Here is a 491,552-nt window from a genome sequence, read left to right on the forward strand (position 1 = left end):
GAATTAAGAGACCTCTGCCATGACTTTAGGGGTAGCTTTATTCTGAAGGCATTCTGTGAAAATTTTCCAGTGATAAGAATCACAGGGGCAGGGAAAAAAAGGAACAATTTTTATTATGGTATTAGGTTTAGGAGGGAGGTTGTGTGGTCTGTCTGCTCAGCAGTGTCAGGACGGAGGTTTTGTGGAAATACATCGAAGAAAAACTTCAAGCTCCTAAGAACCTCCTGGGATAAAGAAGTGGAGGCAGCAATGATGAAGTGTTCTAAGTGGGCTGAGGTAGACAAACAGGGACTTCTAGAACTATAAATTCTGACTTAAGTCTCCATCTTCTGTCTAAGTTGTGCTTCAGATGCTGAAGTCTTATTTTAAATCAGCCTACTAAAGCTTAGGTAGGAGTGGTATAAATCCAAAAGAGTAATAATTCTGTATTGCTTGGGTGCAGTGAAGAATAGACTGAGAGCTGGGTTTAAAAAGGCTTTCAGAAAGCTTTTTCAGCTTATTTCTAGAATTTGGCCAGTGTTAAATGCAATTAAATCATCCTCAAATTAGGTGATTCTTCAAACCTTATCTAAAGATAAAATTACTTCTATTGGAAATGAAATTTCTGGTTCACCCTCTTGAGTACAGTGCACACTGGTGATGCATGGCATGAAGGATGCAGTCCATATGCTGCTGTGTGCTCACAGGGAAAAAGGTCCTCAGTGCAAGGGAATGCTGTCAGCTTATCCTGCTTTTTTAATTTGAGTTTAGCTGCTCTTAAGAAAGCAAAATTCTAAGACATTTTTCACTTTATTCAGTAGCAGTAATCTGTCTTGGCCAGAGTATAAGACTGAGCTGTAGATGCTAGGTGTGGTCTTATCTGCATGTCTGAGGAGGTAGACAGAATGAAAGCAGTCTCTCAAAAACCAGTTTGCATTATTCCAAACTTTACCAGTTCCAGAGCAAATACAAAATGCCTTTTTGAGACATGTCATCAGGAATAGATGTTAATGAGCCCAGACAATCAGTGTGCTGCAGGACCAGGCAACAAATCTCCTGTAACTGCAGGCAGTGGGCTTGTTCAAGCATGCACAGATCATGTTCTCTGTGTGGCCTTTGAAAGTGCATCTGTGTGATTCTGAAAGTGCTTCCCATCTCTAGGCACCATGGCAGTGAGCACTGTTCTTTTAGGAGATGCTGGGTGTGTGCATCAGCTTTTGATATCAACTCTTTTCTTTGTTAGGAAGGATCTGTACCTCTGAATCCTAGCTGAGGGCAGGCTGCCTCCAGAAAGGAAGAAATTGGCTTCCCAGTGTTCATCTAGGGATGCTCCCTGCCTTACAGCTCTTCTTGTGTGTTCTTCAGTCCCCTCTAGATCAGCATTAGGCATTTTCATTCATACTGGCACAAACAAATGTTTGTTGAAGACAGCAGGGGCCCTTCACCTGTACTACCTGATGCCTTCACAGCCGGCATCCAACCCCACAGCACTCAAGAATGAGATTCTCTGCAAGTCCCACAGTTATTTTTTTTCAGCAAGAACATTACTGCTCCAAAAGAAAGGGAAGATAGGACAATGTGGATAGTTGTGCATGTCTAAGTTAAAAAACCCCGACCAAAAAAGAGTGAAATACACTGCATGTTATATCCTGGACAACAGCCAACTAAATCACCCCGATTATTCCTGACATCAGCCTCTGGGATTCCCTCCTTTCTCCTGAACTCTGTGCTCTATGAAGAATTTACAAAATAAAAAATTGCCAACTGCTATTCAAATGATAAGTGGTGCATGCTAATTACGTTTTATACGGTGATTAATTAAAAATAACCATGCAAATGTCTAATTTAAGAGTCACTCAATTCACTAAGTCTTCAGACACTGCCTAGCTGCCCTAGGCATTTGGTGGTTAGGCAATTTATTCAAGCTTTCAAAATATTCTCAAAATGTCTGAGATAATGAAGGTCCTTGAAAAAGTTCCAGCTAGCTTGGAATATATAAACAGAGGTTTCAGAACAGTAAAATAGCACTGCATATATTTGCACTTTTGAGACAAAGTACTCTGTGTATACATAAAAATAGACCAGGAAAGGAATAATAGAGATCCTGAATAATCTGAATATTTAGCTGCACAGCACATAACAGACTAGTTCCTAGATTATTTCAGGAGCTGAAGAAAATTGAATGTAATCTTACTTATATCTGACTTCTTTGCATAGAAAGCCTTTGAGTCTCATGTAGATGGGGTCTTTGCCTTATTTACACACATATATATAGTTTTATCAGGAGAGCTGTATCATAACTGTGATTTGGTTCAAATATACTGAACATTAATCAGTGGAGCCTGAAATTTGCAGAACAGATTACAATGCCCTATCATATGGGAGAATAAAGTATACAATATGAAGAACATTTTCAGAAAGTAATGAATAACAGGAAAAAAAAGGAGGTATAATTTACCATTTTTTGTTAATAGAAAAATAATATTAGTACCTAAATTGCTTTTTTTATGATCTGGTTCCATATGACTATTTTTTGATAGCATTTTTATTTAAACTGAAAAATAAATACCAAAAACAAGCAAAAAAAAAAAAAAAAAAAAGAAAAAAACCCCCATGCATTAATTTCATGTTTCTGTTTACGTAGGAAGTGGTACTACAATGAATATTGCCACAAGTCTTCCTAGCCAAAATGCTTGATGTTTTTGGATCATGCAAGAGAATTTATGCTGTTCCACAGCATCATACTCCCAAAACTTTCCTTTCTGGTTTTAAGTCTCTCCAAAAGATACTGGAATATTTTCCACAGGGGTGAATGAGTCTTGGTTTATAACAAATGGTCTTAAAAGCACTGCACTGGAGCAGCTTCCCTCCAGTGAAGGAAAAATCAATACAGCCATCTTGAAGAAAAGAATTATGTAAGGGCTTTAGCCATGCACTTCTGGGCCAGTTGAAAACTATTTAATCTCTGATTTTTTTTTTTTTTTTTGTTAAATTCTGTGTATACAGCAAATTCATCTTCAGGAATATTCTGGTATTAAACCATAGAAAATTTAGCTCTCTAACTGCTGCCTATTCTGATCTATAATTGCATGTACTTATTTTTCCATGCATAAGGGATGTACATACTACTCTCCAAATACTCAACTTTTCAAAAATTAATTCAGCTTTAACAGGCACTTATTTTCTGAGATTGTTCTGTTTACAGAAAGCTATAAATGGTCTTTAAATTGTCTGTCTCTGCAGACACCCCTAACTGCACACACTTTACAAGCAGAAAAGTAAAATTAATTATTTGTAGTATTAATTATGAATTATTTTTACAAGTTTATAAATAGCAGCATTTCTTGCTACATACAGTGAAACATACAATAGCTGGGATAATACAATTGAACTTTCTGCTTTTCTATAAAAGAAGCTTTAAACACAGAATAAGTATTTTACTTTTGAATGTTTAAATAGAGTTTACTCTTTAAACACTTCACATAGCAGCTGGACAGAATCATGAATAATAGAAATGGGAAAGACATAATGTGTTAGGTTTTTTTTATCCTTTGTTCATACAAATTGACTAACCTTTATTAAAAAAATAAGTTTGGGGGAGGGCTTGTTTGTTTGTTTGTTTCAAAGGACTAGTGTTTCAAATGATGGAATTCAGGTTACTTTCTACTGGCAACACCCACTGTGGGTGCATCAACACTGGATGCATAAGTCTACGGAATTCCCTCTTTGTGCATCCAGAAATTATGTTGGTGTCTGTTATTCTGGTACAGTCCCCAAATTAAGGGAGGTTTTCCAGCCTACTAATGATCTGCCAGTGGAGGTGTTTGGTATAGTTTGAGACTTTACTAGGTGATAGTTCAAACACTGCACTATTACAGAGAAGTATTTAATAAGCTCTGTCATCACACAGTGTTCTCTAGTTCCAAATGAAGTTACTTCATGGAGCTAAAGTTCTGGATTTTCAAAAGAAGTGCATCTAATCTGTAATTTCTTTAACTTCAGATGAGGTGCCAGAATATATATTTATAGCTTTCTCCAGATTTGCAAATATAGCTCAGACCCAGTGTTTGGACTTTTGATCAAAAACACTGGTTTCTGGAGTGGCTGTTTTTTCCAATATAGATTACTTATACAAAAATATCCTAGATCTCCCTGTATCTCTCTTCAATTAGAACTGATTCTTCATTTCTCCAGAACATTTAAATTAGAAACTAAATTAGAAAATTATTTTTTAAAAATCTATAATAAAATAATAGAAGCAAAATAGAATACATATCCTCAGCAGAATAATCTTTTGCTCTCCCATTTTTTGATCAAAGATAGGTTACATCATAATATTAGTCAGAGTTAGTTATGATCTTAGGTCAAAATGTGTGACCATCTATTGAAAATATGCAGGGTGTAAACCAGAATATTTCTATAATTTCTCTTTTTTCATGCATTTTTGGATAGTCACAGGAAGTTTTATTGCTTCAGTATCATAAGTGTGATTTATTTCCACTTGATATCTGGCAGATTGACTCTCAGCATGGAAATTATTTCCAGGGAAGCTCAAAAAGCCTATTGAACCGTTGCTGAGAACCAACAAAGTAAGGAATAGAGTGCTGGTTTTGGCAGAGTACTATATATTCAACATTAATAAGGCCTGTGTCACATTGGTCAGCCACACAAAAGATCAGGTTAAGACTGTGAAGCAGTCAGTGAATCAAAAGCCATGTCTTGTCTTGCAGCTGCTCTCTCTTTGTTGAAGCAGTGACAATAGGCAGCACTCACACTCATGCCTGCATGGTCCAGCAGTCCATGACTTCCCTCTCTCTTCCTTCCAGTGCCTGCTCCACACCATCCTGGCAGCCCCTACAGGTGTGGTTCCACCCAGGCTTGCTGGGGGCAAACACAGGCAGCCAGTCTGGGACAGAATGACTGCACTGGGCTGATGGAGCTCTCCTTGTCCCAGACATTGTCTCCTGTGTGTGCACAACACTACATTTAGCTTGCAGAACACTGTGATTCAACCGAGTTCCTAATTCTGATGTGGCCTAAAAGCTGCTGTTAGTCAAAGCACTATTTCCACTGCCTGACTGTGACTGGCCTTTTCTTCTTTTTTCTTTTTTAGGCAAATTTTAAAATTAGAATGAAATGGGCCAATAGGATATTGAGCTTGCTCTCCCTTTTCTTTCAGAGTATACAAATATTACACGTGTTAAAAAAATAGATGTTTATATTTCAGAACATTATTGATCACTCTGTGTAGTTCTTTTGTTCCTTACTTTATCCTCAGAATCAGTTCAAAAGAATTTTAATGGGAAAACTGAACGTGAAAAATTCTGCAAAGAAAACTACCTAAACATTTTGTAAGCTCATTTACCCTTTCCACAGACCCTGTTACCATAACAACTTGAACTGTCACTATAGTAATATTCTTTTATTATGAAACACAGTATTTTTTTGTACGCGAGGTATTTTCATAATCTACATCTCCAAAATTAGGATTATTTAAAACATTTTCTGGAATACTGCACAGTTTCATAGGACAGTATATGCAAGGGATAATTTAGAAAAAATATTTTGATTTCTATTTCAATAAAACCAAAAAGCTTCTCCTAAGAGATAAATGAAAATTTACATGTCTATATTGTGTGGACTTTACTATCTCGCTACAAATTTATTTTTCTACTCACCTAATTTGTTGGCTTATGAAAATCAGAAAACGTAAAGATATTTTTATAAGCTTATTTTTGCTTCTCACATGTTTCTCTTCTCATGTTTATAAGAGTGACAAGTATTACTTAAAATCTGATAATTTCTTTTTATGTATGTAAGAACCTAAGAATCAAAAAAAAGGTGAGTGTTTAAAAATATCTTCAATTTAAAAAACAAACCACCACTATAGTAAAATAGCAATATATTAATTTAATTGATTTAAAGAATAGAATATATAATATTTCATATATTCATATATATTTCAGATTGGAGTGAAACAGCACTGAATGATCAGTGTTTATAAATATATATACAGGTGGTTTTGTTTTAGAACATGTGGTTCAGGGCTAGGGAAAGCCCAGAGAACATGCAGTCCCATGGGCAAGTTCAGGTTTTAGGTGGGAATGCCCAAGTTGTGGGCTGTCTGTTGCAGCACTGTGGAGCTGTTAGAGCACCGTGATCGTGCACAGTCCTCTGGTGAGGAATTCCAAGATCAAAACCCTCCCTAGAAGGCAGTGTAATTAAACTGTGTTATAAGATGGAATTTGAGACAATTTGGTGCTTGAGGCTTGGAATTTTGTAGTTGAACTGCTGGAAAACTCAGCCAAGTCCTAATTCAGATGCCTTCCTTCCTAGGGATGACAACTGCAGAAAGTTTAGAAGAATTGGTAAATTTTCTCTGTGATGTCATATAGAGACTGCAGGATACCTAAGTTCTGATGTAAACAGTGTTTAACAACTGCAGTATTTCAATATTTAAGTTTTCTGGTACTGAATATCTGTTTTAGGTGACATTTGCTGCTTCAGTGTGGCCAAAGCTGTATCCTCCATAATAAAGCCACTAAGCTTGTTTATTTATTTCTTGTTCATGCAGCTCCTTTCTTGGATTTTGTGTGGAAGACTACAGTCATTCATCAGACACTCTTTATCTGAGCAAATTTCTACTTCTCCTATTATGAATGTATTGACCTATGAATATGTAACAGTGTGAAGAATGCTGAAGGTCATTTTTGAATGCATTTTAATGCCATAATTGCAAAATCTAAAAGAGTGTTCATTTTCTAGAAAGAAGACCTATAAAGTATACAAATTATAAAGGATTTCCAAATTACATTCAGTTATTTTCTGTTCCCACATTTAGCATTTTTTTCATGCTGTACAGTCTTTTAAAAAATATTCACACTTTCAGTAATTGCATTGATAAAACACCAAAAGGACTTCCAGTACTGTCTTTAGCTATTTTTCATTTTCATCTCAACATAATTATCTCATTTCTCATTGCTGTCTTGTCTAACACTATGTAATAGGTCTTTAGGACAGAGTGGGAGCTTTCAAGTAGGTATGAGACCATTTTTATTCATAGTATTTCTCTCTTTAAGTATATATCTACTCTATAGACACTGGAAATATGTGTGCATAACAAATTATTAGTTATATATATAAAGATTCATAGTGGACATAATACCAAGTGTCTATATAGTATTCTATTTCTATATAACATCTTAGATAAACTCCTGGAGCAGTACTACAGTAGCAAATTTATGGTCACAACGCAGACACTGTGAAGCAGTTACACTGATAGGTCTTAGTTTTAATAATGTGAAATTTCATCTTTTAAATGTTGAGGGCAAAAGTCTAACAGTAGCTACTCGACTACCTTTTCTGATAAGTTGTTGTAAGAGAGGTATTAAGTCTTTAGTTTTAATGTTTACATCAGGGGGTATGCTACATTCAACAAGGATTTCACAAGTGTATATTTGTAAAATATTTTTATGCCTTTAAAGGACCTGGATCATATTCAGTGTTGGTTGTTCATATCCAGAAATATTTCTTTCTTATTGTTGAAGACAATGAGAGTTCTTGTAACAACAAAAATTCATTTACCTAGTGAATTGTGGGAAAAACCTTTGTGATATTGAAATACAAAGAAGAATTCATGAAAATACAATACACTTGAATAATTTTGGACAAATTTAAATAATGTTAAATTGGAAAGAGAGGTATAAAAGTAAGATTTTGATAGAAATAAACTCTCCATTTTTCATTACTCATATCCTTGATTCCTAATGATTCCTAGCTCTATAAAATAAAATGAGTAAGTAATGACAGCTCAATTTCATGCTCTTCAGCAGTAGTATCTGGGTCTTGCTCACAAATGAGAAAGCTTGAAGCTCAAATCATTCCAAAGTTCCCCCTGCAACAGTGATTGTGCATTGGCATTACTGTTCGTGTTTTTAGTTGAGAGCCAACAACCCATTCAGTGCCTTTTGAAGCACAAGTGTGTTATTTTTAAAAGATTAATGGTTCTGTGGAGTGGTAACATACATAATTAGGAAGCTTGTATTTCCACATTTAACCTAATTCAATGCCCTTCACTTCAAAGAAATGTAGAATTTGGCATTCTAGCTGAGTTCTGTCAAAACATGAACCAAAAGCAATGTAGTTATAAAAGAAAGTAGAATGAAAGCAAGGCTGAAATTAACTTGATCTAGTTAGAGTCAAAGGCACCTTTTCATCAAGTAAGACAGGTGAAATTATGAAGAACATTGATATAATTGTTAAATCTGGAAAAATTAGGAAGAGTATCACATAAGGAAGGCTATGGCTAATGGCAGCATTTATGATAGGTACTTGAAAGGTAATGGAGCCTGCAGTGGTTAGCATGGCAATAAGCTAAAGCTAAGCCATTATATTCAAAATACTATGTAACTGTAACCAGCAGGCTGCTACCCATAAATTCTAAGATTACTGCACAGGATATTTGAGATGTCTGAATAGCTGTTTCTTGTTTAACCATAAGAAATAAAAAACACAAATGCAGCAGAGAGCATCAAGTGTAACTATAACCTTTCTATTTGTATTTTCTTTGATTAGTGTGGGACATAGCTTTTATTTCCCCATTAATGTTTTATATTTCCCCACTGTGTCTATATCTAAATTGTTCCTGATTATGTCTGAAACCAGGAATTGTAAGGGAATACAAATATGGTGTGTTATGGTATGCAAATGTTTAGCATATTTCATCCAAGAGTTATGGTTGAAATATGGATTATAACAACTTGTTATAAAACTTGTGTTAAACGTTTTTCTTTTACTACTATTCCTCCCTGAGACTATTTTAATGATTGAAAAGTAATTCTAAGAGTGTGAAAAATATTTAGTTCAGGTAATAGATATCAGAGTAGCAAGTGTATGTGAGCAAAAAGAACAGGGAAAGCATCCTCTGCAAAATCAGGATGTAGTAAGTAAAACATAGATATCATGGGAGGTAAAGCATCTTGCAGATTTTAGGGACAATAAATTTTGGTTTGATAAACACATAGAAGAAATTCCTAGCTAGTTCTAGAAATTCCAAGAGGAACTAAAATCTTTCTAAGTAATAGTTCTTTAAAAATGAGTCTTGAGTAAGCTGCCAACAAGTGCACAACAGTATGTCGTGCACTAATATAAGCATATTGGAAAGATACAAGAAAGAAAATTCCTTTTGAAAAAGGTTTTCTTAGTTTTTATGGGTAAAATAATAATCGTGGAAACATGGATGATTCCTCTCCCCTCTACTGGTGAATCATGTGCTCTGTCTAGGTCTGGGCTCCCCACCAGGACAAACTGAAGCCAGTCTAGCAAAGCACATGAAGATGATTAAGGGCTTGCAGCACCTTTCATATGAGGAAATGCTGAGAGAACTGGGACTGTTCAGCCTGGAGAAAAAGGCTCAGGCTTACCCATGTGTACAAATTCCTGATGGTGAGATGGGGAGGGAAGCAAAGGCAACAGACGGTATTTACTATTGCTTGTTTTTTTGAGTACCTTTAATGGATGTTGCATGAAAAAATTAGGAGTCTTGGTAGATGTATGCAGCTCATTTTAAATAATTAAATAATTACAAATAATGTAAAAGTTATATAAGGTTAGACTAGGAAGAAAATGTTGCTATGACTAGATTAATGGAAGTGAAAAGACAGAGTTCTGGAAATCTCTTCTGTCTAACAAAATCTGCCATGGTAAAAACTTTAAATTTTGCATATCTTCTGCTATTGAAATAAAATATTGGAGTGGACATAATCTGCATAAATTGAATTCTTGTTGATGTCCACCATCTCTGTAGTAAACACTGGTGAGGCATAGGAAGAGGGAAAGAAAAAAGCTGGTGAATAGTAATGATGTTTGGCAAACTTTCGTTAAAGATTTGATAATGGCAATCACAATACAAATATCTACAGCTGTGGAAAAGTTCAAAGGACCTCTGATAGTAAATATAATTAGTAAGAAGTCCAGAATGGGCATTGACTATATACTGTATCCTATGAGGGTTTTGTTTCTTTCTTTTTTTTTCTTTTTAAACCAACCATGCTTACATTAGTAGTTTGCACACTAATTACTCACAGGTCTCGCCTACTTCTTGACCCAGACATGACTCAGTTGCAATCTACTAGAGAGCATGAGGCTGCATTGTATTACTGCTTGTTATGTGATCTTCTTTTTATTTCTTATCCAGATGTAATATTCAAACAGTAACACTCACACTGTTTTTCAGTGTAAGACAGCTTCCACATTGATGTTATTTTCTCAAGACCACAGGTTTGGATGGCAATTCTTGATTCATGGGAGAGGTTTCCAGCTGAAATGTGCAGTCCTAAGGAGAAACAGTATGTGAATTTCATATTTTCAGCTGCTTGACTAGAACGCTGCTTTTAGACCATTAGACTTCGCGGACAGAAAAGTACAACAGTACATTTACATCAGTTCAAAAGTTTACAGAAAAGAATCACAGCAAGGCACATAGTATTTCTGTGGCTTGCTTCCTAAGTCAAGCTCTTCCTAAATAGTATGACAATCTCTCAATGCCTTCAGTAAAATGAAAAGTAAGGAAAACTTGGAAGTTCACATAAACACCACATGTAGAATGAGCTAATATTCTTTCTGGTTATCAGCTGATGAGAATGTATGGTAAGGTGACTTGGGGATGTGCTAAAAAACTAAAGGAATGGACTGGAATGATGGTGCAATTTGAAAATCTGATACACAACAGGATTTAAATTAGATAATTTTAGTATGTTACTTAGTCACTGTGATACCCTTCAGTATTTACTTATCGAATAACACAGAAGAGGATTTTTTTTACCATACCCCACAGGAAAAACACTTGAATATGACTTGCTAAAATTGACCTTTACTCATACATAGTGACTTTTACATGACAGTATTATGATAAACTGACTCTAGCTTCAGATTTATTACTCAACCCTGACCTTTGGTAATATTAGAATATTGCTTTCAACCAGACTAAATAATAATGTCTCTGTGAATGTAAGGAACTGGCAGATCCGAGATGTCAATTGCCATCTCAATTTTCCTTTCACCTGGGACTGCAGCATGTCACAGTGCTTTATTGATCTGAGAGTCATTAGAGTTCAGTGTTATAACTCTTCAGTTTTCCATACAGTGCACTGTAAAAGGCATGAAGCATGAACTGGGGCATGACCCCAGTCACTGGCCAAGAATTTTGACATGGGTCAAAATCTGAAATGTTTATTTAATCAGAAATAAGTATTTTGATTTTGATTTTTTTTCCTAAATTGGAGCATGCAGCCAAAATATCTTTGGAAAGATATTCAAAATGATCCTTCCAAAATGATTAGTGCAGGATATTATCCTGGTTTAGGGTCACCCTAGGACAGGTATTTGGTATATACTGGAAAAAAAACCTGTTTGAGGTTTAAACAGCTGAGTTTTCAAGTTACTGAAATGCTTCAAACAATAACGCTGTTGTGCACCTATTTTGTATGGCAAAGTAAAATATTTTGATTTAATGATTTAATGTAATATTCATTTTTGTTATAATACTATTATAATTATTTATATTATGTATCATATTCCAAAGTAACTTCTTGACAACTTTTTTATTGTATGTCAGTGAAGTCGATAGATTTTGCTGATATGTTTTGATTTAATAAAATCAGTATCTGTTGTTAAAAACCATTTAGGTAGTCAGAAAATTTTCAATCTGCTGCAAGCTAGAGTATAACAATGAATAAAAGCATCTTATTGCAACTTCCACCCATTTTCAGAAGAATTAATGGAATGAAATGTCGTTCAAGTGGTGCAGCAGCTTCACGCGGCCTTGCTTTTCAGATAGGAACTGAAATCAATAGGATTCTTTCTTTATGACTCTGATTATAATCCCATAGAAAGTTGCATTATTGAAATACTAATTCATTTATGTAACATGTACATGAAAATTAAAGAGGTTGACATACTGTTGGTGCCAGGATTCTTCTGGATGCCAGAGCACATCTCTGCTGCATTCAGGCCTCAAACAATTTTTGAAGTATAGAACCATAGAACAGTTTATGTTGGAAAGGACATTGAAGATCATCAAGCTCCAACCTCGTTGCCATGGGTATGGACACCTCCCACTATCCCAGGTTGCTCAGAGCCCCATCCAACCTGCCCCTGAACACTTCCAGGGATAGAACATCCACTGATAAGGACAGGAACAGGACAGCATTTTACTCACTTGATAAGGATAGTAGAACAGAGCAACATTTACTCTTGTCAAGGACAGTAGAACACAACAGCACAGCTTTGGAGAAATAAATAAAGTATGCAACTTAGGCAAACAGAAATTATGCAAAATGTAAGCAGAATACCAGCTCAGCTCTGCAAGGCTGACAAAGCAGAAGTTTGTCAGCCTTGCAGAACAACAATATTGTGACCACTCAAAAGGGGGTGTCGAGGAACAGCCACCTAAGAGGACACTGGCCATTGAAGGCAGGCTCCCAAAGAGCCACATAAGGACTTCTGACATATGGGTCAGACCTCTGTTGGAAGGGTATGACTATGTCAAATAAAGCCAAGGAAGTGGGGTAGCTAATGAATATGTAATCAGTGTATATGATAGAAACTCTGTTTCAGCATTTGTCACACCCAAATGGAGGAAGGATCCCCCAAGTAGCCAGCATGCTGTAATAAAAAATACCTGCTTTCTAATACCCAAAACTGTGTTAGAAAGTTTCTATCTGGCTGATTTCGGTATCACCACAGCATTCCTGGGCAACCTGTTCCAGTGTCTCACCACCCTCAGAGTAAAGAATTTCTTCTGTATGTCTGACCTAAGTTTCCTGTCGTTCAGTTTGAACTCATTCCTTCTTGTCTCATCAGTACAGCTCCTTGTGAAGAGTCTTTCTCTGGCTTCCTTCAGAGACTGGAAGGTTGCTATGAGGCCTCCAGCAAACCTTCTTGTCTCCAGGCTGAACAACCCCAACTCTCTCAGCCCATCTTCACAGCAAAGCTATAATCCTCTTATCAACTTCATTGCCTCTCCTGGACTTGCTCCAACTTTTCCATGTCCTCCTTATGTTGGGGACTCCAGAACTCTATGAATATTCACAAAGCTGTTAGTTGTTGCATCTTACAACAGCTTGTCATATATTTCTGATCACCCTACTGCTGCACGGGTGTCTTCTCTTGCAAATTATTTTTAAGGTATTTGCATTCATTGAACATGAAACTTAAGTGGGTAGGTATCCATAATATATATACACATATTTTATCAAGGTTGTTAATGACTTCTAGAAGACATATTGTTGGATTGCTTTACTTGTTCAGTGAAATTTAGTTAGCAGCAAAAAAAGAAAGAATGTCTCCATAGATTAGCAGTGCTTTTATAGTTTAATATTTTCTCCAAATTAAATACATGTTGGTGGGGGTTTTGATATTTTAGGCACTTTTGTGTGATTATTTTAGGTGTACATTTTTCCTTTCTTATTCATGGTGGATAGAAACATACTTTGCAAGCTACCAAAGCAACTTAATAAAAGTGGAGATAAAATAAAAAACAATGATGCTGTCTTATAAATAGCAATCTCTCTCAAATTCACATTTGTTAAAACTTAATTTTGTAATTATTATCATTGAAACCATACTCAGGTATTGCATATAATATTTTATACTTTGAAACCTGATGTAAAAATTCACTGGCAGTTGTTGAACCATCACAAAGAGGTCTCCAGTCATCTTGCTTTAAAATCAGAACTGTTTACAACAGATAAAGGATTTTACTAGTTTGATGGCAGCAACAAGGTTACCTTTAAAATGTTTGTGTTAAAACAAATGTGCTTTCTGGAAAAAATTCATCATGTGATGCATTGGAAACAGCCATCAGTCAGCAAAATGGTCATAGAAAAATATTCCAACAGCTACTGTTCACTTTATTTGACTGATCTGATAAGACCAGTATGCCAGAAGCAGTTTCTTATTCCAAGAACTCTAAACTTCATCTGACTTGAGGAAAAAAAAATAAACAAATCAATTGTCATTCTCAGGTCTTCAGAAGACTCTGCAACTTATTTTACAAAGCAAATACTTGTTCCTATTATGATGGAGGAAATAAAAATGCAACTTCTGTCTAGAAATTACTGCTTAGCTTATTTCTATTTTATGAGCATTTCTTCCCCCTGACTGAGAGCGCAGCTTAATTGCTCAATAAAAGTGTAAGGTTTTAAGACAAAAAACCTACTATAAAATTAAATGAGATTTAAAAAAATGTATGCTAAACAATGTGTCAGTTCATTGCACCAGAGCTGGTGGCCTTGAGAGCTGAGAATTAGAGGGTCAGATTCATTAAAGCTGTATTATGTCAGATGAAGTTCAGGCAGCATTTTGTCCTAAGTTTACAGCATATTCAAATTCAGCAAAACTGACACAAAAATTTTGTGGAACTGATCACTACAGGGAATTTGAGGTCTTTATTCACAGATAACCACATCTTCCCAAATGAAAATAAAGTCAGATTGCAACACTTTTTTGGGGGGGGACTTTGGGCTTTGTGATCTTTTTTCTGTGAATTTCATTTATTGGGCAGTGACAAGACAGACAAACTGAATTCTCCCTGTGTGCTCTGCTGTTGAAAATTAATGAGAAAAGACTCTAATGCCTAGGTTTTAAAGCTCCTGAGAAGATGATGATGGAGATGCACCACAGGGGAAGGATTTTTGCCTGTAGCACTCAGAGATTCACGGATTTGTGAATAAAGCCAGTGCCTGACAGCTGGAGAAGACAGCTCTCCACAAGAGCTCCCGTCAGCTATTGCCTTCCCTTCATGAGGCACTTGGTATTTCTGTGCTGGAAGAAATGATTCAGCTTTTCTAACCTTCAAACCATAACCAGGGCATGTTTTCATACCCATTTCAGCACCCTGTCAAAACAAGAGGGGCTTTTCAGGGGCTGTGACCAAGCAGTGGTCAAAGGGACATGCCCAGGACTGGTGCCTGGACAAGGTTTTCCCTTTCCTCTGCCTTTGGAGGAGATGGACACTCCTGGTTCAGGTGGGACTTTGGTGGCAGGAGGCCATGCCTCCTGGCTGGCTGTCACAGGGAGCAGACCCTGAGAAACCATTGATGAGACAGTTTGAGGTCAAGCAGAATTTTCCAGTTTTATTTCGATATAAAATCACAAAACTTAGGAGTGATTGCTGTTGTGAGGTTTTTTAGAATTACTTGCATAAACCAAAAATCAGGGGCTTTATAAGGCAATGTGATATTAAATTTTAAATTTTAAAAAAATCCTTTCCATAATCTTCACCAGGATTAAAGGATATAGATTAATGAAATATTATGGACATTCTTACACATATTTGCTTTCAGTTTTTTAATATATATTTCATTGTCTGTTAAATCCTTGCATCACTAGAGAGCCTAAAACAGCTTGCTTCTAAAGCTGAAGCCAAATGGACTTCATTATAGTAGAAATGGCATACTTTATTCTACTTCTTTTTTTTTTTTTTTTTGGTACCTCATAGATTTCTGTCTGCCACTTATCTGTGTTCTACACTCTAGAGAAGAAAGAATTCCATACCAGTAAGTCCAAGCTGAGTATCAAGTTAAACTCTCTGGCCCTACCATCATCCTCAGCTAGGGAGACAGGACTTTTTCTTACAGGTTGCACCCTTGAATCTCAGTCATGTCTGTGGTCAGAGAACTATGGATATTTACAGGAATATGCTGGCAGAATCTCTCACAATTCTTATAATCTGTTATTAAAATTCTGTTTTGTGGATATTTCATGAATTTATGGAATTCCTCCTTGATGAATAGTTACATCACAACACACAGCTGAGCAGAAGGTGGCACAAATTTTGAGTCACTGACTGATTCAGGGCGAAACATTTACCAGTGAGGAGTGCTTATCTGGACTTCAGTCACTCTGTTTGATGCTTCTGTTTTTCTGAGATTGATTCTGTTTCCAGATGGCCTCTGAATACTTGCAGGGATAAAAATATATGCATAAAGCATGTGGAAAAATCCCCCTAAAGTCATGGAAAAGGAGGAAAGGATCCCACTTGGAAAAGCTCTGGGTAATGATAAGCATTGTTGTTTCTCTCCAACCTTGTTGCAACCTTGTAAAACGCCAGTAAAAGTAAGCTGACTTTTCAGTTAATGATTGCAGTTCCTCTAACATATATTCCATACCTGAAAAGAAAAGAAAGAATATTTTCATTTATGCTTTTTAGAAGTGCTGGTTTTGAACATGGTAAAAGCAATGATCTGGTGTTGCAGTTCCAGAGCAGAAAAGTGCTGCTGACTTGCATGGGAGTTCTCAGATTGCCACTGAAAAATTTAATTTTGGATTAATCTGATGCTTTTTCTCCTTCTTCGTATTTCATTTTACGTATTAAAAGGTGAAGACACCCATTTTTCTGGCTACTTCTAGCACTTCAGAAAAACCCCAAAACATCTTTCTTGCTTTGTTTTAGAATCTGGCACCTTTCATTCAAAAAAAAGAAGTCCTGATATCCAGACACCATGTATTACAAACATTATGTGGATGCTGAAACTATCATGACCGTTTTTAGGACTATATGCTTTTAATTTTCTGCATATATATTTCTTTGTCAAACCCTTGCATCACTGGAGAACCTAAAATACCTCCAGATCTATGTAGGCCAAATATTTTCCTTCTCTGTTTAACAGTCCCTAGTTGGACCAGGGGCTTTTAATAGCTCTTGATAATTGATTATATACAAAGACATAAACTATGTTTGCCACTGGGATTGTAGCCAGATACTTATTTTTGCTAATTTTCCATTATTTTTTTCCTTCTTTTTGTGAGTCAGATCAGTCAAATATTTATTAGTGTAATAAGATCTGATTGTACTATTGGCATCTGAGTAAGAGGTGCATGCTTTCCTGCATAGAACCTTTATTAAGAAATGCTCTATGATTCTCTAAATAAATTAATCATTCAGAATTTCAAATGTTCTTTAAATAATATTTGAGTAACTCAGTGTATTAGCAAAGAATTCTTTTACCCTCTTTGATATTCCTAAGTCTTTTGATTTCTTGGCACACCCAGAAAGCTTCACCTCAAGTGATCAAGGTTGTGAATGACTTAAAACATTGTGGGAATTGCCTTCTCTCCTGATAAAATCTTATGGTAAGTAATGTACTCATTCATTCTGAATAAACTTTCAAAATTTGAAGTTGGTTGGCACTGAATCTTCCACAATGTCATTTTCTGAAGCAGCCTCAGTACTCAGTCTGAACCACTTTGCCATGCTTTTTTCTTCATAAATTATTAAATTTTACTTTGATGTTTTATTTCATTTTAGAATGAAATAAAACATTATTTTATTTTATTGATGTTTTATTTCATTTTAGAAAATATCAATCACCAGTTGGAAGGAGCCCTACTGTTCTTCAGTCTGGGGGACTCAGTAGACAGAAGTGAAGAAACTTTTTTATTTTGCTCTGCCAAGACTGGGTCAGTCAATGAAGCAGGCAAAGTATTGAAGAGCTATCCACCTTCATCCTAGAGCAGAGAGAGATAATTCTTTGCTCTTGGCTGTTGTATTTTATGTAATTAGGTTATATTTTTCAATCATTCTGGATGCATTCAAGTTGTAAGTGGCTCAGGATGCACACAGTGAATTATTATACTGTTGGCCTAAACTGGAAGCTTTATGAGCTGCTCTGCATCCTGATTTGTTAGAGGAAGATGAAACCCCATAAAAGTCAAGCTGAAAGCTACAAAAAACATTACTGCTTTGTTTTTCCTATTTATGAAGCACTGAACTGTAGAGTACTCTAATGATAGCTTGTATTAATTTTAACAAACTTGAAAATCTTGCTGACTAGTCTAACATTTAGGTCCTTTTTCATTCTCTTTCTCACCAACCTTTAGCTTTTTGCTGGAGGCACCACATTTGTTATGTTAGCGTAAGCAGATAATTACAAGCAGTTGTAAAATGAAACACCAACACTGGTAAAACTGAGAGGCTTTTAAAAGTTTCATCCCACTCAGCTGCAAAAAAAAAAATCAATTTAAATTAAAATATATGGATTGTGAACATGTCAGTTTTATTAAAATCTTTTGTTTGTTTGTTTGCTTGCTTTGCTTTTTAAATAGCTTCAGTTCTGTTAAAAAATATAGAAAACATTCTGTTTCCTTAAACTAGCATTTTCTGGTTCTTGCTTTCTACTTACACCTGAACACTGGAATTTGCCTTCAGAAACTACCCATGGGATTTGGGGGGAAAAGAAGTATTCCCTCTTCTCACAGATTGATTTTTAACTAAAGGTTACACTGCGTAGCAGTTGAATCTCAGGTGATCCTGAGTTGTCTGTTGAAGGTGATCTTTAGCCTTTTGTAAGCAGGGCTTTATTTTGCAAAGACACAGGGGATGTGTTGTAGGGGGGGGGAGGTTATAATGCCTGATGTGTTGCACTGAAGACCTGAAGAAAAGACTACTAAAGAGGGAATAATCAGTGTTAAGAGAATAGCATGGGTACAGCAAGTGCCTCCTCATCAAATAAGTTTAGGACATGAAAAAAACAGCTGTTGGTTCATTCAAAACCTTAACCATCAGCTGCATCTGCTGATGCTGCTTCAAATTTTATTTATGTCCAGGCAGAATATATATGTCCTGCAAATGTTACAGCTCTTAATGCTTTCTTTGGCCTTTGTTCTGTATCCCATTATCCTGTATGTGGAATCCATCTTGGGAGCAGACATTGGGCACAACATTACATGAGGCTCAATGAAGTTGTTATAGTAAAATTTAATGGGATGTGGACTATGTGCTGGCCCTTTTCCAAGGATGAATTTTCCCTTTTTTTTTTTTGCTTGAATTTCTGATTTCTTCCTTTGTGAAAGCTCCTCTATTTCTGTTAAGGTGTCCTTGTGCTCCTTAGAAATTAATATGTATTTTAGTCCTTCACTAAAAATGTGACAAGAATACTAGCAACAAGGTGATGTCTTTTCTATTCTTTTATCTTAGTGAGACTACTTGCAGAAAAGGAAAAAGAAGGAAATTCAAATTCGCTGGCACTTCATAAATATTATTTGTAAATCATATCCTCAAAATCATATTCTTTCTTTGTTTTTTTCCTGTCCCATTTTAAGATCATCACATTCCCCAGAGGACCTTGCAAAAATTGGAAATGTTTTAGGACTGCTTTTTTTATTTCCATGCTATGCAAAAAAGTAATCAATACTGCAGCACTGTAGTTCTTTGATCCCCTGACTTTATTATGCATGAAGAATGTGTATTGCATCCACAGGTGTTTACTAAGCTTGTCTTCATATGATTCTTGGTAAACGAAGAACAATGTCCTGTCTTAAATCAGCAAATGGGGATTTATTTTATAGTAATCATTTTCTAAACACCAAGTAACAGAATTCACTTTTACAGCCTGCTTAGCACTGACCTATCTATGCTTTTGTATTATAATGTAATAATTTGCTGTCTTTTTCAGCTATGGTACTAATTTTAAAGGATTTTTTCACACAATAAGTGTGTATGCAAGTATTTATGCATATTCAATTCTAGGTATGCTTTATGGAGGTCACATATGCAAGGAGAGCAGATAGTTCAGGAAAAAAATCCTACACACACTCAAGAACAAATTATTTATGACACAGTTTATGCTGATAGAAACAGAAATCAAGTACATTGAGTGAAAGGAAAATTTTTAGGCTAAAGAAAAAATACTTCAGTTGTCCTTGCATTAAGGGGAGAAACAGTAACCATATACAGTTTTCCAGGGTTATTAAAATAGCCTAGTGTTAGAACTGTGTAAGCAAATGTGAATTGCAAGATAGGAATAAGGCATATTGCAAAGTGGTTGAACATCTTATTGCAGGAATCATAAACTGATTTCACTTTAGGTCAGTTATTGACATTCCCCAGAACTCAAACCATAGCTTCAACAATCCTTCAGCAATAGTCTGCATTTGTCTCCAAAATTGTGTATTACTAATTTTTTAAAAAGGAAAATTTTGGTTTAATTTTTTAAAAGGAAAAATTCCCTTGCATTTTCAAAGTAGTTTTAAGAGGCAAAAACAAAAAGGAAGTGCTTTATAGCTAGATAAATAAATGACTGAAAGAAGAGAAGGTTGTTGCTTTCCAACTTCTTTCTTATGTCACAGCTTCAAATGTGATTAACTGGTTGTTACACTGTGTAATAAATATGCTTCAACTGAAGAAGTGTTCAATTGGCTGTTAACACTTTAAATTAATCAGTGTGTACCTCACAGCCAGCTAGAATTCATTTTTGTGACTGTAAAGTGCCATCTCTGTCATCTTCTACTACAACATATATACACAGTATTCTCTACAAAACCTTTAAAATAACTCTAAATTGATCTCCAGGGACCATACTTGTCATGAGACAATTACTGTCCTGTGCTATATGAAACTCTTGACTGCTCTTCCTCTTCTAGGGTACCCCAGGAGAATAATCACCGTATAACAATGTCTTTTCTATTGTGATTTAATATCTTCTTATGCTGATTGATAAAGCAGTCAAAGATGAAATTAATTTATCTTGTTGCAGTAGTTTCATGGCACAGTTTGAAGCAAAAAGACATTGGGCAATGCTGCTAGAGGTGTTCAGCTGTCCTCCACTCTGAAACCAGGCTTCAGCTACCTACATTTACAAAGGTGTGAAACGTGACATCGGGTAAGCTCGTTTTCCTCAAGTACTTTCTGTAACCAGGTTTAAGATCTCCCCAGCTATTTCTTAGCTGCACAAAGCATAACTGCTGATATGGTTATTAGATCTTTACATACCTGTGTGGTATATAAACACGCAGGTGGAGAAGAGGCTGATATTCAGCGCCTGAGCAAGTCACAGTTTGGGTCACCACTGCCAGCTGGGCTTGGGTTATGCAAGTGATCCAGTTCCCCAAAAACTGGAGGAGGTAAATCAGGATGAACTGTGCAGGCTGACTTCGCTGAGCAGGGAGGGGGAGGGAAATTCCTGAGTCATGTGTACTTTTTCCTGGGAGAATGGCACAACTGCTTCTCTTAGGCTCTCCAAGGGATGGGATATTCATCTTGGTCAGACTAAAGCTTGCAACACAGCATCTGGGGCTAAAAAGTGGCTGTTCCTGGCCACTTGCCACCAGCACTAAGGTTCAGGTTCATACACCAGTATTTCATGGAACAGTTTTTCACCTCACTTCTCTCCCAGCTTCTGTGGTGCCCAGGCCCCACAACAGCACCTCCCCATTCAGGGGACAAAGCTTGCATTATTTTGTAAGATTTAATTATATATTTTTGTATGATTTTAAAGGATTTATATCCTTAAAAAGACATGGTATTTTGAAAGGAAAAGGGAACCAGGTCAGAGGCAGCTGGAAAGCACAGGAGTTTTTAAAAAAAGCATTCAAAAATGCAAATTAATATTTTAGTTGTCAAAAGGAGGATGACTGCTTCTCAAATATAGGATATTAGTTTAGTGAATGTTTTTGTGACTACATGTTCTTTTGAAATACATGCACCTCTTCACAAAAAAAAAGTAAAAAACCCCCAAAACCAACACCTTAATTTTTATTTCTTATATAATTCAGCAAGGAATCTGAAAACAAGGCTGGGAACCATTTAATTCATTGTTTGATTTATTTGGAGAAAGAAGTAAAGTTAAGTGAAAATTTCTGATTTCTCACTCTCCAGATGAAAGATAGAGAAAAAAAGAATAATATACCAGTGATTTCTGATGAAGTTTTTGATCTTTCCTTAAGATATTTATGAAACTATTATCTTTATTTCCTCTTTTTCTTCTCCCATTATTTGATATGTGGGAAAATTAATAAAAGAAATTACATACACAAAAGCAGCCCATAGCTGCTGCCTACTCAAATTGATAAATGTGAACCATACCCAGTGTGATATTTAACAGAAATGAAAATATGAAGGTACTAAAGTTATATCTCTTTTTTTTTCCTCTTCATTGGCTCTGTTATTAAATGAAAAGAAATCTGAATATGATGTATCTTCACAATGGACTCTTACATACTGAAACACCATTTAGCATTATTAAAATGTGAGTTATTCCTGTAATTGGATTTTTTTTTTCTACACTAAAACAATGATTGATGTACATAATATTCACTTGATAATTCACAGAAATGCAGTAACAGTAAATTTCTAAAAGCAATTAAGTTGTCTTTTGTTAACATTGAAATTACAAGCAAAGAATACTTATTATATTAATAAAACTGATGCATATATAATTGAGATTGAGGTAGAAACTAATATAAACTGAATTAAAATGTATTTTTACATATAATAAGCTTCTAATAATACTTCTGCTTGCTTAGGCAGCACAAGCTCAATCTATGCACCTTGATGCAGAAGTGAAAATATATGTTTAGGTTAAACAATGCCAAGTTAATAGTTGTACTCAATGATCTTAGAGGTGTTTTCCAACCTCAAAGATTCTATATCACTGCAAAACTCCTGACAGAAAGGAAGTTTTATAATTGGAAAAGCCAGCCCAGTGCTTCTTTCTTTCATGCTTCTGCAGAGTGGTTTCTCTGTTCTCCACATAGAAAATAAGAACTTTTTGCCACCTTATTGTTATGTTGGCTGTCATCAGTGTAAGATCCTGAAGATGATAAAGAAGGTCTCAGATGCTGTGGTAACAGTGACTTATGAGCCTGGCCAATCACTAAAAATCACTTTATCATTTGAACAAAATAAAAAATGTACTTGCCTGTAGAGACAAGGAAAACTAAAAGAAGTTGGAAAAAACTGGAAGGATGATGTGCACAAAGCAAAGATAAGCACAGTATGTAAGTGAAAAAGTGTTGTGGTGACATGCAATGAGGAGTTTTATTGGTAATTGAAAACAAGTGACTTGCAGAATCAACTTAAAAGCAGGAATTATATAAAGCCATCCCATTCTGGTCAAGAAACAATTTGCCATACTTTGGCAATGTTTAGAAAATACTCTTTTAAATTATTTCTACCACCACTTTTTTGATTATTAATACCTATTCTCAATCATAAAGGCTGAATGCTCAGTATGTGAGGGAAAATATACAATGAAAATACTTTAGAAATCTCTGAAATTGAGGTGAAAGATGTCCCAGCCCATGTTGAAGGCACTGGAACCAGATGATCTTTTAAGATTTCTCATTACCCAAGCCATTCAATGACTCTGTTCAGTCTTACTTTAATCATCCAAAGTTTCCTACCTCTTTGTATGTTACAAAAGAGAGGCTTCTTGTGCTTTTGGGAACTTAGACTTCTTGGATTCCAATTACTGTAGGTTCAGTGAAGTACCATGTGCTAAATATTTCTCTAATGTTGCTAGTTTAGGATTGTTTCTTGGAGAGAAAATTCTCTGTATAAAAGGAAAGCACTTTCTTTCAAACACTGTAGTTCTTTGAAGCTATTACAATGTTATACCATAGCTTTGTCAGATTTTCATGGAAAACTTCCTAGAGTGTGTTTCTAAGTAAATGACGTATCTGTTGTGTGCAGATGTATGAATGCTATTTCTAGGCAAATAGTGGCACTGAAGTCCTGTTCTGTTTCCTTCTGGAATTCCAAATAATCTTCCTAAAACAATGTTTTCTATCCATTCTCAGGCTTTTGGCATAAGGAGTAAGAGAACCAAAGTGCAGGAAAGGCTTTGCTTCTCTGAGACTCTAGGTTTCCCTAATTTGTTCCCAAATACATTAATTTACCCAGATGAAGCGATAACAACGGGAGTTTTGCCATTGCTCAGTGGGATCAAGGCTGCTCACCAAACCACTGCCCATAATTCAATGGCACAGTGTCAGCAGCACAAAAACCCCAGTCTTTTCTTCACATACAACAAGCCTGCATCTTTTCTTTCTACTGCTTTGTAAAATAAGTGAAATATGCACACCTGAGCAGGCAGCTGTTACTGTTGGCAAGCCTCCACTTGCACAAGTTATAGAGGTGCAGGGTTACAAATTAGCACCATCATAGTGGGAAAATGATTCCTGTGTTCTTTTTTGATTACTATTCCAAGTTTCTTCAGGTGTAGCAAAGCATAAAACTATGTTTTTGTTCTCTTCTGGATGGCAGGACTGACCTTCAACCAAATATTTAAGGAACACTGCAGAGCCTGATGTGCTCCACACTGCATGATTTGATGGGAAGGAAGCCTACCTCTACAGGAGGCCATCGAGAAAGTAAGATAAAGCAGCATTCTGAAAAGAACAGCAGCAGGACATATCTCAAAATATTATCAAAGGAAAAGTGTTTTCTTAAAGGGCAGCAGTCTCTATTGCAGAGGTAATACATTTGCATTGCAACATTTTAGAAGGTACGTGATTTTCAGTGTGGTATCATGGCACTCAGACAAAATGCCACACAAAAAAAGAGGGTTTTATAGCCTATCATATGTCTTTAAAACCTGCTTAAAAGTGTATCTGCCACTCTTAAAAACTTCAGCAGTTTAAATTTCTGCAGCTTTCTCACCCAAACAAAAAAATATTTCTTTCCCCTTTAAAGAAAGGGACACAGATAAATATTAGAAGCATTGTCTGGGACTTTAACTATAGATGTTGTATAGAGCAGATGTGGTGACAGCACATTGTAAAAAATATTTATTTCTAGTCCCATTTATTTTCTTCAAAATGTATTTCTGAAAGGGCCATCTAGGCTCTTACATATACATGTCAGGAACACTATTCTTAAAGAAGGGATTCATAAAACTTTAAATTTTGATAGTTACACGCATACTGTCATATAATATTTTAGTGTGCATTTATGAAACGTTTGAATGTTCTATGATTATCATACTCGAATGTATAACATCAAGACTGAAGGCAAAGGAATGTCAGAAGAGATACATTATGAGAATAAAAATTACATAAAACTAGCCTTCTAAGAAACAGTCAGGCATGGCTCTGGCAAATGTCAAAACATATTATGATTATCATGTTGAAACTCATATCTGAATTATGCTATTGAGTAACTATGCCATGAACCCTGTGCTTGTCTGAATGTTATATAATCTTTCCCTCAGATTTAGCCAAAATTGTTTGCATTACTCATGGCTTTAATTGTAACATGATAAAATGAACATAAACATCTAAATTTAAATGAAGTGCATACTAGGTGTCCTGTTTATGAAAAAAAAAAAAAAAAAAGCTAATTCTCTCTTGCCCCCGAAATAAAAACCCACCTCCCACATAATAAAAAATATAGCCATGACTAGATTTATTAAAAATATTAGCCAAATTATTCCAGTTATCAACAAACACATTCCAACTTCAAAATCCAAATGCAAATATATGATAGAATCTCTTAACTGTCCTGGTTTATCTGAGCATTATTTGATTGCCTAAGCATCCTCTTCTGCCTAAGTGCTGTAGCATTAGAAACGTAGAAATACAGTTGCTGATGGTCCTACTTGTTACAACAGTCCTTCACTGCTGAATCCCATCTCTGACAGGTGCCACTCACAGGTGCATGGGAAAAACATACTGAACATATATCTAGAGTAGAGGTGTGATCCTTCAGTATTTCCTCCAATAATTTATATTTCATTATGATTTTTTCTCCAATATCATATATACTAGCTTTTGGTGGATATCCTTTTGTTACTTCTGTCTTCGTGTCTTATCCTATTCTGGTTACTGCTAAATGCCAGGACATAGTTATCTGATTTACAATTGTTATTTTCTTTCACTTGCTTTAAATCTGCTGCTTGATAGTTTAAGGGCATCAAATAGTTCAGGTGTTTCAGCATAAAAAAGTGAATAGATTTTTTTTTTTCCACTTAATTGAGGGCCCCCATAGTGGTCTCTATCAGATTCTCTCCAAGTCAACCCATTTTCCAAAGTGGATAATATATAGCTGCTTATATATTTTTATATAGAAGCTACACATTGGTTTGCCTCATCACCCTTTGTTTGATGTCCAGGGTTGTTTTTTTTTTTTTTTTAATTACTAATTGAAGTGTGTGTAACAGAATTTATCAATTTTCTTTGTGCATTGTTGCAGAATAACCTAAATTTCTCTAGGAAGCTGAAATTCTAGCAGTGATCTTCCTTTCCTCTGGCACTAAAGCTGATTGAAACTATAAGTAATCTACTTAACATGCTGGCAATTTCACATTGAAATATTGAGCAAATATCACATGATCTGTGTGATTTATTACTATTCAATTTATTGATCTCTTATTGAGAATGATTTATTAGCATGTCTGACAGAAACAATTTCTCAGACTTATCTCCTGTAAAGAGTGGTCTGGGTACAAGCTTCCCTTAGCTTCTCTGCACTGAAATGCTCAGTTTTCTTCCCATAGCATCCCTTTCTGTACCTACAGATCCATTCACCCTAAAATCAGAGATATTTGTCACAAGATTGCAAGGCCATACAGCTGTTGGGAAGGTTCTGTTCTTATGATAAGTCTGTAATATTATTCATAGCCTTGGACTGTTTTCTAAAACATTCCTCAAATCTTTTTTTCCTTGCAATTTTAATGGTTTCATATTAATGTTATGAAAGACAATGATTCTCCTGGTCTGATATATTTGTAGCTTTCCTATCTCTGATTTATTTTTGCTGTAGTATTCTCCTCTCTCCTTATAAATGGCCCCTTTTATCAGCGACCGGGCCTTTTGCTGTAATGTTATTTTTATTCTGATTGGCTAGTGTGGTGCCTTTATCTATTTTCTGTGATCTATTTTACCCTGTCAGCTGCTCTTTTTCATTTCCTTTGTTTTCAAGCTTCACATTTTTGTATACCACTGCTAATTGCTAATTGAAGGCAAGCAACTATGAGTAGTAGGTACTGTTTCTCATATTTCTCATATTTCTCTCATATTTATTATAAGGATATAGGTGACTGTCACAAAGTCACTATTTGATAACAGTGTTTTGAACCAAATCCTGCCCTTCACCCAGAACTAAATCAGGGTGGTTTTTCTCTCTTTTTTCAAGTTCTGAAAGTAGTTGCTGTAAGTAGCAGTCATATATGACATCAAAAATATGTACTTCAAATTATATACCATCTGACATTTATCCACTTTGGATTATGTTTTCATTTATGGTTTTATTGACCATTTGGAACAAGATATACATTAAGGAGTCTAACTGAGGCTTTCTTCTGAACTAAAAATAGATCAATCAAACTTCTGATCCTGTTTACTTTTAGGCAGTGAACTGTAGTTACTACTGAAATGCATCCCAGAATTACTCTGGGAACCTTGACTTCAAAAGGGACATGGGAAATCTCATCCTCAGATAAGGAATGAAACTAAACTGGTTTTTAAACAGGAAGGGAAGAAATTTCTTCCATAAGCTGAAGAATCTGACATCAAAACAATGCTTTCAGGCCCACAATGTGATTCTTGGGGTGTCCTGTGCAGGACCAAGAGTTGGACTCAATGATCCTGATGGGTCCCCTCCAACTCAGAATAGTCTGTGATTCTAAGAGATGTTTAAAGCAAATCTCACCAAAGAGCAGACATAGGGATAGCCCCTAGAGGAACTGTAGAGTTCTGTAAGATTGAAATAAAGTTGCCTACAGAGAATAATTGTGAATATTGTAAAACTTAATAGGCTACACTAGACTAGAAAGGTCCCTTTTCTCCTCAAACTGCAGGATAGAAAATTGCTTTTATGGAGAGAAATATAAGCTAGAAATTGTGCTTTAATTTAGACTTTTGCCATGTAGTGTATTCTGTAATTTCATGTGACGAGATTTCAAGGTAAATAGAAGAAATAACTATCTTCCAACACTACTAAGGTAGGTCTCTGTTGTGCTGAGTCTGTGTATCTGCTGCAAGTTAGATTTGTACTCTAATACATTGAAAATACTCTTTCAAGAGAAAGTAGAAAATACAATTTATTAGTAGAAAATTCTACTATCTATTTTCATAGAAAATACTCTTTCAGAGAAGAAATATTCTAGTGTTTCTTTTCTGAAATGTCAACCATACCCATGGTACTCCACACAAAATGCCATTATAAATGAAATGCTAAACTAAAGTACTCACTTGGAATTGCCTATCCAAGTAATCTGTAAATCACTTTCAATAATCCATAAAAGGAAACAGACTGTGCCATGTTAAATGTTTTTGCTGTATCTCAAGTGCTGCAGCTCTGCAGTTGTATTTATTCACTCTGGGAAAATTTCCTAATGCTTCAGGTGAAGAAAGGTCTTCAGCATCTTGTCCTTGTAGTCCAGATCTCAAAGACTGCAAGAAAAAAATGTTCCTGTAGCTGTTCAGATAAAATAGCCTCCTCCTTTGACAGACAATCCTAGAATGCATAGTTGAAGTTTGGGGAATGGCATGGCACCACTGAACAGGGAAGAAATGGAAAGTGTATCATGTCATTCTGATTTACTACATAGCATAATTGCACGTTTTATATGAAAAAAACTCTGCAAAGTGAAGTGGGTACTTTGGGGCCTTTCTTTTAATGATGTACTTGTAGCTCAGATCTCTCTTGATGCCATGCTCAGGGCATTGTCATGTATAACATACATGTGCCATAATCCTGCTCCTCCAAAGAACACAACCAGGATGCTCCATCAGAAAAGGGGTCTCTTGAAAAGCTGGTGTCAGACCTTATAGCTGCTCTGTACACTGGTCAGCCTTAGGCTGTGATGGCTTCTCAAATGTTTACAGTGAATTACAAAAATATTTACAGGATCTTTGTGAGAGAGAAAAAGAACAAGCTTTTTCTTCAGAAATCCTAGCAATCATAATATAGAAAGACGAGTTTGGGTGCTTTATGATCCATACCACAGGAAGATTTCAGCATTGCTGATATTTTAGTACAGCTGCATAACAAGAAACAGTCAAAAGAATAAAACTATGCAGCTGAGCTACAAATATCCTCATAAAGCACAGAGTTTGGATGCTCAGTGAGTTTTGTAGCCCCAGTAATCCTCTCTTGTGTCATATCAGAAGCCTTAGGCACTCTTGTCCTATGATGGCATCTTGTTAGCAAGCAGCAGACCCCAGCAGAAACAAAGGCTTAGGGCAGCTCTGCCTAACTGCCCATGAACTCCAGTTTCATTACAATTCTTCCTAACAAGAGACTCAGTTACTAATTTGATTTGTAGAAGAGAAAACCCTGGCAAATTAAAAGCAGCAAACATTCCCAAGTGATTTGCTGCAAAGTAGAATAAATGAGTAACTGCTTTAAAAAAAATCATATTCCATTAATTTCACATAACAGCAAAGGTAGTTGGGTTTTTTCCTTGTTTATGGGTGAAATGTTATAGTTTGAAAACATCCATTATTGGAAGCATTGGTGATAAAGGTGGTTTATAGAAAATACTTTATAGAAGTCTTTGATGCCATTTAAAAGTTGCCATTTAAGCAGTAGTATCAATGTCAGCGTACAAACCAGTCATCATTGTCTTACTCAAAATTGCTTCAAAGTTCGGGAGAGAAATGTATTTGGAAAACAGTACGAAGATTTTCATGCTTAACATCCTTACCACACAATTATAAGGCATGAGAAATATTTCTCTCATAGATATCTTACAGTCTAGTGAAATAATTGCTCTAACAACCAGATTCTAGATCGAGCAACCAGGGCACACTTAAAGTATATTTTGCCATTGTTTTCCCCATAAGAGGTTTACAAGACATTGTTACAGGGGTTAAATGCAATTGAAGAAATTAAACAGATGAAAACTGGAACAGATGGGTCTATTCTAGGTTTTGACATATATAGAAGGATTTGAGAATCCAAGATGCCTTGACTTATTTTTCAGGGTCAGAGCTAAGGCAAAGATTCTCAACAATTCTTGAAATAGCAACCTTCTCCTCAAATATAAAAATATAGAAAAAGGAGGACTTCCAGTTATAGTGCTGGACAGAATGAAACATTTCTCTTAAAAACGGCACACTGTGCTCCAACTCATCATTCATTCCCCACCATCATAATGTTTTTCTCTGCCATTTCCATCACTCTTCTGTAAGCAAAACAAAACAGATGTGTCAATTTTCACATAGAAATCTCTGCATTTGGTGGTCAGCATCATTCACTGTTTTATTTCTCTTTCTTTTCAAAAACTTATTTCCTGCTACAGCTAAGCCAAAGCTTAAGTTGTACAACTTAATCCCCTTCTGGTTTTAAAAACCAGTTTATTATAATCTTTACTCACCTCAGCAGTGTCACTACAGTGTAAAGCTTAATTTACATTAATAATTCAATTACTTCGTTTGGTTCCTATTGCTGGCCTGAAAACCAAACACACACCTTTAATCACATCTGATGAGCTCATTTGGTATTCTGTCCTGCAGCAGGAACCAGGTGAACTAATTTGGATTATTTACACAAGTTTAACACATAGGTGTTTTCTAGACAAATAACCAATTGTCCTTAACTATTTGTCACAGTCAGTACAAATAACTCGAGTGAATTGTGATTATTATATAATTTCTAGCCATTGTGGAAGCAAAACACAGGTTCCCTCCTCAGAGGCTGTTTTGGATCCTAGTACTTGTAAGGTGGTAAGAATTACTTTAGGGCCAAGTAGCTGTGGAACAGCAGCATTTTTCAGAGATGCATATTTTTATTTATTATGGTCATTGCAACACAAGAATAGAACACTGAGAGTTGATGGTATCCACTTTTCTAATATACTCCTCTTGATAATCATTACCCACCAGAGAGACCTGCTCTAGAAATAATTGAAAAATAGTTTAATTGTGAATTTTGGCTTCAGGATGTAATTCTTCCTCACCTTCAGCCTAAAGGAATAGGGATGTTTTAGAAGTATGTGTACTGAAGTGAAAGATCAATCTTAATAGATGAAGTGTGCCTTTTTATAACCATGTGTCATGCTTGTAGCCTTTTTATAAACAACTTTCAATCCCAGGGTTCATGAGAAAAGCTAATGTGCAGGGCTCTGTGCCAGTCTAAGGGCATAGTTATTAAGATATGATATTAATGGAAATGACCCCTGTCAGTAAGACAGACTAGGCTTGCTTCTGAAGCCTATCTGGTCTTTGCCAGTTTTATATTTCAGTTGTTCCCCTAGGCCCATCTGTGCACTGGCACATAAAGTTACAGAATTAAAGGAATGTAAATTCCACCAGTAAAAGTATTCCTATAAGTAAAATAAGTTAAAAAGTTCAAACTTGATCAAAATTTGTTGAGCCAATGACTTTTGAATACTAAAGGCTTTCTTTTCTAAATTGCAGAGATTGGACTCTGCAAGAATCTTCAGTATTGGACTAATTTGACCTCCTATTTTACTGGTTGGTATCTTCCTTTTACTTTACTTCCCAATGCTCTGGATAAATCCATCCAGTTTATAAAAAAATTTTGTTATCTTTATTTGCAATTAAAGTTTGCTCTTAGGAATAACTCTATCAATCCTGAAATGTAAAGACAGAAACCATCATATATTAACTGTTTGCCTTTACACCAACTATTTCCAAAATCCTCACTTTTAAGAGCAAATTACAAAGCAACTTGGGTCAGGTCCACAGTTTTTTAAATTGCAACTATTTATCTTGGTCACCCATTGGATTATTATTTCAGATATGTGCAAATTACTAGATTTAAAAAAAAATTAGTTGCTGGGAGTGTTTGAAGTTGCTTGGTTTTCCATTGAAAGCAAATACAGTTATGTTTAAGGTAATTTTACAGTTTTCTCTTCACACTTGAGGTGGACTGCATAAATATAGGACAAACTTAAACAGCCCTTAAAAATATTACTATCTATATAAATTTTCAGGTTCTGTGTATGTAAAACACAAGTGGAATAACTGGGTGCATTTTGCAGTATCTATTTTATCTGTCTCACAAAGAAATATAATTATCTATCTCTAGGGCATTACAGGAAAGGACAAACGCCAAAATCCTTGGAGAGAAATACCTTAACATCCTGGGACTAAATTTCTTGGCTTGAATGATAACCCTGTAGTATCTTATTTCCTAAGGTTATATAAAGTAGTAATGTATTCTAAATATTTAGATACTTTATTATCTACAGAAAATCAGTATTTTTTACAAGCAGCTGCTGACAGTCATCAATTGTTCATCCACATTCTGCTTCAAAGCCAGTGAATGTATTTTTAACTAAGAAGATCTTTTGTATCAAACAGTAGGCAGACTAAATGCATTTTATCAAGTTTGAGGCAGATTTGAGTCAACTTGCCATCTGCATATTTTTAAAAACCTATAGGTAGCTGAAGTGAGAGGCATTTAGAACTTCCAATAAGCTGAAATCTAGATGATCAGCAGCGTGCCTGAGGCTGTGGTGAAAAACTAGGGCAGATTCACTGCCTTAGAAGCCAATAAAGGCAAGTTTGCTGCATGCTACAGCAACTGGCAAGGGAGCACATCCATTCAGCACCTGCTCTGGTTCAAGCTCCATTGAGCTTCTCCTGGGCAGCTCATCTGATAGCCCTGAAGGAGAGTTTAAATTTGAGTTAAGTCCAAAGAAAAATCAAACAAATGTTTTGTGCCTTGAAGCACTAGATGGAAAGAAATGTTATATATTGCATAAAGCAGTAACTAACATAGATCTGTATACGCTTTACATGACTTTAATGGTTAGTCTTCTGCTTAGCTGACAAAGGGAATGCCAGCAAGCCTGACATCACAGCTTTTTTCCACCACCCTAGCAGAAGATGGAGGCACTTTGGATGCACTGTGATGTGGAGTGTTCTTTCCTGGGAGCATCCTTAGTGGTCACCGTTCCTATGAGTCCCAATCTTAGGTACTGTGGATTTTGGTCTTTAAACATAAATCTGTAATAGGGAAGAGTTATGATTACTTTTACTGTTGTTGTAATTTCCACTGTAAGTTCTTTTTCTGCCTTGATTCATCTTCTAAATCGTTGATAAGGCGATGATCTTTGATGATCTTTCAGATTGTGAAAGATCATCAAAGCATGTGCTTTGAAGTTCAAAATACATTGATGCAGGTGACCCCCATCATAATGGCCTTAAATTGGGACTGGTTATCCCAGCTTCACACCAGATTATCAGACAAGTATGTAATTTCTGCCTTAGGCTTTCTTACCAGGAATTGTCCTTTAATTTACTTTTAGCATATCAGCTCATTACATGGTATTCCAGAGAGAAATGTCATGTTTCAGACACAAGCTTTAATTTTTAAAAAATATTATTTGTGTCTTTTTTTTTTTTTTTCTGTATTCAACAGCATGGATAAAACTGCATTAAAATAATGTGGGGTTTTTTTCCATTCCAGCTGGTCAAACTAGAAAGGTTACTGAGGCCCTTACAGCAGAAAAGTATTTCAGGAAAAGGAAATTTCCATTTTCTATTAAGTTATTTTTCATAGAAGTAACTTTCTCTAAAGTGTTATTAGAGATGAAGAAAGAAGAATTGGAAGGAAATGAAATTCTGGTAAGCACTGTAGAGAAAGGGTTTTAGATGCCTCACACAAATTTGGAGTTTCTCTAGAAAGGATATGTCTGCTCTTTCAGATTTGAGAAAAGTGAGATATGTCTGAAACCTTGAAATATGAAAAGAAGAAAAGTTATTTTCTTAGCACAGAGAAAAGCTATAGATGTTTCATAGAGATATAAAGGGAAAAAGGAATATTCTGAGACTGAGGTAATTTAGTCAATATATTCTCTAAGGGAAATTACAAAGTGATTAACAACATGAAGTAGACCCAGGGCATTCAGCCAGGGATTTATCTCCTCTAATAAGTAAGACATGAGAAGGGGCTATTGCAATGATATTATTTAAAGTTTCACTGAATGCACGTATTATTGGAACATTTAGCCTGACCTTTAGAGTAACCAGTTGTTCTTTTTTCACCAAGATACCCTGTACTGGATGACAAAATATTCCTGAATAAACCAAGTCTTCAAGAAAAACAGCAGCTGGGTCCACCCATCCTATTAATTAAAGCATGGCAATGCTTAATCCCACTCATTGTTAAAAACACATGCATTTTCTCATACAAGTGTCTGCAATTTTAGATTTCCAGTGGCTGTTTCTTAATCTTGTCCTTTTTAAGTTTCATGCAGTGTTTTCTCCCTGTGAAGATACCTAGGCACTGCTTGAATTACCACTGCTGGTGGTGGGGAGGGAGGGGGGCAGATGGGAAAAAACCAGCAGTTGCAAGGTCTCTCACTGCAAGGTGTTAGTTTGCCATGACCACTAGAAAATACACCTAATTACTCACCAATTTGATGTGGTAACATTTAAATCTTCTCACTAACATTCGTTAAGCCCATCTTACCATGCATTCTTCACAATGCCTTTAAATTCCTTTATCAGATATCTATGTCCTGCATATGTTACGTTTCTGTTGATTTATTTTCTGTTTCCTTCTCTCTGTTTTCTTATGCTGTCAAGTACTGTCCTCACATTGTGCTGAACCAGGACATGCTTTGGATGTCATTCCTACCTTTACATGATTCTTGCTGTCTAGCAGCCATTTTTTTTAAAAGAGCTTCCAAATTTCTTTTGACACCTTTATCTCTAAATATTTTTCTCTATCCCATTTGACTTATGATGACGTTGTTTTGGAGGAAATCACTCCTTTGGAAATCTGTGTATTAACACAATTCTTAGTGTCTGGGACTATATTCTTTTTCTTTGTGGAGAAATAGGTGGGCAGCTGCATTATTGTAATTGGTCTGTAGGGTTTGAAAGGTTTGAAACAATATCCTCTTCTGTTATTACTAATCTTTAGTGAGCATAATGATGTCCAAATTAAAACAGAATTGCAGTAAAAGCAATGTCTTTTGAGCTTGAATGTCACCTTTTTATTTAGCATTGCTATAATTCCCCTGTTTGGCATCCTATATGCTTTAATCAAACTGAATTTCCCAAAATCCAGTTTTTCTTTATGCATGTTGGGGAACCAGTTAAGAACTACCTTATCCTGATAATGTTTTCTTTTAAGTAACTCTTTTAAATTATTTTTACCATCTTTCTTAATTACCACATGTTTTTTAAAACTCAATATTTTAAGATTTGTGTGCATTGAGGTATTACATTATGAGTGCTTGATTTAGGTACAAATTTTTCATGTAGAGTGTGATCTCTTTTTTTTTTTTTTTTCTATGCCATCTTCTTTATCTTGGTTAGCAGCATATTCCTGACTTTTTAGCATTGCACTGGTCTGACTTTTTCTCACAGATTTCAGGCAAATCCTTTGCTCTTCTCATGAGTCATAACAATTCTTTTCCTTAGCAAAACAACTTGGCATTATTATACAGGAATTTTTATATTCCTTGTCAGCTCAGCTGAACTTGTTTGCAACGAGTGCTGAGTAATGTTTGCATGAAAATTGTCATTTCAGCATTTCAGCACCCTTTTCTCCCTGTTACTAATGCAACAGCCTCCTTGAGGTCCAGCTAGTCTCTGAGACCGCTAGTTCATTAGAGTGATCAGTGGAAATGCAGCCTGATCTCACTGGCTAGCCTCCTCCCTTACAGGGTTGTGGGACACTCTTTTGCAGAAACAGATCTTACACCTTGCACCAGCTATGCAAACAGCAGCATGTCTGTAGCGCTCACAATAATAACTTGTGCTGCAATAAAAACTTTGCTAATATTCTGAAATCTTCTGCTATTGAAGTGAACTCCGGCGAAAGTATGTCATCAGAGGCAGCATACAACTTTAGAATTTCATGCAATTCAGTGTTGCATTCTTACTTTTGCTCCAGGCAATTAGCACAGTATCTTGTGCTTATTCCTGGGAGCCTTCACTCACCTGAGCTGTAGTAATGCTTCCAGCTTTTTTTCTCCCATTTCTGAAAAACTGTATAAGTACACACATCTCTTAACTGAAGAGCTTACAAATTAGAAGGGTATATTTTAGTTCAAACAGTACCTCTCAGGATTGATCTTACTTCAGAGCTTACTTAACCTCTAACACCAAGACAGATGGAAATTCACTACCAACTCACAATGTATGTTTCAGTATCTAGTGGTTAAATGAATGTTTTCAATGAAGGGAGATGGACTGAGTATGATAGACCAACAGCTATGTATGAAAGTGTACTGTTAGCACTCTGAATAGGAAATACCCCTTCCAAAATGAGTAGAGGATGTGCATGCCTATTGCACATGCAACCTAAAACTGGATATTCTCCCTAATTGCTGGTATACTAAGTGGCTATCACACATACAAACAAACAAAACTGGTGTTCATAGCTCATTTGCTTCTATAAGTATTTTTAAAAGTCACAGCCCTGAAAATTCTATTTCCAGAAAGTTGCAGAAGTGACACACTGTTACTACACTTAAGTGAGAAATAAATGTCATTGCTCGAGTGTTTATTACCAGTGAGGACACTGTCAGAGAAACATGGGAGGATACTATTAATTCTTTAAATCAGCCAGGAAAAACTTGGGCAATGCCTAGTTCTTCAGATGTGACTAGGAATTGAAACCTGGGCTCCTCAACTGAGTGTGTTCTTTGCTTGCTTTAGAACAAGAAGTAACCCACTGTAATCAGACAAAAGTGAGTTATTCTGGTAAGTTTCCCAAGTGAATGTTCACAAAGCCATGAGGCTGTACTGTCCTGTGCAACAACAAGCAGCAGTGTCTGCGATACTCAGTGGTTGATCCAGATTAATAATTTGCCATCTGAGCTCTGTTTCCACAAATTCATGAGCAATGTAGTAAACCAGCAGTGCATTTTCTTTTGGGTATCCCCAATGTGACAAGAAGAATTGCATTAGGAATCACCTATTCTCCTAAGACAATCTATCTTGAACTGGGGAGCATATACAAGCTCCCTGGCATGGGGAGCATATTCAAGCTTCACTCATGACTTTAGTTTTGATGCTTTTTTATTTTTCATGACAGAACTGTACATTGATAGTACAAAAATAACCTAGAATTGTTTCAATTTTATGTAATTTTTTTCATAATATTTTAATGTGTATCTGAACATTAAAGTTTATAATGCTTAAAAAGTAATAAAGAAAAAAACAGCTTTCAGCTTTGGAAATGAGATCAATACTTCACTAAAAATTGATGTATACAGTTCTTTGTATTTTAAAGTACGCTTGTGAATAGGAAAAAATACCCTTTGCTTTATGAAGCTAATTTTGGAATGATACTTTAGTAAATGAATGACTTAATGCACTTCATCTCAATTAAGATGCTTTATACTGAATGATGCTTTTCTTTGGCATATGAAAGTATTTATCTAAAATCAAACATGCTGATTTTCCCCAAGACACTTGATTATAATCTGAACTCTGTGAAATGGCTTTGTTTGTATGATTTCCTTTCTAAATTGGGTTTTTTTTCCCCTTGCTGTGACATGATATAATCTACACTCAGTGGCAATGAAACTTGACTGGCACACTAAAAAAACAACTAGCTATTTCAGGTAATGAAACAGACTTCCTGACACACTTCAGGTGCAGCTTACTTTAAGAAATCACTGTTCTGTAGGGTGTGCTGGAACTAAGTTACCCTGTAGGAAGCTGGATGCTCTCACACACTAAGTTTCTGATTCTCTCTCAGCAGTAAGTGTAAAGCTCATGCTTTTGGCTCCACCATGGAGCTACCAATTGTAACTGCAACTGCACTGTTGACACTCATCATACCACTTGAATCCTAAATGTGTCTTTAAATTACTATCTCCTATGTGTAGTAAACCTTCAAGACCCACAAGATTTTAAAATAACATGATGTTTTATCCAGAAATACTTACTAAGAGTAGAAAGGTTGCTAAGCTATCAAAAGTCAAGTTTGCAAAATCAATGCATTTTTGAGACATTATTTAGAAATACAAACATGACCAAAAAAAAAAATCTTTTACATGATCAGTGAAGAAGCTGTTTTAGTGCATTTCTATTCATCAAACAACTCTAACTTTCTAAAATTTTTTAACCTCATCATCACTTTCGTATGTTTATGAACTTTTGCTATTCGTAAAAAACGTTTTCTTACTGAAGTATCTCAGGATGTATATCAAAACTGCAGAATTGTAGTCTGCTTTGGTGAAGCTTTTTGTGGTTGATTCCATCTTTAAAGCTGTTACACCCTTAATTTCGTGTTTCATACTGTGTCACTTCCACACTAGCCTCAGCTATTAAATTCTATTGCTGTCTTCCACAATGGGACTAACTCCCTCCTCCCATGCCTTTAAGAAAATACCTTTAAAAAGAACCTTTAATGCAGTTTGAAATACAACAAAATGATTGCACATACTGACATGACACATATTACTCATCTCCTAGTGTTCCCTCAAATGAGGACATAACACAGTCCACATTGTTAGGCTCACTGAATTTTAGACACAGGCAGCTGAAACAGGAGTTATCAGCTTTAGGACATGCTTTGTCTTTGAAGAATTCATCAGTTGTTCCACCTGATACAGATTTGGGTGTGTAGCAACCAAGGAGTATTACTAACCAAGCCTGCCCGTGATAGACCATATTTCAAAACAGATTCTGCTCCAAAATATTGGCAACTCATGCATGAGTCACTTTATGTAGTTCAATTTTTCAGAATTTTAAGCAATTTGTGACTATGCCATATAAATAAAATAAAAGTATGCAAAGTCTAGCTCCACCTTACTTCAGGCTCCCTCTTTCTAAAGGAGGTTTTCTGAGAGAGAATTTGCTGAAACTTACTGGCAATTAATGTTTTGGTGAATTTCAGGGGAGCTTTGGCCATGCAAAATACCTGACATTCTAGCCATAAAAACCACAGTATTTGAGACCTTGTTGGACTGGGCACTTTTGAGGCAATTTCCCACCAAAAGCAGAATTTTCATGTTTGAATTCACCATGATATACACCGAGGAACTTTGGTACTTTTCAATTTATCAAGAGTGTCCTTCTACAGTGACACTGACTGAAACTACTCCGTCAGTGGACACAGATTTCTCGCATCAGAAATAAGCAAACAAACATCCAAAGAGCTATTTTGTGCTCTGATTCTGGACCTTTGCTCTGAACCAGCTAGAGATGAAATAGTAAACTTGTGGGACTCAGTACACAGTGAGTGACTCAATAGGAAGAAGCAGCATTATTGCTTCCCTGAAAAGGCACTTTGACCCTTGGTTTCAATAGCAGTTTCAGTTGGACGGAAAAAATATTACTTTCTGTGTTATGCCTGCTTCCCTTTCTTTTCATTTAGCAGCTGATTTGAAAAGGGACTAAGCTATCAGAACCTTCAATTGTAAGCATTTTCAAAAGGCTCCAGTTCAGAAATACTAATTCTTAAAAGAACAATTAGAAATCTAGGCAAGAAAGTGCTCCTGGCCCTTGAATAGAAGAGCAATACAGAATTTGGAGAGTTTCAGAGAGGTTCAGGAGAAGCATTAGTCAAACAGATGCAACAAGTTTAAAAAAAAAAAATAAGTTGCTTTCCTCTAATTTTTGATGAAATTTTAGTCTACTAGCCAAGATTTCATTCTAAATTTTCATTATTTTTTTCTGTGCATTTTATACATGATATTGTCCCAAAATATACTCATCTCGGTTTCACTTTTATTATTCCAGTCCTTAAGGTATTCTATATTTTCCTGTATTCCTCACCTTCTCCTTTATTGGTGATGGCTCTCAAAATGTCATTTGCATATATCTCTTTTTGTGCCAAGATTTAACGTAATATTCAGCAGCACTTTTACCAAAGACTCATGTTTGATCAGTCTCTACAAGAGCTGAATTGCACAAACTGAAGATAGATTTATGAAAAAAGAAATGTATATCTAAATTATAACCTGAAACAGTGCATACCCCCTAAAGATGTAAAGATGTATATTTCTCAGTTAACTTGACAGAATACAGTCAGAAGTTCAAGAATAGAGATGAAGGAAAAACAAAATACCAAATACTTCATGCCAATAATAAAAAGTGCATCTAAACAGAGGCCTAAATGCACATTGGTTCCTCTTTTCTTTCATTAAAATACTTCATACAGGATATGGGTGAGTTTAATAAAGTGTTGGCCAACACCAGACTGACCAATGACTGACATAGTGTTGCATTATTAAGAACAAAAGCCAGGTAAGCTTGGGGTAAGCTTCCCTTTCTTGGAATTTTCTTCCCATTGCCTTCTGCACTGACCTTATTATCAAACAGGTAGGTGTAGTCTTTCTGAAAATTAGGTAGTATAGATGTGCCTTTATATTTATGCAATTATGCTTGTTAAACCTACCAAGAAAATCACTGATAGCAGGAAAAGCACTTTCTCTACATGCTGTCTGTGAGGATCTCCACCAAAATATACCTCTCTGCTATGATTTTTGGGTACTTTCCAAGGTGTTCAAAAACTGTGCTCAGGTAGCTTTTGAAGTGCAGATGCTACTGCATGGCCAAGAGCTGTGTATTAAATCTGTTGTAGCCCAGACACAGAAGAGCCTTTCTTGTGAAAGCATGGGGTGTTGGTTACAAACCAGACTGGTGTGAAAACAGGTCCTTAGTTGCAGGGGCCTAGGTCAGCAATTACCTGGTAACAGCAACAAGCAGGTTCATTGACACACACAATGGCAGTTACATCTTCACTCAAAACCAGACATAAGCAGTACTCAGAAAACTCTTCAAACAGTGAGGGATTTCCCCCCTGCCACCCTGTTTTCATCAATAAAATTTGTTCCTCTCTGCTAGATAGAAGAGTATGTGTCATTGTTATTCATGGAAACTGTCAGGCTTTTTAACTCTGCTGAGAAACAAGAAGAGTGAATGACAGATGGGGCCTGCTTTCTTGGCAAGGAAGCTCTCTGCTAGCATAGTGCCATAGTATGAGTCCTAAAAGAGAGAAAAAATGATAATTTTACTTGTTCTTATACAGAAACGTCATCTGAGGAGAGGCCTTTCATTGTGAAGTAGCCTGATTTGTCATATTAACTCCTATGTACATAGGCTGATGCTGTCTTCAGTCTTAGCCTTCGATACTAAATGGTCTTTAAAAGCTTGGAACATTTGCATTAGGTGTAATACCATAAGCTGCTTTAGTGGCTTCCCAAAAGCTGGAAAGTATGAAACCTAAGTCAAGTGTGAAACCTTGAGCAGATGAGATTGAAGTTTTTGTAAGAAACTTCAGAAATCCTACCTATTGCTGAGGTGTTCAAACTGTAGTGACTCTTCATCTTTCTTAGTCTGATATGTTTTCCTATGCTTATTAAATACTCTTCAGGTCAAAAACATGAATCAGGGCAATACACTCCAATATTACACATGTACATGTGCCAAGATCCTCAATGCAAGGTTATTTAAAGCATGGGAAGGACATAAGTAAAAACTCCTCAACTAAGCATGTGCATGTAGGAACACAGGTAGGCAGGAGAAGCAGGATGATGGCTGAAAGGAAAAACTGAAAAAGAAAATTAATTTTGGGCTAAATTGATGCTCTTATACATTGAAATAGATGGAGTACTTAATGTTGAAACAGAGTACTTTGAACTTTGTTTAAAAATGTTTAAGGCTTTTAGCTGTTTCAAATATTGAAAGTTCCTTTACAATGTTCATCTTTTAACTTTTGTTGGGTTTTTTCCCCTGTTTGGTGAGGGTGGGGCTTCTGATGTTTTGCTTTTTAACCAATCCATTTGCTTGGATTCCTACATCAAATCAAACTCAGAATTTTTTTCCCACTGAGTAGAGTCTGTAATTACAGCAGAAAGCTTCTTCCTACTTTTTTCTTTCTCCTCTACTGTATATGAAATTGTAGATGCATATACTTGGAAAAAGTTCTAGAGATTTTGGGATTTACTACTTGACAGACTTCATTAATCACTTTATAAAGAGCTCTTAACATTAGCTATTCTTAAATTTATCATTAACTTCAGGATGAATGTTTTTTGAAAATCCATTTGGCTCTATTCTTAGCTATTTTTTATCCTTGAACATTCAATGATCATCTTGATATTGTACTAAAGGACTAAAATTAGCTCCCCAAGGTATGGAGGGTCTTCAGTATCTTAGCTATAAAAAAATGTTTCCTCTAAATAATGAGGTCGGGAATTTTCTGAATTACATTTATTAGGATTGGACAATATAATGGAAAAATGTTTCTCTTTCAGAATGTTAGCTTTAAAAAACATGAATTTGCCAAGCCACACCAACAACTACTGGTTTTTTACCTTTAGCCTGATTCACCTCTCATTTACTCCTGATTGCTGTAGCTAAAACGAAGGGGTTCTTCTTGTCACTTTTAGTAAAAACTTCAAGCTATATGAATGTGTTCAAGAGCTATAACTCAGAAGTGATAGGACAGTACAAAATGCTGATTGATTTACACTGCAGCAGCAGAGGATGTTATTGGCTTTCCCCATGTGCATTTCAGCATTGTCTAAGCACTATCAGCTCTCAAGTAAAGTTTCTGCAGCTCCAGCAGCTGGTGCTGCTGCTGATCTTCTGGAGTAAAAAATTTTCTTTGCTCTCAGTTTCTTGATAGTTATTAGCTAGTCTTTTATTCAGAGTATGAGGACAACACTCCCTCCAAAAAAATTATCCCCCCCCCGCCTAAGTTTCTTTAAATTTAGGACCTCTTAGACACATATAACATTTTTTACATCTGATAGTCATTAGTACTTTATTTTGTCACCTTTCTGCTAATACGAAACTCACCAAAATTAAGCATTTCAGTTAAAATTTTCTATCAGCTTTTGATGAAATTCTTTGGTTAGTTCCACCTTTATTTCCTTCATAATATCCGATGATGTGTGTATGTTTTCTGTTTGAGCCTTTACTATATTCTGAGTCCTACTACAGTGGAATATCCTATGAGCCTGAATGGAATCTGAGACTGAAAAGACAGCTTGTGATCCCTGAATTGCAAATCTGAAAAAGTCTTCCAGTTCTTATGAAGGCTGTTTTGAAATATGAATAACAACTTCCATGGGAAATACAAAATATATGGTTAGTAAGACTGTCGATCAACCTGACAGCAGCTATTGGTAATAAAGATACTAGTAAGCATTTTTTCTGAGTGACATTCTAGTCCTTTATATTCTACCTTGGCTTATCTCTGCTCTTCAGGATTTGCACGTAAAATGTCAAAGATGTTAATCATAAAAAAGCAGAAAAATCTTACTAATATCCCTCACAAAAATACTTTCTAACATACTTAGCCTCAGCGTTGTTTATTTTAGAATTTATTTTCTTACTTGAATATGGTAGAATCAATATTGCAAATCACATTCACACAGCTCATCAGAAACCACTGGATTTAATGATTATAATTTTAAAGAAAACGAATTTTTTTTTTTAATGATGGAGCAGTATGCAGTCATTAGAACACAGGTTATGTAATTGCTGCGTTGCACCCAAAATAAAAGACCATCATCTTGCTTTCTGTGGCATCTATTATGCCTTTCTACAGTACACAATGGAATTCAATGAACTGATGTTATAGAAATGTGCTGCTTCTTATTTGCTTCATGTTTTCATATACATGTACACTAGAAATTTGCAGCGATGGAACTGGAGCTGTCAGCATTATGATCTTCATTTAAATTCTCTTTGACAATTTCTTCATCTACAAATGCAGAAGGTATTTATACAGCATTCATTGTCCTAGGTTGCCACAGCAATTGGCAACCTTTGGTAAGCTAGGGAAATACTACATGTCATTTTGAACTCTAAGCAGGAAACCAACATTTTAGTGTGCCCACTTCTCAAGCTGTTGAGTTCTGCCTTGAGCTCTGACACAACATGGAGAGGAAAAGATGCAGCCATTACAGTGTTTGAGGTGACATGAAGTGTCTGTGCAAGCCACTAAAGGGATTTTTTCAGACCTCAAAAACATGCAGTGTACCCTGGGGAATGGCTGGAACATGGCAAGGGTTTGGGGTATGTGATACTCAGCAGACTGGGAATGATGAATGAGGATGACAGAAGTATGAACAACCTGGTACCATCTCACCCATTCATCCTTTCACATTTTTAACTGAAATAAACAGTCCCCAGTGTAGGACCCAGGCTTAGTCCAGCCCAGCATCAGCCCAAAACAAAACAGAAGGCAAATGAGCAGCTAAGAAGTGTGGAGCTCCCTCTAGCCCATTCTGCTCTCCTGTTTATCAGTGTAGACATCTCTGAAGTTTGTTGGCGATGCCTCTAGTGAAAAATCAGAACTTAAGGTGACATCTGCTACCTTTTGATATATTCTGCACATTTTACAAGTTTGGTGAGATGAGATTTTCAATCTTGTTAAGGAAGCTTTGCAGAATGTACTGTTTTATTTCCAGTAATGCAGTGTTATTTTAGATCCAACCTGAATCAGATTGTGTGGTAAAAGTGTGAAGGCTCTGTGCATTATCAGACAAAGGAGACTCTTGCATGTGAAAACAGTGATGTTGATGTGAGGTCTTACTAGGTTCTTGGAAAATGTATAGCAAGATTTCTGAAATGGAACAGCAAGAAGACTGAAAAGGAGGGCTGATCTTCAGAAAAGCAAAATGCTTTTCCTAACTATCACATAGCTGAGGGTTTTTTTCTGTTCTTGCAGAGCTAATGCTTCTGTTTGTTGAAAAAGATCATCTAAAAGAAGATAACTTTTTTCATCCAAATTTCTGCAAATGCCATGTTCCTGTACCATATTTAGGCCCAAATTACTGTGGATTTGTGTGAAAGGAAGAATGAGCAACTATTTTTCCTGACATCAGTGTTTTATGATTACTGAGCTATTTAGAAATATTTGACATTGTACTGATTTTGTCTCTCAAAATAAACTTTTCTGATTACCCTTACATTTCAGTGATTTCTTTTGTGCAGTAGTGAATCTGCAGCTTGTGAGGTAACTGGCAAAAAGTCTGATCCATCAGCATTTTTGTTTGCTTTCTTGAGTTTATAGTGGCACAGCAACAATAAAGAAGCAATCATCCATCATCCAGCTAGTCAAAGAGAACAAAGTTGTGAAAGTGGAAATAATTCATGGTGTTATCATTACTTATTCAAGTTTTATGTGATTTTTCTGAAGTTTTTCTTCTAAATTGTAATCAAACTGTATAATCCTGGAATAGGAGTGATGCTGTTTTCTAAATGCCAAGGGTTTGGGGGTGGGAGGGGACACAAAACTTCCACAATAATATTTTCATATGATTTAGGTTTTTAATTTTTATAAAAATTTTTTAAGGTAATGGACCTTTAAGAGTACTATGGCTAGAAAATTTCCACTATTTAAAAAGAAGAGGTTTTCAGATTTACAAATGTTTCAATTTTAATGAATGTTTTTAGTATATTTCTCAAGTAAATTTTCTGGCTCAATGAAATATTGACAAACCTAGTAACATGAAAAACAGAAGCCAAATTTCAAAAACCTTAATAAAAGGAACTTATCTTGAGTTTGCTCTGGGAACTGAATTTCTTGATTTCCTATATGCGTAGGTGGGCTCCTGTCTTTCCTTTTCAGCTGAATTTCTCATTTAGTTTTAAGAACAAGGGTTTGATTTCAAGAAAACCCCAACAAATGAGGTTTACAAGACATATTCCCACAGCAGCAGTACAAATATGTGATGATAATTTTGAAACTTGATGACAAAACTGGAGACAGAGGAGGACAAAATGACTTAGTCAATAAAAAAATGTTTTATGTATTGTTATTTATAGCCAGAGTCTACATATAAAAAAGCATTTTATTTTTCGAGGTGAATATGTTGAAATGTTTCTCTGCAGAAGGTATTGAAAATAAAGGTTCTCTGTGGGAGTTTGGAGGATCTTGAATATTGAACTTTCGCAAAAGACTATTTTTTGTTTCACATCAAATTTCCATTTCTACTATGCTACCAACATCATGCCTTTCTCTTGAGGTTAAAGTGAAAAGAAGAAGAGTGACAGAAGATGTGAGATGCTCTGAGAGACCCTTGGATATCTGAGGATGAAAACCGGGTGTGATAAAGCATGGCAGTCCCCTAAATACCAGAATCACCAATTGTTTGCAACTCTGTTTCAGATCAGGGTTGCACTAGCCAAAGGACAGATCCCTTTGCCCTTCTTCTTGCCTTTGAGAGTGGTTTGCAATGCTTTCCCCCACTAAGCAGATTGAAAAAAATCATGGGAACAGACCAGGTCATTTTACATCCTGCATTACCCAGAGGTAAATACTATAAACAAAGAAAACTCCCATTGCATTACCTTTATGAACCCTTTTATACAGTACTATTACAGATGGTTAATCATCATTTTACTAGATTCATCCTCTGCTTAGAGCACATCAACCTCTGATGTTTGTAACACTGAATGTGAAGGTGGGTACTTTGTTTTTCATGTGAGGGCAGAGTTTCTCTTCTGCAATAAATGCACTGAATAGTGGATTTCCTGTATGAGGAGAATTGATTAGTCATGACCTGAGGTCCCTGTTGAGTAATTCTATACATAAAGTCATAATCTCAGAAAATTTACCTTGGAGGACTTCAGCTTCTTAGTTTGAAATGCATGGGTAACTGTTTCTCATGTTCATCTTGCTCTGCAGTTCTTATCCCTGCCAGGGTATTTTACACTCTTCTTTTCTGTCCTAGGTCATATCAGAAATCTTAGAGGCAGTTTTGTCTTTAGAGAACATGGAAGAGTGGAAATGAAAATACATCCTCAATACACTGAATTGTGGTGCCAACATGTGAATGGTTTCAGGATGCTGCTCTTTCATTATTTATCATTTATGGCTAGAGATTTCAAAATCAAATACCTGAAGGTTTGAATAAATTCCCACTGAAGAAATTGTCTATTCTGCAGCTCCACTGCAAGTTCTTCTAGGGCAAGCGTAAGTTATTGCTGCATGTCTTGTATATTTGCAGCTTTTAACTCGCACAGCAGTGATGGTTTCTTTTTCCTTCCTTCCTTTAAACTAGCTTAGTGCTTTAAAAATTCAGCACTGCCTAATAGGGCTAGTGACATAAGATTATGTGAAAAAAATATTTGCTGAAAAATATGCCTTTAATTCTTTACAAAGCAGACATGAATTTGCCAGTTGTGGCCTATGACCCTTACTACAAAATCGTTCTCAGGATTCAGGAAATTAAATTGAATTTCACCTCTTGAGAGTCAATGTCTGCATTCACTTCAACCTCCAGAGGCAGACATAACTGGCAAGCTGTGGAATTCCAGATGCAACATCTCCTAAATCTTTCCTGCCAGTAGTCCTACTTTTTCTACACAATTATTATATGATCTCATAGCAATCATTTCTATACTTAGGATGGTTTTAGCTATTATGCTTTTTTCACTGAGTGGAAGAACATCAGGGCTGAATGTCTTCAGACAAAAAGGCAGCTGAATCAAAATTTCCAATATGCTTGGTAAATTTCCTAACTCTGGATGATGAACTACAAAAATAAGTGGAATTTCTGACAAGATCAATACCCTGTGGTTTTCTGAGTACTTTAATCTTTGGATGGATTAATCTCTTGAATATAAAACCAAATTTTTAAAATTCAGTTGAACTGAATAACTTCATGGTTAGTTGCAACAATAAAAAAGTGTAAATGCTTGCATAGCCTTTTTGGTGATCTTATAGCCTGGCAGGGGTGGAAAGGTACCAATGATGTACATCCTTTATCACCAAGACAATAGAACAAGTCTTGCACATGACAATCTTCTAAGCAAGATAAATTTACTTAAGTATTTCAAATTACCTGGAAACTACAGAGAGAGTAAAGTATCAATTGCATTCTCTTAAATGTAGGAACACACATTTTGCAGAGCTCTGTGAGGAACTAAAGTTCTTGCTAACAGTCTGGATTGCAGAATTGAACAAATTTATTACATTTGTATATGACGGTAGAAGATAGGCTAAAATTCAAAGTGTTTTTGACAAACTGGATATATATTTTGGAAAAAAGTTATATTCAATAGAGACAGTAAAAAATGGAGAAATATTCAACCATAGAAATATGAACAATTGATTAGGTGATCTTGAGGGAAACAAAACTGACCAGAGTTTAAATTTTATCCCTAAGTGATACTGCTGTTACAACCAAAGCTTGCATTCCATATGGAAGCATGAAAAAGGAGTACACACTGTGACACCTGCATGGTTATCCTTCTTTTCTTATAAATAATTACGAGATCCCTGCATGATGATCCTTCTTTTCTTATAAACAATTACAAGATCCCAAGTAGCTTATTAGCTCCAACTTTGGACTTCAAATAAGATACAAATCAGTTGAAGACACTCCTGATGAAAGTAGGAGGACACATCAGCTCTTGAGATGTCCCGGAGTGCCTAAAGAACAGTTTCTGGAAGTGGGCTTTACCTGTGTAAAGACTGAGGGGAATACTCTGCTTGCTCTCCCTTTGGTGGCTGTGTAATACTCTGAAATCACAGCAAGGGAGATTCAGGTTGTGCATTAAGGAACAGTTTGCAATGGCAAGCCAAAACAGGCTGCCTGAGGAGGCTGGAGTGATGCTATTGCTGGAGGACTTCAGAATGGGTTAGACAAACACTTGTCAAGAATGACACATACATGCAGTTGATTGTGCCTTGGGGCAGAGCCACGGAGGAGCTGACCTTGCAAGGTTCCTTCCAATCCTACTTTTTTTATGTAAAGAGCCTTATGTTGTTTCCTCCCATCCCACCTTCACCATTCAGAGTTTTCTTGTTCTGCCTTCAAGCTTTCCCTTATCTCCAGCTACTCTCCTAAAAATAACCTTTCTACTGCCTCTTTTACTATTTTATGCCTATGTAGGAAATGCTTCCTGAACAAGACAATTCTGTGGATGGACAAGACTGATCTCCTCCATGGAAAAGGACAGGACTACTTCTCACCATTCGCAGATATGTACTGTGGTTACAGAAAGAAAATTCTTAGAGCAGGATTAAGACCTAGACGTTCAGAAATATTTTAGCCACCAACAGGAACAGGGACTGTAGCTGAAGTGACAGCTTTCTATATGCAGGGCAGACAGAAGGGAAGTCAGAGGTGACTTTATTTTTCAATATTGGTTCTGGACACGGTATCATTATGAGTCTGATACACATTTTCCCACTGTTTGATGTAACAAAGCTAAAAGGGCAGTAGGTCCTAGTAAGCTTAACCCGAGGTCCTCCTGTTTTCCTGAGAGGAGTTAGTTTGAGAAGACAAGGTAATTACATTACGTAGTGAAACGAGCAGCTGAGCTCAGACCAGAAGCCCAAATGGGTCCGACTGCAACACGCTGGGTACAAATCGACATCGAAAACCTCCTTCCCTCGGTGCTGCTACCGAAGTGGGGGATGACCTCAGTCCCTCGCGGTTCGGGGAAGGCTGGAGCTGCTCAGGTTGCGGCCGGGCGGGCTCGGGAAAGGCGGCGCTGCAGGGGGAGTCCGCTCACCCCGGCAGGTGAGCGCCCCAGCACCCCGGCAGGGAGCCGCCCGCGGGCTCTCCGCGCGGTTCCCCCCGCATTTCACGTAGCGCCGAGGAGGACGGACCGGAACGGGAATTGCAAGCCCCGTCCCCGATGCGTGGCGGCGGCAGAACGAGCAGCAGCAGCAGCATCGCCCGGCTCCGGCCCGCGGGCCCCGCACCGGGCAGTCGCTCCCCGCCTCGCCCGCCGGGGAGAACGGCGCGGAGCCGGCGGAAGGCTCACTTGGGGCGGCCGGGATGAGGGGGCGCGGTGGGGCGGGCCCGGCACCGCCCGTGCCCGGCCCGGTCCGCGCACGTGGTGGCGGGGGGCGCGGGCCGCCCCTCCCTGCCCGCCTCCCGGCGCGGAGGGGCGCGCTGCGCCGGCATCAGCCCTCTTCTCTTGGTTTTTGGGTTGTGGGGGTTTTTTGGTTGTTTTTTTTTTTTTAAACTCTTGCTTAGCAAATTGCGCGTGATGAGCTCATGATGCCGCGCCCCCCCCGCCCAGGCTGGGGCAGGCAGGGGGACGTGAGGCGGGCGGGCGCGGCCAGCAGCGGGGGCTCTGCGCGGCCGGGAGGAGGGGGAGCTCTCGGTCCCACGCTGTTCGCTGGACTCGGGTTGTGAGGCTTTTTCCCTCCTTTTTTTTTTTTTTTTTTTTAAATATATATATGTATATTTATTTATTTACTGCCCCTGTCCCGCTGCGTGGCGGGTTGTTTGCCGCTCTGTTCGCAGGTGGATCCATGAGCTCCCCCAAGAGCGGCTCCGCCGCCGCGCAGCGCCGCGCCGGGGCGGGGGGAGCGGCCGCCAGGTTCGGCCCCGCCGCCGCTGCGGGGGGCGGCCCCGCCCGGGCTCCGGGTGGGCAGGCGTGAGGCGGGCGAAGTTTCTGCGCGGCGCCGGGCCCCTCCGAGGGACTGCGGGCAGGGAAGAGCCTGGCCCCGCGGTGCTGGGGGAGCTGACACCGCCGCCGCCAGCAGAGCAGCCCGGCTTTGGCCATGAAGAGGAAACAGAAGAGGTTTCTGCAAATGACGCTGCTCTTCACCGCGGCTCTGATTTTCCTGCCTGACATCGGCCTCTGGTCTCTCTACAAGGAGAAGCACCTGGTGAAGCCGCCCGAAGCCGCCGAGCCGCAGGTAGGTGCGGAGCCGCCCGGGAGCACAGCCCCGCGGCGGGCAGGGCGGCAGCCGCCCCTCGGGGCACGGCCCCGGTCTCGCCCCTGCGGGGCCGGGGGGGCCCGGCTGCGGCCGGGGGCGCGGAGCGGCAGCGGCAGCACGTGTGCTTGTCCGACCGCCGCGCCGGAGAGAAAGTTGTGAGAGCATCTGAGTCTGCCGGGCTGGGCTTCCCCGGCAAGGGCGAGGGGTGAGCCGGCACAGAGGCTGCCTCTGAAATTAGGAGGACGTGGGATTTTGGGCGTTGCGTTGGTGAGCTGAGTGTGATGCTGGACTCTAATTTTCATTACAAGAAGTGGAGGCTTTAGTGCAACTTTTTGTTTGCCTGCCTCTCTGCAATACTTCTCGAACTGGTGTGTGGCTATAGGTCCGCTGAAATTGCTTAGAATCCATGTAGATGTCTTACCATTTTTTGTTTCCTCTTCTTTTGTAAATTCCACAGAAGTGACTGGCAATGGTTTTTTCTCTTCTGAATATTACTATTGTGACCTGATGCGGCGACGCTGTGTATAACTGCTTGTCAGACTGATGTCACGAACTTTCAAAAATATTCAGTTTATAGTTTTCTCGATCACTGTTATTAATAAGAGCAGTTGACATAAGCTGTTTTTTGCTTGAGTTATTCTTCAGCTTGATGGGTTTATGTATGGCTTATAAATCACAGTATGACCTGCATTAAGTGAAGTTTAGTTTTAGGGAGTTGTTGTAATGCACTTCTTTATAACCCTGCCGGTAATTTACCAGAGCTTGTGTTTGTTCTGTTCAGCAGTACAATGCTCCTACACTGTAATTGTCAGTGTAATTTAAATATAACACGAATGTTTCATAGATCATTGGTAAGAAATTATGGTATTGTATAATCTTTTAGCTGGTTTACCACTTACATAGCCTTCGCATTAGAGTGTATTAAATGGTATCATATATCATTTTAGTGTATTAGTAGCCTTCATTTCAAGGGTCATCACCCATGTATGGTCAATGGCTTCAATTTAGCAATAACATATTTGATTCTTTGTTAAAACGGGTATCCATTACAGAAGTTAGTCCTCCAAAGTGTCATAACTTTGGCTAATGAAATATGCTGAGTATTACTAGAGGAGGAAGTTAAGGATAGCTTCTTAATTTGAAGCTTACTTTATATTTCCATGGGTTTTAAAATGCAATAGGTGTCAGGTGCTAAAATTTAGTTGGAAGTAATTTTTGCTGAAGGAAAATTATGTGTGATCATAAGTGTCTGTCATTAGTTTACAAGGTGCACACTGCAGTCTTTGCAGCTTCTAATTTACTTTGTGACTTAGGAAAGCTAAGGTATTCAATGCAAGTAATGATTTCTGTGTGTGTTGCATGGCTCTTTAGAACACACATGCCTTGAAGAAATTTCTTATGTTCAAGAGTGCTCTCTAAGTAGAACGTGATTTGATAACACTGAGATGGAGCTTTTTTTATTAAAAAAAAAAAAAAGGTTCTGGATAAAGTGGTGTAAGACAGAAGCTAAGCATATGTCAAGGACTAGCGAGGCTTTCTAATGAGACCAGAAACAAAATTTTACATCCTAAGTTTTCTGTAAAGGTCTTTTTGCTTTTTGCTAGTTTCTTTTTTTTCTCCCCCCTTGTTTTTCCCCTTCTCTTCTCTTCTCTCCCAATCTAAATACTAACTGAACAGTAATGGGACTGTTTAATGGAAAAACAATAAAAATGAGCAGTGAAACTTTGAACCTTACAGCTGACTCTAATGTAATTCCGTTATCATGGAATCATATTGAAATCATGCTGGCAATGTCATTACCCAGTGAGGATGGAAGGCTGAAGTACAGACAAGTAATGCACTTAGGTTACTTATGTCTTTTGATGTGCACATTATAACCCAAAATACTTACAAGGATTGAAATACGAGTTTGAGTTCAACTCCCTGAAATAGAAAGAAAATTGTAAGACTTCTTTGAGACTACTCTAGAAATGAGGGTAGTTTCTTTCATACTAGAAAAGACTGCATTAGAAATAGTATCCTAGTAGAAATGTAACTTCTTTTTCCTTATTAAGTTTGTAGCAGGTGCAAGAATTTAAACACTCAGCACAGTTATTCTTTGCCCTTGAGGTATTCAATTTCTTGATACTTTGTGTGACTTAACACAAGTTTAGAGGTCAGTCCTACTGGAACTGCAGAAGACTTTTCTAATGTATTCTAAGATCATGTTAGGTTTCAAAGGTATGTGTGTAGAGTCAGCACATCATGCTAGTGATGTGTAGTTGGACTGTTGAGGTGTGTCCTGACCATGGGAGTGAGGCAGAGCTGTCTGTGACTTCAATAATTTAGTTACAGGCTGAACTGGTTTTGCCTTTGTGGGTAAAATGAGTGTCTAGTTGGTATTCTGACCTTGACAGTAGTGTTTATAAAGGTGCCATTTTGTTTTAAGAACAATTAAATTCGTGCTATAGATCATCAGGTGGTTTTGAGGAGATGGCATGGTGAAATGATGTTTTGACTACTTATGATTTAAGCTTTCCCATTCATTGCTGAAACAAACATCCCCAGGTTTCCCTGTGAATGAGGGCTCTGTCAGCCTCTCCCACCAGCTCAGCTGCTTGCCATAGCACCAGAATGAAGGAGGGATGGCAGTCTGATGGAGCAGGTATTGATATCCTGACAGCAGTAAGCAGAGAAGCTGTTCAAAAGCAGTCCACAAGGCAAAAATAGTCTGTTTCTATCAATGGTAGAACAGTGTCCCCTGGGGACTGTGTCATTTCCAGTGCCTAGAAGAGGCAGGCACATGCGTTCTTTACTGCTCTCTAGAAATTCTAATATGACAAACTAAGTTGACTTTTTTTTTTTTTTTTTGTGAAAATAGTGCTGTAATAAGTTACATAAGAATTTTTTTTTCCTTGTGCAAATTCTGTTTCTGGGTAGAGAAGCTCTTCAGGAAAAACTGAAAAATGAGAAGATGATACAGCTATGATTTCAGACAACATTAATGATTTTGATTGCTTTACAATAATTCAATAAACGTAAATAATCTCTATGAATCTTTGTTTCATATAAACTTTTTAAAGCTGTCATGTTTTCACTTGAGAACTTGATAGGCTTGATTTTTATATTTTGGTTATTGTTATTTAATTCTGGTTAATCATATTATTTAAAGTAGAGCTTCAAGGGTAAATGTACATGTAAATGTTCTGAGTTACATGGTGCAACAAGATTTCCATAAAATACAGTTTGACATAACTGGTAGACATGAGGGGAAAAAAATATAGTTTATTCCTATTTTAATATTTTTAAGACTGCCTTCCTTGCTTTACCATGCAAATAAGGGAAATTGAATATGGTATTTCTGTTGCCTTTTTGAAAAAGAAGTCCTAGAAATTCCTTAAAACATTATGGTGTCATTGAGTTTTGATCACAGTTTTTGCAGTTAGTTTAACTTTGGAGGGGGAGTTTGATTGTTTTTGTTTTGTCATTGGGATATTATGTGTGTGATGTAAGCATCTTGTCTGATCTTTTGATAAAATTCCAAGACCACAGTGTATGCATACTAAGTTATACTGGCCAAACTTTTAATTACAGTTTTGTTTTCTATGGCAATTTAAGAGAACCAGTAGGATATAATCCTGGCCCAAACCTGGTTATCTCATCCCATCTAAAGTTAGTGCTACTTTGTTTGGCTACAGTAAGGCTTTACTCTTGTCTGTTCATACACTGTCAGTATATGAAGCATAACTTCATGTAAAAGTACCACATTTCTTGCAGCAGTTTTCTAGTGCCTGTTATGTAGGTATTGTGATATATGTCTCTTTCTTTTATTTCAACCTCATTTGGAATTTTTTTTCATTCGTCACATCCCTGCTTCCTGGTGTCAAATCTCACTTTTAAAATCGAATTGAACAGCAGCATCTCTTAGTCACAGATACTCTGTGGTACTTACAGGTGTGTCACTGAAGTGCTTTATAATGTGTAAAGTAAGGAAAGAAGGTAGATTTCTGGCTCTTTTTCACATATGCTCTAGCGTGTTTTTTTTTATTTTTGTGCATGCATGGTGTCCAGAACAAAGAGCAGAAGCTGTGCTATGAGGGGGAAATATTGTTCCATAGGATAGTCATGAAGCTCTCTTTCCATTGTCCCATGAAGCCTGTGCTGGTTAGCCCCAGTATTACACTTTTCTCATGGGATAGTGAGGTATGGATTTAAATGAACTCCTTAGGATAAGGAGAACTTAGTCCTTACAAATCCTAGGCCTCTATTGTGGTTGGCAAACAGGCACAAAATCGACTTACTAAGCCTGGTGGTTATGAAAGTAGTGACTTTGTCTTCTGAATCCAGAAAGCAACTTCAGCCTGAATTCTGTCTTGCAAACAGTCATTAGTTTCTGAAGTCTGTGCAAGAAGTGAAAATTTAAATTTACCCCAGAATGTGTTTCCTACTGTTTAGCACACAGGTTTTGATAATCATAAAATTTCCAGGACAGTTAACCCTGTCAACTCACTATTGATGCCAGCAAAGTACAAAGCCTGGGTTGGTGAATTCTGTTTCTGGTGCATAAAAACAGCATTTAGAGAGCACAAGTTTCTTTCTCCCCCCAACCCCCACAGCTTTTTTCCTCTTGCTTTTCTGGTTGATCTCAACAGCTGCAAAATCCTGTACAAAATATGGTTTGGTTAGGACATAAATATACACCTATTTTCTGTTATTACACTGTTAGAACACTGTCAGTTACTTCTGTATTTAGTTCTACTGTCTCAGTTATTTACCTTTGCTTTCACCACAAACTTATGGGTCAGGAGAGTTTTGTTTCTCTTTAGCAGAGGTGTAAATAAAGTATAGAGTGACAGACAGGCCCAAGTCTACATAAGTAGCTGCTAGACTGCTGCTGACATTTATTTGTACTGTTTTGGAAGAATACCTGTTAGACCAAAAAAAAAATACTGATAATATGAAGCCTCAGTTTCTCTGGTCAGTTTCTATTCATGTGCTGTTCCGAGCAAGTCATTGTTTCTCTCCTCGGAGCAGCAGCTGGGACCTGTTTGTATTCAATACTTTTTTTTAAAAATTTTTATTTATTTATTTATTTATGGTCCTGTTAATTGCTCTGCTGATTGCTGTGCTGGTGTGTCATCTCCAAGAGTCCCTGTACCTGGCATGACAAAAGAGTTTAGTGCCTTAAACTGCAGAGCATTGGCAACCTGAGTTTGCCTTTTAGGTGTTTTAAGTCACACAATTAACACTTATCTAATTCAGTTCTTTTACCTAAATTGTTAATGTATAATTTCATTCCCTTGTATATATTGAAGCCTACTGAGGAAAATATAATTTGAGTTCTGAAACCTTTGTTACTTTATTGCCAAAAATAGTATTGTGTCTTAAAACAGTGTGCTTCTGTTGTATTCAGTATACCAGAGGGAGCCCTCCTGTGGTTAATTTAATACCTATCAATTTTCAGGAGTGTTACTAAATAGGCTGTATCTTGCAGGATAAAATAGACTGGTTTGGATATTTAATTTTCTTTCTATTTAACTCAGCATTTTTAATGCATTTCAGCTAATTTGTTGTGCATAGTCATTTTGCCTTTATCCAAATCAAAATGTAAGATCAAGAAACCTCAGTGCATGCCGACTCTTGGACTTGTAGAAAGAAAGGCTGCTGTGACAAAGGGGATTCCATGGTTATATTGAAGCAATGGGGTGCAAAATTATGCACCCCTCAGTTATGAGGGGGGATATCCAAGCTATGTTTTGTCCTCCCACTGGGATGCGATCTCAGTTCTTTCCTAAACTTTCTCATCTCCCTGTGCAGGCAATTTCTCTTGTGTCTGGCTGTGAAGGATTGCAGTGGTACTATAGGTATGTCCTGGTCAGGAGCCAGACTGCACTGTGTGTGCTGTGTGTGTAGGCAGGTGTCTGTTCACACATACAAGACAAGCTGAATTGTTCTTTCTCTTGTTTTTAATGCTCAGACAGGTAACTTATGGTCTTTGCTTATCAATATGCTGATGCACACATTTATAGCAATTGACTGCAGCAAAGCTGTGTGTGTACTGACTGTTTTGATGGATTTGGGCCAGGAGCAGACATCTTGGCTACTTTAAATTAGCCTGGAAAAAACTAATTCAGAGATCAACAAGTTAAATGCAATGCAACTCAGGAATCCCAAACTAAAAATTCTGCATGTATTGTAAATGTTCCTCATGGTCAGAAGACTAAATTGTGCTGACTAAAAGAATTAGCAGTCCCATTCTTTTATTTTTTTTTTTTTAATGTGAAAAGTCTTCATTAGGACATGGCAACCTTCTGAACCTTTGTTCTGAGAATTCCAGTGTGTCGTGTTTTAACTTTGGCAGGCAAGTAAGCACCACACCACTGTGCTCCCACTCCCATCTCAGTGGGATGGAGGAGAGAATCCAAAGGGTAAAAGTGAGAAAACTCGTGGGTTGAGGTAAAGACAGTTTAATAGGTAAAGCAAAAGACCCACATGCAAGCAAAAAACACAGAATCAATTCACCATTTTCCCTGGGCAGGCAGGTGTTCAGCCTTCTCCAGGAAAGTCGGGCTCCATTGCGCATAACAGTTACTTGAGAAGACAAATACCATCACTCCTGTTGTCGCCTCTTCCTTCAGTTTTATTGTTACTCTGATGCCATATGGCACAGCATATCCCATTGCTTGGTTGTTTTCAGCTGTATCTTATCCCAGCCTCTTGCTCAGCCCCAGCCTCCTCACTGTCAGGGCAGTATAAGAAGCAGAAAAGACACTGATGCTGTGTAAGCCCTCCTCAGCATGAACAGACACATCCCTGTGTTATCAGCACTGTTTCCAGCACAAATCCAAAATACAGCCCCCTACCAGCGGCTCTGAGGAAAATTAATTTTGTGCCATCTGCAATCAGCATGTAATGTAAACGTGTTTTTGAGGTCAAGCTCTGTGATGGTTCATTGATTTCAACCTGATTTTGACAGTTGTCACGTTTGGAAAGGTTTCATTGTGATATTCTTGTCTGGGTAGTCTTACTCAAAACATGTCTTCAACAGAGAAATCCTTTCCCTGTTCTTTATAAGAAACACCATGGGAGTCACCTGCTTGTGATTGTCTGCTCAAGAGGTAAAGAAGAGGATGAAAAATTATTGCAGAGATTTAACAGGACTTCATGCTTATTTTTCAAATTCTTTACCGTCATTTCCATGATTTTCACACAATTTTTTGTGACATGGCTCCAAGTCTATGCAAACACCCAGTGATCCAAGTCAGCTATTTAGTCACCAAAGTGATAACTAAGAGAATTGCAGGAACAAAACCAATGAAATGTATGTCTAGCTAACATAGAAATATGTATGCCACAATATCCCACTTTGTTCTGGATGCTTGTACTCCACAGGGCCAGAACTGTCATGTTTCTGTTCAAGGTCATGTTTTTCAGGGACAGTGTTTCTTATGCTGTCATTTTAAGGTCTCTTGGCAGATACTATTGAAGGAATTTCTATTATATCTTTCTCTGGTTGAATCCTGTTTATTGAACACCTCTGCCCTTAGGAAGCAGTCACTAGCTGAAATATGAGGCTTTCTTGTCACATGTGGATTTAACCGATAACTACAGCATCCATTTCCCCACCAGCACCTCCAGCTGTTGGTTACCTTCCCATGCCAGAAATTTTCAGCCAAATCCCTGATGACAGTACACAATGGTATTTGACAGATGCTTCATTGGATCATCTGAAACCACCTCCAGAACAGTATAAGCCCAACTGCCAGGCTTTTCTCTGAAGAAGCTGAAGAATATTTTCATGTTGTCTTCAGAGATATGTGGACAGTCACCCCTATGAGAAGTGTAGCAACAAGAAGTTTGGAGATTGGTGCCTCTGGCAGTACCATGAGTGTGCAGTGCTGTGAAACTTGTCATGTTTGTTTCACCTACCACATCCAGTGCAGTTTCCTGTGGATTGACAGTTATCATTTTTTTGTTTCTTTGTAATGTGAAATTTACAGTGCAAATTTGATATAGTAGATTAGAAAATCTGGCCTGTATGACTTAAATGTTTAATTGATCAGTGATAAACCATTGATTCTGTGCTTAAGAAGCAGTAGCAATTGAACAGTTTTTTTCTTTGCTACACAGTGGTTTATGACAGCATGTGATACTGCTAAGAGATTTAGCTAGGCAGTGTAATTATCTAAACTAGAATTTTGTCAGAACACCAGTATTAGTACAAGGTGCTTTAGAAATTGGATTGCTCACTGAAGTGTGTAAGTGTAGATTTATCAGACTAACTTAAGGAGCTCATTTGCCTAAGAAGCACAATTTTTCATACTTGTACTTAGAATAACAGATGTGTTTATTTAGAAAATTTTAGCCTGTTTACTTATTTTTGCTCTCTGTTAATAATTTTCTATCAGGTAAGTCCTAGGAGAAGGCAGGCAAATATTTAGGACAAGAACATTTCATAGCAGTCTATGGCAAGTTCCATTTATAGATAAAGATGGGGAAGAGGAAGGGCTCCATGTGTCTCTGTTCAGAGACAGTGCCTGGGAAGGACAGGCCCTGCAGTGTTAGTGGCTCCTCTGCTGTGACATAAGTATTTTATCCCATATGTTTTTTCCTCACTGTGATTAAAATCTCCCAGTGTTGCATTAGATAAAACCATTTTCTGTCTCAGGCAGTTTGTCTTTCTGTTTTGTCATCCAGTCCCTGGGCTAAACTTTTGGGTGAAGTTTGTGTAACTTTGCTGAAACTTTCTGATTGTGTCCAAGGGAGCAAGGTCGAACAGTGTGCCTGGACTGGAGGGGTTTGTGATGTTCGCACCCCCAAGAGATAGCTCCAGCAGATACAGGCAACTGAAATACCCTCTGTGCAGATTAACTTCATTCACCCTTGGCAAAATTTCGCTTGTCCCTGGCAAAGCCTGCACAGATGCAGCAGTAGTTAGCCAGAGATAATTACTAAATAACTTGAGGAGAGATTATAAATTGCACCAAATCTAATGCTGAACCCCATCCTTCAGTGGTTCTCCAGTTTTGAATCATCTGTCTTGAACAGAATTAATACATGGTTTAATGCAGTAGTTGACTTTTTTAATATGTTAAAACAATGCTTAATGTGGTTTTTCGGCTCTTATTTTTAACATAGCAGCATGCTTCCATCTCTTTCTGCTTTTCCTCTTTTTTATTTGCTCTTTCTTGGGGGGAAGCCCTCCACATTTCAGATTATTTAGTGTTTTTGATATCCCACTTAGTTCCTGGGTAAATTACTGTATTGGACTGAGTTGTGTAAATTTTTTAGATTGCTTTTTCTGTAGAGCAGTAGTTTCACATTAGCATGGAGAATGCACTTAAAAGACACATTAATGCCATCCAACAAGCAGTATATTTATATTTTTCTCAGACAGATAAATGACTACATTTTGAGTTGCATTTGTTATGGGTACAAAATGAATGACAGACTTGAATGGATGCTGTTTTTGCAAAATTGCTCAATATAAACTAAAGTGACATTCAAATTGCTGATCAAATTTTACAATTATAGCACCAGAATAAAAATGTAAATTCAGAACTTTTATGACATTGAGCAACAAATTCTCCTCTAAAGTTACAGAATCATTAAAGACGCAACACAGGTGAGAATAAAAAATACTTGTGATCTAAAAATTAGTGTGAAAAAAATTACATACAAAAGTCTCACAGCAAAGTGTTCCTGCAGTATATGTAACCCATGTTTCACATCAGATTAAGTCTTTTCCAGCATCCTTGGCATAATTTCCAGTAATGGTGAAGCAGTGGAAATTTCTCCAAGCACACGGAGATGCTCCTCCATGGGGGTCATATTTTATTTTGAGTGATACTGTTTGAACTATATTGAGAGGAGTGTGGTTTTATATCTCTATTTTCCCTAAAGTAATCCATTTCAGAAGTACAAGCCCAATGCAAGTGCAGCCAAAACATATACATAAGCCTATGCTTTGCTAACATGAAAGTGAAGTTGTGTTCACCTCCACCAACTGCTTATACTAATGGATTTTGAAATCTGCCATTTTTAGCAATACAGACAGACATGCCACATGAGCAGGAAGAGCTTCAGAGGAGGACAGGAAACTTGTGGAATTCCATCAGGGAAAGCAGGAAAGCTGCAGAGGGAAGGGAAGTAAATTTGACTAGAAAAAAGGTCCGTTACCTTCTGTAATCTTCCCCCATCTTCTCTGTCTTCTTGCTCCCTCAGGAGAGTGCACCAAGAGCAGTAAAGATGCTGAGATCTTTAAACCACTCTTACACAGTGTTGAGAGAAACCATTTGACAAAGCATTGTTATTAATGCGAGACTTTCTGTTTCATTTTACTTGCTGTAAAACTGAGGTGGTTTCTCAGCAAAATTCTAAGTGCTGTAGTGCATGTGCAGACCCCACAATTGTGCAGTCGCTGAAGAAAAGGATGTTTTCTTTGAAGCAACTTCAGTATTAACATGTGAGAGACATTTTTCTTCAGATGCTCAAGACTCACAACAGATGTCTCCTTCAGAAGCAATGAAGAAAAAATGCATTTTATATTGGCAACAAGGAAATGGAGATGGCATCATGCTAAGCAGCAACCTGCTTCTGCATCTGGAATGGATGTGAATGACAAATGAACACGGGAGATTCCGCTGGTTTCAGATGAGACAATTTAGAGTAATTTTCTTCATAGTTTCTGGTATGGGGCTGTGTTTTGGATTTGTGCTGAACACAGGGTTGATAATATAGAGATGTTTTAGTTATTGCTGAGCAGGAGTTCCACAGAGCCAAGGCCTTTTCTGCTTTTCATAGTGCCATGCTGGTGAGGAAGGTAGAGGTTCATGGGAGGTTGGGAGGAGACTGAGCCAGGACAGGTGACCCAGACTGACCACAGGGATATTCCAAACCTTCTGGCATCATGCTCAGTATTTAAAGTGGAGGGAAGAAAGAGAAAGAGGAGCAACATTTGGAGTGATGGTGTTTGTCTTTCCAAGTAACCATTAAATGTGATAGGGCCCTCCTCTCCTGGAGGTGGCTGAGCACCTGCCTGCCCATGGGAAGCAGTGAATTAATTCCTTGTTTTACTTTGCTTGTGTGCATGACTTTTTGTTCTCTATGAACTGTCTTTATCTCAACCCATGAGTTCTCTATTTTTTATCCTTCCAAGTCTCTACCTGATCCCACTGGTGGGGGGGAGTGAGTGGCTTTGTGGGGCTTGGCTGCTGGGTAGGGTTAGACCATGACAGAGAACAAGGCCAGGACTGTGCTCTTCATAACCCCTTCAAAGACATTCAAAGATTTTGGAAAAACTTGCCACTTCCTTGTGTTGTACAAATGTTTGTTCTGTGATTTAGAAGAGTAAAGTCTTTCTGAATTAAGTTTAAAACAAAAATTCAGTGAGACTCGATACTCTTCTTCAATGCATATTAAAGAAATTGTTAGTAGAATAGATTCCTGAGAGATAGTTGTTAGCATGGGTTTTGAGTTTTTCCTTTTACTTACATGTATATGCATGTATGTGTGCACTCATGTATATTTGTTTGTGGGCAGAAGGTGAAGAGATCATCTTTGCTTCCTGCAGGGAGAGGGTATGTATTTTTCTTAGTGTAGCATGCCAACAGTCATGAGAGGAATGGAACAATTTTGCGAAAAACACCATGAGAATACATGGAGAAGCATATGTTAATGAGGATAAATTGGGCACAAATCTACAGTGTCTTTGGCATTTTTAAGTTGGGGTTTTTTTAATAAATTTGGAGGTTTTTGTTTTTGTCTCTCATCCCTCTTTAAAAACAGATTGCATGTGGGCTGACTTTATGTTCAGTTTTTGAACAGCCATAACTTCCAACAATCTACTGAATGTTTTTTCCTCCTCTATTTGAGAAGACTTGAAATCTGTAGTAAATAATGATGTTGGCTCATTTCATTTATGCCCTTGGTTGTTTCCAGTCTTTCTGGTTAGTCATGTCTACTCTTTAGACAGTGGACTCACATACAGATTTTTTATGTGTATTTTTATTTAGGAAACCATAGGCAAGATTGTTCAAAAAGAACTTGCCCAAGGTATCCATCCTTGTAACACACTTTGCTAATCTCCTGGTCTCCGGGTATGTGTGATCAAAAATCGAACAACTGACCTTCTCTTCCATTTAGTAACTTTCTTCATATCACAGATTGATCTTCTATTTACTGATCTGGTTGTTCGAGAGACCAGCTACTATCTTTTAATAAAAGTGGAGAAGCTGCCAGAGTGTTAGAATGGAAGTGACAGGAAGGAAATATGTGAGTAATGAAAATATACACCAAGGAAAATAATAAGGAGAATACAACCCATCAAATATACTTCTTGAATTTCCAAGTTGTGTTGATGTTGTGTTTCCTTTACCTTCTCTTGCTCTAATCTGCATGTCTGGCATCTTTTGATATTATGATTTTTTTTTTTAAATGCATACTGACTGCAACCTTACTTCTCTCTTTTAATTTACTACAGCATATTAGTAAAGCTGCTTTGGAATACCCTGGATTAATGATGCATTTAAACTGTTTTAAAACAACCCTGGGCTAGGTCAATTATTGAAGCAATGCCAGTGAGGAATATTTTATTTTGATTGCAGTAAGCTCTTAGTTTTATGTTAACTGCATTGTACAAACATGACCTGTGGGCTTTTAATGTTACAGTGAATTGGAAACATGTGAATAAAGCGTGCTTTGCGTTTGCATGGAGCAGCCTAACTCTCCTTTTTGAGGGGAGATTCTAGTTTGTAATCCTTGCTTGTACACAGGGTCACATATTTGTGCAAGTGCTCTGAGAATACATGGCACTTAGATGTTTTTGATATCAAGGGAAGGCATAGTGAGGTGTGGGTGCTGCTTGTGGCATGTTAGGTGTCACTGCAATTACCCCTTCTGATACTGGATGTCTCCCAAAACCTCATTTGTAAAGGCAGTGCATTTAAATTTTTCTTGTAAAATTCACATCCTCAATTATTGCAATATTTCTTTTCCTTTTTGGAAGTGTAAAGTGTTACTTGCTATGCTCTGCTTTATAATTTAGTTGGAGTGAGGGCCTATTGCATATTTTTCAAAATGCGGGGATGTGTTTTTTCTCATCCCAAATATGTCTCTATGTTTTAATCTAATCTACTTTTCTGTTCAAAACTGCGCTGTAGTTGCTCTGCTCGATTCCAAGATGATGGGCAGCTTATGCTGCAAATTTAGAAACCAAAGAAAACTCAGCTCAGCTCTATATAACAAAATTTTAGTATTATCTCATGTCAGTAAAACTGGTATCGATCAGTCTTCAGTGATACTGGACTTCACAGGTTTGGCAGTGCCTGGGAAGCTTGACTTGCCCATAAAGTTTTTCAAGTAACTTTAGGCTGTGGCTGTTGTTTTTTGTTAAATAGGTCTTCTGGAAGAGGAACTAAAAACTGGTTCCAGTCATGGCCTGAAATTTGGCACCTGTACCGAACTTTTAGAAATTTGCTTCAAATAAACAGATGATACCCTTCTCCAGAACAATGTTTGCAAATAGTTGTGGCCTAATATCTTTTTAAAGAGGGGTAAAACCAGTTCTTAAAATGAAGTCTCCTACTTTGTTTAGGAGAACAGTGATCTGGTAGTGACTGAGCTGCTTGAGATGAGCAGAGATTTAGAGCATTGAGCCACTTGCAAGGTAAAACAAAATGTAAACAAGACCAAAAAGATTCATTCCAATTGCTTCTGAAGAATCACAGGAAGCAAAGTAAAAACCTTTTTGTGGTTTGGGGTTGTTATTAGACTCAGGTGTTTGAAAACTGAGATGTTCAATGCCTAGGAAACTGAGGCATAAAACAATGATCTGTGCTTTCAATGGCCAGTTTGGAATACGCATTATAGTGAAAAGAGTTTATGTAGTTATGTAATGGAATAGAGAGAAAATAAAGAAGTGGGAAGTTTGGAGTAGAATATAGGCAGAATTTTGCTGCTGTATTTCAGGATCTCTCCATATAATTGTCTTTCTTTGTCTAGCCCTCTAAAGAAAAATGTGGATAAATTATAAAATAATGTTTATGGGGAAATAAATAATCCTAGGTTTACAATGCAGCAGTAACTTTTGACGCAGTAATTGCTACACAGGAAGGAGCTCTTGATGCTTATATTAGTTTTATGAAAATGTTAGCTTTCATTTCAGAGAGAATAACATTATGATTACTGTGTAAATTAGTTGTGTACTCTCAAATATTGTACAATTCTTGTTCAATCATAGTCATCACAGATGGGATAGAAAAGATAACCTATTGAGGGAGACCTAAGTAAATAAAGGTTTCATTGTTGTCTGACTGATGAGAGATCTGAGAATATGATGGAGGTACCTGAGAAAAGAGTAACATGGAAAAGATATGCCAGCATCACTTTATTGACTCTTTCTTTTAATAGAAATAATAGCATCAAATTGAATACTGTACCAGTGTCAAAACAAATGGCAGATGCAGGTTTGTGTACAATAGATTATTAAGATACGGAGCTTTATGAACCAGGGATTGTGGATATTAAAAGCTTACATGGCTTTAAGAAACAATTGAATACATTCATGGAGGAAAAATACATTAGGGATAAAGACAGTGCCTCTGGCTTGCACTGTCCTTGAACCATCAGTTGCTGGAGTCTGGAAGGGTATTTTAGAGAAGTGGAGTTGTTTGTTTGCTGTGTATTTAAATCTTTTGCTCTTGTTTGCTGTCAGAAAGGGATAATTAGCTGGATGGACCTGTTTGTGTAACTTACAAAAGTCATTCTAAAACTTATAATGTGTAAGTTAAAGTTGTCCATAGTAGTTGCTGATGGGAAATCAAGTTGTGGAACAGATTATTTTGAATGAGTTTCTTAATGGGAGAGAATGTTCTGGTAAGTCAGAAAGAGTAGTATTGCCAGGGAGGTTCAATATTGCTGCTCCACAGTGAATTTGAGGTGTGGAACACTGAGAAAGTACACACCCTAGATTATGTGTAATTTTAATAATATGCATTTTCCTATTATGAATGTGTGTCTTGGTGTATGAGTTAATATTTGAGGGAGACTAAAGACACAATTTCAAGATTTGAAACTTGGATTTAATGGATACTTGTAGGGGCACCCATCTCCATCCTCTGTTGCTTGTTAACAGTAGTATCCTGGAGTTTTCTGCGTAGTCCTTTTGCTTTTATTTGTATGCAACTTTTTCTCTATTTGAAATAATTTTTCCTCCTCAGATTGAAATGTTGAACATGGGAATGTTGAGTGTGGTAAAGTGTCATAAGGAACATCTTCAGTCTGAGATCTTGGTATTGTTCAATATGTGTGAAACAGCTTGGAGGGGTTGTAGGGGTTGTAGGTTTTGATTTCTGCTTTTTTGTTTAATATTGAAGGGTAATATTTTCTTAAATATATATATTGCATCCAAAGAGGAGATTATGCCCTAAAGTATTCAGATTACTCTGGGGAATGTCTACGGAGCTGTACATTCATTACACTGTAACCTCATGAGTACAGATAGCTATGCAAGTGAAGTAGCCCAGAATGTGGTTGGCATTCTGCACTATAGGTGAATATTTCTGGCTCATGGCAAGCTTCTGGCCAACCAACACTTCCAAATCTGTCTTCTCTGGGCTACTATCAACTGATTCTCTGCCCACCCTGTATTTGTACTTGGAGTTGCTTTCAGGGTCTCTCTGGATGCTCCACTCTGGTTGGTGGTGTTAAGAAGCTTGCTGAGAGTGTGCTCAGTCCCACTGTCCATGTTGCCTACAAAGATGTTAAGTGGCACCTGGTCTTGATACTGACCCCTGTGAAATGCTGCTTGTCACCATTCTCTGAACACTGAACCCTTCACCACAACTTTCCATCCATCCATCCATGCAATTTAACCACTGAGTGGTCTATCCATAAAATCCATATCTCTTCAGTTTAGAGACAGGAACTTCAAAGCAGTGCAAAGTGCTTTGCACACGTCCAGCACCATTGCATACTTACTTGCTAAGAGCTGCTCCTAGGTTGCAGTTCTATATATGGTGTAGAAATTTTTAATTTAGTTTCTGTCTTTCTTAAGTACATGCCTGCTATGTAGTCCCAGCTTTTACACACAAGTTGCAATGTGATCCAGTCAATTATGCTGTTGACCAGGTGTTAGGGCTTGAATTTAACAACTATAGGAGTTCTTGTAGAGTACTTAATAAAGATCAACAGGGTTTTGAAAAAAAATAAACCTAATTGGCATAATCCCCATTGCCAGAGTAAAGCTTCTGTTGCCTTCAATGGGAGCTGAGTTTTGTAATCAGTGCTGTCAGTCACCATCTGGACTGACACAATTTTGCCATAGAGAGAGTCCGTCTTTTCTGGGATGCCATCTGTTAGTCAGTTTCTTCTGACTTGTTTCCAGTATCAACCTTTATACCTTCTTTCATGTTCTCCTTTGTGCTCCAAGCAACCTCTCAAATCCTCATTCTCCCTGCTGTTTTCAAAATATGTTTCTGAACACCAGTGAACACAATGAAGTAGCCTAGCAATAATGTCTATTACCAAACCCTGGGCAACATCACAATCATCTGAAGAAAATCTGTTAGGAGGCTAAGGCTTGGAAGGCGTTGATCCCAAACCCTTTTCTCATCCCTGCAAGTGGTATTTCAAAGCAGTGGCTGAGGGAGAAGTTTGAACCTCTGATTACTTTGAGGCTTTGCTGCGGATAAAAGAAATTGGCTAGTATGACGGTTAACCTAATAATAGCTTACAAAAGTATCAGCTCATATAGGTTTAAAAATAAGATCAAGTAGCATTAATCTAATGGTATAACTGTTTTTGAAAGGCTTTTACTCAGTAAAGCCAGATTTATGAAGTCTTAAAAAAAATATTTTGAGCTAATGGTTGCTAACAGTCCTGCCCACAGTGTTTTCACCAGGACGTAGTTAAGGTGAGCAATTTATTTGGCACATCATAAGCAAATGGAATAAAGAGTGTGAACCCAAAATCTTTCAGTTTGAGAGAGAAAGCAAAAGAATATATTAGAATTAATAATTACATAAAGGGTGTATCTTCTTAATAAAAAAAAAAAGAACAGTAGTTACCATGTGGTTTCATTAATAAATTTTAAATATAATTCATGCATGTTATTCATGCATTGGGGAGATGTCTATGTATCTGATCAGCAGCCTTTCTTTCAAGTGGTTTCAGAGTTGTGATTTTCAAACAAAATATGAGCGTACCTTTGGTTTATGAATTTGATTTGAACTGTAAGCACGGATGCTTTAGAGTTTCAAAGAAATAGAAGCAGTTACTTTTATAGTAGTAGCTTTTTTTAGTGTGTGTGTATATATTTATCTGTTTATATCTCTGAAAAAACACCCACCAAAGTCTTTCACATTGTGGTCTACCTGTAGATAGCCTACAGGTAGAAACAAACCAGTTGATGTGTTCATATCGTATTCATTCTCAGAGGAGTAGCCCTGGTATTTTAAAGGTCAGAAAATGTGTCAGCAGACTAATATGTAATGGCTAATTCAGATAGATTTTACAGGATCAGCCTTGCCAACACCTTATGATGCTGTATTTGCTCATGGTTATTTTGCAGAAAAATTAATAGTAGAATACTGTGTCAGGAAAGTATAACTACATTGCTGTCAGATTAAAAATTGACACATAGATACTTTGATAATTGTAGATACTCCCATTTGTTTAAATGTCTGAAATGAGAATAAGCAATATTCCTTCTGAGAAGCTAAGCTGTCATAAGATAGCTTCCTTTTTTTCCAAATATGAAGTCTGTTTCTTGCTGGGAAATAGTGTGGATAACCAAATACTGTTGTGTTCCCTGATGACTGAGACTGTCTTCACAACTCTTCAGTCCCTCTGTTTGTCATGTGTAGCTTGTTATTTCATCTTTGTGTGATTAGCTTCCTTTATTTTTAAAATGCATCCAAGAAGTCTTCCTCTGGGAAGCAGTTGTTAATTGCAGATCAGAGTGTCACATAAGAATCAGATGACCAATGATTACTGTGTGACTGATGTTATTGCTGAGCTTTACCTTACAATGATTTCTTGAAGGCTTTTTCCTCTCTGGTAGATGTTGCACAGAGCTGGCTATATACAAGCTTTTTTTTTTTTTTTTTTCTCATAGGATAAGATAGTTGTGTTTATCTTTCAGCTCCACATGTAAGGTGTTATTCTTCTGCTGTTCTTCCTTTAGTGGAAAGTGCAGAAATGAGTCTGGCAGAAAACTTAGAGAGGTTTTTCATCCAGATTAGTGACACATTGAAGTATTTTTCAGTCCTACATTAAATTTTCAAGGTTACCCAAGCAATCAATCTGAACTATTTTTGCTGCGGAAAACTGTTTCCTTCATTTTCCTTTTCCTTCTAAGCAGACAAGTAGGTATGGGGAAAAAAAAATTATCATTTGAACTTTGTCAGCAAATTTACTTGAGGTGTCTTTCTGTGGAACAATAGTAGGTGGGAGCAAGCATGAAAAATCTGGCTGCAGTGCATCAGCTTTCAGCAGCTCTGACAGGTTACTATGCTCATATTTTTCAAGGCAAAGCTCCTAAGAACCAGGAGGTTCTAATTTGACTTTTTTTAGCTCTGTCCTGGAATTTTTCTTACTCAATTCAAGCACTCTTAGCTGAAAAAGGAAAGAAATTTCAAATCTGTGAAAGAACCACTGTCTTGTTGTCAAGAGACAGTTGACTCCCTCTTCCGAGTCAAATTCCATAGGCAGAATTTGCCCTCATTCAAGTGGCCTGTGAGCTTGTGATGTCATAACTGATGTGGAAGGAGCACGTATATGATCCGGTTTTCTTTCCAGATGGTGAAATGTTTATGGTAAAGATGCTGCTTGAAATTGTAATAAAGCAGTGCATGGAGGTTTTTCACATGCACCTAAAAGGTTTGTTGCTGCTTCAGACTTTGTTGGATGTCTCAGTGATCTCTTGAAGTGCATTTTATCAGTGTAGGGGTTCTTATTAAACTTATTTGGGGGCACAATTCCATAGTTTTATCACTTTCCTTAGACCAGGTGCTGAGCAATTAAGAGCCAGGAATCAGTCTTCCTGCAAAAGCAGCTGATTTCAAACACCTTCTATGATATGGCAATCAATTATACATGTAATCATCAGGGAATTGTAAAAAGGCATGTGATAATGGGGGATTGTATCTAGAGCAGAATGAGCTTCGTCATACTGTTTAGTAAAGTGCTGTGTCTTAGAAGTCCTCTGAAGCAGAGGTCTCCCAAGGGAAGTTCCCCACGTTTCTAAAGGTCACTTGAAAAATCTGAGCAGTATTAGGAACTGGGTAAAAATTCCTTCTACCTAATTTTACTGTGAAAACTTTTAAATAAATATGGCTTATCTTTTGTTTGTAACTATTAGCTTTTATTTGTAACTTTTTGTCCTTTTCACTTTATTTACAATGAATAATCACAGTATATTTAAAAAATATGAACTTCTGTGTTGAAGTTTGAAGCAAATTGTTTTTATTTCATTTGTCTCATCGGCATCAGCTCCTCTCCAGCCCTGTCTAGTAAGAGATGTTAGGAAGTATTATTTTTATGCTTTTTAGTTCCTGTGATGGATGGTTGTGGAATATCATGCTCACAGGGAAAATTATTTCTTCCTAATCCTTGTCAGTTAGTGGTTGGTTTATTTCCGGTAGCCTGAAGACTTATAGCCCATATTTTAGTTCATACAGTACTTCATTTTAGTTGACTTCAAATTTTGTTCATTACTGTCTCCTAGTTTTGCAGTGTTATTATTCTTTATTGTCTGCACTTGGACAAAATCAGTCAAGAGGCCATCATTCTAACAGAAAACTCTGACCGATTGCTTTAAAAATTAATGATACTTGCTCTGACACAAGAGAGAAAAAACCATTCATTAAAACTCATGTTGGAGAAGTCTCATCACTCTTTTCCTATTGCATTTGACATTGCCTGAAAGTCTGTTATATATTATGTTTATTTTTAGAGACTATTGTTCTCTTTAAGTCTGCTCTACAACTTGAGGAAAGCAGTAATGCTTTTGAAGGGAAATTTACAGAAGCAAGACATTGCATCTTTCTGTTGTAGTAAGGGGCTGTTTCATGAAATATCTCTTTTAAATATGTTTGACTTTGGCAGGGAAAAAAACTGCAAAATATAAGGGAATCAGAGGCTGCTTTAGGGCATACAGATTGAAAACCTGTGCGTCTTTTCTCAAGAACATAATAACATTTGTAAGTGAGACCTTCAGCACGTCATGCTTATTTTAATAATTTCTTTTGAAGTGCTGAAAAAGCAAACCACTTTCAGTTAGTTTATTTTTTACCCAAAAATTTTCCTAGTCTGCTGCTCAATATCCTGCTCATGTACAGAGCTTATACAAAACTAATATTGTATTACACAAGAAAGGTGTTGACCTGTCAGAATGAGACTAGAGGACGCTGCTAATTTGATTAGAGGCCTGGGACCTCTCCTACAATGACAGGTTGAGAAAGTTTGAGCGTTAAGCCTGGTGAAGAGAAGGCTTCAGAGAGATATTATGGCCCTGTCCAGTACGTAGAGAGGGCCTACAAGAGAGCTGGAGAGGGACTTTTCACAAGGGTATGTAGTGACGGACCAAGGGGGAATGGATTCAAACTGGAGAAGGGTGGATTAATACTGGACATTAGGCTCTTCCTACTGTGAGGGTGGTGAGACCCTGTAACAAGTTGCCCAGAGATATTGGTGACTCCCCACATCCTGGACATGTTTAAGGCCAGACTGGATGAGGTTTTGGGACACCTGGTCTAGTGGAAGGCATCCCTGCTCATTGCAGTGGGGTTGGAAAAAGATGATCTTTAAGGTCCATTCCAACTCAACTGTTCTATGATAATCACACATTTGGAAGGCAAATATCCTTTTAGAGTTAAATGAATTGTGTTTCCATTCCTTCTTTAGGGATTTAATATAAGCCAATAAGAAAATGACAAATTATTTTGGTTTTATCATAGACCAAAGCTAAAATACAGCCAGTTTCAATCAGAGCATATTTAAATACACTGGAAAAAGGATATGGTATAACCAGACAAATTGTAAACAACAGGTTTCCTGTATTCTTCAAATTGGTAAACATTCAGGGAAGCCACACGTTTTGTATGTGCTTGCCTCAGTTTTTGTCCTCCTCAGTGTTTTGATAACTAGTCCATTTGCAAAGAAAAAATGCTAGTTTAAAAAATGCACTCGCTATTGCAGTGCCCTTGTTTCTCCTTTAAGGGTCCTTGTAGTTTTATCCCATACAGTAAATATTAAATTAACTACAGGGTTGTGGTTTTCAGGGGCTGTGACTTCACCTTTGCAATCCTTTCATTTCAGTCCTCAAGACTGACTTCTGGTCAGGTGATGCAGAGCACATCCTCCTGCTTACCTGTAAAACACACCAGGCTTCTCCTCTTTCCCATTAATACCAGAGCATCATGTCTTACTTTCACCTAAAATGAATATTTGTAGGGAAAAAGAGATTCGTGACTAAATAAAAATTCAGAAAGTAAAGCTGTCATTATATATTCTACATTGCTGAAATAGATAATACATTAAAACAGCTGCCAAATTACCTGTAATGAACATCCACACAATAGAAGACTCTCTGCATACTGATGAAGTTGTGATTAGCACCTATTAACGGGATGGAATTTGTCAATGAAAAAATAAAGATGATTCAGTGCAATGTTCAGAAAGAATTACTGTCTGGGAAATTTCCTGATTTTGGGTATTTTTAGATTGTTGTTGGAAACTTGCTAATGATTTGGAAACATGGCTTGGAAAACTGTGTTCATAACTACTAAGAAAAGGAAATGTGTTGCAAAAATTATGCTTTCATGAAAAAAGTAGTGGGTCTGCCTTTCTTGCTTTTTCCCCCACCCCGATTCAATCCCCACTTCTGACTGTGTTAAATGATCAGAATTAAACCATACGAATTTTTTTTTTTTTTTGCATGTCAGGTCTCAAATTTCCATGGAACTGTCTAAGTTGTTTCTTTCTCTTTTTCCTTATTTTATTTTGCATTCAAGCTCTATAAAATTTGCTGTAGTAACCTATTATAGAAGGATACAGGAATTGCTGTGATACCAACCCTTTTAATACCCCTGGAATAATATAGAGAGCATATGGGCTGCTCTATTGAATAGGTTTTTTTGGGTCTTTTTATTTTTTTTTTAATGCCCCCAAAATCTAAGGAGATAAGTAGAGACAATGCATTAAGTATTTCAGTTACTTCTCAAGTAGAATGTGGGACTTCAGGGCACAAAAGTCAGCTTTGAAACCTTGCTTGGGTTTTAGCCAGCTGGGAACCCTAGGGTGGTGTCTTGGTTCTTGTAATGCCATAGAAACCCATGATCATCATTCTGTAAAATCCACCTTTGGAATTTGTGAGCTTGTCCTTTGATTTGACTTATGGCTTGATGTGAAAAGAGGTCTGAATGTTCAAAGTGCTGGGCTGTTCAACACTTCGTGTTTAAGGCAAGTTCAAAGTGATCCAGAAGCTGTTTCACGCTCAGGGTTAAATGTCTTGATCATATTTTTACTTGGGACCCACAGGACTTAAAGAGCAGGGAATGAGCCTGCATGCAGGTAGCTGCAAAAAATGCTGCTCAGTGCTGCTCAGAGTGTGATTCCTTTATGGCATCCTTCTTAAGAAGCCAAGCTGAGGGGAGATGTTGACAGCTTTCCTCAGTGGTGACCCTGGAGCAGTGTTTTATCATCTGTTATCTTGAGGAGATGCAGTGGCAGGGTTTTTTTGTCTCGTTTTTTTCCTTAGCCTTTTTCTCTCAGACATTAACATAGCAATGAGAGCATGTATAGATTCAGGTTCAGTTCCCTTCTTTGCCTGAAGGGAGCTGGGGGTCAGTTTTTGTCAGGACTTAGGACATCTCTCTGGCTGTCTTGAGCAGCTAAGACTTCTGCTAGGGGTCTCAGAGACTTTGGCACAGAGCTCAAAATGTCTGTGGTTTTGATTATGACTCATGGAGCAAGTTACTAACTTTAGATGAAGATCTGCAAGCTATGAAAAATTAAGTAGAATGATAGTGAATTTAGCAGAGGGTAAAAAAGTAGATTTTAAGGTTTCTAGTATGGAGGACTGGGGGGCAAAATAGAAAGATTTAAGTGTGTCCTGCCTTTCTCTTTCTTCTTCTTGGCCTCCATCTTCTGCTGTGATGTTAGCACTTCTGGATTGCTCACCGTCTAACATAGGTGATAAGTATTGGAAAATAATTGTAAACGTTGTATACGTAGCTTTTAGTATAAAGACATAACACCGGCCCGGAGGCAAACAAAGTGTCCTAAGCTGTCTTGCTGAACAGACCTCAGCAAGACAAGAGAAAAAATTTTATGGATAAAGAACAATAAACAACCTTGAGACCAAGAACTGAAGAGCTCTGATTTCTTCTTTGAGTGCTGAGCTAAGAAAAGAGACTTTTGAATTTTTCCCAAGATCACTCAGATCGGCAAGAAGTCCCAAGACAAGTTTTCATCTCTCTGGAGAAAGAAACTACCAATTTTCAGGCAATTTTAAGGTAAGAATGCTTGCTTTTCTCCCTTCTGAGTGTGCACATGAAGATGGTTCATCGTCTGTTGGTTATCACCCAGGGACAGTATGTTATTTCCCTGTCTTGTCTCTCAAGACAGTTTGCTCAGTATCCACGTTACCTCACTGATAGAAAAAACAGGGGCTGCTGATCAACGTCCACACTGGGTGTGGGACTGTGGGGTTCAGTGCAGTTGGGTGAGCTCCTGAGCACTCCAGAGGTTGGTGGTGCAGCTAAGGAAGCCTGCAGGTGAGGTCAGCCTATTTCACATCAGTTCTGGAAATACAGTATCAAATCTCTCAGGCTGGCAACAAAAAAATTAGCTTGCCCTCAGGGCTTTGTGAAATAGTAGGTATCAACAAAGCCTGTCCTGAAACACCCTCGCTGTGTTCTACTGAGACATCTTGTGTCAAGAGTTCCCGATTGCCTCTTTTTCTTGCAGTGTGTTTTGTCAGATACTTTTTTAGACCCATTCATTGACAAAAAAGGGCTTGTCATATCTTGTCATCATGGCTTAGAAAAGGAATAAATTTAGTAATTTATTTGAAGATTAGTTAGTCTCTGTGATAGTCTACCGTGTTCTGCCAGCAGAGCAGCATCAGTAGCATGGAATTTGGTCTTTGTTTCATCTGTGTAATCCCCACTAGTGCTAACAGAAGCATGCCACTATAGCTAAGAAGAATACCTTGATCCAAAAAATGTAAAACCATAAGTCATATGCAGAGAACTGTTGCAGCAATGTTTTTTTCATCATTAAATACTATGTAAATTTGTTTTGGTTGATTTAAGAATGCAGCGCTTTTTTTTTTTTTTTTTTTTTTTTTTTTTTTTTTTTTTTTTTCCGCCTGGGGACATGACAACTGGGAGAACGCTGTCTTATCAGGCTCTGATAAGACTTTGGAGATAACTAACTTGGAACTTGGACTTTGGGCTTTTTTGGTGGATGCATCTGTCACTAACACTGAATCTCAAAAATTGGAAAAAATGTGTTTCATTAAGTTAGAAGCATCTGAAATGTTTATAAGGGACAGGGAAGAGCTGAGTCTGATATTAAGTTATTAGACAAAATTGTAATGTAGTCCTTACTTTATTTTTATAGATAGATATTTTAAAGTTACAAAGAAAAATTATTCCCTGAAGTCAATGGGCATCCATGTTAAAGAAGGAGAAGTTGAACTTTATATATAATGTCCGGAGTTGTTGTATGAAAATGGAGGCTGATGTTTTTAAGATTTCAAGAATTTTAAAACTCAGAGGTCTCTATTTTATATGTGTAAAATCCCTTAAAGGGGCAAAGAATATAATGTGAGGCAGTTAAAGGCATGCAGCTCTGTAACTCAGCTATTTTACTGCTACCTGGATATAACATGTAGTATGAACTGTGTAGAATCTGCTGCCTCTTGTTTGTATGAGGTATGCTTCCCTAGCCTGGACCAGTGACAGGACCCTGATGACCCCTAAAGCCTTGCTAACTAGGATCCCATTGAGATTGTTGTGAGGCTACTCAGGAGGAAAATTTGAAGGGTGGTGGTGAGGCCACATCTCAAATATTGTGTTCAGTTTCTGGCCTCTCACTACAAAAAAGAGATCCTGGGGCACTGGAATGTGTATGGAAAAGGGCAGCAGAGCTGGGGAAGGATCTGGAGCACAAGTGTTATGAGGAATGGCTGAGGGAGCTGGGGTTGTTTAACTTTGAGAAAAGGAGGCTCAGCGGTACTGTTCGATTTGATGGGGATGGTGAGCACTGTCTGAGTTGCAAGACTTGACTGTAGCTAAGTCTGCCTCTCTCCTCAGAGCCAGTTAATCTCTGGGCAGTGCCCTGTGCTTTGCTGCCATGCTTGTATCATTAACCTGCAATGAGAATGGTTTCAGAAATGGAATAACATGATTCGCATCTTCTGCATGACTACTTTGGTAGTACTTGAAGGAACAACCTTAAAGTGTTATAATTTCTACAAATACATACGTTGAAATGTAATAAAATTCCAGACCAAGCACAGAAAGCAAATGTGTCATCAGGGTTACTGTTTAAGTTTACTATTTTCTGCTTAGAATCTGAATAACATGCAATTAAGCAGTGAAGTTGTTTGGAAAATAATGTAAAACAATGAAATATGAGATTCATCCAGCAAATGGAGGTAAGCATTTTACAGAGAAAGTGATTGATTTGGGTTTTTTTAAAGTGCATTCAAGTTCAGTTTTCCAGGTGATTTTACATTATCAAATTTTTCTACCTATTTTTCAAGGACTAAAGGATTCAATATTAGTGTGCTCTGGGGTTTTTTTTGAGGATTTTTTTGGTTGTTCTTTCTTTTTTCCTTTAATCCACATTTTAAACATAAGGGACCAATTTTCCTGTGAGTTGTTTGGAGTTTGATTTGGTTTTTAACCTTGTATTGTCACTTTTGTGCTTTTAAAGTGGATATAAAATGCTATCAGAATAGAACAGCAGTGTTTCAGATCTCCTTTGCACATGGTTCAGAAGGTATAAATCTCAACATAGAGGACATACCATGGTCTTGTTTTTCATTCTTGACCAGAATTCTTTTCTTTTTTAATGGGGAGTAGAACAACTTAAAATATTTTTCTGTTCAATGCTGAAGGGAGTTGCCTGATAAATGTTAACTTGTTTTATGTAACTATAGTGTGGCCTTTTGCTTCTGCTCACATGAAAATTCACATATTTTAAAAAGAAATAAAAAACAGTCTGTTCTAGGCATAGTTTCTCATGTTTGTTTTTGTAATGAAATAAGCATGACGTGGAAATGCATGCAATCAGCGCTTCATTTCTATACCATGGTTTGCTGTATAGATCTTTTGTCTTTTTGCACTGTGTGCTGACAAAACCAGAACTATTAAAGATCAAGTATAGGCTGAACACCCAGGAATTTTGTTAAATTTGAGGAATTTGATAAATTCAGATATTGCTGTTAGAACCCAGTGCAGTAGTCCTAGTTTTCTTCTTCTTTTTTTTTTTAATCCTCTTAATACTCTTATAAGGATAATATGGGAGTATTGCAATCATTTTCCTTCCTGTAGTATCTGACTATCTAGACAGACTAACCCTGAAATGTTACTCACGGTGTTACCTTTTGGAAGACAGCAGCTGGTATTTTCTTCTCTCCTACAGGCTATGACAGTCTCTTGCCATATTGAGGTATTGTGCCTCTTGTTTTCAGATGGATTTGCTAGTCCATGAGTTTTCTGCTCTGGTGTCTGTCACCTCTTGTAGCTGTAATCCCTCTACACCCATCTGTGCACAAGTAAGAGGTTATTCAGGTACTGGAATGAAAGGGAAACAAAACAGCAAGCTGGATTAAGTCTAATTCCCAAATTATTGTGAAATGAAAAAATCTACCTGATAAAGAAACCTGTCTGGTGGAGAAGAACACAGAAGGGGAGGGGATGTAACTGCTAAGAGCATGGGTAGATTTTAATTTTGGTTCTTAGTAGTTTGCCACAAAAATAAAGGGTGGGAGGAATGCCATCTCCTTGTATAAGAAAAAAGAATGTATGTTCCCATAGACCTTGTAGAGCAAAATACAATAATCCATTTCTGCTTTGGAGGGCAGCTTATGAGCTGTATGCAAGCCCATGACTTGTAGAAATTGTAAACAAAATCATATTTCAGGAAACTGAAGTGAATTCACACCACTGCTATTGTTGATTGACTAGAAATAATGTAAAGGATACAGAAAATTCATTCTTTTAGGCTTTTTGTATTACCACACAATGCAAGGCAATAAATTAATCAAAATACTTCTGAGGAAAGTCCAAGACCTGCATTTACCTATTTGGAATGTATTTTCTAATGTAATTCTGTGTTGCCAAAGCAGCTTATTGTATGGATTCTCATGTGAAAAAAGAAGTAATTATTTTTTGAGTAAATGTATGAAATAACCCCCCCCATTAGTTTAACTTGTTTTATAATTTCATGTTTTAATATAAAGCCAGAATTTATGCAACTGAAGTTAGTAACTAAAGTTTTGCTTAGTGATTTTCTATACTTGGGATTTTTTTGAGGGTTTTTTCCTCTTTTAATTTTGTAATGAACTTGATACCTTTAGAGAAAGTAATACTGTTCCCCCTTGTTCTGTTGCTACATACAGTTGTGAAAAGTCCCTCTCCAGCTTTCTTGTAGGTTCCCTTCAGACACTGAAGAAAGGCTGCAGTTAGGTCACCTGGAAGCCTTGTGTTTTCCAGTTTTAACAATCCCAATTCTTTCAGCCTTTCCTCACAGGAGAGGTGCTTTGGTCACCTTGGTGGCCTCCTCTGGACTTGCTCTAACAGGTTGGTGTCCTTCCTGTGCTGGGGCCCCAGAGCTGGATGAGCATTGCAGGTGGGGTCTGAGCAGAGCAGAGGGACAGAATCCCCTCCCTGGCCGTGCTGGCCACCCTGCTTTGGATGCAGCCCAGGACACGTTTGGCTTTCTGGGCTGGGAGTGCCCATGGCCGGGTCGTCTCCAGCCTCTCATCCACCAACGCCCCAAAGCCCTTCTTGGCAGGGCTGCTCTCCATCTGTTCATCCCCAGCCTGTGTTGATACACAGAAATATGTGCACATAAATATATATACACATTCCTATTGAAATGGAATTCAGTGGCTCTACAAACACTTAACCATATGCATGGGTTTCCGTATGGTCAGTCTAAAGGACTTCTTATGTTGAATTTATGACTTGAGGGAAAGATTGATCAAAAGGGGTATGAAGACCTGTAAGCCTTGCTGAATGTAATTTCCAATACAATTATTCGGAGACATATTGTTTCACATTTTCTCAGAGTTTAAAATAATAATAATAAAGCGATTAAGCTGTCTCTATCCTTCCCTTAAATCTAGCCCAAATTTCTGAATTCAAGTTCTGTTTGCTCAGCTTGGCTCACTGGTCATTAAAGCTCCATGAAGCATTAAAAGCATTTGGGAAAGGTCTCCATGGGACAATTTCAAATTAGCCTACGTGAACTACTGTTCACTTATTCTATATTGCAGATTTTGGGGGTTTTACTCATGATGATGCTGCAGACTTGTGGCTGCACTTACCATTCTGGGTGAATAATATTTTGAAAATATGCTGATAAAATGATGAACTGATTAAAGTCGGTTGCTGATTTATATAATTTATACAGTTTTTTTATTGCTTTAGGGTTGAATGTTAAATTTTCCTGCAGTTGCCCATGTTTTGACTTGCCTCAAAATAAAGCAATTGTTTCCTGTTGCATACAAATTGGGCAGGTAGCAAAAGACATTTAAACCATGAATAAGGGTACTTCACAACTGCCTCTAGAAAAAAAATCGAAAATCCTTTGATTGACTTCCAGTAATGATGTTTTATTGAGTTCATGGAACATGAGTTTGGTAGGACCTGCACAGATGTATGCCTACACCATTTCATCAATCGCTCCTCTTGTGTTTGTATTTTACCATGTTTTAACAAAATGATTTGCCAGTGTTGAATCCTAGATTTAATAGTCTGAGGTTCTAGTGTTTAGCTGGGAATTAATTAATTTGGTTGGCATCTGACAACTTAGTGTAATCACTAGTATTTTTAAGTGTTAATCTAGTTAGGTGTCATCCTGGCTGGAGGCAATTTCCTCTACTGTTCTAATGGAAGGGTTGTGCTGACAGTGTTTCAGTGTGAGCCCAACTCAATCCTATAGTTATGGGCTGTCCTGAAGATAAAAAGTCTCTTCTGCAAGAAGGAAGTCAGCTGTCAGGAACACGGCTTTGGTGAGAAAGTGCTGAGTCAAAAACTTGGCTGTTGGCCGGCTCCTGGAGAAACAGGGGTGTGTGTATGTCTTGTGGCCTCCCTGTTCCTCCCTACCAGCTGGTTGAGGTGACAAGGAGCAGAGATGTTTGGGGGCATTAATCCACAGCATGTCATGCACTGTGCAATACTGATGTAAAGCAGGGTTTCCACTTGGTCCTATCCATGAAGGTTTTTGGACTATGGGCAATGGTGTGCCAAACAACATCTGAAGTTAGGCCCACCCACCAACCAAGGTCATTTAAATCAGGTATGAAATATCAACACCAACTTCAATAATCAGCAAGATGTGAATTGCTTTTCTGTAGGCAGTACAGTAGCTGGTGATACATAAGCCCCATTTCAAATAAAAGAAGCTCTTTCTAGAATGCAGGAGCTTGAGTTAGTCCGTAAGTGCACTTCTTTTGGAAGAAGTATTTGTACAGAATATTTGTACAGAAGCATTTCATTAAATGAGTCCTGAGTGGGCTAAATTTGCAGTTTTTACAGGTTTCTCCTTTCTAAGTATGACAGCACTGAATGCATTTTGCACAGCTATCAATGTCAGTGTACTGTCACTGCATATCTACTTTTTAAACAAAATCTTTTTCCTGAAAATTACTCAGCGCTGGGGACTAAGTCTTAAACTCTGCTCTGTAGCTTGAAATCATCCTGGCACTACAAAGAAATTTTTTAATTGTCCTAATTGGGCTCATGTAATTTTTTTTTCACTGTGATTCTACATCAGTACTTAAGAGCTTATCACTGGCATGGCCCTCACCTGCTGGAGAGTCCTAGTGGTTTAATCATTGCCAAAATAATAATGCACTTAAATTTGAAGATGCAAATGCAGTTGGGGCAGAATAATGAGTCAGTTCCTCAATTATGTAGACAGTAGCAGCGCTGCTGACTTCAACAGACCTGTGCCTTTATACATCAATTGAGAATTTGACTCAAACTCTGACTAATGAACTCATTTAACTCCTGTGACTAAGAAATATGACTTTTTTTTTCTAACTATAGCTTAAAGGGCAAGCTGTGTTTAAGCAGATTTAATTAACCTGTCTAAATTTAATCATCAGACTAATAGGTATTCCAGTTCACTAAGGAACAAGACAGAATCATTGTATTTTAAACTTACGGCTGTGTGCCCATTTGAAATATGCAGTGATTGGACTGGAAGAGGACATTGGGAAAGAAAGAGCAAGTTATCAGAACACTTAATACAAATGAACTTGGTGAGGAAGGAAACATAGGCATTGCTGGTCAATACTCCAAGATAATAGCAAATAGATTAGAGAATATACTTTTATTTCATGTGTTTTGCAGTTGTCTTGTGTGAGGGTTTGCACACCCGGTGCTCATTTACATCTCATTTGATTTCCTTTGTTCTCCTTGCAAGAACTGGAGCTGTGGAAGACTGGATTTATTTCTTTCAAGAGAGATCTGATTCATCTCACCTCCACCTCCAGCTTAAATAAAGCATTTGTGATGCTTTATTGAAGCACATGTGATTTTTTGTTGCTATCTTCCCTGCTGGCCTTAGCTTTTTTTTCCCTATTCCCCCCAGTTTTCTGTGCCTGACAGCACAGGGTCTCATTTTCTCCTCTACTGAACTTACCCCCTGCTTCGGTGCCCTTATGTGTTTTACCAATTTCAGAGCTTCTGTGGCATTTCTCTGAATCATGGAAAAATTCTCTCTTTACTTCTCTCCCCTAGGGGTCTTTGTTAGCCCTTCAATTCCATCTGAAGTACTGTTGTCTTTCTCTTTCTCCGTGTCCCCTAAACCATCATCATGGCTCTGTAAGCTGAAGTGACATTGAAAATGCTGTCTCTGTCTTGTTCCTGGTTGTTCTGGGGTCATTTCTTTGCCCCTGGTTCCCTCTGTGGGCTCTGACCTGGGTACGGGTACTCCTCTTCCTACTGTCACTTGTCTCCAGGTTGTTCTGGATTTACTTGAAGGAATATTTAGGACAATACAGATTAGACACATGAACAGATCTTGGTGATCCTGTTCCTTTATAATCATCCTGATCAGAAAAGTACATTGTCTTTGGCCTCCATTGTCAGTCTCTTATATTTGCATTTTTGTTACATAAAATCAATCTGAATTTCTGCTTTTTAGAGCCACTTTTGCTTTGGATCCTTGTTTGCCCTGGAGCAGTGGGAGGACTTCTCTGTATTCTTCATTTCTCTCAGCTGGTGAGATTGGTTTTATTGTACTGAAATTTGCTGTATTGAGGACTTCCTAGAAAATATATTCTTCACAGTTTGTTAGCAACTGAAAAAGCAGGAATTTAAATGTGTTCTAAAATAGTGAATAATCCTGTACCCTTCTCATCCTCTGTATCATTAATGATTTTTTGAGATTTTCAGCATCTGTATCTTTTCTCCTTAGTCATCACATTCCCAAGCTGGAGAATCTCAGTAGATCTAATCTTGCCTTTTAAGAAGGAAAGTTGTGTGCTTCTGATCATCTGTTCCCAGTACTACTAGAGTGTATGAAATTTCATGCAACCTTCAAAATGTAGTTAGACCTTGATTTACACAGCAGCAAAGTGATGTTCATTTATTACCTTTGTAGCAGTTCTTGGCATTCTATGTTCTTGAATGCCTCCTGAGCAATGTCTGTAGTATGTACTTCACTTTTCCCTGGCACATATGACTTGCAATTCTGGGCTATAACTGAAGAGAATGTGTTAGTGCACTGACAATTTCAGGTAGGTAAAAGTGCAAAGTATGGAATTTGAGTAAAATACTGCAATTAATTGACTGGTATAACTGATTTTGAGTAGAAATACACACACACACACACACACACACATATATATATATATATATATACACACACACACACACACACATCTATGTATCAGATAATGAGTTAGAGATTACTGTGATGGGAGTGTTTAGAAGACTGATGTATCAGACCAGTTCTAAACTTTAAAATTAAACTTTACTGAACTAGACAAACACTAACAGCACATCTGCTGTTAAAACTTTCTTGTACATAGTTAATCTATGTCACTGTGTTCAAAGTAGTCAGCCCTTAAAGCATGCCTTACACTCCCACATGTAAGTTGGGAGTGTACAGCACAGCAGAGCTGGTGCACCAGGCAAATGCTGCTTGCACAAACACTGTTAGTGTGAGCCAAGACTGCTCTAGGTTTTCCCACCTTCCTATTCCATCTTGGACTTTTCACAGCAGGTCTGGAGGAAGTTTTCATTTCTCACTCTGAATCATAAAGCCGTGCTTGTCAGAGGGAAATGCTGGGAGAAGCTGAGCAGCTTGGGAGGGGACGGAGGAGCTGAGGTGCAGCTGATCTTTGGATCATTGTGACCTGACCCTATGCAAGGCAATATGGCTAGAAAGATTATCTTTTCTTTGGTGTCATGTGGGTCCTTACAGAGCTCTGCTGTGTTGGTGGTAGGTCTTATGAATCAATTCACCCAAAACCCCATAGAGAAGTTCTCTCTATGTTGGGAACATCAGCTCTCAATTCAGCAGTTGTTTAAGGCCAGGAGGCACTGGATGCATGGTCTGCAGCAGCCAGTATTAACTTTATTCACAATAATGGCTGTTAACACTGGAAAATTTTTGCTGATGTCAGATTTGTGAGATTTAACAACATGAAAAAATACCCCATTGTATTGCTGGTAGATTGCTAGTGTTAGAAGGATTTTGCTTGAGGTTAAGAATCAAAATATAAAAAGGCAAACCCCTGCCATGACTGATCTTTAGTTACTGTAGTTTGTAATTCCAAGCTAATGGAGCTGTAAAAGTTTATACTGGCTGAGAAACTCTTTAATTTTTTTAAATACATCCACAGCATTAGTTTCTGTAAATATGGCTTTTCAGTATCCAGGAATAAGAAGAGTGTAAGTTGATTTTCTGCACTAAACAAGCAAAACCTGCTCAGTGGGAATTCTGAATGTGATGAGCACTTCAGAATAAAAATCATATTTAGGCACTTTAGGCATGAAATCAAAATAATTTGGCTGTGTTTCTTGAGGTACACACACACGCACACATGTGTTCTCTGCCTATTTCTCTCTCACATTAAATTCGGTTGCATCATCTAACTGTAGCATTTTACCCAAATTGCATGGTTTGCATTTGCAAACTTAAAACTGTCAAAATGTATTTGTAAATAGTATGTCCATATATGTGCAGAAATAGATGTTTTCGAGTGAGGATGCAAGGCAGTGTTATAAATTCTCGCTAAATTCTTACCAGAACACGAGAACTGCTGTATACAGAATTTTACATATGCCCTTGATATCTGAAGCTTTCAAAGTTAAGAGAAGAAAAAGGCAGGGGGTGGGAGGGAGAGAAATAAGGAAGCAGCAGCAGCAACAATATTTAATAATCTTCTCAAAATTTTCGCCATTTTTTTTAATGGAAAAAATAATACTTTTTTCTTTCAAATGGAGAGAATTCAAGAAAGTGAGTTTAAAGCATCAGCTAATGAGCTGCAGCATCTAGCAATATTCTAGGACTGGCAAGAAAGACTGAAGTTGCTGTGACTTCAAACAAAATGTTTCAGGTTGCTCTGTGATTTAAAATCCTTGGGTTTGACTTCAAAACAGTTGTTTAGAAAAAAATTACACAGATTTTCTGCTTTCAACAAAATCAACATAAAATTCTCCCTGAAGAATAAAAAAAATTACCTTTTTGGAAAGCAATATGAAACTCCCATTTAAAGTTATGGTTTTTTGTATCTGTTTCATTATGAATCTTTGCAAAGCTGTTAATGATATGCATATGCAGCCATTTTCAAATTCCTTTAATACTGTCCCATTGATACTGAGATACTTTTACTTGTGTGAAGAGCTTATTCTGATTGTCTTGTAAATTTTTTTGTTGGCGTAAGAATTACTGTGGGAAGGGAGAGTTACCTGCTTTCTGCAAATACTATTGATTTTACTGATATAGTTCTATTTTTCTGCCTCTTTTTCTTATAGTCACAAGCTCAGTCAAGCAGCACAAGCTCCACAGCATCTGTATGTTGTAATCACAAATGTTTGCAAAAAATTGATAATATGGAAGTACATCTGAAAATTACATGCACAAATTTTCTATCCATGACACTGATAAACTGCTAGAACTGTATCATACTAATAATTTCATTGCAAAGTTGTGATGCTTCATGACTATGCAGAACTTAATTTTCTTGTAAAGTAAGGGACTAGAAATGGAAATTAAATCATATTCTACAAATAGACATAAGGTGTTTTATCTCAAGCTTAAGAATTCTTTCAGAAAAGAGCTCATTGTCTGGAAGTGTCAGTTAAAGAACAAATTTAGTCTAATGAGATTATTAAATAATTGCAATCTGCTGATGGGATTATGTAGGAAAAAGGCATGTGTGACTGCAGTTTTATAAGGAATGGGTAATGGAAGGGCTTCCACACCCCTACACATTGCTGAGGATGCTGTATTTCTGAATGATCAATGTAAAACCATGTTCTGAGAGACCTCCTCAGTGACCAGAGGAGGGGAGAAGGAAGGGAAGAAATTAAAATATCCTCTTTTGTTTAATCATTGAAGAAAATGAAAAAAAAAACAAAACCCAAACCCACAGCAAAAAGCCACTACCCACCTGCAAACATCCAGCAGAGCTGCAGACTCCAAAAAATTAAAAATTACTCAGGAATAATCAAGTTGAAAATGTGAAGGTGGTCCTTAAATATAAAAATCATCAGAAATTGTCTCTCAAAACAATAATGAAGGGGTGAAGAATCCTTGAAGACTATGTTTGACTAGTTCACGGAGTAGATTAAGCAGTTTTTGAAGTAGTAGGCAGGAGGAATCAGTGTTTTCAGGGTTCCCTTGATGTTTCTCACCTAAAAAATACTCAGGTTTATAGAAGAAAAATTTAAAATATTCTCCAAATGCTGAGAGATTGTGAACTCTAAAAGGCTAATTTATTTAATACTAAAGACTTGAGTTGGACAACAACTCAAAATACAGATGAGTCATACTTTTGAATGACTTTCTAAATCAGTGCTTTGGAGCTCTGTATTGTAATGCCCTGGATGCTTCTAATGCTGCAGTGTCATGGAAGTTCATGGTGTCAGCCTCTTGCTTGGTTGTACTTCCTTTCATTTCTGATTTAGCTTGATTTAATTATGTTAGGTTTCTTTGAAACTGCCAAGTTACTCTGTGTGATAATACAGGTTTCTTATGCATAGGGGGTTGCAGACTTTGCATAAATATTCAGAAAGGGAATTTTAATAAGCAGATTTACTATGTGTACTGGGAACAATAATTTACAACCTAATACCAACCAACTGAGTTTCAGGACTCAGCCAGTGAATTAGCACTTGCATATTTCAGTGATGCTTATGTACTTTTAAAGAAGTCTTCTAAGCTCCTACATGCTGTCTAAATACTTAATTATTGCAGGAAATCTGCCACCTGATTTTTGAAATTACATTTGTTGTCATTAAGAAAAGTCAGAAAAGAGGAGGGCAGTTTGCTAGCAGTCTAAATCTTGGAGATTAACTTAAAAGAAATAGTCTAGGGTGTTTTTGTCCTGAAAGATTCAGCTTGTTTTTTGAAGCTCACAATGTCATTCTGACAGAAATATCTCACTGAAATGTTTCCACATGTACTATGTGAAAGGATCCCTTATACAAGTTTCAGGTCTCCTAGAGTGTTCCAGGAAGCCCCCAAAATTGGCTGTTTCTGGTGTGTGTACAGGAGGGAGCAAAGCCTGGGCAGTGGCCACGAAAGCTTCATTCCAGCATGGATCCTAAACATCGATACACCTTGCAGCAGGTGGTGCAGGCCAAGGGGTGGCATTTTTCTGCAGAATCAAATGTCTGATAAAAGGACAAGATTGGAAGTGCAAGAGGGGTCTGATCCACCTCTTGACTCTCTCTACCCTACTGGATGAGCTCTTTTCAGTGTGTTTGCTATGCCCTTGAGGTGACCATCAAAATGGAGCTGACCATTAGCCCAGTGGAATCAGAAGATATGTCAAAACAAACAAAAAAATCCCACTTTAAAACCTCTCTTCTGTGGTCTTAAAGTGAATGTGTAATGTCTCTTCATTGATAGTGTCGTGTTTGTATAAGTTCTGTAATATATCCATGTTGCACCTCACTGACAGAATACCCTTAGCTCAGATATTGCAAGTTGTGTTTGGCAGATTTCTGTTTATACCAAGCCCTGGGTTGCAGAGTAGCAGAGGAAGTCTGAAATTCAGCTAAGGCAAATTCAGGGTCCTGCTCCTGGGGAGGAGCAACCCCAGTACCAGTTCAGGCTGAAGGCTGAGCTGCTGGAAAGCAGCTTGTGAAGAATGACAGGGGGATCCTGGTGGACACTGAGCTGTCCATGAGCCAGCAGTGTCCTTGTGGCCAAGAGACCAATGGTGACCTGGGGTGCATTAGGGAGAACATTCCAGCAGGTCAAGGGAGGTGATCCTGCCCCTTTACTCAGCTCTGGTGAGTCCTCATGTGGAGTGCTGTGTCCAGTTCTGGGCTCCTCAGGACAAGGGAGACACGGAGCTTCTGGAGCACATCCAGTGAAGGGTGACAAAGATGATTGAGGGGCTGGAGCATCTCTCTTACAAGAAAAGGCTGAGGGAGCTGGGCCTGTTCAGCCTTGAGAAGGGACAGCTGAAGGGGACCTCATCAATGTCTGTCAGTATCTGAAGTTAGGGTGTCAGAGGATGGAGCCAGGCTCTGCTCAGTGGTGCTGAGCAATAGGACAAGAGTCAATGGGCAGAAACTGATGCACAGGGAGTTCCTCCTGAACTTGAGGAAGAACTTCTTTACTGTGTGGGTGACTGAGCACTGGAACAGATTGTCCAGGGAGGTTGTGGACTCTCCCTCACTGGAGAAGTTCAAGAACCATCTGGACGCAATCCTGTGCCATGTGCTCTGGGATGACCCTGCTTGAGCAGGGAGGCTGGACCAGAAGACTCCCTGTGGTCCCTGCTAGCATTACCCATTCTGTGATTCTGTGATTGTGGGGGGCACAGACACATCTGTTAGAGCAGCCTACACTGTGGTAGTCTGTAATAGACATACATGGGAACTGCATGACTGAGAAATAGCGTGCAGAAAATGCAGTAGGTACAGGTGAGCTGTTAGACTGACTTTCACGTTCTGCAGAGTGCTTTGTTAATGCCAGTAACCTCAACGTGGAGCCTTTTACCTGTAGGGCATTGACTACTATCATTGCTTGCTGGCTACTAGCTGCAGGGTGTTGCCAGATCCAGTCTAGCTTCCAGAAGGAAAAACCTACTTTGTGTGGAGACAACTGGAATTCTAGAGGTGAAGATAGTCAAAATCACTAAAGATTACTCAACAACTTCCTTATTTTTCTTCTAACCATATTTTGTGCTATTTTCAATCATTTCCCTGTCCTAGATTATAGAATAGAGAAAGGTTTATTTTTCAACATGACTGAGAACCAGTTCATATTACTATAGGGAGTCTGACTAATTTGCAAGCAAGAAGCTGGAATGATCTGAAAGGTTCAAGAAAACAGAGTACTTTTTCTTCCTGAGTTACTGAATAGAAAAGACTGATTGTGTCTTTTGTTTTTGTGGAGGACAGAACTCATCATCACAACACTACCAACACCATCAATCTGAACAACCCAGCAATTTAAAAATATTCTGTCATAGCTTCTGGTTGTGTAGTTGCTCAGCTCCTTTCTCTAGAGTGAAATAATCTGATGCAGTATTGAAACTGCCACCAGGAATTGTTAATGTATAATTTATCTTTGCAATTAAAAAGCATTTTTAACCAAGTGTCACAACACAGTGACAAGTAAATTAGGCTGTGATTTACATTACAGTACTTTGCAACTTGATTTAGTGTCACCCTGGAGGAGCTGACAAACAGCCCCAGTGGAGTAAGACAGTGCTTTCAGTAAAGAATGAATTCATTTCCTATGTGTTAGCAAGGATTGAAAGATAGTTGCTGCCTGGTATTGAAACAATGATTCATATTTTTTGTTTGTTTTCTAACATGTTAAGCAATACAATAGTGAGAATTTCTAGACAGAAAGAATACGTGGGTCAGACACAGTGATTGATAACTCAGTGTTTTTATTAAAAAAAGGCTTAGTTAAACTTTTTTTCATCTTTATATAGTAAAGAGAGGAAGATGAATCTGGTTACTTTATGTTTTCCTTAGCTATTGTCTTAAATTGAGAGCTTTGGAATTTCAGAATATGAAAATTAGTCAGGTTAAGTATTGCTAAATATAACTCACCAAAGGTAAGTTATGTGAAACACAAGGCCATTTGATTTAGAACAAAAACGGCCCTTAAAAGTCATCAGTAATATCAAATATTCACTACTTTAGTATTTTGGGATATCATTCACTCTTGGTTTGGGGCACTTTCATGTTTTCTTGTCCTCTTTTCAGTGAGAGAGTACTATTACAGAAAGTAAGCGTGAAGCTATAATGATGGTGGGATTTTTGCTGAGAGTAAAAGACTTACACAATGAGCTAAATGGGTAATTCATTCTCCTCATTAACAGTTAGCAATTTCTAGGGAAACTATATAAACAGGGATAGAGTGAGGTTTGTAATGTAAACTTGCTTTGTTCTAGTTACTGGAGGTAGCTGAGTGAACTTCTCTGTCCTGGCAGTGTGAGAAATGTTCTTGTAGTCTGTGGAATAGTTGCAGTCATTAGAGGTGGTTAAGCAAAACCATTCCTGCAGTGGGAAGGAATCATTTAATCATAGAATATCCTGAGTTGGAAGGGACCCACAAGGATCCATATAATGAAGACATCCACAAGGAGCTTGCATTATTGTGAGAGATTCACAACAGTCAATCCTTTAATCTACAGTTACAGAGATTTTTCTCCTCAGGTCCCTGGCAATATTTTTCTCCATGGACTAATAATTCAGGCCTAAATACAAGGTGTGACTTAGAAGGTCTTGTTAGACAAATGTCATGTCCTCAAGAAAAAGAATGGTAGTAAGAAGGCAAGATTATCAATTGCAAGAAGGCAATTATTATTTTTTATTTTGGTAGAGCTCAGGTGTTAATTTCTTGATTTTTCAGGCTGAAGGCTTGAGGGCTTGGCACACTTAAGGTGATGTGTGCCTTGGTGTTGTCTGCTCCAGATCACTATAAGCCAGAAATAAAAGCAGCATAGGGTGAATTTTCCTTCTTGAGGAAATTTACTTCTGTTCTGCTCCTGTTGTTAGTGGAGTCAATAACAGGGCTGACTTCAGAGCTGGAAGCTGAATCATCTTTGGTCTTTGCTATACAAAAGTCAGGGAGCAGAACAATAATAAGACTGGAGCAAGAGGTGTTTATTTTATACTGACATGCCTCTATTACGAGGGCTATGCACTCTGTCACAGTGAAGAAGGAAAACACTTCTCTGACCTGTCCAACTAGAAAAAAACGAATCTTCTGCACACTTTGAAGGTCTTGGAAGTTACTGATTTTCAAAGTTTTTCTTCCTCTCCCCATGCCCTCCATCTTTGAATTCTCGTAAGATTATTTTTTGTATGCTGATGACCTAATAAATACATTTAAAAGAGTCTTAACGGAACTTGAACAGTGCCCATTCAGTGCCTTTTTTTTCCTGGGTGATTCAGTTAAAGTAATTGAGGTATAAATCCAGATGGATGGAAAGCTCTGTAAAGTGAGAGCTTCCTGCTGAAAAGCTGTGTCGACTAATAACTGTTCTTTCCAAGTTTTGCTCTTAGAAAAATATATTTGCTAAAAAGAAAGCACATAAGTCCTCCTTTCAAAAGCTGTGAATTACTGTTGAGAGCACAGGAGCTAAGTTTGATGTTGCTGATTTTTAGAGATGTGACTTGAAAAGTAGCCAGACTTTTGGATTTTCTCTGCTTCAGTTAATGAGTGACCTGCACTCATCTTGATTTGTGCCCTCTTTTCTTTTTCTCCATGGCATCAGTCAGTATTATGGAAAACCTCTTTTATGTTTTATGTCTGTCTAAAGTGATTGTATTGTGTGATTGATTTATGCATGAAATATGTAATTTTTTCCAATGTAAGATAGATTATAGGAGGGACATTACCTGACTGTGCATTGTTTTCTCAAGGTACGTAATGATATATTTGCAGTGACAATATCACAATGTGAAAAAGAAGAATATGGGTAGCAAGCACTATAGAGAAAAGGCAAATCTTGTAGCTTGTCTTAACTATTGGATAGAGGAGCTGCTAGCAAACCAAGCTGAGGAAAGGGACAGATTTTATTCACCTGTTTTGTGTGTGGCATAGAGACAGAGATATTGGTGGACTTAGATTTAGCACTGTACTTATATTAAAAAAAAATAAATACAGGAGATATTAAAAGTAAATCTAGTTGATTAGCTAGACTAGCTGGAGGCACAAATGGATGTCTCCATGCCTTTATCCCTGCCTTTCTCCAAAGATCTGAAAACCAGTAGGAATTAGCTGCTTGGAGCTGGGCTCCATACTTTCCATAAGACTGTATGGTTTGTGTTCATATACAAAATAACCTGGTTATCTACTGTGCTTTACTTTATGAATTTAACTCATTTTCTGATGTGGTTAGGGTAGATTAGAAACAGAAAAGAGGCAGTGGGAAGGGACAAAAAGTAAAAGTGATGGCGCAGGAGACTTCAGGAGAAAGAGGAGAAAGGTGATATGACAGTAGCAGGAAAGAATCCTTCCTTAAAAAGGCAAATCTTTATTACCAGGGAAAAGATAAAGGTGCCTGGAACTGAAGATGAGTGTTTAAAAAGAAAAAAAAAAGAAAATCACAGCACCTTTGAGTTTCCTGCTACAAAGGAGGTTATAGGACCTTCATCACAGGACATGGTCAAGGAAGAAGGAAGCAAAAGGAAGGTGGAGAAATTTGCTCTCAGAGTTGTTTTGCTTATGTCTGTTTAGCATTTTAAAATACACACTAAATACACTAATTGCACAGTTACAATTATTGCTATAACTAACAATAAATCAAGAGGCAGGTTTCCATGATACATTTTTTCCAAAAAAATTTGGGAAGGTGATAGAAGAAATAGGCATTTAAGAATTGAGGAACAAAATATTTTTACAAAGTATATTAAAGCATGTATAATTTCCAAGGAAGTTTATTTTAATTTATTATAAATTGGTAATTTTTACTTAACCTCAGCTCGAGTAAACTAGAGTGCACAATCTTTGCTAAAATTTTTTAGATTATTCTTAAATTACAGGGACATTGCAACAATGCTTGCATATAGTAGGAGCTTTACTTACAATAGACATACTGTGAATATATTGTTGCTTTGTGTAATGACATATCCTTAGAGCTGTTTCATGTGTGGTTAACTATAGGGAATTTGAGGGCGTTTAAATTTGTACAATGTATTGATAGATGAAAAAAGGAAAGGGTCTGCATTATTAATGTGTTTATTTTAGTAGGAAACAGCATGCTGGTAGTGATTTGGAGGGAATAAAAATTGATAAATGTTGGGATAGATTGCGGGATAAATTTTTTAACTAGGAAGTTGGTATTAGGTGGGACGAAATTGTGCTTCTGTACTCTCAAATTGTTTGTTTCTATGTTCTGGTCTTTCAGTCTTATTTATCCAAGTAAATGTCTTTTGTCCTAAAATTTTTCTGCATCCTCTTATGGCATGCTGTGGAAGTCTTCAGCAGTCTGTTATAAATGCAGGGACAAGTTGCACCACCATCTTCACAGTGCTTCAAGCATATTGAATCAAAAAGCCCCAAATTATGTTCTTGGGCCATAGAAGTCTCCCAGCTGGGGCCAGGCAGCAGCCAGGAGGGTCCTTCTGGGAGCCACTCTGGCCTCAGAAGCCACTTAGTTCTAGCCTGGAGATTGTGCAAGTATGAAAACACACAACGAGGTAGATGCCTGCTGGAAAAATCCGTGATGTAATCTGTTTGATTTCACACTGAGGCGGAGAAGAGAATCGTTCTCAAAGCCAACAGCTGCTGTTCAGCATGGAGTTGGAAACTACCAGCGCAGCAGAGCCCAAGTGAAATGTCTGGAAATGTCTGCTGTCTCTCAGCTGATAGCAGTGCCTGTCTGGATGAGCTTTTTTTCATCTACTTCCATCCAGCTCAGAGGAGTGCTGCAGACAGTATATGTAAAAACAATTTGACATTTTCTAAAGCAGAGGAGTACTGAAAGAGACAGGAAATAAGAGTGACTTTTTGTAGGAAAATACGAAAGTATACAAATGTGCATTCAGGGACACATCTTACTGGGAAACTAACTACAAGTAATAACAGAGAAAGTGTTTGCCTGTGTGAAAGAGCAGTATTGTGTATTTTCAGGACCCAAGCTTACAATTACATTTTTTATGCAATCAAAATCATGTTTTTCTTATTGGCATTCTTTCTAATTGTCGAAAATTTATTGTTTTGTTAGATTCTAATAGTGTATCTGAAATCTCGGAGTGGTACTTACAGCATTTGCCACTTTATATTGAGAAGTAACTGCAGTGTTTCATTCCCTTTTTGGTCCCCATTTCTCCTTACTTTTTCTCCATTTATCTTTCTGGAGAAAATCGTGGTAAATATTGTATTTATGTAGCAGGTATGATTATGTTCAGCTGTGATCATAGCATCCCAACCAAAATAGTCCATAATATTAAATGCTGCCAGGGAGGAATGAGACAGGGATGATTCTCTGTGTTGTGGAACTGAAACTCAAAAGATAGAGCCATTTAATGTATAAGATATCTGTGTTAGTTATTAATGTTGGTGTATATAAATCTAGCAATTATTTTGTTTATAAATACATTGTGTTTTAGCTAAGAGAGAGAAAGGAGAGAAAAGTGCTAATAGGAGGCATGCTATAAAATCTGATCTTGAATTCTTTTTTTTGTTAATATACTGTAATAATCTACCATTGTAGTTTGGTTGCAGAATTGCAAGTTCCAGACATATAAAAGATTATGACAGCCCTAACAGTTTACACTATTCACTTTCAATAAAAATAATCCAGAGAGATACAAAATTGCAGACAAACACTTAAAACACCTGTATCAGATTTTAAGTTTTTAAGTGGTATAAAATGCTGTAATTTTACTGACTTCAGGATTAATTCTAATGTGTTGAGAACCCTGTCTCTTTGAATCTTTGGTAATTCATCACACTAGCTGAGTTCAGGGAAAATTGCTGTTAAATTCCACAAACCTGAAAGAAAATTCAAAAACTCTTAGTGGAAAAAAAATATTCAAATGAATGTTTACAATAATTGACATTTAACATCCTGTTCATGAACAAAAATGTTTATTGATGCAGTTTATACGACAGAAAAAGCATCGTGTTTTAAAACTCAGAAGGATTTCTGAAAGTGCTTAAGGAGACACTGAGCAGGTTATGGTGAACCTTCTTAGGAAGAGGAATACTTCAGTGTTTGGTCTTTCAGTAGCAGCTTCTTTAAAGATTCATGTGCTGTTGAAATATAATTTTTGATACGCCATATTAAAAAAAGCTGTGATAGCAAACCCTGTCACTGAATCAAATCCCTAGCATGCATACCATGATAGAACATTTTTTTTTTCCCCCTGAAATTCCAATAAGTGACAATGTGCTGCTGATTGCACCCTTCCAAAGAGAAGAACAGGAGAATTGTTGGACTTAGAGCAAACCTGTTTGATGCAGGGGAATATTTTGTGTGAATCCTCCTACGCTGAAAGCAGACCCAATGAGCATTATCCGGAGATGCTGTGTGGTATAAGATGCTGCATGTGGCAGACTCAGTAAACAAAGTAGGGACATAAAAATGGTCAGTGAAATATGCAATTTACAGGCTGGAAAATGGTCTGCATCAACAAGAATAATGTGGGTTTTTTCTTTCATATTAAAATTAAATAAAGTAAATTTACAAGTGAAAATGCTCGGATAGAATGTCCAGCAGGAGCACAACAATTTGTATGCCTCCATGAAGTGTTTTTCATGCAGTTTTGTCATTTTCATAGTTTTATAGTGAGTGGCTAAGCAATATAGTCCCTGCAGCTTTTAGACTGATTTATTTCATTCTAAGAATGATTAAGCATGATAGTCAACAGAGGAAAGGAAGAAATAAGCAGATTTTTGCATTTGTTCTTTTTAATTTGGATTTGATAAGAACTCCAATGAGGAAGTACGTTCTATATAGATCCTTAGAAATGAGTGAACCAACTCATAGTCAAATCTTGTAAACTATAAACTATTTAAAGAAATTGTCAGAAATAAAAGAAAAAAATCCCAACTTTGCAGACAAGGAGACTGTTTTGGATGCTGTGAAAATAAAAGATAATCTGCAGGAGGGGGAGTAACAGCAGTGCATTAATGAGCTCTGAAGGAGAGAGAATGGCAAAAAGAATTGTTAACTCACCGTTGCACATATGTAGGAATTTTAATTGGGGCTGCACTCACTACTTTCAAGGACAGTGAGTAAGGGTTTAATTGTTGGTTTATTGAAGACATCAACTGGAATGCTTCAACAGTTTTATTTTGTATATCATCCCTGCAGTTTTGTGCAATTGGTAGTATTCTGTCTTTTCTTCCTGACCTTTTCATGGTCATGTCACTTCTTCCAGAGTGTAGAAGGACAGCTGGGGGGGGGAGGCAGACACCTGGTGTAATGAAACTTGTTATTAATAAAGATACATGTATTGGAAGATTAACACCTAATATTTAGGTATTTTTGTTGTGTGATTTTTCTTCTTCTCCACCTTCCCCTCCCACTCCCAATACTCTGAATAGTTTACTGTTCAGTAACTAAATGTTACTTAATTTTCTTTTTTGCCTTTTTTCTAAGTAAAACTTTATTTTTCAGTTTGAAATGGGCTGTACTGCATTCAATACAGATTTGTGGGGTTTTTGTGTACGGATACTGTTACAGTTCTGTGAGAATATCAAGTTACATTGTTGCACGAATTTCAACAAAAGCAAACAAAGAACCCCAAGCTGGGCAGCACCCAGCTGAAACTGTAATCCATAAATTTGACCTGCTCACTATTGAGAATGTCTTAAAATTTCTAGCTTGAACTTCAGGGTCAGTGAGAGAGATTTGGATGGGAATACCAGTAGGAATTAGATTCCTTATTTCTAGTGGGTACCATTTTATAGGTTTTTAGGGAAAAGCAGCAGAGATGCAACTGCACATTTCCTCCAGTAAAAGTTAAAAGTACAACCTTCATGTTGGGAGAGAGAAGGAAGAAGAAAATCTCTGCAAACCATAATCTTTATCCCGGAAGAGTATAAGAGATTTGCATGCTGTGAATACATTAACTACGCATGCTAATGCAGCACTATCAGTGCAGTGATCTCTATCATTATTGAAGTGCATTCCACATTTTGGGCTTATCTAAATTTGTTAATTAAATACTGCATTTAAAATTTGAAAAAGTATGTTTTCTATGCATTAAGGTCTAACAAGTGTGACACAGGGCTTATCTTCTAGTCATCAGCAATTTGTCTTAAGGCAAATTGTAATGAAGGCCTGCTCTTTCCTGAATGCTTTGGAAGGAGAGTTTAAAAATAGAAACTAGAAGCTGTAGCTAGAGCCACTGGTAAAAGCAGCAGGGAACACCTGAAAAAGTTTTGTAAAATGTAGTGATTCAACGTTTGTATTTGTCATCATAATTAGGAATGCTAGATCTTTAACTTTTCTAAATATTAGTAGCTTCAGAGACTTGGACTGGTAGGCTTTTCCTTCGTAATGAGATTCTCTAGGTGTGCATACCTTTCTCACTTGAAGAAAATCCCAGTGACATCCACTAGCATACAGCTGATCTGTGTATGTGCCATTTGGTCTTTGAGATTCGTATCTTATAAAGCATTTCAAAGCCTACTTACATCTAAGGACAGGGTTTTAATCTGGTGCTTTCAAAATAAGACAGTGTGTCAGTTTTGATAAAATGACATGTGAGAAGTTTTAAATAAAAAAAAAAAAAAAAAAAAGGAGAAATAAAGAACTTACCTACTATTCAGGTTCAGAAAGAGGCTCCTTCCAGGTCTTTGGTCTGTATCTGAGCAATGCACTGTTGCTGCAGCTGAGAGGGATCCAAGATGGTGTTAGCTGTGCATTGCAAAGAAAACAAAAACTTTTGTATGTTTTTTGTAAAATGCCAAATCTTTCTCCAGTGTTTTCATTTTAACCTAATGGTAATGGCAGATCTGTAGCACAGGAGCATTACAATTTCAGCAAGTTCAAAGCCATGTCCTACTTGATTAAAATAAGAATTATTTCCCTCAGGAACCCACCTAAAATGTAAGATACTTGAGTTGATACTGCCCAAGTAACTAAATATAGCTGAAATCAGTAACTATGATTGGAGATTAGTAAGGATGTGTAATAGACACTGCTGCTGGGTTTGAAATTGCATCCACCTTGCTTGTTTATGGTGTCATTTGGAGCCACCAGCTCACTGGGCTCTGACTCTGGTGTTTTAGGTCTATACTGTGTAAACCGCACCTGAGCAGGAACAGCAAAGACCAAAATCTTCCCCAGGTGAAAATCCATGATCACAGATCTTAAGGACAGAGAGCACTATATTAGACACAAAAGCAAACAGTTGCATGAGGCAGCAGGATGGAAAGCCTGTCATTTCATAGCAGGATTTATATAATGTGCACAGTTTCCAAGGTGGCTGGAGAGAAAGAACTCCTTAATAGAAGGTCTGTGATACTGGAAACACTTGCTGAGTACCACTGAGTGGGATGGATGTTTTCCATGAATGGAGTTCCAGTCTTTGCATGATAATGAGGTTACTCTGCCAACAATGAAATCCTGGATCCAGCTGCTCTAAAGTGACCATTAGAATTCCTTGTTAATTGAAGCCAATGGAGATACACAAAACAATGAAGTTACTCATGTGTGGGAGGATTTGCATATCAAATATATAACATAGGTGTTGGGGTGCTTTTTTCTCAAAAAAAAAATCAATAATTCCCTGGTATATGTGTATTTTAAAAGAAAAAAAAAAGTGGTTGTGCAAAGTCTGGTGAAGGTGCTTTTGTTCTAAAGTACTGTAGAAGAATCTGGTCTGATCAGACAGAGTAATTGGTGGCATAAGTCATTTTGTCTTGGCAAATGAAAATCTATTTAAGAGGTGTTACTTGCTTGAATATAATCTATAAAGAAACCTCATACACACCACAGTTATCTAGTAAAATTTTAGAAATATAAAGCCAAATTTTCATAAAGTTTCTGGTATCTAATGTTGCTGATGATGTAATGTAATTATAATGATGTGTTCATGCCAAACAGCCAGGGTTTACCCAGATGGGTGTGCACAGCTGCTCACTCTGTAGGCAGTGACCTTCAGCACAGATGTATTTCAAACCCTCACAGATGTTTGTTTCATGACTGTGCTGTGAAAATATAAAGTGCAAAAGACAGATTTCTAGCAAGAAAGTACCATCACAATCTTACAGTGTTCAGAGTAAACTTTGTCAATTATTGCTCCAGCATTTTAAACCACTTTTTAATTAATTCATTAATTAAGCTAATGGAAATTATATCAAGTTATTTCTTAATAAATTTATTTAATTAATTTTAGTGGAAAAAATGGTGGGGAAAAAGACCATATCTAATTATTAGTGAATGCTGCTGCAATTAATACCTTCTATTTGAATGGGATACACTGTATGTCTTAAAACAAGATTTATTCTTAAGAAAATTACCTCATTTCCTGACATAGAATAGTTTTTGTCATTTCTTAGGTCTGTCATTTTTATAACTAGGTAACATTGATGGACTTTCGCATTTTTGTTGTAGATTAATACATATGCATACCAGCCATCTTCCTAAAACGAAGTACCAAGAACATCAGCTTTGAAATACAGGGGACAGATTAGAGTATAAAGTAGGAAACTTTACAGTCCTTTCTAATATAGGCTTTGAAATTATTGATAATGTAGCTTGTTTATTTTCAGCTATAGAAAAACCCACAATTCTGGCAAAGTTTTTAAAAAAGTTTTTACTTATTATCCTCTCCTGTATATACATATATCTGTATATACATGCAGTGGTAAAAAAACTGTTTTCTAACATGTTCTGAGGCTGGAATTAAAAGTGGTCATTGCATCAACCTATTGATTAGGGACACAGGAAAGTTGCATTGTAAAAAAGCTACCCATGCTTAAATGGAGGTAATGTATATTTCCTGATTCACAGATGATTAAAACACATAAGATCCACATCCTTAGAGAACTAATTCTTGATTTTTAAATTCAGCTTGAGAGCCTAACTCTGTCTGAATAATGGAAAACAGGATCATATGTAAATCAGTAGGACTTAGCATTTTAAGTATTTCCATTTGTATTTATAAATATTTTTCTATATTTATATAAACAATATACATTTATCTTAGAATTTACTGAAACACTGAATATGTTTGGTAGCTTATAAATACACCTTTTTAAATCTGAAATCATGTTAACTCATTTATTATGAATTTTTTATGCAGTTCTTGCTAATAATGGTTAATACAGTATATTTTAAGATCTCATCATTCTCTTCTAGCTGTGTAAAACTGAGCCATGCAATTTGCAGTGTGAGAGTTTAAATTATGAGTTTCATCAGTTGATTACAAATTATTGCTAAAATGATTTTTTATAACCGTATATTTCTTACGTTTTTAATTTTCTCAAATTGCTGGGTTCTGGCAATAAATTTCATAGGAGCCTTAAATGCCACTTGAAGCAGCTGTTCTTCCAGAGTACTGATGCTCCTTCTTGCAAGTTTATTTTATTTTATCTCTGCTTAAACTTGTATATTGCCCTGTCCCATTGTTATAAGGGAATGTGGCAAAGTGGACTGCTTTAAAATTGGAGCGTTCCCAAAGTTGCCTATTGTTGAGGAAAATAGTGGAAAAATGACATTATGATGTCTCCTATTGGTTTTATATTTAATAAGCAGAAAAATAACTGTGATGAAAGTTTCATACTGCTGGCAACTTCTATCACTATGACAAGATTGGCACGGCTGTTACAAGATTTGTTACCCAGGAGGTGTCATTGCCAAATGAGGCCTATGATACAATGAGGGCATCACCAGTGTTGCCATTCATTTCCAGTTATAGGATATTGTGTTCAATCTTAATTGACAGTGCCTTAAATTAAAGCTGAGATTTTGGTTGCACAAGTGGCAAAATCTTTGCTAGGTAAGGACATCAACTAGAGAAGGGTTTTCTGTTCTGGGTTTGGATGCTTGTCTCTCCTCATTTGCAGTTCTCTCAGTTTTCAGTAATAGTAATGATAAGGTGAAAAAAAATGGCCATTTTAGTTATTTGTTATGTGGTTATGTGTTCATAATTACGTGTATGTATCAAAATGATAGGGCTTATGAATTAGAGTGACTGCACATTTTATCATGTGATATTCTTACCACCTTTAGTTGATACAGCTATAGTTGCTACCTGTTTTATTGTCTGGTAGAGAAAGAATGAATAAAATAATTGCAAGCAAAAGATTCTCAGGTCTGGAGTAAGTTTTGCATTTTCAGACTGCATTTCCAGTGAAATCAAAGAGAATGACATTGTGAGAATGGCAGCATAGTGGCAACATGGATATAGTTTGGTGGATACTCCTAAAAAAAAAACTTCAAAGATCTCAAGTGCCAGATTACTCTAGCAAAGTGTCTTAAATGTAATGCTTAAAAGCCATCTGGGACATAGGAAGTTGAATGTCATTATAGGAGAAAGTGTGATCCTCTTCATCATTTGTTTTGAGCACAGTTTGTATGATGAGAGTTTTAACAGCAGGCTGGGCTATTGCATGCTGTCAGTTTTCAGGCAAGCATGTAATTCTAGGTGTTTATAATTGAGGGGGGGTAAATTCAGAATTTCTGTGTAAAGATGCAGGCACACAGTTTGTGGTCATTGGGAGTGGGGCTGTGTCCAGCCTCACCCCCAGTGGGCACAGCTGTGAGCAGCAGGTGAGCAGCACTGACAGCAGTGAGCCATGGAGTGCCCAGGGGCACTGACCAACCACTACAGGGAACAGAGGGCACACAGGTGCAGTGTATGGACATGAGGGGTGTAAAAGGTTGGGCTAAAGAGCAAGAAGGGTGGACTTGCTGCCTTCTGAAGTGGACTGGTGTTTGTCTGTATGGGCAGATGCTAGAAGCCTTCTGAAGTGGTATGGTGTTACTCTGTATGGGGGAATGCTTAAAGCCTTCTGAAATTGTATGGTGATGCTCTGTGTGTTGTGGCTGTCTCAACTGTGACATGTACTGTGACATGAAGAAGTAATATTTTCTGCTGTTTCCAAGTATATTTGCATATAGCAGTGTGCTTTCAGCAGAGTGACTCTTTTCATATGTTATTTACTTAATGGAATATCCTCTGGTGAATTCTCTCTTCTATGAGAATGATAGGTGTTCATATTCTTAAGAGTATATTTAAGTTCAGGGAGTCCTGACTGATAAACAGCGTTCATTTTATCTCACTAATTTCCATGGAAGTATTGTTCATGATCCTGATAGCCAGAGGATCCAGCAAATACTTATTTTTGGTACTTGATGCAAGACTGTTAACAACTTTAAATTTAGATTATGTGAGATGAAAACTGAGGAGCAAGCAGGGATGGAGTTTCTACTCTTTGAAGTATTAACAAAGAGGATGGAAATTTAGGCTGTGAAGTGTGAATCTGCCTCAATCCTTGTTGTGCCTATTGTCTTTCACGTGTTTCTTAATCTGGCATAGGATTCTCCCGTTTCTAATCAGTGCAGCATTTGTATGGTGAGCCTGATGCCCTTGGCTTGTAGTGAGTGTGTTAGCATATAGCTGCTAATCCTGTCTGGTCTGGGTTTGCAGGTTGATGAAAGTCTAGAAAGTCTAAGGAGTTGTGATGGTGTTAGGTTCACTACTCAGGTGTCAATTTTGCTGCAGAGTGGACTCATCTTGGATATGCTGGACTCGCTATTGGCACATACCTAGTTGTGTGCTTACCTTTCTGTAAGCTGTGCCTTTATCTTCTTTACTCTGGAAAAATTTCTCAGGGGAATAAAAGCAGGCTGCATGTTACAGTTCTGAATTTAAACCCTTTCAGTGGTTGCGTACATTTTTGTATTTGGAGCAAGATGCTCTTTTTTTTTTGCAGAAGTGAGCTTGTAGAATGATATTTGATTTAATATTTGTAGAATATCAAAGGAAAGTTGAGATGGCTTGTGTCAACTTTTCCTTTTGTATTGGGTCTGGCTGAGCTGGGATGGTGTCAATAGCACCCCATGGTTTGGCTATTGCTGGGCAGGGCTGGCACAGCATCAGCGCTGTCTCTCAACATTCCCCCATCAAGGGGCTGGGGGTGAACAAGATCCTGGGAGAGAAGAGAGCCAGTTATCTAGCAGCAAGCTCCTGTGTGGGACATGGAGTTTGTCAGCTGCACTGCTTATCTCTTTATGTTGCTGAGTTTGGGAACACGTTAACACAAACAAGGGCTCTGTGCTTGGCCCTGACACTGACAGCCTAGTTATGTGGGGGGAGCTGTCCTCTGTGGACACTGAGAGAATAGACCTCCTCTTCCCTGCCCAAGACTGGTGTGAATGCTTTTATAATGCAGGCTCCCATGGTCATTACTCATCCTTATGTGTACTGTTTAATACTGTTAATAATGCTAATACTGTTGGCACACTGTGAGGTTTGTGAGATCTGGTGTCATCCTGGTGTAAGAGAAAACAAATCTTAGGTGAGGAAGTACTGAAATCTGCTCTGAGGCATCCAGTTCCTGGTTAGCAGTGTGTTTGGAAGGATTTGGGCAGGTTCCCAGAATGGTTATCACCTCCTGTTGCCTGGGACTTTACACCTGAACAGGTAAGCAACACTGGCACACTGAGACATGATCTGATAGAAGTCTGCCTTGCCTACCCCAGTGAAATGCAGCAGCTTCTTGCCCTGTACTGGCCCTGGCCTGTGCCTGTCAAGTCTCTGTTCAGTACTCTCAGGGGACTGTAGTACTCTGTAGAGCACTGAACTGTTGAAGAGGTAGTTGCTTCAATAACTTGTTGGAGCAGGAGCCCACACTCCAGTTGAGGACACTATGGCTACGATAGGGACTCAGAGAAGTACTACAGTAATTGCCCCAGTAGTGTGGGGGGGAGATGTGGCAAGCTACATGTCCATATCATCCATTAGAAAGGGAGGAATTAAAAGAAGCAAGAGGGGAAACAAGGAGAAAAGGGATTGGGTCAAGAAGCCAGTCCTTCAACAAAGAAGGAAACAAATCAAATCAAACAGGAAACCGGTTACCTGGTCCTTGACATCATCAGAACTTCAAGACTTGGGAAAAGATTCCAGCTGTTCACCAGGTGAGTGGTTTTCTGCCTGGCTGTTTGAATGCTGGCATAACAGGGCCAAGAGCCAGCAGTTAGAAGGTCATGATGCCCAGCAGCTGGGATCCACTGCTAGAGATCAGGGAATTGAAAGAGGAATCAAAAAAGGAAGCAATTTGCAGTCTCTGGAGATGGCTCCTCTCAAGTGTAGGGGCAAGGTACCTGTTTAAGGAAGATCTTGTGAGCTCCCTAGGGAAGTGGAGCACTGCAGATAACAGTATTCAGTACTTGAGAGGATCAGTAGTGCTGGATGCCATCTATAGCAATCTAAAAAAGTGGTAAGATCTGTAAAGATCCAGAGGATGTCTCTTGCTTAATGGCCACATGGAGGAAAGTGATTCCAAATGCCCCTGCATCATATTCCAGCAGCTCGGTAGCATTGTATTACCCACAAATGCATTAATCAATTAAAGAGATGGGGCCCTCCTGTCTCTTTAACACAGAAGAAAGTGGGTACTTTCACATCTCTGTGGACCCATGCCTCAGCTCTCAGGGGCAGCCCAAAAGATCAAAGAGTCAACCCTCACACATTTCAAAGCAAAATTCTGGACTGTTTCAGTCTTACATCAAAATGTGGTTCAGTGGATTGCTTTATGGCTTCAAGGATTAATTGCCAGTATAGGACAGTGAATATTTCTGGTGAGGAAAGAACTTTCCCATAGGAGGAAAATGTTTTTCATGCTGTCTCTAGACTTGCACATCACTTTATTTCCAGGTAGATTGCATAACAAAAACAGCATAAGAAAACAGTCTTTGAATGACTTAGGCATGGAGCCTTTTTTTTTTTTTTTTTTTTTTTTTTTTTTTTTTTTTTTTTTTTTATTATTTTCATTGAAGCATTAATACCTAAAGAATTAAGGGGCCCAGGTATTTGAATTTTCCCAAACAGGGCATATGGAAAAGAGATGGTCACAAGAGTGATACGGCTGAATGTCATAACTGTGAAAGAGGAGGCTGTAACAAACCTTAAGTTGCTTGTGGGATGGGATGTAAAAAAAGCTGGAGGGGAGATGTACTCTAGTTCTTTGGTCCTATCCAGATGTCAGAGAAAAAAAAGTAGCAAATGTGCAATAGATTGATTCCCCTCTAGTAAGTTGAGTGGGGACTGATCATGGAGCTGAGAAAATCTGGATGGAAATTTCTGATAAATAATTCTGATAATTAATTTTTTATAAAGTTAGGCTCTATAGTTAGTTTTATTTAAACTGTTCATCTGATATGATTTCCTTAGTCATCTGATAACTGTAATCAGCATCACTGTCTTACACAAAAATGTGTATCCTTAAAGAAAATTGGGTTCTAGTTAGAGTTGGCAGTCACTGGAAGGTTTTTAGAATCATACAGTCTTTTAATTTTGAATGTCATTTCTGAGGGGCATTGAGCAGGGGAATAGTTTGTGCTTGACTTGCTGTATCTGTGGCTGTGCTGTTTATCCGCAGATGGTATTCCCTGGAGTAGAACAGTTATGTCATTCTGTTTCTGAAAAGGGTTGGAATTGCTGCCTTTTTATACCAGAAGTAATTATTTAGTATAATTTTCAAACATTCCTTTCTAATTCACAAATAGAAAATCTGAGAGAACGTAGGATTAAAATGTCAGGGTCTCTTCCTGACTTGGGTAATGACTTGGTGAACTGGGCTCCTAAACCTGATGAAGTCATACTGTTAGATCTTTAGAAGAATGAGTCCAAAAAAAAGAGATTTTTCTATATTTTCAGTATAACTTCAGGTAGTTTCTTTCATCTTGCTGGAAGCAGCTAGAGATGGTATTAAAGACTTCCCCTCTAGCTTTTGATGTGCTTGGGGGGAATTCAGAAGAGCATGGTCCTGACCCAGTTCTCTTAAGGTGGTGATTTGTAGCTTCAAAGGAGATGTGCCTCACTGCTTTTCCTTCTGAAGCACAGTTGAGCTGAGGTCAACTGTCTTTTGAAGCCCTACAATTGCCAAAAAGAATTCAAGGTCCTGTCTGGCTGATCTGACCTCTTCTGACCAGGCCCTCCTGCCCATCTTTGTGACTATACATCTGAGAGTTTCCTTTGTGTGCTATCTACGTTTTGTTTGTTAATTAAATGGGTGTTATTGTATTAAATTGTTATGAAAAAAAAATTGTTTTCTTTTGCTCTTCTTCCTTGCCCAATATATGAAGAATTGCACCCATCAAGACCATACTAATGTCCTGACCAATCAAGTGCTGGACAGTAATTCTGTTTAAATTTACAAATACATATGTCAAGAATGTTTCCTTTCTTATATGGGGAATTCATTTCCTCAGCATTACATTTTGATGAAGTTCAAATCTTTTTTCCTAGTTTAGTAATTTCTTTAGGCCCTCAGCTAAAAATGAGAGATAGGCCCTTTTTTAAGGTTTGAAAAGACTGGCATTATGTTGTGCATTAAAAAAAAAAAAAAAGTTAAGAAGTTCTACGAGACACTGTGGTATAAGCCTTAACCTTAAAAGCATATTAAATAACTTATTTCAAAACTGGGGACTTAAAACCCCCAAATCTCCTGTCAAAACTACTTGCAGGTTGTGTGGCGGGTGTTGGGCAATTCTAGATAAAATATGACTATATCTTTGATTATTCTTTAAGAGGTATTGGTTGTAAAGACAGGCAGGCAGTGTAACAAAAGTAACTTTACCTCACAGTCAGATGTTCTTTTGGCAGACACTAATGCAAAGTATTTGATTAGGAAAGATTTCATTTCTGTGGTAGATCACTTGTTTACCCATGGCTGAAACAGTCTTGCCCTTCAGATTGTTCCATTCAGGCAGAGCCCTCACAGTCAGCAAGGTGGCTCACAACAGCTTGCAGAGGTGGCATGTTACATGTAAATCCTAAATTTTGACCTAAATTCTGCCCAGATCCTCACTTCATATTTTTCTCTTTATTGACTGCCTGTAACTCTCCATAGTCAGAGATCTTGGGAACATAAATAGAATTCAGACTATCTGAACCTGAGCTTTTGTCCTCAAGATGAAATGAGATTCATTGCATGCACCAGTTGGTGTTTGTGTCCTCTAACTGATGTTCCACATACAAGTGAATTTTGCCCTTTAGGTTTTTATCCTGAAGTTTTGGGTTTTCTTTAAATAGCTCAATGCTGAACTTGCAGCAAGTAGGGAAAATTCTGCTTTCATCCACTCTCATGTGACTTTTTTTTTTGGTAAATAAATATTGCTGAGAGAATACAGAAGCTTTGCCCCAAACAGACAGCACATTTAATAGGGAAACTTGGGATATCTGATCTATCCACACATCACTTTTATTATCCCTTAATGTATTGTTTTTGTGGAGAATTTTGTGATAACCTTCATAAGAAGTCATATTCATTTTGTGTAGTCATGCCTGTGAATTCTCGCTTGAAAATAGCAGATGAGTTGTTGTTCTGTTTTATATTTTAACTTACAGTGATTTTTTGAAAGGAGTATACAGTCTTTGGCTTTTGCACCAGGAGTAAACTATTTGGGGGGGGGGGGGAAACCACACCTTCCAAAATATTTTGTTAAAAGCAATTCTATGCTCTTTCACTGAAAAAATGAAAAAAGTGATGAAAAAAAACTGAAGGCAGAATACCACCTAATTTGTAAACTTCTTTTAAATTCAGTGTTTAATTGCAATATGATCTGCTTTTGTTGTTGTTATTATTATTTTACCCATGAGAACTTCTATGGTTAAAAAAATCATAATCACAGAATAGATACACTTCCCTTTGTCTCTTTTAACTGTCAATTAAAATTTAACTGAAATGGGCATAAGTTTTTGCTCTTTTTTTGCTCACTTGTGTTATTTATCATTAAAATGGTTTAGTATTAGTATTTAACTTTGGTGTAGATGCCTCCCAGCATTTGTTTTCTCTCTCTTCTGATATATTATACTGGCAGTGGTTTTTGTTACCTGTCAGAGGATGCTTTGGAAAAGCCAGAAAGGTTCCAGCTTTGCTTTGGTCTCATTTCACATTGTTGATGCAGGTAATTCAGTTGCAAAAAGTATCACCTTTCTTAGATCTTTTAGTCTGAAAACAATTTATTGGGTTCAGAATTTTGCGCCAATCAACTTTAGAACATGAAAGGAAGGAGACCTGATTAAGCCAAGTGAGTTGGAAGTTGATCATTATTAATTATCATGTGATAGTGGACATCTATTGACATACCAAGAGGATGGTGCCAGACTTTTTTTGTTGCTGCCCAGTGACTGGATGAGGAGCAGTGGTTATAAATTAAACCACAAGACATTTCATCTCAGCATGAGGAAGAGCTTCTTTACCTCGAGGGTGGCAGAGCACTGCAACAGGCTGCCTAAGGAGGTGGTGGAGTCTCCCTGCCTGGAGACATCCCAACCCTCCTGGATGTGTTTCTTTGTTACCTGCCACAGGTGACCCTGCCTCGGCAGGGGTGTTGGGCTCGATGGTCTCCACAGGTTCCTCCCAACCCTGTCAATTTTGTGATTCTGAGGTAATTTCTCTTTTTCCCCCTCTCCATACTCTTATAAAACAAAACTCCACGTGGTATCTTTTTAAACTGTAAGGTCTCTGTGTGTTTCCCTTTGTTTCAGTAGTGTATCTGTGTCCTTTTCCACAGGCTCAGTCAGTGAAAATGCCCCTATGGAATAACCTTTGAAAGGGAAATTATAGGGATGTCTTACATCACCTGGCAAATAAAAAAGGTATACTGGAGAAACTGAGTATTCTCCTGCCCTTCCTCTTGCATCCTTACAGGAGAGGCAAAGAGAAATCAGCTAGTATTTACTGTCTCTTTTTTTTGTAGTGGATAGGAGCAGTTTTTTTTGACTGAATAATGGTAAAATGAAAAAAATACCTTTCCCCCCCCCCCTCGTACACTTGCAGTAAATACTGTCTTAATCTCCATTAAACTGTTGACATTAAAAAGAAGTATTTTACTTATCATGTATCAAATGTGACAAAGTATGCCAGAATCTGTTCCAGAGATTCTAATGAATGAAAGGCTTTCATACAGTTATTTTTAAAACTATGGTGCTCTAAAACAGTAGTAACAACATTAGGGAATAATTTTATTTCCTGCTTCATCTTACAGAATGTTTCTTTCTAATGTGGGGAAATAAAGAACTTGGAAAAATGATGTACTGTATTTTTTACAGCAATAATCTGTAATTCTAGGTGCATGTGTAGTGGATGCTACAAGGAGATTACGTGTATGTTGGTAGAAGAGTAGCAAGAAAACAAATGTGCCTTGCCTTCCAAAGGTGCATGGGGACCTTTTCCTGGAAATCCCCAGTGAAGATCTTCAATTCTCAGATAGCAATACAAGGGAGGATTATGCCCAGTGTCTGTGTAATCTTTTTTGTAAAGTCAGCAAAGGTCTAGAGTACAGAAATTAAAGCATGGTTAATAACCAAAGAGAAATGCAATGAATTGGTGTCATAGAAGCAAAGACAGAGAATATGAATAAAGATGGAATATTTTGAAACATATGCCTAAAATGCTGTATTAATTAGAAATTGCCTAGTCTTACTTTGGACCTAACTTATTAAAATTCTGTTCTTATACTTCAATACTAATGATATAGCAAGGTGTAATATTTAGGCTTTGTCAATACAGTTGGATGATTGACTGTCAAGGGAAAGGGAATGATGAGAAGTTCACTTCATTAATCTCCCATTACCTTTTCAACTATTACAATGTGTTGTCTTTGCCTCGAAGTGTTCCTAACAATAAAGAATTATTAATATATCCTCAGTGAAACAGAGCTGAAAAATTGGTCATATGCTTTTGTTTTACTATTGAATACTTGTTTCCAAATAAATCTGCTGCAGAAGAACAATCACTGTGAATCAGCAGCTGCTGTTATTACAAAATAGAGAGTGTTGGTGACTCTGAGGATAGAATTGTCTAGTCTTTGTGAGATATGCATAAGTGTTTTTCTGAACAGTTATAATCTAGACATTTGGTGTTTTCATTTGGATCTTCCAGTCACTCTCTTGTATTCATACTAAACCTATCGTAACACAGAGGAAATTTACACAAATAAATAAGAAAAAATCTTTTTTTCAGTGGCTTGCATATAGGATCGGGTCTTTCTCGTCAAAGTCACTGGCTATGCTTAGAGGTAAAAAACTAAAAAAAAACCCCAAACTAGGAACAAATACAGAACTTAAATTCATGTCTTTTGTTCTTGTTGCTTTAGTGAGTTTGTTCCACAAAAAGATGCATGGTCTGTGCTCTCAGCTGGTGACAGCTTTCATAAAGAAGCTCTGGTTAACAGTCATACAGTTGGAGCTTTTAGAAGAGGATTTGCTTTCCTCTTGGTGTGGCAACCCCACAATAACTTGTAGCAGGTAGAGAGCACCCTGGGAAGGTTCGTGATCAATGGAGAGCAGCTGAACAAGGCAGCCCAAAGCCAGCAGGCTTGTTAAAACCTTTCAAAGGCAAAATCTGTCCTGCATGGCAAACAGCTGGTAAATGGAGTGTCATGTTCATATGGAGATCTCCTGTTATATGGCTTTTCAAAGTAAGGGAAATGCTTTGGAGGCAGAATGGTCATGGAGAATTTTTCAGCACTGTTTGTGGATTAAAACTCATGAAAAGCTGAAGAAAATCAATATATAAAAAAAAAGTGATAAAGGAATATTATACTAATAATGGCTCTATAAAGGTAATATCTGAAATATGATATAATGTTTCCTAAATGTATAATAAAGTATAGCTATTTTTTAAAAAAAGTGATTAATTTATTACAACAATACTTAGTATTAGTGAGTTACATAGTTTTGTAACTCTATAATCCTCATCCCACCATAACTGTGAACACAATAGTAAACACTGAGAAAGGTGAGAGATATAGACAATATAATGTACAGTAGTGTGCTTATTACACATTTGAGGACTATTGTCTCCCTGGGGAGACCAGGAAAGCCTATTATAAGTTGTCACACAAAGCTTTTAGGGATAAGAGGCTGTGATTTATACCAGTGAGAAGAGTGCAAAATACTGTTCCTTTATCTTCCAAGTACTTCCATGACAGATGACAACAATATTGATGACAACTGCCATTTCAAAAGGAAAAAGAGAAGGATAAATAAATGTGTGGCTCAACTTGATATATGAAATTATTATAATAGAATTATTTGGTGTTTTCAGTATTAGCCTCCGTTTTATCTTGTTTAACCACAAGGGAGTAGTTAGTTACATCATGATATTTCTTCTCCTCAAAAGAAGATGCATGTTTGCAAACAGTTCAGGAAGGAATCATGAGACTTTTCTGTTATTTGTTCTCTGGAGAATTTGGACTGCTACATTTTCATAGCTTGTTCAATGAGAAGTAAGTTATTTCATGGAACATATGCACTTATGTACTTTATGTATACACACATTAATTCCCCATTATTTCTTGGACCTCTCACTACAGTGCTTTCTCTGTCCACTGCACTGAGATTTTTGCAGAGCCAAGCCTATAATTCTGGTTAGCTTCAATGATATAATGGAAGGTAAACTTTTTGTTGGTGGTTATTAATGTTGTTTCTTCATTCCCAAATATAAAAGTCCTGCTGAAAAAAAAAAATAATGGAGCTGTAGATTTTTTGTTTTTCTTGCTTACTCTTTTCTTTCTTTTCCTTTTCCATTTCCCTACCTCTTTGGTTTCTGTTACTTGTAGAACCAAAGCTAGAGCTAATCTTAGACTGAAATTGGTTTGTCTTTCCTAAGAAAATAAGACTTTTTTTCTTTTCACTGCTTCAACCTGCCTGGGTAGGGAGGTCAATGTTTATTTCATAGTCTTTTCATTCTGAAACACAAAAAAAGAGGTTTTCTGAGCAAATTATTTTCCCAGAAAAGCAATGAATTAAAAGAAAAAAAGAGAATACCTGACAATATGCAGTAGACAATATATGTGCTTCGCAACTTATATCTTCTTTTGCATGTGATTCTTGTGTGGTTTTGTTATAAAATTACAATTATGATACAAATAAATGCTACATATATACTGGAAGCATCCAATAATATTGGTGTAGTGATTGCAAGCATTATTTTAAAGGAAGAAGGTAGGTATCTCTTTTTTTACCTTTATGCTCCCATTTTTTTTTTTCTTTGAATAACAAAAATTTGAATTAAACCATTTTGACTAGCTAAAATATAGTCTCTTCCTCTGCCTCTTCTTTTGTTGTATCTCAAAACTTCTACCTAACTAGGTCAGAAATTTCTGCCATATTCCATGTAAATTCTCCATGCAGTAAACTTTCTTTGTAGCGAGTGAGAATTTGAACAAAGAACAGCTGTCAGATCAGCCTTCCTCTGTGGAAAGATTTTGTATCATTTAAGCAAAATAGCTGAGATGTGGCTCACAGTTATTAAGAGATTTTGTTGTGGGTTTTTTTGGGTTTTTTTTTGGGTCTTAGGCAGCTCCATCACACTGCTTTTATATAAATGAATATGCCATGTTTAGTAGTAATAAAACAGATGGATGTAGAACTTACATCGAAATGGACTTTATCAGAGTAGAAGTTGTGTAGAACACCTTAGGCTAAGTACCTTCTTGTTCTTTTGTAGCTGCATATGCAAATATGTATTCGCCAATGTTTCTCTTCCAGCAGCTTGGGTTTTTTTTGGCTTTTATGTACAAACCATTGACTAAGAAAACGTCAAAATACTGATATAAAAAAGCTTGTGTGGAAAAATACTGTGTACTCTAAACTTCTATACTGACAAGATTTATGTATAATCACTGCAGACAATTTTGTTTATATTTTTTAAGGAATAGCTTTTGAACAATTTACTGACTTACAGTGATGAATCAGTAAATGTGTTAGATCTGTGAACAGATTTTGAAGTGTTCACTAGAACATAAAAAAACCCCTCATAGGTATTAGAAGTCATTATGTTCTGAAACTGACATTCCTTGGAATTTTTACAGAAAATGTTCTTAATATGGTCATAAATGTTTGCAAAAAATTAATTTCAATTTAAAAATTCAGTAATTTTCCCATGTAATGTCTGTAAGTGGTTGAGGTTGTATTTATAATTATGTAAAGTTTTTGGTAACAAGTTTGTCTAACTTTGTCTGAGTTCTGTGCATGTGTTGGCTGAGTTCTTTTAAACATTATGTGCTTTGCATTTGATGAATGGTTATTGCTCTCTCTGCTCTCCCCATAGTGATGCTGTGCTTTCATGCAGTTCATTAATAGAGTAAGAGAAGGAGTACCTGGTGTAGAAATACATAAAAATAACCTAATTTCATCTGTTTTGGTTTGTTTTTTTTTTTTAATCCTTACATAAAAGCTATGTTGGTCCACATATATGCATCCTAGGCTATAACATGTCTTCGTCTCATCAGGAGATCCCTTAATTTATTGTTGTAGAACTAATTTATTGAAAAAGGAAATTCAGGCTTCAAACGTAGTGTTATTCCTAGTCAGATGCTGTGCATTTGACCAAGACCATCTTTTAGCATCAGAATTATAATACTTTTTCATTTCCCTCGACCTTGTAATATTCTGGTTTCCAAATCACAGATGACAGTGTCTTTTTACCAGTAGCATTAGTTCTTTAATGCAAAGCAGTTTACACAAGGTGATGGAGAGTCATTATAGCAACTCTAAGTCCCAATATCTGCTTTTTGCTTGGCTATGATCTCATCTGGAAGGTAAGACAGAGGCAGGAGGAAAACTCCCATGTGATGCTGAACTGTGTTAACAAATCCCAGCTTAAAAGTTAAAGTGTAAATGTGTGCATTTATAAAAGTTCTCATGTATACTTTAGAAAGTGATTTAGGAGCAAGTAAAGTGCAAAATACTGTGCCATCTGCACACTCTAAAACATTAAAGTGAAAAATCTTGTAAACATTGTATAAATCACAATGTGTGCAGATTACAACCTGAATTTAAGCTGCATGGATGTTTTTTTCAAAAAATTGCCAAATTAAAATAATTACACAATTTTTTCAAAGGAAGTGAGCTGGTCACTAATCCCTCTATTACCTCTTGTGGATTCCAAATATGTCACATTTTGTGTTCAAAGTTTTTTCCTTGTCTCATCTGGCAGTTCTCCACAAGATGAAATTTCCATTGTTGAATTAATGAACAGGTAGATTTATTTTCCTTTAATCACACTGTAAAGAGTCTTTCCTCTAAAGCATTTTGCAGGGTAGAATGCCAGGGAACTGATTATGAAGATAACCATGAAAGAAAAATACCAGTCTCATAATTCTGTATTGATTACCTAAGCATTAGTGACTGCTGCACAGTGTAGCAGCACAAGTGTGCGAATACTCTTTAAAAACTTTGTTGCCTTCAACCTGACAGTTTTATTCTCACAGTAGTAAATTGTCTCAAGAGAGCTGCTTTTACATGTCTTGAAATTCAGTTATTGTTAACAGAACAAATGTTACATTGCAGGCATAGTTTTACCAAGAACTGAGAAAACATAATCTCCACATGCCTAAGACTGCAGCCTGTGTGCCTGGCTACTGAATAACTGGAAATGCTTTCTGGTAAATATTCCAGTATTGTCTCTGAGGGCAGATGAAATCAGTTTCTCCTATTCCTCACACCTACCCATGCCCAGAATCCTGTGATATGCAGTTTCCAAATGACAATAAGGGTATTTTTCATTATTAGTGACAGTTTGTGGCTGCAGATGAGCTTTCCTCATCTAATTCCTGTTGATTTTTGTTTCTGACCTTTGCTGCTGTGCCTTCTGAATGAGTATCTAAACTCTGGTTCTTTCTAACAGCCCAGATACCTCTTTTCATGATGAAGGCTCATTTTTTTAAAAGTGGTGCCATTTGGATTGTAGCAGCTTTCTTACCACCGTGAAAAAGTCTCCAGAAATGAAAAAATATTCTACTCCTTTTTTCCTGCTCCCCTCTGTTGGTGGGTATCTGGTCTCTCCCAGCTTACAGCAAAGCACCACCCATATGGTTCCTCTTGGAGGAAGGAGGTAGAGCTTTCACTACTCAGCTCCCTATTATCTCCCAGATGCTTTGTATTTCCATGTCAAGATAAGTCAGTTCTTTTGTAGGGCAGGGAAAGGTTCAAATGAAACATGTTTTATTTTTATTGGTGGTGGCCAACACGCTACAGCGCAGCTCAGTAGGATAATAGTACAGTTCTTTTTATAATAAATCAAACCAATGCTCCAGCCATTCTTTGTGTTCCTAGAGGTTTTGATCTAGGTATGGCCAGTACAAATGCAGAAACCTCGTGAACAATTAGAAACCAATATGTGAAACCTCTGTAAAACTACGTAGCCTGATTTGAGCCTCGTCATTCTTATTAATTTTTAAAGTACCATTGTTTCTTCTTCTTTGTGTGTGTGTGGTTGAGAGGGTGGAGTTATCAGAATTTTTTTTGTGATGTTCTTTTTTAAGCTGGGGAGAGAAGTTTCTCCATGGGAAACTTAAGAGTAAGAATATTTCCTTTTCCTCATCCTGATCATGAAGGCATTACAAGGAGAGTAAGGTTAAGAATAAAATACAATTTCCTGTGAAAGTGACAGTAAATTAGAAAGATATTTTATTTCTTTTGTACCAATAGGAGACATAAACAAAGAAAATGTTGCTTTGAATTGGCTTGTGGTACTTGTCTTCTGATATAAAACTTTTGCAATGAAGTCTTTTTATTTGTTCTGACATGGCAGAATTCTTCAGTGTGAAGCTAAAATAAGTAGTATATATGCCAGTGGATTTAATACTGAAATATTGAAAAATTATTACTGAGATCCTAAGATGTATGGTATATTTAGCAATGGCTAGACTCTTTAATAAGTTTGGTAACATAGACTTTTTTTTTCTTTGAATAAAAGAGTTTAAAAACGTGTTAATTCATTTAAATTTGGTGATAATATCAATTCGGAATGCCTGAGTCTTTCATTTGCATGGAAGAATGCATGAGAATACTGGTTTTGGAATGCACTTTTTAAAAGACATGCTCAGTTTCTAAATGTGCTTGCCTCAGTGGAGTATCAGCAGTGATTAAAGCCTGCATGTGCGTGTGTGTGTGTGTGTGTTCCTTCGCATCTAGGGAGCAGTTATCCAATTTGTGAGCAGAACTAATTTCAAAATATGTGTCTGGAGCAGCAAGATTCTTCTCTCCCATACTTGTAGACTAGAAACTGCTTTGACTTCTCTGTAAACTGTTTTTCCCTTTGAAGGCTTTGGTTTTTTTGGGGTTTTTTTGTTGTTGTGAGTTGCTGCCAGTGCCAGAAGCCCAAGAGCCTGTGTTATTGTGAATATTTGCTATTTGTATGATGTCTGCCACTTCAGTGTCACTCAGTAATATCTCTGGTTCAGCAGGCTATCCAAATATCTCCATATTTTCAAACACAAATTTCTGAGCAATTTTGTCCTTAAATAAAAATTTAGAGTTTACTTGCACTGTTTTCTATATTGGCCAGTGTGCGAGGTGGTAAAAGGACATAGGAACCCAGGTTCCTAATGATGCCCAAACAGAGAGACTGTTCCAGGCAGAGTAAGGTTAGTCCTTAGATTTTAGAAGATAGGAGTGCTCAGAAGATTTATTTTGTGAGGTTTTTTTTAACTACTTCTGTGGATGCTGATATTTGAAAATATTATCTGTTTCTTACAGATGTCTTTTCTTTGGAGATAAGAACACTAATTTAATATCATTGGCATAGACAGAAGTAATATATATTTGTATGTATTTTGTATTACTGTTCTTTATAACACAGGGAAAGGTTTTTGAGAACTGAAATGTCATAATACCTTTAAAATAGCTAATGAAGGGAACATAGGTAAAGCAAATTATTATCACTGTCCTTTCAAAAATAAACTAGATTGTGATCTCTGAAGATTTCAAGCCTTGTTCATGTTATCTTACGGTATAGTCTTTTTTACAGACCTTTGTAAAGCCTATAACTTTGTCTCATATCATTAAGCTTAATCATTTACCTACTGTACACTTGCATGCTAGTATTGCAAAATAAGGAACACTCTGCCAAAATATCTAAGGATATTTTTCCTCTATGTTCTTTTAGCTCACAAAATAGGTATAATTTAGAATGGATCATTTTCCTGGATGTATTTGAAAGTCTTTACAGAAGAATAGTAATTTTCCTTCCCCCCATTTTGTTTTTTTGTTTTATTTTCAAATAAAACAGCTCTAAGTGCTTTGTTGCTGTTGTGTGTTGGTGGCAGAGGTGCAGCAGAGCCGATGTCTCCACATCAGTATCAGGTTCTGCTGTAGAGGCTGCAGTTTGCTTATTTCTTTTACTAGTGGAAGTAAGGCTGTAGGTCAAAATTTTATTTTTCAAAGTCAACTTTTTTAAGGACATCCTTACTATGGTTAAAATCTACCACTATTGCTGTTTCAAAATGTTGTCAAATAACATTGATTACTTGGTAACTTGGATTAATTCCTTGTCAAAGCAATGTTTGGTTTGGAAACACTTTTTTGAATTTCATATTTTCTTTATGTTGGCCCAATGTTTCTTTTCCCTGCAGTTTTAGCAAGCCTAAATGGCAGCAGATTACCATTCTGATCCTAACTAAAGTGTGCTATGCAAGATGATACTGATGATTTAGAGTTGACTTCTTATTTACTAAGTGTGGTGATAAATGTGTTGGGTCATTGTTCCCTCTAAAGCTGAAGAATTGCTAACATGAAGGGATAAATTAATATATCTTATGTATTGTTGGGGTTTTTTTGCATGGGTTTTGTGTGTGTGTGGATGGTGGTGATGAGTTTTGGGTTATTTTTTGTAAAGCATTAACTTTTAACTTTCCAGTTTAATTTTGAAGTATCTCTGCATTGACTTCTACTTACTTCACTGGTTTATGTGGATTGTCTTCTACCCTCTAAACATTAGATGCCTTACTCTCCTATGGAAAGTAGGAGGAATCTTTTATGAGAAGTAGTTCTTTTTTTCATTGAAAGAATAGCAACTTGTAGAAAGACTTAAAAGTAAAATGTAAAGTTAAGTTTCTTACATGGCAGCTCTGCATCTAAGGGTCCCTCAAGTAACCTTCTGTGATGTGAAAGCTTTTTTGTTGTTGTTTTTTAGAATATCTGAAAAAAAATAGAAATTTCTACAAAACATGAGCCTTTAAATGAATTTTTACTACTATTCAATATGTAGTAACGCTTTAAGAGCCTTCTAGGAGTCTTTCTTTCAAGTTATACTTTGGAATAGTATAGGATGGAGCAGAAACCATCCTTGCCTTTAGTTCAGTATCGAAAAGGAAATAGTATTTATCTTCTTTACTGAGAATTCCTTTAACTGTAATGTTCATTGATTAATGTCTGTTTAGTGGTCCTTCTGCTGAGACTTCCAGAAACACTTTCAATCTACAAAATAGAATGGATTTCACTATTTGTGTGATATTTGAGAAAGTATTTTGTTGTTGACTGGTTGGTTTTTTTATGTTCCTTTAAGGGTGCTGTCCTATAGTTTGCATTATGAGAAACAATAAATAGCTTATTAGCTCTTTTATTAGATTCATGATTTCCATAGCTCACTAAGGAGAAGAATCTTGAAGCTGTTCTCAGCAGCTTTTCATGTCTTTGATCACATTTGCTCTCTTCCTTTATACAAAGTTTTAGCTTAATTTTAGTTTAGTCACATGTTTCTGAGAAGGGGATGGACAATCTACAGTACTCAAGGTGCTCAGCCACTGTACTTAGATAGTTAGTGGCATAATAAATTATTCTCTCTCCCTTTATAACAATTCCAGAAGTTTGTTATCCTTCTGGCTTCTGCTGAAAAATGATTACAATTTCTGTCTTGTGATAATAACAAATTTACAACTTATCAGAAAACTACTATAAGTATGTTATCAGTGCTCAATTTTGTTTCTTGTTTTGCCAACCCCTTCTTTCCATTTAGCTTTAATTTTCTTTATTATGAATAATTCCAAATCATTATTAAACTTTGATGTGGCATTACACTTTACTTCTTCATATCCTTTGTTGAATTTCCTGAAGAATGCAGAGCTCAAGAGAGAGATAGTGTAAAACTTCTGAATGTTGCTTATTGTGGAAAGTACCATAGATTCTTCTCTCTGCTTTCCCATCACAAATACATAGTCTTCCACAAAAATGTTTTTGATTTTATTTCATGATAAGTTAGTTTCTTTAAGAAATTTTGAAGAACTTAAATAATTTTTGGAATTCTTCAATAAGGCAAACCTGTTCTTTCTGTAATGTTATACTTTGAAGAATCTAAGAATATTTGTCAAAGGCAACTTTATTCAAGCCAATACTTAAATCGAATCATTACATAAAACAGCACCTAAAATGCTTTTCTGGTGGATGAAATTTACCTTTACCAGACCTTTAATTTAATAATTGTTTTAGAAGATAAGTACTAAATTGTTTTATTGTGCTGCGTAATATACACATGGTATAGTTATTGATAGAGGTGCTACTGCATTTCTTTATTCTAGAGATTTCTGTGTCCTGGCCACAAATACTTGTATTTGTCTAAGAAGACCAAGAACCAACATTCTGACTTGACAGTTCCAGATAAATGCTGTGGTGAGGTCTCTTACTCCATCAGTGTCTCCACTGAATTATAGCAATGCCAGTATGATCGTTCCCACCTTCAGTAGTACAGTGAAGATGACAAATAGGTTTTCAGAGCTAACCTGAAAAAGTATATGTCATAGAGGTTCTGTGTGTGACTATTTGAGTGCCTTTCATGGTCCTGATGTCGTGTTGCTAAAGTAACTTTGAAATCAGTTGAGGCTACAAATTTGTTATATTAATAGGTCTTAAAGTATGGTGCTTATAACCAGTCATTACAACAAAACCCTCCACAGGATGTAAAAGACTGTGAATGATGAAAAAATGCTTTTTAAAACATTAAAACATTTAACAGAATATAAATAAGGAATTGTCAGGCTCATAGTTAGATTTATCAGCAGGAATAAACTCCTTTAACCTAATAAAACATTAATATCTTCCTTCTCATTAACATTAAAGCAATGCTGCGAATAATTGAAAACTGTAGATTGTCATGATCCTGCAACAGGAAAATATTTTCTATTTCTTTGTTTGTAAATAGGACTACAGTAATTTTTCTAGTTTTTTTTTCATTTCTCTCCATCTGAGGTGCTCAGCATAGCTTTCTCCTGTCTCAGTGCTGCTTTTTTTTGTTTTTATAGAAGCTCTAAGCCAGTGTGACTAAGGACATAGCCTGAAGCTTTCCATTTCTGTAGCTCATTACTATTCTTTGCACCAAACATGCATATAACATAAAGCAGGTGTATTTCCTCTTTTCACTGCATCTCTGCTTTATCTGGCATCCTACAGCTCAAGACAGTGTCACAGAAAAGACTATTTAGTGGATATATTTGAAAATGTATCATTTAAATTATTATTCTGAATACTATAAACATGTAAATCAGGCCAAATAATTTTCCTGTATGACGTGTTTGTTGAGAGAGTCTTCTACATACAGATGGTCTGATATTTTAATCACTTAGGGCCACTTTTAGTCAGAACTATAGACAGACTGTGCCATAGTTGGATAGCAGGTTAAGGCAGGCTTCCTGACTTGTTCAGGTAGCTGTAGCAAGAGGGAGAGTGCCTTGTATGTCAAAGCAGAGGAATTGTCTGTGTTTGCCAGAATTTGTGAGAATCATCTTTTATCTTGTAATTCATAACAACATTGCTCATCCTGAAATATCTGAAACGGTTGTGTATAGAGTTGTTAAAACTCATCCTGTGGAAATGTGACATAGACACTGATTTTCTGATTTTCTTTATAAGCAAAGTCGCATATAATTAAAACTGCAAGCTCATTTTAGGGTTGTTGTTCTAGTTCAGCATTTTTCAGTGCTAAGCATTTGCTGTCTTCATAGCTTTTGGTTTTTGGCTTAATTAAAAAATTGTTTTATGAAACTACGTCAAATGTATATATTATTAGTAGCTGGAAGTCCTTAAACTTAATTAACTTTTGTGCATTTTACTCATCTTCACACAGAGCTCTTCACTTTTTGTTGCTCATTGTATGACACAGCATTTATAAGGTCAAATGATACCTAGGGGTATTCAGAGGGACAGTAAAATTGGAACCTGGGAAAAAGCACTTTCCAGCCCACACTGTATGGATGTTGCTTCAGGATCCTGGGTACTACATGATGAGTCAGAAAATCCTGCTTAGGGTGATCCTGGGCATCTCCAGGTTCACATTGCTGTGATATGTACAGAAATTCAGGCACTGCTCCAGAAATCTTGAGGTCAAAGAGGATCACACTGTCTTTGGGAAGATTAGCAGATCAAGATGAATTTGGGAAATCAAAAACAGTTCCTTTATGTTTCAGAGATGTAGCAGTTTTAACATTATGTGTAGGAATACTTTTCTGATGTTAGCAGACTTCCTTAAAATTGCAGGACTGAGGGAATTTTCCAAAATATTACGCTAAACCTGTGGCCTGAGGGAAATCAAAACCAATTATTTTGTGGGATTTTTTAAAATTATGATTTTTAAGTTATTTTACATTTCAGGACCTGGAGGGGTTGGCTTTTGATTTGTTTTTGCTGATTGGGTGTGGGGGTTGAGGATGTGTGTTTCGTGGACTTTGTTTCTTTGGGTTTTGGGGGGTGTTTTTATGGCTGGCTTGGATAATGTAGAAAGTATGGTTTGTGAAGTGGCTAAAGTAATACCATGTGAGAAATGAACTTCTGCATTAGGGGTATCTTGACATTTTAAATATGTGTGCTTTAAATGTTTATGCCAAAACAGTAGGGCCTTTGCTTTGTGGGGTGTTCTCCCCTCTTTACAGGAAACTACAGTATTCATAATCTATGGTGCTCAAAGCAGCTTGGAAGAGGAATAGAAGGGAGATAGATAGGTACTCTTGCTGCTAATCATTAACAGAAAATAAAATAATGTGACAGTGGAAAAACATATGGAGGGAGCAGGACAAGCGGATTAGCATGGGATACAGTGTGCTGGCAGTGTTTGCCAGCCCAAATGGTGCAAGATGAAAATCTGTCTGCCTGAATTGAACTGCAAAAGAGAATAAAAAGATACAACTGTGTATAAATGCCACCTTTCCCACATGAGATAGGCTGTGTGTAATGGAGGCCAGAGAAAAAAGAATTATGTAAAAAATGTTCTTTATCTGGCTGAAAACAGAGTGATTGGTAGAGTAATTACCTTGCAAAGGGCAGTGAAATGAGCACTGAGGAAACAGATGTTATAGCAGTAATCTGTTGGGAGTCCAGAAACTCATGAAAGTGTGAGCAATAATCCATTGGAAATGACTGAGAAAAAACTGTAATTGTATTGCAGCACTCACTAAGGAATGGCACACAGATTTCTCAGTTATTTTCTCAAGTGTTGCCAAAATTTAGCAGTACAATAGCTTCTGTATAAGGTATATTTCAATTTGATAATGAGCTGCTAGTTCATCTAAATGACCCCAACAGAGAATGCTGTGTTGGCTATCAACAGGTGAACAACTTTCAGGATTTGACATAGCAATGTGTGATACTTTAGATTACAAATGTAAATAAGGAAAAAGACCCAACAAGTAGATCGTGTGTGAAGGGGCATTTTTGAGATTTTCAGAGGTATTTTCCCTGATGAACACTTGAGGTTTTTGTCCTCTGTAATCAGGCCAACTAACTTCAGATGCAGAAATTTAGAAAAAACTTAAAATTTTGCTCTGAAATTATTTTGTTATTGTTTTCGGACTGGAGACAGGACTGGAGCAAATGCTATACCAGTAAGATAATTATCATTTTTTGACACTTCGTCTTGCCCATGGTTACTCCTTCCTAATATAACTGCACTTGGCACATATGGGCCTCTGTGTTAGTCTAACCAGAAAATAATCATCCTCATATCCATCACACACTGATGAACTGATAGTTTTCTGCTACAATATTTGTCCAGTCCTCTGTGAAGAATGTCATTGGACTAATGGTGCTTTTCTGATCCTTTTTGCTAGTGCAAAGTGTACTTGCTTTGCTGTGTTTTCATGTTCAGTTTTTGATCCTTGCATAAACAAGAGCATATTGCCATTGTTTACACTTTCTTCCAAATTTGAGTACTGCTTATATGCTTAGACTTGTTTCCCTTGCTGCAGTTTGTGTTGCTTGCCATACACGAGCTGGATTTTGTGTCTTTTTGGTTTGAATGTAGAGTTTTAATCCTATTTGCTGTTCTGTCTCAGGAATATTTCTTGCAGTACTTTGCATTATATGTCCATAGCATTGCCCTATATCACAGTGAGATTGCTGTCAACTTCTTCATACACATTAAACAAGAACTAGTGGCTGTAAACTGTTGCAGAGGAATGTTATGTGGACTGTATTTTTGTGTGATTTTTCCAGACGCAATTTCAGGCTTTGCCTATTCGTACAATATTACTCCAGAACAGTTTTTTTTTGCAAATCCTATAAACCTTTTGCCCATAGCCTTCTCTTATCTCATTGAGTCTCAGGTTTCTTTTAAGATTAGAAAATGTCAGCGCACTTGTCTGGCGCATTCTGATAGTTTTTGACATAAAATGGCAGGATGTGTCTTTCTGAGTGTTGTGGTCCCAAGCTGTCTGGTCATGTTTCATGTACTTGGTAGTCTGGGAGATTTTTAGGCAGATGGCAGTATTTCTGAAATTTGGCACTTTCTCAATGTGTTACTTTTAAGTTAACTGATACCTTACTGCCCATTAATAAAAAAAGAAAGAACTGATTCTTACGCACTTTTTTCTTTTACTATGTTCATTGAGAAGAAGCATTATCTTTTTACTAGTGCCCAATAATAATCTGAAATAATTTGTGAATTAGTTTTTTTCCCAAGAAATTTCTGTGCTTTCAGAGACACTTTCACTTAATATTCTTGTTGAAGACTGTTTCAGCTTTCTATTTCCAGAAATGGCATAGAGTCATGAAGCTTGACTTAATAGTGCCTGTGATCTAATCTGTGTATCATGATTTCTGTGGAAGATGGAAACCAGTTCCAACAACTAGTTTACATGTCCCAAGCCTTGTAATAGTACTCTTCTTGCCATATATTCTGAGTGTAAGTGATCACAGGGTCAGAAGTATAAATTGTTTTAGTTTGCAGAGGCTGTTGCTTAGACACATGCCAGTTTTTGCATGGTAATGAGGCAATTTGTTGTTGTATGTTAATCTGTTGTTTTTCTATTTTAAAAGTATAATGAATGCTTGATAAGTTGAAATACATTTGCATAAACTGTTATGAGTCAAATTCATGGATCTTCCTCCTTCTGAGTTTGTAATGAGACATGAAAATTCTAATGAGACTTTCTAAATGAAATAGGTTCTTAATATGATGCTCTGAACGTAGCTGTGAAATGTCTTATGAGAAATGGAACAAAACCAGGACAAGACAGTTTCTCTCTACTAAGAGATTTTTAAACAACCCACCTTCCTTTTTGGGACAGCTTCTTACACTGTTTCTTCTCTTACTCAATCCAAACTCCATCGAAGTCACCTTTGGAAAAAGATAAGCAATGGAGAAATCAATTGAAAATTTTATCAATTCCCTTTTTTTTTTTAAATAAATAAAATTTTATTAGCTTGTGATGTGAGACAGGGAAGACATCTACAATATTTCAGTCAATAGACAGAAAGATTTGCTGACTTAATGTAAAGAAAGGACCAAGGCATGGCTTAGAGTGCTGGCATCTGGAATGTGATGTTGTTTATGTTAGATACCAGTGCATCAACAAGATTCAGGGCTTAGGATGGCTGGTCACCACTGCCTTATTTATTTGGAAATGACTGTATAGATTAGAGGGTTTGGAGAGTTTGGCACCTGGTGTATGAGTTAGATTTGGGGGCAGAGAATGATGTTTCACCAAGTTTACTTACCCGTGAAGATAGGGGTTAAGTGAGGGACTGCAAATCAAGTAATCAGCTCACCTTTGTTCATCTTTATTAGCTAATGGTGAATTTATGTACTTCTTATTCCAGTTTAGTGCACACAGTGTAAATACAGGTTTCTTTGAACTGAATTTAAAACTTGGACCTCTCTCTGAATTTAGCTTGTAATTTCTGAAAGGTGTTGCTCACAGCATTATGTGCTTGAACAACCTATTGTAACAGAGAGACTAAGGAAATCTAGGTAGGGATTATTTTTTAAATTGATGAGCAATACCACAAAAGAAAATTTGTTATGAAAAACTGTTGGAATTATAAGATATCAATCAAATTCTTGAATAGCATAAATACTAATAGGACAATAATTTATTTTAACATCAAGACATTCCGAAAGATGATGCAAAATGAATGAGTATCAGAAAACCTGAGTTACTGGACAATTTTCCAGAAAATCTTATGAAAAAAGAACTGCTGAAACCATGCTGTCATCTCCTCTCAATGATGCCTGGTGTGCCAGCGCAGCTAAAAGAGTACATTTATTTTCCTACACCTCATTTGAATCCCTTATTAATGCTGACATCTGTTCAAATCTTAATTACCACATTACCACAAATAGTCCCTTGTCAAATCTAACCTAATTTAAAAATAGCTCAAAAACACAAGTGCAAAATGTGTCTCTATGTAATACAATGATGTTTTATTAATAAAGTAAATGGATACGTCATTTGCATAGTATCAAACCCATCAAGATTACAAAGGTTTTTATCCAGTCTCTGGCATTTTTTTGTCATGACAATTCATGTTGTTGATAACCTTTGTATATATGAAAACTGACTCAAATGCATTATACTTGGAAAGATGTCCATTATCTTCCTAGAAAAATTTTTTTGTATGATATGCAGTTGTTAAGTAGTTAACATATCTCTAGCTGCAAACGTTATTATTGAAAAAATACCCACCACCACTGAAGTCTTTTTGTGCCATATGTGTGATACCTAAATATTGAGTACAGTATCATGTCTTTGAAATGAGTAACTGAGTAACAGAACTGGAATGTTAGAATATTCCCTTTGTCCAAAATAGCCAAACATCAATGGCCTTTCTTGCTGTGCATGTTTTCACATGCATGGAAAGACTCTTAAAGGTCTTTATGAGGAGTATGTAGCCAGATGTGCTCTTTATTTGTTTCCTATTATATTGTTTGAGCCTTTGCACAGTATCATGCCCTTTACCTGTCAGGTGAAGTGGCAAAATCTTAAGACAGTCAAAATGATAGCAAAAGTCAAAATTTGCCCCCTAGGGTTATATAGATTTACTGTGGTGCTTTCAGGTGCATTTAAACCCTTGATCAGCTGTAAAAGAAGTTTAAAGAATCTCAAAGATGTGTTAGGCTAAGAACAAAGAGTGCCTTCTGGAATACTGCTCATCTGATTGTAACTAAACAAAAACCAAAAAATGTAGATTGGACAGGGGAAAAGTATCTGTTTGTATCTGGACTTTCTGCCTGGCTTTTAGAGATTGGTTACCAAGGCTAGTATCTAATCTGGTATTGTACAGTATCATTTCACCCCAGCTGTGGTTACCAAGGCTGGTATCTAATCTGGTATTGTACAGTATCATTTCACCCCAGCTGTTGATAAAATAAGAGCTGTATCTGAAACTTATAAATTGCCCTTGCTACAGGGGTCATTGCTTTTGTGGAAAATTGTGAGGCAAAATCTACCAGATTGGATTTGAGATTTTGGTAATCTGTAAGGTTTATTTTGTGTTCACCTTATCTGTGCCAAGGGGCTTCATTAATAGTTCTATCAAACCTGAGAATACCAAAATCCCATTGTAGACCATAACTATAAAAAGTCAGTCATTCTCGTATCAAGTTAAATGAAGCTGCTTCAGAGCAGGACAGGAAGTTGATTGCTTCCAAAGGAAGGAATTCAGAAGTTGAAGTCTGAGAAACAGCATCAGCAAGCATTTCCAGCCAGCGTGCCAAGGGAGTACTTTGTGTTGAAATCGTCCAAAAGCTTTTTGACCTAGTGTGGTGGATTGACCTTGGTACAATGCAGGGTACCCAGCCAAGCTGCTCTGTCAGCTTCCTCCTCATCTGCACAGGGGAGAGAAAACACAATGAAAGACCTGAGTGCCAAAATCAGGCAGGGGGAGATCACTGAAAAATTACTGTAAAGGGCAAACCATGACTCAGCTTGGAGAAAGTAGTTTATTACTAAAATAAGCCGTTCAAGTATGGGATCCTCTGTCCCTGGGACTGCAGACCATGCCAGAAGCCTGTCCAAGCACAGGCTTACCATGGAGTCACAGCCTCCTTTGTGCAGGGGAGATCAATCCTGCTCTGGCCTGGGTTCCTCCGTGGACTGCAGGTGGAAACCTGTTCTGCCATAGATCTCTGTGGGCTGCAGGGACATAGCTGCCTCACTGGGATCTTCACCAAAGGCTGAGAGGGAATCACTGCTCCTGTACCTGGAGCACTACTCAGCTCCTTCTTTACTGACCTTGGTATCTGCAGGGCTCTTGCTCTCAGATTTTCTCACTCAACTCTCTGGCTGCAGTTGGACAGTAACTTTTCCCCCTTGTCACATCTGTTATCCCGGAGGTTCTGTCACCATTGCTGATGGCCTTGGACAGCAGCACGTCTGTCTTGGATCCAGCTAGCATTGGCCCTGTCAGACTTGGGGAAGCTCCTGGCAGCTTCTCACAGAAGCCACTCCTGTAGCCCCCCCACCACCAAAACCTTGCCACACAACCCCAAATACACCCAGTCAGATGCTGATTTCTGCTTCACAACCTTGTGGGTGTAGAGAAATTAAGATGTAAAGTATTTGCTCCTTCCCTTTCTGAAAAACCCCTGTAGTATTGAAAACTAATGGTCATACAGCAGTTCTGTTGCTTTTAGACATCATCATGCCATTTTGTGCTTCTCCAGTTAAGGCTTAGCTGTCTCAAAAAGACAACAAATTCTGTGGTGGTCTAGATGAGATTCAGAGGACTTGTAATATGGGGATCTAAACGTTTGTGAGATGAGGGTGTCACCTCTTTGAATTGTTTTCAATCTGTAAAAAGCAATTATAGTTTAGATATTTTTCTCTTACTGTTTTTAGTGAATTATATGATTGTGGTCATCGAGAGACGAGGAATGTTGTTAATCAACGTTAGCGACAGTCAATGACAATTGTTCACTTGGTGTGTGTACTGTAAGAGCTCAGGACAACACATTAAAAGTAAAAACAAGTAAACAAGTAAAAACTTGTGTGTTTTTAAACGTATTAGCACTCCTAATGACTTTTCTGATTATTCAGTCTTTCCTTCTAAAGAAGGTCAATATTTGTACCTTGTCATTGGGTAAGTTTCTAAATACATACTTTTTTTGTGAAATTAGTGTACTGGAAGCAAGATAGTGCTAAGGTACCATAAGCAGGTAAATGTTTAATTGTGCAGTTTGAAGCAAGCTGTTCCAGCATTAAAGATTGTGCCCTCTGATTGCATAAACTTTATTCCCCCAAAATGCCAGTTTTAATTGTTGTGCTTTAATTTAAAGGTAAAGCACAAATGGAGTGTTATGTTGCCTTCCAAGTTTATGCATGCATTCCTATTTAGTTTGCAGACTGAAAACACTCATACATTGCTATAAAGATGGAAGTGAGGAATACCTTCATGTAACCTTGAAGAAAAGGAAGATAAGCTTAGGTCTTACATTTCCAGTTCTCTACAACATGTTTTAACTTCACCTTCCAGCTGACTGATAGAGGACTTGGATGAAGATGTTTTCTCTGAAGGTTTTTAAAACCAAGATCATGTCTTTTGAGAGATCTGATGAATGTTGGTATTGAGATTAATCTGTTGTGTATTGAGTCTGAGTTTTATCTCCTGGCTTGTGAAACATCAATAATACTGATTTTCTTCAGTAATGCCTTTTTTGAATAAAAACTTGCAAGAATCTTGGAAAGTTTTGAATGGGACAAGTCACTGAGCTGAAAAATCAAATAATGCCTTCCACCTAAAACTTATGATTTCTTGATTTATTAGAAATATGAAGTTATGACTAAAGCAGGCAGCTGAATTTTTGCTCCGTCAGTAAAAAAAACATGTTCTCCTAATTTTCTCAAACTCTTAAGTGTACTGGAAATCAGTGATTCTAAATAGCTAAAAGGAGCGCAGATCTACTAAAAGTAAGGTAATGTATCTCAGTCAACTCTTTTTGTAATGCTAAAATAATATCAAACAAGCATTTTTTTTTTTCCCCATGTATTTTTGTTCTAGGGAAATTAACTTATTTCTATGATCCAGTGCATCCTAGATTCCTTCTGCCAAAACCAGTACCAAGCTCTGGTCTCTCACTCTCCAGAGGAAGCGACTGACGGGTGGTGCATGCTAGAGAAACAAGGTATCCTTACCCTTGAGAAGCCTGATCTGTGCTCAGTTAAATGGTTTTTTTTTGTCTCAGAATTCCTGTGTTCTAGACTACATGTGTAAAAATGATACCCAGGGTATTGAATATGTTCTGGTCCTGGGTGTTTCTGTTCCATGTAGGGGAGAATTTTCTTTTCTTTATTCTAGTTTACCACCACTGTACATCATTGTCTGACCAGAATTCTCTTCCAGTGCTGAGTGGCTTACCCACAACTAATGAGTAACATCTGTGAGGCTCAAGCAAAAGCAGCTGATGCTTACAGTCTGTTTTGGACTACCAAACCTTTACTATATAAAGCAAAAAAATATGTTGACCTCTCTTGTCCACAGCTGGTTGCTGGGGGCAAATAATCTGTTTTCACATTTAAATGCATCATATTTTTGATAGCCAGTGGAAACAGAATGTTCACTGATGTGTAGTTTAAGAATTTAAACTTTCCAATGGACATCTATGTAATTCCTTGCTTTTTCCTCTCAGAAGCAAGTGAACGAGCCAAGAATCAGGCAATCTGTACAAAATTGTTTTCTAATTGTTGAGCCAGCTACCTCCAAATGTACCCCAAACTCTCAATTCTTTCTGATTTCTGTCACCTTGCATCTGCTTTCTTAGTCCTGTCAGGAGCATTTAAGCACAATGCCTTTTATTAGTCACAGCTTGCTGTCTTTATCACGAATGCTCAGATCAATGCCATGTACTCTACCTCCAGAGGAGATCGATGAATTTTATGCTGAAGACTGTGTTATCAACACTTTTAGAAATGGTAACGTAAGCCTGAATCACTGAGGACCTGGCTGAAGGCTTAGACACTTGAAGCGAGCAGCAAGTCTGCTGCTGTAATTGTAGTGTGTTGTTCCTGGTTGTTATGCCTGTTGGCTGGGTTGCTTTAAGTGTATTCCTTTTTCCATCCTTTAGTATGTCAGTCTCAGAAATTTGGAGAGGCTTTCAAAACAAAGTGAGTTTCAGTAAATGTGTAGATGACATTCAGTGACTTCTAATGTGTTAAAAAGCATGTGGATTTCTAAAATGGATCTTCAGATCTTCTTTCTCATCACTGAAAGGGTTTGGTATCCTGGTCCTATTTACTCACTTTTGCAAATACCACAAAAAGTTTCATATTGCTGTATTGAGAAATACAGTCGATATGTCTCGGCAAGTAATTGATTGAGAAGATAACCAATCATGCAGTGATCAGAACTGATGATGTATGAAGTCAAGTTCTGAGTATATGTTTTTCGAGATTGGTGATCCAAAGGTTACTGCAGTGGTTAGAGTTGATCATTGCAGACCTTTGAACAAGAACAGGTTGCAGTCTGATTTCCTGAGGAACAAGTGCTTTCTCAGGAGTTTGTTTCAAATCCACCACATTTTCCATTCTTAAAAATTGGAATGCCTAGATGGTAATAGTAAAGCTTGCTCTTCCATTAACAAATTGGCACAGTAGTTATATGGTCTGCACACACTTTCAGAAGGCAAATTTACTGTACTTGTGATGGATCTCGCTGATCATGACTTTTCTGTAGAGGTGTCCTCAGTTGGTAGAAATGAATGTGCGACGCAGTTGATTGATTTCTGACTCAGCCTTTCTTCACAGGGGCATGAAAAATCTGTTGTTCCTCCTTTTCTGATGTTGTTCACCTCTGTGTACTGAGAACTGTTTGATTTTAGCCTTGTCAATGATCTGTTTCCTATAAATTTAAGTTGTATCCTGATGTCTTAGGTAATGTAATAGCACACACATTCCCATCTCAGTCTTCAACCATGGAGCTTGTATTACTGGAATCACATTTCTGAAAGAACTGCTCATGCAGGATTGCCTACTGCAAAAATGAGAATAATTCAAAATAATTATTCTATCTTATTTGACTGTTAGTTTGATTTGATGCCACCTGCCCGTATTTATAATTTCTCCATATTTGGCTTCTTTTCTAGATATATTTGTTATCTTTCTTTCCAATTCAGTGCTTTCCCAGTGCTGGTGAATATTCAGTCTCTTCCTTCTCTTCTAATTCTTATTCTTTTCTATAAAGGGAATATCTACTCATTCATCACAGAGGCACAGTTTTCTCTGGCTTCTCAAGTGGGTATTGCTTTTCTTTGAATATAGATAATGTGCATTCTAAATTCTTGTACACTGATGGAATCTTTTTTTTTTTCTTTAATATGATCAGTGGATCCTATCTTCTGTGATTGGATTTTTTTTCTGAGTATCTACCTACCTGTGCATATGCCTTGTTGTAATTTATAGATGTTCATTCATAAATAACTACACATGGGGATTTTATTCTGGTACAAAACATTGCCCTATGAATTTCATCTTTGCCACAGTTTTTTCTTTGACTGCTTCTGGTCTTGTCACCTTTAGCACTTTTTTTTTAGCCTTTAAACAACATCCTTTGGCAGACAGGGAGAGTGATCTTCCATGAATTCAGATTATGATTATCTAATGGAGCATCCCTTTATTGGTGCTGTTCATGAAGTTTTTGCCTCTACTTAAAAGGCTGAGTTATCTTGTCTTGTATCTCTGAAGGATGTTCCTCTTGGACATTACAGTAAGCAAACAACCTCAGATTGGAAAGCAGCATCAGATCCATATCCCAAGAAGAAGCTTTCTACCCGAGGCATCAGATTCCTTTTTGCTGCTGTCAAAGACAAAGCAGAGTGTTGGTCTTCTATGCAGTTGTATACATAAGCTTATTTCTTGAAATTCAGAAACTATCTTAAAAGATAAACCAAATTTTTTAGAATATTCTTAGTAATGTAGTAGTAACACTTATTTGACCAATTTTGACAAAAGAATCAGTTTTTAGTGTCTCTTGGAGCTGGAAATACCATGTTTTCAATTTAGATTAAATTTTGCTTTCTTTTCTTCACCTCTGAGAAAAAAGTTCTGCATTACTTAGCCAAAACTAATCCTCTCTATATTCTCTTTCCATATGTAGAACACCAGTTTTAAGTCATTATTATTAGCACTAATCACTGAATATTTAATTATTGCTATTCTTGAAAAGTATGCAAATATTTAAAAGAAATATAGAATTAATATCTTAGTTAAAAATACTTAGGGAAAAATAGGTACACCAAAGCATTTTTTCATGTGGTATTTTTCACAACCAATTAAAAATATAATTTTTTATTGCCATAGTGTATATTTTTTTTATTCCATATAGCATACATTAGAATTAGTAGTACAGGAATGCATATGTTGCATTTAGGTTATTGAGATTACTGTTTAAATTTCTGTTGCTTCAATATGTAGACAGCACCATCCAGTTTATGTTCTTTTAATTTCATTAGTGACATGAGGAAAAGTTATTTTTATTAAAATGGAAATAATTTTCTACAACAGCATCACTATATGGGTTGAATAAACTTAATTATATGCAAACATTTTTTGTTTTCATGCCTTTATTAAAGATATGAAATATTTTCTGAATTCTGTTTTTTTCTAGAGATTATTTATTTCTCATATAAGGATCCAAGTAATGGGGCTTTTGCTATTTTTCTCCCTTCAGTTTGGCTATGATAAGCAGTTCTGCATCCTATAGAGCTGTTGTCTTTGTGCAAAAAAATACTCTTTATTGACTTTATTGGTCTGTGATGCCTGATACTCTGTATACTGGAAGCAGCTAGAAAATTTCTGTAGCTGTCAGCATTCATAAGCAAGATCAAATACTGTATCTCCCTCCTCCTGTGTCTGAAGTATTCCGCCTCATGGGAAGTCACAAAATAATTTTCAACAGTTTAGACTGAATGAATAGAGCTTTGGTTTTTTTTGTCCAGCCTGCAGGTATTAGGTGTTCTTTTCAAAATAATTGTGATGCTTTTCTATGTTCCTGAGCATATGGTCACTCTTAGCTCCACTTGAAAAACTGTACTTGTCCATCATAAGAAGCTTTTTTCTTTTGCTGAGGGTGACATTGCTAAGTGTGCACCATTGAATATAACACAGGAAATCACAAAAAAATGTTAGTAACCTTTCTTTTTGATCTGTAATTTATGGTAATATATTTCCCTGGTTCTCATAACGTTGTTGCATTGCAATAGGTTCTCCATCACAGGAAAAAGCACTCAATTCTGGATGTAAAATTAGGTTTATGAGTTTCAGTAAATAACAACTCCTAACTTTTTTTGGATATTAGGTTTATGAAAAATTTACTCATCCATGTCATAGACAAATAGAATGCCCATGGTACAGCTCTGTGGGTGCAGAGTGTCCCATTTAGATTTGCACCTATAATGTTAGTTGAGGTAGATTACATTATCTCATAGGTAAGGGCAGTGGAGCAGAAGTCCTGTGGGGAGCAGCTGAGGGAGCTGGGGTTGTTCAGCCTGGAGAAAATGAGCCTCAAGGGAGCCCTTAGCACTCTCCACAACTGCCTGAAAGGAGGTTGTGGTGAGGTGGGGGTCAGCCTCTTCTCCCAAGCAACCAGCAACAGGATGAGATGATTTAGCCTGAAGATGAGCCAGGGGAGGTTCAGCCTGGACATGAGGAAGAATTTCCTTGTGGAAACCGGTTGTTAAGCATTGGAATGGGCTGCCCAGGGAGGTGGTGGAGTCACTATCCCTGAAAGCATTCAAGAAACGACAGGGTATGGCACTTCGTGCTGTGGTCTAGTTGGGAGGGTGGTGATTTTTTAAGGGTTGGACTTGATGATCTTGTAGGTCTTTTCCAGCCTCAGTGATTCTGTGATGATTCTGTATTCCCACCTTTTTATGACAGCCATTGCATTTGACATTTTTACTGTGCTGCCTGAAGAAAAAGAATGATTTCTGTTATGCTTTGATTTCATTACCTGAGTTATTTTAAAGAATAACTGTAAATTGTTGTTCAGTTGTTGGAGTATGCCACAGCTGACAGCATTTAATCTGCCCTCCTATTTTTTAATCACATAAGCAGTAGCTGAATTATTTTGTTGACATTCTCTTTATATTACATTTATTTAAAAATCAATAAAGAAGCCATATTAGTTATATTTTTTAACTGTGTCCTTTGTTTATTCTCTAATTCTCACTATGCTGATGTTTCTCCTAGGAAGACAAACAACAACAAAAATGCTGTATGTTCCTTGTTACTTTGTGGTAATGTTGGCTAAGGTATTTATTTGTGAATTTGTTAGGAAGGCTTTATGTAGGTGATAGAATTGCTTATACTGTTGAGGTCAGCTGAGTCTGAAGATGTGAAAGTTGGGTACTTTTATGTAAACTGTATTCACAACTGTTTGGTAGTAACTCTCTGAAACAGTATGGGGAGTGTATAAGGGAGATTTGTTTTAAAACTCTAAAGCTTTAATAATATTTGTAACTAACCCACATTATACTGTCAGAAGAAGGGATTTTTTTCTATTAGCAGTGGCCTTATATGTTTTAGCTAGCTTTTTCTTAAGCTAATTTATTTTTATAGAATAACATTAAAATGTAATTACATTCTTTTTTCAACTTACACCATTTTGATTCCATTAGCTGGCAACAGAATTTGGTCACTTGGTGTTTCTGAAACATGTATCACAATTAAATGCTTTGTCTCAGGGCAATGTGTTTTCAGGAAATTGATTTTTGAGTTACACAGAGAACATGGTAAATCTGGGAAGCTTTTATAGGCTACTAGTGCTATTTGTTATCTGTCAGATAGGGAATGGACTTCCATGTTTTGGAATGAAGTCAGTCTTTGCTTCCTGATTGAAGAGAACCTAAGTATGGTGATTCAAAAACATAGTAGCAGTCACACTGTGGCAAATCTGTTTGGTGCTTGTGCTTATACTGGTGTATGGCTGAGAAAATTGCTGGATCTTTCATCTTCTTCTTGATGAATAGGAGTGGACTAAAAGAATGTGCATTATTACCTCTTTCTGTTATATCTAGGAAACAGCACAGAACATTACAGTTTATTTTGGCAGCAGTTTTTGGTAGATATGAATAACCACAGAGCCTCCACTCTTTTTTTTTTTTTTTTTTTAAATTAGGTGGAAACTTTGTTGTATTGGTGTTTCATTGATTTTAAAAAGTTCTCTGAAAGTATCCAGTTTGTTTTTTGCTGAATCTTGCGATGTTGTAGGATTGTTGGTTTCTTGTGATGCAGTCAACTTTTAACAAACATTTCTGCTTGTGGGATGTCTGTAAATGTTCTGATCAGTTTTGATTTGCCTACGTGCAGTTCTTCATATGATGCCGTGTACACCAAGGGAAGTTCTCAAGCTGTTTAGGTAATGGTCCGTTTACTCTGGGAGTGGTAATGAATAAGATACTTCATGCACAGGAACTGTATTAAATGTACTGGAAGTTCTTACCTTTCTTTCCCACATCTTTGGTTGCAGTACGAGAGGAGCCTGGAGTGGTCAGCAGGATCCCCAGAAAGGGATTTCAGTTGTTAGTCTGGGTCTCTCTAGGTGGTAGATCTTGAAGGTCTAGAGATGGCTTACTGGATGAGCCAGGACACCATGCAGTGCAGCATGTGAAATCCTGAGCTGACTTCTCAGTTACTGATAATGCAGAACATTAAAGCTCTATATTTTAATTGTTTTAGAATTATTTTGACTTAAATGCTACTACATGGAGGAATACCAGCAAAGTGACAAAGCTATATTAAACCCAAGTGCAGTCTTTGAGTTTAAGTCTTACCACATTTCTGGTTTGAAGTTATTTATTGCTTTTTGTCAGTTTATACATCTTGTTCCTAATTACAGACAGCTATTAAGATTAATGCTTATCTTGAGCAAGCAGTATTTGCTGGGTTTACCTTTTGTTTTGTCTGCCTGATGGATGTGCTGAAAAGAGGTGGTTTACAGGATTCCCCCTCAGAAGCTGGGAAGATTGATCAAGTGTAATGATAAGAACAGCAGCATCATTTTGGCTTTACCAGAGGATAAAAGCTTATCAAAATGATATATCTAAACAAAAGTGAAAACCAATTAGTCAGTCACAGTAGTTTTTCTGCAGGGATTTTGTTAACCTTTTATCACCTGATTAAAATCTGTTTGGTACACCTGTAGAAAATGGAAAAATGTGCACTTTTTTTTTAATATGGGGCTATTATCTTTTAGCATTAACTTTTTATTTATTTCACTAACAAATTGTCACTTGCATTCCTAAAGAGGAGAGCATTTGCAGTCATCTCAGTGCAATAAACACACGTTAAATTGGTGACTTGCACCACAAGTTGAATCTGAGAAGTTTTAAAATCTACCCTGGAGTAGATGCAAAAAATCCTTCAGGGCACTTTTTAATCTTATACCTGTGAAATCTCATGTTTCCTTACTTTGGTGGGCTCTGCATGTGTACAGAGGCTTTTTTTCCTTTTGTGTGGAGATACATAGTCTGTAACAAGACAGTGATGCTGGTTTGTTCAGTTGGGTTTGTTCATATTTTACTTGAATTATGTCAGAAGTTGAGCTCAAGTGACTAAAAATCTGTTATTGTATTCTTCAAGCTAAGAGATACCCTTTTTAAAAAAAATAACTACCATTAAATAATCTGATTGTATAATGATGTGCAGTCATAGATCTCCCTCTTCCCTCCCTCCCTTTTTTCCAAATGTTGTTATTGGTACACCAGGAAGACAAATCAGGTAACAGCTCAATCCTTTAGAAAATTTCCCTCGATAACCCCTTTGGCTATGAATTTTCGCGAGAGCGGGTGTGGTTGTCATGTTGGTGAACATGGGTAGAACTCCAGTGACAGGTTTTTATTAGGATTTGGCTGGCTGGCGGTGGTGCTCTTTGGGCAGTGTGGGATTCCTCTGTCAGACAGACAGGCAGCCCTCATGGGGACAGGCACTGTGATACTGCAGCATAGAGATGGCCATGATACAAAAATCAAAAATGCTCCCTATGCAGGTGGGTTTGAAGAAAAGAGGTGGAACGGCTGTGGTGTGTGTTGCTTGTCAGCCTGATGCAGATGCTGAGATACTTGGGATGCTCCAGGCAAAGATATTTCAGAATATCTTCTGCAGGGAGCACCAAGGGCCAGTTGATTTTAATGCTTCATGATAGGTCATACATGCTGTTTCAGTTCAGGAACTCTTAGCTCTCAAGGAGGAATAGTCTACAAAGTGGAGTAGGAGGCTAATTACCACTGCCAAGGTAGTCCTTCTCCCCTTTATTGAAAAGTGGAGGCTCCTAAAAATCTTGCGGTTTTCATTGCCGTCTAATATCCCATCTAATTAATTTTCTTGATTTCTTAAAAATACTCCGTATTCATCTGTTGAATCACAAGGCATTGCTCCCCTATAAGTGGCTTGATATTGCCTGCAGATTTTAATGAGTCATAAATAGAAGCATGAATAACATTCCGTTGTATTTCGTAAGGAACCATTTGCAGTGAGTTCCCACACTGCATAATACATAAAAGACTTTGTTAATTAATTGCCCACCTCATTTTTTAAAGGTTTTTTCAAACACGTCTCAAGACTTGCTGGGCAGCTGTTTTCAGCTGTGTCCCTTACCAAACACATACTTGGGTAACTGAAGCTTCCCATTCACACCAAGTCTGGAATTTTGCATGCTTCTGTTTCATCATGTCAAATGAGGCTCTCACCCATACTCCCTTTGCAGATGATCCATATTAGTATCTTACTATGAATTGAATGTATATACTTATATATAGGCAATTAAGTTGCCTTCATAGAAAAAGTGAATATGAAACATGTAGGACAGGCAAAATTTATTTTTCTGACTGTTGTAATTTCAGAGTTGATACGCTCTTTGGAGATTACATTTTGAAAACACTTTTGTTGAAAGTATAATAATTAAAATTATTTTAATGTTATCTGAATATTGAAAGAATGTTCCATCTGGAGACTAAATACTGGAAAAAGTTAGAAAAATGCCAGTTCTTCCTCTGTAAATTATCCCCAAATAAAGCTTTTATCTAATCCTTTTTATTTCTTCATTAGACTTCATATTAAACATGTGTCTTTGTATTGTAGTGGGGGTGCTCAAGTTACAGTCACGTTTCCTGAAATTCAGGCAAACCAGAAGTCAATCATATATTAGCATAATCTGTTAAATGGAAAGCCACATGTTGGTTTGATGATAAGGCATTATTTTATTTAACCCAGGTTGCTCTAAATATTATCTATGTGTATATTAAAACTGAAACAAGTGATGTAATAAACTACTAAAAAAAAATGAGACTTCAAAAAAGGCTCAAATAAGCTTTTGAGAATTTATTCCAGCAACTATCCTTTCAACAAATGTTCTTAATAAAAATCTAATCTGCATTGTTCCTTTTTGCTGTCCTTTGTTTTTTCTCCCAAAGCTAAATGTGCCAGGCATTGTAATGAATTCATTACACATAGATGTCAGAATTGTCTTTGGCTCTTCACATTTGCTAACAGGTAATGAACTAGAACAATTGGCAATCTATGCAGATTTCTTTCTGTGAAGGCAGTTTCTTTAATTTGAACAGATGACCTGCGGACAGGGCCCATTAGCATAACCATAGTTGGTGTGCAAAGGGGTATTTAGCAAGAGGAGTCTCTTAGTATTTTTCCTTTTTCAGTTAACAGAAATAGATATTTAGCATGAGGAGTTTCTTAGTACTTTTCCTTTTCTTTCGTTTGACAGAAATAGATGACATTTGATTTTGCAATTACTTAAAGCCAAGAGCACTTTTGTCAAGGACGGTGTTTCTCTAACAGAAAACCCTAAATAGTCTTGACACCAAAATCTAGAAGTATGAATTTTTCATGTGGAGTATCTTTACTGGTAAGTTGTATAATGATCATCCCACAGTATACCACAAATAAGTTGTTTTTTGACTTAAAATAGTAAATACCAATTACAGAGTATAGAGACCAGAACCTGGAGTGTGGCACTGTCTTTTCAATTTAATTCTGTAGGCAACATAGACTAATTCATTTGCATCCTTCCCAGGCATTATTTCCCTAAAATTTCACCTGCAGTCATCTTCATAATTTTCTATTTTTCATTTTTGTCTAACTATAAGGATGTTTATCTCATGATTCCTTCTATCCAGTTTTGTTTTTTTGAGATTGAGTGCAGTTTTTTAAATAGCACTGAAAATACCTGGACTCACATTTTGTTCTTTAAGGGTCAAAACATGATGTGTGAATTGCACATTGCACGAGTATCAACATAGCTATTAGGATGATTTGTTAAATGCTGACAGCATAATATAAAATAGGAAGACATGGGCTATGTTGTAAAACAGCTTGTAAGGGTTAATTGCTGCCTCTGGCTAAGCAGGAATGAAAATGCAGAAAAAATCCCTACAATTCCTAGTTTGTAGTTGAACATTTCCTTGAGTGGTAGATATCAGGCTTTTGGTAAGTGTTTAGGTAACACAAAGATAACACAAAGATAATTGGGGGGGGGGGGGGGGGGAAGAAATAATTGGAGGGAAGATAACATAATCATAACAATCTGAAGGATTATGAAGTTCCTGTGCCAAACACTTTGTATTTTCCTGGTTTCTAGGTGCCCTACATGAGTTCCTCCCCTCTGCCTGTGAGCTGTGGTACTGCTTCCATTGCCTTCTTTTTTTTTTTTATATAATTTTAAGTCGGAAAGTAAAAAAATGAAAGAAAGTAAATACATTTTGCTTCCTATGCTGTATAAATGTTAGGATTGTGAGTGTCATCCTGTCCATGCTAACCTCCAAATTTAGCTGTTCTAAAAGGGTTTAGAAAAGGGGGATTGTGTTTGCTATCCCTTGTAAGGACTTAGCGCGTTTTGGTAGATAAGTGTAAGGGAATACATTGTAATGCCGAAAATCATTGTGAGAAAAATGGCCACCCTCTTCGTAAGCAGGCATGTTTGATGAAATATGTTTTAAAATGGAAGCAAAAATTCTCATGAAGTCATTGGTTTGAATCCAGCACTCTGAATCTTGTTGCATTTTACTCAACTTTTTCTCACATTCCTTTGACCTATAGCAAGGTTTTCTTCTAAAAGAGAATTTTGAGTGGTCTCTGTGCTTTCTCTGCTGGCTCCTGAAGGCTTGTTGCACCCAGCAAATAATTCTAAGGTTTCCATTTCTTCCCCTTTCTTGCCCACATGAAGCAAGAAATCTGTTCACATACCCATGCTTCTGTAAAAGTTTAAAAAAAAGAAAACCATTTGCTTGCATCTCTTACTGTCCTGAATTTTCTTGTGTTTCTTCTTTCCAGAACTAGTCTTTTTATCAAGTTATTTCTGATTTTAAAATTTCCTGGATATGCTGGAACAACAGAAGACGTTTATTTTTATATAAGAAAACATAGAATTACATGTGCTACAGATGGAATGCCTGATTTAAAACTCCATCTCATTCAGGCATCTTCATTTAGCAAACCTTAATATCAAATGAAGTCCAAAGAAGAGACAGGTGCTAACTAACCGTTCATCTGCTCAAACACAGTGGATAAACTGGAAAAAATTACTAGATATATGTGAAACAGTTCTGAAAAAATGGAGACTCAAGTAAAACACTGGACTTCTTCACAGTGTTAATAATCACTTGATAAGAGAAATGAAACTTTCTGCCTTTCAGCAAAACACACCAACAAAATCAATAACAAAGTAATTGTGGTCAGAATGAACTCTATAGAAAATAAGCTTCCTATGCATTTGTCTGTGGTTTGGGGTTTTTTCATTTGTTCAGGTTTTTTTAGCTGTGTTTTTTCAGATCTAAATTCATCTCTACTTTGAAACAATTTTTTTTTTTTAATTTGTGGCCTAGCTAGTCACATTTAATTTCATTTCTTCTGAACACGTAGTGTTTCCTGCATGATGGTGGTTGTCAAAGATTTGTCTATGGCACATTAATCACAGGTAAAATAACAGAATGAGTCTTGTAGTATGCAGTTTGGTTCTTGAGTATCCAGTGGTAAAACACATTACCAGAAAGGCAGTAGTCTAGATTCTCCATACAGCCTTTGCAAATTTTCCAGTGTTACTATTAAAAATATGAATTATAATTTTCTGCCTTCCCTGGTGGTCATGAGGAAGTGAAATGATGGTCTTTTTACTGAGACAGGCTGAGATAGCTGCTTCAGTTGGCTGTGAATGACTCACTTGTTTTTGTGGTTGGGGTTGTTGTTTGGTTTGGGGTTTTTTGATCAACTTTGTAAATGAAAGGAGGACTACGGCTGATAAATTGTTTAGATACGCGTCCAGAAAGGCTCGTTGGAAGTTCATATCTTTCTGGCAATATTCTGATGAATATAGAATTCATGAAGACAAAAGCAGAGACTATTTATTTATTTATTTAGTCCTACAGTGTTATGAAATGCAGTAATTGCCTGTCTCAACCCAAAGTTTAACTCCAGATCTTACGTTGAAAGAAGGGGAAGCAGTTACGCTAGTTTTTGCGCTGCTGGTGGTAATAGGAATTATGCTGTCAACAAACTAAGGACATATAGCAGTACTTAGGTGTGAAAACAAGCTGTCATTTCTCCAGGTCTTTATTTAGTGCATAATCACAGAAGGTCTGTTGTAAGGAGATTACAGAATTCTGTACATGAAGCTAGAGAACATGTGAAAAGAATTGCCATCTCTATACCAACTGTTAAAGGAAGTTTAAGGTAGCTTGTCTTGCATAATTTTCAAAAAATGAACATAAGGAAGTCATAAGAAAGATTATTCAGTCAATTGGCACAAGATCTGCTGGAAAAAATGACTGGACTACTAATTCACCTGCTGGTTAATTTTGTAAACTACATCCTATGCAAATGGTTGAACAACTATACCAAATTTTTAAAAATTAACAGCGTCAGGAAGCATGCGTGAGTAATGCAAAGTGGTAGAGCTAAACTATGAAATTCTTTTTATAATACAGAGATCACTACAGCAGTCATACCAAAGTGCACTGCATGGAATTGACTCATGGCGGTAATTAACAAATGTAGCAACTAAGTGTGTGGCCATCAATCATCCTAAAGAATTAAAGAAAAATCAATTAACAATTTAATTAAAAGTCATTTGATGACTTCAGTTATTCTGTTTAAATAAGATCATAAATTCACTTCCCAGTTTAGAATTAAGACCAATTATTTAATTAAAATGCCAATGAAATATTGACCTGGTGAAACCTTTATTCTAGGTGTTTTAAATATAGATTATCAAATTATCTTAACAGCTTCATATCCCATGAGATATGAACAGTTGTGTTCCTTTTATTTTATAAAATATTTTTACTGATGTTGAATTATTATGTTATAGTATGGACAACTTTTCTGGGAGAAGGGTGCTCAGGCTATTTTTGTCCGTTCTACAACTTTTTGCTGTTATCTGAAAGCTCTTTTTCTTTTACTCACCTACAGTTTGTGTGCATTTTCTTTCTCCTTCTGATGAGAAGGCACACTGGAAGTGAATTTACTATCTTTTGTCAATTCTTTTCCAAATGTCTTTGCTACTGTGGGTTGTCGTTTCCTTATTTACAAGAGGAATCTCAGTTCTTGATTGAATTCTGTCTCTTATCTGTGGGAATTTCTGTTTTCCTAGATTCAGATTTTGAGTCTGCAAGATGCTGTTTAGTCATCTAGGTTGTTTTTAAAAGGCAAATAAATTAATTTTAAGTAGAATGTTATGCTGTTTAAAATATAAATTTGTTAACAAGTCTGGTTTTATTTACTTGGTTTTTAACTTACTTCTTTTTTTTTTTTTTTAAGTATTTTTCAAGTTCTATGGGGCTGTAGACTTCTTCTTGCACTTCCATCTGCCCATATTTCTACTAGTAGAGGTTGAAAAAAAAAAAAAAAACTTAATGTAAAAAGAAGCATTAAAACTTAGAATGCTTTCATGTCTTGACCAAAGCAAATGGAGGAGACAAAGACAGTCTATAAAACAAAAGAGTACATTATCAGTCCTGTCCTGCCACTGATATGCTTAAGATAGTGGAGAACCTAATAATGAAAGAAGAAATGACCACCCTCCCTGTCTCTGCATTCTGCCCTGGCCACAGAAGCATCTGCAGCAATGAATGTGTATTTCCCCACTGCTGAAGGACAGGCTCCTGATAACACAAGGTGATCAGCATTATCACCAGTTGTCGTGGATGGGAAGAGAGGAATTTGATCTAATTAATTTTCTAGGTGTCACTTGGTGCTGGGACAGGCACAAACATGTCAAGCAGAAATGGAGCATGCAAGCTAGCACCAGCTAGTTAGCAGTCAGCAGTGGGTCTTTGCCACTGTAAAGTGTGTTACAAAACTTGGAGTGATCTTCATGCATTTGTCTTGAGTAAATTTCAGTTCTTCCTCCTTTGTATGCCTATGTTGAGATATTTCTGACAGGCCCTGCTCATCAACATTCATGGGGGTGGGAAATAGAACTTGGGCTCGCTGTCATCTACATTTTAAGTGTCCCTTTATGCCAGCAAAACCAGTTTGAAAGTTCTGTTTTTTCGCAATGGTCACCAGTAGGATGTTGGAGGACATGGACTCAGTGGAACACTTACTAAATCTCTTGGGAAAAATCACTGAATTGGTGATACAAATAGATCAAGTCCAGTGCCCCATCTTCTCTTGTGCCTCTTGAGGGTGATAGAAGTATGCAGTGTTACTGCACAGCTCCTGGGTGTACAGGCTCTCTGTCCCTGCCCAACATTCCACACATAGCAGGTTTTAAGTAGAAAGAAGGCAGTTTGCACAATGTCAGTTTTACAGCTCCCTTCCCTGACTCAAGGGAGTACCCATTTTTTTTAAAGGTTTATATTGTGAAGTAAGCTTGGGCGATTTTTACAAAGCTCTAAAGGCTCCAACTGGTATCTGTGAGGACTTACACTGGAAAATTAATAATTTGAACATTGTTTTTTTTCTTATACGGAAGTTATTCACTAAACAGACTTTGGTGTTTAGACTGTTAAAAATGGGGAAGATGCATAATGTGGTATCTTAGTCACTGACCTGCTGAAGTTCACATTAAATATTTTCTGTGAACAAATAGAAACATTATTGAACAAGTGTCCTGGTTTTTGGGGACTAGGAGCCTCCATCCTTCAATCCATGAAAGTGAATTTAACAGTCATAGCTCTCCTTTCTTACGTTGCATTTTTCTACAAAAATACAACAGGTATCAAAATGTACAGCCAGAGGGCTAACGTGGTTTTTTTTCTTTTAACCAAAGTCAATAGGAGTGTAAAATTTTGTGAGAGTTGAATTGTAAACATTCTATATGGACATGCACAGTGTGTTCAGTAGTTGTACTACAGAGTATATAAGATACCTATTCCATGGTACATTTGCTACTTCAGATCAGTTGCTATTACATCTTGATGTCCTTACTAAATCTTGCCCACAGTATATGTAGTTTCAATGTACAAAAATTACAGCTGAAATGTGATTAAATGGATTGCCATGTGCTTTGGAACATTTTACATCCTCGTCTGTCAGTATGTCTTATGGATGTGCTCACCTTTGAACACTTTAACATCTTGTTTCTTTTAGGCAATCATAGCCAACTGTTACTTGTCCATTTTTATTTCACTTGTGGACCTTTATATTGCACCTTGTCATTATGTGCTGCTTTACAATTTATTTTATAGCACTCAACTGTAAGACAAGGACTGTATCTTTCAGTTCTTTTGCACTAATCCAAAATGATGTACTTCTTGATTTAATAGACCAGGTCATGAGCCAGGCTTGGTTCTGCTAGCTGGAGTTTATTTTTACTGCTATAAAATGTGCATTTACTCCTTTTTTTATTTTCCCTGCCTGTAAATGAGATGATTTTGTGATTCTTCATTTTAATTTTGACTGAAATGTTACGTTTAAAGCTAATCTTACTATAAGAATAAAAACTCAGTTTTACTTTCGTGATTTTTTACTTCAATTCTGTCTTGCTCTTGCATGATTTAAATATGATTTTTTTCTTTTCTTTTTTTTTTTTCTGTCAAGACCCTCTTGATCTATGTTGTTTAAATGAGTGTCTGGCTACAATTGACTAAAGATATCTTTTTACTAAAGACTGCAACCCACCAGTTCTGCTGACAAGCAGCGTTTCTGTACTAGTTTCTCTGTCATCTAGACCCATAACAGTACTGTGAGCAAAACACAGCACTAGTTTATCGTTGGAAGAACACAGATTTCTTGTTGCTGCATGTTAGTTACCCTAAACTGAATAGACAAAAATAAATTATCCTAAGGCTGTGCATCTGTAAGTGTCAGGTACTGTAGCAAATTGACGATATGAAATCTGCCCTATTTCCTGCTTTACCCCCTCCTATTCTGAGGCTGTTTGTGTCTTAAACTGCTCAAAATGTCATAAAAGTTTTCCCCCAAAAAATTAGTTTTCCCAAATGCAGTTGTAAATCCACTTTTATCTCTAAATTACTTAAATTTTGGGATGTCTTTTACTGTGTATAACTTTGTTGTGCTTTTCCTCGCAGTTTCCTGAGATTGTAAAAATAACATGTTCTCTTCTAAGCCATGTCCAAACATACAGTTTAAAACTTCAAGATTTCCATAGATCACAGTTTTGTAGGGTTTGTTTTGTTTGTTTGTTTTTAGGAAATGTCAAGATATTATAAATTTATTTAGCAAAGCAAGTTTTAGAAAGGTAGTTTTTTTGTAAAATTGGGTGATTGTAGGAGCCAGAGATTAACAGAAGAAAATCTATTACATTCCTTGGAAATAAGAATCGTCACTATTTTAGTAATTTCCTATGCCATTTCCTTACTTATGAACCTTTTCTATCACTTCTGATGGAGTCTGCGTGTAGCTTCTTTTATTTTGAGCAGCTTTGGTTCTTTTTTAAGCTTAATCTTAGCTATTTATGTGCAGTCATACTTCATCATCTTACAATATAAAAGCAAGGGATTTATTTGTTACCTGATCTTCTACATTTCTTTATATTCCTTTTACCACTGCTATAAACTTTAATTTTTTTGAAATACTTTAGCATATGCTCTCAGTGAAAGATGTAATATTGTATTAAATTTTATTGTTCCCTATACGTTTCTGAAGACATCCTGTTAAGTGTAGTAAATTGTTTTAATGTATGGCCATGAGTATTAAAAATAATATGGTAACATAAACCACCAGGAACATATATTTATAGCAAAAAGTTTGGTGATAATTATCTTTCCTACTGTGTGATGAATGTTTTAGGATATAAGTGGTAGCAATTTCTAAGTGATAAATCTCTCAGGTCTTATAAAGGCTGAGAGCAAAACTTTTGCATCAAAAGCTGTCATTCTCTTCTGGTTCAGCTATTTGTTAAGGCAGCCTGAAGAGTAAGTCTTTCTTTATAATGACATCTGAAGTTTCACAGCATGCTTATTTTATTAGTATTTCATTTTCTGAACAGACCTTTGCTAAAGGTAGTTTACCTAGTTTCTTCCTTATTTCGCGATCATTAGTGTGTCAAAAAAAAAGGTTAACATGGAAAAATCATCTGAGCTGTGGATTGTATTTCCACCACATATTGAGAGAGGAGTGACAGAAGCCTTGCCTTCCCACTGCAGTTTTCCTTGAAGTGTACGTGAATTTTACTAATCTGAAGTTTCATTATATACTTTTTACATCATCCTTCCTATAAGATAATACACATGAAAATCTGGACATATTTCAAGTATATATGTGAAAGTGGAACTTTCCTATATCAAGTTTTGACCTTGAAAACTCGTAGAACCAGTAGGGCTTTGTTACAGAAAGGCCACTGCTTTTGCCATTAATCATAACAGACTGTGCCCAAAGCTATTGTTGCCTTTTCCAAGTGAATTATTAAAGATATAGGAGCATGAGGAGTAGTTATTGCAGATCATTTTATCAAGCCAGAAGAGCAGGACTCATTTGTATGGGCTACAGCAAAAGGGATGTTTTTCCTGTCTTCATTTGCAGTAGACTTCTAACTTAGTGCTTTTAAAATACTTCAGCTTAAAATCAATCTGCTATTAAAGGAGCATTTGATAAATGAATTGCTAAATATTAGCATCTTCATTCACAAAAGTATCTTCAGGATCCTTTATTCCAATCCATGTCATCTGAAACTCCTTGCATGTTTAAGCAGTTCTTCTGTTCCTCTGTATTTTTAGAAGCATAGGGGATGTCATCAAAAACTTCTAGGGGCTATTTGTTAGATAAAGAAACAAATACTTGGCTGCCTTTTTATCTTAATTAAATCATCATTGATGGAATGATGTATTGATTTATAGCTCACAGACATGCCAGGATCTTGAGGTTTTAAGTTCAAATTCTAAAAGAACTCTTTTAAAACAAAATGAAAATTGAATAGCAATATTATTTTCCCAAAAAGCTCATTGTTATCTTTCTGTTGGGTTTAATTAGTTGAACCATAGCCAGAAGAAAAAAAATTAAAAAAGTATGATCAGCAGTCATAAGAAATACATCATTTATATGGCAGATAAATATAGATAGTGAAGAACTGCTGAGACAGTCAAACTGTGGCCCCTTAATGATGCCTGCTCAAGTCACTGAGCAGGTGGACAGAATTTTCCTGGGGAAGGTATTCATGAGGATACTGAATGTTGTACTAGGTTGCATCAATTAGGAATTTCCAGGAAATTTGCAGAATTCCATTAACTGGAAATGCTTATTGATGTATCCAATGTCTATTGCGATTCAGAATGGGGAGTTGTCATTTGAGACTGAGTCACAGGAGTTCCTGTGAAACACAGGAGTTCCTGTTGGTTTTGTGTATGTCTGAAGAGGTCTGTTTGCCTATTCAGCCTCAGGTAGTTCAGGATTAGACTTGAGTAAAAGTAGATTGTGGGGCAGAGGGAAGAAAGGTTCCTTCAGAAAGTTCCAGAACAGAGCAGGACCACAGAGGTGAATTGATTCCTACAAAGAAGACTGGAGAAACTTTGAAACCCATTGCCACTAAAAGTGTTTCTGTGTCTTTGAGCTTGAAGAGTCAAGAGGTAAATGAGTAGAAGTGCTAAGTACATAATTCTCTTGTTCACCCATTGAAATGTTCAGATAACCTATGGGTGACATTTTTATATTTATATGTCCATAAAAACACAAATATAGATAGGTATATGTTATATTATTACTCTCTATTCTTCAATCTTAGTTTAATGCCATCAGTTCTACAATTCATTGCTATTTTTATTAGTCAGTCCTTGTTATCAGTCTAGGGATGCAAATATTCCCCAAAACGTGTTTATAATGCCCTTTTTTGTCAATTTCAAACCAGAAAGGTTTTGAACTTACCATGTATGCTAAACAATTAATTGCATTGTGACTCACAGATTATGTTTATACAAGGATGCACCAGTGATGTGACCTTACAGATAAAAGCCCTACCAAGATGTACTCTTGATGCATGGCAAATTAAGTTTTAAAAATTTTTGTGCCACAGTTACCAGCTTTATTCAGCCTTTTGAAATTCAGTACTTGGGTCTGTAAGAGGATTGCAGGTGAGAAGGTATCTCATGTTTGTAATGAACTGTGAAAAAATAGCGTTAGAATATTCATAGTACTTAGTGGTACAGTGGCTGCTAAGGCACAGATGCTCTTTGCTTTCTTTGTGTCAGAGTAGAACTTGAGTTTGAAAAGTTTGTTGTGTGCAGTGTCTCTCATAAGTTCAGTTCCCTTTTTTAAGATGTCTTTATTCTCAGTTTTTGGGTAATTTAGAGAGGTTTTTTTTCATGTTGTCAATGTGAAACCAAAGCTTATTTCTCTAGAATATTGCTGCTAATGTAAAACATGCTTTCAAGAACAGCATGTGTTTTTTTTTCTCTCTGGAACAAGTTTCTCTCTAAAGAAAAACTTATTTTTCTTTTCAAGGTGATAATTTATGCATAAGGTGCTGTAAACAGATACTTACATTGCATATAATAACTTGCAGATTTTCTCCTAATCTGAAAACCCAATTAAGCATTGCCAGAGAAGCTGCTAAATCTTCTTATGGATAAACATGATTTAAATTATTCTATACCTTCCTTTGAGAAGAAAACTTAGAAAAATAAATTTATGTGTACCTAGAAAGAGGACTGAAATGAAGCATTACAATGAGGTCTATTGAAATGAGATTATAATGATTTTATACATCGGTAATATTTTAAACTGGATTTTTACAATTGTTCAATATTTTAGTTTTCAAGTTTTTACAGGCTTTCAGTGAATCCTTTTTCTAAATGAGGAGAGTACACAGTGCACAGTGTTGGATTAAACATGAGAATGCTGTTTTTCTGAGGGAAAAAACAAAGGAACATTAGAGAACATTTGTTTCTCACACAGTATTAGTTTAGGGGCCCCTCTTTCAAGAGAGTCTAAATACACTAAATTTGAGAGCTTGCACTAGTGTGTAAACCATTCCAGACCTTTGTTAGATTTTTCTCATGGTCTAACCATGCATCTTGCAGCGGTTTAAAGCTATTTCTTCTTGACCTGTTCATCAGATATGTTTTTCCTTTACATATTTTAGAATGCTCTTGCTCTTGAACTGCAGCTCAGTTTTTGTTTGTGTATGAGAGCATTAGTTTGGGTATGAGAATAAATTAATTATGAAGGTACCCAAAACCATGAACAGTAGCACAAAGATGGTGACAGGATGATTAGAGAGGGTACTTTGAAGCCAGCTCTTGGACCGTTGGTGGGATGGTCTGAGGTCACTTGGAAGGATTCCTGTTTTCCAGGGTGCTTCCAGGCATGTGTGAAGTCCAGGGAATAATGTCAGTCTTGCTTAGTATTTCAGGTTAAACAAGTAATTTTAGGCCACACAAGCTGCTGGGTCTGCATAGGCATGACCAGCAGGGCACTGCTGCTTTCAGGGCCAGGCACCTGTGTTTCATACTTCTAAATGTGAATTTGATAGGGATTTAAAATGTGTATGTATTAAATGTGTGAGTGACAAAGCAGATATCAAGATTGTTTGTGAATTACATGGTAGTACATAGATCAGATAATAATATTACAGGTCCTGTAATTGTATGTAACTCTTGATATAAATTAGGGGATTTGTTTAGGTACGTAAACCAGGCAGGCTAAATGAATATATTTTTTATATTATTAAAACTGGGGGAGAGGTCTAGTATTTCTGAAATACTTTGCAGACTGAGACCAGCAAGTAAGTTCTGTGATGAGAATTGAATTCTCTGAGAATTTTGCTCATCCAAAATGGGAGAACCAAAACATAGGTAAAGTTTTGAAGAGTCTGAACTACAAATTTAAGAAGTCCCCTCCTCCTGTTGTATTGTATGGTGGATTTTAATTGTAAAACCCAGATTTTTTCACAACTAATTTAATGACAAAGTGTTGTGGTTAGAATATGTGAAAAAGAGCTGCAGTAGGATGTGCTCTCAGCAGAGAATTCCATTCTAAATAAAAATATGCACTTGGCTTAGGTAAGTATATATATCAATATTAACAGGCATTTAAAATCTTGACTTTAATATGTTTCATAAATTTCTTTCTGCCAAAGGTGGAAGTCTGTAAGCCACTAGTAATGCTTTTGAAGCTAAGTAATACAGAAAATATAGCATAGTACTCCCAGAAGATGAAGGTGTGAATTTTCCCATACATCATCTTAATGGCAACATTTTCTACCAAATGACATGGGGCACTCCTTTCATATTTCATGACTTTTATTTGCCCAGCTTCAAAATGCCAAATGTGCCAGTGAACAGCACTTTAATATTCATGGATTTCTGGGATGGCTTTGACAGTTGTCAGCTAGAAAAATGGCTTAATTAAGAGGAGTATGACTTGTGATTTCTTCTTCATACTCATCCATATACGCAAGCATGCAGCATATTCCTCCATGTTTGTCTTCCACAGAAAATACAGTTCACAAATGAGTGTTCTTTTCCCATCACACTTGACTATGTTGATTGAAAATGCAGTTTCATTTATTTTAATTGCTGGAATAATACCTTAGAGGAAAATATACTCTAATTCCGAGGGGGAAAATCCTGATCAGGACTGAAACGGATGATTTAATATTGTAAATATTAATAAAGTAGCCTTATCATTAATTTATGTTATCAAAGAGGCAAATAGAAAGCTAAACTACAGGCAGCCATTTTCCAAACAGCTGAGTTATTTGAGTAAGAAACAGATTTTTAAAGAGATTAAAGAGAAAGCCAGATTGTTTTGAAACAGCAGAAGTTCTGGTGGGTGGTCATGTTCATACTGTATTGTTAACAGCAGGAAAGCATAAACTAAACAAAGGTTCAGAAATTAATTGGACTAGTATGTAAGAAAAAAGCTAATGTAGTGGCAGAACATGTTCTTAGAGGAGGAAACAGAGTGGACCTAAGACTCATCCTAGTGGATGAAAGCCTGAGCAGTTTGGATGTTTTTATAACTTTGCACACACTTCCAAGATTGCGAAAAAGACTGTCAGTGTGAAAACTTGGAAAGTATGTATAATATTAACTCCTTCTAGTTTGTCAAGTACTCAGTAAAAGTAAGTTGTGAACATTTGTGTTAAAGAAAATTAATTGTTTGGATTGCCCCAGAAGTTCTTGATATAAATTAAGCATGAAAATGTAGGAAGTTAACAGTCTAAGCATCTTTAAGGAAAATATTAAGTGATCAGACAAAGTGTTGTGTTTTGTAAACAACAGTAAAAAAAAAAAACAGGCAGAAAGCTCTTATTTTAATTCTGGCACAAATATTTTAAGAAGGATGCTGAGTTTCTTGGGTGTGTAAGTAGAATGACAAGACTTTAGGGACTTTCATATAGCTTTATTTAAAGGTGTACAGCTGGATGGGAAAGAGTAGTCTATCATTAGTGTAACTTAACTCTCTTTCAATGAAACTAAAACTTCATGATTGAATTCTATATGGATTTTTTTGCCCTTGGAGCTCTGGTTCTATCAAAACTTGATGCAAACTGAAAAAACTGTTGTTTTGTTTTTGTTGGGGTTTTTTTTGTTTGTTTTAAATTTGATCCTAGTTTAGCTTGAATTAACAGGTCAGATTCAGACGTGAACAGGATTTAGAGATTTATCACTAGAATTTCATGAGTTCCACTGTCCAGCTCAAACCAACAGTTAACTATTTTAAGCTGTTGCAGTTCATGAAATTTCTTCCCTATATCTGAATGGCAAGTTAGAGGAAATTTTTTTCAGCTTTAGGTCTCAATAAGAATTAAGATCCCAAGGCAGTGCAGATTTAGTTATCCAAATTGCATAATGAGATATATACATTTTCAAGTTGTTCTCAACCCAGGTTGGGGTTCTCTTTCACTGGTGCTATAGTGTGCTGTACAGAGGTAGTTTTTTCTCTCTGCATTTTATTCGGTGCTTAATTGGTCCTCATATCACTTGTGGATTCCCACATAAGGAGTTCTGTGAAATCATGTATATAAACTGCAGATACTGTGCTCTGCAGGCAAATTGCAAAATGGGGCATCCTTATCAGTTCTTGACCAAAAGTATTTTCTGCACTAAATTCACAATCAAATTTTTTATTATATAGAGAATTCTTCATCATTTCTTGTCCTCTAGTGCTGTGTAAGTTTTTTTTATTTGATCATAGATCCTGAGCTCATAGATCCATACATATGAGTAATTGCTTTGCCACACTGAGAGTCTTGTAGAGCTAACTTTATGCAAGACTCATTAATGAAAAAAATCAGTAGCATCTTCTTCAAATCCATCTTTAGTCAGGGAAGCACTTAAAAAATTATTTAAAACACCCAGCTTTCTTAGCAGTCAATGAAAAGGTATGTCATCTGAATTAAGTCTTGAATTCTGAACACAGGGTTTAGGCTTGATATGAAAGAGAATCAGTCATGAACTCCCTCTTCAGTGGGAAAATCTACAAAACAAAAATCTGATCTTTTCCTTGTGGAATCTGTGGCAGTCGACATTAATCTGTGCAGTAATTCAGGGTTGTCTGGGTTGTTCCATGATAATTTATTTCCCTTTTGGTTACTTTGGGAATCTAATACATGCTTATGTAGCTTCTGGGAATGTTTTAGCTTTTTATTATGTTTAATCCCTGTAAAAATGTCTTTTTGAAGAAAGACATTTGATTTGTTGCACCTGTTTTACCATTAGAGAACTTGTATTTGAATGCATGCGTTGTTGTCAGTGCTACAGATAATTAAATCTTGAGAGAGGAGGACAGCAGGGGATTAATGATTTTTATTAGGAAATTAACATGAAGTTTGATAAATAATGATTAGGGTAGCCATGACGTGTAACTATCCTGACTTACTGTTTCCATGAATCAATAATTATTGGCTTTTTCTGGACTTAAATACTGATCCTCTGTATACTTTTTTGTTCATGTGTATATAAATTCAAATGAACTTCCATTAACTTCAAAAGAGTTCTCATAAAATTATATATTCATAAGCTTTGCAGAAGTGGCATTTCAGAATATTAATATTCTAGATAGCAACCAGAGAATTAACTTCCACCTGGCATTAGCTGAAATAAAGCCATAGATTTCCCTGATACTGAAGTGATTTATGTCACCTGAATTTTTTTTCCTCAGAAGATTTTAGATTTGCTGATTATAAAAATTTGCATTTAGTCAGTCAGTATTAGCGGTATTCAAGGTCAGTTTTGCCACATGCAGAGATGGGAATTCAAGGAGGTGATCCAGATGCCGAGGTGGCTGTGTTTATCTTGGCATCCCTAGTACACAAGTACCCTGCCTTTTTCACTGAACACAGCAGTATGTTACATAAGTAGTATTTCATATTACAGAGTAATATTTTTTTAATATTGCAGTTCTTTAGTAGCTGTTGTCTGATGTGAGGTAATCAAGACATTTTGCAGTGCTGTGGGACTTTCAAATAAGGAATACTAATTGGGCTCTTTCATCATCTAGATGAGGAATAGGTCACTGGAGAATTTAACATTCTCAGGTGACATGCCATTATACAACAGGGACATCTCTGAGAAATTCTTTGACATGGCAGTATTTCATAACCTGATTTGCCCACAGCCATGGTCAAATTTATTGTATTCCAGCACAGCTAGTAAATCTGCCATCTGACTGTCAGTTACCTCAGTACGGGTCCTTTTTCTCAGGTGTCAGTCCATAAATCCTTAATTGTATTTATTGATTGAACCACAGATTATTTCACCTTTGGCCTTCCAAAAAGCAAGAGTTTGTTTTTTCATCAAAAAAAAATGTAAAATGTAAATAACATTAACATTTGATGAAAAAAATCTGCATTCTGTTGACACATGTTGTCCTTGATGTAATTCACCTTATTTACTTTCCTTGTGAATAAAACTAGATAACTGTGGGTATTTTTTTGTGAATTTACAAGTGATTTTGTTAAAAGAAGTAGCATACTTCAGTGGAAATTCTTGGATTTTAAATTATAATCTAGAATGTTCCATTTAAAACATTCTAGAGTTGTACTAGAATGGAGTACTTAGTATATTTTCAGAAAACAGCACAAATGTTAGTGGAGGAAAGATGGAACTTGCTGCTATTATGTAATGTACACACTGGAAGGTCATGAAAGTGTAAAATGCAATGGACTTTTGCTCCTTTTTACTTGCTAATTTTAGTGTAACTAGAACCAGTTACAATAATCATGAATTAAAGGGGGTAAAAAGGCTGCACCAGTTAGCTCCGAAACAAAAATATCGGAAAGCTTTGAGAGCAGTTGGTCACAGCAGTAACATTTTCAGTGATGTACATTGCCCATATGGCTCTGAAATTTTCTATCAAGCTTCTGTCTTTAAACTACTTCATCATAGATTTAGTCAAGTTTGATATTTTAGGATTTTGAGCAGTTCTTAAATTTTAGCCTTTTTATAGTGAAGGAAAATTCATGGAAGAAGGGGATTTGATTTTTTTCAATGACAGGCCTAATTTGTGTGTAGCTATTTTTGGGTTTTGTTGTTTTATATAAGTAGAATATATAACATTAATAATTTTAGTTAAGAAAAAGACAATGAAACATGAAATTTTAGGAACATACACCACAGTCAGTTCCTTTTCCATATTATTTGTTCATCTTATTAAGAATCTTCCATATTATTAAAAAAAAAGACATTTGTTTGAATGTATTAATTTTAATATTAGTGAGCAATAATAGATAATGAGTCATGCTATTGAATGGAGCACCAATATTACAGTGAGACAAGTGATCAGGTACAGCCTTCCCCAGGGGCTGGTTTTGACCTTTTGTATAATCATGAGTTTCTTAAAATTGTATGGATGTGAGATTACAGAGGGAAAACTGCAGTCTGCATGTGTTCCCTCTCTATTCCTTAGCAGCATCAGGAAGGGTTCTTGCAAAGTATCTAAAATGTTAATAGGTATGAAGTCCATGAAGATGAGGAGATGGATTTTAGGATGTAAATCCAAGCCAACACCTTATGTTTGACAATGTATCAATTGTGATGAGACTCAACAGAATTGCAAAAAAAAAAAAAGATGTTTTGGTTTATGTTTGAGAAGGCTGTGCTGAAGACTTAGCAGAGAATTTTGAATTCCAAATTTGTTTAAATGTATTGGCTGTATATACTTGGCCTATGATGTGGTAATTTCCCCACATCTGAAGTATAAAGCCTTATAAAGTTGTGGTACAGTTTTACATGTGCTGTGACTCAGTAAAATACTATGCCATTCAATTATTTATTGAGATCCTCAGTCTTGATGGACTCCTCAAAGCTGCATCTCTTGGCTCCTATTTCACCTGCTCTGCAGTCCTTATCTCCACATCAGCCGCCTCTGCACCACCTTGCACCACCTCTCTGATATCCTCCAACCCTTAAGAGCCTCCCCTTTGATTATTCTATAATTTTCAATGCCCATCAATTGCTGTGGGTTTCTGGTCCAGTCATCCAAAGCAGTCTGCCAGCTTCCCCTTTTCTAACCTGATTTACCCAAAACTTGCATTAGCCTTTCCTAGCTATTTCTGAAACTGTTGGGACATCTCCATTACTGCAGATTGCAAGGACACATCTCTGCATAAAAACATGCAGAGATGTTTTTATGTGGCTGTCACCAAATTAAATTCATATCGATTGGCAAGTAGAAAATAAAAAAAAAAAAAAAACAACAAAACCAATAAGCTGTTATCTTACAGCATCTCTTTCTTTCCATACCTGCCTGACTGATTTTTAATTACTGCAGTATGAAAAGATTTTAGTATGTTCTGACTTAGTTTACTTCTTTCAGGTTGTATCCTAACATTGTAGCTAGTTGAACAGTAAATCTCTAGAAAAGCCCACTACCCATCTACCTACTTACCTGTATGTATCTCTGTATTTTCAGTTAATTGAGCTAGACATTTCATGATAATTAAGAGGCTGTACTTGTTAGCAAGGCAAAAGTTAGGCATATAAGTAATAAACAAAGAGATATGCAAGAGGCAAGTTAGGAGTAGAGATATAATTTAGAAATTTATCATAAAGCCCAGATCCTGTCATTATGCTGGAGAATTAAATGGAAAGGTCAATACTTTAATATTCTCTTGCCTCATCACATATGCTATTAAATGTCAGGGCTTTACTAATGTGCATACTAAACTCATCTCCTGTATTTTGGTCTCTCAGTCTTTGTCAGGGGCTGTTGTTTTTCCAAAGTGGCAGAAGACAGTCCATTGTTTTAACAGTTCCAATAGAAAGTGTACTCAGGGAATTTTGGAAGGGAAGATGACTCACTTGTTTTGTGTGATTGTAAAACCCTGACTCTAGGGACTGTGTTTCACAACATCATTACACTGAGCTTAAGCATGGAAAGGGTGCCTGTTGTCCTTCTCTGCTACTCACTGTCTTTGTTTAATTGACTGACCCATCAGCTGCTCTTCCTCAGTTGCTGTGCTCCCTGCAGCTCTCTATTGATTTTCTGGTAAAAGAAAGTTCACTGAGACAGCTGTGCTTGAATGTAGCTTGGTCTTTTAAGTTTTGGGCTTTGCTTTCAATTAATTTGAATTTGTCTCTTTAAACTAGAAGAGTCTGTGGTCTCCTCTCTCAAGGGATATATATATATATATAAAAAACAATTATGGTGGCTTAAAACATTCATAAAAATTAAAATTCAGATCGAGTATACATTTATTATATAAACAATAGGAATAGTTCATACCACAGGGTAAACAATAAATGTGCCAGAAAGGCATATTAGTATAATTTTATGTAGCTTTTTTTCTTACTCCATAACCTGGAAAAGAAATTCCAAATCTCTAAAGCAAAGCAACTGTTAAATGAATTGTTTAAAGAATTACATTAAAAAACCTTTATATGTTGTTTTCATAAGAATAAATTTATAGATTTTTTTCATTTTTAGACTGTAACCTGAATGCTTTTATAACCAAAAATGAAATTATATTTTTTGTTAATTTGTAAATTCCTTGGTAAAGGAAGTTCTAAGAAATAATAGTATATTTTCAGGAAATAAAACCATTTGAACAGTTGGATTTAATTTTATTAGTTAGATGATTCACCTAACTAATGGAATGGAATGGAAAAGTGCAGGGCTAACTTTGGCTCTGCATTATCTCCATTTGGAGGTGTCTCACACCTCTGCCTTACCTAGATCAAGAAGGCACTCAGGGTTAGACATGTCCAGTTTGCATGTGGAAAGACTTTGTTCCTTATCAGTCCACGTCAGTTTTTTTCAAATTGCTAAAGATTTGAAAAAATCTGAATCTGTGGAAAACCTTCCTCTGCCATCTCATGTGCACTTCATTCTAGTCAGGGTTGGAACATCTGATCTCTCCAACCAGCATTGCAGCTTATCCCTTGGTGTGAAATCAGTTGTGTATCTATGCCTCTAGGTCAATAGAGAGTCTGAGCAGGGCAGTGGAGTTGCTGATAGAGGGCAACACAGATAAAATTAAATCAGGACACATTCAACTAGGTTTAGTTGAGAGAGAACATTTGGAGAGAGCATGGCACAGAAAAGAGCAGGAGAACTGTGACAGCACGGCATTACTGCTGACAGCTGATATGCACCTTAAATGTCTTTTAGATCTGCCTACAGAAATATTATTTATTAGTGCCTGGGCTGAGTTTTTTGTGTGCAGCAGTAGTATAATTGCATATAAAAGCAAACAGTAATTTAACATTAGTAGAGTATATGTATGTAAAACACCTGATTGTTTCAAAGATACAAGTTTATGAAGCCTGTCAAACAGTTCGGTCTTTCTCAAGCATAAAGCTCTGAGGAACAGGACAGAATTATTTTATCTGAAACTCTAAAACTATGTGCTGCATGTAATATTTCAAAATAAATGAACAGAACAAAATGCAGCAACTGAAGTATTTGTTTGAATAGAGGGATGGAGTCTAGCCAAGAGTCTTTTCTTAACAAGAGAGCATATGACAAGATTGTCCCATTGCATTGGAAGTGATTCTAGACTGACAAATTCCTTGTTTCTCAGTTGTGCACTGCTGCTATGAATTCTGTTTTGATTTTAAAAAGTCACGTCATACTAATTTTAAATGTAGTAGATTGGATGGAGAGAGAAACAGAAGATTAACAGATGATGATGATCCTCTCTTCAGATTATTTGTTTGTTCTGTTTTGTGTTTTGTTTGGGGCTTTTTTTGTGCTTCAAGGCTTGTAAACTTAGCCACTATATTATGTTATCATGTGTTTAAAGCCTGTTTAGTCATCAGTGGTGGGTGCTGTGGGCTGTTTAGTAGATATAAATACCAGCTCACTGGCAGACTGAAATTTGGGCTTTTGGGCTCCCAGCCTCATCTTGAGTCCGAGGAGCACTTGCAACTTCAGTCTCCCTGATCATACTGGCAGAGTTTTCCCTTTTTACTCCTTGGCACCCTTGGTGCTCCATGGTCTGTCAGGTAAAGCAATCTTACCCCTGGTGGCAGGCTGCCACAGGAGAGCTAGACGTGGCCTTGGGTAAATGATGCTCAAATAAATTCTGTTATGATGTTAATCAATGTTAATTCATTGATTAATTGCAACCCCATCTGCTTTTCCCAGTAACGTATTTCTGAATATATTGAAGATAAAAATCAAATTCCAAAAGAATTAGGATGTTACAAAATCATCTTCTTCCATCCTCCTTGCTGCTGGAAGCAAGAGCTCTAATCCTGCCCTCCAGCTGCTGCACAGCACACTGCTATTAGCTGGAAATGCAGATATGATCTATATTTTACATATTGGCATCATATATGTAACAGTCAATCCTTGGTGTGTTGCTAAGATTCCCCTGAGCCTCTTGTTTCTCTGCCAGGTTTATCAGCCCTTGATGTTTAACCAACCTTTTGGAAAACAATTAATGCATGGCAGCACTAAGCTACATCTGTGAACTCTGTCGGTTATAAGAGCAGGAAGCTTGGACTTCACATTTTCATTTCAGAAATTTTATTCTGCAAATAGTAATGTGCAATGTTGCTTCTTTTTTGCAGAGTGATTTTGAAGCTACTCCTCTAGAGATTCAGAGTGCAGGTTAAACATTTGTAAGATTCTTCATTACCTACAGAATTTTTGATTGGAGACTCCCTGGCCTGCACCACATGTAAAAATATTGAAAAATTAGCTGGATGTGTTTGAATTACTGGCTCAACAGAGAAAAAAGCCCTGATGTCTGAAGTGTATACTGCTCACAGCTCGAAAGCAATTCTGTGTGATAAGTGTAAGTGTGAAATGAATATGAAAAGATTAATGAAAATAATGGGAAAGTTTAGGAGCAGCATTGGGTTTAAATTTGTTCTGGGTAAAAAATATGTAATTATAAGTACTACAATCTTTTTTTGCTATAATTACATTCTAGAAATTAGAAGATAATTAGTGCTAAGGAGCATTCCCTTTTATTCATTTCTTGCTACATGCTTTTTACAACGTTCTCAAGTCATTACATGCAGTGAAGTGCTGCATTTAAAACATGTAATCCATCGTATTCCATCGTATTCTAATCTCACTGTGTTTTTCGTGAGCTGAAAACAAGGAAGGACATTCTTCCTGCTTTCAAAGTCAAAAAGGGGGGGTCTTGCATTACATGTTTTCTCCTGAACATTGCTTTTTTGGGAGTGGTCTGTATGTAGAGTTTAGAGGATCAAAGGTAAGGAATTTTTCAAGTTCTGAAATGTAGCCAGGTCCTCTGTAAGTCCTGCTCACCAATGTACCTTTATCCAACATACATATCTGTAAGGTACCATCTCCATTATCATCTGGAGAAAAGATCATTCAAAGTTAATTCCTGATTGAATCTGAATACTGAAATACCCTTATCATTTTTCCTTACTCTGAACTGGAATAGCATTTGTCCCTTTTTCCAATTTTATAAATGAAAATTGTCAATCACAACTGAATTTCCTTCTGAAGAGTTATAGTCAGAAGTAGAAAATTTAGACCAAGCTACCTGGGAGTGCTTCATGCTTCACTGCTAGGGACATCACTGGAAACTCATTTTGACAGTGTTCCAGACTCGATGTTATGACATTAAATATTTTAAATACTAGAAGGTTGAAATTAATTTAGAAATACTTTAAATTATGCAGTTACCTTTTTCAGTCTATTACTTCAAATTAGGTTATATAGTATTAATATAGTATTAATTTAGTGCTATTAGTACAAAGGAGTTGCTAACTGTAATGTCTCAGTAGAAGAGAAGAGGTAGCATGTTAAAGCTTCAAGAGGAAAAATATGTCTGCTTGTTGCTGATGAGAAAAAAAGCTTATATTAGAATTATATTATCTTTTGAATTTAGAAATTAATATGCTTTATTCATTTATGACATTGCCTGATAGCTTAGAAATTTACGTATTAATAACTTTTCTTGACATTTTAACAGAGCTAGAATTTCTGCTTTTCTCTGTTACTTTTTCCTGGGCATGTGTGAAAGCTGAGCTATTTGCTTGACCATAAGATTTAGAAGTCTGAAAAGAAAAAGAGCAATTCATCTCTCAACCCCAGCTTATGCTCTTTCTGACAGTTAGATATAATACTTTACACCTCACTAAGTGACTGTCGAGTGGAGGCACTGATATCTGACACTACAATGACTAAAATATTCATGCATATTAAAAATACAGAATGCGAGAAGCAGTGCTCTCTACTCACATTCACTGCTAGGAGCTAAGGCAAATAAATGAATCATATCTTTGGTCTCCCTCTGTACCTTCAATCACTTACCCAAAACCAAAGGTATGACATGCAGCTTTTGAGCAAGTTTTCATCTTTGTTTTGAATAGTGTTCATGTTGGGAAAAGAAGGGAGAAAATCTCCTTTTAAAATTTATAGTATTCATCCAAGTCTCTTCAAAATGATGTAAATAAAGGGAAAGAAATTGAGTTTTTGTTCTTTATTGTTTTAAAGTAATTATTGCAATTATTTTTTTCTCTTAGTTTTGGCAAATTAAAAAATCTAAATGACATAATGATTAGATGGAGCCATTCAGGATTGGCATATCCACTCCTCAAAAAAAGTCATACATATGAGAAGTGTATCAGTCTGAACAAGGCTTCTTCAAAAAATAGCTGTTGCACAGGGGGAAAGCTATACTTTCTGTTCTGTTCTGTTTTTTTACTTCTGTGCTACTATAATTTATTTTTGGAAGTAAAGAACCAGTATTTGTTCTACATCTTTCTTTAGTTTTAAACAGGCAGTGGGGCAAGTAAGGCAATGTACAGAGCAAGTGTACAATACAAACTGTACCAGAGCTATAATTGCTGCTAACTATTGTTTCACTGCCCCTATAGAAATCTTCTTTTGTCAGTATACCTCTAAAGTGGGAATACTTTTGGTTCTGGCAGCTGTTGTAGTGCTTTTGAAATGCCCTGCTCTTTAGTATGCTTGTGGGAAGCTTCTGTACACTTCTGTAGGAAGGAGCTGGAGTAGAGTGGGAGAGAAGAAAAGACATTTTTTTGTCCTCACTTGGGAATGTGTTTTTAACCTAATGGGAGGAACAAACAAAGCCTGTGATCCACAAAGGCAAAAAGCATTCATTCGAAACGTATTTCCAATATAAAGAAAATATAAATCAATTTTTTGTTTGTTTATTTCAGAAAGGTGTATTTCTTTGCCATATCTGTGATTGAATAGAGAGGCAGATAATTACTTTTTGATTTGTAGGATCAGCAACATTGCTGTTTATAAAACTGTTATTTTTTGCATGTCTGGTTTGTGAATTCAGTTATCTGGTAGGTTTGTGTAAATGTCAGGTTTCCAAATGAATTATATGTGAATAGCTTAGATAAACCAAAGAAATGCATGAATTCAGTTGTATTGAATATTTTTCATTTATACTTCAAGTCAGTCACTGCCCACTCAGTTGTTTTATCAATTTTTTACCTTTTAACCATAGATAAAAAGGAATTAATTTTTGTCACAGTATAAGCAGTTTAAACACTTGTAAAAGGGAAACAGGGGAAAACAAATTTACTTAGTTTGGAAAAGCATATTTTCCAAATTGTGCTGGTTTCGCTGTGGTAATTCTCATCTTAGTAGCTAGTATGGGACAATGTTTTGGATTTGTGCTGGAAACAGTGTTGATAATTCAGGGATGTTTTAGTTATTGCTGAGCAGGGCTTGCACAGAATGAAGGCCTTTTCTGGTCCTCACCCCATGCCACCAGTGAGAAGACTGGGGGTGCACAAAGAGTTGGAAGGGGGACACAGCTGGGACAGCTGACCCCAACTGGCCAGAGGGAGAGCCCATACCATATGGCATATCCTGCATTGTACAGTTGGTAGCATACACAGTTGTCTTTAATTCATATTGTGTGTCTATCTTGGGTTTTATATCTTTTATTTGGTTTTTTTTTGGTTTTTTTTGTTTTTTTACTCCTGCTATTTTCCTTTTTATTTTAATTTTTATCATCGTCATTTGCTATCATCACCATGTACTATTACTGTTATCATTCTTTCAACTATTAAACTATTCTTATTTCAATGCTTAAATTTTCTCCCTTTTATACTTTGGTTTGATTCTCTCCCCCATGCCACTGAGCAGGGGGAGCGAGTGAGTGGCTTTGTGGGCTTTAGTTTTCTGCTGGCTTTACACCATGACACAGTTACACACGTCTCTGACTCCCAGCAAATTTAAGGAGACATTAATTTTTATTTGTTTTGTGCAGAACTGAAAGGTGCTGAGCTTGCCAACATGATAAATTCCTTGGTGCCCTTCTCTTTCTTTGATGAATCCTTGCAAAGTGGTACCTAGATTTAGTGTTGTTGGCATCAGGTTGGACTAATAATTAACAAACAAGCGAAAACAAACAAAACCCTTTTGCAAATAATTTACTATAACTCTAAAAACCAAGAGAACATTTATGTTCAACTGAAATCTTGATGACTAAATAGAAAACATTCTTTTTTCCTTAGAAAACTAAGAAAATAATCTGTTACTAAGTGGAGTAAAAAAAAGCATATTAAAAAATATAAAAATTAATAACACTCTAAAGAACAAGAGCCATGCCACCATTAGGTTCTGACACAAATAAAAAAAAAATTAGAAGTTAACTTGGCATTTTTGAATAGAACCTTGTTGTAAGCATAGAACTCTAGAAATGCCTCTCTGTCAACTTTATTCCAAATGCAAGAGGAAACAATACCATTTTCACCCGGAACATCACCTTTGTACTTCACACCACAGTTTTTTTTCCAATACCAAGTGTCCATGTTCTTGCTTTATTATTCAAGGAATCACAGATGAATGATTATCACAATAAGGATTGGGGATTTTTTTTAATTGTTTGCTGTTGTTTTGCATTGACTATCTGTCCCGCCAAGTAGGAGGACTTTCAAAATATTAGTTTCTGATATTTTGTGACTAGCAGAGGAGCTCTGAGAGGTGAACAGGAATAGTAACAAAGCCTAGATTACAATTCTGAGATTGGTAAAATTATATAAATGAGAATTTTATAAAGTAGATTCTAATGTTACCACTTGACATTCCAAAGAGTTTTAAAAAGTTACTTTTCAACTTCTGATATTTAAGGACCATAAAAATATTTGCTTTAGTATACATGATTTTTGCCGGATACTTCTGTAAATATCAAATATCAAAATGACTAAATATCAAATTGACTTTCCCAAAGCAGTTGTAATTGTGGCTTGAAAAGTTTCTATTGAAAAGTTAAATCAGTACTTGAGAAAAAAAGAGAAAATTACTGCTAACATTATCTGTGCAGTAATTACTTAAATTTCTAGTTGTGCTTCTAAGATGCTTTCAGGGGTAATTATAGTCTCTTAGCCAGTTATATTGTGAGCAGTGTGTCTCAAGGAAATGGGCTGAAATTCTGGAGGCTGGATGTGGTGTAAACCTTTATCTTCATGTTATCTATAAAAGTGATTATCTTTCTGTGATCTGACTTTGTGTTATAGAAAATTCTTGGAGTGCATGAGCTGTGAAAATAATTAAAAACAAACAAAAAGCCCTAGAGGTTATATTCTTTCCACTACTGTAGTGGTAACTGCCCTGTAAGTTTGCTAAGTGAGACTCAAATAGCAATGACAGCTACATTCTGTAATAACCATCCTGAGAGATGCAGTTTCTTTGTGATTCATGTTCTGTCAATGCAGTCATTTCATGCACTTCTACCATATAAATCCACTCCAAAACCACTTGTCTTGATTGGCAAACTGATTCGTTTCAGATTTAAAGATGTAAGTTTGTGACTGTTGGTAAATGTAACTAAAAAAACCCTTAAATTAAAAACCTTAAAAAACTTTCTTCAGCTAGAACATTGCCTTGAATGCCTCAGCAGTTTTTATAAGGTTATTTCCACTCATTGTTTGTAAGTTATTTAAACTACAGACAGTTAGACTTTTTGTTGTTGCTATTTGAATGTATGAGCAGTGAAAAAAATGTGTGGGACTTTTTTTTCCTCATTTTGTAAGTGGTCTTTTAGTTTTTATTAATCCTTTTCACATAGCTTAAATTTCTTGGTGGAGTTCACCATTTCTTTTGTATGGGTTTAGAGTTCTTGAATTTCTTTTTGTCATGAAAACATGCATTATGGCACAGGATGCATGGAACATCCCATGTGATACTTGATCTCTGTATTGTGTAAAAAGCTGTGAGATGAGGTTTATAACTGTGCAATAGTGTCTGTTTCCCCAAAACATGTATACAAGTCATCGTGAGGTGGTGTCATAGTGACTATAGGTCCATGACACCATTTTTCTCATTGTTAATTTTAAGCTGAAGCAAATAAAGCTAGAGGAGGGACCAGATCATCAAAGATACTTAAAAATGTGTTTCCTTCTTTAGTCACCTGCCTCCTGGATTGAACTCTGATCCTGAAATTACTATTCAAACTACAGCCAGTGTCAGAAAATTAATTAAAGCCAGATGAAGAGTCCAGCTAACCTCCTAACCAATGTCTGATTTACTTAAATAGTCACAGACATTTGGCTGTGAAAATCACTATAATTCAATTAAAAGCATCAAGATGAGTATTTACATTTATTTCTAGATAGAGCTTGTTACTTCATTTCACATTAAGGAAAATGGTTGCATGATTAAGGCTGCTGCATGTCATCTGGTCATACTGCTGTGCTCTATAGAAACAGGACTGACCCTGCATAATACACTGGCTTTTGTTCTTTCCCATGTTTTGTTTTCCCCTGTGTTTCCAACAACTTCACGTGTCTTGGAAGAGCCCTTTTTTCCTTAATAGCTGCACCCTCCATGATTCAGTACTTGCATTTGTGGATGATAGGGTTCGAAGGAAGGTCTTGTTGAATGACTCAATTATAATGGCTTTGAAGTTATTTATAGCTTTCTACAGAATACTCATTAGACTACCCCTCTGCCTCTCTCCAGGTCTTTTGTGAACACTATCCAAGATGGTGACCTGCTTGCCTTTCTTTCAGCAAAACAACCCAATTAGCCTCACTAAATGTGCTTGCATTTATTTAGGCTTGTTTTTCTTTTCATACTTCAAGGGTCATTTCTTCATGTGCTGACAGTAACTACTTCTTATTGTTTTCATTAGCTCTCCTTATGTACTTATAAAAAATTGCTATACTCTTCCAATAGTATTTTTGTTTCTAGTGTGTATTAACTTGGTCTAATTTTGATCATGATTATTACTCTTGTATTGCAGAATAACTCTTTACTGTTCTGCATTCTTGCTATCACACTAATTCAACCATACAAATTAGCAGCATATTTACAGTATTCTGTGTTTATCAATACATCAGAAAGTCAATTGCCCCACTAAAACTGCCTGTACAGCCTCTCCATGTCCAATCTATAGCATAGTTTTGTAACTTGGTTCACATTCAATATATTATATTTTATTTCGTGTATGCTTTCCCTCAATACTCTTCCCTAGTCAGTATTTTCAGTGGTTTTTATGTGGTCCTGTAGAGCTTCTCCTCTCTGAGTGTATCTCAATAAAGTCTCACTCAAATGATTGTAGCATTTATCCAGTAATATTTTATCTTTAGTCAGCATGTTAACCCCTTCAAAGTGTTTTCCTAATTCTTGAAAATATTTTGATTTTATCTTTTCCTTGCTTACTTCACCTTCTTGTTTGACAGAGCACTGGTTAAGACATAGTCTTGCTTTTTATCACCTGTATAATAATACTGTGCATTTTTTAGATGTTCTTCTGTACTATTTTTCAAATGTAGGGATTGCCGCTTCCTCTGGTTATGTGTGGCATGTGATCATGGCTATATACTATATATATTGCCTTAAATGTAACATTGTTGATTTCTGTGGCTATGGTTTTGGTTATACAAGCATTTCTTAGGGTGTTACTAAGACACAGAGTACTGGGTATGGATTTGCAAAACGTTTCATGCCTATAATGCCTTCACAAACCTTCCTAATAACAGAAACTCTTACTGTAGAGGGGAAAGGAAGAAGAGCAGCTGCTGGCATCCTGAAGTAGCCAGTCTAATTAGGGTAGGGGTGTCAGCAGCACAGCACATGCAGAGGTGATCCAAGCTGCAGTGATTTTGTGGGCTGAACAATTAAATAAGATCTCCTGCTTTCACTCTGCTTTGACACTTGACATTGAATCAGCTTCGCTTTCTGTGTGCTCTTCTCTTCAGCTGCACTGTGCTTCAGAGCTGGGTTGGATGTCTGGCACTGCTGCCACCTGTTTCATGTCACTCTGTTCTTCAGCAACTCCTCAGTACAGTGTAAGAGAGCTCTTGATTCTGTTTAAGAAGGTAATTTGGGCTCTCTTGCTAGTAATCAGCGACCTATTTCAATTGTAAACACAGTAGAAATAGAATTGTTTATCTTCTTAAGGAGGAAATGGAAATCCATTAACATAATCATAAGGATATTTAATGTCTGCATCTACAGTGTCATCACTGGACATGGTAGGATCTGCTATTCTGTTCTGCTCACATTCAGTGCTTATTCCTTCTCAGCCTTTCCAACACCAATGTACAGTTTTTACAACAGCCAGGAAGAACCCAGTATATGCCAGCTGAAGTCAGCTGGATAGCAAAGTAGTGGTTGAGGTATGCAGAACTGAATAGTGGTATAAGATTATGCCAATAAGCAATTTATTGTATTGTAAAACACTTTGAGGTGGTATGCAGAGGACCCAATTTCTGTATTTTTGTTGTATTAGATTTTTTTCTTGGATCATTAGTTGATAGTTATGATACTGCAACATGAATTTGAAGAAGAAAAGGTAAACTACTGAAAACTTCAGAATATTTAATTTATCTTCTGAATAAAAGTAAAGCATTATGTTATAGTGCATTATCCATGCAGAATTGATCTCTAACTGATGATTTTATTAACTTTATTTCTCTTTTAAAATATGTGAAGGTAACAGGTCTCCTTGCATCACAGAGTCATCCTAGAGTAGTTTGGATTGGACTCAGATTAAAGATCATCTAGTTCCATGGTCACGGGTGTTCCCCATTAGAACAGATTCCCTGGTGCCCTGTCCAGCCCGGCCTGATCAATTCCAGGGATGGGGCATCCACAGCTTCTCTGGAGACCTTGTTTCATTGTCCCACTACCATCTGAGTGAAGAATTTCTTCCTAATATTTAATCTAAATCTCCCTTCTTTTAGTTTAAAACTATTCACCCTGTCCTATCACATACGCTGTGTCACACACTGTACAACACAGAAGGAAATGTAAAAGTAGATCTCTCACTGTAGTTTGCTAAGTGTAAAGAATACATATGAAAAATCCCAATATTCATGTTTCTTATAGAGTTTATGTCAAGGATTCAATTATTCCTGTTATTTCCAATAGAATAATGTATGAAGAAGTATTTAGTCTTAAAAAAGTAATGAATTATATTGCTACTTAATTTAATGTGACATAGATTACAGTAGGCCAATAAATCATATGCATCCTTAGATGGGCTTTGAAACATTTTATGGCCAAGATCAGGATGTAAATTGAAAAACTGACATACCATTTTAGAATAATGATATGGCTGCAGCAGGGAGAGAGATGGCCAAGGATAAAGAGGCAGACTCATTTTCAGAGGTAATTGCACCTGTGCTTCTCTCATCGTTTTTGACATTGCAAGACTTGAGGCCTTAGAAAGTGACTTCAGTTTATTGCCAGTGTTCTTTCTGGGACAGGGAAAGTGCAAACCTGGAGTCACATGTCTTGTGAATTAACTTTTATTATAAAAAATATTTTTATTAATAAATTATGGATTTGTAGATTTCCAAGAAGCTGCAGGCAGTAAACAAAAAAATACTTCAGGTCGAATTACTCAACTCTCTTTTGCTAATTGTTTTTGTGCCCTTGACTGACCAAGGGGTTTCCTTCTCACTCAGTTGTTAGTTTATTTTCTTTCTTTCTCCTCTACCCCTTTTGAGGTTCAAGTTCTTATATGACATTACAGATTATCTTTAGATTTAGATATTTTGGCCAAAAATCAAAGTTTTTGCTTTAGGAAACTTGCAGCTTGCATTTTTTCATTTTTGAAGGAGAGCCTTTGATTCTGTAGCTGTGAATAAGTCGAATGGGTATTAAATAAGAACATTTATTCACGTATTTTATCTTTTTTTTTTTTTTTTTTTTTTTTTTTTTTTAAGTCTTAAGAAAATTTGAATCATTGAGTATGTCACCAAACATGATGTATGAGATGACTGTGGAGCTATGAGCCATTTTAAAAGTACCAGTATTGTAAGAGATAGTAATGATAATCATTATGTTTAACAAGATGTCCATGTAAAGGTAATGTGTGTACAATTTTATTTGCCTTGGAGAACAGTTTAAATGCAGATGAGCAACACAGCCTACTCACATTTGAAATATGTAAGTGGAGTAGCACTATATTCAGGCTTGGGAGAAGATATCAATATGGCATGACTCTAAGTGTCTAATTCAGCAGGCTAAATTACCTCACTAATCTCCCTAGAATCTCTTCGAAGTGTATGAGAGAACATGGCTTCTCCAGAGAGCAATTCTTCAGCAAAAGCCTAATTTAAGGTGCTGAATTGTCCTCTGGAGGAGTTTATTGCTCTCCTTTGAATAAGCCAGGAACTTGGTTAATAACTAAAACTTATTTATCATCATGGTAAGGAAGGTATCAGAACAGGAAATCAGAATGTCTATGCGAAGTTGACCTAGTTATGCCAATTTGGGAAGGTCTATAATTTTAGGTGAAATGGCTCACTTTGGTCTCTTTTTCCTATAACTCCAGACTTTATGTTGAGGAGCAGGAAAATAAATGCTTACAATTATTTTTAGCAAAATATAAGTTATGAAAACAGTCCTCTCATCAGGAAATCACGAGAGAATTTTACATAGGTATTAGATTAAATGCATGGAGGAAGATCAGAAGCAGATTGAAAGGGGCTGTTTAAAAGAACTCATCAATCTACAAACTCCTGGGTGTTACCAAGGTGAATCTTGCAAAGCCTGAGAGGCATGCCATCCCCTCCCTGAACAGTCTTTCAAAGGCACTCTCTGCAAGAGATGCAGAGGCAGCAGCACAGCCATAAATATTACCTTCCTGAAGGAAAGTGTCTTTCCTGAGACCCCATAAATAGCAGCTGCCAAGCTGCGGCCAGCCAGCTCGGCTGGGGACTTCCACAGCTGTTGCCTTGTAGCTAGCAGAAGCTGTAGTGTTGGTGAGGGGATTCTGTTGATTTGCCTTGAAATTGCATCATGGTTGCATTAATTGAAATTAAATGTTTTCAGAAAGTCTTTAAGTTGATGTAATAATTGTAGGTCTTTTTGTGCTTGGTAGGTGTTTGTTTGCTGAACGTATGCAATTTCATATACATACAACGTACGTGTACAAGCCAATGAGCTCATCAGAGAAACCTCTGAGGTGAGCTCAGTTCTTAGGCTGTGAAAAGCTTTTAAGCAGTACTGAGCTTCCAAAATCCAGAACAGCTATCTTGAGATTGAGCCAGTTTATGGCCTTGTAGGACCTCCTAAATTGAATTTGATTGAATTTGAGCTAGCTCAACCTTCTGCTTAGACTGTTTCCCAAATTGGAGTAATTACGCTAGAACTGTGAAGAGATTTATTATCCCATCAGTTCTTCCATTTCGTGAATTCTGGCCTAATTGTGTCCACCAGACTCAAAAAGATTTTAAAAAAAAGAAAAAAAAGGAAAAAGTAAATGGAATAATAGTGCAATTCTAGAGGAGTCTACCTTTTTTATTTTGTGGTTTGTTTGGAGGATTTTTTCAGTGAGTGAGAAGGAGGATAGCTTTATGAAAACCTTTAAAATATCACCTAGATTTTCCTGACTGTTGTGGATATCACTGTACTGCAGTCAGAATATACGACTACCAGATTAGTTAGGCTTACATCTTCTGCCTTGAATTGAGCTGACCTGAATCATTGCTGATGTCATGACTTCACAGATTTCTACATGAATTATACTGTCTTTATTAGACCTTGCATATCAATTTCTACATATTCACTGCTATTGCTCTTCATATTCCTATGATACCACTCATGTATCAGTGAAGCAATTAGATAAAACCTCCACTAATGAATTACTGGTATGTTGATTTGATCTAGAGATTTCTAACAGATGTTTAATGTGTTAATAGCATGTCCTGTTCACTCTCTGGAAAATTAGAAGCTTCTTGAATAGTATTTGTTTAGGTTTATGTAACAAAGCAGAGATACTGAAGCTTGCTGAACTACTTTCAGACAGCACAAGATAATTGCATACAGCTGCAAGTTAGCAGCTAACACAGTACTCCACCTGGGTATATATCACTCTGCTTGTAGATAATTAAATAAAGCAAAAAAGATTAAATAAAATTTCCTTCTTTTATATCTCTAGGTTAATATAAGTTCTTAATGTCCTGTTAAGTAAATGCACTTTAAATTCAAGTATTGGGAGCAATGAAACAAGAGATTGTCTAATAATGATATATTTAGTGCCATCCTACATTGTTTGATGAGAAGAAACTCTTCTTGATGCAGATGAATCATTTTGTCATTATTATTTTGTCATGTCTTGCCTGAAATCGCATGTTTTGTTTTGTAATACAGGAAGTTGTATTTTCCTAATAAATCAAATACCACAACTTTCCTATTGTCTGACTTAAAATTTGAGTTCATGAGCTCCAGTTCCTTATCATAATGCTTTAATTTACAGTTCTAACATGACCAATGCCAGTAAAATGTTCTAGTATATTATCTGGCAATAAGTAAAACCTGTCAAAAAATCGTTAAAAAGAACAGTGCTTAACAAAAGACATATGCCTCATAAATAATATGTCATGACAACTGGCAGCCCTAGTAGCATATTTGAAAGAAATGCTGAAAAAAGTAACCAGCCATAAGGAGCTAATGGGTTATTTTTGCTAGAAATCTGTGATAGATTTTTCCTGTCACAATATTATTGCATTTGTGATTAAGCAAAGGGATTTTTACTGTGATTTTTCTAGCATACTATAGAGATTGCAACTAGCAAATATCATATCACATTTACTTTTACAAGGAGCAAGTCTGTCATCCTATCATTAAGCCCTTCCTATATCAGTATTCCAATAGTATTAGTCCTCTGTCTTAACCTCCGATCTGGCTCATTTTCCAAAAGTATATGATGCACTTTTGCAAACGGCACATTTAACCACTTATGAATCATTAGTTCAAATCATAAACCACAACATTTTTGAAGAAAGAGGTTCTGATAGTTTGAAAATGACAGGTTAATGAATTTGAGAGTAATCTGTGTGTTTCACTTGACCTAACTAAACTTTCAAATCTCTTGATTCTAGTATGAGGGTTTGGGGATTTTTTGTGGGTTTTTTAATGAGTATGCTGGAAATATTTGTAGTAAATGGGTGTATTTGCTTTAATGCAGCGTATGATGATGAAGTATAAAATTGCAATAATGGTGTGGAAGAGCCACACCACCACCATCCCCCTGGACAAAGCCAGCCAAACCCCTATGATGCTGTCTCCCCAAAGCAAGATATAAAGGTATCCTGAAACAAAAGTAAGCTTTTAGGGAGATTTCACAGCAAGAGTTAATTGGCCCCTGGAATGAAGCCTGATTTGATGTCACAGAAAGCTTTGAATATGAAGGCCAAATAGTTTTTATACAGAAGATGGTGAAGACATAATATAGGGGATGGGGTGTAATGCAGTAGAAAATGGTATTAAAGTAGTAATAAAATAGAATGGCTAAGGGAGGCAGTTTTGAAACTGTCATCTTGAAAGAATTTTTGTGCTTTGCTCTTAATTTTTTGTCAGCTTTTCATTTAGCTGATAAATTTAAATGCAAGTCTTCCACGTGTTCTCGGATGCAAAGAAAGTGGAAAGAAAGCTGTAACATAAATATAGAAGAGTTCCCGAGTACTTAATGGGCTGGTTTATTAAAAGTTCAGTACTTGTCCAATTTATCTGCATTTACTCTGTGGGTGGCAGAACAGCTATTATTAAGTATTGTCTTCCAGTATTAACATTAAAAAAAAAAAATCATGACATTTAAGTTAAATCTGAGTCTTCTCTAATCTTAATACATTCATAGTTTTCCTTTGTTTCATTTGTGATTTTGCTGTACAAAGGATTCAGTGCTCCTGTTACTGCTGGTGAATTGAAAGTGTGTTATTATCACATCAGCCTTACAGAAGCTGGCATTTGAAATTATGGTAGGAGTGCAACATCATAGCCCTCCTGATGTGTGAGGTGCAGAAGTTGTGCTGTTTGCTAATTATGTGCCTTTTCTTCTGTGAACAGAGAAACTAAATAAGAGCAGAAATGATAAATGGCATGGGCTACCTGGATCATGCTTTGAGGTGAGCAGTGGGTCACAATTTAAACAGCAAAAAGGATCTCTTCTTAAATAAGAAATTGTCCTTTACTGATAAGGAACATTATTTCTGTTATTTCAGAGGAGAGGCAAAATGACCCACTAGCTTCAAAGGCTGTTCTGGATGCTTGTCAAATGTATCTGCGTCAGAAGTGCTGTCTGATGGTTTTGGTGAATAGCATGGTGTTGGATATGGTCTCAGTGCTTCTGTGTATTTACCTAGGAGGAGAGGATATAGTGAGGAGAAATGTATAAGGAGAGAAAAGAGTAGTTTGGGTCATGTAAAAAACACAAAAAGGATCATTTCAGCACTCAGAGAATCTGGTGTTCTGTGTAATTTGGGAAAAAAACTCCAAGTAGACATTTGGAAAGTTTCATTACATTTGGAAATTTGGAAAGTTTCATTACATTTTTCCATTGATGAGAAAATATAAAATATGTGTAAGTTTTTGAATCCCCACTGATGAGCAAATGTATAATAAATGAAAAAATATTTCCAGTAAAGCAACCAAGTGTTACCTTGTGGCATTAGTAGATCTAAGGATGGATCTCTCACTGTTCAGGGTTTTCTGCTGCTACAGTCAGGATATGGACATTTGTCCTACTCAAAATGTGACTGTCTATACATCAGATGGAAATGTTCATGTCTCTTTTGGGGTGGGACTGAGATTTATTATCTTCATTTTGACTTGTGCTAGGCCTGCATGCGTCTAATGTCACATCCTGGGAATGCTTTTTGGCACCTTCCACTAATATGAATGCAGGAAGCCTTGCATAGTTCTCTGTGCCAGTACTGGAAATTTAAATTAAAATATGCTCTCAGCAAGCAGTGTTGTACAGGCCAATATGTGAAATAATATCTGTTTGCAATTAGGGCAGCATGAATGGTAGCCAAAAAAACCAGCTGTAGAAAACAAAAGAAAATATAAGCACTTATTAAAAAAATACAAAAATCATATTTTGAAGCCTCAAAGCACACAGTGGAACCAAAGAAAGAGATTTATGATGTATCGGTTCTAATTCTAATTTGCAGTCTGTTATTGTGATATAATCTGTGGTTCTCTTTGGGGAGCAGCAAACAGCATCTGGTAGCTCTTTGGATTCCCTCCAAACTGCTTTGAAATAGATGTGAATACAGTAAAGTTGTTTGAAGGATAGGTATTCTGTTCTTTATATTCTGGTGAAGTTTATTGTTACGAATGCTGAATTTAAAACTTAAGTAAGCTTCTTATTTCAGGTGCTGTAATACTGGTTTGCAGTGTGAACCAGCCATCCTTGAAGATTTCCATAAATTGGATAACATAGAAGTGTGGAGGCCGACTGAGCTTACCAGTCAGTCTTGAGCACTGTGCTGGAGTGACTGAACGCTTTGAGGCTGTGGCTGCTTTAGGTTCTCTGTCTGCTTGATGTGCCATGTCATGTCACAGCATCACAGCCAGGGAAGGCTGTCTGGTCTGGGGGTGAGGCACCATGAGTGGGAATGCCCACGGCAGCTGGCTGACTGCTGCAGCCACAGCAGCCTTGAGAGCCGATAGCTCCAGCTCTGCTGAAGGAAACCACAGTAACCTTTTGCAGATCGATGGGAGCTGACTGTGTCAATCATTTACACTGATGTGAATGACTTGGCTGCTGAGAATAGCTGACAGCTCTTTGACTGTGTTTGCAGAATGCTGAATTTGTATTCAGCTGATGAATGCCATGCTTTAGTATTGGCCTTTGTGGGTGGCCATTGGTGGTTAAGCTTACATCACCAAAGGGAGTTGATAGCGCAGTAGATGTTGCTGAGCACTCAGTGCCTAGTTTACTGTGCTCTAGGGAGTGAAGTAGTTCCAGACTGGTCCCATGGACAAGCTGTGAGCCAGTAGAAGACCTGGAAAAACTCTGTTCTGTGAGTTAATACTAGGCAGTTAGTTCCTATTTCTCCCCAAAATCTGTACAGATGTAGCCTAGAAGGCCAAGCAGAGGAATACTGCTTTGTAGATATAGACATATACCACATTTTCCTTCCTTGCTTTTCTTGGTGTTTAAATAAAATATCAGTGCTTCCTTTGGAAAATTATATTACAATTTAATTAACCTGAGTGTTATGAAATGCCTTTTAGTGTCCTGTCCAATTTCTTTAAATTGTGTCATTCTTATAATGATTTCTTACAGTAATTTCATACAAGTTCTCTGCTTTCCATAAGATGACAGTGCTTAAATCTACATAAAGGATTTATCTTCTGCATTGTGATTATTTTCCATTTACAGTTATTTACTTTAAAAATATTAATAATAAATAAATGGCAAACAAGTATATAAGAAATGTCATTACATGCCAAGTAAAGGCTTTTTTTGTTTGTTTGTTTTATAATTTATTAATATTTGCCTCACACAGTGATCCTAATTGCCATTTATTTGTCAGTGTGCTGATCTCCAAAAATGCTGGTACCTGTTAAGTGACCTGATGTGAGTGCCCAGTATTAGGAATAAGGTTCTTACACTGAAATCCCTACACCTTGTGATTTGTTTTTGCATTCAGAAGTTCCATATTGCGTGCTTAAAACATATGTACCATATAATGCAAAGCAAAGATTTACATAAAATCTTTTATAAGAAGGATGTACAGGACTTTTCGAGCCTTTTAGTGATATCTCTGTTCTCCAAAAGTCACATGAATCATGAACATGAATAGAGGAGCAGTTAAGCTGTTTACTGCCATGTCTTGTGAAAATGCTTACAGCAGTGAGAATGTTACATAAATTCTCAGAGTGAAGAAATGCAAAGAACTGGTTATTTAATTATATGAAATTTACAGAAGTGAAATAGCCAAAAACATCAAGGAAGAGCTTATTCTTAATGCTTTCAACACTCAACTGATTATTTTTGGCTAAGAACTTGAAGTTGCAAGCATGACATCCAAATGAAAGATTTCCTGAAGTTAGTCTTTACTTGTAATATGAGAAATAGTAGAATAATCTACTAGTTAAACCATGCTCCTTTAATTTCTCATTAGCTTCTTAAGATGTTCTTAAAAACATCTTAACTAGGAAATGTTATAGATGAGTGCTATTTGTGGTCTTATTAGGGAAGCAGAGTCACTCTGAATCCCCACTTGTGACTACTAAAGTGCCCTTGCAGGGACAATACATTGATAGTTACATTTTTACTCCTAAAACCCACCCACCCCTCTAGGGCTGAAAAGTTGAGTACTTCACTTTAATGCAGTGTGACCCCATTTGTTCCTAAAAATCTATGAAAAATAGAATGGAAATCAGTTACAGTTGTAACTGTACATAAACAGTTGTTTATGCTTTGTAAAGTTGTTTTTATGTTTATAGTACACAAGCAGTATAAGATGTGATATACTTAGTGAATTAGTTTCTCCCTTTATTTCAAGTAATCTGAATTTCTGAATGATGTAGCAGGAACATTTATGGCTCTTAGTGATCTTCACCAGGTTTTTAAGTTAAGCATATTGGGATTTTGTTGCTCTTATAGCCAGCTGTGTCCTGGTCTGCTTCCAAAGCAGTGTGATCAGCAGGTTGAAGGAGGGTATTATGCCCCTCTGCTCTGCTCTGGTGGGACCCCTCCTGCAGTGCTGTGTCCAGCTCTGGGGTCCCCAACATAAGAAGGACATGGAGCTGTTGGAGCAAATCTGGAAGAGGGCCACAAAGTTGATGAGAGGACCAAAGCACCTTCACCATGAAAGACAGGCTGGGAGAGTTGGGGCTGTTCAGCCTTGAGGCTGGAGAGAAGGTTGGGTGGAGACCTCATAGCAACCTCCCAGTATCTGGAGGAAGCCAGAGAGGAACTCTTCATCAGGAGCTGTAGTGGTAGGACAAGGAGTAATGGGTACAAATTGAAAGAGGGGAAATTTAGGTTAGATATTAGGGGAAGATTATTTTCCTTGACAGTGGGTAAGGGACTAAAACAGGTTTCAGTGTTCAAGGGCAGGTTGGATAAGACTTTGAGCAACCTGGTCTAGTGGGAGGTGTCCCTGCCCATGGCAGGGGGCTTGGGGACTGCATGATCTTTAAGGTACATTCGAATCCCTTAATATTCTATGATTCTGTGATTCTTTGAGAATTAAAAGCAACATTTTGATTCAGTTAAGATGAAGGAACTGAGATAATTTAAGCAGATTAGTTGATGACATTATTATTAAACTCTTCAAATTCATTATTACAAGTATTGTTTGTCTGCAAATCTTAAAGTGTTTAAGAGACAAATTTGCAAGAGGGATGCTGGTGCCTAAATGTCCCTGCAGGCATCTAAATCAAGCATTTAAATGTCAATGTATTCATACCTCACCTGTCAAGTACTGAGAAGAAAACTCCTTTGGATTTTTAGTTTCAAATTCCGTATCTGTATAAGCTGATAATTTGGTGTTCCTCTGCATTTTCATGGCTTACAAAATGTGACCAGTGAGTTGAACTGCAAGGAACCTTTGCACCAGTGGCTTTATTTGTGAAAACAGTGGATATGCAGCATGGATGCTCACGACTCATTTTCCATGGTGATATGCAGATGATGTCCTAAAATGCACTGATGAGCTTCCAGAAAAGATGGTGCAAAATGGTTTTGCTTAGAATAGTTTGCTGAAATATTTAAGAGACTGGAGTCACACTTCTTCCCTTTTTCCACAGGTTTTACATTCAGGTTTTCATGTTAAACAATTGACTAGTCCTTACAGAGACTTTCATGATGGAGCTGTTCTGTTTAGAATTAAGTACTTAAATGTCTTTTAAGCCAGAGAGAAGAACTCTGTAACCTAGGGATTAAGGCAGCCCTTTGGGGCTGGAAAGCAGCCTTTCACATTCCGCAACTATGAACATCTCAGTACTCTAGATTAAGCATTCGTAAGATCAGGGTCTTGAACTCTGTCCTCCATCCTCCCCAATGAATAACCTAATCATGGAGCTATGGCAATTCCTACGTGCTCACTGTGATGCAGTGGGAATCTTGGGATTTCTTGTGTTGCAAGGGAGATGTGCTATGGGAGCATGAGGATGCGTGCAGAGTCTGTTATCACGAGCTGGCTGTGTTTGGCTTCTGAAAGTGGAGATCAAGTGGGTATTGGAATAGACACCCTTTATTTGAAGGGGTTTTGAACCTGTGCTTTCTGTTACCTCATTGTGCATTGTATCCAGTGAGTGACTGGGTAAAACAGCAACTCTGTCAAACGTGTTTTGGAAGAATCAATGCTGCTTATTTTTCAGAAGCTCAGGACCCTGTTTCAGAAAATTTGAGAGTTACGAATAAGGGCAATATGTGCTGCTTTCTGCCAGAGGTGAGCTGCCTGTGGAAGGGAGAGAACTCAGCTTTCTTGACAGCCTTTTGTAGTGACTAGCTCTATGCTGAGTAAACTACTTTTTTAGACACACACTTCATATATATACATACGTGTGTGTGTGTATATATATATATATATATACACACACATATATACACACATTCATAAATTTGTAGCCTTCTCCAAAAAGAGAGGTGTAATAGTCCATTCTGCAATAGTTTTTTTGTAGGAAAAATTATGCATTATTTCTGTAAAAACTTCAAGTTTTGAAATACTACATTAAAAGAAACAAACCCCTTTATGTAATTTTCCCTATCATTAAAACCAGCAAGTTAGTTAAGTGAAATAATGATAATTGAAAGTGATTTGTATGGCATTAGTGTGCGCTGCTTTGCTAAAATAATTGCAGTCCTTGTGCCAAATACTTTTAAAACTCTACATGATTTTTAATATTTTTGACAGAAGGTTCCTTTTGTCAGCTTTGACAATTAATATTGTAATAGAGCAATCTAGGGACTTCTGTGATTTAAGTCAAACAGTTTATACTCTAATACATTGTAGAATTTTGCACTCAATTACTGTAAGTAGAACTGATGAAATGTTAGGTGTGTTCAGTATTTCTCAATAGAATTTTTGATTTTAGGTGGCTTATGATACTATTGAGCATAAGGTATAATGGTTGGAATTCCTTATGTAAAATACCTGCAATCAGGTTGAATATTTGGAGATTTTTCAGGCAAAATACATATTTCAGAAACCTCAATTAGAGAAAAAAAGGGTTTTTTGTATTTATATGTATTATTTTACTTTAAATAGTCTTACTGTCCTACTTTGAAGCAGGAAGGTGAAATTACTCAGAGATGGGGATTTTGTCAAATCCGTTCTTGTTTTCTGCTTCATAAGCCCAAAGGTGGACAAGTTTTAAAACTTTCAGTTTTACCACTTTTTTGCATTCCCAATGAAAATGTTTCAGTTCCTCCTCGGTAACTAGATCTGCTTGGCACTTTGCATAATTAACCTTGGCCAGTCTATGGAATATCAGAGCAGAATCCTGTGGACTAGTAGGTGGGAAACATATGTTGTCTGTGGAGGCAAGCTTGAAGTTGACTATGGGCACACAAAGTCTGTGTCATAAGTGACCTGGGAAAAGGAAGGGAGAAAATGGGGTACAAAATCTTATAAGATTAGGAGATGAATATGGGGGGAATAATCTAGGACTGGGTTTACGAAGAAAAGACGACAGAACAAAGAGAAGCAAAGAGTGGGAAGAGAATCTGTACAGTTTGATCTGGTGGTGGTTACTGGGCTACGTGAGGTATTTTGGAAACAGGACAATGGAATCAGGGTTTAGTATAGAAATGAGGCAAATTACTTCATGGAGTCTTGATTTCACCTACATTGCTGGAGAGCACGTTTGGAAGGTATTGTGAGTTAATTCCTTTTTCTCCCTTACAAGACCTGATCCAAAAAACAGTCATTAGGCACTGAAGGTCAATTACATTCCAGACAATATGTAAAACCATGTTTTAAGTTCAAGAATAATGTTTCCTCATAGGTAGGGCAAGAGTAGACATGGAAAGACAAAGATAGAAGGGAAATTACTTTAACCTGATGAAATTTATCATCAGTCTTGACGTCTCTGGAGCAGTTAGGGCCCATTAATATTAGGTATATATTCAAATGTGCGGATGACACCTTATTGACTGATGGCTTACTTGATTGCAGATGAGGCTGTAAATGTATTTGTAGGGCACTGAGAATGGCTACAAGATGTAATTCTTTCATCATGAAGTTTAATTTCATAGAGGTAAAATGTCTATTTTCTTATTTGATTTTGGAGTAGAGATATACACTTGAAATTGATTATTTGGCATGTTAATGCAATGGGAATCTCAAAGTAGTTTAAAATGGGAAAATAACATCTGTCACTGTCTGTGATTTCCCAGAGGAGGCAACCATCTCTTTTCCTTGCCTAATTTCAGCAATAAGTTCTAGCAAAATTGTGTCCATCAATAATAATTATTTATTGTCATTAAATTTAGTGAAGGCTTTGACAACCAATTTCACATCTTATCTACATATTTGAAATTTAGGGACTATGGTTCCATAAGATCTCCTTGAAATACAGGATTCAGAGGGTGAGTTCATCTTTCTTCTTCACTTGGGAATGCTCATTCCCATGACTTTTACCTGAAGAGGGTAAACAATACCTTGATAAAACCCATCCTGCTGTCACATGGAAGCAAAACTGCACATCCCCTTGCTGTGAAGAGTGGGAATTGAGCCATTTCCCCTCTCATCACCTCCTCCTCCAAGCTCAAGAAGTGAATTTGTTTTTATTTTTTGTGTGTCTGAAGCCATTCTCATTGAGGTTTGTACACTTCAAATGGTACCTACTGCACAAAAAGAAAGATAGTAAATATATTTTCCTTAAAATCTAGTTGTTAATGAGGAGGCTTTAACCATAATTGATAATTAGCACTGTTGACTCATTACAATACCCTAAATAATGTTTCTTAGCAAGACATCATACATCACTTTTGAATGTTTAATGTATAGTCTTGTTTCCTAGTTGGGAAAAGGGTTTTTTTTTCATAGAAGAGATAAGAATGGTTTCTTTTCATTGTTTCTGTCAATTCCTTGTAAGTCTTAGGAAGATATTAATTTTGCATGTGTAGAAAATTAGGCCAAATTTGGTGCCTTTTGCACCAAACATAATGTCTACTGTAAGGATAGATTATGCTAAACTGCTAATTTTCAATTACTTCATCATTAGGAATTGTAATACTGGTTTGGTTTACAGTTTACAGGTTTAGATGGATTCTCCATATTTGCATTATGTTTCTGAAAACTAGAAACATTTTATAAATGAGCTTTTGTAAATGAGTTAGAATTTTTATTTTTTTTTAATGTGAAGGAAGCATTTTGCAGTGGACACAATTAATTTGTTAACAAGTCATACAGGTTTTTTTAAGAGATAAAATTAAAGATATTTTTACAGCACAGATGAATAAAGGTGGGACAGTATATCAGTGGGCATTAACTCAGGTCCTGGAAGACAATTTACAAAAAAATTGTATTAAGAATGAGAAAAGCTTAGTTTTTGAAAAAAACTGCATGGATTACAGGTTTCCTGGAGACACTGTGAAATACTCACCTTTGGAGATACTGAAAAGCTCTTTGGACACCATCCTGGGCACCCTGCTCTCAGTGGCCCTTCTTGAGCAGGGGCTTGGACCAGATGACCTCCAGAGGTCCCTTCCAACATTAGCCCTTTTGTGAATCTGTGGTAACCCTACGGAAAGCTTGTAGTGCTTGGAGGCTACATTTTTAACTGGATAAGGTCCTTGGAAGTGAAAACAACAGGTTCAAAAACCCACCATATTTTGGTTTGTTTATTTTTAATGATCCTGCTTAGCCAGTATTGATGGCTTTTATTTCCTTTTGCAAGAGTTCAGAGCACAAGGTGAATCTAATTCCACATCAGGAATTACTCTCTTTACTCTGATTAATCTTGATTTTCTCAGTATCCTGCAAGTGAAACAAATACAGCTGTAGCCAGACCTTGGAATTATTTAGAAAAAGATGTGGTTTACTTTACAATTTATTTATTTTGGGAAATTGTATAGCTCAAGAGAATGGTAATGGGATATATAATCTATCACCATGAAATAACCAGTGTAAAGGTCACCATGATTAGTGATCAGAGCTGTTTTGGCATTCCATTGGGTCACTGAATAGCTTTGTGAAATGAGCTTGGTCTCAGTCCAGTTCACAGAGTTTCAATTTTGGATTTTCACCTCAGGAAACATCAGCCCTTGCTGACAGTTTCCAGAAAAAGATCAATAACTTCTACTGTTGGTCTGAGAGAAGAGTAGCATGTGTAACACAAATATGTTTTGATGCTGCCTGATCCTTTATCTATATAAAGGTGTTCTGGGCCACCAAATGTTCCTGGGGTTGGTTTGTTTTTAGAAATGTGTGTGTTACTAATTTTAAGCAAATATGCATAAATTTTAATAATGCCTTATCTTATTTTTTTTCTATTATAACAAATCAATTCACTTTGAAATAATTTTGTTGCAGCTGTGTTGTTAGTGTTTAATTGCACATACAAAGTTGATTGATATTCTGAGCTTTTCTGCTTTTCCTTCTGCTCTTTCAAAGATTTTTGGAGGTTTCCAATTTTATTTTTTTTTAATAAATAGATCCAGTCAAAAATTTTGAGGTAGTAAACCCTTGAATTAGTAGAAATCAAAAAAAAGATGGAAACATTTCTTAAACACAGAGTGTGAATGAGCATGATTTTCCTTAGAATTTTGAGATTTGTTAAAAAAATCTTCTGTGTGTACTATGAGGCTGATTAAGTAATGCATACTATGAAGGCTGATGTGAGGCATAGCTGTGGCAGCTTGCTGGATCAAATCTCTGTGACTTCTCCCATTCCATCTAATAATTCATCAACAGAGAAGGTATAAATTTAGTTTTTACTTGGCAGGGTCTAAAGTACAAACTTGTACTGCTTTCCTGCTGCCAACCATTCTAGAAAATAAAATGCTGACATTTTTTGAACTTTCATAGCAGTGAAAGACTATAATTTACAAGTTATGCATAGATAGTTTTTATTTTGGATTGGACCATGAGCATATGCAGGATGGTTGTTTTTAAACTACATGCTCATGAAAAATTAAACTCATTTTGCATGTAGTTTGTTCATTTTGGGTAAGAAACTAAAAACCTAGGGGTTTTCACTTGCCACTCAGAGCATGGACTACCCTCCATTTGTCGTTTTCTTTCAACGTTCTTCATCTTGAATTATTTCTAGTGGCTGCCCCTGTCTCAGATAGGTTAGAGCTTGGTTCCAGTAGTCTGTCTCCCCTTCTTATTCTGTAGTACTCTTTAACTTTTCTAAGTCATCCTGTAACTCTGCTACCAAGTTAAGCAGGTCATCACATGGTTGTTGACCCAACTGCTCTCTCTGCTACAATCCAGTGAAAGAAATTGGCACTCCCTGCAGCCTGATACTGGGATGGCCATGTGTGGTATTGGGAGCTCTGGCTGGGGCAGTACACCCCTTTTGGAGAGCAGGGATGACTTGGCTTCCCACTGAGTGGATACCATACCAGAGCTCCTCCCCAGAGGGCAATGACACCAGTTGAGCTCTGGAGTGGGTAGGTTATCCATATTCTGCATGTGCTCACATTCCATGGGGGTGATTTATCTCCAGGTGAGTATAGGCAATGTCCATGCTGTTGGATCAGAGCTGCCTCTGAGTCACAGCTTCCCCACTGCTAGCTCAAGAGTAGGGTGCTGGGCCCCATCTCTCTGTTCTACTGTCGAGGTCTTGCTGGCTAGGAAAGCTCTCCTCCCTCCTTCCCTTGATGGGATCCTCAGCTCCAGAGTATTTTTGTCTGTACAGGTTGCCTCAGATTCTTCACTGAAGATGATTTATATTTATGCAGTAAATACAACCACCATGATATGTTCAATGTTTTGGGCATAGAAGGAAGGAATCACACATAACTTCCAAAGCATGTAAGTCTTTATACAAAGAGCTCAAGTGAATTACAAAAGTTTGAGTCTATAACAACGTAGCAAGAAACATTAATCCACTTCTCTGTCTAGTAGTCTGTCTGCTGACTGCTGTTACCCAGCTATATGATTATCCAGATTCTGAATATAGTATGTAGGAGTTGAAATAAGGATTATTTAAGGCAAACTACTCAGAAATTACTATTTTTGTGAGTTGGGTTTCAGGTCATATTGTATCATATTTGTGATTCAATCATTGTAGATCTGAAAAAAAGATGGTGCTCTTTATTTTCATCAAGAGTTTGTTCATTTCTGTGGAAAGAAAAGGCTTTTCTTTTAAGTTATCAATGTGTGACAATGTTGCAATTGTTGAGCTTTGAAAAGAGGAAGCCAATGCCATAGGGAATGAAGAGCTAAAAGGTCCCTAAGAAAAACTTGTTCAGTGTCTTCTTTGCCTAACTAGGGTACAGAAATCTCTGGGAATTGCTAGTTGGATATATCTTCCCCAGGTAAGCTTCATTTTTGTTGCAGTATGCAGCAAAATAATGCCTATAAAAGGGTCATTGAAATAAATCCATTCCATATAGCTTTAATTATTTTATTATTACTCTGCTATTGAATTTGAAGAAAATACTAACTGAAAAGTGGCAGTAATACTTCATCCACCTTCAGGTTATTCTGGGTGTCTCTCTACTCACAGTTTTCTATTAAGTAAAAAAGCAAAAAACCTATGAAAGTGATTTTGGTGGCATTTCTTTGCTATATAATTTAAAATAAATTCTCTGTATCAGTGTTCACTAAGAGTACATAATTAAGATGAAGCAGTTATTTTACTTTTAGACATAAACCCCACACTTACGTAAGCCCACACATACAGACAGTCCTCTCCTAATCAATGTCAGAAGCAGGGGAGGATGAAAAGCAAGGCAGGTTTTTATGGTAGTGGAAATAAGATGACTAATAGCAAGATTACTATTGAGAGATGCAGATTGTGCTGTGGGGAATCAGGCTGTGGCAGGCAGAGAAGCAGCTCTGAGATAAAACTCCTTTTTATATTACTCTTATGTATACACAATCACAGTGCAGCTGCGTTACAGATTTTTTATGCATAGCCTCCAAGCTGTAAATATGAAAATAGTGTAAAGTGAAAAGTAAGTCTGATGGATAAAATCACCTATAAAGAAGTATTCATCCAAAATCCACATCACCTTTTCTTTGATAAGATAATGTAGTTCATTAACTTAAAATGAACACTAGAAAAAAAATTATAATGGGTATCAAAATTATGAGGACCACTTCTGCTGTTAACATTTACCAGAGCATAGTTGCACACGGTTCACCTAACAAGTGCCTCGCATTGCTTTTTTCTGCTTTCATCACAAGTATTTCTGATCTGCCTTTCAAGATAGCCTTTTGGTGGAGTCACATAGTGTAATAGACATTATGCACATTTCACAAGTAAATTACTTTGTCACTGGAGTCTGTGCTACTGTTTGTCCAATACCTGTATTCTTATCTGAATCCACAGCTGTGAACTACTTGCGTTCTTTAAAGTCTCCATGTTAATAAAGCAAAGCAGACTCAGGAATTGAGTGTTCTACTGAGAAGCACTTGATGCTGTTGTGAATTTTACTTTTTTAAAACTGAAATAAGAATGATGAATAGAAGCTGAAGCTCTGGTTTTTAGAGGTGCTTTGGACTGTCATCTACAGATGTTGTTTCAACAACCTTGAAATCCAGTTTATCTCTCTACACCTCAGGCTTCGCATTTGGTCACTTTTCATGGTGTCTTCTGGCCTCATTGGTCTTGTTTTGCTCCTGGTGGTCCATTTTGGCTCCATTCTGCAAAGAAACACACCATTTAAAAAGGAAAATGGGATATGTCCCTGTTGCTGCTCTGCTGCTGACATTTACCCAGTTCCCTATCATCAGTTCCTGAGTAAATGGGCCTTCAGAGATAATGGCCATGCTGGTAGGAAACATATTACTCCTGTGCAATGAAACTGTTGAGTGTAGAAAGCTCTTGATTCCTCTGTCACAGATTCCCAGACAGAGAATGGCTGCTGGCAGTCAGGCTTCTGATACAAGATGGGTGTGCTATAGTTTGTAGAGAGGGTTTTGATCGTAAATAGCTCTCATGTGATAAAATCAAATTTATAACTTGAGAAAGGGTATCTTGAAAACTCCCATGAAGATTTTGCTTTTTTGGATATAGGAAATTAGGTTTTTAGAACTCAGTTAAATGGTTTCCTTTGGCAAAGTAATTTCTGTCATATTTTGGTGGGTTTCAATTTTAAATTTTTTTATTTTAGCCTTGTCATAGTGCCTGAAAGTCCCCTTCATGAAGCATATCTTTCTCTTGTAGAATAATGAAGGCTTCAAGGGCAGCTCTTGCATTCAGTTGTATCACCTTCACTACAAATGCTAAAACATTTGTAAGACTGATTGTTGTGTTTTCTTCTTGTTGTCTATCATGATGAACTGTTTATACCAATTCTCAGTTGTTCATCGAGGCATTAATGACTAATTTTAGGTAATTTTGTTATTTCTGCAGAAAAAAATAATATACTTTATTGTTCATTTGACCTTGAGAGTAATGTTCTTGGAATTTATAATTATCACTATTGCAGTAAGTAATTACAGTTCTAATTATAATCCAAAAGGTATATTTTGTTGTAAGAAGCTGATGTTGTAGTACGAGAAATTTTTAGAGTTGGGCCTTACTTTGAAAGGTTTAAAGAATTGCACCAGTTAATTACAGGACCTGTAGTCCCTGTAAACAAAAAGGTTTACAAATTCAGGAAATATTTGAAACTTGTGCCTCACAGAAAACCTAGTGCAATATCAATTTAAAGTAACTTTATGGTATTGCTGTCTTAAGTTTTATTTTGCATATAATCTTTAAAAATTATTGTCCTTTATTTCTCAGTTTAGTAGACTGATTCTTCTTGCTGGTAATGTTAGCAGGAATTAAGTACTAGAGTTTAAACTCTTTAAGTGTTTATTCTTTAAACTCTTAAAGTGTTTTCTCCACTATCTTGGACAGGACTTAAAAGATCAGGGAAGATACCTAGTGAAAGAGCCTGTAATTAACTTCTAATATTAATATAAGGAATTCTTTCTCAATATAGAAATCTTTATGCATTTGGCAGTTCTCATTGTTTTCATTCTAACAAATGCAACTTTTCAGACTAGGCTGAATTTTAATATAAAGATTTTAGATAGAAATGTGAAAAACATCTTGATGATCATAAAATCACTTTGAGATAAACAAGTGGAATGTTTTAAATCAAAAGACTCCAAAGTGCTAAATGTAGAGCTTCCACAATAATAATTTATTTTCATTATGTAAATTCTGCATTTGATGGAATGATGTGGGTCACTCAGAAATTTGACAGCTAAGACTAGAAGTATTTTCTTGTGAGAGTGTAGAGATGATACCAGAGAAGGAAATAAGGCACCTGCAGAATTCTGATAAAGAAAGTGGTATATATTGATGATTTTAAGCCTGTGGAAAAAGCTTGTCTAATCTATCTCAACAGCCACTAAAGCAGCTGAACTCATTATTGAAAGCTTGACCTATGTGCTGTACAGCCTATTCAGTTCTCTATCTTTCAGGAATTTTTTTTAAAGGATTATGGATGTACTCTATATCACATGCTTCAGTCTCAGCATCACTGAGTTTTTGGTACAGCGATTATGACCGAAAGACCTAAACCAATAAAATTCAAGTGCAGTTTATCTCCTCCTATAATTCTTCATACACTATAAAAAAAAAAAATTACTGCCCTGACACTAATGACTCACTCACCATTTGTATTTGCTCCATCTACAGTTCTTGTTACAACTGCTAGAGCATATTATTTACATTAATGAACATGCAAAACATAATATCAGTATTATGATGTATGAAGCTGTGAAGTTTTCAGTTTAAAATGTACTAGAGGTTGTTTCAGACAGGTCAAATTCTATCAGGCAGACATCATCTTATTTATCTTCTTAAGTATAAGCCTGTGGGAATGTAGTCAACTACAGATAGGATTGTGACATCCAGGTCTTACCTGGGGATCATATGAATTAAATTAAGACCTTTCTAATGACTATTTCAAGTCTAGAATCCCCTTGATTAAATATATTTTGATTTTATGTTTCAGATTACAATGTAAGCAATGTGATGCACAGCATCAGAACAGAGCTGAACAAAATTCATTTTTGAAAAATAAAATTTGGCACTTCTGACCTCACACTCTTTTTTGTTACATTTTTTTTCATTTTTTTTTCCCATTTCATGCAATCTGGAATTTCCTTTGTGTTATTTTGGGCACTGAGTGGAGGAATAAATGATAATCCATATCTGCATGCATAGTCATGTATTTTCACACATTAGTTGGAATATTGCTAAGTTGTTTTTGGTTTGGTTTTTTCTGTGGTTTTTTTGGTTTTTTTTTTTTTTTTTTTTGGTTATGTTTTGGGTTTTGGTTTGTTTTGGTTTGTTTTTTTTTTTATTCTCCCTTATATTTCCACTTTGATTTCTGGAGCATCCACTACATTTGGACTCCTCTCTGGAATGTGATCTGCTCACTACTCCTGCCACTGCATTACGGGAGTTAATAATGCCTGAGAGCCACTGGGGAATTGCTGAAGGTGTCCCTTCACTTTCTGTCACACAATTAGCTGCTAGGTCCTGCTGTGGCTCAGAACCTGACAGATGTCAGTCCAGAGACCTGAGCATGTCCAGTGAACTGCATTCTGCTGCATGTTTGCAATAGTAGTTCTCTGTGTCCTGTTGACACTATATCAAATTAAAATTAAAAATCTGACACTATGAAGGAATATGTTCCTTAGCCTGACTGTTTAGACAAAAGCACATACACAGAAATGCAACTATGGATGTGTATGGAAGCTGGTATAAATATTGAATGCTGGTGCAATTAATATTTATTATACCAGAAAAGTAGATTTATGATTGCTTGCTATTCTAGAAATATCCATTCTTTGCATCAGCAAAATCCACATTTTATTATCTTTCCACTCCAAGACTTTTTGCAAGGGCTTGTAATGACAGGAAGGTGTAACGACTTTACAGTGACAGAGGATATGTTTAGATAAGGTTTTAGGAGAAAATTCCTTCTTGTGAGGGTGGTGAGGCACTGGAACAGATTGCCCAGATAAGTTGTGGTTGCCTCATCCCTGGAGGTGTTGGAGGCCAGATTGTGTGGGACTTGGAACAACCTGGTTTAGTTGAAGGTGTCCTTGCCCGTGGCAGGGGAGTTGGAATGAGATGGTGTTTAAATCCTTTCCAACCCTAAGCATCCTATGATCTTTGAAAGGTCATGTACTTGTCACAATGTATAAGACTTAAGTAACAGGAGAAAGCTGCCCTGCTTCAGTTTTAAAATGCAGTGGTTCATCATCTATTCTTGCAGAACTGTAATGTGTATTTTATAGCTCCATAAGCACTGAGCATGTGTAGATTTCTGTTAGTTCACAGTTAAATATTCACCCCTTTAACAGACTCTACCAAAATGCAATATGATACTCTATAATAAGTAATTCACCATAAACTAAGGTCAGACATAATTTGAAAATTATTATATATACACTATACATATATATATATATCTTACATAGATATATTATATATGGTGTGTATAATATATCCATGCAACAATCTGAAATGATTTGTTACATTAGGGTAATGTAGGTCTGTTACATAATTAATACACTTTTTAAAAGTAAAAAGATGTTTTAAGAAAAAAAACACAGTGGTCATGTCAAATAAAGCTTTTACTGTCATGTTTCGGTGCACATTTTCTGAATTCTGCTCTTTGCCTCACCAGATCCAGTGGAAGGGAGAGCACAAGTTCAGCTGTCCTGATACCTGCACAGGAACCCTGTGCTGCTGTAAGACAGAGATGTTCAAGACAATTTGGAGGAAAAGCAGGTGGAGAGGTTGAGATCTGATAATTATGATTGTCACAGCCCAAAGTGGTATTAGCAGCTAAGCTATTTACTTAGCTATGGAGCTAAGTAAACAAGAGCTATGGCTCCTGTTTAAAAGCTCCAAATCCACTCTATCCCTTACTCACCTTCTTGGCTCTTCTGAAAAGTAACTGTAAATAAATTCTTGTTGCTCTAATTTAATTCAAACAGAAAGAGAGGATTCTGCAATATGATGTGACATAGTGTTACCCAATTTTAATTAAAAGAAATATACTCTCATAGGTGAAACTTAACCTGACTTGAGGAAGAACAAAAGTGATAAAATCAAAATTTGACCAGACCTCTGAGGCTATGTGAGGGAAGCAGCAATAATGTATGGCACTTTGAAATTCATCATTCATAACAAGTCCATACATGTTAAGGCCTGGCTGCAGCCATGTGATCACAGGGCTCTTGGTCTGAATTATTCCAAAATCCTCAGCCTAAGGAGAGAAGCAATAGCTATTTCTGCTTGGAGTTTCTGGCTACTCTTGTAGCCTCAGGATTCTGGTCCAACATATTTCCTTTAAACAATCTGACCGGCATGTTTGAACTCTGAAATACATGGCTTGGGCCTCCCAGTATCTCTGCCCCATTGTCACTCATCCACACATTCCCTCAGCATTTGATAGCATTCAGGCACCAAGCTTAACCCATTCATGGATAGAACAGATAGCAAACAATGTCAACACAACAGAGAAACCTTATAGCAAGAGCCAATTTTAAAAGCACTTGGAGAAAGGTACTTAAAAAATACCCTTACAGTTCAAGCTGAGTATTTGGATTGGGCAGAGAGAGCTCTTTGCCCATTATTTTTCAATATATGACATCAATACATGACATATGGTGTCAGTAGAAAACATCCTCTTATTTTAAAAGGAATCTGTTTCCATGAGTTCAGCTGGAAATTCAACTCTCTTTCCTTAGTCCCACTCATCCCATCTGTGCAAAGAAAGTGTTCTGCTCTAGGGAACAGATGGAGTCAGTGGCTCTACTTTGTTGTGCTGTGGGCTCCACATTCTGGATTAGTCACGTTCCCTGAGTAGGGTACTTTTCTGCAGTGTAAGATAGCAAGGACTGTTACGTGAGTTTATTAGACACTCAGCATATAAGAAAAAATAATGGAGTTCTGAGGGCTATTAATCAGGTTGCATTCTGGCCTATGAGAATTTTTCTTTCTGGATGCATTTGAAATTTCACAGTGTCTGACTAAATGCTATATACCTATGTTTGTAGTCATAATTTTCCTTAGTTGCTTTTTAATTATGTATCTGCTCTGGAAAAACAAAGTCGACAATTGTTCTAATAATAAAAAATCCATCCCTTGCAATTTGACTTCAAAAATATTTGCAGTCTCAGAAAGCACAGTATTCACCCAGCAGTAATTAGTTTCAAGAGAGATTTGTGATCAAAAGAGTCCTTTTCAGCTCATTGAACAAGGATAGAGTCAGAAGTCACAGGAACAAATGCATAAGGAAAGCATGTGGATGGTATCACAGATGTAACATTTGTCCCTTGGGTGCAGTTGAAGTTTTTGTGAGAGTTTTGCTATGAAACTTGATTGAAATTTGCTATTTAGAGCAGCCACAAAGGAAACATGAAAAAACTTTCTAGAGTATGTGAGTCATCAGTACCTGTGTACCAGTACTACTGTTGTCAAGAGAAGACTTAAGCTTTCTTTCTCCAACTATGAAGATGTTTTAAGATAAATTTCTACATCTTCTGAGTTTGGCTGAAGTATTGTATTAAATTCAAAACATTGACAAAAACATATTTTCTTTTGTAAAAAAAATGCATTTACTTTCAGTGGAAAAGGATTGCGGTTTTTTTAGAGCAGATGGCTTTATTTTTCTGTAAAATAAAACAAGGAACATGGGCTTTGCAAAAAAATATCAATGGCTCAGGGCATGTGAAAGTTTGAGATCATCATGAGAAGTGAGAACACATAGTGAGGTCTTCTGTCTGTCCTCTCTCCTCCCTTCCTTAGACCAGATGCCCTCAAAGGCACATCTTACCTTGCGCATACAGATCCTCTTTGGTAATGGTGGGTTAAGCAAGAAAAAAAACTTTAATAAATATAAATTTTTCTGGATTCTTATGACACTACTCAACGTCACTTCAGAAATGCTCATTAGCAAAACCTTCTTTTAAGGGTCAAGTCCTTATGTTGAGATGACATTCACCACTGTGGACACTTATGTAAGCCATCCAAGAAGGTGACAGGCATTCCAATAACCTGTCAACACCTTACCTGTGGCAGCTACTCATGGGTTATATATTCTTGAAACATAGGTCACAAATTTCCAGAGGCAAGTGTAATGTCAAATTAGGGTCACAACTTTGATACAGATGTGTACAGACATGTGTCTATTACACTAAACTGTGAAAAACAGTAAGATTGCAGAAAATAATAGGATGGTAATTTGAATCTGGTAGAGACCATGAAGATTTTATTCTGCCTGCATACATTTTTAACTGTATAGTAGCTGTGATACTTCAGTCTTTGTGACTGAATTGTTGTCATATTTGTAGTGCTGGTATTGGGTATGGCACGTAAGAGGAAGGTGTAGAAAACACCTTTGGCACTTTAATTCAATTCTCTCTACTTTCAGTAAATAAACATTCTATGCTTATGGGCATCCTATCCTAAGCAGTCTATGTAGTTATGTACAAGTGATAGACAATGTGGGCTCTATCCCTATATCTGCAAAGACTGTTTTATAGATTTAATTCTTTTTACCATTTTAGCTAATATTGCTGTGTCTCTTATGTGTATTTACTGTACCAGAACTGAAATATGCCAACTGATGAGTCAAACCTTGTGAACTAACTGCAGTAATGAAAATTTGTTTGTATGCTGCTCAGTGCTCTGCTATACACCATAATAATACCTCTAGTCTCTTCAGCAGGCATTTTGAGGTTTTGATTTTGAGACTCAAAATGAAATTTAGGGGAGTTACAGGTAATGTATTTATAATTATTTTTATTAAGTCAGTCACTGTATTTTGCAGATATGAAAGAGTTTTACATTTTTCAAATTTTTTTAGGTCTTTTCTAACATGTAAATTTTGGAACAGAGAATTTGGATGATGCAATTTGACAGCTGATATTTGACTGGTTTTCATTAATACTTTGTCCAAGCACTGCTTTTATTGCAGGTAATACCTCAAATTATTGGTGATTCCATGAATTGTGACCAACTGTTACAGAGTGGCCAGCATCCTAACTGGGCAGCTCCTGGTTTCCAAAACAAGACATCTGGATGTGAATTGATAGTTAAGATATAATTGCTGCAGAAATGTATTTAGGCTAGGTGGTAAGGGACAAAAGCATGACAGGGATTGTCCTAATGGTTCTCTGTTATAAAAGGCATGTTCCTTTGCCCAAGCACTTTTTAAAGTGTTGCTGCACTGCATGTATACTGCAGTGTACGGCCGGTCACCTTTCATTATCTGCAATCCACTCAGTCAGACTATTACCCTTTTAAAAGCAACAAATTACATCATTTATCAGTGCTTTCATGTAGGGCCTCTTTATTAATATCTCTGTTATCTGGACCTTTCTGATAGATGACAGGTTTTTTTTCAGTACTGATTTTCAGACTTATACGTGGTACAAATTATTTTTCTTCAGGATTTTCTCTTTCCTATTGTTTTCTGGGTTTTTTTACTATTTTCCACCCTTTATATGCCTAAGATGTGTTATGACAAGCTTAGTCTATGATATCTGGTCTTTCTTTTGCTTTTTAGTATATAGTACTGCTTGAGTGTAGCCTTGTATTTTCCTCAAAGAAAGACTGCTGTTCATGGCATTTCTTTTCAGGTACAGTAATTTAACCGAGTGCATTATGGCCTGAGCAGTGTGGTGTTTCTCTTGTCAATGACTCATTGTGGGTCCAGAACTCAGCTGCCTGTGTGGTTTCACCAGAGGTGCTTTGAGGAAGCCTTTGGGTCATCATAAACTCAGAAGCCAAAGAAAAGTGACCTCCATCTGCTGTTGCCCTGCTTTAGCTCAGGCAAAGCTCAGCGCATTCCTGAGGTAGCGCTGAACGCGCCACTGGAGCAGATGGTCTGCTCTGAGCCCTGCTGGGTGTTGGGTTTATCCCGCAGAGCCCCGTGTAGATGGATGGCTCTCGGGCCTCAAGAACAGCTTTCTGGAGAGAACTTGTCACCTTCCTTAGTTCCCAGTCACCAGGGTGGTCCTGTGGTGGTGGTTGGGTGGCCGCAGCTGTTAAGTTTCTGGCTGACTTTACTTCACCTTATGTAACAACTCATTATTCAGTCATTATTGTGCTACCTATTAATTACCGTTATATAACAGCGCAGTTTGTGATTTATATTTCTGTGCATAATGTACCTCCAGCTTTCTGGTGAGTTATGGGTTTCTAAAGGTACTCTTAGGCCTTTTGGACTAGGAAAAGTGAGTGATATTGTTGAGGTAGAAATGGTCAGCAGCAAGTGCCCAGCTGTAGGGCCAGGCTGCTCTCTGGGGTCCTGGTGGCATAGCCAGGCCACCAGCACACAGGTGTGAGGGTCAGGATCAGAGGAGAGCCGGGGTGAGATGCAGCCTGGATGGCCAGGCAGGAACACAGGGATGAGCAGGCTGCCTGTGGGTTGGGGACTGGCCCCAGGCCCATGGATGTGCCTGGTTTGGCCAGAGTGGTCACTTGGGTCTGGGTCTTCCCCTAACAGGGGAAGATGTGGCAGTCTGACAAAATTATTCAGTATTAAAAGGACCTTACATAGCGCGGTTTCCTAATATATCAATTAATTCTAACAACTGTGAAGCATTTAAAGATGACTGTAATGTGATTATTTGCCACCATAGTAACTAAGATACAGTGTTAGTGAAAAATATTTCAGTATTGCATTCATAACAATTGCATTATGGTTGTCTGATTTCACAGTTTTTCAGATAATATAAATTCATGGAAAAAGATAAAAGCTATGTGCAAATAAAAATTCAGATCAAATTATTCCAAAAGATTTTTTCTGCAGTGAGCTTTTCCTTTTCACATGTGCATTAGCTATGGGAACCTGGTGATCAATCAAAGGATGATCCATCCCATTCTTTAAAGAGATGTAGAAAACATAATTGGATTAAAAACAAGTTACAGCCAGGTGCTGGAGAAATTGAATGAGTCTTGAGTTGAATGAATTGCTTTATATGAATTTCTTATTGAAGGAATTCCTTAAGTTGCCCTTGCTGCAGAGACTGATATTAGATAGAGATTATTTTTATCTCAGAAAAAACTGTTAGCAATAACTGCAGGACATTTTGCCCCCTGTGGTATGAGAAGGACAAGGTTATAACTTCTCCTAAAGCTCTTAATTCCTCTTCAGGTCAGCTGAGGGAGAATTATTCTCACTCTTAGTGAGAATGGTGTGTTGAACTGGAATTGGGTGGCAGGAACATTAAAAGAACCCGTTCCTAAATTATTTATGTGTGGTACGAAACACATACTGTCTGACAGGTGAATACCTGAGCATAGATGAATGACAAGTACTGCCTTAATCAGTAATGAATGGTAGTGAATACAGAGCAGTTCATGCAAATGAAACTGTGGGCACAGGACTGGTACATGTTTACATTCCAGAAAGGAATGGATGGAGGACGTCTCCAAGTCAGGATGTGTCATGGGGAAGAAGTTGCGCTGCCCAAGTGATTCATTTTCTGTTGGGTTTGCATGTGCAGCATGGGCTTGATACAGGCAATTGGTCACATACAGACCTGACAGACAAAGCATGCATATTCTCCAGGAAGGGCAGAGTGACATGGGGCTTTTTGTGGCAATGTAGGTTGGTATCATCAAGGCAATGTCCATATGAATGACATAAAGAGGTACTGGGGAGGAGCAGAAATCCATGGATCTGGTTGACTGTATGAACCCAAGAGGCATATTTAATGATTTGTATGAAGAAAATTATGTCTTAAAAGATTTCCAGACCAATTACAAGAAAAATCAGCAAGCAAAGGAGTAATTTCCGATTGAAGGGTAGTGTAGTAGGATCTTGTTTGGAGACAAATCGAAAACTTAGGATTTTTTTCCCCCCACATTTTCAGGGACATACAACCTCTTCTATTGATCCATAGAGCTGGGTATATGTTCAAGTATTAGCATCCCAATCCTTGTCTCTTTCTCCTTAGAACTGACAAAGAACGAGGAAAAGACTACTGCCTTGACTATGTCTCATTTTTGTTCCTAGTATAAAACATTAAACAGTCTCTTCTTAATTTTAATCCCCAAGTGGTTTGGAGATTACCCCAGCTCTTTTATTAGATCTTCAAATACCAGTTCTCATTAGTCCATGGATCTCAGTCTAAACCCTGGTCTTCCTTTTGTGTTGTCTCAGAGGAGCAGAAGGTACAGTTCTATGAAATAACGTAACTACTCCTAAATTAAAAAGGAAATCCTTTCTTGTGATGACGGATTCTTGAATTTAGAACAAGTTAGGTTCATAGTGCACTGAAAACATAGTTTTCCATGCTGAATAATATTGTCTCATGCTTATATTTCTCTCCTCATTTGCTTTAATTGTGAACACATCTGGGCAAAAATTAGGTTTTGCTGCTGAGCACTGTAGACTTATGATTCTTAACTAGGGATGTTAGACACTGTCCTAGTGGAGTATCTACAATAAAACTTTAATTACAGCTGTCGTTCATAATACTTCTGACAGTTTGATGGTGGTAAAAGCTTAATAAGATTTGCTTGCACTGTGAAATTCTGTTTGAAAAGAAATCTGTTCAGTAGATTTGCAGTTAGTATGAATGCAGGGGTGGTGGTGTTTAATTTAGTAACAGAACTAAATCCTTTTTTTTTTTCCTTCTGTTAACAAGGTTCATGCTGAGCACAGTTAAGTGCACAGTTTCAGTTTATTCCTTCTCCTTCACCCTGACTGGGTTTGATAATTCACCTGCAATAAGAGTTTTAACAGGCTTCACCAGTCTAAACTCAGGGAGGCACATGACTGTGCACAGGTGTTTCTGGGGACTCAGATTTTGCTGCTCGGAAAATTACTTGGAGGGAAATTCTGTCAGAGCTTTGTTTCATCTAGAGTTCATGATGACCTGGTCAAGTTTATGTAAGTGATGGGCTTCTTCAAAAGGCTTTGTCTAAAATCTAAAGCTACAGATACTGATACCTGTCTTTTGAAGGTTCTTATGTTGGTTACTGTAAATACAGTGGTAGATGCTGTAATGTAATAAAAATACCTTAATATATATATATCTCTAAATTGAATTCTGAGATATTTTACAAATTACTGTTGGGCTGTTCATATTTTATTGTATGGTATGTGTGCCAAGACACTGTATATCAGAGTGATAACAGAAAAGATGTCTATCAGACTGAAAATAGAACATTTAGAAGTGAAAATTTTCAGTTACATTGATTCCATTGATAGCCTTCAGAATGTGCTGTGCTAGCCATCATATGCTTATAACTGATTTCTCAGAATTACATCTGTGAGTACAGCTTGGAAACAGTTCTTGTTGCTGTTCAAAGTTAAGGAGATCTGTGACTTTGAGGTTGTTTTTATTTTTTTTTTTTTTTTTTTTATTCTTATGGAACATCTAATGTTAAATTTGCCTCACTATATTTCTGCCAAATGTCTCTAAATATTGCCCAGGTTGTTTTTTCTTTTGTAACTAGAAATTTTTGTATTCGGGGTGGAGAAAAGGAATATCTGCTTTTATACCTGTGGGGAGGGCTTGTGTGTATGAATGAGTGATAGGGTGATAGTGAAAATTACAAATATGCAAAAAATAAGCAGTCACTTGGTTGACCTTTGATCATTTGTTTTCCTGTTTATTCTTAGATACTTCTTTCCTTGTATTTTGTGTGTACTGTCATGCAATCAGGGCATATTACTTAACCTTTCTGTGTAATCCCTGTGTGTCTGGGTTTTTGCATTATTATATTTATATCTATAGACATTGATGTCTCCAGAACAGGAGTCATCAGAGGAACAAGGGAGATCTGGATGCAGCTATTGCTATGATTTTGTTTGTGTTCATGAATTCTTCAGTTTAAGGTTAGTCATCTTCCTCCACAAGTTGTTCTCAAGTCAATCAAGAAATATTTGTCGTCTTTCCATTTGAATAATATACATGAATAGAACTATGTATTTAATTACTTCCCATTTCTTTGTGTTTTACGTGAAAATTCTTGTTTTACATGAAAATTCTTGCTTGTGAAAATGTGTATGCAGTTCTTAATAGCACCTTTAAAATCAGGTTTGCTTGAATTGCTCTTTTTCTTCTATTTTATGTTCTGGTTTATGGTAGTTCTGTGGTTTTGACCTTTATTAGCTTCCCTTGTGAACTTTCTTTCTCTGTATCTGAGCTGAGTCATAGCTCTGTGACGTTTCACTTTAATATCTATGTACCTGAAAACTCATTAATGTTTAATATTCATAGATGAAAAGGGAAATTTAATGTCTCCATGGATTCTAATATATATTAAACTGAAAATTTAATTTGTTTCCTTTTAGACTCTTCCTCAGATCTGGGGAATTTAGAAGTTAAGATTTTTTTCAGTATTGAAATCTCCAGCTAAGAGAAGAGGGGGACTAATAATATTAATCCCTGTAATTGTAACAGTCATCAGTAAAAGTCAGTTTTTAAAGAACAGCTACTTCATGGTGGTAGCTGTCATAATATAATTTTTCCTCTGTGTGTACATGGTAATAATGGCCCTGCTTGTAGAGAGAATTGGTCTTTCAGGGAGCCCTGGAGTTTGCCTTAGAGCCACTGAAGCATAGATGGGTATCAGCTCTGCTGGGGAGCATAAGGACTCTGAGTTCAGCTAAGGTAGTGTGAAGGGAATAGAAGTGTTTTATGTTTATGCATAGAGACTTCCCAAAGACAGAAGGGAGACTCTCCTGAGCTCCCAGCCAGGCCTGGTGCAAGCCAGCCTGCAGGCAGACAAGAGCCTGCTGGGATGAAAGGTTCTGCGGGGCCAGGGTTAACTGGTCCTGCAGCTGTGACCCAGCAGGAGGGTCTGCTGCCTGGAGTTTGCTGGAAGCTGGCCCTCAGACAGGGGTCATCAGAGGGGTCTGTCACACCCTGCTGCTCCTCCTGTTCTCCGGGGGGGGAGTGTAGTAACATTTCTCTGGCTGCCATGCTTTCTGCAGCATTTAATGGCTCTTGAGCGCCGACTCTGCATGAATTCCTCAGTGCAATGCCACAGGATGGTCTGAAGTACAAGATGTTTGGATGTACTAACTAACATTAGCATTCTCAAACTTTAAAGGTAACATCTGTAAGAGTTGTGAGTACTGATCAAAATTAGGATGACTATATTAATGTATGTAAATACAAATTTAAATACCTAGCTTTGGACATGGGATAGGTCCTAGTTCTTGAAAAACTGGACATCTTAATTACTCAGGAAGTGAGCTCACAATGGAAAAGAACTATTTTGCATTTTAAGGAGGTACTTTTTCAAAATCTATATAAGTAGTCCATAGCAAAGGTGTATATAGATCTTCTTCCAAAAGAACGATGATAATTAAATTTAATACTCATCTTCATTGCTTGTTGTGTTTTTTTTTTTAAAAAGGATTTTATGTTTAAAAACTTTCCTATCAATTTGGTCTCTATACAGTACAGGGGGGAGAAAAATTGAAGGTCAAATGTTTGAAGCTGCATTTGAGTTACAGTAGCTTACACTGTTCAATGATGTGTAACCTTCATTTCCTACCAAAAGAGTGGGAGATGAGGAATTAGAAATTAAAACTCACTGTATCAATCAAAGCTGTTCACCTTACTTTAATATGCTTTTCACATTCTGGCTGTTGATAAAATTAGATTTAACTAATCACAGTACTCCTTTTAGTGAAATATACTGTGATTGGTTTTTTAATTGAAAACTATTGGCATAAAATGGAAAGGTCATCTTAAATGGCATTAGACAGAGAAGATCATCAGTTTATCCAATATCAAAATTTTTGGTTCAGAAAAAAAAAAAAAGAGGTCATTGTTTGAATTTGAACCTCTCATAAGTCTTCCCTCCTTCCATTCTTGTTCATGGGGATGGATTTCTTTGCATATGTGAATTCTTTAAATATGCTCTCACTGCTAGGGGAAAACCCAACATTTATTCAGGCATAACCAGAAGTACAAGATATGTTTGATCAAAATTGCTAGTGGTTTGGAAATTTTAAGTATATGAGTCCTGTTGAATTTCAGTGTCATTTTAGGTTTATAACATAATTTAGTCTTGACTATCTTAATTATTTATTAACATTTCAGTCATTTGTCTGCTTTAATTAAGAGAATTCACTGCTGCTTCGTAAAAGAGTATTAGGTTGGATAGGAAGTATGAAGTATTCATGAAGCACAGCATGGGTATGCAAGGCTATTTTATTCTCAGGGAAAAAGCATGTTACAGTAAATAACTTAATCTTGCTTATTTTTAGGAAATGTAGCCTCCTGTTACTTGTCTTAGTTCTTCATCCATTTAGTAATCATATTTCTTGTTGGTTTGTTTGGGGGTTTTTAATAAGCATTTTACACTTGCTGTTCTTAGCCTTATCCAATTACTAACAAAGTAATGCTGTTCTCAAAGTTTCATATATTTCAGGGTCAGCAACAAGAGCTAAGAAGCAGTTGAAAAAATAAGAACATTTAATCTATGAGAGAAAATAATTTTCATGTCCATGAAAATGTAGCTGCTAGAAAGGAAATATTTTATTCTTGTCCCTGGTGAAAAGAACAAAGAAATGAAGGGCCTAAGTTATGGCAAGTAACGCAGGTTAGATGAAAGGGGAAATTTCCTAATTGCAAGAATAATTAAGTATTGAAGGAAATTGCCTTGAGTGCTTGTGCAATCTCTTCTATTGGAAATCGACAAGGGTGGATATGATTTAGGCATACCCAGTCCAGATCTGAGGTGGGGTAAGATTATACCTCGAAGGAACTTTCAGATGCATTTTTATGATTCTGCAACTGATTGTTGAACTTTACAAAAAAAATTCTTTGAATTTTTTGTAGTAGTCAATTTATTTTGGTGTTATTAATTTTCCTGTTCTTGCAATTGACTGGATTCATGGAAAGGTGAGCCAAATCTAATCTGGTTTAATATGTTAAGATATTTCTTATATCATTTTGTTATTTTTCTGTTGCTAGAAAATAAGAGTGAAAAACTTTTTCTCACATGAAGGGAGTATATTAAACAGTGCTATTTTGTAAAATCTCCCTCAAATTACTTAATTTTTAGAGTTACCTATAAATAGAAGGAAGCGTGGGAATAGCTTGACTTAAAAATTCTTACAAAAAGTTAATAACTGGGGGACTGTGTACCTAAAAGGTATGGAGCTAAGTCAGATTGAGAAAGCACGATTAGACCTGAACAAAAAAATTACGTGAAAATCCCAAAAAACTAAAAACCAATAATAGTAGTAAAAAGAGATATAGTTAGACTGGAAAAAAAATGCAATATACATGCAACCTGACTTTACATAGGGAAGTTAAACAGTGTCTTCAGCTTAGAGCTTAGGAACTGTTTTAAGCAGACAAGTCTCAGACTTCTATGATCATCTGTGAAAGTGTACAACCACCAAAAATTTTAGTTCCTTTAGGTGCAAACTTCATTATGCTGGAAGCACTAGGAAGACTGTCTTTGGTCTCAGTAAATCTGCATTGAGCTCACGCAAAGCACAGAAATTGTCATGCTTCCAAAGACCTTGCAAGAGGTCTCCTTATCAGCTTTGTGTTAAGATGACTGAACAAGGATGTAAACCTGTCAGTCATGTTTAATCGGCTTGTTTTCTCCAGCAGCCTGTGGACTTTGTTTGAAAATCTCTTAGACAATGGAAATTACTATCCAGTGCCCACATAGTAATAGAATTCTGAGAGATTGAGTATTAATGCATATGCTGCAGCATCAGAAAGCTTGCTGATAAGAGTGTTTTCTCTCATTTGTGCACATTAGCTTAAGGTCTTCCTTAAAGTGCAATTATTTTCCAACATGGGTTCATTACTTTAGTCAACTTAACATTGGGGTTTTTTTTCTTAAATCCAATGTAACATAAACTGCAAATTAAAAATTGGTTAATAATGCCAGAAGCTTGAGCATTCTCCAGATAGGTGCCTATGGAACATGAATTTTGTTGTGGCATAGATCAGCAAGAAACATTAAAAATAATATTCAAACAAATCCATATTTTCCCTCTACTGTTTCTAAAAATGTGCAGACAACTACATAAAATAAAAAGTCACTGTATTTCACCTGTATGCCAAGCTGCTTCATTGTATGGTCATGCAACTGTAGAGATTATAATTTAAAACTCATTAAAATTATTGTTCAAAAATCTAGTACTTTCCTTTTTGAACAATTAAAAAATTACTCCTGGAATACTATTAGCTTCTACATATACTTGAAGGTGTCAAATTAAGTTTTACCTTATGTTGTAGTCAAAAGTATAGAATAATCTATGTCATTGCTATAGAAAATTGTTTTTTGCAACAAATTTTTAAGTTATGCTAAAACATTCTAGGTAGCAAATTTGGCTAGAGTTAGTTTCTGCATCTGACCTTTCTCTTACAATGCTTCTCCTATAATAGAATGTGAAAAAACTGAAAAAAAAATAGCCATTTCTACTGAAATTATTGATCAGCAACAATAATTGGTAGATACCTTTTCTAGTATTACTGGGTCTGCTGGATGAGTGGTTTCAGGTTTGCTGCAAAGCTGTTATCAGTTGTACCACAGAGATTTGAACAATGTTCCAGTTATGCTGCAACTCATATTTTTATAAGAGGTGGACGAGAGGAGGGAAAAAAAAAAAGATGCTTCTGAAATTATTCTTGTTACTTCATGAAGCAACACATAAGTTGAATTTTACTCATTAGGGGTAACCTAACTGTAGTGAACATTCTTCATTGTTTTTAAAATCTGTTTCCTAAGAGAGAATACTCTTATAATAAAGGAAATGCAAAGGCAAATTACAGCAGAAGTTATCATAAGAAAATAAGATTTTTAATCACCACTAAGCAGATAAAGCAAGAAATGGATTCCTGCCTAAAACACCTGACATTTGAATCCTGAAAAAGCACTTTTTATGTTAATTAGTGCTGTAGCCAATGCAAAACAGCATGACAGCATAGTAAAAATCTAAAGACATTTTTCTAAGCTTCAGGAAAAATATGCATATGATGAGTCTATTAAGAAAAAGCTCTGTCATATCTTTATTATTCAGCCTTTTAGAAATTACAGAATTACTAACAATGTGGTTCTTTCCATGAACGTAGGGTTCTGTTTTGATTTTTGTGATTTGGTATGATGTTGGTTTTTGGTTTTGTTTTGGTTTTTTAAGGAGAATAAGGCTGTTTATATAAAGAACATACTTAAAATTTTCTGTATCCATGTGCCATATAATTAAACAGCTCAGAAACGTAGCATATAATAAACTCTTCCAGGAGTCACCCAAAGCCATTGTTTATATTGTTCATCAGAATAGTCTTACAGATATTTTTTGGTTAAAAACCAACCAATACTGGCAAAAATCCTGCTGAGTTTCTTCAAACCCCTTTTAAGGTCTTTTGATGCTAAAAATAATTTCTGAAAAAGGTAGTTCTTAAAAAAAATGCATCATTAACACGATTTCAAGTATGATTTTTGAACTTCCTGAAAATGAATAGTTCAATATGGATGCAGGCTCTTCTGCAAGCTGACCCTATTGTGCTGTCAAAGTCGTCTTCAGTTGAAAAAGAAGACTTGGAGAAAGCAGTACATGGGCAGCATGTATTCATTTAGGTCCAACATGAATGCTCATGTCACTTGAGTTTGGTTTCTTTTCCTTAAATTAGAAATGACACAAGTGAAAAAAAACCCAAGAAAACACAGGTTTAGGTGTTTTAGTTATTGAGCAAATCTATCAGCAGCTTAGGTCAGCAGGTACAAAGAGATGGGAGTTTCATGGTCTGTGGAATACTTGTTCATTATTTCTATTATTTTATTTTTCAGTATTATCCTTTGAGTCTAGACTCTACCCCCTGTCCTACAGTCAGTTCAAATTGTGTCATTTGGAAAGCTAGGGTTCACTGCCAGACTTTGTAGGTCACTTTTGGCAATTCATGATGTTTCATATTCAACAGATATGGAGTACAAACTCCTCTGGAGTTCTGTGCTCATGTTTTAACTTAACCTTTTTGCTGCAGTTTTGTGACCTGAAATATATAACCATAGTGCAGCAATAACAGCTTTTTTATACCTGTCTATAAAAGTCTCTGTAATGAAATGCTTGGGGAGCTTGGCATTTTCTAAATAACATTATTAATAGCTTTGATTTGGAATTGATGCCATGATGCTACTGGGTTGTCCATGATAGTCTAGAATCTACAAGCACAAAAAGTGTGGTATAAGTGTCTTGAAAATGAAATAACCTCGAGTCATTCAGATGTCACAGACTAAATCAAGTGCTGCCCTTTTTTTGATGTGCTGGGCTAATTATTTCTACTAATGTAAATGTCAGTGCAATGAACGCTTATTTGCTGTGGCATAGCAAATAAGTGGCACAGGAAATCTGAGCACATGAAGAAATTCATCATGTCCTGAAGTCTCTATTATATGGCTTCAAGCCAAGGATGTGGAAAAAAATCTAGAGCCACATTTTTTAAGGTGTTTTAAAAGTATATAAAAATTGAGTAAAAATAAAAGGCAGTAATTATATCGCAATATATTTTGATTTTTTCATTATTTTTGAAATATTCTAGATTTAGAGCCTTTAACACCTTTTCTTGATAGCAAATAGTAGTTCTCTACGTTTTACTGGCCAGCCTTGGCTTCACCATAAGTGCCTTTCCCATGGGCATCAATGTTGGCAGGCAGTGGCTGCCCAGCAGGGGGGCAGGACCAATGGGAACTGTCTGTGGATGGCATTGAGACCTGGGTGTTCCCCCTTGTTCAGGACCAATGGGAACTGTCTGTGGATGGCATTGAGACCTGGGTGTTCCCCCTTGTGCAGGACCAGTGGGAACTGTCTGTGGGTGGCATTGAGACCTGGGCTCCCCCTTGTGCAGGACCAGTGGGAACTGTCTGTGGATGGCATTGAGACCTGGGTGTTCCCCCTTGTGCAGGACCAGTGGGAACTGTCTGTGGGTGGCATTGAGACCTGGGCTCCCCTTGTGCAGGGCAGCTGCTGCCCACCCCAAAGCCTGCCACTGCACGTACTGCAGCCACTGCTCCCCACCTAGAGGGACAGAATCCCAGAGAAGGATCTGGACAGGAAACATGGAGCTTCAAAACTATCAGCTGATATTTTTTAGGCCATGCTAAAATAATGCCTGCTCCTGCTATCTTTAGGGAATATTCATGGTGGATCCAAATTGCTGCATCTAGTACTTGCGTTTTATGGTGATGGGAGCTTCACAGGCACTTAAGGGCTGTACTGTACCTGTTCTCTGTGTGTGGTACTTATACACAGATCTCAGTTTAGATATTGGCCTTTTTTGTTTTTTAGTCTAACACTGAAGAGATACAGGAAAGAAGAGCCACACAGGCAGTGTTCAGAGCTTAAGCATAAAGGTGTAGAGATGAGATAGCATGATGTTTGGAGTTTACACCTTTTTCATCGATCAGGTGGCCTTAGATCAAGCACTTAATGAGGGGAAATAATATTTTGGTTTTTGTCTTTAATATTCTCACCTAGTCACTGCACTGGAATGGGTTTTGCTTGAGCACTTGACTTCACATTTGGCTGCCATAGTGCCAAGATTTCGCTTTGATGATTTTGTGCTAAAATGTACCATAATGAGGAAAAGGGGAAATCTTTCCAAATAAATTGTTTTCATGACTCTTCCAACTGCTGGGGATGAAGATTCATGAGAATGTCTGTCTTCATATACTTTTGATAATACCAGAAGAGAAATTTGGTAAATGAACATACTGTGATTTTGCAACTGATATATAATGAACATATGGTTTTACATCCAGTGACACCATTCGTTAAAAAGTTATCCTTAATTTTATTTTATGAAGGAATGAATTTAATTGCTCAGTGAGTTCTGGTTTTTTCATTATTGTCTATTTTGATCAGAGTAGTTGGTCACAGCTTAGAGTCCTGAGAATGATCTATGTTAAAAGGGTACAAAAAAGTAGTGAATTATGTGTTTTGCACAACACTGTTTACAAACACTCTACAGAAGCTTTTATTCCCAGAACAAAGAGAAATCAAACAGTGGTTATTTTTATGCTTCTCCTGAAATATCCCCAAAGGTGTCTAAGTACTTCTTCACGGCCTTTATTTTCTGTGTGTATCTTTTCCTGAGTGTGAACAAGCATTTATGTCCAAATAAGAATATGTCCTAAAATTCATTAAACAATTGGAAGTGGTTATGCTGATCATTATATAATATTTTGTTAGTGCAGTGTTCAATTATATGTTGTTGTTTAGTAAAATGTCCCTAGAGCCAGCGAGCTAATCTTCAGGCTCAAAGTAAATCTGTAATTTCTGTAATATATATATTTTTTTTAAGGTGCATTTCCATTGATATATCCTCTTCCCTTGCCTGAGTCCCCTCTAATTGTCTGCCTCCACAGAGTGAAATTAAAAATAAATGAATTATTCAATGAAGGCATTGTTTCTTAGTTCAAGCTTTCAAATGTCAAAGTAGAGAAGTTTTTTTTTTCCTCTCTGAGGGATCTAATAGTATGTGAGTGAGTTTTTGGTAATAGCTCTATTTTTTGTGCTTATCATATTCTCTGTAATTGAACCAGATGTTAAGTCTTCTCTGGAGAAGAAGAGTCTCCTCAGTTTATGTAGTACTGTATCAGTCTTGCATCCCAAAAGATTTGAGGTTAATGTGAAAATGAAATAGTAAGGCAGCTGCTGTATGTAATGTTCCTGTAGGTGGGTAATCCCTTTTGGACTGAAACACTTAAAAATGTGTAACTCAGAGGCACATACCACATGTAACAAATGGTCGGATGATAAATTGTTGTAGGATTTTTTTGACAGTCAGTCAAAATCCAACACTTTGTATGCAATGGGATATTTGCTGTTGTAGTGGTTCTGCAATGATGAAAAAGCCTTGATCTCATGAACCCAAGGGACAGACTGCACTGTTTTTGGGTGACATACAGAAATGTTTTGGAGGGGAAAACCCTGAGTATGTTTCAGCTGCTTAGTAGAGCTGGTTTCTCACACACATGTATTGATATGTCAGTAAAGAATATATGTAAGCTTTACTTTTGTGTTAGGATGAGGTACTGAGGAGAAGCAGGGCAGGTGTGCCTGAGTCTTCTTTTTTCTCATATCTGGGTTTCCACCAGAAAGAAGGCTTACTTCATGTGTAGGAAGGAACCATGATGTTCTGAAGTCATGCTTTCCATTTCTAAGGCAATTATGTATACAAAAAGACTACTAGTGTTCTTACAGGCACGGGTAGAACTAACACTTCACACTATCCATGAAGTGTTGCTGCCATTTAACTACATAAAAACCCAGGATGTGCAATAACAAACGTGTATTTCCAGAATACCATGTCTCCTATGATGTATGGTCAGTAATTTGCCTACACAGAGATAATAATCCTTGATAATTTTTTTCTTTTATGGATTGGAACCCAACCTAATTTTGTTATTTGTTTAATAACACATTTTTGTGCTTAATTCGTTATGAATTTTATAGCATAAATTAAATAATTGTGATCTGTTTATACATTACCCCTAAAATGAAGAATTTCTTTTGTTGCCTTCTTAAGCATTTGTACCTATGTTTTGTGATTAATTTTATTCCACTTGAGTCCATCAGTTTATGGTTAAATATGTGTTCTACAAAAATTCAGAAGCCAGATTTTTGGCGCACTCCATCTTTTGATGTCATATTTGCCAGCTCAGAACTTGTCATTCTTAGATGGGTTGTCGAGTTGTATGGGCTTTCTCATATGCATTTTTTCAAGTAGCAACACTTGGTGGTTGTTATTATCCAGCCATTACACCAGAGAGTCAGCCTGTGTATAACCAAGCCAGAGCTGCTCCTAGTTTCATGCTAAACAGTTTAAATTGTCAAGGTAGCAAAAAAGATGGAGAACTGGGAAAGAAAAGTATGTAGGGAGAAGACAAATGCTAGAATAAGAATACCGAATTATTTTTCTTTTTTTTTTTCTTTTTCTTCCTTCACAGTTAGAAATGCTTTAGAAATGGGAGCTCTTCCAGTCATTATCATCTGGGTAAAAGAGGCATGTAAGCATATTTAGTTTTACAATGGAGCCTTTAACAGTTTTAAAAGATTCCAGAAACTGTGTTTTAAGGTCTTTCAAAATGCAATTTGTTTACCCTTAGGTAGAAGTGAAATGGAGAAATCCATTTTCTCAAATTCTTTTGTATCTTGTTAAACAATATAGCAACTTGAAAAAAAAGAAAAAAAAATCATTCAATTGCTGACAAGGGAGATACTTAGTTGAGGGACCAAAGGCAGTTCAGATTTCTTCATAGCTAAAGAACTTGCGCTGCCAAACTCTTGCTCTTCCCAGAGAGCTTTTCTGTGCAACTCGACATCCCTTTCTAAGCCCTGTTTCATGCTCACTGCACAAGTGAAAGTAGTGTGTTCACAGAGTGAATTTTGTAAAGTCCAGTCCCTGTAGGGGTCACAGAGCTCAGTCAGCGTTGAGGCGGTGCTGTCTGAATACTGGTTTTACCAAGTGACACACGAGGGCATTCTATTGAATTCCCCTTACACTGAAAGGATGTTAGAGCTGAAAAGTTGCCCTGGTACAATGTGAGGGAGTTAAGGGATTTATTAAAAAGAAATCCCAGCAATCCAAACAATACTCTCAGTAGTTAAACCGCATCTTCTAATGGCACCAATACAGTGGTTTGTTTCCTCGTTCCTCTTAGGACAATGTTACTGTTCCAAAATATGAGCCACAGCAAGACTTCTATTGGTTTTTGTCTATCATATGATATTTGGATTTATATTTATCCTTTTGCTAGATTTATTTTAGTAGATATATTTATTTAACTGTGTTATGCTTGCAAGAGTCTCCTGGTGCATTAGAATTGTAAATGCTATCAGGTAAAGTAGCTATGTGTAATTAATATTTTTAAGGAGTAATGGCATCAAAATGCAAATAGATAACAGGAAACCAGCTGTAAACTCTACTCCTCAGCTTTGTTTCAGTGTCCTGTAAACTTGCCAATTAAGTAACTACTTTTAGGGAAAGAAGCTAGCACAGGAATCAAAGGTCACAAAAGTAAAGTTTATCCTGCTTTTGATAGTTGAAATAGTCATTCATTTTTGGTTCCAAGTGATTCACACCAGCTGTGCCCATACTGAGGAGGCTGCAAGTTTAATTGAAGTGAATCTGTCTGGGTCTGACTTTAAAGAACCAGTTACTGCTTCAGAGTAGATTATTTTAGAAATTTGTGCTTAAGAATCATGATTAATGCTGTTGCAGCCTGTGTTCTACCTTATGCTTCTGACTTTAGAACCCAAGCAATTTCATATTACTATTAGAACATTCACCTTGCTTGAACTCAAAAATTATTGTAATTAATGATTTCATTTTAATAACATGAAAGGGTAGATGTTTTGATAACCTGGCATATTTTTATCAGGATGTATTAAGTTCTTCAGTTCTTTTATGTGTGAACCTCTGACTTTTATCATATTTAAATATGTCAACAGTAGTTTCTTGGAATATGTCTGCAGAAGTGGTAACAGAAGAATAAACAAACTAGATTGCAATTTGGCATTATGTAACATAAGTTACCTTTAATACTAAAACTTAGAAATGTAGGCCATACTAGCCAAGTGTGATGGCTTTTCCTCAGTATTTCAGAGATTTGATGGAGAGCACTGAGCTCACAGCATTTTGCCCTGAATATCCAGCATTCTCAGCTGACCAAAACCAGATATTTTCAGCATAAATCTTTGTCAGCCAGGATTTCTAGCATCCTTTGCTTGAAGGTAACCAGTCATGTCTGGCATTCCTAACTTCTTGCTTACAAATCCAAAAGCCTTTGAAATCCAGTTTAAGGATGGCTTAGCAACCAGATCTGCATCATGTAGCTTGGCATATATTTGTCTGTCTTAGAAAAAAGAAACTCTGACTGAGCACGCTGGGACAATCTCACTTGGAGTCAGTGAGTGCCATCCAGTTCTGTGCAGCCAGTGGTGTAAAATCAGCAAGAGAGTATAGGTGAGTCCCGCGTGTTCATTGGGTTTGCGAAATTCAAACACGAAGGGCAAAGCTTCACTATTACACAGGCATGAGATTTTTGCAGGGCTTTCAGTTTTTCCTAGTAGAACGCTGATCAGATGTTGTGTCCCTGGGACTGCTGTTTGAGTGTGTTTTCTCATAACTTTGAGAGCATTTCTAGCATGCATTTCATGCCTTTTGTTCTGGAGAACTTACTGATTTAAACCTGTAATTAGCAGAGCTAGAGTTTTCATGTTATTCTTATTAGCAATAAATCTACATTTCATGTACTTGTAATTGTATTTTTGATTCTTAATTTTCATAAAAATACTAGCTTTTAGCAGAAAGAATCAAGAGAGGGGGGGAAAAAAGAGCTCTGGTAAGATAATCTTGCTTAGATGCTAAAAGCAGTGTTTACTTTTACCCAGGAATTTGTAGTTTGGAAAGGAGAAGTTAGCTTACCAACTACACATTGTATGGGGGTTTCTTTTCTAGGTATTCTGTGGGGGTGTGTTTTGGGGTATTTTTACCCTTACTGCTTATTGTGAAGATCTGCAGGATTTGAAGGTGCTTTGAGAATTTCTTTGCACTGGGCCTTTGATGCAGTCCTTTGCCTTTGTGTGAATAACAATAACTTAGTAGCAGCTATTAAAAAAAAAAAACTGAGCAAAAAATAAAAGGGGAACGTAGTAAAGTGCAGAGTAACTACAACTCCAGTCTTGCACAAGTGATACTTTAAAGAAAAAAAAATCCAAGTCCTTCATGTGTTGAAGGATAAGGCAGTTTTGAAACCTGTTCAGTTTGAGTAGTCCATTTAATCTCCATGAGCTTCTTGCCAAGAAGTCATATCAGAACACTGCTGAAAAGAGAAATGTTAAGCTCCAGACGTTTGATATACTTCAAATAATTGTTTGTCAAGAACTAAATTCACTGTGTGTTCTCACAGTATTTAGAAAAATAACTTCATTTATCATGGTAAAGTTTCGATATTTGCATCGAATAAACTGAGCATGGCTACTGCCATATTATGAGGGTTCCTCTGTAATAACATGAACCACTTATGTATGTATATATTTATTTGTTTGTTTATTTATTCTTTTCACAGACACTTCCTTTGGGGCTGGGAGATGGACAGCTCTTTACCTGGACTGATGGCCTGAAAAGGAAGGACTGGCATGATTATGAAAGCATTCAAAAAGATGCTATGCGTTCAGGTATATATGAGTTCAGAACAAATTGGAGTGGTTTTTTTACTCATTCTTTCTCTCTCTGTTTATTCTTTGAGTCCTTTAGGAGGCATTCCTAACAATTTTTTTTGATTGCAGCAATGTCACAAGGTCATCATTTTCTGAATTGAGAGGTCAGACCAAGCACAAATAGCTTATCTCTGAAAGTAGCCAAGTGACAATGTGTTCCCTGTTAGTAACTATATCATGATTGTACAATCAGCAAAAATGTTATCAACAAATTATTTTCCCTGTTGAAGTCAGTTGTCAGACTTTGACCAGAGTGTTGGTTTGCAGAAGGACATATGTTACAAATAAAGCCAAATCATACTTAAGTCGATGATCAAAACCTGAGTTGAATACCTATAGCTGCCAAGAACCTTTGAGACTTCTGCCATTTGATCCTTTAGTCTTGCTAAAGCAACTTCATCTCATTCTGACAGTCTGCAATTATTTGAAAACGGGAGAAAATTGTGTTTGCAAATAGACTGAAGGACACTTTGTTACAGTGAGTAATGTAATTTTAATGTACCTTCACGTGCTGCATCCCATATGTGCAGAGAGTATGGTTTGTGTCCCTCTTTCTGTCATCAGAGCACGTTCAGATTTGAATTCTTCTTTTACAACATAATATACAACTATTCAACATAAGATGAATTAAATTAGAAGGAAGGAAGGAAGAGAAACAGCAGTTGAATTACGCCTTAATCAGTGTTTGAAAGTCATTATTTTACAAAGGCCAATCTACTATTGTTAAACAAATTACGCTGTCTTGATCCCACTGTCTTGAGACAGGCAAAACCTCCCCCAAAATATCTCTATTACTGAATCTCGTAGACAGATTCATAAGACTTGGTAAGCACCTAACTTTGCATGAGCCTGAGCTGGTAAAATATTGCAAGTGTATGTTAATTTTTTAAGCTATTTTTCCTTTTCTCTTTTTAATCTTGATCAGTAACTAAAGAAATTATCATTTCCTCCCACATGTGCTTAGGAGGTAAAAAAGGTTGGGAGGAGAAGCAAATTATTCTCAGCAATTTGGTAGTTGTCAGATCAATAATTTCTGTGTTCCAAATTGCTAAATGTAAAATGACTAATATGTAAGAGAGAGTGTACAAAGTAAAAGCAGCATGTATGTGGACACTTGCATATATGTGGGGAGTATCATTGCTGGGTGGAATGGACGTGCATGGATGCTTTGGCAATGTACTTTTTATTTCTAAATATGTAATGTGGACCCCATATGTTTTGGACAATAAGAGTAATACTTACGATTGTCTTATAGCTAACTTAAAGCATTTACAATGTAATGCAAGCCATTGCATGAAGTTGGCTTAGAAACTGAAAAAACATGTTATGTAGCTTTGCAATTCCCAGTCCTAAACCTAACATGATAACTGTACTAGCATGTGAATATGAAGTTATTCTGACTTATTTACATTTTTTATTTTAACATTTGCTGAGTTTGACATTTTAGAGATATTTTGTAAATAATTTATATTTGTCATCATTATTCAGTAGATTAAAATACCTTTTAATGCCCTTTTCTTTGAAAATCACAATATGGTAATAGAAATGCAAAGCTAGAGCATCTCAATGCACTCTTTTGGGGCATACTAAGTAATTTTTCTTCCTAATAACATTAGCTGAAATTATAAGGTAAAACAATTACTTAAAAACTAATAGTTTTAACTGTTAGTTAAATAAATAGTTTTAGTAAATAGTTTAGGTAAATAGATTTTTAACTAATAGTTAACTATGTGAAAACATGATGTGAAAGGGCTTCTCAGCACATTTCAGGAAAGACAGTCAATGCTTGTTGTACAGAAAAGAAGAAAGGAGTGAAGTATTTTTTAAATTCAGTCTGGCTGGTTATCTGTAAAGCTTACGATTTCCTAAGCACTGAGAATGTGGATTTCATAATTTCTTATTATGGAGAGGTACTAATTTCTTCATTACTACTAGTTACTACTATTACTACTACTTCATGCCTACTACTGTTTCATGGACAAATATTTTGATCCCTTGTTATTCCACCAGTTAAAACCTATGTTTCTGAGTTTGAATGGTCTCTCCTCTTGAGGTCAAGAGTAAAGCCTTCTGCAAGACATGCAGAAGAAAAAGTTATTATTTACATTTATTTTAAGCATTTGTTACTTCACATTTTCTTAGCATGGTGATACTTGAGAAGGTACTTGAAGGGAAGAATGGAGAGACAAGGCTTTACACATAGTCAGAACTTAATTTAAAAGCCCTTTCAGAAGTCTTTGTAAAGACTTCAAACCAGTTCTAACAATATTAGTTGGTTAATAATGATAGAAAAATTCAAGAAGACAGGGAAGTGCTGTTGGGTTGCAGAAGGACTAATTGTTATACTGTTGGTGGAACAGGGCAGTTACCTCATTAGTTGCCAGTTATCCAAGGCCTGATTTCCATGATGTCAGAAAGGAATATATAATGACTCCAATATACTTCTTATCATCTTATCAGTACAGAATAGATGTAGTGAAATGAAAATTAAGTTATTCAGTCCACCCAATCACTTCCAAACTTCTCAGAATATTACTCTGTCATTAGCTCAAAACCGGTGACTGAAATATAGCAAAAGGAAAGCAAAAGTTAACCTGGAAAAAAAAAAGAGTAACTCTTATCAAAACAGTTGTGATAGATACTTTGGAAGGAAGGAAAAAAAAAAAAGAAGTTAAATTGCTTCCATTTTCTAAAGTGAGCCATTAAGTCAGTCAGATATTACAATGGAGTAGGAGGGAACAAAATAAGCTAATCAGAGAGACTGACTTTATTGGAGTTTATAAGTCATGCCAGCTTTTTGACAAGAAATCAGAATTTAAAATACGACCTGTTTCTATTAATTTCTTTTCCTTTGGGAATACAGCTGATGACATGCCTTGATGAATAATATGCTTAATTTGCATTAAAAATATGAGAACTGTAAACAAATGCAAATCCTACATCTGTCAGTTTTTGTTTTGGTAAGTAATAAACAATGTCTTCTGTATATCGGAAGAATGATCTTTGGATTTTTCATGGTACATGAACGCAGCCTGCGTAGCAATGACCCAGGTAGCTCCTGGTGTGTGTATTAGCCCAGCTGCAGCAATGCCTGCTGTGTCAGGGCACTGTAAATCTACCTGTTCTGTGCAGAACTAGGAGTCTGAGATCCCTCAATGCTCCCATGAGGGATGAGATTCACAGGAGAGAGCTGTTATAAAGCCTAAGGTAGTGATTCAGAAGCATCCATGAGAAGACATGATGTTAGTTTCATCTCTATCTTTATATTTTGGAAGTCCTCAAGAATCAGTCAGTGTCATTGTTCCTCCATTTCTGAAAGTCATTTCATTTACTTCACTCAAGAAATTCTCAGCTTTATCATCAATTACAAGCAGTAGCAGTAATGATGAATTACAGCTCTTCTCAGGCAAGAGGAAGGATTCATATGTGTGATTCCTGGGCTTTTAAAGAAGTGCAGACTGAATGTTTATGTTCAAATATGGTGCTGTTTGTGATCATGACAACTTATTTCTAACTACTAATGATAACTTTTTCAATGTGAAGTACTACAAAAGGGAAGCAGATTGAATAGAAAAAGGGAAAAAAAATAAGGTTTCATTTCTGAAAGCATGCAATCAATTCTATAAGTTGTATTAATAGCTGATAAGATATACTTAGACAATATACTGCAAGTGGTTTTTGTTTTCAATTTTTATTATTTAAATCCAGTCTTTTAATTTTTTCCTTTATAATACTTTGGAGGTTTGTCTGACTGCATGTGTATCCTGAAATGATTACATTCCACGAGATGGATTGAATATTTAGTGTAATAAAGTAATTTCTGAGGGAATGGTAAAATATAAGAAGCTGTGTTAGTATAAATAAAAACCTTTGTCTTCAAAAGAAATCAGCTAAGGAATAGAATAAGTGGCTGTCAGTATTTTTATGTTTGACTGTTGAACCATTTTGGTCTTGTCTGCTAATAAGATCTCAAAGGAAAAACCTTTTAGAAAGTACTGAGCACCTAATGTCTATTCCAGCAGTTACTGAGCCATTTGCAGTCTGTGTTCCTCCTATTTGTACATTTAAATAGCATGTGGAAGCTTTATGGGGAAGGAAGGAATGAAGATTGTAATTCTTTCCTGTATTCAGTATTGTCTTTACCTTTCTGCTTCTTCAAAATGTTACCTTTTTGAAGGTAACATTTTGAAGAAGCAGGAAGGTAAAGACTGGGAGAAGGGGATTTTAAAGATCTTGACCTTTACGTGCCTCAGTGCAGGCCTTTCATAGGGATTAGTTCTATAAACAAACAGACAGTATGTTCTGTAGTTCTACAAACATTCATACAGATTAGTTTTATAAACAAGCTAAGCAGAGATGTTGAAAAATAAGTGACCTATACATGTTTGTGATGACAGTGGAAATAGATTGGAGCTCTTGGTGTGGAAAGTCAAAAGAAGGCAAAAGATACGGGCACTTTTGTACAGCAATAACAGGTAGTGAACAGCTGAAATATGACTTCAGTGTCACTTAAATTGTGCACTGGTGATCCTTTTCCATCACTTCTGCTCAAATGTTTGGTTAATCCTTAAAATAATTTTGAATAGTGCCCATTCTTAAATTCAGAAGGACTTTTCAAGCCTAGTGCCAGAGTGTTTCTAGAAGATATGAGGCAGAATGGTACAGAAAGCAACATTATTTGCAACTGAAAGAAATTAGCTCTGTGATACTTATATAGATAGATGTAATAAAATTTGTGCAAGAAAATAAATGTTTACTAAAATACTGATTTCCTCTATGCCATATTTCATATGGAATTATGCACTGGAATTTTTTCAGCATTATATATTAAACAAGTTTACTAAATTTAATTTAGGTCTTTGAACTTGCGATTCCTTTAGAAAGAATTTGAGAATTTGCAGTATAATTGGAACTGTAGTGGTAGCCAAGGTCTCAATAAACAGCCATAACTTAATTGTTCATAGCATTAATCATGAATATGCTTCATGCAGTTTGCAATGTATTGTTTGTAAAAGAGAAAAATGTTAGTCAGTTTATCTTAATGCAAGTCTAACATGATTAAAAAATTCTGAACAGTAATGTTAATCATGCTTGTCAAGGAGGCAGCACGTAAAGGATGTATAGTATGAAAGATGGATGCAATCTTCTGCAGTTACATAAAGTGTTTCACATATTAAAATGCATTTCCTCCATAAATAAAGTACTGCAGACTGTGATCTGATTCTACCACTCTAAATGGTCTGGATGTCCTATTGAAAACAGTGAGATCAGCCTGGACCCAGGTGCCAAGCATGATCAAACTATTATACTCTAAAATACTGTTTTGGAAAGAGAAATGTTTTTTTCAGTAGTGTCTTTTTTAAAAGTTTAAACGGTGATAGCTAGAAAATACAATTTGGTGTTTTGGTTTTTCACCACAAGGCCTTAGGGCTTTCTGTGGGTAACTCTAGATTGACTTCCCCAGTTTGTGAAGTGGCATAGCACAGTATTATTTAAGCAGTAGTGTGGGTACACATTTTCACTGGATCTCAAGTTACAACTTCCAACAGTAATGCTGCAGAAGAAGCCAGGAAGTATAAGGCTGCAGTTGTATAGAATTTGCCTCTGTCAGAAAACTGTGTACATGACAGACCTAACTCTTGCCACTAAAATCTCTGAATAAAAACAGTTTATAGGTGGCTGTAAGTCAGAGACAAGCTTCTATTTTAAAGCACAAAGCCTCTGTTGCCTTGGCCAGATATGAGGCCCTTTTTGTGGTTGAAGTAAATGGGATTCTTTCCCTGTTGTTCCCTGTCCCCTCTCCCTGCCACACACACATTTTGGAAATTCGTCAGTTAAACCATTTAAATGTAATTGGAAAGCTAATTTTTAAGACCTACTAGGGTGACCAAAGAGGGGGAAGCAGAGTTGATAATATGACTCCTTTTATTTAGAACACTGAAAATTATCTTCTGCATGCTTTTCTGTGCTGGGACTTGGCATGTTGATTTTTACCTTGATAGGCAGGAAGAAAATTGTATTTCCAGAAACTTGGCAAGAGCCATCTCTTGACTCTCACTGTATGAGTGATATATATTCTCAAATGAAACTAGTATCCAGAATTCAAGAAGTGCTCTCCTAGAAAAATTATTAAAGTTGCTAGGTTGTCATCTTTCTCCATATTTTCATCTGTGTGGGGATATGTGGTTTCAAATCCTTAACAAACCAAAGTTTACTCTCTAGTACCTTCTCCCATTGTATTTGAATGTTGATCTGAGTGCTCACACAATTTTACAAAGAAAGAAAGAAAGAAACAAGCCAAAACAAAAATAAAATTAAAAGAAAAGAAGCAGCAGATGCCATCTGCTTGTGATAGTCCAAGTATAATGTTTCCTGTCCTGTTTCCTGTCCCATCTTCATAGACTTACATCAGTATTAGTGCTCAAGGGGTGATACTGGTGAATGTATTTAATGGGTAATACTTAGGGGTTTAATAGGGTTGCTGTATTAAAAAAAACTATAAATAAATTTATAATTATTTTATAAATTTTGTGTGTGGGGTTTTTTTGGGAGGGGAGGGTATGAGAGGGCCTCTCAGCTAAAATGGACCTTTTAATTTGGCATTTGCCCTCTAGAATGATGGTTCATTTTTTGTCTGTTAGGCATATTTCTCTTTGTGCTTAAACATTTTCAGGGCTATCTAAGTAATATTTAGTAGGAGTTCTATGTAGATACTTGGCTGGTTTGGTTTTATGTTGGGTTGGTTTTTTTAAGGAGAGAGATGTTTTGTGGTAATTTGGAAAAGGGGTTTTGTCTGCGTAGTCTTCAAAAACATGCAGCTCATTTGCAGACAGTTTGGAACAACCAAACAGCTTAGAGACCTTCAGGGTAGAAGGTCTGTGTATAAGGAGGAGGAGAGCTCTACAGACCATCTAAATTGATCTTACTAGTTTTTGCGATGGGTGTAAAAATGATCCAGTTTGTCAGTTCAGGGCAATTATTGCTTGACTCAGTGGAACAAAGAAATGTTGCTTAGTTTGCTGTGAAAACTCAAATACAGAGAAGCAGGGGACATGGTTACAGTCACAAAAACATTTTTGGAGTCTTGTTTTTAGCCTTTTGGTGTTCAAGAAGCCAGCAAGATGCTTGGGATTCCTGAAAAAAAAACCAACCCAACCCAATAAATAGTGCCTGCTTTCCTGTCATAGCTTTTTTCTTTCTTTTGAGGGTATGAATTAAGTTTGCAAGTACAAAAGTCTAGTATAGTTATCTCAATGCAGTTTATGACTGAAATATGTATAAGGTGACTCTCTTTCTTTTCCTTCCTGTTTTCATTAAATAAGCTGACAGAGGAAAATTATTGGACTGGTGAAACCATTTGTCTGACATCCAGTGAATATATGTGAAAAGGCAGAGATGTATGATTGTTTTGCTATAATTTGCTTCATAGACACTAGCTCATCAAATTATGCCCTAAAATCACTGCTTCTCAAGGAACAGAGCTACCTTTTGGATGGGATTGTGTAACACAAAGTTCCCTGCCCTGCATGCTTGCAGTGAAGCATTGTCTAGGGAAATCTGTCCTCCTCTTAATATAAAGAAAGTAGAAAAAGAAACCACATTTCTAGGAGTGAGATCTGCAAACCTCTGTGACAGTTCTGCTGGCTACAAGGTAGAAATAAATTTCTTTACTTTTTTTTAGGCAGTCTTTTAGGCAGCCTTTTATTATAGTTTTTTTTCCCTTGCCCAGCTGATGAGGGGAGTGACAGAGTGGCTTTGGTGGGCACTTGCCATCCAGCCAGGGTCAAATCAACACAACAGAACATCAGTTTCTGATCCAGTTCAAGTCCTTTGTCATAATTTCTCTCACTATTGTAAAAGTGTTGGTTTACTATTTAAGCAAGTACAGGAAAAATTAAATTAAATATATGCAGAAACACTTTCTCTAAGTTAAGTCATATGACATGCAGAGATGAATTAATAGCAAGAAAATACACAAACAAAGTGGGATATTTTCCTCTCTGGAAAATGTGAGGTGTGGTGATTTTTTCTTTATGCTTTTCTAGTTTTAAATAAACCTGACAAATTTAATGATGTAATTTCTGGTATTGCATCTGAAACAAAACCTACAATTAAAGGGTGTCTCTGATTTACATCCTATTCTTCTGTTTCCTGTGGTTATAGAGGGCTATGTATGCTTGCTCTCTTAACATGGTTGCTAAAGATTTTTCTCCTCAAAAAATGGATTTATTGAGGGGCTCTTGATCATACAGCCATAAGTAGGACTCAGAGTTATTGTGTGCTGCATAAATATATAAAAAATCTGCATAATGGCATTTAACATTTTTTTTTTTAAATTTTCTCAGTGAGAAAGAAATTTTTAGTGACTTTCTTTATATACACCTGAAATTTCAAGCTGTGTACATGTGAGACTTTGGGTGGTACTTGGCACTTTTTTCTCTCTGTGATAAAATTAGAAAGTATTGTTTTGTCTTAAAACCAAAATTTTTAACTTGAACGTCTATCCTTTATCAATATTAGTCAAATTCTGTCATTAAAATAAGATTAAAAAAAACCCTATGATTTAAAAATTTGGGTTTCCAAAATATTTTTTTTGTTTGTTTCTCTTAACGCAGATATCAAAAATTAAAAAAAAAAAATCAGAAAACACTTTTGGCTGAATCCAGACATCAGCTTTCAATAAGTTAATTTTTTCAGAAAAGTTTCCAATGGATATATTGGGTTCCAACTGAATTATGCATAAATGTGGCCTTGGGATAAATGTTTAGTTGTATTCTGTAAGTGATGAGTTGCACTTTTGAATAGCTGTACTTTTGAATATTTTGAATATTTTAAACTAATTAGTTGAAAATCTGATCAGATCCTGGCTGAAGGGGGTTCATGAAGTCTCCACTTCTGCCTCTGCATGATTCAACAGCATATATTGACTGGAAATTTCAGTTGACTTTAGTACAGGAAATTTGCTCAAATTTGTGTCAGGCATTTGAAAAATAGTTGGAATTGATTAGACTTGTATTATTCAGAAAGATATGAATCAATGGGAAGGGAGGCAAAGGGCAGTGGAGACCTGTGCTGTGCTCAGAGCAGGTCAAGCATTAACTTCAGCTCTCCTTACAACAGGAATGTCAGTCAGTTGAAAGGCTCTTCAAAATAAAGAATGTATTTTAAACCATTTTAAAAACCATGCATTTGAAAATGAGTGATAAAAGGCAATACTAACGACTGCAGCATTAGTATCTTTTGTAAGAACAAGGAAAGGCAGTGGTTGGGAAGTGCAGTGATAGTGAATATATGGAGCAGTATATGTAGTATTGAAAGCTTTCACAAAAGTAATGTCTGATTTGCCAAAAGAAAACATGAAAAAAGGACACTGAGATTCTAAGTGCTACTTTGGGTATGAGAGAACGAAATGCATTTTGTTCTAAGTAAAGCAGAAGGACTTGGGCAGGCCAGTCCCAAGAACTTGGCATTACTTGTCTTAGTTGTTCATCTGGGTTTGTGTTGCTTGCCTTGATGATAATTCTTGTATCTCAGAATTTGTAGGGGTTCCTGTTTTTTATATTATCCCCAGTAATTATTTGCATACCCAGCTTATAATGTATAAATCTGAACAGACCTGAAAAGGCAATAAACCATTTCTGTACTACCTGAGAAACTTGCAAATGCTACTTGCTTATTGGCATTCCTCTCAGATTTACAGAAGGAATAAGCTTGTCCTTGTCACTGAGTCACCATGTGGGGGATCAGATGGCTTAGTTCTGCTTCTTGGGTCTGCCTCAAACTTTAACTGTGAATATTTACTATCTCCATATGTAAGAATGTTTATTTTATATATATATATATATATATATGTATGTATATATTTATATTTATATATTTGTTGATGCTGGTTTTTTTTGCGGGTGTTCGTGGTTTGTTTTTAGGGGTCCTACAGGTTAAATCCAAATATTCTGGGAGTTGACAGCTCATGTGTTCACTGGAGGATATACATCATACTGCTTCAGGTAGAAGAGTGACTGCATTGGTACTCGCACTCATTTTTTACAGGTTATTCCATCTTCATGTGGCAGCCACAAAGCCAGCTTCTGGAGCAAGTTTAGATTGAATTAATAAAAGAAAAAAAAATTCCATATTAAGAAATTTGTTCCATGACATCCTATTTTTTTTTTCCTGTGCTAGTGTATGGTAAACATCACATGGTTATAATGTATCTTATAATGAAGAAAAATAGAGAAGCAAGGATAACTCTTACGTTAATTGCAGCTGTTACACCCCTATCATTTTGTATTTTGGGGTTTTCTGAAACACTACCTGTGCAACTGTAATTTTTCATTAATTTTGTGGATCTATTTGGTTCCTGTATCTGACCCTGTTATGGACACTTTAGTTTGAACTTTTTCAATGTATCAGCTTGACCATTCACATTAATTAGATAAGAATTTCTGGTATTAGAGACTATTAGAAGGTCATTCTTGACACATTTTGTATGAATTAATTCATTTAAGTACAGGAACAAACACCTTACCATTATTAGTAGGTTTTGTTTTTTTTTTCAGGTCATGTTCCATAGTAGATACTTTTTACCCTAGCAGGTTCTTCAGTTACTAGCTGAAACTGTGCAGCCTTTTTTATGGTTGAATTCTGTGTTTTGCATGCTTGCTCATTCAGTGTTTGGCTCTGATTAATGGTCTACAGACAGTCTAATGTTAAATGAAAAAAAAAACATTCTGGTGGCTGTGGCATTTGGTGATAAGTAGTTAGACTAAATAGAAGATGTCCTGTGCATCCCTTGGCTACAGAGTAATGATTAGATTCAGCTCAGCCTGCAGAATACTGCTGAGGATATTGCTGCTCTGCTGCAGTGATAGAGCAACTCGTATCAAAGCAGTGTGTGTTGCTGCTTATCTTGCATTGTACACTGTGGCATTCCAAACACACTGGACAAACCAAATAGTGCAGTCTGGTTTTTTTTCTTTTATTTTTTGCTAGATTTATTAGAGTGGAAATGAGGGGTTAGATTGAGTCTTTCCACTCAGCAAGTCATTGTAGTACTTGCAGCAAGTTTTAAAAGCCACATCTTTTAAGAAAAATTCTATTGCTTTTTTTTGTGAAATGTTTATTTACGCCTTTGGACAGTTGACTTTTCAGGGTTCATATGCAGTCATTCTTCTGCTGAAACAAAACAATCTCACTGGTTTACCTCATGATATATTTTAAAGCAATCACTTCCCTCAGACACATGCACACTGTATTTTTACTCTGCAATGTCCATATTGGAAATTTATAATTTTAATGCCTTTTTAATGTTTCAAATGAATGAAAAAGGGGAAGGGTATTTAATACTCCATAAAGCACAGGCTGTAAGATTTAGAAATTCATTGAAAATTACTAATTGAAAAAAATGTTCAGGTAAACCACATTTTCTTGTTTCTGTATCAGTCGTTTCATATTGGTTATTTGAAAGATACAGAGTTGGATTTTTCTAATGGTTACCTGTATAATTCCCTTTTTCTGCTAGGACACCACTGCCAACAGTAAAGGCCAGGTTGAATTTTCAAGTGACATCTATTAAAATGCCTAGATACCTGCAAGAATTAATCTCAAGAGCACTGAGCTAATTTTTTCTTCTTGCAAATTAATTAACTCAGCAAACAATATTTTATTACAGATAAACAGCTAACAAAAAAGAGCTAATTCCTAAAGTTATAACAATAATAATTTTTCAATCCACCTTATCAGGGCAACAGCTAGGCCAGTTGATTTTTTCCCCTTTCCTGAGCCAAAGCCTGCCTTACTTGTGGGAACTGTGGAGTCCTGTGAGGCAACAAGCCCCAGCTGAAGTATCCAGAGCTTTGTGCTGTGACCTGGGGCTTTTGACACTGTGCCAGATGTTGCTGTTGCTTGCTCCACTTGGTACACTCCTTCATTCTTCTGCTCACTGCCACTACTGCTCCTCATTTTTGTGCAGCTCAGCCTGACCCACTGCCATTTTGTATCATTTTCTCTTCCACTTTAAACAAATGCACATGAAATGCTAGCATGTCCTTGATGTGTACAGAATATTGGTAATCAGCTTCTCCTGCTTCATGAAGTCTTAAAAAAAAAAAAAGTTGTCACATTTCTTCCTTGCAGTTTGACACAGGTCATAACATGAAGAGTTGGCCTAGGCCTGTTAAGTCTGTGGAAATCTGGAAATTATATTTAATACAGTTACAAAGCTGTAATTAACTTTTTTTTTCCCCTTGGATGTTCTTTTTTATAAAAATGCTTCTCAAACATGTGTAGAATAAGTGCATTTGAGGTTTGTGCCTCATTTCCTCCCCTGGAAATTCTCTTCCTTTACCTCCTTCCTACCCACTCTGGGTTGAGGAATGGCAGAATACCCCACTACTATAAGCAGGGATTTCATTTTGTGTTTGTAACAGGTTCCTTTAATTTTAATCTCATGTGAATGATAAGCAAACCATACTCCAAAGATCCAACTACACTACAATTTGAATGTACTCTTCCAAATTTTTTTAAGGAGCGTGTCGGTTTTTTGGTTGATTGAAGGTTTTCTTGGATTTTTGTTCTTGTGGATTGATTGTTCAGTGTTTAGTTCTGGATGTGAGGAGGCAGTCAAATATGTGGTTTTCCTCTCTTTTTCTGCCAGTCTGTGCTATTTGTATAAAACTGTTGCTGAAGAGAGAAGCAATTTAGTTCATGTTTCTCCTGCTGACATCATATTACTCAGCAGCAATCCAGGGAGGACAAAGCCTCATACTTGCTCCCAATAACATCTCTATACCACTTACCAAGGACAGCATGATCCTTGGAAAAGGAAACCTGTATGTACTACTGTCATCTGAACGTAGATAAAATAGTAGGGACTTAAATGCTTTCTAGTAGAAAACGGAATGAATTTTTGATTGTTTTCTGTAATAGTTTGATATTGAAACTTTAATAAATAAATTCTATTATATATTTATAAAGAAGTCACTTATTCTTGCTTGAAAATTTTTTGTTCAGGATTTCTTTGACAAGGTTTTTGCATAAGTAAGATTTGATTACTTCTGTAATGCTAAGAAAAAGCTTTTTATATTGCCTCAGACCTTGACAGAGTTATGTAATAAATAATTAGAAGTGATGTAAATCTTACTGTAGTGCCTTTTTAAGCTGCTATAAGGTAGTGATAAAATATTTTTTAAAAGATACTTTTGATCCTATTTCCATTGATGTAAAACCAATTTAATTCCTTTCCCTATAATATAAATTAGGGTAATGAAATTGAACAACTGAGTGAGATGCTCTGAGAAGTTTAGGAAAAGGAGAATAAACTTGAGATGAATATACTCATTTCTGATGTGAGTTTTATGGACTCTGAGGGAGCCTATAGTCAGTTCTCCTCCTATTTCTCATAGCATTCATAGAAATTTAAGGTTGGAATCCACCTTAATAGATGACCAGAGTTGTATCAATCATTTTTCTGAGGCATGTTATCATTTCTTGTGTGCATATACCTGTTCCCTGGATTGCCTATTCCATTGTTTTACTATTCATACAGTTTAAAAAAAAAATGTTCTTTACTTTAAATCTGAAAAGCCATTTTATATACATGTAAATATACACCTACACATTTTTTGCAAGCTGGGTAGTTCCATTTGATATGAAGGAAATTACTTTAATGTGAGAAATGCAGTTTTAATTTTCTGTCTCGGTAACAAATTGTAAAAGATCATTCATGCATTTATTAAATTAAAAATTTCATCCATTTTATTGGAAATTAACATAAATGTGCAAAACCACAAAAGGCATTTGCTCAAAACAAGCAGCTCCTTTTCTAATGTGAAAGGAGAAGGTCATTTCTGCACCCTGCCCTCCTGTCTGTGAGGAAAAGGAAAAATAAGGAATACAATTATTTTTGTTAGTACTCAAATGGAAATTCACTTCCAAAAAAGCAGAACGTGCTGGCAGTTTGAGTTGCTAATCTGTTTTACTTATCTAAATAATATGAAGTTGATCTCTACAGTGGAAGATGGGAGACTTATATACAACTGTGCACTAGGAAAATTTCAGAAATTAGGTAAGATACCACAGATTTCTTTAAACAGAGTTTTAGCCCTCTGCTTGGCCAGTTGCCATATCAGGGATCAAAAAGGTTTTTTTAAAGAAAATTTATGTGTCAAAGTGCTGTAAGATCTCTGACTTAAGTGTTTTTATTCTGTTGCTGATCTTTATTTCCCATTTTACATCTCACACTCTTTCTTTGAGACTGAGGTGTGACTGCATCCATTTGGAATTCGTGTTTCTCTGTCTACCTTTGCTAAAAAACACAGTCATTCTCTCCTCATGACACTTCAGTTCTGTATTGAAAGATTGCTCTAGGACAAGATTAAACATCTGTTCTCACTGTGAAAACTTCCATGAGAGAGGATGAGCTTGGAGTTTATGTGTGATGAGCACAGCTGAACTGTGGTAGATTTCCAGTGGAATATTTAGAGATAATTCTTAATATATTTTTGAAAGAATGGCAGAATTAACTTATCCAAAATAATAAAATGCACTACAAGTAAGAAGACTTAATTATTTGCAGGTTTACTTATTAAAATAAAATTCATATATATGCTAAAGCATTTAGCACATGGAGAATTCTTATTCCCTACTACTGTTTTAGGGTTAAAGGAAGCTTGAATGCTTGAATTAAAGGCTGTGCTTAAATACTTATGTGAATTATAGTCTTGACTTGGTATGGCTGGGTAGTCATGCCTGAGTAAACTAATAGCAGTAAGTATAAACAGTAAATAATTCAGATTTGTACACTGTTCTTCCCCACAGACGCTTATGGCTTATGTTCTTTATCCACTTGGTTTTTTGTGTTAAGATGTCAAGCAGTTGCTTAACTTCTTAAACTTACATGGCAAAGGCAATCTCTTTTTACCGTGCCTGCTGAATTATAAATGAAGTTCATCTGAATTATAAAAACAAAACCCCCAAAAGAAAACCCAAAAGACCCTGAAATGAGAACCTGTTGCCACTTGATTTGTTGTTTACAGTTTTAAGCAAGGTCCCCTATCTATTGCATATGGAATATGCAGCACTCCTGTAGCATTTTTAAACGGATTTACAGTTGATCTATTTTGCCAACAATATCCTTGTTCTCTTTATAGTTATAGTACCTGACAACTATACCAATGTGGCTGGTCCAGAGCCATTATTCTGCAATTAGATTTTTGTACTGAGCATACAGAATGTTTTTTTTATTTTCTTGTTTCACCTTAATCATCTTCCCTTTGAACCATCTGTTGAACAAGAGGGCTTATTATCCTCCTGCTGTATCTGCATTATATATAAGCAGGAGATGCCTAACTGAGGTGTCCTTGAATCATTTACCACAAGTCCTCAAGCATAGAACTGAAAATTTTTAGGGCTAGGTATACAGTGAACAGTTTCCTAGGAGACTGTAACATCCCTGACTAGGACTAAAAAAGCCTTGTAGAGTATCTGATACTTGGCCAAGCCAGTACTTTATCTTGATGCCTTCAATATCTTACTTTACTTTTTTTATGTGAAAACCTATGGAGAATCATTTTAAGATGGTGTATTAGTACCCTTAAAATAACACAGTACTAAGCAATGTAGAGATGTTAACTCCAAACCCATCACAGTGCCTTAAGAGGAAAACCTAGCAGATTTTCATGCTTGCTTACATTGATTACTGAAATTAAAAATCAGACTAATAATTCTTTAATCACAAAGGTAAGACAGCACTGTATGAATTAAACATTGCTGTGAGGCTTCCCATGTAGTAGAGCATTCTGATGGGATTTTTGGGCCCAGGTTGAATCTATGTGCCATTCTTGTTTTATTGGATTTCTCCCTTCCTTGACAAATCAAAATCCTGAACTAAAATTTTTGATTGTCCTTAGTTTATGAGGTTATTTTTACTTTGCAATTGTAAACCAGCCTCAGAGAGTTAGTATCAAGTCTTAGTGCTGGGTTGGTTTTATCTGGATGAGTCCCCTTTTAGATGTAAAGGGGCAAAAAAATTCACCATTGGGTTTTTTACTCTCAGTTCCTACAGTACTTTATAGCCTTGTTGTGCTTTCTGTATTGCTGTTTTGCCTTCAGACAGAAGAGACAGTATACGAGGGCTTACATCAGTCTAACAATTGATTTGAAGTAGTCCTCTGTAGCCAGTAATTATACTTCAACTTATACTTAATCAGGGTCCTTTTCACTAGAATTTTACTCTTCTTGCATTGTGAAATTTCCCCTTTTTATCCTGGCATATAGGTCCACCTCCAAACCACTGTCATGGAAAATACTGTCAGACACCTAGGAAGGTGAATCAGTGACAGGAGAGTTTTCTGTGCTTATGATGCTTTTTTAATGCTGAGTAGGCTCATGCACGGCACTTTTCTCTGCAGAGGGAATCCTTCAAGCCTAATGGTTGCCCAAAAGTTGTACTGGGTTTTTTTTTTTGTTGTTGTTTTTTAATGCTTATCTTCTGAGCTCTCTATTTCTCTCATTACAAAGTTCTTTGAAAGGAATGGTATCTTTCTACCACAGCTCTTTTAGGGAAATTAGCAAACTGCTTCCAGCTGGATCTGATAGATGGCTCCCCTAGCTACTGATCCCTAGTTAATCAGGAGGAACTGCAGGGTGAGAGAGAAGGCAAACAAAAAACTGGGAGAAATAGTCATGACATTCAAAAAAGTGCCTAAGCCTCTGTTTGTGCTATACATGTGTATTTTGCTAAAGTGTTAGGAAAGAGTCATGCTTCACACCTTCTAGTGCACCTCGTGGCTGAGCTCCACTGCATAAGTGCAAAAGCAGTTTGGGCAAATACTTACACAGCATGGTGGGGGAATGTTCTCCCCATTCCTGAATTCCTCTATGTAATAACCATGGTAGCTATACTTTTGGCTTATACACAGTCATAGTGCTTTCCTCTTCATCCACTCCTGTAGCTGCTCCTGATTAGCTGAGGATCACATGCCCTTGATCCCTTATTGAATCCAGCCGAATAATTTCTCTATCAGAGCCCAGGTAAAAGGAGGTATTTTCTTAAGAGGGAGCCTGGTGGTAGAAGGACAGAGAGGTTATAAACTGATCAATAAGATGTAAAGGAAAGCATATGTTCTTGAGAACCTGTGTAGGCTTGAAGGGTTTTGAAACTGTGAAGAGTACATCCTCTGCAAGAATGGGAAGAATAAAAGTAGCTGAGAAGAATTGAAAGCTTTTATTTTATGATTTTCTTTGAAGTGCCTTTTTTTGTGTTCTCTGCTCTCTTGCTGGAAGAGAGAGTTATAGTAGCCTGAGGTAGGTACTAAGCAAGCCAAGTGGCTGATGATGAGAACTAACTTGGGAATAAAAAGCTGGACTAAAAAGTCTGTGCTTTACTAGGCAATAAGCAGATAATTTCTTTAGGGAAGCTCAAAGTGACCAGTTTCTGAAACCAGCTCCACAGTGCTGTGGCGCTGGAAACACTGAGTACATCTGTCTTGTCCCTGGGAGTGCAAGGATGTTCAAGGAGCCTAGAGCAAAACATCTGGTTTCCTTTTTGTTTCTTCTGAAAGGCAGGACACCCTAAACTGCACTGCTGAAGTTGCATTTTGAAAACATGAGTGAGTGTTAGGGGTGCTGTAACATAAAATAACTCAGTAACCAGGTTCCTCATAGTGATTTAAAGGCATATTGCTGAAATTGAACCATTTGTGCATAATTTTGCTATGGAAAAGAAAGGTCTTAGCTTATTTATAATTGAAATTTTCTATTTAAAATTACTTTAACCTGACTGTGTGTCTGGATAAAGGAAAGTTAAATGAATTTGGGTGACTTCAGAGGGGCTTTTGAATCTTGTTGTTTGTATCTGCCTTCTGTTTTTGTATTGAAAGTAACAGGAGTATTGCTAAAGACATTGTAAGAGATTTCTTTGAGGTGTTCCAGGCACAGTGTACTGCTTGAGGTTCAGTGTAACTTGTTTATGTGTTTGTAGTACATTTTTTTGCTGTCAGTTTGAGGTAAATAATTGTTTTGTTTTGTTATAGGGAAAGGTGAACATGGGAAACCGTACCCTCTTACAGAGGAAGACCATGATGATTCTGCTTATAGGGAAAATGGCTTCAACATATTTGTTAGCAACAACATAGCCCTGGAACGGTCCCTGCCAGACATCCGACATCCTAAGTACGTAAACTCTTTCCTGGACTGTTTAATTTTTAAGATTTTTTTCTTTGTATATCTCTAAAAATATTTTCTAGGAAGGTAAAACATAAACAGTCAGCAAAAACCAATTATTTCATTCTATAGGAACTGGAAAATTTACCTCTGTTGTTAAATCATTTGCTCTGTCTTTTAAAGTGTCTTCTCATCTGATTAGTTACACATTAAGAATTTAAAAGGCCTCTTTTCATTATAGAATGATTCTTCTTAAATTTCTGTGTAGTGAGTTGGGCTAAAAAGCATTCACATAGCTTCTCATGTTCTCATTTGGTTAATAGCTGCAGATCTTTGGGCTGGGGAGCAGAGTTACAACTTTATATTGTTTTTGACTGTGATTGCAGAGTCTTTTTTCTGTTTTGTTACATAAAAGTTTAAAGCAATGCAATAGCTGCCAAGTGCTGATACATCAGCTGATTTATGCTGCATAGAATTGTGCAAAAACAGAATATGCATGATGAATTGGTAGAATTTGGGGGCACTGGATGATGGTATTGTTCCCTAAAGCATTAATATAGCACAGAGAAATGGGATGAAGGTTATTCTGGAAAATAACCAGAGCCAGAACCATTGAGCTAAAAATCATCATACAGCAAACCTAACTTGCTTTTCATGTTGTTTAATTTTTGGCTCCTTTATACAAAAAGGAGAACTTCCTGTCTGTGACAAGAAGAGGGACACCATTGCCATTGTAGGCTCCAAGCTCTTGTTCTCTAGAGTCATTCTGAAGCTGATCTCTGAAGAGGGAGCTGATTTGATTTGTCTCCTTACATGGTATTTTCCCGCTCTTTTAATTGGATGTTTTGCAATTAGTGTATGGGGGAAAGGTGAGGCAAAACTAATTGTCTCCACGACTATGTTTGTATTTTCCTACAGGTACAATTGTCTCTATCATACAGAGATTCATGTTAAGATATTGTCCCACTTCTTAACTTATTTTGATATGAAAAGTTGTCAGAAGTCAGAGCTGAACTTCAGAGCTTGACAGAAGTTCTCAGGGCAGGGAGAAGAGAAACATCATGGCAACTAACAAATTGTTATGTCAAATATGCAGCTGTCTTTTTGAAAGAATTAATAGTGTATAAATATTTGCATAGTGAGAGTTCAAAAAAAGAAATTCACAGCAGAGGAATTAACCTTTTTTTAGAGATGTTTCTGATTTAATTTTAATTGCTAATTGCCTAATTTAATTGTTGCATTGTTTTGAGAAAAAAACCCTGTTGCTCTCTTAATTTGTAAACAATTTATTAGGATTGTTTGCATAAGATTAAGTAAAAGAAATATATTTTTATAACAAGTATTATGTTTTTATATACATTCTTTACTTTCTGCTTTGACAAATTAGCTGAAATTATATAATGAGTGCTTCCAAGAAGTTTGAGTTCAAATGTACAGCTGTATAGCATTGAAGCTCTGGTAGATTACATTGTTGGTATAATTAATGTGTTCATCAAGCAACCTCCTCTGTTAGCAGAACTGCAGAGGATAATGACTAGACACAAAAGGAAGCTGTCAGATTTGTCATCCCTTTGTGCTTTTGTAAATTGGTCTTTTGGCAACTTCTTTCTCACCTGCTGCTGTCCTCACAGTCCCTGACATTTCCATGCATGTCCCCAGAAGTGATGTGTTGTCAGAAGTGACGTGTTGGGAATGAGTCGGTGCCACACCAGACTGTCTGTGCCCTCTTTTCCCCAGCACAAATTTTCTGACTTGCACCTAAGCATCTCATTTGGGAAGCTTGTAGGTGCCTGCATTGTTTCCATGTTCCAGTTCAGCCAGGTTCCTGTGGCATTCAGTGGAATCTCATGTGGTGGCTGTTTTAGTAGTGTCCTGACTGAGCTGGCTGGAGTCATGGCCCTCTAACCTTCCTTCTGTTAAACACATAATACAAGTAGCCCATTAGTTAATTGACTGTATCACTTACCATCTAAAGATAAAGAGAAAAAATGTTCTTGTGCTACAATTGCCTACTAAGTAGTGTCTCAATTATGGTGACAAAGCTGGGCTCAATACTTTTGATGGCTATACCTTGAAGCAAGTGTATTTCTTGGACTTCCAAGAGACACAGGGGTCTGGCAATACTTTCTGACCTACTGTTAGAGACAAGCACGTCACTTGGCTGCTGTGTGTTAAGTATGGCCAGTCTCAAACTACTCTTCACTTTTGGAAATGTCTCCTCTCTTCAGAAGCGTGTATGAAATGCAAAGTAGTTCACATTGTGTCACATGGCATTGTGCTGGTTTTGGCTGGGGTAGAGTTAATTCTCTTAAGGAATTTGTGTGTCATCTGTGCTGGAGGCTGAGGCTAAACCATTGCACTATGGAAAACTATGTAATTTCTGTCTTGAGAAAAGGGTTCTCTCCAGTAACATTATAGCAGATAAATCAGGTGTGGTAGAGCAGGCAGGTCTAGTTTGACCAGCTTTTGAACATTTTAAAGGGTTTGGCTTTGTGGAGCTTCTAACTGCTTTGAGGCCTTTAGCTGTCATCTTTATGTAAATTTATGGGAGATGCTAGTATTGTAAACTTTGAGTTTGATCCTCTGTCTCTGTTTAATAAATGCCATTTGCACAGGGAAAGTGGTTATCTTCTGCTGAAGATGTATTTCCTGAAAATACTGTCTATGATATGTTTTATAGAACCAAATAGAATGGCTTTATTGCCTTTAGTAGAGAAAATCCACAAAATTAGCCTTCAGATGCAACAAAACTGAGTGGTAAATCCTGTAATTTGAATAAAAACTTACTTAAATGGAAACAGCAGCTGCAGTAGTTTCTGCATTCTTCTGAAATAACTTCAAAAATATTATATTCCAAAGTCAAACCAAAGAAACTTGAAGAACCACTTATAAGTGTTTGATTTTCTGGGAAGTATTCAAAGGCAGCAGAAAAAACTTGTTCTTTTTAATCCAAATAAACTTTCTTTTTCTGAGTTTCTTTGGAATTTGGGCATAGGATTTGCAAATAACACCTTCTGCAGGAGATGGATAGAACTAAACAAATGCTTAGATGATTTAGCTCTCAGAAATTCAAGTTTTCAGATATGTTTAATAATACTCTTTTGCTTTTCCTGTGATATTTATAACAATTGAGCAAGATGTTATGATTGATTCTTCTTTCCTTTTTAAGGCAGCAAAATGTGTGTACTGTAAAACAACTGTGTAATGAAATGAAGCAGTTAACTTCTATTCTAAGGCTGACTTGACCTTTTCTGCATCTTTAATATGTTTTTATTGCATCCTTCTAATAGCTCCCATGCTTTTTTTCTCTCTCTCATAGCTGTGCTCAAAGAATTTTTTTTCCATTTCTGAGTGGTCTTTGATGTCTTGTTTCCGTTCCACTCTTGTGTGAAAGCCTTGGCACAGTGGGTGCCAATCTACATTAGCTGATTTTCTGTTCTCTTCCCACCATCACCCATGTCTTTCAGTTTAAACAAAGAAACAATCAAACAAAACAACTTCTTTATTTCCCCCCCAAATTCTAAATAACAATCTGAAAAAGGCTATCACCTCAGTTTATTTGGTTTCAGGACTGATTTAGCGAAACTGAGAGTTCTGGTCACCCAAAGTGAAAGGTAACATGGAGTTTTGGGTAGTATTGAGAGAAAACAATGGCATTAATATTTAAGGGTTAGAAATTCTATACCAATATAAGAAATATTTCAAAACCCACAAGAAGAGTGTTTTCATTCACTTCTGTTTTCACCTGTTTTGTGCCACTTTGTGTAGTCTAGAATATAACAAACCTGTGAATGCTAGGGAAAAAGTGGGCAGTATTATTTTCTGTTGTAGAAAGAGAAATGCTACTTATTCTACTACTGAATGTACCAGTTGAAATTAATTCTTATCTTCTCCACATTATCAAATATTCTGCTATTCATACCAGCTTTGTTCAAACAAACAAAACTGAATCTGACTTGCATTTTGAATAGCATTCTAAATGTGATTTTAATGAGACTTGGGGGAAGGATTGCAATCACCTAGGTTGAACAGTGAATATAAATTTTGTGACCTATCCTGTTCCAAGCTCCTAAGTCTTTTTATACTAGACAATCAACTTTTTAAGTTTTTCATTATTGACTCAAGGAATTTTAGTTAATCCCTGATACCAATACATTTGCAAGCTTTATAATTTAAAATATTTTGGTTTGTTTGTTTGCGTATCTTAATTTCAAAACAGGTCTCCTTTTATCTAAAATATGCAGAATAATTACTAATAACAATATCCTGGAGTGCATCAAGCACAGCATTGCAAGCCAGGCAGGGAAGGGGATTGTCCTGCTCTGTGCTGGTCCAGCCTCACTTGGAGTCCTGTGTACAGTACCACAATGTAAAAGGCATAAAAAAGCGATTGGAGAGCATCCAGAGGAGTATCATGAAGATGAAGGATGTAGAGGTGAAGCTGTATGAGACATGGCTGAGGTCACTTGGTCTGTTCTGCCTGGAGGAGACTGAGGGGAGACCTCACTGCAGTCTGCCTTGGGAGGGAAGGAAGGAGGGCAGGCATTGTTCTCTCTTCTGTGGTTACCAGTGGCAGGAGCCTAAGGAATGGCAAGAACCCCTGTGTCAGGGGAGGTTTAGGTTGGATATTAGATCAAAGGTGGTTTTTATTCAGAGGGTGATCGGGCTCCCCAGGAAAGTGGTCACAGCACCAAGCCTGACAGAGTTCAAGAAATGTTTGGAAAATGCTCTAAGACAAATGGTGTGATTCTTGGAGTTGTCCTGTGCAGGACCTTGATGATCTTTGTGAATCCCTTCCAGCTCAAGCTATTCTATGATTTTATGTCTTGGGTAGTCTTAGATCAGATGTGCAAATACTCCCCAGTTGGCCTGAGTAATCAATCACAAGAAATCTCATTCTTTTAAGGTTTCCCTGGACTTAGATTCATTTGGTAATGAAATTCTTAGCATTCTTCTTGTACATTAAAAATGTCCAACCTGATTCTTGTAATGTCTGGTTTTTAGCCTGTATGGGCTGGAGTCACTGTTTCCAATCCTTTTCTGCTGGTCTTGCTGTTGATGTGTGAAGTTCTGTCCCTTCACTGTCACTCCCAGCAATATTCCTTTTTAGAAGTCTGAACTATGCTCATTTTTCTTAGGCATTAAAATTTTCACAGTCCTCAGAAGAAATGCATTTTCATAATCAAAGAAATGAGAGTGTTTAGCTAAGGGCTGGTTACATCTTCTGTGTCCTGAACAGTAATGAGGTTTTATTTCTTTCTAATAACAAAACCAAATTTCATTCCGTGGGTTCTGCATAACTGAAACTCTCCTTTTCAGTAGCAGAAGCTGAGAAAGTGCCTGAATGGTTCTCTCAGAACATTTGAATGCAGTGTGGTTGCTCTCCATTGTATTTTTAAAAGAGGCTACAATGAGTATGTAATGGGATTTCTCTGGGCAGCATTTTTTTTTATTGGCTCCATTTTTGTGTTTCTTTAGAGTAGTTGCAGAGCTAACAGAGTTGGAGTTGTTCTTAATCTCTATGTTTTAGTACACTTTGCAAAGAGTTCTAGTATTACTAAACTCATGGGAAAGGGATATAGTTAGATACACAGGCAGTAGCACATATCTGCATCCCTTAAAAGAGTAATTATTTCCTTGTGTTTAGTTACTTTCTTTTTATAACTACAGTGCATTTGTCACAATCTAGCCTATGTATCTTGTCCCTAAAACTAAAATTTAAAAATTTGTCTTTAATCCAAGGCTCCAAGATAAATTCCAGTCAATTCCCTCTGCAGTCTATCATCTTAAAGTCAGGCTTGGGTTGAAAAAAAAAAAAAAAAAAAAAATTAGTTCAACCATTTAAGTATGCTGAAGTTACAAATATTTAAGAAGTCTTATGGAAGTAATTGTTTATTTCTATTGGTCTTCTGTTGAATTTTTGATCATATGGTGGGGAAAAAAAAGATAGTAGAAGGCTTTTTCTAGTTCTCATTCATTTTGGGGAATCAGAAATGTCTTCATACACACATAGACATTGCATTGCTTCATATTGCTGATTACTCGTATTTGCTTAATTTGTCTGCCCACAGAGAAACCTATTTAAACTGAAGATGTGTTTTCAGTGGGTAATGGAAAAGCTAGAGATAGTTACTGTGCTTTTCATACTGTTTTGTGTAGTTGCTGAATAATGTAGTGAAAGTGAGAAGTCATGTGGTCCAAAACACGATAGGCAGTGTCCCTGTTTCCAAGCCCCACCAGATTGTTCTCTGCAATTGCTGCAGGGCATCCCATTTGAAGTGCAGCTCCTCAAAGCAGGATCAGGAATATTTTATACCCAAGAAAACCTATGGCTTTCTGTCTCTGTCATGCCTACTGTCACTTTCTCTGCAGGATATATATTGATAGGAACAAATAACATGGAATAATTCCCAAGTGCTTTCTGGGTGCTTGTCTTTTTTTTTTTTTTTAGGGCAGCAACAGCAAAAATATGGCTGAAGATTGATGATTCCTCTTCTCTCCTTTTATTGAGAAATAGGCTGCAGTGTTAAATAGGCCAGTGGGGAGAGTCCAAGCCTGATGGGACTGTTTCTGTTTACTGAAAATTATTCGATAAAAGAAATAATCTGTTTTTACACATGGAGAGAAGTAGTTCTTGTGTATTTAGATGCCTTGCATGTTACTTAGACTCCAGTAAATCCTCCCACACTGCTGAGAAGATAGCAAGCTGCAGGAAACGTAACTGTGAAATCTAAACTTAATGGGGACAGGAATTCTGAAGGATATTTACCCTCCAGCCAGTTCTGTACATCTGGGATAGCCAAGCCTATTAGCATTTGGCAGTGGTTAAAGCTTGGACTTTTAACTGTCAAATAATACAATAGTAAAATTTGAAAGTACATCCAGCTTTGCTAAGATTTGTGTGGAATGTGGGATATTCTGGGGTTTTGTATCTTTGAAGTTCATAGATGAAAGTGATGATATATGTTGTTAATATAGTAGTTTTATGAAGAGCCTCAGTACACCTTACCTCAGAAAGGTTGTACATTCTTGGCAGTACATTCTCAAGGGCAACACAATTAGCTGTTGCACCTCTTGTAATAAGGACAGCAGATGTGCAGCAGTGCTGGAATGGAAAAACAACTTCTATTTTGCCTGATTTGATTGTGAGTAAGCTTCTTGAGCTCCAGTTTTCTGAAGGCTGTGCTGGCCACAGGATGTGGTAGTAGACATGAGAATTTATTGATCTTCTTGGCACATGTGGTCCATGAGGCCTAACATCTTTTTCACAGCATTTGTTCCCTTGTTTACCAGCTGTAATTTCAGTATTACAAACCCTGGTCAGATCTAGTACTATCTTGTCCCTTATCTCTTTTATTGTGTGCAGGTGATGGTGTTGAGAGGTGTAAGCCTGACCACATGCTGCAGTGAAAAGGAGAGGTGAAGTGGTGTAGGTAGATCACAGAAAGACTGTCTTTGAAAATTAAGCATTTTATGCTTAAGCAGAGTGGACATAGTAAGTCCATGGGCCTGAGGGAATGTACCCCTGAATGCTGAGGGAACTGATGTCTGAGGCTCCTCTCAATGGTCTTTGAATGATATCACAGCAATTGTAAGAAGTACCTGAGGACTGATGCAAAACTGGGAGGAGTGGCTGAGCTTTTTGAGGATTCCTAGAAGCCTATGGGGTGCCTTCGGAATATAAGGGCAAGTGGTAATAAGATAACTAGGATTTCTGGAACAGAAATTTAAAAGGTAATTGAATGTCACAGGTTGTTTTTTTCCTGAAGTAGTGTGCTTTAAAATGCACTTTGAAGTGACAAAAACCTGAATTCTAATCCTGTTTCTTCTTCAGCCATGAAAATGACCTTAGATTCAAAGTAGAGGGTTTTTATTGGTCTTTTTATTGATGGTCTTTTTATTGAGGTCGGCCTTATTTGTGAGAGACAATCAGATAAGGATGCTAGGGTCAGATGAATGAATTTTAACTAGATTTTTTTAAAGAGAAGATCAGAGAAATGACAAAGTGTTTTGGGGATGTTTGCTTGTGTATGTATTAAATAAATTGGACTGATGTTGTTTTTGAATTCACAGGTAACAAAGTGCAAGGTTTAAGCTAAAATATAATTAGAGTACAAGGATGCCTTCTTATGTGCACTTGCTAATGAGGAATTTTGAGATAGTATAAAATGACTGCATGCATTATTTCCCAAGCCTCCTAGATTTAATATGTATGGTGAGTAGATAAATTTCTTAAAATATATTCATATTTTTTTAAATTGATAACATCTTTCCATAAGTGATGAGGATTTTATAGGTCACTGTATCATAAAACAAAACTTTGTCAACATAAACCTGCTTTATGTCAATATAGTTTATCTGACTCTTAGGCTCTTCCCTTGGTTAGAGGAGCTTTTTGGTTTGAAGGACAAAGCAAGGCAAACTCAGAGTTTGATTTCTTCAGAGGCAGAGAGTGCTACTGAAGAAACTGTACATGACAGGCCAAAATGAGGCAATTTGACATAATGTAACAAGCACCTAATTCATCTCCATCAGTCCTGATGAATTCCGTGCTGAGGAAAGTCTACATAGAGCACAGGACTTTGCCTCCTTAGTTCCCAAGGCGTGTTGATAGTGCACTTAATAGCAATTTCACAAACAATTTCTACTATACAATTTATTTTTCTTCTTTTTCATGAAAATCCTACTTATGTTTTGGAGGAGGTTTATTCTTGTAAAGTGTTGTGACATTTATTGAGGCCCATACCCAGTAATGCCTGCTTGCTTCCCAGCTGTGAGTCACTGTGAAAATAAAGATTACTTTCCCTGCCATCAGCTCACACCCAAGCTAATTTTACAGCCTTGTCAAATAGCAGGAGAAATTACTAGTTATCACTACTTAATCAGGCTCAGCTGACAAGACTAGATTGGAACAGAAACATGGTGTGACTGAAGCTTGTTGCTGTAAATTGAATACTTTGACATGCTAGGACAATTACTATGTAAATTTCACTGGGAAATGTTTTGTTCTGGTAGCTTCGAGAGGTCTTGTCACTACCTGGGGGCCCAGTGGGTGCTGTAGTTTCTTTTAATAAAGGCAGAGAAAAGGTCAGATCTGAAAAAGCAGCTTAGTTAAGAGAGAGAGAGCTGACAAAGCCAGTGGGAGGAAAAAGATTGAAAATCTCTTTCTGTTTTCCTTTAACTTTCTCTGGCACTTCCTATAAGAGGAGAAAATTAGAGGTGGGCTACTTTTATGATCCAGAAACTGCAGTAGTAGGCTGCTGCTTTGTTTCTTAAATCCAGCAAAGGGATGTCTGTGAGACACTTAACTTCTCCTGTGTTATTATCTATCAGGGCAATTTTCAAGGCTGTTGATGTGTTTGGAAGGCACAGAGCCTGGTAACTGACCACAGCATTGCAGTGCTATCCCTTAGTGTGCATCAAACATTGTTGATACCTCTGCAGGGTCAAGCAAATTGCTGCTTTTATGAATCAGCTTTTGCTGTCGAGTGGCTGGAATGGTGCCAGCACTGCTCTCCTTTCTCATCATTTTAGAAGCCTGTATTCTTTCATTTTGTCTTCTGCAGAGGCAGTATATTTCTGCATCTCTCTGTTAACTGTGAAGCTGTAAAGGGGGATGATTTGGAAGTTCTGCATATTTTCTTAAGCTCATGTGATGAGGACATTTTTTCCCCCCAAATATAAAGTTATTGGGGAAGCAAACAGAGCTCTTCTTATTCCTTGAAATAAAATAATGCTGTTATTTGTGCCCAGTAGAGTAGGCTAACCCACAAAATGAAAGCATAACAGTCTTAGGATTCTTAGTACTGAATAAGAGGGAAGTGTGATTTTAACTCCTTTTCACTACTCCTTTTATGAATAGTCATCCTTTCAGGTTGTATTTTAAAGGTACTTCCTGCAGAGAGCTTCATGGTGTTTCTGAACCTTTTTTTTCCTTCCTCAGGCAGGTTAATGTTTTAGAAATAGAGGAACCTCTTGCTATTTTCTTAACATTCTAAAAGTCTCCCTGCAACTTTAAAGCCAACTCTAAAATTGTTTTGTGCAGAAACTTGGTTTGGATTCTTGTTTCAACCCTGCAGAAGAATTCTGTATCTCAAAGGAAAAAGTAAGTTGATATTGAATATTGTTTCTATGAATAAGCCTTGAACTCCTGAAGCCAAGTTCCCAGCTCCAAAACCAAACTGTAGGAGCAGCATGCAAAACTGGTGAAAAGTTCTATTTTGCCAATTAGGTGTATTTAATTTTTTTACTATAGAAATTATTTTCAAATGAATTCTACCTTTTTTTTTTTTTTGGTAAAGCAATTGGGTTTCCAGAACAGTAATGAATTACAAAATTGAATCATACATATGATTAGTGCTTAATTATGCTTCTGATAGAAGGGAGAGAGGAAGGAGATTCTTTGGACAGAGATTGATTTTCAAAGCAGTAAGTACAACTTCACAATGTGGAAACAGCTTGTGGACTGGGCGATCAGGCCTCTGTTTCTAAAACTCTCATCCAGAAGTCTCTGAGAGACTAATTTAATGATGCAAGGATATTCTTTGATAGGCAATGCCAGATATTAATTTCTGAAATGTCATGGAAAGAGAGACTAAACTGATCGAGGAGAGCAATATTTGAAAGCATAATTCAAGGTTCATAACATTTGATTCATTATCATCTTGAAAATGACATTGTATCTAACTAATCAGCATATTCATCATTTGATGCCAGGTTTTGGTTGTTTGGGTTTGTTTTTTTTTTTTTTTTTTACACAAGTGTTGGCATTTATAAAATATTTTTTGGCAAATTCCACATTGCTAGTATTATTTCATAATTCTGTGTATTTGTGCAGTGACAATGCATAATGCCCCTTTCATGTCCTCTTCTAAACTCATATTGCTCTGAAGGTAATGTCAGAGCAAGTAAGAAAATACAGATGTGAGCTACTTAACTAGCAGGATGAGGGTTGCTTATCATGGCTTTTTTCTTGCTAAGTATATACCAAGACGTTTCAGGCTTAAGACAGAAGTTATTCTGAGACTTAAGACTTCAGTAAATAAGCTTGAAATCTATTATTTATGCCAAGAAGTTTTCAGTTTTTCAACCTTGGGTGCTGAACCAATTGTTCAGCATTGTTCCATGATTAAGTGCTAGTGTGCTGCACTAAAATATGTTATGTTTAAATGCAATAAAGGAGGCATCTTGAAGAAAGCTTCTGTTGTACATTCCTGAGGCCAGTCTGTAGTGTTCTGTTAAGATTATGCAGAAAAGACTTCTGCTAAGTAGGAGCCCTTTTCTACTTTCAATTGTAAGGTTCTTCACCTCCTTGAGTAGTATTCCTGCCACAAGTCCCAGATATATACTGCTGCTTCTTCATCCCCTTAGCCCCACCCAGCTTGTTGATTCAGGCATTTGGATACTGCCCTCTAGAAATAAATGGCCTTGCTTTCAAAAGGGCTTAATATCTTTTGGTGCCAACCATCTATTTTTTTTTTTTTTTGAAAAGTACAACCAAAAGGTGAGTAGTTACTCGACTGAACTCCTTCTGAAGAGTTTTTGCATTTCTTAGTGTCTAGGATGAGTGCATTGTGTAAAAATACAAAAATTTAAACTAGACACTTTCTTTAAATTAAAAAAGACTTCACCTCAAGACCTCAATGGGCATCCTCTTCTCAGTTTGCCTGTATGACAGGACCATGCAGAAGCAAATTATTTCAGTTTAGTAATGAAATTGCTGCATAGAATAATTATGAGGGTTTTTTTTCCCTTCTTTTGTGTGGTCAAATGTGTCACTGTGGAACTCAGCAGTGAAATGGATTCCAGTCTTCAATAAGGAAAGTATTGGTAAGGGATTCCATAAGATAATCAGTAGTACAGGCAGCGTAGTACTAAACTCTGAAGGCCACTGCCTTTTACAGCTCTTGAGAGAAGAGCTGGCAAGTTGCTTGCATCTGATGAGACTGTGTGGTGAAAGGACAAGAGAGATAACATGCCCACACGTTGCTGGATTCCAGTCTTGGCTGTGAAATGGGCAAGCTGTTTAAATTCACCAGCCTAGTCTGGCAGTCTGTAGAGCTAGGAACAATCCCAAATTCACCCTCTGGAGCAGACTGGAGGCCTGGGTCTGTTCAGTTAGGATGAGCCACAGGATGTGCAGATGTTCACTGCTACACTGCACTGAGTGCTGATGGTGTAGCATGGCACGTGCCTAGAGGTACAAGCATAGATGTGAGCTAAGCTGACTGGTCAGGATTTCTTGGAATAATTTGTGGAAGACAGCATCAAACCTTGAGCACTTAAGCCTCCAGTTCTGTAAATGATCACTTACCAGCCACTAATGAGGTGGCTGTATTGTTCCTGTAGCTGAACAAGGTAAGCTGAGGAAGACATGGTGTGAGGTTTCTGATCAAAGTGAATGATTGGTGCCTCAAACACTAAACATCAAAAATATTGCTGGACTAAGCTATTTGGTATTCTGAAGAAACACAAGTATGGAGGTAAGGATAAAAGTGAGGAAAAATGTAATGAAAACAGTGGAAGACTAGTCAAATAATGTGTTCTTAGCATCCTTAAGTATTTATCCTCTTATCAGTATGGGAATGATGAGCATGCATCCGTAGCCAGGGCTGATTACAGAAAACACTTTCATGGAAATTATAGTGATCAAAGCCAAAGTGAAAAATCAGTTTGGTATACTAATTTCAGGTAGACTGATTTAGTTTTCTACCCTCAATCCCAAAATTATAAAATATCATGGCAAGTTTTTCTTCTGAAACTTTTTGTGTTTATACTAATATATATCTCATTCAAACAAGCCATTTTATAATATATATGTAGATTGAGTTAACAGAGTCAACCTGTCTTCATCTTCATTTGCCATTTAAATCAGTCTTGTTAGTGCAGAGTCCTCATATGTTATTTTAAAAGTTAATCCAGTTTAAAGTGTCACTAAGGCAAAAAACTGGTCCTGATAGAAACAAGCTAAAAATAGCAAATAATAAGTTCCTATTAAAATTATTTTTGAAAGACCTGGTATTTGCATCCATTTTTCAATTCCCCACTGATCTTTTTTTTAATTCCTTAATTGGAATATGATGTGATGATAAAGCTGTACAGTAATATATTTGCTTTTATCAGTTGAGCGATGATTTCATAATTAGGAGGAGAGCTTAATGTAATGTTGATTGACATCAGATACACTGCAATCTATTCTACACTAAGTTACATCTTGGAGCAAACCCTTACTTCACTGAAACTGGCTGAACTGCCTATCTGTCCATCTTAAACCTACTAACTTTTTTTGAGTATTGATTTTAGGATTTATTTCCAGGCCTTTATAGATTTTCTAGTATTTCATGCCTCAATGAAAGTCATTGTGCTCTTTGGACACTTTATTCTGCCATTCAAACTACCTGAATGATACTTACTGTCCACATAAAGCCTACCTTCACCTGGTGTGCAAGTAATTTGCAGTGTCTTTATGTGGAAGATGACAATAGGAGTTCATGTGTGCAAGTACTATAATTTGCTAAACTGATCCAAGTTTGACTGAATTTCCCACCGAAATTTTTAGGCTCTGGGAAGAATATTATTTTACTCAGTAGTATTTTAAATATTTCTGTAGGTAGTCAGTTCAGTTTCATTTTATCATAATTTAGACAGTTTTATCTAATGTATATGAGGTTATGGTAATCTTACACATAGCATTTTTCCTTTCTACAGCATACCTTGCCTAATTTTTTATTTTAGTGTATTTTGGTAAGATTGCATTCTTCAGGAAGTATGAAAGAATCTTAAATTGCAATTCCTCATTTCTTTGGAGACTCAAGAATTTCCCTTTTAAAACAAGAAGCAATGTCTGTAGCTTCTAAGTAGTCTTCTTTGCAGCCAGGGTGTTTGGCATCACTTCTAAAGACTCAGGATATGAAGAAGCACACTTGTTGACTTGGAGCAAATGGTGCATGCATTATATATGTTTATTCTCATGAAAATACTTTATTTTCATGGTACATCTGCTGTCTCAGCTGTGGAGGTCTAACTGCATCTTTGTTGCAGTTCATGGGTATTTTCTGAGCATTACAGCAGTTCATCAGCTCTGTCCTGCAGCCCATCAGAACACAGAGCTGGCTGCCCTCTGCTATGGAGTGTGTTGAATATAACTTCAAATAAAATGTCTTTATTGTCACACTTTTTAAAGCAGTGATCTTCGGTTGCTGTTAGAGTCTCATGTCAAGAGAGCAAGGGGCTAAAAATGAGCAGAATTCCCTTGATGAAGAAAGGCAAGTAAAGCACTGCTATGAAACCTAGCAGAAAATCATTAAGTTTAAGGTTTAATTTCTATGAAATTGAAATCTGGCCAGTTTTTTTGATAAAAGCACAAAAGGATGTTTTGGTGGTTTGTGGCTTTTGCTAGAAATCAATTCACATATAGCCTTTACCATATACCTTTGCAATGGCAATCAAAAGTAAATGTAAATGAGGATTGAAGGTCAAAGTTGAATGATGGAGAAATGTTAAGAAGGTTTTAGATGCTGTCATCTTCTAAGCGTGGCTCTGTTTTAGATCAATCTGTTCAGCAGGAAGAATAGAATAGTTGTAGACTAAATCCATCAATGTTGCTTCTCTTTCTCAACACTTTAACATAATGCAATTTCTCTGAAACTGTCAATGAGAATATCCAAATCCAATGACCTACCCCATCCTTACATGCATAAGGTTACAATATTAAGCATGCAAATTTCAGTACAACTGCTTTCAAGAGGTGTCTTGTTATACTGGAGGGGTGACTTTTTTAAAAAGAAATGGCATTCTGATGTATTTGGGTATTTTTTTCCTCTTTAGAAGTTGTTAGTCTTACATATGTGAGGTTCTTTTGCTTGGGTGGTTGTTTTGTTTTTGGTTTTTTTTTTTTTTTTGGGCTTCAAGTTTTATGGTGGTGGAAATTTACTGCTTTGAAATCATATTTACTGGGAGTCAATGCTGAAGGAAAAACTTTTGCTTTCAAAAATGGTGTGAGAGTTCCATGTATGTCTGTTAGTTGCGTTTGTTCTAGTCCAAGAAGCATCACTGTTGACAAACAGCTGGCAGCAATAGGTGTTGGTTTTGGTAGGTGGCTTTCTTAATTTGCCATCTGAAACAGCTACGTATTAATAATGGGCTTCATTTGTTGTACTTCTTCCTACAGATAAGAAAAAAAGATTCTACTAAATTCTTTTTCTGCAGTGGATTTTCTTTTTCTCACAAAACATTTAAATATACATACTTAGACTTTTCTGTCACTAGATAATGAGCAATGCTTTCTCCAGAACTTCATTATTGCAAAGCATCTGTCCATTTTCCATTGTGCATGTATGTTTTACCAGCAAGCTGCTTACTAAAATGTTTCCACAGTGGTTATTTCAGAAAATGGCTTGTCATTAAATTTATTTGCACTGTGTTTTAGGAAGAAAAGTCTGAACTACAAATTTAATTTTTTTTTTAATAAAGTATCTAAAATCTAGTTAGTTTATTTATAGCTACATAACAGTTAATATTTTGCAAATCCAACTATATTAGCTATGAGTTTTTATTATTTCTTTGGAACATTTCATCAGTGTGGTAGCTGTATAGTGTATTCTAAGTACTGATTTCCAAGTGACACTTATAAAGAGCAAATGCAAACTAACCTGCAAATATATGTAAATCAAAACTATATTCTATAGCAGTTTTTGATATGCATAGTTACACTTTCTGACAAGGAGCAAAGATATCTATACTTTTTTTAACCCTAGAATTTGAAGGGCTAAACTTTTAATTTTGTTTGTTTATTGCAAAGCTGACAGGTTTCTGCTCCAGGGATACCTTTATCAGGATGTGACTTTCTTTTGAGGAATGAGAAATCGTTCAGCTACTTTGTCCCCAGAGGTGAAAATGCCAGGCTTTGTTAACAACAGAGGAATGTGTCCCTTTTTTCTTTTTTTTTCAACAAAACATGAAAGATGCAATCCTATCAGTTGCAGTAATCTAAACATTTGTCATAAAATATTTTTGGATATTAGGATATGCTGATTTGCATAGCCATTATTTATTTTTGAGTGTGATGGTTTTTTTCTTCCTGAAATGTGTAAACAACTCAATATTGAAAACAGGTTAAGCACTGGTATTCAGTAGCTGCTGTGCAATTAAGATGTTGAATGTACGGTGCTTTCCTTTCAAAGATGAAAGCTTGTTTACATTTCCTTGTTTATAAGTCTGCACTTCCAGAATTGTGTGTTGTTTTATGTCTGTACTTAGGAGTAGTCATTTTGGATCTGTAGATGCAAAGTTGGAGTTGTATGTGTAGATGTTGTTTTTCATATTGTAAGCTCATGTCACCCAGGATAATACTGGAATTGTTTTCTAGAGTTTCTCTCTTTGTAGACCAAACAATCATTTCAGATTAGTTTCGTATTATGCTTTGGAATTCTTTTTGATAAGGGGATTTGGTTTTTGGAAATGATGTCATAGAAGATATGTCATCTGTCATACTACAGAACAAAGTTTTCAGTGAAGAAAAATAATTCCAGCCAGTTAGATTTTTTCACTCATTCCACTTCAATTTTGTCATCATTCCAATTTATTTAGTGTTGTATGCAATGTGTTTTAAACAATCCAGCTATTTTCACATGAAACTACTGCTTGATTGCACTGTTGAATTTTTTGCCAGAAACCATGTGGGTTGGATGGCCCAAATGGATGACAAGATATGCCAACTCAGGTTTTCAGTATGCTTATGCATTTCCTTGCCTCTGCAGCTGTAAGCACAAGGTGTACTTGGAAGCACTACCGAACACGAGCATCATCATCCCGTTTCACAACGAGGGCTGGACTTCGCTCCTGCGCACCATCCACAGCATCATCAACCGCACCCCAGACAGCCTGATCGCAGAGATCATCCTGGTGGATGACTTCAGTGACAGAGGTAAGGCCCCCTGGTTTTCTTCTAACTTGAAATTTATAGTGTGGTCCAGAGAGAAACTAAAGGGAGCAAAACCAGCCTTGAAGTACCCTTTGATTGTTAGCAGGAATAAACATTTATAAGATGCTTTTGTTTTACTTGGCGTGAATACTGAAATTCATGTCAAAGGGAAGAGAGAATGTCAGTTGTTAATTAGGCTTTATTAATGTTGTATTTTGAATGTTATTACTGAAATACTGCAAATTTTAGTGTTTTCTCATCTTTTCCCTGTACTTCTCTTTTACTCTGAAAATACATCAACTTTGACCATTTTGGAAGCAACTTGTTAGCTTTTGATCCTGGAATTTTATTGAGCTAGGCAGATTGACACAGTAGTACAAAATATCCATACAGAGAAATGAAGCTCTTTTGAATGAAATGTGAAAAAATGCTTGGAATAGTTGATCAAAATTTACATCATTGATATATAGTAAAATTAAGAAAACGTCAATCACTCAATGTCTTATGCTACCATTACTTCTTGAATGCAGCACAGAAAATTAATGCCTCAAGTTCCTTTAATGAATTTTAACAGTTATTCAGGTAAAATTCCTCAATGATAAGGATATAGAACTAGGAAATAGTTTTGCTTTTTTTTTTTTTTTTTCAAATTTCGGTTCATCCCTTAGAAGTTTAAGTATGAAGACCTTTGACTTTTTGTGTTTTGTGGACTAGGTTTTCTGTTTCTGTTGAAACATCAGTTGCTGGTGTGTATGTTAGCTTTGTTCTGAGTAGACTAATAGCAAAAGAGAGAATTGTAACCTTTGCTCATGTTTTACTTAAAACCTGTGTCTCAGCTAGGAACTTGGAGGAGCAGATTTCTGACCTACTGTTTTAAGAAGCCCCTGGGTGAGTGAGAGAAATATTAGTAGAGTGCTGCAGTAGCAGAACCATTTTTGTAAGATTTTTTTTTTAACTTGATATTTCAGGGTTTAGAAAGATAAATGCTGCACACATCTATCTTGCCCCCTCATATCTGCTGGTTTACTTGCAATATGTCCTTTGATGAACTGCCTCTCGATCTGTAATGCAATTTAAGGGAAATTGTAAAGTGAGTGCAGTTCTGACTATTCTATGTTTATGAAATCTAGACCACAGATGAAAGTTTTGGAAATCAGACCTGTAAAACAGTACACCCAGGCTTTTTCTGCAGGCTAACAATTTCCTAGCAGTAAACAACTCAAAGGGAAGTCTGTAAGTTGATTTTATGAGGTATCTGACAAGTAAAAAAGCTGGTTTTCTTTTTTTTCTCCGCTTTTTTTTTTCTTTTTGGCTGAAATAGCAGCTATTGAGGCTGTGGTTGCTCAATATGGTAATACACTAGCATTTTTTATTGAAGAACTTAATTCGTACTGTTGATGCATTTTAAAACAGGCTAGTGTTTTGTAAAGCTTATCTACTTCCAGGTTATTAGAAAAAGAATTAATGCCAGTACACAGGCTCTTGCTCTTCCCTGCATGCTCTTAGTTTCTGCCAATTGCTGAAAGTAATGTTGTCGCTATAACACTATAAACAATCTCCATAGTCTTCTTCATTTCCAGTTATATAAAGCTATCTGACTTTTCAGTGGAACAGTTTTCAGCTAGAAGAAGTGGTTCATATAGCATAGGAACGTTTAACAAAAGTGTTTAATATCAGTTTGAAAAACTGAAAGGAATCTACAAAGCAGACCCACATGAAGCTGGACTAGAAGTGTGGTACCAGTAAAATGATTTACTTCTGTTTATTTGTTTTATTAAAATAAAATTCAGAAATGTGAATGGTTTCCAGTTCTTAACATACTGGGTACGGTATGTTTTAAGAAGACAGATAACATAAGAAAAATCTGCAGTCTCTACTCTGAATTCAGTAACATTGAATTTGAGGTCAGATGAATCATTTTGGTACACCAGAAGTCGGTTTAATTCTTGTGTTTGTGATCCTCTAAACTTTACTTAACTGGGACTAAAATGTGTTTTCTTGTGCTCTTTTTTTCTCTTCTGTGAAGTGGTCTCACACAAATGCTGACTGATATCTAGCTCTGTCCCCTCATAGCTCATAAAATAGCCTGTTTTTGAGAAGTGGCAGATTCTTTTACCCTTTAGTTACCTTTCTGACACTGATAGGAATAAAGCAGCATAAAAGATATTGAAGCCAGATTAGGCAAAAATGAAGTTTGTATGCTCAGCTGTTGTCAGAACTCATGGAATCATTGCAAGCCAGGTTTACTGCTGTGTTGAGGCAGTATAGTGGTTAGTGATGAATTCATATCACTTTTCCTTATTTCTTCATGAAGTTGCAGATACCATATAGCTGACAAAGGGCTGTTATTTTGTGAAATCAGTTATATGTTATTAAAGTGAGTAAATATGTTATTAATGTGTATGCTATTCTTGTTCCATAACTTCATATTATAAAGGGAGAGTTTTCTGTTGGCAATCTAAACATCATGTGTAGATAGAAGTGGAAATGAGGTATTTCAATAACAATGGTATTTTAAAAATAGTGATTGAATGGCAAATGCTTTTCTCTAAAGTTTTCTATTAATCCTGCTGTTCCTTTTTACACACTTCTAGGAAGTTATGAGAAGGCAATTCCTATTAGAAGCAGTAAATGAGAAAAAGAAGAAATTTGAAAGCTGTGTAAAAGATTTTTTTTAAAAAAGGCTCCAGCATTTTTCCTCCTTTTTAAGTAATGCTGCTATAAATACTGAAATGCACTGAATTAAACTTTTGATGACAAATGATGAAAATGTTTTGCTGAACAGCTAGATGCCAGGAGTTTGCTGGTTCATCTGCAGTATAACTTGTATGCCTTTATTTTATTCATATGCACTTCTTTGGCTTTTATGATCAAAACCTAAATCTTTAGATAGTTCATGCATAATATTCTGCATAAATTATGACATTTAGATATTATAAAAGTAAAAGGACAGCTGCACATCTTTAAATATCAATATAATGCAGACTAAAGGCTTGGTATTATGAGGGAGGTAAGGAAATGTTATGAAACATGAAAGTGCAATATTTAGTTATGCACAGATTTAATATAAGAAAAACTACATGAATATTAGAAGTTACCTGTGACAGAAGGAAATGTAGATTTAGATGTAGGTACACAGTTGCAAGATTTCTTTATTCATGTAATTTATAGAGAGTGTTTGTATTTAAAATGGTGAACCAACAGGAGAAGAATGTCTGATTTAGTGGAACTCCACTTATGCAGAAATAACAGCTTTGATTTATATTGTAAATGCAAATGGCAGAATGTTGGTGTACTGGTGAGATAAAAGGGGGCTGAATCTGAAGTTCATAGGTGCTCTAATGAATGTAGAATAAATACATTGTCACTTAACAAGCACTATAAAAGAGAGGAAAATAATGGGCTTGTGCTTAGCTTGCCTTAGAAAGCTATGGATACAGTAAGAGTACATTTTAATGATGTACATAATTTTACATACTAAAGTGTGCAAAGTGTTTCTGGTTTTGTGATGGATTTGGGGCTGCAAATCCAGTACCTGAGTCACATAAGCCCTGTATTTCAAACTCAAAGTTAAAGACATGTCAGTTTCAGTGTAACCTACCACAGAAAATCAACCTTTAAATTGGAGATACCAGCACACCCATGTGTCATTATCTGCAGTGGCTTTGTGTGCAGTTCTAGTTTTGTGGTTCTGGTTTCTGGGAAAATGAGCCTTGTTGCAAGTGGCTTTTTTTTTGGGGGGGAATGTTTTGGGGTTTGTGTGAAGGTTTTTTGAAATGGAAGGTGGGGAGGATTGGTTTGCAGGTTTGATGTTAAAGATTGGGTGTTTCTTGTTGACATAGTTTGCTCTGAAGTCAGTCTGTCAGATATCTGAAAAGGGGCAAGAAGCAGAATATGGGCAACAGTTTCAAAGGAAAGAGTAAAACGAAAAGGGAAGCAAGTTTTCATTATTTCAGTTATGGAACATCTTGGATTTACATCGGAATACTAAAAATTCTAATTAATGTTTTAAAACTTTGGGGAAACATAGATTTGCATAATTCATTAGTTAAACAGTTCATGTAGGTTGCCAACATATGATAGATTTGTACATCAACTTTTATTTCTTTTTATGTTTTAATATCTTATCATAGTCAGACTTGTAAACTCTTGCTAACACAGTATATGCCCATAAATGTAAAGTTGACTTACTAAGGATTTTGACTTTACCTTGTAGTTCTTGAACCAGTACAGCACCTATTATAAGAAAAAATAAACACTGCCACAGCCAACAATAAATTTATTAGCAGTAACAATTATTTGGCAGTCTTTTAGTTTGAAAAAAACCCCTCAGATCTGCCAAGGAAAAAAAAAAGAATTTTAAAACTTAGTCACCTACAGCTCCTTCCTCAACTAGTTCCTCTTGCTGGCAATGAACTGGTTTTTTGGTAGAAAATGACAAACTAGGAAATTTTCCTTTATGTTGATGAGCCAGTCCCTTCTCATTTTGCTGTCTATTATGTTCTCCTGCATCTGTCCCCTTGCTTAGGTCTTTTTTCTGCATCATTCATTTGAGAGTATCATGGTGTCTCTTATCAGGTGCCCAATGGTTTGTGTCAGACCTTGGTATAGGCCAGTTTAATAACATGGAAGTCAGTGTGCAAAAGCAACTTGTGATTACTTCGTCAGGGCTGTGGTTGGAACTTCAGTGAACTTCAGTGCCAGTAATGTGCTTTTTTGCTGTGAACATGGAAGATGAGCTGATGTGTGACTGGGGTCTTTTAAACTGTAGTTCTGTAAACTACATTGGTTATATTATACAATAATGATGGAGTAAGGGAAGAGAGTTTGTGCTAAAAGCAAAGCAAGTCTGTCAGACTATCGGATTGCACCACTTTCCACTGAAGGAACACATGCTATTGCATGAAGTGGGAATTCCCTGATTTTTGTTTGTAGACAGTTTGTGTAACATATCATTGAAATTCAAATGTGTGGATGCTTGGCTTCAGATCATGGCTAGATGTAACTTTCTGATGAAAGGGAAGGGAAAGTTTTATATTGTATGAATGACTGTCTTGTCACAGGAAAGCTCTGCTACAGACAGAAAATGTCCATATGATGAAAGCTCATGTCTCCAAAAATTGTAATGTTAGGCATAGCTCAGGTAAGACATTATTTGCGTGAAGATAAGGGTGAATCTACATATAAATCTGTTAGGTTTGTAGGCAAATAGTTACACCTGAGGCACACAGCCTTACCAGCTGGGAAGCCTGTTGCTGCAATCAAGTAATTATACAAAGGTGAAGAGAGATGTTTTCTGCTTAGTGAAGAATTTGTAGTGGCTTTGTACTTGCTTAATGCACCATCCTGGAACCCAGAGTGATCCCAGCATCTTGAGCTGCCCTGTTCATTTCACTAATAGCCTAAGCAAAACTTTCCTGGAGCAGAGTTTAATACAGCAAGGTTTCCAAGTATCGTTGACCTTAATATTAATGTGTTACTGCATCATGTATATTACATCAGAAAAAAAAATTCTTAACTTTTAAGCCTATATGAAGGTCAGCCTCATATTTTAAAGCAATATAAAAAAAGGGAAAGGCCAAATAGAAAATGAAACAAATTCCATTTCAAGATGTCTGTGTTGACTGGAGATCTAACTAAATGCAGGATTTGCATTTTTATACTTGTGATATTGAGCTATAAAATGCCTCTTTCATTTCCTCTACAATGCACTCAGTTACTTGAGTTTCATGAAACTTGGACTTGCTTCTGGTCAAAATACTATCACTGTAAAAAGTACAACTTAAAACATATCTGTGCATAGGTTGCAGTAAACTGACTAATACCAAGTTTTCCATTCTTCACTCTACATTCTCAATTTTCATTATTTAACATTAGAAATTCGCTTGTGGGGTTTTTCTTCTGAAATTACAGAGTACAAGATTTTACCTTCAGCTCCTTGATGTACCCTGCAGTAGCAGTTTTATTACTGAAGGCATTTTGACCTGACAGAATGTCTTTACCAGTGGTAAAAGAAAAGGTTGGCCTGAGGTTGGTGGGAGTTCAGCTCAGAAGAATAATGGTCGTTTTGAAGGCAACTGCTCCTCATCTCAAAATGCATTTCATTTGCTGGAGTGAAAGTATTGTCGTGTTGTGAGAAAGTGAGAGGTGGGAAGAATTTCAAATAACTGAAGTTTTATGCTTTACCTAGACAGAATTGAGAACGTGTCTGCATTGGGATAAATTTAGGAGTATCTCCCACATGCCAATGTTGTCTGCACTCAGGGAACTCAAATACAGCTTGGCTGTAAAAATGAAAACTCCAGTGAAGAAAATATTAATATGAAAACAAATTCTTACTTTTCACATAGTTGAGCAAATTGCTTATAATAGATGAGTAATTTCACTTTTGAGTACGTGTGGAGTCAGAATACAAAGCTTTTGTTTCCACAAGCTCTGTATTGCTCGGTCTGTCTTTAGTTGCCTGCCCTATGAAATGCTTGCTGAGCATGTATCATGCCTCCACACTGCATCCCTTTTGTTTGTGAACAGGAGATGAATTCTTGAGATGGGAACCAATGAGCAGCCTGCAATCAGCAAGGTTGTGTTTTCTGGGTGTCAGCGTCTAAAAACTGTTATGCCATGCTTGTTTCGAGTGTGGTTCATAAGATACCTGAAGTAAATCTCGATTTAAAACAGTCTAGTTACTCTGAGTAATTTGAAAATAATAGAAGCACATCTATTCATGTGGCAAATTTTTCTACTATGCATCTCAGCTTTGGTTTACATTCCTTAGGGTTAAATTAAATTATGGCTGAAATTGCATTATTTTAAAATTCCTCACATGGAATACTCAAGTTTGATCTTGTAAACAGGAAGGAAAATTTCTAACTCTGGTTTGAAACATAGGTATCTACATTGGCTTTTCTCTGAAGCATAAGCTGTTTACTTTCCACTTGAAAAAGCATTATTACATTTCAGTAATAGACTAAACAACTTGACAAGAGACTTGAACAATTAGCTCACAATTATCTTCTTCTGCTTCAGTTAATGAGCTGTGGAAAAGATGCACATTAGTTTCGGAAAAATTTGGGAAGATGTTCTTCTTACACATTTCCTTACATTTCTTTTTTTCTAAGTTTCTTCTTAACTTCTTATTTCTCTTTATAAGCTTTAATTTTTTTTTTTTTGTCTTATTTGCATTAGGCAATTCTTAACTAGTATTCCAAATGTATTACTTCCACAAATTCACTGAGTAGTACATTGGAGATGTTAACTAATTTTTACATCTTCAAATGATATATCCTCTGAATAATCACAGTTAAAACCTGCAGACAGGTGATGTAGGACAGAAGCTGAAGTCTGTTGCTTTGGACTTTTTCAAACATTCCATCTGATCAAGTTCAAACTGATAAATTTTTCTTTCCTTGGTGATGCTTTGTTATTAGGAATCAGGAGAACAGGGCTGAGATCTTATAAAGTATTGTTTTTCATAAGCTAATCAACTCGATTTTTCTGTAGTATCAAGAAAAAGGATTCTTGCCAAATACTAGTTGTCTGTTATTTCGAAAATTTCCTTTAATTTAAAATTGAGATTTATTCATGATCCTTTTCATGCATGACTGTTGCTTCAATGTTATCTTTAAATAACTCATTATCTTCTCATTGTACACAGAGAGAGATTGCAACTTTCAGTTTTCAAAGTTCATTGAAGTGTAATAAAGCGTGACAACCTTTCGAATTGACATCCTAGTAGTCTTTCCAAAAATGGTAGTTTGTTACAGTCAAGGTTGCCTTAATTGCAACATTTGAGTTCATCTAAGTAGAATTTAAAAATATATTTCACCTTTCCTGAATGTAGACTTTCAAGTAAGCTTGTAATCATCAAGCAAAATAACATCCTTAGAGAATAGGCAATAGTACTGTCCCTAGCTACTACATTTTATGCATCTTAAAGAAAATAATTCCAGAGAACCTTTTACTTCATTTTCCTATACTATAAATGTATTTTGTTTTGTTCGTTTGCAAATCATGGGTGAGCCTGAAACCTGCTAATATTCAAAATATATCATCAATAACTTAAGAGAAGTTGTTTTCCTATTCATTCACTGGTACAGAGCTTCTCGTAAGGTAAGAGGGGAAAAAGAATGTGGGTGGTATAGGGAAAGCTGTGAAATGACCAAAGCAGGAAATTATGATTGTCACTCCTAAGAGAGTTTTGAACATGGAATTCTGGTATTAAAACACTGTTTTACAAAAAGATCTGAAAAAGTCCTTGCAGTCAGATATGGGGTATAAATAGTTTCTAATAATTTCCCTGAGAGATGAGTGGGAAACTCATCTATTGATGAAACTCATCTGTCTGATTGCTAACTAAATGCCTTTTTGTTGATTTTTTCCCCAAACTACATGCCTTTGTCTTTTCTAGACTGATTCTTATGTGTAGGATTGCTACCAAGTGTTTAGTTTACAAATCTTAACAGATTCCAAAGAATGAAGAAAAATCCTGTAATGAGGTTAGCAGATGAAGGCCTTCAAAGCCTTGTAGATGAAGGAGAAAGGTTTGTCCTGCCCTGTTTTTTTTTTTGTAACCCTGACAAAATTAAACACGTTTAAAGAGTCCTAGTAGGTATTCTGACCTTGATTCACTGATGGAGTAAAACAGTTAGGAAATTCCATTCAAATTCTGGTATATTCTATTTCTGTGAAAGCAAATGAATAAACAAGAACAAAAAAAAAAAGCTCACAGAATACTTTCTTAGAGTATTGAGAGCTGAAATTCGTTTATATTAATTTCATCTTGATGCTTTTCTTTTGAGATAACCCAGTACATAATTTGACAGTATTTGTTTCTGATGATCCTTTCCTGGATAATGGCAAGCAGTTCTCCCATCATTTTTTATTCATTTAATTTATATTTTCTAAATAAATGGAGGCCCTGTTGCCAAAAGCATCTATTTGTTTAGTGTTATATATGTTTATGCAGATTTTTATTTTGTGCAGTCAAAAATCAAAAGTGTACTTAATGCAATGTCATGTTCATGGCTCTGTGCATCTTCAGTGTCTCACAGGAAGCACTTGTGACATATGGAATTGTCTAGTTACAAATCTTCTTGTACAGAAATGCAATCATAATTTTGATTAACTTGAAAAGGAATGTTGTTGCTCTCAGAAATCGCTATCCAGTTCAGTCAGCTTTGGGGGCTTTTCTGTGTGTGCTGATTTCCCAAACTGAGCTCGTGCATCTTTCAGACAGATGGGCAATTTTATGAAGCTTATAAATGGCTGAAAGCTTTAATGGCTCTGTCATGCGCAGTTTGTTTTTTAAATGCTACTGATTTGTGAAAAAAGCGTGAATAACTTGTATTGAGCAATTATAATGGATTTATTTTAATAGGACTGGGTCAGACTGTGTTTTCTAAATTAGAATAAGTTCCATATGCAGTGGGAAATTTCAGTGAAGAAGAATGACAGAAGCAAAGCATGATTTGCTACATGTAAAGAGCTTTTATCCTTCTCCTCTGCCTTCTCAAGTTACAGGTGTAAACTCAATTTGCTTGGGATGGTGATTCTTTTCCCCCCCCCCTTTTTTATCCAGTTGTATGTTTATGCATTATGAGAGCAGGTACAGTCTTTGGTTTTGGCAGCTTTGCAGGGCTGCTGCATAATTAAGACACCCAGCACAGAGAGGCAAACAAAGATGTTGATTTCATTTATGGTCAGTGACGTAGCAACCTTTGTTCACCTGCTGTAGGAGCCCTCATATCTGCCCTCCTCACAAATTCAAAAAAATATGTTTTAGGATAAATGGAAAAGTGTTTAGTGGAGGCAGAATGCACTACACAATATGGAAAATCCTAACCATTTAGAATAGGTGACTGTTGGGAAGTTTGCTGTTATATGGTATAGAAAACCCTTCTAATCACACTGGTAAAATGTACTTCAAACATGTGCATAGCATTCAGGGATGAAGGCCTTCCAGTCTGTGCTGACTTCTGACTTTGGAAGTTGAGTGTTGCTATTTTCATAGTGGTGAGGGGAGGGGGAAGTGGTTGGGGAGATTTTGATTTTCGTTGTTTGGGTTTTTTAACAAAAGTAATCTAATTTCTCCTACTGTTACTTCAGGATGTTTTTCTACAGTATCTTCTATCTTTATTTTTTTTACTAGGGATCTGATAATTCTTTAATAGGTAGAAATCTCTCGACAAATATAGAAGATTATTTCTGCCTGAGGTCTCTTCTTCCCCTTCATTTGAAGGGCAACATACTGAATTTAGAAAACAGAATTGACATTCTTTGTAAAAAGTGCTGTTATGCACATCTGTCAAAATAGCAAATGTACTGCTTTAGATTTAGCAGGATAAACATGAGTTAGCTGTCTTACTCCATTCCTGCCTCCTTTAATCACAGAGACACAGATTAATTGTTCTTTATTTGTGGTACACTATTTCTAATCAACAAGGAAATCCACTCCTGTTTGTAAAAATTCTAACTTCAGAAGTTTTTGGTTTTTTTTTTTAAATGTTCTACAGTTCTAGTGGAAAGTGATGATGCTTTAAAACGTATTTCAAGTATAACTGATTCATTTAGGAGAATTTGAAAAAAAATATTTAAGGGTCTTACTCCCGTAGTCTTTCATAAAGCAGTTCCTGGTGTGATGAAAGAAAGACATATTATGTACAAGCAAATGTAATACTTTTGAAATCAGTATCCTTTAACACTACAAAGCAATACAGAACAGATGTTATTCTTGTTCTTGAGTGGTTTACCTACTGCAGTTTTTAACTGTAGAAAGCATTGACAGATTATGCTAATGAATGGAAAAATGAAAATAATCCTTACTACATTTGAGTCTGAAACCATTGCAGTTCTTGAGTGTATTTGAAAACACTAGCTGAAGTGTTTGCTTCTTATCTGCAAACCTTATTCTTGTGTTTTTGTATTGGCGGCTTGATTTTAGTGGTAAGAAAACAAGCATTGTGCTATGAGCTTTAATAATACATGAACATGGCATTGAAGTGTACAATGGGCCAAATTCAGATATGTGCATCTAGTCAGTGTGTTATTTACTGGACCTTACATATCCTTTTTAAAGTAGTCCCTGGTTGTGTTTTTTTTCTTTGAAAGAAAGTTAAGGATGTTCTTAGTCAGTGACTGACGATCTGTGTGCCAGCTGTGAATGTAAGGGTGTGAAACGTAAAATTGGTTGATGGTGCCAGTTATGCTGGAGCCTTTTTTGTGTGTGTACACCTGAAGTAGAAGTGATTAAATTTCAAAAGAAATTGATGATTATTACTTCTGAACTGAATTGATTATTGCTGTAGAGTCTTGTAAGTGTTGCTAGTTGAGGTAATTTAACTGAATGTAGAGCTTCAGCAGGAACTGTGAGCTAATTCCATTTCTTCTTTCTCATGTCCCGTGTTCATTTTATTTTTTTGAAGTGATTTGAACTTGATTTCCTTCATGGAGTGGGCATGGAGTTAAACTGTACGTAACAAATATCATATTTTTTAAAATGCTATGCCTAGATTATGAAGTAAAAAATAGTTATAAAAATTCAAGTAAAAGCAAATTTCCTTTGAGAGTTTGGGAACCCTTCAAAGAAATCTGAAATTCTGGAAAGTATATGCAATTATTAAATGGTAAACTATTGCATACTTGTTGGTCATGGTCATCTTCATTTTTTTATATGGACAATCACTTGCATTTTATGGTGCTGTAGTGGGCTTTGTTTGTCCTTGGTCCCTTTAGAGTTCATGTAGTAGGAGGGATGATCTTGTCCTAGTATAAATCAATTATGTTGGCAGAAAAATATCTGTGATTTAGTTGCTTTTTTATACTGTTCAATTAACCTGGCTTATACTGAGTTGAACTTAAGCAACATGCTTCAGGTAAAAAAAGAAAAAATGAAACCTGTCATTAGCCCAAGAACAGTTGTCCTCCCAACCAGCCCACCTGTTCCCAACCTCCTCACCCCAAAGATCTGCATTCCATACCATGAAATGATACTTTATTTCAGATGATATTTTATTTCAGGATAGAGTCACCCTCTATTCCAACATATTGGCTGCTTCAAAGTAGTTTCTCTATGGTGTGAAAACTGTAACTGGTGTGGCACTCCTGCATTACTGAAGCAGCAGCATGAGCTGTGAAGCAAGTTGAGGTACAGCAATTTCACTGCACACTGTTTCATGTAAAATAATGTTCAGCTCTAAGGGGTCAGTCTAACCTATCTTGCTATTCTAAATTGTACTGCAGATGCATGCCTCAGTTTTTGGTAATGCATCCTTGCAGTGTTTTTGTAAAGCTGCTTAAATGCATATGCATTCTTGTTGTTAAAAGGTAAATACAAAAAGATAGCAGAATCCTGTAAGCAGAGTTACATTCCTGCTTATATACAGAAAACTAGTATTGGAACAAAACCAGAATTTTTCTGTTTCTTGTTCTCACTCTCCTCCTTCAGGCTGTGTTTTTAACATCATGATTTTCTCGCTTCTTTTAGATTTTTGTCCAAAACATGGTGTCCCTGAAGCTGTAAACCCCTTCACAGCTATGAAATATGATACCAAATCCCAGGGAACCTAAATGATTCCAGGTTTTAATAGCTGAGAAAAAAGAATTGGGATGATGGTGAAGTTATTATGAAAAAATGTCTATTGATGGGATCTTGATCAGAGCAATCTGCAGGGAACTGAGGGACAAGAATGAGAATCTGTTTTGCAGATTCAACACAGATGGGGATCATAGGAGAAAAGAATGATTGACAGAAGAAAAATCAAGACTAGTAACATAATTCTGATACATTTATTTTAAACTTTGGGGTGCATTTGCTCCTCGAGTTTTATCTTGCTGCATAAGGTTGTGCTTTAAGATGTGTTTTTCCTAATTTCTCACTGTGCAATCAGAGGGCTGGAGACCTCTCTTATGAAGATGGGCTTAGAGGGCTTGTTGAGCCTGTAGAGGGGAAGGCTCTGGGGACGCCTTCAGCAGCCTTCCAGCACCTAAGGCGGGTCTACAACACAGTCAGAGACGGACTTTTTACCTTGGCAGGTAGCAATAGGATTAAGGGGAATGGCTTTTAACTCAAAGATGTCAAGGTTAGATGTCCTGTTGGGAAGAAATTCCTTCTGTGAGAGTGTTGAGGCACCAAGACTTGTTCCCCAAAAGTTGTGAGTGCTCTCTTTCTGGAAGTGTTGAAGGCCAGGTTGGATGAGGCTTGAAGCAACCTGGTTGAGCAGAAGGTGTCCCTGCCCATGGCAGGAGGGTTGGAACTGAATGATCTTTTAGATCCCTTCCAGCCCAAACCATTCTATTATTAATCAAGTATCAATCACACATCTGAAAGCAAGTTCACATCTGCTGTAAAGGTAAAAGCAGCTTTTCTGAGAATATTTATATATAAATACAAGGTTTAACTAGAGTTCTTCTTGTGTGCTTTAGGTAGCTGGACAGAGCTTTGGAATGATGTGGTTATCCTAGTTTTCTAATTAGTATGTGGTGCATACATGTTGTTGATACCATATTTCTAACATTGTTAGAAATACATACATACTGAGTGGAAATTGAATTACTTAAGTATTAGATAGAAATATAAACAATGTAGTAGCTTTAGTATTCCCAATCAGAGACATATTTCAGAAAAAAAAGTCCAGAATTTTGAGCAATGTTGGCAGTCTGACAGTAGCATGCTTAGTTATTTGACTGTTTTATTCAAGCCATTTTGTGAAAAGTATTATATAATGCTTTTTGAGTAATTCTTGCCATAAAAAGATTCTTATTGAATGTTCAAATCCAATTTTGTGGATTGTTGTCAGATATATGTGCTATTTAATTCTGTTGCTCTTAGAATTATTACACAAGGAAACTAGTAATATTAGTTTTTTGGACATTTTTCTCGAATTCAATTACTCTTTTTTTGGTTTGTCAGTGTATAAAATAAGATGTTCAACATGGGGGGGGGGGTTTTGAGAGAATGAATTGTTCTAAAATTGCTAAAGCAAGCATGCCTCTTCTTTGGCATGCCACTTCTCTCCTTTAGGTGAGTTACAGAAATGCACTGTGTGAGGAAACTCAAAGCACTAAGGCTTTGAGCAACACAATTCACAGAATCACAAAACGGGATGGGACCGCAGTGGGTCATCTGGTCCAATCTCCCTGCTCAAGCAGGGTCATCCCAGAGCACATGGCACAGGATTGTGTCCTGGCAGCTCTTAAATATCTCCAGTGAGGGAGAATCCACAGCCTGTCTGGACAATCTGTTCCAGTGCTTGGTCACCCAGACAGTAAAGTTGTTCTTCTCCTATTCAGTTGGAACTTCCTGCGCAGTTTCTGTGCCCTTTGCCTTGTGTCCCATTGCTCGGCACCACTGAGCAGAGCCTGGCTCCATCCTCTTGGCACCCTCCCTTCAGCTACTGACAGACTTTGATGAGGTGCCCCTTCAGCTGTCCCTTCTTGAGGCTGAACACATCTAGTTGTCTCAACACTTGCTGAGACACAATATTTCTTCATGAGAAATATTACTTAAGATTAATGAATCAGGCTTTTGATGTTCTCTTTCGTATTTGTGTTTGGGTATCAGTGGAAAGATTTCGGTAGCGGGAGTGGCTGCAGGGGTATCTTATGGAAGAAGCTGCCACAAGTTTCCCCCAGGTTCAGCAGAGCCAATGCCAGCCAGCTCCAAGGTGGACATGCTACTGGCCAAGGCCTGGCTCATCAGCTTTGGTGGTAGCACCCTGGGATTAAGAGATTTAAGTAACTGCAAGAGCTATTTCAGCCAGAGAAAAGAGAAGTGAGAATATGTGAGAGGAACAGTTCTGCAGACATCAAGGTCAGGGAAGAAGGAAGGGCAGAAGATGCTCCAGGGGCCAGAGCTCAGATTCCCTTGCAGATCATGGTGAGGCAGCTGTGCCCTGCAGCCCTTGGAAGTCCATTGAGGAGGAAAGATGTACCAAAAGGAGCCCCACCATAAATCAGGGGAATGGCAAAGGGTGCTGTAACATAGGGGGGAACATGGTCCTTTCAGGACCCATGGAGACAGATACCCATGCTGGGGCAGCTGTGCTGGCAGGACTTGTGACACTGTGGGAGACCCACACAGGTGCAGTCTTTTCCCAAAGAACTGCATCCCATGGAAGGGACCCATGCCAGATCAGTTTCTGAAGAACTGAAGTCTATAAGAAGGACTCATTTTGGGGAAGTTGGTAGAGGAGTGTCTCCCATGGGAAGGACACCACAATGGAATGGGGGAAAAGTGTGAGAAGTCCTCCCTATGAGCAGGAAGGAGTGAGTGGCTGAGCCACTCAAAGCTGATTGTGCAGACTCCATTCCCTATCTCCCTGTGTCATTTAGGGGGCAGAGAAAATTAGGACTGAAGTTGAATCTGGAAAGGGAGGAGTGGGGAGGTGTTCTAAGATTTGGTTTTATTTTCTCAGTATCCTACTGTGGTTTGTTTTGTAATCATTTAAACTGATTTCTTCAAATTGAGTGAGTTTTCCTCATGACAGTAATTGGTGAGTGATTTCTCCTGGTCCTTACCTTGACCCATGAGCTTTTCATTGTGTTTTCTCTGGCCTTTTCAGCTGAGGAGGGAAGTGACAAGAGAGGCTTTGATGGGCACCTGGTGTCCAGCCAGGGTCAAGCCACTATTTAAATAGAACTGAGTTGCTTCAGGACCAAGGTCAGTATCTCTGAGGAGCTGAACAGCTGCCTTGCCATGTGTCACAAAAGCCATGGTTGCCTGGCTGGCACCCAGGAGTAGCCAGGCATAGTGAATGCAGAAGGAAATGGGGTAATGCGATTCATAATAATGACCTGGAAATCTGTTTTTCCTTCTTTGTGTAAGACTCAGAAAATGCTGGGGCTAATTAAAATACTTAGATTAAGCCATGAGAAATCAAAGAGTTGCAAAGCTGCTCATTTCTGGGTCTCTGGTGAAGCAGCTCGGGGATGATATAAAATGCTATTCTTCACTGTTTTTGTGTGTGGCTTTAGGGGACTAGTAGTTGTCAAGGAGAATTGAAGTGGAGTGATTGATGTGTTAAGATAAAAAGTCAGTGATGTAATCTTCATCCCAGAAGGCTTGTTGTTCCATGGTATATTGCCTGTTTTACAGGGAAAGGCTTAGAGTAGATTGATTATGTATGAGAAAGAGTAAGCTAGAGGAATTAGCCAAGAGAGTATAGTATTCATCTAGCCAGTTTCCTTCTTAAATTGAACAAAAAATCGGTGCAAGTGATGATAATGAAAAGCAAATAACCTTAGGGTGAAACATCAGTAAGGAATTTATTGTGTGGAAACAAGAAGAAATAAACTCTCTTTGTAATCATTGCAATAGGAAAGTGTCCTATTGCAATGATTACAATTGTTTCCAGCTATATATAGATATATGCTTGTCTGTTTTCTGTTGGACAACTTGTAGGGAACACTGTTGGATAAGATGGCATCTAGAAAAAAGCATGAAGATGGTATTGTTACATTCATGTTGTGTATTTTGCCATTTTAATTCTAGTTTCATAATTTATAGGGATTATATTCTGGATATATGCAAAGGCATCTAATGCAGCATCATGATTTTCATCCTGTGTTCTTTGAGCTCATAGGGCTAGCTGGCTGTGTTCCGAATGCATTTGGGAGCTAAGAAAAAGAAAAGCTTAGTATTTGAAGAGAAAAATAGAGAATAATACCATCTCAATGATTCTGATGTTGATTACATTGTTTCTTTCTGTTTGTGTCAGTGGGCTTATGTTGGAAAAAGGATCTTCATTTTATGCTGAAAGCTAGTGAGTGATGGCTGCTTTTGATAAGTTATATTTGCTGTCTAATCAGTATAGCTTAGCACTGTGGCTTCTGCTGGTTTAGGAACAAATTGAGCAAAAATTGAAGTAGAAGAAAATTGAGCAAAAAGTGGAGTAGAATATCGCCGGCTGGGAGCTATGTACAAACCACGAACGGGACGGGACTGCTGTGGAACGTGCCTTGAGCTGGTTTACTTTTCAGCATCAGTCTCATTACATGGCTATGACAGTGGGAAGATGCCAGCGGCTCACATCCCAAGCAGCAGACAAAGAACTTAATGTTACAACTTACTTTATAACTTTTTTGACCAATCACACAAAGCAAAAGCATATTGACAGTAGTTCCATCCAACCACTATAAGCACACGTACCTTTAGTTAAAACAATGCTTGCTTATTTTGAATACAATGCCTGCTTGTAAGCCTTAAAACACAATGCACAGAGCTCCATTATTAAGCTTCAGACTTCCTAGTATCTTGCTAGATAAACTTTTCTGCAGCTTAGGAAGTTATCCTAGACAAGCATTAATACAGGGACCATTGTTCTACTCGTCCTTGCTTTTCTACTTTTTAAATAATTTTTCTGCTGACCTATCTCATGGCTACTGCTTAGCTTTAATCACAGTTCTGCTGTCTCTGAGGCCTGCCTTTTGCAGCTTTCCCAAAACCCTCTGATTTTGTGGATTCCCACATAGAAGAAAAAATAAAATGTACTTAACTTCTGGGAAACAGATTTACAAGTTCTCCCTTTTCTCTTGCACAATCTGGTATAAGAAACTGTTCTGGTTTAAGGCAAATTTGGGAGAAAACCTCTAAAGGGGTTCCTCTAGAAATCAGATTCAAGCAGCCCTTCCCCCAAGTGGTTTGGGAAAATATTTCCTTGGGGAAAAGTGGGAAAAAAACTGGTTTTTTAATAGGCAAAGCATTCACCAGCACAAAAAATGAACAATACTAAACAACAAAACCTCTCCTGCTCCAAAGAGATGATAAATTCAGAAAGTCCCCTTCGTGGGCTGTAGCTCAGCTCACCTAGTCTGCTATCAGTCCCTCCGGTGCTGGAATGCAGCATCCTGGGCCTGGGGGGCCACAGGTGTGAGTGAGCTGCCCATGTTTTCCTGGGCTCTTCAGTCCAGAACAGGTTTGAACAGTTCCAAGAAAAAGAAAAAACAAAAACCAAAACCACAATTCAAGGAGCTTCACTGCCTCAGCTAGCAAAAAACTAACTGAAAGCAAAGGAGAGCTCTTTCTCGTTATCCCTTCTGCAAGCCAGCACAGTCCAGGAGCAGGAATGTGGAGGAGTGAGAGCAGTTTCTGAAAACAAACCCTGCATTTCTTCTCTCTCCCTGCCCCTTTGCTTTCAGAACCAGTCTTAAAGGTGAAAAATTTATTTCTGGGCTAAACAGACAAATGGTGATACAATTCAGGATCACAAAGTCACCCCAGGACAGAAACTTACTTTTAATTGTGTCATATCTTAAAGAGAGAGAGAGAGAGAGGATTTTATACCTTAATCCTGTTTCCAGCTTTTTTCATTGTCTCTAAGATCTGTCTTGATTTTCTTCTCTTGATATTGGACATCTGTGAGCATATTTAATGCCAATGTCATTCTTGTCTATATGGTGTTTTGATATCAAGCAGTAAATTTGCCAGTGTAGTAAACTAATTTTCCTTTGTCTGTTTTTAAATCATATTTCAACCAGGGAGCCAACAGTATTTTATCTAATTGAGCAGAATGAACCTAGCCTCCTTAAAATTCCTGTTGATTTATATGACAGTCTCATAGCAGAGAAAGCATCTCATTCACTAGTTTGCTCAGAAGTACCTCTAGCCAGCTGGAATGCTAACCCAGCAGATAAGATTATGCATTTGAGAAGCTTCATGCCAAGCGAGTATCGCTGCTGTTGGTATCCAGCGATATTCCACAGGCACAGAACATCTTATGTTAACATCTTATTGTTAACATAATATGGGCTGGGAAAAGAGATTAGCTCTGGGAACATTCTCAGGTGGGCCTCAAGATTTGCATGCATTTATGCTTGTTTTGTGTTTTAAACTTGTACAAGGTTCCCTGGCGCTCTGATCAGATCTCTTGCCTTGCCAGCAGATTATCACACAGCAATTGAATGCATTCACTTTGTGGTGTCTCAAAGCACATGTTAAAGACTCCAGTGTTTGAACAGTAAGACAAATGTTTGTTGGCTGAGGGATGCAAGGAAAACAAGATGTGTGTAAAGTGGGGGATACTCTAGTGGTACAACACAAACAATGAATAATCAGCAAAGTTTAAATTGTTTTTTGCACAATTTTTTGTAGAAGTTTAGTGTCTTCCCCTTGTGCTTGTATTCTATTACTGTTGAATACCCACTGTCTTGGGAATGCAGCTCTAAGGTGAATAACCAAGTATTCCTCTGTTCCCTGCCTTTTAATGGCCACTGCAATTTTAGCTTTTGTTTTTAAGCTCTGTTCTGTGAATGTTGAAAGATTTTAAGAGAAGTATTTTGGATGGGCATGCCTCAGGTAGGTCACTACAGGAACTAAGGCAAGACATACATTTTTCTTAAGCCTACACTGAGCACAATTAAGGCACTTAGGGCTATTTTCCCTCCACTTTATACCCTGAGGGTCACTGTACTGCTGTTACAGTGGCTATGTAAGTCCCATGTTTTGGAAAAATGTTAACAGTATAAATGCTTTTATACTGATAAAATTGCCCACAACAAAGGGAAGCAATCTTCTAAATGGCTTTCCTTAACTGTTTAATGCAGGATAAACACTGGGGTGAATCAATGGGAAGGTTAACAATCCTAACATGAAGTGGAAGGTCAGCAGCTGTACAGAGCAAGTTGCTTCACTAACTTGGCTGCCCTTATTGGCATTATATCAGTGATTTATTTCAGACTATGTCTAGCCTCAGCATAAAAGGCTTGAAAAGAATTTGATAAATCATTAAAACAGTACACTATGACTGAAGAGATGAAATGATAAAGTTTTTTTGGTCACAGAACTGTAGTTGAGCACCTAATGTGGTTTTAATAGAATTATTAAATATTATTCTACTGCTTAATTTGTCCATAAATTGAAAGGTGCTATCAAGAGTGACACTTCAGGACACATTGACAATACTGATCAGTATACCAGTATTGCATCATAGCATAAATTAGGTTGTAAAGAAAGTAAGTAAGTAAGAGGACTTCCATTTGGTGCACTTGATCATTAAGCCCAGTTATAACTTTTTAAATGTTTTCTCATTATGAAAATCCCTTTAACTCTTGCTTTTGGTTTTTTTGGGTTTTTTTTCTAAAAAGTTGTGCATTGCAGCTAACATGTGTATGGCGGAGTTTTACAGGAGAGCGTTACCTGTGGTTAGGAAAAAGGGAGCCAATTGTTCAGAATGCTCTCCTAGTTCCCAGTGCCCCAATAAGGCTTCACCACAGGCTCTGCTCACATTTCCCCTTCTTGCCAGCACTTGCCCAGTTTTGTTTCTTGATGCTGACAGCCAGTCTGGGACTGTCTTGTGGTGTGATGGACTCTACTATTTTTTGGTATCGGGCACAAATTGTTCCCATGGTGGCAATAAAATATTTGTGTGTTTTCAGTGTTCCTAACTGCTGCTTTTGCAGCCTTTCCTCAGTATTGTCAGGGGTGATTTAAGCTTGACTGTATGTTATGACTGAAGCAAGAAAGTGGAAAAGTAAAGGAGAAAAAGGCATGAAGAATTCTTGACATGGCTTAACTTTCATCTCAGACCATTATGGTTACTTTAAAACATCTTAACTTTTAAAGCACATACTTTTATGGCAATTAACTATATTTGTTGGACACATGGTTTGTTTTATATTCATATTATATTGTAATCTTCATATAATACTGTAGCTTGTAATGTAACTGCTCTTTTGAACACTGAGAAACTATACAGCATCTACTAGACTTCTAAGATCAAGTATAATTTCTACATTAAATGTGGTCACACATATGGAGTATGCTGCTGTGGCATTGAACAACCCATTTGCCTTGGGAGGTGAATCTTGATTTTAGCTGTTCACACACTGGAGTCTTTTGCTGTTAAACTCTTTTGCTTTCCTTTCTTGAAAGTTATGTTCTTTGTGCAGTTTCTTTGAAAGCTTTCTCCTTATATCCAAGAATATCCTCATTTTGGTTTTCGGTTGGGATTGTTTGTTTTTACTTTAATCTGTTTTGGCTGGCAATAGTGCATGTGGAAGTGGTGTGCTAAGGGCTTCTGACCTGACCAAGTTAGAGAAGAAGAAAGCAGTTTTTTGAATAAAATAAAGGTTTTATTCCTTTCCACTACTATCTGTTCCTTAACCACTGCTTCGATAGTGCTAGAGGTTGAGGCAGTCTTTAACTTGTATGTGTTTGCATATGTGTTGTGACAGCTTAGCAGGCTGTGTGGGCAAAATTAAAACATAATTTTAGCAAAAGTCTAATATATAGACTTCTGGTATATGGGCACAGTTGGCTTGCCTACCCTCGGACTTAGTTAAGCCTAACTGCTCTTGTATCTCAGAATTGATTCCTATTCTAGCCATTAACTCAAATTTGTCTTTTAATGTTTTTAAAGAAATTATCTACTGAAAGGTAGAACACAGCATCTGTATTCATCTCAAATTTTTTGAGATGTTTTGTGTTCTAGGTAGTTCTTAACTGCCCATTAATAACAGCAGAAAAATCCTCTCAGTTCCTCCAGAAAAGGCAGAAATTATAAAATTGACCCAAGAAAAACTTTTTTTTTTGAAACGTACTGTGAAACTATTGCTGAAATTACATTTTAAATATTTCTTAAAAATGTTTTTAGATGCACTCAAGTACCTAGCAAGTGAACAGATGCACATCCTACAGCAGCAAGGTAAAATAAAATAAAGAAATGCCAATGGCCCCTTTAGGGCTGAGTTTCTTCAGTTATCATTTTATCCTGTCATATAATTTTGCAGTCAGCTGCAGGCTTTCTGAAGCAAGAACTATTTTGAGATGTGTTTCTCTATATGTCTAGAATGGTTCCTGTCTCAAGTGATGCATGTAAGAATTGCTACAAAGCACATTGAAAATAAAAAGAAATTGATGTCCTCATAAACAGTTAATATTAATTGTGTCTTTTAAAGGTAACTAGTAGCAATACCTCCTATTAAACAATGCCTCAGTCTGAATGAAGGTTGCTGTTATATGAGGAAGGTGTGCTTTTCTCTTCATTAATTATCTAATTCCTTTCTCATTTTGTGTAACAGGTGGTACCTTGTTGAAAATGCTTATAGTTTTCCATGGAAATAGCTAGCAAAATTTTCTAACACTATGTATTTCCAAAACTATGGTGTTCCGAGTGGGAAGTGATCACTTAAAACAGTAAACTATTCCTGTTTCATGCTAATGTGCACTATTAATCCCACTCCCTTGTGTGGGTGTCTAAAGTTTCCTCCTAGAGCATGAATGTCAATGTGTATAGCATCAGTCTCAGTACTTCTTAGAGCACTTTTGTCAGAATTGGATCATGGTTTGGAAACTTCATTTCATTTCAATGATTCCCTATTCAGCTGATTACAGACATTAATTCCTGGACTCTTTAGATTAGTGAGTTTTGCTCATTTTTTCTTGTCATTTCTGAAGATAAATCATCAAGACCCAGACAACTAAATTTATTCCAGTTATGAAACATGACTCAATTTTTGGAGGTGAAAATCAGTAGTGTATATCAAAGCATCATGCCACCTCCCTCCCTATTTAGCAGTTTTGTTTGCACTGTGAAGATGGCAACCAAAAGTGCTAATGCAAATTACTTTCTTTATGATAGGAATATGGGAGAGAATTGCTTGATTTCTGACATGAAACTGTGAGAGTTAAAGAGTGGAAACATAGTATCACATTGGTGACATTTTAGGAGAGACCTCAGAGAAACTTCTGTGTGCCTGAAAAATAAAAGCAGCTTAAACCTTCTGGGTGAACTTACCCATAAAGGACAAACTGGGAGAAAGCAGGCAGCTCTCTTCAAAACCGAACTACAACTGCATTTAAAAAAAAAAAAAAGTGCTAAGAAATGCAGTTATAACTTAGTACCCCTTTTATTTGATAAAGAAGATATATAAAGTTTGTATTTTTTCTATTACTTTTACATCTGTCCTTGCATGGACAGCATTTTCATGAAAGTACACAATATACACTCATTCTATTTATTATATACAGCTCTTAGATCTGTAACATTTTTCTCAGCCTTTTGTGTGTCCCTAGGTCCACTTAGAAGTGTTTGTGTTTCTACTTGACCTCATATTTATTGAGACATAAACCAAATCTGTGGGTAGCAAACTGTTCTCTTTTAATAGTTATGTTAGGATCACATAGATACTTTATATTGTTTTTAAAAGTATATTTGATTGTGAAAAAAACAATATCAATTTTGAAATTCATAATGATTTTATTTGTGTAATTTATATATGTCTTTGTGTATAATGAATAAATTTATTACCTCACATTAATTGATTTTAAAGTACTTTACCATCCCTGCTAATCTGTGTGCATTAAGTTCTAGTGGAAAGCCAAATGAACAACCCCTTTACCTGATTTACCCCCTTGAAATTTTTTATCTTTTGTAAATCTTGAATATGCAAATTTAAAATCTGCCAAGTCAGATCAGGTTAAATTTGAGATCCAGCCAGGTCAGGTTGGAATGCTTAAACACAGCTGAGTATTTTCCACTGTGTTTCCTGATGTGTTATTGGCTTAATTAACAAAGTTGCTTGCAAAAGTCTCTAGACTTACAAAACAGCTTTTATAGCACATTGCTTGTATGCAGTGCTTAGGATCTTTTTAAGACAAGTTTTGTCAAAAACTGTATTATTAAAGCTGGATTTTAAAGAAAGCATACTCTTACAAAGATATTAAGTTGGTTCTTTTTCATACTGGGTTTTTAAAAGGTTCTGAAATGTCTGCTTCTTGCCTGAGGAATGTTATAACAGCTTCTTGTAGTGAGGTGAATTTGTCATGAGCTGTTATATTTGTGACCAGCCCACAAAAATAGCAAATGCAAATACAGATTTTATGTCATATAAATCACCTAGTAAAGAAATTTTAGTATCTTTAAAATGACCTAGAATCAAATGTCTAAATGCTCATAAGATGAAGACGAGATGAAGAGAAGAAAGATTTTTTTCTTTTTGCCCTCAATGATGTAATAGTCACCAGCCAGTGTAAAATTAATAGTGTAAGTTTATACTGTCATCATCATTATTCTTTTTGAACTTTGTAAAATAGTTGTCCCCAAAAAGTGATCTTTTTGTCACACTCTCGAGATCAGCTGTTCCATATATTTTGTACTCATATGAACAGTATACTCAGAACTTGAATTGTGCTCAAAACAGGTAGTCATGCACATCAGACCTTAAATGAACACATTAAAGCAATTGGTGACTTCACTTTTCCACTTGCTTGTATCCTTTATAGTACAACATCATGATAAATGAGGCTCTCTTCAGTGCTAGCTGCAGTGTTCAATTTGACTTTAATGTGATTATCTAATCTAAAAAATTACAAAACCTAGCCAGACTCATAGGTAGCAAAAAGTATTATTACTTGTCAAATATCTTTCAGTTTTTTTGAAGTAACCAGAAAATGGAAAAAAACTTATGATTTCCCCTTTTAAATATTCACAGAAAATCAGCAATCTTCAGTTTCTTGTTCTGTTTATGCTCTTGAGGTGACTGGATACCATTGGCCAAAAATAACAGTTATTTATCATTAAAGTGATACTGGATATCTGGGGCACAGTTATTTCTTAATTCTGGTGGAATGTAGGTATTACGGTCAGACCAATACTCTGCATCCCCTTCCCACAAGGCTGATAATACATTCTTGAGAGAGTAGAGCATGTCAAAAAAGGAACAATATTAAAATGAAATACTTGTTTAACAGCCTGTGGTTTAGTAACTTTTTGAGGCTGAAGTACTAATTTCTTTATTTTTAGGACTTGGCACCTTTTCCTTCTAGAAATGTGTGTCATTATTTTGAACAATGCTTTCTAGCACTGAGTTCTGGTTTTTTAAGTGCACGTGATATAAAATAGTATCTGTTTAGTTCAGTTGCTTGTGCCTTCCTGCTTGCCAGTTCTTCCAAAAGGAGACTCAGTAAACGAAAGCAAGCTTATCACTCTACCTTTTGTCTGTCGTTCATAATTTCACACATAAGGCTTGCCTTCAGTCTTCAGTCATCTCTTTTCTACACTGAAGGCTGTTGGTTGGTTTACCATTCCTATCATTCCTTGTTTCAGAAATACTTATTTCTAACATCTCTTTTTTTTTTTTCCTTTTGCTGTCTTTATCTGTCTTATATCTTGGTTGGCAGTAGAGAAAGTGCTGTAGATGCTACCAAAGATTCAGGCACACAACAGATTTGAGTGGATTTATATATTATTTGCATTCTGATTCTTGTTTTGGTTCCTAGTGAACATTAAGATGTTTTTTCCACTGAGGTGTCTATTTATATCTATTGTCAATATTTTTTTCTGGGTAGTAGTTTTCAGCTCAGTCCAACACATATTTGAAGTTAGCCTTTCCTTTCCCATGTGATTTGTTTATTTGATCTGCATTGAAATCCGTCTGCCATCCAGTTATTGATGAAAGAATTTAGTCTTTTTTTACTAGCCTTTTCATCAGGAAAAGGATTGTCATTTCACTATTAGCTCCTTTCTGAATCATTTATGTGTAAGTTGAAAAGCAGTGGAATTTGTGTTGTCTGTGCTCTAATGTGAAAACTAGCATTTGCCTATCATTAATCTTGTGATTAGACAATAATTCTTTCATGAAAGGATTTTTTCCTCCATGACATTTCAGTTGCTTTCTGTTTTTATGTTTGGTAAAAGCAAGTTATAGATACTGTAGTATGATATATTATCCATATTGTATTGATTCTGATGATGGTGTATTGATTCTGTTTTTCTACTTTCTGACAGTTTTCTTGATACTGGTGTCGGACTTTGGGAGCTGTAGTTTCCCAGATTCTGCAAACACACTCTTTTGAAATCCTGAGGCTATATTTGCTGCCTGTTTTTTTTGTTTTCTAGTGTCCAAATGATGATTGATAGTTGTGGGCCAGAGTTGCAATTCAGCCATTTCATGTTAGTGTTCCCTTGAATCCCACACAGGATAGCCTCTGCTTCTGACATTATGATCCTGATTGCATTATGACTGTTTTATGGCTTCTTCTGCTAGTGATTAATTTTGAGACCTTCCACCAGATCTGCGCTAAGTGGGAGTTGTAATGGGAGAAATCACCGCAAACTTTTCTACAGTGGATGCAGATGCCACTGAATATGCAAAGATTTCTGCTCTTTTCATGTCTGATTGGTTTTATACAGTAGCCTCACTTTTTGGCAAGCTTCCCTCTTCGGAAGAGAATTTAATATTAGGCACATATACTTTTGCAAACTGTTCCACAGCATATTTTTTTTTCTTTTTTGTTCTACCCATGTGAGGTAGGGCGCTCGATTTTCTAGTCATGAGGGTTTTTTTAATCATTCAGATTTGACTTAGAGTAAAACCATATTTTAAATAGGCATTGATGCCTTGCTGTTTGATCAGGTGAACTTCTTTCGTTGTCTCTTTTTCTAAATTTTTGTGCATTTATTGCTTGGAGGCTACTGTAGATAATTTCAAACAATGCAGACTGCTAAACCCAAAAATCCCTCAATGCTTCAGGGGTGCTTTTTATCCTTTCAAATGTTCCTCTTAACAGACTTTTTATGTTGAAGTAATTCTTATTTTTCTGTCTTACTTAAATCCTATGCAAAAATATAGAATATAGGAAACTTTAAAATCTGCATGGAAGTTGCATGAAATTATTCAAGCACATTGAATATGGTTTATGATAAAATGAAAATTGTTTTCTTCATGAAGTTTACTTCGCTGTGTGCTAATGTATTTTTTTTGTTTTCATGAATTAGTCTTGTGTCCTGACCTGAACTTTATATAACTAGCATTGCTAATGAATCATTGCTTATTTAGTAGTTTCCTAGTCACAAATATTTTAATATCCATTAGCATGTCAGTCATTGAGTTCACTCTTTAAATTGTAGCACAGTACTGTTTTTCCCTGATCAAACCACAAATATCAGTCTGTATTTACTGACTGCCAAACCCCCCAGCCCAAAGAAACCCCAAAACAAAACAGAAAAAATCTCCAACTTACAAACCAAAAAAAAAAAAAAAAAAATCCAAAAGACCCCCACCAAGCCAACAAAAGAAAAAGAAACCCACCAGCATGATAAAGGAGTTTTTGCTGCACAGTTGGATGCTAGATTGACAACTACTGAGAGGATTGGAGCTGTCCAGTTACACCGATAAATGTCTTACTGTGGCCTTTTCTTTAATAGTAATGAAAAACAAAAGCTTTAAGTGATGCTGAATAGCTCAAATCATTGTTGGTCAAAATAATTTAGTTTGGGATTTTTTTTTTTCCAAGTTGGCTCTTTATGCATGTGGACTGTAAATACTGAGCTACTTGACATCTCTCCTGGCACGCCAACACAATCCCAAATCCCCACAGAATGTAGAAGCCCTGCCATACCCTGGTAACATTTTGCCAAAACAAAGTGGAAAAGTCAATTATCCCTCATAGCTGCAGTGATTAAATCAAGCTGGCTCATAATAGCAAATATTAGACTTGTTATGGGGTTTGCCTCCTTAGTGTCTGTCAGTATAGTATCTTCCAGACATTCCCATTTCTAGCTGATCCATTAGAGTAATATAAATAATTACAGCAGACTTTGCCTCCTAAGCATGCTGGCTTCAAAAGGTTTTTCCACACATTATCATCTGTCTGCATTTCTGATGTTTGTTGAGTGGTTTTGCTTCTTCATGTTAGTGTGTGTCTTATAAACAGCTGAATGTAAACTGAGCACTGTGTTTTCCTGTATCCTATTACAGCTTAGCCCCAGGTGATCATGGTATGGAAGAACTCCTGTTGATTAACCACTCCATTTAGGTATATTTGTGACATTTAAATGGTTGAATTTCCGTCCTCTGTTGCTTTTACTCATCCAAGAGATTGACATGAAGTCATATACCTGGAAAGAAGACATTTCTGAAATGTTTTATGAAATGTCAGAAGCAAAATTATGTTTCCTTTTGTTAATGATGTGCAAAAACAAAGGCATAATTAATATCTCCCTGCTCCTTTTGATCTGAATAGGCTCAAGTCTTCAGTGCTGACTGCAGAATAAATCACGATGAAGCAAAGGGTGACCCCCTTGATTGTATCCTCACTGCAATTTTAAGTGATTTTTTGTATATATCATTAGGCGTTATCAACATGGCAGCTTAAGCTTATGGAGGGTTTGAGGCATATAAATCTTGGCTCCTTTTTTAATTGCAAAGAATTGTGACTATTACGTAGCTGATCTTGCAAATTCAAAAATATTCAGCACTTTAATTATGCTTACTTTATTTAAGTGCTAAAGGCCACAGCAGGCCTGCAATTGCTAGCATGCTAACAGCATATAATACAGCCAATTGCAAACAGCAGTCTAATTTGTTGATTTCAACTGAGGTGTAATTATATTGCTTCATTTGCTGAGCAAATCATACGAGAGCTTCTCTAAATCAGCCTGATTGTGTAATGAAGAGCTAATTACAAACAGCAGTGTTCTTGCAGTAAATTTATGGTGACTGCTAATGCCAGGTTGGCACCACTATGACAATGGCTCATTAGTACATTTACAGAAGCAACAGTGGAATTCTGCCCAAAGCACAGCAACTGTTCTTTATTTCAGGAGGAGATGAGAGTGATTAACCCTTACATTGTTACTACTTCAAAGAACAAACAAAAGCACCACAAAGCACCACACTGTTGTCACTCCTTTTTGGAAAGAATTATATAGCACTTCTAGAAAAGTTCACCATAAGACAGAAGAACTTGGAAAGAATTTTTCCTATCATTAAAGGCTTGTAGACTTGGAAAATGGTATTTGGCTAGAGCCTGTGCATCAGTGTCAAGTGGAGGCCTGGTTAGTCCTTTTCCAATTTCTCTTCTTCCCTTGTACCTGTGCTGCATGAAGTCAAGGATTGTCTAGGCAGTCTCAAGGCTGAAAGAAAATTTCTGAGGGAGAATTATTTTTGTGTTAGCCTTGTGATTAAAGAATTTTAAATAAATAAAGAATTTTAGATTTCTTCAATTTTATATTTTTTCTGTTTAAGTTATAATTAGTAGAGACCTGATATATCTTCTTTTATGTAATTCTAAATTATGTTCGCTGTCAGATCAACCAACTGAAGTTGAAAGATGAACTGGTCACTGTAAAAATTCACAGCACAGTATGACTTCTCTAGTCTTTCTGAAGTTTACATAAATCTTTTGGGTTTTATTAATTTCTTTGAATCCCATGAAGCATAGATTCTTATAGGTACTTTCAAGCAATTGGAATAATTTATTTCTGATTTAGATGTGTGTAATTGCCTGTTCGATTTTAAGCCTGACACCCACAGTAGATTGAATGCTGTTTTACACAAAGGCTTCTAATCTATTAAATGGTGCACTGGGACCGATTTCCTATGAAATTGTCTGAATTACTTTTTCTCTTGGCAGAATAGCACAAAATGAATTTCTTCCTCTATATCTCCATCTGGCTTCTTTCTCCTGTAACACAGAAAAATGAGGCTGTGGTCTCTTTTTATTTCTTCTCTAATTTTATTTACTTACAGATGACCCTTAATGAATGGTTTGAATTGGACAACCTCCCCAAATACAAAAATATGGGTTCATTAGATCAACAGCAATGGACTTGAGTTTATAGGAGGCAGACTTCCTTTGAAAAATATTTCATATTTAAGTCAAAAATAATGATGGGGTTTTTTTCTCCCACAAGCACCAAAATGGCTGTTTGCTTCCATGTCTTTGAGTTTTGGCTGGTTTTGAAACTTGTAAGTAACATGAAGACAGTCCAGACTAAATTTCTAGATCAACACCTTTTGAATAAGTAGTGAATTTGCAGAGAAATTATGGGAAAGCTAGTAGGAGTAATACACTAGTCACTGATAGTTATTGATATGGACATGCATATGTTGAAATTCCAGGAAGGAAATGAAGACATGCAAATTTCATCTAACTGCACGTTTATTAGGCATGGGGCACACTTTGTAAAAGCTGATTTTTTTGTTGTTGTTTTTTTTTTAATGGTGGTTTGCTTCATCCTTGTGAAGTATATATTCTCTATGAGATATTATAGACACTCTCTTCTTTGGCACCGTCTTCTAACATAAAATCTGTTTCACTAACCAGATCTGCTCCAAAGCTAATATATTAATAGTTCTTAGTAAGACTATCAAATGAATCATATTTATATTTTTCATGAGACATAGCCGAAATATTGCAAAAGTTAATTTATATTTCCTCAACTGTTTGTTTTCTAGAGAACTGGGGAAGGGAAGGTCAGAAAGATACAGCAAAAATTACTTTCCACAATTGTTTTCCCAGTTTTCAGACTAATATGCAGAATAATTTTAACAGGACCCTATCAAATTGGGAGAAGTTTGCTTTTTGGATGAAGACTGGTCTCTAACGTAGAGGTGGATTGCAGTTTTCTCTTTTGCTTTTGGATTTGCAGGCTAGTCTCCTTATCCACACTTTCAGTGAGCACATATTTGTCTACTTCTTCCCTTGACCTTCCTAAACGAGATATATGTTAGAGAGAAACCTTCCATAAATTATTCTCTTACTTTGATTTCCCATTAATATTAATTTTCAGGTTAAGTTCAAAACAAATTATTCCTTTGTGTGGGGTAGGAGAATGGAACAGAGGAGCAAACAATCCCAAAGTGGGCTGATGCCTGAGGAATCTGCATGAATTTTAGTCAAATTTCTCATAAAAGAAAAGTACCATCACTTTGTTCCCTCTGGTATTTGCATTTATCACTTTTTGTTATTGTGTTATATGAACCCTAGATCATATTTGCTCTGAGGAAAGCATCTTGGTGTTTTCTGATTTTGGAAAATTAAAAGGACAGATATCTCTCCATCATGATCTCTCTTTTTAACTCCCTTTGGTTTTTGTTGGTTTTTTCTTTTGTTGTTGTTGTTTTAAGAAAAACAACAACAAAAAAAAACCCATGCAAACAAAAACCCAAAAAAACTAAACCACAAAAATACATACAAAAAATCGCATCCACACAATAAATTGGTGTTTGTTGTCTATGTAAATTTAGTAAAAACTAGTTTGAGTTAGAGCAAATGTAAAACAAATTCAAAGATAAGCCTGTACCTTTAAGAACTGTTTGAAAAATCATTAAGTAGGACGAGAGGGCATAATATAGGGAAAAAACAGAAAATACTTTCATTATGAAATTCTCATGTGAACCAGCTCAGATAAATTTGATCTTGCAGAAGTTGGGACAAAAATGTTGTTGAGCTTCAGAATTATTATTATGGTACTCTAGTTTCCATATGCCTTATCTGTACCATATCTTACTTTGCTATTTTGTATAGCTTGCTTTTTAAAAGTCTTAATTTTTTATGCTTATGATTCCCTCCTGAATGTGCTTTACAAACGTGGTGTCATCAGTTTAGTTTGCTGTCGCTGCGAGGTCACAAAGGCGGGCAAAAGACACATTTTAAAGTTACAGCCTATTTTTATACAGTTTTCAAAGCCATTGTGTTTAATTCTAATTGGTTCATAACTTTCCTGCCGCTCAGTTCATTGTTTGAAGGTGCTTGTGTACTAATGTGCCAAGGCTTTCTCTTTACACACATGTTTACATTTTTTTCTTCAAGGATTCTCACAGGTAGAATCTTCTTCACATGTGTGAACTGTCTTTTTACAAGAGTAGGTTGTTGTGCTAACTGGTTCTTACTGTTACAAGATTCCATTCTCATGGGAACTTACCAGGCTAGCCTATCCAGAATAGCAAGGCCCTGAGCCATGTTTTGCAAGGCCTTTCCATTGTAAGGTTTTACCTATATGTGACACTTTGCTACTGAAGGAAAAATGGAGTGACATCACAAGGCTGACTACTGGTTTGGTCCACAGAGCAGGATTCATTTATTCCTAAGTTATAGTGACTCAGTTGACTGAAGATGATGAACACATGTAAGCTGCAGAATTATTCATGCATGTTTCTGGGCCACTATACTGTTTTAAAAGTATTGATTACAGGTAACAACAGAATTACTTTCAGGAATGCTAATACTATTTTTTGTGTTGCAGGACTTTACAAATTCAATTGTGTCTGATGTTTGCTGTCAGGGAATTAAACTCTGTGTCTTGAAATAACATGAGAAATATTTTCCAAGAGTTTTTGAAGTGTATTTGAGAAGTAGAAGATACGACTTCTACTCTGATTGTAGAAGTTTTTGTTTGGGTGTTGTTTGCATGTGAACATACATGTATGCTCACATGATGCACACATTTGTATGAGACATATACTAGACTGAATTATACCATTTAATTCCAACTGTCTTTATAAGACTTAAGTGGGTACCTCGCTTAGTGATTTCATTTAAACAGTTATTTTCACTTGATTAAGTGTCTCATTTTGGTAAACAGATTGCTAATCATTCTGACTGAAGTCATCTTGTACTCATGATCCTTTTGTGGAACTGTTTGGTTTGAAGTCTTCTGGAGCGACCTGTACTTGAGTGTTACCTGCATGCTTTCATGTCTATGTCTACCCTTTCATTGTGCATTTGGTAACTGAAAACCATCACTGAAATGAGCAGCTGAAAACAATCTGAAAGTGTCCAATTTTCACAGTTTAGGAAACTAAGTATTTCATAGTTAGAGAAAACTAGTACTGACAAAGAGAAGAAAGGAGGAAATTAGGTTCTTCATTTTCAGTTTGTGTTGCAGCTGCAATGAAATGAATTCTCCAAGGAAATCTGATATTTGTAAGCAGAATTCAATAAGGGCCTAGAAACTTCCTCTTTTCTGTAGTGTCCCTTTCAGGTTTTTGTGGTATTATCCCTGTAGCAGAAAGGTATTGTGTTACCAGTGTCATAAGGATAGACCTTGGGGCAAAGAGGCCCAAAGAATTTTTTGGGTGAGCTGTCGGTTCAACCTTTAGGAAGTAAAATTGAAAATGACATACTAGTGAAAGGAAACAGATAAGCATAAAAAAAAAAATTAAAGCTAAGACGTCCTGTGCATGAATTTCATAAAAGCTTTTAAAATCATGCAGCTAGAGTGGTGACATGTAAATATGTTGCTTTTCTGAATCATGAATAAAAATTATGTAGTCATGTCCACAGGTCATATATATCAGATTCTTAATGTCTGAGAGGAGGAAAAAAGCCATTGTCAAACTATCATTTTCTCTTGGAATATAGAAATTGCAGTTGAAATTGTGGTATACATGTAGGAAAATATCAACTGGAACGTGCTGGTTTGCATTTTTTTAATTGAATGATAATTGGTTATAGGATTTGTGTCCAGGATTTGTCACTGATATGACGAACAGTACAATGGGTTTCAAGTGTTACAAAGATGATGCTCTTTAGTCACATTTCCATGTTGTTAAATATCTGATGCAGTTTTGCTGTTACAGTTTTTTCAATGCTGGCTCCAGAGCATAAATCCTAAAACATATCTAAATTTCATTAAGAAACTGTCTGAATCATGTAGAATCTATTTTGAGCATGCTTTTCGTGTATTTTCTAGCAAGTTGGCTTACTGATAAATTTTTTTTTTTTTAATTTCCTGGATTTCACTTTTTAAAAGTGTCTTAAACTATAAATTTGGGACATCTATAAGCTTGCACCATTACAGATTTGAAGATTTTTGGTTTTGAATTTGAATATTTCAATGAACCCATTACCATACAGAAATTTCTTGTCTAAGTTAATTGGCCCATTGTTCTTAGAAAGTCATACATTGGAGTCTTGATTAGTTCACAAATACTGCCTGAACATACTGAGGGAAATAACAGATCAGTAGCGACCTTTTGGAACATTTTTGATGTTAGTTTGGTGGCATATATAAAAATAATAAATGGTATCTCTAGCCATGCAAAAGTACTGCATTTCTTATTTACAGAGAGATTGCTGTCAAATGTTCTAAAATTCAATGGCAAGTATTTTAAAATGTAGTGGTTGTCCTCTAGTATCTTCAGTCATTCTGTACAGCCTTGAAGTCTGACTTTATACCACTGTGAATTATTTTTCATCAAACAACACCAGAATCAGATCATGGGCAAAAAACTTTTTCTGGCAAACATCAATTCAGCAGGAATTCAATACGGTACTACCTAAATGTTTGTTTTAAAAAATCTAGTATGGTATAAGCTACTGAAATGGAAATTGATTTTCTGTTTTTCTCTTGTTGGTAGTGGTGTTGGTCCAAGAGGTCCCAGTACTGGTTTGCATTTGCACACCCTTTTCGTGGTGTGGTGGTAATACTTGTCTCTAACACAGTGCACCTCAGACTGCTGGTGAGAGGTGCTTCCCTGGGGGGGCCAGCATCTGAATTCTATAGACTGGGACAGGAGGCACAGTCACAGTTTGTCTGAGATTGCTAAATATCAGCAACAGGAGGAAGAACAGAAATCTGATTCCCTTGGTTCTTGAAATTTACAAAAGAAAGTCCGGCCCTGTTTTACAAATTATGTTGTTTTGAATCCTCTCATGGCAAATTGCTGGCGTGAAAGTCTTGGCATCTTATTCTACAGCACAGGCAAATGTGCTGTCACACTCTTCCTACAAATAATAGACCTTCCTATCTTCCTTTTCTCTCTTCTGATACAGTATAATGTAAAAAAAAAGGTAAAACTTGTCTTTTAATGTTTTACCATTAGTGAACATAATTTAGTATTTTCTTTAGTGTCAGAATTAAGTTGGTCTTTATATCCAGGTGAACCCAAATGCTACATTATTTTAATATAAGTATATTTGGCAAGATGAAGATGTTTTACTATTTGGCCAGTCCTACTTGGTGCTTGTCATCATGAAGCTCTGTTCATTGGAGCTTTAGGAAATTCCCATTTAAAAGCCTCAGGAAAAAAAAAAAATCTGCAGACAGGCTTGGTTTGACAAGCAGTTGTTGGAAACATGCAAAGTTTCAGTTCTTTGCAGCATCCAATTTGTGTGTAAGTCAGCTGGAGACAGGTAATTTTTTGTGTCTAGAACAGGAGATAAACAGTACTGGGTGCCAGTATCACGTGTTTCCAGGACTCACCATAGATTGCATTACATCTTTGGAAATACCATTCCATTTTTTTTCTTACCTGTACAGTAGGACAGTATTTACTTTTGAAGCCCTTGGAGGGAAAGTGAGCAGTAGGCAGAACATTATCAAGGCATTTGAATTCATGTTCTTTCCTTGTAGGTCACTCTAACAAGTATTCCTTTACCTGTCTGCAAAATCTGGTTTCACACTTTGAAGGTTAATTTAGCTCACGGCAGAATTACAATGGCAGATAACTTAAATGTGACAATATATGAATGTTCTCATATGAGAAACCCTGCCCTTGACTCTCACATTTCTAAAGCTACATGATAGTTTAGTGGTGAATACTTAGAGCCATCTGTGAAGATGGCATGTAGCCCATTTCTAATAGGTGCCAAATAAACATATTCTTAGATAGCAATCTTGTGCAATACTGCAATTGCTATCTTAGCTACAGAAAGGTCATGCATTGTGACAGCTTTACCAAGCATCTCTTTACACTTTGTGATACTTGTTGACACTAATAGGCCAGAAAAGCATGATATTTCTGAACAGTGAAACTAGGCACCTGTGCCTGCCCACAAGGAAAATATAATTGTAGGAGTGACCTTGAACTACAGAATTAGTCAGAAAACCAGCATACAAAACTTCAGTAGCAATTCTCTATTATTAGTCTAATTCCAGAGTACATTAGGAAATTAAAGAGCAGGGCACAGATTTCAAAGACAGTGATATGAAATGAAATGAAATCAGTGCTTCCTCCCACAAACTGTCATTGTTGGATTTTGGGGTTGCAGTTGGACAAAAAGGGATATTACAGATTTGCCATTTGTCATGATGCTTAGTCATCTGTATTACAGCCAGCTTAATTAGTCTCTTAATTCAGCACAGAAAAGTTGGAAAATATCTAATTGATAAAGTGAAACTTTCTGCTTGGTGTTTTGTTGTCTTTTTTTTTTTCTTGTTAATGCCTGTCTCCTTGTAACATGTCTCAAAGAATTACTTAGTGTCATCTGCTGTAATTTTCAGTGTATTTCAGTGCAAAAACTTACTAACAAGGTATACTTAAAACATTGAATTGTCATCACATAGAGGCCTCTGAAGAAGATTTTATCTTACCGATATATAGTTTTAAAAAATAGGCAAAACCCCACCCTAGATGTGGTTAGTATTTGGAAATTGTGCTTCCATGAAGAAATAACATATGTTTGAGCAGCCTTATCTATACTTTTGAGCATATTTTGTCATTCCAAAACTCAACAGAAAGTTTTCACACTAATTCCCTCTTTACAGCCTTAATAAAAATTCATGCAAGTTTTTACCCAGGAATTATTTTAGGCAGAGTTACTCTTAAGAGTGCCATTTGAATGGATAGGTTCTCTGTGCAGAAGCAACGTCATTATTTTTCATTAGAATTCCACTTCCTTCCTTTTTCTTTTTTTTTTTTTTCTTCTCTATTGTAAAACAAATAAGATTTTATAAATAATTCTCTTGAGATCTTACTACTCCCCACTGCATATGCACATTTTACCATGGCTGAATTACCAGAAAAAAAGGGTTAATTTTTCTAACTTGGTTATCCTGAGAGAATGATCTTACTCACTAAATGAGGGGACTGGTAGAATAATTCAAATCCAACTTGTGCAACTTACTCATAAATCTGAGTGAAAGATAAATTCATTTTTATATTGAACAGAAAAAAAATTATTATCTCTTTCAAATTGGTTCACTTTGAGTAGTGAAAATTTACAGTATAAAAATGAATGAACTGTTTCATTTCTTGTGAATTTTTCTACCATGGCTATATTGATGATCCCAAGTTGTCTTGTCATAGCTGGGAGGTGTCAGTATGGGTTTTGCAGGATCTGCTCTTATTTTTCTGCAGAGGACATGATATTGGTGCAATATAAACAGTACTGCTAGGTGACATAAACTGCAGGGGCATAATCTGTACCATCTGTGGAATATCAGCAACAATAGCAGAACATCTCTGCATTGGTATGCAGTTAAGGTACTGTCTTCAGTATTTAGGACTCAATTGTTTCATTTGCCCTCGGTTACAAGAACAGTTGATGGTACTGGAATACAACGAGTAGAATTGGTGCAAATCTACTTTAGAGAAGGCCTAGTACAGAAGCTGTAGTTGCTGATGAAACACAAGCATAAAAGAAGCCTAAATGTGGGGTTTTTGTGGGCTGCTTCTTGCAGCAGCATTTGATGTTTAAGGAGGGTGGTCCCTGCAAACAGCTTGAATTTGAATTCAAACAACTCTGGGCAGTTGTGATTTTTGCCTCTGACCTGCTGGGTGTGTTTTGGCAGCAATATTTTACCTCTTCAGTAGCCATTATTTAGGATGAAATTTTGTGTTAATGGGCAGGGACTGTTTGTACAGTTCCTGGTATAACACTCCTACTTGATTAGCTCCACCTTATATGTTCCTATAACGGACCCTCTTTACCCCTGCATCCACCAAAAAAGATTTTTTTAAGTCTAACTGATTTTTTGTTTCTATTGTTAATTTCATCGCTCTCCAATGTTGGTACCACATTTTTCAAGGATTTAAGTTGAGAGAATTAATTTTATGAAAAAGAGTTTCAGCTCTTTTTCATACTGATTTTACATTTAAGTTGGAAATTGACTTTTATTTTTAAATGTATAACTGAAGTTTTAGTAGTATGTGGTATGAGTAATAGTAAATAATAAATATTTGAGCACCTAAGTGTTACTAAATATGAAATGAATGAAACATGATGAAAACTGATATTTAAACTTGGGGTTTTGTTTTTTAATTCCTTTAGAGTGTTGTTTGGTATGTGTTCCATATATGTGGCTTTATCCATATTCTATTTAGTAGAGTCTTCAATCTAGTAGTGTTAAAAAACATTTGTCCTTTTCAAAAAGAACTAGTCATTCATAGGATTGATAGAGACTATGAGAGTCTCTAAGTATATGATCAGAAACAAAGCCAGATTTTACTTAATGTTACTTCTGTTTGTCTTCACTCTCGTTAGTTTCATCCCCATTCCATCATGGTTGGCATCTCTGAACAATAATTTTTTTTCAGTTTCTAACACATTTATTTTTCCTCAAGGAGACACTACATTTAAAAGTTAATTAGTTTCCTCAAAAATGTACAAGCCAATAAAGTTGCATTATTATTATTAAAATCATAAGAATTACATCAGTCCTGCCGATCTGGGAATTCATCACATGCAAATTTCATTGGGATACAGATCATCTGCACTTCAGGCTCTGACAAGACAATATGTAAGGACAGGGATGATCTCCAAAAAAAAAAAAAGATAAGGAAGTCACATTTAAAAGAACAAAAAAGTGAGATGTTAATTTGTGCTAGCCTGCAGAGCTCTCTTGCTGTCTGCATTCTCCTTTTCTTCAGTCACTTTTCTTTCATGGTTCCAGTTTTAATTTCGGTTATTTTGGAAGTGCAGTTAAGTAACTTGCTGGAGTACATGGGCTGGTAGGAACAGGAGGGTAAATGCCTGATCCAGCAGTGAATAACTGAGCTACAAGTAGAATATCTGAAGGAAGAAATGCACCAACAGGAAGCAAGCAGCAATTTAGCAGAAATTTGTGTGTATCAAATACATTTACTTTCCAAACTTCTATTTTTTGCGAATATAGTTTTTCAGGAAATTCAGGACTGTGTGTGGAAAAATATCACCCAGTATATATGTCCTCCTATATCATTAACATGCATCAGCAGCATGTATAGTATTGCAGTATTTAGACCTTAAAAATGAGTTTAAGGATGTGTGTTTTCTATATGAATGTTGACTTCTGTAGGCTATTTTCTTGTGCATGTGATTAAGCTATTTTATTTTTCTACTTTATTCCTGGTATAACTATTTCTGAAGCTGAGATCAGTTCACAGTTCGTGTTGCTACACTTTAGAAGAGTTTTAGATAGGGATCATCACCACTCTGGCTGAAAGTGTCAAGATACAGTTTTCAGTTTAAAAACCTGTAAATGATAGTTGAATAAATTAGTAACTCATAGGTAAAGCTACTCTTGTATGTGCAGCTGTGCTCACAGTGATTCTCAGTGAGTTCTATTCAAAATGGGACAGTGTGTGTGGCTCCATATGGTTGTGCTCTGGCTCTGATAACATTATGGATTTTTGGTGCTGGAAGATAGAATAGAGCATGTGCCTGTGTAATCTAGTGACAGTTAAAAGCTGTGAAGGAACCTAAACAGGCTTGGTTGCACAACTTCAGTTTCGAAACATCTTCACTATTTGGAGAAATTACCTGGAAAAAAGATGAATTTGCAGCAAGGCAGTTCACAAAGGACAGATGTGTTCCTTTTTCTTTTAACAAACATATTCAACATAATCAATATAGGATAAGGAAATCTTGCTTATACATAAGCGTCAAAAAATGTATGTAGGTATCTTCAGTGTGTCACCTCTATGTACATGTGAGACAAAAAGTGAGACTAAAGCAATGAGTCAAAATCAAAAAAGTATAGTACAAAACCAGATGTAAATTACTTTTTCCTCCATTCAGTTCTAACTTGTAAAAATTGAGAAAAAATAAAACACATTCCTCCGTACACAGCCAATTGTGTTATAAAACCTCCAGTTGTGTGTTGGATTTCTTTTTGAAGGGAAACTGTCTGGAGGATCTTTTATATCACTGATTTTCTACCATAAATGACACTTGTAAAATTATACAACTTTAGCTCCTTTTATATATCTGTATAAATTGACTTTCATTGTTTAGGCTGTAACTGCCAGATAGTTATAGCATGTAATTTATTAGGTGTATTTAAACAGTTTTATGTTTGTTCTAAATTCTTTAAAAGAGAGGTGAGTGAATGCTGTGGGCATTTCCCCTGTATTTTGATTGAATCCTCTGAAGTACCTAATTTCTGTCTCTTCTTTGAATGGCAAGCTTCCCTGGCAGTTCAGCAGCATCTCTTTTGGACAGCAGACCTGGCCAGACAACCCTCATAATTGTCACAGTCATGTGTGCCAAAAAACCTACTCATATTATAACTATTTACCATAGAGGTGGATAATTTAGTGGTATCAGTTCATAGCTATGCTAAATTCATGCAAAAGAAAAATCAAATACTCAAAGTTTATTTTTTTACTATATTTTTAATAAACATAGACACACTTTACTTTATGAAATTAGTTTCTGAGATTTATTCTTCTTTTTATTTCATTTTTAAAGTTTTAGTCTTAATTTTTGATTTAATTGACCAAGCAGGCAGCAGCAAGATAATGCAATGGGAGTACAAAGGCCATAACTGTTATAACAGAGCTGTAACCATAGATGTTGATGGATTTGTACTTCAGCCTCACAGGGTTATTTTTCTGCAGCAACACTTTAAGAAAAGGATTTCAAAAGCAGAAAGAATTTAAAAAAAATTTTTTGCTAAGAATTTATTCAAAATCTTATCAATTATTTTGATATTTATCTTAATTGTTCAAGTAAGTTTTTAAAGTACATCTTGCATTTCAGGGTGATGTATCCTGGTTTCTGCCAGGACAGAATTAAAGTTTTTTGCAGTAGCTGGCAGAAGCATGGCTGAGGCTGATGTTGTTCTACATCACTTCATGCCATGGTCTCTCTCTTCTGGGAAAAAGGGGTTCCCAGGTGATATTTGTTTATTGGGAGGGATTTCTGTGGAAATAATTTCTTTGTCTTATACCTTTTGGTATTGATGTTGTTGTTATTAATATTTTCTTACCTCATTGCTCTTTCCAGTAAATTGTTCTTATCTAAACCCATGATCTTCAGCTTTGGAGTCTCCAGTTCTCAAATCCATCCTGCCCAGCAGGAAGGGGAAGCAAGAGAGCAGTATGTGGTTTGGAGAGTCTTAGTGAGGGCACTGAATTAGGCAGTGCCACTCCTAAACCACGGCGTGTTTGCATAGAATTCTCCTTTAGAACAACTGCTCTACTGTTCCTTATTCTAACTGAATTCCTGCAATTTCCTATGCTTTTTTTTAAAACACTGAAATATAATTTGGTGATTTTCTGTTTCAAATGTACTGTTATAAGCATATCTTGATGATAAGTAGGTATCACAAAGTCCAAGCTTGGCTGCCAGTGATTAAATGTACTTGTACATCCTCACATGAATGTATGAGGTGAATATATTTAGCACCCATTATTAAATAAACATTATTTATTTTTATATTATTAGAGAATATCAGTTGAATCTGGTAGAAGCTGGTTTCTAAGCCAACCAAAGGAAGAGCAGTTTTTTTCTGGAACACAAGTCATGCAGCTGTATAATGTAGAGAGCAATTCTGTGTTTGGCATGGTGTAAATGGCTTCAAGGTAAGACTGGAAAATTCATTCAAACTACCTTTAACAAAGATGGTTAGACTCGAAGAGCACTGGGAGGAGTATTGTGTATGCTGCCCTACTTTTTTCTTACTTTTCCTTGGATGTCTCTTTATGGCTTTTGAAAACAAGATAACTAAGCCAAGGTTGATTAACTCTGTATACACTGCACCATGAGCCATAGCTGAGTTTGCTTTTTGAAAGTAAATTGTTGCCATCTTCCTTGCTCCCTAGATTAATTCACCATCTAAAGCATTTTTAAAGGGCTCTTGGCACCAAAAATGCCTTTTTGGTAAAATTTCAGTATTTAATTTTTATATGAATGGAAGTACTGCATTAAAAGAAAGTAATTGTAAAATCTGTTAGGCATGTGTAAAAAATGTACAAATAAAATTTGAAATACTTAGTCAGTATATTTCACTTGTAAGGTTCAGTAGATATCTGAATTTTACTTGAAAAAACTTTTAATGGAGTCCAGAAGGTTATTCCTGACTCTCTAGTAAAGCATAAGTTACAAAGGTCAAAACTTTTAAATAGACCTTAATAGACCTTAAATAGAAAAGTAACTAAAATTAAATTTATCTAGCTGTAGAATAGCAGATACACCTTTATGTCCATCAGAAGATTAATATGTAAAATATTGTTTTACTGTAAAATAATGTGTTTGTGCACCTATATTTTGCTTTTTCTTGTCTATGAGGTTTCAACAGCCTGCATTTTCATAATTCTTATGACTTACACTGTGATTATAGTTGTAAAGTGTGCTCAGGCTTAATGAGTACAATGAACCTTATGGAATAACTGATGCAGCTATTAGGAAGAGAAAGTACCCTTCTGAGTAATACAAATCTGGGGTAATTTGGAAAAAAAAATTTAGTCCTCCCTGTGCTGCTGGGAGACTAAAACATTGTTCTGGAAGTGATGCTGAAAGGGAGCATTTGATCATTTTATACCCTTTTAAAAGACAGGGTAATATTTTCTAGAATATAAACCAGGTAAGAAATAGATAAAATTCTAAGAGCTCCTTTGATCATTTAAAAAGAGATTGGACATCAAAATCAAGTGTATTGAATTTCAGTGCAGGAGGCTTTTTTCTTGGAATAGCCACTTGGTGCCTAAACAAGCTTCAACAGGGTCCCAGCAAATTTGAAGAGAGAGCTGCTTCAGGCAAATGTTTCATGCTGGTTTATCTAAACATATAGTTTAGGGTCTGATGACCTGGAGAAACACTGGATTTAGAGTCAGTTATGTCGACAACTTATCTAAAGATAAAAGGTACACTGCCTTACTTCATATCTTTACATATTCAAGTCTTACAACTTGAATTTTATTGAAAAGTTCTTACGAATGGATAGTTCCATTTTGTTACTGACTTTTTACTAAATAAGGGAGTTGGAAAACCAGCTTGAAAACATTTTTTTTTTTTAAGTCGACAACATGAGTGAAACATTTCATAAAATTGGCTTCTTTAGGTAAAACGTTTAATTTCACAGGAAGGAAAATCCTCCTTTTTACTCTTCTAATAAGAAAAGAAAACTCCAAAGCATAATTTCAAAGGGCAGGCTAAAGGGCTTGGGATTTAGTGGCCTGTTTTACTTTCTATATGCTTAATTCAGTGTGTTGGATTTCTATTATATGAATTATAAAATCTGAGATGTACATTTGGTTTTCTGACCTGGCTGCTTGAGGGAGGCCTGTCAATAAACTATGCATCACGGTTATAATGAGTGATATCTCTGAGATTACTAAATTTTGCCAATTGCCTCCTCCCCCTGTTTGCACAGTTATCATATAAGCTCTTTCCTCTGCCCAGCTCATTCCCAAGGATCTGTAAAGGGAGGAAGTTGTCACTAACCCTAGAAGTAAGTTGTGCAGTCTGGACTGAAATTTGAGGCCAAAAGAACACTTTCAAGATCAGCATCTATGTTTATCACATTCCAAAGACCACAAATAATTTTGTAATTATGGAGTAAATTGTAATATAAAATTTCTTTCCAAATGCAATATGAACCAAATGGGATATGGAGAGATTATATATTCCCATATTTCTCTGTTAATAGGCTATTTACTCTTTTTTCAGCAGCAGGGTTAAAAAATGTCAGGATACTTTTTGTGTTATGCTGATCCTCTCTGAACTTTAGTGTAGACAATAGCCAGTCTACTCTGAGTCTGTTAACAAACTCTACACTATCTGAGTTTGTTATTTGAAGTACTTCAGTATTGCAGTATAGGAAATTAAGGTCTCTGCAGAATCTGTTCTCACTAGCAGTGGTATGGAAAGATTGTCTCCACATTTTTTTACCACTTCAGATAATATTCTGCCATGGAAAGTCAAGTAGTTGTTATGTTTTTTTATTTTACTAATTTGTTTCCTCCTCTTTCTCTTTTTTTACTTTTTCTTTTTTTTTTTTTTTTTTTTTTTAATAAATGTAATGATTTCTCTAAAATTTTGTTCGTTGAACATGGGGAGCTGTTCTTCATTAAGGTTTTCAGATTTCCTAAGTGGTTTTGGTCAATACCAACAAATTCACTTACAATTTAAACATCTATTCCCCCACATTTAACCATGAATTGAAAACATGATGTGGAACTCAGTGATTATACCACCTAAGTGCCTTCTTTGCACTTGTATTGAATGCTTCTGGACTGATGCCACAGGTTTAAGCCTTCTTAAAATAAGACTATTCAAATCTCACTTGAACAGAATGTGAATTGTAATTATACCAGTAACTATTGAAAAGTCATTTATAAAACATCCTTGTCAGAAATGTTGCTAATGCTAATGAAAATTAATTCATTTCCAGACTTAAAAATTGAAGTCAAATTGAGTCCTTGAATTAGTCAGAATAATTGTGTAACTTGTACAGTGGGTTCTTCCTTTTGACAAGTTCACCTTAAATAAGTATCTTTACTAGTAGACAAAGGATAGTGATTTCTAGTTATTTATTATAAGCATTATTTTGACATGTTTGTTGAACATCAGTGGATTAAATCTTATTGAATTTTGATTGCCTAGCAGACTTGTAATGAATTGCATAGCATGAGTCATTGGCTTATATTTACAGCTGTAACATACTACTTAAAATTCAGCCTCTTCATAAACAATTTCATTTCATGATTCTGTTTGGCATATGAGTCAGCAATGAACTGCAAGAACTTACCTATTGCCTTTCGTAAGCATGCTTTTATAGGACAAGAAAATAAAAATGTGAGCTTTTTTCTATTTGGGTGAAGGGCAAAATCTAATTTTATTATGACTGTCTTAGACTATTAAATAAAGAATATATCATATTGGGAAAATGGCATGGCCAGGTAAGCAAGAATTTATTTTGGGGTTTTTTATCTCTTTACACTGTGTGACTAAACTTAATGAACAAAAGCTCTCCCTTTGCTTCATATTGACTTTTGATCTATATATATAGTAGGCCTGCTCCCAACAATGACTTACCAGCAGCCTTTCAGTTAGCACAGAGTTTCATGGCCTCGTTGACATTTGACCAAATGTGCTGTGTAAGTGTTGCTGGTAAATCTTCTGGTGGGTAAAGGTCCATCAGGCAAACTTAAATTCTGGGAACTTTGCAGACAGTCCCTGTTTGTGCACAGAAGGTAGAACAACTGAGGCATCAAATGGAAAAATGAAGGGAGTCAACAGCTGTAGTAGCAGACCTGGAGTGAGACCACTGTGCATCACACAGATTTGTGTAGGAGGAACTAACCTCCTGCTTTGGTGGCCAAAGTGCCTTGGTAGCCTGATCTGCCCACATTTGCTCTTTGTTTCAGGCAGATCTCACCCAGCAGTTAGAGCCAATGCTAAAAAGTAAAAGTTTTATGCCCTGATGTTATGTGTCTCTCCTACTAAGCTCTGAAATAAAAAAAAAAAAACCTCGTTGTAAAGAGCTGAGTTTTACCAGGAAGTATTCTGTCAGCATGGTATTGATTCTGAGTTCTAGTTCATATGCCTTCTTTCTGGCATGAAAAAGAAATTTTGCTGCACATTTCAGGTCTCACAAATTCACGTTCTGTTTATGTATGTATTCTGATTTTTCAGCTGTAGAACAAGTAGTTGCAGCAGGCTACTTATTGACCTTGAAAAACAGTCTCCTCATGTTTTGCTCTGTCTGTAAATGCTCTTTAAAAAATTCCTCATCTTTATTGTTTTGGCATTAGTGGCCCCTGGAAAAAAGAAACAACCTCATTTTTGGAATAACCACTGCTTTCCTTTGTAATGTGTCAAGGACACTTCCTTGTCTGGCCATCCAGGATCCACTCTGTCAGTCACTCATACCACCTGAGATGGGACCGAGGTCCCTCTGCAGATACACACCCCACTTAGAGTGCTTTCATACCTAGGGCTTTTGTTGAGCTCGAGTAAATCTTTAAAAAGCTTTTCCTATTGCAGATTTAGCAATAAGGTTTAGAAAGGAATATGTGACTGTACAACATCCAAGTATTTCCTGGGAAGAAGGAAGCAGTGGCTTCATCTCTTAAGCATTTGCTGAGTCCCTAGCACTTGGCTTTCTAATGTGCTTCAGCAGCTTCTTTGAGAGTCAACACACATGGTGTGAGTGGCTGGAAGGCGGAGGAAGGCATTATCCAGCTTCTCAGGATGGTGACGCCCTCAAGGCTGTTTCTGCTAGTTACTGAAACTAAGAGTCAGAGTGGGGCTTAGTTGCCTCACTTCTGTAGTAGAAAAAGGCTTTGGCTCTGTTAGCATTGTATTCTCCAGGTCTGGGCTGGAGAGCAGCAAAAATAGTAGGGCATGAGTAGAGTTAAAAGCTTGGATTTCTTCTGCATTCTAGGGTCTTTTGAATAACACACAGCTCAGAAGAGAAAGTGGTGGAAGTGCTGGGTTGTGAGAAGCTGGGGGGAAAGGGAACAAAAGAGCATTCCATAGAGAAAAGGGTATAATAGTTCATTTCTTATAGCAAATCTGTAAAGGTGAGCATTTGCTTGACCCTTTGCCATGTCAGTCAACCATATAATGACTTTTAGAAGTCTGGTGGCTGGGAAGCCTCAACTATTGCTGCTGTTTCACTGTTGGTAACAAATTGCAAACAGAAGCTGCTAAGTTGTCTCTCTAAATGCTTTGAGTAGGAGATCTAGGTGACAGCCTTTGGCTGCTTCATACAAAGAAATCTTCCAGCACTGGATAGCTTAGAAGAGAGCAAGATAGCCTACAGAGAGCAAGTTTAAAGTTAAAATTAAAAAAGTAATAATCTTGGGTTTCATTTTCATCCTATGCCAAACTTTGCAATACACACAAGTCTTGATGTATGTCTGTTTGAATTAGTTGATTATTTATATGAATTGATACTGTTATGTTTCATTCTACACACTGGTAGTTTTGCACTCCATGGGCAAATGGAGAAAGATTAAAAGAGGAATACTTATCGTCTTCTCAAACAGTGGGGGCTTCTTTTTTTTTATGAAAGCCATTAAAAAAGGCATTTGTGTAGCCAGTATTTAATCTAGTATGTGTTTTGCTTCTTTATTCCTTCCGTGCTAGGAGGTTTTTCAGTGATTTAGTGAAAACTTCCACAAGTATGCTATGCCCTATTTCGTTACTTGTTAGTCACCTGCTGAGTGTAGATATTTATAGCATTACCTTTACATGCTAGCTGAGCATTGTGTTTACCAGATTCTCTTTAATTGGCATAGGGGGGCCAGATTCTGGACTAAAAATCTGATGTACCTTTGTTTCGACATGCCGCCCTTGGAGTCCTTGTTTTCGGGTCTGTGCATATCTGTTAACACCTAACCAGGCTGTTTGAATCAAATTTCCTGAATGCTAAATTCTGGAAATTCTTTCTTTCATGGTCCTTTGGGAGTAAAGAAGAAGATTTGTTTTCCTACAGGGTCTGTGTTTCCAGTTTCTCATGCATAATCTAGTAAATAGAGCTCAGTTTAATATACTTATTCAGCCTAACCCTTCTGAGAGAGTGTTTCATGTCAAATAGAATTAGAGATGCACCAGACTCTTAATTTGAGGCCTCGGTTTGGCACAGAAATTACCCTTTCATCCTTTCACATGTGAAATTGAAGGTTCCCTGCTGGCTTAACACAGTCCTTAACAGCTGAGCACTTGGCCACGGTGGAAAGCTGTGAGTAGCTTTCCACAAATACTTCCCCCACTACGTGTATTAATCTTGGGGGACTATGAGCAAGGCAGCCCCACAGCATGTGCCAGTGGCTGAGTCCTTCTGGCACTTAAAGAAAGTTGAACTATACATTTCAGTAGATCTTTTTCCTTTGTAATGATTATTTGTAACAGAGGTATGCATTCAGAGGTCTGAGTATTTCCACATACAACTGTTTGATAAAGATTTTTAAATGAGAAAGTAAGTAAATGGATTATTGTAGCTATATTTGAGTACCATAAAATTCTCCAGTTATCAGTGATAGCTGCAACACTCCATATGTGGAAGTCTGTTTTGTGCCAAGTGTGGTATTTGCATCAGTGAGTAAGACCAATAGGTATAATTGCTTAATACTCTGGTTATATATTTAACAAATCAGCAAATGTTCTATTTATAAAAAACAAAAAAATCACAGATATTTATAAAAAAATCACAGACTCACAGAATAATTGGGGTTGGAAGGGACCTCTGGAGATCATCTGGTCCAGATCCCTGCTAAACAGGTTTGTCTAGAACATATTGCCTAGGATCTCTGGGCATCCTGTTCCAGTGCTCTGTCACTCTCAAAGTAAAGAAGTTTTCCTGATATTGAGATAGAACTTTCTGTGTTTCACTCTGTGCCAATTGCCCCTTATCCTGTTGCTGGGTGCCACTGAAAATGTCTGGCCCATTCTCTTCATATCTGCTCTTAAGATACTTGTATGCACTGGTAAGATCTCCTCCTCTCCAGGCAAACAGGGCCAGCTCTGTCAGCTTTTCCTCATAAGAAAGATTCTCCAGCCTCCTAATAATATTTGTAGCCCTCCTTTACAAGAATGGAAAGTTTTTCCAGTGTACCTGTTCCTTCTGTGAAATTTTTTTGTAATGGCTGCCCACTCTTTTCTCGGTTCTGTTGGATTTGGGGTTTTTTTTCCATGTATGATCTAAGTTAAAGTCCTGACTACTGCTGGGAAGGGTCAGTCTCAGAAGAAAACAAGTCTTTTCTTCCTTATAGACTGTGATATTCTATTTGAAACTTTTTTGTCTATAACTATTTTACTTTTAGGTAGAAATGATCTATACTCTTCATCTTGTTCTTTTTTTTTAAATTTGGTGGTGGTGTGGCTAGAAAGCCAAAGACTAGTCTATCTCAGATTTTCTACATTCAAGTAATAGTCTAACAGGCTTTAGAAAAATGTAAGCAACAATCTTACACAGCAGTGTGCAGTGATCATAGTTGTGGGAACACCTCTTTTTCTAAAACTACTCTCATTAGAAAATATATTTGTGTCTTTCATGCAAATATGTAAAGTAGCAAAGTACAATCAAGTCAAAGGTAAGATTTTGAAAGCTTTTAATTGGGAGAAAGCCCTGGCCAAATCAAGTGTTTTAATAAATACTTAAAATATGGTACTATGTAAAGCTTTTGGGGGAAAAGTATTTTCTGTAGCACTGTTCAGCAAGGTGGGAAGAATTCACCAATTATAGGGTTGGCTCAATAGAAAAAAAAGGAAAGTTTGATTTAAGTTTTAATAACTGTAAAGAAATAGAAAACTACATGCAGTTGTTAGAACATCTTAACATTTTTGGGAGGTTTTGGGTTTTTTTTAAGCAGAAGACAAATATTAAAAGATCTTCAAAACATAAAACATAAGAATTAATTGCTGCCATCCTTCATCTTTGAGATTAGCAATGTAATGAGCCTCAGGATGAAATTTAAAATATTAAGATACACCATTAAAGAATCTGTTCTACTAAAACTAATAAATGTAAGAGGTGGCTTTATGAAGTTAGTGGTTGTATACAAAATATATTTTAGATTAACCAATTTATTGCAAGAATAAAACTCTATGCAGGGCGATTTCTTGAGCCCTGGAGATCATATTGTAACTGTATAATTTTTTCATTATTAAAATTTAAAAAAGCACACTTGATCTGGGTCAGTGCATGCTCAACATGTGAAGTGCTGAATGAAGAGAATTCTAAGATATCTGAATATCTCAGATAGTGATATCTGAATGGCCAGAATTCTAACCATTACTGACATCCACTAACATGTGAAGGCTATTATTGATTGCCTTGTCCTTTCTTGAGACTGTGTTGAAGCATGACTTGGATTCTAAAAGGCTGACAGATGCATTCTCAAGAGGGTGTTTCAATGCAATTTGAAAAATTTTTCTTCCTTTTGTTGGTGTAAGCCGTTGTGCATCTTTAAGCCTCGTTACAGGCTTAAAACATATAATATCTCCCGCAGATTAAAATTTCTTAGCCCATCTTCATGTGTGGCCCATTTTAACGAATATTCAGGTGATTTTACTGAGTGAAGGTGTTAAATGTCACAAGTTTGTGTGACCCCTGCCTAAATAGGCAGGAGAGGGGAGTAAATGAGAGGTTGTTCTGTTTGTACATAGATCCAGTCTGGTTTTTCATTTTCAGATTAACTATAGCAACCATGAGTTCCACTCAGTTAACTGCAGCATGGATTCCACTCCAAACTGAAGGAATCTTTTAGCATTTAGAATTTGGGTTTTGTTTGTTGGTTAGGTTTTTGGTTTGTTGGGTTTTTCCCTGATCTGAAGTATATTTAATAGTAGGTCATATACAAATTAATGCTTCGTTTCCTTACACTTGTTTGGATGTTTAAGTAGGTCATATACAAATTAATGCCTCATTTCCTTACACTTGTTTGGATGTTTAAGTCCTCATTGGTATAACTTTTTGTGGTATTTTATTCAGTCTTTAATGCAACTTTTCTAAGTGAAAGTTAGAAGCTGTAGACTTTTATTAGCTAAAAAAAAATATTTATAAAGTGCATAACAAGTATATGATAAAAAATGGAGGACTTATTTTTATTTAAAATCTGTGAAATCCTTTCAATTCGCTTAATGCTTGAGGTTTTTAGTCTTATTCTAGCCAAAGCCTTCTACTCGTACACTTCCAAGAGCAATTTCCATTGGAGTCATAGTACTGTTCATGTGCCTGAAATTACATCTGTGCTTGAAGGATTTCTGGGTCAATGAAATGATCAAAGGTAAAAGCAATTGGTTCATTATCATTTCTTTTTCTCCTTTTTCCTCTGTTCACTAGAACCTAGTGTAAATCATTTAACTGAACCGATAATGGAGACAGAGATGACAAAAAGTCATTGAGATGCATTGACAAGAAGCTTATAGTGCAAGAAAAATAGTTGTCAGTGTCCATCAAGTTCTGCTTCTAGAGAAACTAATGTCTTTAAAACCCTTTTTCTGAAAAGATCAGACTACTGATCTTTAGATCTTAGTAGAAAAGAAAATCTAACTTACATATCTTCTAATTCTAAAATATAAGCATACCTTATAAAACACAGATAACCAGGTATTCATGGTATTAGTTCAGTGTTTCTATAAATTGTGACCCTATGCAAATGTTCTCTTTGAGGGAGGAAGGAGAGGAGATCTCCTACCTACACTTTTTTGTCTAGTGATATATTTTTGCTTTTGTTGTTGATTTTATTTTTCACTGTGGTGACAAAGTGGTGAAATCATGAGTCTTAGTGAGTGCAAGGAGTGTCACAATAACTTGCCACAGTACCACATCTGACTCAAAATTTGATCTGTTTTGGAATGAGATATGAGTGTGCCTACAGTCTGGTGTTTAGTGTATGTATTTATTCTTTTTTTAAATATAGTGACTGAGAGGCTGTTTAAAACTTAAGTGTTAAAAGCTTTATACACTTATGTAAATATCCCAGGCTTCACTTAAAATTGTGTGTCTGTTTTTGAAGCCGGCTCCTTATTGTATTAGGCTATATTTAAATTTTTTGATGTGTATGAGATAAATATTTTTCTTAAATAGTAGAGCTGCAATGGAAAAGAATGAAGCTTCAGGTAATGGTAAAAAAAGGGCCATTGAAGAAAGTCCCTCAGTTCCCTTTTCTTTTTTTTTTTTTTTTCCTTTGTAAATACAGGTCCATTCATTGTAGTCATCAGTTCTCTTTTTATTTCTCTGTAAGAGACTAATAAGGTAGAATGATGCTTGAAGTAAGGAGTTTTCAGTTTTTACTTTTATATGCACTTTTTTTATTGCTCATGTTGAATAGTCTGGACAATGGAATTTATAACAATAGGCTAGAATTACTAAATGATTAGCTAGCCAGTCTTCATACTCTGGATTTCTGCTATTCAGAACTGGCAGAATTTTTCAAATCTACTTCTCTGGTTTTTGTCCTTTCATAAAGATACACTTTCCATTAACACACAGTAGATTTTGTAAAAGTAATTTGGAAGCAATCCCCCTCCCCCCCTCCCCCCACCACAATTATACTTAAAATGGAATGACATTTTGGTCTCAATAGCTTTTAAATGTACTGATTTGTTTCTATATATTAAATGTGAGTATGTTGCATTTAATTTTTTGGGAGGTTCACTGGAATTTATTTATGTTTTTTTAGTTCTTAAAGATTGCAGTAAGTCTCACTGAAAAGAATCTGGCAGACACCCAGAGACACTTTGAGTAAATTTAGTCTTCTAATTAAGTGCAGCCTTCTTAGCCCCTTTATAGTCCTTGGAAAACATGTTTTCTTCCTTAAAGCAGCAAAATCATTAAACTGTGCTGCAAAGGAGAATAGGAGATACTGGGAACCAGGCAATAAGCATTCAGGTTTTGAATGGAGTTTGGGTTTTTTTCTTTCCATTAAATGTTCTATTTTTTAACTTCTCTCTGTGTGTGCTAAACAACTGGAAGCTATTCTCACTTGACAGGATGAAAAGAGTTCACTGGTTTCATGCACAGGTATCTCAGTTTTGCACAGTGAGCATTCATCTGTTATTAGTTGCATGTGTATTCTTAGGGACCAAACCAAAAGTTTGGTTAGTGTGAAAATGCTGATATGACCAGGAACACATGGTTACTGCACGTGACAATGCTTCCAAAGCTGGAATAGAAATATTATCTTAATGGACTAATATCCAAGACTTGTAAAATCTTTACTTACTAGGTCTTTCATCTGGCATGCTGAGGGGTGAGAGGCAGTTCACTGCTGAAAGTCCTGTTCAGTGAAAAATGTATAGAAGAATAATTGATGGACTGAACTGAACAAAAACTGCTTTGCAATTTTTAACACAGTTTGCAGAACAAATGCTGCTACTGGTAAACATTTTTGGCTCAAACTTAATTGTGTAGGGGCGTAAAAACTATGAAAGAGCCTTACTTTCATCATTTATGTGAAAGTAGCCAGAAGAAATGATGCCATCAGTATCTCTAGACTAATGGAACTGGCTGAACAGTAGGCTGTTCTTCTTCCTTTATTGGGTGAGTTGATGTTTGGGGTACTGAACATTATGGTGCATTTTGTCAGTTTTACTGCTCGTGGTTCCTTGTGGAAAAAATAAATCAGTAAATATTTTCTATTCAACAGTCACAAAACTTTGAAGAATGAATTGAAGGAGTAGATACCTCTTCTCAATAAATGCTCTTGTTTTATATTTTTCCTTCTACTTCTCTTTCGAAGTTTATTTGCTTCCTTTTATTTGGTTTTGGGGTTTTTTTTAGTTGGTTGGTTTGGCTTTTTAATTTTGTTAATCAATATGATGCAATTTTATTTTTTTTTTTTTTATTTTTAGGACAGGTTTATTGATTCAAACTGTGTCCCACAGAAAAGCAGAAGAGTAGAAATGCTCTTTTAGTTTCTCATGTTCTAATAATTAGTGCTGTTCATATAATGTAATCAATATAATTAAAAGTCATTCAAGTGAGATCTTTGGTTTTAACTCCACTAAGTTTTGAATTAAATAAGGAGAAAATAACTGTTAAAGCATTTATATAAACTTGTATGTGATTTCTCTAGCTTTTAAACTATCAGGTGATAATAATGCTAGTACCTCAAATAGTCACCACAAAAATATTTTCTTTCTTGATGCTTTGAGTTACTTACCTCTGAAATATGTAGGTGTTGGGGGGATGCCGGCTGGCAGAAATTGTTCAGCCTAGAGATTTGAATCCCTAGAGGTGTGCTGGTTGCTCAGCCACTTTTTCAGACCCCTTTGTCATCAGCAAGTCTGTTCAGAACTTCTTTGCATCATCATAGTCACAGCCAGGTTCTTGATTTTCAGCTTTGATTCCTTTGCAGCTGAAAAGCCTGATTTCAGATGGGAGTGAAAACTATTGGGCCAGCATTGTTTTAAAGGTTAGGCATTTTAACAGTATTGTCAAGCAGAAGATAACCTCAGTGAATTATCTTGATTCCTAGTGCACAGCTATAGAGTGCTAATCAAATTCTGCATAGTGCAGAGGCTTGTAAAGGGACTTGTGATTCAGGAATCCTGGTGGGTCTGGTCAGACCAACAGGCCAGATGTTCCCTGATACATCTGTCACACTAGGTAAAGCCACAGTGGTTTTGTGTCTGTATCTGGTCCTTTAGCACATTCATAGTCTGCCAGCAGGAGGTGAGGTGCTTTGCCCAGCCTGCAGTGCAGTGCACATCCCTGAGGTTCTGTTGAATGAACTAGATGGTGGAGTAATGGACTAAAGCAGTGACATTTCAACAGGGAAATGGGGCATTTTGCACGTGTGCTGAAAATTTCAGCTATTTTGTTGATTTAATCTGTTATATACGTTCAAAGAGAAGGTGAGGAATCCCTTTCATATGTGTACTGTCATTTCACTCAGTTTAAACGGCAGAATTTGGATGTTCTTTCTGTGTCTTTGCAGTAACTGGGAACATAGTCAATGCAGGGTGAGCATGCTTTGATTCAGTTCAGTTTGTCAGCTCTGGTACTCTGGAATTACACAGTAGTTGTGAGGAAGGAAAGGGAAAGTTGTAAAAATAATGCAGAGGAGATATTTTTCTGCTTTGTAATCTCGCTAGTTTACAGAAGACCCAGCCTTTGTGAATTGAAATGTCCATGCTTGTACATCTGTGCAGTCTATGACAGGAGCTCAGGACAGAAAAGTAGCTTAAAAATGAGCACAGCAACATGTCTGTAATTTCCCTATGTCTCACTTTCTCCTTCTCTGTTGATATTACTCCTGATGTGCAAAACCTGATGAAAATATGTACAGTTCAGATGAAGGAGAACAGAATAGTGAAGGTGGAATTTATTTCCAACTGTAGATAGTCATCGCTCTGCAAATTCAGCTTTTTATATGGAAATGTTTATCCACAATGCATAAACTGATATCTTGCCAAAGGCAGTCTTATTTCCATATGCAAAGCAGTCAAAAAACCTCACCCAATGATTGCATCTTGTGAGGGGATTGTCAGGGTTCTATTCTGACAAGTCTGTGTGTTCGTGTCTGTTTGCATATGTATGTCTGTGCTCATTTAAAGTATTTTTCAAATATGAGCTAAATTATTTCCACTGAATCCTCAGTTAGTTTTGCTTTTCTAGGAAGATAGTGGATAGAGCTTTGCCATCTAGTTTCTGGCTGAAATTCATCTGACGTGATACCATATCTAACCCACGTGGGGGTAGGTCCTCACCTGATGCACTACTTAATTCTGGTGAGTCACTGGAGTTACAGCAGTACTTATAGATCAGCTTTAAATAAACTATAAAATGGCTCTTCTTCCTTTCCTGAGAATTTCTGTACCATTGTTCCAGTCATCTTTCTTGTGGTCAGCTTGTGGTCAGCATCACAGTCCTAAAACATGTGCAGGTATTAAATATTTTTTAGAAGTTATAGAGTACCAGTTCTAGCTGGTACTTTCTGCATATCTATTAAATTCACAGAAATTTTTAAACAGTGTTGAGAATAAGGATCTGTTTTGATATATTTTGCTGTTCAGGCCTGCCTTGAATGATGATGTTCCTCTATTACAAGAGAAGGTTCTTCTAAAGTCTTGTCCTCATTTTTTATTAGAATATTTCATCATTGATTGTTCATCTAGATTTAGTATATTGCAGCAGAGAACAGAATTCAAGCTTTTTATTGTGGGTATCCAAACAAAATTGCTTTTTTTTTCATGATTTTTTAATTACTGGTGGCAATTCCCTGTTAACTGTGAGTGAAATATCTTGACGTTTTTCTTACTAGGATTTAACAGGAAAATAATTTTTTTCCAGAGATTTTACAATTGAGGTATAGAATTTCTCTTCTGTCCTTTTTATTAAAGTAAAATTCAAACACACACAAGAAAACAACCTACTATTAATTAAGATAATAACATGGTTGTGAATATAGAGAAGTCGTTAAAAATAAATAAAAGAGGTCAGTGAAAGAGGTAAAAAATTGTTGAATGTAAACATTAACTTCATTTTCTTGATTTAAAAAGTAGACCACCTTAAATTATTGTGTCTGCTTCATTATCTTTGCCTCAGTGCTTGTAAATCATAGGGATGGGTCTGAAGAAAGCTGCCCATGGGAGGGTAAGTGGAAGCAAATCAGGCTCACACACTTGGAATTGGAGAACTATTCACAAACAACAAGTGTTTACCAATGTGTGTGAATGAGAGAGTCTGATGTGTTTTGTGTTTGTGCAGTGCTTGTTTGCTGCCTCCCTCAGTGGCTTCTCCATTCAGGGGGCTCTTGAGCAGCCAGACAGAAAGCAGCAGCAGCAGCAAACCTCCCTTTGGAAACTCACCACTGCTCATAGCAGTGACATGTTTTCAATTTTCTCATCCATCTCATTATGCTCCAGAAGTAACTGGGAAAATGAGTAAAAGCACTGCTACTCTGTGTAAGGGAATCCCCATGACAATGGCATCTCAACAATCCCACCTGCTGTTTCTTGGGATAAGGAAGTTGGAAACAATCTAGAAAGCCATGCCAACTGTGAAAGGAGGCTCTTCAAAGAAGCTAAAAGAAAATTTGTAGCTACAAAAATAAAAGAAAAAATCCTAAAGCAAAAATTAAAAACACTGGTAGCTTTTTATTCTTACCTATAAGAACCAGTTTCTTTATAAAATTAGAATATTAACAGCATTTATGCTGTTAATGCATGCTGCTGTGTTGAACTGTCCCAGTCCAGAAACTTTTTTGCCATTTCCCTTCCCCTGAAAGCCAACCTCTAGCATCCAAACATTCAGCAATAGAGAGAGGAAAAGTAGAAAACCACAAATAAACCTGTGTGTCAGATTCCACATAGTTTGCGTTTTCCCACAGGCCATCAAGGTAGGCCCATTTTCAGTTTCTGTTACAGAAAATGAGAGAATCCCATACCTTCTGTTGAGCAGAAGGTCCTCCCGTGCCCCAGTGGAGTCAGAGCTGACAGCTCATCCTGCTGTTTTCCTGTGTTGCCTCCTCCCTGGAGTGAGTGTGCATGTCCTCCTAAAGCAGAACAGACACTTGGCTCTCCCACTGGGGGTTTATTACCATACTGCCCTGTGTTGTCTTTGTTTCTGATGATGTTCTGTGCAGACTAGCACTGCCTACTGAGGAAGAAGGTGGGCTGTTCTCCGCAGCACCTTTCCCATGGGATTGCCATCTTCACAAGTATAGTATTATGGGAGGTGATATTCCCCTATTTCTAATTGGTTTTGGTTCTCACTTTTAATTGCTTGCAGCTTGATACTGCTTCATCTTCTGAAGTGTGCATGAAACAGAAAGTAAGCAGCTTTAGCCCTTTTTATCCCCAGCCAGATCTAAACCATTCGTCATTAATACTCTGTATAAATCTTGTAAGGTTAGTCACCTAGAGCCCCAATCTATGTTTTATACCTCATTGCACTATCTCCACCCTTTTTTTGGTAAAAGCCCTTTTATCTGTGTCATGGTAGATGTGCTGTAGTATTTATGTGTGTTTATGGGAGATTTCGATTCCTTTACAGATTTCTTTTCTTCCCTCCTTGCTTCTAAGCTATTGCATGCTTTCCTGTATTGTTTATCTTTGTTGGTTCTTTATCCTTTTCCTATGGCATTCAAAGCCTTTTTCTTTTTTGTATTTTTAGTATTTCAGCCCTCACTATAACTATATTCTTACAGGAAACCAAAGGTAGATCAAATATGTTTCTGCGTCTAGCAGAATCTGCAAGTAATTGCATCTGCTCTTGAGTGCTAATATTTGGAGGGGGGGGGGGAATTAGTAAAATGATTGCTGCAGTATTATCAAATCCATGACTGAAAGTCAGCTTTAAGAGGTGTGTTTGCTTATTTGATGTTTTCTTACATGTACTTGTAGATATGAAACTACCATTTGCGCCAGATATCATGTTGTATTTACTGAGTTCTCAAACATGGCTTCTTGTTCAGATTATGTACATACATTTAGGAGGGCCTGTGCAATCATTTAAAATGCTGACATATGAAATTGAACTTTTTTCAAAATGTTTTTTTTGTGATTCTGTCCTTATTTTGGGTTTTTTTTCTCTTTTTCGCATTCTCAACACAAATCTTTGATTATGGCTATTTTGTTAGTTTTCATATCCAAACTTTATTCTAGCTGGTTTCCTGCCGCAGAATCTTAGTAAGCATCAGTCTGATCTGGGATGTTCTAGACTGTACTTCACAGTTGTCTTCAAATCTTTCTTTGATGCTTATAAATCCTATGGTACTGTTACTCATAAACAGCTGTGGAGTACCCTGTCTTCATTGACTGTGAGTGAATCCCAATCCCTTTATTCTTAATTTTATGTTGCTACAGCTGTGTGCTTCGTTTTTACTTAAATATATGTGTAGAAAAATCTTTGTCTCCCTTTATATAGAGGAAAAGCAAGAACTGAAGTTACTTCTACATCATAAAGCTTTATTGTTCTGTAAAGTGTGTGGATATCAGGCAATGCTCATTAAAATCCTAGGACATCGTGTCAAATAACCTTGCTAAAATTCACTTTCTCTACAGCATCTCATTCAGTTGGCAGTTAATCTGTTTAAGAACAAAACTGAATTGTTTGCAATACTTTGCTATTGGAAAACTTGTGGTTGTTTCTCATCCTATTTTATAAGTGCCTGGTTTTTTATCTTCTTTTTGGTTTGTTGCTTTTTTAAATTTGCTCTAATATTTTTTATTTTTAGGGATCAAATCTATTTGGACTAGACTATAAATTCCCAGGTTCTCAATTGGTCTTGCATTTTATAAAGAGAAGGTACCATGTCTGCCCTCTTCCAGCCCTCTGGGATTCTCATCCTCCTGCAGTTCACAGTAATGGTGTAGAGATTGCTTCAGGTGCTTACTTAGTGTAGGGTGAGTTCCATCCCCTGCCCTGGGATGGCCTGGGCCTTTTGTCCTTATGATGCATCTGGTTGAGTAGTAGTACTACATAATTAATTGTTCTTACAAATACACTCTTTTGATTCAAGTCTGCTTGGGTCATGAAGATCTCCTTAAGGTAGTTAAATTATGTCCCTGATACCACAGTGTCTTCCCACCCCATCAGGTTAGTTTTTCAGAAAGTTTCCTTTTTAGCAGCTTTCACCCTTGCTTGGCTGTGGTTATCTCAGCAACCAAGTTTTGTAAAAATGTGCCACGATGTTCCTCCTGATGCTGTCTCCAGTGCTGTGCTTTTGCCTCTGGTGATAATTGAGTGAATCCCCACACAGTGGAGAAATCTGAGTCTGCAGCACATAATGCAGGGCGGCAGAAAATGGTTTGCAGAAGGAAACAGTAGGTGCTGACGAGCTGAAATCTGCACTGTTATTATTAGAAGGAGTTACTGAGGACTGGTTTGGGTTGGAAGGGACCTTAAAGATCATCTAATTCTGTGCTCCCTGCCATAGATGGGGACACATCTCACCACACCAGGTTGCTGAATGCCCCATCCAACCTGGCCTTGAACACTGCCAGGGATGGGGCATCCACAACTTCTCTGGGCAACCTTTTACAGTGTCTCATCACCCTCACAGTAAAGAATTGAAAACTACCTAACTAGTCCTGGTTTATACTAGGTATGTGCAAAAGAAGACAGTGAAAAAAATGTTGATGGTATTTCTCATTGTCTTGAAATAGGAATAGAGATAGATTTAAAAAGTTATGAGATTGATGGCATGAAAGGAAAAAAAATTGCACTTTGTTTCCTATGAAGTATCATTGAAACATGGAACTCATTCTTTCAAGATACTACAGATGTGTAAAAATGTCATTAGGTGAGGTCATATAGATCAGATTTATTGATTACTAAGAAGAATTATATTCCAGGTGCGATTTTGCCTGTGGTTCCCCCACAGCTATAAATCCCTTCCTACTGTGGAGGGATTGCTCCATGCCCAGCTGTTTCCTTCTGATACTCTGCTGCTGAGCAATGGAAGTGTGGCAGTGTGCCATAATGCTTTCCTCTGGTCATGGGTTGGAGTACTTTTGCCTTGTATGAAACCTGGATGAAAGTGAGCCAGATCTGGTCCCTGGTGGATGGCCACACCCATCTGAGGTATCAGAACTGGCGCTGCAGCACCGCAGTCAGGCACCTCTTGGGCTCTCCAGAGAGCCTTGGAAACACCAAACTCCAAAGTCAGTTTGTAACACGTTTCCAACCAAATTCATCTGTTTGCCATGTGACAGAAGCAATTCAAATTTCCTTAATAGGAGCCATTTTTATGGTATGGGTGATCTGTCTGCTTAGGAAGCACCAGTTTTATTCTTCTCAATTCAGAGGAGCTGAGATAAAAGGATTATATTCCAGGAAACTGGCAATTTGTTTACTGATCTATTTGGTGTTTAGAAAGGGTGAACATGTAGGTGAATATATTTTTTCTGTTAAATGATTCAATGCTGCTTTTAAGAGGTCTTGTATGAATAGCTACTGCTTCATTTATGCCTCCACTGAAACTTTGCAAAAGCAGCTTCAATATGCATTGTGTCCATGGTGTTGTACATGTAATAGACAAAAAACTTTAAGTGCTTAGGCATTATTTCCACATTTGAATTGTGTTCTAATAGGCCTGTAGAATGTTTTCATTACTTTCCCTCCACCCCTACTGCCCAATTAATGTACAGTTGTTAGTGATGACATTGTACATACTCTAGTATTCATTATAGTGCAAAAGAGCTTTTTTCATGCTATAGGAAGAAAAGCATAGTCTTCTTTTGGTTTAAATGAACATCAGTACCTCGAAGAGGGCAAACACAGCCAGTTGATGCTGAAGCCATGCTGCCTTCAAAATATTATTTTAATATGTTTAGAACTCTTTAGTTCTAAAAGTATTTCCTACAGAAGTAAGACATTTCACCAGTGCAGTCTTACAACTATTATTCTTTGACTCTGTTCAGGAGGACCATTAGCTTTGATTGTAATGTCACTGTCGTTTCTCATAAATATTTTTCCCAATTAAAAGACAAAAAGACATCAATATTGTATAGCTGTAGTAACTTCTCATAATCAATAATACCATTAGGCTGTATAAACTTACTTACTATAGCCTATAATGATATTACAGTGATGTAAGCAGGGTCTTTTACAGCAAGCCAGCCGTAAACTACAGAAAATGGTTTTGATTCTGAATTCAAAATCATGTCCCAACTGATGGTAAATTTTTATCCTTTGAAGTGACATAGGAAAAATACTATCCCCGTGCTATTTATCAGGTTAATGCAATTGTTTTTATTTTCTCATAGTGTTGATTCCCAGATATATTAATTATGGAAAGTGGTTTTGTCTTGCCTTCCAGATGTATTCTAAGTCCACATGACAATCCATCCCAGGTTACTGTTATTTAGCCAACTGTGTATACAAATGGACTATTCTATATATTTATTCCATGTGCTTTGATGTTGTTTTCTTTGTTTCAGCTTTCCCTCAACAAATCTGTTCAGAAATAGGCCTCGTTCAAGCAGGTTTGGGACAGAGTAAACAGTAAACATAAATCCATAAATTTCCCTTTTACTGTAATTGTTTCATGTTCCCAATCCTCCTGAGTTTATTTTGCTTGTGCATTTCTCAGAGTCACAAATTTGATTATTCTACTACAGTGATTTACTCTGAGAAAATTAATATAATCTCTTCAAAACTCTCAGCTGTGAGCTGTAACTCCCTGAACTGCTGTTTTACTTTCCAAGTGTTATAAATGCATTTCCCTAGTTGTTCCATGTGGAAGTCGTCTCACAGTGAAGTGTCATTTTCCCAGTAGATTGATGGCATAGAGTAATAAATGCAAATAATATATATTTTTAAGACTTGTAACAATCACAGAATGCTACCCCATTTATGAGAAATTTTCAAATAGTAGCTTTGTAATATAAACATTAAATACTGAGTGTGAGGTGTTGTGTGTCAAAAGGGTTCAGATCTATGTAACCTGCTAATAGAATCTCATAAATATGAACTCAGTAACTTTGTGGATAGCTTTTTGGATCATAAATTCAATAATGAAAATGTAAGAAAAGTATAAGAGATGCTCACTGCATTAGAGAATAATTCCAAATTTTAATGAAAAGTACATCTGTGTTGCATCCCTTTCTGTAATTGCAAAAGACAAACAGCAGGCTGAAATATACACTTGATGTCTCAGGTTTTAGCTTTTCAGATTTTGTGCTGCTTCAGTGCATAGTTCTGAGTTTCATATTAGGAGGTGGTAAACTCTTTTCACAGAGTAGGTAGACAAAACAATTCCTTCTTTAGCTGGGGACCAAGGACAAATGATCCAAATTTCAGGCCCAAGAGAATAAACAACATGGACTGAAGAGAGAAAACAAGAAGGATGGGACTTGATGAGCTAAAGCTGTAATTGGACAATTGATTCCAATATGTAAATTTACCAGAATTTATAAAAGTGAGAGACCCCATGACTGGTTGTCCATTTTTGTGACCATTTGGGTTCATCTTGGGTGTAGCCCTGGCTGGGCTCTTGTGCTGCCCAAGATGAATCCATTGAGGCCTTCTAATAAATACCTACTTTATTCTTTAACTCCATCTAACTCTGTTCTAGGTCAGCCTTCACAAGGCATCATACTTATTTTACTGCATATACTTCATCAAATAATTAATGAATGCCTTTAAACTGCTTTAAATAGCAGTTGTTTCAAATATTAATTTGTAATTCTTTCAAATATTGGTTTTTTGATCACTAGTTTACCTCAATTATTTGATTACAGTATTTGCAATTTATATGCACTCAGTTTTTTGAACATGTGTATGTGGAGGGTTCTTTACCCAACTCTTTGTAAAAACTCTGAATCATGATTTCCAGAGTGATAAAAATTCTGCAAGGGAGAAAATTTCTTACAAATGGTAAATATACACATGGGTACAAACACACAGATGTATTTTTTCCATGTCTAAAGGCCACGTTTATACAGAAAAATACACTGTCTTCATTTTTCTTGGATTGAGTTTAAGCATCTTTATATTAATTTGATTTCTGTTACTAAGAAAAAAGTTAATATGTAGAAGTGAGAACACAGGTGTCAAAGGTAAATGTTATTTATAGTAGGAGGTACTGAGTTCTCATCACATTGTTGTTATCCTGTGTGAATATAGATATTTTGAGTATGGTTAAGGTGATAAATTTATACAGGGCTATATTTTGCTGAATGTTGCCTTCAAATGTGAATTGACAAAACAAATATGTAGCTTAGCTAGAAAAACAATGTATTTGTTCTCACCAGGTCTGAAATGGAGACTCTCAGGAGGAGTTTCAGAAGACTCTATGCTCTCTGGAATAGGAAGTCAAAAGTATAAAAAAATTTTACTTGTTTAAACAAAGTAGAAGAAAAGAGTTGTCATTTACCACATGGTTGAAGGTTTTAGTTGCTGTACAAAACTGTTTTACCACACCTTAGTTTTGGACTGCTGTGCCAACAGATTTCTCACCACTATTATTGATACAGTAAGAGGCAAAGAAATTCGGGATCTGAAGTTTTGACCAGCTCTGAGAGTCAGGACAGCGCCCTCTGAATAATCACGTCTGACTAAAGAGTAAAATAAAAATTAGGTTAGACTGGTTCTCCAGTCTAGAACACCTTACAGATTTGTCCTTGTACATTTGTCCTTTGCTGCAGAGATTTGGAGAAAAGCTGATGCAGGTGTAATTGGCATAAGCAAGCACCACAAAACCATGCCACGTGTGTTTGTTTCAAGGTTGCTTTACTGTAGGCAGTGACAGTGATGTTATAATATATGTTCTCTAAGCTACTGCCCGAGCTTAGTGAGAAATCTGTTGGCACTTGCAATCACTGGGAAGCAGCTGGTCCTTTTGTCTCCCTCTTTGTCATCCTGAAGAGCTGAACCTGACTTCTGATGTTACGCTGTTTCATCATTTTGTGACAAAATTCATTTTTTTCCCAAGTAAGTTGTATTTCATGTATCTTACTCCCTTTTATTACCTAGTGTACTCCTCTTGTCAGCATGTTGCATTACTTACCCAGTTTAGTTTTTATTTTCACCATTCTTGAGGAGACATGTTTCTGCCAACCATGATTCCTAGTCCATGCTGCTTCTAGCACAAGTAGCCTCTGATTTCATGTTATGTAGCTCTTTCCTGCACCTCTTTCAGGACAAAATTTGTGGCACTAGGCTACAAATTGTATCAGTTGCATCTCCCTGACCTGGATGCCAAAGAGAAGCTCTAGGCTAGATGGACTTACTTCTTTTGTCAGCCTTGAACTGCTGCCTTTCAAGCCTGTACAACATGGCAGTTGAGGGAAACAGAAGGTATTGGGTGAGACTTAGAAAAAAGAACAATGATATTGTACAGGCTAAAGTAGGGAACATTGAAAATAGGTCAAAGTAAGACAAAAGGGAGAAAGGGCTGTTAGGTAACTGATGTCAGCATCCTTTGCAGATCTGGATTAAGCTATCATTAATAACTTGCATGCTGAGCATTTAAATTATGTTTGCAATTGAGATGTCCTGAAAACTAATATGCTTTGTGTGTTAGTATTCTTGGGAAAAGAAATACTGAAATGTTTATTATTCCCAGTTTGCAGGGTCCAAGAAAATGCAAGAATTGACCATTCAAGTTGAGAACAAAATAATTATAGGCCTGCTTCGAGGCCCTGTTTGAGTGAATTGCATGAATCTCCATGTTGGAGTCATACTGAAATTAAGATTTGAGCATTGTTATAATTTTGCTGTTTCATGGTATAAAAGCAAATGCTAAATGAACTTTCACTGCATATACCTGCATCTTGTCAGGGTATGTTAATGCAGAATGATTACTGCTAAGCTTTTCACTCTCCAGCTCTTGTTTATGTGTTCTGGGAATGTTAAAGCAATTCATAATTTTGCCGCTGTGTACTGTTTTTGTGGATAGATTGCTCAGCTGCATCAGATATTTATTAAATAATAGTGGTTATTTAATTTGAAAATTTTTAAGCTGTTATGTTAGCCACATAAATTGTACCTTGATGCACATGAGTTCATGAATAATTAGGTACTGTTGGAGATGCCTGAAAATGTGGGTGAGCAGTCTGTGTTGTTGCTTTAAACATACACAGCTTGAAAAGCAGATGGAATTGTGTTCTCATGATGTTTAAGGACTTTTAGAGCACTGCATATCACCAGCATCTGGAGACCAATTACTGAAGAGTCTCCATAGGGGTCCTGCCTCAGGGTTTTTAGTTGGATGAATAATATATAAACTCTGTAGTTTCCCACAGAGAGCAACTGGAGCAGTATCAGAAGGAAATAAGCCTTTTAGGAGTTCAGCTAAAAATGAAATAGCACAGGATTTAAAATGAAGCAGTTTTGCTTTTACATGCAAAGTTGAGTATTGTGTTTTAGTCATGAATTCTGATTTTTTTTTTTTTAGCCTTTATCATTTTGGAATCTTGCTTTTTCTAATTTTAGTACACATCTATTTGAAAGCTGTAGCAAAACACTAAGGCTTATGCAATTACTTCAAGAACTAGATTTCCTTTTGAACAAGCAGTGGAAATTAATATATACATAATTCATTTTACAATACAGGTTCAGCATTATTGTACTCAAACCATAATCAGATTTTATCTTACCTGTTATTGTGTCTGGCTCTAGGTTTCCTCAGTTTGCTTTTTACAACTAGAAATAATTGCAAAATGACATATCCACTACTATTCAAAACCCTCTTTCAACTCATTATATATTCCTTAAAATTCTTATCCTTGTCCTCTGCTTAAATTTAATTGAAAGCAGAATAAATAATTGAAAAGGAAATAAAAATATCTGAATGGAGATACTTGGATCTGAGAAGGAATTTTTATTAAATATATTAGAAATTCTTCTCAACTGGTTTGTTTTAGTACAGATACCAGTCAAAATTCACTGAGTGGGCACTTTAGAGCTGAAGAATTACCTGAAGAACACTACTGAGACCTAGGCAGAGGAAAGCAAGCGAGAGTATAGCTTTTATTAAAAATAACCAAAAGGGCCCTGTACCAACCAACCAGAAAAAAAACCCAGTATTATCATTGGTGCTATGATTGTTTTAGTTAGCACTTCCACCAGATATTTTTGGTAAATCTGAAAGTTCAGTGCCCTGAATTTCTAACTGTGGTAGTAATCTTCATGAGACTCATGTTCCTACCAACTTCAGCATAACTCTTCAGCTGAATATGCAGCTGAATCACAGAATGGGTCAGGTTGGGAGGGACCACTGGAGGTCATCTGGTCCAGCCTCTCTGCTACAGCAGGGTCATTCTAGAGCACATGGCACAGGATTGTGTCCAAATAGTTTTCAAATATCTCCAGTGAGGGAGACTCCACAACCTCTCGGAGCAATCTCTTCTGATGCTCAGTTACCCTCACAATAAAGAAGTTTTTTTTTCATGTATTCAGGTGGAACTTCTGTGCATGGGTTTCTGCCCACTGCCTCTTATCCTTTAGCTTGGCACTACCAAGCACAGTCTGGCTCCATCCTCTTGGCATCCTCCCTTCAGATACTTACAGACATTTGAGTTTTCTCCAGGCTAAACAGGGCCAGATCCCTCAGTCTTTTCTCATATATGAAGAAATAAACTGAAACATTTGCAGGTTTGATCATGACACCAAAATCTCCTATATGAAATCAAAATTGAAGGGAAAAAGGTAGGAGTAGAATCATGTTCTGAGAGGAAAGGATCAGGATGTATTTGGGAGCTATGTGTTTTATTAGGTTGATCAATTTGATATTTAGAGTTTCAGAAAAATAAATACAGCTTGCCCTCCAAAGGAGTAGAAAGTGCTTCATTATTAAAAATAATTATTGGCATGCAGTGGAGTGCTAGAGCCACAATAAAATCAGATTATAGTTATGTCTGATTACATATCAAACTGTATTCAAGGCATGTAAATTTTCCTGCTTTTTTTCCATGAGTAACGACCCATATTGGAAAGGGAAACAAAAGCAGCTACCAGGACTAAGTGTTAGGCTAAACTGAACCTGGCTAAAATCAGAATTCAGGTTGCATTTTAATGAGATTAAAACAGTCTCTTGGCTTTGACTGTTCCAAAACCTGTATACTTACATGAGTAGACTTGAATTGCTCATGTGCCTCATTGCTCCCTAGGGCTGCTACTCTGGTTCTGGTGATGTTTGAAAATGCAATTCACCCTCTCTCCTCAGTTCCCTGTTCTAATTTGCAGCCTCTGTTTTCAGTCATGAGCACTGTATCTAATCTGAGTGGTTGCCAATCATCCTTGGTCTGGTCCTGGTTGGTGCATTGGGCTACTGCTTCTTTGTGAAAGCTGTCTCCAGGTAATTGACCTTGGAGTGTAATGTACAATGCTAATCTTTGTGCTTCCAAGTTTCCTGGGAGAGTTTAAAGGGTGTTGGTCACAGCAGTGGAAATGAAAATGGATTTAGACTGCATAGGGTAGCAGGGTAAAAAAGGATGGTGTATGTTGTTGGAGGGGAGTGTAAAATGGTGATAAAGAGAGAAGGCTTCCAGATGTCACCTCGAAAAAAATTTTTTTTTTTTTTTAATTCATGCTTCCATTATTAAGATAGCATAAGGAGTATATTTTTTTATCTTGTCTGTTTCTCAGCTCTTAGTTCTGAGTGTCCAGTATTGGTTGACATCTGAGCTATGGAAACCATTAAGAACTGGCCAGGATGTCTAAGATTGCTCGGGAAAAATGAATGGACCAACAAAATCACGGTGAAGTCAGTTAAGATACCATAGCTGTTACTATGAGGGAATAAAAGCAAGTCAAGAAGGGAATTTTGGGGGTGCAATGTTGTGTTGTTGTTGGGTTGTGTTTTGTTGATTTTATTGTAACTGAGAAAATGGAAGATTTTTGCTTCCAGAGCATGCAGGTGAACTGAACTGAAATCCCTGAGAGCACAGAAGTATGTGATTGAGGTACAAACTGTCTCTGTGATGTCACTCCTGAGCCTGCAATCTCGAGTGATACTGCTACGAAGCAATGCAACATCTTAGGAGCATTTCAGTTTCTACGGATGCTGTAAAAGAATACAGGGAGAATGCAAATGATCCCCATAAAATAATCACTCTTCAGTATCTGTGCAGAGCGCTGGCTTGGATCAGGCCAAGAGTGGGGGAGCTGCTGGTTTCTGCTGCCTGCACGCAGGGGCTTAGCACTCCCTCTCAGGGAGGATTGTACCTAAGACGTTTCATTTCCTTATCCATTGGTCAACCTCAGAGATTGGGGCCGAATACGCCACTTTTCTTCTGAGCAATTTAATAGCAAGATGAAAGCTTTGTGGGCTCAGCATAGCAAGTCCATAAAATGAGAAGTGTGTAAAAATAGTCAGTATTAAGGCATGTTTGATCCCTCAAGGCATCAGGCATAGGTCTCCTAAGCTGCTGGAATGAATCCCTCCACTCTTTGCTATAATATAGTTACGCCTCTTGCAATGACTGTTGGACTGGATTCAGCTACATGTGGGAATGGAAATGCAGGCACCAAAATAAAAGTACACAATAAAAAGATACGGCACATTGTTTTGAATGCCTTTGTTTCTACTTACGCTGGCACTTTTACAGTGCCACTACAATTCCTGGGGAGACAAAAATATACCTGGTTTAGCATGTCATCTTTCTGCTCCCTGCCTTTCCCTCTGTGACACCTGGCTTACACCAACTTTGCACAGCAGTTGAATAGAAAAGATCTAAGCTTAGCTGCTGCAACTTCATGTGCTCTTTTTAGTACCAGATAAACTTGAGAGACTATCAATTAAACAGAGTTCTTACCCTAATTTGTTGAATGTGATTGCTTTGTTGTCTCTCAGTTTCTGCATAATTGAAATGCATTTTCTATGTTTTGCAGAAAATCATGCCTTAGCAAGTTTCTTTTCTCTAAAGCTGTATTTGACTCAACTAATAAAACTATTAGTTAAGTTACAAAAGCAAAAGCTTTTCTAATAGTAGGAAAAATTGAAGAAATAGGATTTGATTTCACTTATGAACTTTATAGCATTGAAAATGACAAAAACTACTTCTTGATTTGCAAATTAAACAGCTTCACTAATGGACCCTTTTGGAGAAAGTAGGTATCAATACTGGAGAAATTCTTCTTTTTTTTTTTTTTTTTCTTTTTTTTCCTTTTTTATTTTAGGGAAACATGATTTAGTGTGTTCCAATAAGTTGGGAAATGTTTTATTGCATGTTTTGGCTCTCAGCCTCTGGAGAGCTTACTTTCTCAGCAGCCTGTAGTGATAAGCAGAGCTGTCAAGACTCTGATTTTCATCTCCTTTCAGCTTCAGTCTGCATACCTCCTTTGAAAGTTTCACAAAACATTAAAAACTTGTTTCCTCTGGTATTTCTCAACATTTCTTCAACATGTCTTCACACATTTCAAAAAGATACTACTTTCTCAAATCTCTCTCTAAACTGTTTGGGTCTTTTAGGACTGCTTTTGAGCACTCTCTAATGCTAAAAGTTTAAAATGCAAAGGCAATCAGTAAATACTAATCTCAATGGATGTTGTTTGGGTTTTTTTTAAAAAGATATGCATGATTAAGTTCTTTTTTCTGTTATGCATGCAAGAGGAATTTTTGAGTAAAAGAATTTGTATGTATATAAATCACAATTTAGATTAGATAATAAGAATGAATTTTCTGCTGAAAAGGTTGCCAAGCACTGGAACAGGTTGTCCAGGGAAGTGGTTGAGTCACCATCCCTGGAGGAATTTAAAAGCCATTTTGATGTGGCACTTCTTGGTGGACTTAGCATTGCAGGGTTGGATTCAATGATCTTAGAGCTCTTTTCCAACCTAAAAGATTCTTTAATCCTATTTTGTCATCTTTTGTAGTGGACATACGATAGAACTAAAGATCATATCTTGGCTTTTCATAGCATCAACTGCTATGTTCTACTTGAAATGGCAGGTTGCTTGAAAAACTTGTTCAGCAAATGTTTAATGACAAATTAATTATTTTAATACGTATGCTGTGGTTCTTCATCTTTAAGGTCTCTAGCTTTTTTAAGCTGGTTTAGCATCTTAAAGAGACAAGAGTCTCAGCTGCTATATGGTAGCATATGCATGATTGTACTCCATAGTCATGCAGTGTTTACAGAATGCAGTATTTTATTAAAAATATCCATTAATTTTTTTTTTCTTTTCTGCCTGATGTTATGCCAAGAGATGTTTAGTCAAAAGCTGTAATCTTTCCAGCAAACTAGCTCTTTTTTCTGATTTATTCTTTGTCACATGAACACAGCATTGTGACTGCTCAGCCATTTCCCAGGAAGTGAACTGTGATGTTTCATGCAATTTTACACTTCTCTCCTAATTTTTGGTACCGTATTAAAACAGAGTGGTCTCAGAAGCAAAACTTTTCTTTGACCAGAGATACCCTGCAGGCTCCTTTGATAAAGAAATTACCTTTTGGTTTGTTTTTTTTTTTACAGTCTACCACAGTGTGGCAGTAGTTCTTTTTGATTCTGTGTGCTGCTCCTGCCCTCTGTTGCAAAGCTTAGGTATTTGCTGTGTGAAATCTGTCTCAAAATTTTCAACAAATGCCAACTCTTGTGCCACTGATTGTCGTGAGATTCCAGGAGCATTATAGAGATGTGATCTTTTAGCATCTAGAGTATTTTCCTCCTTCCCTTTGAAAGGGTATTCGGTGCCAAATGTTCTTATTTATTAAATGGGTAACCATGACTGAGATATCTCTGACAGGATTTTCTTGGGACACATCCCCTTGAAGTCCTACTGGAAGTCACTAGTTTCTGGTTTCAGATGCACTCTGCTATATTCTTCCTTCAGGCTCTTTTTCATTGTTTCCATCATTTCATCATTCTGTCTTGGTGGTGGTAACAATGGCCGTGCCATATCTCACTCTACCAGCTGATTCAGCTTCCCTTTTTTATTTACTTGTTGCTCTAGCCTTATGCAAGCATGACCTCTAGATGCAGTATTTCTGTTTTAAGGATATTGGTGGAAGTAAGTCGACTATTTTGTCTGCAGCCAGGAAGACAAAAAAACTGCTTCATCTTCATAGTAGCCATGGAATATGACACCTGCAAGATGAAAATATTTTGTGGGGGTTTTTCTTTTGGTTTGGGCAGCTGGGATATGCACTGGGCCTGATGACTGAGTATGTGCTGGTGTTACCCATTAAGTGAGGAAAGTTTATCAAGGAGATGCAGGTCTTCTTACAGAAAATGCCTTAAGCCTCTGAATCCAGGGAGTTCATAGGCACTGAATTACACAATTCATTAGCAGAAAAACTAACTGGAAGTAAGCTGGAGGGTTATGATAGTTCCTCAAGCTGTTAGTAGCTCAGGCACTGGAGGGTGAAGGGACAAGAGAATTGCTGCTGTCTGGGTGATGTGAATGACATAGCACCTCAAGCTGTATTACCAGTGATTGAGGCAAATAATTTCAGCCACATTGGTGGATAAGATTGCTGCCAGTTCCAGAAATGAAAGGTTTCTTAAAGGGAAAGTAGCAGTAAATTATCTCAGTAAATTTCTACAAAGCTTTGAAAAGTTCCATAACTCTTCTCAAAGGGGAGGGAGAGAAGGAGGGAATTAGAATTGTTATCTAGGAAACTGGCACTGTGCAGTTGTCCAAGATCTGGTGAATACTCTTTGTCATCTCTCATTTTGGTGACTTCTTCAAAGAGAGACTGTAGTTATTTCTAAGATATAAAAAAATGAACCAGCTTGAAAATAGATAGCATTTTAAAAATGCCCTCTGATGTTTTGCTGACTAAAAGATGAAGCTAAGCTGTCTAAAATTAGTCCTCTGCAGAGAGCCTGGAGTTTTAGTGCATGTGTAAAGTTATGATGTAGTCTTCATATTTATAGAGTTTTTACCATAAGGATTGAGGTTTCCCTCAATTCCTTGAGTTATAACATCATAATTTATGGATTTTAAGGGGTTTTTTCCTCCTCAGTGTTGTTTAATGCACTGATGCCAGCTTAGAGATAGAGCTGAAAGCAGGAAATACTGAATGAAGGGTTAACTCTGAAATAGTGGCCATAAGAGTAAATTAGGGAAGGAGTTGTGCAAACAAAATGGAGATCTTGTTATGCCATTAATGTAGCTTTGATCCAGCTGCAACAATATGAAATTGCTTTGCTGCAAGTGTCACAAATGCTAAATGTTTGTATTGATTTGCAAGACTGGAAAAAATTAAGGCAAATTCATTGAAGTTTCATAAATATGTAGGCAGGCCATTCACCTCAGAACACTGAGGGTCACACTTGTAGAAGCAGAGAGAGGCATGGGAAGACATAATGGCAAATTCATCTGTTCTCATATGCTTTAGAAGTTACCTGCTATCAATCTCTCGGAAGATGCTGGGCTAACTAAACCCACAAAGGACTTCTACTCCAAACTGATTCAAGATAAAAGAGTAGCTGAGAAATTTCACACATTAAAATTCCTTTTTCAGGCAAATAAAACATGAATGATATACAATTAAATCCAGGCTTAGACACTTTGAAACAGCTGTATTAGGCTGGGCATGTAACCCTGCCTTAGAGCATTTACATACCCTCTCTGAAGTAAACAAAATTTTCCCAAGTTTACAACTGCAGAGTTATTCAAAATTTTAGTTTTCCAAGGAAAAAAAATTCTAAAGGTATGGTCTGAATAGACAGAATATGGATCAGTGAACAAGTATTTAATAGGAGAGGTATATTTATGGGAAAAGAGATGCTGTTGTTTTAAGAAAGGGAAAGGGATTGATTTTAACAGAAAGCCATTTTTATGTTTTTCTACTGTGCTTGTGGTATCATGATGAAGATTTACTGTTAAATGATCATCATATTAACTTTTTATGAGAACTGTTACATTTCATTATTTGGAACTGAATTCTGCAGCTCACAAATAGAAATCTGGAGACTTGTCTCAAATTATTAAACTTATGCTCCAAGGTAATCAAGTTCCACTTTTGTCCCTCTTTCTTTCTTAGGAAAAATAGATGAATAAAATAATAAAAAATAGACTTTTAGACTACCCAAGTAATGAAAATAATAACCTATTCTTTAAAAGATAAAAAAGTTCATATGTAGTGGGTTATCTCAGTCCTTTATTACCATCATCTCCTTTTATTTCCACAGCAGAAATCATAGACAATTTAGTCTTCAGAAGTCTCGTCCCTTTCCAGTTCCACGAAATGTGGGATTTATCCTCCTTGTGTGAAATTAGCAGTATTGTCATGGTAATTTTTCCTTTTGGTTCAGGATCTGCTGCAAAGACCACAGAATTTCCCCAATGCCAGGGTTAAATATTGAGACCAATTGTCAGTCATTTATTGATCATTTTAGTTCATACTGTAGTTGTGTGCAGAATGTGTTAATCATTATAAAAACAGAAAGATTCTTCCTGCCTTAGGAGTTTTCTGTTTGTCTTTCAGATCATGACTTGACTGACATTTGCAGATTCTGCAACAAAGCAGCTAATTTAATTTTTGATGTTTGTTAGCCAAGGGAAGGAAAATAATTTCTGCTGTGAAAATAACGTAGAAGGTCTTCATAATTTTTTTTAGTTGTTTCCCCTTGGAAAAATAAGGTTTTCTGAAAGTCAGTAATTTTTTCTGTGAAGAATCATAGCTTCCATTAAACACTTCAGCAGTGTTTATTTTCTAACAATAGAAAATAAAAAATAAAAATAATTTTTAAAAATATGAAAAGTGAATTCAAAACCATGTTCACTTTCCCTTGCACCATAGTTTGCTCCTGGACATGGAAATGGTTCTTACCTGTTCTCAGATTTCAGGATTGCAAATATTTTTCATTCTTTTGGCTTTGACAAACAGTTTTGAAGTTGTTCAAAGAACTCAGTCTGTAATTATCTCTAGGTCTCCTTTTTTTCATTGTTGTTGTTGTTGTTGTTGCTCTGCTTAGCTTTGCTAAACAGGCAAATATAAATAAGAAAGTAATAAATTATGAAACATCTGAACAAACACTTGTACACAGAATAATTCCCCGAAAACTTTGTAACAAAGACATGTCAAAGAGTAGCCCCATTGTTTTATTTTAAGACTTGGGAAATCTGGGGGCGTTTAACAATATGCTAATGAGTTAACAGGAATTCGAACTATTTATTAAAGTCTTAGTTTAAATAAAGTTTAATTGAAGTTTAATGAATGTAGAAAATGTTAGCAGGTGTTGTGCTGTGTGTGTGTGCTGTGACAGTGCTGTTGTGAGTTAGTGGGCAGAGCACAGCCTTCTAGAGCTGGCACCCACAGCTTTCGTAAATCTTTCTTTTGATTTTGCCAGTTTTGCATATCTTTGAAAAGCATGGGTGCAGTTTGAAATGAGAGCATTGTCATCCTGTGCCCAGGCTGAAAAACTGTTCTGCTTTGAGTTGCAGTCCCTCATTTCCTCTGTACATTCAATACATTGGTAGCACCTTGAATCTGCAGATGCATTTTGCTGCAGGGGTTGCTCATAGTTTGCAGTTAATTTTAAACCTACAGCAGATCTAAAAATGTTGAACTATTAACAAAAAAAAGCAGTACTTGATGAAGAATACTGAAGGCTGTCCTGAGGGTGTCTCCTAAAAGGCTGTGAATGCTTCAAGATGCAGAAGGTAACCAGGGGTTCAGTTAAAGCTCACCTACGTGGAAGCAAACCCCAACAGCTCTGCAGCTCCCTTTTTGATTGCAAAACAATTACTGTCTTATAAAACCATAGTAAGCAGCTAAAAAAAAATGAAAGAAAAAATTAAATAGATATTTAGTTTTATTTACACATTTGAGTGTTAGCTACGATTCAGAAAGTTCAACATTTATATTAATAACTAAAATATAGAGCTATGAGATGTCTCTGTTCTCAAATGTACTTTATATGGGGATAAAAAGACATTTCAGAAATTTTAAAATCTCTTTTTACCTTACGTGGCATTTGCCTTCGCATTAATTATTTTTTTTCTGTTTTTTTCACCCCATTGCAAGCATTTCTTGGGACTTTGAAAGACTGAAGAACTCCACATTTAGAATTTGGAGGGAAAAAAGCAATCTTTTAGCACAAACAGACCTTTGGCAGGTTTAGCACATCCGTAACAGCTGTTATAATTTGCCATAATTTTTTATGTAACATCATAAAGGAAAGGCCATAACTTCCATCTCTAAATGCAATTGGCATATTTCTTCCTGCTTCTCCTACTGTGGACTGCCAATTATCAAGAGTGAGTAATGAAAGAGTGAAGCCTTTGGAGCAGCCAATTCTCAGAACCATTAGTTTTCTTTTATATTTAAGTCTAATTCCAGGAATGTGCTATATGAGAAATAAGACATATCATGTCATTTCAGGATAATACCATGTAATTTTAGGGTAATAAAGAATTCATTTCTGTAGAGAGAAGTGATCTGATATAGAAAAGTTCAATTTTGTTCTCTCCAGAGAGCTTTATCTCTTCAGATGTGACCTTGTATAATTAAATATATTCCAAACATCAAAAGAAATAGCAGCGGAGCAGACAATAGAAATCTCTATTTTATGTAGAAATGAAATGAAATTATATGAAGCAGTCAGTGTAATATAAGATGAAGTAGATTGCTACTATTCATTGTTTCCAGTGGAATTCCTGCTGTTTGATTTTATTCATTACAGCTTCATGAAAAGGCAATCTCATTGAGTCTTTGTGACTAGCTTAAGACTCGCTCTTAATTGCATTAATTCAGAAAGTACTGGCAAGAATCAGTACTTAATTGCTGTTATTACTTGAATATAACAAAAGAGGTGGTGTCCACTAGACAAGAGGTTACAGATTTCACACATGAAATATCAGGTGCCCAGAGGCTACAGTTCTGATCTGTAAAAGAATGCATCTTCAATGAGAGAGGATCTAAATCCTTTTCTTGTTGCAACAAAAATTTTAAAATATTTCTAAACAAATACAATAATTTCCAAACCACCTATTTTTCCTTAAATCAACCAACCTCACTAATTTAAGTCAGAAAGTTTTTACAATAAAGAGATGACAGCCTCAGACACACAAATTCCTAAGATGAGCTGGGATTAGCTGATCATGTTTTTAAGTGTTTTATTGCATGTTTACATGTTTTATTACAGTCCTTAAAGTGAAGGAAAGTGACAAAAAGATAATGGCTGATCATCTGTTAACTGCTAAAAAGGAGTGACAATGACCAAGAATATTTTTCCTGAGACCAGCATGCATCCTCTGTTGTGAAAACACATTTCACATTCCGTCTTTTTGAGCTGTTACTTAATTATAGTGATTAATGGTGCTCAGCAAATATTTTTTTATTGTGGTATTTTGGGTCAATTTCAGAGTAGAGGCATTGGGCTTTTTCTCAGGCTCCTGCTGTTTACAGGAGCCTTGTAGCCCACCGAGGAGGAAAGAATAAGAATGCTGTGTCCTCACCTCGTGTCTCCCCTGCTTGCAGAGTGGCAGGCTTGTCCTTGGGCCACCCAGGCATGCTGCTCCTGAATGAGCAGATACTTTGCAGAAGGCAGTGTGGATTCCCACAAAGTCCACGTTACAGAATGCACTGAAGTTCAGCCTGTGCTCTGGAGATGCTGTCTGGAAGGCATGGCAAACATAAACTTTGAAAGTGTTTCCTTTACCTCTGATTTTAAAGCTTTGGCACTGGTAATGTCAGATGCTATCTAGAAAATATTTAATAGAAGAAACTCCTCATAATGAACTGGCCCTAGAGCTTTCTTTAGAGTGGTGTTATTTTAAAGCAATAACATAACATAGTAACATGGCAACTTTCATTTTTTAAATTGAACCTGGTAGAAAATGAGATTTAGATTTCCATTCACTTAGGGTGCTTGTGGTTAATAGCATTTCAGTACTCACTGAAAAGGCAGTTTTAGAAACTTATGGTCTGAGGTATATTAATAGTACAGCAAGGTGACTCACTATTGAGATGGACTTTCTGCTTCCTTCCCAGCATATGAAATATTAATGAGTTTAAAGCTTGAGAATAACGATGTTGTAATTGTTTTTTGTGTGATTTGCTGTAACAAGAAGTGTGTCAGTTCCAGTATAAAGTGGGACAGGGTTTTGGGTTGTTTGGGGTTTTTCCATGGTATTGATTATATATTAACCCTGCACTCTGGGATCAGGAGAATAGTGTGTTGAAGTCTGTCTCAGAGCAGTACCTTATATTTTAAAGATAAGCTCATGTTTTATGCCAAGCTAAAGGCAAGTTAGACCACATTCTTGTGGAAAGCAGCTTCTTGTAGGTCCCCTGCCAGATGAACCACTAAAATCTCATTGAACAGAAGGGCTTCTACATCTTCTCTACTCTGGCCCAGTAACTTTATACTCTAAAAAAAAAAAAACAACCAGGTTTTCTATGATGTTATTTATTTTGAGAAAGAAGATTTTGGAATGGACTGCAAAGGAGAGGCATTTTGAGCTGCTTTGTTTTGCCAGTGTCTCAGCTGTTGACTGATGCATCTGTGTTCACAAGTTTCTTGCATTGTTTCCCACAAGTGTCCTGCTGTGGATATGATCTAAATGAAGGTGAGAACAGGAAACAACGTCGTTATCCAGGCCCAAATACACAGCTGTCTTCATTCTCTCTTGTAATTTGAGAATCTAGTATGTTGAGAAGTCAAGGGGAGGAAGAGTTTTGAAGCAAGATAGGTGGTGCTACTTCAAAATTGATGTTGCATTCATTACCTTTTGAACTAGTATACATCTCTTGTGAAAATCATGCTTCAAAGACTTTTTGCCCGTTTCCATTTACACTTTTGCTGGGCTTTTGCAACTGTTATACATCTCAATTCAATTCATAAAAGTTTGTTGTCCTTCTAACTCCAGTAAAAGTTAATTTTATTGAGGTTGCCAATTCATGTCTTTTTGTACTGCTAAAATATTCATTTTTATTCTGTAAATTGCAGTTTTACATTTCAGTTAATTCTAAAATTATATGATTAATTTACTGTTTATTTTTTCAAAGTGCAAATTGCAACTGGGTATCTGAACATGAATTATGCAAGTGCACATTCTGTTTAATAAAAAACGTCCTAGTTTCAGCTTATTAATTTCACTAATATGATTCAGTATCAGTTACAGATATGAATTTGTTTGAAATGCTTTAATACTTACTCTGATTAAAGCTCCTAAGAATTTAAGTAGTATTTTTTGCTCCCCCAAAGATGCCAAATGTGTAGAGTAAAAACATATGAGATGAATACATCAAGCCACGGTTATTGTGGTGGTTGGTAGTCAAATATTCAGGGATTGGAACTGAAGACTTTCCTATAGATACATACATAGTTTCAATCTGTGTATTATTTCTTACAAAGGAAGGGTAGTTGATAATGTGGCCCCAGACTTCTGTAAAAGATAAGAGCAAAATAAAAAGATTTTTGAATTATTGCTTAAATAAATGGCTGCTACCAGCAGGATAAGGATCTGATAGTGCATGTCCTACATTTCCCCATCTGTACCTGTGTGTTGCCACAAAATGACTGGATAATGATAATGAAGGACTTGCTAAGAGGATGGCTGGTGTATTGTTTGTTTTTACAAATATAAACATAAAGATATATACATGAAATTAGTAGTCTTTGGCAGAACAACCTCAGTAACTGAATTTTCTTAGCTTTTCATTCTTAGCTCTCTATGAGCCTGTTCTGCCTTCAGTCATGATAAAATCTGAAAAAATTACAATTATTGTGAAGAAGTTGTAGTGATAGCACTCAGATGTAGTCCTGCACTGTTATGTGCATAAGCAAAAGCAGAAAGGAACATATTTCATTAGAGGAGTTCTAAGTAATAGTACTTAATAAAGAAATGTTTAACGTAAGGAAAAAAACCCTCACTAATTTTTCTGTTACCAGTATCTGAAATACAGGTAGAAATTTCCTGTTCATGTTTTCTTTCCCAAATAAATGTGTATTTATGGAGAACATATTGTCGTGTGGTGGGGGAATAAATCTCAGGACATGTGTATGTAGCTGTCACCGAGTTCCTTGTGAAGTGATTGCCTAAGAATGAGAGGTATGGAGACAACACATGTACATGTCTGGTATGTGAGCATCTTCTCTGAAAATCCCTAATCCAGAAGAGTCCTAACTCTGGTTTTACTCTCCAGAAGTTCTCAAGAGGATGAGTATGACCAATACTATGATGATCCAAGTGTGATCTTCTGTACAGGTTAATCCAAATATTACTCTTTGTTTTAGTAACTGTAAAATGGCACAATGTACACTGCAGACTAGATTTGTAAAATGCTTGTCTTGAGAAAGGGTTTTTTTTCAATATTCACTAAAGCTGTGATCACAAGGAATATAAAGAAGAAAAAGTGAAGGGAAGCTCCAAGGAATTTAGCAGCTGAAATCTAGATCTCTAGGGAATATATGCAAAGTTTGTTTTGAAAAGACTGCCATAAGAATGACAAAACCCAAACTTCTACACAAGCTACACCCCCACCTGTCAAATTTCATTTATCTGCTGTGAAAACAAAGTTTCTCAACAGGATTTTTTTTCCTTTTGCCTTTTTTCCAAAACAAAGATGCTGATAATTGTTTTTCAACAAAGAAATATTTTTTTTCCTAGTTTTTCAGAAGCTGTCGAGCCATTTTCTGAAGTTACTCTGATGATTAGAAAGTGCAAATAAATCTTCATTAAGACCATGACATGGAAGATTCCAGGACTAATCATTTAGTTTTTGTAAGGTTGACATAGTGAAAACCGGCTCATAACAAGGAATTGTTGATTTTCAATCAACATTATCATCATCATCATCATCATTACAATTTTCTTGGTATAAAATAATTACAAAGCACCTCAAGTGTGCACTGACTGCTTTTTAACAGCAGAGTAGGAGACCCACTATGGAGTAGTACAATACCTTTTTTTTTTTTTTCAAGGTAGATAATTTGTGAAATACATAATTTGTTGGATTACCTCCAAAGGAATTATATGAAGATAGCCAGTAGAAGGGGCAATTTTTTTAAAAGTTCTTGTACTTTGACTTACCTGTGCAGTCATGATGATGTGTTGAGCAAAGAATCAATTTTCTTGAATACTGTTTCTCCATGACAGTTCATAAACAGTTACTCATTTACAAATGCAAAATAAGACAAGGTTTTATCTCTACTGTTTCTCATTCTATTTAGAAAACAGCATACAGTCTTTAGTATCAGAGGACAAAAAAAAAAAAACAAGAGAAAATAACTTTGTTTCAGAATGACTATTCATGAGCAGCCTTAACCTTAAATTAAAATACCTAATTCAAACCTTGGATCTTGCTATATATAAAAGAACAGAAAAAAAAGAAAAAAAAAGGGAAAAAAAAACCAACTTTCATTTTGAATAATATTTTTCTTTGATTTTCCTCTTGAAAGGCAAAGGAATTTTTAATGCAGGTGTTATTGTTCCCATTACCCACCATTCTCTAATGACTTTTTTCTCATGGGTTTCTAAGAAATGCCTTGATATATATCTTAAAAGTTTTAAGACTAGAAGAGTGAAAATTAGTAACATTATGATCATTTTGTGAAATACTGTGTTTTGAAGTGCCTTTTTCTTTGGTCTTTACCATTACCTTTTTTGTTTTTTAGGGAGTTCCAATAAGTTTCATGTGAAACTTGAGTCTCTTCCAACTATACAGTGATGAACTGTGACATATTAAAAGTTTTATTTGAGTAATAATTTTCCAGTATTCACTTAATGGAAGAGCTTAACTGAGGATGTATATTTGTACTAACCACTGAAGTAGTACCTCTAACTGTTTAGGTATGACTTAATTCTCAAAATATGATCATCAGGATGAATAAAATTAATTAACCTCAAGGTCTTAAGTATCATCTGGGCCTATAAAGACAAGGATTCTTTGATCTCTGAGCATTGCACATGGATAAACTCCATTAAATAATGTAAGAATTTAAAATTGAGTACATCTGTAAAATTTGGTTCATCTTTTTTTAATATCAGGAAGCAAACCAGTCATAGAAGGACAAATGGCAGCAATGCTGATGTTTTACAGGGCTAATTATTTGCTTTTTAAAGTGTTTCTCTGCAGCAGTTGAGAAGGGAAAAGACAATTACTCTGAATGTTTGCTCTGATAAAAAAATGTATATTGCTAAATCTGAAGATAATGCATAGGAGTGCCTTTTCCAGTTTGTAGCACAAGCTGTTCAGGTGTCAGTAGTTAGCAAGGTTGTCGATCCTGTATTGTTTTGAAGACCCACAGGATCTTGGTAGGCTTATAGAAAGTCTATCTTGTTTCAGTCAGGGTTCTAAATTTTGCATAGCCAAACTACTTATTGTGATCATCCTTGACTAATGCATTCCTCACACCAGCAAAAATCCATAAGACTTGGTAAAAGGGGTTGTGCCAGTTTTAAAGCAATCCCCATGGGCTGTCTTAAAGACACTGAGAGAAGCCCACTTGAAATCGTAAACTTGTGAGTCCTCCTGCCTTTCATTGCTGTGTTCAGACCAAAACACCCCATTACATCTTTATTTAGCCAACCATGCAATGAGCAAATATTACCAAGTTCTTTGTTTAGTTGAGGTGATTGCCAGATAGTGTTCTTGGACGAGAGTTTAAAAGCAGCTTCTTTATTCTCTTCAATGTTTTAGGGTTTTTTTTTTTGCTGGTGGATATGTTGAAAGACCTTAAAGAGTAAGGAGTCACAAATTGTGCAGTATGAAATCAAAAGGGTAAATGTTTGTTCATAAATATTTTTATATGGAAAGGAATAAAAAATGTCATTTTGGTATCACCTATCTACATTTTTTTTTTAGTTTTTTAAAGTGTTCACTTGTACTAGGTTTTTAGGTTTGTTGTTATAGGATTTTATTTCTTGCAATGTAAGATTTTTCCAGGCAGAGTTCGCCTGGGGTTTTGTTTCCTTCTGCATATCTCTGAATGCTTCTGTAGAGTCCTTTTAGACATGAACCCTTATTTCTCATATCATAGTTCCAACTGGAGACAATACTGTGATGCAGAAAGTGTTTGTGTTTAGCAGCTCTGTCAGTGCACGGGATGATTTTCTTGGCTGTGGGCATGAGCAACAATCAGAAAAGCCTTTTGAAATAGCAGTATTTATATTCCTTATAAGAAAAAAAACATATTGAAAAATACTCCACATTTATTTTCCTAAAGGTCTTGCTAGTCTGTAATTTCTGGGTGAAGAGACTTGCTTTCAGTTAACCTTTCAGTAAATTGTTTCTCTTCCCTTGCTCTTCTCCCAGATTCTGGTTCCCTAGTGTGTGTAGAGAGTGTTACTTTGCAAACCTCTGCGTTCTTTTGATGTTTGTTGTGCTTCAGCTGTCACTTAAAAAGCAGTCTTTTTCTTTACAGAATTATTTCTTATCTCTCCTTTAGAATTTGCAGGGAATGGACTTTCCCTGAACACTGCATTTCTATCTTTGTACCAGACCTCAAACCAAACTAGTATACATAAATATATGTTTAGTAAAGCATAAACAAATATATACACTTTTTTAAAGAATTTTTTTTAGTAACTTATGCACCTGCATAGCATCACCTGGCGCATGAGTAAGCAATTCTATAGTTCTTACCTTTTTTTATTATATTTAGGCTAAAATTATGTTATTAACTGTCAGCTTTGAGCTCCTTCTGCATCTTGCCAGAATAGTTTGAGCAAAGTCATTTCCATTTCTAAGGTGAACTGAAGCCCTGAAGTACTGCCATGCAGAAACTAGGAAAATATAATCATTATTCTTTGTTGTGTACTGATATCCTGACCTGTATTAAGCCATAGATTAAATTCTCACTTTACATAAATAAGCACCATTCTGTTTATTTCAGTCTATCCATACGGATTAATTCCAGCTGCAGTTCTGTTCCAGTAAATTCCTCTTCAGTTTGCAAGTATATAAGATTGAATCATTATAATATGCACAGTGGCTAGATATTATTCCAGAGGCTCAGGTTCCTTGGAGTGATGAAAGAGAAAAGCTGTTCCCTAAAGGATGTTATTAAACCTTTTCTGTAACTTCAGTATATGAGACAAAAAATAGCTACATTGTTATTGGCTAATTATGGTCATTACTGAGAGCACTAAATACAATAATTCTGCTACTTTATTTGTACCTTGCTGCTTTCCCACCAATAATGATTCTGTTGGCAGTGTTGATAAAGTTGATTAGGGAGAGTAATTTCCACTTCTCTAAACTCAGTAAAAACAATTTTTAGCTGCTATCTTGGTACCTCTTTAATCTGCCACACATTAGGAAGTTTCCTGGTTTTCAAAGACGTGTCTTCACAGACTCTGTAACTGCCATCTTAAGCATATTAAGGGGCAGTAATAGTTGGATATTTTCTGAATATTCCACAAAAGTAATTGCTAGTGTTATGCATAGCACCCTAGTATCCAGGATTTACAGTTTGTCGCTGTGATGGAATGTCCTGATATTATTCATTGGGATTTTACTTAATACAAATAAAATTAAGATGAGAGGAAAGATGTTTAATAATGTACAAAATCCAAAGTGAACTAAGCACAGTTTAATGAAGGAGATTAAACCATAGTTAATTCACTTATACCAAAAGCAAAAAACCTTTGTGGCCTTTTGCTCCTTCTTTCATGCAACAGACAATTAATGAAATCAGGAATTCAACCCTGGAATGATTCTTTTAGCTTCTAATTTTTTGGAGGGAAGATTCAAATTCCAGCTTTCCTCCTGAAAAAGTGTTGATTGTTCAGTGCTCTCCTGTTATATTCTGTATATGATATTCTGTAAATTTAAGTTATAAATTTAAGTTATAAATTAAGTTATAATCCCCAATTTTTCATGACAACATTTTGCACGCAATAATTGATTTAACTGATTTAAAAGAAATAGCATATCAGAAGAACATTGCTTACCATTTTCCTCTCTCATATCCCTCTGGAAGTTTTCTTTTCTTGACTCAGAATGTAAATGGTCAGGTGAATAAAATACAGGTCTATGTCACTTCTTTGCTTTACCTGCACCCAGATTGTGCTTGACAATATCTGCCTTTCTTAAATTCCTTGCACATTGTCAAGATAAGGAAAAGTAAGTTCTCCTTTCCTTTTTACACTGCTCCTGATGTCTAGCACCTCCAATTAAATCAAAGACTACAAACCCAAGAGTTTAAAATTATTCTGTCTTCTCTTCTTCATCAGAAGATACTTTTAGAAATTGCTAATTGGCAAATACTTCAAAGGCTGTCTTGACACATCGAGTGGAATCTGGGTCTGCAAAGGGGTCTGCTGCAATAGGGCATGTATTTGCTTCCCCTTGCTGGATTTCACATCTTGTTTTCAGTTACTCAGCACCAGAGATGGGCAATATTTCATTTGCATGAGTTGCTCAACATCTGTCAATTCTGGTTATTACTATTAAATTCTCCTAAATGTGTAGAGTTAAGAATTCTCAAGGCTGGCAGTGTGATGCCTGGTATATAGTTGAAGAAAAACTCTCATTTGGACATTGTAAATGAGGAGATTTGCAAACAGGCTAATACCCAGACCTGTTCTCAAGAAAGGCTGTCAGTCCTGTATTATTTACCATTGTGGTTGTAAGTGCCTCCCTCTGATGAAAAGATGCTACTAAGCTTTTCAGAGCCATTTATTGTTATGAAGCAAGGATATCTGCTATCAAAAATTTTTTTAAAATTTTTTTAATGAACAAAACTTGAAAGCAGATTTGACAGAACTATATTTTTCTTTCTTTTTTTTTTTTTTTTTTTCTAAAATAGAAGCTTAAATGTCTTCTGTAACAAACAGGAAAAAAAGATGAAGCACTTTTTTGCCCTAATTATTTCTGGTTTCATTTTTCATCTTAATTATTGGAAGAAACAAAGAACTACAGGTTTCCAGAATTTTAATTGCTGTTTATTAACAAGTACATCTAGCAGGAAAATTTCAGGGTTCTGTAGTCATTCCTGTAAATTTGTGATTGTGAATGAAATGCAGTATCCACTCTTGCAAATTACCCAAAGCAACCACTGACCATTTTTTAATGGCAAAGTGGTGGTTGCATTGCAAGACAGATTCTAAAAAGTAATTTTATACCTCTTAATACTATTAAACTTTAACAGATTCAGATTTAAGTTAGATCATGTTTGGTTCCAGTACAGTTATATTCTCTGCTACATGTTTTTCCTTTGTTATAATAGTCAGAATGTATCCATATTATTGTATGTTGCTCTCTCTTGCATGTAAAAAGTGCTTTGATAAAAACAAAGTTATTTATTAATGAATTCATTGGTGAACAGAAGAGGAGCCACAGAGGTGACTCTGAAGTCTCCTGCAGTTCATAGTAATTACTGTAACCTAGAGTCCTGCATGTGTAAGTGCAGAGGCACTTCTGCTGAGTATTCCATGCTAATTAATTGGGAATAAGGTCTTTAATCTTACCCCTTTTCATCTTCTTGTGAGTTTGATATATTATTAGTGATTATTTTAAACACTGAAAGACTCTCTGGCTCACATAACTCAAATACATCACACAGGTGCTTTAAAAGTGTTTAAAGGCTACTTACCACATAAACTGACTCATTAAGGAGTATTACAGTCTCAATATACAATTAACATTCAAGTCAGATCTATGAAACTGCTTTTTTCACTGGCTTTTCTTCCAGTATCCTGTTATTATCCTCATGTTTTTCAGTGCCACTAAGTAAGCAAAAATGCTGCAATAATTGGTGTTGTATTTGGGCAGCTGATGTTTAATGATAGCTTCAATGTCAGGTCTTAATGTTGTTTACTAGTTAGCCTTGCTTTTGGAATGAATAGTTTTTTCCTTTAAACCCTGCCCAAATATTCATGAAATACAGAATCCATATTTCCTAGACCCATAGACTGAATCTTCTGAAATTAATGCTTCCAATGAAGAAGATGCAAAGTACTTTGCAGATGATGGATCACGTCTTTCCAGTGTAGATGGTTTTTCAAGGGATGCAAAATAAGCAAGATAAAAAAAATTTAATTATTATGTATGTTTATTTGAAATGTCCTCTCAGTAATCAAGTATGCATTTATTCATGTTATACAAGCTATTAATTTTTTTGGGATGGGCCTACTCTTACCTGGAGAATGAGTACTCTTGTGTTTATTTTTATAATACAGAAACATTTCAGATCTGCATAAATTTTCCTAGTGATTTATGCAGATCTCCAAAATTATATTTTAAAAAATAACTAAACCCTAAATACAGGAAGCCAGGCAAATAAACTTTTTTCCCCTTTTGATTTGTGATCCTTTAATCAAGGATCAAGCTGCTATCAGACTAGATGGTAAAACTCATAAAATCTATTTTGTCAAGTCCTTCAATAGATAGTGCACATATAATATTGTGTTCTTATTGCAAAGGATTTTCCTGTGAGGGAGAATAGTGTAGGATACTCATCAGCACAAAAATGTTTTCAGCTTTGTTCTTTGTTAAAAAGTAGAAAAGCTCATAGTGGTTTTTTGAAGGGAAAAAAACAGTCTCAGTTCCTTTTTTTCCTCTGTCTCTTCTCATGTTTACCATGCCACTGTTGAGTAATCAAAGTCATCTAGAAGTCAGTGCTCTGACTCTGCAAAATGGTTTAAGCATTTTCATTACTGATTATTTGGTCCAAATTCCTTGTGAAATGGGCCTTGTTTGTTTTTCTACCTAAATCTTCCCTTGACAGCGCCGTTTTATCAAGGGAACTGCTGTTATTGAAACTTGGCTAATAAGAAGGGTCTAGTACCAGCAGTTACTCTCTGTCCTGCCAGTAATTGTCAGGCTGTATTTGTAACTGGACCCTCTCAATATTTTTAGATACAGTTAAGTAGCTAGAATGTGGGTGAAAAGGAAGGAAAAATTCTGAAGAGAACTTGTCACGGCCAGTCCAATGGATACGATGTCACAGAGCGAGCATGGAACATGCTTCCTTCAGGGTCAGGCCCTGCCAGTAACCATGGGAAATGCTGGATCAGAAGGAAAAGGAGAATATTTCAAGGAACTTTGACTTGAAATTTCAGTGGTTTTGGTAGAGGGGAAAAAAATATGCCTCATAATGCTTGTGTGGTCGACAAGTTTATGGTGCAACATCGCTGCAGCTCTAGTTCATAAGTTGTTGTGTACAGACACTGGAGTAGTTTGTGAGATAAATGCCAGAATTGCACACCTAATTCCATACATAAAAATTAAGAAAAGTAAATTGTTCAAAAGTAATAAATTCAGAAGTGACACAGTAGGAATTCCTCAATAGATTACACGTCTCAGAGTGTATTAATTATTTTCTCAATTTGTCATGTTAGATCTGTATAAGTGTATTTAATTACAATTCTGTGGAATGAGATGTTGCTACGTTGTTCAAAAGCAACAAGAATCTCCCCAGAATCTAAGGTTCTCTACAGTCTGGATATGCAAGTTTACCTCTGGTTTATTTTATAATGGGCAGTGAAAGATTTCTTTTATAGAGGTAGATTAATGGAACAAAAGCAAAAATTATTTCTTTTAATTATTGCTATACAAAAGTTTTACGTTTGACAATCTTTTCAAAGCTTGAAAAGTTCTGTGAAAATATTTTTGAATAGCTGAGATGCATCAAAAAGGCACTTATTTGTTCACATGCTCCAGAGGAAAAGAGGGCCATTGCTTTGAAGTTTTTTGTATATGCAGGGCTGCTTATGAAGTTTTTACTGTCAAAATGACTTTGAGTTCTGAATACTTGCTTATGTCTTAGCCCACAGAATCCGAGTTCGATACCAATTTTCATGTGACAGAATAAAGATGTAAATGTGGGGAATACAAGGACAAGAAAGAAATAATTTTTGAAATAGATAATTATTTTAGGAGCCTCTAGTGTACATATATGTATAGAGTTGTATCAGTAGTCTTGGGGAAAGAAAGAAAACCCCAGACAGTTTTCATATTTGTTTCAGGAAAATGGTACTTATCTACCATCTTCCTATAAAAGAAGAAGACTATGAATGTGAAATATTTAATATATTAGAAGTTGAAAAGAAATTCAACAGTACTAGGTTTTAAGGCTGTATTTTAAGATGCCTAGTAAAATTGCCTGGTGTCTGCCTATTAAGTAAAATAACCAAAATAGCTGTGTTTTGTTGCAGTAATTCAGTATTTTTTGTGCATTAGTAATAATAAATTCCTATTGATCCTTGACTTTTCCAATTGCTTTGGTGGAATGGGGCTTCTGTGCATGGTCTTCAATTTAATCTTATTGATCTGTTTAGGATATTTTAAGAAATTGGGAAATAACCCCTCTGATTTACTCACTGAAGAGATTCCCTTAAGTGGTTTTACATTCTTAAAATGTAGCATTATTCCCTGTGGTATCTTGTAGGAAGTCTGTGGGTTGATCATGTACCATTACTCCCATAGTTTATAAGCAAATATTTTGCATGTTATATCCGAGTTCTGGCCTTTTCTGAAAACACAGGTCTTACTTGATTTGTTCTGTCCTGCTTCTATAGATTTTTTTTCATATTATTATTTCTCAGAGGATTGGTAATAGTTATATTTGCTGCAGAAAATTGGATGCAATGTGATGTTGCAGCTACAACCTGCTGAAAGCAGAGGAAAAATTTGAAAAAAAATGGCATTAGAACAGAGTGTCAGGAATACTAGTTGGTGGGGGAAAAGGGTGGGAAAATGTGACAGTATCAGGCTGATTCCAACAGGATAGTTTCAAGGATGAAGAGTATTTATTATAGAAGTATAAGCAGAGTCTGACTGTCCAAGCTGTCTCTCCAGCCCTCTTCCAGTTTCCTGAAGCCTCTTTTTTTTTTGTGAAAAATGGCCTAGGACTCATCCCCATGACAGAAAATTCTTTTCTGCACATTGAAATGAGGAATGTTGAAGTGACTCTGGCAGCTACTGAGAGACTTGTATAACGATCCAGTTTTCAAATTAGTGCCTGGCACTCAAACTGAAAAGCAGCATAAGAAGTGCATCTCCAACAAACTGGATAGGACTGTGTTATATTTTTTTTCTTTCAAATATTTGAGGTCCACTACTGTAGTACTTGGTAAAATTTGTTTTAAAATGTGTGTCTGTTGTTTAGGTAGTAAATGCATTTTGAAAAAAGGAGTCGAGGAGGGGCGAGTATGTTGTGGTTGGTGGTGGGGAGAGGGAAGACTCACTTGCCATAAATATTGCTATGTTCTAAACTGAAAGAATGTGACTATTTTTATAGTTTATTTAGGATGACAAGGCCCTGGATCACGCTTCTTAATCTTGAAATTAGGTATTCCTCTCCCTGAGGAGGGAATATTTAGTGGACTGTGTCAGTGTGGCAACCTTGTACGTTTGTAACCCTGTCTTATGTCAGAAAGTGAGTGTTGTTTCTTATTACAGACGTATACCACAAGTTTCAAGAAGCTGTAGGAAGTCTCAGGTCTTGATTTCTGTTGATCAGCTAATGACAAATTATTTCTAAGCAGTCTCCACTTTTCAGGTAATGTCAGGTGTGCTTAGATCCTTTTTGTTTTTGAACAAGCAGTCTAGTTCTGAGTCTTGTGTCTTTTCTTCAGCAATCTATCTCTGAAGCTGTATAGCTGTATATGTAAAAGAAAAAAAAAAACCTGTCTATTTTCTAGGGAACATTTATTAGGACCTATTTGGTTGTAATACTTGTGGTTTGCAGTCAATATTATTTAATATGAACTTTTCCTGTATAAAGCATGTTTTTATGTGACCAGCCATTTTTGTGCTCTCAGAGCAGACTATTCTATTTGAGTATAATTAATGTGGTAAAAGTATATAATCATGTAGTATGTATTATTTTGTGTGATGCAAAACAACTGGGTTTTGTTCTACACCTTTAGAAGAATGTTCACCAGAAATATGTCATAGCTTCGGTTTTAGGTGAACACGCCACAAAGATTTAGTTCTTTGATTGTCTTAAAAGTCTTCATCCTTTTTTATGTAGATTTCCTTTGTTAGCTAGAGAGCTCTCAGGTTGCTTCTATAAGGCAAGCAAAATACAAATTTCTGTCAGACCCTTTTCTGCAAAGAATCAGTCTTCTTACTTTGGGCCACAGTGCTGTCAGATATTTCTGATCCTTTTTAGAATTGTTCCATGTCTATAGTTGTGTTCTTCTACAGATTATAATCAGCTGATTACCTTGTAGCATATTGAAAGTGATTACATGAAGTTTTTGTAGGTACAGAATACCATCCAAATGGTAAAAAATGACAAAAGGACAATGTTGTGTTTTAAGGACAAAAACTAATGTTGTGACCTGGTTATAGCACCTGACAGATCTTGCTGGCATCTTAAATATTAACCATCCATCATATTCCCTACAGTTTCTCCTCATTTATTTGTTGGTAGTAAAAAATGTTCCATCCTTAATTTTTAAACTCAGAATCCCAACAGCTCTTACTGTAATGAATAAATCCTCTAACTCAGCTGTGCAGCAAAACCATACACATACCACATTGTTGCTCTCACCAACAATTCTACTACTTTAGCCCTAGCTTGCTAATTTTCAAACTACTGCTTGTTGTGATGTTACCTCATTACTCAGTTACTCAGCTGTTGAGATTCTTGGGTGTAAGTAAGGTGTAGATACCTCCAGAGGGTGGGAGGACACATATTCTATCAGCAGCTCTCTTCTGTTTGTCTTTTTGGGTCTGTAGTGCTTGGTTGTGGGTAATATTTTGCACATTTAGGAATGAGTACATCAGAAACTTACAATGAATGAATCTGATTGCCAGAGGAGTTGTGAAAGGAACGCTCTTTTTAAACAGCATATCAGGAGTGCTATCTTGATTTTAGAACTTGGACCTCATCAGCAGGGTATTCCCCAGAAGACAATGAAACAAAACATGTTTCAGGAGAATCAGAGACAAGGGCAATTCTGTTTATGTCTTTAAAGGAACTGATTCAGTATGCTGTAGGATTTGGAGGGGAGGCAAAAGGCATCATACTAAACAGGTCAGTTATAATGAAATGTTGAGAAATAAAATGTGGGCATGAATAAGAAGCACAGTACTTCATCCATCAAAATAAAAGCTTCATAATTAAATCCAATTATTTATGCTGTGAGGGGAGGATAGGATTAAATTTCTGATTGGTACCAGAAATGCAAAATCATAGTAATTAGACTCATGTTCTCAATATTAAAATCTGATTGTTGTTCTCTGATAATATTAGCATTCTCATATGCTTGACAGTGCTTCAGTAAGTTTTATTTTCCTGCATAAGACTACCCTATATATCAGCTCTCCAAAGTTTTAATGGATTAATTATATTTTAGTCATGCAGTAGTCCATACTGTGTGGCCTAATAAAACACATCTTCACTGCTAATCCAGACACATAATTAATAATAATATTGACACAAGAAAAAACATTATTCTTGGGCTGTGTACACAGAAGGGGTTGCACACAGGGAGTGGAGGCAATAACTGCTTTATGGACAGCTGCCACTGATGGATTGACTGAGGCAGTGATGGATGCCTCTGACAGAAGGAAGCTCTCGACCCACTAAGTGAGGCCAAGGCTGCTGCACTCTGGATTTTAGAAATGGAAAAAATGAGTCTTCAGCATATAGAAAGGCGAATGGGTTGTCAGCTGTCTGATGCTAAATACTGGGAGTCTTGTTGTTCTTGGTGAGTTAGATCAGTGTTTGCAAAGCAGTGTATGTGATAGTGTATCCTCTCAGGATAACTAATACTTGATGTGAGGATCTGCTGTGGGGGTGGATCACCTCTGACTCTTCAGCTGCTTATGCTGTGAATCTCTTCTAAAATAACAATGTGCTGGGACTCCTACAAAATACCTGTCTTTCTTCTACTGATGATGTTGGTTGTTTTATTGGTCACACTAGATGTGCTGTTTATTAAGCCAGCTGTGCCCAAATGGCCAAGAAGGCCAGTGGCATCCTGGCCTGGATCAGCAGTAGTGTGGCCAGCAGGACCAGGGCAGGGATTGTCCCCCTGAACTCAGCACTGGTGGGGCCACACCTCAAGTCATGTGTCCAGCTCTGGGCCCCTCACTACAAGAAGGACCTTGAGGGGCTGGAGCAAGTCCAGAGAAGGGCAGTGGAGCTGGTGAAGGGTCTGGAGCTCTGTGAGGAGCAGCTGAGGGGGCTGGGGTTGTTTAACCCGGAAAAAAAGGAGGCTGAGGGGAGACCTTGTTGCCCTCTACTATTGCCTGAAGGGGGTCAGCATCTTTTCCCCAGGTAATGAGTGGCAGGACAAGAAGAAATGGCCCCAGATTGTGGCAGGAGAAGCTTAGACTGGCTATTAGGGTAAATTTCACTGAACGGCGGTCAAGCATCGGAACACAGTGCCCAGGGCAGTGTTTGAGTCACAGTCCCTGGAGGTGACTGCACATTTAAAAGATGTGTAGATGTTGCACTTGGGGACATCGTTCAGTGGTGGACTTGGCACTGCTGTGTTCACAGTTGAACTCTATAATCTTGGAGTTTTTTTTCCCACGTAAACAGATCTGTGTTTCTATCATTCCTATTATTCTCCTGTTGCCTTTTTGTCTTAGCTATAAGCTGCAATATGTGCACTTTGTGTGGCAGTGACTAATTCTTGCTGGTGCTTCCAGAGCTGAGTCTCAGTAAAGCTCTACCTGTAGATTCATGTTCTTTTGCATACATTTTGCTTTCTTTCTCTGCTTTTAGAACACATTGAAGGGTAGAAATGTATAACAGGGTTGATACTCAGAAAAGAAAATGTAACCTCTGCTTCACTTAGCAAAGCTTTTAAACATGATGCACTCTCTTGGTCTAATCTATCAAAGAGCAGAAGACCACATACCTTGATACACATTCTTTTTGAAAAATGCCACATAACTTCCATTATTTTGTATGTGACTGTGAGCAGTGGAATATTGCAGTAAACAAACCTGTTTCAGGTTTTGTTTAAAAATTAATTGAATTATTTATGTATGATTTGCTAGGTAACATGTCATTCTCAGTGTCTAGCAGCTCCCCAATTCTCCTGCACAGATAATGAAAATATTTCTCCTTTGTCTGCATTTCCTAAGTAGTTCAGAGCTTCAGGAAAACAAAAAGCTGGAGGACCAAGAAACTTGTAAATTAGTTTAACTTCTCATCAGTAATGTATTCTGCAAGGCATTAGTATTTTCTTTTCTTGTCATAAAGATTCTGTTGCTATTCCTCTGTTAAAGCTGGGTTATTTTTCTGAATTCATAGGCTTCCCTTTTTCCTTGCAGGGTTCTTTTTATTGTTTATAGATTTTTCTCTTTGTGTCTTCTACATTGTATTTTAAACTCCTAAAGTAAATGGTTGCCATTTTGTATTGTTTCTAACTGTTTTAAACCTTTCTGTTCTGAGGAGGATTTAACTGCCCTGCTCTGGTCTCCGTGCTTTCCACAGTCAGTGTAAGAAAATACTCCCAGTGGCCCCGCTTGTAGGTAGTGTGAAATGAGAAACTGGCAAGTAGTGCTCTGTTGGGATGCAGTTATTACACTTTGGATCCTGGATGATTAATGATGTTTGGGTCTAGAAATGAATATTATCATAATCTGATCTCTCTTGTATATTTGTTTGCAGTATACCTGTGGTTTTTCAGAAGTCATGCTCTCAGCAGCGCTAGTGCAGCTAGAATGTATTTCCTCTTCCCCCCTGCACTGAAAATGTCATTTTCAGCCTATAGGACTTGCTGTGTAACCAGACCTCTACAGAAGAGAACAAAACTTGTCTGAAGAGTCAATCTCTGACTGCCAGTGTGTCCTCATTATCATTCAGAGCAGTGATTAATTTTTCTAAGAGTTTAGAGAGAGAATAATGCCAGTATGATTTCTAGTAGTTGTATAATTAATATTGTGATGCATTACATTTTGTGACTGCATAACTTTGTATGCTATTGTTTAAAGTTTTGTGTAGCTGGCGTTTTTCCTATCTGTTTAATTTCAGCCTATTGATTTCTCTGAGTAAGAAAGGTTTTCCTGTCTGAAAATCAGGAGAGGGACAATGTTTATCTTCTTGTGCTAAATCCATGTTGCATAAATTTTTTTATATCTGGCTCCTCTGACTTTTGTAATGCTGAGATCTCTGCAGGATTTCTAAAGCTCTCGTCACTTTCTCTTCTCTTTAAAGCTACCAAGAGATAAAACAGAGAATAATTGCTGCCATAATTACTGAAATTGTTTACACAGCTATACTATTTGTCAAATTTAATTCTGCTTAAAAATGGTTCTTTATAGATCCAATTCACCAAGCATCAATAAAGAATAAGGACAATTAAAATTGAATTTTAATGCAAATGTGGCCTTTTCCCTATTCTGCATGAACGCACATTTATCAGGCTCATAAACCCTCCTGTTGACAGCATACCATTGAAATAACCAAGAAACAGCCATACTGTTATTGTTTCATGAGCCTTTGATATCAAAATTCATTTCCCTCCAGAAAAAGATTGCAAAAGGTCAGTAACGTGTCATAGAAGTCTGTTCCAAAACAGCTTGGGGACACATTTGCCTAAATTTGCAAAGTCTGCAACACTGATGGGCCAGATCCATGCAGTGACTTGTTTGAACAAGCATTAAATATAAAAGTGGTCCAATCCTTCATTCACATATTCCATTATTACTGAAAAGTTGTGATTATTGAATCACAAGGTGATTGGGGTTGGAAGGGACCTCTCAAGATACCTCATTAAGTGCTGCGGCTGAGCTTTAATACTTGTATTGCTTTTTTAATTGATTAAATCTGTGCCAACCACTTAAAAAATGGACTGAATGAAAATTAAGTTTTCTGGGGTTGTTTTAGGACTACACTTTTAAGTAAGATTGTTTTTCAACCAAACAAATCTTCGGATCAACTCCACTGACTAAGAATATTTTAATTCATTCTAAAATTCTGTAATGGGGAAATGTAGTTATTTAATTTTTAAGCCATGCTATATAGACTTGTACTTAAAAGTTGAATATTTATTTATGTACAGTAGATGCCCTAAAATGAGGCCTCTGAAAGGCAAATTATGAGTTACAAGACTCATTTCATCTCAGAAAAAATTCAGTTATGTTCTCACAATGAGATGTAATAATAACTTCTGTGAATTCTAAAATCATAAGTGGTATTTAATGCATTGATGTGTGATATGTGTAGCAAAATTGGACAAGCATCAGTCTTGCTGAGACCAAGCAATTCCTTAATGTGCAGGGAGAATAGAGGTTAGAGTGATCAGGACAGTTTGTGACTGAGCAGTTCTTGAGTTCCCAGAACAAGCCTCCAGCTGTAGGTCAGAAACACATGCTATGCAAGTTAAGGCATAACTGATAAGAAATTGAATGATACTTTAACCTTTCTGAAGTATGGATTTATTTTTTAAAAAGCTTTACTCCTTCATGAGAGTCATGGAAATTATTTCACTCTTTTTCCTTTTCTGTTTTATCAGGTAGAGGCTGGTAGTGACCACTTGCAATTCAGTACTAAAATACAATACCATTTAGAGATTTCATTTTCAGGAGTTTAGACTCCTTTCCATCCAGCAGCCACATTCAGGGGGGAATTAAACAGTCTCCCATACTTAGAGCTAAACCTGCTCACGACAGACAGTGTTGGATTTGGATTTTGTAATTGTGGTTGAACTTTGTGATTAAAAGCAAGAAAAAACTTGACATCATGATCATTTTATTACATTTAATGAACATTTTCTATTGTGTTATTTCTATATAGTTAAGTGTAGGCATGTTTTGGTTAGAAGAACAAACATCTGGGTTGGTCATATATAGATATGATATGTGATCCTCCTAGCAATAACAATAGCCATGTAAAAAGTATTAGCCTCATTCCAGTAGTGATACTGCTTAATAGATTTTCATTGCAAGCATCATCATCATATTTTTACAGAAAATTTTGAACTGTTGTCACCTGTAGTGATGTGTCCACGTTGACCTGTTTGCCCACAAGATGTGGGTACTAAGCAGTAAGGCTTGAGCTGTGCAACATGTACTTATTACATGTGAGCCCCATAGCTGATTTTGGAAAGGCAGAGCTCATTCAACCTCTGAATGTGTTGTGCACACACAATCATGATTTATAGTGTTTCTCTGAAATTATGCACTTTAAAAAATCACATAGTACTAAAGAGAGATTCTCCTTAGAGCTTGAAATAGTATATTAATGCATGTACTGAAGCTGGAGAAAACACTGTGTCCCTAAATTTTCTCCTGGTAAAATAAAAGCTACCTTTTTCAGTTGTTTTACAGAGTAGTTATTGCTGCAGACAGAGTGACTGAGAAAGTATCTACATTTGGGAATCACATACATGGGCCCATTAAATTTTTTCTATACCTAAACAAAAAAATTACAAAATTCTTTCCCTGCTTTTGGAGAGAACTTGTACGATTTCCCTTCACTTTTGACAGTTGTTTCATTTATAATGGAAATTCCTCAGATCAACTTCCTATTTTTTTCCTCTTTTGAATTGTAAACCCTTTGTTTAGGGTTAACAGCATTAAATTGTACTGCTGAGAAAATGTGATGAAGGATACAGGGATCATTTGATCTCACAAGATGAAAAGCATTTGTGAGTTCAGAAGTCTTCTACGTGTTTTGAACACCAAAATGTCACCCTATTACAACATGATATATACTTTAGCCCATTGGGAAGAAAAATCTTTAGCTTGATTACTTAGCTATTGGAGCAGTGGATTTTTTCAGTGGATTCCAGTGGATTTGAATGGGATTTTTGTAAGGAATAGTTGCTCCACCTCTGTAAGTGAAGGTAAGATAACAAAGCCCCCAAGCATTCAGGTCAGGCAAATTTTACTTTTCACATTCAAACCCCCTCCAAAAAACAAACCCCACCTTGTAAAGATACACAAGCAAAGTGATGTACGAAGAAGGTTGTTTTCTTTTTATCAGTAGATATAGAGACAATAAAAATATGTGACCATTAAAAAACACTGTCAGGGTGAAAACTCATGTGGTTAACTTCAGTTAGGTTTCATGGAGATCATGGAGGCTGAAAGCCTGGGCAGGCTATAAGACCTGGGTGTGCTGTTTAGTAGTGGTGAGGTGATCATTATTGGCAGGTTAGAATATTTTATGAAGACAGCCTGTGATGTCCTGATGAGGACATGTAAACTCTTTGTGTTAGTTTCATACTATTTAGTGAACTTTCACAGAGGACATGTGCCATAATATGTTTGATGCTTTTTTATAGACTTTAGTAAAGATTCCAAAAGGAATTGCTAATGCATCTTTGTTGTTCAGTAATATAAATTAAAACTCTAGTTATATAAATATTGCCAGTTGTAGTTATTGTTCCCAGAGTCCTATTAATTTGCATCCTCCTGAATCCAAGTTGCTAAACTAATAGATTTGCTACCAGGGGACATTAATTAGGGGTGGCACTACTTTAGTTCTGTACACATTCCTATTCAGTTGTCTTTATTGTTACTTGATTACTTTTCATTCAGTTCTAAAAACTGCATTATAGAAAATTATCATAGTGTAGCTTCTGACATCATTTTCTCAAAAATTTAAAAATTTGTTGTCTGTTTACTTGGGTTAATTTCAATCATCAATCACGCTGGATTTCATTATTCTCTAGAGGAATGCTTCAGGAATCACTAACAGCCAGGACTACTGGGCTGTCATCATTCAATATGGGTTACCTGTGCTTTGAATAATACAGAAAGAACTGAATTATCATGTTGGAGAAAACAGATGTTGGTTTTTTGAAATTATGGAAAGTATTTTTTAATGGATTTCACTTAGTTTGCAAGTTTCCACTTAGTAGCTTACCTGGCATAGGAATAATTGCTGTAATGTGTAATGAATTGATTGTTTGTACACCTTAATTTGATCAGCTCTAAGCTGGATGCAGCATTGATTTTTACTTATTGCACTGATAGCAAAGATAGAGGCATATAGGGCTTCTCAGCCAATGCATTCAGTATCTGTTGAACTTTTTAAGCCTAATAAAACCTTTAGTGGGTAGAATTTTACTTCAGACTGCGACAGTAACTTAGTTGCTAACAGAAGTGTTACAGACTGGCCCAGAGTGCATCTCTGTCAGAAATACCTCTTATCTAGATGTCCCTGTGCTGTTGCACAGCACAAACCAATGGGACCTTGCTGAGCACCACTGCCTTGCACAGTGATTTTCAGGCAGGTCCACTTGGAACATTTTAGGGCAGATTAATATTGCTTGCATAGTGATTGGTTCTACAGGTGGATTATCTTATGTATAACTTGATAGCTAAGTCATTTTTCTCTAAGAAGGTAAAATATGTTTTGAGCTCTTGGCCTGGATCATTATCTAGTCATCTTTATGTTCTTCTTCACAGGGTCCTGAGATAGGCAAGCAACTTAGCCCTGTTATAAGCATGGTGAACATACTCATGAAATGTTGTGAAATGTGACTTTGATGCAGTATTACATTTTTTCAGATCACAGTGGTTAGTTTTATCTGCCCTGGCTTTATAAATTTTCCTCCTGTTTTTAGACTACAGACCTTTCTGTTCAATGCAGGGGGAAAATTTGGCAGTTTGCAGAGTAATGTAAAATGCCATACTCATCAGCAAATCACTTCAGAAAAAAAAGAGGCACGACTCAGCAAATATCAACTATTTTTCTACATTTTAGTGCTGTGGAGGCCTCTTCAATACTGTTTAAATTGAAGCAGTTATCCACCCGCTTTTAAAGAAAATCTCCCTGTCATTCCTCTTGACCGTGGTTTGGCTCACCTCATGAAATGTTCCTCCTCTGAATCAGCTTACATTTGCAACCTGGTTCTCTGCAAAGCCATCACAGACTCGGAAAATGGTGGAGGTTGGGAGGGACCTCTGGAGGTCATCTTGTCCAAAATGAGGCAGGCACAACTAGAGTAAGTTGCCCAGGACTGTCAGACAGCTTTGAAATATCTCCAAAGATGGTGACTCCAAATGGCTAATCATTGTGGGGAAGAACTGGAGAACAAAAGGCAACAGAATAGAAGTATATAAAGCAAAAAGTTTCGGTGAGTAGCCAGTTCTATGGCAAAAATAGTATCATAATTATAAAGTGAAACTTGATCCCTTCATTTATGTCATTAATGAAGATACTAATTAAGACTGGTTCCAGTTGGGACCCGGAGAGACTTCGCTTGTCGCTGGTGCCCATCGTGACCCTGCACTGTTGACCATGACCCTCTGGATGCAGCTGTCCAGCCAATTCCTTATCCACCTAACAGCCCACCCATCAAATTCTTCTCTCTCAGATTTAGAGAGAAGGATGGTGGGGGTGACCATGGCTTTACAGAAGTTCATATCAGTGACGTCTGTAGCCCTTCCCTTGTACGCTGATGGAGTCACACCAGCCCAGAAGGCCACTGAGTTGGTCTGGCAGGACTTGCCCGTGGTGAAGCCATGCTGGCTGTGTCAAATCAACTCATCTTCAAGATGAGAAAAATGATTCTTCAAATCATAGTCAGTTATAATGGATTATTTGATAAAGTTTTACGTATCATTTCATTTCAACAATTCTTTTTCTCTGTCTTAACAGTTTTCAGACATCTGATGTCTGATTAGAAGAACTATTATTTTATTTTTTCTTTCAGTAAAATTAAAAGTAATTCAGGTCCATTACCTCTCATTACACACAATTCTGACAACTTCTGTACTTGATCGATAGTTTTCAGGATTTCTGGTCATGTAGTGCTTCTGAATTTCAATACCAAACCAATGGATTTACACAGAGCTTTTCTATTTGAAAGATGTATCCATGATGTGGTAAAGAATTAAGCTGTTTTGTAGATAAAGATTTAATGTTTCAATTTCATTTTGAAAGATGAGCAAGAACATCCTCTGATGCTCTAGTTTCAATTCTGATTTTAGCAGAGGGAGGCCAGGGAATAGAGCTGTGACTATTCTCTTAAATACTTAGCTAAGCAGTCTTTTTCACCTCCAATATGGGATTATGTGCTGTATATATATATAGGTATTAAGGCCCTTCCCAGGAGCAGTGGGGAACTAGGAAGGGAATCATGCCCAGACGTCAGGAACTTTTGGCTAATGGGGTTCTGAACAAAGATAATCTCTCACTTTTTTTGTGCTTTGGTGCAGTCGTAATGTTCTTGAGTTTTTCTTTCATACTATTTTTCTTGCCTTCAATTTAAATAAAGGCATAATTTGGAACTAAATAATTTGAAAGTAATTTTCTTGAAGCAATATTATTCTCACTTCTTTTCTTATGTACTCTTTGTAGTTTCCTGTCCTCTGTTAATAATTTTTTTCCACACAACCAGTAAAGCATGCAGTAAATCTCTAATTGTTCTGTCTTCGTTTTCTTTTGTGAAAAATCACAGAATTTTTGAGGTCTCTGTTTTATTGCTTTTCCATTCTTCTGCTTGCTATCTAAAACATGAATAATGATGGACCTTTCACCACAACAGGTTTTCCGTACCTATTGAATTGAGTCTTTCATTTTTTGATGTTCATGGCATCATCATTCTGCCAGACATGACACAACATTAACAGCAGATATGAACATAGATTCCTGAATCAGAAAATTGTGCTGTTTGTATGACATGTCTGTTGTTCAGTGGTAAAAGAAATATTCAAATACTCTCTATATATTCTAAAAGCAGAATCACCTCCTATTTCTGCCCCAAATGCTGTCTTTTTCTTGAATATATCTTTTTTTTTTTCTTTTGAGAGGGAAAGCACAGTGTGTGGTGATTAAGGGGACAGTTTAACTCTTTAAGTAATCACTGTGATATCATGGGTAGGCATCCATCCCTTGGTGCCGAAGGGCAATGCTTCCTCATCCTTCTTCAAATTTCTTCTGTAAGAGGGCAGTATATCCTTTAAGCACTGTTGCCCCAAGGTGGAATTTCCATCTCCTATTGCTGTTTGTGTTGGGTTGAAATTGAGTTGGTAGGTTTGGTTTGACCCATTTATGTAAACAAATTATGTTATAATCCTCTTAATCAGAGATCTGCAAAACATTGGGTAAACGCCATTCCCATATGAGTAAGCATTCCCATATGCAAAACATTATTTCCAATTTTTGCCTTTTTGGAAAAATCTATCTGCTGTTTTGTGAGGCCCATGAAGAACAGAAATTCTGTTTATCTGTTTATGACTCTGTCCTCTTTGGTTCTTTTTTGTTCTTTTTTTTTTAAGCTGCATTTTTATCATGTCTTTTCAACACATTGATCTAATGAGCAAAACATTCCATTTAAACTTTTGAAGAATGAGAACTGAATATGATGTAAGCTTCATTTTGCCTTCATGTATTTGAACAAAAGTATGTGGAAAAGTTGATGTACACTATTTCTAAAACGTACATTGGGATGATAGTCTGCAATGGTCATTCAATGTAAAGCTGCTTATGTGTTTCAGGGAAGTTTATCAAAGTAACTTCAGCTGCCCCTTAACTTTGTATCTGCATGAGAGAATCTACAATGTACGTTTTAAAGGATATATTGCACAGATACAAAAATTTGTGATTTGGTCCTTTGAGATGTACTGTGTCAAATTGTTTTAGTCTTGAGCAGTGGTCTTAAAATAACCATATGGCTACAATTCTGAGTAAAACGGGGGAAGCGTTGTCAGCATTGTAAATTTAATAAGGTGGGTGATGTGGATCAATTTGTTCTGTCCTTGACTTTCTGCTTCTATTAGAATTCTGGAAGATCATTAGTCACCTCTGGGATGTATTTGATTAATAGGCTTTGTTAAACAAAAGAGGTGAGGTCAAGCGTGATCTGAAATTATGAAAAATGTGTATCCCAGTGGGCTTTTCACTTTCCAAATTACAAATGAGGGAAAGTGCTTTCTCTCTTTTGATTCTGATTAATTTAATTGGCTTTTATCATAATGATAGCTTGCAAGAGCTTAGTTTTGCCTGTTTAATGCTATACTGCACTGTTTAAAAGTAGTATCTTAAAGTTTGTACTATTAGTACGCATGTTAAGGAATCATAAACTTAAATGACAGTTCTAAGAATCTAGTGTACAATACATGTTCTTTAACCTAGAATAAGGCAGGCAAGTGCTCATCTTTCTGATGACCTTTTTTTATCTCTGAAGATAAGTGTAGACTTTAGTTTGTGTCTACATAATTTCAGGCAGAAGATAATCCAGCCAATTCACATTCCGTTGTCTATGTGTGTACATTTATTATGTGACAGAGAAGCAGCTATTGGCTGGATTTTACAAATGGAGATGTTATGGTGGTTTAGAAAGAGTGGAAATGAAAACATATTTTAACTGTTAACAGCCTCCATGTTTTTCTACTCCCCTTGCTCTTCAGTCCTTGCTTTTTCAAAACCTGTCAAACAGCTCATTCATTTCAAGCAGTGATGTAAAGCAGAAATTACATAGACATATGTAATAATATAGGTTGCTTATCAGTGGCTTTTTTTTTTCTGTTGCTCCTATTTTCTTTTTCAGCTCCATTGGTTTGTGCAGATTAAGCATGTTTTATAGCTTAAAGATGCTATTTCTGTCTACTTAGTTCCCCATGAGGTGAAAGCAATGTGTTTCATTGTCTTTACTTCTGTGCAATTCACAATTAGTTTTATGATCTATACGGAGCATGTCCGTGTCTTATAAATCCAATCCATAACTCTCGCTTTTTCTGATGGTGGCAGTGAGTCCCTGGAGATAGAATATGACTTAATTTCCTTATTATAACATCCTTTTCATCTTCTAAATTACTGCTGTCCTTAAAAACGCTGCCAACACACGCAGCAGGTTTGCATTAGCTGAATCTTACTCTGGAACTTTGGTATCGTTCTCTTTAATTAATAACAAGTCATATTCTGTTTATTAGGCTCCAAAGGCATGATTTTTTCTTGTACTTTCATGTTCTAGTTTTGCCTTTTTTATGCATATTTTGTTTACAACATTTGACAATTACATCAAATGCTTTACTTGTAAAGTAAAGCTTAACTTGGTTTTTATCTTTTCAGAGCTTATATTACGCAGTCAGCATGTGTTTGCTTGTATCTTAAAGACCAAGTTCTTCAATAAAAAGAACTTAATACTGAGTTAATTTTTCTATATTTATGTTGGTTGCCCCTAAGCCAATTAGTTTAATTTTTATTAACACATGAAATTCAGTGTAATTATATATGTTTACTGCAACTGTTTCCTTTATTGAAAGACTTCACAAAATCTTCCATTTGCAACTCCAGCTGCTGCTTATGAAACAAAAGCAACAATATATTTTCTCTTAAACACAGTCACATCAGTAAAGGAAGATTTGCAAGAAACTATTAGAAGCTGAGTGTAGGGATTTCATTCAGGTCTTCCAGGATTTCCCAGAGTTGTTCAGCTAGTATGGACATATTGACAAATACTGTGGACATTTTATGGGCACTCTGACATGTGCAAACATTGACTCATTGTACAGTTAGATTTACAAAAACAGAATGTAGCTTGAGTGCCACCAAAGGAAAAACCCTAAATATAATCATAAGCAGCCATCAGGTCTTAATCTAATGGCTATGAGAAATCTTTGTTTTTCAGCCAAGTTGTGTTATTGACTTACATTTAGACGCTAATAATTTAGTATCTAAATTGCAATAAGCTTAAGCAACCATTACTTTTAGTATTTTTCTTGGTTTTACACGTGGAGAATCAGATGAGGCAAAATCCTGATGAAGGAAAACCTCCCATTCACTTGACAAAAGGGCTGTTTTCCAACTGCCACCTCAGTGAAAAGAGCATTTAAATTTACTTCTGGGAGAACACTGCTACAGGAGAAGAAATGATAGGTTTTTCATTGACACTTTCTTTTAAAAGACACTTTCTTTTCTAGTATAAATAACACTGGTTTTCAGACTGTAGCTCCAGCAGATGGGTCATGGATCATGGGCCCCAAATATTGCCTGTAATATCTGTAAGAATCTCTTACAGATTCTTCTGGAATTCTTCATGGCTAACCATTGACTTTATCATCAGCAAAGTAATGTCACCTTGTATTTCAGCCCTTGGTTTTCAGGCTCTTTTTTAATATATGGAATATATGGGATGGTATAGGTTCTAGGTCCTAGTTTCTAGGACACAGTGTGGCAAAACTTCACTGGCAATCTCCTGTAAAAAAGAAGGTTTTTATTTTGCCCTTAACAGGATATATTTCAATCACAGCATATTTATACATGTCAGGTTTTTTATCTTAGGCTGTGGCTTACTAAATTCCTCAAAAACAGACTGGAAGTCCAAGTGGACTATATCAACTGGACCACCCTTAGCTCAGTGCAAAGAAGTCTGAAATTTTGGCAGGGAAGTATTTCCTTTTGCTGGAGTCATGCTTTTTTTGTATTTATCCTGGTGAGTTGTCCTTCAGCTATACATTCTCATAATTTGTTACCGAAGCCTGTAATTCCTAAGGTGTTCTTTGAAGTCTCTGAAAATTTGTAGAAGAGAGTTTGAAGAAGGACAGAGTTTTAAAGCCTTTCTTTTCCACAAAGTAGGCAGCTTTCATGGCTTTTCTTACAAGCAAAGCTAATAGCGGTGTACTTGTGCTGGTCTAAGGCATTAGTGGGGCAAAAACCAGGTCTTTCCAATAAAACAAAACTGAATAAATCCTTGAACTCCTCCTTTTATGATGACCTGTGTGAAAACATTTATTAGCCTTGCTGCTGAATCCATGTATGGTTATACACACATACATATATATAAAGGTATACATGTATATTACATAATTACATGAGGAGTATAACTGTATATTATATAATATAGTATGTAACCATACCTACATAAAAGGATATATTTGTGGCTGTGCATTTACATTTGAATGTGTATGCTTATTTAAACTTCTATTTAACTTGTAGGTCTATTTAACAGTAGGTTTCTCTTGCCATGTAACAGAAAAAACCCCAAATTTTAATAAGCTGGGGTTCGGAAATATAAATGGCTATATAAAGGTAAATATAAAGGCTAAATCTGAGACCTTTTGAGACCCTGAAATTAGGGACCACAGGAAAAAAGTCAGCCACACCAGAGAGCTAAGTTGGGTTTCATGTCTTACTTGTGCCATTTCTTCCTATGTGTCTTTTCCCCTTACTGCTGATATGGAATGCACTGCCTCTGATTGTTGAATTCCTTTTATCACTTTATTGCCAAGTGAAGGTCAAGTCATAGATAGAGCATTACCATAATGCCTCTTTGTAGTACCTGATTAGGAAGCACATTGCTTCTGTTAACCACACATTCTTCATCTACTCCCTGCAAACTGAAGCAGCTCTCTCTACTCCAGTTTTGGATGCTATATATAATAGTTTGGATGCTATATATAATAGTAATAAAGTTTTGGATGCTATATATAATAGTAATAAAGTTAATATAATGATTTAAAAAGAAGGAAACTATTACCTATATCTGTACAGAGAGAATAGATAAATATAACTTTAAAGCCTTTAAGCAAACTTCAAATACGGCAGCACTGAGTTTCTCTTTTTTTTTTTTTTTTTTTTCTTTTTTTTTCCTTAAACCCTATCTTGTAATTACAGGAAGATTTGTAGGAATTATAAAACACATTATTTATTTGTTTTTTCTTCATTTTTTTAAGGAAACCATATGAAGTAACTGCTATTGGGAGTGCCATCCAAGTCAAACTGAAAAAATTTAACAGGATTTTAATCATATCCCCATGCATTCTTTTTCTCATAGCAATCTTGTGTCTTTGCAGACACATTTCTTTCACCTTTTATTATCCATGGATTAACTTTGAAGAAAATATGAAATGAGAGAGGGAAAAAAAAAAAAAGAGGGGCAAAAAAAAAAAGGGTGGGTAGAGGCATCATTGATTGCCTTTACATTTCTAAAATATCAAATTCCTCTAGTTTTAAGGTATTCATCAAAATCTTTCTGTATTACCAAACAAGGAAATTAATAGAAGTAAACTGAGCAATCTCACAGTGTTTAGCAGCTGCATATAAGTTCCAAAATTGATACATACTTATCAAGCCACAGGATTTCAGGTATGTTGAAATGCAGAGGTTCAGACACTTTACTTTTCTAAGCAAATCTAAATTATCTGCCATTAACAAAAAAAAAAACTCAAACCATTTAAAAAGTAAATTATTTGATAGAGAAGAAATACTGTCAAGTTCTGCGACACATTCCTTTAGTCCACAAGCATTATTAAAATGATTGAGAGAGGAATTATTTGTGACCATTTAGTAATCATTTTCAGTACTGAAATCGATTTGATCACCATTGTTAAAATAGTTTTCACAGCTACAAATGTAGCTGGAAGTTAAAAAACTGCTGGGCAGTTGTTCCAGTCTGGGAAAATCAGCTTTCTCCACTGCTCTCCCTGAAGTCACTGCCAGCTCCTTTAAAACCTCTTGTTTAGTCTGGGCTGTCCATCATGTGGTGTTTGTTCCTGAATTGGCTCTTGACTAGATTTACATGGAAAATTGTTTCCAGGTGGTTGCAGGGATAGGTGCTTTCCTTGACAGCATATAATAGAAATTAAGCTAATGGGTTGCATGTGTCTCCTCTTGGCCTGAATGTAAAGGTGAGGTTTCCAAGTTGTAACGTAAAAAATTTAGTTTGAAGCTTTTTATTCCTCGACATGCATGCAGGTACTTTTTAATGTAGAAAGTCCTTTTACTTCAGGTAAAGCCTGTGCAGCTTTATAGCCATTCCACTTGGAATTTAAAATTGATAATTGAGGTGCTACAATTTAGAGTAAAAAAATTAAATCTCACACTTCAAGTGGCTTAAGGTTCAATTTTAGTAAGAATATAATTATTAAAATAAAATTATGTGACATTTCTCCTGTGTAAGGTGGAATGGCCATGTATTGGTTTAAAAATTCTGACCTGCTGCTTGTGCTTGAAGAAGTTTTTATTGACTTAAATCAGTCTCTAAGAATCTTCAAAAAAGGTGGTACAGTCTGCAAATAAAACAGTTAACTTTGAATGTTGTTTCTGGCCTTTCCACTTAGCCTAGAAATATAATTAGGAATTTCCCCTCTGCTAGTGTCCAGCTTTAATGGGAAATCATGTATGTAAATTTTTATTGTTTAGACGCTATTATGAAACTTTCTAAAGATCTTTAGAGAATCTTATAAGGGAGACGTATTTTTATCCATTTCTAAAAAGAAAGGGGACAGACACAGAAAAATGGAAAATGAAATACAATCAGCATAAAGAGAGAGTCTTACTCTGTATACCATTGTTAAACATAGGAATTAAAATTGTAGGTATCTGTGGTTTTCTGCCTAGTTAGTTTGTACTAGCGCATACCACATGTGATTACTGCTCTTTTTAAGCTCAGACAACTTCTGTAGCTTGACATCATCAATTGACTCTCCCTTCATGGTTAGGGTTGCTTTTTGAATTATCTGGCCATATTGGGTTATAATGTTATTAGAGCAGTAACTCAAGTAGCAATAATTGAAATATTAAAAATTGTAACATTTTAATTGAAATATTAATAATTGTAAAAATTTTAATTTTATAAGTTCCAGTGAATTTCTTGTTATGATGTGTCTAAGCTTATAAAGAAAATAATATTGGGCTCATTTTTTTTGTTGGTTTTGAAACCTAAATTGCTTCCTTTCCTAAACAGACCAGATTAGTGTGAATTATATTGGCAATAATACATAAAAAAGAGTATGCTGTATTTTTTATACAGTTAAATCTTCAACAATGTATTCCTTGGCACATTTATGAAGGATTTTGACAATAAGAATGAAGGCTATGGACAGCGTATCTTTAGGAGAATATCCTTACAGGACCTTAGTCAGTGAGTTTGTGGTTTGATTGAATTTGTATTAAAAGATCCATGCAGCCCACTCACTTCTTTAGGGTGCTTTCGTGTTTCTCTGGAATTTTTCCTACAATGCCTTATGGCTGTGAAACTGAACTTTTAGTCTTAGAATGGAAAAAATACATAGGATTTGGTCCTCTAAAAGTCAAACGTCTTCATCATAAAACTGTCAAAATTACTTACACTAGAGAAATTTTGCCTAAAATGTATTAATTACAGAAAAGTTTCAGTCATTAGAAGAGAGCTTATTTAATTACTGAAATTTAACATTTCTTGTGAGGTCAATACCCATGGCTGGTATTTAGAGACTTCATTCCATAGTTTTCTTGTGTTGCAGAAATACTGGCATGTTTCTGTTGGTGTAGCCATCTGGTTTAGAGCTTGCACAGCCTAGCCATCTTTACTGTAGGAATAGTAATTACAAGTTTTTTCCTGGCTGAGTATGTGCCTGTTGAGTAGATATTGATAAAGAAAAGGTGGGGGTTCACAGTAAAGTTTCACAGTATAATTTTATTAAGAATGAATGAAATGTATGCTTTTTGCAGTGCAATATTCAGAATGGTTCTTACCAGTTTCAAGCTGGCACTGTCCTCATGCTTTGTCATGCTGATTCACCACTCAGTGCTGTCATTTATTTCATAAAAATGGAAAACTCTTCCATGAACATCTTCAGTTTATAAAACAGCAACAACAATAGAAAAGTCCTTTTTGTTCCTTTTTACCCACTTCATTAGATAGCAAATAAATACCTTAGAGGAGATGGTATGAATTTCTGTATGCATAATCTCATTTTGTTATTATGCATCTGCAGTTATTAGTGAAAAAGTACAATAACATAATATAGCTACTAAAGATGTTGGCTGTGATGTAGGGAGCACTTATCTAAGTAGTGAGCACTTAGAGTTCTGTCTCCTGATTGAACCAGTTGAGAGCAGTTGGGTCCTTGAATGGCAAGTCCCCTTTTTAACCAAGCACAAGTTTTTCTTAATGCTACAAGAAAACTGCCTGAAGACCTCTTTTTTCTTTTTCTTTAAAATCTATCTCATTTTAGCCTGTCACTCACATGTGATTAAGTTTCAATTTATGACCTAAGACTGAACTATTACAAAATAACATCCATGTAACAGCTTTCCCTGCCAGAGAATTTTTCTTCTAGAACACCAACATTTTCATTTGTCCATAATTATTCATAATTCGATAAAAAAAATTCTCCTCCTCCCTCTAGGAGAATAAAAAGTTAATTCTTCAAAAGGTCAATTTATTAGGTGAAAACATATATGCCTACTTTTGTTTTCTGGTTATAGGAGATTGTAGAGCTGAATGCTCCTGGCTATCTCTTCCATAAAGCATTCCCTTTAGAAGTCAGACTTATAAGAACCCTGCTTTGTGTGACTGAATTTGTTCTAGACTACTGAAGAGTGAAATAGTAGATAGTGTCTAAGCCCATCAAAAGGTGTTCTGTTGTTCACCTGGTGACTTCAGTTTTAAATTCTATGAATGAAGCTTCAGCCTAAATATAAAGGAATGCTGAGAAGTTTTACAGTGTATCATGGTTCAGAATCCAATTTTTCTTTGTCATCCTAAGAAGAAACAGCCATGGTAACGAAGTTTAAAAGTTTCTAAGTTTCAAAGTTTTCAAGTGTGTTTGCAATTACAACCATAATTCATTCCATAAAGGATCATAAAAAGAGACAAGATTTTTAGAAATTATTAAGCAACACTCAAATTCTAAGTATTGGAGTCTAAGTGTATAGGGTCTACAGACTCAGCATCTAAAGAAGTTGCATTTCCTAAATGATTTGTTGTGAATTATTCACTCTGCTGTCAGCTATAAGTTGTTCCCTAAAGCTGAGGGATTATGCCATTCTTAGGTCTTCCTTTATCTAATTGCATTTCTTTGCCCTTTCTTACAAAGTATTTTCATTCGCCTCTCAATCCTACTGGTTGGTTGCTCCACCAGCAAGGACTGTCAATGACTGTGGTTAGCAATTATGCTGATGTGGGCAGACAATCCATCATAGTGGGTTTTGCATGTGGTGCCAGATAATTAATCATGGGGCCATGGTGCAGAAACTACACAGCAGAGTAGAAATTTGTCTTTTAAAGGCCAGTTCAGGGTTGGAATATAAAGAATAATGAGCCCATAGCTGGTAACTCCTGTTTACCAATCAATCTTCCTATTTTGCCTTTTAAACTCTTCTGTAGGATTGGATGAAATCATCCATGGAAGTGATAATAACAGCTTAGTAGAAAAAATTGCACATTTAAAGATTCCACTTTTTATTCTCTGGGGTGTTTTTTTTTTTATGTTTCCATCAAGCACACAGTAAGAGGAGTTAAACACTTGATAAATTAGGAACGGATATACTCATTTTGGCACCAGGTAAAGAAGGAGAATTATGTGCATGGTTGGAAGGTCTTGTTACTATACTCAAGGAAGACATAAAGTAGGCCACATAAGATCAACAGAAAATGCCCAAAAATAACATAAATATTTGTGATCTTACTTTGGCAGTGTATTTGGAGATAACAGATCATCTGCCAACGCATCTCCACTCAGGTTCATTGAAAATGTATTTGGTTCAAAGCATTAGGTATCTTGGCTATAGGTTATTGTATGAAAACCATTAAAAAGCAAAAAGTGATTTCAGGCTTGTTCCTTGAACTTGCCTAGTACTGGCTATAGTGGCATTGTTCCCATAGTCATTTTAGCCCAGTGTTTCTATAAGGATAGAATCCCTCAGCCACACTGTATGTTGCTGAGGAGAACAGATTGTACTTATCTGCAATAGTAAAGGTTTATGGAGATTGAGAACAAAAAAGTAGGGGAAAAGTCAGCATTCATTTTAATGTATCATTATATTATATTTTGTTCTATTTACATAAAAACACCACAGCATCTTAGTAGTACCAGATTGATGTATGTTAATTATTAATACAGGATCATTTACAAGGATTGTCTGCTCTGCTTCCTAGAAAATTTCTAAACATAAATATTTTGCATCATGTATGTTATTGAATGCAAAATCCGGTGTTCATCGTTTCATTATTGTTTAAATCTCCCCTCTAAGTGTCAGAGTCCACACAATGTTTATGTCTCTGTTTTGAGTGATAACTGTATTATTCTACTATTTTTTTTTTCATCCTCTCTCTTTTCTCTTCCAGTGAAATCTTTTATAATTTCAGCATGTAACACCAGAACATCATATGCTGTTTGGGAAGCTTCTTTAGCCTTCTGTTACAACTGTTCTCAATCTATTTTACTCAGAATCTGAGTGCTTCTAATCCATCTTGGTTATTAACAAGTTTTCTGTAATACTGACATATTCTATACTAAATAGTAATTATTTTGATGAACTATGACTTTTTCAGAGATATTATTGCTTTATAATGAGAAAATAGTGAATTTAGTCCAGTGGGCTCTGGATAAAATTTTGCCTCTGAACTTTTGTGCAGCTGCTGCCTATTGTTGAGCAAGTCACTTTCCTCTCTGTGTTTGTCTCATGGTCTGTTAAGTGTGGCAAGATCAGGCTCATCTTTGACAATTCTAAAAATTAAGTGTTCTTGATTTTGCTATTATTTAGGCACCCTAGGCAAAAATAGAATTATCCATGAATGTGATTTAGCATAGAAAAGACCCTAATTAAAGATCTGTCATCAAGAGGATGAAAGATTAGTGACAGGTGCCTGTTTCACCCTTTTACCAGAAAAATAAGGGTCTATCATATAGCCTGGGATCTTAATATAATCAAAAGCGCTGCTCAGTCAGCAGGAAGATCTGTGAGACAATTCAGGAGTAAACAGGGGAAAGTAAAATCAGGATTTGCTCTGATGAGGAGACACACATCTGGATTTCTTTGTAAAAATTGAACTTTTAATATTGAAAACTTCAGTGATGCACATAGTTTTGTCATCATACATAGTGAGGGATTGTACATGAAAAAATAGTTCTTTTTAGTGATAAGAGCCAAGATAGATTCTCTCTTTATTTTTCCTCTGTTCTGAACTTCACAGAAAGAATTCAAGGGAGAAAAGAGATCATCTCTCCCAGTAGTTTCTTATTCCTTTACTTCTCAGTTGCATTTCACGGCTTCTCAACAAACTGATGCTTTTTACAGTTTTTTTAGTGCCACTTCTGCCTAATCTCTTTTGTGTCACCCTTTTTTCGGATCTGATTGCCTTCCTCCATCATTGTGTTATAATGTTAAATGTATTGAATCAGGTAAGGAGTACAGCTCACTGTCCAAGATCAACTCATCCTGAAATTATCATATTTTTGGTCTTTTTTCTATTAGGTAATAATTTGTCTATACCTAAAGTAGTATCATCATCTCCTGAAATTCCTTTTTTTTTTTTTTTTTTAATTTTCAAGAAAAATGTTGTTAGGTTTGGGTTTCATAAAATTTCAATTTTCCTCTGCAATTATAGAAACCCTGGTACTTATTAAAACATTGTCAAAATTGTCATTGTACTTCCTATAACCATGCCAAATGGCTAACCCAGTGGTCTGAGTTTACTTACTGGCAGTCTTTAAAACAAAACAAGCAGTAAAAGTAAAGTGAGAGAAAGGGGGGGAAAAAGATGGGCAAGGAACAACACCTTATTTGTTTTATTGTTCTCTTCAATGGGAATTGCATGATATGGTTAGATTAATTTCCTGCCCTGACATAAAAATGAAATAAGTAATAATGTAGTACCATTGTATCTACTGACTTAATTCTTTTTATAAACCACATAAAATAGTATGAAATTAAATGTGTGATAAAAATTAAAGTGCACAAGTAAAAACATCACTGATGGGCACTCAATGGTATCCCAAGTGGTTGTGCTCTAAGGACAGCTTTAAAAATTGCAAGACAAAAATGCATTTTAATTAAGGCAAAGATACTGCAAAGAGAAGGGACTGCAAATCTGAAATGGTCTGTAAATTATTGTGTAAAATATTTAGATCTTACAGCTACTGTACTGCATGGTTTTGCATTTTCCTTGGCTTTGCCTGAAGCACCAATCCATGTCTCCATACAGTCAGTCTCTCCATTGTATCTTTTCACAAACCTACAGCTGTCTATGAAGGACCTCCTTTTCTCTGATCTCATCTCCATCTTGACGTGTTTCCTCATTTAATCATAATAATCATAAATTATCATAATTTAGTCATTTTGACCACAGTAAGAAAAATAATAATAGTGACTCTCAAATATTTAAAAAGATTCTATTTGCCTTACTGTTTTAAAAGAGCAAGGAGATGGGTAACTATCCCAAGATGAAGTACAGGAAATACATTTAGAAGTAACAGAACCTGGCACAAGTATCAGACATTGTCTGACTTATATCACTAAGAATTTTGCAGATTGCTGAGACTTCTTTGAGATTCCTGCGTGTGCTGTTTACATGCTGTTGGGCAAAACCTTTAAAATAATTGCCATAGTTTGAGGCGTGCAGATGTCACCCAAGAAGATTGTTTCCTGACACTTTGTCTGGCTGCATTGTGAAGTTACCAATGTGTATTTCAGTGCTTGAGCAGATGCCCAGAGGTGACTCTGTCACAGGCAGCCGTAAAGCAGCAGGACTTGAAATGCGTCAGACTGACCTGCGTGAAGCTGCATTAATTGAAGTCAGCACACTCTAAACTGGCAAACAGAATGATGCTAATTAAATTCTAAGGTTAAAAATGTATGAGTTGGCATAGCAGTTATCATTAAAATATGATGAAGACAACAGTCTCAGTGTTTTGAGACTACCAAACAGTTTGGGCTGCGCTGTTAAAATTAGATTTGTAAAGACCAAACAAGTTTCTGTAGCCTTGTGTATTGTAGGAGTTTAAAAATTTGTATGATGACACTAAGCATAAAGATTAGAAATAGAGAATGTGTTAGTAATGCTTCATAAATTTTGACCCCACAAAGTTCTAAATTTCTCCTAAGTCATTAAAGTGCTGCCTACCACTGTGCTCAAAGTATAAGCACAAATGACAGATCTTTTATCTGTTATAAAATAACCCATAAAAACAAAATTCTGAGCTGTATTTGTCATGGATAAACGTGTTCTTTGGGTGTAGCAGAAAGGTCTCATACTCATTGCATTCTCCTGCTTAGTATTTCTCACCCCATGTCCACAGTGTCAGTTTTTAAAGGCATGCTGTGTCATTTACATGTGAGGTTTTTTCCCCCACAGTACCAGCTGTAAATCAGTGCTCTCAAGCCTGTGATCCATTTAAGTATGGCAGTTCTGTCTATACTATTGTTTTTATTAAAGGCTATGTTGATATTTATTTGTGGGGTTGAAAGAGGTGATGCTGGATGTATAGATGTGTCAGATGAGAATATGATTATTAGTGAGAAGGGTGTTGGAGCTAGGCACTTCTCAGAAGGGCAGAAAGGGACTAAGCAGTTGCTGTAGCAATGAGACATGAAGAAATCGAGTCACATGTCCAGTAGGGAAGGTAGTCAGGTGAACATCTAGTTTCAAAGGTCCCCAAAACATTTAAGTTTTTAAGGATGGTTTCCAAGCTTCAGTAACAGTTGTGCTTGGTGGGGAGGTCTAAAAGAGAGCAAACAAAATCCTTTTGAGTTGGATCAAAAGGAAAGTAGTTTGAACAGAACACCTCCTGTGACCACTACAGAATCCAAAGGTAGACATAACTGTGTATTTCTGGAAACTGCACTGCAAGAAGAAAAATGGTAAGGAATTTTCTTCATGCTTTGGGTTGAGAAAAGTAGCAGGATATTAAGCTGTAGGAAGAACATTGTGATGAATACCTTGTGTAGACAAGGGCAGAGAGATTTGAAAACTTTACCAATTACTGCTTCTTTTCCTTACCTACAGAGTTTCTAGGACTTGAGCATAAAATTTGGTATGTGAAACAGGTGAGAGTTGGTTAAGAGACAGCTTCTGATCTTTAAGTCAGTTTGTAAGAATTTAGGAAGAGTGAGGTGGAGATCAAAGCTTTGAAAGGGCCATTTGACTTGGCTCCTGTATTCTTTGTTTCTTCCAAGGAGAATACACTGCATATAATTGCTGAAGATTTTTAAGTAGCAATGGTACAGTCCAACTTGAGAGAAATTGAGGGACTTTCTTTTTTTTTTTTCCCCCATAAAGGAGTATTGGACAACTATTTTAGCAAACTTGAAAAGGGCATCATGTTCCCAGGATAAAGAAAATTAAGTGATTCAAGGGAGAAAAAACTGTTCAAGTTTTCTACAGCTTGCCCCTATTTGGGGGTGTTTCTGACAGTAGTATTTATATTTCTGCCATGTTTCTTTCATTCTTATCAAACTTTCCCAGCAAATTGACATATCTATGGATGTTGTTCTGGGGACAGTAGGAGTATGTTCATTATCTACCAGGACTTTCTTCAGAGATAATATAGAGGAGTCATGATTGCATGTGACAGTGCCATCTGGGGAAGTTAAGGAAGATTGTTGTATTGATTGTCCTTTAAAAACATGGTTGAAATGGTAACATGTGTCTCAAGAACTTCAGTTTTTCCTTAGGCAGAAAATACTTTTCTTATAAATACCAATAAAAAGTACAGGGCCAAAGATCATTTCAGATGTAGCTCTATTTCAATTGCTGATAAAAAAGCTATGAAAAATGGGAAAAAAAAAAGAAATACAAAAACTAATACTTGATTTCTTTCTAGCAGCCTAAATGGGGGGTGGTGATGGTGATGTATGCATTCAATTTTCAAGTTGTATCAAAATCTGGATTGTGATTTGGATTATGATCTGGATCATTGGATTCTTTAGTTTGACAAGACCTTTAAGGTCATTGAGTCCCTTAACCCTCTACTGCCAAGTCCACCACTAAACTGTGTGCCTAAGTGCCACATCTACACGTCTTTGCCATCAGGCATGGTGACTCAAATGCTCCCCTGGGCAGCCTGTTTATGATGCTTGACCACCTATCCATGAAGAACTTCTTTCAAATACCCACTGTAACCTTCTCCTGGCATAACTTGAGGCCATTTCTTCTTGTCCCATCTCTTGTTACTCGGGAGCAGAGGCCAACCCCCACCTGGCTACGCTCTCCTTTCAGGCAGTTGTAGAGAGGAATAAGGTCTTCCCTGAGCTTCCTTTTCTCCAGAAAACAACCCCAGTTGCCTCAGCCACTCCTCATAAGACGTGTGCCCCAGACTCTTCACCAGCTCCCTTGCCCTTCTTTGGACATGCTCCAGCCCTCAATGTCCTTCCTGTAGTGAGGAGCCTAAAACTGAACACAGGATTTGAGATGTGGCCTCAGCAGTGCTGAGTACAGAGGGACAATCACTGCCCTGGTCCTGCTGGCCACACTGCTGCTGATACAGGCCAGGATGCCACTGGCCTTCTTGTCTCCTGGGGCACACTGCTGGTCTGGAGTTACACCATGATATAGCTATCAAATTAAAGGGTTGCTGTTTCCCTCAGTTCTCACAGAGTGAATTACAATGGACATTTGTTCTTTGGGCAGTCAGAGCACAGAATGCTTTGTCTCCCTTCTGATAAATACTGGTACAGTGCATATAATTTTTTCTGCAGCCTGTAAGAGCATGTTAGACTGTTTGCCATTTTAAATAACATTTTTAGTGGTAACGTGTATGTTATGACCCAGAAGTTAATTAGCCTTTGTCCAGCAGGTTCATTCAAAGCTAAAATTGTGGCATAATCCAGAACACTTAAACCAAGCACACACAAATGGCTTTATAATCAAATAATTAATTGAAGACTCTTAGGGACATTAAGTGAGATAGGTGCACAGAAAGCACAGGCAAATGCCAGAGAGGAGTCTGTAATGAGCACTCTGAATGGTTTTTTTATGAGTTTTCCATTAACTCAAAGTAAACTTGATAATTGCATAGGGAAGCACTCAAGTTTGATACCATAGTGTACAAGAGCGAAGTCCACTAAATGAACTGGGCTTGGTGAGCCTGTGGAAGATTGACAATAAGTTTTCAAGACATCAAAACAGTTGTGTATAGAGACTGCTGTTCTCCTTGAAATGTGTTTTTGTAGGCACACACTTGGAAAGTATTTGGGTACAAAGACACTACACCTAAGACAATAGCCAGAGGGAAATTCCATGGTGTGATCCCAGCCATTAAGTACTGGGATTCTGTTGTCATGTTAGAGATGTTTTCTTTCTTGGGACACTTCCAGTTACAGGCTGCAAAGAAAGTAATTGATTTTGTATGGATGTCAAAAATAATTGAGCTTTGATGAGGTTTCTTCAAAGGATTTAGAGTACAAGAATTTTATTTCTTTTTTTGAAATAGAGAGAAGTGCAAAGATTTTGTGAACTCACTAATAGCATGTGTCACATACGTGCTCATTCCATCTTGCAGGTTCTTACCATTGTCAGGTGGTATTATTGCTTTATGTTTAAAAAATCAACTGACATCAATCCAATTATGCATTATCCCTCAGCCTTAAATAAATATTTGTCAGGATTAAAGAGAAAAGCTGACCTCTGCGCAGAGGAAAAAAAAAATGCCATTCATTTTTAATTATTAAGACAGAGTAAAACAAATTTTTGTCTACAAGTATTAATATGTTCTTCTGGAAATCACATAGTACAATTTAATTCATAATTCTGGCCGTTCTTAAGTAGAAAATCTTTTAAATTCTGTAAATAAATAATAGAATTAATGGATAACTGACTTAATTCCACTTTTCTGTGAAGAAAATACTATGAAAAGAGAGGACATTTGGGCATGTGAATAAATTCTTGACTGTAACAGCTTTCATGCCTAATTTTGGCACATTTCTGATTGTCTGTACATCATTCCTTTTCCTTAGCTAAAAAAATCATCAGCTTCCCTGATCTCCAGCCATGCCATCAGGAGATGGCAATGCTTATAAAAGCAAAATGGCATAAAAATAAATGAATAAACAAGGTGGTTTTGACCTGGATTTCCCTACTCTGATTTACAACACAGCTGCATAAATGCTTGTGCTAGCATGAGAGGAACAAGATCCAGTGGTGGGGTGAAAGGGTGGGCAAATTGCTTCTTTTGGAGCTACCAGCTTCAAGTGTTTATGAAACATCATCTTGAATGGATCTAAGGGCCCCTGTATGCACAAAGAGGAGTTGTTTTAATCATACATGAGCAGCCTGTTTTAATCATACATGAGCAGTTCTAGCAGAAAAGGCAAGCTCACCATGACTTCAAAACAAGCAAGGTTTTAACTCACCAGAAAAAATAGAATTGCTTCAGCTGATTCCCATAACAGCCATACAACTCAAGCTTAAATATGCTTAATAGTATACAAACTCTTCACAAATACCTATCAATTCCCAGATTTGGAAGCTTTTTTGTTTTTATTTTACTTCTCTAAGAATCAAAAGGTGATTAAGTTTTTCTAATTGTGAAGATCCTCCAATCTGTGTGGTCAGGTATTCAATCTGTGAAACACCGCTTTGACAGACACAACACTGACAATCCAGCTTAAGATTTACCAATGCATCTTGGTAAATCCTTCCATGCTTATCTTGTTAGTGATTTTAGAGAACTGCTTCAGATCATTTTGATGCAGTCTGACCTGTTCCCTCATCCCTGTTTGAAAATAACACCCTTTCCAGAGTCGATGTCTCTGCCTGCAGGTTGTCACTTCTGAGGATATAGCAAAGTTTGGTAGTTATCATGAAGGAAAGCTGGAGTTGGCTTTGTGCAATTAATTATCTGTCACTTCATTGACATCATGCAATACCATTAAAAACAGTAGTGTAATAATAAGTTCATTCACAATGAAAAAAATAAAACATGTAAACACAACTGTAAATTTCTTGTAAAATATGCATGATTTAGAAGAGAAAAATAATTCAAAAGGGGTCTAATTAGATAGCAATTTAGCAGTTCATTTAACTAGTATTTCTTTATTAAGTTATTGAATTTTCATGTTTCTGTTATTGCACACTTTCTCCTGTCTCTGTCACCTGAATCAAAATAAAGTGGAGGTCTTTGTTTGCTTCTAAAACATTCTAAGTGAAATCCTTTGGGTGCTGAATCTCTTTTGCCAAGATCCCAGTATGAAGAGTTGTCTTTTAACTGTCCCGCCGCAGTGTGTTCAGGTGTGGCAAGCTGGGTGTTGAGAAGTTTGGGAACAACTGCTGTGGTTAAGACAGCTGCAATGTGTTACTCACACTGTAGCAACAGCTAAACTGGAAGGGACTTAGGAAATCTGTCAGACAGGAATCCAGCTCTCCACACTTGAGAGCTGCATGGAAAGTCTGGATGTGAGATCAGGCTCCGAGTTCTGCGGCAGATCCGAACGTGGTCTGACACGGCATCAGTGCTTTGCAATATTTACATATTGGCTTTACAAAAGCTCTCTTAAGTGTTCTGTATTTCTGTGAACTGAAGATGGGAGTTATAAAGATGCATAATTGGTTTGCTTTGCTTCCTGACTATATTAAGATATATTGATTTTCCTATATAATTTTGTACAGAATGTGTGCAGCACTTTCTCTTTATGAGGAGAAAAACTAGTCTCGCTTTTCTTACTCTTTTGGAGAGGGAATTTGTGTCTACTTTTGTGGGCAGTTATTGACAAAATAATTACATTCTTCCTTAAGACAAAAAAATATTCTGTACCCATATCTCATAGGTGAAGAAACTGTAGCTAGTCTCATCCTTGGACTTTGAAAGAGAAGGAGAATAAATATAATTAATGAATTGAACTTCTTACATTTGTTAAAGGTTAGGTACGTTCAGAAGATCAAGAAAGGTTTTATAGGAACATGTGCATCTAACAATGTTTTTCATTCACTAACTCCAAGCTTGATTACATGTAATCTCAGTTTGATTACATGTGGAAAAAAAATGGACTTTTCTCCTATAAATTCTGGAATTGATACCACTCTGTATTAAGCAGAGCAGAAAACCCAACATAATTGGGAATAATGTGAAAAGATCTATTGGTGAAGGTGGCTGTTTCCATTTATTTTTTTTTCATGATACCTGAAGTATTTGTGGCAAGAGATGCAACTGTAAGCTGAACAGTGCTAGGCACTTGTATGAATATTGCAACTCGGTGACCTAGATGGATAAACACTTTAAATTTGTAGAAGGGTTCCTGCTACCGCTTCAGGGTGAGATAACCAACCATCTGAAACAGTTCCCAGTCATGGTTTGGGAGGTACCCAGAGCCAAGACTATTCCTGTTAGGCAGTTAGAGAGTTGTTGTGATGGTTTGAGAAGTTCAGAGAATTTAAGAGCATGGTTGTCATCGATCCTTAGCTGACCTGATGGCAAAATTTGGCAGTATTTCATTAGAAGAGACCTGGACTGTGCTGTATGTCACACTGAGCCTTGTTTTGCAGGCTGCCTGGTTTTACCTACCCACAGCCTAAGCTCCTCTACAACACACCAGTGCCAAGCTCAACCCACAGATATCCTTAGGTGCTTGAAGCTCCACCTAAGGCCCCGCTTTCAACTGTGAAGTTAAGGCAGACTTAGATCTGCTCGTGATTTTGTCACACCTTGGGTGCAGTCCGCTGGGACTGCCTTCCCATTCCGGATTTCTGCAGTCGTCACAACTCCGGTAATAACTGAAAACCAGATGGGGAGGCTCAGGGAAAAACTCTAACAGGAAGTGTGCTAGCAGTAGTCTGTGCATCTGTTGGAGTAATGCATACCAACTGCCATGGCTCCATCTTGTTCTTTTTCAGTTCTGTCAGTCCATTGCCATGAACTCAAATGCAGATTTGCAGCTGAGTAGCATTAGAATCAGCACAATTCTGACATATAGACATTTGATATCCAAGTACAGTTTGCCCTGGAATTGGAGCATTCCTACTATTTTAGATACAGAAGAGGAAATCCCTGAGTAAAATTTTGCAATCTGTAATGTAACTTATGTAAAGTGTTTTATTCAATGGTAGGAACTATCTCTTTGGCTCCAAAAACCACTTTTTTATTCCACTGAATGTGAACTTTTCTGCAGTCTCTTCACTATGGTGTTCACTATCTGCATTAATAACAATAGTTATTAATCAATGCATTCACCCAACATCCTAATCAAATAGAATTAAATATAAACAATTTGGGTTTCAAGAGCAGGAATTTAGCAGCAGAGATCACATGATTTATTGAAAGCGACAGAATCTGCCAAAGTACCAAAGCAGAAAGCAGCACAAACTGTTGTGAGGTGCAGTACACAGATATAAAAATACATATATATCATAAATCAACTTTCTAGTCCAGAAGGATTACTAGTATTTAATAAGATTGCAGCTGTCATTGCAACTGGAAGTCTGCTCAACTTTTTGTAGCAGTTACAAATACAAATATCTCAGTTCCTTACTGAGGAAGAAATATGTCTGATGTGATGGTTTGTTGCAGTCAAATGCAGGGGTGTGTCTGTTCTCTCAGACTTTACTGCATAAACCCATAGCAAACCATGATAGCAGGATTGGAAGGATCCTCATGAAACCATCTTGTCTGTCTCCCACTTCAAGACAGGATACCTGTGGGCTTGTCCCTGCTGAGAGATGTTAGGCTAACTTGCCAGTGTGGTGCTCCCAGAATTACTTGTGCTTGCTTATTCTCTACCTGCTTCCCATTTCAATATTTCCCATTCAATACTTCTAGACTGAATTTACTCTGATGCACTTTAAATACATTCCATCTTCTCTTATGCACCATGGGTAAAAAGAAAGAGCATTCTTTTCCAGTTTTAGTTTCAATTAATATAATTTTTCCTTATGTTTTCTAGGCCCCTAATTGTTCTCATTTGTGTTTTCTGGAGCCACTCCAGTTGGCAGATATTAGTCATGAGCAGTGCCCAAGAGTGAGCCCAGCATTTTACCTCAGATTGTGTCAATGCTGAAGGCAGCTTATGGATTTCTTCTCCCTATTTTGAAAGCTATCGTTTTTACAAGTCTTATATGCTTATACTTTATCACCACTATAATGATTCTCTTATCATAATAATTTAATCTTTTTTTAATTCCGTTCAGCTTCTGATCTATTAGGAATCAGGGAATTGCTTTAAGGAACTACTAGATGAAGGAAAAATGTTTCCTGTCCAGTTTTCATACAGCTGTTCCTTTGCCCCTCACTTCTGGAGGCTTTCCTTTGTTGAGTGAAATCCCTTTTTCTTCAGATCATCTCTCCAGTTTGACCAGATAACTTTGAATTCTAAGCCCATAGTTATATTTTTTTTTTTTTTGCATTTTTAGGTCCCTGTCATGTAAAACTTCTGATATGCTTTTGAATAAACAGTATGATCTTTTCCAGATCTTAATGGGGAAAAAAAATAGAGCAAATTCTGGACAGATTGTGTCAAATCCCCATATGATATCTTTTTCTATTTTAGAAAGTGAATGATTGGCAGTGAAGAAAAAAAAATAAAGTTATACTATGTATAATTTTCAGTGGCTAAAAAAAAGTATGCAAAGTGAGATACACATTAGTAAAAGGTGTGTGTTTCAAGTTCAGTTCATTTAACCTCCTTTAACTTAAACAAACTGTTCTGCATGAATTTGAAAGGTGTGATAGGAATGAATGACAAGTATCTGGCTCTGAAATTCAGTATTTGTTAGTTAAATGTTCATATATAGCCTGAGTTTGTCATTCCTTCCTGAAAGGACAATTAAATTTCTTTAATTTTTCATTTCAGCTCCTTTCTGAGGCCTGATTTTAGGCTATAGAAGTAATATATTGAAAACTTGGGGGAAATAAGGAGGTAGTGGGACTTCTTTCTGGTCTCTAGAATCAGGAGCCATGTACAGACCACCAAGTGATCTGAAATCTTTAAAGCTACACAGAGGAGCTTAGGTAGGATAAAGGTACTGTTTTATTAATCAGTCAAGGGAAAGTCTGATTTCCCCTGCTAAGCATTTTTTTAGGATGTTCCAGTATTATCCTGGAGTCAGTTTTGGTCAAAGGAAGATCTTGTGAATTTCTCATATTGAAAACAAGCAGATGATATAATGGAGAACCAAAGTTTAATAACCCTGATGCAGGTTTTAACATGATGAAAAGCTAAAGAACTCCTGAAATATTTGTTCCTTTAGCCCAAGACTCCATTACTACAAAAGCTAATTATGTGCTGTGGTACCTGTTCAATCTGAGGCAGAAACAGAGCAGTTTAATCATTCTTCTGAAAGACTTGTAGAACTCTTGTATCTCTGGTTCCTCCTGCAGACTGGGCAAACTGCTTGAGAGTGGGGAGGCTTTTTTCTTTGGCTAGCAGCTACCAGATACCAAAGAATGTCAGATTTTGTTCATTTCCTTTGGCTGTGAGGAAGCGTCTGAGGACAACAAATTCTGTCACATATTTACAAGTTCACAAGTAAAGAAATCCCTGGTTTTCTCTGTAAAGAATGCAAATGTCTATTTTTATACCCATAAATAGAGCTGTGAGCATACTCACTGGTGGCTTTATGTGATTACTGTCTTTAGCATATATCTTTAAAAAAAAGGCAATTATTATCTGGCATTTAAAGATAGTAGTTAAAATTCTTTTTGATATTTTTATAAATGGCACACTCAGCTGTAGAATATCCTGCTGCTGTTTTCCCTGCACTGCATACTTTTCACCTGCATTCAGTCAGTTGTGGAGAGGTTCCATTTAAATTCAGTGGAAAGATGTGGAAGCAGATGTGCTGGAGGAAGCCTGCACAACTTTCCCAGCTGCAGAGGAGCCACTGAGGACTTGTGTACGGCAGGAAGGATTTTTATTTAACGTTGTGGCTCATGGGGAGTACAGAAGATGACTCTTCTGATCTGCAAATTAATTTTCCAATGCAAAAACTTGCCTGAAGAAAGGTCTCCTAAAACTGGGAAGAATCAGGAGATTACAGACCAAGGGGTTTGTTCTGTCCCACTGAGCTCATGACAGGAGCACGTAGCAGCTCCCGGACCACCACTTGCTGCCAGAGTGTTTCTCTACTGTAAACTGGAAGAAACTGGAGCTGGCTTTTTGCTGGCAGCTTAAAAAGGTTTGGTTTTGCTTTCAGTCAGATCAAATTACAGTAGTTGTGAAGTGTCTTGTGCAGCCTTCTGGGAAGATAAGCAACTTTAAATCTTATATCTGTAAACCGTACCGATTTTTTAGGCTGACCAAGCACAAAGGAAATTACTCCTGTGGGAGAAATTGTCAGATACCTATACAGACATGATTCATGATGTGTTTTTATCTAATGTGGTTTTATGAAGCAAATGTCTCCACTTTTCTTAGCCATCTATTCCAGTGCTTTATGTGAGAAAGTTTTTGCTACCATCTAATGTTAATCTGCATTGCTGCAAGGAGTTAGGCCCATTTTGTTCTGTCTTGTCTACCATGAATTTGAGATGGTCTTTTCTTTACAAACAGCTTTTTATGTACTGCCTTCTGTGCAGGTGTCTAAGGCAGCTCATGATCTCTTCAAACAATCTCCACATGTCTGAAATTTTGCCAAATTCTGGAAGGACTTCTAGCTCAACTTTTGTTGATAACCACTGGATAACAACTTCTCCTATGTTTTTGTGCTTGTGGTTCACTTTTCCCAGTGCTTCACTTTCCCCTCACACTACCATACTGAACCTATGAGTGATAAAGCCTTCCATTTGAACAGGTCTTGCATCATTTATTTTATGAACTATTGAACCATAAAAGGACTCACACATATTGGGTGCTGAATCTCAATCTTTTCTAAGTGCAAGTACATTATTCTGTTCCAAGCCAGTATCTGTTAGAAAGGTGATTTTCAATTTTAGCATCTCTGTATTTATCAACCCTTTTCAAGAAAGAATTCATCTGAAAAAACACAGTGTGAAACATTAAATTTTAAGGAAAATATAGTATTTCAAAATATCACCGAAGAAAAAATTCCAGCATTCCTATAATGTCTTCACAGCCAGAACTATAGCTCACTTCTCTTCTGACATATGAGGTTTTACTGAAGATCTCTCTTCATTTTCATGAAATGGTGTTGAAGTTCTGAATGATAAATCCAGCTTATTGGGGTACTGAAGGACTTCCAGGATTCAATAACACCAAAGGTTCCTTGCCTGTGTTTGAACCTCTCCTTGAGGCAAAAATAATCAGAGCTAAAAGCAAGTGTTCTATGGAAACAGTAATGGCAATTTCTAGTTTCATTTGAGCACAAATCAGACCAAATAACTGTTTCCTTTATGCTCCCTGAAAATAGAAATGGTTTCCCCCTTAATACTGTGCTGTCATGAAGACTCTGTGTATTTTTGCAAATTTGCAGAAGCAGAGGCATGAACCTTCAGTTCACTGCAACAACAGAGAAAAATCTTTACTCTTTAGCAAGCAGTTCTTACAATTTGTTGAATCTTTATAGATGGTTGAAGTAGCTGGGGCAGAATTGATAGTAGTCTAGGATCTCTAATTTTGTCCTCAAACAACTACAAATTGCAAGCTAAAGATAATACCAAAAAAAATATATATATACTTGGAGAGAGAACTGATTGGAAAAAAATCCTGCATTTCACACAGCACTGCATGCATCACTCCTTTAACAAGCAAGCCTCTAGGAGACTTTTATGGATGAGACTTTTTTAAAATTGCCAAACAACTTTGAACTGAATTTTCACTTTGATTTGAGGAATATTTTCACATTGATTTGTGCTGTAGTGCACATTAGAGGAAAATGAGCTGTATCAAAAATTGAGATTAAACTTGTCAAGTTTACGAGCAAAATTAAAAGTGCAGCCAATCAATGTTTGCTGCAGTTAATCTGTCTACATGATACATATGGGAAAAGTTAATTCCAGAGTCTTGGTGGCACTTTCGAGATGTGATGGCATTTTGAAATGCAATTTAGAGGTTCACTTTAATTTGAAATATTTCTAGGGTTTTTTTTTGGGGGGAAATGGGGAGAAATAATTTTAAGTAAAAACTGTGATTTTTAACTGAATTTTAGCAACCAGTTTCTACTTCATTGCCACTATTTAGAATGAATTCTGCTTTGAAAACAGAGAACACTTGGAAGCAAGTCCAAGACACACAGATAGTGGCAGAAGTAAAACCAGCAGTCTTCTTCTGTCCTGATGTCGCATGCTATGTTACTAATTCTGATGATTTTCAATAACACTGCGAACCTGAATTCGCACTGGGAATCACCTGACATGCCACTTCTGTCCTCATGCCCACCTACCACCCACTGGTACAGTTTGTGAGTTAACTACATTTTCTTGGTTCAATTCTATTCTAAGAATTGCTTACATAAAAATGACAGTTTCAACTGATTATGGGCTTGGGAGCTTTTTCATGCTTTCTGTCTTCAGTTACCATGATATTGTTTGTTTTGCTCTTGGCTTTGTTGACAGATTTCTGTTTAAGAACATATCTTTTGAAATGAGATCAGTAATCAGTCAGTCAACTTAAGAAGTTGTCTGTTTACTTGATGTCTGTTTACTCCTGTATGGAGCAGGAACATGAGATGCCTTCTTGCACAGACCAGGATGATTTTTAAGGGTGAGATATCAGGTTTGTTGTAGACGAAATGTATACTGTGAAACAATCTGAAATTTAACAAAAAAAAAAAAAAAAAAACCAAAAAAAAAAACCAAAAAAACCAGCAAAACCCAAAACAAAATCCATGGTGATGTGGGCAGAGAATTGTCTGCAATTCAGCAAAGGCAAATGTGGGGTCCTGTACCTGGGAAGGAATAACCTTAGGTGCCAGCACAGGCTGGGGCTGATCTGCTGGAAAGCAGCTCTGTGGAGAAGGTCCTGGAGGTCTGTGAACAGCTGTGCAACCTTGTGGCCAAGAGGCCAATGGCATCCTGGGGTGCATCAGGAAGAGCATTCCAACAGGTCAAGGGAGGTGATCCTGCCCCTCTGCTCAGCCATATCATGGTGAGGCCATATCAGGAGTGTTGTGTCCAGTTCTGGGCTCCCCAGTAGGAGAGACATGGAGCTCCTGGAGAGGGTCCAGTGGAGGGCAACAAAGACAATTATGGAAATGGGACATCTGTCTTGTGAGGAAAGGCTGAGGGAGCGGGGCCAGTTCAGACTTGAGAAGGGACAACTGAGAGGGGACCTCACCAATGTCTGTCGGTATCTGATGGGGGTGTGCCAAAAGGTTGGAGCCAGGCTCTGCTCGGTAGGAAGAAACTGATGCACAGGAAGTTCCACCTGAACTTGAGGAAGAACTTCTTTACTGTGTGGGTGACTGAGCACTGGAACAGATTGTCCAGGGAGGTTGTGGACTCTCCCTCACTGGAGATGCTCAAGAACCATCTGGATGCAAGCCTGTGCCATGTGCTCTGGGATGACCCTGCTTGAGCAGGGAGGCTGGACCAGATGACCCCCTGTGGTCCCTGCCAGCATTACCCATTCTGTGATTCTCTGGTTCTGTAATTGCCAAGATGTAGATTAAGCTGTTCCTTGCCATTGGCCACTGTTGCTGTCTCACTTCTGTGATTAAATAATTAGCATTTGTGCCTCATGTTGTACCATCACCTAACTCATTATTGTTCGTTATATTCCACCAAAGTGACATTTTTGCATTATATGCATTAGATTTTGCCAATCTCTCTAGCTGAGCTTGAATATCTGTGTATTACTTAGTTCTAGATGCACTGCATTTTACTCTGAAAAGGGGAATATATTCTTCTTGGAATTAGGAGAAACTTTACTGTAGATTATTTTTTCATTGAAGTCATTCAGACCCCAAAAGTCTGAGCTTTTGAGTTCGTGGGGAGAGTACAGTATTGAAAACATAGACTTCAAAGTCTCCAGCTTTCAGGTATTTGTCATCTTTGTATAAATCATATCAATCCATTAATGAATTTCAATAAATTCCTTTTAAAGGTTTCACGTAAGAGTTATGAGCTAAAGCAGGTGACTTTCTCATGGATTTGGATTTATCTGCATATAATTCACAGGGTCAGAATGTCTGTGCTATTAGTTTTTGTAGGAATTTGCACAGCCAATTCCTTTAATAAGATTTGTGTTCATATGTTGTGCAGGAAGAATCAGGAAGAGTATTTTAAGAGAGTGATGTCCAGAAAATCTGTTTGACAGTACTTTATAACTATCATTTTCTTATTTAATTTTGTTCTCAATTGCTGGTGTTGCACCAGTAGCACAAAGTACTTGTTTTTGGAGTGGTCTATGACAGATGAAAAGGATGAACCAAACTGAATGCTAGCAAAATGAAATCTTATGTTAAGCCTGAGCTGACTCAATATTTCCTGTTGTCTTTATACTGAGATTCTGAGCTGCTGCCACTTGATGGCTTCCATAATATTCCTTTTGCATCTCAAAGTTTCTTTAAAAGCACAGACTTCACTGTTACAGAAAAGTCAGATTTTTAGCTAAATAGCAAGCAGTAAAACAGGGGAAAGGGCTACCAGAAATCTTATCTAAGCTAATTATTTGGCTTTTTACAACTCAAAGTGTTGAAAACACCATGACAAACTTTTAGTTTCTGCTGTGGAACATGGACTTAAAGGATTAATGAGTGCAAAGGGCTACTAGAATAACCAGTTATTGTACTGTCTTGTCACAGTGTAGTCTAATCAGTACCAGGTAAAATAATTCAGAAAAAAAAGTCCTTTTAATCTAGAACAGAATTGTAAGGCTGCTTTCTTGTGTGTGGTCACATAGCTGATGCTTTCATCTGTTCATTCTTGCTAGCTGTGAGAAGCCAAGGCTGCTCTGAATGATTGAACAGTATTTCTTGTGTTGCAGTTCAGCAGAATTGCTTCTTAAAACAAAGCCAGCCCAGCAAATAAGCGGGTAGAGAGATTCTTTGGCTCATCTCTAAAGAATGCATTAATAATTCATATACGGGGTGGGGGCTAAGCCAGGATGAAAAATTAAGGTATTCCATATTGTAGGAAATAATCTCTCCAGGGGCAAGTATGACAATTTTTAAACATGCTGTATGGCTGAATTATCCCTCCTGAGGGTGAAGCCCTTTAAGATAGATGGAGACACAAAGACTGTCAGCATCCTCTTTAGATACTTGGAGAGGGCTTTCTCTGTTCCTGTTGAGGCATTTGATGACTGCAATGTTTATGTGTAGGCATGTCTGCACAGTTAGGTACTGCTGCTGTTAAGTGGCATTCCAAAGAACCAGCACACAGACCTCTGCTTCTGGTAGGAAACTTCTGTGTAAGGGATTTATGTAATATCCCTTCATTATCTTGGGCAGGCTACAAGTGCCTCTTTGCATGCCTTTGGCAAGAACTGCTCAGATCTGTCTCCTGGAGTTAGATACTTTCTTGCAAACAATAGGAAAGGCCAAGACCATTCTTTTAAAGTGTGGTAAGTGGGGGACTGAAAATGATGCCATTATACTTGCCAGAGGAAGGGAAATTTAGTGAGTTACAGTACATAATATAGTTTCCCTGTGGAAGTGCAAGTTTGCACAGACTGGTTGCATTTTTTTTCCAGTGGATGTTTTATTGTGCAATATTGGTAGCATGGTATTAAATAGAGACCCTTTATCAGGCAAAGCAGGTCTTTGCCATATAGCTGGATATAGCATGTACAAGCTCACACACATGCACACAGATGTGCACAGTGCTGGGAGTCTTGACCAATGTGTTCCTGGCTGCTCAGGTGCTGCAAATATTTAGGTGGATCCCATGGTATCCAGTCCAGGGACACACATTCTTTACAGAGGAGTTTTTTTGGGTCTCTTCTTAATATTTATTTTTGTAAGTCAGGACTGAAGATCCCTTTGTACATTGTTTGTCTAAAAGTGATAGTGGCTTGTGCAATTAATTACGTGTATGTTGTTCACAGATATATTTGAGAAGTATCCATATATTCAGTATTCTTTAGTCTGACAGCAATGAATATATTTTTAATCCTGCCATCCAGTTTATCATTCTCAAGCAATATTGTGGCCCATGCTATCAAAACTAATTTTTTCTTCAATAAGTACTTCCAAATAAATTATTTCTGTGCAGATAAATCATTCTAAAATTCAAATCACTATCTTAAGAGCAATGAATTAAAAGACTTGCATTTTTTTTCAAAAACACTACTCTCACAGTATCAAAATGGATATAAACCAATATTTCTCACTTTCAAAGGCCTCTTGGCATGAGTCTGGTGAATTTCTTGAACACTATAACTTGTGGCCAAGTGTGGTTTACAGCTTTAAAAGCTAACTGAGGTGGATTTGTTGGACTGAGGTGTTAGGTATTGCATTTGTTTGGAACCAAATGTTGTTGTCTATGGTTTTCAACAGTTTATTTTTTTATTTATGGGAAGGAGACTTCAGTCTGTGCAAGGTGTTAGTCTGAAGCTTGTGCCGATGAAGATCATTTCACTACTCTTGAAGTCAGGAGTACTGAACACCAGATCTTTTCCACCACCCAGAGGGCAGCTGGACTTTTTGAGGTTTTGTTTCCTTTTTGAAATCCTGATTCTTTGCTCTTAGGTTCATAACTCAAATATCTCCTAATTATCAGCAGCTGAATTCTTGACAGGAAACTGCAGCCCTGCCTTCACTTCTGTGTTGGGCAACTCCCTCAGGAGATATCACAAGGAGGGTTCAATGTTTCCTGTCTTCCTGGCAAGATAACAATTGTTTTGTAACTCAAAATTATGCCAAGTCTTTGCCTAGCATTTTTGCAGTGTCAACACAGGAAAGTTTAGTAGATCCCTTTCTTAACTCCCTCTAGTTATTTCAGTTCAAATTATGGTGAGCTATGTTGGTGAAGTTTGCCTTATAAAAAAATACCAATTCATTACACAGAAAATTAGTAAAATCCGCATGCCATTTCCTTAGCCAACAAAAAACATTGCTGGATATGAATTACTGTCAGACTAGTTCTCCTACCATACCAGCCCCTTCTTCTCACACCACTGATGGTAAAGGAGCGTCACCAGAGAAACCCACCCATTGACTCTGCTTCATCTGCCACAGCTTGTGTCACCCACCTCCCCACCACTGGAAATGTACCCCAGGCAGAGTAGTACTGCCTTTGGCTCTCCACTGCAGGACTCATGTGCCATGAGCTGTGTTTTAGTAACTGAGCTCAATCTTAGTACTGCCCTAATTCTAAAAAGCCCAATCCAAACTAACATACGAAGAACCTCTCTATTCTAACCTTCTTCAGATAAACACCACAAAGAGATCTGTGGCATACATCCTGTCACTCTGTACCAAAGGCACTTGCCCTCAGCTTTCTGCCCTGCAAGTCCTTCATTCCCTAACTTATCAAATCCTTGCTTTGCATCTATTTTATGCTTCTTTTCCTGACTTTGTTTTTGTCAGAATCAAAATAAGCCTATCACTCCAGCTGTCTCTAGCCCCTGTGCTCTCAAACCTGAACAGTTCTTTCTCATTGCTGCTTCTGAGGATGTTGGTGATAGAAGGAGCAAGTGTTCTCTCCTTGGCAGTATTGATAAATCTGTTGCAGAGCGTAGAGTAAGTCTGAAACATATCTGTAGAAATATCAGAAAGTTCCCCTAGGGCTTCTACTGCTTTGAGTTTACTCCTCTGTCATAGACCAAAATCCCACTCATGGTGTGCAGTGAGTGTCTTCTTGTGCTGAAAGGCATAGTGCCTGAGAGAGACCACAGTGTGCCAGCAATGCACTGGGTGACATCTCTTTTGGCATTTCAGCAGCTAAGGCCCATGCTCATCTAGAAATACATCATCTCGAAGTAATGCTTAAAGAGCAGAAGAGCTCTGGTGTTTCTGAACTCCACAGTGGTTTGAGGCATATGCTTGAGACACTTGGGTTTCAGCAGGCCACATACATCCACTATGAACCAAAAGCTGTGCAGCAATCATGGTCGTAGCATTAAGTCCACACAAGCACAGTTCTGCTGTGCAGAAGTGGTGCCTGTTTTGGAGCTGGGTAGTGTAAGGTCTGTTTGCAGAGTGGCCTAAGAAAATGCACACTAAGTCTGTCATGTAGACACATAAACCTTCTGAGTGAATCTCATTTTAAAAAGCCACTGTATTTTTAGGCCTTTCAGGTTAACTTCCAGTAGCTGGTCTTGAAGTCCGTCCACTAGAATGTGGATGAACCAGGATCTCCTGTTGATTCTCAGTGCATTATTTTTTCTTGGTTTTGCCCTTGAGTTTTTTTTGATGAGCAATGAAGTCTTGACCACTCAGCAGAATGGGATATGATCTCATTTATACTGCTGTATCTTCTAGCATAGATTCAAATGTGTTATTAGAAGGCAGGACTTTGGGCACTGTGGTTGATCTAGATTTATGCTAGAGTACAGTGTATGAAAATCTGATCTGTTTTATTTAAGAGTTATAAAATTACAGTCATTAGCCTTAGTAACTTGAGAATATTTGAGTTTGTGTGATTTTTTGATAGAAATGTCTGTACTCTCAGTTATACATAGCAGTTTTCCCTTTCTCCTCTGAACTTCTCCCTTGAGTAATGTGCTGTAAAATATTTCTTAAGCTGCTTGAGAAAACCAGTTTTTATCTTGAGAAGCAATTCCTTTGGAGTTCAAGAAGAAAATTCAACACTGAGTTACATGAACATAAATCTAGGTTCACTTTACTATTTTCTGTTACCTGCATTGTAATGATATAACCAGAGGCAAAAACATTTCTGAAACATTTTTGGAAGTCAATTTTAACCTCTCTCAGAGCACTATTTTATACATGGTTGTTGGCACATAATCATGTTATACAATGCTCTGATAGGGACATCACAGATAGCTTGCACACTATCTTTATGCCCAAAATTAAAACATATATGTGATTTATGCTAGAAAATATATTGAGAGATGCTACATGCCACGGATGGGTGTACATGTTGGAAAGGCACTTTACCTCATTTTTCCTTTTCATACTCCCTGAGAAACCCCAACATATTTAAAGCTGCCTTGGTGAGCTTTCCTTCAACCTTCACACTTTTTCCACATTGCTTAACTGTGTTTAATAACCATGAATGCAATGCAGTGTCATAAAGGCTGAGCATCGTTTGCTCGGCCAGAACCCGGAACACATTTAACAACACATTGGGAATGAAGTCATATCAATCCAAATGTTTAGCAGCTATGCATATTAAATGGCTGTTAGTAGAATCATCAAAATCAGTTCTTCATTTGTGTCTCAGGATGTGACTGCACCAGAGTTTCATTCATTCCTTGTCTCATTATCCCTAATCTGCTGCTCCACATGCTCAGCAAGTGAAGCAATTGAGATAATAAAGTTGTGTTAAGGCGACCCTGGAAATAATGCAAGTGTTTTGGATAATGTAAGAATTTTGTTCATTTTGTTGCTTGGTAACAAAAATACTGCAAATAGGTTGTGTAGAAAAAAAAAAAAGAATTTTTAGTCAGGTATTCATATTTATAGCTCATGATTAATGTTGCTGCTTAGTTTTGACAGGACACCGTGTTTAGGTTTTGAATGTGCAGAAAATAAGAACTGGAAAAGCCACTTGGCTTCAAATGATATTTCTGTCTTTCTTCATTAAGATCCTAAAGTGGCAAATAGGATTTTGTTTCAGAGCAAAATTATTTTAAATTTTGTATATATAGTTTTTTTTCTTCCCTGTAGGGAATCCAAAGTACAGTTTTAAAAACTTCTGCTGGTGTTTTCTTAGGCTAGGCAGGAGACTGTCTAATTGGTGTGAATTCTGGCAAGAGAGGTCCATAGAGCATGAGAGCATGATAGAGTAAGTGCATTTGCATAACTTTCTATATCATGAGAACATCCACATACTGTGAGGACCACCTTTATTTGTCCTTGGGTCCCTCATGCTGCGTACAGAGTGGACACAGGAGTTTGTAGTTTTGTACAAATAGATTTTTTGCTTATTTGTGTGATGGGAGAGGTTTTTTGCAAAACATTGAAAAGCTCAAAAATGTACTGTTGGACCTCAGCAGCACTTTTGTTGAGAAGAGCCCAGGACAGTGCTTCAGTAAGAGACTAGAGCAGGCAGTACTAATTACAACAGATTAAAACGATTCTTTACATAATGAGAATAATATTTTTTTAGAATACTACTAGTCTATTATGTACATGAGTTTGTGGGTGCATTTTTTTTGCAACCTTGGCCGTTAGAAGACAAAATCAGTTTCTGAAGTGTGATACTGACTTCCATACTTAGTGGAATGGCCAATGGTAGAACATATACCCCCTTGACCCATAACAATTATTGCAGGATATGTTTGTGTAAAAGATCTGAAATGTGAATAAGGAGGTAGAAATCTTTGTCTTGAGTTGTAGGAGATTTGCTGTTGACCTCAGTAAAATTACTTTGCCTGAGATTTAGGAGTTTCAGACAATTTCCCCCACTTAAACAGCGTTATGAGAAGCTTGTAGTGGATTTGTGAGTTTTTCCATTATAAATGACTGGGGGGGAGGTAATTTTCAGCATGTGTAGTTCTTCTTGGGCCAAAAGTATGTCTGAGTCATTTGCTACTCCTACCAAAGGAGCTTAGTGTAACATATTTTCAAGTTGTTTCAGTAGCCTTAGAATTACAGAATCATCAAAGCTGGAAGAGGTCTTCAAGATCCTTGAGGCCTACTGTGAACCCAGCACCACCATAATTGCCCCTAAACCACATCCCCAAATGCCAGACACCTGTTGAACACCTCCAGAGACACTGACTCCACCATCTCCCAAGCAGCTTATTCCAATGCCAAACCACTGTTTCAGTGAACTTGTTTTTCTACCATCTAATCTGAACCTTCCCTGGTGCAATTTAAGGCCATTTCCTCTTGTCCTTTCTCCTGAGACAAGGCAGAGGAGAACCTCACCTCATTACAACCTCCTTTCAGCAGAGAGCAGCAGAGCCCTCCTTGAGCCTCCTTTAGGTCAAACACCCCAGCTCCCTCAATCACTCCTCACAGGACTTGTGCTCCAGACCCTTCACCAGCTCCATTGCCCTTCTCTGGACACACTCCAGCACCTCAATGTCCTTTTTGAATGGAGGGGCCCAGAACTGAACACAGGATTTGAGGTGCAGCCTTAGCAGTACAAGTACAATGGGACAATCACTGCCCTAGTCGTAGTGGCCACATGATTCTTGATGCAGCCCAGGATGCCATTGGCCATCTTGGCCACCTGGGCACATGCTGGCTCATATCCAGCTAGCTGTTGACCAGCACCCCCAAGACCATCACTGCTGAGCAGCTCTCAAGCCACCCTTCTCCCAGCCTGTAGCACTGCCCTGTTGTGACTCAAGGGCAGGACCCAGCACTCGGCCTTACTGAACCTCATACTGTTGTCCTCAGCCCATCAATCCAGTCTGTACAGATCTGTCTGCAGAGCCTTTCTGCCCTCCAGCAGATCAACAATAATAAGTTATTACCAACCTGATTACCAGATCAGGTTGGTAATAACTAATTCCACTTACTATAGTGTCTGATAAGAGTGGAATTACTACTCCTAATCACAGAATTATGACTGCCAGAAAACACAATAATCTAACCCCAAGGTATTCTAATAATATGCACTTCTAATGAACAGTCAGTATTTTGAGAGGAGCATGTACTCTTTCTAGATGCTGTTGACTAATAAAGCATGTGCTGAATTATGCTGGGAATTTTAATATAAATTTTTTGGGGGGTTATGAACAGTTCACTTTTGAATTGTAGTTATTTTTTAAAGTATTTTAAATAATATTATTTATTTCCATTTTATTTCTAATAATCGTAAAATAATTATAGTACAGAACTTCAATAGGAGCCAAAGCAAACTTTAGATTATTGTCTGTCAAGACACCCTGCATTAGTTATGACAGCAAAGTGTAGATAGTATTGATCTTGAACATAAACTGTCTTTCTGTAAAAGGCAAAATTGTCTTTCTGTAAAAGGCAAAAGGCTGCTGAATTTCTTCAGCATTTCTGGGAAGTCCAAGTTGTTAGTCGCTGCACTAAAAGCTCAGAATGTTTACTCTTTCCTAAAGGTCAGTCAAAAATAATTATTATAGAGAAACTAGTGCTACTGTAAAAAAGAAAATATGTATTTTTGTAGAATAGGCATTGTCAGCATTATTCCAGGGCTTTCTGCCTTTACCAAGAGCTCAGTTATGATTAAATTTTCATAATTTTGCAGTTTAAAAAAAAATCCTTAATTATGAAACATTACGATTCTTGTACTAAATTGTTGAGTCTTCCAGTTTTGTGTGAGAGGTCCATTGCTGGAGGACTAAAACTCAAGGTTTCACACATGGGTAAATCTTATGCATTCAGAGTGAATCCCAAAAGCCACCTTCTTATTTGGTTTTCAAATAAATTTTTATTTTAAGTACATTTGATAACATCCAATTACTCTAAGCTTTGAGGCAAACTTGTCTTTTTAAAATTATTATTATTTTTTGGTAATTATGCCATTTCCTTGTATTTTGTCTTGTTTCTTTAAAATATGCTGTGATGGTAGGATTTAAGTAGTGATTTCAGTAGCTTGTAAAGTGTGTAAACTTTCATGTTAGATATGGTTTATATCGCAAGGTGCTGAATTTCTTTTGTTTCTAGTTAGTTGGGAGGTGGAATAACTGTGAAATGCTGTTATAATGACAAGTGCAGAGAAAGCTGAGATGTTCTGCCTCAAAATTACGGAAGAAAGGGCATCAGTGTTTTTGTAACTACAAGAGAACAGTTCCTTCTTGGGAGCTGGCTGTATCAAGTAGTAATTGTGTTCTTTGTCTTCACTGTGAGGTTTACAACCATCCTTGAAACAAATTTGCACCGTGTTTATTTTGTCTGTAAAATATTGCTAACCCAATGTCTATAGCAGATTGCTCATAAACTTGGATCACCCACAATCTGTTCAAAGACTGGTTTTCTTCACCATATTTCTATTTCTTTTATCTTACTCAGGGATGGAACTTCCCTTTGCTAACATTGGTAGCAAAAGATCTTTTAATCTAATAGGTCCATATTCAATCCTTGATATTTTTGTTTGCTGCTGAAATTATTCACAGCAATATTTCAAAGTCTTTCACACCTATAAATGTTTGAGCTATTGTGATTTAGCAAGCGCTGAATTTCTCTTCATTATTTTTCTATTTTTTTCAAAGTGTGAGGAAAGCATTACCTTGTTTAAATACAAGAATTATGAGTTATCTTCTCTAGGTCACTTCAGGACTATGTTACATAAGAAATTAAAAATACACTGTTTTGATATCTTTAAAACCTAGGAGGGTATTTTTTTGCAAGTATGTGTTGCTAAATGCCCTGAACATATATCACTTCAAATTATAGACTGCTAGCTTGAATTCATCCTGCTCACTTCCTTAAAGTGAGATTATGTCTTATTGATATGTATTTTATTTATGTAACATCTTCTGTGTAGACCTGATGACCTAATTGAAAAAAAGCTGTATTTTTCATATCACCTGCTTTAATGAAAGATGTGATCTATACTGCAAACCTCTTCCTCTTTCCCCTGTACTCTTTGACTGTCACAGTTACATAACACTGATTTTGGAAACTCTCATGTAAACATAATTTTCCTAAAGAATCAGAGATTCTCTTGCCATGAGTGACATTAGGTAACTAAATTACCTCTGTGCTATTTAAAATAATTTACACAGAGTAAAAAGAAAGGAAACTACCAACAACAACAGCTTTAATAATTTTCTTCCTCTCTCTTGTTTTTGGGTTTTATCTCATGTCCTTTAAATCTCATATTTTTAGACACCTGCCTTGACATAAAGTAATGGTTGGTAGGAACTTGGTGAAACTCTCATCTTCACAGGAGTCTTCTTCTCATGAATTAGAAATTAACCTACATTTCTGTTATTTTGGAATAGTATTAATAGTTTCTGACATTGTGTGTGCTACATATTATGAATTTCCTATTATTGTATAAATATACTGAGAGAGCTTCTCAGAATTGATTTTTCATGACATTCAATCAATATGTGACTCGAGTGTCCATCACATCAGCCTGTAACCTGATCACTCACCTGAGCAGGAGACTATTAAATTCTCCAGGTAGCTTGAGTAAGAATGTTTAAAGAATATCTCTGAAAGCTTAACTCTGGGTTTGATTTTTGTTTTCTTAGTTTTATCGCTGACTGTAAGCCTAATAAAACCATTTTAACTTTTTATTGTTTATTTAAACAATGAGGTCCCATTTACCAAAGACTGTCCAGATTACTAAAGCAAAGACTAAACATAAATATTTGCTGCATTAAGTCTTTTCATGGTTGTCTCAACATAGACGAGCCTGCAGAATCCCACCAGATTTTCCAAGTATTGTGGTAATGGAAGATGTTTCATATATTCTTTCTTGTAAGCAAACAATTTATTAATCCCTCATAAGTCATTGTTAGGTGTAGTTGGACATGAATTTTAATGTTCTGATATTAAAATTACTGTGTGGATATTTGTATGAGGTGTACAGCACAGAGTGCAACTATGATGAGAAGTGTAAAGGTTTAAATTAGCGAGAGAAAATCACCAAACTTTACGTGAATCCCAAGTTAATGTGCGACTAAAACTTCTAGTTCACACATTCCCAATTCTGTGTATGCCATGTATGATGTGTGCAAGCTACCTAAAACATTTTTCAGACTTTGAATGTTGTATGGTTTGGGCATTTTTACTCAATGCAAGGGATTGCGGAGGGGATAAATGTAGTATTCCCTGAAATGATTAGTAACTTCTGCTATTATTACTGAGTGTGTGAAAAATTATGTTCATTATAAGCACCATTATAATCATTGTCCTGTATTACCATCATTCTCAGCATTTTCTTTTCCTATATCCAGCTCAAACATTATAGATCTCTGTCCTCTAGGGTCTAAGTCTTCCCCTTTCAGACCCATATCATGACTGAAGTTTTGAACTCCACTTGTTCAGTCCACAAACTGGTCTAGTTTTGCAAATGTGGACAGGGAAATATTTCATTATGGAACTAAATATATAGGGAGGAGGGGGAGGAAAAAAGTGAGTCTCTGTAGAAAACTTAGAAGACTTGGGCTGAAGTGAGCTACAAATCACACCCAAAAGAGCCTTACATAGCAAAGAAGGTTTTGTACAATCAAATTCTTAGATAAGTTAGTATTTGGGCCTACAGTGAATAAATACCTATTGTGTCAGTGCTTAAATAGCTGCATCATGATGGAATTTTTAATGGGTAAGGCGTCTGTTTTAAATCCATTTGTTATATGCACTGTATCAGTGCCAAGATTTATTCTTATTTCACTTCTTTTTTTCTTATTCTGATCCATTTTTCCTGAAGTGACTTCCTAATGCATAAGGCATAATATCAGAGTGAAGGTTGTGCCTCAAGTCATCAGACTCACAAGTTTTCATCAATGCACATCAGTAATTTGGAAAACAAATCTAAACTGTCATATAGGGAAACAGATTCTATGTTCATTAAGATTAGTCCAGTTCAGACTTGGAGTACTACTTTATTTGTTTACTTGTTTCTCCCAGCATGAGAAATGCAAAATTCAAATTCTTATTGATATTTAGAATTCTTCATGGACCAATGTTCAGAAATAATAACCACTGGAATTTTTATTAGTTAAAACTAGTTTCATCTGCTAGACTTGGTATGATCTTGTATTCAGCCTTCACAGCCAGCCAGGGTCAAATAGATTTCAGAGCTCCAAGCATCCTTAGACTCATAAAGATATGAGTGCATGGCTGACTTTATCCTGATTTTACTGCCTGATCATGTAATTGCTGCTCTCTGGGCTCTGGTTTCCACCTACCCAGGTAGGGGCTGCAGAAGGCTGGTTCAGAATGAGAAGAGGGAGGGATAGACTAGAATTGGATCTGTCCCCCCCACAATCTGACTTTCAGCAAGCTGAGTATCAGTGAGCCACAAATGCTCATGGTAATAACATGGTAATTACTCTACTAAGGCTAAATTGGCCTGAAGAACTTACTGGTTTTTCAAGTCTAATAGTGCCTAGTGACAAAAAGTCATTTTTCTACTTAAATTGCCTTGTACTCCATTAGATGCATCTGTAGGAACTTTGTCAGAGTTAAAGCTGTTGGATCGGATAGTTAATTTGTGCAGATATTGAGACAACTTTGCTTAAAGTACTCTTCTTTCAGTACACTTACTTCTGACCAAAGAATTTTTTCAATATGTACATGTAATTTTAGTTTAACAGTAAGGAGTGCTAAAGCAGAGGGAAAATGTTTAGTGCTGCACTTTAAATGTCAGAGGCTATAAAAACATCCTTTCTGTGATAGCATATGAAATGCAGCTATGTGCTATTTTCTTGACATTTTTCCCAAAACTTGCTGAATAGTTTTCGGTCACCACAACTTGGTTATGGTAAGCCAGAGAAAAAAGAAATATTTCTGGTAATTTTCTACCTCTTTCCCCCTGTTTTTGCCACTGACTAAGTGCCAACAAAATATGATTTACTGGCTGGTATCTTAACAATCTGTAAACAGTTCCAGAGAAAGATTTCCATGGTGTCAGTCAGAGTGATAATAATTTCAATAACACATGCAGCTAGCTTGGAAGCTGATGATAAATTCTGAATGTCATGAGTCATGAAGTGATAATTATCACTTCTAATGAAAAGAATCTTCTGAGATTTTGCTTGGGATGTGCAGATTAACATTCTTCTTTTGAGATCTGTGAAGATCATAGATTGCTTATTTTTTTGTATGTTTTGCCAGTGATGAACTTCTTCCATAACATTAGTATTACTGGCTTGTATTATCCAGTAACATTTGCAAACTTACTTGAAAAATTGCAAAGCCTTTTCTGAACATGCTGAACATTTCTGACAGTAGTATGCTCTCATGGTCTTCATCTGCCTGAAGCTGTGGGTGTGCACCCTTCATTTCTACTTGTTATCTACAAAGCAGTTAAAAAGCCTGCAAAACGTTTGCATGTGAAGGAACATGAGATTTTTAGTAACTACCAATGACCAAAATATTTTGTCTGTAAAGGAAGATAATTCTAAAGGATAGATGATTCAGAATGTCATAATGCAATCAAATTAATAGCAATACTCAGACTTCTGAGTTTGCTCACCACTTTCCTCCTTATCTGAGTTGCTGTGCTTTGGTCGGTCAGTACTCATGCCCTGGTTTTAAGCCATTGCACAGTGATAAATACTGCTCACTAATTATATACCATTCAATTTTTCAGGTAGCTTTTACAAATGAACTTCCTGAAGAAAAATAGCAGGAAGTGAGGTCAGAACATTTTTACCTCTTACGCTTTTTTTGTTACTAATGCAAATTTTAAAAGTATTTAAGTACTTATCTCTCATTGTTACCAAGGACTGCTCAATGCTTGAAGAGCTTTAGGATTCTGGCCATTACTTAAAAATTAGTTTATCTGACATGGTTATTTCTTGTTAAAGGATTTTCTGCATTTAGTTTAGCCATATTTTTTAATGAGGACTCACAAATGTAAGCAGTGAAACTTTTCTAAAAGCACCTGAATGACTACCATTAATTCTTCTCACTTCAGATAAAATGGCAGAGGGATGTTTAGAGATTAAATAAATGGCAGCTCTTTTCCTAGTGCTCTGCAACATGTGGCTGAACTGGGAAAATTTTACATTATGTAGAAAAATCTTCCTGCCTAATGTGTGCAATTCATAGCTGTCTGAAGGTTTTAATGTGAGGAATTGTTGCTAAAGCATATCTCCATAACTTATCCTTGCACAGATGAATTGTGCAAAGTAAAAAGAACATGAATCTTTCAGTGAGGTCTTTTTGAAAGCAGTCTTTGCAGTTTTCCCTCAGCAGGAACATTTATAGGATCTCGATTATACTTGGGGAGAAATTTTTCAGTTCTAAAAGGCAGTAATTGAATTGCTGCCACAGGGCATACCATTCCAGGCTTCCTGCAAGCGTTGATCTGTGGTAACAGCAGTCACAGTTTTCCAGCTGTACCCTGTCCTGCAGAAAGGTTAGATTCAAGAGGTGTTCCTGTGACAGTTACAGGGGAAAATGCAGCAACCACGTAGCAGGCAAGTTATTAAAATGACATGAAAACTGAGGAAATAGATCAGTGATGTAGAAAAAAAATTTAAAAAAAAATCCAATGCCTAGACACATTTATATATGATTGGTGATATGCTGTATTGTTTCAAATTGGGATGTAGAACACAGAGAAAACAAACTAGTCATTCTTTACACAGAATTTTCATGACTGATGACAGAAAAATCTGAGAGAAATTATACTGTGAATCAGATGACTATTTGTGCTTTGCTGTATTAGCTGAAGTTTTCCAGGAGAAATTCAGTACAAGGTAACCATTTTTAAAACGACATATATTCACATTGGGTTTGTTTTCAGAAAAAAATCAGAATGTTCATAAAAATTAATTGGGTGTTTAAAAGTGCATGTGGCAGTGCTATGAAATATTAAAAGGTAAAAAAAGTTCTAGAGAGTCTTTTTAGTTTTGGCACTTTAGTAAGCCTTACATGACATGAAATACACGATGTTATTTCAGTGCTGAATAACTAAGTGTTTCACAAAGATACAGATAGTAACCATTCTTTGCTTTTACTAAGGCAATCACCTTTTCACTCAGAAATATGAAAAGGAAATTAATTTTAGCTTATCATAATGAAAAATAACAAGTGTTGTCTGTCTTTTTCCCTAAAACAGTGCTTGAAGTCTAAATTTTTTTCTTTAATTTCATATAAACATGTCTATAGTAGCAATAATGTAGAGTGTGTGGCTATGTATGAATACATAGGTAACTAAATTTCAATTCCCTCTCCATTTTTTTTGCAATCAATCAATCTCTACTCAGGAAGAGAGACTATGAAAAAAAGTGAAACCTATAGAAAAGAAACAGGACTGAATTAATCAGAAGCATACAATAGATTCAGAGTTTCAGTTATTCTCTACAGATATGTTCAAAACTTGGGTGAAGTTAGGGAAAAACAAGCAAATTTGGCTTCACTGAAACAAGAAATGAAAATGTCTGTAGCCTAACAATTAGTTTGGTGAAAACTCCAAAATGAACAGAAATACTTAGAAAAAGTCAGTCTTGGTATTAAATTGGCTCCTACCAAATAAATAGCCCTGAGTTTGAGTTGAAGTATTTGTTCTCTGCTTTAACCACCTGAGATGGCAATTTGTTCACTTTTGTTGTCTGACCAGTCCTCAGTGACCGGGAGCTTCACAGAGAGTGAGTTTCCCATCTGCTGTCAGCTCCTGTCCTCATGTGTATCCACACACAGGCAGAATGTCTGTATTGCTACCTGGGGGCAATGCCTTAAAGACTTTGTGCTGCCCTGTGCAGTCCTCAGGCTGCACTGGCTCACTGCAGTCAGAAATTTCCCTGCCACACCAGCAGTTCTTAAAGCTCCTCCTTGAGCCCTTCACACTCCCCTGAAATGAGATCCAGTGAGATGAGACAGGGACTCAGCTGGGGTCCCACAGTACTTTAGCAGCCCTGGTGAGCAGCAGCTGTCAGAGTTTGTACCTGGCTAGCTGAGGTTTAGTGAAGCTCATCTGAGCCATCAAATGTGGAGATGGCTTTATATTTTTATATCTACCCCCTGTTCTTTTGTATATGCTGACGTTTTCCCTGTATAGTTCACAAATTATGTGCATTATATGGAAGTCCTTTTCAGAATATCTTGGCTTAAAACAAAGTGCATTTTCATAAATTTGATAAATGCATAAAGCAATCGCTTGTGTGTGTAAAGCTTCCTCAGTCTTATGGCAGGTACTGAATCTTACATTAACAAGCCCTAAGTCCCCTGGTAAACTGTTGTCTGATGAAACAGATAGCTCTGGTGTTTGGAGGCTGCAAAGGGCCTTAAAAGTAAAAACAATATTGACATTGACGAATAGATGAAATGCTGGCCTTGCTGACTTAGTTGCTTTCAAGGTATTCTGCAGAGTTTTGCTGGAGTAGTTGCTAAACGAAACACACAGTAGGGTTATTGAAACAAGATATTATAAGAAGTTTCTAGGACATGTTCAAAGAAAACCGAAGTATTTTTGATGTTCTCACATTCTGTGAGATCCTTCTAAAATCAGAGTGTAAGCGTGCTGCTTTGTATACAATTTATATACAATTCTGCTAAATTAACAAGCACACATTTATATCCAAGAATTAAAATGTACTGTTGATCTAATGCTTTAATTGCCTAATCAAGACATCACAGTTAGTTAACTTGGTGCAATTTAAACTGTATTTACACTTATGTAAATTATCTAATTATTCCTTGTTGTTATTAATGATGCTACTGAAGTAGTTTTAAGCCAGCATCTTATTATCTATCCTTTTCTCTGGTGATGTGCTCACCCCCCTTATGTGTTGCTCCACTGAGTTGAGTTTTGCCATCAGGAGTACAAAGTAGGGGATGAGGGTTTTTTCCTCCCAGGCCTAATTTATTAGGTTCTTTAATCCTTCCCTGTAGATGCTGTGATTTCCTTTTAGGGAGAGAACCATGAAGCTACACACAGCTAAACAAAACAGAAAAAAAACCAGATAGTCTAAGTAAAGCTTAGGGACACAGAATAAGCAGCGGCAAATTTCTCACCAGTAACTGTGGAATTGGAGCTAGGGCAAGCTTGACAATAATCATCAGCTCTTTAAGCAAGTTGCAGGTATGGTCTATGTTACTTAAGTATTTTACAGATACAGGAAATCAAGATAAAATAAGTTCAAGACACAGCACAAGTCCCATGTCCTGATGTGTTTAATTTTTTTTTTAATAAAAACTGAGGTTTATAAAAAAGCACCAAAGCACTATTGCTAGTGCTTGGCCATGGCACACTGAGTGGTCCAGAGAACTACAAGATAAATGAGTCCTTCAGTCCTTAATTCCCTTGGGACTGAAATTTTCACTTGTGTAAAACTCTTGCTTTAAAAAAGTTGTCTGGTAATCTTAATAAATGAAGCACATCACCTTCATACCAAGGGAAATTTCCTGTTAAGGAAGTTATCCTAGAGAGAATTTCCTCATGGCAACATGAACGTGTGTCAGTGAAAGAAAGCTGGTAGCCTGTATCCTTCTTCTGAACATCTCCAGCTGTTCTTTTGGAATTTGGGTTCTTTTGTCTGAGTTTTAAGCATTTCCCCTTTGGCTCCAAGCTGCAAAGTGAACCAAATTACAGGATGCACTGCTAAAATACAGTGTGCTCTTTGCAGCAGAACTAAAAGCCCAGCCCTACAGCAGAATGATAGTGTGGTGTGCATAGAAGTAATATCCATATCAGAATATTGGTAGCTGTTTTTATTTTACCTTTTACTGATGTGGTAACTGATGTTTTGGGTTTAATAGTGCTCCTGTATTCAGCTTTGCCCACTGTAAGTTTTATTAACTCCTCTGTTATTTTTCTGTTGCTCTTGCTTCCTTTCAGCTGCTTCTAAGAAAATTTGAACACAGAAACATTACTCTAGAAAGAATTCAGAGCTCCAGCTCTCACGTAGCTTTAAAATTAAGCTAAACACATTTCTTGGTGTTTAAGTGCTATCACAGTTTAGATTCCAGAGTCTGATAAGCATCAACCACTCCAGATAATGATAAATAGATCTAGGAATGTCTTAAGAAAACAGAAAATTTAGTCAAATTCCATTTTTTCTCAATTTTTCAATAATTTGTAAAAGATTCACTATGTGAGAACAGTTACAAAAGTGGTACATGGGTCAATGGTGGCAGTTTCTCTGTTTGCTTGTCTGTGCTTTTGCCTGTACCTATTCCATTTGTTTCCTAATTGTTCTACTTGGGTCTAAGCTATGCCCTCACAAGAAGCAGAAAAGAAACAAATCTTAGGTAATAACTTACAAAAATTGATACAAAACCTGAAAAAAAGAGATATGTGGTTGCAATATTTCCATGGGAAAAACCTACCAACTCTACAGATCAAACTACAGCTAAATGCAAAAATACACGTGTTTTTCTTAGGAAAGCCCTTGCTGGAGCTGCCATGGAGATGAGTAAGAGGGTTTTTGGAAAGATCCTGCTGCTTGTGTAAATCTGAGTAGCTGGAGGAGGTTATCTGTAGGTAGCACAGTAGATATCTTGAAATGTGACTCACACGATGAAAAGTTTTTCCAAGGAGAATATTTTTTGCCCTGATTTATTTTTGCATTGCACTTAGCTTGCTTGCAACAGTAAATCTTCACATGGCTGGTTTTCAACTGTGCAGAGGATACATAGATTTTTTTAAAAAGTTTACAGGGAATGGCAGTAACTTTCCCACTCCTTTTGTTACACCTTTTTTTAAAAAACAAAACCTTGGTCTGCTAAAGGTGGGAAACCTCACGCCAGCACAAAACTGGGGAGAAGTGTGACACACAGTGTGTGAACTACACTCCAGTTCATTGAAAAGGTGGTGATGAGGGGAAGATTCATATAATTCTGGTTAGCACCTGTGGAACTTCTTGGATCAATCAAGATAACTACAGTCTACTGAATACTCAGTAAAAAGTGCTGTAAAATGAAAATGATACAATCTTTTGTTTTCCTATTCAGATATTTCTTAAATTAAGGTATTTCTGTTGTAGATTTAAAGGGTAAATTTTTATATGTCAAGGAAATATGAAATACAAAGGTGATGTGCTCTATTAAATCCATAATCTGCAGGTTTTTTACAGTAATAAAGGTGTGACAGTTGTGTTCAGAATTACAGCATTTTGTCCATCTTTAAGGATCAGGAAAATGCTATAAAGCAGACATAACCATTCCAGTTTTTAAATAGCTTTACACTTTCTAAGAGCAAAGCATGTTCATGGCAATGATTTATTTCTCACTTGATACTGGCTAGTCCATTAATCCCTTACTTATGAAAGATATGAAAAGATCACTAGGACAATGCTGTGTTTATACTAGTAAAATGTATAGCCAGATGCACAAAGCCTTGTGTTTGAATCTAGATTCATGTGGCTGTCTATGGGAAGATGAAACAACCCTAAAGCTCTGTTTTCCAGAGAGATTAAGAACAGTCCATGCCATCCTTATTCCTTGTACCCACAGTTTACTATATTACCATAAACTTTGTTGCCATGTAAAGTAAAAAATACTAGGCTCTATCCTTTGTCTTTTGGTGCTGCAGGACAGGCAGCTGTTTGGGTGAGGGAAAGTGGTGGAGGAGTATTCAAAATAGGATGTATAGAAATGCATGGGCGTAGTCTGAGCCTAATCCCTTTGTTATTGTATGAAAGCTGCCTGGAGCTTGGATCTACTAGTTAATATTCCATATAATATTTATTTATTTAATTAGTTAACCTTTAGGTCTTAGATATTCATTTAATATTCAGTATGTCTTTCTCTTTCTTAGCCTTAATGAGGCAACCTGCCAGACTAAAGAGAATGTGAAGAGCATTAGTGATCCTGCAGAACAGTTGTGACAACTGAGAGAGATAGGAAAAGACAGGTCGGTTCAACGTTTAAAACAAAGGGAGAAAAACATAACAAAGAAAAGAAAAAACTCAATGTCTCCCTTTCCAAAGCTTGATTTATGTAACAGCTCATTTATTTATTCTTTTTCTTGTTTTAAATAAAAAGTGAAAAGCAGATCCTATATCCATGATAAAACATGGTGTTCTTGTTTGATTAATAGCTCACACTGGTGTTAGAAGATGCCTAATTATGCATCAGTATTTGCCTCATTATGTAGAGGAACATCATCATAGCAGATAGTCTGTGAACAGAGAATGATTTCCTTTTTGATAATTAATTCTCATTCTTCAAAGTATGTAACCTAAACCACTCTTTCACTATAAGATTTCAATAGACCTAATTTTGGAAGCAAACTGCTTGTCTCAAATAATGAAATGGGGTAAACAAGGTACCTGACCTAATCTAAAAAACATTACTTAAATTGATTGCTTTTATTTGCCAGTAGGTTGTCAGAGAATTTCCATGAACTGCAGCTTTCTGAAAACCTCTTCAGCAATAATAACTCCATCTTCTTTCACTGTGCTTCTCGACATAGCAGTGAGTGCAAAGGTTATGCAACTAACAGGGCTAACTTCTACAGTTAAATGATTGAAACAGTTTTGAGAACTACAGTTGTAACTTGGTAAAAACCAGAAACTTTTTCATTTCAAAGTATCAGAAGAAGAGTTGTATTTCCACTCTGGACAAAATTGAAAAAGGAAAAACTCTTGAAATAACAGCTGCGAGAAGAAAATGTTTGGATGATGAAATGCAGCAATTGAGAGGAGGAACTGGATACTTGCTTCATCAATAAGTGTACCTGGATCTTATAAAGGTCTGCATTCCACCTGTAAAAAAGTCAAGTATTACCAGGTGCTTTGTTATAGGAGATAGAATTCAGGAGATATGAAGGATAATTAGAAGTCTATGGCTCCACGCTTCTAGCATTTGCACTGCTAGGAATTTTAGGCCTCTTTCAGTAGGTCAGAAAAACCTCATTGTGCATCTACACGTTTTATCCTGTTGCACTCTGCAGAGCATAGGTAAATTCATCACTCCACAGGAAAGATTTGGTACCTCAGAACTCCAGTTCCTCTGTCAGAGAGGGCATTTTTAAAAACAAAAATATCGATACAAAAGTTGGAAGACAACTTTACTGTATTCTTGATATAATATCACATTTCAAAGATAATAAATAAAATATTGCCCATTATGTCTTTTGTGTTTTGAAATCTGAGTTTCAAAGTATATTTCAAGGGCTTCTCTTATTTACATCATAAGTCCTGTGCACTCGGGAAAAAACATCACTGAATTCTTGAGGAAAGGACTCACCTCAAGCTCTATTTAGGATCTGACCAGCCTGTGATAGCTAGCACATAGAATGGAAAAGAACTACAGAAGTACAGCGCTTTCAGTTAGCCTGGAGGTTATTCAAAGATTCTGTGAGTAGATGGCCATATTCCAATACCTTCAGGTTAGTCAAGCCTGAGGTTTGCAGCACTTTAGAATGTCAGTAGAATTACTCTGGGAAGTGTTCCATGTAGGGAGCTGTACCAGAATCTGATGCCACTTAAAAAGTAATTATGTGATTGCCTGTGTTCTGTGACTCCTATTTCCAGGGCTTCCAAGGACCAGTGTTACTGTCCTCTGCAAATACAAGGTCAGTGCCATCCTCACAGTGGTGTTTTACCAGTTCTCCAATACAAACTGTCCTTGGCATTTGAGAGGTTAAAAAGAGCACAATGAGAGAAAACTGCTCCCTGGAGACAGCACCTTGCAAAAGTTAGTGATGTGTTTTGGAGGAAGAACTGAAAGTATGTCAAAGATAGTTTTAGGCAAAACAGAGAAAATGTCAGTCTAAATACAGGTCTCACAATCTACAAGGCTGTTTGCAGTGTTAAAAATACATTACAGAAGTAAGTGCTGCTTGACAGGTCATCATTTACGATTTTTAAGAATCAATATTGTCAGGATGCAAAATTGTGACTGTGAAAGAAAGAGGATAGCATGTGTGAGTAATGTATTGATCTCAAGGAAAGTTTATCTTCCACGGATTCACTTCCAAATAACCTTCTAATTGGCCTTGCAACCTGGAAGAAGCCTCACAATATACTTCCCTTGGGGACGAGTTACTGTATAAATACCTCTGTAGTAAACAGACCTGTTAAAAATAATCAAATTTTAATGCAGCAAGGTCACTCTTTTGACAGGTCTGTGCTACATAATTGTGTTCAGAGAGTGACCTATATGAAGAAATTCTTCCCAGTTTGGTTGAAGTTTATTCCATTAGCCATGCTGCTCTTGTGGTAAAGCAGTTCCAGGGGGCAAAATGTTCTGCAAATGAAGGAGGTTGCTGTCAGCTGTAGGAAAGACATGCTACCATACTACAATGCCATTGAAAGTTTCAAGAGCTACCACATACAATTGGCAGTTGGAATAAATCCATTTAAAAAATCTTCCATTTTTTCCTTATAAGGAAGGAAAACTTGGAGCTGTGTCAGTATTACCAACCAGCTATCAAGCCAGCCTTAGGTGCTTATGAGGTGGTTTGATGTTCTGTGCTGCATTACTGCAACCTAAAAATGAAATGTTTCACTTCTTTTCCTGTTCAAAAACCTGAATGAAAAAGGACCTCAAGAGTTTAATGATGCTTCTGTGACATCTGTGTAAGCAGTCACCACACCTCATATCTAGGTGTTCAATTATCTGAACACTCATCTTGTTGACAAAGGCACTTCTCTGCTGGTGACAGAATGACTGGTAAGTCACAATTATCTGGGCTCAGGGAAGTGGAACAAAGGAGTTCCAGGATCTCTGCATGTCTCTATTGAATGTCTCTATAGTTGGAGAAGTGTCAGCAAATCCAGCTTGCCTCACAAATTCTGCAGTCCCCGACACTGCTTTCATGACTATATGAAAGCCCATGTGCAACAAAACAGATTTGTTCAGAGAAGTTTACCTTAAGTCTATCCTGGATGAAATCAAGCTGTATTCATCTGCTCTGTTCAGCTTCTTGCTCTTAGTAATGCTGACCTTTCCAGGTTGTGGCAAAAGAATGTGCATTTACGATGGAGTTTGGAGATTCTTTCAACTTTAACAGGCTGTAGTTGAAATTGAACATCAAAATGAGGGTGCTGTCTGGGAGTTCATAGTCATTGAAGTGCAAGGAATGAACAGAATGATTGCACATTCAGGATACTCTCCACAGCCTTGTAGCATATCATGCAAGGACTTTAGGTCGTTATTAACATCAGAAAAAGAAACTGCATTTTATCGTGACTCATTATTAATATCAGAAAAAAAGAGATTACATTTTAGCTTGACTCAAGCCAGTTAACTCAAACATCACAGCCTAAACAAGTTTCTGAGTGTTTGGCACAAGTGTCTCTGTAAGCAGTGCTACTTCCAGATGAGCAATAAATACACGGTGATCTCACGTGATCAGAGTCTTAGGTGTGCAAAACTGTTTGGAAAGAATGGGTTATCTAGTGCTAAAACAAGATGGCTCTTAGGCAATTGCTGTTATCAAAACTTACCATACCCAATAGTTTCCACCCTACCTGTCTGCTTCTGGAACTCCTTGTTGTCTGGAATGGTTATGGATTACGTGCTAAAATCTGTTCAGCAGAAAACTTCCCCATTCTTCCTCCAGATTTCCTTAGTCAGGGTAATTGGCAGAAGAGCTTAGGTAAATACTGAAGTCAATGTCAGTCACTGATAACCTGCATGATGAGACAGTGTGCCCTCAGCAAATATGTGTATGATACAAAAACAGAGACAGGAATTGACACATTAAATTGACACATAGGAAGCTCAAGGATCGGGCAGAAGAAATTTCATTAAGTTCAACAAAGAGTGATAGATTCTGCACCCAGGTGAATAACTCCATGTGCCAGTGAAGATGCAAACTGGCTAGCTGGTGTGATGTAAGGACTTGCAAAGGTTGTAGTGGAGAGCAAGTGAATAGGAGAAAGTGCCCACCTTGTATCACCAGGAAGGTAAACTGGATTGGGCTATGCTAGGATGAGAGTAATCAGATAAAATTAAATTTTGCTTTTTACACTGTTGGTTCTGCACAGAGCTATAATTCTGCATCCAATTTTGGGCTCTCCAGTTCAGGAAGGACTTCAGCTGGAGTCATCCTAGCTGAGGACCAGCAGGACTGTCATGAGCCAAAAGTATGTGACCTTTGAGAAGAGGCTGATAAACCTGTGCTTGTTTAGTCTGGCAAAGCAGTAGCTAAATGGTGATCTAACATCTGCCCACAGTAACTGGAATGGGAATTGCAGAGATGACAAACCTAAATTCTTCCTGATACTGGCAGATGGTATGAGGCACCAACCCTAGGATGCAGCTTGGAAGATTCAGTTTGGACTTTACAAAAGGCTTATTCACAAGAACAGTACTGCAGTAGTGGATTAGTTTACCCAGAGTTATAACCAGAGGCCTTGTCCTTCTTGTAGACTTTGACTTGGCTATGAAAAGTGGCAGCTGACCTGGTAAAGACTGTGCAATCATTCCGTGTTTAACCAGCACTTCCAATCAACATTCTGCAAATAAGAAACTTAGAGGGAAACTAGAAGAAAGGAATATGATGTACTGAAGTTCATAGGCTCACCTTGTATTCTCTGTTCAGACTGATTTGGTTTTATGGTAACAGACATACAGGCAGTGAAAATAAAAAGAATGGCAATGCACTGGAGAGGGCTATTTTGTCAATTGCAGCAGAAAACAAGGAATAACTGAATAACCATAGGCCACTCAGTTTCCTTTATGTATTTTCTGTCAAGCTTAAGTCAGTCATCAAAAGATTAAGCTCTTCTGGGAAAAAGATATGCTCAAGGCTTCAGGAAACAAAAGGAGGATATCCTTGCTAATTTTACCTGGAAAGATAATCCCATCTTGCAGAAAGGAACATAATAAAGTGATGGAGCTCTTCTCACTATGAGAGCCTTGGAGGGTGCATGAGTGTCCTGGCAGGTTTGCCTGTGCATATTGGCACAAAGCTCTTTGTTGCTGGCCAGAGAGTAAAAAAGATAGAGAAAAATCTTCTTGAGCTGGCCTCAAAGAAGCTGGCCTTGTGGCTGTTGCAAGGCAAAATAGCCATTTTATTGTTTTAATTTTCACCAAGAGAAATAATTGTTTGTGTATTGTTTTACTGACCTAAGGCCACAGACTACTATAGTTTGTACTATGGACTACTATGGCCACATTGCTTCCTCCCATATTCCTGTGCTGAGATAACTGGAGAGGCCAATATACTACTTTTTCTATTACTGTAAGGGGGTTTTTTTGACTATTTTCATATGGTTCATGTTGGGAATTCCAGAGCATGGAATTACATACATCTCAGTCAATTCAGGTTAGACATAAACAGATTTAGTTAAAATTGTTTATCCAGGCATTTGGCAGACTCTGTGGCTGCTCTTCATTATTTGATAATTTGCTGATCAGTGATCCTTAACAGAAATTGCTAGTACTTTTGAGCAGAAATTTGAGGTGCTACAGATGTGGAGAAGGGCTCTGTTACAGGCAAAGATTTGGAGTGGACTTGCCTGGCTGGACCGAAGTGGGGCTTAACAAAATGGTTTATTTTCTTTGTATTTTCCTTCCTTTTTCATGGTCCATACTGCAGTCAAGCACTTCCTGAAGACCAGCTCTATCTTTCCTGTAATCTTTTAAGTCTGCCTGACTCATTCTCAATAACCCTGGAGGAATATTTCTTATCACACAGTAACATTGGTACTAATGTGATAATGAAATACTCTCTGTATGCATTCCAACATGAGAGAAGAATTTCAGTTCTGCTTTTTACTGCTACATGGTTTTTTACCTGACAGAGACAGAACCCTGGTTTTCAATTTATTTCTGGGCACCAAATTAAGTAAATGGGTATTCTGCTTGAGTAGATCTTTAATTATTATGACCAAGCAATTGTGTCTCTGCTATTATTTCAGGAAAACTTCTCCAGACCTTAAATGAAGACAAAGGAGGCCTATACAGAACAATTACAATGGAGAATTTGTTTACAGGCTGCCATTAGAAGAGACATAATGCTTCCCTTTATCATCACTTGTCAGAGCAGTGACAGCCTGTAAACAGCCTGCCCATGCATTATTCTTTATTTGTCACCCTTGTGCCAGCTCTTGCCCTGGCAGGTGCCTGGCATGTGTCAAACTTACGTTTCAGGGATTCATCTGACTAGCACTGGAAAGAAAAGTATGATGTAATTTCTTTTCAATTATGAATTAGATATTTGCTCCCATATCCAATGGAAGGGGCTTTGGCTTCTTTGTATGCAAAAAGTACCATTTATAGCTTACTGTAGAATTTAAATACTGGCTTCTCTGTCCTGCCCAATTCTGAAAGTGGAATTTATGTAATACTACTGAATAGAAATTAAACCATCCTACCTCCCTGTTCTATTGTCATGGCAAATCTGTTCAAACAGTTTCCTTTGGTAATGAATGGGCAGAATGTGCTGTCCTCTGGACATTTAAATGTCTTTTTATTACAGGTTGCTTTCTATTTTACACACTGCATTATAATTTCTTTTAAATAATTTCTCTAGAATTACAGTTTTGTGCTAACATTGATTCATGCATGTTCACTTGTCTACTTGAGTTTGCTTAGTTGTGAATGTATATGTGTAACATACAGAGTTTGTGTGTGAGATGCTTCTTCTTCAGATAGTATTAGCAATAAAATGGTTGGGATCAGTGAGAAAATGCAGTTGTTCTGTAGGAAATAAAATATTTGGTGTTCTCTTCTGTGAGGGAAGTTTATGGAGTTCTGTAAAAAGGGGAAATTTATTCTAATAGGTTTGGCAAAAGACAAGATTTTAAAAATCTAAATTTGTTAGTAATCACAAACACTGATATTATTTTTTAATCAAAAAATGTGGCTCAAAATGAAATATATGTTTTTACTATTTATAGAAATAGTAGAAAATACTACAGTTTTCTTTAAAACTACTACTGTTCTACTGTCTCTGGCTGTTACTCTGTGTTTATTTTTGCTTTTAGAGATTGGTGAAATTTTAAACAGATAGTCCCTCAAGACCTTGTAGGATAAATTAGAGTATGCGATCACTTTCGTAATGATTTAAGTTTGAAAAAATCTTTACTTATGGATCCAAAAGGGAATTTGTTTCCTTCACCTTAAGATATTTTCATTCTCATAACCATGTTGGAGTTTGTCATTGAACTCAAATACTTTGTGATGTTTTTATAGTTATTTTAGTTATTGAGAGTTTTTTCCCAAATAAATTCCCACCTTCCTTGCTACATCTCAAAACTAAAGAGACAGTAGGTATTCTTGCAGGCCTCTATTTGATTCTGTCGTGACTTACTGTTAGGATATTACCAAGATATAACTGGTCTATAAAATGTAGATACCTTATGTCTCTCTAGTAATCCATACACTTTGGTTTGTATGTAGACCTGGTCTTTTAATGTCACTTGTCTAACTAAGCTCTGTAAAATTCACAAGTCATTACTTTTGTTTTCTTCCTTACTACTTCCAGATATGTCTAAATGAGGATGCATTTAGAATTCTGTGTAAAAAAGATGTGCAAATTTTATTTGTGTGTTTCTGCTTTTTTTTTTGACTTGTTCCTTAGCAACAAGGAGAAAATAATAAAATAATTTGGTGATGGGACTAATTGAATAGATGAAAACAATTTTGGGATATGTAATTCTGGCATCAAAAGGTGTGCTGGATGTTTTAATGCAGTTCTTCACAAATCAGGTGATGTGCTGTCTAAAATGCATGAAGAGCTATCTGAGAGAGAGGGAGGAAGGTGGTACAGAGCTTTTGTTTGTTCCCACATAATTTCAGCCAAAGGAAAAAAAAATTAAAATTTGAGAGACCTTTTTCCTGAATTTGAAAGGAATCTAAAGCAATGAAAGAACAGTATGAACTACCATCAATTTAATAGATTTCAAGCTCCAGTACAACTAATGACAATCAAATCATAGTATTCAACTCTATTGTTATTTAGCAATTGATATAAGAACAGAAAAGAATGTATCATAATTTGATAGTTTACATCATCTCTCCCTGAAGTGTTTTCCTGAGAAGATAGGCACTCAGCTTTCAGAATTTGCTCACTGAAAGATGTGGAAAGAATGCAATTAATTCCTTTGTATGAGACTGAATTTCAGTGAATTAATTTGCCTCAAGACAGTTGATAATGATCAGAATGCATGAAAAGGGTGCTTTTGTATTAGTTCATTTAAACAGCAGTGCTGGCCATATTCAAACTGCCTGCTGTAAGGGCCTTGCCCTAACCATTGTGACACCCAGCTAGTGAAGGCCACACTCGTGTGCCTGCAGGCACCAGATTGTCCAAATTGTTTGTGGTATTGGTAGGCTCTCTGGTCCTGCTTCTCTCCATCAGAACAATTAGGTGCTTTCTTGGTAGCTGCCTTCATCTACAAAGAGGGAAACTGCCTAAAAACAGGGAGGAGAAAAGCAATTGTGTCTGACACATCATGAAATTCAGAGCTATGTAGTAGCTGGCCAGCTCCTCCGACCAACCAGAGTCTCACCAGTGATCCCATCTCTGAGGGTAGGCAGGTGATGATGGGGGATTTGTGCCATAGCCAAGGCATTTAGTGGCTCCTTCCAGAGTTGGAGAGGTGTGTCCTGGCTGAGCAACCCAGGTTTTTTTTAGTGCTTGTCTGAGCAATGTGAAGCAATGTGGTCTTGCTCTTGGTGCTGGGTTCCTATGCACTGTTCAGTGCAAACAAACTGAAGACTGGTGGATGGAAAAGGAGAAGGGTTGGGTGACCTTTGAGAACTGCAGGAAATTTCTGGTGTCTATGGACTAACAAAACCTATGGTACCTAACTGATTTTATTTACTTTAGAAATATGTAATAACCTGTCACTTTGGAGGATTTTCATTTTTCATGGCTATTAGATGATACAATTTACAATAGAGAAAAAAATCCAGACTGACAGCCCTAACAGACTTTCTTATATTACCTGCAAGGTCTTTGTATCTTTGTTTTTAAGGTCTATTTCCCTTCTTCTATATTTCTGTGCTGTGGGAATAGTCTCAATGGAGCTCATAAAAACAGAAAAACAGTTCAATAAATATACACTTTAAACAGTTTTGCCTGTGGGCACAAAATGATCCAGGGCTTGAATAAACCTCAGTTCAGTCACAAAACTGAATTGTAGCTGGTAGGTAAAATGAGTCAGAGTAGCACACAGGCCTTGTCCTGTGAATATGATTGGTCATACAGAACTCACCATTCAAGACACTGAACATCTCTTGACATTGTTACTGTTGGGATTTTATTGAGTGTAAATAGTGAAATGGGGTGGGAAAAGGAATAATTCTTTTCTTCTTATTTAGGAATTTAAATGTGTATTCTACAGTCAGCCACAGAGCAGAAAACAAAAACTTTCTATATTTATCTGAATGTCATTATTTTTGTTATTGTCTCAGACTTGGCTTTCCTCCCTTGACCTAATACTTCTCCCAGGCAGTACAATGAGCACAAACCTCTCTCTTGACTTAGGATGTCTCCAGAATGTTGAGTTTCTGCTCCTAGAGGCCCCAACCTGTTCTGTAATCATTGCAGTGGGATGTTCCCAGTCCCTCTCCTGTGCCAGTGTGCATCAGGATTCCTCAGTACAGAAGACCATCCCATGAAGTACTCTTCCACTAAGTACACATCAGTGTTCTACTTCTTCCAAATCTGCAGGTAGCTTTGGAAAGTTGTATGTGTTTATCAGCCAGGAAAAAAGCAAGATGAAAATAAGCATGTGGAGGGAGCTCTATTTCACTGGAGCTTAATTTTATTTTTACACAAGATCCTGTATTGTCTGTGCTGTGACTTGTTTGTTCATTGCCTTAAATTTGTATTTAAGGCAATGTCAGCATTATATACTCCAGGATACTGCTAAATCCTTTTGGCTAGTCCACAGCAAACACCTTGCAATTTGCAGTGATGTAAGAACAGGAACATGGCCTGTGCTGTCCCTAAAAGTACAAAGAATTAATAGCTGGTATCAGAAACGAGTATAACTTGACAAAGCCATTTCCATGAGACTTACCTTGCAATCCTTAGCACCACTAAATGTAGCTTGTCAACGGTTTTAATTATTAGAGACTAAGCTTTTCTCTCCCTTTTTCCCTGATGAATGAAATTATTGTATTTTTCCAAAGTAACGAGTGGCAAGCTGAGCTGTTATAGCAAAGACAAAAGATCAGGGCTTGTGTTTTAGATGTATTTAGGAAGAGGCAAAACTGTAGGGTATTTTTTTGTTGTTGGGTTTTTTTGTGATTCTTAGTGTGCATTTCTTGTCAGAAGAAAAAATACTCCCAAAGATGATGTTTAGCGATACAAACAGAACCAGATTCTGCAGATCAGAGAACCTACCAACTACTCTGCATTCCAGCCTAATTTTATTAGGAACTCAACTGTCTGTGTGCTTCATACTGGTATCTAACTATTAAGACCTTTCTTCATGTCTGTTTCCTTCCCGTTACAAAAACATCCTCATTGTGCTAGTTTTATTTCTTAAATTTATTTCCATGCTTAGTTCCTCACAATAAGCTGATACAGGAAACTGACTTGGAAAGGTCACTGTTCATAAAATGACACACCAGAATGTTGATGTGGCCCTGGGCTGCAGGAGCCGGAGAATGGATGAATATCCTGCAGCTGTTTTGGCCAGTATATTGTGGATGGCAGGTTGCCAGCAACAACTGTGGCAGTGTGTCAGTGTCTTCCTCTGTGTGATAAAAGAGAGAATATTTGCACTTTCTGACCCATCTCAGGAGGATTTATGGCAGAGTTTGGAGGACCTGAAGTGACTAAGGACGGAAGTAAATAAGCAGATTGCAGGTTTTACACCAACCTGTCCTTCTGTTGGCTCCTCCAGGCCTGGCACTGCTGATGATTTCTTTGCCCTTCTTTCTAGAACATTTAAAAGAGAAGCTGGAGGAATACATGGTCCGCTTTGCCAAGGTGAGGATTGTGCGCACCAAGAAACGGGAAGGGCTCATTCGGACCAGGCTGCTGGGAGCCTCGCTGGCTAGAGGAGAAGTCCTGACATTTCTGGATTCCCACTGCGAAGTCAACGTGAATTGGCTGCCACCCTTGCTCAGTAAGTGCACGAGCATTCATCAGGCATTAAAATCAGAACATGCAACCAGTAACTGAAGCTGTGTCCCACAGTAAGCTAGACATACACAGTATCAAAGTGTTTGTATCAAAGTGTTTGGAGCTCTGCTGGAGTTCTGATCCATCTGAAATGTCAGTGTGAGAGAGGAAATGGAACTCCAGGAAATGTGAGCAGCTGCATTTTGTTTCTTGAGGCTAAAGAATTTATAAAATCTTGCAGTAATGCTTCAGCTTATAATAGCTACAATTGATTTTATTATTACTACTACTAAATACAGTGCTAGATCTAGTATAATGTTATGTCCTTGCTAAACACCTGAAAAGGTTTGTTATGTAGGTATTGTACTCCTTCCTAGTTTTCCACATTGCATTAAAACAGTTTTTGTTGTAAATATATCCAAGGCCTCAGTGTTAAATCCAACACCAATCGCATTCACAGCAGGAAGCTCAGAAAGAATGATTTGCTATTGACTGTTTTGCTGGATTCCAGCTGTAGCCAGCAAAGCTCCATTAGTTAAAGGAATGGAAAGAATCAATTGCTGTAGTCTAGGATTTCACTTCTGGAAACAATGTTCTCTTTTCTACACACCATATATACATGCAAAGTATATATGCTTTGCAAAGTGAGTGCTTTTTGCTACCATAACCAAAGTAAATTTCTGAGTTGCCGAATAAAGAAATTTGTATTCATTTAAAAAGTCTGCTGTAAGTACACAGAAGGTCATGGTTTTGCTAATTAATGGTTGTTGTTCCTTGAATTCTGATGTTGGGACTCTTGGGCTACACAGTAAGCTGATAAAGCATTTGCAGCAGCATGTGCATCCTTCTAATGAGCTATCAGTAAAGACCAAGAAAAATACTATTAAATAGTTTCTCTTCAGATCAGTAATAAGAGAATGCACAAAATTCCAAATTTTTATCCTTCTTAGCTTCCATATCAAATCATGCATACAGTTTTTCCCCTTGTTACTTCCTTGCCCTCAATCACATCTGCATTTTTAAAAATAACCTCCATGTCTTCATGTAAAGCAGAAATGTCATAAAGGAGCAGACAGAAATGCAAGTTGAGGCCAGTTCCCCTCGTTCTATCACTAGGAGAAGAGACTGACCCCCACCTCACCACAACCCCCTTTTAGGCAGTTGTAGAGGGGGATAAGGTCTTCCATGAGCCACTTTTTCTCCAGGGTAAACAGCCCCAGGTCCCTCAGTTGCTCCTTACAGGACTTGTGCTCCAGACCCTTCACCAGCTCCCTTGCCCTTGTGTGAGCTCTCCCCAGCCCCCCAGTGTCCTTCCTGTATTGGGGGGTCTGGAACTGGACACACAACTTGATGTGCAGTCTCACAAGTGCCAAGTACAGAGAGACAATCCCTGCCCTGGTCCTGCTGGCCACACTGTTGCTGACACAGGCCAGGATGCCATTGGCCTTGTTGGCCATCTGGGCACAGCTGGCTCATGTTCAGCCACTGTCAGCCAGCACCCCCAGGCCCTTTTCCTCTGGGCAGCTTCCCAGATGTGCATCTGTAGAGCTGTAGTTCTGCACGGGGTGGTCATGACCCAAGGGCCTCAGTTCTTGATCCAGCCTGTCCAGATCCCTCTGCAGAACCTTCCCTCTGCCCTCCAGCAGATTGACACTCCCATCCAACTTGGTGTCATCTGACTGAGGGTGCACTTGATCCCCTCATCTAGACCATCAGTAAAGATGGTAAAAAGTACTGGCCCCAGTACTGATCCCTGGGGAACAGCACTTCCAAACTTCCACCTACTGGATTTAACTTCGTTCACCATGACTCTCTGGGCTGGCCATCCAGACACTTTTTTATCCAATGAAAAGTACACCTTTCTAAGCTGCCAGCTCCTCCAGGAGAATGCTGGGAGAGACAGTATCAAAGGCTTTACTGAAGTCAAGGTAGACAATATCCATTTCCCTACATCCACTAGGCAGGTTACCTGCTTATAGAAGATCATGTTAATCAGGCAGGACCAGACTTTCATGAACCCATCCTGGCTGGGCCTGATCCCCTAGCCTGTGTGATTTTCCATGAGATAATCTGTTCCATATGTTTAGCTAGATTTCACCCTGTTAAAACCAAAAACTAAATACACTGGCATCAAAGGATTCGTAATTGCAGCCAGGGTGCAGTTGGATATTGAACCCTCAGCCTCAAACCAGAAAACTGGAAAGATGGGAGCATCGGCATCAGTGCCCCTCAGTTCTCAAGAGGAATGAAATCTTTCTCATTCCACATATAGTAGAATACCTGTAGATAGATAACCAGCCAGCCAGAGGACCTAGAAGTGAGTCTTGAGGAACACTGAAGCCCAGAATCAAATCTCTTCTATTTGAAAGAAAAAGTAGAGCATTACATAAAGGACAAAAAGAAAATGAACACACATCTAGTATATTTTCCCTGTTCCCTGTTTTTCTAAAGGAATGAGAGAAGTTTCTTATAAACTTGAGATGGCATTTATTTACTATGCTGAAATCAGATGACACCTGGCTGCTAATAATAGTAAAGTTAATGTATGTTTTCAAGTGTTTATCTGAAGTTATATTTTGTGATTCACTCAGCACTGCATGTGACTAAAAGTCGTTCAGGGAAACCACTGTTGAGTGTTTATTGCTTTGAAGCTGCCCTGTTTTAGCTCTGACTGAATCTGGCATGTGTAGTGAAAAATCCTCAGCAAGTACATGGTTCAGCCCTGCTCTGGACTGGCAGTCTTTGCTGAGAGGAGCAGTGGCTTCCACTGTTCCAAACCAGGTTTTGTTCCAAATGAGAAAGTTAGAGGTTGGGGAGGGGGTTGAGGAACCAAGAGCAATCACTTAAAAATAGTTCTCAGAGCTATTTAAGTATCTAATTTACATTTTCAGAATTAACTATCAGCTTTTAGAGGCCAAAGAAAAACTGAGTTATTTCAGTACTTTTAGGGTATCTAAATGGCTTTGTGGAGCTGAGCCTTTATTTTCTTTAAGCTTTTTTTAGTTTATTTCTTTGCTTAAATGGGCTCTTAAGCTTAGGTAAGACATTCTGAGATACTAGATAGTTCTGAGTGATGCTTGCTGAGTAGGCAGCAGTAGTGGTGGAAAAATGTTGGCAAACAGCTGTTTGTTGTCAGTCCTCAGCAGAAGGGAAGATGTGGCTTGGACTCCAGCAGCTGGCAGTTTTGTGCAGTGTGAAGTCACTGCAGCTAAGAAACTGCAAACCAGAAAGGTGCAGGCACATATTTCCTTCTGCTGATGTTGCTGCAGGAGTAGTAAGAGGAGAGATGGACAGTTGATCAGTAGTGACATAGGCTACCAGAACTAGGTTTGTTAAACAGATTCCTTTCCTGGCAAAGAATTAAAAGTATATCATGTTCAGATTATGCTTAGCAAGTTGTCAAAACACCTGCTTGCTATCCATCTTCCCAACATGTATATGATGTATTGTTTGACAGTGGAGAAGCTGAGGGTGCAAGTACTTATGGCAACTCAGAAAACAAGAGATAATTTGCTGAATCACTCAAATTTTATCACTACCTGTAATCATGTATTTAAGTATGACAATAAAAATATTTGCGTTGAAAAATTGCAAAAATAAGACTGTTGGCAATTTGGCATTGTTATTTTATCCAGCCCAGTTGGAAATGTGCACTTGAAATTAAAAGGGTACCTAGAGATAAAAAGGCTACATAGATTACCTAGAGATTAAAAGGGTACATAGAGATAAAACCTGTATTTCTGAGACAGTGACTCATCCAATATGGAAAACTTCTGTTTGTTGCCATATATCCTTACTCTGCTTGATCCTAAAAGTACTGAATTCAAATATGTATGTATATATTGGTTAAAATTTCTTGGGAGAAAGCTCTGAGCAATGTCCCCTCTTGTTCCCAGGCTTTCCCTCAAATCTGCAAGATTTTTGCATGTACAGTGATGCTTATCTGTTTGCTCTTCCCTTTAACTGAAGCCTGTATGCAGTGAAATAATGCATGGATATTCTCAGGCTAGTAGGATTCTGTAAGGGGATCAGGAGTAAAGGCAGTGGAAGAGAAACTGTAGAGCATTTCAGCTGTGGCTTTCAGTGGGGCATTAGGAGCAGGTGGAGGAAAGAGCAGTGGCTGATAAAGGCAGCAGCATGTTTGGGTATCTAAGTCTGTGATACCGCCACACTTGTGAAATGTAAGTTAGCCCTGCAGCCTTTTCTTTCTGTTTCCTAAATTCATACTGGGGCTACATTAAAGCTTAAGTAGTATGTATGTAATATTCATTATTTTAAGCATACTGAAGGAAACATTGAGGCTGAAAGTTTGGTTGCTTTGTCTTTTGGTGTGCACAACTACAAACACCCTGGTTTTATCAAAAGCCAAGATTTCCTGTGGTTCCTTATCTCTAAAATATTTTGGAGGCAGAGAAGTAAGTTCTGCAGAAACACACTAAGGCAAGTAAGCATCATAATACTTGCAGAATTCTTGAGAGAGTTGCAGAAATGAAGACTGGGATTGAGTTTGAGCATTGCTCAAAAAAATCTCCCCCTGGCTATCTCTACATGCTACTTGGAGACTTCAAATCCTTCAGTGTATTTAAAGATAGCAGCTTTTAAAGATGAAGAGAAGGATGCTAAAGCACTAAGAGTCTACCTTTGACCTGCTCCAGAAAAATCAATCCCATTTAGTTTCTCTACTCCAATCAATTTAGAAGGGGGGGATCAGAGATAGATTGTTGTAAGCCCTATAACTATTAGGAGGCCCATCACAGGAAAGAGATTATGTAAAAGTGACTTTATATAATGATCACAGATAACACTATACAGTGTGCCAGTGAATGTAATTATATTTGGCAATAGCAACAGTAATGCAGCCATTATCTCTGTGATGAGTTTCCTAGAGTTTTGTGAGATCCTGTGCTTTAAATTTATTTCACTGTTAAAGAAAAAGGATGTAAAAACCTGCTGAACTTCCAGGCACAGTAATTTCTCACTAGCAGCATTGATCCCTGATTTGGACAGTGTTTCTAAACTTAAACTTCTGAGAATAAATATAAAGACCCAGATGTTTTGTGAAGATAATCTTTTTTTCTTAACCCCAGTCCCACAGAAGCATGGAAGCAGAATCTGTATTAATAATCATTATACCAGTACTACCTGCCTTCCTGCCTAAGTGTTCAATCCACACTCAGCCCTCTGATTATTTTTAGGGTATTATCAAGCATCAGTGAGATCTAAGCAACAAAATCAAAAAAACACAAAAAAAAAAAAACCCAAAAAACCCCACCAAACAAATTTTCCACATAGGCCCTACAATGTACTAAATAATGTAAAGGATCTGAGCTGCCATTCAGAGAAAAAGCTTTATTATACTTGGAATTTTAAGATTTTGGGGGGCTTTTAAAGGTTCATAGGTATTTTTTTACTATCCTTTTCTTGTGAAAACAGCTATAGGTTTTCTCTGTACTTCCTCATTTCAAACCATTATTCCTCTGCCTAGTTCTTGATGTTGGCCTATCTTCTTTACTTGTCTTTCTTTTCAGAGGAGCTCTATAGGATTAAGCAATAGGATTCACCAAAGCAGACTCAGGCCCAGCTGAGCTTATGCTAGGGATGGGAATTTGATTTAGTGTCACAGTTCTAATTTTTTTTTAAAAGCAAAACTAAACTCCCTTCTTTAGAAAGCAGGTAAGAATAATACTGTGGAGCCTTCTTTAGAACTCAAAGATTGGTACAAAAAGAAGGATACAAGCTCTGTTTTTCTCTTTGTGTTGGAGTTTGCCTTTAATTTGGAGCATTTGATTTCAAAGCCGATGCACTCTACAGCCACAGGAACAGTGACTGAATGGTTGCAAGGGCTGAAATTCACATTTAGGAATAAATCTCTCTCTCAGGGGCTTTCCAAACACACTCCCCACAGATGAGGAAGTATTTCTACCATTTTCTTGCTGGCTTGCTCCGTAGCTGACAGACTGGGGACAGCTCAGCGTAGCAATGAGAGAGAGATGCTGATGGCTGGACTCCTGTGGGTCTCACAGGGATCTGCTTCCCTTTAAAGATCTGTAAATACTTCTAATCATTGCCCAACTGCATTAATTCTACCTTAAATAAAGGTTTGATACCGATTGGAAAAATGAAACTATTGGGGGGCCACGGGGCGCAAAGCAAGCAATCTTCAAACATCAGAAACCTGTGGGATTCACTTTGCAGTAGTATGATAGATGGCTTGACTAGACATGCCGTTTCCTATTTTCTACTTTCATTTTTCAGACCAGATTGCACTTAACCACAAAACCATCGTGTGTCCTATGATCGATGTCATTGACCACAATCACTTTGGCTACGAGGCGCAGGCGGGGGATGCCATGCGAGGAGCTTTTGACTGGGAAATGTACTACAAAAGAATTCCGATTCCTCCAGAGCTCCAGAGAGCTGATCCCAGCGACCCCTTTGAGTAAGTAGCGGTAAAGGGGAGAGTGGGAACACAAAAAAGGGCAAGCAAAAAGTGTAACTGTAGCTGAATCCAAGCCCAGACATTTCCATGTCAGCCACTTTCTGCTAATGAAAGGTAATAGAAGAAAACACCTGAAAACGAGGAAAAAAGATTGACGCAACAATTTGTAGAATTCTCAAGCTGTGCATTGAAACACAGCCTGGCTCAGTGACTGTACATAAGAGGCACATGCTTGTATTGTCATCAGGCAATAAGTGATTGCAATGACACATATTCTGTTTCTTTCACAGAAACTTTATTTAATGTTTTATTTGCTGGAGATTGATGCAATATATGCATCAGCAGTTGAGTCCACGTTACACCAGCAGATGCTTTGTTTATAACTGGTGATGTGGCTGCTGTGTATGCAGTGCTGTAACTTAAACACAGAGCTGTCAAACCTGAACACTGTCAAGATGTTTTATAAATAGTTTTAGATAAGATAGCCTCTGATCCTAATATTGTAGAGATCAGTTCATTCAGAGAAATTATCTTCCTTCTTTTCACAAAGGTACATCCTTTTATCTTATCTTTTCTTATAATTATTCTCACGTAAGGGTCAGCTAGGATTAATCCTTATCAAAAAGGAAAGGACAGACAGACATGGCTCTAATGTGGAAAAGTCTCCGGGTCTCTCACAGAGGCACATCCCAGTAGGGCTGCCAATAGGGCAGGCTCTGACATTCATTAGCCCTGGCTGAACCTCCACACTGTAGCAGGCAAGCCCTGCTTCAGTCTCAGATTTTTAGCAGCAGATTAAATTTATTATGGCCTGTACCTAAAATTGCTGCAGCCTGGAAGTTCTAAGGATAGCAGATCAGGTTTATTATAAAAATAGTTATTTATTGAATAGATAGGCGACAACAGACAAACAGCCTTAAACAGAGTTAATTATTACACAGTATAAAACAAAGAGAACTAGTAGATTGCATAAAACAGTGCACAATATAGAGGTACCTACATTAAAGGTAGCAAAGATCTAGTATAGATTAGGAGTTAATGTAATTTACCACCAAAATAATGATAGTGTACAGAGTCCTTTCACTCAGCTCCCAGAAGAGTAACCATAAAGTAGGCATCCCAGCTTTGGAGAGAAAGCCTCACACATTTCCAGGGAACATGCAGAGGATTTCTGCTTTGTGAAAGTTTGATGTAGCTTTTATAGTTTGTAAAGTGAACTGTCAGTCAGAAATTCCAGCTTACTTTCCAGATCTTACTTCCACAGCAAGATATCTATTGACAGCTGGAAACATTACTTTCATGGTATCAAAAAAAGTCACTGCAAGACAAGCTGTCTTGATTGCAATTAGCAAGCTCTCATGAAGGGCAAGATGCCCTGAGTTCACCAGCTAACAAGACACAGATAAGCTCTTTCTGAAGGGCAAGATGCCCTGCTACACCATTCCACAGCATAGATGCAGCTAGTGCAATCACACAACACTCCAGAGCTGCTAGATCTTCCATTGCTCTAAGTCTTCTTTGTCCTCTGAGCCATTGCAATTTCTTGGCACTTACTGAAAGTAACCTTTGTATAATTTGGTTCAGCATTCAAAGTTTGTGTGAGTAAAACTTCTCTATTGCCAGCATAGCCACAGGGTTGTTTGTCAGTTGTTTCACGTTTGCTGTTTGTCGTTTGCATCTTGTAGAATCTTGATGCGAAGACAAGAGAGGGCTAAAGAGGAATCTCTCATAGGAAACTTCCTAGAAAGATGAGGTTTTGTGCAGTACAGAACAGATGCAGTGACTTTGCTTGCATGAACTGCTGTTCCACTCAGCATGGCAGCAGTTGATACCCACCTTGCCCTGCCAGCATATGACACAGGCAGATAAATGGCTTCTCAAGGAACAACATATAGTACAGTGCAGCATATAAATCTCTTGTAATCTCAGTAGTTGTCAGGTGGAAATACCTCCTTGTTCTTACACAAATCAGTGAGAGTCTTCCTTGGTTCTCCCCATAACAGGATGCACATCAGAGCGATGCTGCTGGAAAAGCAGCATTGCTTAAGGAACCATCATGTCTGTCCCCACACATGCCAGCAGGACTGAAAGCTGGCTGAGCTAGGACAATATGCTTTCTTAAAAATACCCTCTGCCTAAAATGGCAAATTGGAAGAGATATGTTTTAAATCCTCAGTATGAATTTTGCTTAGGGGAAAGATTATTTTCTAATTCAAAGTCAGTACTGCTTCTCTCCTAAGGTCTCTTAGTACTCTTCTCTGCTGAGACCTCAAGTTTTTAATACCTTGCTTACAACAAATACAGTAAACGCTGCAAAACATTTTACCTATCAGTGACTTAACTGACCAAGACAGCTTCTCTGAAATAAAAGATACAGATCAGTTTTCCTTTAGTTACATATGCACTAAAACTAGAAATTGCTTCAGCCAGCACCATAATTATTATGCTGCTATTTTGTAAGCAGTAGGGATTTTTTTTTAAATTTAGGTTAAATATTTTACTGTTGGTATCGTAATAGTTTTATTTCTTGCCAGCAGAGTCTGATCTGAGATGATCCCTAATGAACTGGAAAATTGCCAGCATTTTTAGTAAAACACCAGCAAATAATGAATACATGATCCAAAAAGTGCACTGATGAGTTTTCCCCCTCACTTAAAATGCCAGCGCAGTATATGTGTGAAGCAGAAAAGGTCACATCAGCCTAAGAAATAATGTACATAAAACCAGATCAAACTACAGAAGACCTAAGAGCAGTTGTTGTATTATCTGCATGGTACATTTGCTTTCTATCTGCACATGATCAAAGTCCTGCTGCAGCAGACACCAGCAGCTGAAGTGTTGTCAGGTCAGCTCTTGGTATGACAGGAGCACGAATCTTACTGAGCTCCAATGCCAGCTCAGCTAGTGTTCTAGAATAAATCTTTTCCCACATTTTAATTTTTTTTAATAGTATTCTAGTGTGGTCAATTTGACCAGGTGCTCTCCCATTAGACATCATCTATCTCAACCTGGTCCTCCAAGTCAAAATCCCTCTTGTGAAGAGGAGACATTCTCATCCATTTGTGGTGTGAGTGTAGTCATGATTTATTGTTCCCATGCCTGCAGTGCCACTTGGGGCAGCATCTCCATCCTTTGCTGTGACAGAACTTGGAGCTTCACTGCAGCTCTCAGCTTTTCCTGATGGACACTCTCACCCATTCTCAGGCCCTCTGAAGTTGTTCACAACAAGTAGCTTTACAGCAAGATTTGGCTTGATATTTATGACTTTAAGACCGTAAAACACTCTCAGCAGCTTCCAGTGTCAAATTCAGGTACAGATGATGTACTAGCACCAACCGGGGAGTCATATGATAAATTTGTAACTGCACTTGGATCAGGCAGCATTCATGCACAAATTTTATCAGTTTGGTTCACATATAGTTTGTCATTGGCCGTGCCAAATTTCCCATAGGTTTCACTGAACCGAACTACAGCCATTTAAAATGTATTTTCAGTCAAAGCTCCCATATGAATTACTGGATATTTTTCTATGCTCACTGCAGCGTATAGGAAAGTTTAACAGCTATTCCATAAATGGATCTCATGTAGCTTTTAAGATTAGTGAGTTTTTTGAAAGATCTGTGTGACTGTTTTTCAGGCTATATTGAATCCTTATAGGCATGGAAACTGGACTTCTCCTCTAATAAGGTTGCCTCCTCATCCAGACACTAAGTTTGTGAACTCCTTGATTTCCTTTTTTCATGTGCCACAGAAACAACAAGGTTTTACATTGCATTCAACTGATCTGTCCCAGCTGCAGATCGTCACAGTGACTGTGGTGATTCTTGCCTTGCAATTTGTGTACAACTTCCTAAATATACTCTGAAGGGTGCTTCATGCTATTTCCCTCTGCTGCATCTGGGGTTGTGCAAGCAACTCAAATTGGTGTTCTGATGCATGGTGGGAAATTGTCAGACAATTGTGCCATCATGATTATGTCATGATGATGCTCACTGTCTTGATCCCAGGATCAGTGATCATTGAGCAGAATTGGAGATTATTTGGAACATTTTATTGTAGTCTATAAGCAGGGAGGACCAGAGATGTTGATCTGCTTTGTGGCAAGGGTCATCTTGGCCTATCATCTCCTGCTGGTTCATTCCTCTGTCTCAGCAGAGGTTTGAGAGCTTGCCCTTACAAGACACATAGGTTTGGGACATAAGAGCATCCTCCTCTGTGGCTGTTCCTTTCCATGGTGCAGGCACTCTGGTCTCCAGCAAAGTTTGCCTGACCCAAGCAATCGCCACTGAAACTAATGGGATGACCTTGTTACTGTAATGGACTGTGATATACAGCATGTCAGTTTATGTGATTTAATAGCCTGTCTGAGGTAAAAGCTCTGTGGAAGTTCAAAGTGTAGGTTTGATATGCTCAGGCCTGCTGGGGATGACTGCTCTTTATTTCCTGGCAGCACTTACGTCATATCAATTCATGGTATCACATGCCTGATCTGAAAACTGGCATCCATTTCATGCCAGCTGCAACATACTTTTAACCAGACAAGGAAACATCATTTCAACTCAAAAAAGTATTTGGAAGGGGCTGCAGAGCTCCTTGGAGCAGTTTTATGGTGGTGTAACTTTATGATGCAGGAAGGAGAGAAAGGTGCAGGTGAGACCTAACAACATTGCAATTGAGTTGCAACTCAAGATGGAAAATTTAACCAATGAGAGAAGTGTTGTGCTATTTACTGGATGCCAACACTCCTAGCACCTACCTGAGGAAGTTAGAAGTGTTTGAGTGTGTGGCCACTCCCTATTCTCCAAGAGTTCTTTGCATTCCAGTGTAGAGCTGTGGTCTCCAGACCTCCCTGAAGGGAGCCAGAGCTGAAGAGACATGTAACTCTAGCAAAGGATTAGGACAGTGGTTTTGAAAATACTGGGCTATTCAAGCAAGTAGAAACGACTTTGTAATGTCTGACATTTTAGTTCCTATACTCAGTTTCCTATTTATAATATAGAAATAGAATCACTCCACTATCACAAGGCTCTCACAGTAATAGGAGCCACTTTTGTTTAATGGATGTACTTTTGGGTAAAATTTTGGACATGCTCAAGGGATAAAATTGGGTGATCAGTACATTTTTCCTTTCCCTTGCATCACAGGCTCTCAACCTTGAATGTAATTTATGACCCTACTGTAGCTAGTTGTGTGTAAAGACTGGAAGGTTACTTGACATGTTCTGTTGAATTGCGTACCTAAAATCGCATTATTATTTTGCAAGCTGTCATCCGGATCCTCTTTTTTTTTTGAATTTGATATAGTCTTAGAAATACCTTTTTTCTGCAGCTCCTTACTTTCAGTATTTAAATACATACTTTTTACAACATGTTCATGCAAAGAAAGCCTTTGCTAAGGCTACATTTCAAATCTGACAAGTACTTTTACAATTTTATTATCATTTTCTGAAGTTCAGAAAGTGCTTTGGACAATGATTTCTGTTCTATAGCTCCCAGAGCTTTATAGCCTATGTCTTTTATGGCTGATTTCTGCCTATAAACATATTCATAAAACCTCTCACAACCAGAAACAATCATCTATTTTTTTAAAGCCTGAGTATAATCTACTGTTTTGAACTGTGCAGCAGGAATGTTTTATGCAAAGGAATTATTCTACAGTGAAGCAGTCTCCAACCAGTGCTAGTTTGTGTAAGTTATGGTCTTGATTTATTGTTTTGACAAGCTATGGTCTGTAAAAGACTGCTAGTGGAGACAACAATAGTGGATATAAAAATAGGTTTTACAAACTGTCATCTACCCGTGGCCCCTTGAAATCTCAGAAATTTTTTCAGTGAGAGATATTGACATTAACACAGAATTTGTGGGTATACATGTGCCCATATTGAATCATTTTCTCCTGCCTTTGATAGGCTTTCAATGTAGAGGTACTGTACAACCAGTACATTTTCTCTGAGGACCAATACAGAGGAGAGAACTCTACAGAGAGTGTAACCTGTCAGAATGAAAAAAAAGTCAAAGATAAAAAGCTGCTGCTGGTTTAGTTGTAATTTTCAATCAAGGAAATCAATCACTAACCAAGTTCTTCATGCTAGATGAATTGAGTAGATTCAGATTTGATACTCAACCTTTCAATGAAACGGTCACTGCTCATGCCAGCCAAGACAAAAGAATACTAATTTTGTTCCTAATGCCTAAACTCATATTTCCAATTTTCTTTAATATTTGGGGCATCATATTTAGCATAAAAATGTAAACACCTTGAGTATAATTCTTCTAGAGCTGTTAGTCTGCTAATTCACACAAGTATCAACTTTGGAGCTTGACAGTTTATATGCCCATATGCTGGGGCAGATTCATAGAATTCATAGGTCACGAATACTACCAGTAATTAGAAAATTAAGTAGCTTCTGGGCATGATTTTAATGCGTCTTTACATAAAAAAGACTAGGATGGTGGCCAAGAGGAGGTCAGAGCTATGTTGCTCAGTGCATACAGGTGAGCTATTTTAAAGTAGCACCATACTGTTGATACAGATGGCTTCACTTTCAAAATTATAAAATCTGTCTGAACAGTTTTCCATAAAATAAGTCACCTTTTTAAAGCAATTCTTTCTATTCTTATTTATATGTTTAAAGCCATTTTCTCTAAAACTTCCATGCAGATTTTGGTGACACCTATGGATTCTAGGAAAGAGAAAACCAACACCCCTTTCTTACACTTTATAGTGTTTATCAGCATAAATTTGGGAGCAACCTTTGCACCCACTTGGTTGTTGTGGTTTATTTAAAGAATGATTTGCTGCTGTCAAAAACCTCGATCTAGTGCTGAAGTTGCTTCCAACAGAGGAAAACACAAAGCCTGATCCAATTAATTTTATGGGATCACTCTGTGCCAAACCACTTTCAAATGTGTCCACTGATGCAAGTTCCATACATGTTCATTGGCCCAGGTTTATTAATATTCTTTAGCATCCGTCCAGGGTGGGATGTGTGTGCCATTTACCCCTTGCTCTGTGAGGTCTGCAGGAGCTCCACAGTATCACAGTGCTTTCCTCCACTGCCCATGGGGTTTTTTTCAGAGGCAGTGATCAATTAAGCATGACATAGAATCATCCTCACTTGCCAATATATACCTTCTGATTTTTTTTGACTCTGCATGGAATAATTCTGCCTGTCCAGCTATCCTGGTGTAGCCCTGAGGTAATGAGATATTTCTGGCTTCCACTCTGAAAAAATTAGGCTGTCAATGCAATGTGTGCTGGAAGCATGAAAAAAAGAGGAGTTGGGAAAGAAATTTGTATATAGCCAGTGTTTCAGTACTATTCTTACAATATCCAATCAGAAATTTTCCTGCCACGACTTTAACCCCTTCACAATTTTAATCACTTACACTGCACAGTGGGAGCAGAGTTTTTGGGGACTTGAGGACTCATGTCAGATAAGTTCATTGTTCATTTTTAATTAAATTATATTCTTTCCTTCAGTCTTTCTTAATAAGTAATGTTTTCTAATCTCCAATGATTATCTCTGCTCCTCTGCAGGCTGTTTTTATCCTGAGAGCCTACAGCACCAGCCAAAGTCTTACCATTGCCTGGTGGAATAGATGGGTGACTTTGCCTCTCTCAGAGACTATGTTCCTGTTTGCATTTCCTTGACAGTACTGATTAATGCCAGGCTTGTGCTCTGGTGTAACCTCCACATCATTTTCTGCAGGACTGGTATCTAGCCAAATATTCATCATCCTCCTCTTGTAATTCAGATTTTACATGTGTAAAGGCAAGGCATTTATATTCATATCTATTTCAAGTGCCATGTCCAAAAGAGTGATCTGTCTTCATTATCCATAGATCAGTGTGATATTTTGTATCCGCACTTTTGGAAATTTATCTTTTTTTCCTTTCTTTACTTCACTTTCCAATTTGATAAGATTTTAAAATTCTGCTTATCCCTCCAGTTGTTTACAGCCTATTGCAATGTAACTTGAGCTTTACTTGAGGTTTGTGCAAATGGCAAATTCTGTTTTAAATCCTGATTATAATGATGTCTTTTTGGTCCATGCCAGAAATTGAGACATGCAGAGTCCCTGGCTTTCCAACAATCCATTTTCTCAGCCAGAAATGCAGCCTGTTCCACACTGTAGCCCTTGAAAATTTGTCAGCTTCCTGCTAAGCAAACCTTTATGAAATGGTACCAAAGAATTCCTTCACACCCTGTAGATGGCATCTGATTTACAGCACAATAGCAGCTTGCTCTTCAGGTCCATTTCCAGCCTTGAGATCCAGACTAGGACCCCATGGACACATGTTCCAATCTGATCCAGTTATGCACAAAGTCCTCCACTCCATGGAGCTGCTGAATTGCAGCTTTTAATGCAACATTGAACCGGATCAGATATAGGACAATGTCTGCAGATGATCTCAAGACAATTTCCATTTTGATTTTGGATTATAGGATATCAGCAGGTTTGGCATCTCTGTGACATTAATTATGTACCTTCCATATTTCTGCAGTTTTTAACCCTGGCATCTTATCTGTGAATCAGGTTATTTATCTCAGACTTGAGTGAGAAAAGTGAAAACATATTTTGTTTACAGTCTTAGGAGAGTTCAGTAGAGGTGTTGACCTGATGAGTACCTTATTCTGAATTATCCCCAGACAAACTGGCATCTGTTTCATTTTCATGTAAGTAACAAAAATATCATTATTCTAGCTGGAAGACAAATTTTGTCAAGAGGCAAAGGTAAATGCCTCCTCCAAGCCGTGAAGTGAAAATTATGATAAACACTCTGAAATTTGCTGTGTTAGTTTATTTATAAAATGCTATGCATGTCTCTTGATAGACCAGGAAAAAATGAGATTCAAAAGAGTTGACGTCACTTCTTTGATAAACTGCCAAGACAGTATCCTTTGTCAGGGAACAAGATTCTTGTACAAACTTTACTCATTTCAAAATGTACCTCTTTTGTTTGTGAGAAAACAGCACAGAAATATCTCTTCAAGTGAATTATTTGGAAAATCTACCCCTGTGATGTTTTCTGTTTTTAAGATGGTGCATCAGCATTATTTTCAGTGCTGGAGAGGCACTGTAGCCATGAAATTACAGAAGTCCATTTGCCCCCTACAGAGAATGAGGTGCCTGCAAGGAGAGAGGAGATCCCATGCCCTCCACTCTCCTTGTTCTCCAGCAGAAATTTTAGCTGATGCTGCAGAACTTCCCTGGCTTTTTTGTGCTAGGGCAAATAGGCACTCTGTTTTCCCAGGAGTGCAAATGACTGTGGACATGCAGTGAACTGGGAGTGGAGAGATGGTGATAAGTCAGCACAGTGGGAGAACAGTGACAATAGTTTTCCTTTTCAAAGCACTGCAAACATGCAAAGGACCTCTCAAAATACCCAGGGAAAAAGTAAACAGCAGGGAAGAAAGTAGTTTGGAAGAGTGTTTTTCAGACCACTGCCTGGAGAGCACAGGGCAGTGGTTTTGAAGCGACTCCCAGAGGACCCTGAAGGAGAACAAACCCTAAGATCTCAGTCCACAGGAAATGTTTTAAAGTTCCCAGCTCTTTGCTTTGCAGTAGGTTTTAATGCCTAGCCTGTCATTTAGTGATTTTTTTTTTTTTTTGACAGAATGACAGTTTAAACAGCAAAACTGTTCAAAGCACAATCTTTGTTCCTGGCTTGTTCAAAGGGCATTCAGGGAAGACGAACAGTCCTTTGTCGATCATATAGGTGTAATTAGTCAGTACAGCTTAATCATATGGGCTCTGTTGTTTCCTGGGCTGTTTTCATTTGACCTTAAACCAAACAACATAACCAAAACAAAGAAATTACAATAAACATTGAATATAAACTATATTGCATTAATTTTTACACTTACTTTACTGCATTTGCTTGCATTTCCATTTCTGCTACATAGGGATGTTATTATTCTAAAGAAGAGTGATGTTAAGAGACGTGATTGTGTTTCTTGTAAATCATGAGGTATTATTGCTATTGCAACCAATTACCAGTATGAGTTTCCTATAATGGTAAGTTAATAGATTAATAAATTTTTAATGCCAAGACAGAGTATTGTGACTGTCTTAATGGAAGTGGTAATACTTTAAAAACATTTGTATATGTACCAGAAGGTAAAAACATGCTCATAATTTCCGTAGGCATGAAAGGACTCAAAACTTATCAAAATGTGAGTATTGGAATGCCTGAGACTATTTTTTTATACTGCCATGTTTTTTTAATGTGGTATAGCAGGATACTGATCAAGTTTATAAAAATACTGGAATTAACATATTTGTGTATTCAAATTTTTTTTAGCCTTATTATATTCATTAATAGTTTGTTGGAAATGAAAGTTTCCTAAGCTCTGCAGGCACTGCTGGCCCTAGGCTGTAAGACAAGGAAGGCTGATAGATGGCTTTAACTGCAGACAGATTTTATCTGTCTCATCTAATACTTATTAAGAAATCTAACCTTGGTTAAGTTGTATTATACAAACCTTCAATTGTATCAAGGACTACCAAATAGTTGTTTTCTGCTTTTACTGGACTTACATCTCCACCTAGTGGCTGATTGAACAAAGTCCATTTAAAATACTAGTTTACATGAAGTCGAAGTAGTGGTTTTGCCTGTAAAAGCTTTTCTTATTCATTTATAGACACATTTTTCAGGTGAGGTTTGTTCAAAGTTCCTTGGCCATCTATAATATATGAACTACATAATGAGGCCACTGATATTAAACTCGTTGATCTATGTGCATTAGCTTTGGTCTTAATAATGAAAATATGACAGAATTTTTAAATCAGGAAAAAATATCTATCTATCTTTCAGTGGGAATGCATGAGTACATCCAATAGCCAAGTACACAGTATACCTATACAAATTTATTCCTGTATAATTCAATAAAGATTAATAGCATAAGAAGAGTTATAGCAGTAGAGAAGTAATTTTTAAAAAGAAAAACAGAAAAATGTGTTGTAGCAGAGCACTCAGATGACCCATCGGGTGATTGTCAGTGTTATTGCTGCATCCAGAAGGAAAAAAAAAAGGCAAAGGAAAAAAAAATCCTAATGTCAGTTTAGAGTTTTTTGGTAACAAAAAGTTCAAAGTCAAGGTGGACTGACAGGGAGAATTTCTTTCAGGACAGTGTCATCCATAGGTAGCAGTAGAGGAAGAGAACAGCTATTTGTATGAGCTGATGATCATAGGTAACAATGACACTCCGCTGTGATAAAAGCTGTGAAAAGGACAAATGCAATCCTGGATACAAAACTCATTTTGCATGTAGCCTTTGGCCCTGGTTACAAAATATGTCCAAATGCCAGCTGACCCTACTCCTTTTCCTCACAAGTCAGGATATCTCCTTGCACCCTCAGGTGGGTTCTGTCTGTTCTTCTCTTGTCTTTGAGATGCTACAACTTCACCCCCATTTCCAGAGGGAGAAGGTGAGAACATTAAACAAACACAAAATTGGAGCACAGGGTGTTCTTTCCTACCTTAATTTTCTCCAAATAATTTGCTTTCTCATTCTTTATGATGGGGCATTCACCTGTGAAAGCTGATGTCATGTCCTGTCTACCACCACTTTAAAACCTTTTGACTGATATTTCTGCTTAATTTCTGTTAAATTAGCAAGTTTGTGGCTTCAGAAGGCTTCCTACTAAAAATGCATTGGTAAAATCTTAACTGTTGTGAGGAACCTTAAGTACACAATCTGCCTAGTGGTCATATAAAGAATGAATACAGTACAGTGCATGGTGAAAGTAGAGATCTGCTGCTTGGGCTGAGTAATAGTAACTCACGCACACCCCATTAATTTTCTGGAGGTTAATTTAGATCTAGATACCACATCAGGTGCATCTAGAAAAAAGTCATATGACCTACTTAGAAATAAATATATTTTTCTGCAGAAGTTTGTGTTAAGCAGTGCTAGAATTCAGATGCTAAACGATGTAGGTTTCTTTTCAATTTTTTTTTTTTCCTCTGAGCAATTTCTTCAAATACTTACAAGAATAACTCAAAATAGGAGCATGCCCTGAAAGTAAAAGTAGCTATTACCTAGCTGGAACAGAAATATTCCAAAAATGTGGAAGATAACTGAAAGAAAATTGAAAAGCCCTTTGCTTTGTATCTGAAAACAATAGGCACCAGCAGAAACATTGAGACAATCTCTGTAGTTCTCAACAGAGCTGATTTTTGAATGCTTTAATTTGACTAAAATGAAAGAATTCATTATGAAACTTAAATGAATGTGTGAGAATCTGCATGTTTCTGCATGACATTCTGACATAAGAATTAAAAAAATACCCCAAAAGAAGGGGTAAAAGCAAAAAGATGTGGATTTCAACCCATAAAGCAGGAACACCAGCAGGACTAGAGGGCTTCCTGTGACTTGACAGCAGCAGAGATAATGCCTCAGTTCTCTGAAAATACTGGTCATTCTGGAAATTAATTGACCAAAGCATACCAAAGCAGTCAGGCAGTTCAAAAATATTTGATCTGTCAGATGATTCCTGGTCAGTTGCTAAAGAGAGCTCACATCCTGTTTCAGTCTTTACTTCCTTGGCCTTTTGCAGTCTCTTTTCATAAAAAACAAGCTCCATATGCCTCTGGTGGTTCTGGCTCAGCTCTATGTTTATTTTCACATCTCCATTTTGAAAAGTGCAGGCCAAATTTGTATGCATCATACTGCATGCAATCCTCAGCACCTGAGCTATATCTGCTGGAAAGATCTTTACTAATAGATCTTAAAGTTGTGTTTGACCTTTCCAGAGCTGATCTGTTTCTTGTTTCTTCCATCCCTGAGCAATCCGACCTTGCGTGTCTCAGATACCTGGGGCAGCTGTTCCTGCAAACACTCAATTGATCCAATTGTTGCTCTGACAAAGTAAAGGGCTCAAGGTGTATGGAAGAGCAGCAAGATGAGATGTACTTGAAAGATTCCCTGAGAACTTTGATGTCACTTTTCCAATACTTGAATCCATTTTCATTCAATAAGCACTGTCCTTTTTTTTTCATTTCCATTTCTAATGAAGCCTGAAATTAACATAGCTTTTTAGTTTCCTTTCTTATTTGCAACAACATCATTGACATTACTAGCATAGCACTAGAAATAGCTATTGTAAAGCTAGAGGCAGAGGTCAAAAGTATTTTGGATCCTGTATGTTGGGAAGAGGAAAGTTTTGAGTTATTTGGTCTATCCCAATATAACTAACACTTAACATCTCTACGTTTAAGCTACAGTTTGTCTGGGGGAGAGGTAGTCCATGTGAATCTTAGTTAAAACCGATTTTGAACTCCTCGGTGTCATCACCTTACCTTAACAGAGATCCTCTTTTATTAAAAAGCTGATGTAAATGCACTGTTTTTTGGAGGGGGGAATTTAATTTTTGTATTGTGATTTGCATGTGTAATAGCATGAAAAAAATTCTTGCATTTTAAGGGAAGAACTGTAGCAGTTGATAATTCTGCAATTTCTGAAACCCATAGATGAGCATATGCTGCTGGTGAGCAAGGTTTTAGTGAGCAGATTTTTACAGGAATTACTAGCATTTTGATATTCAAAATGCACATTGAAATTTCTGGTGTCTTTATATTTTCTCTTTGTGTAAATAAACTGGGTGCTAGCTGTAAGTCAGTGTCTGTTAATAATTACCTTGAACAATTCTGCCTTTCTGAACCTTTTTGTTTCTCTCTGGGTTTTGCCCCTGTAAAAGTAATGTTAACACTGTACACATCCTTCCAGAGATATAACAGTAATGAGAAAAGTAAACTTAGGGGTCTGTAATCTATTTTTCAAAGTTAGGTAATTCAGTCTGAAGAATGCAGTGGTTTTGAGAGTCTCTTGTTGGGACACAGATCTGTAGATGAGAACAATAGCTGGAGCAGTAGAGGCTCGTCACAGTGCCAGGGGCAGGGCTGGTCACTGAAATGCTGTCAGATTTGTTAGCTGAAACAGATCCTTGGGGATTTTCATGACAGCTTTCCATTCTGCACATTGATATTCCTTATTTCTGAATTATTCAGCACTGCTGCTGCTTAGCCAGAGAGTGTCTCTGGAGCATAATTAGGTAAGGAATGGGTAAAAACAGGAAAAAAGAAATGTCCCAATTATATATTCATTGTTTTGTGAGTACTTGAATAGCAGTTTAAAATACCAGCTATAGTTCACAGGAACCTGCAAGCCAGGGCTGGAAAACTCTGGAAAAGATACCCTGGCCTCAGTCAAATTAATACCAAAACTCTTTTGGTATGAAACAGGGCAAAAGTTAAACCTTTCAAGACATGTAAAAACAGACAGACACAAACTAATGCTGATATATGACCTATCCTACATCTACCTCGTTTTTAAAAGAAACAGAAGGACAGTCCCTTTCTCCATGTGTTGAATACTTTGGTTGTTCTTTTTCCATTCCTTACCTTTTTTGGAAATGGAAATTAATTTCATTTTTACCAAGATAATAATGAGAATATTTGGCTAGTGTTTGATCTGTTACTCTTACTGTTGGAGCTGTGTTTTGCTAAAAAAGGAATGATGTTTCAGGATTGGGAGCTTGGTGCATTTTTGATAAGTGTCTAGGTGCTTTGATGTTTTTCTCCTGGTCATTCAGAGTATTCCCATTTGGTTTCCCTTCAATAAAAGTAGGCTGCTTTAGTTTGAAGAGTGCTGTCTTTCTTGACAATGATTGGGACTCTCTAATCCATGGCAAAAGTTACTATGAGGTGTGCAGAATAAGTAACCTCTGTCTTTGCCATGACTGAGGTATGTGGAAGAAAGAGGCATTCCTGCTGGTCCTTGGTCAGTGCCGAGTGACCCACTTTGGTGTTTCCTTTGGAACACAGATGTTTGTGTCAGGTGGCTGCTGGCTAAAATGAAGCCTTGAAAGTCTCTGAAAAAACAATGTACACACTTCTTAGGACTGAAACAAAATTTTAAGAAATGAAGTGAGAAAATTATTTTTTAATTCCGTGTGCATTTAATTAAAATAAATTACTTCTTGTTTCGTTGGCCTTTCATGAGGAGCTTTTAAAGAGGGTCTTTCTTTAAAGCTTTTATTTGCATCACAAGTTTGAGTGTTATGAAAGCATCCTACTGAAGTAGAAAGATATTGATACTGAATTTTATAGATGAAGCACCAAACAAGTAACTTACCATAGAGCCTAAAAAACAGGAGTGTCCACAGAGGACACTGTTGAGGCCAAATTTTGCTACCATATCTTAGGCCTTCTTCCCCCATTTTCTCCAGCTGTTAGCTTTCTTTATAACTTAATTTAAATTAACTAGTTAATTAGCTCTTTGGCAGAAATAATTTTCAAAAATCAAGCATTTCCTAAAATATTTTGGACATATAGTTGTCATGTGTATAAATTTAAGTGAATAACGCAAAAATAAATTTCACCAATGTTTAATGGCAACTAGAATCTTTCACTTGTCTTCAGCTGATGGATACAGTTTTATTATCTTAAAAAGTGGTGGAAAATACATTTCAGCTTTCTGTTTGCAGGCCTTATAGGAAAAAAAAAAGGCCAACAGGATATTTACACTGAAGCAAGGAGAAAGGGCAGTATCATACCAGGTGACTCGCTTGGCTGGTTACAACAAAAACAGTTCAAATGTGGAACTTCTGATCCCTGAAGATAAATTTCAAACCATTATTAATGAAATAATTTTAAGTGGAAAAGATGCTCAGAGAAAAGTGCATGCAAATATTTTATAAGCCTAAGAAATAAGCTGATTTTAACAAGGAAAGTGTTTTGAATTTGAGATCTCTGAATGTAAATGTCAGTGTTATTGCAAATAAATGAAAAGAATCAGAAACGCTGGCATGAAGTCAAATGTTTTGTTAGAGTTCTTTTGTTTTATCGTTGTCAGATGTAAGCTTGATGCCTGAGTAAAACATCCTTCAGGACTGATTTAAAGCCAAATTAGCCAACCATCCATATTAGTTACCTGCCGGAGTGATGTCAGAGTTGGCTCCATGCACACTCCAGCTGGTGCTCTCCAAATGAAATACTGAGTGTCATCAATCTGAGGGCACCTTGCAGACACACTTTCCTGCCCTGAAGGTAGGGCTACCACACTCTGGTAGTAACCACCACAAGAAGAGGAGGTGAGCTGGGGAAAGGTTGTTTGAGATGAAGGTTGTGTTCTCTGTGGCTTCCCCAGATTCTTCCAGAACTGGAGTGATTGTGTGACTCTGATTTCAAGCGCCCAGAAACCTGCAGATCTGGGGCATCATTGCAGGTACCAGTGATACTCCTGGGAAAAGGTGGGCATGTTCTTCTGGGTCTCAGAAGCAGCCTAAAATTCAGCATGCTCTCAGGAGCTCTCTGTCATGTACAGCTGACGGAGGGATTACCCCTGTGATTGGTAAATCTGATCTAGTGTGAGGAGGAAGATTTGTGTGGTGTGTAAGGTTACATAAGTTTGCTAAGAAGTTTTGGGACAGGCAAGAGACAGGTTCATTGACTCACTCTGGATAAGGGAAGAAGGGAAAACAGAAGGATGATAGTAGATTCTATAGAATACTTAATCTGTGTTTAAACCACCTAATTCAGGAGTGGTTGTGGTGGCATTGGGTTGATGGTTAGACTAGGTGATCATGAAGGGCTCTTCAAATCTTGATGATTCTGTGATTTTGTAATCATGAAGAAGTACATAAGGCTCTTTTTGATCATGAATCAAAAATTTGTAGAAGTGCTAAATAATGTACTTTAAGTTATCTAAAATGTAAGAAAAAATATTAATATGGGCTTGTCAGGAAGTGACCCTGTCACAAAACTGTAATTTCCTTTTTGATGGGGGATGTGGTGCCATGAAACACAGGGCTAAAATGAGCTCCCTGCCACCAGGTCTGAGCGAGGATACCCCTGCTGTGGGACAGTCTGTCACACTGGTGGCTTGGTGCTGCCTCTGTGCTTTACAATACCCACCTCCAGGAGCCATGTAAACTCAACAAAGCCACTGCACTCAGGAAAATTGTCTTGTGTTCTAGTGCTTGAGTGAATTCAGCAGTTCGAGGAAGATAAAGCTGTTGTTCTGTGGGGATAAGGCCACACACCTGCAGGCTGTAGCAGGGAGGGTTAGAGGAGTGAGCAGTGAGTCCTCTCCCTTTGGGAACAGCAAGACATTGGATACCTTTAGCAGTATTAGGAACTTGGCTATTTAAAAGAATAGGGAGGCAGTCAATGTGACCTCCATTCCAGGCTTTTCCTGTTGCCATTATTGCTTTCTCCTAAACTTGGTACAGTGTGGATACACCTTTGTCATCTTTATCTTTCATCAGATGACCACAACAGGCTGTGAAGTTGCTGTCAAAGAGTAGCTCTGAATGGTTTGATGTTAAACTGGGAGATTGTCTCAAATATTGGTTCAGGTCCCTGAGGGGAATGGCTCTACAGAACCACACATCCTAGTGTGGTTCTTCATTAATTATGTGAATTACAAATTCAGGGGCTTACAATCTTTGAGAAGATAGTCAAAATGCAGTGTTGTTTGGTCCTGGCAAATTGAAGAAATAATTAGAAGGAACTAATTCAGCCCTAAAAAGCAAAGAGTGCCACTGCTGAGGAGAAATTTAAAGCATGAATGCAAATAGCTCATTAGTCAGCACTGTGACAACAAAGGGTGAAGGTGTTATATTGTTAAATAAAGTTCCATTTTCATCGTGTGATGTGTTAACATCCATAAAAGTTGCAGGTAGATATTCCATTTTGCGTATCTGTCATGGACACATTGCCATGTCCAGATTTGCCCACCGTATCTGGGGACCGTGGAATAGTCATTTGGGGACTCCAGAGCAACTTCAGAACAGAGAGAACTGAGAGAGAGAGGATACTGTATCTTTCTGATATGGAATAAAAGTAATTAAAAAGAGGATAGTGTTGAGTTGTTCCAATGGAGACTAGGGCAGGTTTTTCACAGTTGTAGCATTGTTCCCCCTGTGTTTATTTACTGAAGTTTGCATCAGGCAAAGGCAGTCTGTGATGTGGTCAAGGAGAAAACTTTGGCCTAAAGTTCATCAGCCCTTAATATTTTACAGAGGAATATATAAAACTTCAGTGGCAGTGGTGGTTTACTTGTGCACAGTTAATATTTTTGCTATGAAAATTGCATTTCCACAGACAAAAAAAAAAGTGCTTAGTGATTTGCTGAACTCTCCAGCTCAGTCGAGGGACTTAATTTAGGAACTGAGATGGAGGGAGGAGTATTTTTAATTCACTGATGTACTTCATTTATGTGTTTGTTACCTAAGAGGGAAACAATAATGAAATCTTTTGTGATAAAGTCAGTTTGAAAGGCTTACAATAACAGAGAATGTTTAACTTGAAAAGGTTTTATTTTAAGATTTATAATACTGTAAAGCAGTTCAAAGAAAAATGCAAACAATATATTCAAAGTTAACATTTGGGGCATGTGTGAAATAATATTTCAAAAAAATTGTTTTCACTGTAGGCTCCTATATAATAGCACTAAAAATGTATTATAGGTCAGTATAAAGGCTCAGCTAGAGTGGTTTAGTGACTGGGGAAAGACCTTCTCATGTATCAGTTTCTAAACAAACATATTTTTTGCAAGAATTTATATTTCAAAGGATTGTTTACATCAGCAGACAAGACATCCACTTCCTGAAAATGGATTATTTCCGTGTTCTACTACTTACTGCAATAGATTGTATGCTGACTGCTTATTAGAAAATATATTTAAAAGATCTTACATTAGTCTCTACCTAGAGTACAAATTAGCTGTGCTTCTTCAGTAGAACTGTAGCTGGGAAACTGAACACAAAATCTTTCATGCGAGAAAAAAAATGTTCTTGATTATATTCCTTTCTCTGAAAGAGGAACTTTTTATTACATACATTATTTGTCAAGAATATGATACATATTTCTAGCTGCATACTTGGCTGTTGGCTTTTGTCTTGATAATGAAATACATACACACATGCTCTGAATGGATCATGACAGTGGAGTGAACTTCATTATTCCACAGAGTGGTGAAGGAATATTGGCTCGCTTGAGTGGTGTTCATCATGTGGACACCATTGCTCATGGCAACGGGAGTTTGTGGAGAATGACATTATTCATTTGGAGTTTTGCCTGGCAGCCATCCCTATTGTTAGTGCAGAGCAAATAATGTGATGATCTTGAAGGACTACTAGGAATACATACATGGATCTTGTGCTCACATCTACTGGGAAGTTTCAGAGTTGTTCAATTTAGTGAAACAAAAATAGGAAGACTTTTTTCACTGTCTCCTAGTTTTCTTCTTAGTCATCACTTCAGATGGCACCTGTCTATAATTAGAGTCTGTCCTACAGCAGACAGGGTGTGTCTTTGGAAACCCCAAACAGGTGGTGCGTCTCTTGCATCCATTTCTCTCTGATTTCTTAAATCTTCCAGAAAGTGAAATCAAGTCTCAAGGTGAATCCCTCCCCTGTGACGGAGGAAGAGGAAGGTTGCTTTGTTTGTTGCTTCTGCACGGGGATTTGGAGTATGTGGAGTTTTCTCCTTGGAAAACACAGGTGTATAAACCACTCCTAGATTAATGGCAAGGGATCTAAAGGGTATTGGTACAGACAGGGTGATGTATGGAGGAAGAAAACTGCTAATGCAGAGCATGCTGTGTCAGATTTGCTTGAAGCTGTTCTTCCTGCTCTGAAAAGAGAAGCAATGAAGACAAAATGCTGACCTCTGTGAAGCTCATTCTTCTTCTCAGAAAATGTACTTAGTCTTTCTTTCTTGCTATTATTCTTTGTCAAGAAATTGTACCTTCCAGGCAGAGCAGATTTCAGCCTCTAGGAATAGCTTCACCAGCAAATGATTGAAAGATATTGTCAGAAATCCACTTCACCTAAGCCCAAAACACTGTTTAGTTGTGACCATTTTACTTTTCTGCCTCTGTAGAGATTAAACCTCATCACTAATAAAAAAACTAAGTTATGAATGGAGTTCTTTTACTAGTATTTGAAAGCAGATTTTTTCCCTTTGGCTTGTTTGCTTTCCCACCTGCTCCAAATATTATTTGTAATGGAATAACGTCCTGTGTAATTATGGTGGAAACATGGTTCTGCTTTTAAGTATAGTTATGAGGAGAAAATATTTGTAGATTTCTGTTTCACTTTGTCTTAATTTATAAGAATAGCATGTTATGTATAGCCTCAGAATTAAAGCTTCAAATGCAACTCTGTCAATGTTAATGATTTCAGTCTTTGACCTGCAGTTCTGTGTTTCATAATGTACTTATTTGTGTTTTGCAATTTGTATTTTAATTGCCTGTCAAAGAAGGTTCATGCATTACATTCTTCCTTTAAATCTTTCATTAGGTTTTTTTTTTCCTTGTCAGCAGAACATGGCTGAATGTTACAGCAGCTGCTTTACAGCCATAACTCTCCAGTCTTACTGCTGGTAATGACAGCCAACAATTTACTGTGTGCATTAAGTTAGGTTCTGTGTTGTTATACAGCTGAAGTTTTTAGGAAAATATTTTCACAAATGTAGGACACTAAATGTCAGACTGACCTAATTACTATTCTTCTCTACACTTGCTATGGGCTTTCTTCTCTTCTGCTAGCTGGAGATGAGTGGTTTGAAAATGTTTTCTCTAGCAAAACATTCAGATATATTATCTTGGTCTTTATGGCATCATAGTTTTCCTTTCTGCTTAGCTGGTAGTGAGGGATTATTTTTGTTTGCAAAACTGTCAAGAGTGGAACCTGCTGGTGCAATCCATGCTCCTCAGTTGACACCAGCAGGAGAGAAAAGCATCCCCTGAGAGTTTTTCAAGGAACCTGGCAAAAAAAGTTTCCTAGGCAGAGAGTTGGGGAATGAGCTGTAGGACATGATTGAAGCCAAGTATTCAGGAGAATCGGATCAAGAGATCAAAAAGAAAGTTTATAGTGACAGTATAGGCAGTATAGATTGCTGTCCTTTGGAGGTGTACAGATTTTATTCAGTTAGCATTATCTTTGCTGACCCTGGCCACCAGATAACAGATGACAATCTCAAAGACCAAGGGTAGATTACTGCAGCATAAACAGAGGTGTTGTAAGTGTCTGTGGGGCTAAAGTCATGTCCCATGGTGAGAAGTTTAGGACAGATGGAGTTTGTCTCCTTGGGGGAAATAGGTCTGGGGCCTGAAGTCCATCTGTGTGCTGGCAGCAAGTCAGGGTTGGCAGCAGCACCTGAGCCTGTCACAGATTCGATGCGCAACCCCAGGGACAGCCTCCACCTTTGAGGCCAAGAAGCTGGGGAAGAGTGAGGACTCAAGGCCTTAAAGTGGACCCTGAGTCATCTTTGAATCTGCATTTGAATTATGTCTCAGAGGAGCTAAGAAACCCAATGAATGAGAAGCACTGAGCACTCTTTGTGTAGTCTGTAAAATGATAACAGTATTGCCAATTCCTCCTATGAATACCATCTACTTAATGAGATTATCTGTCAGTAATGATCTAGATGGTACAGACCCCATTTCTTTGAGGTGTGGATGTGGCCAGTGATGGAGATCAAGTGAAATTACAGTTCCAGTGGGGTCAGTAGCTGCTATTTCTAACAAAGATGTTTTTGATTGTTTGTGATGAAGAATTTGCTTCTTCCGTTGTGTTTTTTGTGTTGGTTTTTGATGGGTTTGCAGATGGTTCTTTTGTAACCTCTTAACAATAAAGCCTATCTAGGTTAGATTTGCTTGGTTGGAGCACGTTGCTAATAATGCCAAGGTTGTGGGTTTGATCCCTCTACAGGCCATTTACCTGTGGATCCCTTTCAATCCAGAAGATTCTGTGGTCTTCTCAGCACTTAGAAGAGTTCTTATTACTGTTCAGCTTACCTTCCTGCCACTTCAGGATTTGATACACCTTTTTTTGGGCTTTCTAATGTAATTTTGAAGTAATAGGATTGTCTCTAGCGCTTTTTTTTTAATTATTTGGGCATGGATTTCCCAAATCAATTTCTCCAAATCTTGAGATGTTTCTTAAAACAATCATAACACTTTTTTTCCCCCATATATTATTAGTCTAGATAAATGCAAAAGAATATTTTTTTCTGGAAGCAAGTTTTCTGGAGCAGGTGTCTTGGGGTTTGAGTTAATGCAGTTACATTGCTTATATGTTATTTTTTTCAGTTCTCAGTTTTTTATTGCAGTATTTTCCTTATAGATATCTACAGGTTAGGGTGACCCTTCTTGATCCATGTGCTGTTACATGGCAGGCAGTGGGACAGTGCTGGCACAGGAGTATCTGGGCTGTGTGAGCATCTGGATCCAGGAGGGGAAAAGCTTGCAAGGCAGCTGCAGTCTCTGTTGGTGAGTCACCTAAAAGCCAGCAATGTGCCCAGTCCAGCCTGAGGCCATATCATCTCCAGTTATCCTGCTTTTGAATTACTCCCAAAGGTGCTAGCTGTTCTTAGAGATGTATCCTATACAGCTAGAAGATGATTTCCGTGTGCAACCTCCTTGGGTGAAGGAGGTTGGTTGTCTCACTTGCACTGTGTAGGAATTCTCGTTCCCAACTCTGAGATCAGTATGGTTTGCTCAGCAGTTTCCACTACGGCCTGTGTAAATCAGCAGAGCCCCATGGCAAACTGATTAGCTGTATTTGCCTTCAAAGTCAGGTGCAGAGTTCACATACTTAGCTTGATTTCACTGCAGTTGATAATAAACCAGGAAGGTTCATTTCTCTGGTTTTCCACAGCCTGTCCATCTTTACAACATCAAATTAAAAGTAGATGCTGTCATTGGATAATCAAGTGCTCAACCTCATCAGTTTTCAGCTCCTTCATGCTCCATTGAGAAGTACTTTCCAGTGGTTTTTCTGTCAGTTCTATACTTGAAAAACTTCTTTCAGTGCTTCACAGTTTTTACAAGAAAATATTCTTGTGCCTCTGGTGCAGACTAGGAGAAATCTAATGCCTGGATCCCCATTACCCTTCATAACAGGGTAACACAGCAAATTATAGAGCTTTAATAAATAGCAATGATGCATCTAGGAGAACATTTCCATAATCCTGGAATACCTTTGGCTGCATATTAGCCTCTTCAGGCATAATTTTTTTTTTGCCTTTTTAAAACTTAACATTCATGAAATCTTTGACCACTGGCAAATGGATGAGCTGCTTTTTGTAGCAATGGCACAGCTACAAAGCTGTGCCAAGCTCCAGCCTCCCCCCCTCCAACCTCCCCCCCTGTCAGCATAGAATCTTTTCAGGCTTCTGCATTAATCCCCAAAGACAGACATAAATGAAATATTAAAATTACCTTTTGTCCCCACTTCTCTGCTTGTGTTTGAAGCAGCATTTGTGCATAAGGGTGGAGTGGGGGCACTTGCTGACAGTACTGTGGAAGAACTGATCAAAGGAATAACATTCATCCACATCCTCAACTCCATGGCAGATCACAGTCATATCATTAACTGTGTGTCTCATCTGGTTAGCCTAGTGTGAGAGCTCTGTCTGCTTGAGTCAGAGTCACCAGGGGCAGTCTGTGGGACCCTGAAGAAAAGCCAATTCCATCAGGATGCTAGGCAGCAGTATTTTTCAAGGCTTTGCTAAAAAATCAGAAGGTTATTGTAACTATACTTCCACTTATTCAAAATCTTTGCAACTCAGAAATGTTCTGGAGACGACCTTCACTAACTCTTCAGTCTGATCTGGTGTGTGAACAATGGCAGGAACAGAAAAGAAAAACCACTGAAACTCCAGGTTCTTTAATACTAATCCTTCTCATTTGCCCACCTGAATCAGTTTCATGGTGCACAAAAAAAGCCAGAGCCTGAAATACTGCAGGACATCCAGAACAAGCAAAAGCTTCTCTTTTGTGTGGAGGTTATGGTGGTGATGGCAATTCAGCTGCCTTGATGGTCTTTTTTCCCAGTCCCCAACTGCTACTAATATGCACATGGGGCTGTACAGTCACATGTAGTGTATTTATTAGAAGGGCTTCTTCTCCTCACTGGTCATTCTTAAAACCACCCAAGCTGCGGGGTGTACACCCTATGTACAAAGCTATTTTGGGTGGGCTGTCCTGTCTTTAAATCCACTTTAATCTGCAATAAGTACATAATGGTTTAGAGTTGTAGAAAATATAGGGCTAGAGTAATCCAAATACCTTAGTCAAAATCATCTGTAACTTTTAACAGCAGACTCCTAACTGATTGGATTTGTAAACTAGGAATCTGCTTTGGGAGGACAGAGTCTGAATTAAAGGACTATTTTGAAAATAAGAACCTATTTTCAGGCCAGTGGTGATGTTTCAAAAGGAATCATTTATTATCTTTAATGAAATTGAAAATTTCTCCTTGAGTTTAAACTTTGCTTATGATGCTATGCTGGGCTTAATTAAATCAATAAAGCAAAAGTAAGCCCTGGAAGATAATTTTTCTGGTTTATATCTCTCCGTCTAAGGAGGGGAAGAAAACATTGTGTAGCAATTCTGTTCAGATACTGCCCCCATATGTTCTGAGAGAATTTCCTCGAAGATAGTGATGAACTGTTGTTATTCACAGAAACATAGAATCAAAGTTCAGCAAGAGCCAGGAAACCTGAATTTCCTATTTTAGAGACAGTTGATACCATTTTACCTCCAATTTATCTTTATTTCTGCATTTAATTTTCAAAGATTATAAATTCAAGGGATAACTATGAATGCAGATAAATCCATCAATATGAAAAGGTGCTAAACTGACAGAGTTGTTTCAAATTGTGTTTAGAGGTTGTTTTTGTTTTCTCATGCAGTTCTTACTTCGCACTAACAGATTGAAGGATTTTTTTACTGCTGTTGACCCCCACGTGTCCAGGATCATGGCATGAATGTGGCTCAGCTGAGGGGCTGCTCTCAGCTCTGCTTTCTTGCTTTTGCAGCACTCAGGCCTCAGCCTTGTGAGACTGCTTGTGTATTAGATTTGTCTCTTTAGCATGACTTCCAGCTGTTCATTTGCTCCTCGGTTTTATCCTTCTGAGCGCCGTTGCCTGCAGGACATTTCCAGAAACTTTCTTTTACTTTTCCCTTCAGGATGCTCATTTGTGCTGACCCACCTCCTTAGTTTGAATGCTGTAGATCTTCTCTAACAATAATTCAGGCAGATTTCTCTTGGATTATGAGAGGTAATTATGGGAAGGGGAAGCCCTTCCTTCAGAGTCTTCAATCTCTACCCAGCTCACCTCTTTTTCATTAATTTTCTAAATATGAGAGAAAAGGTTAAAAGGGCCTCATCACCCACATAAGGAATCATTGCTTTTTTACAATACAATTTTTTAATGAAGTTTAGCAATGTGGTAAGAAAAACAAGAATGTATGATGAAATTACAGTGGAAACTTCTATAAACTGGAAGTCAAGGACTTTTAGGGGTTTCTTTGTAGCTGACTCTCCACAGCTTTCTGGCTCGCCATTTGAAGAATGGAGTTTTATCTTAATATTTCCCAAACAAAAGGGGAGTTTAAAAATTGAATGTGATTATAGAGAGACTTGGAAGTTGAGTTTAACACAACTTGGCCACTACCTGTTTCAGCAAATGATCATTTGACCTGGTAGTTTACATACATTTATCTAGGATAAAAGTTGTTCAGAAAAAGGGACACTTGAGTTAAAAAAGAAAGAGTAACTGCCGTAGGCTAATGTTACAGAGACAGATTTTACTTTCTGAATGTTGATGATTTTATAAACATTGAAATGTGTCATGTTGTTAGAATGGATAAAAGGTAAAACAATGCCTTACAGAAATATTAAATGTAAAAGAGTTGGTGCATTTAAAAAATACATTTTAATTATATTTTCTTAGAGAATTAAGTATATAAAGTATTCCACTTTTTTTTTTTTTATGTCTTGAGAAATTCACAAAGCCTTATCAATATTCATTCAGCTACTTTGACATCTTTTACTATGCACAGCATAGAAACTGCCTTTAGGTGGAGCAACCACTAAATTTTTAGTTTTGTCATTTACTTTCTTAATCTACATCACATCCTTGCCATCTGCTCAACTCCTCTCAATTTCAGTTTGGTTTACTTCTGCATTCACTTCCCTGAGTAGCCAAGACTGTCACTAACCGTACACATACATAAATTTTAATTTTCAGGTTTTTTCAAACTTTTATTTAGGATTAGTGTCAGCTTCTGCTATTTGCTTTGAGAAGCTTTGATACAGTATCAGGACTCACTGCAGACAGAAGGTGGAGCAGCCACCAGTGAAACAAGGTAAAGGAATTTATTCCCCGTCCTGAGGTGCCTTCATTGGTATCCCTAGGGTGAAGGGACGCTTCTTGCTTAACAAGACATTGAAATTATTAATAAAAATGCAAAAGCCTAGCTCAAAGCTGCATTCAGTAGGTCACCAGTCATTTCTGGCGCTGCCGCTGTGCCAGGAGCAACATGGCCCCTTTCCTCCTTTTCCATTACATCCCTGATGCCACAAGGTCAGTAGGACCTAGTCCTGATTTCTGTTGCGGGCTATTCGCCTTGGTTTTGTATAATGTGCCAGTGGGTTTGGCACTCAAGGTCACTTTGTCTGATGTGTCCTGCACGAGATGGACTCCTCTCTCCAGCATTCATCCACCTCTGGTCTGTAGTTCAGCACAGAGCCTTCAGTCAGTGTGGGTTATACAGAGGGGAGCAGAGTGCAATATGTGCCATTCCATGGATTCAATTATAATGGCCAAGTTTCAGCTGTTTCGGGCAGGTGGTTCCTATCAGCGTACCTACTGTGCACGTCATCCAGCACAAGTGCTTTCCCATTTTCATTTCCCTCCTTTTCATTCTGCAGGCTGTCAGAGCTTCTCTTCCCTTTTCACAAATCCTTTAGTTCCACTCTGTCTATCACTCTTGCAGTGTAATGGTTCTAAGCCCTGCTATGCATTTCGCTTCTTTGTAACACGCCACATTTGTTTCTATTGCAAGTAGCTTCACACTCCTTTGAAGTTCATGTCATTTTTCTCTTACCTTGAAAATTCATAGGTGAAATTATCTCCTTCCTTCCTCTGCATGTTAATTGCAAGCAGTTATAAAAATCTTTGCTGGCTACAGTTTGAGCTACTGCTACACTTTTTTTTTGTGCAGTTTTGTGTTTCTAAGCTATCTTTTCCCATTAAGCATTTGCTTGCCTTTTTCTCAGTCTATATTTTTTTGCAAAGCAAGTTTTGTGGGGTTTTATGCTCTAACTGAATCAAATTCTTTTTCTATCTCAGCAGAGCTATCTTTGACCAGTTGGTCAAAGTTGGTCCATTTTTCAATCAGCTAGCTTTTACTTCCAATATTGTTTTTTCATGTATGTTCAGTGAGTCTGTGCAGTAGTTTTCAGGTGGAAGGATTTTTACAAATATTTTTTAAGTTTAGCAACTTTACCCTTCCAGCTTTTCTGATGTTTTAGGAGCCTTTGTCCTTTTAATGTTTTGACCATAAGCACTTTATAGCTTTCCACTGTAATTACTCACATAATATTGTGCTATTATAGCTCAAGTCTGATTGTTTAAGCGTCTGAGTAGGACATTTCATGAAAAAAATTACTCCTACAAACATAGCTTTGTACTTGACATTTCTGTACAGAAGCCACTAAACAAGAGAATAATTCTTCTCCTTTGGGCTCAGTGCAGTTCTTTTATCTGTGTAAGTGATCCTATTGATACATAAGGACTTTTCATATCAGCCATGATTGCAAGACTGGATTCTTCCCTTCATATTTTGGAGACAATTTAGGCCTGTTCAGCAGTAGCTGCTTGTGGCATGGAGTGGAATTCATGCTGTGCCAAGCACTCCATTTCACACAGCTTATTACTAATTCCACTCTAATGAAAACCAAAAGGCCATCCTGCTTTTCTTCTTCATTGCTCTTCCTACAAAATAACAAATGTCAGAACATCTTGTGGAACAGGAATTAATGGGGTAACATTACATTCAATTTCTTCACTTTTGTTTTTAAGGAAATGCAAAAATTATGGGTTTGCTATGGTTCCAGTCATTAGGTAGTTTTGTTAATTGCAATAAATGTTCTGAACTTTCACGTCTAAAGAACAAGGGGTTTCGTTACTCAGGATTTATCACTGGAAAAATCTATCTATTCAAATATCATTTGTAAGTACTTGCAAATTATTTTGGATTTTTAAGTCTCTGATTTTTTTATCTTCCATCTGATTTACCTGCGGCAATTGCCTTTTTTATAGGCCATTCACTGTACTGAGAGAAATGCTTAGGAAAGATATTGTATCTATGAGAACTAGAGAAATCCTGCATTTTCCCAATGATTTCTGGGACTACATTTCTTCTGTCAGTAGCAATTTAGTTATAAGCATTCTCATTGTAAGTCCTTCTTTATAAAAGGACATTATGTTTTGATCGTTTAAAACCTGGAGTCAAAAAGGACATGTTGTAATTAGATTTACTTTGGTAGGGATTGAAAATGTATTGTACTAGTCAGAATCCTTAGGGGAAGGTTCCTAAAAAAATTTCTGTTTAATTTATTCATATGTGGAAATACAGTCAATATTGAAATATGAAATGTCAATAAAAGTAAAAAAGTATTAGCATTCAGTGTATGTTACACTGCACAGCCTTGCCTGTTTGGATTTTTTTTGCAAAGCTTTGTTTCTCAAAGCTTCTATGTGCTTTTAAAAAAGTGATCTCTAAAGGAAAATGAAATTAGTCTGTAAGAGTCATGAAAATGGGTAGTTTATTTTTTTTTTAAGTTACCATATAGAAGTGAAAAGAAAATTATCCATAATGTTTCTCATTACCATGAATGCAAATGAGGGGATAATTTTCTAACATTCATGTGTGGGATTCACTGGCTGCCTGATGGTGGCAGAGACCACTCAGCTGTTTGCTTGCTATTTTATTGTCTCTACTGCCTTGGATAAAATACAAATCTGAAATACAGCAATCTAAAAAGTATTAAGGCAGAGAAAATATGGCAGAATATTCTATTAACATGATGTCCTCTTCAATAAACTTCTAACTTATGCATGGATTCCTGAAATATTTACCAGTCCCAAGTTCACTGCCAAATCCTAAACCAGTGGCAAAGGGGGAAGTTTTTATTTTCCAGTCAGGCCTTCCAGGATGATACCATCTGCTCCCATAGCCCCAAACAAACCACCAACAGTAATTCAAAACAAAATGGCCTAGGATGGAATAATTTTTCCTTGGAGCTTTATTGCTACAAGACACAGGGCACAGGACCCAGTTTGATGTCAGCTCTCTGCTAAGGAAACATTGCCTGGAAGCTATCCAGGTCTCCCATAGCTTTGTCTTTTCATCTCTCTCTGACCAGCCATCAGCATGAATGTGTTCCTTCTGGCCTCTTGCTGTAAAACTCATAAGCCTGATGTTGATCTGCATTGATGGAATTGCATAGTGGGGTTGGACTTTCTTAAGCATGTGGTTTCCCTCCTGTTCAGCATAGATGCCTTTGTATTCCCTTTCCACCACAACTTCAAGGAATAAGTTGAAGAGAAACGTTTGAATTCTGAAAGCTGACAATGCATTTACTGCATTAGAAATATGGTCTTCTTGATACTGAAAGAAAATGAAAAGAGAAAGTGCTTGTTTTTCAGTACAAAATTCCTGCTTATAAATTTACAATATGTTTTTGTCATTATTCTCTAACAATAGCTTTAAATATCTAATTTCTTTTCTATATTGTCTGTGAAAAAGACTGAGTTAATTTTAAAAAATGTCACATATTTATTAATGGAATAAATGGAAACATGGAAAGCATAGCTAATTATTTGCCTATAAGTCACATTACCACTGTGAGACGCACTTGAGGAATTCTAAGTGTTTAGGAAAGCAGATGTTTAACTCACAACAGCTTCTTTTCAGCCGTCCTCTTTCACCTTTCTGGCTTTCTCAAGCCAGCACATATGAGACTGAAATTAATTGAAAACTTTTGCTCACTTTCAAATGCACATTACTTCACATGGAGTACTGAGACTCATTAAGTACTTTGGCAGTTTTCCAGAGTCCCTTTCTTTCTCTGTTACTTAGCAACAAACAGAACTTTTGGGGAGGCTATGGGTTTTTTGGGCTTGGTTTTGTTGGGATTTTTTTTTAATATGTCTACCATTCTCTAGATCTACCACATTGCCTGTTTCTCATATAGAGCCTCTTTTTTGGATTAATAAAGGTAAATATTGTTTGATTACACTACTATCATCTATGTTTATCTATGCCTTTCATAGCTTCACAATTCAAACAAACATTCCTACAAACACACCCAGAGGGCACACACACACACACATACACACACACACACACACACACACACACGCCAAACATCTTCATTATTGTTTGTGTTGCTTTATTCAGGTCTCCTGTAATGGCTGGAGGTCTGTTTGCGGTTAACCGGAAATGGTTTTGGGAGCTGGGAGGCTATGATCCAGGATTAGAAATATGGGGAGGAGAGCAGTATGAAATCTCCTTCAAGGTAAGTCATTGAGCCTCTTTATAGAATACTTCCTTGCTGGTGTTATCACAATGCTTTCGTTCATCTGGACTACTGTCTTTTTTAACTAAAATTAATTTAATACAATGCTTCTTTTCATTAGGAATTCTCACAGTGCCATAAGCAAATGTTCCAGAATCCATACAAAAATCACACTGAGTGTAGCTCCCTCTGAAAACATGTAGCTTACCACTGTCAAAGAATGAAGTTCCACCTTTTCCTTCTTTTCAAGTCTTCTCCACTTACCTTCATTCAGATGCTGTGTTTGTGCTCAAGTGTTGAGCTCAGTTCAACAAGCCAACAGAGAACTAATCCAGCAAAAAAGAAAATTTAATAATTTTTCTGTCCAGATCAACAAGTTTAATCATCTCTGGGAATAGGGTCCCCTGTAATCAGCTCAAGAAAATGGGTGGAAATAAAGAAAGTCATAGGAAGAAAGACTCCTTCCAATAGCAGTGGATCACTAGAGCAGCTCAGCTGCCATGAGCTGTTGTCTGCAGGCCAACTGTTCCAAAGCAAACTTTTTAAAATTGCATTTAGATTATTGTAATGACGTATGGGGAGTTTTCAAGTGCTCAGGTTATGTGCAATCAGCCATGTTATAGTATACCTTCATATCCTGTATGTGGACATGTGTATTGAAATCAATTACTTGGCTTTTACATGTAGAGCTGAAAGTCTAGTTCCTTTCTACATGTAAGACAGGCATTTTTATTAGTTTGCTGAGGACTAACATGTCTAATTTTGAAAACTGAGTTTGTTTTCCAGTATACCCAAGGACATAAAAATTTTACCTCATGGTCTCTACGTGCAAAGTTTTAAGAGGGCTTGATAGAGTTTCCTGATTTAGATTATTTGAGGCAAATGTATTTGGATAAAGCTTGGAACTGAAATTGCAATTCAAATTTAGCTCCAGGATCTTTCCAGCCTACTTCCAAACTCTGTGAGTGTAAAGCTCTTTAAATAAATATAGCATGTCAGCCATGACTAATATCAGATATCTTGCAGCTGAGTTTCAGCTGCAATTAAAACAATGCTGAGGCCATTCTGTTGAATGAAATGTACAGTGTCACCCAGCACTGGTTTTCCAGGCTGTCTTTACAGGAGCTCCAAGAACTGCATAATGTTTTGCATTAACTGGCTTACTCTCGTGTTTCTCCAAATCGTTTTTATACCTCAGGAAAATAAAACAGGAAGGCAGGGGAAACTCAATATCTAGACTGTGTGTTTAGAATATATTGATTTACCTTCTGTCCATTTAGATTTTTTCAGAGGCAAATATAAGTAGTTACTTGTAGCTGTCACAATGGACTCTGACAGGTCACCCATGATCTTATTATCCTATTTCAAATATTCCTTTTTTTCATCATCGCAAAGAATATACTTGTTGTTCTCTCCAGACTTTGTATAGAAGCCATGGTAACTCAACTGGAAATTGAGATACCAGATTGTCCCAGTGTGTTTTGTTCTAGTGAGAGATTTTTTTTTTTTTTTGGAGGCAGCTGTGGCACACTATGTCTCATTTCTGTCATATCTCTGAATCTATCTTATTAGTATATAATAACCTTAGGGTCCTTGTCCTTTCTTACTAGTGTTAAAAGAAGAAAAAAGTGGTCTTTAGAAATGACTGCCAAATAGGAGTAAATTCCTATTGGAAGAATTCAAGAGATGTAAATTTTTAAAAAAGGATTGCTGTTTGGTTTGGAATAACAAAAAATTGGAAAAATATCACAGAGGTGGAAGAGACAAACAGAAAGAACTGAGGTTTATTATGTCAGAATCACTACAATCAGCTTGGGAAAGGTTTCTGCTTCAGTAGATTCTACTGTAGCTATAGATTAAGTTATCTTAAAACTTATTAAATGAGGACAAGTTGGCCAGACAGTTCAATTTACCAGCTCTGTTGAGAAAACGTGCTAAGATAGTGGACTTGCAAATTGTTCTAAAGTCAGTGAAGGTCTGTGAAGAAGCCAAACAACCAGACTGGTTCAGCTTCCTTGGCTTCACTTGAGAGAACCTAGAGATGACAATTTACTCTTTCTTAGAGCATCCACGTCTATGCCTGTCGACATGTTGTTGGACAGGTGCTGTGTGTTGATGCCACATCTTACTTTAATTTGCTTGGCAAATAATTATTTGGAGTACTCTGAATGGTGACACAGCCACAAACTGTCTCAAAATATGACCTCTTCATTAAATAGTTTCTTACATTAAATTTTACATAAGAAAGTGTTCAGGATTTTAATTTTTGGCAACATCAGGGTCCTTTTTTTTTTTAATTAAAAAGGTGTATGACATCTTGATGACAGTACTCTATGGTGTGTGCTAGACTTGTGAAAGCTGGCAAAGCACTGGAGCTCACCTGATTAATAGCATCTCTTCACAATAACAAGGAAAGCCACTATTTGGGAAATCCTAGGTTTAAATCTGTTAGAGAGGCACAGTTTATGTAGTAATTACTCCTACACAGAGTAGCAAAACATGCTAAATGTCCTGTGTTTCCTGACGACCTTTGTGGTTGACCTTGGCTGTTTGCCAGGCACCCAGCAAAGCTGCTCTAACACCCCCCTCCTCATGCGAGTAAGGGAAAGGAAATACAACAAAAGGCTCCTGGATCAAGTAGAGGGAGAGATCACTCTTCAGTGATATGGGGAAACGTGACCTGAACTGGGGAAAAAATATTTTATTACCGATCAAGTCAGAGTAGGGCAATGAGAAATAAACCCAAATTTTAAAACACTTTCCCCCACCCTTTCTTTCTGCTCAACTTCACTCCCTATTTTCTCCTCTACCTCACTCTCAGGGAAATGGGAAATGGGGACTACAGTCAGTTCTACTATGCAGTTCATCATGTGTTGTCTCTGCTGCTCCTTCCTCGCTAGGGAGAGAACTCCTCACACTCTTAACCTGCTCCAGCATGAGGTCCTCCAGGGGGAGCAGGTCCTCTGTGATCTCTGCTCCACCACGAACCTTCCAGGAACTGCAGGGGCACAACTGTCTCACCATGGTTTTCACCACAGGCTGCAAGAGAATCTCTGCTCTAGCACCTGGAGCTCCTCCTCCCCCTCCTTCTTCCCTGACCTTGATTTCTGCAGAGCTGGTGCTCTCACATATTGTCACTCCTCTCTCTGGCTAAAGTTGCCCAGGAATTTTTCCCTCTTCTTTAATCTGTCATCCCAGAGGCACTACCACCATCGCTGATGGCCTTGGACAGGGGCATGTCCATCCTGGAGCCAACTGGCATTGGCCCTCTTGAACCTGAGGGAAACTTCTGGCAGCTTCTCTCAGAAGCCACCTCTATTGCCCCCCTGCTACCAAAACCTGGACATGAAAACTCAGTGCAATCCTTTGCACTGGACATTCCTTAGGCATCGTAAATCATACCTTAACAAAAATGCTAGCGGTGATTCCCTAGCCTCTTGAAGGTAGTGATCTGTATCTACAGTTGTTTTATCCTTATCCATGCCAATACATTTTTCAAATTCTCTTCACCCCTGTTTTCCAAAACACACCTCCAAGTTCATTAATCCCTTTAATTATCATCATAATCACTATTAATTCCCTCCACAGCTGTCAATCTTGGCAGGAGATAGGGAGTGGAGAAGCATTACCACTTGTTAGCGCAGTTGTAATCTATATGAAGGACTGACAAATCTGGAATATTGCCAGTTTTCTCAGAATTTTAGAGGTGCTGGTGAGTATTATTGAAATACCCACAGTCATCAGTTCCCAGTTTACATGGTACAGTTTTAATATTTCCTGACAGGAAATCTCACTTCACCTCCAGTAAATGGTTTTGCAATTTGCGGACCCATTGACTGTAGATTTGCAGTCAGTGATCCTATTTTTCAATTTTTTTTTCATTTAGAGGAACATTCTCACTGTGTGTAAAAGTTCACTGGAAAATATTGTTCTTTCTCCTTTTCTACAACTGCCAACTCAGTTCTTTTGACTTGTATTTCAAGAAGAGTGGCTGAAAAATCTCGTAACATTTTTATATTCTTATTTTCTACAAGTTTGTCAGCCCGTCTGTTGTAATACATTTCTTCTTTTTGTAGTCCATCCCTCTTGCACAATATGAAGAGCACTGAGTTGTTGCCTTTGCATGAAATACTTTATATTCCTTTTCCACCAGTTTACAGTTTGTATTTTCCCTTCATTTCAATGTCTCTCACTGTTGTCGGTCTTGTTACTCACTCTCAGCAGCAGTTTATTTCTCAATTAGTTTTGAAGCCTAATCCAAGGTCCATTCAGTGCACTCTAAATCCTTTGCATAATTTGCTTATGTTTATGTTCCTTTTCCCCAGCAGCACATCCTCCACTGCTCAAAAATCATGGGTCTCTTACTACAGTAATTATGAGTACAGTGTAGCATATGGATTGGAATCTCAGTCTTGCATGCACAGTATTTATATTTTCCAGGTAGTTTCCAGGCTGGATCACTCATAAACCAGAGAGATAAGGTGGGGGAATCACAAGAGAAGGCAGAATTCAATTTAAAAGACAAAGAAGTAATGTGAAAAGAGAGTGATTCACCCAAAATCCCACAGGAGCTGTAGAGCAGAGCCAAAAAATACATCTGTGGCATCTAAACTCCAGTCAGGAACAAAGCCACATAACCACAGCTTAATTTCTTTCAAAGCTTGTGTTAATACCTGCTTTTTGCTTTCAACCATCCCTATAAAGTGTTTTGCAACATTCTGTTGGAAGGAGCCATATAAAGATAAATTGTGAGATAGTCTCTAGTTGACACATAAACTACTCTTTTGATCTTTCCAAGCTGGAATTGTATTATTTTGGTTTCATCTTTGTTTTTTATACCTCAGCTGCAGACCAGATTCATTGCTTTTGTAAGAAGGAGACATTAACGATCCTGAGAGTTTCATTGCTTCTGATATAATTTTGCCAAATGTTCCACACCACCTGAGTTTCTTTCATGGTATACTGGAGGTCTGTAATACTTAACACAGAAGTCATTCTCCAATTTCTTGTATTTAGTGCGTGTGACATAAAAATGCACATTTTAAAGACAAAGTTGCCAGAATTGATCTTCTCAGGAAAGTATAAAAAATGCTTTTAATACCATTCTGAAGCTGAAAGATAAACAGGAACAGCTGCTAAATATCCTTCAAGGCAGCCCAAGATTCATTTCAATTACCCTGCACAGCATACCTCAGGTGCAGCACAGCATTTTCAGGTTTTATATCTATCAAATATAAGCCTAACACAGTGTTATTTCCTGCCACTTGTTATTGCCTCAGCATATCTGACTGAGGTTTCTTTCTTTTTTTTTTTTTCCTGTTATGCTACTGCTTTAGAGGAAATGCAGCTCTCATTGCCTCAGTTTGCCTATATGTATAAGTGTGTGTGTATATATATATATGTATGTATAAATGTAATTTCTGCTTTCTTGTCTTTTAAATTTTTGCTGGGGCTGACCTTTGAGTCACACTTCTGTGCTGTCCATTCTTCAAAGGCTAGGAAGCCTTGATTAATCACAGTAATAATTTGTCTAGCCTTTGAAATGACACCTCCATTTAAAAAACAAGAACAAATAGTAAACATAGGTCTGCACTTTCATTGGTGCACTGGGTTGTTTGAAAGCAGGCACAGAAAGAAAATTCCCACTTAAAAAAAGTACAAATAAAGTAACATGCAAAGGAAATATTATTAGAAAAGTAAATGCCATTATTTTAATACTCTTGCTTTTATGTTATTTTGCTATGTTTATGCATGTTTTCCAGTGAATTTGCTGTCATGAGATGAAACAGGTGAGGATTTCAAGGTATATATAAGTAAGAGGCAGATTTTACAAAATGGTTTTTTTAATGAAAATGATCCTTGTGTCCGCATGGCATGACTTCTTGCAAGATTGCTCTGGGTGGTATTAAGCTATTTTGGCATGGAGCAGAGCATTCATTTGAGTCTCCATTCCCAGTCTACCAGTTAGCTTCCTCCTTAAGAAGGACGATGCTTACTAGGAGAGTAAATGACATGTCCAGAGGCACCTACCCAGAGCTCCTATGCCTTAGTCAGTTCTGTAATGGCAGGTAGTAAGCAGCAGCTTCCTGAGTAGCTCTCAACTCTATTCAACTGTACATTTCGTCCATGGAATTTAAGGACAAAGCCCCACTTTCACTGGTTTCAAGCCTTCCTTAGACATTTACATTAGTGTACTTAGGTTTGGTCTGTAATGAGATTAGATCCTCAAACATTTCATTATCAGGTCTCAGTTGGATGCCGTGGCTGTAAGGGCTGATACACAAATAATCCGTAAGAAGCAGCTACCTAAATCACTTTGTAATTCAAGACTTCACTCTAACCCCTATTTTCAGCATTCAGAGTATAAATAGCACAGTCAGTCAGGGGCTGGATTCCAGGACCAGGCAGATAAACCCACTATAACACAAACAGGCAAGCACAATGAAAGTGGCCAAACTTATACTCTCTTCCAACCCAAAGTATACTCTTCTCTTCTCTTCTCTTCTCTTCTCTTCTCTTCTCTTCTCTTCTCTTCTCTTCTCTTCTCTTCTCTTCTCTTCTCTTCTCTTCTCTTCTCTTCTCTTCTCTTCTCTCCTCTCCTCTCCTCTCCTCTCCTCTCCTCTCCTCTCCTCTCCTCTCCTCTCCTCTCCTCTCCTCTCCTCTCCTCTCCTCTCCTCTCCTCTCCTCTCCTCTCCTCTCCTCTCCTCTCCTCTCCTCTCCTCTCCTCTCCTCTCCTCTCCTCTCCTCTCCTCTCCTCTCCTCTCCTCTCCTCTCCTCTCCTCTCCTCTCCTCTCCTCTCCTCTCCTCTCCTCTCCTCTCCTCTCCTCTCCTCTCCTCTCCTCTCCTCTCCTCTCCTCTCCTCTCCTCTCCTCTCCTCCCTTCCCCTTCCCCTTCCCCTTCCCCTTCCCCTTCCCCTTCCCCTTCCCCTTCCCCTTCCCCTTCCCCTTCCCCTTCCCCTTCCCCTTCCCCTTCCCCTTCCCCTTCCCCTTCCCCTTCCCCTTCCCCTTCCCCTTCCCCTTCCCCTTCCCCTTCCCCTTCTTTCTATTTCTATTTTATTTATATACACTTTAAAAAATTTTTAACATACTCTGCTTTTGCAGAGTGAGGTTCTGGGTGGGAGAGTCTGCCACGTTACCATATATCAGTTACCAGCATGCCAAGAAGACTACCATGACTGTGGGAGCACACAATGATGTGATTTTTTCACATGCACGTTAGTTAAAATATGCTTTTTTTGCCTCATTTGTTTCCAGGAATCATTCTTTCACTTGCTTTCTGTCTGCTTTCCAGGTGTGGATGTGTGGAGGTGGCATGTATGATGTTCCATGCTCTCGAGTTGGACATATCTATAGAAAGTACGTCCCGTATAAAGTCCCTTCTGGAACCAGCCTTGCACGGGTGAGTAATTGGGTCTTGCTGTTTTTCATTTTCATTCATTATCAGTCTCTTCATTCCTTGTGAACCAGTTTCCAGTAAACTATTAAAATGGAAAATGAATGTTTCTTTATTTTTCTGAAATGAGATGTGCAATTACTGCAGTTATCCTGCCTTTCAGAGATAAGATTGCTAAGAATAAAATGGAAGCTTAAAATTACAGAGTTGGACGTCTCGGCACAGAAGCACGTTTCGTGCTGATTCAAAAGAACCTAGGAATAACCTAAGGCTTGTGGTTCTCAAATTGCACAGTGTTGTCAGTCATAGTTTTTGTAAGCAGGACCAATTTGAATGCACATTTTCTTATCAGTCAGCAGAACTGGCAGAATCTCATGGAAGGGATGTTTTCTAAGGCAAAGGGACTGAGTAACAATTATTTGAGTGACTGTCTGATTATTGTGTAAAATTTGGTTGTGGAATACAGCCAGCTTGGAGCTGTGAGAGTGAGAAATTACAAGACCTCTAGACATTTCTCAAAGACTACTGAACACATTCATATCCATGAGGGGCTTTTTGCTCAAGAGAAAATGCTCTGTAACTTTCTGGAGATGTTCACAGGATGTCAAAAGATGGGAGATGAGGGGCACAGATGTAGCTTCCAGGAAGACACTGGTATTTATTCATGCTTGAGTTTAATCTTCTCTGGTTTAGAGGATTTTTTTTTTTAATAATAAAATGGCATTAATATTAAAGTCTGCATATTGCCATAGGGTAATACTTTATGAATCACAGTTTTTTCTTAATAATGAAAATGTGGTATGAATAAAAGAATGAATTTCTTGCTTTAAGGGGAAGATATTCTCGGTTTCAGCACCGCAGGACCAGGCTTGCTGTACTAACTGTAGCAGAAAAAGGAGGCTGCCTGTGCTGCCTGCCTGCCAGCTGGCTAGACAGAAAGAAGAATTTGCATTAAGAGGACATCAGTATAGACACCATGGCACACAATTCAGTAATGGAATTAGTGGTGGGGGCAAAAACTGTATTGACTAAATTGTAAGATTAATATCTTCTCCAAGTATAGCTCTGTGTCCTGTCAGAATTGCCCTATCCAGATTTTTGGACTGCATGAATTAAACTGCTTCATTTATGATATTCTCTGCAAAAAAATCTCACACACAACTGGAAATAAGAAATTAAAACCTCAGTCTCTGTTTTATTCTGTCACAGAACATAGTATCTCATTAGAAAATATGGTGTCTCATGCACTCCCTGTAGGAGCAAAATACAGTAATTTCTATCTGTGCTACTGGCATCTTGCACAGTTCTGTGTTGAACTGGCTTTCATGGTGGCACTCTGAAAGCCTACAACCATCAGGTAGCCACAGCCTGCAGCCTCCCTGTACTATTTATTTTAGCTTGATTTCAATAAATCATTTATGAAATATTACCAAAAAAACAAATTTCCAGTTATAAATCTGATATCTCTGCCCATGCATAGACTTTTCAACAGATAGATTACCTTATAACCTGTCAGAAAAGATCTAGTGGTGGGTCTTATCCTTCCATTCAAAAATGGGTAGTTATTTCTGTGTTGTGGCAGTCCAGAACATGATGCTTAGGTAAATTTGTGACATACAGTTATCACTAAAAGAAACTTTGAATTCTAAGATTCACAGCTTCTTTCCAGTACAGTATTCTTTCCATTGCATCAAGGCTAACAAGAGCATAAGAGCATCTGTATGTTTTGGTGTTTTGGGCTATTTCGATAACTAGGCAAGAACGAGAATTTTGACCTTGACCCATCATATTGTTTGTAATTTTAAATCTAAAAATATACTCTTTCGGTCATCCTTGCCAGAAAAAGAAAATCAAGGACAGGTTAATTTTCAGTGTGTCAGCCCCAAATGGAGCTGTTAGCGAAAATAATATTAGGCAAATATCCACAGGAGTGGCCTGGATATTTCAACAATCTTTGCTTTATCCTCCAAATGTTATATTATCCAAAGATTGTAATCTACGCTTTATGAGTTTTTTTAATCAAAAATTTCCTTCTAGTTCAAATATATAATGAGTAACTCACTCAAGAATATCTGGAAATATCATCCCCACTGACAAAAGCAGTACTTTTCACTACTAAGCAGTTTCCACAATGGTTTTTACTAAATCCTTTTCTATCTTCTGCTGTTTAAAGAAGCGTGCTGGAGATGCAGTTTACAAAGGAATGAGCCCTAGAAAGCCCAGCTCTGATTTTATAAATGATTGCAAGAGACCTCTGTTAATCAAGGGAAAGTAGCCGAAAGTAGTCAGTGTTAAATTTTCAGGCAATTGCACATAAAGAAATATTAATAGGCATGCAGATATCAACACTGCTTCCACTTTTTAACCTGGAAGCATCACATAATTATTCATTCATTCCAAACCTGTAAATCTCTGCACAAAACTGCAGTAAATAATAATTAATTTCTCCCGTTTGTTTTAGGTAAGGCATGTTTAGAATGTAAACCCCCAGGTCCTAAAAACTGCTGAATTGTTTTACTGGATTATTTTAGTTGATTTTTGTATTTCTGATTGTTGCCTCCCTTTTAACAATTCCAACTAAGCCATTTACTTTTAGTGAGTTACCTATGAAATTGGACTGCAGAATATTCTTAGCATTTTCTTCTAGGTGTATCTCAAGATATTATTTATTTTCTTTAGTTTTCTATTTGCTTTTGGGGGATTTTTTTATTCCTACTTGTGGTTCTATAAAAGTTGTAAGAAATATATCAATAAAATCTCACCGTTTCATAGGATTTGCAGAGATGAACTAAGTTTCAAAATATATACACAGAATTTCTTTTTCTTGCAGGTATTTTGCACAGCATTTTAGGATTAGCCACAGAACATTAGCACATTAGGCCTTTTTGAATTGAAGGGCAATCCCACTGAAATTCAAATTGGATGCTAACTCAGCAGGGTGGTGAATCCTAACCTTAAGTTGAATTCTTCCCTGCCTGCCAGGACATAGGATCCCACTGCACGGTGATAGTCTGGCACATCAGGCACAAGCACAAAGACATTTCTCTCATTACATGGTGTCACTGAATTGGAACTTGCACAAGTTTGGGTTTAGGAATTCAACTGATAAAAGTGGGCTCAGATTCCCACCTGAGCCATTGTCTCACCCTTTTTGTGTGGCTTCAAAAGGGATCTTCAAAGAAAATTACTGTAACTGTATCATCTGGCCACACTTGCAGTTTTGTCAGGGCTTCCTTTAATATGACTGTTTTGGTCTATTTTTTCCATCTGCAAACAATATTTGGGAGTTTCTTAAAGTGGTCCATGAACATTTTATATTCTTTTTCCAGGCAGATTAAAGAATCAGAACAATCAGTTAGGTGATGGCTACATTTTCTCGTGACCAGAGTGTGAATGGATTGCTGTGGCATGCTGTTCAGGGAACACCGCTGGCACTTTTACAATCACCTCTGTAGCACAAAAGACTGTGGCAAAAAGTCAGTTATGATTCAGCAACCACAGTAAACCAGTGCAACGTCAGCTTAGAACAGGCACGTTATTAAGGAACAAAGCAAGAATCACCTTCTTAGAACAGCACTGCTATAATACGTGGTAACTATGAGTATTACAAAATACAGCAGTTAATTTTCCATTGTGATATTTTTCATTAAGAGATTTATAAATTAATTGTTAAAATTAATTAAGATCTCAGAGTACTTACCAAAGAAAATATTTAAATTATTATCCTTGACTTTAACAAGGCTTTTGATACTGTGTCACATAATATCCTCATAGGCAAACTCAAGGAGAGTTGGTTAGATTAGCGGATGGAAGGCTGGCTCTATGAGGAAGAATGGCAGATCCCAGAGGGTTGTAGTCACTGGCACAGGGTCTAGATGAAGGCCTGTCACTGGGTTCAGTATTATCTAACATATTCATTCATTCAAAATTATTTGAATGAAGGGGCAGATGCTTCCTCAGCAAGTTCACTGATGACACAAAGCTGGGAGGAGTGGCCAATACCCCAGAGTGCTGTGCAGCCCTTCAGAGGGACCTTGGCAGGTTGGAGGCATGGGCAGAGAGGAATCAGCTGAAATTCAACAAAGGCAGATGTGGAGAGGGAATAACCCCAGGCACCAGTTCAGGCTGGGGCTAATTCACTAGAAGGCAGCTTGTGAAGAAGGACATGGGCATCCTGGTGGACACCCAGCTGTCCATGAGCCAGCAGTGTGTCCTGGTGGCCAAGAGACCAATGGTGTCCTGGGGTGCATTAGGAAGATCATTCCAGCAGGTCAAGGTAGGTGATCCTGCCCCTCTGCTCAGCTCCTCACGTGGAGCACTGTGTCCTGTTCTGTGCTCCTCAGGACAAGAGAGACATGAAGCTTCTGGAGAGAGCAATAAAGTTAATTAAGAAATTGGAGCATCTCTCTTATAAGGAAAGGCTGAGGGAACTGGGCCTGTTCAGCCTTGAGAAAGGAGGACTGAGAGGAGACCTCATCCATGCCTGTCAGTATCTGAAGTTAGGATGTCAGAGGATGGAGCCAGGCTCTGCTCAGTGGTGTCGAGCAGTAGGACAAGTGGCAGTAAAAACTGATGCACAGGAAGTTCCAACTGAACACGAGGAAGAACTTTACTGTGCAGTTGACTGAGCACTGGAACAGATTGTCCAGGGAGGCTGTGGACTCTCCCTCACTGGAGATGCTCAAGAACCATCTAGACACAATCCTGTGCCATGTGCTCTGGGATGACCCTGCTGTAGCAGGGAGGCTGGACCAAAAGACTCCCTGTGGTCCCTGCTAGCATTACCCATTCTGTTATTCTTTGATCTTCTAATCCTTGTATACAAAAAAGGCAAAGTAATTTTTTTTTATGTTTTCTCCAATCTGAATAGTGTTTTGCTTTTAAGTTAATGAATACAATGGCTTAGCTTAGCTATCGAAAAGATCACAAAGATGGAGAACTAGATATTCTTGGACAATAGCTATATCAAAGTGGTGGTAGCTACTTGTCAGGATTTACTGCATAGGCTAGCACTGGAACCCAAGTTATGAGGCTTAATAAATCTATTTGGAGTCAAACCCCTGACCTCTTCCAGGCTCAGCTGCTGGGATGGGCTATGGTCTGTATGGGTCTGTAACACAAGCATGGCAACAGCCAGCAAATTTGTGGAGATGTTCTTGTAGTGTTATTCTGTGTTCCACAGCCCCCTCACAGCCACCAAACTAGGGGCAGGCAGCGTCCTAACTGGGACCAGAAACATCCCTGCCCCCAAACTCTGCAGGTTGGCCTCATTTGAGCAAGAGGTTTAGATTTTCCAATGCATGGATCTTAAATTATTATTTTTGTGTACCTGGTGGAGATACAAACTTTTATAGAAATCCTGTTTGTTTTCAGATGACGTCTGTGTTACTTCAGCTCTAGGTATTTGCAAACTACTGTCTGAAAATAAATAGGCTCTTGCCTCTCTGCCAGCTGTGCTAACTCATAGAAGATTTATTTATATACCACATGAGCTTTGTCATCTAGTTAGAATACTGTCTTCCATGCAGATGCGTTTCTTTTATGCCTGGAGACATCTCTTTATTTGGTTGGGTTTTGCTTGTTCTTGGAGTTTTTAATGTAAATATTTCTGATATGAAACCCTGTTAAGTTTTAAACACAGTTATGTGTAAAGAACCAAAATAAGGTACCCAAGAAGGGGAAATATTGACAAACAGTAGCACTTTGTAAATTAAAAGGGAGTTATGGGAGAAAGGGAAAGGTGTGAAACCTTCCAGCTAAGGCTCAACTGATGTAGGCAGGTTAAAGTATTAAAACCTGAACATCATAAGACTCTGGTTAGTGTCCAGGAAATGTTTTATTCTTTTTCTGCTGTAGAAATTCACAGAAATGGTAAGCTTTGTGTTCTGACACTGATGGATGGATCTTTGCACAAAACTGAGGGTATCGTTTTTCTCCTTGTGAGTGCTCTGGAGTTTTATACCCTGCTGCTTCTGGCATATTAATCCATATTTGTTGGATGAGCTTCTCCAGTCACTTCGTTCTCTTCTCTATGATGATTCATTGTAGCATTATGCTACCCATATTCCAGAGGAACATAGAGTTGTCTTGACTGAATAGATCCCAATGCACTTTTTAAATACATTTTGTGTAAAACAAACTGTATATTATATTATTTCCAGCCAAATTAAATACAGCTGCTTTTAGAGGTAAACAGGACACCCATTTTGAATTAGCAACAATACTGTGCTTCACAAAACAATAATAGAAAAATTCAAATTGGTAAGATGATGTAGGTGAGGTCAAAATAATACCACTAGAATTTTACTAGGGAAAAAAAGAGATTAATATGTCAGTTGTTGCCAAGATTGTTGCATTATTCTTGGCAAGTAAACAGTAATGATCCCTGTTACATTTCACAACCAAAATACAGTCAGGCCTCAGACATGCTGTGGTGATTCGTATTTGATTGGCGTAATTGAAAGTGATTTTGATGTGCTGTCTCCTGTGACAAATACCAGCTGGTGACATCCAGCTTCCTGGAAAATGTTCAGATTAAATGCAGGACAATAGGATCTCATTACAGGTTTCAAGTTCCAGTAGTAGTTTAATATTGACAAAAGTAAAGTCTATTGATTGAGATCAGGGTCAGTTTCATGTGGTGAGATAGACACAAAAGCAGAAAAAAACCTGTTATGCAGGTGAAATGAAACAAACAATAGAACCATTGTGCTCCTTTAGTGACACCTGATAAAAATCTTTAGAACATCTGGAGAAACTAAGAACAGAAACTACAGTGTTATCTTAGTCCAAGTGCTGCATCTAAAATGTTAATTGGAAAAGATGCACCTAGAGGATGGAGGTGTGCTGGCTTGCAGTGTAGCTCAGGAGCTCTCTTAGGAGTGCTGTCGTCTCAAGCCAGCACACCATCCACAGTGACAAAGTGGGGAACTACCCCTCTCATATTAGGGACTAATCCAGTTAAACTTTGCCTAGAGCTAATATTTATGGACCTGTCCTTTGACATGTCCCTGTGTCACCCTGATATTCCATTCTCATGGTCAGTGTCTGCTTTCTTCTCACTGGGTAATATCATATCTCTTGAAAACGACAGATGATCTTACACACTTAAAAAAGGGACAGTCATTTGATTACAGGGGTGTATATACCCTACTCGCTGAACAAAATGGCCCATGAAAAATTTTCTTTTTTCAAGTGCAGAAGTCATCATTTGTCTCTCTCTTTCTTCAGTCAAGTTGATTTAAGTTCTTTTATTGAAGTCTGCTGTGCTGGCTTTGGCTGGGATAGAGTTAATTTTCTTGAGAGTAATTAGTATGGGGCTGTGTTTTGGATTAGTGCTGGAAACTGTTATCAATGTAGAGATATTTTCCTTATTGCTCATCAGGGCTTGCACTGGGCCTTTTCTGCTCTTCACACCACCACCCCCACCCAGCAAGCAGGGTGAGGAGCTAGGAAGAGACACAGCTAGGACGGCTGATCCAAACTGACCACAAGGATATTCCAGACCATATGGCATCAGGCTCAGTATATAAAGCTAAGGAGGAAGGAGGGGTGTTTAGAGCGATGGTGTTTGTGCTCCCAAATCACCATTAGGCGTGAAGGAGCCCTGCTTTCCTGGAGACAGCTGAACACCAGCCTTTCTGTGGGGAGAGGGGAATGGCTTTGCTTGTGTGCACAGTTTTTCCTTTCCCTGTTAAATAGTCTGTATCTCAACTCTTGAGTTCTATCACTTTCACTCTTTGGATTCTCTCTCCCACCCCTTTAAGGAGGACTGAGTAAGTGGCTGTGTGGTGCTTACTTGTCAGCTGAGGTTAAACCATGACGTCCATGTATCCATGACATTGCAGTTTACAGTCTTGCAGACTATCATTGATTAAAAATGCAAAGCAAAATCACAGTCTTAAATGTGTGAGTTTGTACAAACCTAAATAAAATTTATCTAAATGTAAGGCCAGTGGTAAAGAATTTACCAGAGAGTAAAATTGTAAGTGATTAAGATTATATCAAGAATGTGTAAATGAGCAACTGATGACAGCTGATGACTCAGTGTGGTTGCTGTCACTGTTGTATTCATCTCGAAGTTTCTTTGTAACAGCTGTTACAACTTAACATATAGAAATATTCATCTGCTGAAATACCATTGGCCTTACTTATTCTCATACAGAAATTTTTCACTGAAAATGACAAAAGAGTGAACAAATTGTCATGGGTCTTCTTGGATAGGTCCTGAGAACCTCCTCAGATGACCACTTAGAGTCCCTCTGACTTCTTTATTTTGTGTGTCAATTCATGTAACTACTTAATAATTATTTGATCTTCATTGAATTGTTTTTATTTATTTTTTTTCCTTTGTTTTTTTTTCCTATTAAGAGTAACCAATCTGGACATCTGTAGCCTTGCAATGAATTTGTCAACCAAGCTAAGCTACGCCATTTTCAGCTGTAAAAACATGTTGTCAAGCATTGGAACAGGCTGCCCGGGGAAGTGGTTGAGTCACCGTCCCTGGAGGTATTTAAAAGACATGTAGATGTGGCACTTAGGGACATGGTTTAGTGGTGGACTTGGCAGTACTGGGCTACAGTTGGACTCAACGATCTTTGAAGTCAGTTTGAATCTAAATGATTCTATGATTCTATTTTTCTTTTTTTCCTTTCCACATTCATTTACATGAGATTTTCAGATTGAATCCAAGCAAGAGTGATCTACCACAAAGATATCCCCAAACTGGTTCTTCCTATAAGTAGTATTTGATGCCATTTGAAAAACTTTTTAAAGGAGTTTTCTGGAGAAAATAACAGAAATAGTAACAGAAATCAAGAAGATTCAAATCTAATTCCTATAGAGTCTAAATTACTTGAAGATTAGTTTCATTGTGAAACTTAACTGTCTCATGATAAAAACTAAATGATGCTGTAAAATGTTCACAAAATGCAACCTAATCTGGAATGCTCCTAAAGTTCTTTGGCCTGCAAGTTCTGGGTCAGTATACCCACAGAGAGTAAAATCCTATCAAAGTCAAACTGCTTAAAGCCTTCTTTACAGCTAGACTCTGTCAAGATTGGGTAGCTATTCAAAACCATTCCCACTTGTGCTTGTATGACATGCTTACCTTACCTAAGGGTCAGGCAAGGAGGAAGTGACCAATCTCCTTCCTCCATCTGCTGTGTCAGACATGCACCCAAATTATGGGAATGACATTTCTGGAAGACTTGTAAAGGATTTGAAATCACATCCTTACCTTGCAGTAAGTAATTTGATTGGTAGGCCTAAAGTGCTCAGAGGTGAGGGTTCTCGTTTTGGTTGTGCTCCTCAGATAGGATGAGTAAAAGCCCAGCAGCTCCCTACCATAATTGGCAGAGAAGAGTTATGATCCTAAGAGGGTCTCTGCAATTTTCCATGCTGCTAGACAGCCACAGAATGGGAATTTTCAGCTTACAAGTTCACCCATCTCATCTTGGACAGCCTGTATTTTTGCTCTAGGAACATGCTGTGTTCTAAATAAGAAGGAAAATGGTGTTTGCCTTTCGTGTGGAAGGTTGCACCAAACCTGCTTTCAGTACAGCAGCTCTTCTTGACTGCATTCAATTCAAGTAAGGGGAGATTTACGAGTAGTCTGAACACATTTATGTTAAAAGGAAGTATGGTGATTTCTGAGCTTGTATAGTGGTAATAAGGATAAGAAATGCTAACCCATGCTAACTGAGGTCAACAGACCTCTTTAAAACAGAATTGTTTAGATGCTGAGTGCTTGCCCCAGAAACAGCTTCTCACTACTCCAGAACACAGTGTTCTTTTTGGTCATGTTCATAAGTAGTCTGGAGATTTAGAGCTCATAAGGGTTTGGCTTATGAAATCAATGTATAAACATACTAGTTCATTACTGGTGATTTTTAGCATATGATGGAAAGAAAGGTCTTGGAAGAACAGGGAGGCAAAGTTTTAAATAGATTTATCCAAAGTGTCCTACCTGATACTTGGGGAATTGTGGGAAGAACTGACTCTTTCTTTTAATACTGTGTTTGGTGCATTTACACAAAAACATACATGAAACCCAAACAGTTATAAAGGTGGTATTGGAAAACAAAAAGTTTTTGACCAGTGAATTAAAATTTTGAGTAAGTGACCAGGTACAATATAGAGATTTTTGCTGGACTCATGTTTTATCAGTAACAATCATCTAAAGCAGAATGCAGTCCTTTTAGTGCAGCCAAGTAACTAAAGAAGAAAGTCCATCAGAGACTACTCTTAGTATCGGTGATGCAAGTCTTACCTTGAATTTTTCTTTCCTAAGAGAACTTTTTAATTTATACTGTACGTTCACGGTATGGCTCTTTTTATGGTATAGTTTATAAATCCTATCAGATGAAGTGATTACAAAAAGCTATTTTATAGAACAGTCCTAAACTGCATTTGCATTGTAGCAAATGGGGTATGCAGCATTGCAGTGAAAGTTACGCTAGAAATCACATATATTTTCATTATTTTGTCTTTTTGTTTAATGTTCCTAATAATATTTTTTTCTAATATTTTTCATGTACAAAATCTCATCACATAATATTTTTATGTGTCAGAAAATTTCTGTGTTATGGGTTTTCTGCTAGAAAGGTGAGACTGTCATTTAGACAACGTTCTTGATTTTTTTCTGGTTTTCGTTGTCCTACCCAGTTCCTATTCTTGAATTCTAATTTCTGTAAAGTTATTTAGGTCTTCCTGAAATCACAGCACAAGTCAAACTTATGTGGGGCACTAGCCATTTTTGAATAAGGATATGAGTGTTGTGAATTCTTACACTGCTTTAATGTTACTTGCTTTATCCCTGCAGGTTTAACGTACTTGCTTCACAGAGACAAAGTACACAGAAACTTATCTTGCAGTGTCAGCTAAAACTACTTCCTTTGTTCTGTATCTTGCTGTCTTTGTATTCAGATAAGCCTTATTAGTTCAGAGACATTTAGTTTACATAGATTAATAAAATTCAGGAAAAGAATTTTCCAGTGAATCTTGAAGGCAAATCAGAGTATGAATCCAGCTTACTTAGATGCAGAGAATGTTCTGAAAAGAAACATTACCTTATGTTGATGCTAATCAGATGTATGTTGTCCTCCAGCTTATTGCAGAGTGAATCTCAGCATTTTGTAGTTAGTGTTCTATAAAAAGAATATTACAAGACTTGATTATCTCGTTTTTACAATCAAAGCAATAACACCATAGTGTCTCAATGTCATCCAGAGAGATGTTGCTTTGTTGGTGGGATAAAAGGTTATTGGGCAGCTGTGGCAATATAGAATAGACCAAACCCATACTCCACTACAACATCTGCATATAAATTTGTGTGGATTGAGTTACAGGAGGAATTTTAAAATCAAACAAAAATACAGAAAAAAATGCCCCTTCTTGGTGGTAAATAACAATAATATATATCTTTTCAGTCTACCCAGAACTTTTCTTTGCAATGGTAATTGTTTTATTTTATAATTTGAGACAGCTAATTTAATTAATTGTAATTTGAATAAATTCCTATGCAGCAAAATAGGTAATTCTGTTTCCTATAAAATGTCAACAAAAATGAACTTTGTGGAACACAGCCAGAACTGGGTTTCATGGAACCTAAATAGTCTTAGATATGTTCATAGGATGAGTGAGTGCAGAAAGCCACAGGTTGTTGTGGCTCCTATCCCAGGAGGTCTTTTTCTTCAAATCAACTCTTCAGGGCTGCTTGTCCCCAAACATTCACTTGTTAGACCTCACCCTAAAACTTAGGTAGGAATTGCTTGGTGACTAAGCAGTATTGTGACAGATTGAAATTCAGATGCCTTTCAAATGCAGAGCGAAATACATAAGAAGGAAGATTGAACAGTTCTTCCACATTAGCAGGTCTGAATAAACAGGGACCAATGTAAGCAGCAGAAAGGAATTTTTTGTTCAAAATCCATCATTAATCAAAAACCCATATGAAGAATGTGCATAAAGAATGTGAAGGAAAATAAGATGTTCAACAGACAGAAGGCTGTCTCTCCCAGAGCCAGCAGGAAAGAAGGGTACTTAGTACTCTGTAGTGTTTGCTCAACTGAGCAATATGACCAGCTAAGCTTAGAAATTGTGTGGAATGCTGATTTCTTGTTTTGTTTAAAATTTTCCCAGTTATGAATATCATTCATTCAAAACATGAAGAAATTAATGGTTACTCTTTTTTGTGCCATGCAGAACCTGAAGCGAGTGGCCGAGACGTGGATGGATGAGTTTGCAGAGTACATTTACCAGCGACGGCCTGAGTACAGACATCTCTCCACTGGTGACATCTCTGCCCAGAAGGAGCTGCGCAAGCACCTCAAGTGTAAAGATTTCAAGTGGTTCATGGCTGCAGTGGCTTGGGATGTCCCCAAATATTACCCTCCTGTGGAGCCTCCACCTGCTGCCTGGGGGGAGGTGAGGAATAGATCAAGTTTAAATGAATCTAACATTTTAGATTGAGGGAAATTAAAATTATTAAATGAGAGTAAACCTGATGTTAAGTAGTGTTATTAAGGAAGTTCACAGAGGTTGAAAAAGTCCCTGAACTATCCTTTAAAATGAGAAACTGTCATGTCTTAGAACTATCACTGTTGCTTTTGTAACTCATTTCAATTTTGTGTGTAGAGGGAACATGATGTATGCACAATGAGGACAAGAATGAGTAAAAAAGTATGTAGCTCTCATTACTGCATGTTGCAGAAGATTTTAGATTCAGAGAATCACCTTAGTAAAAAGGAGGTCTGAAGTCACTGCTTGGGTTTTTTTGCATATCTACTGGTATAATTCCTGCTGTCCTTACAAGGACAGTTGTGTGCAGATGGAGTTACGTTTGCTCACACGTGAAATGTGAAAAGCAAAGCCTGGATACTTTCCTTTTAAAACAACTGCTCTTGCTCAGCTGCTCTATATATTCTGTAGGTGCTGTCATCACTGAGTACCAGTAGCAGACAAATACAATTTCTCCATTGATGGATGAGGGGAGGGAGAGACCACAAAAGAGAAGCCAATATCTGAGCATCATTGCAGAGCAAGGGCTGAGCAAACAGCCAGCTGTGATCAAAGATGTTCTGCATTCAGACCTTTGAGAAGAGCAGAGCTGTAGCAAACCTTGCTTTGACAGTTTGTTTTGTGCAGAAGAAATGAAAACACAAGGAGAGACGTGAGAGGAAATTACTTCCTTAGTTGCAGTGAAAAATTGCTGTAGCTTTTGCCCCCAACGACTACAGCAGCTTCACGCCATGGATAGGTCGTGGGCAGAAGGCTCTTTCCTCTCAGTTCATTAAGATATATAAAGAAGGTTTCACTCTTCCAGTGTATTGTGCTACTTTTTAAAAACCATAGGAATATCTGTACTGTGAGTTCTAGCCTTTTCTGATTTTTTGTGTATGTTCTTGGGGCTGTCAGAAAATTAACTTTCATATTTGAAACCAGAGGCTGAAGTTGAAACTTTGACCAAAACATTTGGTAAAATCAGGCACAAGTCTGCATATTCCCAGTGGTCAAGACTGGACAATAGACTTCTAAACATAGGAACCTCTACTATTCTCCAGAATTTCTATTTAGAAAGGCAAATTACCTCATGGTGAGATTTCTAAAATACATTTCTCTGGTACTAGCAATCCTTAATTCTTCTTCATAAGCTATTAGTTACAGATGTTCAAAAAAACTCTAATTTATATGTGTCATACTGTTTGCTACTTCTTTGCAGTAATGAATTCCTTTGTTGTTAAAGTTTGTTCTTTTTGATCCTGCTGCCCACTCTTTATGAGATTAATGTGTAGTGAGAGGTAAGGAATTTATCAGTAGAAGTCAGGCTGGATCAGATTGCTATGACTCCTACTGTGATCTTCCTTCACCATCTTTCACATTTATACATGGGTGTCCTTGGAGGACTGGGATCAGGAGATGTGTAATTTCTCTAGCGAGCTGGACAATCCTTAACTCAATCGAGAGGGTCTAAGAGGGGGAGCTTTTGATTCAGGTATTCATTCTTTTCACAGCAATATTAATATAAACTCTGCATAATCCCAAGTATTTTTAACAGTAAATCAAAATCATACCAATGGTGTGAAATCTGTGCCTTAAAAGCATTTACTAAGTTCTTAGGAAGGACATGAAGACCAAAGATTTTCTTTTTTGTCTAAAACATACTTTCTCTAAAATAACAGGAAGAGAACTTTCAGCCCTCCTTCTCTAGTTTTTCCTGAGATTGTCACATTCCTGTGCAGTTTTAATTAATTTGTTGGCACTTGCAAGGACCTTGAAAAACCTTGAAGGTCAATGGCTGTGAGAAGCTGAAAGAGGGAAGCAGACTGTAATGTTACTGCTTTGTAAGAATCACTCAGCTCTTGAAACCTTGCTGATTATACACAGCAAAGGCTGTGCCAACACTGTCATTTAGTACCCTCTCTGCTTCCATTTGGAAATACTTTATATCTGCTTGCCTATGCCAGTCTGAGAAAGAGTAAACAATGAAGTAGACAGACAAATTTGGCTCTAGTATTTTGATATCTAGCTAGTAAAAGCATGTGGTGTGAAAGCAGATGTCTCATAAACAGCCTCTTCGCAGCTCCTCTTTTTTTTTGCAAACATATTTATTTAAAATCTGACATTTACATTTCTTGAAAAAATCTGTTTATGATAGAAAATAAGGACATTATGAAAAAAAAAAAAGCAGTTTTTTTTCTACACTTGTCATGGCCTTATCGCCTATGTGTGTTTGTGCCTATCTATGTCCTTGTAACTGGCAGGTCTACATACCCTCAATAATCTGTTCTGCCTTGTAACATTTGAAATATGTGCAGTAGAGCAATGTAACAGCAAATACGGATAGATTAAGGTTAGTGAGACTGTCAGTTCTGTGTTTGAGTGACGTAACTGCACTCTTTTCCACTGTGGAAAAGAGGAAAGTATTCAATTAGGTTTTGTTCTTACTCTTTTGCATATACTAGAAAGTCTGGTACAAGTTGAAAACCGTAATACACATCCCATGCTTTTTCTAAGACAGAATGTATTTGTAATATGAATTTGAAGTCCTGCTGCCTAAAACAATATATGTGAATTTGCCACAAGGTGTTTTCTTAGGAAGTGCTCATGAATTTACAAGCTGTGATCCAGCATGAATATGTTGTGCAGGTATCACAGCTTCCAGTATCTTTGAAAACACATTTTGCATTAAATCAATCATATAATATCAGACATCATCATTTTTTTTAGATTTCATGAGTTCTATAGTCAAGGTGGTGCAAAAAAAAAAGTTGTTTTACTCAGTCAAAAGGGAATTATTTAATCTTCATTTCACTTGCTGTTACATGAACTTCAATAATTTAATGAGGAATTTTCTCACTCAGTGCAGCAGTGCTAAGCTGTAGAACCTGAGAGTACTCCTTTCTCAGCCCCAAACTCATGGATTTTTACAGCACTGACATGAAAATGTCGCACATAAAGTCAAGTGGCACATTTGAAAAAAGAAGAAAGCCTAAGAGCTCACTAACTTCTCTTTCAGTTATATTCCCTTTTTTAAAATGTGTCATCCTTATACCCTTAATGAGTCAATCTGAGCCCAGCAAGTGTCACACATCTGTTGTACAAAAGCAATATAACCCCACCCTGCACAGACCAAGTGCTGCACAGCTGGACTGTTCAAATTCTTTTATCAGGATCAATGTCACACTGAGTAAGAGTCCCGTGTTTCTTCAGTGAGGTTTTTGGCAGTGCTTGACTTCTTTACCTTTGACTTTTTTCTTTTTTCTGGCTCACACAAAGGATAAATAGTTCTAAAATTACTGTGTATCAGTTGACAGGAGAAGTGGCTCATTTTTATATATTTGATCCATAGACATTGATGGCCCTAGGGTTATCTGAGTATGTAAGCAGTGCACTAAAACTGGCTCTAAGTGCTGCTCAAACAAAAGTAACATAAATGAATACTGCTAATGTCTTCTAAGAGTTATATCCATTTTCATATTTAAGGCATTAAATCAGATGTCGGGGCGAGTATTACATAAACTGATAGTACAAGGTACTTCTGTTGTTGCTGTTTCTGTAAGCATTGTCCTAACACCATCTTCACAGTCATTGTTCACAGGTGATGATATTGAACATACAATTGTCTTTATAGTGCTACACTTTCCCTCTTTCTGCTTTTGGCAAAAAGAGTTTCATGTCATGGTGAGCATGCAGGGCAGCTCCCAGAACCCCTGGGAGTTTGGCTGTCCCACTCTGGCTTACCCCTCCGAGGCTCCATGAAGGCTGAAGTGTATACCTGGGTGACAGCCTGTCTCCAGGGCAGGCGATCAAGGCTGCAGCAGCCAGGATATCAGCTACTACCTCAACAGCAAGTCTTGCAGGAACTCATGTGCCTGGGAAAAGTTGTAGGCTTTTAGAATTACCAAAGAATATTGGTCAATATAGCTGCTGGGCTCTAGGAGGCTGTATTCTCTATGCTTCTACACCTCATCTGCTCTCTGCAAGGACTGCAGTACCCATAGGGAGTTACAATGACATTTCAAGAACTAAGTATGTATGATGACTTAGAGATAGCATCCTATGCTTTTGTCAGATTTGTTTAATTCTGAAACGAAACAGCCTTTAATATTACCAGTTGTCTCTGTCCCTCTGGGAGCCTCTCAGGAACCCCCAGCCAGCCCCGAGTCGGCAGATGGCGTGGAGCAACCCCAACACGGCGGACAGCAGGGGAGCACTCTCTCGTGCCCCGAGGGTGCTGAGGGCAGCCAGGCCAGTCACCTTTGCAGCAGAAGAGACGCTTCCATCGGTGGAAGAAAGGGCCGACTCTTAGCAGGGGTTAATCCAAGGTTTTATTCAGGAGCTCTGGGGAGTTCCTACACCTCAGGGGGCCTCCTGCTGAGAGCCCGGGGAGATGTGCCAAGGTTACATTTAAAGGGAGGTGGAAACCAAAAGAAGATAACATTTTACTAACCAGTTGGTGACCCTAAGGGATGGATACTGGGGGATATACATTTAGGACAGCCTAGGGTGTAATGCTTGGGGGCTGACCTCAAGCCTTTGGCTAATCACTTGACGTCCTAGACCGAAGCTTATAGATGGAGGGGATGGGATGCAGAGTGATTGACAGAGCGCCAGGGTGGGGATTTGGGGATGATCTCAGCAAGGGAGAGGGATTACATAGGTAAAAGGAAGGGGGTACAATCTGGGATAAACCATTTGGGAAAAATATGGGGATACAAAAACAAAACTACTTCAAAGCATTACAAAGTGTAAAAACACACTACAACAACTTACCATCCTTGTCAGTCCATACATCAATGTCCTTATAAGCATGATTTTCCTGTATGCTTATCTGTGTGTACAAATGATGGCATTTAAGACTGAGAAAAAAAGTTTTGTCTGTAGCAACTCAATGCCTTACCTGCATGGCTGATAAAAATCTGTCTCCTGTTCATCCCTGGTCTTACAATTGCACAAATAGGAATGTGGGAAACATTTTAGGATCACTAGCTATTTGTTTTCTAGTTGTAACTCATAACCTTAAAAATCCCAAATCCATTGTGCTGTGTGACTGGAGACAAGGCAGTTCAAAAGCATATTGGTGTATAAATGAGAAGAAAAAATCCCTGTGCTTCTGCTTTCCTTCCTTTGTCCATGAAAGCATCTTAGGGGATTTGCAGGCTGTGTGGTGCTGATGCTTGGCAGAATGTTCCCCGTGGCTCTGGCTCTGGCTCCGGCATGATGGCTCAGTTCAGTTTCTAGCAACTGCCAAGGCCACACAGAAATGCCAGAGAACAAAAGCACAGACTTGACTGAAATGCCTTATTACAAAAAGAAAACAAAAAACAAACCGTGACCCCTCTCCAGCTGAAAGGATGAAACAAAAAAAGGACGAGCTAACATGTAAGCTGCAAAAAACAGAGGAAAAACTAACTCAAGCAAACCTTCCAGGGAAAGGGAAGAGGAGAGGAAATAAAGAATGTGAGAGAGATTCCAGCAGTGGAGGAACTAAACGTAGCTTCAGCTGAAACCTATTGCAGAAATGGTCTGAACACATTTACTGCACAGTCCAAATGACAGAGACTGGGATGGAGCGATGCCATCAAGACAAAATTATGAAAGCCTTTTAATGCAATGAGCATGAATTGGATATGGAGCGTATTCACTGTCATTTTACAATTCTGAATCACATAAATATACCCAATTATTAATGGCAATTGTTAGCAGTTCCATTTTAATTAACTTGCATGCTGTAAGAACTGAACTGATGTATCATTTAATTTTCTATTAGACCAGAAATCTTTATCTATACAATGGAAATTTAAGTGCATTGAGAAATGATTGAACATCCTCCAAAAAAAATTATACTCTGAGAAGTTATTTCACATGAAACTTTAAAAGTAGGACATTAAATTCTATTCCTCTCATTATTCTTTCCTGCCTCTTTTGCTGGGTAATATTAAAATGAAGGTTGTTGAGAACTAATCACCTTTCATTTTTTTTACTGTAGGTCTGCCCAGTGCTGGATTTCTGTATCTGGTTGTGTGTATGAACAGCTAGTTTTACCTCATCTTTAGCAACTTTTATTGTATTGAAAAAAGAAAAAATATCCTAGGACTGGGCTGGTCCAATTTTTTTTTTTTAAATGCTTCTCTGAGCCCTGGTGAAGGATCAAAGGTTCCTGGAGGCAGTTGTTCAAACTGATGCTCCCCCCATCTTTTGCCCAGTCTGCAATTTTCTAAGCTAAACAAATGCACCTCCTGAAACCTTTTGTGAGAGTTTTTATATTTTACAGTTTTTACATTTTCTCACTACCTGTTGTGTTCCCATCTGTGTAAATCTTTCTTGAGCATGGGTAATAGACTGGATCCCACTCCTACAGAGTCAGAAAAAGAGCAGAGTCACTCTGGCATGTGTCTTGCATGCACAAGGGTTTCCCTTCCTCGCAGTGTTTTGTGCAATGCTGTGAAGTTTTCATCCTTAGGATGTGTGTGAGGCATGCCGTGGCAATGTGTACATTTGTTTGGCATATTATGGCAACAGCAGTGACTTCTAAAGTATTTTTCATGAAAAAGCACAAATGATTACTCAATTCTATCTCCATTCTAGAAAGCATCTAGCTTTCTTTGAAAAAAGGATCATTGTAGCATCCAGAATGTCAAAAGATGCACCTGCTTTCTATATTTCTATATCAGAATTTCTATATCAGAATTTGCATGTGTTTCTGAGCACTTTGGTTACTTGGTTTCTCTTTATCTCATTGAGAGGGTAGGTTTTTTTAAGAAATTCTTTTCATTATGGAGGTGTTCCTTAGCCCAGCTAAGGAGCTCAAGGAGAAATGTGTGCAGATTTGCAACACAAAGTTAGGATTTTGCTCTTTTTGGTGGCAGTGGGCAAATCCACTTTTCAACCCATTGTTTCAGAGAAAATTTACATGTCAGCAGTAGTACATAACTGGTATGATTGATAGTCACAGATTAATTATTACTCAGTTGCTTCAGCCTCAAGAACAAGATTTTCCTTTTAAGAACAAGTTACACTGCAATGTTTGCAGCTGGCATGCAGAAGGAGCCTCCATGGGTAAGCATAGGTTTCAGTACAGATTTGTTAAGTACTTTTTAAAAGCCTAAGTTTCAGTGCAGACTTGTTAAGTACTTTTTAATTTTGTGCACTTCAGGGAGTAAAGTGTGACCTTATCTACAATGGTGGTATTGTGTCAAAGTAAGAGCATGAATTGGAGCAGGGCATGCCTGAATTTCTAATGCATGCTGACTGCTGCCATACCTCGGAGAGACTCATACAGAAATCAGTTCCTTCTAATACTGTTGATCTCTCTTGCTCTCATAGGATGGAAGAAGCAGTCAGACAAGCTTTGAACTTCTTTTTCTCTTTAGTTTTTTCTGCATGAAGGTATTTCATAAGAGCTGCCTTTTATTTGTTATGCAGAATATTTCAAACTTTGCTTCTTCTGAAGCTGCTCCTATAAAGACTAGTTCATTCCAGGACACAGCTCTCTACCCTGTAAAAAGTAATTCTTACCAATTTTACTAACTGATACTCAATCTCAAGTCCTTCAGAGCTAAACCCCTAACCCCCTGATGCTGAAAGCTCCATTCTGCAGCCCAGTTTAATGTGAAATGTTGCTGCTTGGTTTTGCAGATTCGAAACGTGGCAGCCAACCTGTGTGTGGACAGCAAACACGGAGCCACAGGGACTGAGCTGAGGCTGGACATCTGTGTGAAGGATGGCTCAGAACGAACATGGTCACATGAACAGGTATTTATTTTAATGGTGGAAAGAGAAAATCGGGGTAGCATTGTTGCTTCTCTTACCCAGTTTTTAAACATTTCCTGAGGGCTTCTCCTTTTCTTAAGGTAAAACAGAGTGTAGAAATAATTTTTGAATTATTACTGACCTTCATGGCTTTTACAAAATAATCCTTAACATAACTTCAGAAATTCCAACAGCCACCTGGGCTGTCTTTATTTCCAAAAGGAATTGCAATGCCCAGAGAGCTTTTTGAGGCCCCATTCTCTCCCACTGTGTCATGAAAACATGTTGATTTTGGTTGAGCTACCTGAAAATATTTTAACTATAGTACCAAGCCTTTTACAGCTCCAGTCATTGTCTGTTTTTATGCTTTTATCTCATTAAGCAGTTATATTTTAAACAAGTATGAGGCATAAGTGAGATAAATGGGTAAAAGCAAGCAAAAAAGCATTTCAAGAGACAAGGAATTATAAAGACTAAAAAAACCCTTTTATTTAGGTTGGTCAGGTAGAAAACTATTAGTTCTCAGGAGTATGGAGGAAAAGAGCTTTAATTTTTACTAATTTTGAGTGCCATAGGAAAGGGATCTTGACTTACAGGCCGTGGGTCTTGCCGATGTGAGCAAGGAGAATGCAGATGAACAGTACAACCTAACCATTTATTAGCAAATTTAGTGAGCAAGTCTTTCACAGGAAAAGGTCCAAGATTAGTAAAAGCTGTGTAGTGCTGAGGAGAAAAATTGACCTGGCAGTCACACGACACTTTGTAAAAACTTTAAAGCTCAGGAGAGAGGAGTTCTGAGGGGTATTTGAAGTGCTGAGGTCAAAAAAGCATGCTCTGAGGATACTGAGAAATGCAGGAGGAGAGCTGCAAGTTCATGAAACCAAGAAGCTGAAGGATTATCTTAATTTAGGCAAGTGACAACATGGCCCAGAAAAGGAAGTTGTTGAAAGAAGACTTCTTCAGATAGCTACCAAAGATACTGCATGGGGATAGGGTGCCAAAACTAGATAAATATAATTGTTTTGTTTCTGAAAGACATACAGTAATTCAGGGAGTTAATTGAAAGAAGTTATATGGTCCAGACTAAACCCATCACAGTGTTCTCTGGCTTTAAAATCTGCACAGCTCCAAACCCTCCTCAAGAGGGGAGGGGAGAATGCTGAGGCTCCCAAATACAAGAAAGAAAAAGTTGGATGAAAAGGTGAGAAAATTAAAAAAAAAAAATGTTAGCAGTGAAAAGGGAGACTTGAAATAACCTTTGAAAGAGAAAAGGCTGGAACAAAGGGGAAATGACACGAACTGAAAAAGATGTTAAGGAGGAATCCATGTTTCAGGGTACTCCAGGCTGCCACCTTTGGGATCAGACAGGATCTAAAGGTCCTCCTTCTGTGCTAAGGACACAAAGTGATTTCCTTAGAATCTGTAGGTGAAGCTAGTGCGAAGGGAGTTCAACCAGCCACCTCCTTAGATCCCAGAACCAGAGCTGGGAAGCCTCAAGCACTTCGGTGCTCGACGTGTGCCCCGGGGACAACACAAATCGTCTCCGCCGAGCTGGCGGGGAACAGCGCAAACTCTGGCATTGCCGGAGAGCTCGGAAAACTTTCCGGGAGCGCCTCATCCCTGCGGCGGTGCGGCTGCCGTGCGGCGGGCGGGCGGCAGGGGGCAGCGCGGCCCAGCGGAACGGGCCCGCCGCGGCACCGGCCGGCGCCCCTCAGGGCCGGCGCCCCTCTGGGCCAGCGGCACCGGCCGGCGCCCCTCAGGGCCAGCGGCACCGGCCGGCGCCCCTCAGGGCCAGCGGCACCGGCCGGCGCCCCTTACGGCCAGCGCCCGTCAGGGCCGCTCGCCCTCAGGGCCACTCGCCCTCACAGCTAGCCCCCCCTCACGGCTTACCCGCCCTCAGGGCCAGCGCTCCTTACGGCCCGCGCCCCTCAGGGCCAGCCCTGCGCTGCTGTCACGCTCGTCTGTGGGGCATCAAACCCCGGGCCAGCCTCACGGAGCTCCTCTTCCTTCTTTAGCTTTCACGGAATTTGTAGCCTCGATGAGTTCTGCATGCACCAGTAGAAACTAGCAGAATAAATAGAAGTATCGAGTATTTTATTGTCATATTTCGAATAGCATGGGTTGGCGCTGAGGTGGACTTGTAACTTCTGGTATAAATTTACAGAGTTCAGTGGCAAGCTATAGTAGCTTAATGTGACCAGTGCGACAGACGTCAGTGCCAGAGGTGATCCTTTGTGCCACTTGATTCGTGTCATGTTACCAGGGCAGGAATTAAAAGCTGACAACCTCAGACACCATGGCACAGTCCTTTAGCAGATCCCAGGAGAGAAAGATGACCTTCCACCTTAGGGCTGTGCAAGCCCCTGGGCAAGCAGCAGTCAAAAGGTGTGTGGGGTGCTTGCAGGCTTTCTGGTAAACAGGAAATTGTTGAGAAGTGAGGATGTGTCACTGTGGTTTTGGGAAGCTTCCCCAAAATTGAGAACAAGAGGAGAAGAAAAGGGATGGGAGGATATGTCATGGCACTGCATTCATCCGTCTCTGTCTTCCCAAAGCTAGCTTTTGGCTTCAGGGGAAACTGAGGCTCTGCTGGACTGATAACCAACAGCAAAGGAAAATGACAAGTATCACTGTCTCTTATCAAATTCCCCAGCCTTGCCAGGGAATGGGTGGACAGGCACCATCTCTAACATGGCTCAGCAAGTGCCCAGCTCTTTCTTCTCTACTTGGAGGTATAGTTCAAGCCAGAGCCCAACTCTGAAACATGGCATTTCATCTTTGGCTGGGGGTACGCATTATCCCCTCAGGTGTAATGGCACAGTCAAAGCACAGCGCCAGATGACAGACCCCAGCCAGACAGCGAGTAATTGAGTGACATTGCCAGGCTGGAAAGCATTAATGGCATAAAAAAGGCCTTTGTCCCAGAGACAGTCCCAGGCCAATGGCTCTATCAGGCAATCATTCTTCAGGCCCTGTGCCAATTGTAAATGAAGCTGGAAAGCTATATTTCCCAGTTACTGCATGACAGGACTCGGCTACATGAAAAGGCAAAGCATGAGGGCTGAGGGGTTGCTTGATTGCAAACACAGAGGATGGGGCTGTGTTTTACAGACTCTGGTATGAGAGAAAGCAAAAGAGAATGAGCATCCACTGAGCCAGGACAGAGGGTTTCTGGGTCCAGCAGGGAACAGTGAACAGCAACCCTGCTGTGTTGCAGGTGAAGAATCAGCCTTCTGTTTGTTAATGATGTGTCTGGGAATTTCGTGCAGCCTTGTTTCAAATCAACAAGCAGTCAGAAATGAATGAAGTACAAAAAGGGTACAAAAAGGCTGAGCCATTTCTTTTAAAATCTGACACAGTTTGTTCCTTACAAAAGAACAACAAAATCCAAAGTGACAAGTGCTGGCAAAGCAGAACATTATATACTCTGGGCTCCAGCTAATAACGTGTAGCATTGTTGGACATTATGCAGCAGGGAGATAATATTAATATTGGCCAGATTCAGTTTTAACCAGGGGGAAATTGCTGTTTAAAAGAGGAAAGCTTAGAATTTTGAGATTGTAAAGACTGTACACCTTCATGTTGTGTCTGTAATTGCAAGATCTTAATACCAACTTGGTGTATAGAGAAGTATAACCTTTTTTCTAAATTCTTTTTTCTATTCTCTCTCTTAGTCCTAAAACTGAGTTCCTGTGTCTAAAAAGATTGGTTTTATAGTATCACTAGGGACAAGACATACTGTTGATTTAAAAATAAAACATTTTTTAAAATGAGAGGATAAAGAAGGAGGAAAAAGAATCTAAGCTAGTCTAAGCATTGCTATCTAGTATTACACAGATCTTAATTTTCAGTGGCAAGGAATAAAAGCCCTCTGCTGTTACCATGTCTTGACTTGCAAACAACACACAGCCTTGGCAGTCTTCAGAAACCACAGAGGAGTGGAAAAGAGCAAAGGAATAGTTTGGATCAGTATGATCTGATTTAAAGGTTGGCTTGAGCTCTTTCAGGTGTACCGATGCATTCAGTGGGGTACTAGTCCTCAGGCCAAGGTCCAGAGAGCAGCAAGAATTGGTCCCTCAGCTCACAGCTCCTGCACAGAATGAGAAATTTGGTGAGCCACCCACTGGGAAAGATGAGGCTGGTCCTGAAATAGAATCTCTCTCTGCAGTAGTACTAATGAGAGTGAGAATATCACAGAAGCACTGTTCCACACCATTCCTCTAGGTATTTGTTATTCATCACTTTGAACTCGAGGTTTATTATGTGTCTGTAGAAAGGTAAAGGATAAGATAAAGAAAATGGCTTTTGTTAAAGGAAAAATGTCTTAGGCTTCTCTTTTCCTGAAGAAACAGCAGCTTAGGTTTTTTTTTCTGTACTAGATCTTACTTCTGTCTTTGCTTGTGAAATGATAAGTTATTGTAGGGAGTCCATGATGATGCTTCAAAGAAACATGAAGAAAAGTGGGAAAAGATTTAACCTTTTGAAAAGCAGAAATTGCTTTGAAAAAAAGGGTAAAGCTATCCACTGCATTTTACTGCAGATAAATGTAAAATGCACTCTGGGAGCTGGAAGAAATAAGCAGGACACACAGATTAAGAAAACACTCTCTGGAAAACCTATAATGCAGATATAAATAGGAAGTAACAACAGCTAACAGAGCAAACAAGACAGAAAAATAAGACAGAAAAAAAAAGGTAAATATCCTGATATATGCTTGTATTTAGGGCCTACAAGCCAAGAGAGACAGTAGCACCTTTCAAATGTAGTATTCAGAGGACAATACAGCATTGAAGATGCAGTATTTTTAAGAGGTGTTTCTTTTAGGAAGACTATGGAAAGAAGATCACTATAGCATTTCAAAAGGTGTTTTCACCTGGGAACCTCTAGAGAATTGTTCAGGATCAGACCCACATGATATTTATTAAGCTTCAGTTTGTAGCTGGTTCTGTCAGGGAATGTATACACTGGAGAAGCAGGGTGCTAGATAAGGGCCAAAAGGAAGCTGAGATGAGGGGTTGGAGACAACCTGAACTCAGTATGGGGAGCTGCTTCTCTGGATAACGAGCCTGTATGCACTTGCACATGAACAATCTCAGCTGAACAGTTTCCACTAGCAAAGTTTGCTCATTTAAAGAGAGCTTCACTTTCTCAGTGCTAGTTCCTTTTTTTTTTTCCCTATGACAAATCAAAAGTCATGCAGAAAGCTGAAGAATAGCACTCCCTCAAAAAAAGAAAAAAAAAAAAGAAAGAAAGAAAATAAAATAACCTCACAGCTCTTGACAGAGCTTCTAGGTAGTAATTTACAGCCTGCAACCTCTTTTCTGCAAGGATAGGTCCATGGAAAGGAAAATGCACTCCACGTCTTTAAATTTGATGCTGTCAGAACTGTCACCTTCATCTGATGATTGAAAGACTGCAGTGTCACAGCATCACTTCAGACAGCTGGTGTCTAATTGAGAAGGATTCCTCTATTAACTGTGACCCTTTATGACTCCTCTCAGGCAGAGAGAAAAAGGGCTTTGACAAGCTGCCTGTAGCTCACAGGTTTCAAAGTAGAAAGATGAAGATCATTTAACATGTGTTGTTTGGGGAAAAAAGACAGTTGAGAGAGGCTATGGTAACAGTGTCCCTTATAAACAGAAGGAAACTGCTCATTAAACATAGGAAAGAGGTTGTGATGAGAAGATCTCTCTGGGCAGCTTGTTCAGACCCAAATGAGAGCTAAAGGAACATCACTGGCGGCAGCTTTCTGAGTCCTAGGGAGCTGAAATCCTAGTGCATACAGGTGCTGCTTTAGCTGGGGTAACTGAAGGCTTTAATGCAGCATATCCCCTCTCCTCTCTGTAGTACTGGGTCACTAGAGATTTCTTCCTTCCCTGACATCAGGATTGCGCCTTCCTGGGGTATATTCTACATGGCCACCCATGCACTTTAATTAAGGCAGCTGGCATCACTGAATCATACACAGGCAGGACCTCATTTAACCAGCATCTGGGATATGCAAAAAGGGCATCCTGGATTAAGCTTTTTTGTGTTATTTTAAACCTTTTTTCACTAATAATATATGATTGTATTGCCTCATTGTTTTCCTAGCTCTTCACCTTTGGTTGGAGAGAAGACATCCGTCCTGGGGAGCCACTTCACACCAGGAAGTTCTGCTTCGATGCCATCTCACACAGTAGCCCTGTCACACTGTATGACTGTCATGGGATGAAGGGAAACCAGCACTGGAGCTATAGGAAGGTCAGAGTCACTGTGGGGCATCTCGGAGGTCCAGACTGTCTTTAGCCTGTATTCAGCTTAACACAGGCTTGTGCTTTCCCATCGAAGCAGTTCTGTTTTAAAATCCACCACAAATCCACCACATCCTATTACAATTTAATTTTGTGGTAATCTTAGTAAACATATTCATGTTCCTTTTGAGTATTCGGATATTTAGGTCAAATTTAAATGAAAATGGATCTGATCCAGCTCAGAGGGTGTCTGTATTGGATCTGTTCCCTGAAAGGTGTTTTACCATTCTGGCGCTTCAAGATGCTTGTGTCATTTTAACAGAGGCACTGTTGGAAATATTTTCATCCAATGTGACAGCAGCAAGACATGCTGCTCATGAGTTAAATGTACTTTACAACATTTTAAAGATTATAAGTGGCAGGAAAATCTCCTTCAAAAAACCAAAACAAACAAAAAACAAAAACAAAAAAAAAACACCAAAAAAAGCAAAACCCCTTCCAACATTAAAAGCACTGTAAAAAATATTGTAAGCCCAAAGGAAGCAGGAGTTTATAACCTAAAGATAAGCAGCTTAGACACTACTTTGATCTGCTGAAATTTCAGTCCATTTTTATAAATCACGGAAAACAAGAGGTCAAGCTAGAAACTATCAGAGCTTCAGTTGTGCTAAAAAGTCCTGGTAATGCTACTGATTTGTTGTTGTTGTTAGGGTTTTTTAATAATTTATCAGCAAGTTGTCTTGATTAAATATTTCAGTAATAAACTATGTAGTCCCTTCAGGATAAGGATTTCTGTGAAGCACTGAGGATTTCTCTCACACATGCTTCAGTTTTCTTTGACCATCGTGCCTTGCCTTTCACCTTGTTTAAGCTGGGGCCAAAGTACCAGGAATTGGTCTTTGCCGGATAAACCTCAATACTGTTTTCTAGTTTAAATATATATATAGTACAAAAGTAATTCAGAACCATTAAAAATAAGTTTCTCCTGATTTTTTTTTTTCTGAGTGCCTGCTTATTAGCTTGTGCCTTTTTACCTTATTTAGGTTGCAAATGGAGGTCCATCATAAGATTTTCCAGAAATGTAATCCCTTTGAAGCTGAGGTATTACTTGAAAGAAAGTTAGAATGTATGGAGCAGATATTTAGAGGATATTAATTGTGGTGGTTGTATTGCTGCCTATCTGACTTTATAATGCCATCATAATCCCTTCTTGCTTCAAAACCCTTACGATTTATCTTTTTGCCTACCCAAGCTGCAAATCAAAAAGCTTTCATATTCTTAGCACTTCATTGTTGCTCAATGTAGCCAGTTCATAAGACAAAATGCAGGTCTGGAGTTACACTCTGTAAGGCTCATCACCTTTGATGAGGACAGAATATAGCAGGTACCGAAAAAAATGACATTTGGAAAAAATACACAGTATAAGTTTTATTAAATTCTCTGCACAGCTTCATTTTTAATTTCCATGAGGCTGACAGAGCTCATATAAAAATTCTCAATGCAAGACAGGCACTTCCATCTCAGCAAGAAACACCACAAAGTTTTGTTATGATGGAAGTACTGACACATTTTTAACCATAATCCCAACCTGACAGCAAGCTGGTCAATTTGCATAAACCTTCAAGTTAAGAAACTGCATTGGAATAATAGAACTTTATATACATGGTTTTCTTTAAGCTTAGTTTTAGTTTGCTACACAGTAAGTATTTTTTTAGTGTTTCCTATAATCTGTTTCCTCAGGTAAAGGGCAGATTTATATTAGAGATTTCTGGTAGTACAGCTATACCTCCAAAAACCTTATATGAGATATAATCCTTTTCCAGCTCTGAAAGCATCTTGGCAATAGAACTTCTTGTGTTTTCCCCCCTACAAAACAAAAACTGATCTATGCTAGAGCCTTTTACCTCAGGAATGGTATGCTAGTGAATCTGCACACTAAATAAATAGAAGTGTTTCCTTTTAAAAAACAGAGAGCCGGTCATCCACTCTCTTCTGTTCTCTGCACCACTTATAGACACTGTAGCTTCCTAATGGTCATGTATCCATCCTGCCAAAAATTCTTTTCATGCTTTATGAGAAATGACATTGCCTGTCAATGTCTTATAATAAGCCTATAGGCCTAATATGAAGCATTTCTTATCATGCTCTCATATAATTTCTATAAAACTAGAAGATAAGAGGTTTTTATTCATTTAAAGATGAGTCTCATTATCGTTTGCATCTTGAGCCACTGATAAAAAGTTACGGCAGTGAAGCGATTACAAAGTGCTGCAAATGCTATTTGAAGCCAGGCACTATTTTCAGATTCCATAGTCTTATAGCATAGAAATCGTAAAAACCTGGGTTTGGATCCTGGCAAATAAAAACTGCTTAAATATTTTAGTGGCAAGTAGAATACATTAATATTTTACTTTGGGTAAGGAGTGCTCTTCTGGAAAAAATCTACAGCCTACCCCCATTATGTGCACTTTGCCTCTCATTGCAGTGCAGTCTCAGAGCAGGCAAACCACATTCTTTTCAGATGAATGAAGCCAAAACTACCACTAATAAACATGTGTCAAAAAACTGTTCGTATTCCCATACTACTTAAACTACATCTGGCCAACTATTTGAAAGTCTCGTAAGTCTGCAATATTAAGTAATCAATTTTCTTAGGACCAATCTGAAATACTGGTCTACAGCCAAGTATTCCTTTGAGAAAACCCTGTAAGAAGCAATGGAGCAGAATAAATTCAAGCAAACATTGTCAAGTACTGCAAACATTGCTGCAGGTTGTAAATAGAAGAATGTGAGTAATGCCAGGACAAAAAATATTGGCACCATATTGGAGTAATGTAAGATATTAGATAGATAAATGTAAATAGGCTGTCATTATTAGATATTTGGGAGAATGGCTTTAGCTTCCCAAGCTAAAGCTATTTCTTTGACTCTGTCTGGTATTCCTAAGCATGCCAGAGCCAGTGATGAGCAGTGCCTACAAATTTCCGTTCTTCATAGTGAAGGAATACGCCTCTGGTTTTCAATGTAGCATCGTACTGGTAGCCTGACAGGTAGTGCACTGATTCTGATAAAGCATGATTCAATTTATGTGCCACAGGCCCACTACTGCTATTTGTAGAGCAGAAGTATCCAAGAGAGAGCTGATTTAGTAGGTCTCTAAAAAGAAACAATTGTGCAAAATCAGTTTCATTATATGGTAATTCTACCTTGAGCCTAGTGATTATGGTAGATGCTAGACTGACAGCATCAAAAACTGTGCCCAGAAGGCAGGGGTTTAGTCATAGTCTCCTGACAGCTGCAGGGACAAGCAGTAAGAGTCAGTTCACTTGCCATGCAGGAGGTGTGTAGATTATTCCCTCAGACAGATGAAGACATGTCATAGTGATAGTGGCTTTTATCATATGGACTTCAGTCCTGCTGAAGCTGCACTGGAGCTACTGACTGATTTCAGATAAACTACCACAGCTACCAGCTGGTAATGACTTGCAGTTGCTCTTGACTTTGGCCATAGTTAGAGCAGTGACCTATAAGAAATGAAAGGCTCTGTGTGTCATTACCAACCCCCCTGAACTGTCGAGACCAATTATCCGATGGAGGAGTTTCTCCTTCTGCAAATAAACTTCAGGCTTGCCTTCACGCAGAAGGAAAAAAAATATTCTGCTGTTTTCAGACGTTAGAAATGTCTCCACAAGAGTGCTTGTGGTTTCTCAATATTGGTGTAAAGAGGAATTTATGTATTTCTCTTGTAAATTTCTTCTCTGGGATGCATGCAGCTGTTACCCCTTGAAGTCCTGATCCTGTTTCCACTGAAATCCAGTGGAAGATAATACCACCAAGCTTTGACCTTAAATCAGCATAAGCTTGAGATGTTAAGTTAATAGGCCTTTATATATTGCTATGTCCGCCAGTTTTTCCAGAATGGTAACTCTGTCCCTATTCTTAAAAGACACTCTTCTTTCCTAATAACCAGATTCTCTAAATAAAAGCAGCAATAATGCTTCACTCAAAAACTGCCTGCCTGTAATATTTCTGTAAGAAGGTCTGCCAGCTTTCTGGAAAGGCTGGAGTGTTTTTCTTAGCAAGCTTTTTGTGCTGAAAAAAGCGTTGTACCAGCTATTTTATTAAAGCTTCTAGCATTCCAACTTTGACTTCATAATATCTTGGCTGGCCCTCATGCCCAGCTATACTGAAAGAAAAACCATATGCCTCCTTCCTTCAAGGTCCCACATCAAGCAGGCTGACCATGGCACAGTCACTGTGTCCTGATTTCGGACAGCGCCACTCCATCAAGCTCTTATTACTACAGGAGGAGCTGGCAAGGTGCAGGTGGGTGCCTGCACCACCCCCTAGGGTGCCTGGCAGTTCTTGTAGTCCCACCTCATCCTAGCAGAGACACGATACAGTGTATTGTGTCCCTGTACACAGTACAGTTACCCCCCTTCCTGCAAGCTGAAGTATCCTGCCTGCTCTCCTTGTAGAGCACAAGAGAAAGGCCTCTAGTCATTTGGTTTGGTCTTGTCAGCTTTGATGTCATTCCTCTGAATTTCAGTCTGGTGGGGAGGTATGTGTTCATCCACTGCTTTTGGGAAAAGGCTGGTGCTGAAAGTAAAACAGTGTGAAAGGCAGATGTAACACCATCCCCCTCAGGCAGAGTACAAGATAATTTTGACTTGGTTCTTTATTGCATCTATTAATTTTAAAAAGAGGCATTGTACTTTACCATTTTTTCACAAACAACAAATCAGTGAATTTAATCTTTCCTAAATTAAAAAAAAAGCCTTAATTTTTCAAAGTGGTTTTAAATAGCTGCTGTTTCAGTTTGTTGTCATACTTTTTTTTTTTTTTTTAATGTGGGGTATTTTTAAAGAGAAGTTTCTATTATTGTTGCTCAGCACCCAGAGTACTTGGGTCAGTTTTAATCAATTGCAATTTGACAAGTAGATTTTTTTTCCCTATCACAAACTGGTCAAGCAGGCACATCCGTGATTAGTATTAAAATAGTGTCAGGGCAATCATAGGCATGGAAGGGAAAAGCCTGAATGTGGTTTACCAAGAGTAATCTGAAATTTATTTCAACAGATGCAGTATAGTCCCTGGAAACTTTAAAACCATCTAATGACTCCCACATCTGTCTTTCTCAAAAAACTTTCCTACATCAACTAAGTATATTGAAACTACCCAACTCACCACCTGCTCAACTGACTGCTCTCACAAAGATTCACATCAGGTTACTTACTCTTCATTCCAGTTTTGTGAAGTAAAATTAATGAAACTAATCATCGTAAATATGCTTTTTAAAGCAACTTAATCCATGCTTGCCCTCACAAAATCTCCATGTGGAGCTAAAAGAGTGTTAGGATTTCCATCTTATTAGGAGAGAGAGCGTATTTCAGCGGCTGGTCTTAGCAAGGCCACAGGCATTGAATGGGATGAGAACACCAATCCTGTGTCCCTCTGTCCACCACTTCAGTTAATAGTTCATTTTTAACATCTTCACCAAGTTGAAGATTTTACAGCTGCCCCTGCCAAGAAACACAACCCTGTCAAGAGCAATATTTCTCTAAAAAAGCCCCAAACAAATCCATTTTTCAGGTTCAGACATTTAAATGGGCTTCAAGCAAATACGTGGTATGCAAAGTTATTAAAAGACATTCTATTTTTTCATAATATTATGCAGTTGTTAGTCAAAGGCCAGATGATACCTCCCTCTTTCTTGAATCCCCATTTTCATAAAGGATAATAGCCCAAGGGAAGAAAATTCCATTCTCTACAGCTTTCTAATAATAGCTGTTGTTATTACACAAGGTTAGTGCACAGGGACCACAAAATCATTTCAAACAGGGCTCTTTTAATCTATGTTCTGTAAAATTAGAACACTTCCAATGATTTGGCATTTGCTACTTAATTCTATTTTTTTTTCATTCCTGTAGGACAAAACTTTGTTCCATCCGGTAAGCAGCAGCTGCATAGATTGCAACCCAGCTGAGAAGAAGATTTTCATGAACAGATGTGATCCTTTATCTGAAACTCAACAGTGGATTTTTGAACATATTAATATGACTGTTTTAGAAAAATTTAACAGCAAGGCCAGTTCCTAGAAGGAAAACGATTTGAACACACATATTTACGTATAGACTGCAGACTACATTTTTGCCAGCATCTGGGTCAAAGGAGTCAGGAATTAAATTTCCTAGATCCAGGAAATCTGTTCTGAGGATTAAGAAAATGCCACAGCAAGAGCCAGCAGGCTGTCCTTGTGGATATACAGTATCTGGAGAACTTGGCCAAGAGCCTCACCGGATGCTGCTGAGAACTTCAGGCTGAAAATTCCCTTGCTGGTCAAGGGAAAAAACTTTGTTTAAAAACTGTTTAAAAGTACTCCAAGTTAATAAAGCAAAACAAAACTCTAGAGTTTCTCAGGTCAAATCCTGCTGTAGTGAGTAGCTCAGAACAGACGCTATGATTTGGGATGGGTTTACGGTGTGCATGATGCCAACAGGAGCCTGAAGAAATCCCAGGTTTTAGAATTAAACATGCTGGTAGAAGAATAATGATGTCCCAGCACTCCCTAGACAAGATATATGCTCTGTTGACATTCTCTTAATAAAAGGTTGGGTTAAGCAGGTTTAACCCTCAGAACTGCTGCAATTAATTTTAAATACCTCCCTTTTACATTCCATTCATTACCAAAATAGGAATGGTCGAAATCTTAGGGGCTAGAATTACACTGTAGTGAAGCATGAAATGAACTGTACGGTTTTTCCCTCACATTTTCCCCCTTCAGGAAAAATAAAGCAAAGCAATCAAATTTCTATATATGATATATTTAGCAATTGTGATTCAAATCCCATTGTCACACAAGGTGAGATTTTTTTTTAGTGACAAATATAACAGCAGCAGCTGCAGCATAATAGAAGGTTTGTGGACTATCTGTCTTTTTTAAAGGTAGAATCTTTACCAACATATAAATTAAAATGAAAATAGGCTGGGGAAAAAATCAGGAGGAGAGTGGGAAATAATTGCATGTTGAACTGGTTAGTCAACATGGTATGCTGCCATCACCTAAGTGACTGCTGCATGTTGACTCCCTGCAGTGCAGCTTAAAAGACCTTGCAGTGCACTTCACAGAGGAGCAGAGAGAAAAATTGACAGGAAATCAGTTTGGGTGGTTTTGGAGTTTTTGAAATCTGTGATGGAAATCATGTGAACTTTCAACGGTGAGCAAATGAATAGTGTTGTACATGTCATGACGGAGGAAACAAGAAGTGCAAGCAAGTCACACATTACGATATTTTGGTACTTTAGGCCCAGGCACCATGCAGGGTAATGCAGTCTTCCATCACACTGATGATTATGATGGGTCCCTCAAACCTATCAAGCTGTTGGAGAGAGAGGCCTCTAAAACATTTTAGGAAGGGTGTCAATGGTTTCCTCTCACTTCATAGTGATGTGTGGAATGGTACTGATAACTTTGAGACTGTTGAAGGTAAGAGTGAGTATAAATTTATATCAAGTAAATATGTGGCTTTTGCTTGAAAGATGAATTTACAAATGAAAGCACCATAAATGCAGATAAAGCACATCCTCTGTGCTGTAACTCCTTTCAGGTTCCAAAAATAACATTTGTAATTAAGTTGCTTATTTTGATTGCTGGCGAGGTGGCTGACTAACCAAAATATTGGTGTGCAATCTACCCTGTTTTAAGGGAGTGCAGTGACTGTGTTTTGTTTATTTCTTCTTAAGCTGTGTTTATGCACAAAGAGCATTGATTTCATCCAGAGGATGGTTCTAGTACCAGTGTGCTGTTTTACGGGAGCATCTTGTAGTTGTAGGTCATATGAAAGTTTTAGGAGGGGAATGAGGTGCTGTAGCATTCAGGTCTGTGCACTGGGGAAATTGTAAAATTTCCAATATATTAAGGAATTGCTGCAAGTTATTGAAGAGATCTTTCAATTAATTTAAAGGGATGTGTCCACAGAGTTGTCGTTTTATGATTTTAAAGTAAGTGAGTTTGTTTAGGTATTGTTTTAATTTAATCTGAAGATATGGTGTGCTCAGGAACAGAAGTAAGGTTCTGGTATGAGGATACTTCAGGTTTGTTTAGCTGTCAGTACACAGAACCAGCCTAGCCTCTGCAAACTCTCAGCTTTCCCAGATGCGGTGCTCGCAGCATCATTTATTTGCAGTCTTATCATGAGGAAAGAGGGTTTGGGAAAAGAAGAAAATGGCTTCCTCAAATATAAATACAGCCCTCAAGCTGCTGATTGTAACTGGCCCCAAACTGTCAGTCCTGGAAGCAACACTGTATGCCCAAAATAGAGAGGTAAAGGAGGGTTGCTAAAGCAGAACAGATTGGTAGGGTTATATCGTTCAGTGTCTGACTGCATCTCAGTGGTCTGATTTTGAGATGTCTGATTTTGAGATGTCTGATGGGATCTAGGCTGCTCCTAGGGCAAAGAAAATCTATGCCTTTTACAGCCCATGCTGTGTCATATTGCATAGCACCATACACTGCCAAAGGAAGCCTTCCACTGAATTGTAGCTGATCACAAATTGTAAACTCTTGCAGTCTTTGTCAGAAAGCAATCCATATGACTGCTAGTCAGATATTGTGGGGAAAGAAAACAGTCCTTGCACAGGACTCCTTCAACAAAAGTTTTATTAATAATAAATGACCATTGCTACCTTTCAGTTCAAGCCTGTTTTGGGTGTTCTCCAAAGGTTTCCACTGATAAGAGTATTTCATTACTAATTTACCATTCAGATTTCTTTAATTCTTCCTGCAACCGTGTCTTTTCCAGCCAATAAACTTATGAACAATTTGATAGCTTGGAGAGATGTATCTTCCTCTGATATTTCTCCAGGAGCATTTAACTCTGACACGTTTTTTCAAAAGACTGTGAAATTTCTTCACAGATTTATTTTTTTTTTTTAATACCAGGTAGTTCTGAACATATTTTAAATGTAGTGCACGGGTGGAATTAAGTAATGTGGGCTCATCATTTCAGTGGAGCTATACTGGTTTCCCCAACTAATGACTTGTTCAGGTTTTTTTCAATTTATTATTTTATGGCTTTAATCAAGAAGTCTGAAAAGAAGATCTTTGTAAATTTAAGAGTGTTCGTCACCATCTACCCTAAATGTTTTCCATTTAAGGTTAACTGACTTTTTTTTTTTTTTTTTGTGGTCAACAAGCTATTATAACTGGAGAGAGCAACTGGAGAAACTGAAATAAACTCCAAATGCAACTGAAACTCTAAAATAACATATCTTTTCCTGCATATATTCCAGAATCTAAGCTAAACAGAGGCCCTGGGGGACAGGGCTCAAAGGAGAGAGGAGGAGCTGGGAAACAAAGCCTTTCATGTGTGGGAGAGTAGCCTTGTTGTAGAAACATGACAAGATTTCACTTTCATTGGCCACAGACTTATTTCAGAAAAATGAGATTGCTTTAGAACAAATGTTTCTGTAGCAGTATGGATATTTTAATGATATAATGCATTATTCTTGAGTGATCCATTTATGAATAAATGGTCTCTAGCTGCTGAAATAGGTCTGCCTCATGATAAAGATAGACTTAGCTTGAAAAGAAGCTGTCAAGCACTTAACAGCCTTTGATTACTGGCAATTTACCAGGCATCAGTGCCTCCTGTGACCTTAGTGAAATCTTATGCCACATAGAAGAAATGTGTACAAATAGCTTGACCAAATTGATTAGATAGGTGGCACTTCTGCAGGAATGGATGTTACCTTTGTTAAAAAAAGAAAAGTCATAATCACAATTCATTTGCATTTTTACTGATAACTTCTGCAAGGGACTGAGTGAGGAACACTCTTTTAGCCTACCTGGATGGCATGGAGACGGAGCATTTTAGGAAGGCAGTACTGGCAAGCTTTCAGTGTGGCTGGCACCAGGGATGCATCCATTTGCTAAAGAGCATCTGTAATGCTGATAACCCAGTACATCTCAGGAGAACACAGCATATGTAGTTTTATTAATGGTTTTATTTTCTTTTTTAATCTATCAAGGTTGTTAGAGAAATAATTTCAAAGCCCTTGAAAACAACAGAAAGTGATCAGGAGTAATGTTTTTATAGTTGGTACCAGTATTATAATGTTCATTTTTTCTTGTTTGTTTAACCCTCTCCCAAATATGTTCCATATTCTCTTTAAAAAAAGCACAAGGATCCAAGAGTGCTTTTACAAAACATTTTCAGGATCTTGCCCTTTCTGAAAGTTTTGAAAAGCCTTTAAAACATTAGGAAATGTAAACCAAAATGTAACATAAAAACCCAAAGAAAAATACCTAATATATCAAGTGTATGAAGAGACTTTGCTAAATGTTTGCTAAGATAGTATCTTTTGACTGGAAAATTTTAGATGAATAAGTAATAGAGTTATTAAATCTTTAGTGTGTAGTGCTTTCTATCTAAGATTTGTAATTTTAAAAATGTAGTGAATTTGTGTGGTTAGTTGCTGACAGGTTTTTTTTTTTAAACCACATATAATACACAAATCTGTTCTTAGGTCTACTGAAATACTTCTCTCCTCATATTTCCTTGTTATAATTCTGAATTACACTGGATTTATACACTAGATTTAAGATAATCCAAACATATGAAAAAACTCTCTAAAAGGTAAGAAACATATGTAAAAACAAATAATGAGAAAGTTTAGCTAGAGAAATTCAGAGAAATGCATCACATTTCCAAAGCTTCAGCAGCATTCAGAAAATACATTTGCTCTGTGAAGTTGTTTTCTATTCTTTCAGTGTATCATGAATATCAATGGTACTACTCCTGGGACAGGACTTCTGAAACTGGTGTTACTAGCATTTGTTACTAGCATCAAGGTGCCAGAGGAGAAAAAATATAGGAAGAGCTTCTGAAAAAATTGCATTCAAACATTGCAATCTGGTATGCCTTAAGATTTTCCTTGTTTCTAAGGTTTCTGTTATCTTAGTATTTTTTCTTTTTTACAGAACCTGGCAGTGCAGCAGGTGCTTCAGTGGGCCCTATGAAAACAATGCAGACAACAGGGGAGCAAAGAGGATCTGGGTTAAAACAATAATAATTTGTGTTTACCTAAATGAGTTTAGCACAGCACTGTCCAGTAGGTTAATTAACACACACAGAGAAATTCATGTATTTTGTGCAACCACTTTGGTTGGTGCTTCAGGGAATAGATGAAGGAGAAGGAGCCTTGCAAAGTGGGCCAGCAGAAAAGCTTGTACTCAGTAAAAGATGTAGGAAAACTCAGAATGATCCATGTCAGAGAAGCAGATGGATAAGACATTGAGATATATATATATATATATATATATATATATATATATATATATATATATATATATATAAAATGGACAGTATGCAGGGTATGAGGGGAGCTGCAGTGGGGCAAGTCTGGTGAGTGGTACTATCTTAAAGATACTAAGACATAGGAAAGGAAAACTTGGTCTTCATTAACCTTAGTCCTCATTAATCTTAGCAGGATCCCTAACACTGTGAAAGTAGTAGTTGATTTAATTAAGTTAATCCTTGATCTCCCCACTGAATGACTCAACCTGGAAGGAACCACAGTCCAAGTAAATTTCTGCTGATCACTCTGGAGCATCTAATCAGTAAAAGATAGCACTAGCTAGTCAAAAGCCCCAACTGGCACCGGAACTAAAACAATATTATCGACCCAAAAGATATGTAGGCCTCTGGCATCCCTCTGTGAAAAAAAGATTTCACTTGCCTAAAGGAGTGATTGATGGTAATGATCCTAGATTAAGAAGATCAAGAATTGTGAGCTTTCAAGGAGGTGAAAGGCCAAATGGTGAGATTAGGAGATGGCAGTTTAATTGAGAGAGGCAGGAGGAAATAGGTGGTAAAAGGGAAAAAGAAGGAATCAGGTTTAATTCCATTTATGAAGGAAGTATGACCTACAAGGGTCAGCCACTGATAATTTTGGATACCTCTTCATAGCAGGGCTTGCATTTTTGTTTCCATCACAAATATTTGGAAATGAGAGGCAATCAAGCCCTTTTGCAAAGACCTAAATTTAGAATAAGGAGAACTGCCTAATCTGAAATGTATTAATTGTGAAATACATGATCACAACAGAGAAAAGCTTTGCTGGACCCTGAGTTTGTTCTGAGTTTTCCACTAAAAGTATGTGTTGTGTGTGTGTGTGTTCCTGAGGCTACTTTTTTGATAGTATGTAGAAGCAGTATATTATGGTCCACTTTTTTACCTCAGTTTAATATTTCTCTCTATCCTATCTCAAGCTTTTTTTAAAGAAGAAAAGTGTTTAGCTAAATTTTTCTAGGAAATGTCAACTTGGATCAGTGTGAAGTAGCTCTGCCTGCTCCCTTTGTGGATCAAGATAACAAGTGTTTCTCTTTGGACATCGCATACAGCTCTTAAAAAGAAAGAATATTGCAGCTCTGCCTTTATGGCTCCTTGCAGCATTCACCTCTTTTAGGCATTTCAGTTATTTTATGGAATTTTTTTTTCTTTTTCGTGTTTCTTCCCTTCTGCTGACTTGCTATCTGCCAGAATCCTGGTCCTCTTTCTTCCCACCTTTCTTGTCTGTGCCAAAGGTATTTCTGATGTTGCAGATCCCTTCCTCAAGATAAGAGTGACAAGAGCTGCTTTGATCTTGACTTGGCAGACCCTCAAGCCCTTCTGCCTCAGGGTACCTGGCTTGCTCTAGCAGAGGGATGGGGAGGAGAAAGGCACCTGAGGAGAAGTTCTGTTGTTCTGGGCCAGTCTCACTACAGATTTTGTTCATGGAGGAGTTATAGCCCATAGCACAGACAGACAAACATCTCTGAGGGAAAAGAAATTTCACTAGTGATCTACTTTCTCATCCATTTTCAAAATTCAGTGTTGCCCAGAGAGGGGAAGATGTAAGAGCAGGAAGCATCTTATTCAGTGGATATACTTCGTACAAATGTTTAGAAGCAGCTGAACTTCTTGACTTCAAGTTTTTAACTTTTGGTTATTCCTATTGAGCTAATATGGATACAAGAAACTGAGTAGAATTATTTTTAAAGTGTTGGTTTTTTGTTGTTTTTTTTTTTTAATAAGCCACCAAGGGGTTATAACTTTAACTGAAGGCATTATTCCAAATCTGAAGTGGATGTGTAATCTGTGATGAGTGCATGATACAGGTTAACCTCTAGTCAAGCTGCAGAAAATCAAAGGGGTCTTATTTACAAAAAGAGAGAGATTGTCCAATGTGCAGCAGCCTTTTGCTTACAGCTGTACAGGACTCTAGTTTATTCCTCAGCATGTCAGGAAAATCAATATCTCTAATGATTCCCATTATTAAAGTAACAGTTGCAGAGAAGGCAGTAAAACCTTTTCCTTCTTACTAGAAGAGAATCCTTTCACTGGTTTCCTGAATGTGCTTATGCACCACCAGGGTTTATTTGCAACCGGAACACGTGGATTAAAGTTATACCCTGACCTTTCACTAAAAAAGTTCCTAGGAAACCAGAGTACCAGTGTAAAGGCTGTACAAATGCACTGTCCAAAGGATTGTCAGACAAGGAACGGAGGTTTCATACAAAGGAAAACTAAGACCCCCTAAATGGACAGATCTGGCCATGGGCACTCACAGCCCAGAAAGTCAGACATGTCCTGGGCTGCACCAAAAGCAATGTGGTCATCAGAGCAAGGGAGGGGATTCTGCCCCTCTGCTCTAGCGAGACCCCACCTGCAGTGCTGCATCCACCCCTGGGGCCCCAGGAAGGACATGGACCTGTTAGAGCAAGTGCAGAGCAGGGTCACCAAGTTAATTAGAGGGATGAAACACCTCTCCTGTGAGGAAGGGCTGAGAGAATTGGGATTGTCCAGCCTGGAAAAGAGAGAGCTAAATTCTCTCCTGTGAGGATGGTGAGGTACTGGTTGCCCAGAGAAGTTGTGAATGCTCTATCCCTGAAAGTGTTGAAGGCCAGGTTGAATGGGGCTTCGAACAGCCCTGGTCTAATGGAAGGTATCCCTGCCCACAGCAGGGGAGTTGGAATGAGATGATCTTTGAGGTTCCTTCCAACCCAAGCCCCTCTATGATTCTAAAGTTTGTTTTCCTTTATTCCTGTCATATCAGCCTCCAAACTGCAGCTACTGCTCTACATCAAAACATATCATGGTAATCTACACCTGGAAGGATAGTGATGCATCAGGCCTCTGCTGCCAATTTTTCATACAAATCTGCACCATGGCTATATAAACCTTTCCTTTGGAGTTGGAGATTGTTCTGCAGAGTTGTTATCCTGGCAAGGGGTACATTCCTTCCAACTTTGGCCTGGCCAGCAGTTTTCCACCTCAAACTCTGCTGGTTGATATTGCCCAGCTCTCTAGGTAATGTGGTTCATTGCATATCTCTCAACACCTCACAGCAGTCCAGTCCACACACACACACACACACACACACACACAGTCACACACACACAGAGTTAACAAGTGCTAGGTAGCATAGGTAGCAAAATAGAAATATGTGGTCCCTTCTGAGCCTCTGAGATGCTTCTACTTATCAACTAGTCTTTCTGATGGTCAGAGTGTTTTCCAGGCATCTCTGTGAATAAACACACTTTCCTGCAGGTATCCTGCAAAATATCCATTTCTCTCATTTTTCTGAGAGTCTGGGATTACAGCCTTCACTTGCTGTTAAACATTCAGGACAAAACATTTCCTGGCAATTCAACTACTCTAAACTATATATAAAGGGCCAAGAAGAACTGGAGACAACTTTTTGTAACCACTGACCAATGTCCCAGTAGGCAAGACAGACAGAAATGAGCTGGGCTGATAGGCAGCTATAGTAAGATGGAGTTGTCTAATTTTCTGTGAAACAAGGTCAAAATATTTGGTTATTGTGATTTAGAAAATATAGCTCTCTAAAAAAGGGGGGGAAATATTTTCAGATGTGTGCATTTGAAGTATTATACAATAGACTACAATTAGTAATATATACATTATAATAAGTAAAATGAAAACATACACTTCTGTGCTGACTAGTCTGAGATAGTTGGCTTAGATGCTATTAAACAACAGCTGTAGAAACTGACCAACTTTTATGCATTAAAATAACGTTTTCAGGACATGGTTAAAGGATTTACAGAGAGCACATGCCTGTAAATTTCTGGACTGTAATTAAGAATCTGAACTATGGAATAAAAAATGTACACCTGTCCTATTTCATATTTGGATGTATTACATTGCAGGATACAAAGTAAAAGATTGCTGAACAGCAGTTTCAAAAAAATACCATGATCTGAATGAATAAATACCTCTCAGAAGCTACAGCATAAATTTTTCAGTTTGTTGTACATCTGCTGCTACTAAAATAAGCTGCTGTGTTGAGTGGGTGAAGAACCGGGCAAGCCCATCCAGCTGCAGGGCTGCCCAGGGACATATTGCTGCTCCCATTCCTGCAACTCCAGCCATGCCAACTATGTAATATCAACAGAAAGAGAAAACAGAGTTATATCTTTTAACAAAGAGCACTGTTAGCTCTGGCAATACTGTAAATCATGTATTGAATGGCCACGTAAATAAGAGAAATAAACAAGCGAGGACAAAACAGTTTTATGCACATAATAGTCCTCAAGTGACAAGTAAGGAAGCATTGAAAAATTTTTTGGGGACTTGATTCCAGTAAAACGTTATGTAAATCAAGATTTTTTTGTCCCACTTCCACACACAAAAAAAAAAAAAAACACACCAACAAAGCAACAACAAAAAAATCCCTAGAAATTCCCAGCACCACTAGTCCTCATACCTGCAACTGATAAGACATAAAATACATCATCTTCATAAAGAGGATTAACTGCAAAAGTTTGAGTCATATAGAAGAACAGTATTAGTCAATCATCTTCAAAGACTAAGGAAGAAAGAGTTGATTATTACATATTATTTATATTTAAATGAATTATCTTTTTTTTTTAATTTGCATCTCTTTAAGTTCTATAACTTAATTTTATTGCATACCCATAAGCTTCAGTTCTTCAATGCTGTACGTCTATCGTAAAACCTTCTAATCAAAAATCACTGATTAAATCCATCCCTGACCTTTACTGCATATGACAGAGTTGTGGTAGGATTTAAGTGGTCACAATCTAATTTTTATTTGTTTCTGAGGGAGCAGTTAGAGTGAACATTGCTTCCAGTGATCTCTGAACATCAAAACTAGCAAAACTAAGAGAATTATAAGCATTCTTGGAAAATGTGACTCCTCCTTGTCTAGAGAGCTTAAAGGATACTGTAGTCAAAGCAAACTAAAGATAGCCCAGTCAGGGGGAAAAAATGTGATTTTCTACCTAACCTTTCCACTTAAACTGTTTGGGATTAATTTCTTACAGGCAGTTCTATTGAACAAACCTTGGTAAATATCTTCCCACTGAAACAGTGATTATAAAACAAAGTGTAAGTCAGGGGGCTTTGACAAATAACAAAAACTTCTATCAAGTCCCTAAAGAGACGGGAGTCATTAACATTACAGGCACGACCCTTGGCAAGAAAACAATTAGGAACAAAGAAGAATTATTACTAAGAGAACAATAAAGTGTTTTAGATACATCAAGATTAATTAGGCATTAGTTTTAATATAGCCTAAAGTTAAAAGCTGTAAAACTACAGAGAATTTTGCCATTTGCATCATTTAAAGTTCACAGCCCAAGGAAAATAGCATGTATAAAGAAACCAGAGAGCCTTCTGTGAATTGTGTGTCAATTATCTAATTACCTTTGATAACATCAGGTGCAAACCTTCAAGGAAAAAGCTTTCAAGAGCTCTTGCAGGTATGGGTGTATTAGGAGAGTAATAAGACTTGTTGCAGGGAGAAGGGAAAGGATGTGGAACTGCATCTTGCATTGAAATGAATGTTCTGTCCCTGGTTGCATGAATGTGAGAGACAAGAGTTACACAACAGTTACTGGAGCATGTTTATCAACTCCAAATGCAGCGTCTCAGTTTGGGAAGAGAGACAGGGAGACTGGTTTCTACTTTGACTCACTTCCAGGCTGAGATGCTGCCATGTGTTCCTGATAGTCAAGAAGCAGAGAACCCAAGCCTGGCTCCTACCTCCTTGCCTCCCTCCTTCCTCTGCAAAGTCTGTGGATGGGGAAGAGTGAGAGCTGCCTGGGCAGCTCCTTGCAGAGGTAGCAGGGCTCTCTGACAGAGGAGATCAGTGACAAGATCCCAGCCTACAGACACAGCTCCACCTTAGGGCTTGCATAGGGCAGCTGCCTTTGAACTCCCATCATGAAAAGCTATGCACCACCACCTTGGGCAATAGCTCTGGACATTAGCTGCTCAGTGGTGGTGCTTACATCCCTGCTTCTCTGACTGGTAATTCCCAGCACCAGTTGGAGGAGTGCTGCCTGTCTGCACAATGGGAATTGCTTTGAGGTCTGGACAACATGCTGCCTCAGCCAGGTGGGAAGGAGATGTGTCTGCGCTCCTGGTCAGCACCAGTATCTGCCCTCTGATTTGTGAAGGGATATTGTAGTGACTTCTTCAGCTGGATGCCTTGGTGAGTAGATGCAGAAGAGAGTGTCTGGTGGCATGTTTGTATTTGGATGATTGCTCTAATTAATTAGCTCTATTTTTTTTTCTTTTAACATGAGGGGGAAAAACACAGGGGTTTTTAAGTGTTTTTTTCTCTTCTGCCTAAGTGATTCTCAAGTGACATTCACCGCTGTTTTAATTAAACAGTGCCTCCTGATTTAGAACTGATAAGCTTCTACTTCAAGGAAATGCAAGGGTAAACTTTAATTTTGGCAGGGGGAAGCAAAACTGATAAGTAGAAGGATAGTGTCTCCTAACAGACAGAGAAGTGAGAAGAGTTCAAAAAGTGCAGCAAGGGGGGACTAACCCCAGTAGTAGCACCTGCAAATTAATCCCTCACGGCCCTTTGCCATGGAGGTTGGCTCTGTAGCAACTGCCTGAACTAAAGGAGATGTGCACTTTGTCTGGATTACTTGGTTATTGTCATCTCCTCGGCACTTCCCAGAACTCTGATGGAGAATAGGAAACCAGGCGTCATTGGCATCCCCCTGAAGTGCCTCCATTAGGCCGCCCCACATGCTTCAGGTGACCCAGGAGGGTCCATGCAGGCACCACCAGCACAGGAGACTGCAATCAGGGGCA

At 37.1% G+C, this 491,552-nt stretch overlaps 1 protein-coding gene across 1 annotated transcript; it reads left to right on the plus strand.

Annotated features, from left to right (window-relative positions):
* The first annotated feature begins 102,505 nt into the window (after positions 1 to 102,505).
* On the plus strand, positions 102,506 to 479,518 carry GALNTL6 (polypeptide N-acetylgalactosaminyltransferase like 6). The gene is made up of 12 exons (XM_059845667.1): positions 102,506 to 102,955; positions 210,027 to 210,135; positions 228,207 to 228,345; positions 245,094 to 245,260; positions 402,525 to 402,710; positions 408,962 to 409,145; positions 439,420 to 439,537; positions 446,828 to 446,935; positions 459,134 to 459,355; positions 467,069 to 467,185; positions 473,273 to 473,422; positions 479,343 to 479,518. The coding sequence occupies exons 1-12, from the start codon at positions 102,506 to 102,508 to the stop codon at positions 479,508 to 479,510; spliced, it is 2,118 nt and encodes a 705-aa protein (XP_059701650.1). The 3' UTR covers positions 479,511 to 479,518.
* Positions 479,519 to 491,552: the final 12,034 nt, after the last annotated feature.

Source organism: Haemorhous mexicanus, chromosome 4 (assembly GCF_027477595.1).
Source record: "Haemorhous mexicanus isolate bHaeMex1 chromosome 4, bHaeMex1.pri, whole genome shotgun sequence".
Taxonomy (NCBI): domain Eukaryota; kingdom Metazoa; phylum Chordata; class Aves; order Passeriformes; family Fringillidae; genus Haemorhous; species Haemorhous mexicanus.

Coding starts and splice junctions, on each gene's coding strand:
- GALNTL6 (XM_059845667.1), top strand. CDS start 102,506: ATGGCTACGATAGGGACTCAGAGAAGTACTACAGTAATTGCCCCAGTA. Junction 245,261..402,524: donor GGATGACTTCAGTGACAGAG/GTAAGGCCCCCT, acceptor CCTTCTTTCTAG/AACATTTAAAAGAGAAGCTG. Junction 439,538..446,827: donor AGTATGAAATCTCCTTCAAG/GTAAGTCATTGA, acceptor TCTGCTTTCCAG/GTGTGGATGTGTGGAGGTGG.